Below are 576,716 nucleotides of genomic sequence, written 5' to 3'. Positions count from 1 at the left end.
CCAGATAGATAGATAGATAGATAGATAGATAGATAGATAGATAGATACAGAAAATAGATAGATACAGAAAATAGATAGATAGATACATAGATAGATAGATACATAGATAGATAGATAGATAGATAGATAGATAGATAGATAGATACATAGATAGATGCATAGATACATAGATACATAGATAGATATTCCAATAGGTTTTGGTGTACCAGTGGTTTTTGGTTACATGGATGAATTATATAGTGGTGAATTTTGAGATTTTAGTCCACCCGTCACCTGAGTAGTGTACATTGTATCCAATATGCAGCTTTTATCTCACAACCCCCTCCCAACCTCCCTCTTCTGCGTATCCAAAGTCCTTTATATCACTCTGTATGCTTTTGTGTACACATAGCTTAGCTCCCAATTATAAGTGAAAACATATGGTATTTGGTTTTCCATTCATGAGTTACTTCACTTAGAATAGTGGCCTCCATCTCCACCCAAATCACTGCAAAAGACGTTATTTCATTCAGTTTTATGGTGAGTAGTATTCAGCCATAAATAGGAAGATATATATATATGTATATATTTTACTCAGCCATAAAAAGGGATGAAATATGTATCTTCCTATTTATATAGCACAGGTTCTTTAGCTACTCATTGGTCAATGGGCTCTTAGGTTGGTTCTATATCTTTGCAATTGCAGATTGTTCTGCAATAAACATGTGTGCGTGTGTCTTTTTCATATAATTACTTCTTTTCCCTTGGGTAGTTTATTAGTCTGTTTTCATGCTGCTTATAAAGACACACCCAAGACTGGGCAATTTAAAAAAACAAAAGAGGTTTATTGGAGTTACAGATCCACATTGCTGGAGAGACCTCACAATCAGGGTAGAAGGCAAGGAGGTTCAAGTCACATCTTACATAGATGGAAGCAGGCAAAGAGAGAGCTTGTGCAGAGAAACTCCCGTTTTTAAAACCATCAGATATCATGAGACCCATTCATTATCATAAGAATAGCACTGGAAAGACCTGCACCTATGATTCAGTTATCTCCCACTGGGTCTCTCCCACAACACGTGAGAATTATGGGAGCTACAAGATGAGATTTGGGTGGGGACACAGAGTCAAATCATATAATTTCGCCCATGACACCCTTAAATCTCATATCTTCACATTTCAAAACCAATCTTGCCTTCCCCACAGTCCCCCAAAGTCTTATCTCATTTCAGCATTAACTCAAACATCTACAGTCCAAAGTCTCATCGGAGATAAGGCAAGTCCCTTCTGCCTATGAGCCTGTAAAATCAAAAGCAAGTTAGTTACTTCCTAGATACAATGGAGGCACAGGCATTGGGTAAATACACTCATTCCAAATGGGATAAATTGACCAAAACAAAGGGGCTACAGATCCCATGCAAGCCTGAAATCCAGCAGGGCAGTAAAATCTTAAAGCTCCAAAATAATCTCCTCTTACTCCAGGTCTCACACCCAGGTCACATTGATGCAACAGGTAGGATCCCACAGCCTTGGGCAGCTCTGTCCCTGTGGCTTTGTAGGGTATAGTCCCCCTCCTGGCTGCTTTCATGGGCTAACATTGAGTGTCTGCAGCTTTTCCAGGCACACAGTGCAAGCAGTTGATGGATCTACCATTCTGGGGTCTGGAGGACGGTGGCCCTCTTCTCACAATTCCACTCAATGGTGCTCCAGTAGAGTCTCTGGGTGGTGGCTTCAACCCCACATTTCCCTTCCACACTGCCTTAGCAGAGGTTCTCCATGAGGGCCCCACCCCTGCAGCAAACTTCTGCCTAGACCTCCAGGCATTTCCATACATCTTCTGATATCTAGGTGGAGGTTCCCAAACTCCAATTATTGACTTCTGTGCACTGGCAGGCTCAACACCACATGGAAGCTGGCAGGGCTTGGGGCTTGCACCCTTGAAGCCACAGCTTGAGCTCTACATTGGCCCCTTTCAGACATGGCTGGAGAAGTTGGGACGCAGGGCACCAAGTCCCTAGGCTGCACACAGCATGGGGACTCTGGGCCTGGCCCATGAAACCACTTTTTCCTCCTAGGCCTCTGGGTCTGTGATGAGAGATGCTGCCATGAAGACCTTTTTCAGGCTCTGGAGATATTTTCCCCATTGTCTTGGGGATTAACATTCAACTTCTTTTTACTTATGCAAATTTCTGCAGCTGGCTTGAATTTCTCCTCAGAAAAGGAAGTTTTCTTTTGCATTGTCAGGCTGCAAATTTTCTGAGTTTTTATAGTTTGCTTCTCTTATAAAACTGAATGCCTTTAACAGCACGCAAGTCACATCTTGAATGCTTTGCTGCTTAGAAACTTTTTCCACCCATGCCTGTAATCCCAGCACTTTGGGAGACTGAGGCAGGCAGATCACTTGAGGTCAGGAGTTTGAAACCAGCCTGGCCAACATGGTGAAACCTTGTCTTTACTAAAAATACAAAAAAAAAAAAAAATTAGCCAGGCATAGTAGCAGGCACCTGTAATCCCAGCTACTCAGGAGGTTGAGGCAGGAGAATTGCTTGAACCCAGGAGGTGGAGGTTTCAGTGAGCCGAGATCACACCACTACACTCCAGCCTGGATGACAGAGTGAGACTCCAAAAAAGAAGAAAAAAAGAAAGAAAGAAAGAAAGAGAGAGAGAGAGAAAGGAAGGAAGGAAGGAAAAAGAGAGAGAGGAAGGAAGGAATGAATGAATGAAGGAAGGAAGAAAGGAAGGAAGGAAGGAAGAAACTTATTCCACCAGATACCCTAAATCATCTTTCTCAAGTTCAAAGTTCTGCAGATCTCTAGGGCAGGGGCAAAATGCTGCCAGTCTTTTTGCTAAAACATAACAAGAGTCACCGCTGCCAATCTTTTTGATAAAACATAACAAGAGTCATCTTTACTGCAGTTCCCAACAAGTCCCTTATCTCCATCTGAGACCACCTCAGCCTGGATTTCATTGCCTGTATCATTATCAGCATTTTGGTTAAAACCATTCAACAAGTATCTAGGGAGTTCCACACTTTCCCACATTTTCCTGTCTTCTTCTGAGCCCTCTAAACTTTTCCAACCTCTGCCTGTTACCCAGTTCCAAAGTCGCTTCCACATTTTCAGTTATCTTTTCAGCAGCACCCACTCTCAGTACCAATGTACTATTTTAACCTGTTTTCATGCTGATAATAAAGACATCCTTGAGACTAGGCAATTTACAAAAGAAAGAGGTTTATTGGACTTACAGTTCGACATGGCTGGGGAGGCCTCACAATCATGGTGGAAGGCAAAGAGGAGCAAGTCACATCTTATGTGAATGGCAGCAGGCAAAGAGAGAACTTGTGTGGAGAAACTATCATTTTTAAAACCATCAGGTCTCATGAGACTTATTCACTATCATGAGAACAGCACAGAAAAGACCTGCCCCCATGATTCAGTTATCTCCCACCAGGTCCCGTCCACAACACGTGGGAATTATGGGAGCCACAAGATGAGATTTGGGTGGGGACACAGAGCCAAACCATATCAGGTAGATACTCAGTAGTGAGATTGCTGGATTAAATGGTAGATCTACTTTTAGTTCTTTAAGGAATCTCCATACTATTTTCCATAAAAGTTCGACTAATTTACATTCCTAACAAGAGTGTATAAGTATTCACCTTTCTCCATGATATGGCTTGGATGTGTCCCCACCCAAATCTTGTCTTGAATTGTAGCTCCCATAATTCCCACATGTTGTGGGAGGGACTTGGTGGAAGATAATTTAATCATGGGGGTGGTATCCCCTATACTGTTCCCATGGTAGTGAATAAGTCTCATGAGATTTGATATTTTTATAAGGGGTTTTCACTTTTGCGTGGCTCTCATTCTGTCTTTTCTACTGCCATGTAAGACATGCCTTTTACCTTCCACCATGACTGTGAGGCTTCTGAAGCCACATGGAACTCCAAGTCCAATAAACCTCTTTTGCTTTGTAAATTACCCAGTCTCAGGTATGTCTTTATTAGCAGCATGAGAACAGACTAATACAGTAAATTGCTACTGGTAGAGTGGGGAACTGCTTTATTGATACCTGAAAATGTGGAAGCCACTTTGGAACTGGGTAATATGCAGAGGCTGGAAAGTACATTTGCTTTGTCTCAAATGAGACTTTGAACTGTGGACTTTTGAGTTAATGCTGAAATGAGTTAAGACTTTGGGGGACTGTTGGGAAGGCATAATTCATTTTGAAATGTGAGGATATGAGATTTGGGAAGGGCCAGAGACAGAATGATATGGTTTGGCTGTGTCTCCACCCAAATCTCATCTTGAATCCCATAATTTCCACATGTCATGGGAAGGACCCTGTGGGAGATAATTGAATCATGGGACTGGTTTTCACCATACTCTTCCCATGGTAGTGTTAGGTCTCATGAGATCTGTTGCTTTTGTAAAGGGAAACCCCTTTCATTATCACCTTCTGCCATGATTGTGAGGCCTCCCCAGCCATATGTAATTATGAGTCCATTAAACCTCTTTTTCTTTGTAAATTATCCAGTCTGGGGTATGTTTTTATCAGCAGTTTGAAAATGAAGTAATACACACCACATCTATTCCAAGATCTATTGTTTTTTTTGACTTAATAACAGCCATTCTTTTATATGTATATTTTGTTTTTTTGTGAAGTATCTTTTCAGTTTTCTTCCCATTGCTCTTCTACTTTCTCACTGATGTGTAGAAATTCCCTGATAAAGTCTTTTCATAAGTCTAAGGTTGAATATTTGCAGATATTTTTCTAGTATGTAGTTGACCTTATCACTCTTCTAATGCTGTCTTTTAATAAACAGTATTATTAATTTTAATCATTAATGTTATTGACCCAAATTATTGTCCAATTGATCAATGTTTTTTAATGTTTATTGTTATGTTCTGCTTAAGAAATTATAGCCTGCTCAAAGATTATCAGTGTTCCCCTACATTTTACTCTAAAACTCTTACTGATTTGCGTTTCACATTTAAGTCTGTGATCATTGAATCTTGAAGCAGAGGTGAAAATGCTTATTTCTGACTGATTTTGTTAACTAGACAAAAATTATCTCCTCATTGAACTACAGTGACACTTTTCTCATTATTCCAGTGACCCTATAAGAAAGTCTGTTTCTAGACTTTTCTATTCAAAGTGTCCATTATCTCCCTTTGTGTCACTACCACATTGTCATAATTACTGCAGCTTTCCAGTAAATTATGAAATCAGGTACGGCAACTTTCATATTCAAACTGTTTGTGGTTGTTCTACATCTTAACATTATCACAGACATTTTAAAAATAGCTTGTCAATTTATACCCCCCATATATATCTATGTGTGTGTGTATACACACACACACACACACACACACACACACAGACATTTTATGGTTCGTATTGAATCTATAGATTACCTAAGGGAGAAATTCACATCTGAACACTATTAAGTCTTCCAATTTATGAACCTAGTATACCTTTCCACTTTATTTAGATTCAAGTTAATTTCTCTCAAATGTGTTTTGTTATTTATATTTTGGAGTCTTGGACATCTATCATATTTATTTATTGATGTTTGTATTTAGTTAAATATATTGATATATTTTAACAATTTTATTGAGATATAATTGCTGCATATATTTAAAATGTAATATTTTATAAGTTTTGACATATGTATACAATTATGAAATTATGACCACAATCAAGATAGATATTTATAACATCCCCAAAAGTTTCTTAAAGTCTTATTGTAATCCATGCCTCCTGCCTGTGCCTCTCTTATCCCCAGCCCTCATGCTACTAATCTGTTTTCTGTCACTATATATTAGTTTGTGTTGTCCAGAGATTTATAGAAATTGAATCATAGTGTATGTTGATTTTTGCCTTGCTTACTTAACTCAGCATAATTATTTTGAGATTTATCCATGTTTCTGTGTATTTAAGGACTAATAATGTTGAGCATCTTTTCATGTTCTTATTTACCGATTATAAAACTTCTTTAATAAAACGTTATTCAAAACTACTGTCCTTTTTAAATCAGGCAGTTTCTTCCCTTACATTTGAATTTTGAAAGATTGTTCTACAGTATGGAAAAAAGTCCATTATTATATATGTAATTTACAATTATGTCAGTCTGTGTCTTGTCTGTTTATTCTCTTCACAACATCTTTCAAAGGGTGGACCTTTTTAATATTGGTGAAATCCAATTTATTGTTTCTTTTCTTTCATTATGTTGCATCAAAGAAATTTTTGCGTAACTCAAGACCACAAATACTTTTTTTATGTTCTCTACTGGAAAGTTTATACTTTTAGGTGTTACATTTATGTTTATCCTATATTTTGACTGAATTTTCATATATGGCGTAAAATATGGATCAAAGTTTATTCTCCTGCATACACATATCTAATATTTCCAGTATTTTTGTTGAAGAAAATTTTTCCTCCATTAGATTGCTTTTGTAACTTTGTTGAAAATCTATTATCCACATTGGGTGGGTCAATTTTTGAACTCTGTTCTGTCCCATTAACCTAATTGTCTACCTTGATGGCAATATCATATCATCTTCACTAATTTAGCTTAATAATACATCATGAAGTCAGATAGTATAAATCCATCAAATACATTCTTCTTTTCCAAAGTTGTTTTGGCTATTTTAGGTCCTTTGAATTTCCATATGAATTTTAGAATTAGCTTATCAATTCCTATCTTGAACTGACATGCTTGAATTTTGATTAGAATTGCATTGAATCTATAGATCAGTTTAGAAAGTATTGAAATATTCACCCACAGTTATCATTTGATCCATAAATATGCAATCTATCTACATGTATTTAGGTCTTTTTAATCTCTCAACGATGTTTTGTAGTTTTCATTGTACCTTGTCTTGTACATCTTTTGTTAGATTTGTCCCTAAGAATGTCTATTTTTATACTATATAAATGTTAGTTTTAATTTCAATTTTTGAGTGTTTGCTGCTAATTTATAGAAATACATATGATTTTTGTGCATTATTTTTGTATCTTGCATGCTGCTATATTCGATTATTATTTATAATAGATTTTTGTAGATTCCATTTGATTATTTATAAAGATGACTATGTTGCTTAAGATTAAAGAAAATTTTAGTTCTTCCTTTTTAATCTGATTACTTTTATTTGTTTTTGTTCCTTATCTGACTGGTTACAACCATCACCAGTAAGTAGAAATGAATGTTGAAAATGTTGAAAAGAAGGGCTGAGAGCAGTTTCCCTTATTCCTAACCTTGAGACAAAAGCATTCAGTCTTTTGTAATTAAGTGTGATATTAACTGTAGATTTTGGTAATTGTCCTTTCTCAGATTAAGATAGTTCTCTTCTATTTTTAGTGTGCCAAGAGATTTTTATGAGAATAAACTTTGGATTCTGTCAAATGTTTGTTCTCCATCTATTGACATAATTGTGTTTTTCTTTTTAAATTTAGTAATATGATGACTTACATTGATTTTTTTAATGGAGAACCATTCTTGAATTCCTGGTATAAATCCCAATTGATCATGATTTATTATTTCATATAAGTGCACTTTATTTTCTAAAATTGTATTAACAATTTTGCATCTATTTTATCAGAGATATTATTCTGTAGTTTCTCTTTCTTGTAATATCACTGTCTGATTATCTGTCTAATACTGGCCTCATAGAATGAGTTGGAAAGTATGCTCCCTTCTCCAGTTTTCTGGAAGATGTTGTTAATTCTACCTTAAATGTTTGGTATGATTTCCCCAATTAACGCTATCTAGACCTAAATTTTATTATGTGGAAACGTTTTTAACAGTTTATTCAATTACTTTAATAGATATAGTTTTATTCAGTTAATTTATTTCCTGTTGAATAAGTTTGATATTTTCTGTCTTGCAAGAAATTCCAAGTTGTTGAATTTATTTGCATGCAATTGTTCATAATTTTTCTTATTAACATTTTAATATTTGTAAAATCTGTTAAAGAGGTCACATCTCTCTTTTCTGGTACTGTTAATATGTTTTTACTTTTCCTTGTAATTATAAGAAGTTTGTAAATTGTATTGCTCTTCTCAAAGAAGCAGTTTTTGGTTTCATCGATTTTCTATCTTCTATTTTATTATGTTTCTCTAAGATATTTGTTATTTTCTTTCTTCTGCTTACTTTGTGTTTAATTTGATTTTTTCCTACTTTCTTGAGTTGTAATCAGAGGTGATTGATTGACATCTTCATCAATTACTAATAAAGATGTTTGTTATAAGATTTTTCTTAAGTACTGCTTTGGCTATATTCAATAAATTTTGATATGTTGTGTTTCTACTAATTTCAGAATACTTTCTAACCTTTTGGGTTCTTTTCAAACCTATTTGTTATTTATAAGAGTGTTATTTTGGGCCGGGTGCGGTGGCTCACGCCTGTAATCCCAGCAATTTGGGAGGCCGAGGTGAGCGGATCAGGAGGTCATGAAATCGAGACCATCCTGACTAACACGGTGAAACCCCGTCTCTACTAAAAATACGAAAAAATTAGCCATCCGTGGTGGCATGCAGCTGTAGTCCCAACTACTCGGGAGGCTGAGGCAGGAGAATCACTTGAACCCAGGAGGCAGAGGTTGCAGTGAGACGAGATTGTGCCACTGCACTGCAGCCTGGGCAACAGAGCGAGACTCCGTCTCAGAAACAAACAAACAAAAAATGTTATTTCCTAATGTTTTATAATTTTCTGAATATCTTCCTGCTATTGACACCTAAAATCATTCAGTTGTCATCAGAAAACATACCTTGTATTACTTAAATATATTTAAATTTATTGAACTTATCTTTCATTATATGGTCTACCTAGGTAAAAGTTGTATGGGCACTTGAAAAAAATTGTTCTTTGCTGGTGCTTAGTGGAATGTTTTATAAGTATCAATTTGGTTAAGTTGGTTGAGAAAATTGCTCAAGTTTTATCTATTCTTATTTGTTTATTTATTCTAATTTATATATTCTTAATGTTTTGTATCTACTAATTTTATTAATTATTGAGGAAGGAGTGGTAAAATCTCTAACTATTATTTTGTATTTATTTATGTATCCCTGTATATATCTATTAATTTTGCATCATGTATTTTATTTTGGGCTTTTCTTTAGAATTTTTGTGACTTTTTAATAAATTGACACTTTTGTCATTATGAAATGTTTCTTAATCACTAGCAATATTCTTTGCTTTGAAATATATTTAGATTACATTAATTGTAGCCACTCAAAATTTCTTCCTATTACCGTTAGCAAGGTATGTAATTTTTAATCACTTGAACATTAACCTATGTTTCTGTTTATATTTAACATGGTTTTCTTATAAGCAACACATGCTTGTGCTCTGCTTTTTAACCAATATGACCATTCCTGATATTTTTTAAAGATTTCATCTTTTAAGGAACTTTTAGGTTCACAAAAAAATTTAAAGAAAGGTTCAAAGATCTCCTCCTGCCCCCACACATTCATAACCTCCTCAATTATCAACATCCCCCATCTAGTGGTACATTTGTTACAATTGATGAAACTACATTGACACATCATTGTCACCCAGACTCTATAGTTTACATTGGAGTTTACTCTTGGTGTTGCATATTCTGTGGGTTAGAGAAAAGTATCATGACATGTATTTGCCAATATACTGTAAAGCAGAGTATTTTCATTGACCTAAAAATATCCTGTGCTCCACCTATTCGTCTCTGTATCCCCTAACTCCTGCACACCACTAACCTTTTTATTGCCTCTATAGCTTTGAGTTTTCCAGAATTAAATATGCAGCCATTTGCTGCTTAACAACAGAGACAGGTTTTAAGAAATGCATTGTTAGGTGACTTTCATGTGCAAACATCATAGCATATAGTTACACAAACCTGAATGTTATACCCTACCACACACCCAGGCTTATGATATAGCCTATTGTTCCTAGGCTACAAACCTGTGTAGTATGCAATAGTATGTACTGAATTATTTAGACTATTATAAGACAATGGTAAATATTTGTGTATCTAAACATATCTAAACAGTAAAATTATAGTATAGAAGATAAAAAATGGTACATCTGTATAGGATACATATCATGAATGAAGCTTGTAGGACTGAAAGTTGTTCTGAGTGAGTCAGTCTGTGAGTGGTGAGTGAATGTGAAAAGCCTAGGACATTGCTATACACTACTGTAGACTTTATAAACACTGTACACTTAGGCTACACTAAATCTATACAAAATAATAAACTGCACTACAATGTTAAGACAGCTACAATGTCACTAAGTGATACAAATTTTTCAGTTTATTATAACCTTATGGTATACACAACAGCAGGAATATATGCGCCCAGTTGCTTGACTGAAATGTCATTATGCAGTGTATGACTGTAATTGGAATCATATAGCATATTATCATTTTCAGACTGGCTTTTTTTCATCTAGTATTATGCATCTAAGTTTCTACCATGTCTATTTATGGCTTAATAGCTTACTTCTTTTAATCACTAAATAACATCCCACTGAATGGATATACTACAGTTTATCAATTCACTTATTAAAGGACATTTTGATTGCTTTCAAGTTTTGGTTATTATGATTAAAGCCTCTATAAACATCCATGTGCAAGTTTTTGTATGGGAATAGGTTTTCAACACCTTTGCATAAATACCAAGGAACATTATTGCTAGTAATGGTATAGCATAGCATAGTATAGTGTAGTATAGTACAGGAAGAGTGTGTTTAATCTTTTAAGAAACCACCAAACTGTCCTTCAAAGTGCCTGGAACATTTTGCCTTCCCACGAGCAATGAACGAGCACTCTTGTTGCCATGTATTTTTGGAGAATTTGATGTTGTTAGTATTCTGGATTTCAGCCAGTCTAATAATTGTATAGTGGTATCTCATTGTAGTTTTAATTTGCATTTCCCTGATGATGTATAATGTAAAACCTTTTTATATAACCTTATTTGTCATCTGTATATGACAAATCATAAGAAAGTTAACTATATAACTAAAACTATATAACTATAAAGGCCAAAATAAAATGACCCAGATGTTATAATTAGCTGACAGATATTTCAGAGTAGCTGTTATAATTATACTTGAGGACAGAAAGGAAACATGTTCATGATAATTGGAAAGAATGGGAATCTCCCCTGAGAAAGATAAACAATATAAAAATGAATAAATCAAAATTCTAGAATTAGGAAAACAATATCTGAAATTAGAAAACAATACTGACTTACTTGGAGGGAATATATAGCACGATATTGGAAAATAATAAAAGTCAAAGAACAGTAATCTAAGTTTCCATCTTAAGGACCTAGCAAGAACAAATTAAAACAAAAGGAAGCAGAAATACAAGAACAATTTTTAAGAGAAGTAATAAAAATGGAAACAAAAAAGGATAATACCGAAAAAAAATAAGACCAATAGGTCATTCTTTGGCTAAAACTGTAGCCAGAATGATCAAGAAAAAAGAAAAAGAGATAAGACACAAATTACAAATATCAAAATGAAAAAGCAGGCATCTCTGTAGAGCATACAAATATTAAAAGCATGGAAAGAAAATGCTACATCAACTTTATGTCCATAAATTTGACAACTTAAATAAAATAAACAAATTCCTAGAAAGACACAAACTATCAAATCTTTCTCAAGAAGAAACATATAAAGATCAACATCCAGAAAAGAAAAGTGTGAACTCTGGCCATATGGTTTGGCTTGTATCCCCACCCAAATCTCATCTCGAATTGTAATCCCCATGTGTTGAGGGAGGATCCTGGTGGGAGGTGATTGTATTATGAGGGTGGTTTCTCCCATGCTGTTCTCATGTTAGTGAGGAAGTTCTCACAAGATCTGAGGGTTTAAAATTGTTTGGCAGTTCCCCTGCTCTCTCTCTCCTGTTGCCATGTAGGATGACTTGCTTCCCTTTTGCTTTCTGCCATTATTGTAAGTTTCCTGAGTCCTCTCAGCCATGTGGAACATTGAGTCAGTTAAAACTCTTTCTTTTATAAATTACCCAGTTTCAGGTATGTCTTTATAGCAGCGTGAAAATTGACTAATACAGGAAATTGGTACTGGGAGCAGGGCACTACTTTCAAGATAACCTGAAAATGTGGAAGCACTTTAGAACTGGGTAACAGGCACAGGTTAGAACAGTTTGGAGGGCTCAGAAGAAGACATGAAGATGTGGGAAACTTTGGAATTTCCTAGAGACTTGTTGGATGTCTTTGACCAAAATGCTGATAGTGATATGGGCAATAAAGTCCAGGCTGAGATGGTCTCAGATAGAGATGAGGAACTTGTTGGGAACTAGAGTACAGGTGACTCTTGCTATGCTTTAGCAAAGAGACTGGCAGCATTTTACCCTGTTCTAGAGATCTGTGGAAATTTGAACTTGAGAGAGATAATTTAGGGTATCTGGCCAAAGAAATTTCTAAGCAACAAAGTATCAAGGGGTGACTTGGCTTTTTCTGAAAGAGTACAGTTGTATGTGTTCACAAAAAAGATGATTTGAAATTGGAACTTATATTTAAAAGGGAAGCAGTTCATAAAAGTTTGTAAAATTTGCAGACTGACCATGCAGTAGAAAAGAAAAACCCATTTTCTGGGTAGAAATTCAAGCCTGCTGCAGAAATTTGAGTAAGAAGGAGTCCAGATGTTCATAGCCAAGAAAATGAAAAAATATTTCTCCAGGGCATGACAGAGATCTTCATGGCAGCCCCTCCTATCACAGGCCTGGAGGCCTAGGAGGCAAAAATGGTTTCGTGGGCTAGTCCCAGCATCCCACTCCTATGTGCAGCCTCAGGACTTGGTGCCCTGCATCCAAGCCACTCCAGCTCCAGCTGTGGCTAAAATGAGCCAAGGTGCAGCTTGAGCTGTGGCTTCAAAGACTGCAACTCCCAAGCATCAGTGGCTTCCATGTGGTGCTGGGCCTGTGGGTGTGCAAAAGACAAGAGTTGAGCTTTGGGAGCCTCTGCCTAGATTTCAGAGGATGTATGGAAATGTCTGGATGTCTAGGTAGAAATCTGCTGAAGGATCAGAGCCCTCATGGAGAACCTCTACTAGGGCCATTCAGAGTGGATATGTGAGGTTGGAGCCCCCACACAAAGTCCCCACTGGGGCACTGCCTAGCATCACTGTGAGAAGAGCGCCACTCTCCCCTAGAGAACAGAATAGTAGATCCACTTACATTTTGCACCATGCACCTGAAAAAGCCACAGGTACTCAATGCCAGCCCAAGAAAGCATCCACAGGGGGTGTACCCCACGGAGCCACAGGGGCAGAGCTACCCAAGGCCTTGGGAAACCAGCTCTTTCATCAGCATACCCTGGATGTGAGACATGGAGTCAAAGAAGATTATGTTGGGGCTTTAAGATTTAATGACTGCCCTGTTGGGCTTCAGACTTGCATGGGGCCTATGGTCCCTTTGTTTTAGCCAATTTCTCCCATTTGGAATGGGAACATTTACCCAATGCCTACACCTTCATTGTATCTTGGAAAGAACTAACTTGTTTTTGATTTTACAGGCTCATAGGCAGAAGAGACTTGCCTTATCTCAGATGAAACTTTGAACTTGTACTTTCGAGTTAATGGTGGAATGAATTAAACTCTGGGGGACTATTAGGAAAGCAGGATTGGTCTTGAAATATAAGAAGAGCATGGGATTTGGGAGGGGAAAGGGCAGAGTGATATGGTTTGGCTCTGTGTCCCCACCCAAATCTCATCTCAAGTTGTAATCCCCACATGTTGAGGGAGGGACTGGTAGGAGGTGATTGGATAATTGGGGAAGTTTCCCCCATACTGTTCTCGTGATAGTGAGTGAGTTCTTTTGAGAACTGATGGTTTTAAAGTATTTGACATTTCCCTCCACCCTCCTGCCACCATGTAACACATGCCTTGCTTCCCCTTCGCTTTCTGCCGTGATTGTAAGTTTCCTGAGGCCTCCCCAGCCATGCGGAACTGTGAGTCAATTAAACCTCTTTTCTTTATAAATTACCCAGTCTCAGGCATGTCTTTATAGCAGTGTGAAAATGGACTAATATACCTGATGAAATTGCTTTCATACTATGACAAGAAAAATACAGGCAAAATAACTAAAATCCACTCTTTCAAAATTCTGAAGTGAAAGTTACAGATAAAAACTAGTATCTATGTAGAAGAAACTATGGAACTTCAAAGTAATTCAACAACATGTCAGAGCAAATAGAAGAAAGGATCAACAAACTTGAAGATAAATCAATAGAAATTATCTAGTTTGAGGTGCAGAAATGAGAATGAATTAAAATGAATAGAGCATCAGGGATGTATGGGGCACCATCAAGTGAGCTGGATATGGTGGCTCATGCTGGTAATACCTGTACTTTGGGAAGCCAAGGCAGGAGGATCACTTGAGCCCAGGATTTTGAGACCAGCCTGGGCAATATAGCAAGACCTCATCTCTACAGATTAAAAAAAAATTGTTTGGCTTAGTGGTATGTGCCTTTTACCTTAGCTACTCAGAAAGATGACATGGGAGGGTTACTTGAACCCAGAAGTTCTATGTTGCAGTGAGCTATAATTACCTCACTGCACTCAAGCTTAGGTGATAGAGTGACACCCACCCCCAGCCCCCCAAAAAGTGTGCTAACATACACATAATGGGAATTATATAAGGAGAAGAGAAAAAGAAAAGAGAGAAAAATATTTGAAGAGATAATGACCAAATACTTTCCAAATCTGAGGCTTCATCTAAGAATTTCAACAAACTTCAAGTAGATTAAATTCATAGATAACCACACCTAAAAAAAATAGTCACATCAACAAAAATCAAAGACAAAGATAAGATCTTGAGGACAGCAGAAGGAAAAGTATCAAGGGACCTTCAATAAGATTAAGAGTTGACTTGTTATTAGGAACAATGGAAGCCAAATTCTTGTCAATTAACAATTCTATGTCTAGGTACCCTTCTTTTATAAGATGTGATAGCCAGAAACTCTACCAATAAAGCTATAGGAATTTAAAATAATTGTTATATAACATGAATATATATAATTTTTATTTGTCAATTAAAAAATAAATGTAAAAAATAAATTAAGAAATTTTCAAGTTCACAAAAACAGAAAATCTATTTCTAACAGATCTGCTGTACAGAAAGCACTAAAGGGAGTTTTTCAGGCCAAAATTACATTATATAGTAACATAAATCCCTATGAAGAGATATATATCATCAATAAAGGTAACTACATAAAAAATATAAAAGAATATAAATTCATGCTTATAACTATCTTGTTTTAAAAAATTATTACATTAGGAAAAAACTATAAAGCTGTTATTCATTAGGCTTATAGAATACAAGGATAGAATTTGATGACAATAATAGTGCAAATAATTTTGATAAGCATACTGTGGTTGTATATATGAATTTTCTTGTCCTGAGGAAATATACTGAAACTATTAGGATAAAAAAGCGTGATTTCTCCAGCTTACTCCCAAATGATTCAAAGATAACATAACCATTGGTGAATCTCTATTATTCGAGAGTCCTTTGTACTATTTTTACAATCTTTGTATATGATTAAAATTTTTTTTAAAATATAATCATAAAAACTCAAAAAAAAAATAAAGTTTTAACTGACAAAAAAACAAAGCCATAACACAAAAGTCAACAGTTAGGTTTTTACTATGGAACAAGGATGCAACCTTTTATGTTGTTCTATGTCTTCATTTTGCGAAGAGAAAAGTTGAATCCTAGAGTATGTAAGAAGACTGGAATGTGTAAAGGACTGTCCAAAATGACACAACTAGTCAGTGACAGAACCAGCTCTGACAAATAGGCCTCCTAATTCTTCCTGAGTTCTTTTCTCACTCCATTTGCTTTGTTCCATAGCCAAGCCTTTTATAATTCTCTTTCAGTATTCTGTATTCTGCATCACTTCAAATACTCAATTCTGGAACAAATTCTAGCATGTTAAAAATATGCAAAGAGTTTATCTGCTAATAAAATACAAATTCATTCATAGTGGTGCATACCTAGAACTCAACAAAACTCACTAACATTTTTTGAAGTTAGCATTTGACTTCTGCATAAGATACTAGCTGGTGTCAAATTTCTGAGGCCATTGTTATTAAGATAACATCCTTTCCCAGGAATTCAGAGCCTGTGGACCTGGGGCCAAGTTAAAGGAATAGAAAACGGAAAGTTGCTGGTATGCATGCTACATGTTTATGATTATTGTTGTATGACACCAAATATTGTGGTTTTTCTTTCTTCATCAATTATTTGGTGTGTGGATGAGAAATCATTTGTTGAAAGCACTTGGAACATTTTACCTACCTTGGAACCAATGTTGAGGCTCCAAAAAGGAGACTTGGCTAGTAAGGATAGTCTGTGTATTCTTAGCTAACCATTGAAATATGAAGAAGCAAAATAGAAGGTGTAGTTTAGAAATAGTGGGGCTTTTCAATATAAAATCCTATGTTTGTGTACCTTTAAAATAAAAGATTTCCATAATATTTTGCAAAAGAAAGTGAATGTTTCTCTATCATTTCTACTCTGTCTGATTTGAATATTTGCATCTCTCAAAAATCGAATCTCATCATTTCTGTATGGTATTAAACCAGATATAATTTTTAAAGATGTTTCAGGGCCTGACCAGAATAAGCACTGTCTCCAAACTTACAGCAGTGTACTGATCAGCATTCTTTGGAAGGGGTTAGTTTACAAGTGGTAAATCTACCTAGCTCTTTACGGTTGCCAAAAATTACTCTTTTCCATGAATATTTAAAATCAATAAAGATGAGTCCCTACTCACTCCAAGATATTGCACTAAGTCTTCTCTACTATCCAAATCTTGTCTATTTCCTCGCTGTTTATTTTCTTCAGTGTACTAATTACAATCTATAGTTCTTTATTTTGTTTCTTATTTGATTATTGTCTATCTTAGCCACTGTAAGGTAAGGTCTATGAGATCATAGACCTTCAATGGATCATCACTGCTCTGTGTCCAGCATCTAGTACCAGGCATGTCCTAAGAACTTAGTAAGCCTTTGTTCAAGGAGCAAATTCACTAAGCATCTGTCATAAACTAGGCACAGCCTATCTGTGAAGCTGTGTAGTGCAATGGTTAGAAATACAAGCTTGATGCTCCAGCTGCCTGGGGCCAGATTCTGACTGCACCACTTACTGTGTAAACTTGGGTGAGCTTTGCTATACACTTTTCTGTGCCTTAATTTATCCATCTTTGTAAAATGGTAATAATGAATCTACCTCTCTCATGGAGTGATGTGAGACCTCACTTGTAACAAAGTAAGTGGTCAATTAGTGAGCTTTCATAGTAACAAAGGCATTACTAGCTCGAGTTCACAGATGAAGGAATTAAAACTGTGAGACTAGGTAACTTGTTCAAGAGCATACCCTGATGAGTGACAGAACAAGCATTTGAAGTCATGGTGGTTTGACTTTAAAGCTTAGGCTGCTTGTGTTAACCCCTGCACTGCACTGACTGCTCATTACATATCAGTAGACAATGATCTCCAGCAGTTCATAGTTTAGGGGTACATCATGCACAGATATAAATGACCCTGCTAAAGGACAAATTGACTTCCCTGCTGAAGAGGATAAGTTCTCAAGGTATCTTGTGTGTAATGTAGGTAGAGAATAACCCTACTGCAGGTGCTCTGGAAACTTCCCGAGAGGGAGAGATTTGAACTGACCCAAGGGACAATCCTCTCAGATGCCTTTTTAAAACCAAGGCTCTCTGCTTCCAAAGCTGTTCCCAATCCGTCAGTCTGGTAACTGTATCAAAAAAGGAAATGAGACTGTCTGGATAATGACTTCCACATGTTCTCTTTGTACATGGTTGTAGGTTCCAAACCACATGCAGAGGCAAAGAAGCAGAATGAGTTACCACCTTCCTCATTTTCTCATTTTTGTCCTTGCATCTAGACTCTGTGTCCATCCTGTTTGTAATGACCATGGATGAGTAGATAATAATGATTGCCCATATTTGTTTTGTCTTTAATATGTGCCAGAATAGTTCTAAAACCCTTATGTGTAGCAATTCATTTACTCCTCAGAACTGCTAAACTGAAAGGTACTAGTCGTATCCCCACTACAAAGATGAGAACACTGAGGCACAGGGAGATTAAGTCTTGCTAACATCACTGAGCTAAATAATAAGGAACCAGGATGCTAACTCAGGGAGCTGGCTACCAGAACCTGCATGTTTTCTCCACTGCCTCTACGAGCTCTAGAAGCTTTCTCCACTGCCTCTATGAGCTCTAGAAGCATGCAGAGAATTAACAAATAATTCTGGGGCAAGAGATGGGGCAAGTTTGGGGCAAGTTATGTCCCCGTAATAGTCTTCTATGATCAGGACAACACATCTTTTCTTTTTGACCCTCCTTCCCTGACCCCAGTGTCCTAAGCAACGCTGAGTTTACAATTCATTGAAAGTTCCTGAAAAAGAGATTGACTTTATGTATTACACAATCTATTGTCTTAAATATAACTAGAATGCATTCCTAGTTTCTCCCTCATGTCACACAGGACTCCCATAAGGGCCCACCCAGCTGTCTTTCTGCTTCCAATCTTACCCCCTCTAATTCACCCTCTACTCTTCATTTGAGTTCTGATAGGAGAGAAATCACACTCAAAAGGTAAACTAAAGAGAGTTGAATAAGCAGGTACTAGGAAACAATAGTTTTCCCAGAAAAGACTCAAGTAGGTGATTGCTCCTAGAAAAGCCACACACAGTTTGTCCAGGTCGCTTCACAGTGACCGTAGTAGGCCAGATGCAACATTCTGCGGTTGATCCAGAGCATGAGGCTGCGATGAAACATACTACAACCTCCACTACCAAATGTTACATTTTGATGTCCTCTGGCCCAGGAGATCCCCCGTGAAATAAGTAGTTCACTATTGCACCGTGTCAGAGCACACAGTGGAAAGACCAAAGCCTTCCAGAAAGACCTATATAGGCAAAAGGCTTCAGCCCCTTGAGCCTCAGTTCACTCATCTGTCAAACGGAGATAATGTATATGTCGCAGGACAATGGTGAGGAATGAAAGAGTGCATGCTTGTGAAGTGCCTAGCACAGTAAATAAGGAAATAGAAAACCTGAAAGGGGAGGAGAAAAGAGTATAGTTACCAGGGCCTGGCAAGATCTGTGGTTGTGAGAAAGAGATGGCCATTGTAGTAAAACTGTGATCATATCAGGGAGAAACAGCCACAATCAAGACCAGCACCTGCAAAGAGGAGCAGGGTGGAATGAAGGTTAAATACCCAGCTTCTCTCATCTACCTTCTTCTAATGTCCACCTGATACCAGAGGGCCAGGTGCCCACATGATGGAGTCAGCAGACACTTAGAATGGATCTGGAAAGGTAAAAGGAGACTACCCAGCACAAATGATTCCTTCTCAGTTTTTGCTCTGTTTGGCTTTTTACAATCAATGCTATAATGAATGTCATGTGTATATCTTTGCATACTGGGCTTTTAATTCTGTAGGATAGATTGCTAGTTGTGAGACTGTCAACTCTAAGGGTTTTAGAAGTTCTCAATGTTTTCTGATGCTACCAAATAACTTACCCAAAAGCCTTTGGCAATTTTACCAACACTGTATATATACTTTCATAAGCAGTAGATGTTTTCCAATGTCTTAAAACATGTTGATCAGAGTGGCACAAATTATTACTTACTGTCTTATGTTCCATTACCTAGAGGACTAGTGAGATTGAGCATGATTTCTTAAGTATAAAATGAGATCTCTTCTGTGAACTTCCTGTTCCTATTAGGGATGTTTAGGACGTGTATTGGCATTCTTTATTTTACTTGCCTTTCTTCTTTGTTTAGGTATCTTTTATTGTATGCAAGTTTTGGGATACTTTCATTTTGTTTTGTATAGAGTCAAATTTCCAAAACAAAAATCTGACCTTCAGCTTAAAACCCTTGGGTTTCTGCCCCTTGCCTTCAGAATATGATCCTAATCCCTTTGCTGAATTAAAGGGCTCTTTCAACATGTAGTTACTGGCAAGCTCCTCAGCATCGTCTCTGGTCATCCTCTCCTCCTCTCCACCTCTATTTCAGGTACAGGTACAGGTGTAAACCTATCGTGCTACTGCTTCATCTTCAGTGCATTTGCACTTACTGTTTTCCTGAGACGACTGTCCTCACTTCCTCTTTGCCAGCTAATTACTATCCTTTCTGTAAGATTAATTTAAACATTGCCTTATCTGCAATGTTGTACTTGTTCCAGCCTCCCCTATTTTTTCAGACTGAGCCACAGATGGTGTCAGGCATGGTAGACTGGATTAAAGGCAAACCACAAAAAATATCCCTGAGGCAGGAAATACTGCAATGAATAAACTTCAATGTCTGTGTCCTAGAGGCACACATCTTACTGGCTGAGTTACATCACCCACATTAGACAGAACAAGCTTCAGCAATATATTAACAATCCTCACTTTCATTTTTCCTACCAATAGTTTTCCCACGAAAGACTCAATGAGGTGATTGCTCCTAGAAAAGCCACATACAATTTGTCCAAGTCATTTCACAGTGACCCTAGCAGGCCAGATACAACATTCTGTGGTTACCCCAGAGCATGAGGCTGCAATGAAACATACTACAACCTCCACTACCAAATGTTACATTTTCATGTCCCCTGGCCCAGGAGGTCCCCTGTGAAATAATATATGAAGCTTCTCTGCATAACAGGCGACTGCTCTAGTGCATCACTACAGCAAGATCATTTCCCCTTGGCTTGATATGTAAATATGCATTGGACATTTTAGCTCTTTTTTTTGTCTTTATGGAGACAAACTCCGATAATCCAATCAAAGCACTCTAGGCCACCTCCTCTTTAAATAAATCCAATGCAAGAAAGTTCAGACTTACAGTGGTATTCTTTCTAAAATAATACCAATAAAAATCAATCTGCCCAAAAAATCCTCCCCGAAGTAGCTCACTATTGCACTGTGTCAAAGCACACAGTGGAAAGACCAAAGCTTTCCAGAAAGACCTATATAGGCAAAGGGCTTCATCCCCTTGAGCCTCAATTCACTCATCTGTCAAATGGGGATAATGTATATCTTGCAGGACAATGGTGAGGAATGAAAGACTGTATGCTTGTAAAGTGCCTAGTACAGTAAATAAGAAAATAGAAATAAATAGTGGAAAACATTTCCTTTCCTTTTTAAATCTAGTATCCATTTCTCACACTATTTTGGATATGGAAGAAAAACATCAAGTCAACTGGTGCTACTTCTGACACTAACTAGTTTTATTTCTTTATCTAAGCTCTGCATATGTCTAAGAATTTTAGATGGCTCAATAGCCAGCAAAGAAGACATCCCAGTAATTAAGGACACATGTAATTGAATGCAGACAGCCATATTCATTAAACTGTTTCTTTAAGAAGGTATTGCATTTCTTTGGGGAAAAAAATGACAAAGCGCCCTGAGTGAGTGTATTGGTCAGGGTTCTTTAGAGGGACAGAATTAATAGGATAGATGTATATATGAAGGGGAATGTGTTGCGGGAGTCAGGGACCCTGAACAGAGGGACCAGCTGGAGCAATGGCAGAGGAACATAAATTGTGGAGATTTCATGGACATTTATTAGTTCCCCAAATTAATACTTTTATAATTTCTTAGGCCTGTCTTTACTGCAATCTGTGAGCATAAATTGTGAAGATTTCATGGACATTTATCAGTTCCCAAATAATACTTTATAATTTCTTATGCCTGTCTTTACTTTAATCTCTTAATCCTGTTATCTTTGTAAGCTGAGAATGTATATCACCTCAGGGCCACTATTGTACAAATTGATTGTAAAACATGTGTGTTTGAACAATATGAAATCAGTGCACCTTGAAAAAGAACAGAATAACCGTGATTTTCAGGGAACAAAGGAAGACAACCATAAGGTCTGACTGCCTGCAGGGTTGGGCAGAATAGAGCCATATTTTTCTTCTTGCAGAGAGCCTATAAATGGACATGCAAGTAGGGAATATATACGCTGAGTAGTGTATATTATACCCAACAGGTAGTTTTTCAGCCCTCACCCACCTTGCACCCTTCCCCCTTCTGACTGAGTCTCCAATATCCATTAAAGTTGCTGCCAACTTTTGCTAGTGCCTTTTCCTAGCAAGGAATATTAATAATTAAGACCCTGGAAAAGGAATGCATTCCTCGGGAGAGATCTATAAATGGCCGCTCTGGGAGTATCTGTCTTATGCAGTTGAGATAAGCACTAAAATATGCCATGGTCTCCTGCAGTACCCTCAGGCTTATTAGGGTGGGGAAGAAACCCCACCCTGGTGAATTTGAGGTCAGACCGGTTCTCTCCTCTCAAACCCTGTTTTCTGTTGTTGAAGATGTTTATCAAGACAATACGTGCACAGCTGAACATAGACCCTCATCAGGAGTTTTTGATTTTGCCCTTTGACTTGTGATCTTTGCTTTGCCCTTTGACTTGTGATCTTTGCTTTGCCCTTTGCTTTGTGATCTTTATTGGCCTCAGAAGCATGTGATCTTTCTCCCTTTTGCCCTTTGAAGCATGTGATCTTTGTAACATACTCCCTGTTCGTACATCCCCTACCCTTTTGATATCCTTAATAAAAACTTGCTGGTTTTGCAGCTCAGGTGGGCATCACGGACCTACCAATATGTGATATCACCCCCAGCAGCCCAGCTGTAAAATTCCTCTCTTTGTACTCTTTCTCTTTATTTCTCAGACTGGCTGACACTTAGGGAAATTAGAAAGAACCTACATTGAAATATTGGGGGCGAGTTCCCCCTATAGGAGTGTATTAGGAGAACTGACTTACACAATCACAAGGTGAAGTCCCACAATAGACTGTCTGCAAGCTGAAGAGACAGGAAGCCAGTCTGAGTCCCAAAACCTCAAAAGTAGGGAAGCTGATAGTGCAGCCTTCAGTCTGTAGCTGAAGGCTGGAGAACCCCTGGCAAATCACTGGTGTAAGTCAAAGAGTCCAAAAGCTGAAAAACTTGGAGTCTGATGTTCGAGGGCAGGGAGCATCCAGCACGAAAGACAGATGGAGGCCAGAAGGCTTAACCAGTCTAGTCCTTCCACGTTCCTCTGCCTGCTTTTATCCTAGCTGTGCTGGCAGCTGATTAGATGGTACCCAGCCAGATTGTGGGTGGGTCTGCCTCTCCTAGTCCACTGACTCAAATGTTAATCTCCTTTGACAACACCCTTACAGACATATCCAGGAACAATACTTTGCATCCTTCAATCCAATCAAGTTGACACTCAATATTAACCATCACAGTGAGTAATGTTTTAGGTGTCTCCTAAGAAGACGGGCACTTCTGCCCTCTTTTTAATGAACATCCTGATGGGTCTAGGTCTATAATTTGGGAGGGTAGTAAAAAGCAGAGAAAGATCTGAAGTTGTTTTAAATAATACAAAGGTAAGATAATTAAGTTTTCCTCTTAATTTTTTTATTTTATTAACTTTAGGGGTATATGAGGTTTTTGGTTACAAGTATGGATTGTCTAAGACTTTAGTGTACTCGTCACCTGAGTAGTGTATATTATACCCAACAGGTAGTTATTCAGCCCTCACCCACCTTGCACCCTTCCCCCTTCTGACTGAGTCTCCAATATCCATTATACCACTGGGTATGCCTTTGTGTACCCATAGCTTAGCTCCCACTTATAAGTGAGTATATAAGTTATCTAGTTTTTGATTCCTTAGTTACTTTACTTAAAATAATTACCTCTAGTTTCATCCAAGTTGCTGCCAAAGACATTATTTCACTTCTTTTTTTTTTTTGGCTGAAAAGTATTTCATGGTGTGTATATATATCTATAAAATATATATTATATGTTATATATATGCATTATATATAAATACATATTTATAAATATATAAATATTATATATCAAATATATTATATATTTGATATATTTGATATATATCTTATATATAATATATTTGATATGTAATATATAATATATTTGATATATAAAAATATATAATATATCAAATATATATATCAAATATATAAATATATATATCAAATATGTATAATATATAATTATATAATATATAATATATTTATTTATATATTTAATATATATATACACACACATACACACACACCTCATTTTCCTTATCTACTCATCAGTTGATGGGTATTTAGGTTGATTTCCTATCTTTGCGATTGTAAATTGTGCTGCAATAAACATAAGCATAAACACAAGCATGCAGGTGTCTTTTTGCTATAGTTACTTTTTATCTTTTGGGTAGATACCCAGTAGTAGAACTGTTGTATCAGATGGTAGATCTACTTTTAGTTCCTCAAGAATCTCCACATTGTTTTCCATAGAGGATCTACTAATTTATATTCCCATCAGCAGTGTATAAGCATTCCCTTTTCACCACATCCATGCCAAAATCTATACATTTATTGTTTTTTGACTTTTTAATAATGGTCATTCTGGCTGTTGTAAGGTAGTATCTCATTGTGGTTTTAATTTGCATTTATCTTTTTTTTTTTCTTGTTTTTAAGATGGAGTCTGGCTCTGCCCCAGCCTAGAGTGCAGTGGCACGATCTTGGCTCAAGACTACAGGTGCATGCCACCACGCTGGCTAATTTTTGTTTTTTTAGTAGAGACGGGGTTTCACCCTATTGGTCAGGCTGGTTTCAAACTCCTGACCTCAGATGACTCACCTGCCTCGGCTTCCCAAAGTGCTGGGATTACAGGCTTGAGCCATCGTGCCCGGCTGGGTGCATTTATCTTTTGATTAGTGATGTTGAGCATTTTTTTCCATAAGTTTTTTGGCTATTTGTATATCTTCTTTTGAAAAATACCTATTCAGTTCTTTGCCCACTTTTAATGGGATTAATAAAGTTAAATTTTAGTTAATAACTGTGTTTGGAAGAATAAGGTGAGGAGAGAGTCTGAAAAGTTTATTCCTGCTCGCAAAACAGAAGAGGATAAACAATCCTAGTAGTGAACTGAAGGAAAAAGACTTTGGGAAGAACATAACTACTTAATAAGAATTTAAAGTTGTTTGCAATGTTTGTAGAGGGGAGCTGGGAGCAGAGGCCAGAGCCGGATCTTAAAGAATTATTCTCCACCTGTCCTTCTGACTCCCTATAGTCCTGAGACACCAAAATTCTTTTGAAGTTTTTTTTTGTCTTTACTCTTTTGGGCAAATACAGACAGCTTTAATAAACAACAATTATTAAATTTCTCATGAGACTGAGTGAGATGATTCCTGCTGAGCTTAGGAATTGATTCCTATGTGTACTTGAGACATTGAAGTCTAGATTGAGTTGGACCATGTTCTGTATGTTTATGCTGTGATGTTCTTTACTTCAAGAAACTCTCACACTATCCAACATCAGTCTCGTAAGAGGCTAAATTCTCACTATTTGCAGGGCACTGATCCTTTCTGCTAGGAAGGACAAGGTAGAATGAGGAGAGGTGGAACTTCTTCAGGGCAACAGGAGTGACCATTTGCCTAATAGAGCTTTATGTCCATAGTTGTTCATCAAAAGTATAATGGAAAGGGTGGCTGTGAACCGTAGAACAAAAGAGAAGCAAAAACCAAGAAGACAATGTTCCAATGAGTTCATTCTTGACTGGAACAAGCCTACTTATCTGCACACAACTGCACTCATCTTCTCTTTCCATTTTAAGAGAAGGAACTGGATATGATTGGCAGGATCACAAGATGGCAAAGTTAAAGAGGCCTTGAGCAAAGTGGCTGACATAAAAGCATGTGGGTGTCTGACTCCTAAAAGGTATGTCAAAAATCTTCAATTAGGCACAAACTAGCTAGAAGAGTTAGATATATTTTTTAAAGTGTTCTGATCCTCATTTTGTTCATCAAATAGAGATGGCAGTACATGCCCTGAAAAGGAGTTGTAAAGGTTACAAATAATATGGATTTTAAAATCCAGCACAGAGTAGGCATTTAATAAATGACAATTATTGTTATACCAAGCTTCTTTATATATGCTTTCCTAGGACTTACCCTCTGAATGTGAACAATGAATCACTAAGAATATATGCTCAACACACACACTAGGATCCTTCTTAGTTTTTTTGTTTTTTTTTTTTTTTTCTGTTTTGGGCAATACGAAGCCCTAGTGCATAGTTCTGTGTCACTTGGACTAAGTAGGCTACATCTTGCACCACCAAATTGTTCCTCAGTTTTCACCTCCAGTATGGAACATGAACTTGGATTTTGTTGAACTTTCATAGCCTGGATACCTATTTAATCTCCCACAGAAACTAAAACAAAAGATAAGCACTAAGATGAATTTCTACGATGTTAATGAATTTCTTGATTTGTAGATATTGTAAATAAGAAAGTTAGAAATCAAATATTAATGTAGTAATCTTTTTTTTTACTAGTGATAAAAGATCTAGACATTCTAAAGACATTCTAAATGAAACTTTTCTAATTAGCATTAGTATTAATGGCTTGTCTTCTAACACTATACTTCACAAGCATCTTCAAAATATATCTTGGGAAAAATATAAACAAGTTAAGGAAACTCATTTGGACTTGCTTAAGACACCACAGAGCTGCATTATCTATGAGTAGTTTTTTTCTATAAATTTAAAAAATCATTTTTCTATAAATTTTCTATAAAATTTAAAAAGTGAAATTTATCGTTTTTGTCTTAAATAAAAAAACTAAATAGTTTGGCATCAAACACAATGCTGAATTTATATGGTATCTTTCCACTTACGGGTGGTTGCAACCAGGACAAGTTATTTAACTTCTGAATCTCACTTTTCTCATACATAAAATTAAAATAATGTTGTTTGTACAACTTTAAGTATAAAGCAGTCAACCTAGCACTGCATTTCAAGACAGACTTCCAGAAGCACTGCTCTTTCCACTTCTTCTTTCTTAGCTGCTCTCAATAGCTCTGCTTCCCATAGACTTTAGGCTCAACTCCTTATTTGTCCTTCAAGATGCTCTGCATTCTGGAGTTGGCCTACCTATTTGCAAAATTTCTTATTTTATATGCTCTGCACCTACCCAAATTGAACCACTTACTATTTGTCTCACATATCCCCGGAAGTTCCTAATGCATGTCTGCTTGTGCTATTTTCTCTGATAATCATGCCCTGTCTCCAGCATATCAAAATTTTGCCTACCCTTCAAAATTTCACTTTAAATGTGTCAAATTTCTTGACATTTTGAAATTTCCCCTGACACCCTTAGGCTTTAAATTCCTGAATCTCTCCTCTAAATCCTCAAAGAATTGTAGTCAACATTCATTTAGTATATGCTGCAGGTCCAGCTCTGTGTAGATACTGTAAGACAAGGAAGACACAGAGGCCTTCTTTAACAGCGAGTACGAGGTGATTTCATATAAAGGAATTTAATGCAAAATTCACAGAATAATAACAATGCATTCTCCCTTTTCCTATTTTATTACAAATAACCGCCATTGAATGCATGGTGTGGGATAGACTCATGATAAGAGTTAACCCCTACATGAGCAATCTTATTCCTGTCTTAACAGCGACACCAGCAAAAAATTAAAAAATATATATAAATTTCAGAGAGGTTAAGAAACTTTTAAACCTCTAGGTTTTATAACTGAGATCTATCTAACTTCAAAACTCATAACTACACAACTCATATCTGAAATTTCATATTATGTAAGAAGAAAGCATTTCTTCTGAACTCAGGGAGGGCTATATTTGATTAGAACGAAGGGACTGTGAGCTCCAGGAGCTCAAGGCCCACATCTAATTAACCTGTAGATATCACCATGGCATTTGGTACACATTTTACTGAGTGAGCGAGCAGAAGTGAACTTGGGATGTGGCCACTGCTTCTATTAGGATAGGTTATGTTGTTACAACAAACAGCCCTGGAATCTTAGCCACTGATAGCAGCAGGGGTTTAATTTTGCTCACACTACATGCATGCCCATTGTTGGTTTCTGGCGTAGCCATACCAGTTGCATGTTGTTCGTTTAGGTGACAGAGAAAAAGAACTCAGAAAGGTTCTGTACTGAAAAATTGGTCCCTCGAGTATTCTCTCATTCTTTCTTTTTTGTGTGTTTTTGTTGTTCAGTAAGAATCTTTTTGTCACCCAATATGTACCAACTAATATGATAATCACCGGCATAATAACAAACACTAAAACAAATGAGTTACCTACACTTCAGCAGGTAAGATCGATGTTAGATGAATAATTACACAAAAATGTCTTCATTGCAATTGTGATAAAGGTTATAAAGAAAATTGAAGGGTGTTGTGAAAGTACATAACAAGGATACCTCATAGGCTGAAGGTTTAGAAAAGATCTCTAAAGACATGATGTTTGATCTGAGATCTAAAAGAAATTGAAATAAACCAGTCAAAGACTAAGGTGATGGGGGCAGCAGTAACGAAGGTGGAAAAGAATTCTGAAATCTTGTCTAATATACTTCCCCCAGCATTAGGCTATCTGCCACTCATAATTATACCCAAAGTCAACCAACTATTTGTATGGATTGGTCTTTCTCACACCCTTTAATAACTGCAGTTGTTAGTGTAGTTGTCTGTCTTCTATTATAAAGTACATTTTCTGGTTACAGGTTTGTCTTTATCTCTGTACTTTCAATAGGTTCTCACAAGTCTTTACTGAAGTAATAGAATATTACAGCTTGTCAGGCTTATAGCACAACCAGGCATTGAATGAAATTTCAATTTTTAAAAATATATAATACATAATACTATTTTTAACATAAATCGACAACAAAAATGCCATCAGAATTTTATTTACCATGGAGAGGACACCAACAGATGATTCCAGATGCATTTTCCTACTAAGCAAAGTTAAGATGAAAAGAAGCTAATTAAGTTTTGAAAATTGATTTGAGGGAAAACATAAACTAAGAAACATTTTAATTTCTTTTAAAGATTTATCTTCAGAAATCCATAGCCTCACCAATGGCAGGCTAAACATGTGCAAACAGTTGACACTGTTGGAAAGCTAGAGAATTGTGCTGTAGAGAAATTAATGTTCCACTCATTCGTTTTCAAAAACTGTTTGGTAGGAATTATCCCATTTATAGCAAGAGGAAAAGAGAACTTACACATTCTGGCAAGAAAAAGGCTTTCCCACTTACAGATAAATATTGATGTTGGCTTCAACACAGCAGAAATCACACACTAATTCAAATATGGAAGACTTTGAGGAGCCTTACAATACTGCATTTCGTGTCTTTCCATTGAGGATAGAGTTTAATCAACATTTTTGCATTCAAGGTCAACCAAACCAGCAGTCTTGGCTGTGGATTCAGAGAGGTTTACAGATTTTTTTTAATGTGGTTCCTTTTTTAAGACCAAATGAAATTCTGGAAGATACACAATCTTAAATTGTAATTCCATAAGATTTGACAAATGCATCCATCCATATAATTCACATTCCTATCTATAGAATGTAACTGTCAACCTAGAATTTTCCCTTTAGCCACTTATTAGTTAAAATATCACCAGGAGGCACCACTCTGAATAATTTTTTTCAACATAGATTAGTTTTGCCTATTCGAGAAATTCATAGAAATGAAATCATACAGTGCATCCTCTTTGGTGTCTGGCTTTTTGTTCTTAGCATTAAGTTTATGCTATCTGGCCATGTTGCTGAGTATGTAAGTTGTTCATCTTTATTACTTAATATTACTTCATTATATGATTATACCATGATTAGCTTATTCATTCTAGTTTTAGGCAATTATAAATAGGGTTTCTGTGAATATATTTTAGAAAATATTTTGTAAACATATATGCTCATTTCTTTTGGCTAAACACCTAGGAGTGGAATTGCCAAGTCAGACAACAGAGATATATTTAACTTCATAATAAAATACCAAAACATTTTTCCAAAGCAGTTCTTTAATTTGTTACTCCCACCAGAAATGTATGAGAATCTGCTTATCATCCAACTTTACTAATATTTGATGCCACTATTCTTTTAGTGGTACCTAATTTTGGTTTGCGTGTGCATTTTCCTGATGTGAGAATTTTTTATATGTTTATCAGCTATTCATATATCATCCTTTGTTGGTATTGATGTAATTTCATTTATTTCATTATTTATATTTTTATCGTGATATCTGAATTTTGTATATTCAAAATAAAAGACCTTTTCAGACATACGTGTTATAAATATTTTCTCCCATAATGTGGCTTGTTATTCTTAACTTTGTTATCGATGTCTTCATGAGAAAAAGTTTTAAATTTGATTGATCCTGTCTGAGCAATCTTTACCTATTTCAAGTTTTCTTTTAGAAAATAATTAATTTTAGCTTTTACATTAGGATTTCTGCTCTATCTTGAATTAATTTTTGTATATGATTTGACAGGGGTCAAGATTTTTTTTTCAATACAGATATGCTGCTTTTCAGCACCATGTGTTGAGAAGACATTCCTTTCTCCATTGAATTACTTTGGCACATTTGATAAAAATAAATAGAACATATCAGTGTGCCACATTCCTGGATTCTGTATTGTTTCCTGCTAATGTAGGTCTGCTCTCATACAAACATTGATTACTGCAGTTCCATAGTAAAATTTGAAGTCAAATTTAACTTTGTACTTCTTTTTAAAAATTGTTTTAACTCTTCCCAGTTTTTTACATTTCTGTGTAAATTTTGGAATCTACTGGTGAATTTCTTACAAAAAATGTCCGCTGAGTTTTTAAATGGGAATTCCTTGAATTTATAGAACAATTTGAGAATTGACATCTTAGAATATGGAGATTTCCAGTCCATTATTATGGTATATTTTTCTGTTTATTCAGATCTTTTTAAATTTATCACAGAAATGTGGTTTTCAATGTGTATATCTTGCACAAATTTTATTAAATTTACTCCTAAATATTGTATGGTTTTGGATGCTATAGTATAACTTAAAAATTATTTTTCAATTGTTTGCTGCTGACATATAGAAAGATAATTTTCACATATCCATTTGTATCCTATGATCTTATTAAGTTCATTTTTTTCTAGTAATTGCTTTTTATATTTCTTAGAACTTTCTATACACAACAATGCAAATAGTTTTAATTATTTCTAAACCCCATGCCTTTTCTCCTTGCCTTATTCCATAGACCAGAGCCTCTAGTAAAATGTTGACTCAAAATGGTAAGAGTGGATATTCTTATCTTGGTCTTGATTTTTACAAAGAAGCATTTAATTTTTAATAATTAAGTACAGTGTGAACTCTAAATCTTTTTCTAGATACTTAATCAGATTGAGAAAAGTTTCTTTCTATTCATAGCTTATTAAAAGTTTTATCATGAGTGAGCATTGGGCCTTTTCCAATGATTTTTCTGAATTTATTAAGATATTATTGTGTTTTTTCCTTTTATTCTGTTAACATAATAAATTGTATTGCTTGACTTTTAAAATATAAAAGAATGACTTTCCCTTCTTGGGACAAAGGCAGCTTTATTCTTTTCATTTATTGTTGGATTCAATTTGTTAATGTTTTAGTTATTTTTTTGCCCTTAAATTTACAAGATGTATTGGTCTGTCATTTTCTTTTCTTTTTTCTTTTTAACTTTTTTTTTAAATTTTAAGTTCAGGTGTACAAGTGCATGTTTGTTACATAGGTAAACTTGTGTCATGGGGGTTTGTTGTACAGATTATTTCATTACCGATGTATTAAACCTAATACTCATTAGTCATTTTTTCTTATCTCCCACCCTCCACCCTCCAAAAGGCCCCAGCGTGTGTTGTCCCCCTCTTTGTGTCCATGTGTTCTCATCACTCAGCTCCAACTTGTAAGTGAGAGCATGCAGTATTTAGTTTTCTGTTTCTGTGTTAGTTTGCTAAGGATAATGGCCTACAGTTCCATCCATGTCCCTCCAATGGACATGATCTCTTTCTTTTTTATAGCTGCATAGTATTCCTTGGTGTATATGTACTACATTTTGTCTTTGCTTAGAATATCTTTTTCAGGTTTTTCTCTCAGGGCAATGGCCTCATAAAAGGGGTGAGAAAGTGTTCTCTTCTTTCCTATTTTCTGAAAGTTTGTAATTACTATCATTTCTTCCTTAAATGTTTGATAACATTCATCAGTAACAACAGCTGAAGCTAGATTTTCTTTGTGGAAATATTTTTCACAGTAATGTTTTTAATTTGTTAAAAATAGCAATTCTCAAACTTTGGCATACATCAGAATGACCTGTAGGGGCTTTAAAACACGAATTGTTGAATATCATTTTCAGAGTTTCAGGTTCAGTAGTTCTGAGGTGAAGCTGCAGAGTTTTCATTTTAATAAGGTACTGCATGATGCTAATAGTTCTGGTTTGGGGATTCAACTTTGAGAACCAGGGTTTTTAAAAGATATAGAGCTCTTTAAATTTGTATTGGTCACTTTTTGTTAAGTTGTATTTGTTTTTCAAGACTGTTTTTCCCATTTCACCTGAATTTATTGGCATGTTGTATTTATTGGCATGTTGTATTTATTGGCATGTTGTTAATATTCTCTTACTATGCTTGGAATATGTATGGGACATTTAGTAATTACATCTCTATTATATAAGGAATTTATGTTTTTATTTTTGATGAGTCTTCATTAGAGATTTATCAAAGTTTTACACTTTCCTGGGGACCTACTTTTCACTTTATTTTTATTCTCTATTGATTTTTTATTTTACTGATTTCTGCTCTGAACTTTGTTACCTTTCTTTTACTAATTTCGAGTTTATTTGTATATCTTGTTAATGTGAACATTTAGATCGTTGATTCTAAATCTTTACTTTTCTAGTATAAACATTGAAACTATTTTATTTTCTCTAGGCACTGCCTTAGAAGCCTTCTAACATGAAACTGTTTCTTACCTCTTTCTCTCTGGGGTAGAGAATGTTTTTGCTCTAGGCTACACTTTCCCCTCCAAGAAGCAATGGGTCTTTTCTGATGCCCTAGGAGAGATAGAAGATGCTCGCACTCCCCCTGAGGCTTAATGATTTTGAGAAGAGGTTCTGAGCAGGAAGTCCAGCTTGTCCCTCTCCTACTTCATGCCTGCAATGCAAAAGGAGGCCCTGTTCAGTCTCCCATCCTGCCCCTCTTCTGTCTCCTGAGCACCATGTGATGGTCCATGGAAATGACCCAGCAAGTGGCTGTGAATCCTTTTCTTAATGTGAGGCTTCCAGGGTTTCTATACTCTCACACTCACCCACACTTGGCTTTGTATATTTCAAAACTGCTAAAAGGGTAGACTTTTTTTTTTTTTTTAACATACACGCGAAGACTTCATTTATCCACACCAGGATTACTGAACAGAAAAACAAAGGTGGTGGGAAGTTGGTATACATAGCATCTCATTTACAGGATGATCTTCAAGAGGGAGGGTTAATCCTGTGGTTGTATCACAACCTTTATCAGAAATGCCATCTTCTCTTCCTCTCTCTTGTTAAATATCCCTTACAGTCAGCAGCCCATGGCCCACAACAGCAGTCACATGCTCCAGGATCTAAAAAGTAGGCTTTAAACATTCTCACCACAAAAAATAATAAGTAGGTGAGATGAAGGATATGCTAATTAGATTGATTTCATCATTTCATAATGTATACATATACCAAAACATGACATTGTACCCCATAAATACATACAATTATTATTTGCAAATCTTTTTTTAAAAATAAGCAAATCCTAAGAACCACTTTGTTACTACTTTATCTGATTCCTTTTTAGCTGCTTGTATGGTGGCAAGGTCTTGCTTCTGTGCTGTGCCACAGCTGAGAGGATCCCATCTCATGTCTCTTAGAGGATCCTGTCAGCTACCTGGTGGCTGTGTGAACTCAGCTTTCTGATGGCTTCAAGGAAAGCTGTGATTTTGTGGCTTAACTGGTATTTTTCTCATTATCAGGATGAAAGTTACACTTTTTTTCCAGTTTTCTGTACCTTAGACAACAACAGAAGTCCCTCACCTTCACTTGTGGATGGTATTTTCTCTTCTTATAGAATTATGAGCTAGTAGTAGATTTGTTTCTTCTTTTGGTACTTTAATGAGGCTCTTCTATTGTCACGTCACCCTAGCATTATTGCTTCTAATAATGTCACCATCATTTGTTTATTTGATCAACTGTATGTAATGTGTCAAGGTTTCTTTTCTTTTTTTTTTTTTTTTTTTTCTGGCTGCTTTCAAATTCCTTCCCTCTCTCTCTCTCTCTGTTTCTTCTCCCCCCGACCCAATCTTTTCCAAGATGTTTGCCTACAATGTTCATAGTTGCAGTTTATTTGTATTCATTTAGCTTAGGGTTTCCTGGGCTTTTTCACCTGTAAGTATCTATTTTTTCATCAAATCCAAGTAAAACCCTTTTACTTTTTTTTTTTTTTTTAATTTTACTTTAAGTTCTGGGATACATGTGCTGAACATGCAGGTTTGTTACATAGGCATACATGTGCCATGGTGGTTTGCTGCACCTATCAACTTGTCATCTAGGTTTTAAGCCCCACATTCATTAGGTATTTGTCCTAATGCTCTCCTTCACCTTGCCCCCCACTCCTCAATAAGCTCCAGTTTGTGATGTTCCCCTCCCCATGTCTATGTGTTCTCATTGTTCAACTCCCACTTACGAATGAGAACATACGGCATTTGGTTTTCTGTTTCTGTGTTACTTGGCTGAGAATGATGGCTTCCAGCCTCGTCCGTGTCACTGCAAAGGACATGAACTCATTCTTTTTTAGGGCTGCATCATACCACATGAACTCATTCTTTTTTCTGGCTGCATAATACTCTTTTTCTTAATTAAAATATTTGGTTCCTTTATCTCCTCTTCTTCTAGGATTCCAATTCCTGGTATATTAGAATGCTTGATATTATTCCACAAATATTGAAGTATTTTTTATTTTGATTTTTGTAGGTACATAGTACGCATATATATTCATGAGGTACATGAGATGTTTTGATATAGACATGAAATGTGTGATAATCACAGCATTGAAAATGGAATATCCCCTCAAGTATCCTTTGTGTTACAAACAGCCCAATTATACTCTTTTAATTACTTTAAAATGTATAATTAAATCATTATTGACTATAGAAAATTGTTGTGCTATCAAATACTAGGTCTTATTAATTTTTTTCTAACTGATTTTTTTAAATCCGTTAACCATCCCCACCTCCCCCCAACTCCCTGCTTTATTTTTTTAATGTTTTATCTCTGTTCTTCAGATTGAATACATTCTTTTGATCTGTCTTCTAGACCCTTTCTTCTGCTTTCTCTAATATTCTGTTTAAGCTATTCAGTGATTTTAAAATTCTACTTATTTCACATCTTAGTTTTAGAATTTTTATTTTTTGGTTAATATTTGGGCATTTGTAATGAATGTTTGTAATGGTCGTATTTTCTTTTAAGTTCTGGAACACATTTATAATAGCTGCTTTAAAGTTCTTGCTATTTCCAACATCTGGATCATTTCAGGGACTTCGCTTGCATAGTTTCTTTTTCGTTGCTTATAAATCCTTATTCACAGGTATAGTAATTTTTATTGTATGTTGAAAATTGTGAATTATATATTATAGATACTGAATTCTGTATTTTCCTCTTAAGAGTACTGATTTTCATTCCACCACATAGTTAATTTGATTTAACCTTGATATTCTGTCTCCCCATGAGTGAGCAGCAGCTGAAATGTTTCAGGATGAGAGAAATGTAAATGTCTTCCATATTTCTAGCTGCAGTTTTCTGCCAGATACCTCAGAATCTCTCTCATGCTTGCATAGTCAGCCAACATTGGGCAGTGTTTATATGCAGACTTGGGAGCTCCCTCCTTTATGTTCTCTCCTTTGCAGGATTTTCCCTCACTTTCAAGCCATTGTGGCAAATCCAAACTTTGCTTACTTCTCAAGCCAACAATGATGATGATTCCTGCTTGAGTTCCAGCTTCCTCTTTCTACATGATATGGGGAATGTCTCAAGGAAAAACTAAAATAAAAAAATCATGTAAACCTCACCCAGTTCACTTTATTTTTCAAGGGCCAAGTGTCTCCTGTTTTAAAACCCCATTACTCTAATACACCAACCTGTTTCAATGTGTATATTACTTTTTATTGGTCCATTGCCAAATAAATCAAAAAGCATCAATAATAATTTGCATACTATTTTGCATTCAGTAAAAAATTATTTGTGGGGTATGTTTACTATTATTTTGGCCAGTTTAAATAGAAGTGTTCTTTAATTCTAGAAACCTTGAGTGTATACCACACAAGACCAATATTTTTGTTTTCAATCAAAGCATGAGAAAAGCACTTTGAAAGTTAAAATATTAATTAAACAATAAATCATTATTATGTTAGGTTTTATTTTGCTTGTTTGATGAATTATTAGGCAATGGTTTAATCTTAGTTTCTAAATTTAGGTAATATACATGAGTAAAACCACATAGACTCTTTTACATCTAGAGATTTGGACATTGTTTCCTATCGAGTAGAATATACATTCAACATAATTTTTTAAAAATCATGAGGATTTCATTAGAATATGTTATTTTCTATCATCAACCTTACTACATAAGCATTTACAAATCATTAGATTGTGTTTAGTACTGCAACTATCAGTTAAATCTTTTGAGTACTTATGGCATTAGGTGCTGTTTGAAGAATGTTCTGAGTGATAAATTCATTTAATCTTTATATCAGCTCTGTGAGAGAAGGACTATGTTTTTCTCTAATTTCCAGTTGAGGAAACTGAGGCATAGAGAATCTTAATAAACTTGTTCAAAGTCACATTGTTGGGAAGTGGCAGAGTGGGCTTTGAACCCAGATATTCTGTTATCAGGGCCTTCAATTAAGAATGGAGAGCATAGAATACATTGTTTTTCAATATGGAAAGATAGGAAAGTTTGAGACCAAAAAGAAGAAAGCTAAGATGAGGGGAAGAATGGAAGGAAACCAACAGCTATACAGCAGAGAGTGTGAAGAAAGAAGGAACTGTCAACAACATCAGATGCAACAGAGAGATTGATCAAATAGTAAGAAAAACATAACCACTGGGTTTGGCAATTCCAAGGTGACTTTCATTAGAAGGACTTGGCAGAGTGGGGGACACAGATGCCTACGACAGAGGAATGAGAAAGTAGGGGCGACAAGGTGCATGGTGCAGACTTCTGTGAAGTTGGTATGGAGAAGCTTTTGAGGGTGAATGGAGGTGGAGAAGGGTATTTGGAGTTAATGTTTTTTTTTGTCTGAGGACATGTTTGTTTTGTGTTTAGGATGAGAAATGTGAGCATGTTTATGAGTAGATGAAACAAGGCCAGAAGACCAAAAAAGACTGGTACAGAAGGCTGATTATAAAACTATTTTTAAAGACCATTAGAGCTGCTTAAGACAAACAGAAAGCAAAAGGGAGGGATGTGTGTGTTGGAAAAGAAGGTGTGAAGCCAGCTTCACCTGCTCCTCTATATATTTCTCACAGGCCACTTTGCACTGGCATTTCAGACAGACCCAGATTTCATTGTAAAACCTTAGAGGCACATTGGCATATATTTCTCTGACAGAGCAGTCTGCTGATAAATTAAGTGTGAATGAATCAGATACAGATGGACTGAATTTTGCTTGAAATAAACATGAATTACAAAATTGGAAGAGGAAAAATGCTGAAGGAAAAATCACTTTGTGCCAACTGAAAATTGTTTGGAATGTCAATTTTCTGGCCTGGCTTGATATTCCCATTTATTCCTCAGCCCTCCTTCAACCTGTTCCCAATTTGTCTGAATAGATCATATCTATCAGTCCTCTGGGGCCTTCAGAACAGGTCTGGGGAAACCATGGAGGCAGGGACTTCTGGGAAGCAATGATATAAGATTTGTGTAGGCATTTATTAGTCAGCATGGAGTCTGTGGGGATGCTGGTGAGAAATGATTCTAGCATGCCTGAAGAATGTTCTCCCTAGACAGACTCAGTTCGTGGCAACATGTCAGAGTGGAAAAATCCATGGTTTTAAAGTCAGGCTGACTTGGCTTGGGATCCTGGAAACACCATATATTAGTTATATGACCTTAATCAAGTGACTTTTACTTCATAAGCCTCTATTGCATTATCTGGAAAATGGGAATAAAAAGTGCTATTTATATCATACAAATATTAGGTTTCCATGAGGTGCTGCATTCACAAAGCATACAGAGAGTTCATGATAATACTTATGTATTCAGAAAGAATAAGCCAGTTTCTATGCAGAGGGGGCCAACTTCAGAGACCTTCAGAGTCATCTAAAAAATAGAGCAGTGGTTTCCATGCTAAGTATCCTGAAGTAGAGACTCTTCAGTTGAGATTCAGAAATATATATATTTTCTAAACCTTCTCAGATGATTCTGATGATTGGTTACAATTAAGAACCACTGGAATAGAGGTTAGGGTAGGAATTTTTAAAAGCCTACCCATCTCCAGTGTGTAGCTTCTACGAAGCCTCTTCATACCCTTTAGGTTATTTCTGCTTTCCTTAATTCTCAGCCTTGTGGGTACCATGTAATTTCACAGAAAAACAACTATTTAATTATAGTAAAATTAAAATGCTGACACCAAATGATAATGTGGTTTTTCATGAAAGATCATCTCAGAGGGAGAAAAAAAGGCCATAGTGGTTGAGAAAGCACTGGAGTAGTCAAGATCCAATTCTACTTGTAGCTCCAGAAAGCAGAAAACCCACTCTATACCTCCAATTCATAATGTATTCTTCAAGGGGCTGTTCTGAGAAATAAGTGAGATAAGATGGAGAGCATCTTGGCATTTAGTAAATGACTGCTTTGGTAACATTAATAGTAATATTAATAGCCCAACTAAAAACGTCAGCTGGGAGTGGCCATATGACTGGGCTAGCCAATCAGACATAGTCAGAGCTATTTGTAAGGCTTCAGAGAAAGGTCTTTAAAAGGGGGTCCACTCAGCCAGCATGTACCTTTTATGCCTTGCCCTTCCCTCTTTTTTTGGTTTAGATCATGACTATGATGCTGGAAGTGGATCTGCCATTTTGGTGGAAACACATGCTAAAGAAAGGCTCAGTGAAAATAACAGGAAGAGCCTGAGTCTCCACTGGCATCTTGAAATAGCCATGGAAGCCCTGGATTACTTGCCTCCACATTTCTTATTGTATATGAGTAAGAAAATTCATGATTTATTTATGACACTTGTTTAAGGGTTTCTCTTACTGGGAGTCAAAGCAAATATTGATACATGAGCTATAAAACACCATAGAAGACCTTGAGTTCAAAACTCTGTAGAATAGATTTGCTGTAGAAGTTGGGAGCAGCCTTCTAGGACACTGGACTATGTGTTTCTGATAGCTAGCTAAAGAAAAATGAAGAGCAACTGGTTTGACCCACATTGATTGGGATCCAGAGACATTGAACGATGGTGAGGCACTGTAAGCTGGTGTTGAAATTGATGCTGGGAAGAAGAGTACAGTATTCCCCTTACCACCTTATCCATGATTTCAGTTACCCATGGTCATCCGTGGTCTCATAATATCAAATGAAAAATTCCAGAAATTGACAATTCATATGCTTTAAATTTTATGCCATCCTCTGTAATGTGAAGAAATCTGACATAGTCCTGCTCCACCCAGCCTGACACATGAATTGTCCCTTTGTCCAGTGTCTCCATGCCATCTATACTACCCACCTGTTAGTCACTTAGCAGCCATCTTGGTTATCAGATGGACTATTGCAGTATCACAGTGCTTATGTTCAAGTAACCCTTATTTTACTTAATAATAATCCCAAAGGGCAAGAGTAGTGATGCTGGCAATTCAGATATACCAGAGAGAAGCCACACAAAAGTGCTTTCTTTAAGTGAAAAGGTGAAAGTTCTCTACCTAATGAGAAAATAAAAATGGTATGCTGACATTGCTAAGATCTAGGGTGAGAGCAAATCTTCTATCCATGAAATAGGGGACGGTATTTTTTATAATTGTTTTACTTCAGTATTAGTTATTGTAAAAATTTTACCGTGCTTAATTTATAATTTAAACTCTATCATGGGTATGTATGCATATGAAAAAAATACAGTGTATATAGGGTTCAGTACTATCTGTGTTTTCAGGCATCTACTGGGAATCTTGAAACTTATCCCAAGTTACACAGCTATACAGGGGGCCTACTGTATCAACTGGAGCTTGAAGGTGATGCAACAGGAAGATGGAGAGATGACTGAACAGTTAGGATGTTTCTGATGTCATAGAGGTATTAGATGAGAATGATCTCCAATGCCTAAGAAACTGGGGGAGAAGGGGTAATTGGCAAAAGCTTTTATTCTCTCAGAATCTACCTTGTTGCACAGACTCCATAAGAGGCCACAAAACGTAGCATGGGTCAGGGCATACTTCTGTGGAAAGAATGCAGCCACGATGGAATCTCATAGGCCAAGTTTGAATTCTGGCTTCACCACCTGCCAACTCTACCAATTAACACCATCCTTCAGGATTTTAGTCTTCTCAACTCTCAACTGGCATAACAGTGGCTACTTGAGTAGATCACTGACAAGATGATAAATTATTACATAATTTATATATAAAAATGATTACATGATTTATATATAAATGATTACATAATTTATATATAAAAATTATTACTTGTAAATTTGTCTGAGTTCATTGTAGATTCTGGATATTAGCCCTTTGTCAGATGAGTAGGTTGCGAAAATTTTCTCCCATTTTGTAGGTTGCCTGTTCACTCTGATGGTAGTTTCTTTTGCTGTGCAGAAGCTCTTTAGTTTAATTAGATCCCATTTGTCAATTTTGTCTTTTTGCCATTGCTTTTGGTGTTTTGGACATGAAGTCCTTGCCCATGCCTATGTCCTGAATGGTAATGCCTAGGTTTTCTTCTAGGGTTTTTATGGTTTAAGGTCTAACGTTTAAGTCTTTAATCCATCTTGAATTGATTTTTGTATAAGGTGTAAGGAAGGGATCCAGTTTCAGCTTTCTCCATATGGCTAGCCAGTTTTCCCAGCACCATTTATTAAATAGGGAATCCTTTCCCCATTGCTTGTTTTTCTCAGGTTTGTCAAAGATCAGATAGTTGTAGATATGCGGCGTTATTTCTGAAGGCTCTGTTCTGTTCCATTGTTCTATATCTCTGTTTTGGTACCAGTACCATGCTGTTTTGGTTACTGTAGCCTTGTGGTATAGTTTGAAGTCAGGTAGTGTGATGCCTCCAGCTTTGTTCTTTTGGCTTAGGATTGACTTGGTGATGCGGGCTCTTTTTTGGTTCCATCAAAAAGTGGGCGAAGGACATGAACACACACTTCTCAAAAGAAGACATTTATGCAGCCAAAAAACACATGAAAAAATGTTCATCATCACTGGCCATCAGAGAAATGCAAATCAAAACCACAATGAGATACCATCTCACACCAGTTAGAATGGCAATCATTAAAAAGTCAGGAAACAACAGGTGCTGGAGAGGATGTGGAGAAATAGGAACACTTTTACACTGTTGGTGGGACTGTAAACTAGTTCAACCATTGTGGAAGTCAGTGTGGCGATTCCTCAGGGATCTAGAACTAGAAATACCATTTGACCCAGCCATCCCATTACTGGGTCTATACCCAAAGGACTATAAATCATGCTGCTATAAAGACACATGCACACGTATGTTTATTGTGGCATTATTCACAATAGCAAAGACTTGGAACCAACCCAAATGTCCAACAATGATAGACTGGATTAAGAAAATGTGGCACATATACACCATGGAATACTATGCAGCCATAAAAAATGATGAGTTCATGTCCTTTGTAGGGACATGGATGAAATTGGAAATCATCATTCTCAGTAAACTATCGCAAGAACAAAAAACCAAACACCGCATATTCTCACTCATAGGTGGGAATTGAACAATGAGATCCATGGACACAGGAAGGGGAATATCACACTCTGGGGACTGTTGTGGGGTGGGGGGAGGGGGGAGGATAGCATTGGGAGATATACCTAATGCTAGATGACGAGTTAGTGGGTGCAGCGCACCAACATGGCACATGTATACATATGTAACTAACCTGCACAATGTGTACATGTACCCTAAAACTTAAAGTATAATAAAAATTATTACATGATTTATAAATAAAAATTATTACATAATTTATAAATATATATAAATCTCAGCTATTGCTGTATTTCATTTACTATTTTAACAACAATCCTAGGTGCCAACTATATGCCAACTATTTTGCTAGATGCTACAGGAATACTGAACATGGTCTGTGTCTTTAAGTAGTGTGGAAAATAGCTGTATTCTCTATAAAAGAAAGACAGTAGTATTTTAAAATTAAATTCTGATCAAGTCACTCTTCTGTTTAAACTATTTTGAAGATTCCTATTATTCTTAGGATAAAAACCTGAAATCCTTAGTAGGACAATTATGGATAATGTTGCCCTTGCTTAAAAAACTCAGTCTAATCTCAAGCTACCTTTCGCTCTCTCAATTCCAGCTGCCTGTTTATTTCATATAGAGTGTATTTATGGCTATTTGATTAACGTCTATGTCTCATGACATCTTTGCTCTGTTGGGTCAGAAAGTTTTATCTGTTTTGCTACTCACTACATTCCTAAAGCCTGAGCAAAATTTCTGACAGCCAGGAGGTTGTCAAGAAATAGGCTTTTAATAAAAGGAACAATAAATGACAAGTAAAAGCTACAATGGTAGATAAAGTTATCCCATGCAACAGGAGCACAAAGAGAGAAACAGCAAACTCTGCCTCAGGTAGAGGAAGTAGCCTTTGAATATAGTAGAACAAACAAGCTTAGCTTTAAAGCACACCACAGAAGAGTTATCCAAGCAGAGAAGCTTTTTGTTTGTGCAAAAATCCCAGGAGGTACTAATTGTGCAGACCTCATTCTTCACCTATAAAATGAACTACCTGATACCTATTTAAGAGAGGGAAGTTATGAGTATTGGCTGAGATGCATGATGTAAATATGTCTGCCAAATATATATAAGGTGTTGTGATCAGAATCTACCTGTCTCATAAGCCTGGTTTATATTATGGCATTCTTGAAAATAAAAAATAATTAAATAATAATAGTAATAATAATAGTGACAATAATAATAAAAACAAAAAGTAGTGGGAAAGAAGAAGAGGAGAAGGAGGAAGAAGAGGAAGAGAAGGAGAAGGAGGAGGAAGAGAAAGAGGAGGAGGAGGAGAAGGAGGAGAAGGAAAAGAATAATTTTCTTTGTTTATTTTCTACTATGTACCTAGAACTTGATGTACAGTATTTTAATCCTATAAAAACTTTCATAGTAGCTAGTATTTTCTTCATTTCAATGATAGAGAAACTGACTTCCAGAGGTTTTAAATGTCCTTTCCAAAATCATAGAATAATAAGCAATTTATATAAACAGTGAAATTCTAATATCCTGGCCATCAACAATTATTTATTATGTACCTACAGTGGATCAGTCCATCTTTCTATGCTCTAGAAATGCAACTGTATATAAAAAGATAGATATTCTGCCTTCATGAAGCATAGAGTCCACTGGCATAAGCATATTGCAGAGATCCTGATGCTGATTGGTACCACACCATGAGAGGGGCATCTCTTTCCCATACTAAGGGGCATTACTATAGGCAGACAGTGACTCATTTAAGTCTCTATGAATGTCTTGCCACCTCACCTTGATACTAAATATTCTCATATCATGAAGTCAGAGTCATAGGAAAAGGGCAGAATCAGAGGCTAAAATGGCCAATTGGTGAGGTTGTAGCAGAATGACATCTCAGATTCTATTGTCCAGAGCCAGAAAGCAGAAGGGAGCTGGAGTTGGCCCAGACACTTGAGTTCTTGTTCACATCAGTCTGGAATATGTTGATACTCAATAAATATTTGTAAGCTGTCACTGTAAAATTTAGGAGCAGTCATGTGCTGCCAGCACACGAGAGCCCGTTACTTTCCAACTCCACATTCAATAAAATAGATCATGATGAGAGTATTTTTTAAACAGAGAAATCAGCAAATACCATAGATTGGTCCCTGCCCACCACCACCCTGACTTGGTTGGTAAACATTTACCAGCATACCACTGGAGAAAGAGCATCTCTCTCTGAGTCATTGTTTCTCCGTCTTTTCAAGGGGTAGACGATGAAGTGATTTTAAAGCCCCCAGAAAGCTGGATGATATGTTAGAAACAGCAAAGGTCTGGGGCAAGGCATACTTGGATTAAATTATAGATGCTGGCCACACATTGCTCTTGGAACGTTCAGCACGCTATTTGTCTCCCTGAGCCGCAGTTCCCTCCTATGTAGAATGAGGCTATTCACTTCTGCATGATTAGATTTTTCTAGGTGTTAAATATCAACATGGAAAACATGGAAAAATATAGACTCTAATAAGTGTTAGACTCCCCTTATTCCTATCATCTTCACAAATTATAAATAAAAGAATGAGCAAATACATAAATTTTCATTTTTTTCAGAGTTTGTATACCCCTCTTTTGCTTGATTACTTTTAGTTTTTTTGGTGTTATATAATAAATACCCATGATTTACTGCTATTATTATTTATTATCATTATCATTATTATTGTATGCTCTAAATTCCTACTCTATAATGGTAATATTTTTAAAGAATCTTCAAAACATAACTATCTGTAGCCAATTTCCTTTGGAAGGGACAAATAAATATGCATTATTCAGCAGCTACTTGGTAGCAGGCATTGTGCTGGCATGTTACATATTTGGCTCATTAAGCCTTCCAAAAGATAAGAGCGGAGTCTACATCTCAGAGAGAAAACGTTTTCTTTGGACATCATCAGAAGCCCACTTATACCACCAGGGAGCAGTAAAGAGCCACTGTTCAGGATTTTGAAAACTCCAAATCCCCACTACCAGATCACAGCAGTTCTCTTTGGACACAACATAATGGTAAATATTAAGTCTTGGCTGGCCCACCAGTCAGATGAGGGTCAGTGTTGAGGGAAAGGGCCTGTGAGCTAGACCAGCATGTCTGATTTTAGGTACGTAATCCATAGGAGCTTCCAGGAGATTAATAAGCAGGGATGTGGTTTTCCAAGTGATCACGGAGATAATACATTCCTTCCACTGCTTTTTGGAGAAAATGAAACTGAGCCCCAGAGATGGACAAAGACTTATCAAAGCTAGCTTAGTAGGTTGGCAGCAGAGCTAGAGCCAGAACCTGTACACAGTGTCTTCACACTGATACCTGTTGATAAGTAGGCACATACGTTCTGAAATATTCTGATATCACCATTATCCTGTATTGCCAAGGAAGAGACTGTTACCTTTTTTAATGGAAGGTGTTTCCATCCTGGGATTCCCAAGGGGTCTTTGCACATAGTACTTCCACTGGTATTGTTATTAGACAATCTTGAGTTTATTGCTGCTTTATAAAAGATAGCCAGGAACATAGGTAATTACATGTAAGAGAGCTTATCAAAGACAAACTTCAGCATCTTTTTCAGAAATATAATTTTGGTGACCACAGATAAAAGACCTTTTTCATTTTGAACATGGTGCCCAGAAAGGACTCTAGGAGGAGATCCATGCACTCATTCAGTCTTCTTTCTTTAGTGAAATAATAAATAAATCACTAGAGTGCAACTCCGCAGCAGGTTCTAGCTTAGAAACTGTGCATGGATAGAATTAAGGTGTAATGCCTTAATGGTTATAGGTAAGATGTAATTCCCACTCTCAACAAATCTGCTGTCTAATAGCACATATTAGCAAGAAATGGTGCAATTGCATTATAGAATCGTGAAATTGATTGTGGTGGGATATATGCCAGTGATTAAATTTTGTTTTTCCTTCTGTTCTCAACAAGACACATGCCAGGAAACCATTTTTGATTCATCAAGAGCAGTCTCTCCTAGAACTGGGGAAAAAGAGAATAGGGTACTTTGCAAATCTGAACATACATGTAGATATTTTGAAATCCCATGATGAGCCTCTACTGGAAAGATAAATCACTCTTTTGTCACTGAGGTTAGAGTTCCATAAAAGAAAACTGAGGAACTAAGGACACATCTCTTGGAAGGATGAGACTGTCACCCCATTATATAAGGGAAGGGCAGTCTGATCCTTTGTGCATGAAAAATCTGCCTGCCCCCTTAAGTCAATTCCCAGGAAGGAAAGGGCACAGGGATTCTAGGCTGGTGATATAGCAGACGTAGTCACTTCCTTGACCAGAATTCTTGGGTCTAGCAGATAACTTGGCTACATACCTGAGAGAGCTGAGTATGAGGATTTTCAAATAGAGAACTCCACATTGGGGACCTCTTTGCCTGGCTCAGCTAAGAATATATAAGCATGTTCTCCCTTGAAGAACCACGGCAGGTGGCATGACAATTGGACAAGTGAGGTCTTGTGGCAAGATGAGCCGTATGGCCTGTCAGAGCAGAGATTAGCAGTTTCTAAAGGGACAGATTTGGCAGCTGAAAGCAATGAGAGAAATGCTCTTATCTGACACCCCTCCTCTTGCTTTATCTTAGAGGTTGGGGATTTCATAAGCTCATGTTGTGTTTATTGTTGTTGCGATGGTTGTTCTGCTTGTTCATTTTTAACAGTTTTTTTTTTCTGTTGAGAGAGTACTCCAAAAATTTAACACTGTACAATAATGAAGTCATAGGATGGAGTGATGTATGCAGTCATGAAGCATCTGGGGACCTGAGAGATCAACTGGAAACATCCAACAAATGTGACTCTATTTTCACTCTGAGTTCAAGGGGTTGTTTGTAGAGGTTAAAGCAATATTGGAATTGTAGATTGCTGTGGGTACAAAGAAAAGAGATCTCACTGATGGCTGCACCAAAATCAGAAAAGGCTTCCCAGAAGAGGGAGGGCTGAGAACAGGTGAACTCCGGACAACCATCAAAAGAGGAAATCTGGGCAATGGAAACATGTGCAAGGCAGAGATGGCTGAATTCTTAGCTGAGTGTTTTGCATTTGCCTTGTATCTGTGTGGGGATGTGGGGAATCAACTTACAGAATATACAAGGAATCATTTCGTTTTGTTTCTTCATTTTTAGCATATCAAATTTGGAATTCCACATGACCAGAGCATCGGGTTCATGAGTAGAATGAACAGAGAAGAGGCCAGCAGCCATGCTTACTGGGTTAGAGAGTCATAGGTTATCTTCCAGGCCATGGGAAACTCTGTTAGAGAAAGAATCTCTTGGCTTCTGAAGAATAAAACCTCCTAGTTTGTGGGCCATAGAGTGATATCTCTATCTCAAGCTAGAGACCTAAAAGGAGAGAGGAGATAAATAAGTACATAGTCCTTTCCCAGTCACTGTTCATTTGGTCTTTGTATTAGTCCATTCTCATGCTGCTATGAAGACATACCCAAGACTGGCTAATTTATAAAGGAAAGAGGTTTAATTGACTCACAGTTCCACATGGCTGGGGAGGCCTCAGGAAACTTACAATCATGGTGGAAGGAGAAGCAAACACGTCCTTCTTCACACAGCAGCAGGAAAGAGAAGTGCAGATGAAATGAAGGAAAGCCCCTTATAAAACCATCAGATCTCATGAGAATTCACTGAGTATCATGAGAACAGCATGGGGGGACTGCCCTGTAATCTAATCACTTGCCACGAGGCCCCCCACCATGACACGTGGGTATTATGGTAACTACAATTCAAGATGAGACTTGGGTGGGGCACAGCAAAACCGTAGCAGTCTTCATAACTACGAAGTAGGATAGGCAGGGCTGTTCTTTGATTGATGGGTGATGAGGATCAGGGCACAAGATGCCTGTTGGAGAGGTCAGAAACCTAACTTGCACCAGCACCTTCAGGTGAGAAAAGCAAATTGCACTCTTAAATGCTTTCTATCATTTCTCTTTCTTCCACCCTGTTGCTTCTTTAGCCAAATTTGGCTGCAGAATCTGGCTTCAAGTGATTCATTTCTATGATCTGATCCTTAATTTTAACAATTGTATGTGATATACAGTATAAACTTTGTCTTTCCTAAGTGTGTTGAGAAGCATAAAACCCAAACTCTTTGAGAGGCTTAGACTGCCATTCACAATCTGGCCCTGCACCTCCTGCCAGCTTCGTCTCCTAATACTCAGCCGTGTATCTCTCCACCTGTGATATCTTATCCAAGTCACACTGAATGACTGAATTCTGTGAAATCATCCTATGCACTCTCAAATCCAACCCTCCTGCCTCACCACATTTCCTATTCATACAGAAAACAGTTCTTTCCATCCTCATCCCAATTACTGGAGAATTCCCACTCTTCCTTCAAGTCTAGGCTTAGACACCTGACTTTCCCACCAGATAAATAGACTCTAGCAGGTAGTAAGCAGGGTTGCCTTATCCTTTTATCATCTCTCCAACACCAAACATAGCATTTGACAAATGATGCATGCTGAAACAATGATTGGGTTAAAAAATAAATGACTAAATATACTAGTGCAGATAATATGAGAATTTAAAGGGAGAGGTTAGGAAAGATGAAATAATGCTGTGGTACAACCTGTGGTCATTTGTTTCCATGGCAGCTTGGGACTCCTCATATTCCCACATTCTGCCCTTGCTTGAGAGGTGAAACAAGGTCTGCTCGAACAGGAGCCCATTTTCCTCTGGACAGTATCCATTGCTCCTATTCTGCATTCTTTTGCCTCTGATGTTTTCAGTGAAGCCAGGAGCTTCTTGGATCTTTATTAGCTCAGGCTGTGTGAACAGACTCCAGGCCAGAGTTTCAGCTGGGAAGAATGCCCCTGGTGTGAACAGAGCTGTTCTGAATGCATGTGGAGAAAGCAGGTGGCATTTGCTCTTGCTGTGAGCAGACGTGGTGGTCAAGCGTGAAGGAAAGGGAATGAGAGTCAATTATGTGTTGAGTCCCTCAAAAGCAGTGGGACACTGTAGAAACTTAGCTTAAAATTTGGAAGCACACATCCCGTATTTAGAGTGCAGGTCTTTCACTAACTATCTGTATGACTTTGGGCAAGGAAGTTATCATCTTTTCTAAATCCAGGTTCTTGAGAATAATATCAGTACCTAACTCTTAGACCTGTGCTAAGGATTAAATGAAGAGCATCTCATGCACTGCTTAAATGAATTCTTAGCATTTAGAAGTCTTTTTTTTTTAATCTATCTACCCACCATCTATCTAATTAAATGTATGAATAGGAAATATCCCTTCCTTTACACATAACATAATTTTAACAACTCTGAAAATTAACACAGCATCAGATAATTTTATTCTATTTTAATCTTTCACTATGTATTCCCAATAAACAGTAGCTAAATGCTCTAAGCCAGTACCAAGAACCCACAGTATAAGAGGGTCTACATATTACCAGTTCTCTAAATCCATAAGATGTGTAACAATATTCTGTAAGAGAATATCCTAACCCCGTTATCTGAAAATACACACAACTAGCAGCCTGTGCAACAACTATACCGATTAGTACTTATCTTCTGCCATGAATGTTGATTCCAGAGAAACTCTGGTTATTAATCATTCTCACCCCACCTTCATCCATCCAACCAAAGCTGTCATCTCCCAGGGTCAGCAGGCTCTAATAAGTCAGGGAAGTCAGATATATGTAAAGTTAGTTCTGCAGCCAGTTTGAAAGCCTGAGATCCATTCCTCCAGTAGACGGGCCCAGGCCTCCCAATCTCATTGGAAACATTAGCACCCAGAGGTAGACTAGGGAGGATATTCATGCATTGGTCCTGCTCCAGGGCCAGTGTGGTGGGTACTGCTCTGGCTTGGCTAGCCCGCTTGGGCTTTAGTCCAGCAGCACACAGCTCATCACTCCTCTCTGTAGATATAATGGGGCCATGCTTGACTTCTGAGCCAATCAAAGTAGGAGCCATGCCAAGCTTTCCATAAATTCTGCTAAAAACATATTTACATCAAACAAATAAGTCCTTCACATCTAGACTTCAGGTGTGAAACTGACTAAAAGTCTCTGTTCCTAGCTCATTGAGTTATTATTGTATTGACACAAATTAAGACCTCATCTATGGACTAGCTATAATGGATCCTAAGCATGGTGTACTGTGGTGTTCATATTTTCTCCTACCTAGTCTGATTATGCAACCCCCCTTTTTATCTTTATAGAATCCCCTTTCCTATGGTAAAAATCCTCTCCCAAGTTATATGGTCCTGGTGAAAGAAGGAAGCTCGGCATTCTTGTAGCTGCCAGTTATAAAACTAAGGGAGATCTAGGTTGGTCTATTCATAATACTGGCTTTCATTGAACAGAAAGGGTGACTCAAAAAGTGTGTGTGTGTGAGAGAGAGAGAAATGAGGAGGAAGAAGGAGGAGGAAGAGGAGGGGAAGGAGAGGAAGAGAAGGGAAGGGAGGAGAAGAAGATCATTTGAGACTTAGAACCTAAAATAAGAATCTGACACAAGTAAAGTCAGTTTCCACTCCCTGGAAAGCATAAGTTGTGTGTGTGTGTGTGTGTGTGTGTGTGTGTGTGTGTATTATAGATGATTTATACTTTCTGTGGTTTTGTTTTAATTTTTTTAATAAAAGAGAAAAAATACAAACAATAAGAAAAGGTAAATCTATTCCAACAGAAGGAATTCAGTATTTCAATTCAATGAATGCAATTTACAGTAGGAAATTAATAGTATTAAATAATAATGATAATAATCATAAATAAAATAGTGAGGAGGTATCTCAAAAACATAATGTTGAATTTAAAAAGCCAGATTCCTAAGAATACATGGAGTACATGCTATATAATTCCACCAATATAAGGTTCAACAACAGGCAAATGTAATCTCTTAGAAGCTATGTATCAGCAGAAGAGGAGTTACCCTAATGGAAGATACTGAAGGGCATAAGAGGAGGGTTTCTGGGGAGTTGACCATGTTCAGTTTCTCATCTGTCTGCTGGTTTGGGTGTGTCCTTAAATTGTGAAAAATTTGGCCAGTCACAATGGCTCACGCCTGTAATCCCAGAACTTACTTGAGGCCAGGAGGAGTTTGAACACAGCCTGGCCAACATGGCAAAACTCTGTCTCTACTAAAGAATACAAAAATTAGCTGAGTGCGGTGGTACATGCCTGTAATCCCAGCTACTCAGGAGGCTGACATGGGAGGAACGCTTGAGCCTGGAAGGCGGAGGTTGCAGTGAGCTGAGATCACGCCACTGCACTCCAGCATGGGCGATAGAGTGAAACTCTCTCTCAAAATAATAATAATGATAATAAAATTGTGAAATTTTTTCAGCCATGCACTTGTGATTTGTGCCCATTTCTATAGGTCTGCTATATTTTACTGGGATGCCAAAAAAATTCTTAAACAAATCTTGTCCTAAATCACCTAAATTAATTGTTCAGTAAAGATCTTTACGTTGTTCTGGTGGGCTCACAAAGAATATCCTATAAATTTGATGTGATATAACTCATATCTTCCCTTTTTTTAATTCAAAACTTGTCCTTACTGGCTTGAAAAGTAATGACTATTGCACTTGCATTCTCCTATGCTGCTTTTTTCTTTTCTTTTGCTTTTTTTTTTTTCCAATTCTCAGCAAAATTTTGAAACTACTCTCCTCATAAATTACTGTGGGGTTAAAGGCATGTTTTTCTGGGCCTGATTCACAATCCACTTTCTGAATGGGTCAAGAGAAGCTAGCTCTGCTTTCTCTGAATGATAACATAGGCATGCCCAACAATTTATGGAAGGAAAGTGCAGTAATTACTGTAGTGCTCATTTGTTTATAAAAGCCAGACTGAACTCCACATATGTAAAACATTCCCAGATTTTAGATGTAATATGTGTAAATGTAAATTTAGCACAATATTATTTCTTTACCAACCAGCACCAGATTCCTCTTTAGGAGTAAATTACCTCTTACTGGAAAAATTTTTCTTGATATATGGCTGTGATAGAAATTTACATTCCAATAAATTAGAGGTTGGAGAATTCCAGTGCTTCAGAGAAAACAGGCCAAGTCACTCTGAGTAAGAATGGGGGATGTGGGGTACAGGAGTGGATCTGTGGTCCTTTGGAGAAAGGGATGATTAGAGAGTGAAAGAGATTGGGGAAGATGAGTAGAAGTCCTTGGTGATGTGGGATGTTTTTTTTTTTTAATAGAGCTATACAAACCCTTGTGTGAATAGGGATTTATGGAGCTGAAGGACATGACTGACTTTCTTATTGAAATTAACATCATGGGCTAGGTGAGGTGGCTCACGCCTGTAATCCCAGCTCTTTGGGAGGCCGAGGCGGGTGGATCATGAGGTCAGGAATTCGAGACCAGCTTGACCAACATGGAGAAACCCCATCTCTACTAAAAGTACAAAAAATTACCTGGGCATGGTGGCACATGCCTGTAATCCCAGCTACTTGGGAGGCTGAGGCAGGAGAATCACTTGAACCCGGGAGGAGGAGGTTGCGGTGAGCCGAGATGCGCCATTACACTCCAGCCTGGGCAACAAGAGCGAAACTCCGTCTTAAAAAAAATAAATAAATAACATCATGCATGTTATAAGATCAACAGAGACCAGAGAAAGAAGGAGTTCAGGAGGCAGAGGAGGCCCCGAGAAATCAGTTGCTGGGTATCTGTGGAATATTTGGTTAGGTTTTGACTTTCACTGGAAATGCACAGGTCATAGAATCAGCAGAGAAGGAGAATGGGGTGTGATCAGGGGAGCCAAATGACAACTGAATTACCTAAATATGAAAGTGAGTTATCTTGAAATCATGCTTTTCACCATGCTATAAGTTTGGCTTTACATTTTGTTTTGTTTTGTGTTTTCGCTACTTTACTGAGATTGATACACACACAAAAAGCTCTGGATATTTAATTTATACAAAGTGATGTTTTTGCGGATAAGCATACGCTTATGAAACCATCAATCACAGTCAATGCCATACATTTACTCATTGCCTCCAAAGCTTTCATCTCAATCCCTTTGGTTCTATTTTGGGTTTTGTTGTTGCTGCGGCTGCTGTTGTTTTCTTTTGTGATAAAAAGCCTTAACATAAGATCTGCCCTCTTAGCAAATTTATACTTTTAACCATATACAACATCTCAATGGTCCTCGACACTTTTGTAGAAGGGAGAGTTTTATTTCATTTCACAAAATCAGGTCACTCATCACATATTACAAAATTTATGATATGCCCCATGCCTTGTGCTAAGTGCTAGGGATGTAGCGCCAAGCACGTCAGACCATGACACCCTGGCTTTTGTCTAGGCTTATGTTCTAGCAGAGATAGCAGGAATTGACACAAATTATTATACAAGTGTTCTGTCAACATCCTATGGAGGTTGTAATAGGAAGTGCAAACTTCATTTGGGAAAAATATCACAATGTCTCAGGAAGAAGATTTTTAAAGTGGGTGATTTGCATCGAGTTGCCTTGAAGGTCAATAAGGAATGATAGAAAAAGGTAGAGGCACGCAAGCATATTCATCCCAGTCAGATTCATCCTAATCCATCTCAGGTAGCTATGAAATATCTCTTACTGATCCATTAAATTTCTCTGTAAACCTGTCTTCTTGGAAAATAAAAATTGTATGCAAGGAATGTGTGTTATATTTAATAGTTGTTTTTAAAAATGCCCTCAAGTTGTACAAATAATCCTCTGAAAAGTTATTCAAACCAGTAACTTTTCCTTTCTAGAAATAACATGTCATTAAAAGTAACTGGTCTATAAGCCAGGCAATAGTGGCCAATGCCGGTAACCCCAGCACTTTAGGAGGCCAGGTTGGGAGGATTGATCGAGCCCAGGAGTTTGAGACTAGCCTGGGCAATGTAGTGAGACCCCATTCCCGATCTCTACAAAAAGTAAGTGGTCAAAGAGCTTCTGTCTGATTTAATATGAAAGTTAAAGAAATAATATTTTGTTATTACACAGCTTAAACATCATTTTCTTACAGATAACATGAATTTAATCTTTAACATTAAAAAGTTTATGTGTTTAAACAATTAAAAATGAAGGTACAATGGGATATTTTCCCCATCAAAATGACAGTACTAAGAAATATTTAAAAAAATCAATTATGGTAAGATAATTTTTAAAAAGGAACACCTGCTGATAATTTATACCAATACTTTTTTGGAAGAATTTATTAAAAACTTGCATTGCATTTAACTTTTTATCAAATACTTAGTTTAGGCACTATCCTCAGATTTATTTTCACATCTGTATAAAGATATATGCCTAAGAATATTCACTGTAACATTTTTATAACTCTGAAAAATGGAAAACTGAATGTCCAATAGTGGAAAAAAGATCAGATTAATTTGAAAGGATTCTTCCTGTAAGAACAGTGCAGCCTTTACAAAGAATAGAAATTTTCTGATAAATAATATTGGGTGAAAATTATTAAAAAGAATCTATGCACTTGTCTTCCTATTTTGTGATCCCATTAATGTCTAAAGGAACTCCAAATTACATGAATATACATTTACATACTGTATATTGTATGTGTATGTATATGTATGTATGTGTGTATGTATACGTTTTTCACCAAAAGGCCTAGAAGTCTATTTAGAGTAGTGAGCAGAAGGTAACGTGTACTTTTTCATCTATGGATTTTAGTAAACTTTAAATAATTTAAATAAGTGTATATTCATGATGTACTGTTTAAATTGTTTTAAAAAGTAAAGCATGACCTATACCTCCCTGGTTGTCTCTGTCCACCTCTGGATGTGAGACAATACAGTCTTGTTTATGTGGGGCCATCTCTTTCTGGCAAGCAGAGGCAGCTTTTGTTTTCTTTAATTGATGTGATTGTTTTTTAAATCCTGTTACTAAGACCTGTGGGTGCCCAATAAGCATCTGTAGCTCTAAATCTAAGTCATCACTCCTTGCAGCCCCTCCTTCAAGTTCCTGAAGTCCCAACACAGTCCTGTGCCTGGGACTAGGACCACTCCTCTATACTCCTATGCTTGGAGAAACCCAGCCTTTTCCCTTTGTTCCCCAACCCTGGCACCCTGCTTTCTACAGTTTCCTTTTGTTACCTCATTTATCCCTTTGCTATTTTTTTCTTTTACTTCTTCAACATTAGATTTCCTATATTAAATTTTTTCTATTAAATTCTACATGTTAAATTTTTTTTAAATAATTAAAATGATTAGTTGGTTTCTGTTTTCCTGATTGGTTCTTTCCTAATACAAACTCAAACTTGTACGAATGGGTGAGGCTACTTTGTACCAAAGTTTGGAAATAGGCAGTCATGTTTCTCTGCCTCAAACATCTGAAAGAAGGGCTTGGATTCCTCTTTGGTTTTCCTAATTTCAAAGGCTAAGAACACCTGGAGATGGGCAGGCTCAGCTGCCTAAAGGTGAGCCTGAACTCCTGCTATTCACCCTCTGTCCCCTGCTCTTTATTCTGTGTTTCTAAGGCAAGTACTATTTTCCATGCAGGTAGTGAGGTGAGTGCAGTATAATCAGATCTAATACTCCTCACAGTAGGTCTGGAAGCATAGATTTGCTGGTCAGGTTATCAGAGGACAATTGACTTCAGTTCCCAGCCACATTCTCCAATTCTGCCTTATAAAGAAGCCTCACAAGTTGGAAACTATCGAGCCTCTATTTTTATTAGCTCCACGTTTCACTCCTGCTTCTTTCTTACACTAGTTACAGCCTGAAAAGGAAGAATATGAAGTGATTGGTGCCCTTAATTTCCAAAAGGAAAAATAATAGTAAAAAGCAGACAAAGACTAGAAGAATAATATCCCCCCCAAATACATAAAGAGCTGCCCTGTCTGGATGATTTTTATAGTTTTTCTCTTTTATGCCTCTCTGAATTTCATTTATAATGAACTTGCATTATATTTCTGTTAAAGATAAACTATAATAAAATTCAAAAATGAGAGGAAACTAAATCTAGAAGGAAATTACACTACAGGTGGAAAAATTGAACTCTCAAAAGCATGAGATTTATAATCAAGTCATGTTGCCTCAACCATACTCCTAGTTTCTTATAGATCCTCTAGGCCAAAAAGAGAAATAATGGTCCAAAGAGTACAAGAAGAAATTGAGCAAAGCAAAGGTACAAAAATGGTTCATTGAAAAAGCATAAGCAAAGGAGAATAAGCAGATAGAGGGTAGAAGGAGATGTGAGCTGGAGAAATGAGGGGTAATGAGAGGAGAGGAAAGAGCGTAGAGCCTGTATGCGGTGACATCTGATCTGCCACCATCTATGGAGATTTCCACAGAAAAGGAGGTTGGCTACTGGCTCCAGCTGGCAGCTTCTTCAATCTCACTCTCATGTCAGACATCTGTCAGCACTCTGCAAGGATCATTGGAAATCAGGCCCATTCACAGTTAGTCTTGGACCTCCTCGAGTCTTCCCACCCCTACCAGCTACTGAAAAGGAAAGGGGAAAAATGTTATAAAGTTTCTCTAGCCAAAGCGAAAATAACCAAAAAAAGAAAAAGGAGAAGGAGACAGCATCAACAAAGGAGACGTGTTCCCATGACTCCTCATTGTCAAAGGCTTTATTCATTCATTCATACCCCAAATATTTCATGAGCACAACTGTGTGCCAGGCAGTGCAGTAAGTACATTACTAATGCCACATTACATGTCCATGCAACGGGTTACACATTAGTGATGCCAACCTGAGCAAGGCCCTGTTCATGCAGCTCTGTGCTTCTCCCCCCAGACAAGCTACAGCTCCTGGGACTGCAGTCCACTTGTACCTCTCTTAAGATCCTCCCTTTCCCTGAGAGTGAAATGGCTAAATATCCAGGAAAGGGAAAATAATACAAGGGAATTTGTCTTCAATTTGCCACCCTAAAGGAGCCACATATCTAAACAGCAGTGCTTTTGCCTGCCTTTCAGTTGACTCTGAAACTTTTTCTAACATCAAGAATACATACTTGAATTAGATGTCATTCTTCAAAAGTACATGCTTATTTACATAAATGCCTTTCACGCATCAGTGCCTTTGCCTGTGAAATTCTCCAGATTTTTCTTTTATCCTTTATCTATTTGTTGCCAAAATCCTACCCAAATTTTATTTTTTCTTATGAAATACTCTATATCTTATATAGAAAAATACATGTAAGCTAGCTAGCTAGTTAGCTACATGATAGATAGATAGATAGATAGACAGATAGATAGATAGATAGCACTATAAACTGAATGTTTGCCTCCCCCATTCATATGTTGAAACCTAATACCCAATGCAACTGTATTTGAAAATAGAATCTTTGAGAGGTAATTAGGAGCCCTCATAAATGGGATTACTGCTCTTCTAAAAAGGACACCAGAAAGCTCCCTCTCTCCTTCCACCATGTAAAGACACAGAATATAGTTGTGCATGAACCAGAAAGCAGGCCTTCACCAGACTCTAAATCTGCCAGTGCCTTGATCCTGAACTGTAAGAAGTAAATATCTGTTGTCTATAAATGATTCCATCTTTGGTATTCTGTTATAGAAGCCCAAATGGACCAAGACAGGTAGATAAATGAATAGACGGATAGCTGGATAGATTGATACACAGATCCATGGATACATGGATAGATGGATGGATGGATGGATATAAAAAGAAATACTAAGAAAACCAGGAGCCATATATACTCCACCCGGCTTAAGAAATAGAATGTTAAAGAACCTTTGGAGCTGCCTATGTGGCCCTGCCATGTGCATTCCATTATCATTCTCCCAGCCTTCAGAGGTGACCACTATTTTGAATTTTATGTTAATTATATCTTGTTTTTCTGGATAGATTTTTTTCACAAATATTCCTCTGTTTATTGTGGTATAAACATAAAGGAGATCATACTGCAAATATTTTCTCATGAAATACTACTTTCAATCAATCTTGTTTTGAAATTAACCTATTTTTTTGTACTGTTGCTGTATGTTCTTTCTGCTGCATAGTATGTAATGCAATTACTATTTTACAGTATGTCAGTTCTACTGATGATGGGGATTTAAGATGCTTCCAGTTTTTTGCTAGTAAAATCAACGTTGTTGGAAACATGCTTGTAGAACATTTCCTGGTATACATGTGCAAGTTTATTTAGGTGATATTCATAGGAATCTAATTGCTTGGTTGTAGGAATTTTTGAAATTTAGTAGACAATACCAATTTATTTTTCGATATATTTGGACCAATGTACATTCCATAAGCAGCATATGAAAGTTGCTATTGCTCTACACCTTTTACAACAATCAGTATCATTGTACTTTCTTTTTCACCAGTCACAAGAGTGTGAAATGGTAATCTTATGCCATTTTATTTGGTATTTCCCTTATAACTGATGAGAACAAGCATTTTTCAAATGTTTATTGGTTGTTCATGCTCCTGTTTCTACAAAATGTCAATGTCTTTGTTAACTTTTATATATGGTTACATGCATTATACTTTATATATTCTATATACTAACACTTTATTTGTTGTGTTGCAACATTGTTGAATGTTGCAAATACATTCTCCAAATGTGTGGGGGGCACTGGCACTCTATGATGTCTGTTGATTAACAGAAGCTCTTATTTTTAAAATGCAGTTAGACTTATTAGTCTTTTTCTTTATGATTTGCTTTTGTGTGTAACAGCTTTTCTTATTTGCATACCCCACAGGCACATATATATTTCTCTTTTCTAAACTTGTAGTTTTTAATTAGTGTTTGCGTGTTATATAAGGAAACATTATTTTAAAATTTTCTGTATGAAAAGTCAACATTAAGCCTCATTGAATTAGTCAGGCTTTCCTTTATTGCTCTACAACGTCATTATTGGTATATACTGTTTACGTAAATGCCTGTTTCATTGCTTAGCTTTCTATGTGATTTCATTTGTTTATTTGTCTATACCTGCAGAAATGTAAAATGCCTTCATTATTATGGCTTTAAACAACTCATTTATATGCCTGAACAAGTTTCCCTGTCTTGTTTTTAAAGTTAAGACAAGCTCCTGGCCCTTTGATATAAATTTCGGGATTCACCCATCATTTCCACAAAAAAGAAAATCCTGCAGAGATATTTATTGGTATTGCATTAAATCTATCTATCAACCTGGGAAGAATTAATATCTTCAGTAGTTTGTTTCTATGAATATGTCATGTCTCTCCACTTAGGACTTTTAAAAAATCTTTTGTGATACAAGTTATTTTTTTTAACTTTCTACACAAAAGATCTTGCACATCATGTGTTAGATTCATTCCTAGGTACCTCATCTATTTACTATTAGGAAATAGTATTTCTAACTAAAGTGTCTAACTTTTCCTGGTACAAGAAATCTATCGAGTATTGTATATAAATCTTACATTAAGCAAGCTTGTTCTACTTTGTTATTAATTTTATTTGTTAATTTATTTGTTTTGGATTTCATACATAAAGAATATATATTAGTTATTAGTGTAATTAATTAATTCATTAATTTTGCCTTGATGAGCTGGTTAGGATCTCTATTATAATGTTAAACCCTGTCTGGTTCTTGGATTTATGGAAAAAGGTTTTAACATTTTGCCACTAAGCATGAAGGTAGCTATACAGTTTTGGTAGCTGGCTATGTGGGTCCTTAGTGAGTTCTTGTGAGTCCTGTGTGAGTTGTTTATAGTTAGTGAGTCTAAATGTAAAGAATTATCCATTCTTGGCCAGGTGCGGTGGCTCATGCCTGTAATCCCATCACTTTGGAAGGCTGAGGGTGGGGGATCACGAGGTCAAGAGATTGAGACCATCCTGGCCAACATGGTGAAACCCCATCTCTACTGAAAATACAAAAATTATCTGAGTGTAGTGGTGTGCGCCTGTAGTCCCAGCTAGTCGGGAGGCTGAGTCAGGAGAATAACTTGAACCCAGGAGGCGGAGGTTGCAGTGAGCCGAGATCGTGCCACTACACTCCAGCCTGGCGACAGAGAGAGACACCGTCAAAAAAAAAGAAAGAAAAAAGAAAAAATTATCCATTCTCTCGGTACATGATTGGGTAAACTTCCTAGCCTACCCTAATTACCCAAGACCATATTACTAATTCCAGCCAATAAGTAGTAAGCAGAAAAATGTGTCTCACTTCTAGATCAGAGCATTACTTGCCCATTTGAGACTCTCCAGAGTCCTCTTTCCTCTGACATGGTGACTAGTAATATCCAAAAGTTGTTGCTTCTTCAGCCTGAGTCCCCAAGGACATACAGTGAGCAGAGGTCCCCGCTGATTTCTACTGGATATTTAGTGTAAGGGATAAATAAATCATGAAGTTTTAAGTCACAGAGATTTGGGTCCTATTTGTCACGATGGACTATGTAACCTAACCTGTACTGACTGCTACAATATCCTTTCAGACTAAGTGGATTTACTTCCTAGGAAAATACTGCCCTCTGGAGAGTCGATGTTGTTATTCACAAATGGAGGTTGAGTTGTATAAATATTTTTTCTAAATCTATTGATATTTACTTTTCTCTTTAATAGATCAATTTGATAAAGATATCTTAATAGATTTTATAATGTTGAAATCAACTTTGCCATCTGGATTAGTGGTAATAGATTTATGCTAGGTTTAGATTATGAATGCTTTGATATTTTTATATCTGTGCATGAATATGAATATTCTGAAAGTGCTCTGTCTACTTTTATTAAGATATATTATTTTGAAATGAAAAAGGAAAAGTTCTCTCTTTTTATCCAGTATCTGAAAGACTATATAAAATCACAACCATCTGTTACATAACTATTGGTAAATTTGCCTATTAAACGGTTTTTTTAAAAAATAATAAATTTTGAAGTGATAGTTGTGCTAATTATTCTGATTTGAACTACACATTGTACACATGCATTGAAATACCACACATTACCCGATAAATATGTACAATTATTATGTGTAAATTAAAAATAATAAAAGCAAGGAAACCCAAAACGCTTTATTTTTTTCTTTTCGTTGATAGAAAAATTCTGAGCCAATTTCTAATTTTTATAAATACATTTAGATTATCTTTTTCTTCTCTAGTCTCCTTAGTAATTTACATTATGCAAGTGTCCATCTATTTTCTTTTTTATTTTTTTTTTTTAGACAGAGTCTCACTCTGTCGCCCAGGCTGGAGTGGTGCAGTGGCAATCTTGGCTCACTGCAACCTCCACCTCCCAGGTTTGAGAGATTCTCCTCCCTCAGCCTCCTGAGTAGCTGGGATTACTGGCACCTGCCACAACGTCCAGCTACTTTTTTTGTATTTTTAATAGAGATGGGGTTTCACCATGTTGGCCAGGCTGGTCTTGAACTCCTGACCTCATGATCCACTCGCCTCAGGCTCCCAAAGTGCTGGGATTACAGGCGTGAGCCACTGAGCCCGGCTGCAGTGTACACCTATTTCCTTTCCTAGGTGTACAATTTACTAGCTGAAAGTTCATACAACACTTTCATTTAAAAATTTATAGCATGCGTCATTAAGTCCTTTTTCTCTTTAGTATCATTTACTTATTTCTCCTTTCTCTTTCTTCTCTTACACTTTCACGTCCAATCTTGCTATGATTTGGTTTTAATTATGTAAAGAAACAAACTCTGTTTTTATTCTTTCTCCAAGATGGCAAACTAGAGGCTTTCAGCATGCCTCTGCCTCTTGGAGATAGCGAGATAGCAAGATAGCACATAAAGATCAACACTGTGAGCTTTAATTCAAGAAAAATGGGAACCCACTGGAATTGTAAAGGACACCCCAGATGCCGGAGAGGAGAATGCTGGCAAACAGCCCCTGTGATGGTGTCCAGTTGATAAAATGATTGAAGGCTCAGTATGTAAGAGAAACAGACAGCCTCTTTCTGTGACGTACCTTTCCACTGGGGATATGAGCAACCCAGGCTGAGGGAGAGCATTTTGTTTCTCCCAAGCCCTGGAAAAAACTTAGGAAGAGTCTTGGAGATGCTGTGAGGGAAAGACTCTGGGAAAAGCTACAGACATTTTTCCAGACCTGGGTCTGCAGGCAGGACATGATTTTTAATGTGGGTGCCTACAGCCTTGGCAACCCAGTTGCTTACTTGCACAGGCACTTTAGTCTTGGCTCAGAGATTTGAGCATCTGCTCTGGAGTGGGCTAGGGGCCTCTACAACCAGGACAGTGGAAAATGCTTCAGCAGTAGGCACTAGAATTGTTCTCTCCTCCCTAAGAGCTGGAGGAGAGCTGCTTACAGCTGTGGTTCTTCCTGGGCAATAACACTTGCAGGCAGGGCTAGCTTGGTAACCTGAAACTGATCTGCATGTGCCATTGCTGGATGCCCTACCCTGCTCTCCTGAGATTGTGGTATAGTGGGGCCCTCTCTGCTTCATGCCCAGGTGGATCTCCAGGCATTTGTAGCACCTGCTCATTGGGTTCAGCAGCCTGAGTTGCATCATCCTTCTGGGACATAGATTGTGATGCACCAGGACCCTCTTCACTCCTTCTCAGAAGGTCCCCAGACATTCAGAGCACCAGCTCACCTGGATCAGCAGCCTAAGCCACCTCATCCTTCTTGTGCAAAGATTCTGGTGCAGGGGGTCCCTCTCTACTATGCACCCAAACATTTCACCAGGCATTCTGCTCATAGATTGGAAGAATTCATATCATTAAAATAACCTTACTGCCCAAAGCAATCTATAAATTCAGTGCTCTTCTTATGAGACTACCAGTGTTATTTTTCACAGAAATCATAAAAACTATGCTAAAATCAGTATGGAAAATAAGAGTCAAATAGCAAAAGCAATCCTAAGCAAAAAGAACAAATCCAGAGGCCTCACATTGCCAGACTTAAAACTATACTATAAGGCTACAGTAACCATAAGAGCATGGTATTGGTACAAAAACAGACACATAGACAAGTGGAATAGAATAGAAAACCCAGAAATAAAGCCACACGCATACAGCCATCTAATATTTGACAAAGTTGACAAAAATGAGCAAGGAGTCACATGCAGAGGAATGAAACTGGACCCTTACCTTTCACCACACACAAAAATTAACTCAAGATGGATTAAAGATTTAAATGTGAGACCTCTCAAACTATAAGAATCCGAGAAGAAAATCTAGGAAACAACATTCTGGACATCAGCCTTGGGAAATAATTTATGACTGAGTCCTTGTAGGCAATTGCAACAAAAACAAAAATTGACAAGTGGTAGCTGATTAAAGAGCTCCTGCACAGTAAAATAAACTATCAACAGAGTAAACAGACATCCTAAAGAACAGGAGAAAATATTTGCAAACTTTGCATCTGACAAAGGTCTAATATGCGGAATTTATAAGGAATTTAGACAATTCTTTATGCAAGTAATTATACCATTCCTCATTCCTTTAAACAAGCAAAATAAAAACTTCATTGAACAAGCAAAAACAACAAAATTCCTTTAAAAATAGGCAAAAGGCATGAACAGACACTTCTCAAAAGAAGACATTCAAGTGGCCAACATGTGAAAAAATGCTCCACATCACTAATCATCAGAGAAATGCAAATTAAAACCACGAGATATCATGTCACACCAGTCAGAATGACTATTAAAAAGTCAAAAATCAACAGATGTTGGCAAGGCTGTGGATTAAGGGGAATGCTTATACATTTTTGGTGGAAATGTAAATTAGTTCAGCCACTGTAGAAGGTAGTTTGGAGATTTCTCAAGAAATTTCAAACTACCATTCAACCCAGCAGTGCCATTACTGTGTATATACCCAAAAGAAAACAAAGAAGACACATGTACTTACATGTTCATCACAGCACTATTCATAATAGCAAAGACATGGAATTAACCTAGGTACCTAACAAGAGTGAATTGGATAAAGAAAATGTGGTACATATACGCCATGGAATACTACACAGTCTTAAAAAAGAATGAAATCAGGTGCTTGGCAGCAACATGGCTGCAGCTGGAGGTCACTATCCTAAGCAGACTAACACGGGAACAGAAACCAAATATCACATGTTTTCACTTATAATTGGGAGTTAACCATTGGGTATTTAGGGACATAAAGATGGCAACAATAGACACTAGGGACTACTAGAGTGGGGAAGGAAGGAGAAAAATTTGAAAAACTTGGGTACTATGCTCAATACCTGGATGATGAAATCATTTGTACCCCAAACCTCAGCATCATGCAATATACCTAGGCAGCAAACCTGCACATGTACCCTCTGAATCTAAAAAAAATTTGAAAAGTAACAATAATAATAATAATAAAATGATTGTTAAATAGCACAAAATGCTAATTAAAAGATTTGTGAAGCCTTCTAATTGTTTAACTCATTTTACATACTCACACATTTAAATACTATATATTATTTTTAAAAATTCTGGCTTGGTCGGGTGCGGTGGCTCAAGCCTGTAATCCCAGCACTTTGGGAGACCGAGGCAGGCGGATCATGAGGTCAGGAGATCGAGACCATCATGGCTAACACGGTGAAACCCCGTCTCTACTAAAAATACAAAATAAATTGGGCGGTCGTGGTGGTGGGGGCCTGTAGTCCCAGCTACTCAGGAGTCTGAGGCAGGAGAATGGCATGAACCTGGGAAGCGGAGCTTGCAGTGAGTGGAGATCCAGCAACTGCACTCCAGCCTGGGTGACAGAGTGAGACTCTGTCTCAAAAAAAAAAAAGAAAAGAAAAAAAGAAAACTTCTGGCTTATCTGAGACTAGGTTGTAATTTTGCTCTATAGTATTTTCTGATTTTTTTTTATTCTAGCTTCTTTTTTGTTTAATTCTGTTGTTATTTTTTCTCCTTTTCTTTTATTTTTTATTATATATATTTTGAGGTAGGGTCTCATTCTGTTGCCCAGGCTGTAGTACAGTGGGATGATCATGGCTCACTGCAGCCTCAACCTCCCAGACTCAAGCAATCCTCCCACCTCGGCCTCCTGAGTAGCTGGGACTACAGGTGTGCATCGCCACACCGAGCTAAATTTTTAATATTTTGTAGAGACATAGTTTTCCCTACGTTACCAAGACTGGTCTTTAACTCCTGGGTTCAAATGATCCTCCCACCTCAGCCTCTCAAAATGCTGGAATTACAGGCATGAACCACCTGGCCTATAGTTGAGCAAATACTTTCTTTTTTAACTTTTATTTTAAGTTCAGTGATACATGTGCAGGTTTGTTACAAGGTAAACTTGTGTCATGGGGGTTTGCAGTACAGACTATTTTTCTTTTTCTTTTCTTTCTTTTTTTTTTTTTTTTTTGAGAGACAGAGTCTCACTGTCATCTAGGCTAGAGTGAAGTGGTAGGATTTCAGCTCACTGCAACCTCCGCCTCCTGGGTTCAAGCAATTCTCGTGCCTCAGTCTCCCAAGTAGCTGGGATTACAGGTGCCTGCTACCACACCTGGCTAATTTTTGTATTTTTAGTTGAGACGGGGTTTCACCATGTTGGCCAAGCTGGTCTCTAACTCCTGACCTCAGGTGAGCTGCCCAACTCGGCCTCCCAAATTGCTGGGATTACAGGACTGAGCCACTGCCCCCAGGCTTACAGATTATTTCATCACCCAAGTATTAAGCCTAGTTCCCATTAGTTATTTTTCCTGATCCTCTTTCTCCTCCCACCCTCCATCCTTCGATATGCCCCAGTGTGTGTTGTTCCCCTCTATGCGTCCATGTGTTCTCATCATTTAGCTCCCACTTACAAGGGAGAACATGCAGTATTTGTTTTCTGATTCTGTGTTAGTTTGCTAAGGATAATGGCCTCCTGCAAATCTCTTCTAATTTTTTCTTAAATTTAAGTCTTTCTTATTTTGTAATAAAAGCATAAAAAACAATGAATTAGTCACTAAGCCCTGCTTTTAATTGGATTCCACTATTTTGTTTAAGTTGTATTCCAATCATGCAGTTGTAAGCATACTAAAATTTCTGTAATATTTTTCTTTGTAATCTAAGTTATTTAGATGTATGTTTTCAAATTGTCAACATATTTGATTATGTTTTATTTTTGTTTATTTTGTGTGTTTTGATTAAATAATATGGTTTATATAAGCTAATTCTTCAGACTTCTTTTATGAACTGGTATGTGGTTGATTTTCACTAATATTCACTAATATTTCTAATATTCAATAATATTTTCACTAATTTTAAAATATGCCTTAAACTAGCATTTTCAGATGTTATATGAAACACGGTTTTTGGGTTTGTGGTGGGTTTTGGGGTGTGTGGGATATATCCACACACGCTTCATACCACCAGTACACACACAGCCAGGGACAACTTCTCTCATCCATTAGCTCCAGGTTGTTAATTGTGACATTTACATTTCCTGTATCCTCAGAGACTCTTTAAACAAATGGCTAATCTAATAATTGTGAGAAGATGATGTTTTTAAAAATATTTTAATATGATAGCGGCTTTATCCATTGTTCCTTGAAAATTTCTTAATTTGTGCTCTGTATTTTACTAAATGATATGTGCATACAAATATTATCTCTTGTTGGCAAAAGAAACATTTAATCAACATGTAGTGATCCTCTTTATTTCTGGTAAAGAGTTCTACCTCCAAGTCTACATTTATGATCATTATATCAACCTAGTTTTATTACTGTTTGCCTAGTAAAATTTTGTTTCATTCTTTACTTCTTTTTTTGGCCTTATGTTTTATGTGTTTCTCTTTTTAAAATCAGAGAGCTCATTTGGGGAAAAAAAATCCAATCTAGCGATTTTTTTAACCTAAAAACTCCAGTCCATGGCCATTAATTTTGAGTATTAATATAGTTGGATTTGTTTCTGTCATTTTATTTTATGCATTCTATTCTCATGCTTTTTCCTTTTTTCTCATGTTTTGCCCATTTAAAATATTTCACTGATTAGGGATTTATTTCTCCTTACTCCATATTGTTCCCTCCTCTGTGCTGTTTTGGAAGTCTCCTACTAGATTTCTATTATTACAGTGTTTCTCTGAAATTAAATACTGTACCTGCTTCATTTCATCCAAAGTTAGTCCATATTTACTTTCTCTTTCTGAACACAAGAATCTAAGGACATAGTAATTCTCATTATCCTTACATGACATATACTGTTTATTGCAGAATTTTAATTCTAGATTTCAAATAGATAGTCAAGGTTTGTTTAGACTTATCCACATGGGTAACATTTTTTTCTCAGTATTTCTTGTTGCATTCCAGACCTTCTTTTATGGATTATTTTTTTCCTTCCCAAATTTTATTTTTTTAAATTACTTTAGTAATGGTAGTGAATTCAGTTGTTTATCTGAAGAAGTCTTGATTTTACTATTGTTTTTAAATTGGTATTATTGGATATTCAATTCCAGCTTGATTTTTTCCAATAATTTGAAATGTTCCACTCTCCTCTTTCTGTGGATTAAAGTTAGCAGCTAGTCTAACTTTCATGCCTTTGACTTAAGCTGGTTTATTCTTCTGTCATATTTTAATAATGTCTCTTTGCTATTGATGTTTTCCTATGTCACTGTAGTTTTACTATAATTTATTTAGTTTATGTGTGTCTTTGTCTTTCTACTTAGGATTCACTAAACTGCTACTATTGCTTTGCATAATGCCTTTTGACAATCTGTTCGCCTCTTTATGTCTAGAACTGTAATTAAGCATGTATCAGACCTACTAATCTATCATGTATTGCCAAGAGATGCAAATAACTCCATGGCACATCTCCTCATTTCCCCTTTTGCTTTTCTTTTCTTTTTTTTTTTTTTTTTTTTTTTTTTTTGAGACAGAGTCTCGCACTCTCGCCCAGGCTGGAGTGCAGTGGTACAATTTCGGCTCACTGCAAGCTCCGCCTCCCGGGTTCATGCCATTCTCCTGCCTCAGCCTCCCGAGTAGCTGGGATTACAGGCGCACACCACCACGCCCAGCTAATTTTTTGTATTTTTAGTAGAGACAGGGTTTCACCGTGTTAACCAGGATGGTCTCAATCTCCTGACCTTGTGATCCGCCAGCGTCGGCCTCCCAAAATGCTGGGATTACAGGCGTGAGCCACGGCGCCTGGCCTGTATTTTCTATCTTATTATACTTTAGCATTGTTCTCTGTTTAATCTCTTTACATTGCCCTGTCAATTCTTGATTTTTCTCTCTAGCTTTAATTGATGTTTAATATATCCAATGTAATTCTAATTTCAATTATCATATTTTTATTCCTATAATTTCTGATCTTTTACCTAATTTACCTGACCCATTTTTAACAAGTTCTTGCTTCTTATTGATTTTTTTGTTTCTTTTTAAGAACATAATGAATATAAAAGTGTTTTACATTGTATATTCGTACAAGTAGTCTTTTGCATATGACTATACTGTTTGATGTTTCTCCTGGGTTTTATTTATAATACCACTAATTTTTATGTGCTTTGTGATTTTTTATTTTGAGTTCCAATTCACTTGTCCATATTTGTCAGAAATATTTAAAACCTATGTTGAGAGTGTATTCCTCACGGAAATTTGTCTAGAGGCATTACCAATCCAGAACTTTAAAGTCTAGATTAACATGTTTTGTGCCACAAAGGTTGTCTGAATTACAGCTCTAAACCTGAGTGAGAGTGGGCTTATGATTGGGAAGTTTTAAGGGAATTTTCTTTTTTCTTCCTCTCAGAACCAAGGCCAATAACTCCATCACATGCCTCTGAAAAACATGGTTTTCTCTAGTTCACCCACTGATGTGTTGCATCTTAGGAATTTCAGATTATGAGGCATCTCCAATCTGATCTTCAAATTTACGTGGGCCCCAGAATTTATTTCCCACAACCCTTTCTGTACCTTTTTGAAACCTAAGCTCTGGGCCACCAGATAACAGCAGATGCCTCTAGTCAAGAAAATCATCCTTCCCCAGCATTTTAGACATTTCACTCACACAAGTATTATTTTAGACATTTCATCCTCTGTACTGCTGATAAAGTCACTCCTATTCACTCTTCTAAAATTATTCTAAGTGTTGAAGAAGATTTAAAAAATTATCCAGCCTGGCTAAAGCTCCTCCTCTGTTATTCCATAGCAAGAATGAATTCATTCTAACTTAGCTCTAAGTATAATTTGTTACCTCCTCTGTTTATTCACTTTTGTCTTAACAGTGAGCTCCTTGAAGCCTTCCAGTATGGCTTAACGAGTGTTTTCAAATAGCATCTGAAAAATAAGCCCTCTCACGGCTCAATCTACTTTGTTTTAATAATTGTTTGTATCAATGTATAGCTAAGTAGACACACACACACACACGGTGATTTGTTACTGTGATTTGCCCACTTCTAATATGTTTTCTAGGACCATGTCTATCCATTCACTCAGCAAAATTTCTTCAGTTTGCTATATGTGAAGAGTAAAGTAAGATCACTCCCTTCAAAATACCTCAACTTAAGGTTAAATATGAAAAATATAAAAATATGTAGAAGTTATCAAGAAAGTAGTCTTATTATTCACTTCTAGCTTCTTCAGGCATCTTAAATTTTTTTCATTTTCCCATAGATACCATGATAGTTTTTGCTTAAGGGCAAAATTACTACTAACTTAGAGGATATATTTGTTCAAGTTAGAGAAAGACCTGATTTCTGTACAGAATTAGGAAGAACCTCTAGGTAGAGGAAGCCCCAAGAACCCATCACTTGACTTGTGAAAGTTGTCTTTTTGCAAAAAAAGAGAAAAAAAAAGGAAAAAGAAAAAAAAAAGCACTCCTTCCTCCAAGTAGATGTGTCTGGATTTTAGTCTCCACTTCATCATCAAACGGTGCCCAACAGGGATCAGGCTGCACAAAGATATGTACTAGGTATCTAAGTAGGGACATTGAACAGGCAATCTGATATAAGCCTCTCAAGCTTGAGATGGTCCTAGGTAGAGACACACCTTTGAGATTTATCAGATTATAAATATTGTATCTGTTTAGACATTATCCCCACCAAGAAGACTCTCCTTACACCTGAAATCTCAGACACCCAAAGAAGAGAAGGAAAAACAGGATATTGAGACATGGAGGAAGTCTTAGAAATCAGAGTTGATTCTTATGACCACTCATCACACAGACTCTGGATTTGAGAAGTTTTTTATAAATACAGGTGAAAAACTCATCACTAGCATCTTCAGCATTATGCAGTAAGCAAAACAGGCTTCCATGTTGGGCACACCTCCATCACAATTGTCATCACACTGTGAGGGTTAGTGTTTAATTATTTATAAATTTTTTTTAAAGTTTACCAGTTTAAACTGCCAAACTGTCTTGCACACCACTAATAGTGCACATTCCTCACTTTGTGATATACTGGGCTGGATGATTTTCCAACCCAGCCTGGAATTCAAGGGTCTAGTGAATGGTATAGATTAATGGGAATTCAGATAAGAAAAGAAGGCTTCCTGGATGCAATGGAAATTGTTAGTAAACTCATGTGCTTGGAATAGTTAAGCCATGAGCTCTAAGTTGTCTTGGACAGCCTACCTGAGTTCTAGCACAGAGACTGTCATAATGTTAAATCAATAAATATTCATAGCATGAATTAAGTTTGCCAAGAGGCTTGGCCTGAATTAGATGCCTCTGTAAATTATTTTATTCTATAAGTTATGGACTGCTGGATACAATCAAGTGATCAGTTTTTATATTCATAGTGCTAGTCAGCATTTGACAAGACACTCAACATGAACTTACTGTGTGGCTGCTATTACTCACTAATATAAAGGTTCCTTATGGCAGCCAGGAGTGATGGCCCATGCCTGTAATCCCAACACTTTGGGAGGCTGAGGCAGGTGGATCACTTGAGGCTAGGAGTCCGAGACCAGCCTGGCCAACATGGTGAAACCCTGTCTCTACTAAAAATACAAAAGTTAGCAGGGCATAGTGGTGTATGCCTGTAATTCCAGCTACTGAGAGGTTGAGGCTGAAGAATTGCTTGCACCGGGAGGTGAAGGTTGCAGTGAGCCGAGATCGCGCCACGGCACTCCAGCCTGGATGACTTCAAAAACAAAAAAAGAAAGAAAAGATTGCTTATGAGAATGTAGTCAGGATATTATGGTAGCATTATTAAGGCCATTAAGGGTGAGGGCATTTCCCCATTTAGTGTAACACCTTCAAAGAACACTAAAATATATCGTAAACATCCTCAGTGCTTGCTTACTCAACAGACAGAAGATTCATAAATCCAGTGAGTCATCCTATACCTGGCTCTGTACTGTCCCTCATGGGTAGGAAGCTGTTTGCACAGTTAGGTTTTCCCGGGAACAGAGGACAGCTTGCATTTTTTGGTTCCTGTTTATTTTCAGCAACTGTAGTCTTTCCAAACAGCAGTTCATGAGAATTTCAGAGACGTGCGACTGTCATGAGAAAGCTGTATAATCCAATAAGCCACTTGAGCCAAGATTTTAACCATGCAAGTGGCACATTAGTCTTTAAGGGGTAACCACTTTATCCAAGATGACCCAGCTGACCCAGGTGGCATCTTCCTATACTGCAGGGTGAGGCATAGAACGGGAGACTCAGTCTTCCCACAGTCTTAGCTGCTAGGCACAATGACATTCTTTGTTATTTATTCAGCTGTTAACCTGAGAACATATATAACTCCTTTTTGTTGTTGTTGAGACGGAGTCTTGCTCTGTCACCAGGCTTCAGTGTGGAGGCACCATCTTGGCTCACTGCAACCTCCGCTTCCTGGGTTCAAGTGATTCTCCCACCTCAGCCTCCCGAGTAGATGGGACTACAGCCACGCGCCACCACACCCAGCTAATTTTTGTATTTTTAGTAGAGACAGGGTTTCACCATGTTGGCCAGGATTGTCTCAATCTCTTGACCTCGTGATCTGCCCGCCTCGGCCTCCCAAAGTGCTGGGATTACAGGCGTGAGCCACTGCGCCTGACTCATATCTAACTCTTGACGAATCTGTTTAGTGAACCAAGGAAGAGATTAACTAGATAGCAACTGCTCATTTTTTTAAAAAAAAATAATCTCATGTTTGGGCTTAAGATACTTGTTTAGTCCCAGATTTGTCATTAATGTACTCTATGACCTTGGGCGACTTATTGATTCTTCTGGGCCTCAGTATACCGATCATAACAGAAATTAGAGTAACAAAACAACAACCTTAAAACGAAAATGAGATTGAAGGATTCAGTGGTCGCTAGGATTATTTCTGTTTCAAAGATGCGTGGTGCCAGAGTGTGACTGACATCCTATAAGCATTTTATGGGCTATAAACATCTAGGAGGCTACTTTCAGAAGCTGAGCTTCTGTGGATGTTAATTCTTGAAGATAATCTCTGATATATGCCCAAAACACAAGAAGAGCTGGCTGACATATAAACACACTTTGAGAAAGAAATGAGCAGGATGGAAATGGGACATTGGGATATCACCCAATACAGTGATCAGTGCCCAGCCCTCACTTCTAAGCCTTTATATGTGAAAAAATAAAGACCAATACATTCAAAAAGCCTTTTGTAAAATAGTACAAGAGAAGTCTAACAGCTAAATGGGGAATAAACGAAAGAAGGGAAAGACTGAATTGACTTGAGAGTTTTAGAGGAGCATGAATCATAGCGTAAATGTAAATGGGTGAATATTAATCTTGGATTCTCCCATTTATTCACTCTGTGCCATGGAGTGAGTTGACTGACAAGGGCCGGCTTCATGGGCATGTGACCTGTGAAGTCACATAAAGCCCTATGCTTAGAAGGGCCTCATGCCTGATTTTATGTTCTGCTACTGGTACCTCGAAATGCTCAATAATTTTTTAACAAGGTCCTTGAAAATTATGTTGCCGTCATGAGTATAACTTTTCTAAAATTTGGCTTCTTTATCTACAAAATGAGAAGGGTCATACTTATAGTTCAGGATCCTAGTGAGGATTAAGTGAGATAATTATGAAATTAAGCTCAGTGCATGACGTATTTGCTAAATAAGTGATTAAGTCTTGTTCTCCACCTTGATCCATTTCTCTCCCCAAATCTAGCTGTTCTCTTTAAAAGGAGCCATAAGATTAAGAGTTGGTTTTTTTTTTTAACTTTCTCCTTAGTTTGTTTTCACAGACTAGTGCAGTCCAAATGTGGAAGCATAAAACCATCTTGAATAAAAGCTGGTTTTGGCCAGCTCAGAAATATTAAATACAATAAAATCTCTCATGGTTTTACAGTTGGTGTTGGGGCTTTATATGGACTGATTGTTCTGATAAGGCTTTTGAGAATTTCAACAAACACCGCATTTCAAACAGTACAACATGCCCCCATCAATAATGAACATTGAGTTTAACCCCCACACCCACCACTTGTCTTTTCTAGACAAATAAACCCTTAAATGGCCAATATTTTCCTTCAATAAATCTTCTAATGTTATGGGGAAAATGTGAGTTGTTACTATGGAAAAGTCACATCATTCATTTCCCTTGTACTCTCCATTCTCAACATATTAGTTTTTAAAGAATCCAAGTTCTTCAATTTCAGAAGATGCTTCCCTCTTCACCTCCTGCAGAAGAGATTTTAATGAATATCTTTTGTTGTTTGATTTCCTGTTTCCACTCAAACATTTTTTATTTTAAGTTGATATTATCATTTTATTATTATGGTATATTATGCCTGAAATGAATGCAATGTAGCCAAGCAGACATGTCAAGTAGGCTATCACATATGCATGTCTAAAATGCAAATGAAGAGTCTAGGCTGAAAATACAAATGAGGGTGTAACTGAGAGAGGAGTGAGATCTTGAAAAGTTCAGCTGCCTAATAAACAGACAGGAAGAGAGTACAAAAAGGGAGAGAAAGAAAACAATAAGGGAGAGAGAAAGCAATAAAGCAGGAATAAAGAAGCCCTGGAAAAGACCTGCATTCTCTGAAGAAGGCAGTGGTATATGTGGAGAGAATGAGATAAAGTAGCCGTAAAGGTAAGAGGAAAACCAGGCCAGTGTGGCGTATTTAGAAAGATATGAAGGGATGGGACTCAGAACACAGGTGAAAGATCGGATCTTTGAAAGTTTGAGGGATGCACTGTGTATTGTGGCAGGTAGCGAAAGAGAAAGAGAAGATGAAGTGACAGATAGACACAGCAACATATAAGCACTACAGTAAAAATCTGGACAAAGTACTACTAAGCACACAGGGAAAAGGATTACTAAACGCCATGAGAAAGGGAAGAGAGGACAGGATTAGAGAAGCAACGTAGAAGTTCAAATATTTCACCTACCTGTCAACAGATTAGTGTGTGTTAAGTCAATATCTTTGCCAGATTAGGCAAACAAAAAGATCGTGTTGTGCAATATATGGGACATACTTATACTACAGTTTTATCTGTTGTTTATTTGAGGTTCAAATTACACTGGCAGCCCTTCATTTTATCTACAATCCTTTAGGCAGAAAAGATAGGAAGAAAGCACTCCTGAGAGAATAGAGCAAAATAAAAGCATGAGCCTTGGCAATGCATACTTTATCTAGGGAATCCCAGATACCTTGCAATAAGCAGACTAGGAAGTTGTTGCAAATGATAAGGCTGCATATCACGGAATGAAAACATATGCTTGTTAAATACCTCTCATGTGCCGGTCCCTCTTCCAGGCAATGTATATAAATCACTGAATTACAGAAAAATCGTAGATAAGGAAACAGAGGTTCAGAGAGTAAAAACAACTTGCTGAAGGTCACACAGAAGGTCACTGGAACATTTGACAACTCCAATCCCTAGATCAAGTCTCCTTCCTCTGCACCAGTGTTTACACAGTCATAATGAATCGCAGTTTCTCCCACCAGGATCAAGGAACCATACACAGAGGTACACTATGGTTTTCACTGATGAGCACTCATTTCTGGAGAAGTTGCCTTGTGATTATCTAAGTCTTCTTTCATAATTCTCTGGATACTTCAAAGAATAAAGTTGCCACCTTCATTAAAGCATATACACGCATATCTCCTTCTCTAAATGTTCACATTTCTCCAGACAGTTTTATCCTGTTTACTATAAAGCCAAACAACAACTTTGAAGACCTGAATACAAGTAAGTACTTTAAAGGTTTAAGCATGCTTTTTCCCCTTGAGAATTAGGCATGTGTATACTCATGGTTTCCAAGCCTTGGCCATTGCCTCAGGGAATTGGACAGCTTGTTTTGGCTACAGTTTGGGGACAGCACAATTGAAACATTGCTTAAATAAATGACACAGAAGTCACCAGTGATATCATGGCTTTGCCATGAAGCTGCTGCAAATAAGTCCATTTAAGTCATTGAAAGAAATACTTAAAAGGTTGACCTTTATCTTGGGCTTATGAGAAACTGGATTTTTATTATAACCCCATTATTTCAGATAACTTGACTACGAGCACAGTTTAGCTCACTTTCAAAACTACATATTTAATGTCTAATGTCCACTGTGTACCAGGAGCAGTTTGATGCTAGTAATTTCAGAATGGATTAAATATTATCCCTGACGTTCCTCTTTTTTCTCCTGATCTGTTTTTTGCTCCACTAAATTCACCCTATAATTTTTGTGGCTTTTATCCCTGAAAGACAAGTTATAGTTTGGATGAAATATCCTTTAGTTACCAAATTTTAGGAACTCCAAGAAATTTCCATATGAGTTCTAGGCTTCCTCGAAGATAGTGAAGAGATAGTTGAGTGAAGGGATAATTTCGAGATAACATTTTTCTAAATTCTGTGACCAAAATAAGGGACTCCAAGAATTGTTTTAGCGTGCAGGCATTAATTAGGTGATTATTATCATCATAATGATTTTTTAAATGTCTGGAATATTTTATAGAGTGTTTTGATAAAGATAATAAGAGCAAGTTGGGGTGAGGCCCTGAAGAAGAGCTCCTGATTTGGGCTAGGACAGGCTGTAGGGTAAGAATGTATGGTAAGCAAACCTTCCTGAAAGAGGCAATGCCTGAAGAATCATGGAAGATGACTTCAAAGAAGGAAAAAAGAGTGATATTCCAGGCAGAGATAATCCTGTAGACAGAGGCATAAAAACAAGAGGATGTTCTTAAGGTTCTCCAAGGTGAACTCCACCATTTTACAGATGGAATTACTGGCCACTAGAGAGGGGATGTGTGAGTGGGTTACTTGCCTAATGTTTTAAATAAACTGCCAAACCAGGGACGAGAACACTAGCCCCCTGACTTCAAATCACTGGTTTTCCATCCCAGTGTGAGATCTTTGTTCTTCATGTTTAGACTACATTTCAAGACCTTAATGCTGGTCAAAGTTCTTATAAACATTCCAGTTATCCCATGCAAAATTCCTCACCACAGGTTGTATGAGATGTCCAAGACCACCCTGTTTGCTAAATGAAAGATTAATTGAAGTTTGTTATGGGATGAACAAACCACGGGATATCTCTAACTTTCTGACAAGGATGAGTCCTAGTTACCGTTATTCTGAAAAATTATTTTCAGCAAATTTAAATTGACCCAAGCAGGAAATCTGACTGTACCTAGCTTCCTTCTCTCTTTCCTTCTCTGTTTACTCCTCTGCTCCTTCATCCTCAAAGTTTTGTTGATCTTGTCACTTAAAGACAATTTATGTTTTGAGGGACTATCCAATTTAGTTACCATATTACATAAACTTTAAGAGTTGCATTTGAGTTCTAACCTTCTTTGAGCCTAGGTTAAGAATGCTAGAAGTAGGTTGTTTGACCTTGAACAAACTGCTTCTTTGGTTTCAGTTTTCTTATCTGACCAGTGAGAGGGATTGGTCTGGCTAGATGTTCAGATTCCTCCCAACCCTAAAGTTTAATATTTTGTTTTTATAAGTTACTGGCAGAAATACTGAGTTGCTTACAATTTGTTTTCAAAACCTAAATATTTTTCAAGAATATGATTTAAGAAAGAGCTTATTTTCCAAACACAAACTTGTTAATGGCTTGGACACTGTTCCCCCTGATTCCTTTTGAAAAAACAAAAATAGCTTTATTCTACCTCTTGAAGCTCTATTTCTTCTTGCATGGCTTCCTACTTTTGTCCTTGGCTGATTTTTTTAATGTTGGTCTCTGTGGCCAAACAAAAACAAAAATAAGGCCAGGAGTAGTGGCTCACACTTGTAATCCCAGCACTTTGGGAGGCTGTGGCAAGTGGTAAACTTGAGGTCAGGAGTTCGAGACCAACCTGGCCAACATAAGGAAACCCCATCTCTGCTAAAAATACAAAAATTAACCAGGCGTGGTGGTGGGCACCTAGTAATCCCAGCTACTCAGGAGGCTGAGGCAGGAGAATCACTTGAACCCAGGAAGCAGAGGTTGCAATGAGCCAAGTTAGCACCACTGCACTCCAGCCTGGGCAACAGAGTGAGACTCCGTCTCAATAAATAAGTAAATAAATAAACAAATAAAACAAAAAACCCCAAACAACATCTCTACAGTTCTATGGAAGGAAGCCCATTCAAAACACAACTATTAATATTTCACAACTATTAATATTTCAATTTCCCGAGAATAGTTTGTAGTAGCTCCCCCTTTTTTATTATCTTATGAAAAGAATTCCAAGTAAGCACAGGCTAAAGATATAAGGGTGTAATCTGTATCTTTTGAGGAATTACTGTAAAATGGAATTTTTTTTCTTCTCTAATCTTTAAATGTGGCAAGGACATTTCCATTTTGTTCCAAAGCCAGGTGGTAAGAATGTGGACATCTCTTCATTCTTGAGCTGTAAGATTACCACTACCCTTTGGAGAATTGATAACACACTTAAATAAGCTCCCTCAGATGGAAAGAAACTCTGCTTTTCCAATGGAAAAATCAGGAAATTCTGGGAAAATGCCCACAGTAATCTGCTGTACATGCGTGCTATACTATGGCGGTGACTGATTTCTTCAATCTTAGTGCCTCTAACTTCTTACTTTGTCCTTATGCTCCTATAATAATGTTCTGCGTAGAGTTCCCCAAATGCTCTATCATATGCCATGTTTCTGTCCAAGGAGACATGGTAAATGATAGGAACTCTGTTCCATCTTCCAGGGATGCCCCTTCACCAACTGCTCCTCCTGGCAAAACCTGGAAGAGCTGTTTCAGACCACTCCTCCTCAGAATCCTTCCCTGATATCCCTGATTGAGTTATCTTCCTAGCCCCCACCCCTATTATAACAGTTCTTACATTGTACTTCTAACTACTTTTAACCATCTAGTAAACCTAGTGGAATCTCCATTTGATTCATCAACAAATGAAAACAACAAACAAAACAAACAACAACAAACTCAGCTTGTGCCTAACCAGGCTCTGAAGAGCACTGCATATTAACAGCTAGTTAGGTAAACCCTATCTAGGTAAATATATCTTCCAAATACAGAAATGAGCATGGTGAATACCTTCAAGACATGTTAGAATGATTAATAAGTTAGTTTTATCTAGAATAAGATGAAATGTTTTAAGAGGGTATGACTTTTTTTGGATAATTTAAGAAGACATAGATTTAACTCCATTCGAGGGGTGTCAGGGTTCATTTCAGAGATAGGTAAGTTTTTTCTAACTAAAAATGGGGTTCAGGGTAAAGAGAATATCATAACTTTCTATTTATTTCAGGATACCCTATACTAGGTAGGAGAAAGAGAATTCTGGACCAAGAGTCAGAAGCCTTGAGTTCAAATCCTAGCTCTGCCACTTAATGCCGTGTTTGACCCAGCTTCCTCACTAGTAGAAAAGATGTAAATAATAAAACATCTAAAATAAGGCAAAAAACCCAAAGGTCATATGCATTTGAGAGTTGAATTATCAAATCTAGAATTTCAAGGTACTAGGAGCTTGGAAGAAAAGATAAGGGAAATTTTCTTGGATAGAGAAAGTCACGAGCCTTTATAACGCATTGCATTTATGTAGGCAGAAAGTAGGAATATGTAGATATAAGACATAAGATTGGGAGTGGGCCAAGGCCTTGGTATTTAAGAACAGTGGGACTGTACAGAAGTGTTCACATTGGGAAGGTGAAGGACTATTTAAATGGAAAAGATAGGGGCTTGACACCTGGCTAAGGCGTTCATTTGATATTTCATCTTCAATACACCAGATGATTTCATACATTCCAAATGCCAGTTATGAGACAAGCACGAGATGCTGAGTGTGAGGGTTAGAACAAGGACAAACAATGGGAACACAAGAATAAATCAGATGATTTTCCTGTCTCCCAGGTATCTCACAATCCAAGGTGGCAATGTAATTGTCATGTTTTCAGGAAATATTTTGATGTTTTTCCCAGGCTTAATCTCAGTCCATAGCCGTTCCTCAGTTAATTTGTGTGAACTAAATATTTCAGCAAATGACTAAATTAAGATATAGCTATCAGTCAGAGTCCAAAGTGTTAAGTGAACCAAAATTTTAAATAGCAATTTTAAAACTCTTTTCCATTTACAAAGAATTTTTTCATCCTCTGCCTTATATAATTCCCAGAAAGCCCTATAAAGAGGTTTCTTTTTTTAATCAGACTCATTTATCACATAATGTAATTGAGAATCTAAAGTAGTTATATAATTTATTCATCACCCAGCCATGAATTGCAAACTGGAAACCCAGTCCTCTAATTTTAAATCCATTCTCGTTTTTATCAGTCTCTCTGTAGCAGTTAATAGTATGCATCCCCAAAAGGTAGTTTATAGAGAAATTGAGCCCTGCAATAGTCTCTCTAAGGAGATACAAAAGCAGAATAAAACAGAGAAACTCACAAATCAATGAGATCACCCATGTAAGGGTTGCTCAATCACCCCTGGTGCCCAATCAGATGGGCAGGTGATTTTGCTCCTCTGTAGCAGACTGATACATCTTGCAGAAGCTTAAATAACTTCTTGATGTAGACTCTGTTCATGGTTCCCATGGAGTCATTCACTTGTTCATTTATGTACTCATTTATTCGGGATGTCTACCAGCATAGTGGAGCAGGCCAGGACTGAAAGAATGATCTCAGCCTGTCTGTGAAGCTAACCTTGGAATGAGATCTGGAAGGGATTTGCTGTCCTGTAACTGTGGGTCAGGAAGCCTAGGAGGCAGCATATCAGAGAGTCGTGGGTCGAGAAGACCATCCTAGGGGTAAGATGGTCCCTCCTGAGGCAAGTACCTGGGCTATCCATGTGTCTGTCTGCCTGTCCCAAGCCTTCTCCAGCTCAGGTTACTGTGCCTGACTTTTTCAGTTCAGAAAATGAGAAAATCAGCTCAGATTCCACCTTCCTTGAACTGAGCAGAGTCATTTCACATACCATGTAAATTCAATCAAATCTCTAAAAAGATCAGCTGCTTTCCAATTCAGACATGTAAGTCCCAAAATGACATGTTAATTCTAAGGGAAATAGAGACTTTGAGTTCAGAGAACACAGTGTCAAATCTCAATACCAAATTTGCTATATGAACTTTAACAAATAATTTAAAGGCTCCAAGCTTTAGTTTTCTTAACTGAAAAATTGAGAAGATATTTACCACACAAGATAGTTGGGAGTATTACATGGAAAACCATGAAGAATAATAATAGCATATCCATTTGTTGTGTGCTAAGCCCTGACCTAATTATAATTTCTAGTGGAATCATCAAAGAAATAATTTAACTGAGAAACCTCAGAATTGAAGGATGATGGGAACCAGGTAAGTGGCAGAATTCAGAGTCCAGAGTCAAACCTGGGTGAATCTGACTCTACATTCCTGCCTTTCAGTTTGATATTATATTATCTCCATGTTGTATTCTTTTGCTATTTTGCTGTTCTTTTCCAGCTCCCTTTCTCTACCTTTTCTTTCTGCATCAGTGAAAACATCATTTGGCCCATTTATACCAGAAGACACTTGGGCTTCTCATCTGAATCCTGTGCAGCCCAACACCAACATGTCATGGTTCTGCTATTAGTGAATCACTTAACTCAAGTAATGTTACATATTTGGCACCAACTGTTAATTTTTATTTCTTTACAACTGACTCCAAATTAAAGGCTATCTGAGACTTTTGCCTGTGGATATCAGCAGCTGACCGGTATAACACTAAGAGCTATGGAGTGTGTAGGCAGGTAGACAGTCTCCCTGTAATGGAGAGGATGAACAAGTACTGGAACATGTGGCCACAGGAGGGGTCAGATGGTATCTAGAATGCTCACTGCAGTTTGCATGTGTGTAGCTGGTAGTAGTATTTTCCAACTGCTCTCATTCCTCTAGGCTTGGTACACAAGTCAGCAAAGGTCTGAGCAGGCACCAATAACAGTCCACCCTTTGATACACAAATAGAAAAGAATGGAAACCACTTCTCTATTCCTTTACCCATATTTGAAAGAGCAAGTGGAAACCAGCCCATGAATGTGAACTCTTTAGGTACAGTTCCTCCAGCCAGAATGACTGTGATGACACTTGACATCTGTTATAACCCTTCTGCCAAATCCTGGGATCTACAGTCCCTGATGCTTTTTCAACACCTTGTGTATAGAAAAGCTCATGTCTACCTTTCCCAGAATGTGAATCGTCAGCCCTTGGTACATCCCTCCTTTTTACCTAAGAAACTGGTCTTAAATAATTTCATCATCTGTCTATGCATCCAGACTCACTTTCTCACTTAAGCAGTAAGAGATAGTGGAGAACAGATACAAATGCTTTAGGATAAGGGCCTGACAAGGACTGGATGTGGAGTCAAACAGAGCCAGGCTGCCTGGGGTTGATAGTTTCTATCCCACAGGCCTCAGGATGTCCTGCCTTTTTTTTTTTTTTTTTTTTTTTTGCCTGAAATGCTGTTTATTTCTTTCTCATTCACTAATTTTATTATTCTACTTTTGGCATATAAGGTGTTCAGGTAAAATAAGATTACAGTCCAATCATTGCTAGCTCAGTTTCTAACATGCTGAAGGTAAGTCCTTTATGCTACTGTGCACGGGAAATTCTCGTGTTTTTCACAATGTGACATATGACGGTACTCACTGTCACAAGCTTTAAAATGCTATAATTCATAGTGGAAGAACTGTGATTGATGGTTGTGTGGCCCAAGTACATTTAAAATGCTACTTTGTAGTAGAAAATGTGAAAGTGGTATCAAACTTTAGAGATAGAATTTTGAGCCTAGGAAAGCAATTTCAGTTTTAGAATCCTCAAGAGACTCTGTGGATAACATTCCCCTGTGTATAAATATACATCAATTTCTCTACAGTTGAAATATTTTGTAACAATCACTATAAATAAATACAGGATTTAATTTTAAAAAAGTATATTATAGAAGGATAAAACAGCCAATTACTATATAAAGCATTGAGACAGGTGTTTGTAACTGTGATCTAATTTAAATTTCATCATGATCTATGAAAAAGATGTTTCCTCTACCAAGGTGGAAATAGGCTTGAAGAAAGTAAACTATTTGCTTGAAATAACAATGCTCTAGAACTAACCCTTATCTATCAGATCAGAAAACCTATGCTTCTGTCATTTAATAAGATCCAGTATTGGATGATGGCTTTTCTCAAGGCCCTCTGCTTTTTCAAGGCCCTTGAATTTATAGCTCCTTGTAGAGAACAATCCGGAGGCAGAAAGTTGGGCTGTTTTCCACATGAATACTGTCAGGTAGAGAAGTCACCAGCCAATTTGAAAACAGAAATGGGCTTATCTCAAGCAAGCCCATCCCTTGGGCAAAGTGCAGGGGCTTGATCCAATGTATTCTGTGATGGTTTCCACCACCGTGATGGCTGGGTAAGTCCTATCTTGTCAAAAAGATAACTAGGCACCATGAACACTAGATGTGACTGTCTCTGGAGCCTGAAATTAGTAACCACCCAGTGAACAGCACACCTCAGTGGCTGCTCCAAACAGAGATTCAGAGGCAAAAGAAGTGGGATGGGTCGTTCGAGACTGAAGGAAGCCAGCATGCCCCACATGGTCCTGTTCTAGCTCTCCCACCCCCATTTCAGCCAGCGTACTCATGCATACAAATTCATCCTCAGCTAGCGGGTCTCTGAATGTTAGCCTTCTGAGGCACCACATGACGGGCTTGGTAGTTCTCTCTCCCTTGTTCTTGGTTGCTAGAGCACTGAACCCTGTCCCTGGTGTCCAATTTGTTCTCCCTCCATAACCATGTGAGCTCTGGACTTTGGAAACAAGAGTATTAACTTTAAGTGGGTGTGTATTTATGTGTACGTGTGTTTTGTTGTTTTGTCTTCTCTAAAATTCACTATGTTGAGCAATTTATTGGACAATGCTAGTACCCTTGTTCAGAGCCAAATGGCTCCAAAGTGTTTATATGTATATTAAACCTATATGGCCTATATTTTTAATTTGGGTTTTGAAATCCATTACTGCCTGGGCCCTGTATATAAGAGAAGAAGTGGAGGAAAAATAAAATCTGGTTACCTATTGATAGAGACCTTATTTCAGGTCAAACAGACAGGGTAAATACCAAAAGGCAATACTGCATGCTACGTTCTGCAGGTACAAGTGCAGTGTCAGAAGATGCTCTTGTTCAAGACAAATGACTTTCTGCCTATCTGTGATACCAGAGGTGGGGCAAGTTTTGCTAGCAGTAGGAGCTCACTGTCTTACTACAGAAAAGAACAAGGTCAAGCTTTATAGGTGTAATAGTTGTGAGTGAAGAGGCAGAAGTATTGTGAAAAGTCTCTCTGGAGACCTTACAGATCAGACATTTCAGCATCCCAATTTTACAAATACAACTAAGCATCTGCACCAAAAGACAAATAATCTAAAAAAGTCAAGCACCCATATATGAGAACATAATTAACCCCCTTCCCCCATTAACACATTCCGTCACTCAACGTACTATGTTAGTTGACCAAGTACTGATCCACGTACTGATGGGATCCAATAGCAAGCAAGACTGATACAATTCTTGGACATGTGTCTTAGATTTTAGTAGGGAAAAAAGGCAAATAAAAGCAAACAAATGAATAATCACTATGAAGGACACAAAGAAAAACAGTGTGCTGAGAGAGAATACTGGGGATGAAGAAAATCTCCCTATGAAGGAGTATTTATTTTTATTTTTATTTTTTATTTTTGTAACAAGATCTCACTTTGTTGTCCAGGCTAAAGTGCAGTGGCATGATTGTGGCTTACTGCAGCCTTGACCTCCCAGTCTAAATTGATCCTCCTACCTCAGCCTCCCAAGTAGCTGGGAACATGGGTGCATGCCACCACACCCAGCTAATTTTTGTACTTTTTGTAGAGATGGGGTCTCACTGTCTTACCCAGGCTAGTCTCGAATTCCTGGGCTGAAGTGATCCACCCAACTCAGCCTCCCAAAGTACTGGGATTACAGGTGTGAGCCACTGTGCCCGGCCCTATCAAAGAGCTTTAGCAAAATATTTCTCTAAGAGCTGAAGGACAAGAAAAAGCCACCCATGTGAATTTCAGAGCAATATACATGCCTGCAGAGTAAGGATTAGGTATAAAATCCTTGAGGAAAAAAGAATTTGCAAAATTCTAGGAACTGGGAAAAAAACAACTACAAAAATAAATAAATAAAATTTAAAAATTAAAACAATTAAAAACCTGACTTATGTGATAGCATCATGCTGCATAGGGAGACAGTGGGGGAAAGATGAGGTAGCAAAGGCAGAGGTAGGATCAAGCATGGCCTTGAAGGTCATGAAAAGATGTTAGGATTTTATCCTAAAGGTAATGATAAGTTATTGAATTTTGAACTTATTTTGGGGGATAATTAGTACACTCACATGGGTCACGCTAACAAGTTTAAGGAAGTTTACAGTATAAATTCTTCCTGTTATCTCTATCCCATGTACACAGTTCCCACTCCCTGTCTGCCCTTCACAGGTAGTTACCGTTTATTAGTTTCTTGGGCCTTGTTCCAGAAGGATTTTTACACACATATACAGGCATTCCTATGCGTGCTCCTAACTTACACACAAAATAGAATATTATATACACTGGTCTGACACTTGCTTGTATTAGTTAATATATCTTGGAGATTTTTCTCTATAAATGTAAACAGATCTTAATCCTTTTTGTGTAGCTACAGAATACTCCATTATATAGATATGCCTTAGTTTGTTTAACTAATGAATGTGGTGTTGTCTTTAATCATTCACTATTACAAACAAAGTCAAAACTAATAACTAACTATAGACAAACATCATTTTGCCATGTGCATGTGTACAGCAGTGGGATAGAATCCTACAGGAAAATTCTGTGAATCAAGAGGTATTTATGTATTTGTGAGCATCATGGAAAATTACAAAATAGGGAGCTCTAAGAATTGATTTTTCCACTAAAGTATCTTAAGTGGGCAAAAACTGACAGCATTAGTGTTTTCATAATCCTTATATCTAATAAACAATTTATACAACCAAAGGGGTGCTTAATGAAGAAAGTGGTTTCTAAATTCTGAAAAGAAAGCATTATGATGCTTTTGCTTACTCACCATTTCCCTTTCACCAGTTAGGTGACAGCCATGGGAATGATGGTCCACATTCCTGATGTGATTTGATGATGCCAAGCAGCAACAAAGACCTTGTTTTCAAAAGCTGTTCTTGTGCATTTTGACCAGTCTGGTGCTTCCCTGAGGGACCATTGCAGACTACTGCCTTTATTTCATTTTCTCAGCGTGGGTGGCACACGTCAAAATCATTAAAGATGTTTATTACGAGGTCAGGCACGTTGGCTCATGCCTGTAATCCCAGCACTTTGGGAGGCCAAAGTGGGTGAATCACCTGTGGTCAGGAGTTTGAGACCAGCCTGGCCAAGATGGCAAAACCCCATACCTATAAATAAATAAACAAGCCGGGCATGGTGGTGGGAAACTGTAATCCCAGCTATTGCGGAGGCTGAGGCATGAGAACCACTTGAACCCGAGAGGTAGAGGTTGCAGTGAGCCAAGATTGCACCACTGCACTCCAGCCAGGGTGACAGAGTGAGACTCTGTCTCAAAAAAAGAAAAAAAATGACATATATTACATGTAGATGCCAAGGGCAAAGGATGGCAGATGGGGCAATCAGTAGACAGACCATACAGCCTAGAAAGGAGGTAACTGAGAAGGAAGAGTCTTGAGGGGGATAAGAGTTTGAAATGCTACCATGTATACTAAAAAATCCAAAGTGCAATGTACATGCCTAGGGCTGGAAAAGGCCTGAAAAGATCCTAGTCTGGACCTCTGGCTGATGTTTCAGCTCTGCATAAATAGGGAGTAAGGGCCAAGGCAGGGTTGTAGACACAATGGCAAAGAATTGAATGATTATTTCAGCCCAAAGCCAACCTGCGTAGACCAAGAGAGTAGTTTTGTTGTTGTCTTTTTGGCTCCAGAAATTTAAGAAACTCTGTCAGATCACTAGCTAATGACTGAAATAATGGAACAGAGATTTTAATTACCACACATGACAGGAAATACAGACTTTATAAAAAATAGTCTGGAGTAGTCATTAAACAAATGGATAACCAAGCCCTCACCAAGCAACAACAGCAAACATTAGGGAGGGAAAGATAATCTAGTTTTCAGAGTTACCACATTATAATATTCAAAATGTCTAGTTTTCAAGTACAACAAAAAAATATAACACATAGAAACAGAAAAGTAAGGCCTATTTTCTGGGAAAAATAATTAAAAATATATGGACAGAAACCCTAAAGCAGCCCCCAAAATGAACTGGGTTATATTACATATTTGCCTATGTAGTTATATTTAACGGGGTTCTGTTTTTATTTGTTTGATGTATTGCCTAGTGTCCTTTCATTTTCATCTGAAGGACTCTCTTTAGCATTTCTTGTAGGGAAGATCTACTAGCAACAACTTCCCTTAGCTTTTGTCAATCTGAAAATGTGTTAATTTCTCCTTTATTATTAAAAGGTAGTTTTTTGCTGGATATGTTTTCTTTTTCCTTTTAACCCTGTAAATATGTCATCTCATTGCTTTCTGGCCTCCATGGTTTCAGCTGAGATACAATCTATTAATCGTACTCGGTATCCCTTGTAAATGATGAGTTACTTCTTTCTTGCTGCTTTCAATATTCTCCCATTGTCTTTCTCTTTTGATAGTTTATAATGTTTTTTGGTATGAATTTCTTTGTGTTTATACTCTTGGAGTTTGTTGAACTTCTTAGATGTATAGATTTATTTATCAAATTTGGGAAGTTTTGGGGCCATTTTTTAAAAATATATATATATATTTATTCCTTTTTCTTTCCTCTCCTTCCAGCATTCCCATTATGTATATATTGGTCCACTTGATGGTGTCCCACAGGTCTCCACAAAATATTTAAAACATTCTCCCCTCTTTAATAATGCTTTTATATGAGGTGAATCTTTTCAGGGATTCACAAAATGGCTGAGATTTGTTTCTGTAACCAAGTATGCAGCAAGATTCCACACATGGAGATGAAGAAGTGACAGACAGTAGAATATTAATCTTCAGGCATTAGCAGAAACTGTGGCGAAAGCTTGGGGATTTCACAGGCTATGGAATTGTCAGAGAACTCATCTCAAGTCCTCTGGTACTCTGGAGAACAGAGTTATCTTTTCTGATACTTGAGTGACATCAGTATTGCAAGTGTCTGACACATGGTAGATGCTAAAAACATTTTTTTTTATGTTGAGCAAATAAATCAGAACCAGAAAAAAAGTGACTCAGTAAAGTGGATAGAAGATGGGTTGACAAAGGAGAAGAGAATCTCAGCTCTGCTGAAGACTACCATTAAGATAGTTTATTAAAAATAACTGGAGTCCAAGCATAATTTCCACAGCCCCAGAATAAGTCTGGGTGAAAAGGGCTGAACTGCATGAGGTGATAACAGTCAGACAAATGCCCATTCATCATCTGTTTTTCTTCTATGTATTCTGCCCCATCTTCCTTACCACAATCCTGTCTGTTTTTTTGTTGACAGCTTTATTCTTTGTCTGTATTCTCGATGTGCCAGAAGGATAGATACTCTCAGTGAGGACTCTTTCATTAGCAAGCATAAAATGACTGAGGTTATTCTAGGCTAGGCCATGCGCTTAATACTGGGAATTCAGACATGATTGGGACATAGTCCATACCATACAGGAAACTAAATCTATAGTGGGGTGGTGGGGTGAGGAGGTTCTCATAAGTACACAAATATAATCTCATAAGTACACAATTATAATCCTATGTTGAAGGATTTTAAAAAGTAATGTATTAATTATTTAAATCTTTATTGAGCACCCACAGGGATCCAGAATCTGCCCTAGGATGAAAAAGTCACTGTAGAAAAACACAACTATAATCCCTGCATACATGGAGATTTCTTGCTTTGTGGTCATGGAGGGGTTGGGGAGGACCATACAAAAATCAAAGTGTGTTGAGGACTATGAAGGAATTTGATTTTGTGATATTCTGACTAGAGAGCAGCATTAGTCTGATGGAGAAAAAAAACTACTTAATGTAGCTCTTAATGTAGCTATATTAAGCCAAACTTCAAATGAAATCTTAGTAGAAGATTGATAAAGTACTTGCATTTGTGTTTACAAGGAAATTCAATTCTATTATTTACTGTTTACAAAACAGCATAAGTTCCTTTTCAAACAATATCAGCACCATTATTTTCATTTGATTAGCACAGCTAACACAGTAGGGTAGTTTCACTGTGAAAGCTTAATTCTTAAATAATTTTTCTTTTCATTTATAATTATTATTTTAAACCTCACCTTTCTCAGCTGGAAATTAAAAACAGGTCAATGACTACCCACCTCACAGTATTGTTTATGAGTTCAAATGCATGAGATGAAACATACAAGAGAACACATAGAAGTGGTATATAATAGTTTTCAATAAATTAGAGTTAAATCTAAATCATAAGCAGGGTCAACTATGTGTTAGAAATTATAACTGCTAGATCTTAGTCCCCAGAGATATCTAAACAGAAGTAGAATATGATTCCATATCAAAAATACTGCAGAAGAGATTTCTAAGTTGGGTTGAGCCACTAGATTATAAATTTCAAAGAAAGGATTCACCTAACTTTTCTCTTACATGATTTCCAGGACCCAGTTAGGTGTCTGTTATACTGTAGAAGTAATGGAGTAATGGTTAATTTCTTGTGTCAGCTTTAGTTGTTTTTTGTTGTTGTTGTTGTTGTTGTTTTGTTTTGTTTTTGTTTTTTTTTTTTTTTGAGACGGAGTTTCTCTCTTGTTGCCCAGACTGGAGTGCAATGACGCAGTCTCGGCTCACTGTAACCTCTACCTCCCAGGTTCCAACTATTCTCTTGCCTCAGCCTCCTGAGTAGCTGGGATTACAGGTACCTGCCACCACACCCAGCTAATTTTTGTATTTTTAGTAGAGACGGGGTTTCACCATGTTGGCCAGACTGGTCTCGAACCCCTGACCTTGTCATCAGCCAGCCTTGGCTTCTGGGATTACAGAAGCCGTGAGCCACCGCCCCCCAGCCTCTTGTGTCAACTTTATTGGGCCATGGGTTGGCCAGACATTTGGTCAAATATTATTCTGGGTGTGTCTGTGAGAATCTTTCTCTTTGAAATTAACATTTGAATTGGCAGAATGTGTAAAGAAGATTGCCCTCCCTAATGTGGGTAGCCCTAATCCAATCAGTTGAAGACCTGATTAGAACAAAAAGACTAAGGGAATTTCTCTTACCTGACTGCCTTCAGCTAAGAGCTATTCAATCTAATATTGGCTCATCTTTGTTCTCAAGCCTGCCAGCTTTCAGACTGGAATTTACAATATCAGCTCTAGTGGTTCTAGACCTTCAGAGTCGGATTGGGACTACTAGACCATTAACCTTCTTGGGTTTCCAGCTTGCTGACTGATAATCTAGGGACTTCTCAGCCTTCATAATCACAGGAGCCAACACTTTATAATAAGTCCTTTTAGATAGATTAGATATAGATACAGATATAGATTAGATACTATTGATTCTCTTTCTCTGAAAACCCTAGCAAATACGGTAAGCAATAAATTATTAGTAGAATGAATTAAAGTCTTCAATAATTTTTAATTTGATGTGATTGGCTTTCCTACCTCTTATTACTCTAAATTATTTTGTATTTTTCTTGAGCTAGCATTTTACTCTTTTCAAGACAAAATAAATGATTCAATTGTTCTGAAATCAACAGTTTTTGGTGTACGGATCTCCACTTCTTTTTTTTTAATGTTGTGCATAACTATCCTTTCAGAGAACAAACAACATTATAAAATAACAGTTCTCTTCTAAAGAAAGTGAACAGAAATCATCTCAAATCAACCATCCTGAAATTCTTTCTCAGAGGACACCTAATTCCTAGAGGAAGCTAACTTTGGTATATATTCTGTTGTTCTTTTTATTATGTGCTTCCATGTGAGCTTGGCAAGTACTTTTAGATATTCTATGAGTACAACTTAATCAATATGTTAATTTTCCACGTCCTTCAGAAGCTAGTCCTACCTTGAATGATACATATACATACCCTGTACTTCAAAACAGTGTGTTGAGAGGTAAAGGGTGTCCTGGTGCACTTCCCTGAGAGTAGATCTTTAGCATAAAAAATGTGGTGTGTATGCACTTATTCATGTAAGTAGAATACTATTCAGCCTTAAAGAAGAATGAAACCTGTGATTTGTGACAACATGGATGAGCTTGGAAAACATTATGGTAAATGAAATAAGCCAGGCACAAAAAGATACATACTACATGATTGCACTCATGTGGAATCTAAAAAAAAAAAAAATGATCTCATAGAAGAAGAGAGTAGAATGGTGGTTACCAGGGGCTGGACTAGTTGGCGGGGAGATGTTGGTCAAAGGATACAAAATTTCAGTTAGACAGGAGGAATAGATTCAAGGCATCCATTGTATAACATGATGACTATAGTTATTAATAGATTGTATTCTTGAAAAATCCTAAGAGAGTAGATCTAAAGTATTCTCACCATAAAAATGATAACTTTAATGCGCGTCTGTCTGAAGAAACCACCAAACAGGCTTTGTGTGAGCAATAAAGCTGTTTATTTCACCTGGGTGCAGGTGGGATGAGTCCGAAATGAGAGTCAGTGAAGGGAGATAAGGGTGGGGCCATTTTATAGGATTTGGGTAGGTAAAGGAAAATTACAGTCAAAGGGGGTTTGTTCTCTGGCGGGCAGGAGTGGGGGTCGCAAGGTGCTTAGTGGGGGTGCTTTCTGAGCCAGGATGAGCCAGGAAAAGGACTTTCACAAGGTAATGTCATCACTTAAGGCAAGGACCGGCCATTTACACTTCTTTTGTGGTGGAATGTCATCAGTTAAGGTGGGGCAGGGCATATTCACTTCTTTTGTGATTCTTCAGTTACTTCAGGCCATCTGGGTGTATGCGTGCAAGTCACAGGGGATGTGATGGCTTGGCTTGGGCTCAGAGGCCTGACATTCCTGCCTTCTTATATTAGTAAGAAAAATAAAACAAAATAGTGTTGAAGTGTTGGGGTGGCGAAAATTTTTGGGGGGTGGTATGGAGAGAGAATGGGTGATGTTTCTCAGGGCTGCTTTAAGCGGGATTAGGGGCGGCGTGGGAACCTAGAGTGGGAGAGATTAAGCTGAAGGGAGGTCTTGTGGTAAGGGGTGATATTGTGGGGTTGTTAGAAGAAACATTTGCCGTATAGAATGATTGGTGATGGCCTGGATACGGTTTTGTGTGAATTGAAAAACTAAATGGAATAAGAGAAGGAGAAAAACAGGTATAAAAGGTAGATGTCAGCTGTGATGGCTTGGAGAAACAGTGTAAACCAGCAGTGTAAACAAGAGCAGGGCATGTATGAGTAGTTGAGAACGGTGAATAGGAGTATGACTAGACAAAAGATAGTAGGGATGACAAGTTTTTTGGGGGCACAGTCTAAGTTGGTCTGGTGTCAAATGAGACTGGGGCCTAATAAAAAGGAGCATCTATACAGGAGCTTAAATGGGCTGTACCTTGTAGCATTCTGAGGACAGGCCTGTATTCTGAGAAGCAAAAGTGGTAAAAGTATTGTCCAGTCCTTTTTAAGTTGGTGGCTGAGCTTGGTGATGTGTGTTTTTAATAGACTATTAGTCTGTCACTGAATATTAAGAGCCTGAAAAAATGCTTGGCTGGTTTGACTAATAAAGGCTGGTCTGTTATCAGACTGCATAGAGGTGGGAAGGCTAAACTGAGGAATTATGTCTGACAGAAGGGAAGAAATGACTGCGGTGGCCTTCTCAGACCCTGTAGGAAAGGCCTCTACCTATCTAGTGAAAGTGTCTACTTAGACTAATAGGTATTTTAGTTTTTGTGACTCAGGGATTTTGAGTAAAGCTAATTTGCCAGTCCTGGGTGGGGGCAAATCTTCAAGCTTGATGTGTAGGGAAGGGAGGGGGCCTGAATAATCCCTGAGGAGTAGTAGAATAGCAGATGGAACACTGAGAAGTTATTTCCTTGAGGATAGATTTCCGCGATGGAAAGGAAATGAGAGGTTCTAAGAGGCGGGCTAGTGGCTTGTGCTGTAGCATAGACTGCCTTTGCTGGTGTGTGGCGATTAGGCCTGGTGGAACCGCCATCAATAAATTAAGCGTGATCAGGCTGAGGAACAGGAAAGAAGGAAATATGGGGAAATGGGGTGAATGTCAGGTGGATCAGAGAGATACAGTCATGGGGGTCAGGTGTGGTATCAGAAATAATATGGGAGGCCGGATTGAAGTCCGTGCCAGGAACAATGGTAATTGTGGGAGACTTAACAAAGAGTGAGTACAGCTGAAGGATCCGGGGAGCAGAAAGTATATGCATCAGGTATAAGGAAGAAAATATATTTTGGAAGTTATGTGAAATGTAGAAAGTGAGTTGAGCATAGTTTGTGATTTTTAGGGCCTCTAAAATATTACGGCGGCAGCAGCCGCTGCACGCAGACATGAGGGCTAGGCTAAAACAGTAAGGTCAAGTTGTTTGCACAGAAAGGCTACAGGGCATGGTGCTGGCTCTTGTGTAAGAATTCTGACCGCACTAACCATGCCTAGGAAGGAAAGGAGTTGTTTTATAAAGGATTGAGGTTTGGGAGATTAATCGGACACAATCAGCAGGGAGAGCACGTGTGTTTTTATGATAATTATGCTGAGATAGGTAACAGATGAGGAAGAAATTTGGGCTTGATTGAAGTAATGGGGGCTGTCTGTGAAGCTTTGTGGCAGTACAGCCCAGGTAATTTGCTGAGCCTGATGGGTGTCAGGGTCAGTCCAAGTGAAAGCGAAGAGAGGCTGGGATGAAGGGTGCAAAGGAATAGTAGAGAAAGCATGTTTGAGATCCAGAACAGAATAATGGGTTGTGGAGGGAGGTATTGAGGATAGGAGAGTATATGGATTTGGCACCATGGGGTGGATAGGCAAAACAATTTGGTTGATAAGGCATAGATCCTGAACTAAATTGTAAGGCTTGTCTGGTTTTAGGACAGGTAAAATGGGGGAATTGTAAGGAGAGTTTGTAGGCTTTAAAAGGCCATGCTGTAGCAGGCGAGTGATAACAGGCTTTAATCATTTCAAAGCATGCTGTGGGATGGGATATTGGCATTGAGCGGGGTAAAGGTGATTAGGTTTTAATGAGATGGTAAGGGGTGCATGGTCAGACGCCAAGGAGGGAGTAGAGGTATCTTACACTTGTGGGTTAAGGTGGGGGGATACAAGAGGAGGACACAAAGGAGGCTTTGGGTTGGGGAGAAGGGCAGCAATGAGATGCGACTGTAGTCCAGGAATAGTCAGGGAAGAAGATAATTTAGTTAAAGTGTCTTGGCCTAATAAGGGAACTGGGCAGGTGGGGATAACTAAAAAGGAGTGCTTAAAAGAGTATTGTCTAAGTTGACACGAGAGTTGGGGAGTTTAAGAGGTTTAGAAGCCTGGCTGTCAATACCCACAACAGTTATGGAGGCAAGGGAAACAGGCCCTTGAAAAGAAGGTAATGTGTAGTGGGTAGCCTCCGTATTGATTAAGAAGGGGACGGACTTACTTTCCACTGTGAGAGTTACCTAAAGCTTGGCATCCGTGATGGTCTACAGGGCTTCCGAGGCGATCCAGCAGCGTCAGTCTTCAGCCGCTAAGCCGAGAAGGAGTCAGAGAGCCTTGGGCCAGAGTTCCAGGGGCTGTGGGAGTGGCTGCCAGGTGAGTTGAACAGTCCGATTTCCAGTGGGGTCCTGCACAGATGGGACACGGCTTAGGAGGAATCCTGGGCTGCAGGCATTCCTTGGCCTGGTGGTCAGATTTCTGGCACTTGTAGCAAGCTCCTGGGGAAGGAGGTTCTGGAGGAACGCCTGGCCGCTGCGGTTCAGGTGCTTGGAAGTTCTTGTGTGCTGGAGATGTGGCTGGGGTTTGTCTCACAGTGGAGGCAAGGAATTGCAACTTTTTTATATTATTGTACACCTTGAAGGCGAGGTTAATTAAATCCTGTTGTGGGGTTTGAGGGCTGGAATTTAATTTTTGGAGTTTTATTTAATGTCAGGAGCAGATTGGGTAATAAAATGTATTTTGAGAATAAGATGGCCTTTTGACCTTTTAGGGTCTAGGGATGTAAAGCGTCTCGGGGTTGCTGCTGAACGAGCCATGAACTGGGCTGTGTTTTTATATTTCATGAAAAAGCCTAAACGCTATCTGATTGGGATAAAGAAAAAGGAGCATTAACCTTGACTATGCCTTTGGCTCCAGCCACCTTTTTAAGAGTAAATTGCTGGGCAGGTGGGGGAGGGCTAGTCACCGAACAAAACTGTAAGCCAGACCAGGTGTGAGGAGGGGAGGCGATAAAAAGATTACAGGGTGGAGGAGCGGAGGCTGAGGAAGAATTGGGACCTAGCTTGGGCTGGCGAGGAGGGGAGAGGTCAGATGGGTCTGTAGAAAAGGAAGATTAGAAAGACTCAGCGACGCTTGGGGTTGGGACAGAGGGGACAGGCGTGAGGGAAAGAAGGAAGATTTGGGACGAGTTGCACTGGGCACAGAGACTAGGAAGGGACTGATGTGTAAAAGAATGCCTGGACGTCAGGCACCTCAGACCATTTCCCTATTTTACGACAAGAATTATTTAGATCTTGTAGGATGGAAAAATTGAAAGTGCCGTTTTCCGGTTATTTGGAACTACTGTGGAGTTTGTACTGGGGTCAAGCGGCATTGCAGAAGAAAATAAGGCATTTAGGTTTTAGGTCAAGTGTGAGTTGAAGAGGTTTTAAGTTTTTGAGAACACAGGCTAAGGGAGAAGAAGGAGGAATGGAAGGTGGAAGCTTACCCATAGTGAAGGAGGCAAGCCTAGAGAAAAGAGTAGAGACACGGAGAAGGGGTGGGGGGTTCTTGCCCTCCAGAAAAGCAGAGAAGGGGTTTGGGCACGGAAATAAGGGATTGGGGCACAGAGATAAGAGGTCAGGGTGCGGAAATAAGGGATTCGGGCACAGAGATAAGAGGTTGGGGTGCAGAAATAAGCGATTGGGGGGTTCTTGCCCCCTAGGAAAGCAGGACTTGCCACTAAGGGTGAAGGAGAAGGGGTTGAGGGGTACTTACCCCTGCCCCAGAAAAGCAGGACTTGCCGCTAAGGGTGAAGGAGAAGGGGTTGAGGGGTACTTACCCCTGCCCCAGAAAAGTGGGACTTGCCGCTAAGGGTGAAGGAGAAGGGGTTGAGGGGTACTTGCCCCTCTCCCAGAAAAGCAGAGAAGGGGTAGAGACAAGGAGAGAAGGGGTTGGGGTACTTGCCCTGTCCCCGGAAAAGCAGAGAAGGGGTAGAGACAAGGACAGAAGGGGTTGGGGTACTTGCCCCTCCCCTAGAAAAGCGGGACTTGCTGCTAAGGGTGAAGGACCAAGGCAGGCATTCCTGCGTGGTCTGACACCCTTGAAACGTGGGTGTATAATCAGAGAGGCTTCCCTGCAATGATTAAACACCAACAGAAGGCTGCCTTCCCAGTCCGTGACCGGCGCCGGAGTTTTGGGTCCACAGATAAGATGTGTCTCCTTTGTCTCTACCAGAAAATGAAAGGAATTGAAATTAAGAGAAGGGAGAGATTGAAGTGTAGCGCCAAGATTGAAAGGAGAAAGAGGTTGAAGGATAGTGAGGGAAGTTGGAGAAGAGAGTAAAAAGAGGCCGCTTACCGGATTTGAAATTGGTGACATGTTTCTTGGGCTGGTCGGTCTGAGGACCTGAGGTCGTAGGTGGATCTTTCTCACGGAGCAAAGAGCAGGAGGACGGGGGATTGATCTCCTAAGGGAGGTCCCCCGATCCGAGTCACGGCACCAAATTTCATGCACGTCCGTGTGAAGAGACCACCAAACAGGCTTTGTGTGAGCAATGAAGCTGTTTATTTCACCAGGGTGCAGGTGGGATGAGTCCGAAATGAGAGTCAGTGAAGGGAGATAAGGGTGGGGCAGTTTTATAGGATTTGGGTAGGTAAAGGAAAATTACAGTCAAAGGGGGTTTGTTCTCTGGCGGGCAGGAGTGGGGGGTCACAAGATGCTCAGTGGGGGTGCTTTTTGAGCCAGGATGAGCCAGGAAAAGGACTTTCACAAGGTAATGTCATCACTTAAGGCAAGGACCGGCCATTTACACTTCTTTTGTGGTGGAATGTCATCAGTTAAGGTAGGGCAGGGCATATTCACTTCTTTTGTGATTCTTCAGTTACTTCAGGCCATCTGAGTGTATGCGTGCAAGTCACAGGGGATGCGATGGCTTGGCTTGGGCTCAGAGGCCTGACAATAACTATGTGAGGTAATGCATGTGTTAGCCAGATTTATCCATTCTACAATGTATATATACTTTAATACATCATGTTGTACACAGTAAATTTGTATAATTTTATGCAAATGTAAAACAAAGTAAAATTAAAAACATCAAAAGTATAAAATAATCTTTAGTCATCAACTATTCAGTATACCGATGACTTCTTATATATTTGCTTACCATGAAAGAATATTAAGAGGTGGTTTTTGTGCAAAAAGTAGGAGCATTTCCTCTTGTAAAACTTTACATGACGTTTCTTAAGTGTCGCATTGGAATAGTAGAGCTATCCCAGAATTTCAGGTGGCCTTATGGAAGCACTTGCTGGAGGCTTTATTTTTTTTTTTTTTCCTACTTTTACTGCCTCTATAGAAACAATGCTGTGTGTATGCATAAGCACTGGGAATATTTTTCCAGGATCTCTCTGTGGGGTTCAATATTGCTTCAAAATCTTTGTTTGCATTGAGAGTGTAGTTAGATAATTGAAACCAGAACCTGAAATGGCTACTTGCTGTTTTAAGAGGCCAGATAACCTAGAGATGGGAGGTTTGGGTTCTTGCCCTGGTTCCACAACTCCTCTGAGCTACTGTGTCCCCATCTCTTTACTATGGGCGTAAAACTACCCATCTCCCAAAACTGTGAAAATTAGCTCATTAATAATCATATGAGACCTTCAATAAAGCTGAAGTAAAAATCAAAGCTATTTATTCAGATGTTTAAGAATTTCAAATTAAGGACTCACACTTAGCTTGTGGTTTTTACTCAGAATTAATGGGATTTAATAGAATCAGTCTGCATATTATTTTCCCTCTCTTCCATACCCTACAAATAAATGAGTCTCATCTTTACCTTTGAACATGCTATTTCTTCTATCAGGTATACTATCCCTAGATCTGTTCCTCTACATAAGTCCCAACCATGATTTCAATCCAGTTTAAATCCAGTAACAACCTGGGAAAAACCAAGAGTGGGGAAGGGAAGTGATTTGCCCAAGTCTGTACAGTGATTTAGTTACATGTGTTGTTTCATGTATTACCATTGGGTTTTCTGAATTCACTGTCTCTATAGAAAATTTTGAAAAGTAGAATTCCAAAGGCAATAAAACATTTTGGACATTTATGAGTTTTGCATGCTATTGAGCCTCTTAGATAAAACTTACTCTGTAAAATTGTATTATTCTTATTTCTGAAAAAGTCAGTTAAATACTGACATTTCTCAAAACACTACTTTTTAACATGAGGTGGCATTAAGGGTGATTATTATAAACAAATTTCTATTTACTTTTGAAGAAGATTTTGTTACAGACACCCAGCATTATAATGTGCAATTGACATTTAAGAATAATATTTAGTCCAAAGCTGAAAAGTGGTCATCCAGCCTCAAGATGAAAGCATGTCTCCAAATAACAGCTAAATTACAAACTGCATTTTGTAGCAGTGCTATAAAGGATGCTTACCAGGGATTGTTTCTGTGCAGATCTCAGTTAGGGTCAGTATGAGTATAGTGACAACACTTTCTAAGACAGCACTCCCTATAACAGGATAGCAACTGTAGAGCTAGCTCTTTAAGCTGATCAATGCATAGGCAAGGTGACTTAAAGTCATTCATAGATTACCTTTTGTTCTGATGTCTGGGGGCAAGGTTCCTGGTGCAGAAAAAGGAAGCCAATCACCTCTCCAATTTCTTTGACCACCACAGAGACTACATTAAATTGATTTTGTTCTGAAAGGAGCCAAAGTCTACAGCTCATTTCATACTGAAGTCTGGAGAGAGGATGTTATCTGGCTAAGGCTTCAATGTTTGATAAAGTGACAAAAATAATGGCTAAAATCTGTATTTTTAAAAATCCATCTCTGGACTAGAGATATGAAATGTATTCTGTCTTTTCCTAAAATGTGATATGAATTATAATTGTTCCAAAGTCTTCAGAAGTTCCCCATTTTCTCATCATTACATTCCTGCTGCCTGAAAGAATAATAAACTATCCAAAGTTATTATTGAGTTACAACCACAACTCTTTACCTTCAAATCACAAGTTCCCAAATGGTTTCTAACTATGGCCAAGCCTCCGTGCCTTTGATTTTACTCTTCTCTTGACCTGGATAATGCTACCTGTCAAAATCCTTTAAAGATCAACTCAGACTCATGTCTACTTTCCTTTTTTTTTTGAGACAGAGTGTCACTCTTGTCACCCAGGCTGGAATGCAGTGGCGTGATCTTGGCTCACTGCAGCCTCCACCTCCCAGTTCAAGCAATTCTCCTGCTTCAGCTTCCTGAGTAGCCACACCCGGCCAATTTTTGTACTTTTAGTAGAGACGGGGTTTTGCCATGTTGGCCAGGCTGGTCTCGAACTCCTGGCCTCAGGTGATCCGCCTGCCTCAGCCTCCCAAAGTGCTGGGATTACAGATGTGAGCCACTGTGCCTGGCCATGTCTACTATCTTGTAGCTCATTTATTTGGTTGAGTTATTATCCTTAGTGATTGGTTTATATTTTACTTCAGCCAGTTAATCACATATTTTCTTTTTTCTCCTTGTAAATTTTCATCACTGAGAATCTGAGAACTGTGTTTTGTTTTTCTTGATAGCATCTACAATATCAATAAATGTTCTATAAATGTGTGCTGGATTTGAATCTTCCATTGACCAAAGTCTTAAAAAACGTAGTATAAAAGGAAGACTGGAGCCCAGATCTTCTGAGTCCCAGTTTCAGTTCTCTTTTTATTCCAGGTTGAAAGTTGACTTTGATTTCCATTTTGGTCTTGTGTGAAGACACCTCTCCTGTCCCTGGCTTCACACTGGATGCTCAAAGCCAGCAGGGCACACTTTGACATACACTAATGGATGAAATCTTCCTCACTTATCCTGCAACCTTGGAAAAATCTCACATCCGGCAATCCCAAATGCAAACCCTAAGCCTTTCATCTGGGAGTCCATCTGGTATTATAAAATCCATAAATGTCTTTGTCAGTCCCAAGTTCTGCTGTGCTAAACATAGTTTTCACACCAAGTTACCTCTTGAATCCCACCCACCGAGTTCTCAGAAAAGTCATGTAACAATAATTGTTTTATCCAGCACTGTTAACATCTGTGATTTAATTGTGCCCAGCTGTTAAGAAAATGCAGAGAAAGACAAAGGAAAGAAGACACAAAGCCCTGCCCCCAGACCCCATCCCTATGACTCAAATGTTTTAGCACCAAGAACTCAAGAACTAGTTTAATCATTCTCTTCAAAGGTGTAGTGGGGAATTGACGTTAATCTCTTGCAATTTGAAATTAAAATTTCCTGAGTTTCTAATGGGAATGCTATTTGAGTTGCCTAACAGAAATGGGAGACAGTCATAGATCCTTTGTTTCAACTTCCTAGATTGGTGGCTGAGTAGAGACAGATTTGAAAAGATTTGTTTGGGGCCCTTAGAATGTTTAATCTATACTGGGACCTGTTGGCAAACTAGGAGAAAACTTTTCCTGCATCTAATACATGGCTCCCCAAAAAAGACTTCCTGAGACAGCTACTTCTACAGAATGTTAATAGGTATTTTGAAGAGAAAGGTAATGCTAAATCATTTAAGAAACACTAGGTAAAGCTAAATCTATCCCTCTAGGCTTCAACTTTCTAAATGAAGAGGGCCTTTATGATAATAATATATTTGTACTTGCCCAAGGAGGATAGAGCCTGTGGCTTATTTGACCATTAAGCACTTTTTCCATTGAAGCTCTGGTAGGACTCATGGTAACTGGGACACTTTAAATGAGCAAACAACACCAAAAATAAAATAAAATAAACAAATGTAAAACAATGCAAAAAACTCTAATCTAGTACTACTGTTCTCTTCTTCTTACATCAACCTGTGGAGTCACCTCTTGCTTTTACATCCTCTTCTCTGTTTTACTTCCATTTAGGCTATTCGTTAATTTATAAGCAACTATATGCCAATTTCTTCCTTTCCAAAAAAATCCATTTTTAATATTGTCTCCATGTTATTCTGAGATAGAAAAAGCAATGGCCTTGAATTCAAACAAATATGAATTCAAATTTTTGTTCTGGGGGTTACCGACTCTGTGATCTGGGGCAAATCTCTTTACTTTTAGTTGTTTATGCCTTACTTCTTCTGTAAAGGGAATAAGAAAACAGCCCTTAAGATCATTGCAAAACTGAAAAAATAAATATATGAAGCATTTATGATAATATGTGACTCACATCAGATCCCCATTATAAATATATGTGAAGCCCCATTCATAGTATTGCTAGTGTTATATTGACAGTGGTATTTGCAATAGAAATAGAATAAAAATAGCTTTGAAATAGCATACCACATAAATATGATGAGGTTTATCAATGCTGTTGATATGGACAGAAGGCAGGGAAATGCTAAAATGAGAACTTCACATCCCCGTTTTCCCACCCGAATGTTTCCTTTTGGCCTGCCACACCCCTTATCCTGTGCCCATGAAAACCCCAAGCTCCACTGGCAGAGGAGCAGAGCAGTGTGGCAGAGAACAGAAGAGAGAAGCATCAGAATGTTTAGAGGAGAAAAAGCAGCTGGACATCAGAGACTACAGCTGAACTCTAGGGGAAGAGCACCTTCCCACTCCATCCCCTTTCCAGCTCCCTATCCCACTGAGAGCCACTTCTACCACTCAATAAAATCTCCGCATTCACCATCCTTTAGGTCCATGTGACCTCATTTCTCTTGGACATTGGACAAGAATTCAGGACACCCTGGGTGGGGGAACTAAAAAAGGCTGTCACACTGGCCCCTAGTCCTCACTGGTAGAGGGAAGCTGGCCCATACAATGAGGTAAATGCCTCACTGAGCTGTTAGCATGCCCTCTGGGGTTCCAGGGGTCCCAGGCATCCCTTCCCAAAGGCAGAGATAAAAGAGCAATTGTAACACATGTGGATGCTGCCATGAGGCCTAAACAGGGCCTGTTCCCACTGGAGAGAAGTGGCTGGTGGTTCCAGTGTTTGTTCACTCTGGTTCCCACACCTGTCTGCTTGCGTGTTCCCTCCCATAAGGGGTTGAGCACAATGGCCAAGTAAACGAGCCACCCCTTTCACAAGTCCTGCAAAGGGGCCAAGGGAACTCTCTTGTTTCACTATTTTAAGTCAAGAGGCATAGTCAAAAGATTTATATACTCTCCCTGACCCCAGAAAAGTTATTCTAATTTGTACTGTTCATTTAATGCTGAGTTTCCCAACTGAGGGGCTGCAGTCAGGAGGCCTGCAAGGGTATTAATCCCCTTGATCTTTGTAGTTATCCAGAGCCCTTGGACTGCTCACTTCTGCCTCTAAGTAGCCTCTTTAGTTAATTACTATGTTTGGTACACATATGGTCATTAACTCAGGCAACATGATGTCAACCAGGATGTAGTGAACCACACTAGTTAATGTCATGATGTCAAAAACACAGTCATGAGGGTACAATGAGTTCTTGTTGAGTGACCCATTTAAACATTTAACCTTTATTTAAAACCAACCAAGGTTTCAGTTGTGACTGGGAGGTTGCTTACTTGGATACGTGACTTAAAAATTGTGTGTCATTTAAGAATTAATTAGATTGATAGATCTTTATAGACCCTTTGGACATTGAGATCATTAGATTGTATCAACTGACTCCAGCATATGCCCAACAGCTTGACCCTGAACTTTGTAGTTTTCCTTTTCCCAATTCATAACTCAGAAGTAAAGCCAAACAAAGAAATAAAGGCCAGCCTCTTTGGCCACCACAGATTTGCCACTCAGAGGGAAGTTGAGGCCTAACAGGCAAAGTATAAAGAAAGTTAAAATTTCTCAATAACAATGAAATGATTGAAGAACCCTCTGGTTAGTGTGGCTTAGTGTCAAGGGTTTTAGAGCCAGAAGGGCTTAAATTAAAACTACAATTCTAGATTCCTATCCCTGAGCTCTGATTATCCATTATCTAAATTGAAATGATGAAATGAGCAACTCAGACAGTAGCTGCAGAAAAATAACTTGTAAATGGTAAACTGCTGTGAACACGTGATTGTTGTGTTCTACTGGTCGTGATCCGGAGGACTGGTAGAGAGCAAATGAAGACTGAGCCAAAAAGACAGCATTTCCAGCCCATGCTTTACTTCTGGCCCCCTGCCTTTCCTTTCCCAATTTCACATTTTCACATTCTCACACTGGGGCTCAGACCGAAGGGAATGTGCCGTGGAGACTGGTGGTTTCCATCAGAACACAAGCTCCACGTTCCACAGTGGGATTCCCAGTCTCAGCACATGTTGGTCTGGACTCCGCAATCCCCCAGCTCCACTCTCCTAAATTGCTATCAGTCCCCACAGGACAGCTTCTTGCAATGTGTTGTTTTGTCTCTCCCTGTTGCTACAGCAATCCAAAAAAGATTTGTGTTTCCAATTCTCTGAAATGGAGACATCTGCGTGCAATTTTTGAAAATCCTTGTCAGGGTCCTCATTTACTGTTTTGATCAGCTCTCCCTGACATGTTAGCAGAGTTCCCAGAGAAGTTAAAAGGGAAGAGAGCCCTCTAGGCAAACAAGTGCTTCCCATAAAGGCAGCATGCCTATGGATTTCTGTCCTCTGTGGAGTGAACTCCAAGAATGCACAGATACCAAATTATCTCCCCAAGCCTAACCTGAGCCTTTCGATTCGACCCTAGAAGGAGAATGGTCAAATCAAAAGGCTCAGATTAGGACTCTCTTCCAGTTAAATTCTGTCAGGGAGTTGTCTCTTCTACATTTTTATATGAGCCCATGTGAGTCCTAAAAGTCCTGCCCCTTGCATGTGCCCCATTTTGAGAGGTGACAGAAGGTGACATTGTTTAGGACTGGACAACAGGAATCCTGATCTTTGTTCCTCATTGTAAATAACCATGTGGTCGTAGGTGTAAGAATCACATCTGGGCTTCAGTTTCATCATGTGTCAAATGAGTTGACTGGATGTCCACGGCCTCTTTGATGTCTGCAATAACTCTAGGCATGAAGATTATCCAGGAATGGGGCTCCAATACATACACCTGCTACTGCTAACCCCCAGGCAGAAATTTATTATAAAAGTTTAGTCACTGGACTACTGTTGGAATAATGTTTGGAAGTATTCTACTCCTCAATGGAGTAGAAAACTTATCTAGATCTTAAAGTCAGATAGACTCACTTCCAAGCCCTCATATGTTACTTTTTGGTAGTGTGACTCAGGGCAATTTATGTAAGGCCTCCAGGCTACTGGTAGCTATTTTACAAATAATTTGTGAAAAGTAGGTAAAGTAGTTTATGTAAAGTACAGAGCACAGTGCCTAAAACAAAGCAAGATCTATATAATTTCCCATTCCTCTTTTTTTTAATTATCCACTTTCTAACCTCAAGCTAGCCCAAATCCAAGCTTATATGTGTACATATTAATGCTTCTACATTTTTAAAATGTGTATAAATTTAAGGGGTACAAGTGCAATTTTGTCACATGGGTATACTGTGTAGTGGTAAAGTCCGGGCTTTTAGTGTATCTGTCACCCAAATACCTTTATGTTTATATGTGTGCATATACTGAAATGCATATGTACAGCTGAAAAATCACCCCCTCCACCCATATCATGGCTTTTGCTTAATTGGGGTATTAACACTTAAAAAAATAATTATAACTTTTAGTTTAGATTCAGGGGGTACATGGGTATATTGAGTGATGTGGAAGTTTGGGATACAAATGATCCTGTTATCCAGTTAGTGAGCATAATACTCAACAGTTAGTTTTTCAGTCCTTGCTCCCCTTGCACCCCCTTCCCTTTTAGGAATCTGCAGTGTCTATTGTTGCAATCTTCATGTCCTTGAGTATCCAGTGTTTAGCTCCCACTTGTAAGTGAGAGTATGTGGTATTTGGTTTTCTGTTCCTGCATTAATTCGCTTAGGATTATGGCCTCCAACTGCAGCTATGTTGCTGCAAAAGTGATTTCATTCTTTTTAATGGTTGTAAAGTATTTTATGGTGTACATGTACCACATTTTCTTTATCCAATCTACCGTTGATGGGCACCTTGGTGGATTCCATGTCTTTGCTATGGTGAATAGTGCTGTGATGAACATACATGTGCATGTAACCCTTTCTTCAAAATGAAATTGAATGATCTTCTTTTTCCATTTAATGCTATATATATTTATGTTAAATTTTACATGTTATATATTAATGTTCAATATATTTATGTAATATATTTTAATGTTCAATATATATCATATATATATTTTTTTTGAGAAGTGTCTATTCATGTTATTTTCCCACTTTTTAATGGGATTATTTGTTTATTTCTTGCTGATTTGTTTGACTTCCTTGTAGATTCTGGATATTAGTCCTTTGTCAGATACGTAATGTGAAAACATTTTCTCCCATTCTGTAGGTTGTCTGTTAACTTGGATGATTATTTCTTCTGCTGTGCAGAAGCTTTTTAATTCCATTAGGTTCCATTTATTTATTTTAGTTTTTATTGCTTTTGCTTTTGAGATTTGGTCATAAATGTTTTGCCTAGGCCAATGTCCACAAGAGTGTTTTCTGTGTTTCCTTCTTGAATTTTTAGGGTTTCAGGTCTTATATTTAAGTCTTTAATCTATTTTGAGTTACTTTTTTGTATATAGTGAGAGATAGGGATCCAGTTTCATTGCCCAACCAACAGAACACTTCTGCTACCTCTCCAGCCACACACAAACACACACAAATGTGAGTGCCTGCTCTCCCCCTGGCTCAGAGTCTCAAATTAAATATCTTTTCTTCTTGTTAGAAACCAAGCAAGGTTTTCTGCTAGTCCATTCTAGGTCCATGTAGATATGGCATCTGCATTTCAAAAAGTGCCAAATGGAAGCCAAAGTTGAGAGACAAAAAAGGTACTAGCTCTGTTCCTAGTCTGGAGTGGTCAAACAGTTTAATTTTTTCTGATATTAGAAAAACTGGGCAAACACCCCCAAAATTGGGCCTTTCTTGTTCCTGGTGACTGATACAGTGAGATACCATGTTCTTGATTTTTGCCAGACCCTGTACTAAGTGTGGATACATATTATTTTATCCCAGTTACTTCTCATAGCCACCCTATGAAATTTACTCTATTATTAGTGCCCATTTATACATAATGAAACAAAGGCTTAAACAAGTTAAGTGACCTGACAAAGTTCAGATGGCTAGCAAGTCTCATTCATAAGATCCCCCACCAGACCCCAGTCTTCCACAAGATTGACCACTCCAGGATTTGATCACTTATCTTTTCTTTATGTTCTTCCTTAGATGATGGTATCTGGTCTAATCACTTAAAAAATTATGTATACACTAAATATCTTTACACATAAATCTCCGGCCATGATCTCTACAAGGAGCTCCAGATTCATATATTCAACCACCCCATTCAGCACCTCCATTTCAAGGTTCTTTAGACACGTCCAACTTATGATCAAAAATAAATTCCATTTATCACCCTCCTTAATATGTACCCCTCTCTCCCAGTTGTTTGCATCTCAGAAAATATTACTATCATTGATTGATTATCTTTTACACTTCATATACTATCTATCAACAATTCCTGTCCTCTCTACTTTCAAAATATATGCAGGATCTAAGCACTTTTCCCCATCTGAGTCTAAACTGGGTGTCCAACAGAAATATAATGTGAGTCCTACATACAATTTTTAATTTCCCAGTAGCCACATTTTAAAAAGTAAGAAGAAACCATTGAATAACATATTTAATAGCATTTTATTAACATATTTATTAATGCTTTATTTCATCCATTTGAGCAATTATTTGAGAAAAATATTTCAACATGTAGTTAATACAAAATAGATATTAGGCAGACATTTTACATTATTTTCTATTAAGCCCTTGAAGTCTGATGCATACTTACACTTACAGAGCATGTTCGTTTAAAGGAGCTACATTTCAATTGTCAGTAAGCATATTTGACCAGTGGGTTCTGTGTTGGACAAGCAGTGCAGGTCCAACATCATAATCCCCCTAGAATTCTCTAATAGCCCCCTAGCAAGTCTAAATTATTCTACTCTTATTCCACCAAGTCTAGGATTCACACCACAGTCTAATGATCCTTTAAAAATGTCAATCAGATCATGCCACTCTATTGTTCCAAATACCTCTGGTTTCCTAGCACTTATAAAACTCTGAAGCCCTTCCATGGTCTGGCTCCTGACTGCCTCCTTGACAGGGCTCTCTGATCCTCTGCTCTGTACACTCTCGCACTGTGCTTCAGTACGCTGGCTCTAGCAGACACAGTTGATGGTTTTTCCAGACCCTTTTGTATCTCTGTGTTGTTCTTGTGCTCATCGTCCACCCTCTGCGAGCCTTATCTTCTAATGGCTGACCCCGAGACTTTGTTTAAAGGACTGCCCCTGGGCATATGGAGCTAATCCTCTTGCCTATCCTAACAGAGACCTGGAATCTAGGGGAGTCGACTTCCTCCCTGGCTCCCTGAAGTGTAGTATAATCTCCAGGAAAGACGAAGCTAAGGCCAGCACTTTGTGTAAATTCTTACTCTTTCCTTTCCTACCTCCTAGACTCCATTACAGATTCCTTCTGCAAATGCTTCCATAATGAATAACTTATAAGACAGCATGGGCAAACTAACCTAGGACAATGGCCTTAGACACTCTTCTACATCAGAATTGCCTTTACAGTTGCCAGTCCTCAGCCTAGAACTCTCTTCTCCCATAGAGAAACATGGCCGGCTACTCTCACTTCATTCAGGTTTCTGCTCAAACATCACCACCTCAAGAAAAGCTTTCTCTGATGTATGTGTCTGTTTCTCCCTTTCTTCTTCTCTGCTTTATTTTCCCAGATAAGAATTATCACCATCTGACCTTATATAAGTGAGTTTTCTTGTCGTTATTGCTCGTTTCTTTCACTAGGATATAAACTTCATGAAACAACTTTGTTTTGTTCACATAATATTCATAATACTCAGAAGTGTGCTCAACAACACTGCTAAATATGTATTTAGTTAATAAATGTATGAATGAATGAACTGGTGGAGGCACAACCAGGGTAGACAGTATTAATTCCAAAAATGCATATGCTACATGTTTGAAAAGCCTAAATCTACAAAAATTATTTCAAATTGTTAGGGTGCACACAAATACATATATGTTCAAAAAAACATTTTTTATCAACCATCCTATAGGGCTAGAATGCCATACACTCTGCCTCTGTAACAAGGAATGGCCCCATTTCTTAAGGGAAAAAGAACGAAAGTATACATTATTACTCTGAAAACTCTCTAGCTATTAGGAATTGTAGCTACTTACTTTCCAAGCCCAACTGTGACTCCAACCAATAGTGCACCAACATTAACCAATGTCAGATTGAAAACATAAGAATTCAGATTAAAGAAATGAAGTAATTACAAAATGCTTTCACGGTTCCTGGTATATTATATGCTCTTTATTCACAGTTGCTAAATTATCACAGTGGTTCTTTGCTCCCTGATATCTTGCTCAAAACCTGAGTCTTAACTCAGTTATATCAATGTGAAAGAATGAGATCTGGTTGGGAACAGAACTAGAATTCAGAGGGCGAAGCTGATAAAATATGCAATGCCACATTTCTAGGACTTTGTGTCCTGAACACTGACCACCGTAACCTGCACAGAAGGGATGAGAAATAGCAGTGAAGGGGAACATATGATTTCCCAGGAGAAAAAATTATCAACTCTGTGGCTTGAGTAACAGAGTTGCTCAGTAAACTTTACTGGTAGTTTGCAGTCTGTCTGAAAATACTAGCACATTCTTCCAGTACCCTAGCCAATATTGCTTTTGGAATAGAAATTATTGGCAGATTGTGAAAAGACGACTGAAATAGTTTAGAAATGAGCTTTTGCCTGTGCTAATCACTCCAACCTTTTCATGTTTAAGTAAGTCAGTGAAAGGAGCATGTACTCTGTCTTTAAATGTCAATTAGCTAGGGAGTCATTTAATTCATCAAGGAAATGCAATTAAATGATAAAATGACGATTACATTAGGATCATTAATATTGATATCAAAACCACAAGCAACGTAACAAATGCCATGACATTCCTGGGGAAATGAATATCAACCCTGTTCCTATTCTACCATGGAACTCTGCTTCTGGGAACAAGATTCAGAGCACACTGTAGTTGAGATGTGACAGTCTTCAGGATGTGGTACCAGTTCAGTCCCTGGGATGAGATGCCAGGGCCTGGGAGCAATGATGAAGTGGGTAGCACAAGGGTAATGATCATTATTATCTATTGTCCTACTGCTGCTGTAACAAATGGCCACAAACACAAACAGGTTTTAATGGCTTAAAACAACACAAATCAATTATTGTACCATTCTGGATGCCAAATGTCTAAAATGGGTCATACAGGGCAAAAATCAAGGAATCTACAGAGCTGCATTCCTTCTGGAGCCCCTAGGGGAGAATCCATTTTCTTGCCTAATCAAACTTCAAGGCTGCCTTTATTCCTCAGCCCTGGCCTCTTCCCCATATTCAAAACCAGTAGCATGGCAGTTTCAAATCTCTCTTTGGTCTGTTTCACACCACATTACCTTCCCTAACTGTGATGCTCCCTCCTACAAGGACCCTTGTGATTACATTGGGCCCAACCAGAATAACGTAGGATAGTCTATTCAACTCCAGATCCTTAACTTTAATCACATCTGTAAGGTTTCTTTTGCCTAGTAAAGAAACATTCAGAAGATCTAGAAATTAGAATGTGGACATCTTTGGGGCCATTATACTGTCCACTAAATTCCCTGTCACAGGCTTCCCTTATTTCTTCTGTATTTTCTACCCTTTTATCTGTGAACAGTTGACTCTCATGTGGCAAAAAGGACTTGTCCAAACTCTGAAGATACTTGACCAAACTCTAGCCTGGCTTTCATCTGCACCAAGCTATGTCCCTAAAGGCAACCTCTGCTTCCATGCTGAGTTTTTACTCGAGAAAATACAAGCCACCAAACCCCAAAATGTACATTGTTCCAACCCACTTTGCCATACCATTTTATTTATTTATTTTTTTTGAGATGGAGTCCTGCTCTGTCACCAGGCTGGAGTGCAGTGGCACAATCCTGGCTCACTGCAACCTCTGCCTCCCGGGTTCAAGCAATTCTCCTGCCTCAGCCTCCCGAGTAGCTGGGATTACAGGCGTGCGCCACTACGCCCAGCTAATTTTTGTACTTTTAATAGAGACGTGGTTTCATCATGTTGGCCAGGGTGGTCTTGATCTCCTGACCTTGTGATCCGCCCGCCTCGGCCTCCCAAAGTGCTGGGATTACAGGCGTGAGCCCCCGCGCCCGGCCTGCCATACCATTTTAAGTAATTTTCCACTTACCTCTCTTTTCTGTAACTCTCCATTTCTACATAGCTCCCAGTCTCTTTCTCATTCCCGCTTAGTCCAGTTTTGTTCCCTATCTGTTCTCCCTTTAAAAACCTTTGTTATCTTCATCTTAGTTGGAGTTGAGCTTGTTCTATATTAGAGTCTCTCCTTCTTCTATAGTAGTCTGAATAAAATCTATCTTCCGACCTTTAACAAGTATCTGGCTCTGTTTTCTCTTTGACCCCTCTCTCACAGCAAACATTAGAAAAGGATCTGAAATAAAACTTTTGAACCTTTCTGTGATTTGGAATCTTTGTGTCTTCTCACAGAAATACAGGTCAGAGAGGTCAAGCGAACTTATCAGTTTAACAACATTAGCAAGAAAGAAGGTGTTTCTTGCTAGAACCATGCCACCTGACGTATGTGCCAAGCAGGGTAATGATATGGATTAGGATTATGAAACAGATCAGAGAATCTTCATGAAAGACATGGGGTTTGATTTAAGCTTGAAAAATTATCAAAACCTGGTGGAGGAGTGAAAGCAAAGAAAGAACAGAGGAGTGCGAAGGCAGAAGATGTCTTAAACACAGGAGAATCAGGAAGCACACGGTAAACAAACCTTCTCTATGAGGATGTATAAAAATGTCACTTTCAGCCGGGCGTGGTGGCTCACGACTGAAATCCCAGCTCTTTGGGAGGCCGAGGCGGGAGGATCACGACGTCAGGAGATAGAGACCATCCTGGCTAACACGGTGAAAACCCGTCTCTACTAAAAATACAAAAAATTAGCCAGGCGTGGTAGCGGGCACCTGTAGTCCCAGCTACTAGGGAGGCTGAGGCAGAAGAATGGCGTGAACTTGGGAGGCGGAGCTTGCAGTGAGCGGAGATTGCACCACTGCACTCCAGCCTGGGCGACAGAGCGAGACTCCGTCTAAAAAAACAAACAAACAAACAAAAGTCACTTTCGTCAAGTGATATTTTCTTTGCTGATCAGTTACTTTTAGAATCCACTCCTTCTTAGTCTCCCTTGTTCTGTTCCATATTTTCCCTTTATAATTTCATGTTTGCAAGATCAGAACAAACAGGGATCTTTATATTCCCCACCAAAATACAGTGGTTAGTGGCGTTGCCACTGCATAGATGGACAGTCACGCCTTGGGTCCAGTCACCTGCACTCTCTTCCTCACAATGTGAGTGATCAAAGACCTAGACTCTCAACTATCTGCCAACTTTGTCTCTATTGTTAGTAAGATTTGCTAGATCTGGAGTTCTGAGAATTGGAGGAATGGTGTACTCTTGATCTGTCTTATTCTGCATATGTATTTTGGCCAAAATGTCCCTTCCATGGTCAGAAACAGGGTAGAAAGATGAATGTTAGAAACACATGCATGACTCACTTCCCTGGTGACTATTCTACTCCAGTCAGGACTTTCGTGGGGTCTCCTGAGCTAAATAAATGTTTATTTTGAATGCTAAAAGAAAAAAAAGAAAGCCTCATAGGAGAAATGTTAACCAACAACCATAGCCCACAGGTAGCATAGAATCAACTAAATGAATCTTTTACAACCCCTTGCAGTTTTATAGCCTGCCTACCACTATAGACACTAGTCATGGGCTATTGCCTTCTTAAATGCCAAAGTTACTTATCTTAAAATTTTCTCATATGCGAATAAGAGAGAGCTAGTTTTCCACAAAGAGAAAGATATTTTTATTTTTATTTTTTTGTTTTTTGTTGTTTTTTTTTTAAGATGGAGTCTCGCTCTGTCACCCAGGCTGGAGTGCAGTGGCGCGATCTCGCCTCACTGCAAGCTTCACCTCCTGGGTTCACCCCATTCTCCTGCCTCAGCATCCCTAGTAGCTGGGACTACAGGTGCCCGCGACCACACCCAGCTAATTTTTTTGTATTTTTTAGTGGAGACGGGGTTTCACCGTGTTAGCCAGGATGGTCTCGATCTCCTGACCTCGTGATCCGCCTGTCTCGGCCTCCCAAAGTGCTGGGATTACAAGCGTGAGCCACCGCGCCCAGCTGATATTTGCACATTTTTAATACAATAGTAGAGCACATAATCTGTGCCTAAAAAGAAAAGAATTGTTTTTTCCTTTTAGTGTCCACAGTCTTTAAGGAAAAAAATAATCAAATAAACATAACCTTTATAAAAGCACAATGAGTACATAGGAAAAAATTACCTAGCTGATTAGGGAAGGTATTATAGAAGAGGTTATAATTAAAGCAATTCTTCACAGTGAAATCCTGTGAGTTTGCTAGGTATAGATTCTGAAGGGAAGAACATTATAGGCAAAAAGAATCAAATTGCAAAAGGCCAGAGGAATAAGAATATGACATATTGCTGAAATATTAGAAGTTCAGTGATTAGGACTTTGGGTGCAAAGGAGTTCTTGATGAGAAGTAAAATCAGAAAAGGAGAATTAGCTGGATTATGAGAAACCCTGCATGCTACATATGAGATGTAAACTTCATCCTGTAGGTGATGAGAAGCCACTAAAACAATTGACACAAGGAATGACTGTGCCCATTGTATAACTGAAAATGATGGCTTGGTCAAGCAGTGTGGAGGATGTTGAAGAAGATAGTGAGACTGACCAATGAGGCAAAGAGACTCCAATCCAGGCAAATAGATAGTCCAGCCTAGTGGATGTTTTAATACTGAAGAAGAGTTGAATTGAAAACAAAAAAACTTAGAAGGTAGAATGGACTGGAAGTGGAGACCAACTGATGATGGGGAAAGAGAAGCGTGAAGATTAAAATGAGTTCTAGGCACTTGGTTTGAGTTACTGGGAGACACTGTGACATCGACTGCATGAGAGGCAATAGGAAAAAAAGTTTCTCCAAAGACGTCGTCCACCACTAACTTATAGATTTGGGAGGGAATAGTTCTTATAACTGGACATGTCCCTTAGCCACTGGAAGGCTGAGAATTCATATAGAATGCCTATGTAGGAGGCAGGCATGTCCTGATGACTACAGTGTTTAAATAGATGAAAATATTCAGATTGTCTGGAAAATATTTCACCATTAGAAGTGATCTAACTGTGAAAGTGTCTATTTGGAACCAGCCCCAGTTCCTAAACTTCTTGAAGGCTTTTCCTTGCAAGGAGGTGAAATAAGCAATACTAACTTCACCCTCACAGAGTCAGGAATTGTGCAAGAAGCAATGCTGGGAATAGCTAATTCATCTAAGAAAGTGAAGCTCAGCAGGATGGCAGTGGTCCATGGAATCATTGCTTTTAAAACTGGAATAAAATTAGAATAGTATCTGGCTGGATTGCAATCTTCTACTGGACTGATAATGTAAATTTCTCTGATTTGTTGGTCAGTTGCAGTGATACAGTTTTTCTGACCCCTTCAGATGTGCGGGTTAATTTCAAAATAGAAAATTACTAAATCTCAGAGCAAAATCACAGACTATAGATGAGCTTCTTTAATCTCTTCTTGTAAACAGAAGGTTGAAGTCTAAGAAATATTAAGAAACTGATCAAAGATCAAACAGTAACTTGGATATGGGGATTGGTTAACTCACATGATGAACAGATTCTGAAAAACTTGAATTAGCCTATAACTGGGTGCCTATAAATGAACAGCGTTTGCTGTGTACTTGCTGTATGCAGGGATGTATCCCGAGTGTAAGACATGTCAAGTGTCAGTGATAAGCTTAGGTCAGTTCTAGAATAATGAAATTTCCATAGACAGGTTGGGTCGAGTAAATTTTTCATTACTAAGATCTACCTATCTTTATTACTTAAGACCATTGACCAGTTTTTCAACCTATATCTCATACAATAGCCTGAACACTCAATGTTCCTGCAGTGCCTTTGGACCCCACCATATTATCATCCTTCTTATCACTGCTGATTTCTTCAGTGTTTTCTACATTGCAGGTACAGTACTAAACATTTTACATTTATTATCTCATCCAATCTCACAGTCATCTTATGAGGCTGGTACTATTATTATTCCCATTCTATAGAAGTGAAGTTCAGAAAGAAGTAATTAGTCCAATATCACATAGCAGGTACATGAAAGAGCCTGCACTAAAGACTGTGAAGGTTAGAGGGGACTTCATGGTTATATTTGCTAAATTTCTGCATCGTTCTCAGCAACAAGACACTCATCCCACTTCTGCTCTGATTGACTCAGGAATGAGGATTTATTACCAACAAACACAGTTATCTTCATTTCATACATTTGTAACTGTTCTTCCTTATAATGAAGCTGAATTCAGTATCTTTATAACATTTAATTATGAGTCCTGGTCATATCTCTTGAGATCCTCACAATAGTTCAAAAGCGTCATCTATCTGAGAGTTATTCAAATATGTGAAGACAGAGTCTTCTTTCCAATATTTAGTTTCCTTCAGTTCTCCTTCATATGTTCTGACTCCTGAATCTCTTACCATTTTTATTATTCTCTTTCAGAAATCTTTTTAATTATCAAGAATTCTCTCACCAAAAGCAAAACAAAACAAACATCACAAACACAAACTTCCAGAAGTAAATCAACTGTCCTGGATAGATTAGAATTTACAGCATGACTTTTTAAGTGAGTGAACATATTAAATAAAAGAACACAAGCAAAAGATATAGGTTAAATCCTGACTTTGTCATTTGCTGAGCTAAGTCCCCTTACCTTCTCCCAATCTCAGTGCTCAATTGTTAAATTGAGACAATGATACCACACTCATTGTCTATTAAGGACAAAATAAAATAATAGGCAGTCATTTTATTGTGCTTAATTTTATTGTGCTTCACAGATATTGCATTTTTTACAAATTGAAGTTTTGTGGCAACCCTGAATCTAGCAAGTCTATTGGTAGCAGTTTTCTAACAGTAAGTGCTCACTTTGTGTCTCTGTGTTAGATTTTATTAATTCTCATACTACCTTAAACTTTTTTGTTATTATTATATTTGTTATGGTTTTCTGTGAGCAGTAATCTTTGATGTTACTATTGTAATTGTTTGGGGGCACCAAGAACTACACCCATACAAGAGAGCAAACAATCGATAAATGTTGTGTGTGTTCTGACTGCTCCACCAACCTGCATTCCCCCACCTCTCACCCTCTCCTCAGGCCTCTGTGATTCCCAAGACACAACAATATTGAAATTAAGCCAAATAATAATCCTACAATGGCCTCTAAGTGTTCAAGTGAAATAAAAATCGCATGTCTCTCATTTTAAATCAAATCTAGAAATGACTAATCTCAGTGAGGAAGACATTTTGAAAGCCAGGACAGAAAAAAAAAAAAAAAGTTTATTGTGCTAAACAGTTAGCTAAGTTGCTAATCCAAGGGAAACATTCTTGAAGGAAAAGTGCTACTCCAGTGAACACATGAATAAGAAAGCAAAACAGTTTTATTCCCGATATAAAGATGGTTTTAGTTTGACAGAAGATCAAACCATCCACAACATTCCCTTAAGCTAAAGCCTAATGCAGAGCAAGGCCTTAATTCTCTTCAATTCTAGGATCGCTGAGAGGAAGCTTCGGAAGTCTGAAACTAAACAGCTTGCTTCATAATATTTAAGGAAAGAAGCTGTCTCTAAAGCATAAAAGTGCAAGGTGAAGCAACAAGTTTTGATGTAGAAGCTGCTGCAAGTTATCAAGAAGATAAGATATTTGATGAAGATGGTTACTGAATAACAGATTTTCAATGTAGGTGAAACAGTCTTATATTGAAAGATTAGTCTGTTTTCATGCTGATGATAAAGACATACCTGAGACTGGGAAGAAAAAGAGTTTTAATTGGACTTACAGTTCCATATGACTGGGGAGGACTCAGAATCATGGTGGGAGGCAAAAGGCACTCCTTACATGGCAGCGGCAAGAGAAAAATGAGGAAGATGCAAAAGTGGAAACCCCTGACAAACCATCATATCTTGTGACACTTATTTATTACCATGAGAACAGTATGGGGGGAACCGCCCCCATGTTTCAAATTACCTTTCACCAGGCCCCTCTCACAACACATTGGAATTATGGGAGTACAGTTCAAGATGAGATTTGGGTGAGGACACAGAGTCAAACCATATCAAAGAAGATGCCATGTAAGACTTTTATAGCTAGAGAGGAGATGTCAATGCCTGACTTTAAAGCTCCAATGGACATAGTGCAGCTTGTGACTTTCAATTGAAGCCAATACTCATTTAGCATCCAAAAAATCCTATGACTCTTAAAAATTATGATAAATACATTCTTCCTATGTTCTATAAATAAAATCAAAGACTATAGAGGCTTTATGGCAGCAAATTTGTTTACAGAATGGTTTATTGAACATTTGAAACCCAATTTTGAGACCTACTGCTAAGAAAAAAGTGATTTCTTTCTAAATATTACAGTCCATTGACAATGCACCTAGTCACCCAAGATCTCTGATGGAGAAGTACAAGGAAATTAATGTTTTCATGCCTGCTAACACAACATCCATTCTACAGCCCATGAATCAAGCAGTAATTCTGATTTTTAAGTTTTATTATTTAAGACATTTTGTAAGGCTTTAGCTGCCATACGGAATAATTCTTCTAATTTACGCAAAGTAAGTTGGAAACCTTCTCGAAAGGACTCACCATTTTAGACACCATTAAGAATATTCGTGATTCATGGGAGGGAGGTCAAAATATCAACATTAACAGGGTTTTTGAAGAAGTTGATTCCAACCTTCATGAGTGACTTTGAGGAATTCAAGACTTCAGTGGATGAAGTAACTGCAGATGAGATGGAAATAGAAATAGAACTAGGAGTAGAAGATGTGACTGAATTGCTGCTATCTCATGATAAGATTTTAACAAATGAGGAGTTGCTATTTATTGATGAGCAAAGAATGTGGTTTCTTGAGGTGGAATTTATTAGTGAAGATGCTGTGAAAATTGTTAAAATGACAGCAAAGGCTTTAGAATACTGAGAATACTACATAAACATAGTTGTTAAAGCAGCAGCAGGGTTTGAGAGGATTGACTCCAATTTTATATGTTTTATTCATTTATTCATTCTTTAAAGACAAAGCCTCACTCTGTCATCCAGGATGGAGTGCAGTGGTTGTCATAGCTCACTGCAGACTCAAAGTCCTGGGCTCAAGCAATCTGCCACCTCAGCCTTCTGAGTAGCTAGGACTACAGGCACACACCACCACACTTGGCTATTTTTTATTTATTTATTTTATTGTTGTTGTCATTAGAGACAGGGTCTTTCTTTGTTGCCCAGGCAGTTCTCAAACTCCTGGCCTCAAGCGAGCCTCCTGCCTTGGCACCTCCAAGCACTGAGATTATAGGCATGAGCCACCATGCCCAACCTCCAAATTTTGAAAGAAGGTCTACTTTGGGTAATTATCAAACAGCATCACATGCTACAGAGAAATCTTTCAGGAAAGGAAGTCAATCAATACAGCAAACTTCACTGTTGTCTTATTTTTTTTTCTAATTGCCACAACCACCCTAATCTTCAGCAACAATCACTCTGATCCCAGTTAGCAGTCATCAACATTGAGGCAAGACCCTCCACTAGCAAAAAGATTACAATTCACTGAAGGCTCAGATGATTGTTAGCATTGTTTAGTAATAAAGTATTTTAATTAAGGTATGCACATTTTTAGACACAGTGCTATTGCATACTTAATACACTATAGTATAATGGAATCATAATTTTTATATGCACCGGCAAACTAAAAAAAATGTGGGCCGCGTGCAGTGGCTCACGCCTGTAATCCCAACACTTTGGGAGGCCGAGGCAAGTGGATCACCTGAGGTCGGGAGCTCGAGACCAGACTGACCAACATGGAGAAACCCTGTCTCTACTAAAAATACAAAATTAGCCGGGTGTGGTGGCACATGCCTATAATCCCAGCTACTAGGGAGGCTGAGGCAGGAGAATGGCTTGAACCTGGGAGGTGGAAGTTGCGGTGAGCCGAGATCATGCCATTGCACTCCAGCCTGGGCAACAAGAGTGAAACTCCGTCTCAAAAAAAAAAAAAAGGAAAAAAAAATGTGTCACTTGCTTACTTGTGATATTTCCTTTGTTGCCCTAGTTTGGAATTGAAGCCACAATATCTCAGAGGTATGACTGTATACAAAGAATATCATATTATTTCTAGAGGTAATAAGCGTTCAATATGATGATTTAAAATTATTTATAAAGGACTTTCACCTTCAGAAAGATTGAGTAGATCTACCTTTCTCCTAGTAAGTGCAACTAAAACCTGTAGATACTATATATATAAACACACAAAAGAAGACTCAGAAGGTTGAGGAGAGGAAGGCATGCCATCTAGGGACCTTGTGACCTGAGGAACAATGAGACAGTGAGTCTGTGGGTTTCTTTTTGCCTCATGTGTTCAAGACTGGGAGTCAAAGAAGCCAGTAACCTAAAAATGCTAATAGACATAGACATTAGCATTAGCGTAGACCAAAATCTCCAACAAAAGCTTTTTGGTTTTCCTCTCTAGCAAAAGACCAGGAAAGGAACAGTCAGGCCGGACATAAAGACAGATTTTAGGCAACCATCAATCTACCATGGACAAATGCATCAGAAACTGTGACCAATCCATACTTGCACGAGTAAATGCCAGGTGAGGAGCAGCCTAAACATTCATCCTCACAAGGCTGTAATACAGCACCCCCAATACCCAAGACTGGCGTGATTTAAGAGAAGACCAAGTTAGGACCAATGATTTCAATTCCTCTAGCCAGTAATGGGCCATCCTGCTGGTGTCATTAGAGACCACATAAAATTTCTGAACTTCTACCCCAACTCCCCATTTCCCTTCACACTGGGACAGTGTCAGGGCAGACCTCGTGAAGATTCAGGACTTTCACCATCATCTAAAGTAATAAAGCCACACCTTCTGTAGCAGTAGTGGAGATCCCGTAGGAAGCCAGACTCCTTCCAGCAATAGCAATGAGCCTCCCTTCCTTCAGTGTCAATGAAAATCAAGTAGAGAACCTGGATTTTACCATCACCAGACAAGATGGTCTTCTCCCTGCCCCTGGCAGGACAATGTCAGAGAAAACCAGTCTTATTTAAATGGTAGGTTTAAATAAGATCCAGATTTTTACAAAACAATCTCCTTGTTTAATTTAAAACCACTCATCATGTCAAGGATTAGGATGATCTCAAACAGAACAAAAAAAGACAATAAATAATAAAACTAAGATAACAGAGATGTTAGTATCAGCTGACAAAGATTTTAAAGCAGCATAAAGAGAGGTAAGCTTTCTATACCTTACTCCACCTAGTAAAATGATGGCAACAGTAGACTGCAATAACTTCTGTATAAATGATGTAATATATTACCTAGAGGAACCACAAAAGATACACTCTTAAAAATATTAAAGGTATATCAAATTGTAATTCTAAGAAATGTTCAGTAACCCATGGGAAGGCTGGGGAAAGAAATTGGAAAAATGAAAAACATTACAAGCGAAACCAAAAGATCAAATCAAATCAAGTAGCAGACTTAAGGTCTAACATAGCAATATTACATCAAATGTAAATTATTTAAGTACAACAATTAAAATACAAATATTGGCAGAGTTGCTTTAAAAAATATGACCCAGTCATTTGCTATATATAAAAAACTCCAAATATTAGGGGTTTATGCAAAAGTAATTGTGGTTTTTGCCATTAAACTAATGGCAAAATACAGGAAGGTTAAAAGTAGAAAGATGAAAACAATATATCATGTGAATTTTTATTGAAGGAAAACAAAAATAGCTATGTTAATGTAAGATAAAATAGACTTCAGAGCAAAGAAAATCATCAGAGACAGAAAACAGCATTACACAATGAAAAAGGGTCAATCTATCAAGATGATATACCAGACCTAAGTGTGTATGCATCAAATAACAGAGCTGAAAAATATATGAAACAAAAACTGATGGAGAATTAAATAACTGTACATTCATAGTTGGAGACTTCAACACACCTTTTTCAATAATTGATAGAACAACTAGACAGAAAATCAAAAATAATATGGAAAAATTAACATCATCAAACAATAGGATTTAATAAACATTCAAAGAACACTTTACTCAACAATAGCAGTATACACATTTTTTTTTCAAGCATCAGATCATATGTCAAGATATACCATCTCCTAGGACAAAAAAGAAACCTCAAAAAATTTAAAAGAATTTAAAGTAATCCAATGTGCTCTGACCACAATGAAATCAAACTGTAAATAAATAACCAAAAGATAAGAGGAAAATCTTTGAATACGTGGAAACTGAACAACATCCATCTAAATAGTCCATGGGTCAAATATAACATCTCACAGGAATAAAGAAAATACATTGAACTGAATGAAAATGAAATGCAACATATTAAAATGTGTGGAACATAGCTAAAGCAGGGCTGAGAAGAAAATTTATACCATTAAGTATGTACATCAGAAAAGAGAAAAAGTCAAAATAAGCCCAAAGCAAGCAAAAAAAAAAAAAAAAAAAAAAGAAAGGAAAAGATAAGAACAGAAATTAATGAAATAGAAAATAGAAAAACAATATGGAAAATCAATTAAATGAAAATTTAATTTAATAGTTCTTTGGAAAGACCAATAAAACTGACAACCCTCTAGTGATATTGGCAAAGAAAAAATTAAAGAAGATGCAAACTACAAAGCTCATGAACAAATTAGGAGATATTACTACAGAACCTGTAGACACAAAAAACATAATGAAGGAAGGCTCCAAACAAAGCTAGACACATAAATCTGACAACTTAGGCAACATGCAACACTTCATTGAAAAACACAAATTGCTATTCAAAATAAAACAGGTAATTTGTAGAGTCCTATAGCTATTCAGAAAATCAATTTTATAATTTAAAAGCTGCTTAAAGAGAAATCTCTAGGCCCATTTGGTTTCACTGGAGAATTCTCCCAAACATTTAAGGGAAAAATAACACAAATTCTACATAACTTCTTCAAGAAAATAAAAGGAAGGAATACTTACAGTTCATTTTATGTAGCTACCATTGCCCTCAATGGGGAAATATAGTTTTTTCAACAAACTGTGCAGAGTGCTTGGACATCCATGAGCAATAAAAAATAAGTAAATAAAAGTACCTTGACCTAAGTCTTACATCTTCTACAAAAATTAGCTCAAAATGGATTATGAACTTACATGTAAAACATACAACTATAAAACAATTTCTTTAAATAGGAGAAAATCTTCACAATTCAATGTAATCCACCATTCAAATAGCCTGATGAAGCAAAATCACATGAATATATCAATCAATGCAGAAAATATACTTGAGAAAACTCAGCATCCATTCATGGTTAAAAAAAAAAAAAAAAGTCGGAAAAATAGGAAAGGAGAACTTCCCAAACTTAATAAAAAGCATTTAGCAAAAACAAAGAAATACCCTATAGTTAAGACTATACTTAACGGAGAAAGACTGAAGGCTTTATTTCTTAGTTCAGAAACAAGAGAAGAGTCCTTGCTGTCATAATGCTGGGAATTCTCTTCAATATAATGAGGGAGGAAAGTGAAATAAAAGACATACAGATAAAAAAGAAAAAGGTAGACCAGGAGATACGTATTTGCAAACCACATATGTGACAAAATATCTAAAGTATATTAAGGATTCTTAAAATTCAGCATTATAAAATGTAAACAATCCAGTTAGAACAAAGGCAAAATACATCAAGAGACCTCAAAGTAAAAGATATATAGATGGCAAATAAACACATGAAAAACAAAATCAACATTATTAGCAATTAGGGAAATGGAAATTAAAACCACAATGCAATATCACCACACATCTATTAGAGGGCTGAAATAAAAAGTGGTAACAATACCATATGCTGTCTAAAATGTGAAGAAACTGAATCATTCAGACATTGCTGTTGAGAATGTAAAATGATACAGCTACTATGGAGAACAGTTTGGCAGTTGTTTGCTTTTGTTGTTGTCATTGTTGTTTTTAATTTCAGCTTTTATTTTAGATACAGAGGGTTCATGTGTAAGATTGTGACATGGGTATTTTGGACCCAGGTAGTGAGCCTGGTACCCAATAGGTAGTTTTTCAACCCATGCCCCGTCCCTTTTACCCCCACTAGTAGTCTGTAGTGTCTATTGTTCCTATGTTTATGCCCATGTGTGATCAATGTTTAGCTTCCACTTATAAGTTAGAACATGCCGTATTTGGTTCTATTCCTGTGTTAATTCATTTAGGATTATTGTCTTCAGCTCCAAACATGTTGCTGCAAGACATGATTTTATTCTTTTTTATGGCTGCATCGTATTCCATGGTGTATATGTATGACATTTCTTTATTCAATCCACCATTGATGGGTAGTTTCTTAAAACTAACATTCAACTACCACATGATACTGCCATTGCATTCTTGGGCATTTAACCCAGAGAAATGAAGATTTATATTCAAACAAAAACCCATACACTAATGTTTATAGCAGCTTTATTCATAACAACCTAAAACTAGAAAAAAAAAAAAGCTCAAACATCCTTTAGCAGGTAAGTGATTAAACAAATTGTGATACATCCATACCATGGGATAGTACTCAACAATAATAATGAACAAACTACTAATATATGCAACTATCTGAATGCTCTTATGTCAAGTAAAAAATCCAAATGCAAAAGATTACATATTGTATTATTCTGTTCACATAACTTTCTTGAAATGACAAAATTATAAAAATAGAGAATAGATTACTAGTTACCAGGGGTTAAGAAAGGAATAGGGGCTGGAGAGAAGTGGTTGTGGCTATAAAAGGTCAACTTCAGGGATCCTAGGGGTTACAGAAATGTTCTGTAGCTTTGCTGTATGAACATTAATATCTTGGTTGTGATACTGTCCTATAGACTTGCAAGATATTATCATTGGGGGAAACTGAGTAAACAGTACATAGATATCTCTATAATGTCCTACAACTGCATATGAAAACTATAATTATCTCAAAATTTAAAAACTAATTAAATTGTATTGCTAAGAATGAAGCACATCATCGGTCCTTAAAAATTTATAATCTGTAGGTGACATATGTTTTATATTAACTTGAACAGGTGTTTCCCACTGTGATCTGGAGTGTGTTTGTAGCTGTTATGTAACAGAAGGAATTTGTCATCACGGACATTTGGGAAATGCTGGCTTAAACAGTTTTCTTTTTCAGGAATTCTCAGAACCTTTATTATGCTTACCTGTGTCATGGTTCTGTAATTGGCAGAATAAACATCATTGTTCCTAATTTTTTCATTATGAAAACTTCTCCCCTTCCCACTTCTCCCCAAAACACATGCCCAACTCACCAGAGAAACATTTATGAGACCAATGTCTCATGGAATTCACTTAAAAAGGCCAGTATCTCAGGCCGGGCGCGGTGGTTCATGCATGTATTCCCAGCACTTCAGGAGGCCAAGGGGGGGTGGTTCACCTGAGGTCAGGAGTTCAAGACCAGCCTGGCCAACTTGGAGAAACCCCCATCTCTACTAAAAATACAAAAATTAGCCGGACTTGGTGATGCGCGCCTGTAATCCCAGAGACTCAGGAGGCTGAGGTGGGAGAATCGCTTGCAACTGGGAGGCGGAGGTTACTGTGAGCCAAGATCACGCCACTGCACTCCAGCCTGGATGACAGAGTAAGACTCCATCTCAATTAAAAAAAAAAAAAGAAAAAAAGAAAAAAATGCCAGTATCTCTAGAATATGCTATTTACTACTCTGGCTTAATCATGCAAGTTAAGTAAATTCTAAGCAGAAGCAGTAACTTATCAGAAGGCAAAAAGTGTAAAATAGTAAAGATCTCTGGACAATTAACATTTAGGACATGGGAATGTGCACAGGGCTTGTAGGAGGCAGATCTGAGATCTGGAGGGATGTCAAGTGGTCAGATCCTGAAGAAACTTGACTGTGAATCCAGGAAATTGAACTTTGTTCCAGAAGCCATAGAGTCTCTACCCTGGCCCACCCTTTTATTCTACAAACGAGGACACAGGAGAATAAACCGAATAAACCAATTTAACTATGGCTGTCCAGTTTTGACTTTAAGAATTCTAAAAATGTGAGTAGAATTTACAGACTATGACATTAGCCTTTGACTTCAGTGATTACAAAGCACTTATGGATAAACTTAAAATCAAAACATCTCTGTGTATATTCACATTATCCTGAGTCTTGGCCCAGTGGTTGCAAAGTCATTCTTCAAGTCTCCTTATCATGCAGACGGGGCAACAATCCCAGAAAAAACAGACACAAGATAGAATTCAGGTCTCTATCTCCAGCATGAATCTCTTTGCATTCTCTGTTCTGTCTTCTAAAGGGGTCTTTCAGCCTCACTCAAACATAACCTAGAGGAATATAAACTTGCACCTTTAGCTTCTGAGAAAGGGGACAGCCCTGGGATTAATTAAAATCCTACACACTGATTAAAACACTCTAGCACCTCAGGATCAGTTATGAAAGCTTTTCATCATGCAACCTCAGTAAAAAAAAAAAAAAACTCAGTAAACAGCTCCCATTTCCAACCTGTATTTTGAGAACAAAAGATATCTGTCAGGAGGGAGGAAGGATGGGGGCTGGCCACGAGGATTGTTTTTCTGTGGCTGCAGTAGAAAATAGTCTGGTTTGAATTGTTGTAAAGTAGAAAAACAAATGGCATGTAGCTGTGCATTTTAACTCACAATATCAGTTTGAAAAAAAAAAAAAGTTGTTTTCTCCCATGACTCAATGGAGCGTTGCATTTGGCAGCTGGACCCCATTACTGGCATCCCCACAAAGGAAATGTCAGATCAGGCATTATTTACAATCTCAAGTTTACTTTTTCACTGAAGCCTTTCATGGCCCTGTCCACATTTCAAGTGACGGGGCTTCAAACCAAAGTCATTTACACTCCATCTCATCACATGCAAACTTTCACTTCTTAACATCTTTAATACCAGAGCCGATAAGTCTTCTCAACCAAAATTGTACTTAGAGAACTGAGGGTTCTGTTAATGTATTCCCTGGCAATGAACAATGTGCATGGGCTAATATTATTTATTCAATGTTATTATAAATGTTTGAAAAACAAACAGGAGTTATTGCAAACTGGTTCCAGCCACATAACTGGCGCCAGATGATTTTAAGCAAGTTAGAAGGATACATACACATTACATGCCATGGAACTCCTGTGTCTGCACGGGAGACCATCTGAACTTGCTAAGTCTGAAAGTTTCCATTGCTTTGTTTTTATCTAAGTTTGACCACTTTGAACAATGAGACATATTTGCCAGCTTTTAATAGAAGAGCTAAGATACATAAGGCTGTGTCTTTATGAGAATGTCAGAATCAGATTTTCTTGAATGTCACTCCTTTCTTCAAGCTATTCTAAATTTCACTTAGCCCATATAACATGCAGAAAAACATAACTATGTAACTAGAAACACCTAAGTTCAAGTCCTTACTTATAGCAGTGGTTTATATTTAGGCAGGTTACCTTAACCTCTTTCAGCTATTTCCTTGGTTGTAAAATGAAGATAAGGATGTCTATTTTGGGGAATTGTTGTGAAGATGATGAGATTGTATTTGCTAACTTCTGGTTTTACAGAGGATTATAGAGGATACTCAGTAATATCCAGTCTCTTTCTATACAAATTACCCTAACGGAAACTCTGTCGGAGACATTTTGTATATAATTTTCCTTTTATCACATTTGTTTGTGTACATTATTTAGGTAGTACACTATGTGCCTCTTCAAGACAAGTGGTTCCTTTTGGTAAATGATGTAGTAGATATAAATGTGGTTCTTTCTTGCTTCAAACACAATGACTTGCATATTGTAGAAACTCAACTAATGGTAGTCAGTAATTGAAGCAATTGAGCCATCCCATTCTCTCCTTTCATTATCTTAAATAAAACATACTAGATATTTCCTGGTTCTTTTCCACAGTCTTGGATTCTCTGCTGGTTCTGTAGAAAGTACTCAATAGATCTCAGTAAATCTTTTTGTGTGTGATTTTTTTTGTTTTTTGTTTTTTTGTTTTTGTTTGTTTGTTTGTTTTTGAGATGGAGTTTTGCTCTTGCTCTTGTTGCCCAGGCTGGAGTGCAATGGCGTGATCTCGGCTCACTGCAACCTCCACCAAGCGATTCTCCTGCATCAGCCCCCCGAGTAGCTGGGATTACAGGCATACGCCACCATGCCCGGCTAATTTTGTATTTTTAGTAGAGACAGGGTTTCTCCACGTTGGTCAGGCTGGTCTCAAACTCCTCACCTCAGGTTATCTGCCCGCCTTGGCCTCCCAAAGTGCTGGGATTACAGGCGTGAGCCATCGCGCCCGACCTAAATCACTTTATTTAATGAACTGTTGGAAAATCCCTGGGAAGCCACAAAGCTAGTCATGCTCAAGTACTGTATCTTTGAGAACCACTTGGACATATCACTTTAATTTCTCCTGGCTACATATGTACCCATTTTGTGTTGCGTTAATTTTATAGGTTGGCAGACAGGCCAAAAGACACACTCAGAGCCACAAGAAAACCATCTTCATATGGCCTGCCATGCTCTTCATGACTATTCTTCCTATGGCCTCACTTCCCACCAAAGCTCACTCCACCTGCCCTGTATTCCAGCCGTATTGCTGTCATCTGCATCTATGACCTAGGAATTCCAGTTGCTGCAGTGTCCTTGCTCTCATGCTTTGTTGGCCAAACTGCCCTACTGCTCCTGCAAAACACAACATAAATTGCACTTGTTTTGTGAAATAATCTTGCAAATTTCTAGGCAGAATTAGACGGCTCCTCTCTCCACTCATTATGGTCCCCACATCAAACTTCACAGCACTTGTCCCGTAGCTTCATAACCTGATCTTTGTTTAAATTGTGAGATCCTTAGGGCCTAGCAGTGATTGCCATGTAGAAGATGCTTGGTAAGGATTTTCCAAATTTAGTGAAGAAGCATAGGAAGGTGTCTATGAAGAGGAGGAAAGAGAAATTGGCTCAATAAGAAAAATAACTTGTAAGCAAAAGACATATTTAAAGACAAAATAATTTCCCAAATGCCTTTATTCTATACATCGCTTCTTTGCTAGTGGGAAATAATGATATAAATATATACTATTTACCAGAAGATAAACTCCATGCATAAGAAAAAAAATTCTTCAACTTTACTGACTAGCAAATTTTATATTTTGAAATCTAAATCTCCTTTTTCCAGAAAAGCTTTCCAGTCTGCTTGTAAATATTTTAACCATAGAAGAGTAAAAATCAGAGAGCCAAAAAAAAATTATGCAAAGGTATCTATCAGAAAAAAAAGAGACAGTTTGTGTCTGCAATTTGCTTTTACTTCTGTACATGTTTCAAGAAAATCTCAAAACCACCCAAAGAGATCCCAAATCTCAGATTTAGTCCACATTTCCTAATTGTTCAATCATATTGTAATTCCCCAGTTCCTAGTGCTAGTAATTGTCTAATGGTCTGAGGAAACACACACACACAAGCGCACACACACACACACACACACATACACACAGTCTTTTTCTTGAATCATCTTCGGCTTAGAGCACAGTAGCCATGAGGGTAACACTTTTTTCCTGTCTGACATTTCAGTTCTGAACTTTAGACATCTGATTGCAGTTGGATTAAGTTTAAACATGATGTCAGGTTTTCCACTACTTCATGAGCAAAACATGTTTCTCCTGAGTTTAAATAAGTCTAATTGTGCTTACTCTTGTGTTAATTTGGGAAATCCCTAGATTCTTTTGGAGGGAGGCAAATAGCAGTGTCCTACCATACATGATAAGGGGAGGGGAGCACTGAGTGATATGTGTCAGCCAGCAGCCACGCTGCTTCATAAGTAAACTAAGATACGCTTGGGTAGGAAAAGCTGAACTGGAGATTTTATGAATGCTACAGAGAGCATTTCTGGTGGAAGTATGAAAGGATGGTCATTTCAGTAGACCCTGTATTCTTAGTGCTTAAAACGTTGCATATAGTAATTGCTCAATAAATATGTGTTGAATAAAATAAATGGATAAGTGATACTGCCTTGCCATATAAAGATTAGTATATATGGATGGCAGGAACTTCAAGAAAAGAAAATCTTTGCAGAGTGATGCAAACTCTTCTTTACTTTTTTTCATCAACAATGTTTTTGAGGAGTACAAAGATGAACTATATTTCTTCTCCCATAGCAGGAAACAACCTCAGGACTGCTGAAAAGGACTTAGTCCAAATATCATTATCCTCATCACCCTTTTGTCTCTGTCCTCATAAACACAGCCATCACCACACCAGCCACAATAAATAGCTCTGTGACCTTGGGCAACTTCATTAAAATCACTGAACCTTAGTTTTATTTCTGTACGTGAAAAGATAGGGTTTGTCCTCTCTTAGCACCATTTATTCCTCCACATCTTCTCTCTAGTTGTGGAAATTTTTTAAGTTAATAAAATATCAGTGTTCTACTATGAGAGGTTATTAATACAGCATTATAAAGTTTAATTTATTTTGTTGGTGAAGCAGTCTAAAGAAGTGAGAATCCAGACTACAGTTGACTAGACAGACTGAAAACAAATTGTAGTGATAAAATTTTTTGAGATTCCAGATAAGAAAAGATAAGAAGAATAAAGAGAAAATACAAAGAAAGTGTGATTTCTGAATGTTCAATTCAGCTTGATTTCTAAAGGAAACAAAGGAAATAAAGATGAACTATGGGGAAGATTGAATAACTATGGCATATTGAGTTACTTTTGATTGGTCATAAATAACATGGGATTCTTCCCATTACAGAGCAATCCAGATGTTTCCTGGAAGCATAAGGGAAGAGTTTTATACAAAATGGAGAAAAGAGTACAAACTTTCTGTGGTAGAAATTACTAACACTGACCACAGCTAGTCTTCTCCTTCCTAAGATTGTGAGAAGACTTTCCAGATTTCCTCACAGCTAGGCTGAGGTCATGTGACTATTTCTGGCCAATGGGCTGTAATAAGTGTCACTTTTAATAACAGAACTTGAGAAGCAAGAGTTAGTTCTCTATACTTTCTCTTCCCCTGACACAACAATCAAGAAAACCATTTGTTGAGATGGCAGAGCCACAAAACAGAAGCACTCTGTATCCCTGCATTGCCACATGAAAAGCTGTCTTGAAGAGTTACCTCCCTCCCATTAGACATGGCACTAGAGAGTAATAAACTTGTGTTGCTTATAGCCACAGAGATTTAGGAGTATATTTACCACTGCATCACAGCTTCAGCTGTCCTAACTGGTTCACTTAACTCATTGCTGGAAAGATTAAATGAGAAAGTATTTGTCAAATTTTCTGGAAATGGTAAAGTACGCTAAATGCTACTTGCTAATAACTTTGATGAAAGCCTTTCTGGTGGCAAAGTTTTTATTACCAAATATGTCTATATACAAGTGCTAAATAAAGTCTTTCAGACAATACTTGGTGCAGCTTTTCATCACGAGACTGTGTAACATTTAGGATCAAAATATTTATGATGGCAGGACAAGAAAGAGAACACATTTTGGAACCCAACAGATTTGCACACAAATCTCATCTCTGTTATTTACCGGTTTGTGACCTTCATATTTTTTTATCTATAAAACATAATATAGAAAGTGTGAGAGTATAGAGAAATGCCTTGATTGTATTAATGTGAGGATAACATTAAAATGTGAGTGACTAATAAATTCCAAGGGCTTATACATAAATCAAAGTACTAACAGAGGGTAATATCCAATTAACATTAAATATTTTCTGATTACTGTAAGAGTGAAAGATAAAAATAAATAGTTGGCCAGTATATTAGATCTTTGTATAATCTTATACTATAGAAAACAATGATGTAAAGAAAAAGTGAGAAACAATATGTAGAAGGTTCTGGTTTTAATCCACCTTAAGAGAAAATTTGAACAAAGGTAGCTGTCTTCCCATTCATGTTCCATTGGCCAATTCCCATGTTGACATTACCTAGTTAAGAACTACAAACTCTAAAGATTGAATTATATTTGGGCGATTAAAACTAGCCTAGCGGAGTGATGTGAATAAAGATTGTCCTCTCGAGCCAAGAGTTGCTGTCATCAATTATAAACAGACGTAAACCCAGGATGGAGTAGATCTTTGCAGAAAATATTTATGTCGGTTACTATGCACTTGGGTTTTGTGGGATACGTCTATTTTTCCAACAGTTAATGACATGGTATTTAATGTGCCCAGGTTAGCTCTCAACTATTTGCTCTTTCCTTTTTACTTTTCTTGCTTTTTTCTTTTCTCTTTTTCTTCATCCCTTTTCCTTTCCCTTCTTCTTTCCTTCCATATAATGACCAGCTTCCATATATTTGGCCTACCTTGCCCCAGGTTTGAATACACAAAATGACTAATACTCAACTACTCAGTTGTTTGATTTTACTATTCCTGGTTCATATCCAATTCTAGCCCTGGATTCCAAAGGTAATTTTTAATTTTTTTTCAGCTGATATTCTAGAAGTAATGAATAGAAAATCTTGGAAGCTGAGACTTATTTTGTGTAATCCAGGCCACAGGATTGACAGAGCTAAAACTAATCCAAACTCAGGATTCCAGTGACCCTATTTCCAATCACAATTAGCCACACCTAGATCTCCAAAAGGATAAAACATGTTTTAAAACTATCAATTTAGACCAATTTAAGAAGCACCCATTTCTTGATCCATCTCCCCAACTAAAGTCATCTCTGTCAATTCAATGAGCTCAGAATCCTTCAACTTTATGCCTTTTCCAAGCTAAGAAGAAACTCCCCTATGATATTTTTAGTACTCTATATCTTAGTATGGTTTAGTTTATGATAATCCCATGAAACTTCTTGGATGTTAGGGAAGAGAAAGCCACAAATACTAAATATTTAAGGAGAAATACCAAAATCAAACTTTACAGCTTTTGCCTAGGAGTTACTCAACATGTGTGAGAGCCATATTCATATTATTTCTTATTTATTTATCAAATTTTTCTCCTATCAAAAGTGAAAATAACTATCCTAGGCCTAAGTATTGAGGTAAAATGGTTACAAATTTCTGGGACCCTACAGCTAGGAAGGCAATCTGTCTTCAGTAATTTAACACAGAAATAAAGCAGAATAACATGCTTGCATCAATAGACATACATGCAACATTTTCAGGGAGTGGGGACACTGATTTTAATGGAAAAAGGTGAAAATGGGAAAAGCTTCCTGGAGAAAATGACCTTTAAATTGAGTCTTTTAGCGTTAATAGCAAGAAAAAGGAATTGCGAGGCTGGGGGAATGTCATATCTAAAAAATCATTCAGCATTTTAAAACTATTTCTTGTGCTCTTTGATGAACCCAAAGATATAACAAAAAAGATGTAGTTTATTACTAAAGAGGTTTACTGCCTCAAACAAGCCATTACAGAAACATTAATTAAATACAAAGTAGCTGGAAATGAACAAAAATAGAGTCAGCATATTTAGCTCTAGGCAAACGGCCCATCCAGTTCACTTTCTATAGATAATGCTTCTTGAATTAATTTTTTGTTTTGTTTTTCAATGAAGGCAAATGCAGCCTGCAAGGGGGAAGCCAATCTTGTTCAGATCTGCTTTTCCTCTCTACACTCTTCCCACTTTATGCTTGGGCCATTGCAGCAACCCCTTCCACCTTATCTACACTGAGTTTTCTAGACCTTCTTTTGCCAGAAGCTATCTATTTCCATGGTTTGGTCTTGTCTGCAAAACTATGCTCTTTGGAGCCCCAGATCAGGCTTCTGTCCCTTAGGTACTGTGTCTTATGTTACTTAGGTACTGCGTCTTACTGAATAGGGGATCTAGATTTTGTGAGTTTTGGTTCAGTCCCTTGGAACACCCATTGCCCTGTGACATCGGCAAAGTCACATCTCTCTGAACTTTAGTTTCCCCACCTGTAAAGTAAAAATGGCTTGTACTTCAGGGCAAAGGTAGTTGCTTCTTTCCCCTGTGTGTATGTGGGGTGTGTGTGTGTGTGTGTGTGTGTTTATGTGTGTGTGTGTGCGCGTGTGTGTGTGTGTGTGTGATCTGTGGAGGAAAAGTAGTTTCTCTGGAAATCAGAAAACCCAAAGTCTATCCCATTTAGTTTTGAAAAAATCATGTTATGCCTTGTAATGGCTGACTCTTCTACTTAAGGGGACACGCATGAGGATTAAATGTAAAACTGAACAACAGCATAATCAAATAAGCCACTTTGGTGAGGGGAGAAGGGTAGAAGCAGGTCAACTGATTGCTTGATTGAATGACTGATTATTTGACTCAATTGACTAAACTAATTAGAACCATCCATCTAGTAGCCAAGGGTGGGTGCACATATCAAAACAATCTCTAAAAAGACTTGGGAACATCTGCTCATTTGGACGAATGTAGACAAAATATGGTTGGCTAAATGCTTTGATATCTTCTAATCCTAGTTGAAGCACTTAAAAAAAAACATAGTTAATGAAATACATGGCTTTATTAAGCCTTGGAAAGTTGACAAAATTGTATCTACATATTTATTCAAAATATTTTATGTCCCTTCTAATGATTCAAATACAAACTCAGTCATCTGTGTTTTGTTTGGTTTTGTTTTTTTACATGAAAGGAAAGGGATCATGGCAATTATAATGAGGATGATGAAGGAGAAGCAAACAGAGGAGCAGAAGGATGATCTCAATAAGTTAGGACATTTTATTGCTTCAGAGTTGGAGCTGCACACTTTGTAGACATCGTCTCTAATTATCAAGACCATGATCTGAATATTCATGTACTCATTTTTAAAAGGAAGAAAAAAACCTCAGATAGAATAAACAGTATATTATTTAGGACTCCTTTAGCTACAGGTAATGGCATTAACAACAAGAACAAAGCGCCACTGGCTTAAAAAAAAAAAAAAAAAAGTGAAATTTGTTATAAGCCTACAGATGTGTCTCACGGAATCTAAGGCAAAAGATACAGCCTAACCTTCTAGATGTCCAAGAAGTTCTGTCTTTGTTCCTTTCTGTTTCACATAGCCTATTTTATCTCATTTTTACTCCTTTGTGTCCTCTCTCACCTCTCTTTCTCCTGATAAAAGAAAAACTTCAGCCGAATTAAATTTAAAGGAGTTTAACGGAGCAATAAATGATTTGCGAATTGGGCAGCCACCAGAACCACAGCAGATTCACAGAGACTCCAGCCCAGCCACGTGGTTGAAGAAAATTTATAGACAAAACAAAAAGGAAATTACATAACAGAAATTGGAAGTGAGGTACAGAACAGCTGGATTGGTTACAGCTCGTCATTCACTTTATTTGAACACAGTTTGAACACTCAGCAGTGTATGCGTGGTTGAAATACGGCTGCTGGGATTGACCAAAACTCAGCTATTGTTACAGGCACATACTCCTAAGTCAGGCTTTCAATCTTGTCTACCTATTAAGCTACGTTGCAGTTCGTCCACAGGACTCCAATATAGAAGTATGGAGTCCTTCTCACACCATATTTAGTTTGCTTTAACACTCCAGACTAACGCTTGGGTTTTCAATTCCTAGAAAAGAATATCTCTCTCTTTCTCTCAGCTCACTTCGTAAATCCCCGTAAAGATACTTTCATAGCTAAGCTTGCATCCAATCCTCAATCTTGATTCAGTCATCAGTAACCTCTGACAAGGCCACGGATGCTGGGGCTTTTACAATGTGGGTGGAAAAGAGAAGAAACTTTGAGCAGACAGCCTAAGATATATCTATCACGAGTAACCTGACTCTGGTTACAAAGAAGGATTGAGCAAGGATTTGAACTCAGGTCTATCTAGCTCTGAAGTCCAAGATGCCTTTACCACACCATGACACCATCATGCTTAGTAGTTTGAAGAAAGACCATAAAAATGTATCCATACATAACAGATATATAGATTTTCTGCTAGGAAACATCAAGCTAAATCAAACTTAGATTAGGTATTTACTCAGGTCACAAATGTTGAGTGTCTACTTTGTGATTAGCACATCGGTAAGTAGGATACTAACATATATAATAATGATAATATTAATAATGATAACAATTCATATTTAGAGAGCCTTTAGTATGTGTCACTCTTCTGAATTCTTTACACTCATTAACTCAATTAATCCTCTCAAGAACGCCATGAGACCAGGATTATCATGTAATTCCCATTTTAAAGATGAACAAATTGAGACAGTGAAGAGAGTGGAAGCTATCAGGCATTTTCACCTCATTAAATTTTTATTGGCAATAAAGTAAAACATGAGGAATTACTAACTTTAATGTCACAGAAAGACTTCAACAATTGCCTCATATATAGTGCGTATAGTTCACAATGTGCTTTATTAAAAAAAAAATCTTCAAGTCATCCCAACAATCTCAGAAGGAATAAAGAACACTCCACTGCCATATGTTGATAACTTCACTGATAGTTGAAATAGATGTCTCCACATTTGTGGAGTTGGCTCTCAAATCTACGCTCTTGGTATCTAATGACTTCAGAAAAGGAAAGACATTGAGTGTTTGAGTTGTATATTAGATACCTGTGGTTGTCATAACATATTACCACAAATGTAGTGGCTTAAAATAATAAAATATTCCCTCACAGTTCTGTAGACCAGAAGTCTGACATGAAGATGTCAACAGTGCCACACTCCTCCTGAAAAGTCCAAGGGGAACACTTCCCTTGCCTTGTTTAGCTTCTGGTGGCTCTAGGCATCCCTTGACTGGTGGCTATAAGTTTCTTCCTCTTCTGCCTCTTATACTACGCCTATCATTGGAGGTAGGAGCTCCTAGGGTAATTTAGAATGATCTCATCTCAAGATCCTTAGTTACACCTGCAAATTTCACAAATAAGGTGATAATCACAGGTTTGGGGGTTAGGATGTGGACATATCTTTTGGGGGGCCACCATTAAACACATTACAGGTGTTTAGGGAAGCCATTTCAGATTTTTATAGGAAACTTAATAGTGTTCAAGACACAATTCTAAGTAGTTTACTTAAAATGGAGGTGATATCCACACCCCTCTGTATTAGCCCATTACCATACTGCTATGAATAAATACCTAAGACTGGGTAATTTATAAAGAAAAGAGGCTTAATTGACTCACAGTTTAGCATGGCTAGGGAGGCCTTAGGAAATTTACAATCATGGTAAAAGGGACCTCTTCACAGGCCAACAGGAGAGATAATGAGTGCAAGCAGGGGAAATACCAGACACTTATAAAACCATCAGATCTCCCGAGAACTCACTCACTATCACGACAACAGCATGGGGGAGCCTGCTCCCATGATTCAATTACCTCCACCTAGTCCCACCCTTGGCATATGGGGATCATGGGATTACAATTCAAGGTGAGATTTGGGTAGGGACACAGAGCCAAACCATATCACCCTCACAATGCATGTCCTGAGACCATTATCAGACAAAGGACTCTTACTTAGGGATATAAATGATTCTGAGATAGGGGCAGGTGTGTTTTGACTTAAAGCAAAAACAGACTTATAAACTTTCACTTTCTCTAAAATAAAGTACTAACTTTTTAAACTATAATTTTGAATTGGTAAAACGTTCATTTAAACTTAATTAAGATCATATGTTTTAGTTTTTCCTCTTTTGACAGTTTTTAAAAAATCATTCAGAAGTGTTAACTTGGCAAAAAAACACTAAATTTGTGAATTAAATGGGTAAAAAGATTTTCACAATGAAAAAGTAAAATTCTAAGGGAAAAGATAGATTTGTATATTACTTTTAATATTGGAACATATATTCTCACTTCTACACTTTTTAGACCATAGATTTTTAAGTATTAGATATCTTAAAATGTCAACAACTTTTCATAGATTTAAAATTTGAGATAGCTTCTTGAGTCCTTAGGGAAAAATGGGATTATGCTTGGAGGAAAAATGCCTCTGAGAAATGACCTGAAAACTTATATGAGTAGGTGTGAATCTCAAGTTTGAATAGTTTACCCTGTGGTAAGAGGTTGGCAAGATTCTAGGGCACTTTGTTCCTTGCAATAGAGAAAAAATGTTTCCTAAAATGTGGTCTGTAAAACACCAGTCAGCTGCATAATAGCCAGTTGCTTAATTCTAACATATATCTGCCCACCCCCATTTTAATGAATCTGAAACTGGTTTGCCTATTACATAATGTCAAATGCTTTTTTTTTAGCCACTAGACCTTGATTGAACAAACTTAGCTATTTATGGATAATGACCTATCATCTAATGATCTCCTCAGTTGACTTATTTGCATTTATTGCACCTCATGTTTCTGAATTTAACTTAGATCCTCAATTGTTGCTTATAAAACATTATACTCCAATGTTGCATTAAAATGAAATATTTTTATGAAGTTGAAGATTGACAGTCTCAAGACAAGTCTTTCAATTTAAGGTGGCAGACACTGCCAAATCTCTTGAAGTAAATCATAAAATGTTCAAAGCTGGGAGAAGTCTGATTTATTTAGACTTTGAATTATTTTATCTGTCAAAAGCTTCCAGATGAATTTCAAGAGAAGCTGATTAACTTCTAGTGATACATACTTAAATGAAGTACATAATAGGAAATGCAGATAAAAGTCTAAGAGTCTTTCATATGATATATAATTATAATGTCAATTCTGAAGATGCCGAAAAAGTTGATATAAGAGCGTAGTTTACAGAAAAAAAACATGTCAAGCTAATGTCATATTGAACACTTTAGAATGATAGAAATATTCCTCTTAGAATTTCCAAAGGCAAATTAGCTTATTACAAGCTCTTAAACATCCTGTAATAATAAAATCTACTTAGCTTTATTTATTACCATCATTTCCACACATATATAAAACTAAAATTCCCCCACCCCCACCAACATTTCCTCCCTTCTCCCAACCCCACATACAAACTAGCTACTACCGTTTACCATTTTTACATCCTGGTGAATATATCTTATCTCAGGGAATAAGTTATTGTAAAAATTTACCTCATTCTCACTTTTGTAAGTGATAAAGTCATGAATACAGTTAAAATCAAACACACACAAAAGACTGCAATTGAGAAAACAATACTACTACTAATTTTTCATTAATTTGCTTTATGACTATGAGCACATCTTTTCTTCTCTGAGCTGATTTTGCAATCAGTTCAATAAATAGATTTTACAAAATAATCTTCAACTTTCCTACTGCCCTACCCCTCAGTGCCTGAGATGAGGTCTATTAGATGGAGGATAGAATATCAGCTTTGTTTAAACGTATGCATCTTGCATTTGAAAACTTTCTTGCTAAACATAAAACCACAATTTATTCTTTGGTTTTCAAGAATAATGTGTGAATTTACTTTATATTTATTATTTTATATCAGCCACACTTCCAGTGCCACTTTCTGAGAGTGCTAGGCTGGCCATCTCGAAGAGATCTATGAAATCAAATGTACCACCTGGTGTTCATTTATCAAACTCCTTTCATGAGTTAACCCCAATCCTTGCATGAATAGAGCTGTCTGAGGATAAAAAAGGGATTTTTTGAATTCTTGGCCACATATTTCTCTTCGGTGATGACATTGTTGAAGGTGATTGTTCTCCTTCTTCTTCTCTTTTCTCCTACTTCTTCTCCATCATCATCACATCTCACCTTCAACCCACCTTCTATATGACTTATCATAAGATTGATCTTGGCATGCCTCTGCTTAACACTTCACCCCAAGGATAAAGTCCAATCCCTTTGCACAGTTTATCGACCCTTTAAGGAATGTTAACTTTTTCCCTCTCTATCCTCATCTCTTGCCATTTTCCCACCAACCACTGTACATTCTAGACATGACTGATTTCTGTTCAGTTCCTTGAATGTATCACGCTTTTATTGCCATGCTTCTGCACATGCATTTCCTTTATTCAAGGACATGTCTCTATCTCCTTCCACTTCGTTATAATTTTAATACAGTTTCATCATCATCTGAAACATCACTTCCTCTAGGTAAATGTATAATGCCCTTATCACCAATATTGAATTCAGTGACACTCCTATCAGCTCCCACAGCATTTTGTACTTTTCCTAACTCAATACGATCAGGATTCTGTTGAAATTACCTTTCTCCATGTATACCTCCCCCTAAATTTCAACTTCTGGGGTGGCTTTCCAGCTAGACAATTTCAGATTATATGAGCTTTGCTCATATAATCCAGAGCTTTGCTCAGCAGTGAGATCATGTCTGAAATCTACTATCTAAAGAGTATATATGATAATATAAACGATACAGCCTGTTTGGAGTCATTGTGGGTAGCATAACCTTTTCAGTCTCACCAAACCAATATGGAAGCAAAATAAATGGCCAACTATTCATTAGATACACAAAGCCCAAACATCTGTGACAAATGTCATACATCTAAAATGATCTCCTGTTGCCCCAGGAATTTCTTGCAATTACTCTACTATTCTTATCTAATCTGGGGATCTGAGAATAGTGCTCTAGCTTCTCTCTTACATACTTGTTTGCCTGACCTGGAAATGAGTTCACTCTCCCCTCCTAACACCAAACACAGCTGACTTTTTGAAGCTGTGAATCAAGCTAACTGCCTGAAAGCCTCTGGCATCATAATCATAAGACTTTCCAAAGTCACTGGATCTAGAAAGTAACTCTTTTTTATAACTGCAGTTCATTCAATTACTAATGTAAAAGTAATGTAAAATGTAATATTTTATTATGTTTTGGGGTTCACTATGATCTAGACACTTTGAACACACTATAACAGTTAATCATCTCCACAATTCTACAGCTAGTTATTATTTTCCCCATTTTACAGATGAAAAGACAGAGGTTCTCAGTAGCCTAGTGGTTTGTCCAAAGTCACACAGCTGTTAAGTGTCAGAACTCATGTTAGAAAAAACATGTCTCTGATTCTGAAGCCCATGTTATTTCCATTAAGATGTGTCTCAGTGTTTCAGGGCAGGATATCCCTTATTTGGAGTCCATTTAAAAAAAGATTATTTATTTGAAAATGCTTGCTTTTCATCTGCAATAGAATGTAGTAAAAAACACTTTTTCTTTGGGTCAATGATTTTCACTAGCTACTGAAATGGAGAACTAGCCAGCAACACCACCTACCAGGACACATTTGTGGCAGGTGGGAGACATTGGGGTGCACTGTTCCCTCTTCTAAGGAACATTTCCTGAAAATCCCTCCTGTATCTACCCAGGCAGTTCTTTCCACCACTGCATTCTAGGAGCTGACAGAGCACTGGACCTGGGGTTAGGCAGATGAGAGTTTGGGCCCTAACTCTGCCAATTCCCACTTATGTGAATTGGATGGTTGCTAAGTGGCTTGATATCACAAGGAAGAGAGAGAATCTCACAAGGTTGGAAAGGGAGCCATGTGAGCAAAATCACGCATGTGACAGAACTGTAGAAACTGTAAAGATGCTGAACATATATGAGGCAACATTACTGTGCCCTCCAAACCAGCAGTCGATCAAAACTTAAGAAACCAGGATTTCCATCTAAGAACCTGTTTGGGATATACAACTCTGATAGAAAATACTTAATGAGTATCTTGATTGTAACATAGAATATGTATACATTAGTAAAATAACCAGATATACTACAGAACTCTCTATTGGCTCAAACAGGTTGACCTCAATCCAAGTTTACTCTTGATATCACTCTATTGGCTGAAGGAGGAAACTCAAACCTCAGGGTTTGTTTTTCCCAGGACAGATAGTAGTGATAGTGCATTATATTTTAATAAGAAAAACAAAGATCAGATAGTTGTAGATATGTGGCGTTATTTCTGAGGACTCTGTTCTGTTCCATTGATCTATATCTCTTTTGGTACCAGTACCATGCTGTTTTGGTTACTGTAGCCTTGTAGTATAGTTTGAAGTCAGGTAGTGTGATGCCTCCAGCTTTGTTCTTTTGGCTTAGGATTGACTTGGTGATGCATGCTCTTTTTTGGTTCCATATGAACTTTAAAGTAGTTTTTTCCAATTCTGTGAAGAAAGTCATTGGTAGCTTGATAGGGATGGCATTGAATCTGTAAATTACCTTGGGCAGTATGGCCATTTTCACAATATTGATTCTTCCTACCCATGAGCATGGAATGTTCTTCCATTTGTTTGTATCCTCTTTTATTTCCTTGAGCAGTGGTTTGTAGTTCTCCTTGAAGAGGTCCTTCACATCCCTTGTAAATTGGATTCCTAGGTATTTTATTCTCTTTGAAGCAATTGTGAGTGGGAGTTCACTCATGATTTGGCTCTCTGTTTGTCGTTGTTGGTGTATAAGAATGCTTGTGATTTTTGTACATTGATTTTGGATCCTGAGACTTTGCTGAATTTGCTTATCAGCTTAAGGAGATTTTGGGCTGAGACAATGAGGTTTTCTAGATATACAATCATGTCATCTGCAAAGAGGGACAATTTGACTTGTCTTTTCCTAACTGAATACCCTTTATTTCCTTCTCCTGCCTAATTCCCCTGGCCAGAACTTCCAACACTATGTTGAATAGGAGTGGTGAGAGAGGGCATCCCTGTCTTGTGCCAGCATTCAAAGGGAATGCTTCCAGTTTTTGCCCATTCAGTATGATATTGGCTGTGGGTGTGTCATAGATAGCTCTTATTATTTTGAGATACATCCGATCAATACCTAATTTATTGAGAGTTTTTAGCATGAAGGGTTGTTGAATTCTGATCTTTGACAAACCTGAGAAAAATAAGCAATGGGGAAAGGATTCCCTATTTAATAAATGGTGCTGGGAAAACTGGCTAGCCCTATGTAGAAAGCTGAAATTGGATCCCTTCCTTACACCTTATATAAAAATTAATTCAAGATGGATTAAAGACTTAAATGTTAGACCTAAAACCATAAAAACCCTAGAAGAAAACCTAGGCATTACCATTCAGGACATAGGCATGGGCAAGGACTTCATGTCTAAAACACCAAAAGCAATGGCAACAGAAGCCAAAATTGACAAATGGGATCTAATTAAACTAAAGAGCTTCTGCACAGCAAAAGAAACTACCATCAGAGTGAACAGGCAACCTACAAAATGGGAGAAAATTTTGGCAACCTACTCATCTGACAAAGGGCTAATATCCAGAATCTACAATGAACACAAACAAATTTACAGGAAAAAAACAACCCCATCAAAAAGTGGGCGAAGGACATGAACAGACACTTCTCAAAAGAAGACATTTATGCAGCCAAGAAACACATGAAAAAATGCTCACCATCACTGGCCATCAGAGAAATGCAAATCAAAACCACAATGAGATACCATCTCACACCAGTTAGAATGGCAATCATTAAAAGTCAGGAAACAACAGGTGCTGGAGAGGATGTGGAGAAATAGGAACACTTTTACACTGTTGGTGGGACTGTAAACTAGTTCAACCATTGTGGAAGTCAGTGTGGCAATTCCTCAGGGATCTAGAACTAGAAATACCATTTGACCCAGCCATCCCATTACTGGGTCTATACCCAAAGGACTATAAATCATGCTGCTATAAAGACACATGCACACGTATGTTTATTGCGGCACTATTCACAATAGCAAAGACTTGGAACCAACCCAAATGTCCAACAATGATAGACTGGATTGAGAAAATGTGGCACATATACACCATGGAATACTACGCAGCCATAAAAAATGATGAGTTCATGTCCTTTGTAGGGACATGGATAAAATTGGAAATCATCATTCTCAGTAAACTATCGCAAGAACAAAAAACCAAACACCGCATATTCTCACTCATAAGTGGGAATTGAACAATGAGAACACATGGACACAGGAAGGGAAACATCACACTCTGGGGACTGTTGTGGGGCGGGGGGAGGGGGGAGGGATAGCATTGGGAGATATACCTAATGCTAGATGATGAGTTAGTGGGTGCAGTGCACCAGCATGGCACATGTATACATATGTAACTAACCTGCACATTGTGCACATGTACCCTAAAACTTAAAGTATAATAATAATAAATAAATAAATAAACAAAAAAAAAGAAAAACAATCCAGTAAACCTTGAGAAATTTTAAAAAGCATAGTTGAGGCTTATTTTTTCATAATTATATACTTATCTATTTATTGCCCATGGAAAATATATGTGTAGAAGTATTTCTTCTGTTATTTGTTACTATCTTCTTAATTTGTTCCAAAGAAAATACTGGCATACTGCATTCCCTCTGGAAGGAAACAAAACAAAACAAAACTCACTCAAAACCAGCAGTGCTGCTATCAGATAAGTAGATGTCAATGTATACTTACAAGGAAAAACTAAAAAATGTAATGTGTTAATTCAGCCTTTTTCTATGTAATATTTCCAAGTCAGACTTTCTTACATTCCTGGAATTTACTTTGATATACCAAGAATAATAATGATAAAATGTTTGCTTTGATTACTGTGGGGGGAAAAATGAAATGTTCAATTGTATTAAAACAAACAAACTTTTCAGAAAAAAAAAAAAAAGATACCAGGATTTCATGTGGATATTATCATCCGATTGTGTGCACTTTAGGAAGGGAGACATGGTCTCATTCATTTCTTTGTGTGCCCCCTAATTAGCCTAGGGTCTGAACAGAATAGAGACTCTATAATGACTTGATCTTGATTTTCTGAATGGTGATGATCACAGCTCTTCCCTCACCTCCAAGCTGGAAGTCAGTGGCTTCTCCTTACTCTGAAAACATTCTCTGTCTGAAACTCACACCTGAACTTGGAATCTATTGGCTTAGTTTTTTTGGTTTGTTTTTATTATATATATACATAATAATGTTAGCAGCTATCCTTTATCAAGCAGACAAATTGCACTTTACTGACTAATTTAAGCCTTACAGCTACTGTATTAGTACATTTTCATACTGCTATAAAGAAATACTAGAGACTGGGTAATTTATAAAGAAAAAGAGGTTTAATGGGCTCACAGTTCCACATGGCCAGGGAGGCCTCACAATCATGGCAGAAAATGAAGGAGGAGCAGAGGCATGTCTTACATGGCATCAGGGAAGAGAGCATGTGCAAGGGAACTGTGCATTATAAACCATCAGGTTTCATGAGACATATTCACTATCATGAGAACAACACAAGAAAAACCTGCCCTTATGATTAAATTACCTCCCACTGGATCCCTCCCACAACATGTGGCGATTATGGGAGCTATAATTCAAGATGAGATTTGGGTGGGAACACAGCCAAACCGTGTCAGCTATCTCACATATTACTGTACAATATATATCCCCATTTTCACATGTGAGGTAACTGAGATTTAGAAATGAGATGACAACCCCTTTTTTCTGATTCATCAGGACTCACTGGCAGAAGGGATCTGAACTCAGAGCTCCCTGAGGCCTGACACAGCCTCTTTACCATGCTGATGACTTTGCTAAATTTTGTCTCACAAGTCAGGGAACATCAAGGACTTGCATGAAGTAATCATTAAATAAATATTCTCATATTCTTCATCTGTGACAGAGAGATAGTAAAGGTCCCTATTTCATGAGGTCATATGAAGATAAAATGATACTGTCTATGAAATATTTAACAAAATGTCTGCCACAGATAAACATTAAATAAGTGGCTATAATTAGTCTTTGTGTCCCCACCCAAATGTCATCCTGAATTGTAATCTTCTTAATCTCCATGTGACAATGGAGAGAGCAGGTGGAGGTAATTGAATCATGGGAGTGGTTTCCCCCAAGCTGTTCTCATGATAGTGAGTTCTCACGAGATCTAATGGTTTTATAAGGAGCTCTTCCCACCTTTGCTCAGCACTTCTCCTTCCTGCCACCTTGTGAAGAAGGTGCCTTGCTTCCTCTTCACCTTCTGCCATGATTGTAAGTGTCCTGAGGCCTCCCCAGCCATGCTGAACTGTGAGTCAATTAAACCTCTTTCCTTTATAAATTACCCAGTCTTGGGTATTTTTTATAGCAATGTAAAAACGGATTAATACAGTAAATTCGTACTGAGGTAGTAGAGCATTGCTATAAGATACCTGAGAATGTGGAAGCAACTTTTGAACTGGGTAATGGGCAGAAGTTGGAACAGTTTGAGTGCTCAGAAGACAGGAAGATGTGGGAAAGTTTGGAACTTCCTAGAGACTTTTTGAATGACTTTGACCTAACTGCTGATAATGATATGGGCAATAAAGTCCAGGTTAAGATAGTCTCAGATGGAGATGAGGAAGTTCATGGGAACTGGAGCAAAGGTGACTCTTGCTATCTTTTAGCAAAGACACTGGTGGCATTTTGCCCCTGCCTTAGAAATCTGAGAAACTTTGAACTTGAGAGACATGTTTATGATATTTGGCAGAAGAAATTTTTTAAGTATTATAGCAAAGCATTCAACATGTGACCTGGGTACTCTTAAAAGCATTCAGTTTTATGCATTCACAGAGAGATTGTTTAAAATTGGAACTTACGTCTAAAAGGGAAGCAGAACATAAAAGTGAAAAATTGGCAGCCTAATGGCTTGATGAAAAAGAAAAACCCATTTTCTGGGAAGAAATTCAAGCTGGCTACAGAAATTTGAATAATGGGAAGACAAATGTTAATCACCAAGATAACGGGGAAAACGTTTCCACAGGGCATGTCAGAGGTCTTCATGGCAGCCCCTCCCATCAGAGGCCCAGAGGCCTAGGAAGCAAAAACAGTTTCTCCAGCTATACCCAGCACCTTGTTGCTTTGTGCAGTCTCAGGACTTGGTGCCCTGTGTCCCAGCCTTGGCTAAAAGGGGCCAACATACAGCTCAGGACATTGTTTCAGAGGGTACAAGCCCCAAGTCTTGGCAGCTTACACATGGTTTTGGGACTGTGGGTGCACAGAGGTTAAGAATTGAGGTATAGGAGCCTCCACCTAGATTTCAGAGGATGTATGGAAATGCCTAGATATCCAGGCAGAAGTTGGCTGCAGGGTTGGAGCACTCATGGAGATCCTCTGCTAGGGCAGTGCAGAAGGGAAATGTGGGGTTGAAGCCCCCACACAGAGTCCCCACTAGGGCACTCCCTGCTGGAGCTGTGAGAAGAAGGCAACAGTCCTCCAGACCCCAGAAGGGTAGATCCACTGACAGCTTGCACTGTGCACCTGGAAAAGCTGCAGACACTAAATGCCAACTTGTGACAGCAGCTTCGAGCAAAGCCACGGGATGGAGCTGTGCAAAGCTGTGGGAGCCCACCTTTTGCATCAGTGTGACCTGGATGTGAGACATGAAGTCAAAGGAGATCATTTTGGAGCTTTAAGATTTGACTGCCCTGCTGGATTTTAGACTTGCATGAGGCCTGCAGCACCTTCATGTTGGCCGATTTGGAATTATTGTATTTACCCAATGCCTGTACCCCCATTGTATCTAGAAAGTAACTAACTTGATTTTGATTTTACAGGCTCATAGGAGGAAGGGACTTGTCTCAGAGGATACTTTAGACATGGAGTTTTTAGTTAATGCTGAAATGAATTAAGACTTTGGGGGACTGTTGGGAAGGCATGATTGGTTTTGAAATGTAAAAGGGACATGTTATTTGGGAGGTGCCAGGGGCGGAATTTTATGATTAGTCCCCACCCAAATCTCGTCTTAAGTTGTAATTCCCATAATCCCCACATTTCAAGGGAGAGACCAGGTGGAGGTAATTGAATCATGGGGGCAGTTTCCCCCATGTTGTTATTGTGATAGTGAGTGAGTTCTCATGAGATCTGATGGTTTTATAAGGGGATCTCACCACCTTCACTCAGCACTTCTTCCTGCTGCCTTGTGAAGAAAGTGCCTTATTTCCCCTTTGCCTTGTGCCATGATTGTAAGTTTCCTGAGGCCTCCCTCCCCAGCCACACTGAACTATGAGTCAATTAAACCTTTTTTTTTTTTTAACAAATTACCCAGTCTTGGGTATTTCCTTATAGCAGCATAAGAGCAGGCTAGACAGGCTATTATTAAGCTTTTTCATTGAATTTTATTTTTTCCTACTCTCCTCCCTCTTCTGTGGGATAATATTCTCAAACATAGTGTCAGCACTAATATTTCTTTTACTTTTGCCCCACACAGAAGCCTGCCCCAGATCTGTAACTCACAAAATATATAAATAGATAGGATATAAAGTTCAGAAGGTCCGCTGGGATTTGACTCATAGGGTGATCAGTTTTGGAATCAGAACCAATGACCAAATGCTCATTACAGATGAACAGCGCTCTATAGTTTACAGTTAAGCAATACGATGCAATGGTTAGAAACATAGGCTTTGTAGTCAACTTGAATTAAAAACCAAAATCTGGTACTTTTATAGATTCATACATGCAGATTGAGTGTTTGCTATGCATCAAGCACTGGGAAAGAAATTTTACACTAACTAGCTTTGTGAACTCATGCAAGTCAATAAATCCTCCTATCCTCAGTTTCTTCACCTGTAAAATGAGCATGACCGTCTTGCTGATAGCACTGTAGGCTTCATAAGAAACAGTATGTCAAGAGTTCTTAGAACAGTGCCTAGTGATGGTAGCTCTAATTACATGGCCTGAGAGATTTACTGTTGGAAATCTTGAGCAATATTTTTATTACCATTGCCCTCATTTTTGGGGTGAGGAAATTGAAGAGACTCACTTACGCTGCTCTACTGTTCTTGCGGGCAGCACTACTGTGTGTCAGCAGGTATTCATCAGTCCTTCATGAGGGAGTTGTAAGAATGAATAAACTGTGGAGGATATCCAGCAGCTGCAGAGGAGAATATTACCCAGCTTTCTCTAAGTCTTCCCACCGTGAGTCCCGGAGCACCAGACATGGCCACGTGAATTTGTTGGGCCTCTAGGAGCTGAATGAAAGCAGGAAATCTGTCAGCCTTGGCCTCAACCCTAAGAAAATTCTGCCACCCCTTGCTGCCAACTCAGATGCTTGTCATATTATTCATGAATGTGATGTCTTCCCCAAGAAGCTGTTGGCTCCCCAAGGCTGGAATGGGTAGGCAGGCACTGGAAACCCAGAAATCCAGACCAACAGTGGGAGAATCTGGCATGCAGTTGAGGGGCCTCCTAGGCCCATCAGTTTATGTCGATTCTGGGCAAACTAAGAATGGTCCCCTAAGGCTGGCATCCTAAGGACAAGTCTATCAATCACTCCATGGAAGCCAAGCATTATGCCAGACACTGCATGGGAAGTGCGAAGGGAGGTGTCTTAGACTGCTCAGGCTGCCATAACAAAAAACTGGGTGGCTAAAACAACAGAAATTTATTTTCTTAAGGTTTTGGAGGCTGGAAGTCTGAGATGCCAACATAGTCAGTTGATGATGAGGGCTTTTTTCCTTTCTTGCACCTTCCCACTGTGTTTTCATATGATTGTGAGAGAGAATGAGCAAGTTCTCTGGTGTCTCTTCTTATAAGAGCACTAAATTATTCCCCACTCTTATGACCTCATCTAAATCTAATTATCTCCCAAAGGCCTAATCTATAAATACTGTAACAGTGGGGGTTAGAGCTTCAACATATAAATTCTGTGGGGAACACAATTCATCAGTAGTAGGAGATAAACATTTTATTGCACTTGAAGTCTTGTCAATTTTGATCGATGTATTTAAGAGAATCAGTGACAAATTAGGAAATGCACCAAAGAGAAATCAGAATGGTACAGGATGTTAAAATCATGTTATTTAAGAAAAAAAATAGCCATAAAGCAACTATTGGGGGCCTAGACTAGTTTAACAGGAAAAAGTGTTATGAAAACGCAAATTGTTAGGGTGCTAACAGAAAGATATTAGAACCCTAATTACAAAATTATTAGGGCAATAGTTAAAATTTAAGATAGTATTTATAAACATTTAGTATGTTATCATAATTTTAGTGTACAAGGTTTATGTTGTTACTGTGTTAATTGCTCATTATATGGGTGATCATTACAAATGAATAGTGCATTCATTTAGTAATTATAATATTAAAATTCAACCCTACTGGTCCGTCCTTCTAGCAATAGTCAAATGATTTGAACAGAAATGTTTTTTAGTCTGCAGTCATAAGCCAGCAGATAACATAAAATATTAGTTAAAAATTAACCTTTTATGGCAAATAAATCAAACCCCAAGTGAACTCTTTTACCAGGATCTCTTACTTACTCATTTGGATGCAGCTTACAAGCCCATTTAAAAGATTATTGGAAGTTTGTTTTAAATTGTTTTGCTTTTTTTTTTGAGATGGAGTTTCGCTCTTTCACCCAGGCTGGGGTGCCGTGACATGATCTCAGCTCACTGCAACCTCCGCCTTCCAGTTTCAAGTCATTCTCCTGACTCAGCCTCCTGAGTAGCTGGGATTACTGGCACCTGCCACCACATCCGGCTAATTTTTGTATTTTTAGTAGAGATGGGGTTTCACTATGCTGGCCAGGTTGGTCTCAAACTCCTGACCTCATGATCCACCCGCCTCGGCCACCCAAAGTGCTGGGATTACAGGCATAAGCCATCATGCCTGGCCTCATTTTGCCTTTTAATCTTTATACTAGAGATATAATTGATTTACCCATCATCATTACAGCATTAGATTTGTTACAAATTTCATAGTGTACTTTTACCAATGAGGATTTTACTTTCATATGTTTTCATGTTACTAATTGAAGTCCTCCTTCATCTTAGAACTCCCAATAACATCTCTTGTAAGGCAGGCCTAGTGTTGATGAACTCTCTCAGCTATTGTTTCCCTGAGAAAATCTTTATCACCTCTTAATTTTTGAAAGAAAAAGTTGCTGGGTATAATATTCTTGGCTGATAGGGTCTTTTACCCGCAGGTTTTTGAATATTTACCCCACAATGTATAGACATATAGAAACATTACATTGTATCCCATAAACAGATAAAATTATTATCTGTTAATTTAACATAAAATAAAATTGTAAAAGGACTCATTTGAGTAAATGGGTAAATTCATAAATCCCTTCCACAGAAAAATGCACCAATACATCAACCTTGACATATAGTTTCAGAGAATTAAGAACCACCAGTTTAGATAGTATCATAGTTGGTGCTTAGTAATTATTTGTTGAATGACTGAATTAATGAATGACTAAATTAATGAATGAGTAAAGATGGAAGCCTATTTTATCTTGAGATTAGGATATCTTACATGCATGAATATGTATAATGAGGTATCACTTTTCTCTTAAGACAGAGGCCTTTTCTGGAGAGTTTCAGGCACATCTTCTTGCATCCATTGGGCTCTAGAAGGCTCTGCTTGGCTTAGCTTCAAGATGTAGGTCTGGTCCAGCTCTGCTCTTGATGTCTTACTCTGCAGCCCAGGTTTACAGGGGAGTGGGCACCCAGGCTATGTGCACGTGGTGATGGCAGAAGCGGGAGATAGCAAATCCAAGAGAGCAGGCACATTTCTCATCTGTTTGCATCATGCCTGCTCACATCCTACTGACATGGAAAATCAACAGCCACCCCAAAAGTCACAGGGTGGGGAATACATTTTATTACCACAAAGCCAAAGCAAGAGTGTGCATGGTTAATGTTGTTACAGGGGAATGAAAAATTAAGACGAATAATTCAATTTACCTAACTCCTTCCCTTGCAGTTGTAGGAGCCAATTGTGTGACTGAAGTCTCCTTATGTCTCAAAAAGGCATTTCTTTTTCACCAAACCACCTTCTTTAGGTCAAATTCAACCTTTGAAAATCACATGAGATAACTATTAAAATGTACTTTCTTTTTTTATTATTATTATTATACTTTAAGTTTTAGGGTACATGTGCACAATGTGCAGGTTAGTTACATATGTATACATGTGCCATGCTGGTGTGCTGCACCCATTAACTCGTCATTTAGCATTAGGTATATCTCCTAATGCTATCCCTCCCCCCTCTCCCCACCCCACAACAGTACCCAGAGTGTGATGTTCCCCTTCCTGTGTCCATATGTTCTCATTTTTCAATTCCCACCTATGAGTGAGAACATGTGGTGTTTGGTTTTTTGTCCTTGCGATAGTTTACTGAGAATGATGATTTCCAATTTCATCCACGTCCCTACAAAGGACATGAACTCATCATTTTTTATGGCTGCGTAGTATTCCATGGTGTATATGTGTCACATTTTCTCAATCCAGTCTATCATTGTTGGACATTTGGGTTGGTTCCAAGTCTTTGCTATTGTGAATAGTGCCGCAATAAACATATGTGTGCATGTGTCTTTATAGCAGCATGATTTATAGTCCTTTGGGTATAGACCCAGTAATGGGATGGCTGGGTCAAATGGTATTTCTAGTTCTAGATCCCTGAGGAATTGCCACACTGACTTCCACAATGGTTGAACTAGTTTACAGTCCCACCAACAGTGTAAAAGTGTTCCTATTTCTCCACATCCTCTCCAGCACCTGTTGTTTCCTGACTTTTTACTTTTTAATGATTGCCATTCTAACTGGTGTAAGATGCTATATAAGCAACTTCAGCACAGTCTCAGGATACAAAATCAAGTACAAAAATCACAAGCATTCTTATACACCAATAACAGACATACAGAGAGTCAAATCATGAGTGAACTCCCATTCACAATTGCTTCAAAGAGAATAAAATTAGGAATCCAACTACAAGGGCTGTGAAGGACCTCTTCAAGGAGAACTACAAACCACTGCTCAAAGAAATAAAAGAAGATACAAGCAAATGGAAGAACATTCCATGCTCATGGGTAGGAAGAATCAATATTGTGAAAATGGCCATACTGCCCAAGGTAATTTATAGATTCAGTGCCATACCCATCAAGCTACCAATGACTTTCTTCACAGAATTGGAAAAAACTACTTTAAAGTTCACATGGAACCAAAAAAGAGCCCGCATCACCAAGTCAATCCTAAGCCAAAAGAACAAAGCTGGAGGCATCACACTACCTGACTTCAAACTATACTACAAGGCTACAGTAACCAAAACAGCATGGTACTGGTACCAAAACAGAGATATAGATCAATGGAACAGAACAGAGTCCTCAGAAATAACGCCGCATATCTACAACTATCTGATCTTTGACAAACCTGAGAAAAACAAGCAATGGGGAAAGGATTCCCTATTTAATAAATGGTGCTGGGAAAACTGGCTAGCCCTATGTAGAAAGCTGAAACTGGATCCCTTCCTTACACCTTATACAAAAATTAATTCAAGATGGATTAAAGACTTAAACGTTAGACCTTAAACCATAAAAACCCTAGAAGAAAACCTAGGCATTACCATTCAGGACATAGGCATGGGCAAGGACTTCATGTCTAAAACACCAAAAGCAATGGCAACAAAAGCCAAAATTGACAAATGGGATCGAATTAAACTAAAGAGCTTCTGCACAGCAAAAGAAACATCAGAGTGAACAGGCAACCTACAAAATGGGAGAAAATTTTCACAACCTACTCATCTGACAAAGGGCTAATATCCAGAATCTACAATGAGTCAAACAAATTTACAAGAAAAAAACAAACTACCCCATCAAAAAGTGGGCGAAGGACATGAACAGACACTTCTCAAAAGAAGATATTTATGCAGCCAAAAAACACATGAAAAAATGCTCACCATCACTGGCCATCAGAGAAATGCAAATCAAAACCACAATGAGATAAAATGTACTTTCAATTGGTCAGACATTAAGCTCAGGATTCCTGGTCATTCTCTGATGACTAACTTTACATTACTCTTTGGAAAGCATCACTCTGTGTTCTCCTTACTCAGAATAGATTCAATAAGTGTTTTTTCTCCTTTCCTTTCACTCTCTTTTTATGTAAATATTTCAAATTTCTATTTCTTAGTTGGGTGATAAGACAAATAACTTTTATTTTTTTTGAGACTAAGTTTTGCTCTTGTCACCCAGGCTGGAGTGCAGTGGTGTGATCTTAGCTCACCACAACTGCCGCCTCCCAGCTTCAAGTGATTCTCCTGCCTCAGCCTCCCAAGTAGCTGGGATTATAGGTGCCCACCACCAAGCCCAACTAATTTTTGTATTTTTGGTAGAGAAGAGGTTTCACCATGTTGGCCAGGCTGGTCTTGAACTCCTGACCTCAGGTGATCTGTCTTCCTCAGCCTCCCAAAGTGACAAATAACTTTTACAACTTACCATTCTAGACTATCACAAGCAACTTGTCCTTTTTTTTTCCTGTAGTAGCCAGGTATTTAATTCTCTCTTCATTTGTTATATCATTCTTAATGACACTTCTGATGTGCCACAAAATTAGCATTCTAGAAGCCTTTGTTTATATATTAAAATCTGAGCTAAAGAAAGTACACTTACACTATATCTACAATTTGGAAAGCAAGTTATATCTGGCATAAAAACAGTAAGAAAATGAAAATGGAAATGTATTCCTACTGAGTGGTATGTTTCCAATTAAATCCTGCTGCTATTTTAATGATCTTAGAGGAATGGATGTAATTCAATGTAAAACATATTGGCACCTGATCTGTGCCATGTGCTCTGATGATGGGTTCTGGGGTCTTAGGGCTACACAAGATTCATCTCTCCACTCAAGTTGCTCACAGACCAGCAGGGAAGGCATTAACTCACTCACTCATTCACTCACCCATTCATTCAACAACTAAGTCCCAAGTCATCTGCTGGTCATAGTTCTGGGTGCTGAGGATACAGAGGTGAAAAACAGATTAAATTTCAATCTTTATAAACCTAAAACTCCAGTTGGAGAGAGCCATTTTAGAAAAATGTGAGGTCTAATTTTAGGACAATGTGAATAGCCATTACCTATTTCTAGATCTTTTTTCAGACTTTTTCTTTCTGTCCCAAAACACCTACAGGATTTGAGATATAAATGAAAGTAGAGATTTTACTTTGGACAAGATGGGCTCTTGAGGTATGAATTAACCAGACTTCTTATAGTAAGCTCATTCTTAAGAGATATATGTGCTAACCCCTCATACTCCAAAGGAAAAATGTAGAACAGTTGTACCAAAACTTGTTTTGTTTTACTTAATGCACCCAAATAATCTGGTGTGCTTCTCAAAAATGCAAATTTCTGCACCTACTCTAGGCCTCTTGTTTGTGAATTTTCACACATTAAGTACGGGGATTTCTTCCTTCAAAAAAGTTCTCCAATAATTTAGACACAGTTAGGTTTGGAACTATTTGTCCCAGGACATGAAAAAAACTTCACTGAACTTCACAGACCTGCGTTTGAAGGACAAATTGAAGGGAGTAGAAAAGAATTTGAGGCAAAAGAAACACAGATGAAGAATTAAGAGTAAACAAATGAATAAACAAAGGAAGCAAGAGAGGGAATGAAGAGGGAATTTGAAAGATAAACTGATAGAAAATTTTTTATCAATATTATCAATGTTTGAGGCCCTTTTTTGTTCTTGTTTGTTGCTTGAAAATGCCTTGAAGTTCTGAGATCTACATCAGGAGCCAGAAAACCTGGGTTTAGTCCCAATTCTAATATTGGGTATGCTTGGTCAAAGTTCTTCCCTTTTCAGACTTTCATGCTCATTCATAAAGATTAAAGATTTACCCAGGTGCTGCTGAAGGGCCTTCTAGCTTTGAGAATGCTCATACTCTGATCTGTTTGGCAATAGATGAGGCTATCACAGAGTTTCCCTCTAGAATCAGAAGAGAGGCAAGAAGGGGTGGTAACTCAGTTGTGCATTCTCAAGCATATCAATGCAGACCAGCAATTAAAAAGATGCACTTTGTGGCTGGGCGCAGTGGCTCACGCCTGTAATCCTAGCACTTTGGGAGGCCAAGACGGGCAGATTGCCTGAGTTCAGGAGTTTAAGACCAGCCTGGGCAACACGGTGAAACCCCATCTCTACTAAAATACAAAAAAAATCAGCCAGGTGTGGTGGTGTGCGCCTGTAGTCCCAGCTACTCAGTAGGGTGAGGCAGGAGAATTGCTTGAACCCAGGAGGCGGAGGTTGCAGTGAGCCGAGATCACACCACTGCACTCCAGCCTAGGTGACAGAGTAAGACTCTGGCAAAAAAAAAAAAAAAAAGATGCACTTTCTAAAAAAGAAAACAACCAGCTGGGAAATCCATGCTAAAATGTTCCCTCCAGGTTGGCTCTGGAAATGCCCAAGGGTAGAACATTATTATCTCCAAAATTCTGAAGGGGCAAAAGGAGGGCAAGTCTATATCTGATGCCAAATACATAAAGGCCATTCCAGTTGGTTAATGGAATTCACAGTTTGAAAAGAAAGCAACTTGTTTTTGTAAGACTCATTTCCAGAGAGCCAGCTCCTCTGTTTCCATTTGCACCAGATGACTTCAGGTCAGCAGAATATGGAAAGGACAGTCTCAGCCAAGGCTCCAAGAGCCTAGGCTAACAAGGCCCTAGGGGAAAGGCCTTCAAAGGGTACACAGATTACTTACTGTGTCTGCCAGTGAAACTGACCAAAAGGAAGCAGACCTGCCGGTGCAGGCCAGGCACCAGGAAGTGTGAAAATGCCGTGTTAATGGCCACTGACTGTGGACACTCCTACAAGCTGTTCTTTGGAAGTCTGATCTGGTTTGGCTGAAGGGCTGTGCCAGTAAGAACCACTTCCACCCAGCTGCTCTGCAGAATTGGGGCATCAGGAAGTTTGACAACGTGCTTTTCATGATCATCAACAGGTACCATTGGAAGAGACCTGAATTCTGGCTCTGAATTGCTTTTCCATTCCTGTGCGATCTTGTACAGGTTACTCTCCCTGTCTGAGCCTTAATTTACTCACTGTTAAGAGAAGGAAATTGGGTTAGCCTTGATGTGTTGGGAGTATAGAAAAGCAAGCTTTGCTTCAAGTAGCTAATATGTGGCTAAAAACTGGCTGCAGGCTATACTATGTCTGCCTGTGTGTGTTTATAATGGAGGCAACTACGTTTCAGAGACATAGCTTTCCTAGGGTCAGTTCAGTAAATGTGAGTTGGGCATATTGCTGGGTACAGGAGGTCAAGGAATGAATATGGCTTAGTTCCTTCTCTTGGCCAGTTTCTAGTTGGTGGCAAGGCAAACCTGTAAACAGATAGTGCAGTGTGTTTGGAGCAGCAGAGGACATAATGCCACTGGATGGGAGAGATGGAGATAAGGCATGGGTAGGAGTAGAGCCTTCTCCAGTAAGTACGGGTAGGAGAAACTGAAAGAGAAGGCTCTTCAGTAGGAAACAAATTCCTGAATTGTCTTGTATGATGATTATGGGTTGTCTTTAAAAAAAAAATATGTGAGAGGGAGTGGCTAGAAGAAAGAATAAAGGAAGGCTTTCCAAGGCAGGAGAAAAGAAATAAGGCATGGAACTGTATAAGAAGTAGCATAGCAGAGATGGAACTGAAAATTCATCCAATTAATTCAGTGTTGTTGGAGGGTAAAGTAGAAGGAAATGAAAAAGTGGTTAATCTGGGCTAAAGTAATATCTTCTAAAAGCAAATTCATTCTTCATTCATTAAACCATTCTTCCTTTTATTGCATTTTATTTGAAAATACATTATAAAAGATTTCAATACACAAAATGTGACAAAGAATAAATGAAAGCCCATATACCTACCATTCAGTTTAGGAAATAAAATGTTGCCAACATAATTATAGAGGCTTGCATTCCCTATGCTAAGCGTACCCATTTAAGAGCAAATTCATCTCTTCGGATGAGAATCACAGTAATTAAACTCTCAGGAATTAACTACAAAATTGTAAATTTAATTTATTAACTGATATTGCAAAATATAACTGTCACATGGACTGGAATATGAGTGTCCCTGAGGTCAGTACATTCCTTCCCTGTACCAGGCTACAGGGTACACCACATCTTAGTCAAAAGCCAGTTTTTCAGTTAACAGTGAGAAATTCCAGGCAGTCTGAACAGCTTATTCTTTTCCAGTGGCTGGTTCCTCATGAAATGTCAAATTATTGTCAGATGTTTTCTTGGTAAATCTGGAGTCAGATGAATCAAAAATTGAATGGCACAAACTTCCTGTTTCCTTCCTTCCTTCCTTCCTTCCTTCCTTCCTTCCTTCCTTCCTTCCTTCCTTCCTTCCTTCTTTCTTTCCATCCTTCCTTCCTTCCTTCTTTCCTAAAGTAACCCAACCACCTCACCTTGGGGACATGTTCTCAGGACCTCTTGAGACAGTGCCTTGGGCCATGGTCACTCACATTTGTCTCAGAATAAATCTCTTCAAGTATTTTACAGAGTTTGGCTTTTTTGGGTCAACATTACCAGCAACACTGTGAATTGTGACTTCTTATTCTTTTAACAACTTGTTTCTGCTTAATTATCCAGAGTTATTTGCTGTTGCCTATGTACAAAATCCTGCTCGTGCTAAGAGCTGTATAACTGATAAAAAAAATAAACATAGCTCTGACCACATTATCCTTGTAAATTCATGGAGGAGGCAAATGTCAACTAAATGAATACAGAATTACAAATTTATAAATTGTGATAATTTGTAGTTATCTCTACAAGGAACAGTACATTAATAAAAAGTGACAGTAGGGGAAACTAATTTCAATTTTAGGGGAATTCACAGTGGCTTCTCTGAGGAAGTGACACTGGAGTTGAGACCTGAAAGTAAGTAGGAGTTAGAGAAATAAGAAGTTGGGTGTGTCTCAGGGGAGAGGGGTTAAGGTTATTGTACAGTTCAATTAATGGCACAATATCAACAAGATTTCAGATTTCTCCTGAGGAGATTGGGAAGGCACTGAAAGGTATTAGGTAAGAGAGTTACCTAATTTAATTTGTTTTCTATTTGTTTGTTTATTGCTTTTTAAAAAGTGCACTCAATGTGTATAATGAATTTGCACTGGATAAAAATAGAAATAGGCAATTCTTCCCACCAGGTCTACCACAACACTACCACCTTGGGTGTGGGCTATACTTAGCAATTCACATCCAATATGTAGAGTGTGGGAAAGGGCAAAGTAGTAACTTTATATAAAAAAAAACTAACAAACCAACTGGCAAACACTTCCTTAACTAAATAATCAAGGTTAATGTCACCAACAATAGGCCATTCTGATAATAAGTACCTTCTAATGTAATGTGATAGGGAGGGAACTTCAACTCTGTGAGATTCTTTTCCCAAATCTATAAACTTAGTTTAATGAGGCAAACATCAGAAAAACATGAACTGGGTTCACTGGTGAAAATTTCTGGCCTCAGGTACTCCACAAAGCTGTCAAGGCAGGAAAAGCAGGAAAGGACAGACATTGTCACAGACCAGAGGACACTAATGAGATATGATGACTACATGCTATGTGGTATCCTGGAAGAGAAAAATGATGTCAGCATAAAAATTGGTTAAACCTGAATAAAGTCTGCAGTTTAGTTAATGGTAATGTACCAATTTTGGATTCTTAGTTGTGATAAATGTGCTGTGGTGTTGTAAGATGTTAATACTAGGAGAAACCAGATGAGAGATCTACAAAAGCTATCTGTATTATTTTTGGAACCGTTCTGTAAATTTAAAATTATTCTCAAATAAAAAGATTATTTTAAAAAAAGAATAAGCAGAAAAACCTGTTAACTACTGCCACCAGTTTTCTAGACAAGAGAGTAGACTCTAGTGAGGACATTGAAATAGAGAGCAGTAAGTTAGAGGTTTATTTTGGGGGTATGATTGACAGTTCCAATATGTCCTTCTCACATTAGAGGAAAGGCTTTCCAGTGGAAGAGCAAGGTCTATAATCAAAAGCTACGTGCTGGTGAGGACTTTACTAAGTGACTAAGTATCCTAGCAATTTGTACCAGATGTGTGCATGTCCGAAGTCCTGATAGATGTCCAATCATCTAATTCCCATGGAGAATAAATTCTTTTTTCCAAGCACCAGAAGCTCTCCCCTTAAGCTTCTTGTTTAGCTGGTTTATAAATGTTCAATTTTTTTATTTGCATCAAATAAATTATTCCCACCAGTGAGCTGGTGATTCAGACTGAGTGGGAAGCTCTCTCCTATCCTAGGGCCATGAGCCTGCTAATTTGTCATGCTGTGCTTGTGCCTTTAGGAATCCCTTTATTTGTCTTACAGTTAACTACTATCTTCAGTTGTTAAAAGGCTGAGTGGAACTGAAATGCTATTTTGTTTTTTCAAAGCAATATGGTTTTGACAGCTATCTATGGAAGGATATGAAGAGGAGGCAGGAATGGAAAGTAGTTGGAGGGGTAGGGGCATATGCCTGGCTTTCCTCCCAAGCACAAGGTTGCTTTTCTGTATTCTGTTTTTTGTTTGTTTGTTTGTTTTTGTTCTTGTGTTTTTTTGACAGAATCTCTCTCTGTCTCCCAGGCTGAAGTGCAGTGGCATGATCTCAGCTCACTGTAGCCTAGACTTCCCAGGCTCAAGTGAAGGTTTCTTCTTACAAAGAGTTTATAGGTTGTCATAGTCTTTGAGTCATGAAATCCATCATGGCTACTACATAACAAAATGAGAAGCCTGGTGGCCAGAAACATTTGAAGTATTTGAAAGTATAATCAAATAGCAAAAGTAAAATAGCGGACTGAAATTTTTTCCTCCTTGATCCTCCCTTAACCTTACTCTATGAGGTTTGGGTGAGGCTGATTCCAGCCCTAGGTAAATGAGAGAATTCCAACCTCTTGTCCATAGTCAAGAATGTAGCATATTCTAGGATGGGCCAAGAGTCATATCTGGAAAGTTTGCTGAAGATATTGGAAAAGAGACATTCTTTCCACTGAGGTTGCCTGTAGTCACAGCACCAATTCAATATCATAAGGACATAGATGGTGGAATAGTTAACAGATAGCTCCGCTTGAGGTAGGACAAAAGGAGCCTTGATGACAAAACAAATAACATTTTGTAGCCTGACACTTGGAATAGCCAGCTTTTACAGCCTCAGTCTCTTGCATTATCTGGTTAAAGCCTGTCTGATGATAAAACTGATAGATCTGAAAGCAGAGTGAGAGAGGAAAAGAAGCTGAGCTTTGATAAGCTTGGATCCAACCATGCCTAAAGTCATTTTTTTAGTTGAGTTAATGAGTTCTGTTTTTATTTCATTTTATGAAGTTTTTGAGCTTCTTAATTAGATAAAAAGAGAAGTAATAACTTCTGAATACCTGTGAAGGGTAGCAGAATATGCCACTTTGGCATATTGATTATTTGGAGCTGAAGACAATTGAGAGGAAGCAGATAAAATAAAAGCTCTCTGTCCTACTCTTATTTGCCTAAAAGTGGGACATAAATTTATAAGGATGCACCCCCCCCACCCCACGTTCTCTACCAGAAAGGACATAATTTAATCACCTGAAACAATTCTAAACCCTTATTATCCTTGAGACTGAAGACTGTACCAGGAGAATCTACATAACAAACCTCACTAATTAGCTCTATTCTTCCGTTAGTTTTCTCATATATTTTCCTTCCTACAATTTGCCACCACTAGAACTCAAAGTCATTTTCTTTTGTCTTATCAATTGTCTACAAATTTATTATTCTTTTCTAAGATGACATATATGCCCAAGGTATACCCATCCCTTTAAATTACTCATCACTGAATATTCCTTTGAATAATGCAGTGCACATATTAGTCAATTTCTCTTTGTTCTTATCTTGTTAATCTGTCATTTGTTAGTCTAATTTGCAGGGGTCCAGCCATTGAACCAAAGCTGGGTAGAGGAAAAAGTGATTTTTTTCCTCTCCTACACCTGCTAACTATTCCACACTAACCCTTCCTGCTAGGAGCTACTCTGTAAGTTTTTCTTTAATACTCGTAGAAACATTGTAAAGTGTTATTTATCCCATTCACAGAAAAGGTAACTAAAACATAGAAAAGTTAAAGTGGCACCAATTGTAATAAAAGGGTTAAGCAAACGGAGTGGGGATTACAACTAAGGTCAATTCTATGAGTTGCAACCTCACTTTGCTGCCTTTTTTTTTTTTAAGTACCAAAAACTGTTTTTGTGTCTTTTGAGCAAAATATTTTGGTGGACTTAAAAAAAATTACCCAGTTTTACAGATCAAATCTTGTTAGTGTCTCCCAAATCTTTTTTCTATTCCCACTGCCGACACCAAATTCAAGACAAGATGTCCTCTGAGAATTGCAAAAGCAACTTCTCAGGTCTGTCTTCCCTCCCACGTTGTTCTCTACTCTGCATCCAGAAATCAGTATAATATTGTTTTACTCGTTACTTTTTGTACTTTGTTCTATTTATTTATTTTTATTTATTGTGAGGTCTTCAAGGACAAGCATTTGGTTTATTTTTCTCTCTGCTGAATGTCCCAGTGTCTGACGATGTCTGACTCTCAGTGTTTTCATTTATTCTTCTACATCTAAATACCTTCCATAGACCAAAGAACTCCAAATTTATATGTCTATACCACACCTGTCCCCAAAACTTTGATTTTAATAATTGTCTTTGTACTTGCATATGCAATCAATATTTTGATCAAAAACTAAACTTCTTATCTTCTCCCACAACATGTTCCCAGCTTCTTTCCCACCGTCTTCCCCATGGGACACAGCTAAGGACAACCCCATCCTGTCAGGTGCTCAAGCTGATAACATGAAGTCATTCTGGACTTTCCATCTGTCCTTGCACACCACTTCCAATGGATCAACACATCTTGTTGGGTGTCACTACAACTTTTGACCATACGCACTGCTTCGACTACAATCCAAGTTACCACCATTTTTTATTCTTGGGTTAATGTACCAGCCTCCTAACTGGTTTCTTTGTTTCTGTCCTTGTTTCATCTCAACTCCAAGGAATTGTTCTGGACTGGAAGCGTTAGTACTTCAAGCTTCTACTCAGAACATTCCAGTGGCTTCCCTTCTGATCCAGGGTAAGCGCCAAAGCCTGCACAATGTTCCACATGGTCTGTCATCTCTCTAGATTCATCTCCTCTCCAGCCCCATGAGCTTTCTTGGTGTTCCTCAAACACACCCAATACCCTCTTTCCTGTAGACCTTTGCCCTGGTTTTCCCCTTTGCCTAGGATGTTTTTCTCATGGATACCCACATGGCTTACCCTTCACCTCCTTCATATCTTTGCCCGAATGCCACCTTCTCAGTGAGGTTTTCCCTGACTACTACATCTAAAACTGCCATCTGCTCCTTCGAGGAAGAAGGATTTGTCTGTCTTTTGTTTGTTTGTTTTTGTGTTTATTTATTTTTCTGCTTTGTCTCCAGTGCCTTTATGTGTTCAATAAATGTTTGTTAAATAAAAAGTACGAGATGCATGACAAATACCTGACAAGTAAATGTACAAATAAATAACTGTCACCTAATGATTGTTGGCTCTCCATTGCCCTGGAATCATGTTAAAAATGCTAGAACACAAGGTCCTCCAGAATCTCATCCTTGAATCTTGGTTGAGCTTTATTTCTCAACAGCCACCTCATCATGACTTGCTTACATCCACATACACTGTGTCCCAGCCACATTTAAATAACTATTTAGAGTGAGTACACAACTCTTTCTGTCTCCTCAGTCCATTCAGAGTTTTCCTTGGCATATCACATTTCCCCCCCCATTAGAAAGGGTGGCCTCCCAGTTTGTCTTCTTCTCCCCTTGTAGCACTTACCAGATTGCATTTCTCTACTGCAATTTTCTGCTTCTGAGAGACCTCCCGTGTGAGACTGATGTCCCTGGAGGCAGAGGGCATAATTTTCTAGCCACTGTATCTCCAAGCCCAAGACAGTGGGCAAAGTTGTCTGATACTTGTTATCAATACTTTTTTCATGATAGGACACTGCTTCCGTCTCATCCAACCTGGAATACTCCCAGCTTTGTCCCATTTCAAGTCTTTAGCTAATTTAATCTTCATTTTATTCTATGTAAAATGAGAGTGGTAACAATAAAAAGTAAACATTTCTGTCTTTCCAAATAAAGAAAAACTCCAAAAGTTTGAGTATCTTTGATACAAAATTTTAACATTCATTCATAGCTTTCAGTTGTGGTTAAAAATGGAGTAGATTAGTCATTATACACATTAAAAGCCACTTTTATTTAGTCTATAGTCTATACAACAGTTCAATGAACAGTCATGATTTTATCTAGAAGAACTAAAACAATGAAACATTTAAAAATGTCAAGTTGACTGAGCCCCATTAACAAAAGTCATGCAAGATGCAAATGATATTAACTGGCTTGGGTCAGATTATGTCTTGAGAAGTGATTACCTTTTTCTTCTGGAAAGAATTCCCCTTGCTACTGGCCTTGCCTTTCCTCCCAAAGCCTTTGATCTGTGATCTCCCTTAGTTGTTTAGGAAGCTGGAGATACCATCTCAGATCATATACTGATGTGGCAATACACCTGAGAAATGGGCACAGAAGATGATGATGCCCTCCAGACATGCTGGGGAGAGGAAATGGCTTTCCCTGGTTGGGACTCTCAGTTGGCCACTGGCCATCAGTTAAGGAGGAGGTGGCAGGGGAGAAGTCAAGGAGGTGGAGTCAGTACTCAGAGGTTTCAGCTTCTGCTCTGGAAATCCAATCATGGACCATCAATCACCTCCTTTTGCCGTTCAGATCCTTAGCTTTGCCAAAGACAGCAATCCTTTGAGAGGATAAGGAGACACTGTAGTAATCACATATATTCATGGAGGAGAAGACTAGTGGGCTTGTTCTTTTAACCCTGCTTCTCCAGTTCTTAGGTTTACCACTCTCAGTCTAAGAGATATGTGCCTATGGCTGGTCCATCCCATCATATGTGTCTAAAAGTTTCTCCTAGCTGACATTTCCAGCCATCGTTTCCAAATTGGTGATGTGTTAAAACATCCTCTTGGGATGTCTGTTTGCAATTTGTTCTTAGAAATGCATGAAAATTGTTCAGTTATGCTGGAGATGCAAAGACAGAGATTGGTTCATGAGGACAGTTTTCTGATCATGGTTTTAATTTTTCTAAGCTGGAGCTTCACTGTGCTTTGATAAAATTGCCACAATATCAGGATTCAGAAAAACCTATGTTTTCTCAAAGATATTTTAACTCTATAAAATATTTACCAGATAAGTGTATCTTTGGGAATATGAAATCAAATTATGGTTGTAAAGCTATAGTGATTTGGGAATAAATAACTGATTCAGTTAATTGGGCTATGAAATGTTTGACAGATATCTTCCCTGTGCTCTTTATCCTATAGGAAACTTAAATTTTCTAAACCAAATGTAAGCCAAGTGACCCCAGGCTCTCTATCCTCCTTGGGGCAGCTTTCCCTTTCACATCCAAATAATATGATCCAGGTCCCAATACTGAGTATGCAGGAAGCCTTGCCTGTTTCCCATATAATTCTGAGAATCCCTAGGAAGTGATTGTATGTTCCACAAATCTATCTTAGTTGGGCTTCTCATCTCTCATTCCAGGTCAATGCCCCCAACTTCTTTTCCATCAGCTGAGACAAAACACTCAACTTTATCAAACTTTGCTAAGGCTTGAGCATGATACAAGAGAGTGAAAATGCATAAATAAAAACCCAGAGCTGGATACAAAATATCTCCCCCTTGAGTACACACACCATTTCTCTTTATTCTCTTTACAGGACACCCCCATGGTCATTTTTCTCAGCATTTGAGGTGTCACAGGAGAAAAGTTGCTTTTCTCAGGTCGCCTTAACCCCTGCTGTCTCTTAACCCCACCAGAACATTGAAGAAATTAAAATCAGCATCATCATCATCACTGAGAGATGCCTTCTGCTTAAAATGAACATCCTTTGTTTGAGAACCTTACATTCTAGACTGAGGACAAACCCTCTACATTATTACTTTGGTTCTAAACTTTCCTTAGAACAATAAGTGATAAATTACCTATATCTCTAAGGTAACAAAGGCACATCTAAAAGTCTCCTCCAAGAGATAGATTCCATCTTGATTTACAGAATGCAGAAATGTCGCACACTTTTTAAAATAGCTTTAAGGGGGATAGGAGAGGAGATGCACCCTGCATTCAATACTAGCATTTTGAGAACTTCCTGGCCCTACGAACTAGCAGACTTCAGAATAAGCTGAATGTTTAAATTCCGAGGATGCAGCAGTTGACAAGACGGATCCAGCTTTCAGTCTAATGAAACATCTAGACAAAAAGTCAAACTGCTTTAGGAACCATGATAAGTACCATGATAGAGCAGCCCACAGGGTGGTGGGGTCTCAGGGGAGCTGTACTATGTCTTATAAAGTCCCAAATACGTTTGAAGGCTGTGGCTTGGAAGTTAAATTGCAATTAAACCTCTTGAGTTTGACACTTGGCAATCCATAAATTCCTCTACAAAAAGAAACAACCATACCACCACTAAAACCACATACTCTACCTCTTAAAACATCCCATGACACCTTGGATGCTAAATAATTCCGTGCGGCAATCTTTCCCAGGAGTTAAGAAAACATTAGACAATATCTATTTTAAGTATCTTCTGAAAGACATGTTGTCAAAAATAAAGAAATGGAGACACCTGAAAATGAAGAATGGCTTAGCCTTTAAATGATGAAATAGTGGAAACTCCACTTATTATGTTGTGTAAAATTAACAGATAATTGTGCATTTTCTGGAAGCAAAAATTTTAAGTTATTTTTATTAGTGTTGTTCAATTGTACTTTTTAATGTCAAAATTGTTAAGTAGCAATTGTAGTATAAAGTAGTAGATAGGACCGTGAGCTTGCAGAAGCAGAAAATCTACTTAAATTTGAGCTCTGCCACTCTCTTGGGTAGCCTATCAGCCTCTCTGTGCCTCAGGTTGCATAATATTAAAATAGGGATTATTGTGATAATGAAAGAAGTATAAATAAGTTATTTTTCACACTGTAAGCATTCAATAAATATTAGTTTATATTATTAGAAAACAAAAAATTTGGGAAAATTTTAAGAAAGAAGTATAGATTATTCTTCATCCCACAATCAAAAGCCAATCAAAAATAAAGTTGTGGGTTCATACACATTTTTTTCAGGTGTATATGTGTGTGTTAATTCTAGAAATATGGATTTATTCAGTATCTAATACATAGATTTTGTTTTGTTTTGTTCTGTTTTTTAAAGAGATAGGATCTCACTATGTTGCCCAGGTTGGTCTCAAACTCCTGGGCTCATGTGTTCCTCCCACCTTGCTCTACTAATGTGCTAGGATTATAGGTGTAAACCACCATGCCCAGCCCTAATACATAGTTTTGAAATGCTTCTTACCTGGGCTATACATTAGACATGTTTTCATGTCATTGAATATGGGTGTAAGTCATCTTAACAGCTGCGTTTTGTTCCATTGTATGACAATGCTATTATTTTATGAAGTGTCTATATTATTTGAGTTTAACTTTTACTTTATACCATTTTTGTTTACTATTTCTTTTAAGAGCATGCACAAAGAGCTTCACTGTATACATGCATTTTTTTTTAGCATTCATCATATCATTTATAGGAATGTAACTGTTCGGTCAGCCAATAAACTCTTTTACCTACTTGATAACTTACCATCAAATGGCCCTCTGGAATTTATACCTCCCATATTCTGTATAAGAATGTCTCCAAAACATTCCATTTGAGGCTCTGTGTGTGCTTGAGCACAGGGGCTGTGCAAGCCCTTCAGTCCTAGAGGTTCAGAGCATCACTCCTTTCTGTGTGTCTTGGCCCAGCTAAAAAGACATTGCCTGAATTGGTTACTATTTAGGCAAGTCAGAGTTTCTACAGGACATGTAATTCTATACCAGTTTCTTCCTTACACTTTCTTGGCTGCAGTCCCTTCACTTGTAAAATGAGAATAAAATAGATATTGTTATTGAGAAGATTAAAAAGTGGTAATGTAAAATATATAGTACCTGATTCATCATAAGCATTTAGCAAACATGTGCTCTATTGCCCCATTCTTTTATAAATTGCAAGTTTTAATGCCACAGTGCTTTGTAAAAAGTAGGTGTCAATAAATGTTTATGCTTATATTTTTAATCATTTTACTCTTGAAAAGGATATCAGGGATAATACATCAAAGAAGACATCTATGAGCTTAGCTAGCATTAAGGAGTGGACGAAGAAGAAGAAAAAGGAGAAGAAAAAGAAGAGGGGAGAAGAAAAAGTGGGGGAGGGTGAAAAATAGAAAGAAGGGTGGAGGAGGGAGGGATTTTAAAGACAAGCAGACCTAGGGTGAAATCCCAGTTCTGTCACTTACTAGCTGAGTGAATTGGGGTTTTGAGTTAACCTCCTTGATTCTCAGTTTCCTGTTCAATAATGAGCAGCTAATGACTTCTGTCTCAATGTGTTCTTATGAGGATTTATTGTGAGAGTATAGATAAAGTAGTAAGAATTATTTTAGACAAACACCAGATATCCAATAAAATGTAACTCTTTTCTGTATTGCCATCATTATTTCTACCATTGACATTTTTAATCCATCATTATGTCCATTATTGACATTATACATTATGTCTAGTGATTAACTCTTTAAGAAATCTTCGTGGATTAGCACAGTAAATCTATGCCTTGCCCCCATGACGCACATCAATATGATTTATTCATTCATTCATACTAGAGCCACACACTGAATTTACACCTCAGTCAAACTCGGGGCTTTGCTTATGGACAGTGACTAATCAATACATGTTAATTGTACTAATTAATTAATTGGTACAGTGTTAATTATCAGTGTCATAGGAATATGGATAAACTCAGCATAGAAAGAAGGCTTCTTTCTGTCTTGCATTCTACAGACAATTTGCTCATAATTCATTGCTAACAACAATTACATTAAATCCATACCTATATATCTACTTCTATATCTATATCTATCATCTATCTGACTGTATTAGTCCATTTTCATGCTGCTTGTAAAGACATACCTGAGACTGGGAAGAAAAAGAGGTTTAATTGGACTTATATTTCCACATGACTAGGGAGGCCTTAGAATTACGGCAGGTGGCGAAAGGCACTTCTTACATGGCGGTGGCAAGAGAAAATGAAGAGGATGCAAAAGCGGAAACCCCTGATAAAACCATCAGATCTTGTGAGACTTACTCACACATACTACGAGAACAGTATGGGGGAAACTGCCCTCATGATTCAAATTATCTCCCACAGGGTCCCTCCCACAACACATGGGAATTATGAGTGTACAATTTGAGATGAGATTTGGGAGGGGACACAGAGCCAAACCATATCACTAACTATACATGCAAACATATCTCTCTCTCTCTCTCTCTCTCTGTCTATATATATATGTATGTATATATATACATACATATATGTATACATATATGTATGTATATATATACATACATACATATATATAAATGTCTGTTCCTTTGTTTTCATTTTTTGTTTGCTGATTTGTTTTTGTATTTTGTTTGCCACAAAAAGGAAAAAAACGATGTAAGACCAAATCTTGAAACCAGAATAGGCAGTGGCAGATCTATACCATTTACTCTAAAAGTTGATGATAAAGGAAATCTTCAGGGCAAGTGCTTTCTGACAGCTGTACCATATTGGAGCTTACAGAGATTAGGATGAAAAGGAATGCTTTTTGCATTGCCTCTGACTGCAAATTAATCAGAATGTATAGACTAGAAAAGAATCCTTGTTGGAAAGTATGCCAGAGAGATAACACACATAGGTGTGCCTCAGGGACACAGCACTTCTAGGACGTGGTCTTCCGTAGCTCCAAGCAGTACACATACCCTACAAAGAAGCCCGGTTGAATGCTCCGAGGAAACTCTTTCATATATTCTTATAGAAAAAGCCTTTCTAGTAAATGATAACTGGTAAATTAACCCCCTCCAAATGTGTCAACACATTCTTAAGTAATCTTCGTAGGCACAAGCCTCTCTAGAATAGTTTGTGCATGTCTCTGAGGAGTTAAATAGATGATTCTAAACGGATTTAGATTTTTGTGGGTTCAGCAGCCCAATGTTGTATTGTGGGGGAGGTAAGGTTCTTTTTGTCTGCTTCGCTTTTATTTTTTCCTCTATTCTCAAGCTGTCAAGTCTTCTACTGACATTTTAGCTGTTTCTGGCAACTCCTCTTCCTTTTCCAAGTCACTTACATTCAATCTGCTGGGAGACAAAAAAAAAAAAGCAAATAACCAAGCTTGCTAAATAAAGTGTGTTTAATAAGATGTCATGAAACCCAGCAAGAAAGCCAGGGGGTTTGTGCCTTCATTAATTAAATCGGATCTACAAATATTCACTGGGCTTCCTTTGTGCAAGGCCTTGTGATGATCTGTGAGCTATGCTTGCTGTAGGCAATAAAACACTGGTGTTTGGGGTCTGTAACATTTGAAAACTATACTTCTATTTTCATGAGGCTTTTAAAATGTCTGAGTTTATGGCTAATTATGAATGGTCAATACTGTTAACCTTGGACCTCTAAAGATTTGGTTAATTACAGAACCACTCTGCCTATGTATATGTGAATTTTCTATGACTCCCAAAGTATCAACATGTGTAATCTCTTGTTTTGTCCACTTTTGAGCTAAGGAAGGTTGGAATGTTTAGCCACATCTTAGAAGACAGTTAAAGGGGCTTATAAACTGGAATCATTTCAAATCCTTTAAAATATTAGACTAGAATCTACTGATTCATTAGGTCAAAGCCCATGCCCTAAGCCTTTGTCCAAGCATCAAATAACTAGCTTTTAGATCTCACTTATTGCCATGCCTAAGATGCCATATTGGAAAGGACACTGACCCAGGAATCAGCAGTTCTGGATTGTAAGAGGAAATCTGTAAGAAACTCATAGGCAAGTACCTCTGAATCCCAGGTTTGTCTCTTTTCATCTGTGAGATGAAGATGATCACATCTACCACATAGGATGAAATGATAATGTCCCTTAAAACACTATTATTAAATGAAGTATATTACCAATTCCCTCTGCAGCCTTGGGCCTGGCAAGAGATACAGCAAAATCCTTTCCTCCATTGTAGCAGACTCCTGCTTGCCACTTTACAGACCTCTCTCTGTGCAGGGCATCAGTAAAAACCTAAAGATAATAAGAGACACAAAGAAGGTATCCGTGTAGGCCATCTCCCTGGATGTACCACTCACCACATTCCTTTCACACTAGGTTGGGCAGGAAAAGCAATTCCGGGAAAGAGTTGTTCAGAGCCTCCCTGGGAACCTTGGTGTGTTTCTCTCTTGCTGGCCACTGGCTGGCCTAAGGTCACGCACAGGGAAGAACACCAGCTCCATCCAGACTCCTTGCAAGAATTTCAATGATGCATGTTAAAGACTAACAGATGTGCACTTTCTCCTCTTGCAGTCTGAGGCCAGACACCAGCTCCACTGGATGTGAGGCCTGTCTCAGGGGCTCAAACAGCAAGCACCCTAAAGTCCCCTCAACAGTGTAGAATCATATGCCATGGCTTTTGTTTTAAATGTGGAGATGTAATAGAGAGATATGGGTGCTTAAGAGGCTAGAGTAGACAATCCTGGGTAGATTTCTGACTCTGACACTTTCTGGCTATGTAACTTTGCTAAATGCATTTTTCTTATCTCTAAAAAGGGGATAGCTACTGCTGTAGTTTGAGTGTTTGTCCCCTCCGAAACTCATGTTGAAATGTAAGTGCCATTGTATCAGTATTAAGAGGTGTGGTCTTTAAGAAGTGATTAGGTCATGGGGACTCCACCTTCATGAATGGATTAAAGCCTTTATGCCAGGAGTGGGCTAGTTATCCTCAGAGTGGGTTTTATAAAGCTAGTTCTGCCCCTCATACTTCCTCTCTTACTGAGCTTTCACCTACCATCATGTGTAACACGGCAAGAAGGCCCTCACCAGGTGCTGGCACAATGCTCTTCCACTTCCCAGCCTCCAGAACTGGAAGAAATAAACTTATTTTCTTTATAACTTACCCAGTCTTAGGTATTCTGTTATAGCAACAGAAAACATCATCAGATGGCAATCTTTTGTAATGATCTAATGAAATAATGTTCAATACACATTAGTACATTGCACAAAGTACCATGTCTATAATTTATTAATCTTCTCAGTCCATTAACCTACCTAGCAGATCCCATGGGAATTACTCCATTCTCTGCAAAAGTTGACAATAAATAAAATATTTGGGGCAAGTGCTTTCTGACAGTTGCACCACAGGAGCTCATAGAGATGAAGATGAAAAACAAATTCTTTGTTGTTGTTTTTGCATTCCCTCTGACAGCAAACTCATCAGGTTGCATAGAACAGATAATTGACTAGTGCTAATTAGATTCCCTGCTGCCCTCTAGCCTTCCACCTTTGCTCCATGGTTCTCACATGGCTATGCTACAATCCATCCCTCCTTGCCCATGGTGGGAGGGAACAAAGGATGTGTAGTATGGACAAGGATGCTGCTGCCTCCCATTCCCAGAGCCCTCCCTTATGAGAAAGGAAAGCAGCAAAGACAGGAAATAGTCAGGGTGATTCCCTTCCCACTTCCGGGAGTCAGCTCTCTCATTCTCTCCTAAACCCCTGAAGAATCCTCCTGACTTAACTAGTTATGACCTTCAAGGAGGACCCATGGTCACTGCCTATTGAAAGTGTTCAGCAGATATTGAGGGTGTAGGTAAATGTTACATTTTACAAATCTGTAAATGAGCCACACAATGCTCTGGGGATGCTCCTTTCAAAATCAGGAGACATTTTAGTGGTACTAGAATAAACACAGTGGCTACAATTTGAGTACTCATAATACGCCAGAGACCATGTTAAATATACTATAGCCATTACTGATGTTTAAGGACACACGGAAAGACTGAGCAACATTGTCAAAGACCACATCCAGAAAGGGACAAAACCAAGATCCACACCCAGTCCTGGCCAAATCCAATGGTGGTTTCCTAAACTGCTGTGCTGCTATGCATCCCCCAGTTGTTCTGTATCAGTTTTGCAGTGTTTCTCTACCTCTGACTGTTCCAGGAAAAGAAAGTAATAGCATCTGCAGTGATGTGCCCCACACATCCAGATATGCTCTTCCTGGCAGTGTGGGATGGTGACAGTCATGTCACCTCTTTGTGCCTGCTTATCATTTGTCAGAGAAGATAATACTAGCACTGGCTCCTTCCATCTTAACCACAAGCTGGCTAAGAGTAATGCTGAAGATATTTATGAAATATTCTAAATAATGTTCCCAGTGTAGTCCCAGCACGTAGTAAGCATATTAATCCTCATTTCCCCTTTTCTATGTCCAAGAGGCTGTTTAGGGAGAATTATGGTAATTTCTTTGGGAAAAGTTTACTTCCTGTCTATCATTAAGGCTAATTGGGTTTCTACCTTTGAAATTTTCTAAACATAGGTATCTGATAAAACATCAAATTGAAGGAAGGTAAAAGAATATCTATATCTATCTCTCTATTTGTCTTTCTCTATATATATATTTGGTGGTGTGGGGAGTTTAAATAATTTTCAACAACTGGTATAGTGAATGACAATCTGCTTAGAAAAGAATTCAAACAAATAGTAAACATGCTGAAATGTTCAAGGAAACCTTGCCAATAATTTGATATATTTTTAGGAAGAAAGGGAAAACAAATTTATTTTAATTTTAATGATTGTTGTGGTTATAGTGTTTTCTTTTTCCACATTCGGCACAGAGTGACTTAGAGATTCTCCATAATAAGTGTCTTAGGTCCCCGAGGCAGGCTGTGATGTTGAAAAGTGTGATAGGACAGAGGCATGATTTTAAGCAGCTGTTGGGGAGATGTGGAGAAGAGGTGCATTTGACCCGTGCCCTGCTCTTCTTGCTTTGAAAAATAAAAACAGGAAGTTAATCTCAACAATCTCTGGCAACAAGGTTGAAAGAAATAGAGAGGGACAAGGAATTTTTACAAAATGTTCTTTTTTATAGTTTCCAAAACTACTCAAGTCACAGCCCAGTGTGGTTGGCATGGGAAGGGGTGGTTGTGCTCCACGCTGTCATTGAGGACCTCAGCTCCTTCCACCCTACAATGCTTTCATCCACAACACAGGGTCTCAATGGTTGCTGCAGAAGGAGCAGAGTTTAGAACACATGTCAGGTTTTAGGGCCAGGCCTGGAAATGGTGATGTCGCTTCTAGGCAAAACCGAGTCATATCATGCTCACTTCACTGCAAAAAGAGAATGTGAGGTGTCTTCATAAATACCCAGGACAAACTGGAAGGCTTTCATGCACATATTTTACTGTCTCTGTTGTATGCCTTCTTTGAATTTTTTGCTTCTACCCTGGCCCCCTTCAAACTAATATTAACCCAGCAGCCAATGGAATCATTGAAAAAATATAATTTGATTATGCCACTTCAGTGCTCAAAACTCAGCAGTGACTTTACAGTTTTTACAGAGTAAAAGCCTAAGTCATCACAATGACCTGTATGGGCCCCCATGATTTGGCCCCATTATCTTGCAAACCTCAGCTTCCACTACTCTCCCGTCACTCACAGGCAAGGCTCTAGCCATGCCTGGCACCTTAGAATCTCTTCTCTTGCTTTGTCCTCTGCCTGGAAAGCTCTTTCCCAGATTCCTCTCTGGAGCTTATTCAAACTCAAATTTACCTTTTCAATGAGGACTACCATAGTCATCCTACTTAAAACTGTAATTGTCCTTCTACCTAACACTTCTGATCTCCTTTGCCCTCCTCTCTTTCTTCCAGATCACTTAGCACCTTTTATCTAGTATTTAAACTGGTATTGTGATTATCGTCCGTTGTCTGTGCCCACTTCGCCTACACAATAAACACTCTTTAAGTAGAAAGCCGTGCTGCGCAAGGTGATGGCTGACAATGGAAAGGGAGACATTATACATATTTTATTCTATATCTTACTGCAGAGGCAAATGTTTGTGTCTTTCTTGTTCTGTGACGTAACCTGAGTACCTAGAGTAGGGCTTGTAACGTAGCAGGTGCTCTATTCATCCTTGCTAAAGGAATGAATGAATGAGTTAGAATATATGTGACTGAATGGAATGAATGGACCCAGGACAAGGCCCTGAGACTTTGTCAATTTTTTCAAAACAGGTTTAAATCCTGTACTTTGCACTTAATAGCTGCGGACCTTGGTAGATTCATTTTGCATAGGCAATGTTCTGTTTTCTCTTCTGCAAAATGAGGGTTTTCACCATAACTATTATATCTACCTCTTAAATTCACTGTAAACATTGAAACATTGAATACATCTTATACAAAGGGAAATAACTTTAACAACAGAGGCACTAATCAGTGTTATGTATCTAAGGGTATGGATTGCTTACTCTGCTTCTTGCATGGGGAATATGTATTGCTCTGGTGTGATATCTGGTTGAAGACTGGTAAGGAATCCCTGGGATAATTCCCTGAAAGCCTGCTGTCTACCACTGCTTGCTTGGCAACTTCTGATAAATAATAAGACTACATCCAGTTGGTTTCATAGACAGGCCCTAGGAGGAGTGTTCAGGGCTCTTTCTGAGGCAGCCAAGGCAAGTAGAGGCACACCAGGCCGCGGTTGTTGTTGCACTTGCTGGGACTTTCTGTTGAAAGAACTATCTCCCCTCTGGTTAGAAAACAAAGAATTCAAAGGCAATCAGACATCTCTGCCTACCACAACCCTTCATGCAATCAGGTTGAACTGCCAGGCCAAACCCTGTCTGGAATGAAAAGAAATAAGAGATGGTTATCCTTAATGCCCTATTATGCCTAAGAACCCTTTGCTTTCTTCACTCTTGGGTTTCATATGGGCTCCAGGAGGTGGCATTAAAGAGTGAAGCTTTATCTATTCTCTGTTAGTGTTTGTGTTTTATCCATTCTCTGCACTTGTGTCCCCTGGAGGAAAACAAAATTACTCCAACTCCACCCTGGAACTTTAATGTCAACTCTTCACTGGGGAGCTACAGAAAAGGATATTGGTGAAAAGTATGTGGCTACTTGCCATGAACAGATAAGGATTGTCTGTAACTGAACAGATAAGGGTTGTCTGTAGCTACTTAAAACTGAATGACTGCCTACAAATGCTTGAACAATTTATTCTTTCAAACAAAATGATTTTCTCTACATCATTCTATGAGTACTACTTATCTTTTTATGTGAAAAACATTATCATGGTCATGAAGAAACTAAACCACATCCTGCCTGAGTGATCATCTACAGTTTCATTTATAACCTTGAAATTTAGAAAATTTTCCTGAGCAAACAGACCTTCCTCAAATTCCCACTTTTACTATGATTTTTATCTATGGTCTACTCACCTTTTTAAAACCCATAATAAGAAGCATTTGCTCTTGCAATCTGCTCTGATTAAGGAGAGTTTAGAAGTCCTATGGGAAGTTTCAGAAAGGAGTTCCCAGAGGCTATTTACAAACCTCATGGAATCTAAACACTTCATTGAATAGGAAAGTTGGCATCTTGCCTTCTAATGGAAGTAAGATAAACATGGCCAGGTGGAAGGGAAGCTGCCCTCCAAGACCAAGTTCTAGCCTGAAGAGCCCTTTAGCTCATCCAAAACTCTGAGAACATCTTAAACGGAAGACTCTCAAAGAAATAAATGTTCCCATCTGTGACTGCCTCATTCCTGGCTCCTCCTTGGAACCCCTTAACTTGCCACTGAAAACCCTGGGGAGTTATATCTTGAGCTGTGGACAAACTGATTTCAGGGGCTTTCCTTGTTACCACAGTGATATCTGGGCAACAATAAGCAATTTACCAAAGGACATGCCCTTTTTTTTCCTGTTATCTTCACCCCTCTGTTTTCCCAAACTGAACTGCTCTGTGGGAACTCACAGACATCCCCTCAGATCACTCTCTCAGCTCCCTCTAGCAATGTCCCGCTCAAGCTCACAAACCCACTCCTTCTCTCTGTGCTTCTGACCTGATAAGACCTTATTATAGCTCCTATGCATTGATTTCTACTAAGGTCAGGCCCTGTGCTTGGAGACTTACATACACAGAATCAATTAATCCTCATATACCTTTGGGGTATTTTCCAATATGATTACTATTTAACACAGGAGGTAGCTGAGAATTAAAAAGTTTAAGAGACCTATCAGAGATTGCACAGCAAGGAAGTGACAGAGATTGTTAATAATGAATGTTTTTCCTCCTTATCTCTTCTCTTTGAGCTTCCTTGAACATCTATTTCATCAGTTCTTGGAAAACACCGATGGACATGCAATGTCACAGCAGTTGTGTGACTATGAGCAACTCCTTCTTTCTCTCTGAATCTGTTTCCCCTTATGTCAAATAATATGATGGGGTTAAGCTTTGTCTATGCCCCAGTGTCCTGGGATTCCAGGGATGCACATGATGGTCGTTGAAGCTGAAACACCCCAATTTGAAAACTCTCACATATTTGATCTCACTAAGCCTACTGAGAAGTTACCAGCTGGCAATGCTATATGGCTCAGAAAGAGGAGAAATTGGGAACATTTCAGTCTAGAGGTCAAGAGAAATAAGACCAGATGCAGAGTTTGGTCACTAAACATTCTTCTGATTTTTGGTAAGATAAAAAAGATCATTAGGTCCTCCAATAATTGTAGTATAGTCAAGCATTGGGGAGATTCCAGTTCACATTCTGACTCTGTCACTAGGTTATTGTATGGTCTTGGGTGAGTCACCAAAATTCTTGGGAATCTGTTTTCCCATCTATAAAGTAGAGACGCTAATAATCATGGTTCCCTCCCATGATGGTTGAAAGGAACAAATTGGCCCCACAGGTATGATTAATCTCTGACTAGCCCATCTCAGCCTATGCATGCAAAAGTTCACAACTAAATATCCAATACGCTCCCTTCTTTTCAGCCACAGCGAGTTGACCTCTTATGGACATAACTCTAGACAACAAAAATAGTCAGAAAAGGATGGGAGGTGATTGGCTTTCTTCCCCCAACTGCCTGACCATTAATGGAATTGAGCAAGAACAGAATTTCTCAACCCTTGCACTTGCTCTTCTGAGCCAGCAAGACCAAGGAAACGATGCCCATTGAAAACACTAATTTTGTTTCTTAGCCAGTGATTTCAAATACGTATTTGATCTTGAGCTTCTCCATTTTTAGACTGAACGTTGTTTGAAAGGTCCATTTAAATTTACTACTTTCTCCTCTCTTGAAGCAGATTTGTCTTTGGATAACCTTGAATAAGAATGGCAAACAAAGATGTATTCAAAAGCTCAGTTAAACTTTCCAAAGCAATGGCCCCCGGTGGGACAGTAGCTGTGACTTTTATTTGAATCCATGTCTCTAGGCACAGAGGCAACATGCACCCAGAAATGTGCTTTCCCAGCATGCCTTGCTCCAGGGTCATACCCTCTTGGGTATTAGTTATTCTTAGCTCCTAACATCAAAACTAAAGTTACATAAAAGATAAAAATGGATGATTTGTCACCCAGCAAGCACCAAATAATGTAACCACAAGGAAAGACACGTTAGGCCGAGCCTGTCTTTCTCTCAGAGATAATTTTCTCTAATGTCTCGCAAGTTACCATTTTTGTTCTCTGACAAATCCTTCCTGACCCAGAGAGCTAAGCCCAGCCCTTCATTTCTCCTTTACAAGCCCAGTGGCTCTTTCCTCCCAGTAAAATGTAGCTTCTTTGTTCTTTATGAAGAATTGTAGTTCCTGACTTGGGCAGGTGCTGTGACTCTGAGTCGACCAGGATTGGCATCATCCACCTGCTGCCACCCTCGCTCCCAGCCAGCATATTTGCTGGTCTTGTTTCTAGGCCCCCAGACCCATCCCAGCTGACCTCTGGAGCAATAGCAAACTCAAGTCTGGTTTCCTGAGGACTGACCTTCTGGAAAAGATGAAACTGTGTCCTGATCCATCTTTTCAAAAGATGCTCTCAGCTTGGCCAGTTTTTGGTCCTTACCAAGGGAACAACAGCCTATGTATATGCTCTAGCTATGAGTATTTTTATCTTCCATGTTACTTAATAATATAGACACAAATAATAAGAATACTAACAAAGGCACTTAATGTAAAATAAAATACTTTAAACACTAATAATAAATTTACACAACTACTAACTCTCGTACACACACTAATAATAACACTAACAAAACTGGTAAGAATATTATATCTACCATATACTGAAAACTTACTCTGCGTCAAACACTCTGACATGCATTTTTCTTGCACTACCTCTAGGTTGCTGCGAGTGGACCATGTAATCTTCATTTTGTACATAAATAAATTAAGGTTCCAAAAGGTTAAATAACTTGCCTACATCATACAGCTAATAAAGGCCAGGGTCAAGATAAACACTCAGGCCTGACTGGGCAAGTCATGCCTTTAATTACTGTCTTCATCTTCTCATCTAGGTGTCAGGTAAATCATCCATGTGAAAAAGGTGGAATTTGGTCCTCTGTCTTGATGAAAGAACTGGCATAAAGAAAGATTTGTGTTACATCTGTAGCCACCAGTTCTACTGGGTTTGACTATCTACCTCCATCTTCACTGATACACAGCTGAATTATTTTGCAGTGAACAGTCCTGGCTAAATGCACCAATATCCAGACACTGTTTGAACCAAATAAATGAGGTGGCATCATTATACAGATTAGAAAAATGCAAGCACTTGGGCTGCATGATTTTTTAATCTCGTCCTTGTCTATTAAGCTAGGAGTCTATGAACAGAAAGAAGGAAGGACAGAAAGAAGGAAGGAAATAAAAAGAAAAGAAGGAAGGGAGGGAGAGAGAGAAGGAAGGCAGGAAAGAGAGGGGGAGGGTACAGTGACATTTATTTTAATAGTAGTTAACATTTATTAAATCTTTCAAAAGTGCAAACCCCGCAGTAAGAGCTCTATGTATGTAATCTCATTTAATCCCTCCAGTAACGCTGATGTAAATGAGAAAAGATGATCCCTTGTGAGGTTAAGAAATTTCTCTAGGTCAGATGACTAGTAAGTGGTAGAGATAGGATTCAGATCCAGAGTTGTTTGCCCAGAGAATCTGCACATTACCACAATGCTATAATGTCTTGTAGGTGCCAAACAATGTGGTACACACTTCACACTGCATTGTGTAGAGTGCTGCAGTACTTAACATATCATGGGGCTTCCTTTTCTTCCTCAGCTGTTCATTCAGTCACTCACTCTAACTCTTTAGCATGATATATAAGGCCCTGTTTGATGTGTTCTTTGCCTAGATCTCCAGCCTTGGTGCCTATCCACCCAACGCTTCCATTTAGTTATCCAGTCAAGCTGGACTTCTTACAGATTTCTCACCTTTGGTTCACTGTCATAGGCTCTCTCTTACTCAAGCACCTCTCCCTGCTCATTCACGCAGCTCACTCCTTCTATACTTTCAAGATTCGGCCTGTGAATTGCCTCATCTGGGAATCTTTGCTGGGTTACTTCTTGTCATAGATGCCTCCTGTGTTAATTTCCTCCACATCCTGAGTTTCTCTCCCCCATGGAAGTCAGTGCACTACACACTGTGCATAAGGTTGGCTATGTCTATCTCTCTCCTCCCAGACTTTGAAGTCCTTGAAAGCAGAGACTATATTATATACACTATTGAATCCCTACTACTCAACATAGTATCTGATACCTAGCAGAATTCTAAGGATATTTCCAACATCAATGAGTGAGTGCATGACTCGCTGGCTGGATGGCTGAATGGAGTGGGCAAAGGAACAAAACTGGAGAACTGCTGCAATGAGTTGTTGCAAATGCTAAAGCTTAGGCAATGAACTAAGCCATAACCCTTGAGAGCCCTAAAAACTACAGAGAGGAAAACACAACACCAATTGAGACAAGTTAGGAAACAAGAGAAGCACATACAAGCTCATCAAGTTCAACCCTCTTAAATTACAAATAAGGAAACCCAGGCACAGAGAAGGGGAGTAGCCAGACAATGATTTATAGCTCAGTGGAGAATAGAACAAGATCTCTTGGCTCCCAGCCCACTGTTCGCTATCTTTTCTTCATCTTAAGATGCACAGAATGGGATGCTGCCCACATAAAATATTGGTTCTAATGAGGAAACTGGGGTTGAAATGGATTTCTTTTAATGAGAGGAAGTGTGCGGAGTACCAAATCCAGCAAAGTCGAACCAATAAAAGGCAATAATGAGAGCTGCAGTTAAAGTTAGACTGGGTAATAGGAAGTGCATCTAATTCCCGAGGAAAGAAGTAAGATGCAGAAACCCCACCACCACCAAAAATATGATACAACATCAGGAGATGCCCAGAACTCCAAGTTACCTCCCTGATTATTTGAGTGATCTTTCTGATGATTCTTCATTGTAACACATGTTTATAATTTGAGATGTAGATACGGATCAGATCATGGAAGGCCTTGCACTCTTTCTTGTGGCCTGCAAGGCCTTCCATAATCTGATCCTTGGGAGGCCAAGGCGGGCAGGTCGCTTGAGCCCAGGAGTTTGAGACCAGCCTGGGCAATATGGTGAAACCCCATCTCTACAAAATATACAAAAATTAGCTGGGCATGGTGGTCCACAAGGAGATGCGTGAAATTAACAAAGAACATTTGATACTAGAAAGCTCAGTGAGTTGGGTTTGAAAACAGTAAACTGATGTACATGTCTGATAACACTGAGATCACTCTATAATCCAGACCCAGGTCTCCAGACTCCTGCCTAAGGAACTTTACATTCAAAGTATTTATCATGAGGAGAATCGCTTGAACACGGGAGGTGGAGGGCACAGTGAGCCGAGATCACGCCATTGCACTCCAGCCTGGGTGACAGAGCGAGACCCTGTCTCAAAAAAAAAAAAAAAGTATTTATTCATGATTTCACTGCTTTAGCCCCAAAATATTATACGTTTGCTACAAATCATACAAAATCATTTCACTAAACTACAAATAACATATACGTCACTTTGCTCTTAAAGGTCCTTCATCCATTGCTCATAGAATGAAATTTGCACTCCTTCCTGTGGCCTGCAAGGCCTTTCATGATTTGATTCTTCCTATCTTCCTATTCCTTTTCTTTTTCTCTCTCACTAGGCTTTAGCAACACTGGCCTGATTTCCTGTTTTCCTTAAAAAAAACACCAAATTCTTTCCTGCCTCTGGGTCTTTTTACTTGCTTTTCTCTCTACCTAGACTATTATTGTACCTAACTATTCATAAGGCTGGTTCTTTTTCATTTTTCATGTCTAAGATCAAATACTGTGTCCCCAAAGAGAGCATCTGTGACTATCCTTGCTGAAGTAGTTCCCTGCAGTCCACCCCTAATAAGTTACTCTCTGTTTAGTTCCTTCATAATATCCTTTATTTATCCAAATTCACTGTGTCTTTCTAATCATTTGTTCATTGACTGTCTCCTCAAAGCTAAAGTAAGATCCTGGAGGACATGGATCTTGCTAGTCCTGTTCACCACCAAATCTCCTAGTGCCCAGAACAGTACCTGTTGCTTGAAAATTATCTAAAATATGTGGCTCATGGATAAATTAGCAAATTCATATAACAGAGGCTTATGGATTATCTCCTAGGTGTAAAATATTATGATGAGTACTCAGCAGACAAACAGGTGAATTAATCACAGCATCTACTAGGAAGGATTTTATAGACTTGTAGAGGAGATAATTCTGGCAATTAGTAGTAAACAAATATAACTCCACTGCAATGTAGACATGACTGGAGTCATAAGAGAGAGGTAGAAAAAATGATGTGGTGGATTATATGGGAGGGGTTACCTCCCAATAGAGTTAGAGCCTGGGAGAATAGGTAGAATTTTCATGAAGATGGAAAGAAGAAGGTAAGATTTCCTGCTGGGCTGAAAGCTTTAGGAAGACAAGGGTAATGACTAGGTTGCTCATTGTTTTATCCCCAGAGTCAGGAAAGGTGCCTGGCACATAAGAAGGATTTGGTGAATGCATGTCAAGTAAATAAACAAATACATAAATGCGCTTATTGAAATAGAGACCTTTTTAAGATATATTAAAATATGCTTGTGTTTGTTTAATGGGAAAAACAGTCCCTTGTTCTTATCATATGCCATTTGTAATAAAAGTCTCATTTCTATTAAAGTGAAGAAGCACCCTCTTCCTCTATTTGCACCCACTCAAATTCCAGGATTCTTGCTTTGGCAATAAATTAGCATTGAGGAAGCAGTTAATCCTCATCTGTCCATATTCTATCATCAAAGAATTGGTAGTTAACAATCCTGGGAGAGAAGGGACCTTTCTATGGTCAAATCTGATTGTGGCTGTAAAGAGAAATGAAGATGCCCACACAAGAGGAGCAGCCATGAAGACTAAGAAAAGCCTTCACAATTTCTGTTCCATGTGTTTAATCTTTTAAGAGCTTTGTTGAGGCTTAATTTACATACCATAAGTTTCATTCATCTCATGTGCAAAAAGAAAAATCAATGATCTTTAGCAAATTTGTGGAGTTGTGCAACCATTATTATAATCCAATTTTTTTTTTTTTTTTTTTGAGATGGAGTCTCGCTCTGTTGCCCAGGCTGGAGTGCAGTGGTGCAATCTCGGCTCACTGCACGCTCTGCCTCCCAGGTTCATGCCATTCTCCTGCCTCAGCCTCCCGAGTAGATGGGATTACAGGTGCCTGCCACCACACCCAGCTAATTTTTTTTTTTTTTTTTTTTTTGTATTTTTAGTAGAGATAGGGTTTCACCATGTTAGCCAGGATGGTCTTGATCTCCTGACCTCATGATCCACCCACCTCGGCCTCCCAAAGTGCTGGGATTACAGGCGTGAGCCACCACACCCAGCCTTATTATAATCCATTTTAAAGCCAGGTGTAGTGACTCATGTCTATAATCACACAATTATTCTTTTGGGAGGCCAAGGTGGGCAGGTTGCTTGAGCCCAGGAGTTCGAGACCAGCCTGGGAAATATGGTGAAACCCCATCTCTACAAAAACTTAGCTGGGCATGGTGATGCATGCCTATAGTCCCAGCTCTGAGGAGGCTGAGGTGGGAGAATCACCTGAGCCCAGCAGATGGAGGCTGCAGTGAGTTGTGATCATGCCACTGCACTCTAGCCTGGGCAACAGAGTGAGATTCTGTCTCAGAATAATAATAATATTAACCCAATTTTAAAACTTTCCCATCACTCCAGGAATATCCTTCATGGCCCTTGCAGTCACTCCCCATTCCCACTCCCAGCTTCAGGCAAAAACTAATCTACTTTTTATCTCTGACCATTTACCTTCTCTGGACATTTCATATAAATGGAATTGTATAGGTACACATCGTTAAGTTTATATCAAAATGGTTTACCTCTTTGCTATTTGCAGGAAGAATCTAAGCAGGGTTAAATCATCTGCTCTGAAGTCATAATCCTCTTTTTGCATGTCTGACTTACCCTCCTTGTGCCTAATTTCTTCATCCATAAAATGGGATTCAGAATATTCTCACACATGACTAAGATATTTGGCATAATGCTGGTAAACAGTACATTCTCATTAAATCATAACTGTTATTATTGTTGTTATTATTATTATCCTATCAGAGTTCAGCAAGGCCAGGATAGGAAAATAAGAAAAGGAACTCCATGAAAATCTACACAGATGGCATATTAAAAGGAGAGAAGTATTTCCATTCAGATCCTAGCAGAAGGAAGCTTGTATTCATTCCAGGGCTTTCTGTTCCCATTTCTTCTTTGGGAATAGGATATGGATAGATGTGAGTAGCCTTTTCATTCACTACTGATTTACTGCCAAAGAAATGATTCTGGAATCTGACTAGATGTGAGTAGAAGGAGAGGGTGTTTTTCTGTCTCAATAGAAATGAAAGGAGATCTTTAATATGAGATCCAAGTGACAAGGACAGGGGACTGGTATTCCCATTAAGCAGATATAGCAGTGTTTTCATGTCTGACTGTGGCATAACCATTAACAAGAAGGTTTAAAAAACATATTTCTATATTAAAACTCTAGTGGAAATAAGTTATTTTTTTCCTGAGGAAAATGATTTCTTTCTCTTTTCAAGCTAAAGAGAAAATACGTAGTCCCTGATTTGGAGCCAGGAGATCAAGATTCTGGTGCTGGCTCTATCCCTGGAGCTGCTGACTTTGAATAAATAAATTCCCCTATCTGGGCCACAGTTTAATATAGCTGTTAAAAAAGAGAGATTTGATCCTTCTCCAAGGTAAGACTGGTTCTAAGGCTATGGGGTTCTTAAGGTGAAGGCAGGACTACTGGAGAACACAGAGCCACTGACTTTCCTACAATATTATGTTGCATTTCATGGATCACAGGTTTGTGTTGGGTGAAACTTACTTCCTTATAAATCACAGAACATTTACAGCTTCTTTACTTTAAAGGAGGGGTGAGCAAACTAAGTCCTGTCGACCTACCTTTATTTTATTTTATTTTATTTTATTTTATTTTATTTTATTTTATTTTATTTTATTTTATTTTATTTTATTTTATTTTGTAAATAAGATTTGATTGGAATACAGCCATGCCCATTTGTGTATTGTACTATATTGTCTATAGTAAAGCCTAAAATGTTTACTATTTGGTCTAGTACAGAAAACAGTTTGTTGACTTCTGGTTTAATCTTTTGATTGTTTCAGAAACCACTCAAAAAAAAAAGTAAAAATAGCTCCAATATATATTAATAGTTGAACATTTTAGAAAGCGATGAGTCGTGGCTAATGTGAGGTGACTAAGGTCACAGAGTTTGTAAAAAATAGTAAGGAAAAAGGACTAGTAAAGGAGGAGGAGGAGGAGGACAATGATGATTGCATTTATTGAGTGCTTAAAGAAGCAAGATGATAATCCAAATGTTTTCTGCTAAGATGTTTAATCCTCGCAACTGTCATCTTATTATCTCAACTTTGTAAATCAGGACAATAAAGCCTGGGAGTTCAAGAAACTTGACTAAGGTCATCAAAGCTAATAAGTCATGACTTGGGGAATGGAACAGTTACGGGATCTCTGGGGTGTCCATTTTTCTGGCTGGAAAGCTCTGTGGCTGTGGCACCTTTGCCCAAGTTTTTATCCTGCATCTAGGAAGAATGAGGTACACAGACAACTGAAAGGTGAAGAAAAAAAGTTTTATTTAGTGTTAGAACAGCTCAGAAGAGTGGGTAGCTCCTCTCTGTAGGCAGGTCGTCAGCTCTGAACAGAGAGGAGGCTCTGAAGAGGGTGGTTCCTCTCCACAGGCAAGTCATTGGAATATCTTTGCAGGTCTCTCATCCCATCTTCTCCAGCTATCAGCAGAGAGGGTGCTCCTCTCTGCAGCTGGTCATCTCCTCATCTCTCAAACCTCCGCTCTCTTCCTCCTCTGGCAGTCCCCTACCCTGCTCTGACCGAGCCCAGGCCTTTTATGGACCTCAGAGGGGAGGAAGTGCCTGCTGATTGGTCCATGGGCAGTCATGGGCGGGCCTGGAAGAGGCACCACTAGTCCCCACTCAGGCAGGAGAAACTGGCAGCCCAGCCCCCCACCTTCAGGCCCGCTCTGGCCTGAGGGTGGCGCCTTACTGGGGACCCCACCCCCTTCCACCCACGACTCTGTCTGCCTCCTACTGCCATTCATGGCCCCAGAGGTTGGCTCTAACCCGGCTCCAAGATTGTATCAAGTGCCAAGAGCAGAAAGAGGTTAGGCAGCGGGAGCAGACACCCCTGAGCCTGCAAGGATGGGGGTGGGGGAGGGCTCCTTCAAGAGGCGTGCGAGGGTGCAGGCTGCAGAGACACCTGGGTCCTGTGCCTAGGAGGGTGGCCGCAGCTGCGCCCAGGATCTCCCACCACCCCACCACACCTCCGCCCCCAACTCAAAAGGAGCAAGGCTCCCGCTTGTCCCTAGTTCCTGCCTGCTTCCCGGAGCCAAAAGCCCAGGTCTGCAGCCGCTTATGCCGCGGCTGCAGCTGTACCTGAGAGGGCAGATCTTGCCTATTCCCAGCTCCCCCAAGAGCACAGGGAGGCTTGGATCCACAGCTGCAGTTTAGGCAGCGGAGCTCTGCTCCACCCTCCTGGGCAGAGCTCCGTAGAGCAGGAGGCCTGGGTCTGCAGCTGTGGTTTGGGCAGCTGCAGTGGCACAGGGAGCTCCCATCCCAACTCAGAAGGGTCTCCCAATTGCTCCATGGAGTGTGCAGCCCCAGCTGCACTTCCCTGCTGCAGCTGGCATGATGGCGGCAGCCAATGCCATCCATCCCCCCTCTGAAGAGGTACACCTAACTGCTGTTAGGATGGAGACGATGACAGCTCTTAACTGCTTCATGCTGACAAGGAGCATTGTTCTGGGAAACCTACAGTCAAGTCTCTCTCTCGGTGGGTCCTATCTAAAGGTCCCCAGTACAAGGGAGCCATCATCCAGGGCTCCATCTTTGTGACCATTTGGAGTTTGATGGCCCATCCCTTTTGTTTCTTCTGAGCTGTGGTCAGAGATCACTGGTTGGTTCACCCTACAATTGTTTAAAGCCACAAATAGCTCAAAAAAACCCTTGATTCTGAAAAACAGGACATAAGGATCAGCACTGTTCCAAGAAAAAAGCAAAAAGTCAAAAAAGATTGGTCTTCCAATAGTTCAGTTTACCTACTCAACTCCTGTTCACAATCTTCAAAGTTATAAGAAACCTGCACTTGAGGGTTATAATCCATTCTTTGAAGAGGATCAAAACAAGACAACAATTGTCTATGAATGTTAAAATGTCCTAGGTTAGTTACAGTCAAAAACATAATTGACAAAGAAATTTGGTCACCTCTGTGATTTACGATAACCTAACACAATGACCCTAATTATGATTAATAACACAGACTCAGACATCAGTACTCCAGAAATCTCATACTATTTTGGAACACATATTAACATTTTTCACTAAAATATAACCTGAAGATCAAGCACCACCTTATTTCAATAATCCTATATAACTAAACATGTCAAATAATCCTGTTTACCTCTACTTTGGACACTCCAGGGTCCCTCTGTAGCTTCCAAAAGTTGGGAGTTAGGAAAGGCAATTTTGAAGCTGTAAAGACTCAAACACTTAATAGAATTTCAGATTGCCATAAGTCATCCGTTTAGCTACAATGATGACTCAAATTTATTTTAAAAAGCAAAAATGTTTACTCATTAAGACAGAAGACCTAGTTTTCCAAATAATCTGTCTTTTGTCCTTCCCTTCTTTTGTTGATAGTTTGCAAACAAAAACATTTCATTGTACAAAAGTCGTGTTCAAGAGAAAGCCAAATTTCACCCCAATTTTTAAAAAATAAAACCTTACAGACAAATCCTCAAGAAAACCTTGTTGTGCATTTATTCCAATGTTCAATTTATGGAAAAACCAAATACCCTTTTGAATTTAGTCAATATATTTACACACTTATTTTACAAAATTTTTACAAACCTTCCATAACTTGTTTGAACCTTTAGTTTTCTCTTATCTCATTTAAAACAATCTTTGAACCCTCTGAACTAGGCAAAAATTTACATTCCCATGCTTTCTCATATTCTTTTACTAAAGACACATTTTACTTTCCTTACATCTTGTATGTAAATCTATTTTCAGGAGTCTCCATTAGATGTTATAGTAGACAAACATAATCCAGACAAAAATGTATCCTAACAATTCTGAAGGACTTCTTTACTTAATGTGTGATACTCTCCTTTGGTGCTGTTTGGCCTCAGTGTTCTTCGAATTCTGGGGAGATTTGACCTTTAAATCAAATTGATATGGAAACTGTTTTACCTGAAATTTTGGTTTACAGCCTTCATTGGATTACCTATTGGGACAAACAAAGTAAAACCAGTGAGCTCATGTTGCTATCTCATGGCCAGGGTTCCAAGCTATTGGATCTTAGTTTGTGTGTGGGTATATATGTCTAGTTGTGTTTATTGATGTATATTGTGTCAACCAAAATGGCTTATAAGTAAAACGGTGCTCATAAATTAAGTAAAGAAGTGATTTATATCATTCCTGCAACTAGTTTGCACAGAAAGAGAGAAGCCACAGTCTGAATGGCAAGAACCTTTCCACTTTTGCCAGCATTTCAGGCTTCTGGGTTTCCTTTCCCTGAGCCATGAGCTCTGAAGTCCTGTCCAGTGATTTAGGATGCACTTGAGGAGGGCAGGTTGAAAATGATTGGTTGGTTACCCATCTGGAAAGAGGGGAAAAAGGCATCCCTTTGTTCCTTTCACCATCCCAGCAACCACCCAGGTTACATGATGAAGAGAAGAAAAGGCATCCCTCTTTCTTCTCCTGACCTTATATCCCTGAGTCCCAGTGACTTGTGCAGGTGCCAACTATGGGTGCAAGTGCAACCTTCACCCATGAAGTGGGAAGCATAGCTGACAGGAATATTCACACTCATCTGAGTGGAGCCTAAGCCTCCCACTCTCGGTAATCTGTGAGTTCCTTAGACCTTATCTATACCATGAGCATAACCTCCATCCGTGAAGTGGGAGGGCCTAATTGGCAGGAATTAGTCATGCTCACCTGTGCTGTGACCCTCAACTCCCACTGTCATCTGCCTTAGGTCTAGTGTTCCATTACAGGGCTTCAAACCAAAGTTTGGGATAAAAGGTGCCTCAGGAGGGTATATGAACCCTTTAAATTAGTCCCAAATGACCCTTGCCACATTGCATCTAGCAACTGGCAGGGCCCACTCCTCTGTTGCCTCCCTATCACAAGCAGGCAAAGCTGTGGGGCCAGGTCCTCCTCAAACAAGGGAGATAAAGGAAGTCCCAGGAATAGCAGTCCCAGGAATTGGGGTCCTGACGTAAAGAGGTGACAACTAAGAGTTTTGGCTTCTCCTGAGCTCCTCACAGTCATGCTAAGAGAGGGGGACCTAGGTTGGAGAGAATGAAAGGCGCACTTGAGTCCAGGAGATCCATCCTCTTTCCCTTGATACCCATAATCACCCAAGGCTCCTGGATGATAATGGCAGTCTGAATCACCAAAGCCAGGGAAAAGAACCCTGGGACCCATAAGCCTTGCTGTACCATTTGAAAGACCAGCCCTGGACCTGGTTACCTGTGTCTCAGGAACAGTCTGACCTCCAGTGGTTTACATTTGCAGAAGTCAACAAGTACATCTTAGGAACTCTGGGGTTTCTGAGCCTGTAAGGTGGCTATGAGACTCTCTGCTTTTTTTTCTGTCTCCTTTCCCTCTCTCTGGCCTCCTGATCTCTATTATAAAAGACCAAGGTGGCCACTTTCAGGAGGTCCTCTAAAGTACTACTGGTCCTATGTCCTGTTTCTGCAGCTTCCTCCTGATACCAGAGGCTGCCTGAGTAACAAACTCATCCCCTAGGACCAGCTATCCCTCTATTGAATGAGGGGAGAGAAGGGTGTGTTTTGCCAAGACCCCTCTTAGCCTTTCCAGGAAGGCAGTGGGACTCCTGTCAAATCCCTGGTCTACCACAGGTAGCCCAGTGAGATTGAGAGGTCTAGTCTCAGTCCCTTACAAAGCCCTCTAATATACACACATTTTAAAGTGTTTCCTCTTCAACTCTCCCATTTCATCATTGGGGTCCCATTTAGGGTACTCCAATGGTACTGCTATTCTTCCAACTGGATAAAGTTCCTCCCCTTCCCTCGTGCTATACAAGATATAAAGCTCATTCCTCAAAATTATTTGCCACTTGCTGAGAATGGCCTGCTTTTCAGCGTTGGCCAGGGTTTGATTCCAAAGTAACACTACATCCTTCCAGGAGAGTTCACATATTAATACTTGGGTTAAGTTCTGGAAGGCCTCTATATACCTATCAGGGTCATCTGATAATTTGCGAAGATCCCTGATATGGTTTGGCTGTGTCCCCATTCAAATCTCAACTTGAATTGTATCTCCCAGAATTCCCACATGTTGTGGGAAGGACACAGGGGGAGGTAATTGAATCATGGGGGCTGGTCTTTTCTATGCTGTTCTCATAATAGTGAATAAATCTCACAAAATCTAATGGGTTTATCAGGGGTTTCCACTTTTGCTTTTTTCTCATTTTTCTCTTGCCGTCACCATGTAAGAAGTGCCTTTTGCCTCCCTCCATGATCCTGAGGCCTCCCCAGACATGTGGAACTATAAGTCCAATTAAACCTCTTTTTCTTCCCAGTCTTAGGTGTGTCTTTATCAGCAGCATGAAAACTGGCTAATACAGTAAGTTGGTATCAGTAGAGAGGAGCACTGCTGAAAAGATACCCAAAAATGTGAAAGCAACTTTGGAACTGGGTAACAGCCAGAGATTGGAACAATTTGGAGGGCTCACAGAAGACAGAAAAATGTATGAAAGTTTGAACCTCCTAGAGATTTGCTGAATGGCTTTGACAGAAATTCTGATAGTGATATGAACAATAAGGTCTAGGCTGAGGTGGTCTCAGATGGAGATGAGGAACTTGTTGGAAACTGGGGCAAAGGTGACTCTTGTTATATGTTAGCAAAGAGACTGGCAGCATTTTGCCCCTGTCCTAGAGATCTGTGGAACTTTGAAATTGAGAGAGATGATTTAGGGTATCTGGCAGAAAAGAAATGTCTAAGCAGAAAAGCATTCAAGAAGTAAGTTGTGTACTGTTAAAAGCATTCTCTTAAAAGGGAAACAGAGCATAAGTGTTTGGAGTAATTGCAGCCTGATGATGCAGTAGAAAAGGAAAACCCATTTTTTGAGAAGAAATTCAAGCAAGCTTTAGAAATTTGCATAAGTAGCAAGGAGCCTAATGTTAATCCCCAAGACCATGGGGGAAAATGTCTCCTGGCCATGTCAGAGACCTTCATGGCAGCCCCTCCCATCACAGGCCCAGAGGTCCAGGAGGAAAGAGTGGTTTCTTGGGTTGGGACCAGGGTCTGCGTGCTGTGTGCAGCCTAGAGATTTGGTGCCCTGTGTCCCAGCCACTCTAGCCATGGCTGAAAGAGGCCAATGTACAGCTCAGGCTGTGGCTTCAGAGGGTGTAAACCTCAAGTCTTGGTAGCTTCCATGTGGTGTTGAGCCTGCCAGTGCACAGAAGTCAAGAAGTAAGGTTTGGGAACCTCTGCTTAGATTTCAAAAGATGTATGGAAATGCCTGGATGCCCAGGCAGAAGTTTGTTGCAGTGGCAGGACTCTCATGGAGAACTTCTGCTAGGGCAGTGCAGAAGGGAAATGTGGGATCAGAACCCCCACACAGAGAATCAAGCGATTCTCCTGCCTCCGCCTCCAGAGTAGCTGAGATTACAGGTGCCCACCACCATGTGCAGCTAATTTTTGTATTTTTAGTAGAGACGGAGTTTCACCATGTTGGCCAGGCTGATCTCAAAGTCCTGACCTCAGCTGATCCACCTGGCTTGGCCTCCCAAAGTGCTGGGGTTACAAGTGCGAGCCACTGCACCCAGCTGAGGCCAGGGCTTTTATGGACCTCAGAGAGGGGAAGTACATGTGAATGGGTCCATGGGCGGCCATGGGTGGGCCAGAAGAGGCACTATGAGTTGCCACTCTGGTTGGAGAAACTGGCAGCCCAGCCCCCAGCCTTTGGGCCCTCCCTGGCCTGAGAATGGGACCTTACTGGGGACTCCACCCACTTCCGCCTAGGACTCTGTCTGCCTCCTGCTGCCATTCATGGCCCCTGGGCTTGGCTCCAACCCTGCTCTGACATTGGAGGTGTCAGGAGCAGAGAGAGGCTGGGCAGTGGGAGCAGACACCCCTGAGCCTGTAGGGATGGAGGGGGAATCCTTCCTGGTGCACCTGAGGGTGCAGGCTGCAGAGACACTCCGATCCTGTGCTTGGGAGGGTGGCCAGATCCACATTTGCAGTTTGGGTGGCTGTAGCCCCACCCAGGAGAGTGGGGCTCCTGCCTGCTCCCTAGAGCAGGGAGGCCTGAGTCTGCAGCTGCAGTTTGGGCAGCTACAGTGGCACGGGAATCTCCCATCCCAATTCAGAAGGGGCAGGGCTCCCACTTGCTCCTGCTGCAGCAGGCATGATGGCAGCAGACACTGCCATCAGAACTATGCAGCTGGGTAAAATTCCTCTGTTATAAAGGATGAGACAACAATCCAGAAAATGAAAGAGGTTTTCACAAAATTCCTTACGACAAGGGAATAGGGAAACCAGCTTCCTTACTCCATGACCAGTATTCCTGCCATTGAAGCGTGTACCCATCTATCTGCTAACTCATGGTAGATTTATGTGCCTATATGTAACCTATTTTACTGACCGCTTCTAGGTTGTTAGATTTAAGAAACAAAAAGCACATCTTCTAATTCTTTTCCTAGAACCCTAGCATATAGAAGGCACATAGCAAATGCCTAATAATGATAGCAAACATTTACTGATAGAATATGATGTGACAATTAATTATTTTAGCACTTTATGTGGACTATATTCTGTACTTAAAATAGTCCTATATGTTAGGCACTTTCATTATCTGTATTATATGCAAATGTTTAAAATGAGGAAATGAAGGCTCAGAAGCTCAGTAATGTTCTCATGGTCTCAAGTGAACTTGGGCAACTGACCATGCTCTAAGTCCTGGTCTTGCAGTGTGGTCCACAGACCAGCAGCCATGACAGCTGGTTAGAAATGCAGATTCTCAGGCCTGATGAAGCATGATCTGCATTTTAACAAGATAGGTGATTTGTGGGTGCATTGAAGTTTGAGAATCTCTTCTCTAAGTCAGCACACTCTTCTCTATTGATCACATTGAAAAAAAGGAGTAGATGATCGATTGCTTTCTGGGCAATGCAAGAAGCAAACTGGTCAGATGAAAACTGTGTTCTAAAGAAAAGGATTGAAGTGTCCATTCCTATAAATTATACCTGTTTCAAAAATGAATGCCCTTTTTTTCTCCCAGATTTCATACTGATTTCTCTGCCTCTACAGGCTCCTCAAACTATCTCACTAAAAATGTCTAAGATCTATATCTATACCCTGAGCACCATGATAAATACAGAAGCAACTGCTTCCGGACTGAATAACAGAGCTTTAACTGGGCCTGGGCTTTGCTTATGACGCATCCAAAGTGTGTTTTTAGGCAAGAGGCAGAGAGGAAATTGCCATCTGCTTGGTAACTTGTGAGTTACTATTTCCCGAAAATCTAAGCTTTTTCCAATTCCATTAACATGAATAAAAAATACAAACTTAAGGCAATAGTTACTGTTGCCCCTGGAAAATGCCCCTGACTTTCTTGACATCATCAGAGACAGCAGAGGCTACCAGGACTCATTCAAGGTACTATAATTATTTTGTGCTTGGTTACTATTTTTTCATATTTTTAATATAAATTATCATCAAATAATCAAAATTAGGGTTTTGGCCTAAATCATCCCTCTTCCTTGGTCCATGGAAATGTCCCCCACTGATTCAGGGAGAAAAGAATCTGAGTAAGCATCTTACCTCTACTTCCATTAGAACATGGCAAAGACAAATAATCTCCTTCTTTTGGCAGGGCGTGGTGGCTCACGCCTGTAATCCCAGCACTTTGGGAGGCCGAGGTGGGTGGATCACGAGGTCAGGAGATCGAGACCATCCTGGCTAACATAGTGAAACCCCGTCTCGACTAAAAATACAAAAAAATTAGTTGGGCGTGGTGGCAGGCGCCTGTAGTCCCAGCTACTAGGGAGGCTGAGGCAGGAGAATGGCCTGACCCCGGGAGGCGGAGCTTGCAGTGAGCCGAGATCGTGCCACTGCACTCCAGCCTGGGCGACAGCGCGAGACTCTGTCTCAAAAAAAACAAAAAAACAAAAACAAATAATCTCCTTCTTTTGTAACTATATCCTTTTGGGTCTTTGGCAGATTGCAACTCCTCCTACATCAGTTTTCTCAATGGTCAGATAAAGATGGTAGCAACTACCATTATTGGATCTTGATGAAGATAATTCTCTTTTATTATGCTAACCTATTCATAGAGCCACTAGCCTAATGGTTTCTCAATAATCATGAGGATAGTAAAACTCTGTGAGCTAATCAACCTTCATATTCATTTCTCAAATAGTCTGATTCAGTAGGTCAAAGATAAGGTACAGAAGTCAGCATTTTAAAGTTTTCCAAATGATTTTAAAGCAGATGTTCTATACACCATAATTTGATATCTCTCTCCCTATCTTACATAGTAAAAATTTTAACTCCCTAAGGCAAATATGAGTCCCCAACACAAGTTAAGCCCAAATTTGAGATGATACTTTATCACTTGTGGGCAAATTCCATGATATGTTCTTACGGCTCTGAACCTCAAAAATATACTTAAAGTGGAAAAAAAAAAAACCCTCAGAGAGGCAGGACCAATCAAGACTTGAAAAGCTTTGCCTGGGATTGGGGTGGGCATGAGTTAAATGTATCCATTTCAGTCTCAGGTCTTAACCTAGCTCACAGCTGAGGGACCACTACTCTGCTGCAACACTGTGCAGGGAACCCCAGGGCTTAACACATCCTACCTCTGTCAGAGGCTCTGCTCAGTGTATCCAACCATTATTAAAATAGCAGCAGATTCTACTCAGGTTTTTTAAAACTTGACTTGTCATTGTCAACAACTGGATTCAGATTCCTTTTTACTTTCAGTGGTAGCTGTTCTACTCCTATGATCCCTCAGAGCTGACAATGGTGCTAACTTCTCCAAGACTGCCTGCATAATCACACCCTGCTTGTTTTGCACTGGGCTCATGTAACATTCATTTATTTACTCCGTAAAAGCAGATCTCAGGTCAGGAGAATATCTTACCATTCATTGTCATAACTGGGCTGCTTTCAGGTTTCTCCTTGTCTTTCTCTCCCACATCCAAAGTTCCTTCTGTACTAATGAGAAAGAAATTGTTTTGAAAAACAATGTCTGCTGTATGTATATATCAAGATTCAAAATAAAAAGTGTATAGTAACTACTAGGTTTCAGACCCTGTGGTAATTGCAGTAATATGAAAATTCAATTTTTATTTTATTAATAATACTAATAAAAGCTGTCACTCAATAGTGTCAATAAACTATGTTAAACAATTTTTACATTATATAATTTTTTTCACATTATATGACATTATGTGATTAAATTTTATAACAATCTGGGTGAATCATATGTTAGTATTCCTGCTAAAAATTTTAAATTAAGAGGTAACTGATGTGGTTGACTTTGTGTCCCCACCCAAATCTCATCTTGAATTATAATCCCCATAATCCCCACATGTCAAGGGACAAATCAGGTAGAAGTAATTGGATCTTGGGGGCAGTTTCCCCCACGCTGTTCTTGTAATAATGAGTGAGTTCTTCCAAGATCTGATGGTTTTATAAATGTTTGGTAGTTCCTCCTGCATTCATTCTCCCTTCTGCCACCTTGTGAAGAAGGTGCCTTGCTTCCCCTTTGCCTTCTACCATGATTTCTAAGTTTCCTGAGGCCTCTGCAGCCATGCTGTACTACCAGTCAATTAAACCTCTTTCCTTTCTAAATTACCCAGTCTCAAGCAGTTCTTTATAGCAGTGTGAGAACAGACTAATACAGTAACTGTCATAGATTAATTGACCCAAAGTTTAAACCCAGGTCCATCGAGACCAAAGTTGAGTGCTTTGTCACCACCATCTTTCCTCTCCTAGAGGAGGATAATGTGACAGCAGAACTTGATGGGGAGGTCAAATTCTGGTTGAGATTGGCAGCAGAGTGGGCTGCTAACTCCCTGGATGGACTATGACAATGTCCTTCCCTTCCAGCTATTTTGGTTGACTTTGAAACCCCTCATATTTCTAACAACACGTGAAACTTTGAGTTAACTCTAGGATCACGCTGGTGGAAAGGCATAATAGTTTCTGGCATTGTGTGGCCCTTCAGAAAAGGATAAATTTCTATAATAAATAGGACCATATATTTTTCTAACTGAGAAAAATTTGAGAATAAAAGGTATTATCATTAATATTTACACCTAGACATTGGGCAAAAGCCATGACTGTTCTGGGCAAACTAAGAAGTATGATCATCATAGTTATTATATGCTTATCTCTCCAAATTCACAGCCACTAGCTGAATGTGTTCAAGAATATGAAAAACAAGTGCTGTTAGAGAAAAGACAAAATGAAGGTGGGGAAAGGGGCCTCTTGAATGCACCAAAGTTAGCATTATTGCCAGATCAATATGAAAGGAGTGTGGAGAAAAAGCTATGCAGTGAAAGGAGACACATATAAAGAAAGATAATAAAAAAAATTTCCACCTTTCCCATTGTGCATTAAGTTTGACCTTGTACCGTCGATCTATTCATTATGGTGACACATGCTAAGAGCAAGATTTTTCAAGTTCTTCGTAATTCTATCCCTAGGCATTGCAACCATTACTAGCACAACTGTGGTATACCTTTCTCTTTGAACAAAGAGTCTGCGGACAAATGTGTCAGCTACAGGCATGTCATAGCTTATATCAGAAATATAAGGTGACAGCTAACCATATTCCAAACAGTCCCCCAAGCCATAAGGCCACAGAGAACATGCCTCCACTGGATTCTAAAGCTGACTTGCCATGAGTTTGATCATTAACTGTGGCTTATGAATTGCTGCTTCAGCCTTTTTTATTCAAGGTGACAGCTCCCTTTTTTAAAAAAGGTGAATTCTTAGCAGCAAGGATACACAGATGCTCTCTGCATCTTTTCCCTCCTCTCAGCCATCCTGTGGAGAATGAAGTACACATATTAGGGGAATGAAGTGGGTCCAATCTTGTATTAGGAATTGAGAATTCAATGATGAATTAGACATGGTTTTTGCTTTGGGGGAAATTCATCCTCATTTGATGAAACAAATAGGTTTATAGGAAATTCAATATATCATTGTCATTTTGCCAAAATTTATTTTATGCCAGGCATTACACAAATATCTCAGTGAATCTTACTACCAATCTAATAAGGTAGGTTTTGTTGCCCCAATTTATAGATCACATGTTCTGGGTCACAGAGCCAAGATCTCAACAAAAGTCTGTCTCATTCTGCACTCACTCGACTGTTCACAGTCTCCAATGGCTTCCCATTTTACTCATGGGAGAAGCCAAAGTCCTCACTGTGACCTAAATGACCCTATTTTTGTTTGCCATATTTACAGGATTTCCCCCAGTCTGAACACATGATAGAACTGTACTTCCTGCTTCCATATTTTAGGTCAATCCAACTAATCAGTTCATTCCAATGAATGATGTGTGGAAATAATGTGCATCAATTTCAGGCTGAGCATTGCTTCCCCAAGGTGAGACCCAGCAGAAATCTCTTTTTATTTTTTCCCCTATAATAGCACAGATATTCGTTGCTCTATAGTCAGAGTCCTAGAGCAAGGAAGACAGTGAAGTTGTGGGAGCAGAGGCCCCTTCTGGCCCACGATGAAAATTAGGCGAGTGGAAAAGTCACTGAGATTCCAGTTTGTTAATTATTGCATGTTGGCTGCCTAACCTCTCTTGATTGATAAAGCTGCTTTATTTTTTTTCTCTAACATATCACCACAGATCCTACTGTGTAGTTTACTTATTTATCATGGTATTTCCTGTCACCCACATGAGAATGTCAGCTCCATGAAGGCAAGGAGTAAGTTTAGCCAATTTTCTTCACTACTATATTCCCCATAGCAAGAACAGTGCATGGTTTGTTGTAGGAAATCAATAAGTCTTTGTTGAATAAATAGAATCAAGCTACCTCATTACATCTATGAGTGATAAGACAAAGTTATGTTTGGGAAGCTACTAAAACACACAAAAAGACTGATTCAAAATGAGGCTGGACTTGTGTCTTTCCCCCGTGTGACCCCAGTGTTTAGTGAGTGTCTGCATTGCGGGAACTCTATATATGATTGTTGAGCTGTTACAATGAAGAGCCTCTGCTGTGGCTTTTGTAACTAAATAACTCACCAGGCAAACATGCATTAATAATTACTCCACTCTCCTGGTGGTGAGACCTTCATCTATCACCCTGGAGGTCTTAGTCATGGCTTAGTCATGCCCAGTGACTCACCTCCATTCAGCTTTTCGCTTAGTGATGTTCCTCTCCTTTTTCTATAACCGTTTTCCTCCTTTCTGTTTTATTTTCTTTCCTTTTTCTTTTATTTTTAGAGATGGGGTCTCACCATATTGCCCAGGCTTGTCTCAAACTCCTAGGCTTAAGCAATCCTCCCATCTAGGCCTCCCAAAGTGCTGGTATTACAGGAGTGAGCCACCACACCTGGCCCTCCTTTCTCTTAATTCACACCCCATTCAGGTGTGTCTTGAATAGTCAGCCTCAAATGACTCTTAACCTCCTTTCAGGACAAAGCAACTCTTTTTGTTCCCTGTCACTAGAGGCATTTGTTCCAAATTGCAGCCTCAGGAAACTGCTGCAGGCAAACAGGTGGCGTATCTGTTGAAGGATCCTAAAGGAGATATACATTCTCTTCAAAATATCTTTGCACACTGGAAATAATGCTGACTTCTGCTTAGCTCTGAATGAACGTTCTTCTGAAGGATGTCTATTTGTTTGTCCAGGTGACATCTAAAGGACAAAGTTCCAAATCTGAACTTTCTTCTCCTGAAATCTTTTCCATTTTGGTGTTGACACCACTTTCAGGCACCCAAGCTCTCTTTGTAACCCAACTTGCAACCTTCACCTAAAGCAACAAAATCAAATGCCATCATGCTGTTGTCACCCCTTGTATCAGTCAGGGTTCTCCAGAGACCGAACCTACACTCACACTCACACACACACACATACACACACACACACACACACACACACACACACACACACACTTATCTTTAAGGAATTTTCTTACATGATTGTAGGGACTGATAAGTCTAAAATTTGGATGGCAAGCCAGTAAGCTAGAAATTCAAAATCTACAGAGCAGAGCAGGTCAGCAGACTGAAAACTCAAGTAGGATTTCCTCGTTACTCTTGAGGCAGAATTTCCTCTCTGAAAAACTTCAGTTTTATTTTTCAGGCCTTCAACTGATTGGATGAGACACATTGTCAAGAATAATATCGTTTATTTTAAGTCAACTGATTGTAAATGTTCATCGTGTCTACAAAATACTTTCACAGCAACATCTAAACTACTGTTTCACCAAACAACTGGGCACCATAGTTTAGCTAAATTGATACACAAAATTAACCATCACACCCTGCTGTGGAAGGTTTGCCTTCCCCCCAAATTCATATGTTGAAATTCTCATCCCCAATATGGTGGCATTAAGAGGTGAGACCTATGGGAGGTAATTAGGTCATAAGGGTGGAATCCCCTTGAACAAGGTTAGTGCCTTTAAAAAAAAAAAAAGAGATGAGAGAGCTTGCTTTTCCTCTCTCTGTTCTCCACTATGTGAGCATACAGAGAGAGAAGATGGCCATCTATGAACCAGGAAGCAGGTTTTTGCCAGATGCAAACCTGCAAGGATCTTCATCTTAGACTTCCAGCCTCCAGATAGGAGGCTGGAAGATATATGATAAATAAGTGTGGGTTCTTTAAGCCACCCATCTATGGTACTTTGTTATAGAAGTCCAAACTAACTAAGACACACCTCTATATCCTTTACTCTACAGCAGACATTATTAATCAATCACTACCTTTTCCTAGATAAGTTCAGATGAAGTTTCATAATTTCTTTCATGATAGCACTAATGCCAGCCATTATTAATTGGTCAAATCTGGGATGTGGGTTGGAACTCATCTCTGGCTTGTACTTCTAAAAGTAAGTCTAATCATTTGTCTTTCTTGCTTAATGGTTCCTCATTGCCTAAGATTCCATGTCACAAAATATTAGTCTTACAAGATAGTCTACCAAAAAGAGATTCTGTGATCGAAAAGGTTTATTATAATTGATACATCGTGCCTCCCTCTAAAAATCGAAATCCTGTGGAACCGAGGCAATTAAAATTTGATAACGCAGTTTTTCCAAAATCTACTTGACTACTCAAATCATTCTTCATATTTTACTCACTAACATTCTGAAAAATACATTTTGGAAAATGCTTGTCACTAAAGGCCTTTCCAGATCTGGTATCAACTATCTTTCCAAACCAATCTCTTTTGTTTCTTGTTTGTTTATGTTTTGTTTGAGACAGAGTCTCGGTGTGTCGCCGAGGCTGGAGTGCAGTGGCACAATCAGGGCTCACTGCAACCTCTGCCTCCCGGGTTCAAGTGATTCTCCTGCCTCAGCCTCCCAAGTAGCTGGGATTACAGGCACACATCACCATGCCCAGCTAATTTTTGTATTTTTAGTAGAGATGGGGTTTTGCCATGTTGGCCAGGCTGGCCTCTAACTCCTGACCTAAGGTGATCCACCAGCCTCAGCCTCCCAAAGTGCTGGGATTACAGGCGTGAGCCACCATGCCCGACCCCAAACCAATCTCTTTTGAATCAAAGTGTTCCATGAATACCCTCTACACTACCTTCATCCTGCATGTCCCTCAACTTCTTAAATTAAATGATTCTGCAACACCTATGTTCATATTCCTTGTGGCAGAAACAATGCTATGTGCTCAATTAAGCTCTGTTTTCTCCCTGGGCCTACAGGAAGAAGACATTTCCCATCCTTCTTTCAGTTGTGTTGGGGCCATGTGACTTGTCTGTCCACTGAGATGTAAATGAAATGAAGTAAACCACTTCCAGGCCTGGCTCCTCTACTTTCCACTTGATCCTCCATTCCCTCCCTCTCTGTCTCTCTCTCTCTCTCTCTCTTCTCTAACCAGGTGGCTAGAAACATAGGACTCTCAAAGGGTAGAGCCACATGATACAAGAAGCCTATATCCTGAGTGACATCATAGATGAGAGCACTGCCTCACCCCAACAAAGAGTGAAGAAGAAATTCTTGTTGTGTTAAAGCCACTGATACTTTGGGGGTGTCACAGGAGCTAGTGTTAATCATCCTGACTATTGCAATCTTCCATAAAGCCTTATGGAAAATACTTATAGTCTTTACATTCAAAGTTTTGGATAAGACTTATGCCTTAGCTAGAATAGACTTCTCCTTTTTCAAATTTCCATCATAATTTAACCCACTCATAACACTTATCACTTTCTATTTTTCATTAGCATGTTTGATGTTGCTGTTGTATCTCTATTTCTAGACTTAGAGCTTCTTGAGAGCAAGATATATACCTATTTGATCTCTGCATCCCTTCACCTCACTTTGAAGAGTAAATTGTACATAATAATTGTTAATCTTTATTGAATACAAGATGCCATCAAGATTATTTATATTCTAATAGCAAATTTCATCATGGTAAGAAAAAGCTGTAAGTCTTAAAAAGACTTAGGAGCTATAGCAATGGGACTCTGTTGCCAAATTTGACATACTGACTAAATTGTGTCTCACTCACCCCTGTATAATTCCTTGGTACCTCTTTATGTAGAAAGCCAAACTGAAAAGTAGAAAATGCACAGATTTTGGAATTAGAGAGAACTTGGCTGAATCCCAATTCTTTCACTTGTTGCTCTTTGATTTGGGAAAAATGTTTTTACACTTCTAAGCCTCAGTTTCCTTATCTTAAAATCAGAGATCAATCCCCATCTCATGAGACTGCCATGTGGATTAAATAAAACCTTGAATTTAAAGTGCCCAATAGAGGGACTGGCACATGAGAAAGTGCTCAGCAAATGGCAACTCCCTCCGCCAGGGCTTGGAAAAGCTGTAGCTGCTGACATGTCAGCAGGGGCCATCCTGGCCAGGGAAGTTCGCCAAAGCCCTAAAGGAAACTGGATGGCTTTTAAAGCAAAGTTGATTAAATATGATTTTGCAGCTCCTGCTGAGAGACGAGCTGCAAGGGAACAGCTGTGTTGTTTTATTGGGGAATCAAGGATTGAATGCCATATGAAGTCCTCTTTAAAAGAATCTAAAACAAGTTATTGATGCTACTGAGCAGTTTGTTCAGTAAATGAAGTATGCTCTCAAAGAGCCATGGCTAAATGGTGAGGTCAGGACAAAAAGTAAATAACGGTTTTCTTTCCTCATTGGTCCTAACAGATTAAAGCATACATATATCAGTGTGTCTGCCTGTGTCAGGCTGAGCCAATTCAACAATGATGCAACTCTATTACTCAGTGGAAAAATGACCAATTAGAGCAAAGAGTCTCCTAATCTTTTACATAAACATGTTGGAAATGGGAGTCCCTGGTTGGCAATTCGAAATGGGCAAGTAATGACATATTCCTGTAACAACCGTTATTCTTTATTTGGAAGTGGTGATGGAGAATGGAAGGTTTACGAAGTGGAGACATAACTGTTGTAGATTTGTTTTCTCTGTGTGAGTGTCAGGGAAACATGGCAGAAACTGTATTAAAGAGACCTGGGTTCAAGTCCTGGCTTGTCCACTGTGTCAGGAGGTGAATCCATTTCCCTCTCTCAGTCTTGGTTTCCCTGCATGACAGAAAATTGCACCAGGCAACCAACCTGTAAGCCCTTCCTGCATTTCCACTAAGCTTAACATCTTAAGATTCGTTTTTTTTTTTTTACATTCCTTGAGCTTGTGGGAAGAAATAAAATAGTTACATATGAGGTGGGATTGGGAGACTTAGTTTAAGAAGGAGCATTTAGTCTGGAAAGAAAATAATGAGAACATTTAGTTCAGTTCTCCATTAAAAGATAATTGTCAAATTTGAAGTAACCAAATGGAACAAAGAGATGATGGTTTTATTGAACTTTTCTGTTCTCATCAAAGTTATTATTCATAATTTCCTATATAAGCATAGAACATAGCAGGAAAGACTCTCAAACAAACCTCACAAATCCTGCCTCCTCCAATGACAAAAGCCAGCATTTATTTTGCCCTTGGTATGCGCAGGCACTATGCTAAGTGATTTTTAAATTTTATTTTATTTTTCCTCATCATAGCTGTAAGGAAGTAGAGGTTACTATTCTCATTTCCCTAATTTAGAGACAGGAAATCAGTTGCCCAAGGTCATGAAGTTGGGGATAGCATTGGAAAGCAAAGACAGCTCCTTCTGTTTTTCTTACAGAATAATTGTTCTATTCTGTTCTCCTTCTAGTGTCCTTCATTTACTCCTTCAGCAAATGTTTACCAAAGATTTGCAACATATTAAATGCTGGAGATTGGTTCTGTGCCAAGACAAGAAAGGTTCCTATCCTCAGAAAGCTTGTGTTCTAGCTGGGAAAAGGCATAAAATAAGCACAGTCGCACACAGGAATATGACAAAAATGCCAGCTAATAGTGAATAACATGCAGATGATAATCTTAGAGTAAATGTAAAACGGGAGTGGGTGACTGTTTTATATTGAGTGCTTTGAGAAGGCATCTATCTCTGAAGGTGTGACATTTAAGCTGAGGCCTTGGGAAAAAATGTCTGACCTCTTTGAGCTACAAGTCTCCCATCTGTAATATGGGAAACATTAAGATGTGCCCAGACAACAGGATTTTAGAAAAGAGCAAATGAGACTGTAAAAGTAAAGAACTTAGTGTCCACTAAAAATCTTGCAAGTGCAAAGATTTAACAAACAAGTGTTCCATTCCTCTATGATGATACTACACTTGATTCAGGATTTCTCAACACATGCTTGAGTCAGGGTCATAACAATAATGGCTTAAGTTTACTGAGCTCTTTTTTACTATATGCCAGGCAGTATTCTCAATATTTTGCATGTATTAAGTGATTTCATTTTCTCAACACCCCTATGAAGCAAATACTTCTGTGAGCCCCATGTTACAAATGGAGAAACCAAGGCTCATGGAGATTAAGTAAGCTGGTCAACTTTATGTAGATAATAAGTAGTGAACTCTGAATCCTGAGGCCATGTCCTCAACTATCAGACTTTGCTGTTTCACGTATAATTGTCTTTGAATCTGTATCTCCAAAACCCTCTCTTGTCCTAGCAGGAGTGTAAAAATGCTTACGAATCCCATATCACCCTCGCATTATTCAGTTTTGCACCAGACGTTGTGACCTCAGCCAGGAATATAACCTGTCTGGAGACCAATACACAGTGCTGCATTTTCTCCAAATGATTCAAGATCTTCCTAGCACTCAATGGGCCCTGAGAACATATTTGATGATAAGAAGCACAAGATAATAACAGCAAACTTTCCAAAGTAATGAGTTATTCAGCACCATAAGTATTCAAAGTTTCTAGGCCCAGTGGTTTTTCATCAGGGGTGCTGTATGATTGACATTTCATATCACCTAAAGTATCGGTTCAGGATCTCTGCAATGCTAAAAGACTACCTTCTCATAGAGGTATAAAATAAGGATCTCCCTTGCCTTTCTGTGCCCATAGATGAGGTAGGACGCTGTCTGTAAAATAACACTGTAGTGCTGCTCTTCCTCCTCTTCCCAAGGATACCATCCACATGTGTCTGTCACTTTCAAACTAGAAATTACCGCTCCTCTGATTTAAAGCAAAAAAGGGTTCAGTCAGAATGAATTTGTGATTTCTGGAAGGAGGTGGCTTATCAATGACAAATTCCAGAGCTATCACCTCCTGCATTGGGTGTTTCCCTACAGAAATAAACAAGGGACAAAAGATTGGCTCGGACAGTGAAAGGAGTAAGACTGAGGGCAAGGTCCGGATTGGAACCTAAAGAGAGAAGTTGGAAGATAAAGAAACAAATAACAGAGTATTTTCCATTTTTCCTGAGACCACCCTCAGACTTCTAAAAATATCTCCAAACCATAGGAAATGTTTTCTGATATAAATCATAATCCAGAAACAAAAAGTGGAGTCAGGGAAAATAAAAAGAAAACTCCTTATAGGCATTCCTGCTCATTCTCAAAGAAGGAGCCTTGTACTCACAGTCCAAGAGGAACAACAAAAAAAAAAAACTAGCACTGTTATATTTTCCACACATCTAGGAAAGTATCCAGTTTATAGACTCAGTGGTTCATAACCAGGTTTTTATTTTCTTTTATCTCTGTCAATTCACAAAAGTCAGTCTGTGTGAGGCCATCAAACTGAAAAATAAAGGGTTGAAAGTAAATTCTGAAAGCCAAAGGAAGAAAGAGGCTGATTCAGCAGCCTGGAGACTGGGCAGAAAGTCTCCTTTTCCCTGAAATAAGGGCCAGACCCAACGTGGTCCTTCTATGGCTGGCACCTAGAGGAGGCGTTGATGATTAGGCCTGCAGAGTCTCAGAGCAGGGTTCCAGTATTTAAAGTTCCAATTCTACACTAAGAATGGTATGCGACAGAAATGCAGGGTTCTGAGCTTCTGTTTTCTCCAATCAGTTGGAAGTTCTGCATGTAGATTATTTCCTGAGGGGCTGATTTATCAAGTCAGTGGCAGGACAACCTGATCAAAACTTATGGCTGACACCCTAAAGATAGCTTCACATGGTAGCAAAAATGAGCAAAACAGACTTGAGTTCTAATTCCTCCTCCACTTTGGCCCAGTTGTTTCCACTTTCTGAGCCACTTAACTCAACTGTAAATGTAGAATGGCAATCCAAACTTTATTCTTGTGGAGTTTGAATGAGGTAATGTAAATAACATTCAATGTCCAATATAGTGAATTTTCAATACATTTTGTTATTAGCATTGTTTTTATACAATATTATACAAAACTATACTTACTATTGAGAGAGATTTATCTTGCAAATAACTGCCCTATCCTCTTTTGCATTTTAAAATCTGAATATCAGAAAGTCTGTCTGAATGGATTAATTTAATTATAAAATATCATCAGCCAGGCACGGTGGCTCACGCCTGTAATCCCAGCACTTTGGGAGGTCGAGGCGGGAAGATCACGACGTCAAGAGATCGAGACCATCCTGGCTAACACCGTGAAACCTCGTCTCTACTAAAAATACAAAAAAAAAAAAAAAATTAGCCGGGTACAGTGGCAGGTGCCTGCAGTTCCAGCTACTCGGGAGGCTGAGGCAGGAGAATGGCGTGAACCTGGGAGGCGGAGCTTGCAGTGAGCGGAGATAGCACCACTGCACTCCAGCCTGGGCGACAGAGCGAGACTCCGTCTCAAAAAAAAAAAAAAAAAAATCATCAGTTGGTTGTTGCCAGGGGCAGATGTCTGCTTACAGCCCATTCAGATGTACATATTAGGTTGGTGCGAAAGAAATTGCAGTTTTTTGGCATTACTTTTACTGACAAAAGCTGCAGTTACTTTTGCACCAACCTATAGAATAGCCTACAGAAGCTTCCATGAATAAAAACTGTGGACCTGACAGTTTTGAATAGAGAAGGCCTTAGATTAACTTTGTGCCTCTCCTCGACTGAACCAACCACATGTATATAAAATATCTTAAGAGAAACCCCAGGCATGGCAGGACCCTCTACATACTTTGGAAGCTAATCAGCAACCCCAAATCAAGGGTAAAATAAATATTCCCATTGGAGTGGTCATGATGAGATCAGCTTTATGAAGTCATATCAAAGCCCATTTTATGCTGGCCTTTTATTTTCATAGGAGAAACGTGAATGCCAACAGTGACTTGGAGAAATCATACAATCTCTTCTTTTTTTTTTTATTTTTTTTTGAGACGAAGTCTCGCTCTGTTGCCAGGCTAGAGTGCAGTGGCACGATCTCGGCTCACTGCAACCTCTGCCTCCCGGGTCCAAGTGATTCTCCTGCCTCAGCCTCTAGATTAGCTGGGACTATAGGCGCATGCCACCACACCCAGCTAATTTTTGTATTTTTAGTAGAGACGGGGATTCACCATGTTGGTCAGGCTGGTCTCCAACTCCTGACCTCATGATCTGCCCACCTTTGCCTCCCAAAGTGCTGGGATTACAGAGGTGAGCCACCGCACCTGGCACGGCACAATCTCTTCTTTAGCTACTCAAGAATTTAGCTTCAAGGCCTTCGTTTCCAGCTTCGAGGCCTTCTGCATCCCTTGTACAGATTTTCCTGGACTTGTATGGAAATAGTGTTCATTTCCTCTCCCTTGTAGTCCCATTGTTCTCAGTGTCTGCACTGTTCATTTGGGACTTAATATTCAGTCACTTATCTCATGCAGAGAAGTCCTTGAGCACCTACCACAGGCCTGACTCTATATGCAGAGATGAATAAAACACTGTCCCTACCTTTAAGTATCTCACGGTCTAGATCAGTGTTGTCCAAATGAAATAAAATGAGCCCTATACATAAATTTAAATTTTCATGTAGACACATTTTAAAAAATAAAGAGAAAAAATGAAATTAATTTTAATAACATTTTCACTTAGCCCAATGTATATATTAATTTCAATAGGTAATCACTATAAAACTACTAATGAGACAGTCTACATTGTTTCATAACAAGACTTTGAAATGTTGTGTGTGAATTTTACATTTCCAGCATATCTCATTTTGGACTAGCCATCTTTCAAGAGCTCAACAGCCACGTGCTATTAATGGCTACCACATTAAAGGCTCCAAGTCTAGATGGAAAATAAACAAGTAAACCTATAAACACAGTTAATAGGTAGGTATGCAGGGTTTTAAGGGAGAAAAAAATTGGTCCCTAACCTAGTATCGTGTGCATGTACATGTATATGTGTTAATATCTGCTTTCAGGTACCTGACTGTATGGTAGAATGAGTTAAGAGAGGGAAGTTTCTTATAAAAGAGTCATCAATGTTTTGTTGTTTTTAATAGCATCGTTATTAAGATATATTTCATATGCCATAAAATTCACCCTTCTCAAAGATTTCAATAATTAAGCTACATCATAAAGGGTGATTTTATTACTTGGACTACTAGAGTAGAACATTCCAGACTGAAGAAATAGTATTTTCAAAAGTTTAGCTATGTGAATAAGTTTAGCATGTAACAGAAAATTAAGTCATTTTTTGTATGATGGTAAAAAGGGGCCTTAAAGAACATTAAGAGATGAGGGTAGGGGAGGCACTGTGTATCTTTGAAGGATCCCCCACCCCTGGCCCACAGACTGATAGTGGTCCATGTGGAACTGGGCCATAAAACAGGAGGTGAGCAGTGGGCAAGAGAGTGAAGCTTCATCTGTATTTACAGCCACTCCCCCTTGCTGCATTACAGCCTGAGCATTAGATTCTCATAGGAGCACGAACGCTATTGTGGACTGTGTATGTGAGGGATCTAGGTAGAGTGCTCTGTATGAGAATCTGTCACTGTCTCCCATCACCTCCACATGGGACCACCTAGTTGCAGGAAAACAAGCTCAAGGCTCCCACTGATTCTACATTGTGGAGAGTTGTATAATTATTTCATTATATATTAATTATATATTAATGAACAATGTAATAATAATAGAAATAAAGTACATGAGAAGTGTAATGCACTTGAATCATTCTGAAACCATCCTGCCCCCCTCAGTCCATGGAAAAATTGTTTTCCACAAACATGGTCCCTGGTGCCAAAAAGGTTGGGGACCACTGTTTTAAGGCATTTGAACTTGATCATTAAAGCAATGAAAATCTATTGAAGTTGTTTGATTGCAAAAGTAGTAAGAGATCGGGATCATTGTGGTGGGAACTGGAGGAGTCAAGTTTAGAGGCAGGAGGTCTTATCTACTGACAGCTTGATTTATTTGGAGGAAGGGATTGATATTTGGTCTGTCTTAAATTTTAACATATGGTACATTTTCTGTTGTATCAAATAGCATAGGGACTCCCCAAGGGCAGGGACTGTTTGTTATGGTTTTTCTGTTCAATGTTCTTGGTCACTTGAATCCCTTTAGATGTTTTTCAGCTGCAATCTGTACTGTGACTGGAATGAGAAAGCCTTAATTCATACCATCTTCCGATGATACAAGACAAGCAAGTTTGTAATTTAATAAACGCAGTCAAACCTGACCTTTGCAATGAACAACAAACATCTTGTAGCCTGAAATTTAGTCCCAAAAACTTGCCAGAGACACTGGATAATACTATACCTTGATTCTTCTGCACATAAAGTCCTGGGCATACAATTTCAAATGTGTGTCTCGAGCCTTCCCATAAAAGATAATTATGGAGTTCTTCCTTCTAAGATATTAAGATAATTAGAATGATGTCTCACAAAAAAAAACATGGCTTGTCAAGATGGACCCAATATGTCAGGAGATAGCTTATTAAAAGGATGAATTACATGAAAAGTAACTTGGGACCAGCCAGATGGAAGTTGTCACCTGATGCTTTTACCATGGTGAAAGAGCTGCCTAAATGAAGAAATGTACTGAGCAGATTATGGAAAACTTAAACCAGAGTCAAACTTGAGACCTAGTCTCTGATAAATGACAATACTTCATGTCCCTTAGATACTAAGCCATGTAAACAAATAATAACGCAAACGTGCTACTGCTCCCATGCATGCCTAACATGTTATGTGTGCACCTCTGACATTCTCCTGTCTTGCCTCATTTGTGATTTAGTGTTTAAAACCATCAGAATTAGCTAAGTTGTTTGGGTAATCTCTTGAATAATTTGGTACTTGTCATGATTAGTTGAAATTTCTTTTGTTTATCTCTATGTACTTCAGAGAGACAGTAAGAAAGAGTGGGTTCTCATGCCGGCTTTGTGTTTACAGGTCTGGAGAATTTAGACAAGTTACTTTCTCTCCTGGAGCATCAGTTTCCCAATCTTAGAAATAAAACATTCACACTTTAATATTCCTCTAAGATCTGAGAATGACCTTCAGATATTTATGGACAGGTCATTCAGTCATGCTAAGTGACCACCGATGAATCCAATAAATACAAAGTTGCAAATGTTTATTGAAGTCACATAACATTGCTCAGACAATGCTTGGGACTTTTGAATGTGGACTCTTTTCTCCTAGAAAGAGATTTCAGTGTACACCTTGGTTTACTGTTTACCTCCATTTCCCTTTCTTAAGGATAATAGTTCCACAAATTTCCTTAGGAGAAATGACCTGCTACCATTCTTGGATACCCATTTCAGGCAGTTTTGACTGATCCCCAGCGATGTTCTTTCGATCACTGCCTGTGAATAAGCATGTTGACCTGGAGTATCTGGCTAGTATAGCCACCTTATATTCTAATATGATAACAAAAGGATAGAAAACAAAGAAGAAAAAGACAAAATAGTCTTTTGGTAATAATCTTGAGTCACTGATGTGAGCTGTACATAAAGTTCCTCCTACCTCTGAAATTTTGGATACAACCATAAATAAATTCCCCTTCATTTTCTAAGCAAGTTTGACTTCTTTCTGTTACATATAACTAAACAGTACAATGAGTTCAGTGATGAAGACTGCATCATACCTGAAAATTCTTCCCTGTTTTTCAAACTCCATGGCACCAAATATCTTTGTTAGGAAATCAGTTTCATGGACTGATTACAAACATTTCAGCAAGTCTCTTCACCTTAAACAAAACTGTTTTTCTTTGTGTGTAAAAGGCGATACTTAACTAGATTTTTTAAAAGTTTATGCAATATCACAATGTATTTCCAGACAACTAAATCTTCCAGACAACTAAGTCAAATCAGTGTCTTAGACAAAACCGTAGTTAGGTTATTGGTAATTGTCTAACAATGTACACAAAATAAGATTATTTCTGATGTGAGTATTAAGGGGCTAAATAAGATGATTTAAAGTTGTTTCAAAACTCAACTTCCAACTTCCCTGAGTTCAGTTTATGACCACATGCAGCATTAGATCAGGGTTGCCAGAACCACTGACTTCATACATGACACTGTGATATTTTATTTACTGTACAGCCATTTTTTTTTTTTCAGCAATATAGGAAAGCATTTCAATCCCAGACAGCCTGGGTTTGAGTCCCAACTCCACCACCTCTGGCCATACATCTTCATGCAAATTCATACATATTTCCACCAGGCTTCTGTTTTCTTCTTTGTAAAGTGAGAATAACAGAATTCACTATCTTATAGGGTCTTTGGCAGGATTAAATCCACGGTCACTATAAATCTTAGAACAGCACATAACACAATATAAGCATTCAATAAATATAGTTATTCTCAGTGGTATATTAGAAAACATCCAAATTTAGGATGGCTTCTTATCTTAAATGATCTTTTCTGAGTATCCCAGAAGAAGTATATAGCCCTGTGCTGAGAATTTTATATATAAATGCATTATACATAAAGCTATTATATATTCACAACAACTCCACGCAGGGATGTTAAAAATCACATCTTCCCTATAAAGAAACTTAGTCTCAAAAAGATGAAAGTCCATAGGTGGTAGGGACAAAGGCAAGGTTGGAACGCCATTGTCTCTGGGGCTTAAATACACATATTCCATTCTATTGCCTATCCATGCGAGATGACTTGTCCATCTCTGCATTTCTTTGGGCTGGGCATAGGCCTTCCTTATTTAGTCTGTTCCCTGGGATGAATGCTTGCTTATCCATGCGAGATGACTTGTCCATCTCTGCATTTCTTTGGGCTGGGCATAGGCCTTCCGTATTTAGTCTGTTCCCTGGGATGACTGCTCTTCTATTTGTCTCCTTCTCCTGTTTCCCCCATATTCCCATTTTGTTCATGCTATGGTGATTGCAACACAGAGGAAGATTGTTCCTCCTATGTCAAGCTCTCATATGAGGCACCAGGTGAATTATTTAACCTAGATTCTATGATCATATAACACAAGTCAGATGCTAATTTAAATGAATTAATGGCTCTTCATTTCCCTCAGAATACAGTTTATTGATCCATTTAGTCTTTCAACAAAGATGTACCAATGTTCCAAGCACTCAGCTAGTTCAAATTCCTTGGACAAGATTTGCCTTTGGTTTGCTTTTCCACCCTCAACTCTCACTATGTCCAACTTTGTATACAAGACTTTGTGCATTCTTTACAGTTTCCTGTATGTGCTACGCTTTTGCTAATTCCTAGGTCTTTATATGTTGTTACTTCGGCAGAAATATATCCTAATATCCCATGTCCACTTTGCCTGGCTTACATTTACCCTGCCTTCAGACCTCAGTTCAGCTGACACATTTTTCTCACAGTCATCACTAAATGTAATCTGGCCCCAAAGAGGAGGCAGGAACCTTGCTTATGTGTCCCAGACATGTCCCTGTGCCACTGTCCCATTTGTTATAATCTATTGACATTTCCTGTCTCCTTATCTAACCCTTCACTGCAAGATAACAGTCATGATAGCAGAGATAATACTTTATTCCTGTCTAAATCTTGAGCACTTAGCAGAGTGCTTAGGGTGCTGTGTGAGCTCAATAAATATTTTATTAATAAAAGAATCAGCTATGTGATCTTTGAACTGGTATGGGCGGGATTGTAAGAAAGGCAGATGTTATTGGGAGTCGCCATGCATTTCTGGTCACAGGGGCTGGAAGCAACTTAAAGATAACAAGTTTCAAGGGTTTCCAGTAATCAATTCACTTAAGCCAAATCCCTGACACTTGAGTGCCTGACATGACAATGCCATAATTCTTTGGTCTTAAACTTCCCATGAAACTACGTGCTTAATCACCCAAGGAGAAGGCTTGGGTTAGAGAAAAGTAGCCTGTCTCTCTGACTAAATTCCAGACCCATGAAGAACATGGAAACTTGTGGGGGGTGGAAATCAGTCTTCAGGGAGATGTATTGGAATAATGAGTAAAATTTTCCCAAGTTCCCAAGAGCTGTGTAATAATATTTAAAGAGTTCTACTGGAAACAACACCTCTCAAACATAATTATCTTAGAAAAGCTACACATATAAAAACACGTTCAGTTCTACTTACATTGCAAAATTCTGTCTTCTGGCTTCAGTGAATTAGTAACAAAATCTAACTGAGCATCTACTATGTACCCAAGAACTACCATTATTGAGCATTTACTCTGTGCTTAGCACTAAGTGCTTTTCATAAATTATCTCATTTTTTCCTTACAGCAACTAATAGCATTTTCCTCACTGTATTAGTTCGTTCTCACACCGCTATAAAGGTACTACTAGAGACTGGGTAATTTATAAAGGAAAGAGGTTTAATTGAGTCACAGTTCCACATGGGGAGGTCTCAGGAAACTTACAACCATGACAGACGGAGAAGCAGGCACATCTTACATGGTGGCAGGTGAAAGAGATAATGTGTGTAGGAGGAAATGTCAAACACTTATAAAACCACCAGATCTCACGAGAACTCACTCACTATCATAAGAACAGCATGGGGGAAACTGCCCCCATGATCCAATCACCTCCCTCCCTCAACACATGAGGATTACAGGTCCCTCCCTCAACACATGGAGATTACAATTAGAGATGAGATTTGGGTGAGGACACAAAGCCAAACCATATCACTCACTTCACTGAAGAGAAACTTGAGGCAAAAAGAGTTCAGTGCTTAGATCTGGGATTCAAACTCAGGCATTCTGACTTCAGAGCCTGACCTCCTAACCAGTTTGCCATATTTACTCATATTCATGCATACATGTAATTTAACTCTCACAACTGCCCTAGTACATGGTTGCTTTTATTTACATTTTATAAATGAAAAAATACTCTCATTCATAAATTCAGCCAAAAATTTCTAAGAAGCTAGCACTGTATGGGCAAGTAGTATGTCTTTTCTTTTTTCCCCCTGTTCTAATTTCAGCTCCCAGCACTGTGTCTGCCACATGGCAAGTGCTCCACATGCCTTCTTTGAATAATTAGGAAGTACTTACTGCTTCATGGTCTTTGTTTTTGTCCCATTCGATCCCACTGCAATCTCTTACTAGGACTAGGTAGTACCTCATCACTGGAGTGGGCAGCTTAAGATTTTATTTAAAAGAAAAATAAAGCAAATCAAGAAAAGCCTCATGGGAGCACTTAAAAGTGGACTGTTAGAAGTACATGAAAAGAAAAAAAATAGATATTACTTGTGTCTATATATATTGTGTTACATGATTCTAGAACAAGTAGGTTTGGAGACATCTGGGAAACTGTCTGAATCTTGCCATTTTCCACTGGAAATAAAGAATACAGGTGCATACATTTTTTTGCACACATAGAAATTATAACATTTTATTTTTATAAATAAAACTTATAAAAAGTTTTATAAAGTAAACTTTTTATAAATAAAACTTTTATTTATAAAACAAAATAAAACAAAAATATTTATTTTTAAAAAATAAAAAAAGGAGATGCAGGCAAGGTAAAAGACACACACACACACACACACACACAGAGGGAGAGAGAGAGAGAGAGAGAGAGAGAGAGAGAGAGAGATGGGGTGCCATGGTTTCTATTTTCAAAATGCAAAACATGCTTCATTCTTTTCTCAAATCTCTAGTGAAGGCAAGATTACCATTGAAGGGACACGTCTGTCAGAAACATCTTCAGTGAAATTCAGATCTGGAAGTTCAGCCACTCCATTCCTATAGGGACTTACAAATTTCCATTATTTCAGAGAAAAGAACTTCCATGAAAAGGCGCACTCCAATCCTGCCATTTCTCAGAAAAAAACTATCTTTGAAATAAGAGACTAAAGAGCAGTCTCGAATCAGAGTCCTCCCTTATGTCATAAAACTAGCACCTCAGCCCTGACAAAGACGGAAATCATTTTGTGCACAGGTAAGTAATGGAATTGTTTTATCTATCCAGAAAGTAACTGGTGTGCTCCACTGGTGAACATAAAGTGTTACTGACATAGAGACCCTAGGGAGGCATTCTTCAAATCCTAGCCAGTCTCTCCAGTCTGAGGAAGTGTTTCCAACCACTATGTTATCCCCCTCTGATAACACAGTCACAGTGATAAGAGAGAAATCTTTGTTGGGGTGCAGGGAGCAAAGAGAGTTCACATTCTTTGAAAGTAGCGATCGTGGCAGATTTCACCTTCCTTCCATCTCCTAGCAAGGGAAGTTGAAAAACGAACATGTATTAGGTCGGATTATATGTTGAACTCTGTCCTAGTTACTCTATACGTGACTTTTTTTAACACTTATCACAAACCTACTAGAGAGAGATTGTTTTACCCCATTTGACAGGACATTGAAACCCAGGAGGAAGCTCGTTCTTGGCCACAGAGTAAATCAGTGGTAGATCTCTAACCTGGACCGAGATCCAAATGGCTTCAAAACCTATACCCTTCCCAACACACCTTACAAACTGCAAGGAGAACATAAAATGAGAAGAATCAGAATCTAGCATTAGAACTATAAACGTTAGTGAGAAGATCATAAGAAGAGGAACTATAAACCTGGATCTCACTTCTGGCCTGGCTACAAACACTCTCCATCACACTGAGCCAGTGCTGAATTTCCCTGGGCCTCAGTTTCCTAATGTGAAAGATGAGGGGGTAAGGTTTGCATGAAGTCTGAGAACTTCCTGGCAATAATGAATAGCTGTGAGATGACAAGTATTGGGTAATCCCTTTGCTAGCATTCAATGGTTTTGATCATCACATTTTTTTTTAGTTTGCAGACATCTGAACTAGAAAGTGTGTTATACCATACAATATACTGGAAAGTTCTTAGATTTTGTTGTAGAACATTTATGAAAACACATTTTTGCTGTATTGGTTGGTACAAAAAGAACTGTGGTTTTGGACCACGAATTTTAAATCATTATAGCTAGGGTCAAACACATCTTTATTAATCAAAATAGGAACCATTACAATAGACATATTTTTGCCAATGAGGAATAAGTTTGCTTATTCCTGTAGAGTAGAAATCTATGCTTTGGGATTCAATAAACTCTTGGAAAGCATTTTTCTGCATCTTGCTGGTTGTGGAAGCGTTTTCCCTGCAAAAGTTGTTGAGCTGCTTGAAGAAGTGGTAATCGGTTGGTGAGAGGTCAGGTGAATATGGTGGATGAGGCGAATCTTCATGGGCCAATTTGTTCAAATTTTGAAGTACTGGTTATTCGACATGCAGTCAGGTGTTGTAGAGAATTGGACCCTTTCTGTTGACCAATGCCGGCTGCAGGTGTTGCAGTTTTTGGTGCATCTCATCGATTTGCTGAGCATACTTCTCAGATGTAATACTTTCACCCAGATTAAGAAAGCTGTAGTGGATCAGACTGGCAGCCGGCCACCAACTGGTGACCATGATTTTTTTTTTGGTGCAAGTTTGGCTTTGAGAAGTGCTTTGGAGCTTCTTCTCAGTCAAACCACTGAGCTAGTCTTCACTGGTTGTGGTATAAAATCCACGTTTCATCACATGTCACAATCTAATTGAGAAATGGTTTGTTGCGTAGAATAAGAGAAGACGGCACTTCAAAAATGACTATTTTTTAATTTTCACTCAGCTCATGAGGCACCCACTTAGCAATTTTTGTTTTTTTTTTGTTTGTTTGTTTGTTTGTTTGTTTGTTTTTGAGCCGGAGTCTCGCTCTGTCGCCCAGGCTGGAGTGCGGTGGCGCGATCTCGGCTCACTGCAAGCTCCGCCTCCCGGGTTCACGCCATTCTCCTGCCTCAGCCTCCCAAGTAGCTGGGACTACAGGCGCCCACCACCGCGCCCGGCTAATTTTTTGTATTTTTAGTAGAGATGGGGTTTCATCCTGTTAGCCAGAATGGTCTCGATCTCCTGACCTCGTGATCCGCCCGCCTCGGCCTCCCAACGTGCTGGGATTACAGGCGTGAGCCACCACGCCCGGCCCACTTAGCAAGTTTTTTAACCTTTCCAATTTACTTCAAATGCTGAGTGACTGTAGAATGGTCAATATTGAGTTCTTTGGCAAATTCTCATGTAGTTGTAAGAGGATCAGCTTCAATGATTGCTCTCAACTGGCCATTGCCAACTTCCAATGGCCAGCCACTATGCTCCTCATCATCAAAGCTCTTGTCTCCTTTGCAAAACTTCTTGAACCATCATTGCACTGTACGTTTGTTAGCAGTTCCTGGGCCAAATGTGCTGTTGATGTTGTGAACCGTCTGTGCTGCTTTATGACCATTTTAAACTTGTATAAAAAAATTGCTCGAATTTGCTTTTTGTCTAACATCATTTCTACAGTCTAAAATAAACATAAAATAAACAGCAAGTAATGTCATTAGCAAAAAATAAAAGCAAGAAATGCCCATTAAAATGATGTATAACATAACCACATTTATTTAAGAATGTATTTCAATATCAAATGGCAAATTCCAATAATGCAAAACCACAATTACTTTTGCAGCAACCTAACACTTTCTGGTTTCAGTTGTCTCATCTGCAAGATGGTGTTTATGAAACAGATCTTACAAGTTAGTGGGTAAATGGAATACTATAACTAAATGCTTATAAAAGTGCCTGGCAAAATGTAGGTGTTCAAGAAAGGTTAGTTAGGTGGAGGATGTGGGAGGACTATAAAGTTGGAGTGGTCACTTAATGTCAGAGATGGGAAGCTTTTTTAGACCTGAGTCGTGGGGGGGAAATGCAACAGATATTTAAGAACATAAAAATGTGTGCATTGAAAACATATTCTTCTCTTTGCATTGCAGAATTTATCCTCTGAGCCACTTTCTCCAGGAAGAGCTCCTGGAGTTATGTATCCTCCCTTCACAGTAATTCCTCCTTTCCTCACATCCCTCATCATTGCCTACTCTGTCACTATCAGCCCACTCTGGGTATGCTGAGTAGAAGATGACCGATTGCTTTCAGTTTGCTTCATTTTTGTTTTTGTGTCTTACAAGTTAACGTAGAAGTCAGGGCCTGACTGCTGTTACATATTTGATAGACTGCAGGCTTCTTGGAGGAGGGAATTTGTATTATTTCTACCCACATTTTTCAGCGTGCTAGCACGTAAGTACCCAATAAATGTTTACTCAAATAATGGATGAATGGTTCAATATCCTTTTAACTGTGTTTAGCCATCAACATGTGGTTACTATTAAGAGTTCAATTTCCCAAGGCAAGCATGAAAACCACTTCCTGATCTAACCCACAGACACCTCTTCAACTGCAATCTTGGACATGCCTCTGAACAAAGCAGGTGCTCCAGGTAAACCAAACCATTTGCTATGGATGTTGTTTCACATCTCCTTTTCTTTTCCCTCTGCTCATATTTCTCCCTTCATCTGTATTTCCTTCTGCCTAACTACATATCACCCTTGTCCACCTGAAAAACACCTTTTCACTTTCCTGGGCTCCCACCAAGCTCCCTCTCCTCTAGAAACCCATTCCTAGGTAAAATGAACTATCTCTGCCTTCTCTCCACCCAGGGACTTCCCTGGGCCCCCTATTACCAATAACATTTTAACTCTCTTATTTTTTAAAGTAGTATCTTTAAAAAATAACATAGTAATATCATAAAAAAATAAGACAATCTCCCCATGGGACTATGAGCTCCTTGAAAGCAGTGACCATGTATGACTTTCCACTGTACACAGCAAGATCAATCAGCACAGGGCCCAGGACAGAATATGTGCTCAACAAAATGATCTAACTCATTTGCTCATAAGTGGTTATTGGCAACCTGTTATGTGCCAGGGCTATTCAGGAGCTGGGAAAACAACGGCAAACCAATGCAGACATGTGCCTTGCATTCAGATACTAGTCAACTAATCACTCAAAAATGCATGATTAGAAGTGACAAGTACAAAGAGGAAATGGAGGTCTGTAAGAGAGGAGTTGACCTAGTGAGGGTGGTAAGAAATCCCCTCCAAGCTGGAAACCATCATTCTCAGCAAACTATCACAAGAACAGAAAACCAAACACTGCATGTTCTCACTCATAAGTGGGAGTTGAACAATGAGAATACATGGACACAGGGAGGGGAACAACACACACCGGGGCCTGTTGGGGGGTGGGGAGCTAGGGGAGGGATAGCATTAGGAGAAATACTTAATGCAGGTGATGGGTTGATGGGTGCAGCAAACCACCATGGCACATGTACACCTATGTAACAAAACTGCACGTTCTGCACATGTACCCCAGAACATAAAGTAAAATTAAAAAAAAGAAAAAAAGAAAATGCCTCCTGAAAAAGTGACATTTGAATCAAATGTGAAGTGTAAGTAAAAGTCATCAGGTAGGCCTGGGGTGGGGAAAGGGAATAAGTGACCAAAGCATCCAGGTCTCCAGGGTATTATTCTTTCTCCTCATATACCCTGAAACTCTCTGAGTCTTGATTTTCTCATTAGCCTCACTGCGGGGAACAATCCTCACCTCAGTGTGTGGTTTGTGAGGATGCCATGAGAAAATGTGTTTCATGTGCCCTGCATAGTCCTTGGCATAGAGTTCCTGCTTGATCAATGCTAATGCCCCTACTCATTCTTCTGATGCACCTAATCTTTCTCTTGATGTTTCTAATTATTTTCCTGGTGCCTCTAATCATACTCCAAATAATAGCAACAGATAGAACATGTGGCTGCTCAATAGGCCACGACAGGGAATTGGCTTTCACTGAGAAACAGCAAACTCGTATACTTCCTCCAAGTTGCAAGGATAATTGACCTCTCTCTGAATTATATCTGGATCTATTGTACTTATTTGTTTGTTCTATTGAACTGAGATTCAGGAGACTTAGATTTTAGACTTCAATTCTGCCATCACCTTACAGATAAGTCCAGAGGTTGAAACTGATGATTGGAAATTGTTTTTGTTTTACAAATTAAATTATCCCCTTTCTTCTTTCTTTCTTCTACTTCTTTCCCCTCTTCCTTTCTTCCATGTATCCTTCCTTGCTCCTGTCCTCCTTCCTTCCCTCCCTTCTTTTCTTCTCTCCTTCTTTCTCCCCCTTATTATTTTTTATTAAGTACTATATTCAGTAAAACCTGCTACGGGCCAGGCGCTGGACTAGGTACTAGGTATGGAAGATAAACTAAGGTAGATATTTTCTGGCCCTCCTATAGCTCACAGACTCATGAGGAAGACAGATGGAAAACACAGCTATTGAAATAACTGCAATGAAGATCAAGTTACTATGGAAACATGTAACCACAATCTGATCTAGTCTGGGAGGTCAAGAAAGTTACATCCCAACTATATCCTAATGATGAGAAGGATTTAATCAGGTTGGGGGTTGAAGAGTAAGCCCTTCCAGGATAAAGTAATAGCATTTGCAAAGACTTTGAGGAGAGAACAATGCCGTGTTAGAGATACTAAAACGTGGTCAGCCTGACTGGAGGGTAGATATTGAAGATAACGGCAGCCTAAGGGGAGGCTAGAGAGAAAGATAGCATGGCAACCTGCTCATGACAGGCCTAGTAGGCCACATGAGGCAATTTGAACTTTATCCGAAGAGCAATAGGAGTGGCATGATGCTGAGAGTCCTCCACCTCCTTCTCAAACCCATGCTTTTATTTCTCTAAAAACTCTAGCAATAATTTATGAAAACCATTTCCTTCTTTTCCCTCGCCTCACTCACTCATGCCTGGAGGGACCCACCCTAGATTTTGCCCCAACCTCCATTAACAGGGCAGAATTGTAAGGAGTCCCAGCTTGGAAAGTTGCCCTTGGAGCCTGGGGCTGCAGCTGGCATTGCCCACCACATCACTGACCCAAATGTGAATCAACCAGAAATTATTGGGTGAAGCTCATTCATTGGCTGTGCCCTCAGCTATGCGGTCACAGTGGAAGAACTGGCCCCCTGAAATAATCACGCCTGCCCATCGAGGAACATCTGAGTCAATGGCTCCATTCATTGGCCTGCCCACGCCTCCCAGGTCTTCTTCACTCCAGAGATATATGGCAGGATACCCATATATACAGCTGTCAGTGGAAAACCATTGCATGGGTGGGGGTGGGTGGAAAATATCTTTCTTTTTGCAAATTTATGGAAAGCAAATATTGCAGTTCTCCTCCTTCATGACGCTAAATATAGCAGGTAACAGATCCTCCTTTTAAAATGGACACTAATTTTTTTCATAAAGAAAGAATAGCAAAAACACAGGAGACAGGCAAATCTGTTACAATCATTGAGTATTGATTCAAAGGCCAATTCTTTCTATGTAGGCCCCAAACCACCCATGCAAAGGATGGCTGGCATGCAGTGGTAACTCAGAACTTACTATTAACAATGACGTGTTTGTGGTCAGCAAATTCCTCCCAAGGCTCTAAGTCCCACTCCAAAGTATATTCCTTTTCCTCTTCTTTCTGCACAGCAAACTCATTTCCTTGTATAATTTCAGTCCCTCTAGACATACTAGTGTTAATATTAATGAGATAAAAATATAATTTTTAAAAAGATCAGTAACTTCATTCCATTCTTGATCTCAGCATTATTGATATTTTGAGCCAAGTATGTCTTTGTTGTAGGGGCTGTCTTGTGCATTGTAGGATGTTTCACAGCATCCTTGGCCTTTACCCAGTAGACGCCAGTAGCACCCCTTTTTCCTCCCACCCAGAAGCTGTGACAACCAAAATGTCTCCAGACATTGCCAAATATCTTCTGGGGGTAAAATCACTCCAAGTGAAGAACTACTGGTTTATTCTCATACTTAAGAGGCAACAGAGCACAGTGGTTAAAGATGTAATAGACTGCGAAGTTGAAAAGAAACTAAGTTTCTTTGCGATTAATTTTCTTTGTGATTTAAAAGCTGTATGACCTGTAGCAAGTGATTTAACATCTCCAAGCCTCAGTTTCCTTGGTAACATGAGGAAAAGAATATACCTTACTGTTGTATTGAGAATTACATAATATAATGTGGATAAAACAATTTGCAGGGCCTGGAACCTAGTAATTACTTAATTAATGAAACTTGCCATTAACTGGAATCATTATTATTGATCATCTGTTTAGCTGCTTCATTCCTCTTTTTCAAGTTTAGTCTTCCTTCCGTGCTCCTTTTTCCTTCTCTATTCACTTACTATCTTAAAATATATCTATCTCTAAATTAATAACATACAGAAAATTGCTGTATTACTAACATTGCCCATGAAGTCTAGCCCTCTGTTCTAAATTTCTAGAAAACTGCTCTGCTTGAGTGTCATGGGATGCATCAAAAGCAGAATGTTGAAAAGCAAACAAGCCCAAATTTATCAGGGATGACTAAGAGAAAGATTATTAAAGGAAAGGCAGAAATATGAATTGTTTAAATGACTCAAGTGAGGTCACAGTTCTTAGACAAACAAAACAGATATAAAATCCCTTGAGGAATAAACTTGGGATTTAATATGATCATAGCAATCTTAGCAATACATAAACAAACAGTGGAGTGTCTAGAGTAAATAATCCAACCAGAGAAAGGTCTGATAAGAAATCATCAATCCAATTAATTGATAAACATTCATTATTTCTAGGAGCTGATTTCTGCTCAGTTTTACAAAGGACACTCTTGTGCTAGTGAGCGAATTAAGTTGCAATCAATTTTTTAAGGCTACTTCATCTCCAAGCATGGGCATTTTATCAGAGCCTTTATCATAAACTTAATAATGTCTCCTTAAAGATGATGATATGGTTTGGCTCTGTGTCCCCACCCAAATCTCATCTTGTAGCTCCCATAATTCCCACGTGTTGTGGGAGGGACCCAATGGAAGATGAGTAAATCATGAGGTTGGATCTTTCCCATGCTGTTCTCATGATAGTGAGTGGGTCTCAGGAGATCTGATGGTTTTAAAAATGGGAGTTTCCCTGCGCAAGTTATCTTTTGCTTGCTGCCATCCACATAAGATGGGACTTGCTCCTTCTTGCCTTCTGCCATGATTCAGAGACTTCCCCAGCCACATGAAACTGTAAGTCCAGTTAAACCTCTTTCTTATGTAAATTGCCCAGTCTTGGGTATGTCTTTATCAGCAGCACAAAAATGGACTAATACACTAAATTGGTACCAGTAGAGTGGAGCACTGCTGAAAAGAGACCTGAAATGCGGAAGCGACTTTGGAAATAGGTAACAGGCAGAGGTTGGAACAGTTTGGAAGGCTCAGAAGAAGACAGGGAAATATGGGAAAGGTTGGAACCTCCTAGAAACTTGTTCAATGGCTTTGACAAAAATGCTGATAGTGATGTGAACAATAAGGGCCACACTGAGGTGGTCTCAGATGGAAATAAGGAACTTGTTGGGAACCGGAGCAAAGGTGAATCTTGCTATGTTTTAGCAAAGAGACTGGTGGCATTTTGCCCCTACCCTAGAGATTTGTAGAACTTTGAACTTGAGAGAGATGATTTAGAGTATCTGGCAGAAGAAATCTCTAAGCAGAAAAGCATGCAAGAGGTCACTTGGGTGCTGTTAAAGGCATTCAGTTTTATAAGGGAAACAGAGCATAAAAGTTTGGAAATTTTGCAGCCAGACAATGCGATAGAAAAGAAAATCCCATTTTTCTAAGGAGAAATTCAAGCCAGCTGCAGAAATTTGCATAAGTAATGAGGAGCTGAATGTTAATCCCCAAGACCATGGGTAAAATGCATCCAGGGCATGTCAGAGGTCTTCATGGCAGCCCATCCCATCACAGACCCGGAAGCCTAGGAGAAAAACATGGTCTCATGGGCTGGACCCAGGGTCCCAGTGCTGTGTGCAACCTTGGGACTTGGTGCCCTGCATCCCAGCCACCCCAGCCACAGCTGAAAGGGGCCAATGTAGAGCTTGGGCTATGGCTTCAGAGTGTGTAAGCCTCAAGCCTTGGCAGCTTCCAAGTGGTGCTGAGCCTGTCAGTGCACAGAAGTGAAGAACTGAGGTTTGGGAACCTCCATCTAAATTTCAGGATGTATGGAAATGCCTGGATGTCCAGGCAGAAGTTTGCTGCAGAAGCAGGGAGCTCATGGAGAACCTCTGCTAGGGCAGTGCGGAAGGGAAGTGTGGGGTTGGAGCCCCCACACAGAGTCCCTACTGGGGCACCACCTAGTGGAGCCTTGAGGAGAAGGTCACCATCCTCCAGACCCCAGAATGGCAGATCCACTGACAGCTTGCACCGTTTGCCTGGAAAAGCCACAGACACTCAACACCAGCCCATGAAAGCAGCTGGGAGGGAGGCTGTACCCTGAAAAGCCACAGGGGCAGAGCTGCCCAAGACCATGGGAGCCTACCTGTTGCATCAGTGTGACCTGGATGTGAGACATGGAGCTAAAAGAGATCATTTGGGAGCTTTAAGATTTGATTGCCGGCCGGGCGCGGTGGCTCACGCTTGTAATCCCAGCACTTTGGGAGGCCGAGGCGGGCGGATCACGAGGTCAGGAGATCGAGACCATCCTGGCTAACACGGTGAAACCCCGTCTCTACTAAAAATACAAAAAAATTAGCCGGGCGTGGTGGCGGGCGCCTGTAGTCCCAGCTACTCGGGAGGCTGAGGCAGGAGAATGGCGTGAACCCGGGAGGCGGAGCTTGCAGTGAGCCGAGATTGCGCCACTGCACTCCCACCTGGGCCACAGAGCAAGACTCCGTCTCAAAAAAAAAAAAAAAAAAAAAAAAAAAAAAAAAAAAAAAAAAAAAAAAAAAGATTTGATTGCCCTGCTGGTTTTCAAACTTGCATGGGGCCAGTAGCCTCTTTGTTTTGGCCAATTTTCCCCATTTGGAATGGCTGTATTTACCCAATGCCTGTACCCCCATTGCATCTAGGAAGTAACTAACTTGCTTTTGATTTTACGGGCTCATAGGCCAAAGAGACTTGCCTTGTCGTAGATAAGACTTTGGACTGTGGACTTTTGAGTTAATGCTGAAATGAGTTAAGACTTTGAGGGACTGTTGGGAAGGCATAATTGGTTTTGAAATCTGAAGACATGATATTTGGGAGGTGTCAGGGGAGAATGATATGGTTTGGCTGTATGTCCCCACCCAAATCTCATCTTGTAGCTCACATAATTCTCATGTGTTGTGGGAGGGACCCAGTGAAAGATGATTAAACCATGGGGGCGGGTCTTTTCTGTGCTGTTCTCATGATAGTGAGTGAGTCTCATGAGATCTGATGGTTTTAAAAATGGGAGAAACACAGGGACATGGCTGCCTTTCTCTCTTTTTCCTTGTGAGGGCTGTTATCCCTTCACCCATTCAGGAAGCTGCCTCTGGCTCCTCAGGATTTCACTGGAACACTGAGGGGAAATAAAGGGCAGGAAAGGTCTCTGTATTAGTCAGGGTTCTCTAGAAGTACAGAAGTAATAGGATAGATAGTATATATGAAGGGGAGTTTATTAAGGAGTATTTTCTCACACAATCACAAGGTGAGGTCCCACAATAGGGCCATCTGCAAGCTGAGGGGAAAGGAAGCCAGTCCAAGTCCCAAAACCTCAAAGTATGAAAGCCAACAGAGCACCCTTCAATGTGTGGCCAAAGGCCCAGGAGCCCCTGGCAAACCACTGGTGTAACTCTAAGAGTCCAAAAGCTGAAGAACATCGAGGCCAACGTTCAAGGGCAGGAAGCATCCAGCACAGGAGAAAGATGAAAGCTGGAAGACTTAGCAAGTCAAATCCTTCCACGTTCTTCTGCCTGCTTTATTCTATCCTCGCAGGCAGCTGATTAGATGATGGCCACTCAGATTGAGGGTGGGTCTGCCTCTCCCAGTCCACTGACTCAAATATTAATCTCCTTTGGCAACACCCTCACAGACACACTTAGGAACAATACTTTGCATCCTTCAATTCAATCAAGTTGACACTCATTATTAACCATCACAGTGTTCCTTTTTCAATGCTAATATAATCATCTAGTATTGGTTTCCATTGGGCATAATGGGATCTAAAATCTGAGTCTGGGTTCCATGGATGTTCAAATCTGAAGCTTTTTGAAGATGTGTTTATAAGTCCTTCATGGACATTCCTCCATCACCTCAGGGTGTCCCACTTCCAGTATCCTGTGGTGGACTCCCTACAATTTCCCTTTGGCCTCTGGTGACCTCATTGATACTTTCTACTGGGGTCTCATCACCCATCCAGAAATCTCTCTTGGGAAAAATTACAACCTCTTTTGGATGACTCCTGGGCAGCTCTTTCCAAGTGACCACCATCTGACCCATTAGAAGTATATATCCTATGCTCCAATGCACTCTGGAAGAGCAGGTATTTTTCAGTAGAACTCTCCCTCATCATCTATTACCAGAGCAAATACCAGGCACAGTTTTTCTTATTAGGCTTTAACAGAGAGGAAGCCAGCGTCAGCCACTGCCTACAGTTTCCAGTCTCCTTAAAGCTTCACTCACTCACTGAAGTGAGTGAAATCTTCTTTTCGTTCATTTTATATCCTCCAGGTGAATATTGGGCTATTGGTCACATAATCTTTAAGCTCATCCTCTGCATATTCTGCATGGGTCACTCTAGAATATAACAGTAGTTGGCACTATATATTTTTTTATTTTTTTTTCCTTTTTTTATTATACTTTAAGTTCTAGGGTACATGTGCACAATGCGCAGGTTTGTTATATATGTATACATGTGCCATGTTGGTGTGCTGCACCCATTAACTCATCATTTACATTAGGTATATCTCCTAATGTTATCCCTCCCCTGCTCCCCCACCCCATGACAGGCCCTGGTGTGTGATGTTCCCCTTCCTAGGTGCACCTTGGGAAGAGGGCTTAATCTTCATACACATATCATTCACAAATACTTGTTAACTCAATTCACAAACACTTATTAAGCACTACTACATGCCAAGTACTATGCCAGATTCTGAAGGATAGTAAATAAACATGCAAAAATTACACAATATATATTCTTCACAGAGTCTATAACCATGAGTGGGATAGACATCCAAGTCCAGAGTCTAATGATAAAACTCTTGAGAGAATAATATAGCTGATCTTAATTTCAAAAGGTAGAAGCAGATTTGGTTAAACATCAGTCCTGATGACTTGTTGATGACATTTGAGAAGGTTAATTGTACAAAAAACTTTTATTTTTAATGCAAAGGGCGTATTAGTATCAGATGTTATAAGAAACCTACCAAGTATAAGTGTTGAGCTGTGTAGGGCTCACAGTTGTAATACACACTTCCTATGACATTCTCTTTTACTACTGAGCATGGCTTATTATGGTATTCAGTAGTCCTAAGGCACAGTACATCTTTCCTCATTTCCTCATCTTTTATTCATTATTCTTTTTTCTTCTTCACCTTCATAGATTTTAATTTCAATCTAATTCTATTTGATCCCTATTCTACTATTTTATTAACACATCTCCTATGGCTTCTGAGAGATTGCCCACTTGATTCCATCATGTGCACTTCTTAAAACAGATACAAATTTGATTAAGAAAAAAAATCACAGATATGTCTTCTTTAAACTAATCATTACCTATACATATCCCCTCAATGAAAGCAGAGTCGTCCAATGCAGCCCACTTAAAATGTAAAGGATTATTTTCACTTGTCTTGAATGTATTATAAAGTAGAGCCTAACATGAAACTAAAGGAGTAACTGAAAAATTTATTTAAGTTTCCTTACACAAATAGATTTCACTTATGAAAATCTCCTCTAAAGTTCAAGGCAGAAAATGTTATTTTAAAAAATTAGATTGAAGATATTTTTAAAAATTATAGGCCAGGCATGGTGGCTCACGCCTGTAATCCCAGCATTTTGGAGGCTGAGGTGGGCAGATCACGAGGTCAGGAGTTCGAGACCAGCCTGACCAACATGGTGAAACCCCATCTCTACTAAAAATACAAAAAAAAAAAAAAAAAAAAAATTAGCCAGGCATGGTGGCACACACCTGTAATCCCAGCTACCCAGGAGGCTGAGGCAGGAGAATCGCTTGAACCCAGGAGGCAGAGGTTGCAGTGAGCCAAGATCGCACCATGCACATAGTATCTCTTGAATTCTTGATTTCCCTGTTTTCTTATTTACAGTATTATTTTTATTGTCAAGTTTTATAATATTTTATTCTACTAGGTAATAGTAATACTCAGAGCTAGTAATCTTAGTTATATACTTAAATGGATTTAATGTTCACTACCAATCAATCTTTTTCCTAGACTTCTCTAAGTTTTTTTTTTTCCTTTTTCATTTCTTCATTGGGTGCATTTCTTTGTCTTGTGTCTGTTTTTTTAATTCTAAGGAAGATTTATGCATGCCATAGGATGAATATCTGTATGTCTGAGGTTGTAGATCCTTTGTCTTCATCTTCTAAAGACAAGCTATGCTGGGTATAATGGGTCTAGTTTTCTTCCCTTTAAACATTATGGATATTATGCCACTGTCTTCTGCTATTACATGTTGCTGTGGAGGAGTATAAGGCAACTCTGAATTTTTTCCTTCTAAATTACTTTATTATTATTATTACATTATTATTATCACATCTGAAATGTATTAAATTTACTGGGATCTGTGCTGTTGATTCTATATAAAAATTTCTTGGCATGTAATATGATGATGTTTCTTTCTGTTAAATTATTTTCATCTCATAAAACATTTTCTAATGTGATTGTTCTCAAGCACAGCTTTGTCCTTGACTATGTTTTCAGTTGAGTTCATTCTACTTCTGGAATTTTCATGTGTCTTCCACTTCAATATTACTTAAAATTTCTTCTTTGATTATTTCTTGAGCTCTTCTCACCTTCTTTTTTTTTTTTTTTTTTTCCTTTTTTTTAAACTAGAACTCTTGCTTTTTAGCTCAGAGCTCCCTTTTTTATGCAAAAGAGATATCAGGGTGACCTAATGTTCTTGAAGCTGTCAGGAACTGGAAAACTATTTGCTAGAACTCTTCCTCCAGTGATGTGTGTTCTTTTGTTTGCTTTTCATTGCTTTGCTTATTCAGTGTCTATGCATAAACTTCTGTTCTTATTTCTTGCTCATAATTCTTTTTAACATGACAAAGTATTTACTAAACAATATTGTGCAGAGTGAGGAGTGCAGAAGTCAAAGATGGAGGGAAGTTCTTTAAAGGCAGTATTCATTTTTATTGCAAGTTTGTTTTCCAGAACACTTTTATCAAATTTAACCCTTCCATTCCTGCATGCAGCTGTCAATTCTTTCTGGTTTAGGTATTTGGAAGATCAGTTTGGCTTCCATGCTATCTCTGTATACACAAGCCTTCTGGCTTGTCATTCGGTGAACGCTATTTTCATGTCATCCTCCACCTTTCTTTTCCCCAGAGATGCAGTGACCATCTAGGTGGGCTAAATCACAATCAGTTACAAATATCATGATATAGCGTCCATCTCCAGACCAGTGGTTTTTTATAGCATTATCTCTCTTCTTCCATGGCTTGCCACAATTTTAAATTCTTCTACTTTAATCAAAGGACCACTGAATGGTCTTTTGAGGATTGTGGCACTTCTAGGAAAATCTGCACCCAGTTTCAGGTCCATAACAAGATTTCGTGGTGCTAAGTAGGAATATATCAAAGTCTGTGGTTCAGGGTTATAGCTATTTCCACGTTCACGGAAGATGGAGTAGATTTTATTTCTTTTTTTTGTTTGTTTGTTTTCTTTTTATCATTTTCAGAAAACTTAAAGGAAAGATTTATCAGTCTTTAATCCAATCAAGTCTCTTTGAGTGCTTCACAATCCCCATGTTAAGAATTGATCACAGTGCCCATGTAAATTGCATTGCTCTGCTTCCAGCTAGAGAAAAGCATGTGAGGAAGGTCTAGAGGCTGCACCTGTACATTTAATCAGCTTCCTTTAGTGAAAGATGATCATTTTGAAAGACATATTTTGTATTCTGTGTTTAAACTAGGACTTGAAAGAGGAGAAAATTGACCTATAGTTAGTTCATTATGCCCTGCTCTTTGCTAGTTCTCTTCTTTGAACAAACCCCACTACTCATATCACTTAGAGATTATGACTCTTTAAATCCTCTAAGAGCTCCTCCAGTGCCTAGCACAAGGTGTACCACCCAGTACACTCAAACAATGGGAAATCAAATGAAATAATTCCAGAAATTTACTGTGCAAAACAAATCCCACCTTTGCAAAGCTAAAGCTCATCTTTCTCCGAAACCTCTCTCTCACTCCTTACAGTTTCTCCATGCAGGTTCCCTCTTTCTGGAGATAAACTGAACAGAGGAATCTTGTTTGCTATATTTTTTGCAGGCAGCATCATGTGAAATAGGCACAGTGAAATGATTTCAACTGCAGCCCTTATTTTTCCATTTTTGTTCAAGACTCGAGAGTCCAGCTTGCCCAGGCCTGAAGCAAGAATGAAAAATTAAGTAAAAAGTTTAAAATCATGATGCTCAGAATCTCCATCCCAGGCCTGGAGGCAGCTCCTGGAAAATATGTGTCACATTTTTAAGCAAGACTCTCTGCTCCCTCCTTTTTCTTTCCTCCAAGACTCTGGAGCAAGCTTTGGGTGGGGCTCCTCTTCTCCCTAGAGGAACAGGCTGCTATTTTGGGGAATCTGATTGGGTTTCATGTTAACTGGAAACTTTGCCGCAAGGAGTGGCTCAAGGTCAAGAGAGACAGCTTCCACTTTGCTGTGTATTAGAAAGACTACCCATACGCAGGTGCTTTGGCATCAAGAAACCTGATTTAAATCTCAAATCCTGGGTCTGCACTTTCTAGCCATTTGACCTGAGTCAAATTACTTAAGTTGTCTGAGCTTCCATTTTTCTCATCTGTAAAATGGGTTTAATAAAATCTGTATCAGATAATCATATACACATGACAATTAGCATAGTTTCTACCAAAGAAGTACTCAATAAATGCTAAGTCATATGCAAAAACACACACTCTCTTCCTCCCTCCCTTTCTCTGTCTCTCTCTCTCTCACACACACACACACACACATGCACACACACATACATGTATGACCATCATTCACTTGGTACCAGCTGTGTCCTTGAGCCAACTCTATGAATTGGTTTTTAGGACAATTATTTTGCAGATGCAAATGATAAAAGTGAGACACAGCAATGTCAAGTAACCTGCCTGAGGTGGCATAATCAGGAAGTGAAGCAGTGAAACTCATATTTGAACTCAGATCTCTGATTCCAAAGCCCGTGTTCTTAAATGGTCTGACTGCTTCATTTCAAATCATTCACCCAACATATCCCAAATTATCTTCTCAACCCAAACCAAAGTACCCAAAGTGCCCTTACCTCAGGTTGATAAAGGGGCATTGCAAGAAAAATCACACATTGACCAAACCTCTTCTCACCACACACCTCCCTTCTCTGTTCCTCTGCAGGGGTAGCACTCTAAGTCCTCATCAGCTGTCTCTTTAATAAAAACTAAAGAGGACAGAGGATGAGGTCTGCGTTAGGTGCCCAGGAAGAAATGGTGCCAGGATAGTAGAGGGGCTTGGAAGGGAGGCAAGGACCATGAAAAAATTGAGGACCGAGGGCAGGTCCCCCTGTCCCCCTGCTGTTACTGGGCCACCTTAGGATCTGGGACTGTCGGCAGCTAAGCAGGCAAGACCAGGGCCCTCCCTGTCTGTCTCTGAGGTCATTCCCCAAGCACTCCACAGCCCTGACTTGCCAGGGATTAGCCCTGTCTGTAAGGGAGGTGCTGCCCCTGCCTGGCTCTGTGTCCTCTGGTTCCAGACTTCGAGCCAGTCCTAGAACCGACTAAGTTGCCCACTCCTTGCAACTCCTTCCACACTAGGTATGGACCCATTCTGTCTATTTATCTATTTGCGTCCATACAGAGAATCAATTTTATCTGCATATCCCTGGCACATAGCAGAGTCGGTGCTTAGTAAATGCCTATCTGTCTGAAGGACATCAAGGTATGGAGAAAAATGTCTTCAGAATTAAAAACATGGATTTAAATGCTAACCCTGGCCAGGCGCGGTGGCTCACACCTGTAATCCCAGCACTTTGGGAGGCTGAGGTGGGCAGATCATGAGGTCAGGAGATCGAGACCCTCCTGGCTAACATGGTGAAACTCTGTCCCTACTAAAAATACAAAAAAATTAGCCAGGCGTGGTGGCGGGCGCCTGGAGTCCCAACTACTCGGGAGGCTGAGGCAGGAGAATGGCGTGAACCCAGAAGGCGCAGCTTGCAGTGAGCCGAGATCGTGCCACTGCACTCCAGCCTGGGTGACAGAGCGAGACTCCATCTCAAAAAGAAAAAAAAAAAATGCTAACCCTCCCACTCAGTCTCTGTGACACCTTGGGTCATTACAATGTCTCCATGGGCCTTTTTCTTTTTTTTTTCATTTGCAATTGGAACTGATAATTCTTCCAATTCAATACTGCTGGGTGGATCATGTGAGATAATGCAAGTGAGAGAAGCTCATAAACTGTAAAGTGCTTACCAATGAGTAATTCTCAGGAAGACCAAGTGTCTAATGTCCCATGATTGGAGCAGCTATCCTGATCAGAGACTCATTTTACAGGTGCATGTGTGTCTTGAACATTTGTCTTATGCTTTCTGTGTGCTTAGAAGTGGTTCCTTACATCATTATTATAGTACACTGCATTTATCCATCATTCATTCATTGATTCGTTTGTATTATTTCATTCAGAATATGTTTATAACTTGGTATTTTCCAGGTTCTGTGATAAGTTCAAAAGATACCACAGTGAGGAAAGCAGACATGGATTTTGTCTCTTGGTGCTTATGGACTAATGGGAGAGAAGGGCATTATATAGATAGTAATTCAAATATTTTATTATAGTTGTGATAGTGCAAAAAGTGAAAGATACAGAAAATCAGAGCAGTATATAACAGAGCATAAACTGTGTGTGTGTGTGTGTGTGTGTGTGTGTGTGTGTATTTTCATGGTAGTGAGGTGGAGAGTCAATGCTTAAAAATAGTGAATACTTTCCTTAGAACATGTCAATTAAACACAGCCTAAATAATGAGTAGGACATCAGCAGGTTAAATGTCTGTGTCTTGTGTGTGCAGAGGGTGTTCATGGGTGGGGGTAGTTAGACACAAGCCTTTCAGAAAGAGATCAATTGGCAGCAAGATGACCACCAGGTAGGAAAGAGCTTGGCATCTAGAAAGCTGTTTGGGGAAGAGACAGGAAAAGACACATTCTGTCGAGTCTGAGATTTGTCTCACTTTTTCCTGTTGGCTTATACCAATGCTGCCAGCTACACAGAAGAAAAGAAGAAAGAGAAGGAGGAGAGAGAGGAGGAGAAGGAAAGGAGAAGGGAAATGTGGAAGGGGAGAAGGAAGAGGACTTTTGGATTTCTTTAAAAGGAAAGAGGAAATATAATTATTCTTTATGGAATTTTTGCCATTCTGCCTGGGTTCTCTGTCTAACGAGTGACCTCATTTCACTCCACCATTTGGGAAAAATGATAGGGATTATCTAGAACTTCTCTCTTTTCTTCACATTCAGCATCCAATTACCACTGTTTCTACCCACAGAATCTTCAAATCTGGGGGACAGGCTTGCTGAGGACAACATGGAGAATCCCCCGGTGCCCATGGGTTCCTGGGCATATTGGCCATGTTTGAACCAGCTTCCTTTCACAGAGTACTTAGCCATCATCTGGGGCTGGAAGAGGTCCTGTAGCAAACGAGGATTTCTGGCTGAGGCTACCCCCTGGTGCTATCCAAAGGCTTCTGGACTGACCCCAGCCTTTGACCACCCGATGGGTGTCAGCAACAGGGTCTTCAACTTTTCTATCCTAATTTCCTCCTTTCCTGTCCGTGACCGTCATATCTCCTACCCTCTCTACCCTCACATTCTATAAAATGTGCAGGAAATTTTATAGTTCAGGGAAGCCTGTGAGCCCTATGTAAATCAGACACCACCTCCTCAAACCTGACTGTAAATCTGGCGCATCTGCCACCAGCCGTCTTTCCTCTCAGAAATCCCATCTCTCTCAATAGAGAACTGTTTTTCTTTCTCTTTCTTCTGCTTTTTAAACCTCCACTCCAAAAAATAAAATAAAAATTAAAAAAAGAAAGAAAACAAAGAAAATCCCTGACATTTCCTTGCTAATAGAAGTTACTGAACTTAGGCTAGGCATGGTGGCTCACATCTATAATTCCCACAGTTTGAGATGCCAAGTGGGGGAGGTTTGCTTGAGGCCAGGTGTTTGAAACTTGCCTAGGCAAAATAACAAGATCCTGTCTCTACAAAAATAAAAATTAAAAAAAAATTAGCCAGGTGTGGTTGTGTATGCCTGTAGTCCCAGGTACTCCAGAGACTGAGGCAGAAGGATTGCTTGAGTCTGCAAGTTCGAAGCTGCAGTAAGCCACATATGATAATCCACCACACTTCAGCCTGAGTGACAGAGCGAGGTTCCATCTCTTAAAAAAAAAAGTTACTGAATTTCATTGGAACTGTTTATTTCACAATTTCTTAACCATATCTTGAATTTGCCAGGGGCGTGGACAAGTTCCTCCAAATCTAGACCACATATATACCTAATATTGATATTTTCTGATATCCACTGATTAGTTAATATTATGAACTAACTGTACTAAATAATTTACATATGTAATTTAATGTGACACATATTATTATAATGCAAGTACTTTTCCCAAGATCACAGATAAGAAGTGGCAGAGACAGTACTCAGGACAAAACTCTTTTGATTCCAAAGTCTGTATTATTAACCGGTATACTTTACTCATTCTCAAAATGTGGAGTAAAATAGAAAATTAAATTTTGAGGTAGAAAATTTACTTATAAATTATATCATTCTTAAATTATATATATATATATATATATATATATATATTTCATGTTGAGGGAGGAGAAAGTGGCATACACATAAATAAAGGAAGTGGTAGGCTGAATAATGTCCCTGCACAAGACATCCTCATGCTTGGATTCTGTGGCTATTCATTATCTCATGTTGCAAAAATGAGATTTTGCAGGAATGATTAATTAAAATTTTTCAGATGAAAAGTTTATCCTGGATTATCTAGGTAGACCCTAAATGTAATCACATATATCCTTATAAGAAGGAGGCAAAGGGAGATTTCACACTCAGAAGAGGAAGCAATGTGATTACAGGGGCAGAGATTGGAGTAATGCAGCCACCAGCCAAAAAATAAAGACAGCCACTAAAAAATCAAAGGGGCAAGGAACACACTATCCCCTAGAGCACCCTAAAGTAACACATCCTACTGACAACTTGATTTCAGCCCAGTAATACTGATTTTGGACTCTTGGTCTCCAATAATTGGGAAAGGATACATTTCTCATGTTTTAGGCCACCAAATTTGTGTAATTTGTTATAGTAGCCATTAAAATTAACACATGGGACAAATGAATGTTTATTTAGCAGAATGAATGAATAAGTGGTGAATGTATAAGAGAACAAATAAATTGTACAGTGAAGGATTCCGATCAAAAACACATAGAATTTATAACTTCCAGGGTAAGCCTTACACAATTGTACATATGACAGAACTGGGACTGAGTTTAAATGACTTTTATAAATCACCAGCTAATGAGAAAAGGATTTGGGAATAGACGCCAGGCTTCCTGACTCCTAGTTATGCCTCTTTGAAACTGTAATCCACTTTCTCCTCCCTCAATACAAAATATATATATTTAAGAGTGATAGAATTCATAAGTAAATTTTCTACCTCAAAATTTAAATTTCTGTTTTACTGCACACTTACTTATGTCCAGCTGATGTATAATTGGTGGGGAGCAGAGACCACAGTTCCTCAGCCACCACAGCTGTGAACCCCGTGAGAGCAGAAAACATCCTTTTTTTTCACATTATTTCTAGTCCCTGGCATGATGTCTGGTACCTAGTAATACTTGGTGAATATTTGATTAAATAAAGAAGAAATGAATCAAAGAAATTGAATATCAGACTCAGTAAAAATTGTGATTTAGTACATTTTCCCCTTTTATTATGACCCTGAATGCTTGAGTCACTAAAATATTGGTAAAAATAATTTCCAAATGAGTGGGAAATGTTAGCTGGTAGTATAGTTATGGATGTGTCCGTCTTCACCATGAGCTGAAAATGTTATGAGAGGAGACAATGTTTTCCGGTGTTTCAGTATTTCTCCTCTCATGGGGGTTGAACAAATCTGTATTCAATGCAAGTAAAGCTATGTCAAGGCCCCTTTCTCTGGGACTTTTATGCTTCTGGGACTCAAATCTCACTGTGTCTTTCTGTGACTTTGTGAAAAGGCTCCAACTTGAATATAAGTGGCATTTGTATCATTTCAGCCACCATGCACCCCCATCGCTGTATGTAATTGAGAGCTAACTCTTTCTTCCTCAGGGAGGAATTACCTACGGAAGATTCATGCCTTTGGGATGTGGCGTTCCCAGTTGAAAGGCTCCTGTTAATTTATAGGAGGCTATAAATCAGCAGGAAAAGAAACATTGGCCCACAACCCATGAAAGGAAAATACATCCTTCAGGACCAAATGCAAACCTGGCCACAAACTTATGGGTGATTTAAGACCCTGGGCTTACTTACCTGTCCCTGGCTGATTTAGATTCTTTGGGGCTTCTCTGCTTAGAGCAAGGGAAGGAGGGTTTTGCACAGATCAGTGACCACGAATGAAAGAGATACAAAATGTCATTCAGTTAATGATACATCGCCAACCATGCTATTTCTCCTGAAAAGAGTGATGCCATCCTTTGCATCATTTACCATGACCCTGCCAATTGGCTGTGGCCCTTGTGGGCCCTTGGGCCAAGGTTTATACTTGTAGGAGGCAGCTCATATTCAGATATTAATTTAAAACTGACATTCTTAGCCTTGGCCAAGGTGTTTAACAGACTGCTCTTGTGGGCTGGAAGCAAGGAAAACAAACAACAACAAAAAAAACATGTCTATAACTTCTTTGAGGTGGTGGTTCCCCAGATGCATATAAATGTGAAAACTCATCTAACTGAATACTTAGAATCTGTATATTTTATTGTATGCAAGATTATAAGAAAGTTCCAATGGCATTATTTCTGGGAGTGATAAATGATTATTTAATAACTAGAAACTATTTGTCAGTTTGTGATTTCTGATCAAGGCAATAAATGTTTCCCAAGCACCTGCAATTATTGGTCAAATTCTGCATTAGATGCTGGAGATAGAAAGTCCCTGTCCCCAAGTGGCTTCTGGGCCAGAGGAAGAGGCCAGGCATTTAAAGAGACAATTCTAAGAGAGCCCAGTGAGTGCTATGATGAGGTACATATAGAGAGGGGATATGGGATCAGACAACCCATTTGACTTACTTGGAGGTCAAGGGTAGATTTCTAGGGCTTGAGGAAGGATAGAAGTTTTCTATTCAAAGAGAAGGACAATTGGAATAGGGAAAAGAGCCTTAACAAAGAAACATGCAGTAGTGTGAAATAACAGTTTGGGGTTTATTTAAATCATTATGAGTAGTAGTGTTGGATCAGAAAGTATGAGGTTGGAGAGGGCAGTCAATGAGACTGGAAACCTTAAAAAATGAATTTTTTCCAGATGAAAGATTGTCTCCACTGAGTTCAAGGAAAGCATACTAGAGACTGCATCCACATTTAGGTAGACATGGGAACAAGGGAATATTATTTTATTCTGTTTTACCCATTGACATAGTGGAATAAAAAGTAAGATAATGAAGGTAGCATTGTACAGGGGTGAGTAGGCTGGATAGAAACTAGGAGACCTGGGTTCCAGGCCCCTCTGTTTCAGGACATTTACAGTGTGACTTTGGGCAGGCCTCTGCTTCTCTGAGCCTGTTTTTCACAAGTCAGTTGGGGATAATAATAGCTACTTCACAAACTTTGAGTGAGATGCAGAGATATATTGGGTAAAGCTCTTTGGATATTATAAAAGCTTTTCTTACATTTGGTTATAAAATTGATAGGAGGTGCAGGAGGAAGTTTACATATATCAAGTTATTTCCAACTTTTAATTTCAACAAATCTGGCAGACGACCCCAGAAGGGAGTGAATGAAGATTTGGCTGCCTAAGTGGGGGCACGAATGTATCCAGCTAGATATTTAGAGAAGAATACTACAAATACCCAAGAGAGGAAAGAGGTGGCATCAGGAAGGGATGTTTTGTAGACTTAATGATTTTTGTGAACTCTCTACAAGGCTCTTACAAATGCCCCCAGTGTAGGGATATTGGAACCATGTCACGCTTCCTGCCCCAGGGCCTTCACACGAAGTGGGAGGCAAGACTATAATTCCCTGGGCACAGTCCAGGAATGGGCATAGCTTTTGGCACCATTGAGTCATCCACAGGATATGACAAGACTTTCAGGGCGTCCCCTATGCCTGCACTGACCCATCTTAATGCTCTGTTGAGGCCCAAATCCTGTCTGTAAATGGAAGACCCCCAGCTCTCACAGGGGTCCCCCACTGCTGTTCTGTGGGAGCCATCCAGTCCCGTCCAATTGATTGATTTCTCCGGATACACCAAGGGTGGTCCTGGGGGGAAGGGGGTCTTGGCAGGATCTCCCCCCATATTCTCAGCTCATTTGCCACTGTGCCCTTGCCAAGTTTTGCTTCCCCTGCATTTCATCAGACCATTCCTCAGTCTGTCTCCTTAAGGCACATTCAGAGAATCTGAATTAAGCTTCAGTCAGTCCCTGACTTCCCTCAGAAAGCGTTGTTAGGGAACTCGCATACAAAGGCAGCCTGGGCGCAGTCCCAGATTCCAATCTCCCTTTCCTCTCCTCCTCATCCTTCTCCCCATCATTCAATTAATTTAGCCTGTTTTCCTCAGTGGCCCCTACTCTCCTGGTCACTGGGCAAGTCCTTGTACATCCTGAAGAGCTATGCCAAGAATCTGCCCATCGTAGCCCTTCTTTCTTGCTCCCTGCAGCAGTGAGACATTTGTCTAATTATCTCTGGATCTGGAAGCAGTTTCATTTTCTAGAGAAGAGCATATCAGTTCTGGTCTGTAGCTTTTCCTATACCCCTTGGGTAATAGGGCTGCTACAAAATGCCTCCTGTCAAGTGCTCTAAGCTACCCAAAGCAAACCCTTCTCTGAGACAAAGGAGAGGATTAACTTACAGTATTGTATCCACAAGTCAGACATCAAAGTAAGTGAGTGAAACCCCTTGTTTCCACAGCCTTGTCTGAGATGTTGTTTGTAAATGTTCTCTGAAACATCAACAAGACCTTTCATAAGGTGGCTACCAGGGAGCATGGGAACTTGCCTGTCACAAGCAACAAAAATAAACCCCTCATCTGCAGAGTTATCTCCATCCAATTGCTATCACTCTAGTCTGGGCCTTCACTGGCTGTTGCCTTGCCCACTACAGTAACAGCCCACATAGTCTCCTTGCTGCCGCTTTTATAGCCCTATAGCCCATTCTCCACTTGGCAGCTAGAGAAACTCTTTAAAAATAAAATTATGGAGCTAGAGGTCATTATCCTAAGTGAAATGACTCAGAAACAAAAAGTCAGGTACTATATGTTCTCACTTATACGTGGGAGCTAAACAATGGGTACCCATGGACATACAGTGTGGAAGACAAGACATTGGAGACTCCAGAAGGTGGGAGGGCAAGAGGGGGATGAAGGTTGAAAAACTACCTATATGGTACAGTGTTCATTAATTGGGCGATGAGTATGTGGGAGCTAAACAATGGGTACACATGGACATACAGTGTGGAAGACTAGACACTGGAGACTCCGGAAGGTGGGAGGGCAAGAAGGGGATAAGGGTTGAAAAATTACCTATATGGTACAGTGTTCACTAATTGGGTGATGAGTACATGGGAGCTAAACAATGGGTAAATATGGACGTACAGTGTGGAAGACTAGACATTGGAGACTCCAGAATGTGGGAGGGCAAGAGGAGGATGAGGGTTGAAAAATTACCTATATGGTACAGTGTTCACAATTTGGGTGATGAGTACACGAAAAGCCCAGACTTCACCACAATGCAGTACATCCATGTAGCAAATTTGCACTTGCACCCCCTAAATCTATAAAAATAATAAATTATCAATCAATCAATCACATCTCATTTTTTCCTCTCTGTCCCCAGTCAAAACCCATTTAGTATAAAACTCAAACTCTTTACTCCTACTTCCAAAGCTCAATGGTCTTATTTCTGTCTACCCATCCCAACTCAACCTGTACCACTCTGTCTTACTCACTCTACTTCAGCCATAACAGGACTCTCAGTGCTCAAACTGCACCTGGTCCCATCCTCAGAGTCCTTGAAGCAGAAGATTCCCTTTGCATAGGTTCTTCTCTTTTCTGAACTTTTATATGCCAAGTTCCCGTTGTTCGATCTCAGATCTTCAGAGGCCTTTCTTGTCCACCTAATTTAAACTACCTGGCATATTATATTGGATTGAGCCAAATGACATTCCTGTTTTGTAGGTTAAATACATATTAGAAGTTTCATAAGGTTTAACCCGATAGGGTCTCTATACATATGTTTCACGACGTGAGAGTTTTTACATATAGATGTGTTGCTTATACTGTTTTTATATAATGAGAAGCACTATGTCTGACACATAGTAAGGTAAATTAAAGGTAGTTGCTGATTTTATCATTATCATCATCATCATCATCATCATCATTCTAAACCACGTAAGAAGATGTAGAAATAAATATGTAGGAACAGAGGAAACCTCATTGTTGCACTGGTTTGGGATACAGGAGAGAAGAGGTCTGAGATTAGATCTTTCATTGCTGCCCAACTTTGTGATCTTGGATCAGGCAGTATCTGTTGGAGATAACACAAGGGCTAGATTTTCAAATTAGACCCACAAGAATAAAATATTTTACCAAGTATCAAACTTTACTAATAATGTCAAAGCTATAAGTAATCACAAGGTACAGGGAACATAGGGAAAAGCCCAGGACTGCCAATACTACTCCACAGCCCTTTTCTTACCACATTAGGACTTGGTCTGATTCGGATTTAACATATGGTTCTCCAAAAGATGTACACAAGTACATTACTTGCACGAAATGAAAGCCAGCTTTTTTAACCCTGAAGTAGTTCCATCTCCTGCCATAGTTACATAGCTTACTTGACACTTTTCAAGAAGCCATTACCCATGAATCCTTAGATTCCAGGTTTGTTTACCATATACAATTCTACTACGGGGGTAAGGTTCATGCTGCTAAAAGTCTCTCAAAGATAAAGACTGCCACTAACAAATATCATTAGTGGTTTTCCCCAGAGTCTTCACAGCATGTTTACAAGGAGATTTGATCAGCCAGATTTCTTCTCCAAGGGAATTCCCAGAGAAAGGAAGGAATGCACAGCAAGCCTGGATAAACCTTTTCTTCCCAATTCTTTAGGCTGCAGTTCCTTCATCTATGAAGTGAAAATCTTGCTCACTATATCTGAGGACCCAAAGTGTTCTAAATCTCATTAGACCTACAACAAGGGAAACCATTTTCTGCTGCTGCATATACTAGGCAGAAGCTAAGTAAACAGCATATAGCAGAAGAGACTCTCTACCATGGAAATTGTTAAACTCAACCCAAAAGGCACTTTCTTACTTAAAGGTTACTCAAACCGGGCACGGTGGTTCACACCTGTAATCCCAGCACTTTGGGAGGCCGAGGCGGGCAGATCACCTGAGGTCAGGAATTCGAGACAAGCCTGGCCGACATAGTGAAACCCTATTTGTACTAATGAAACAAAAATTAGCTGGGCATCATGGCGGGCACCTATAAGCCCACCTACTCAGGAGGCTGAGGCAGGAGAATCACTTGAACCCTGGAAGCAGAGGTTGCAGTGAGCCAAGATCATGCCATTGTACTCCATCCTGGGCGACAAGAGTGAAACTCCATCTGAAAACAAACAAACAAACAAACAAAAAAGTTACTCAGCAAGCAGGTTAATGAAAAGAGTATAAACTCTGGAATCAGAAGCCTGAGTACAAGCCTCAGCTCAAGAATTTAAAGACTGCAGGTCTTTGAGGAAGTTGCCCAAACTGACCAAGCTTCTGTTTCCTCACCTGTTAGAGGAGAATCATGATATTTATCTCCTGAGTTCTGGCAAGTTTTAAAGGAGATGATGCACGTCAATGCCAAGCTCCATGACTGGCATAAAATCATTGGTAGTGATGAAGTCATTTATCCATTTATGCCACTGTATGCAATGTCCACAGTGTACAAAAATTGAATAAAATGATGGAGTTAGGCATACCCTTGAGAGCAGCGCAGATGGAGTAGGAGTTAGGCATACCCTTGAGAGCAGCGCAGATAGACCATTAGCCACTCATGTCTCCCATTCCCACCATCTAGCGCCAACCCATTCAGACAACACAGCATTCAGAACAAACATCCTGAGCCACAGATCTGAACCACTCTGTTGCTTAAAACTGTGCAATAGCTCTCAATCTCCTTAAAGATAAATCCTAACCTCTTCATTCCATGTATAAGGCTCTGAGTGATCATTTTCCTTTCCCAACCACCATGATTAGTAAAGGTAGACTAAGCACTAGAATGAATAATCCCCAAATTTTATCAGCATAACACAATAAAAGTGTGTCCACTGAGAGAGGGGTGATTGCCTGGGGCAATAATTCAGAGACCTTGTTTTCTTTGGTCTTCTGGGTCCTTTGGGTTCTGAGTTCTCTTTGTCTGCCAGAATATGGGGAGAAAGGAAAAGGATCAGTTATTGAAGGGTTGATGAGCCAGACTTGGTAGATGGGCATATAATTTCCTGTCCTATTCTATCATCCAGAAATGAAATCAGAATACTGCTTCACCTAATTACAAAGGAGGCAAAAAAAATAGATACTGATTAGCATTCTATTACCTTTCAGTTGACACTAGAGCAATTCTAGGCTCCTTCTATTTATCTGCCACACCATTCTCGTCCACCTCTCTCTGTGTTTTTGCCCCTGCTGGTCTCGTTGTCAATCATGTTTTAGATAAACTTCTTCTATGCTGAAGTTCTTGTCCAAGGATGATCTTCTCTTCAAGTCTTCCTTTACAAAGCCCCTTCCTTACTCAGAGAAAGACCTAATTGCTCATTCCTCCTTAGTACATCTAGACTTTGTACTAAGCCCTCTTTAGTACTTCTAGACACTCTGTCACTCTGCTCTGATGATTTTGTTCATACACTTGTCTCCCCTCTAGAATTTAGGCTCCTTCTCTGCAATTAGCAGAGACCTGTGCTAATTGAATCACAGCTGTCCCTTCTCCTCCCCCTCTCCTCACCCCATACAGCACATACCCTGGTGCTGAGTGAGCTGCATGGTGGGGAACTGCAATAACATCCAATGTCCCCAGAGAAATAGAGCTGAGTATTAGGAGCTAAGTTTAAGACAAACCACCTGGTTTTGAAGCCCAATGCTGCTGCATAATCTTGATCAAGTTGTTTGTTCTGATTCTCAGAAAAAAGAATGTCTATAAAACCAGAAGATTATTAGCTTCCCATATCAGATGGTTGTGAAGAGTTTATTAATTAATGAATATAAAGCTCTCAACATGGTACTTGCTACACACAAGGAACGCTAAATAAAATTCTACCTATCGCTATTATCATATCCTTCTGACCTATTTTGTGGATGGAAACAGAAAGGCTCTCCCCTGACTTTGAGAAGCCTTAAATTAGGACAGAGAAACTTGCCCTGTGGATATGTGGTCCCCAGAGAGTGACTCAGGCAGACTGAGGCCTTTGTGAGCTCCCATGGCCCTGGAAGCATTCCTTGAGTGAGGTCTGGCAAGGACAGGGAGAAGCTGACAACTTAAATGATTTAGTCTGCTCAGCAAAGTAAACGTGGCTCCAGGAAGTTAGAAGTAACTCAGAATGGAAGCTCCAAATGCCACTGGGTGGAGGAAATTTTTTTTTTTTTTCCAAACTCAATTTGTTTTCACTTAAACTGCTCCATTTCATCAACATGGCTCTTTGGAACATTGGCTAAATTCCCTAAAAATGTCTCTCTTTTTAAACGTTTTCCTCCCTCCTTCCTAGTTCCTCAAATGCAATAAAATTAAATACTTGGAACCCAAGAGAAAGCCCCCCAAAACATCAGATCAGCATAGGTGTCCATCAGGTATGTGTTTGCAAATTGATGGCAAAGTTGGGGCTATAGGTGTGGATGTAAAGTTGCTGTGAACAGCACAGTGACCACAGTTAAATCATTCCCTGAAATGGCCCTGCAGTTGATAAATTGCCTTCTCTTCACAAAGACCCTTTTATCCAGGTCAGTCCTGTGTGAGGCTTTCCATGCCTCCCCATTTAAGCCTCAGGAGGAAGGAAATAGACCTTCATCTATAGAGGAACAGAAGGTTTCTCAATCAAGAATCCAGGTTGCAACCCATTCTGCACTTACACATCTGGGAGATAGACACCCACTCCATTGCCGCACCAACATGACCGAGACAGGGGCCCAAAGCCAGAACATGCTGAGGGAGTTTCTTTCTTTATTGCCTGGAATGTCTTTTAAAATATAACAATAAACAAGAGAATCCTGCTTGTACTAGCTCATGAAAAGTTTTGACATAACCTAACCCTTTCAGTCCATAACCAACTCATACCAGACCAGCTCTGATTCTTTTTGAGTATGAACCATCCCAGTTTTAAAGCCATAGTTTTCTCTTCTGCAGAGGAAATCTATGTCAACAGTAAAAGACTACAGAAAGGATATCTTCCATTTGTTTTTCTGCTTCTTCACCTTTTCTTTTGTTTTTGTAAGAACTTGGCAGAGCTGATAAATTAAGCAGATTTTTCCATACAAGGGACACAAGGATTCATTGTAAACTACACGCAGGAGTTAACAGGACTATAGTAGCCTAGTTTAGGAAGATAATTTCACTTAATTTCATCACTGAATTGTTGAGCATTTACTATCTATGGATATAAAAAAAAGTGCAAAAGAATAAGAAAATAGTAACACCACCATTTTGTAGGTATTTTCCAACAACTGGCACTCTGTTGTAACTGTTACACAATCCTTCAAGATCTCCTTGTTCAGAGAAAATATAAGCTCCTAGAAGTTAGATACTTTGCTCAAGGACCTACAGATAGGACCAGGCAAAGCTATCAATCAATCCAGTTTCGGCTTATCAGATCCTAAAGCCCGTTCACACCTATAACTATGAATCTCCTCACCTTACTGTTATTTTTTTTTTGAAAAGACAGTATGATCTGCCTCTTGGGGCTGTTAGAAAGATTAGATGAAATATATTTTATGTGCCTATTATGTGATTGTATATGAAATTCCACCAGTGTAAAGTCTAAAACCTCAGCCATTTGGAGAAGTTCAAAGCAAGAGGGTGAGTGGATGAATCAAGGAGAGGAGCAGACCCTTCTCTGACTTCTCCACCCATCAATATCATCCTACCCTAAACTAGGCACGTAACATGGTTACTCGCTAACATAACACAGAAGGGCTAGTGATAGGTCTTAATTCTCAGACCTCTGGGAAATGACTACTACACAGCTGCTTCTAGTAAATGTTGGTTTATATTTTATCTAGGGTCTCGCTGACCTTTGAGATCTCAGCAAAATTAGCTTCTTATCCTCCCCAACTGTGCAGCCTGTAGACATCTTCTCCAGTACTTTGGCAAATTTTCAGAAAACCCAGCACCTCTTGTCTCTCAATATTTGTTTCTAGATGGGTATCTCTGTTTTAGTCTAGAAGACTTAGCTGGAGAAAAAATTCAACTATTGCTTTGAATTTCTAAAAACTCCACTCACATTTGCAAGAAGAGTGAACTTCACACAATAATGGGGAGAGGAGCTTCAGGGGGAAAAAAAAATCTCTATAGCCACCAACAAAACAACTATCAAAGAGCAGAACAGAACCCGTTTAGAAATCTCCTCCAGACATCTCACTATCAAGATGCTTTACAAACCCTTTATATTGCCCGGTCTCAGTCTCTATTTTGCAGACTTCTTTTCCTCCCTTCTTTTTTCTCATTACTCATCTCTTACCTATTCAAATTCAGGATCAAAAATGATAAACCATGTTCTTATCCCATCAGATGCTGAGACTCGCATCCATGATAGTCTGGCATCTATCAGCATCCATGTCTTGAAGATCTCACTTCAAAAAGATTTATGAAGCTCCACCCCTTTCCATTCTAATGGGGCATGCTAAGATCACTAGATAAATAATAGCAAAGTTGTCTATAGCTCTTAAGCTGCACCAGGCACCGTTTTAAGTACTTTGTATTTATGAATTAATTTAATCCTCACAACAACTCCATGAAGTTATTATTATATCCCCATTTCACAGATGGGAACTGAGGTGCAGAGAGGTTAAACAACTTACTCAAGGTCACATAGATAGTGGCAGACCTGTGATTCAATCCCAAGCAGTCTGATTCATAATTCATACTATTAAGTTCTATATAATCATTTGGCAGAAAAATGAACAGTCAGACATTTCTCCCTCCCAACTCACGACAACATTGAATGAATGCATTTATTTACAAAATAAATGAATGAGTAGAATTTGAAGCAAATCTTTGGGGTTTTGAAAAACATACAAAACGTAAACAACAAAAAGTAGGCCACAGACTATTAGGGATTAAAAAAAATAGGAAGATTTAAATGGGTAATTTCAGGACAGAGGGAGGCCCCGGGGCAGGCAATTGTCAACTGCGTTGAATAGGCTCCAGGCAGTTATATGCAGAGGTTAAGTCAGGTTTAGGGAAATAACTGTGTTTTTAACTGGATAATCTATCTCCCATACCTTCAGGAAAACATCATGGCCACTGAGCCTGGCTGCTTCCTTTGGAAAGGCCTTTGGGGGAAGATAGAGTTTGTAAAGTGATAGGAGAAGAGAGTTCTCAGCTACATGAAGACTCATTTTGCTTCAAAAGAAGGGCCCCTCATCAGAGCAGTAAGTTCAGGAAAGTATCCACTTCCAAGTGGTCTTTGTTTCCTATTTGGACATCACGGCAGTGCATCTACATCTGGACGATGATGTCTCTTACAGGAATACAGCTCTCTCATCAAAATTCGGCAGACTGCATAACCAGGGCTGGGGCATTGTAAAGAGTTCAGGGCCTTACAATTCTCTCCCCCAGCTCCCCTTTCCAAACACTTTGCTCTTGTCAACACAGGAAAAGTTAAATCATTCTGTATTTCCAGACCCATTATTGAAGAAGGTAGAAAAATAACTCTGATGATTAGGTTCTTTGACATTTTACATTGTTTAAAGATCTATCTTGAGAAATAAAGGTCTCATTATCTAAAGAATTTCATCTTTTTCATTTGGCAAACTAGTATACTTTTACCTTCATCATCCAGATTAAGTGAAAGTTTATCTCATTAAGCATAATACTTTATTTTTGGGCTCCAAAATCATCTGTACTCAGAGTTGAAATAGTAGTAACAACAATACCCCTTAATAAACATTTTATAACTACACAATGCTGTCTGACCTATCATAAACTTTTTTTTTTTTTTTTTTTTTTTTTTTGAGATGGAGTCTTGGTCAGTCGCCCAGGCTGGAGTACAGTGGTGCGATCTTGGTTCACTGCAGCCTCCGCCTCCCGGGTTCACGCCATTCTCCTGCCTCAGCCTCCTGAGTAGCTGGGATTACAGGAGCCCACCACTATGCCCAGCTAATTTTTTGTATTGTTAGTAGAGATGGGTTTGCACCGTGTTAGCCAGGATGGTCTCGATCTCCTGACCTCGTGATCCACCCGTCTTGGCTTCCCAAAGTGCTGGGATTACAGGCGTGAGCCACTGCGCCCAGCCATAAACTTTTTTTTTGAACACTTTATTGGAGTTTTAAAACAATCCTGAGGTAAATAATATTATCCTCATTTTGCAGTTGAAGAACCTGGAATTCAAAGAAGGTCCCACATGCAGTGAGTGATGAGCAGAACCTGGGCTCCACCCAGGCCTGACTGATGCTAGAGCTTTAATTACTTCACTACTGCTCAGACTGAGAGAATGGCCACTGACATTGGTGGAGAATGCAGCAGAGCTCATCACCTTCACCACCAGGCTGTCTGCTCCCTCATCCATCCTGAAGGGTCTCCAATCACCAAAAAGACTCTATTCCTCCTATGCATATCAGCAACATTGAGCCAGGAAACTCTCCATAAACCCCACTTATTCAAGCCACACAATAGACCACTCATGGGGAGGATGTTCCTCCTCCCACCTCCCATGTCACTGAAGGTTGGGAGTCCGTGTTCTCCCGGCTTGTATCACCACTTCTGGATTAGATTTCCTCACTCCTTCCATACAGTTCCCACTTACTGAAAGTGTTTGCCTGTGATTCCACCTTGGGGTACTCCTAGCACTTGATCAAAAGACTTTATGTCCTGGCCAATCCTCTAAATTCTCTGAAGATTGGCCTCTGCCTTTCCATCTTCTCCCACCACAGGCATTGCTATTATTGGTGATTTCGGCATTGGGTGATCCTTTCAACAACCTAGCTTTGCAGATTCCTTGCCCTCTTCATCCCCTATGGTCTCAATTTCTTCACTTTGGCCACATTATCCCAATTCACTGATCCACAATATACTATTTTATAGGCCTTCTAGGAACTTCCAGTTTACCGACTCCTTTACTTTCTCCTTACTTCTCAGGACTCCCCTGTTTCCACTTCTCTCATTATCTAGCTAAGATTTTATTGATAATCACATTAATTACTGTCTTCAAAATCTTTAATTTCTTAAGTTGTAATTATCTTATTATGAGTCATCTGTAAAACTTCAAACCTGAATAAACTCAACTTGCTATTTTCTCAACCTTGCAGTTGGGTTGCTGAGTAATTGTGGAAAGAAAAAAAAAATCGCTCTCAATTGGAAATGCTCTTAATTCATGGTCCTCAACCTTAACTAGGTCCTTAATAATGCCCAGGGATCTATTATGTTTCTATGGGAAGTACTTTCCCCTTTTCTGAGGCAGCATATTTCAAACTGTCTTCTTTGCTCTCAAACCTATGACTCCCACCTCTCTCGCTTAGTCTCCGTATGACCTTGACTCCACAGAAAAAAACAAAAGCCATCAGTCAAAGCTCCCTCAACTTTGTGTCATAAAAGTTACACACGTATTTGCATCTTCACTCATTACTTCCTTCCACGCTCCTGATAGACCGAAAGGAATGTCCTTTATCTTACCAAAAACTGGATCCCATACTCTGGATCTCATCCTTTTTGATGTTCAGAAGAATGTCACTCCACTTATATCCCTTCTCTAGTGGCTACATCCCATTAGCATGTAGAGGTAGCATGATGCTTTGTTTTGGGGCTTTAACGTCACCTACAGCCAGAATTGTAATGGTAATAACAATACTTTTTACTAAGTACTTATTTTATGGCTACACCATGATGTTTGACGGTCACAAACTTCGACCATCTTGGGCCTTCCTGTTTCGTGTTTCCCCATCTCTCCGGTTGATCTCATGCTCTTTTGTGATGATTTCAATGAGTTCATTTACCCAAACCTGTATCTCTATCTCAAGTCAGTTTTCTGTGCTCCAGGCTTTATTTCAATGGTCTTTTACAGACTGCGCTGGGATATCTCAAAGGTACTTTATATTCAATATTTATAACGTCTCCCTTCTTCTCCCCCAGCCTTTCACTAAGCCCATTTCTTTGCTCATGTATTTCAATTTCAATGAATAGTGCCATAATTTTCCCAGTTAATCAATTTAGAAAAGTAATAACATCCTTGTCCTCCTTCTTTGCCTCAGTTTTCACATGTAACAATTATTAAATTCTCCAAATTCCGTTTCTCAACTGTACGTTGAATAAGCCTACTCATGTCTAACTTCAGGTTTACTCACAGGCCACCCTCTGCTCTCTCACTCCAAGTTCAAGGTATACATTACCCACTCCTTGTATCATTTCCCACACCCCCATCCCTTTTACATATTCTTCCATCTGTTTTCCACTCTAATACTACCTTTCCTGGCCCCAAGGCTGAGTTGGGTACCTCTTCTCTCTGAATCCATAGCATTGTGATTACCATTATCATATCAGTTACACTGTTTCTTTATTTTTTAAATTTCCTGTTTACTCACCTATTTCACTCACTGTCTAGTTCATCACTTTGTCTTGAATAACTAGACTAGCCTTTGGCACATAATAAGTGATAAATCTATATTGGTTGAAAAAATGGCCCATTTTAGGCCATAACTTTGTTTTCTATTAGTTGTACAGTGACGTTCAAAATTGTATCACTCAACAAGTGTATAACGTTTAAAAGTCAGCTTCACTGAGGTATGTTTACATGCAATAAAACCTACCAAGATTGAGTGCATATTTCAATGAGTTTAGACAAATGTATGTAACCACAACTACAATAGTAATAATATAGAGCATTTCTATCACTGCAAAAAATACCCTTGTCTCTGCAATAAATTCCTTCTCCACTCCCTCAGGCTCTTGGCAGTGATTTATCTGTTTCTGTCACTATAGTTTTGCCTTTTCTAAAATTTCACAAAATTTTAATCATAGTGTGTAGTCTTCTGACTCTGGCTTCTTTCACTTAGAATAATGCATTCATTATGTTGTGCATATCAGTAGTTGGTTCATTTTTATTTGCAGAATAATATTCTATTGTATTAATATGCCACACTTTTCTTATCCATTCACCAATTAATGAATATTTAGGTCATTTCACTTATGTTATCAGTTATTATGAATAAAGCTGCTGGGACCATTCAAGTAAAAATCTTTGTGTGGACAGACGTTTACATTTCTCTAGGGTAACCACGTAGGAGTGGAATTTCTGGATCATATTGTAAGCATTTGTTGAACATTATAAGAAATTGCCAAACTTTTCCAAAATATTGTGCATTCCCATTAGCAACATTTGAGTTTCCAGTTGTTGCACTTCTCACCAAAACTTAAAATCATTTTTTAAAATCATAGCCGTTGTAATGGTTGTGCAGTGGCATCTCACTATGGTTTTAATTTGTATTTTCATGATGTCTAATGATGCTTAACATGTTTCCATAAGCTTATTGGTCATTTGTGTCTTCTTTTGTAAAGTGTCTGCTAAAATTTTTTGCCAATATTTATTGAGCAGTTTATCTTCTTATTTTTAAGCTGTAAATGTTCTTATATATATATTCTAGATACAAGTCCTTTGTTAGACGTACCTATTGAAAATATTTTCTCATAGTCCATAGCTTGCCCTTCAAATTTGTAAGAATATATTGTGAAGAGCAGAAATGTTTAAATTCCATGAAGTATATTTACTAATATTTACTTTCATGGTTTATACTTTTTTGTGTCTTATTTAAGAACTTTTTTTCACTATTCCCAATAGCAAATATTTACTCCTATGGTTTCTTCTAAATCTTGCCTGAAAATAAAGGCAATTTTTATTTTTTTATAAGTTTGAATTCTTGTGTTATTTCATTGCATAGGACTTCCAGTATAATGCTGAATAGAAATTATGAAAGCAAAGAACCAGGGCTGGATGCGGTGGCTCATGCCTGTAATCCCAGCACTTTGGGAGGCCAAGGCGGGCGGATCACCTGAGGTCAGGAGTTCTAGACCAGCCTGGCTAACATGGTGAAACCCTGTTTCTACTAAAAATACAAAAAATTGACCGGGCATGCTGGTGCACACCTATAATCCCAGCTACTCAGGAGGCTGAGGCAGGAGAATCGCTTGAACCTGGGAGGCAGGGGTTGCAGTGAGCCAAGATCATGCCATTGCACTGTAGCTTGGGCAACAACAGTGAAACTCCATTTCAAAAAAAAAAAGTGAAGAAGTAAAGAACCTTGCCTTCTCTCTGATTTCATGGAAAATGCAGTCAGTCCTTCACAATTAAATATGAGTTAACAAAAGTTTTTGTTGTTATTGTCACTTGCTTGCTTGCTTTTTATCAGGTTAAAAGCTCCCTCTACTTCTAGGGCTCTGAGAGGTTTGTATCTTAATACATATTGATTTTATTCAAATGCTTACTCTGCCTCTATTGAGGTAATCCTTTAGTTTTGGTGTTTGTTTTTTACCCTGTAAATACAGTAAATTTTGTTGTGTCATTTTGATTAATAGATAAACATTACATTTCTGGGGTAGAACTCACTTAGTCATACTGTAATACATTTTATATATTGCTCTATTTGATTTGCTAGTATTTATTAAATATTTTGAATCTTTTTTATAAGAATATTGGGTGTATTTTATTTCTGGATAATGTTGCCTTGTAGAATTAATTTGAAAGTATGTTAGTTATCTATAGCTGCATAACAAATGCCCCCAAAACATAGCATCTTATAGCAACAAATACTTACTATCTTACAGTTTTGTTTTTTTTTTTCAGTCAGAGATCCAAGAGAGCTTAGATGGATGTACTGGTCAGGGTGTCTCAAGAGGTTGTAGTCATACTGCCCATTTATTAGTCCGTTTTCACACTGCTGATAAAGACATACCCGAGACTGGACAATTTACTGAAGAAAGAGGTTTATTGGACTTGTAGTTCCACATGGGTGGGAAGGCCTCACAATTATGGTGGGAAGCAAGGAGGAGAAAGTCACATCTTATGTGGATGGCAGCAGGCAAAAAGAGTTCTTGTGTAGAGAAACTCCTGTTTTTAAAACCATCATATGTCATGAGACCCATTCACTATCACAAGAACAGCATGGAAAAGACCCACCCTCATGATTCAGTCATCTCCCATCAGGTCCCTTCTACAACATGTGGGAATTATGGAAGCTACAAGGTGAAATTTGGGTGAGAACACAGAGCCAAACCATATCAGCCCATTAGGGATGAAGTCATCTGTGGCTGGAGAATTCATTTCCAAGCTCATTCACATGCCTGTTGGCTGAAACCACAGTTTCTTACAATGTGGGCCTTTTCGTAGGTTGCCTGAGTCTTCTTATAACATCACAATTGGCTTCTCGCAGAGTGATTAATGAGAAGAGACAGGCAGAAACAGAGGCATAGAAAGACTTGTCTTTTATAACCTAATCTCGGAAGTGACATACCATCACATCAGCCATATTTCCTTGGTTAGACAGACCAAACATGATACAATGTGGGAAGAAACTACACAAAGATGTGAATACCAGTAGTTGGGGCTCATTTTCCTTAGGCCTAAAGAACTTCCTATAACATTTCTTTCTTTTCTTCCTTTCATTCTTTCTTACTTTCCTTATTTTAGAAACAGGGTCTCACTATGTTGCCCAGTCTGATCTCAAACTCCTGGGCTCAAGTGATCTTCTCACCTCAACCTCCCAAAGTACTGGGATTATAGGCACGAACCACTGTATCCAGCCTGTCACATTACTTATAGCATAGGTTTGCTAGTAACAAATATTCTCAGCTTTTTGTTTTGTCTAAAGATGGTTTTATTTTACCCTCAATTTTGAAAGATAGTTTATCTGGGTATAGAATAATAAGTTTTTGTTGTTGTTGTTGTTTAGTTTATTTCACTGTTTCTATAATATTTGCTTTTAAAAATTTGATCATGATATTTCCTTATGTGGCTTTATATTTATCTTCTTTTGAGCTCACTGAACTTTTTAGATTGATGGGTTGATGGTTTTCATCAAACTTAAAATTTTTTCAGCCATTGCCTCTTCAGATCCCTTTCTTAGATTTCAGTCACATGAATTTTAAACTCCTTGATGCTTTCCAAAAGGTCAATAAAGTTCTGTTCATATTTTTCAGTCTCCTTTTCTTTCTCTGCTTCATTTTAGATAGTTTCTATTGTTATATCTTCATTTTCACTACTATTTTTTCTGAAGTATTATTGTTCTCATCCTATGGGATTTAATTTCAGATATGTTTTTACAACTAGAAGTTCCATTTGCTTTTCTTTTTTATCTTATATTTCATTTCTCTCCTCATTATATTTATGCTTTATTTTCAATACTTGAACTTATGAAGCTTATTTACAAAAGTATACTTAATGTCTTTGTCTGCTAATTTTATCATCTTTTTAATCTCTGGATCTGTTTATATTGGCTGATATTCACCCAGTTATGAGTCCCCATTTTCTACTTCTTTGTACATATAGTATTTTTTGAGAATGTTACATTTGTAAGTAGTGTATTTTTTATACTTCTTTGAAGAGTGCTACCTTTTCTTGTGGCAGGAAGTTAGACTATTTGCAGATTTGTTTGGTCCCTTTGAAGTTGTTTTTATGCTTTTCAGGGTGACTCTGGAGTAGTATTTTCTTCAGAGCTAATTTAGCCTAACTTCTAAGATATGAAAATTCTGGGATCTCTAGTGAATGCCTCCAGTATTCAATAAAGCCCCTCCACTATGGCTGGTGGGAACTAAAATGATGTGTTCAGGAATCATCTGGCATGAAATTCCCCAGTAACTTCTTTGTCCAGAAGTTCTTTATATAAGCCTGAAGTTTTCACTCTAAGCCTAGATCAGTCAAGAATTTTAAGGAAACCCTTTGCAGATTTCTGGTACTTGTTCTTTGTTAAGTTCACTCCTCTCAGGTACTCTCTTAACTATATACATTTTAACCACTTTGGCCTCATAAACTGCAATCTCTGTCTTAGCTACTCAGCAAGATTACTCTTAATCCTTGAGCTGCCCTTCCCTATGAAGCATTCTAGAAATTGCCTCCCAGTAGAAAGCCTGCGTGATTCCAGGGCTTACTTCATTTGTTTCCCTTTTTACAGGAACCACAGTCCTACTGCATATTAGCCAATGATTAAAAATGTTTGTTTTCTATCTTTTGTCCAGTCTTCTAGCATTTATGATAAGGGAATAATTCTAGCCACCACTACTTTCTAATAGCCAGAAACAGAAGTGATAATATATTTCTAACTACTTCTAAATTTAAGTTCCTTGATAGTAAGACATTTTTATTTCTCCTAGCACTACATTCTAAATAAAGACAATAGGAGGAAATGGGAAGGTAGTTGCTACTTCATGATGTATCAGTATGATTTACGTAGATGCTACTTCATGAAGTATGAATGATTTAGGGAGATGTTTCATCTAGACCAGAGAGGAAAACAAAATCTGCTTCTTTTGGGCCAAAGGTTAGTAAAAGAAGGAGAGAAGGAGTAAGAAAGAGGAAGTAGCTTATATATATCCCCAAGTCTTTGCTCTGTAGAATGAAAGATTATGTAGTACCCAATTCCCCTCCTTTCTTTGTGGCATGAACACTGAATTGAAAGTCAACAGACCTGTTATTATGCCAGTGGTATAGGTAAGATGCTCCCAAAGCAGAAGCTTCAGTCCAAATGGAGACTATGAGAGAATTTCAGAGAGATATTCATCCCAGTGAGAGCTAAGGGTGGCTGGGTCAGCAGGAAGAATTTATGTGACTCTGAGTCAGGAGAGGATAATTGGACATAGGAGTAATTCAGGAGCAAGCAGAAAACCCAGTAGAGTGCCTAAAACATGACGGACCAACTGTACTTCAGTGGCTACTAGCCAGAACACTACCAAAAAGCACTATGAGGCCAGGAGAAAATTTCCTTCCAAAGCCATTAGCTTTTTCCTCATGCACCTAAATCAGAAAAGAGACTGGAGAAAATGGAGGAATCTAAAAGTAAATATCATAGGGTAAAAAAAAATCAAAAGGTTTTTAAATTATTAGATCAAAGTAAGTTTCAAACTTGTAGATTAAGTTTAGTTTAAATCTTTTTTGAAAAGTAACAGGAGGGGAGATTATGATGATGAAATAAGCAGGCTACATTTTTATTGCATGTCTGAATTGTGATGTGAGCAAATTTGCATTTTCACTACATAAAGGTAGAAAAGAAATGAGTAGAAAAGTTCAAAAAGAGAGAGGAAATAAAGAAAAATGAATAAAAGAAGAAAGGAGGAAGGAAGGGAGAAAGGAAGTATACCAGAAAGGAAGGGAAGGAGGGAGAGAAGAAAGGAAAGGACAGAAAGAAGAGTAAGAAAAAGGAAAAGAGAGAAGAAAGAAGGAAGAAAGATTGTTCTTTCATTTTCCTTTTCAGAAGTCTATAGTTCTAGAGATTGGTCCTTCTTTATAAGTTGAGAATACCATTAGGAGTTTCTTGAGGCATTGGAAAACTTTTTTTTTTTTTTTTTTTTTTTGAGACAGAGTCTCACTCTGTCACCCAGGCTGGAGTGCAGTGGCGGAATCTCATCTCACTGCAACCTCTGCCTCCCAGGTTCAAGCGATTCTCCTGCCTCAGCCTCCTGAGTAGCTGGGACTACAGGCATGCACCACCACGCCCAGCTAATTTTTGTATTTTTAGTAGAGATAGGGTTTCACCACGTTGGCCAGGACGGTCTTGATCTCTTGACCTTGTGATCAACCCGCTTTAGCCTCCCAGAGTGCTGGGATTACAGGCATGAGCCACCGCACCTGGCCGGCATTGGAGAACTTTTAAAAGCCAGTGATGCAGAGTTGGAATGAAAATTTTAAGGGTGAGGATGAAAGAATGAAATAATAAATTTAGAATGTTTCAAAGGTACCATTTTAGAGATAGATATTTTAGGCTATTCCAATATGTCTACTCTATGGAAGTGGGGTGTGGGAAAGTAAGTTTACCTAGGGCTCAAAGCCCAGATTTTCTGCTCAGACATTCACCAAAAGCTGATTTTCTCCAACAATTTTCGTTAATTTTATGTCAACACTACTCAGTAGAGTATGTTTTCACCTCTGGATGTTATCTCTCAATACATAACCAACATGGGAACCAATCCAAACCAGAGAGATAAAGAACCTCAAGAATACTGTGTGACAGAAGCTATTTACTTATATTTATGAACCATTTGGGATATTCAGATACAGGAGAATTCTTAAACCAGATTTTCAAAAATTCTGAGTAACCTTAGCATACTTTGGGTTACCCACTCACGTCAACTATTTTTATTTTTTGTTTGATCTGGTGTTTTCTTTAAAAATGTAGATGTGAGGCCGAGGTGGGTGGATCACGAGGTCAGGAGATTGAGACCATCCTGGCTAACACGGTGAAACTCCGTCTCTACTAAAAATACAAAAAAATTAGCCAGGCATGGTGGCGTGCGCCTGTGGTCCCAGCTACTCGGGAGGCTGAGGCAGGAGAATGGCGTGAACCTGGGAGGCGGAGCTTGCAGTGAGCCGAGATCGTGCCACTGCACTCCAGCCTGGGCGACAGAGCGAGACTCTGTCTCAAAAAAAAAAAATGTAGATGTGAATCTTTATCTTCCTTGCTTGGAAGACTATCCTTTGATTCTCAACTTATAGGATAAAATGCAAATACACATTCCTTTATAATTTGAAACTAATTTATATTTTGGGCTTTATTTACCACTGTTTTCCTTCATGCACTATACATTCTCATTAAGTGACCTCTCTAACATACTGTTTTACAAAACTATTTTTTAAAAAACTTCCTTTTCTTAGAATGTGTTCCTTTTATTTTTCTACCTGACACCCTTCAGTGTTTACCCTGCTCAGAAGACAGCTTGGCTTAGTGTACAGGCAAACCTCTGAAATATTATGGGTTTGATTACACACCACTGAAATACAGCAAGTATACCAATAAAGCAAGTCACACAATTTTTTTTGCTCTCCCAGTAAATATAAAAGTTACTTTTACACTATACTGTGGACTATTAAGTGCATAGCATTGTGTCTTAAAAATGTACATATCTTTTTTTAATGTTTAATTTTTGTGGGTATGTAGTAGGTATATATATTTATGGGGTACATAAAATGTTTTAATACAGTCATGAAATGTGAAATAAACACATCATGGAGAATGGTGTATCTGTCCCCTCAAGCATTTATCCTTTGAGTTACAAACAATCCAATTACACTCTTTATGTTATTTGAAAATATACAATTAGGTTATTATTGACTATAATCATCCATTGTACTATCAAATAGTAGGTCTTATTCACTCTTTCCAGTATTTTTTTATACATTACCGATCCCCACCTCCCTTTCCACCTTCCCACTACCTTTCCCAGCCTCTGGTAACCATCCTTCTCCTCTCTATGAGCATGAGTTCAATTGTTTTGTTGTTTGGATCCCACAAATAAGGGAGAACATGCGATGTTTGTCTTTCTGTGCCTGGTTTATTTCACTTAACATAATGGTCTCCAGTTCCATCCACGTTGCTGCAAATGACTGGATATCATTTTTTTTATGGCTGAGTAGTACTCCATTGTCTGTATGTACCGCATTTTCTTTAACCATTCATCTGTTGAACACTTAGGTTGCTTCCAAATCTTAGTTGCTGTAAACAGTGCTGCAACAAACATAAGAGTGCAGATATCTCTTCAATATACTGATATACCTTCTTTTCAATATATACTCATCAGTGGGATTGCTGGATCATATGGTAGCTCATTTTTAGTTTTTTGTGAAACCTCTAAACTGTACTCCATAGTTGTGCTAATTTACATTCCCATTGACTGTCCTCTTTTCTCCACTTCCTCATCAGCATTTGTTATTGCCTGTGTTTTGGATATAAGCCATTCTAACTGGTGTGAGATGATATCTCCTTGTAGTTTTGATTTGCATTTATCTGATGATGGATGATGTGTAGCATCTTTTCATATGCCTGCTTGCCACTTGTATGTCTTCTTTTGAGAAATGTCTTTCAAATCTAAAAATGCACATAGCTTAACTAAAAAAATGCTTTCTTGTTTAAAAATGCTAATGGTCATCTAAGCCTTCAGCAAGTCCTAATCTTTTTGCCAGTGGAGATTCTGCCCCAGTATTGATGGCTGCTGACTGGTGAGGGTGGTGGTTGCTGAAGGTTTGGTGGCTATGGAAATTACTTAAGATAACAATGAAGTTTGCTATGTTGATTGACTCTTCCTTTCACAAAATATTTCTCTTTGGCATGTGATGCTGTTTGATAGCATATTGCTCACAGTATAACTTCCTTCAAAATTGGAGACAATTCTTTCAAACCTGATGCTGTTTGATGAACTAAATTTATGCAATATTTTAAATCATTTGTTGCCATTTCAGCAATGTTCACAGCATCCTCACAAAGAGTAGATTCCCTCTCAAGCAACCACTCTTTGCTCATCCATAAAAGCAACTCCTTTTCATTCAAGTTTTATCATGAGACAGCAGCAATTCAGCCATGCCTTCAGAATCCACTTCTAATTCTAGTGTTCTTCCTATTTAAGCCACCTCTGCAGTTACTTCCACCACTGACGTCTTGAACAAAGTTATTTATATGTGAGAGTTGGAATCAACTTCTTCCAAAGTTCTGCTAATGTTGTCATTTTGATATCCTCCCATGAATCACAAATGCTCCTAGTGACATCTAGAATGGTGAATTCTTTCCAGGTTTTTTATTTACTTTGCTCAGATTCATCAGAAGAATCACTTTCTATGGCAGTTACAGCCTTACAAAATGTATTTTTTTCAGTAATGAAATGTGAAAGTCAAAATTACTTCTTGAACCATGAGCTGCAGAATGAATATTGTGTTCGTAGGGCATAAAAGTAAGGTTAATCTTCTTGTATATTATCAGAACTCTTGGGTGACCAGGTGAATGGTCTATAAGCAGTAATACTGTGAAAGAAATCTTTGTTTCTGAGCAGTGGGTCTCAACAGTGGGCTTAAAATCTTCAGTGAAGCATTATGTAAACAGACGTGCAGTCATCCAGGCTTTGTTCTTCCATTTATAGAGCACAGGCAGAGTCATTTAGCATAAATCTTAGGATTTTTAGGAATGGTATATGAACATTGGCTTTAACTTAAAGTCAACAGCTGCATTAGCCCATAACAAGAGTCAGCATATTCTTTGAGGCTTTGAAGCCAGGCATTAACTTCTCTGTAGCTATGAAAGTCCTAGATGGCATCTTCTTCCAATATAAAGCTGTTTTGTCTACACTCTAAATCTATTGTTTATTATAGCCACCTTCATCAATTATCTTAGCTAGATCTTCTGGATAACTTGTTGCAGCTTCTATATCAATATTTTCTGCTTTACCTTGAACTTTTGTGATATAAAGATGGCTTCTTTCTTTAAACCTCATGAACCAATCTCTGCTAGCTTCAAACTTTTCTTCTGCAGCTTTGCCACCTCTCTCAGCCTTCCTAGAATTAAAGAGAGGTAAGGTGTTGCTCAGGGTTAGGTTTTAGCTTAAGCAAATATTGTGGCTGATTTGATTTTCTATGTGGAGCACTAAAACTGTCTTCATACCAGCAATAAGGCTGTTTTGCTTTCTTATCATTAGTGTGTTCATTGGAATAGTACTTTTAATTTGCTTCAAGAACTTTTCCTTGGCATTCACAACTTGCCAAATTCTTTGGCACAAGAGGCCTAGCTCTTGGCCTATCTTGACTTTCAACATGCCTTCCTCACTGAGTTTAATCATTTCTTGCTTTTGATTTGAAGTGAGATGTACAACTATTCCTTTCACCTGGGCACTTTCAGGCCACTGTAAGGTTATCAATTGGCCTAATTTCATTATTGTTGTATCCTAGAAAATAGGCAGGCCAAAAAAGAGAGAGGCAAAATGGCCAGTCATTGGAGCTGACCGCAATATTTATTAAGTTTACAGTCTTATATGAGCTTGATTCATGGCCCCCCAAAACAATTACAATATTGACATCAAAAATTACTAATCAGGCCGGGTGTGGTGGTTCTTGCCTGTAATCTCAGCACTTTGGGAAGCCAAAGTGGGCGGATCACTTGAGGCCAGGAGTTCAAGACCAGTCTGGCCAACATGGCAAAACTTCATCTCTACTAAAAATACAAAAATCAGGCAGGTGTGGTGGCGCATGCATGTAATCCCAGCTACTCCGTAGGCTGAGACACCAACTCTCTCTAAAAAAACAAAAAACAAACAAACAAAAACTCACTATCATGAACCATCAAAATGGATATAATGATAACAAAAAATGTTTGGAATATTGTGAGAATTACCAAAATGTGAAACAGAAACACAGAGTGAGCACATGCTGTTGGAGAAATGGTACCTATAGACTTGCTCAATGCATGGTTGCCATAAACCTTCAATATTTTTAAAAAATACAGTATATGTGAAGTGAAGCACAATGAAACAAGGTAGACCTGTACTTAGGGGTATGAACTGTGGGGTCATCTAGCCCAGATTTTAAATCATAAACCTAATCATTGTACATTCTTGGAAAATTTGTGGACACTCTCTTGGCATCAGACTGTTCTTCAACATGGTGATAATAATACCAACTGCAGAGAGTTGCTGGCATGATTTAATAAAATAATACCTTGAAAGACCCAATACAGTAACTTGAAAATAACGTTTAATACATGTGCCTTATATTCCCCATTATTTCTGTTACTATAATCATAATCATCATCACCAATATCACAAGTTTGTTAGATTGAATAGAATAATTCACGTACAGGCCATAGTGCTGGGATTAGCATTAAAAGATCAATGAATTATGGTAATTGCAACCACCATTATAATAATTCTCATTACTACTAAACTTAATAAACTTAATAAACGCCACTTACTAATCAACATTCTTCTTCTTTTAGTAAAGGTAGATATAAATCTGTAAGACTATGATACGCATCATAAGCCCTGTTTGCAGACGACATGATTGTATATCTAGAAAACCCCATTGTCTCAGCCCAAAATCTCCTTAAGCTGATAAGTAACTTCAGCAAAGTCTCAGCATACAAAATCAATGTACAAAAATCACAAGCATTCTTATACACCAACAACAGACAAACAGCCAAATCATGAGTGAACTCCCATTCACAATTGCCTCAAAGGGAATAAAATACCTAGGAATCCAACTTACAAGGGATGTGAAGGACCTCTTCAAGGAGAACTACAAACCACTGCTCAAGGAAATAAAAGAGGATACAAACAAATGGAAGAACATTTCATGCTCATGGGTAGGAAGAATCAATATCGTGAAAATGGCCATACTGCCCAAGATAATTTACAGATTCAATGCCATCCCCATCAAGCTACCAATGACTTTCTTCACTGAATTGGAAAAAACTACTTTAAAGTTCATATGGAACCAAAAAAGAGCCCGCATTGCCAAGTCAATCCTAAGCCAAAAGAACAAAGCTGGAGGCATCACACTACCTGACTTCAAACTATACTACAAGGCTACAGTAACCAAAACAGCATGGTACTGGTACCAAAACAGAGATATAAATCAATGGAACAGAACAGAGCCCTCAGAAATAACGCCACATATCTACAACTATCTGATCTTTGACAAACCTGAGAAAAACAAGCAATGGGGAAAGGATTCCCTATTTAATAAATGGTGCTGGGAAAACTGGCTAGCCATATGGAGAAAGCTGAAACTGGATCCCTTCCTTACACCTTATACAAAAAATCAATTCAAGATGGATTAAAGACTTAAATGTTAGACCTAAAACCATAAAAACTGTAGAAGAAAACCTAGGCATTACCATTCAGGACATAGGCATGGGCAAGGACTTCATGTTTAAAACACCAAAAGCAATGGAAACAAAAGACAAAATTGACAAATGGGATCTAATTAAACTAAAGAGCTTCTCCACAGCAAAAGAAACTACCATCAGAGTGAACAGGCAACCTACAAAATGGGAGAAAATTTTCGCAACCTACTCATCTGACAAAGGGCTAATATCCAGAATCTACAATGAATTCAAACAAATTTACAAGAAAAAAACAACCCCATCAAAAAGTGGGCGAAGGACATGAACACACACTTCTCAAAAGAAGACATTTATGCAGCCAAAAAACACACACATGAAAAAATGCTCATCATCACTGGCCATCAGAGAAATGCAAATCAAAACCACAATGAGATACCATCTCACACCAGTTAGAATGGCAATCATTAAAAAGTCAGGAAACAACAGGTGCTGGAGAGGATGTGGAGAGAGAAATAGGAACACTTTTACACTGTTGGTGGGACTGTAAACTAATTCAACCATTGTGGAAGTCAGTGTGGCGATTCCTCAGGGATCTAGAACTAGAAATACCATTTGACCCAGCCATCCCATTACTGGGTATATACCCAAAGGCCTATAAATCATGCTGCTATAAAGACACATGCACAAGTGTGTTTATTGCGGCATTATTCACAATAGCAAAGACTTGGAACCAACCCAAATGTCCAACAATGATAGACTGGATTAAGAAAATGTGGCACATATACACCATGGAATACTATGCAGCCATAAAAAATGATGAGTTCATGTCCTTTGTAGGGACATGGATGAAATTGGAAATCATCATTCTCAGTAAACTATCGCAAGAACAAAAAACCAAACACCGCATATTCTCACTCATAGGTGGGAATTGAACAATGAGGTCACATGGACACAGGAAGGGGAATATCACACTCTGGGGACTGTTGTGGGGTGGGGGGAAGGGGGAGGGATAGCATCGGGAGATATACCTAATGCTAGATGATGAGTTAGTGGGTGCAGTGCACCAGCATGGCACATGTATACATATGTAACTAACCTGCACGATGTGCACATGTACCCTAAAACTTAAAGTATAATTAAAAAAAAAAAAACAAAAAACACACATCACAATTATCTGTTTATATATCCCCCTTAGTCCATTATTTCCTCAAAGCCAATTCTTGTTCAAGTTGACCATGTGTCTCCAGAGACTAGTACCTAATGGGCTTTTAGCAAATTCATGTTGAATGAATATATAGAGTTAATGGTTCACACTAAGCCATTCCCACTGTTTTTTTTTCTGCCTATTTATAACCTATACTATTTACTTTCTAAATACATTAATAGAGTAAGGAGTATATATGTATGTACGTATGTATATGTATATATATACTAGAATAGGACAAAGGACTCCAACCATTGGCCTTAATAGCACCAAGTTCTATTAAACTAAACCAAATAGCCTCCCTTAAAAGCCATCTGGAACTTCCCAGTTCCCTCAGAGAATCCTTGATTGCTACTCAAAGGGCCATTTTGGTGAGAATTGGAGCTTACCCATGAATCTTTTCCAAATACTCATTACTGATTCTGGGATGAGTTTACAGGAGTTCACCAGTGGTCATTAAGTGATTTTTTTTTTTTCAGAATTTTAGGATTTGGAATCATCATCCTGCTCCATGGAAAAATTTAGAGAAAAGTAGATTATGGTTGAAAACATTGGCCAACTGGATGAAAGGAAAATTAGTATATTTAATAAACACTCAGCTTTGTGGTTTCTAGTTGCAATCCATGTTTAATCTTGTATCAAAAAGAGGAAGGCATTAACTCCTTCAAAATTTCACTGAAGCTAGCCTCAGTGCAAAGGTTTAGAGCCACGTTCCATAGGCAGGTTAAAAAATAAGGCCCGAAGATAATGTACGATATTTTTTAAGTACCCGAATAGTAAGATAAATACCACCCACATCTTAAATTTTATTTCCCGTTGAAATTCAGTATATTGTTCTCAAGAAAGAGTACTTTACTGGAATAAGTAAGGGATTTGGCATCCAGAAGATCTGATTTCAAATCCTGTACTTTGCTATTTTCTAGCTGAATTACCTGGCATAGTGTAATTTACTTATCTGAGCCTCATTTTTTTTCTCTCCAATAAAAGGTAAGCAATACTTTTCATAGCATTATGATGAGGAATAACTATAATATGTTAGTGAAGATGATTCACATAATGCTTAGCAAAAAGATGCTCAATAAATATCATTTTCCTTCTAGTTTTTCCTTGGCTTTTGGAGGATTCCTAAAACTAAAAATCTTAGAAGTTTGTGTTGTAGAGAATCCAAATACATACCAATCCATTTACGTACCAATTTATTAAAAATGCAGAGACAAATTTTACAAAGTAACACAACATCATTCGTGTATATCTATCCCTGGATTCCATGGCAAATGTTCTTAGCAGAAGTATAAGATTGTATAGAGTACTTTATATACATGGATTAAGCACCTCTCTAAGAAGCGCTGGTATCTGAACATACGCATGGTAACTAACAAGAGATTATTCACTTTCCAAAGGGATCCTTTACGCAAAACGATTAGCCATATGACTCACTTTAATAATGATTTTCCCAGGTGCCTATAAAATAAGATTTAATTTTCTTAAAAACTACCATTAAGTAACTTTCAGGAATAAACCCCTGTGTGAAACAATATGATACTTTATGAGGTTAACTCAGATAAAGCCTACTGGGTTGGCTAGGTGTCAAAGAAAGCATGCCAGATGATGAGACAAATCCCCGTGATGAAAAGCTCTTAGGTTTCATGTTTAGTGTTATGGAAAGACAGAGTCATACTTTCTACAAGTGCAGCCCTTTACAGGCACCAGTGATAGTGGGTATTAACTCAAAGGATGGTAAAATCATAGTCATCTATTGCTTCTCCTGTGCACCAAGGTTATTACATGTGTGATACGGTTTGGCTGTGTCCCCACCCAAATCTCACCTTGAATTGCAATAATCCCCACATGTCAAGGGTGGGTCCAGGTGAAGATAATGGAATCATGGGGGTGGTTTCCCCCATACTGTTCTCGTGGTAGTGAATAAGTCTCACAAGATCTGATAGTTTTATAAATCAGAGTTTGTTCCCCTGCACAAGCTGTCTTGCCTGTCACCATGTAAGAAATGTCCTTGCTTCTCCTTTGCCTTCCACCGTGATTGTGAGGCCTCCCTAGCCATGTGGAACTGTGAGTCAATTAAACCTCTTTCCTTTATAAATTACCCAGTCTTTGGTATGTCTTCATCAGCAGTATGAGAACAGACTAATACAATGTGTAATTTCCTTAAATTATCCCAACAACAAGATAAGGTAGGTCATATTAACAGTCTATTATTTTTAATATTATCATTTTATGAAGAAGAAAATATTGAGATGTTAAGATCACCCAGTAAATAACTGCCACGGGCTTCACATCCATTCCTGTCCAGCTCCAGTACTCATATTCTCTCATCTAACTGCATTGTATCTCATTGCATCAGGGTAAAACATGGTTAATGCCATGAAACAGTTTAAATACAAGTAATGTAGATGTGCAGATGATGGATATATTATTGCAATTTGGGAATTAAGGAAAAATTCCTAGGGACATGGCATCTGAACTGTGCTAAAAAAAAGAAGGGGAAAATAAAAAAGCACAATTTTAAACTTTCCAAGCCCCAGGAGCAAATTTTAGGTGAGGTCACAAAACCTGAACTTCAACTGGCAAAAATCTAGATTCATTGTCTGAACTTGAGCTCCCAGGGACATCCCAAGACTACCAAATAAAAATTATCATTGTTAAAGGAAACATCAGTTTAGTAACAATTTTACCTGTTGAAGATAAGGGGAAAATGCATCATGTAAACAATACCTTTCTAGCGGCCTTCAATAGCCCTTCAAGTTTTCCCTTTTTCCAGAAAGAGTTGTCTTCTTATTCAGGTACATTGGCAGTAGCATCAAATCTGTGACCAAAGGAAAAATACTGGTCAGGCCTCATTAAGCTGTGATTTCAATTAAATATCATAAAGGAAAAAAGAGAGTTGACAACAAATAGCTTACAGAAACAGGAAACATGCAGCACCAGGCACGCAGCTCGGCCTTCATGCTCTGTCTTATGCTTGGCCAGTGAAACAAACCACAACTTGTTGACAAAGTTGAGGCATGTTGCCTGTCAGAGAGGCCCAGGATAAGGAAGCATCTAAGGCAGTTCAGGAGAGTGCCGATCTTCTCCCAGCTTAAAACACCACCCAGGCCCCCAGGGTATCAGAGAATCAAGCATCAACTTCCTAGCTTGGAGGAACAATAGTCCAATGAAGGACAATTTATTTTCTTTCATTTAAAAAACGCTTTTTAAACCCTCCTTTTTTCTAATGTAAAAGTAAAGAAGGATCAGTAAGAATTATAGGACTAACTAGAAAACGAGGAAACTAAACACAGACAAGAGGAAAAAGAAGAAAGAAGACACCAAAGCATGAGGAGGTGTTTCTTGGACGCAGTGTAAGAAGAAAAAATAAAACATAAATAAGACAGAACAAGAGAAATATAATTTGCATTTCTTGAAAAGAAATCTGTATATGTTAAGCAGAGAGAACTGAGATATAAGGGATATACTAACCAGGAGACATTGTTGAGTTAAACTCCCTTAAGTGCTGGAATGGAGTTAACACAGGTGGCTTTAGGTTCTCCAAACATTGGTGTAGACACAATGTAGCAAAGTGGTCAAGGGTATGTGATTTGGAGTCAGAAAGGAATGGATAAAAATCACCACTTTACCACCTATGCACACTTGAGCAAGTAACTTAAACCCCATTAATCCAAATTTTATTATCTCTAAACTGAGACTAGCACTGCTTATACCATATGATTTTTGCAAATACATAACATCATGTATATAAATAAAGTACTTAGCCCAGTGCCCAACACACAGTTAGCTACCAATCTGATTAATTATAATTAATAAATTATTGTTGTGGAAGGTGAGATATTTCCTTGATTCATCTGGGAATTTCCCTATTAGCCATTGCTAAGATTAGTAAGTTAAATGTGGGAAACCTAGATATTTTTTTCCTTAAAGATCCCATTTACTTCTCTGAGAGAACAATTGGCACCAGCCAATATATATCAAAAAGAAAAACAATTTGTTTTACAATGGGAAAAATGCACACAGGTGATATAATTAGAGCATAGTCTAAGATGAAAAATTTTCTTAAGCTCTAGCATGTACAATAAAAATAGTAGGTGGAATAATCTAGTAGATAATAGTAGTCATCTAATAGACTATAGATTGAAATTATTATAGACTAATAGATTATTAGATTGAAATTGGTAAAAACTGCAATTACTTTTGCACCAACCTAATAGAATGGTCAGAAGAGATATTAACATAAGATCCCCACTCCAAAAAATGTACAATAAAATAAAGTTACAGATGGCAAAAAAATCTTAATTTTAAACATCTTAAGTAAAATCCAAGCATAATAAACTTAACCCTTCACTAAAACAAACAAACAAATATAATGGCCTATTAAAATTCATTAAACATCTTAAGTAAAATCCAAGCATAATAAACCTAACCCTTCACTAAAACTAACAAACAAATATAATGGCCTATTAAAATTCATCAAAAAAGAGGCAGGTATGGTTAACTAGGAAAAAAAATCTATCAAAGTAGGCTAATTCAATATATGAGCAAACTAAAAGAAAAAATAGATTTATCAATAGATACATAAAATTAAGGAATAAAATTCAAAATGAATCCATGACAAAATTCTTAGCAATCTATCAGTAACAAGAAACTTTCTTTAAAAATAAACATCTAGCGAAAAACTACTATAGATATAATAATGAATGATGAAGCTTTAAAAGCATTTCTATTAAAGTCAAGAAAAGAAAATAGTAGAGTCTTTATAATTACTTTTACTAGTCAACTGGATGCCCTAATTACGTAATAAGGCAAGAAAAATAAATGATACTTAAGAATTTAAGCTTATCAGTATATATTTAGAGATCATATATAAGGTCCTCAATATAATAAATCTAAGAAAAACTGACTAAACTAGCAAAGTCACTCTAAGATCTCACAAGGGTGGAAGAATATATACATATCAGTAATAATGCAATATAAGTACAGGCATAAAAGCAAAAAAAGGTGTTTATGAATAAATTTAAAAATACATATATGCAAAAATTTGTATACAAAATTATGAAATAAGCAGCATAAGGGAAACAAAATATATGGAGAGTTGTGCCATTTCCATGAGTGGAGATATTTAAAATCACAAAGCTATTAACTTGATCCAAATCATCAATATATTTAATTAATGAGGTTTCAGATAAAATCTCAACAAGATTTCTCTCTCAGAACTCTACGCACTTATTCTAAACTCCATTTGAATATGCAAACAACAAAGATCAGCAAAGATAATTCTGAGGGGAGGGGAAAAAATGAGCTAGAACTTGACTACCTATCCATGAAAACAGTTTAAAGTCATAAAATTAAAAGAATGATATTGGAGCAGAGAAAAAGTCAAGTTAATGAAATAAAATTTGAAGCCCTTAAATAAGCTGAAACACATATGAGCCTGGTGTATGACAGAGGTGGCATTATAAATCAGTGGGAAGGAAAAAAGTGCAGTAAATGACCTGGTTTCCCATTCGGAACTCACTTTATAGACAAAAATAACTAAATAAAACTGCAAATGGGATTTTTTAATTAGAAGAGAATGTAGGATAACAATTTTTGACTAAGAGATAAAAATCAAATTTCTTAGAAAACTCTCAAACACTAGCAATTTATAGGAAAGCATTGATAAAACCAAGTGCATCAAAATTAAGATTTTCCCCATTACGAAGCACACCATGAAACATACTTAAAAAAATGGCAGGCTTAGAAAATATGTCTGTAACGTGTAAAACAAACACACGTGTAAAACAAACACAGATTATCTTGAATAGGTAGAGAAATTATGTATCAGTTTAAACGAACCAACAATATAACACAGAAGTTGGCAATTGATGGGAACAGGCAATTCAGAAGAGCCAGTGAACATATGAATAGATTATTATCCTCACTAGAAATAAAGGAAATGCAAATTAAAACAACAGTGAAGCATTTTACACCAAATAGTTTGACAAGCATTAAAGAGTCTGTCAATAGCAACTGTTGGTAAAGACATGAGAAAACTGAACTTTCCTACCCTGCTGGTGGGAGTCTAAATTAGTACAATCACTTTGGAGAGCAATTTGACTGTAGATCGTGAAATTGTTAAAATGTGCATGCCCAATGACTTCTCATTCTACTTCAGAGAAATGCCTGCACATAAACCAGAATGTTCATTATAGCAGTGTCTGTTTACAATGAAGAAAAATTGGAAACAATCTTTATGTCCTTCAGTGGAGAAAGAATGAGTAAATAAATTGTAATATATTCATGGAATTTACAATAACAAAAATCAAAATGAATTAATTAGATCTATGTGTAAAGACATGAATGGATATCAAAAATGCAATCTTGAGTAACAAAGGGGAAACAAGTTGTTAAAAACTGTAGTATGAAATAGTTCTGTAAATAGGTAAGAAATAGCAACCATATGTATTATTAGTGGATATATCTCATAATAAACATAGAAAATGGGGGCTGCAATGATACACAATAAAATTCATATTGGTGATTGCCTTTAGAGAAGGGGGAATGATATTAGGGATAAGAGCTTCCATGTTATCTGTAATACTTTAGATTTTTAAAATAAATAAGTTGCATGATGAAATACATTTTTTAAATTATAGTTAGGAGAAGGAGTCCAGGAGAAAAATCTGACACTGCCACTAAAAGGTAAGCAACAGGAGGAAGTGAGATTTGGTGTTTGTTTATTTTTCCATCTGTTCTCATATTATACAAGGCATATAATTACCATTGGTTCTCCTCACACATTTGCTGATTTAGGGATAAAGAGAAATGAAGAGATAAATTAGATATTATCCAAGTTTCCAAGAAGCTCAAAAGACATCAGAGTAGTAGACATAAGATATTACATACATGCACACATGCGCACGCACACACACACACGCACACTATGCATGACCACATCACTAAGTTCCTGCAAACCACAGAGCTTAAGTTATTCAGAGGCTACAGGGAAATCACTTTGTCCCTTCAATCTGAGACCCTTTTGCATGCCTGCTGAATTTTTAAGCTAGCACCATCCAAGGCAAATTGAGACGTCAAATCACCCTACTAGCTTGTCTACCATAGTCTGTCTAAACGTTCTCCATAGCTTTATCTAATCCTTCACTCTGAAAATACTTAAAGAACTTACCAGGCTCTGTACTAGATAAGAGACTACTCCTACTCTCTCTCTCTCTCTCATTCCCCAAAATAGCCCTATGTGGTCAATATTTTAACCTTATTTTATAGTTAAGAAAATTACAATGTACGCAGTTGAAATATCCAAAGTTACAGTTTGTAATTTGTGTAATTGGAATTCAAACTCAGGTTTGAATTACCCCAAAGTTAAGCTCTTTCTGCTGTAAAAGGATCTGGAAATGCAGTTGCTGAATCAGTTTCCTCAGCCACCACTTTATTCAGAGCTGCATCCCAAACACCATAGAAAAATAAAAGATAAATAGGTTTGAGTCCTTGCTGTAGCTCCCAGCTTGGGATCCAGCAGCGGGTTTACCTCATCAGTGATCTAAGAACTCGCTATAGACCAGGAGGTTATAATTAAGCCATCCTACAGTTCCTCCCAGCTGAACAAGCCTGCTGCCTTTCATCTGTGCACATAAGTCTTATATTCCAGGCCTTTACAGTTCCCACCAGATTTCCACATCCCTTTTGGGTTTGGGAGCCAAGAATTGATCACAGCCTTGCAGTGAGAGGAAGACCTGTGCTGTTTCACTCCAGGCAAATGCACTTATGTGTGGTGTAAGGGGATCCTCTTCTTGGTCCAGCCTGGAGATTTCAGTGTAATTAATGCTGTTTGTAGGTTGTAAGAAGTAACACCTAAGCCTCTCTGTTGATGGCCAAGCCATTACTAATTTTTCAGATGTGTTGATGACTTTTCCCCATGTGTCTACATGCCATGTCTGCTGAGCTCATCCATAGCAGGAAGTGGGATCAGTGGAAGTACCAAGAGAGAAGATAAGTAACATGTCCTCCCGGCACATGTGGAAGATAAATGCTCAATTCTTGGATGTGTTCTGTCTACTAAAACTTTAAGTTTAGGGAAGGCCTTTTAAAAAATGCATTTACCACCACACTTGGAACAAAATCACTAACCCTCCATCCCAATGAGCTACAGAAGTGGTTTATTATACAATATCCTGGTGGGAAATCAACCATATGTCTTTGGGAAGGAAAAACATGGCAGGGAGTTGCCTTGGTGCCAATTATGTGAAGGGTAATACTCTTGGCTTTTTCTGCCTGCCCAATCCGTGTGATGAGTGGAGGAAGGGGTGCAGGGACAGAGAAAGTGAGACACACTGTGGATACTGGCATGCATGGTAGTGTCTGTGAAGGCCACACTGGATATTAGATGCCAGCTCATATCTGCAGAGTCAGCAGGAAGGAGCAAGAGCTAGGAGGAAACTGCATTAAGAGATGCTTGAGCTGTAAGAATCCTCAAGGATCTCCTGCTCCAAAGGGCTTGAAACCTGTTGGACAACAGCATCACCTGGGAAACTTTTGAAAATACTGATTCTTGGACTGCACACCAGACTTAGTAAATCAGAGTCTACAGTTGTGTGACCACAGATACATGTTTGGGAGTCTCTCTTCAGTCTAATATTTACTTGCATGATAAAATGAGAAACTAAAGCTAAAGAGGGAGAGTGATTTGCCCATAGTCAGCACAGTTTGTCAGAAGCCATGGAACCTGATTCCAAGCCCAGAAGTTCCTGGTTGAAGTCTCTCTTCTGCTTTCTAAACTCATCATCTCTACCCCCTCCATTGTTCAGGTATCAAGGAATGCCCCCACCCTCACTTCCCGCCCCAACCACCCAATGCTCAAATCAGACTCTTGGGAATTATTCTCACTCTCTTTCATTTTCCATATGCAACCCATGCCCAATCTTGCCAAATTTACCAATTAATATTGATTGCATAGATCCCTTTCCCCTTCTGCACTGCCACTTCCCTAATTCAGCCACCACCATCTCTCATGTGAATTACTGAACTAGCTTCCTAACTAGTATCTCTGCCTCTGGTTTCACCATTCTATTCATCCTCCACCCTGAAACCAAAAAGATATTTGTGAAACATGAATCTGATCTTGTCACTCTGTTGTATAAAACGTTTCAATGGCTTTCAAAGAATGAAGACTTTGATCAGCCTTTCATAACTGACATCTCTTGCTATCCCCCAAGTTTCATCTTATGTCTCCTACAACACAATACTTATTCTATTCTCTTATATGCATCATTCAATTTAATGCCTTCACATTCAAATATATACCACACCTTCATCAAGAAGACTTAAGCTCTTTTGTCCCCTAGGAGAAACCATCCCTAATCCCAATGATCTAAGTTAGGGATTTTTTCCTCTTTGCCTTGGTAACATCCTATGATTTCCTCCATTAAAAACTTTATCAGATAATATTTAGAATATTTTTTGGTAATTGCTCATATCCATCTCTACAGTGTGAAGTTCCTTGGCACCAGAATTAATTCCTGGTTCATATCTACATTTCAAGAACGAAGCAAAGAACCTGGCATTGTGAGTACTTCAAAATATTGGCTGGACCAAACCAAATCCTCTCAAAATAGATTGGTGAACCTAATTCCTAATCACTCTCCATAGGATTGTTCCCTGTGAAATGTGATTTGAGAGGCCCCACTAATCCAACCAATCCTTGGCCACCTGATGTAGTCAGTGCAATCCAGATCTTTTGATCTCCTTAGGTGCCCAGTGCTCTATGAGCTAAATCACAGGTTTATGAGCAATGTCCTGGAGTTGGACACATAATACCTCCCATTTGCCTAGACACTCTCCAGACATGTGATGATTGAATTCTTACAAACACCTTAAGAGGGAGACGTTATTGTGCCTATTTTACATTAAAACAAATGGGCTTAGAGAGACTAGGTCTGAGTCTACACAGCCACTATAGGGTTGAGCTAGGATTCAAATCAGATGTGTGTCTCCAAAGAGAGTACTCTATTAGTTCACCTCTTTGGCTAGTGTATGGCTGGTCATAGAAAAAAATCAGAAAACAAAAGAGAATCTTGACAAGTGAGTCAACAGTTCTCCCATCCTTGAAGAGTCCAAAGAGTTCAGCCTAAAATCTCCAATGAGTTTTCTTTTTTCTGATGCCTGGGTCCTATTGGGAAGATATACAGTAGAGGGAAGGGACACATAAATTTAAGCCAACATATTTCTCTTGCAAGGGTTATCCTACATAGGTCATATAACATCCTAGAAGATTCACCTTAGGTGGGCCATTGGTAATGAAGGATCCCAAGCAGCTCATCTGCTGGGATTACCTTGATCAGCCGCATGCCCATTCAATCATGAAGCAGCCAAACGATCTTTTCCACCACAATCCTTGTGACACACTCTCCAACCTCTCCCTCCACTGTAGGTACTCTCCCCCACACACACCATCCTCCTGTTGCAGAGACTCTCCACACCAAATATATTAATATGATTTGATTTTACAAGTTCCATGTAGTAACCCCAAATTTGTCAATTTCTTGCTTTGTGGACTTCAGTGAGAAAAAGAAAATTAACACTTTGGTTAATGTTTTCCATTTTCCATATGCAAAATTAAAGTACAGATGCTTTCCTGTTTTTTTTTTTGTTTTTTTTTTTTTGTTTTTTTTTTTTTTTGAGACGGAGTCTCACTCTGTCGCCCAGGCTGGAGTGCAATGGCACGATCTCCACTCACTGCAACCTCCACTTCCCAGGTTCAAGCAATTTCCAGCTAATTTTTGTATTTTTAGTAGAGACAGGGTTTCACCATGTTGGCCAGGCTGGTCTCAAACTCCTGACCTCAAGTGACCTGCCTGCCTTGGCCTCCCAAAGTGCTAGAATTATAGGCATGAGCCTCCTGGCCAAGCCTTTTTTAAAAAAATGAAAATACCTAGTATTGAGGATGATAGAGAGAAACAAGTACGTTCATGCAGATGGTAAGGATTCAATTCAGTTACCCTTCTGGAGGGTGACTTGAAAACATCTAGAAAAATCTAGAAAAGAGTGTACACTTTGACATGGCAACTCTACTTCTGGGAATATCCCAAGCCAGGTGTCAGCAAACCATGGCCCACAGACTGAATGCAGCCCGCTAACTTTTTGTAAACAGAGTTTTTGTTTGAAACATAGTAACATCCATGCTGTTGCTCAATGTACATGGCAGTGGCAAAGCTGTGTAGTTACAATAGAGATTATGTGGCCCACAAAGCCCAAAATGTTTATTTAATCTGCATCTTTCCACAAAGTTTGCTTATCCATGACAAAGAGTTATGCAAATGTCACTTGGCTACTGCTGATTCAGGTTCCTTGCATGGGCCATCCATGTGCTTTCTCAGAGGATAGGGCTTCCACTCCCTCAATGCCAAGCTTGTGGCTGCAATGTTCCTAGGTTTTCAGGCCAGAGACCTACAAGCTTAGCTTGCTCAGCTCCATCCAGAGCCAAAAGGCAAGCCCACCAAGGAGTGCTGTGCCAGAGGCAGTGGCTCAATCACCTCCTGCCAGTAATGAATCTTCTCCTCCACCCTGAATACTTTTCTCTTCTTCCCTGAACTCTTTGAGAGAATGTGGTTCACTACAACAGAGGCATAAGAATTGTGAAGCTTATTTCCCTAACAAGGAGAACCAATTGCCTCTGGTGATAGACCTCTACATCCGTTTTGGGAAAGAGAGCCACATTCTTGCCTCAAAAGTGAATCATTCTCCCAAGAATGACCATGGTAGTGTAGTGTCTGGCTCTCTCTTCACTAGAAGAAAATAAGTAAATATTTAATATAGCACCCTGCTGTTATGTATTCATTTTATGACTGAAAGAAAACAATAAAGCAATTTCAAAAGAAAAAAGCCTAGTTCACAGGTGTTTTCTGAACCCGTTATTACACAAACAACTAGATTTAATAAAATCGAATGTGCTTCATAGATACAAGGTATAATTATTGTTAATAAAATTCAATAATTTCAAAACAATGAGTGGGAGTTGTTTACATTGCAAAAATTGGCTTTATAACCTGCCATAAATTTCTTTTAAATAATTAAGCCCACACAAAACCGTATTCCACAAAAGGGATAAACCACATATATAAATAATTGTATATGTATGCATTATTTTCCCCCAAGGATAGCTTATTAAACTTTAATGAACCCTAAAACAGATAAAACCAAAAATGTCCTTTTTAACACAGCCCTAGTTACTAGGTATTCCCAGATTTACTCAACTAGCCCACGGGACATCTCAGAAAGACCCTTAGGTTTTGCAGAATTAGCAAAAGAAAGGAATTGCCAGTTCTGTACATTATGGAAAGTTGGCAATGGAAGAAAACAGGGAACATTCTGAGCCCATTCCTAATTTTTCGGATCAGGAACTGATTACAAAAGAAAAGAAATACCTCACCCACAGTCATAGAGAGCTCATGAATGGATCATCTACCACAAAGAGTATGGATCCAAGAATGGATCATCTACCTCCAAGAATAAATTCTTCTTTCCCTCCTCCCCTCTGTCCCCCGCAAAAAATCAGAAACATGCCTGAAGATGTAAAGTGAAATTCACCTGGAGAAGACACAGAAGCTGTTAGGTTCACGGAGGGGAACTACCTGACTCTCTGAAAAGGCTGTAAGAGACCAGGTCATCCTCCACCAAGCGGCAGGCAGCCTGCACTCTCAGAGCTGCCAGGACCTCACACTATTCATTACTCCCTTCTGAAGCACTTTCCAGACCTACACTGGACTTGACTTCCTGACAGGTTGTATATTGTTTCCACCTCTGAGCTCAGGGTTCATTTTTCTCTCATTTATGGCCCTGCTTTATCCTCTGGTAAAACATTAGCCATATTTCTCTTGTTTTGCCTGATTCAACCCAGGCTATAAGGCTATATATTGCACACCTTCCCTTTGGGCAGCCCACTAGACTTTTACCTTCTGAGCAGGACTCTGGCAAGACTGAGAGCAACTCTTTCCTACAAGACCAGATTTCTGCACTACACAAAGAAGAGGTTCAGACTCTTCTTGCCTCATTCCTAGGGTACACTCATTTGCTAAATTTTGCCCTCACAGCTAGAAGCGTTGGCATCCTCAACCTCACAACCCGATGATACACCCGAACACACATAAATTTGGGTGTCTCTGACTCCACTGGTGGGATCTGCTTTTATACTAATAATTAATATCACTTGGCACTTACAAAAGATCTGTCAGCTTTGAAAATGTCTCCCAAGTACATATTAATTGAACAGACTTGCCAGCTCAAAATATTTTCACTCTACCTCCCAAGCCTCTGGGTATTTATCTAAGCTACACCCATGCCCCATGTAGAACTTTCAGCATTAACTCTGACTTGAGAAGCTGACAAGAGCTCAGGAAATCCCAGTTTATCAAGCTTGCCGCTTGGACCTCCACAGATTGTCTAAGCCATGTATCTAAGCCTTCAGTAAGGTCCCAAAGGAGGGCTGTTTCCAGGATCCATGAAAAGAAAATTAATTGAGTATTTTGTTATTGTAAGAGATGACGTATATAGAATTTTAAATTCACAATAATTGTGATCCAAAACCCAGAACTCCCACTGGGAAAAATATCTAACCTTGTAGCCCCAGGTATTTCATAGATAAAATAGAGATAATAATACCTAAATTAGTTCTTATGAGAATGAAAGATAAAGAATCTGATGGTGTCATGGTAAATAACTGGCACATAGTAGATAACACTGATTGATCTTTTAATTTTTTTTTTTTTTTTTGAGACAGGTTCTCTGTCACTCAAGCTACAATGCAATATCTCCATCATGGCTCACTGCAGCCTCAACCTCCTGGGCTAAAGTGATCCTCCTACCTCAGCCTCCCAAGGAGCTGGAACTACAGGCACATGCCACCACACTTGGATAATTTTTAATTTTTTTTCTTTTTTTGTAGAAACAGAGTTTCGCCATGTTGCCCAAGCAGGTCTCGAACTCCTGGACTCAAGCAGTCCTCCTGCCTTAGCCTCCCAAAGTGTTGAGGTTACAGGCATGAGCCACTGTATCTGGGCCATTTAATCTTTTACATACTATTAACTTACAAAATTCTGTGAGTCAGGTCTAATTACTACCACCAGTTTAAAGATGGAGAAACTGTGGTATAGAGAGATTAACATGTACCAGACCCCATAGAAATAGGTGGGGTGCTGAGATTGAAGCCTGGACAATCTGGCTCCAGAGCCTGATCTCTGAACCACCATGCTGTCCTGTCCCTTGAGAGTAGTTGGCAGGTATCAGTGCTGCCATAGCATCAGTGAGGATGGCCAAGCCCTTCCGGGATCCAGGTGAGGATGCAGCCTATTGTCTGCTACTCTATGCCTTGCCCTTTGGTGATTTTCTTGAATTTGGAGACATAAAATCTTATGTGGGCTTTATATTTTCTAGTAGTTATAATCATAATAGTAAACAACTATTAGAAAGCATTTTTCTCATAGTTTCTTTGTTTTTTGGTACTTTTTGGTCATTTGTGGAAAGAAAAAACTGGATACAGGCAATCAGAGTTGAGTCTCAGCTCTATCTCTCCTCTTCTACCTCCTCTGTGGAAATTGTTTTCACATTTGTAAAAATGGGGTCATAACATCTTAACTCAAGGGAGTGCTGAAAACGAAAAAGATGATAAGGTTCTTTGTTAACTCAAAAGTTCTCAAAGTTCTTCGCAGTGTTATTTGGGACAACTTCTAACACAGTAATTTACTGACAGAAATGTGAAGTGGACATGAGCATTCCACAAAATTTTAACCTCATGGAAACCTGCATTTATCTAAGCTGCCTGTAAACTGGTCGTTCTGTCTTTTTGTCTTCTTTGGCAGAAATACTGCCATCTTCAAATTGCTCGATTAACCTGTTCGGCAGTAGTGATCATTGCCAGATCCTGTACGCAGCTGCAAAAACATGAAGATGCATAGAAAACAAACCCCATGAGGGAACACCCCACCATATGATAAATGCAATGATGACAGAATTGTTGTTCAGAAAACAGTGATTAACTCTTAGGCCAGAGAAGACTTCACTGAGAAGGCAGACTTCTGGGCTGGATTTTAATGACTGGCAGGTTGGATGATGACTGGGGATGATGGTGAGGGTCCAGGTTCCCAGTGGAAGGAACAGAGGATGGGAAGCCATATAGGAATCAAGCATCATAATGTGATGGGGCAACTGCTGATACTGACACTTTATGATGCTGGGGCAGTGGACACAGCTAGATCTGGAAAGGCCTCATGTGCCAAACTCAGCAGCTTGGAATTACATTTCCTTCTGTATACAGAATGTGCAGAAATGTTATGTTGCCTCTAGATCCTAATAGTTGCTGGCCCCCTAAACCTGGTTCTCTGAGCAAGACACATCTCCCCTCCACTTCCCCTCTGGCATCCCTACCACCACTACCACCCACAAGCTACCTGAAGTACTTATAGCAGCAGAGAGTGGGAGCTGCTCCACAGAGCAATGGAAAAATAAGTTGCTGAAAGGTTTATTTCCCTGCTTGGAATATTTTTACAAAGGAAATCCACAAGGCTTGTCACCACACACTCAACTATTTTTAAGCTTCCTGACCAGATCCTCTAGATAGGCCCTTTGGGGACAGTAAGTAGCGGCAGCGAGGTAGGAGTTGCTCTTGGCTTTGGGTACATTGGGTCTTCTGGGAGCCCTGGGATTTGGTTTGGCCAGAGAACATTTCTGGGGGAGGCAGCAGGAATGAAGTGAAAGCAATCAGCCCCCTTTTCTGTGTGCTTTATTTTTCCATGACCACCAGGAACCCTACCCCTTCACAGAAGCTGCCAAGAGAAATGAGGCTGGAATTTCACCTCCCTCAATACCCCCATGTGATGGATCAGGCCACAGATAAAGGGGCTTTAATTGGTTTTATACCATAAGCTAGACCTGGGTCATGACTCAGCTAAGTAGATTCCTCCTGTTCTCCCACACTGACCAAGGCCTCAACCAGATGGGGATGGTGGGCGGGTGGCTGAAAAGTCAGAAAGGGCAAGGCTGTGGGGGTGACAGGTCATCCTCAGAATTTCTGACAATGGTGCTTCTCAGCTAATGGCTCACAGAGGGGAGGGGAATTCTCAGCTAAAGAGGTCCCAACGCCAGTCCAAATACAAGATAAAGTAAAAACTATCCAGGGTTGTCTGGAAACTAAGGTTGACTTAGTCACATTTTATCTAAATAGTGGTGAAGTGTGGCTGTTTACAAAACATAAGACATGACAATGCATCTATCATGCAAAGCTGGAAGAGTCTTCAGATCAAATTGGTGCAATAATTTCTATTAATAGCTTATCTGCACATTTAACAGGGTTTACGAGGTGCTTGTCACACTGCTTCCTCCAATAACTTGGTTCAGAGTATAACAATGGCATTGTCCTCATTTTACACATGAAGCAACCTATGAGAACATCTGAATGTAGCAAAGGAAATACAAGATACAGCTCTTCTGCATCCTAGACAAGATGTTATAAATATATATGTTACATAGTAAGTGGAAAACTGTTAAAGACTTTGTTAAGTAATAGAACTGCAATGACTAAGATTCCCCTGAAGCTCAGAGAATGAAATAAATTGCCTAATGAAACAAAATCTATAAATAGGATTTCAAACTAAGTCTGTCTGGCACAAAATGTGTGGCTTTTTTTCCTCCTTGCTATAGTGTTCTTCATACTCCTTTACTTCTGTTTACATTCCAACTTAATGTGTGATCCGCCCGCCCGGCATGCTTTTGAAGATTGGAGGGATAGAGGTGCTTACCTGCTCTGGGCATGTTTCTTATCAGCTCTTCCTCTTCATTCCTGTTCCCAGCTCCCAGTCAATTGCTCTGGCCACCTTGCCACTACCCCCAAGGCTGTTCTAGCTGATTTTTTCTGCAAGCCTCACCCACACAAGTCAGTTGTATGCACAAGGATCTGCAATAACAAAAGGACATTATGACACATGAAACAATTTAAAATTAGGGGGCAGGTATTATTATTCTAATAGGTCAGGGGCCATTGCCCTCCTTAGGGAGATATTTCTCTGTCAATCCCTGCTTACCACAGTGTTCTTGGGACCTTCTCTTTCCCCTTGCTTCTCGTCCTCAGTTTCAGGGCCCCAATCAACCATATTTGGTATGTTGGCATTTTGACTAGACAATGAAAATTACCTCACTTTATTAAGCAACCACTTTAGAGTTTTTTGCCGCATTACCTCTCCCTCCAAATCTCCATTTCTATTCAGAAATGAGCAATTTCAATCTGTGACTTTTCTGTAAGAACAAGAAAATCTTTTTCAGAGGCCCCCAGAAAGTGTAACTATTGAGTCCCATCTCTACTCCTAAACCAGTCACTGGCAAAGGGAATGGCCAAGAGACCAAAGAGGATTTTATCCCAGAACAGGGAGCAGAGTTACTCTCCCCTTAACCTGGGGAAGCAGTTACATCTGAAAAAGATTGGAGCAGTACACACAAGAAAATGAGGAGAACACATTTAGTGTATGTATATTTCTCGTTAACTGTTGTAACAATCCACAAATCACAGTAGCTTTGGGTGTTTTCAGCTTTTGACATTACATTTATTTACAGACTTTCTAAGTTCAGAGAAGCAAGTGAACAAAGGCATATGTTGATGATTTTGAGTTTATATAAAGTGAAATATATAAATCCCAATATAATTTGAAAACATACATCTTAGGCATCTTTTATTTTCATGGATAAAAATGACTTTTCTTCCTACAGTTAAACTTTTATGTATCTTACAAAAGTTTCTTACTTACTCAGAGTCTGACATCAGCTAAGTAGCAGTCTTGAATAACTCTCCTCAAGCAGTCATCCAGCCATCTAGACCCCTTCCATCTTATGTTTCTACCATCTCCAAGCCTCCTCTTCCAGCTGCAGGGGTGCAGGAAGGAGTCGAAGAGTTGAGGGGAGTCACACTTGATACTTAACTACCTCCCTCAGAAGTGACCACATTACTTCTACTCTCAGTCCATTGGTCAGAAATAGTCACATGGTCAGCTCAAGTGCAAGGGAGACTGGGAAATGCCAAAGAGCACATGGGTATCAGTAAGCACTAGCAGCTCATGGCACAGTGAATGTCGCACAGAGCCAAGAATGTGCTTCCTTCAGCAAGTGAGTTATCTAATCTCAGTTGCTACCCTTAACAATACAAAAAAAGTGATCAGAAGTTCTGGAGTTACAATCTTAAATCTTCAACTGTTCCATACCAAATATTTAGGCTTGGTTCGATGTACAACACCTGTTCTTCCTTCCTGGCTCAACCCCTTTCCCCAAGCATTTACTTAAGATACAAATGATGATGTGGTGGGCATAAGGTTTTTTTTTTTTTTTTTTTTTTTTTTTTTTTTTTTTGTGTGTGTGTGTGTGTGTGTGTGTGTGTGTGTGTGTGTGTGTGTGTGTTTTCAGCATTGCCTGAAGAAAACACCAAGGGTTAATTTATTTTTCTTATTACTCACCCATCTCCCTTTATCTCTGTTGAGTTTAATACCCCTACACAAGTTATCTCTAACAAATCTTTGTCTCAGGATTCCATCTCACTAAGTTAAGAAAAAATTCCCTAAGCTGTCTTTTTGCAATAAAAACTCTTCCTTTTCATCCTTTTTTCTCTATTTTGGCAGGCAACCAAGAATTATGTCATAGCCTTGTGGTGTGGGTCTCCTTGACTGAGGCTTGCTGGAGATGAAGCTTAGGATGAGGAAATTTGGATGGTTTCCAGCTGAATTCTATGGTTTTCTTCCTGTGGTAGCCATTTGCTTCTAGAAAATTCTAGGGAAATCCAGTGTGGGCTGTGGCTGACAGGAAGTTAAGGGTTCCAATTCTGTTGCCAGTAGAGAGTAGGTCTTGTTGCTTAGCCACAGTTAGTGCGTAGAAAGAAACAGGTCCTGTTGCTTTCTTCAAAGACCCAAATATATTACCAGCTGTCAGTACACATGGGAGGCCTAAGACCAAGAATTAGAAATAGATTGCAAGAAACAGCCTCTAACTGAAATGAGTTTTCCTCTAGTGGACTTTGAATTTTCCAAAATGACATTCTTAATACTTCTCTGTCGTAATTAAAGCTGTCATTTGGCCTCAATATCAGGCTAAAGTTAAGAGTCAAGAGACTTGAATTTTTACCTAGTTCTGCTATGAACTAGTTCTGGGATCTTGAGCAAATAGACCACTCTCTGAGTCTGTTCCATCACTGACTATTAGATGAACTTTAGGGTCCTTTACAATGTAGAGGAACACGTCTAATTTATCTTTGTGTCCCAGCACTTAGCACCTGATCTGTTATGCAATAGTATCCTTAATCACTGTGAGCTGATGAATGAATGAGATCTATTGATTTTTTTTCTTCTTATATCTTCTAATGGAGCAAAATGATCATAAATCATTACATTTCTATTATATAAATTCATGCAGATTCCACATGTTATTCTCATATGGTTGATAGTCATATACATTGTATAATGTAAATAATTTTAACTGCAGATAATTCAGAAGGTTTAATAATTGTGCTTTAAATACAAACTTAATGTGATTCTCACAGTAGAGAGTCTCCATTTCTGCTAGCCTCAGAGTATCACAACCATCTCACACTAATTTTGTCACAAAAATAAAATTAGATTCTTTAGTGTACATACTCACAAAGTAATTTTTCTTTCCTTGAAATAATGTGACTTAAAATACGTAGAGATTGGTTGTATGATTTTTTTTTTTTTTTTAATATGTGGAGTCTTGCTCTGTCGCCCAGGCTGGAGTGCAGCGGCGCCATCTCGGCTCACTGCAAGCTCCACCTCCTGGGTTCACGCCATTCTCCTGCCTCAGTCTCCTGAGTAGCTGGGACTACAGGCGCCCGCCACCACGCCCGGCTATTTTTTTTTTGTATTTTTAGTAGAGATCGGGTTTCACCGTGTTAGCCAGGATGGTCTCGATCTCCTGACCTCATGATCCACCTGTCTCGGCCTCCCAAAGAGCTGGGATTACAGGCGTAATCCCACCGCGCCCGGCGGTTGTTTGATAATTTTATTATGAAAGTTTATAAGGGCTTTATGACTTTCCTAAAATTGAAATGTGCCAACAACTTAATGCAGACAGACCTCACACTTTTCCAGATACTGTCACATCCTATTCAGGAGGTTTCAAAGCACAGATGGATGTTAGACAGAAAGAAAGGGACAGAGAGGAGAGAGAGAGACTTGAGATGAGACAGGAGCAAAGTACATTATCCATCCTGTTGTAAAAGCAGCCTGTGAAATTTAAATGCAGATTTTTAGAAAGCTGGCAAGGCTGCTCTTATAACTTAATTATGGAATCATTTAAGTGCAAATGAGATCCCCAGGTGAAAATTTCATAGAAGACTTTCCTTCACTATCAAATAAAAGTGATGAAGGTAGTTATATTAGTATAAAATATATAGTTATTGTATTAGGCTTAATGTAATTATCTTAGTTTGAGCTGATATAACAGAATACCATAGACTGGGTGGCTTAAACAACAAACATTTATTTCTCACAGTATTGGAGGCTGGAAAGTACATCAAGGTGCCAGCAGATCTGGTGTCCAGTGAGGGATCTCTTCCTAGTTTGCAAACAGCTGTCTTCTTGTATCCTCACATGGAAGGCAGAGATGGATCTCATGACTCCCTGTTTTTAGGAGGGCATTAATTCCATCAGGAAGGCCCTGTCCTCATAACATAATCTAATCCTAATTGCCTCCCAAAGGCCTCACCTCCAAACACCATTACACAGGGAATTAGCATTTTGCAGATGAATTTTAGGCAACACAAAAATTCAACTCATAAGAGTAATAGGCCGGGCGTGGTGGCTCATGCCTGTAATTCCAGCACTTTGGGAGGCTGAGGCAGGAGGATCACTTGAAGCCAAGAGTTTGAGACTAGCCTGGCCAACATGGTAAAATCCCATCTCTACTAAAAATAAAAATTAAAAAAAATTAGCCAAGCATGGTGGCACGCACCTGTAGTCCCAGCTGCTTGAAAGGCTGAGGCATGAGAGTCATTTGAACCCAGGTGGTGGAGGTTGCAGTGAGCCAAGATAATGCCACTACACTACAGCCTGAGTGACAGAGTGAGACTCTGTCTAAAAAAAAGTAATATATTCTAATCCTTAACATTTATGTAACAGTAATGCAAGTTATTATTACCATTACAAATATGATTTGAGAGCTTGCTACTGAAAATTTACACAATCTCACGTGCACTTAATATGTCATCAGAGAACCTAGCTGAAACTGTCCTCCAGTAGTTTTGGCAAGATATTTTTAATTTTAATGATAAACAAATTACTTTTCTAGCTTCTGTAGGAGTGGGTACTCAAATGGATCTTTCAGGGCTTGTTGTGCCTTTGTGTGGGGGAGCAAAGTCCAAAACTTTAATGAAACTTTGTTTCTCAGAGAAAAACAAAATTCCAAGATTCTGTTATATTTTATTTCAAGATAATGTGAAGATAAACTATTCTCTGCATAATAGCATACGATTGGTCCTCCTTGTGGGTAGATGTGCAGCTCTGTAGATTAGTTTCCTTTCTAAGAAAGCCATTTATATGTGTGTGTTTTTCCTTTCTTGGGGAGCTTCATGTTAGTCATGGACTAAATGCAGGGAGATTCATGATAGTAGTGATATATCTTCATATGATCATCGCTTGGGCCAGATAGTTTGCAAATACTTTGCACATTTTAACCCGATTAATCCTTCCCCTACCTTATGAGGCAAGCACTATTATTATCCCCACTCTACAGAGGTGTAAACTAAGACCCATGGAGGTAAATTGTCCAAGGTCACACAGCTGGTAAGTAGCAAAACCTGGATTCGAACTCAGACATCGTGATGGACCTTCTTGCTGGGAAAAGACGAACTGTCTTCTGCAACACAGTGACCCACTGAGAATGGAGGAGCCAGGAGTGGAGGCGTTAAGAAAATAGATTGCCAATTAGAAACCCAGTTAATAGAGATTTACAGTAATACATGTTCTTAGGTGGAGTGATAAATGGTTTAAGGTAGACTCATATTTTCCTAAAATCCATCATAGGGCTTGCAGCAGTTATTAATACTTTTATTCTTCTGGGTACTGAGCACTTGGCCTGTGCTAAGACATTTACATGCATTATCTCATTTATTCCTTGGAACAGTGTGGAGTTTCACTAAAGAAGAAAATCAGAGAAAAGCATAGATAAGCTCTCTGGGGCATAGGCTTCTTGTACAAAAGAGAAGAATCCAGGGAATTCAGACACAGGTTGGGAAGCTAAGTGTAAGGTGGATAGAGGTAAAAAGAGGTGATCAGGTTGGAAAAGAGGTTCTTGTCAGATTCTGGCAACATGGATCTTAGTAGTCCTGACACGTTTTTAAGGACAGAACTGAGCCTCCAAAATTGACCAAACTTTTCAACCAAATTTTTCACATACTGGTCAGGTAAGTTTGGCCAACTCCATGGAAGAGGAGAATACTTTCAGGGATGGTTGTCATGGACAGTCTTGTCATCATTACCAGAGGTGACAATGAACCATCCACCCAATTTCATTTTCTTGCCTCCTAATATGGAGGCTTACTGTAAGCCTCTTGAGAGAAAAGACACAAAGAAAGAAATATAAGAAGATCTACACTAAATTAGAAAATTGAAATAAGAATAGGAAGATTACAAGAACTCTGTCATCCCTCCACTAAAATAACAGCTGTATTTAATTTCATTCCAGGATAAATCTGGTATTGTGAAAATTTTAGATCCTAATGTCCAAAATTTAATTCACTTTAGATATTTTTAGTAACCTATGAATCATAGTTGAAAAGATGGAATAATAAAATTTAAATTTAACAAACAAAAATGACACTCAAGTGATTCCTTTACTGGGCTACACTTCCTGTACATATTTGAAAAGAGACAAATGTAATTATTTTCCCTCTTTTAGGTATCATGCAAATATATGTATGTATGTATGTATCTATCTATCCATCCATCCATCCATCTACCTCCCTGCTATGTATCTATATAAATGCATATGAAAAAATATACACATATATTTATATGCATGTATTCATACACACACACACACACACACACACACACACACACATATATATGCTAAAGTACATACTGCTAAAAGGATCAGAGTCAGATCAGCTAGGTTCCTCCCTTTAAGGGCAGCAGGCAATGCTCTGGTATCCAAAGAGTTTTGGGGCAGAGGGGAAGAAAAAGAGTGGGGGAAAAAACCCAGTGACAAAACTTCCACCGCAGCAACAATAAGCCATATTAGAATGTTTGGAGAACGCTGAGATTTAGAAAATAAGGCTGTCTGGGCATGGTGGCTCACACCTATAATCCTAGCACTTTGGGAGGCTGAGGCAGGCAGATTGCTTGAGCACAGGAGTTTGAGACCATCCTAGGCAACATGGTGAGACCCCGTCTCAACTGAAAATACAAAAAATTGCCAGGCCTGGTGGTTGGTGCATGCGTGTGGTCCCAGCTAGTTGAGAGACTGAGGTGGGAGGATCACTTGAACCCAGTGGATGGAGGTTGCAGTGAGCTGAGATTGCGCCATTGTATCCAGCCTTGGTGATAGAGCGAGATCCTGTCTCAAAACAAAACAAAAAGACAATAAACCCATCGTGTTTGCATCTCAGAATATCAGCCTCTTGTAAGGTAACCTGGGCTTCCAAATTCTTACATAGAGAAGAACATTGGCCACTCAGCATCATTTTAGACAGACTGGTTTTGGCCTGTTTTTATGAGCTCCACACCTTCCCAGGGCACTTAACTGCAAGTTCTATGAACTTCTCCTGTTGGTGACAAGCTGTGTTTTCCTGCTGCATTCCTCTACATAACAACCCCAGCAAGCTATTGCTAAAGGGTTTTAAGTTTAGAGTTCTCTTGTGAATCCCAGAGTCACTGCCCACCTTCCATAAGCTAGACACTTCATATAAGTATTAAGAGTAATAACAAGCTTTGTCAGTATAGAAAAGATACAGAAAGAGGCCTTTATGACTCAGAGACTCCATTACCTTCCCAAAATTAAAGTAAGAAAACCTACACTTTTTAATAAGGCACACAAGGCTTTCCTGATCTGCTCCCTCACATACCTACACTTATCTTTCCAAATACATCTCTTGTAATTCCCACATATACCCATTCTGTCTTCCAGCCAATCTGGGCAACTGATATTTTCCTGAATATGTTATGCCTTCACGTGCTTCCTGTCTCTTCACAGATGTTCCTCTGCCTAGAGTGGGTCTCCCTGCCCATCACTCACTTGGCTAACATCTGTACCTTTTCAGCCCTTGGCTCAGGTGTATCATCTACTCTTGGAAGTATTTTTTATTCCACACACACCTACCTCCAAATTGGCTTCGTCTTGATTCTTCCATGTTCTTTCATTTTCTTCCTCTATCATCCCATGGAAAACATCTATTACAAAATTTAGACTAGCTGACCCTGTATTATAGAATTTAAAACTTTCACCATTGATTTCTTTCTCTGTCTCCTCTGCAAGACTTGATGGACAGAACATTTTTTTATTTTATTTTATTTTATTTTATTTTTTGAGACAGAGTCTTGCTCAGCCATCCAGGCTGGAATGCAGTGAAGCAATCTTGGCTCACTGCAACCACCGTCTCCCGGGTTCAAGCAATTCTCCTGTCTCAGCCTCCCGAGTAGCTGGGATTACAGGCACCCGCCATCATGCTCGGCTAATTTTTGCACTTTAGTAGAGACGGGGGTTCCACCATGTTGGCCAGGCTGGTCTTGAACTCCTGACCTCAGGGATCTGCCCGCCTTGGCGTCCCAAAGTGCTAGGATTACAGGCTTGAGCCACCAGTTCAAAGGGTCTTATAGAGGACTTGGCTAGAGTGGGACTCTGTATATGCTTGCCAAATTAATGGAAGAATGAGATGGTATGTGACAAATATGGTTAAGGAGACTTAAACAGCTTCCAATTCTAATCACTACAAACAGGATAGATCCTCTGAAATGGAAAGTAACCAAATATACCTAAAAGAACACAATTTATAAACAGATTCACTTCCTCAAAAGTATAGGCGTTTTCATTTGTACTCATCATAAAAGTCTTAAACTTTTATTATTTTACTGCAATTTCCTTTCTAATCTCATCCCATACTCCAGCACCCACACTCTCTGTAAATATTTCATGCAAATTGGATTTTATTGTCTGGAATGTACCAGATTCTTACTTTCTTCTAGCTTATGCACACATATTCTCCATTCTACTTGATACTTCCCCTCAAACCAAATTATTGGTCTTAACACTTCTATTAGTTTTTCAAGTTTCAGCTTAGACAATGCCTCCCACTAGAATAGAAAGCTTATCCAATCCTACAGATTAGAGTTAGATCTATCCTCTCTACCTTCCTAGGTATAGAACTCTTCTCTTTCTTCCATAATGGCATTTATTACCTTGTATTATAATAGTACATTTATTTGTTTGTCATATCCATTGTTACTTTCTTTTATATCCCCAGCATCTAACAGAGTGCCTAGTATATAACTAAAGAGCATGCAACATTTTCTGGTGAAATGATAAACATAGGAAGGTAGAAAGAAATAAAGAGTAACAGGAGGTTTTGATGGCATGCAGCCTCATTTTCAGCTACATGCCCCAAACAATAATTAACATATCAAAGTAAGCTGCTTGTCCATCTATGCAGAAATGACAAAGGAGATGGCTTACAACTGATTTTGCAAGTGTTAGCCTAATACATTAAAGGAATACATAATTTAAGCTGGACATTAGAGATGGATTGTCACTGAAGCATGCTTTAAGTCCTACCTCCACTTCCATCCCATGACAGACTTATTTTCCCCTCATTTTGATCTAAATGAGTTTCAAAGAGATGAATAAAAGAGGCTACATGTATTTCCTAGAGTTTGGAGGATGCTCAGGAGACTCATGACCGACCAGACTGACATGCCTATAAAACCTAAAGAGGAGATGGTAGACTGAAGCAGCCTGTAGCAGCTGAGTAGAACAGATTGGGAAGTCACTGCATGTCACTGATAATGGATCCAAGTGACAGAGCAAGCTAGCCATGCAGGAGCCGTCTGAACAGGCTTTATTTAAGAGAGGAACCAGGAGGGCTGATGAAAACTCAGCAGAGGTTGTGCAGCCTCTTAAGCAACCAGCCATAGGAGATGTATTCACTGACATGATACAGGAGAGCTGATATAGTTGGGCTCTGTGTCCCCATCCAAATCTTATCTTGAATTGTAATCCCCATGTGATGAGGGAGGGACCTGGTAGGAGGTGATTGGGTCATGGAGGTGGTTTCCCCCATGTTGTTCTCATGACAGCGAGTGGGTTCTCACGAGATCTGATAGTTTAAAAGTGGTGGTTCCCCCCACCGCCTCTCTATCTCTCTCCTGCCACCATGTAAGATGTGTCTTTTTTTCCCTTTCACCTTCTGCCATGATTGTAAGTTTCCTGAGCCTCCCCAGTCATGAAGAACTGTGAGTCAATTAAACCTCTCTACTTTATACATAACCCCATCTCAAGTAGTTCTTTATAGCAGTGTGAGAACAAACTAATACAGAAAACCCCCAGAAATAAGACAAAGGCAAAGCGGAGTCTCCACCTATGCACAGAGAACTCCAAAAGAGAATCCACCTTAAAAAACTGCCCAGGCCAGACAGCACTGATGCCTGCTCGCGATAACGCTAGTCTCTAAACCTTTCTCTGCCCAGCTCACCTCCCCACCCTTGACTTGAACATAATTTTCTACAACTGAGAGGAAGAATTAAAAGTATAAATTGCAGAAAAAGGATAAAAGCAACTGATCAAAGGACACCTACACCCACACCCCTTACCAACAATAGGCTTTCTGAGCTAAGAAGGAGGGAAACTTAAATTGTAATGAAGTTTAACATTTTGACTTAATAAAGGGGACTGGATATTTTGATTATTGAAATGAAATTGCATTGCGGTTTGAAATGGATGGAAGACAGATTTTCTCTAAGAGTGAGCAGATCTGCTGTTGGGCTGCCAAAGATTTTCATCTGAGGGGGCAGGAATGGAGGATTTGACATGGGGTCCATAGGAGCAGCTTTAATGAAAAATAGCCTTTTTCTGATCCCCCCACCCCCACCTATTCTGCTCATTCAGTATACTTAAACGGGGAGAAAGGAAGGGAGGGAGAGAAAGTGTTTCAGGATAGACATTGTCTCATTGGCATGAACATACCATGTTTTTGTTTGTTTGTTTGTTTGTTTGGGGTTTTGGGGATTTTTTAGAATTTTATTCCTACCATGGAAAAGGCCAACCAGGAATTCATGGTTTTTCACACTAGCCAATAAAGTCCTTAGTTGACTCATTTTTCACTCTATATTTTCTAATAACTCTCTCCCTAGTAGAGATTTAACTCTCCTTGTTGACATTTCTTTGTAGAGAGCAAAGAATTAGATAATCAGGCATACTGAAGCCCATGGGGTAATCATGGTTCTCTCTAGGTATAAATGCATCAAGTGCTGTTCTGCTTTAGACTTTCGTCACATGCAGACTTGTTTAAGTGTGAGTGCTTTCTGTTGGTCACTTCCAGGTTCCCTGACAAAATGAAACAGGCATAGAAAAGCTGGGATAAGATCCAGAAATCTGTTGTTTCATTCTAATGGGCTTCTTTCTGAATTTCAGTGTGTTCACTCCTTAGGAACCTCTTCCATTAAATTCCCCTGAAATTCTTTTAAAATTTGATTTTTAAAAAAATTACTACTATTATTAAGATTTTTTTTTTGTTTGCCAAGTGTTTTATGTGTTACCTCTCATTTGAGCATTACAACAAACCTACAAATTAGATATCAGTGCCTCTGTTTATAGGTGAGGCAGCCAACAGATCAAGTAAGTTTTCTAAGAGCTAAGCTGATAAAAAGACAAAGCCAACACACAATCTCACGTCCGCTGTACCTAGATGAATTACTTCCCTGGATTGTTTCTTTGGCAGGAAGGGAGAAGAAATTTTGTAAGCTATGCAAACTGTTTTCTTAACTCTGGGCTATAGAAAATCTATACCCACCCAATCATAAGAAGTGGCCTCCCAGCCAGTCTCACCCAGCTCAACAACCTGTCAAAAGTTATTTTTCCATCTGAATAGAAAGCTGTGAGGGCTCCAACCTAGGTCAGTTCCAACACACCACTTTCACCATTTGGTGGCGAGCAGTTGGTAGAATCAACTGAGGCTGTTGAGTTGCTCTTACAAACCAACCCTGCAAAACATTACAGATGCCCAAAACATCTTGGCTCAGTCCACCTGGACACAGAGCTTTCCAAAAGAGAGGCAATGGTCCCCATTTGGCAAGCAGGGAAAAAATTACAGTTGCTTTTACTATATTCAAAATAATTTGGACTCCAGTTTGTAAGGAAAAAGCCATCCTACAAATCTATTTGGATATCATTACACTTGACAGAATTCCTTGCCCCAAGAAAGTCCTAGGGTCAGTGGGAAACTTAATAAGAATCAACATGTGTCATATCTAAGTTAACCTTCCTAATATTTATGAATTTTTCTTATGAGGCTGATACCTATGAATCATACTGAATATTGACTTTTGCCTCCCTTTGTAGATTTAGGCTGAGTAGCTAATATTCTTTCTGGCAAATGATGATTTCTGAAAGCATGAAAAGGCTTCTCGTGAAAAGTCTGTGTGAGGTCCCATTGGAAAAAAAGGTGTGACTGACTTGAAATTTACAGATTTTAGAGATAGAAAACAATTTTAATGGCTCTTAAATGAGATATTCATGTTGGGGCTGGAGCAAACTCAATCTACAATACCCCTCAGAAAAAGATCAGAGATGTAATATAATCTTCCTGTGGGGTAATGTTTTCATAATCCAGAAAGCCATGGAAAGACAGATCTATGCATGTAGTGCCATTTCTTTGTAATTTATTACCCATTGAGACAAATATCTATGTTAAGCAGAGCTTCTTCTAAGAGAAAATACCTGTGGCACTAAAACTGTATTTTAAAAAAATTCTAGCATCTTAGGAAGAATTCCCCAAATGGCAGTGTTTTTCATGCATTTCTCTCTGCCCAGAAAGTTCAATCCCAACTCATCATCCATCAAGGCCTAGATCTAGGTCTCCCTTTTTATACAAATTGCCCTTCAATAACTCCCTAAAAGTAGAGATCCTTCTAGGTTATTTTGTTTTTGGTTTTGGGGTTTTTTTGTTTTGTTTTGCAAAATAATACATACTGATGCATTCTCTTCACAAATTATTTCATCTGTCAGTGAAACTATAACCTTCCTGAGAGCAGAGAATGCAGAAAAGTACTTAATTATGAGTTAAGCTCCAGTTTTCTCGGTGGCTTTCCATGTGATTTTAAATATATCACTATTCCCCTTTGCTATACAATGTATTCTAATTTGCACAGAGATTATTTAGTCCCCGAGGTCCCATACAACTTTAACAGTTTTATGACTAACTATGTCATTCTGGTCATTTATCTTCAACTCTCCTTACCCAATGTATAAAACATAGATTCACTGACTGTACCCACCATGAAAGCAGTGACACCATGTCCAACTTGCTTACTTTCTTTATTTTCAATGCCTAACACTGTGTGACATTCAAAGAGCTCAGGAGACATTTCATCAAATGAATGAATATATAGCTCATAAATGGATTAAAATTAATTAAGTACATAGACTATTCAAGGCACTATGCTAGGCACTTAATGTTCATTGCCATATGTAGTATTCATAGCACAATCAGAGTAGACACAGTGATTTCAGTTGAACTAAGAAAGACAATGGAGCTAAGAGAGAATAAATAATTTGTTCAAAGTGCCGCAGCTGTGTTGTGGTGTGGGAGACCAGCACCCAAGTCTGTTTAGCCCCCATATATGTACATCCCCTCACTACACCACAAGTCTCTAAACCTGTCAGAGAAACAACGCCCACACTCATGCCACTATATTTCATGCTACTGTAAGAAAAGGGTTTATTTGTGTTGATTGGGATGGCAACAGTACCCAGCTCTAATTTGAAGAACAAAGAATTAGGGGAGAGGTTGGGTTTCCCACCAAACCCTCCCCAGGCAAATCGGCAAGCCAGAATGAAGTTGCAAAGGAGCTGAGAAATAGCATGCATGATGAGATGGTGGTTCTTTAGGTTTGTGATCAGGAAAGCCTGAGGCTCCTGCTACAGCTGCCAGGCCTACAGATTAAGCTTCTTTCTTTCTTTCTTCAAAAGCAAGAATGCTGAGACCCTAAACTTGTTTTCTTTTAAATGCTATAAGCCTTTCAGGAAACAGCTTTCTCTGGGAACCTGCTCATTACAGAAAGCCCCTTGAAGAAGTGCCAAAATGTAGTTAGCACGGAGGGGGCAGGGGAGGGGAAAATGTTAGGTTGATTCAGTAGAGCCATTTGATGGTGAAAATGCCTTTTCTAAGGGAGCAGAGAATAGCCTGGTGCCTTCTCAGCCATGCAGAACACACAGACTCCTGGGAAAGGATCTCACATTTGGGTGAAATGTGGCTGGAAATAGATTCCTGGGACTGATGGGGATAATGAACTTAATAATTATAGTAATAGCTCCTATATCTTGAGAACTCCAGGCACTGGGCTAAAAGCTTTCTCTCTTATTTAACCTCATAGCCACCCTGTGGGTAGATGTCACTACCTTTATAAAGGAAAAAAATAATAAGATCAGAAAATAGGAAAAACTTGCAAAGGTTGGGCATGGTGGATAATGCCTGTAATCTCAGCACTTTGGGAGGCCAAGACGAGCAGATCCCTTGAGTTCACGAGTTTGAGACCAGCCCAGGCAACATGCAGAAACTCTTTCTCTAAAAATAGAAAAATTAGCTGGGTGTGGTGGTGTGCGCCTGTAGTCCTAGCTACTCTGGAGGCTGAGGTGGAAGGATCACCCAAGCCCAGGATGCAGAGGTGGCAGTGAGCTGAGATCATGCCACTCTACTCCAGCCTGGGCCACAGAGTGAGACCCTGTCTCAAAAAAAAAAAAAAAAAAAAGAAAGAAAGAAAAGAAAAAACTTGAAAATATCACAGTTAGGACATGGCCAAGGCATTATTTGAACCCCAGTCTAACACCAAAGTTCACATTACACTGTTTCACTTTCAGGGTCTGAGTAAAGGGAGCTCTAGATCTGCTAGGCTAATTAGAAGCCAAGGTGTACGCAGGATGGAGAAAGTGAAGGAGTACTGCCTTGATTTAGAATTTCACATATCACAACCACGAGCTTACTTCGTTTTATCAGTGAAAAGGAAGGACCTTGAGCTCTTGAGTACATAACTACTGCCATTCCCATGTATGAGTTTATAGGGAGAAGGCAGAGCAAAATGGCCAAATAGAAGCTCCACCAATCATCTTCCCCATAGGAACACCAAACTAAACAACTCTGCACACACAAAAAACACTTTCATAAGAACAAAAATCAGTTGAGCGATCACAGTACCTGGTTTTAACTTGATATCACTGAAAGAGGCACTGAAGAGGGTAGGAAAGACAGTCTTGAATTGCTGTCACCACCCCTCACCCATACCCTGGCAGCGGCCATGTGGCATGGAAAGGGAACCTATGTGCTTAGGAAAGGGAGAGTGCAGTGATTGTGGGACTTTGCACTGGAACCCATTGTTGCCCTGTCACAGCAGAAAGCAATACCAGGCAGAACTCAGCCAGCACCAGCACCCACAGAGGGAGCATTTAGACCAGGCCTAGTGAGAAAGGAATCAAGCGCTCCAGAAATCAGAACCTGAGTTCCAGCAAGCCTTTCTATCATGAGCTAAAGGGGTATGGGGTCCTAAATAAGCTTGAAAGGCAGTCTAAGCCACAACAACTAAAATTCCTGGGCAAGTCCTGGTGCTGTTCTTGGCTTGGAGCCCGTGGTTTTGGTCAGTGGGTGGGATGCAACCTAGTGAGACACTAGCTGGGGCAGCCAAGGGAGGGCTTGCTCCAGTCCTCTCCTAACCCCAGGCAACTCAGCTCACAGCTCTGGGGGAAGCCCCTGCCTTCCACTTGAGGAGAAGAGAGGGATGAGTAAAAAGGACTTTGTCTTGGAACTTGGATACCAGTTCAGCCACAGTTTGATACAGCACCAGGCAGAGTCCTGAGGTCCCCATTCCAGGCCATAGCTCCTAGAAATTTTTAGACACACCCTGGGCCAGAAAGGCACCCACTGCTTGAAGGGAAAAACTCAGTCCTAGCAAAATTTATCACCTGCTTACTAAAGAGCTCTTGGACCCTGAATAATCAGCTGCAGTAGCCAGACAGTACTCACTGTGGGCCTCAAGTAAGACTCAGAGATGTGCTGGCTTCAGGTGTGACCCAGCGTATTTCCTAGCTGTGGTGACTACAAGGAAAGCCTCCTTCTGCTTTAGGAAAAAAAAAAAAAAAAAAAAAAGATAACTTAGTCCCACACTTTGGTACCAAATTGGCCACGGAGGGGTAGAGCACTAAAATGGCTCTTGGGGTTCCTGATTCCAGGACTTGGCTCGTGGATGGCCTTTCTGGATGTGCTCTGGGTCAGAGGACAGCCCACTTCCCTGAAGGCAGAGTCCCATGCATGCCAGCATTCACCACAAGCTGGCTGAAGAGCCCCTGGAACTTGAGTGAACATCAGCAGTGGCCAGGCAGTACTTGCCACGGGCCTGGGATGGCGGTTGCCACTGGGAGCAACTCCTCTGCTTGTAGAAAGGGGAGGGAAGAGTGGGAAAGACTTTGTCTTGTGGGCTGGGTGCCAACTCTACCACAATAGAGTACCAGGTAGATTCCTAATGCTTCTGACTGTAGGTCGTGGCGGGGAGGGAAGAGTGGGAAAGACTTTGTCTTGTGGGCTGGGTGCCAACTCTACCACAATAGAATACCAGGTAGATTCCTAATGCTTCTGACTGTAGGTCGTGGCTCCCAGATGGCATCTGTGAACCAGCCTAGAGGTGGGGGAAACTTGCTGCTCTGAAAGGAAGGACACAGCCTGGCTGGCTTTGTCACAGGCTGATGGTAGAGCCCTAGGGCCTTGAGCTAATACACACAGTAGCCAGAAAGTGTTTACCATAGGCCATGGTTGAGACACAGTGCTCTGCTGGCTTCGGGTCTGATCCAGGACAGTTCCAGTGGTGGTGGCCACAGGGGCACTTGTATCCCCCTTCCCCCAGCTTCACACAGCCCAGCACAGAGACACAGACTCCATTTGTTTGAGAGAAAGTACAAGAAGAGAACAAGAGTTTCCACCTGGTAATCCAGGGAATTCCTCTGGACCTTTACCAAGACCACCAAGGCGGTATCTCTATAAGTTTGTAAGAGCCACAGAGTTACTGGGCTTGGGGTGCCCCCCTAACACAGACATAGCTGCAGTGACCAAAAGCTTAGATTACAATACCCAAATCCCTTAGAATACCTGGAAAACCTTCCCAGAGAGAACAAGTACAAGCAAACCTAGACTGTAAAGACTACGATAAATACCTAACTCTTTAATGCTCAGACACCTACTAATACCCACAAGCATGAAGACTATCCAGAAAAACATGACCTCACCAAACAAATTAAATACAACACCAGGGACCAATCATGAAGAGATAGAGATAATTAACCTTTCAGACAGAGAATTCAAAATAGTTTGTTGAGGAAACTCAATGAAATTCAAGATAATACAGAAAAAGTATTCAGAATACTATCAGGCAAATTTAGCAAAGAGATTGAAATAACTGAAAAGAATCAAACAGAAATTCTGCAGTTGGAAAATGAAATTCACATATTAGAGAATGCATCAGAGTCTTTTACAGCAGAATGGATCAAGCAGAAGAGAGAATCTGTGAGCTTAATGACAGGCTACTTGAAAATATAAAGTCAGAGAAGACAAAAGAAACAAGAATAAAAAAGAATGAAGCATGCCTACAATATTTAGAAAATAACCTTGAAAGGACAAATCTAAGAGTTATTGGCCTTAACGAGGCAGTACAGAGAGAGAGATAGGGGTAGAAAGTTTATTCAAAGGAGTAATAACAGAAAGCTTCCCAGACCTAGAGAACAATATCAATATTCAAATACAAGAGGGCTATAGAACACCAAGCATATTTAACCCAAATAAGACTACCTCAAGACATTTAATAATCACACTCCCAAAGATCAAAGATAAAGAAAAGATTCTATAAGCAGCAAGAGAAAAGAAACAAATAACATACAATGAAACTGCAATATATCTGGCAGCAGATTTTTCAGTGGAAATCTTATAGGCCAGGAGAGAGTGGCATGACATATTTGAAGTGCTAAAGGTGGGGAAAAAAAGCACCACACTTGTATTCCAGAATATCATCCAGTGAAAATAGCTTCAAACATGAAGGAAAAATAAAGGCTTTCTGAGACAAACAAAAGCTGAGGGATTTTATCAACACCAGACCTGACCTACAAGAAATACTAAAGGGAATTCTCCAGGCGAAAAGAAAAAGCTTCCTTTTTTTTTTTTTCTTTGAGACAGAGTCTTGCTCTGTAGCCCAGGCTGGTGTGCAGTAGTGTGATCTCAGCTCACTGCAACCTCAGCCTCCTGGGTCCCAGTTCAAGCAATTCTCCTGCCTCAGCCTCCCGAGTAGCTGGGATTACAGGAACATGCCACCATGCCCAGCTAATTTTTGTATTTTTAGTAGAGATGGGCTTTCACCATGTTGGCCAGGCTGATCTTGAACTCCTGACCTCGTGATCCGCCTGCCTCAATTTCCCAAAGTGCTGGGATTACAGGTGTGAGCCACCATGCCTGGCCTAGAAAAAGCTATTAATGAACAGCAAAAAATCATCTGAAGGTACAGTACTTGCTGGTAATAATAGATACACAGAAAAACACAAAATGTGTAACACTGTAATTGTGTTGTGTAAACTACTCATATCTTGTGTAGAAACACTAACAGATGAATTGATCAAAATTAATAACTAAAACAACATTTCAAGACATAGACAATACAGTAAGGCACAAAAAGAAACAGCAAAAAGTTCAAAAGTGGGGGGACAAAGTTAAAGTGTAGCGTTTTTATTAATTGTCTCTTTGCTTGTTAGTTTGTTTATTCAATCAATATTAAGTTGTCATCAGTTTAAAATAATGGGTTTTAAGATATTATTTGCTAGCCTTATGGTAATTTCAAATAAAAAAATACAACAGATCCACAAAAAATAAAAAGGAAGAAATTAAAACATACCATCAGAGAAAATCACCTTCACTAAAAGACAGGGAGGAAGAAAAGAAGGATGATAAGACAACAAAACAACCAGAAAACAAATGATAAAATGGCAGAATTAAGTCCTTACTTATCAATAATAACATTGAATGTAAATGCACTAAACTCTCCAATCAAAAGAAAAAGAGAAGGCGAATGGATTAAAAAAAAAAGGCCTACTGATCTATTGCCTACAAAAAACACACTTTACCTATACATACATAAATAGAATAAAAATTAAAAAATAGTAAAAGATATTCCATGCAAACAGAAGCCAAAAAAAGTGTAGGAGTAGCTATACTTACATAAGGCAAAATAAATTTCAGGACAACAACTATAAAAAAGGGAAAAAGAAGGTCATTATATAATGATAAAGGGGTCGATTAAGCAAGAGGATATGACAATTGTAAACATATATGCACCCAACACTGGAGCATCCTGATTTATAAAACAAATGTTATTAGAGCTAAAGAGAGAGATAGATCCCAGAACCATAAGAATTGCAGACTGCAACACCCCAGTTTCAGCATTGGACAAATTAGCCAGACAGAAAATCAATAAAAACATTAGACTTGGACGGGTGTGGTGGCTCAGGCCTATAATCCCAGCACTTTGGAGGCCGAGGCGGGCCGATCACAAGGTCAGGAGATCGAGACCATCCTGGCTAACGTGGTGAAACCCTGTCTCTCCTAAAAATACAAAAAATTAGCTGGGCGTGGTGGCAGGCGCCTGTAGTCCCAGATACTCGGGAGGCTGAGGCAGGAGAATGGCGTGAACCTGGGAGGCGGAGCTTGCAGTGAGCCGAGATCGCACCACTGCACTCCACCCTGGGTGACAGAGCGAGACTCCATCCACCCCCCCCAAAAAAAAAAAAAAAATTAGACTTAGTCTGCACTATAGACCAAAAATAGACCTAAAACATATTTACGGAACATTTCTTCTAATGGCTGCAGAATACACATTCTTCTTCTCAGCACATGGATTATTCTCAACAGTAGGCCATACATCAGGCCACAAAACAAGCCTTAAAAAATTTAAAAAAAGAAATTATATCAAGTATCTTCTCTGACCATAATGGAATAAAATTAGAAATGAATAACAAGAGAAAATTTGTAAATTATAGAAACACATGGAAATTAAAAAATATGCTCCAGAATGACCGGTGGGTGAATGAAGAAATTAGAAAAGAAATTGAAAATATTTTTTAAACAAATGATAACGGAAATACAACATACCAAAACCTATGGAGTACAGTCAAAGCAATACTCAGAGAAAAGTTTATAGTATAATTGTCTACATCAAAAATATAGGCCAGGCACCATGGGTCATGCCTGTAATCTCAGCACTTTGGGAGGCCGAGGCAGGCAGATCACGAGGTCAGGAGTTCGAGACAATCCTGACCAACATGGTGAAACTGCATCTGTACTAAAAATATAAAAATTAGCCGGGCATGGTGGTGCATGCCTGTAGTCCCAGCTACTTGGGAGGCTGAGGCAGAGGAATCACTTGAACCCGGAGGCAGAGGTTGCAGTGCAGTGAGCCAAGATCGCACCACTGCACTCCAGCCTGGGTGAGAGCACGAGACTCCACCTCAGAAAAAAAAAAAAAAAAAGGCAGAAAAACTTTCAATGAACAAACTAATTATGCATTTTTTTTTTTTGAGATGGAGTCTCGCTATGTCACCAGGCTGTAGTGCAGTGGCATGATCTCAGCTCACTGCAACCTCCGCCTCCCAGGTTCAAGTGATTCTCCTGCCTCAGCCTCCTGAGTAGCTGGGACTACAGGCGTGTGGCATCACGCCCAGCTAATTTTTGTATTTTCAGTAGAAAGAGTGTTTCACCATATTGGCCAGGATGGTCTGGATCTCCTGACCTTGTGATCTGCCCTCCTCAGCCTCCCCAGGTGTTGGGATTACAGACATGAGCCACCCCTTTTGGCAGATGCATCTTTAAGTAGTATAAAAGTAAGAGCAAACCAATCCCACAATTAGTAGAAAAAAATTAATAATAAAGATCAGAGCACAAATAAATAAAATTGAAATGAAGAGAGCAATACAAAAGATCAATAAAATAAAAAGGTTTTTTTGAAAAGATAAAATTGACAAATCTTAAGTCAGACTAACAAAAAAAAAAAGAGAAAGAAGACCCAAATAAATAAAATTAGAGATGAAAAAGGAGACATTACAACCAATACCACAGAAATTCAAAAGATCATTAGAGGCTACAATGAGCAACTATATGCCAAGACATTCAAAAACCTAGAAAAAAATTGATACATTCTTAGACATATACAAGCTACCAAGATTGAACCATGAAGAAATTCAAAAGATGAACAAACCAATAACAAGTAATGAGATTGAAGCTGTAATGAAAATTCTCCCAGCAAAGAAAAGCCTGGGACCCAATTGCTTCACTGCTGAATTTCATCAAAGATTTAAAGAAGAACCAATACCAATCCTACTCAAACTATTCTGAAAAATAGAGAGGAGGGGATATTTCCAGACTAACTCTACAAAGCCAATATTACTCTGATATCAAAACCAAACACACATGAAAAAAAGAAATCTACAGTCCAGTATCCCTGGTGAACACTGATGCAAAAATCCTTAACAAAATACTAGCCAACCAAATTCAACAACATGTTAAAAAATATCATTTATCATGACCAAGTGGGATTCATCCCAAGGATGCAAGAGTGGTTCAACATACACAAATCAATTAATGTGGTACATCATATCAACAGAATAAGGGGTAACAAGAAAAAATACGATCATTTACATTGCTGCTGAAAAGGCATTTGAATTTGATAAAATTCAACATTCCTTCATAATAAAAACCTTCAAAAAACTGGGTATAGAAGGAACATACCTCAGCACAATAAAAACCATATATTACAGACCCACAGCTAGTTTCATACTAAATGGGAAAAGACTGAAAGCCTTTCCTCTGAGATCTGGAAGATAACAAGGATGCCTATTTTTGTCACTGTTATTTGACATAGTACTGGAAGTCCTAGCTAGAGCAATCTGACAAAAGAAATAAAGAACAACCAAATTGAAAAGGAAGAAGTCAAATTAATCTCTGGTTGCAAATGATATTGCCTTGTATTTGAAAAGACCTAAAGACTTCACTGAAAAACTATTAGAACTGATAAAATTTAGTAAGGTTGCAGGATACAAAATCAATGTAAAAAAATCAGTAGCATTTTTGTATGTAAGCACCAAATATCTGAAACTAAGATTTCTTGGGTAATACTCTACAAGCACAGACAACGAAAGCAAAAGTGGACAAATGTGATCACATCAAATTAAAAAACCTCCACAGGAAAGAAAACAATCAACAAAGTGAAGAGACAACCCATAGAATGGAAGAAAATATTTGCAACTATCCAACTGACCAGCAATTAATAACCAGAATATATAAAGACCCCAAACAACTCAATAGGAAAAAAACTAATAAGCCCATTAAAAATGGGCAGAAGGTCTGAATAGACGTTTCTCAAAAGAAGACATACAAATGGCAAACAGGTGTATGAAAAGAGGTTCAGCATCATTAATCAACAGAGAAATGCAAATCAAAACTACAATGAGGTGTCATCTCACCCAGTTAAAAAGGCTTTTATCCAAAGACAGAAAATATTAAATGCTGGTGAGGATGTAGGGAAAAAGAAACCCTTATACATTCTTGGTGGGAATGTAAAATAGTACAACCACTATAGAGAACAGTTTGAAAATTCCTCAGGAAACTAAAGTTAAAACTACCATATGATTTAGCAATCCCACTGCTGGGTATACACCCAAAAGAAAGAAAATCAGTGTATCAAGGAGTTATCTGCACTCACATGTTTATTACAGCATTATACATAATAGCTACTATTTGGAAACAACCTATGTGTCCATCAGCAGATGAACGGATAAAAACAATAGGGTACATTTACACAGTGGAGTAATATTCTTAAGCCATAAAAAAGAATGACATTCTGTCTTTGCAACAACATGAATGGAACTGTAGGTCTTTGTGTTAAGTGAAATAAACCAGGGACAGAAAGATAAGCTGCATGTTCTCGCTTATTTGTGGGAGCTAAAAATTAAAACAATTGTACTTATGGAGATAAGAGAGTAGACCACTGGTTACCAGAGTCTAGGAAAGGTAGTTGGGTTGGGAGGCAGTGGGGATGATTCATGGGTACAAAAATATAGTTAGATAGATAGAGTGAGTAAGATCTAGCATATGATAGCACAGTAGGGTGACTACACTCAACAATAATTTATTTTACATTTTTAAATAACTAAATGAGCATAATTAGATCATTTGTAACACAAAGAAACGATAAATGATTGATGTGACGGATACTTCGCCGAAAAAAGAGTTTACAGAGCATCAGTAAAAAAGGTGGCTCTTACTTTTGAGTATCATTCATGTATGTAGACATCGGGATCTGAAGCCTTCATCCTTGGAACCATCTTTGGCTCTGCCATGGATTACCTGTCTGACTATGGGGAAGTGGCTTACCTTTTATGAATCTTGATTTTCTCATCTGTAAAATGGGTCTAAGAGGCATTTACCCTGTAGGGCTACTGTGAGGTCCAGAAAAATTATAAAACAGTGGCTAAACAGAGTAGATAATTACTAGAAAGCAGTGATTATTGGTGAGTTTCATGGTGGTTGTTACTGATGATGTTATTCTTTTTGTTTTTGTTGTTATTTATTACTTTTATTCCAGAAAAAAAATGAGAACATAGGCTCACTGACATGGACTGACTTCTCAAACTAAGTTATAATTATTTAACTTAGAGCCTTATTAATAAAACAATACTGTGTAATATTTATGGGGTGCTTAATCTGTAACAGTTATAATTCTAAGTTCTTTTACATGTCTTACATCATGTAATCCTCAAAGAAACTCTATTTGGTTGTGAACAAGATGTTATTTCCTTAAAAGTTTAGAAGGTTGAGGCATAGAGAAATTAAATAATGTCTTCCAAAAACATAAAAAGCATGAAAATTTGAGCCAGGATTCAAATCCCAGAGGATTAACTCAGTCAACTTTCCCATAGGCACTCAAAAGCTGGAATTATCTACATCACGTATTTGCAAGTTATATTCTGTAGATCCCTGGAAGCCTCCAAACATGGTGAGGAATAACCTAAGAAAGACGGGTCCTAGGGTCCTCATGCCCATTTCAGCAGAACTGCTCCTATTCATTTTATATATAAAATTGTAACAAAATATCTCACTTGAATAAAGTACTTTTAGGGCCAATAAGCATTCAGTAATCCTCAGTCTGGATACAGCATGCTTCATTGGATGGAAGACTGAGCCATGGATTCTGGCACAGTTGGGGTAAAGTGGGAATCCTGCAGGGATGGAGAAGGACCATATCTTGCATCACGTTCATTTTCATATAACTTGTATGACATCTTGCCCTATTTATGTTGGTATTTAAGAGGGAGATTCTTTTCAATTGGGGGATCTTAGAATAACTCATGTATGAAAATCTCTACCCCCTCAGCTGGGTGCTAAACAACCTGAGAGTTTCAGCACTCTGTTTGTGAACAGCAGCCCTGCAGCTAAGATCCAGGAGACCTAAGTCTAATCAAGGAAAAGACAATTTGTACTCCAAAGTTGCTTGGTTGGCAGGACTTGCTAGTGTATGCAGTTGATACGAGTTATAATACATCATCCTTATAATATTCATATGTAGTATTCTTTTTTTAACACACACATAATTTAAAAGTGCTTTCATATACTTCCGTATTTCTTGAAATTTCCACCCAAAATACCCATTTATTTAAAAAGAGAATAAGGATGAATCCTGGGGCAGCTGATGGCTTTAAAGGATTAAGCAACAGCCTGAGCAACATGGTGAAACCCCATCTCTACAAAAAATACAAAAAAAATTAACTGGGTGTGTTGGCGTGCACTCGTAGTTTCAGTTACTTGGGAGGCTGAGGTGGGAGGATCACCTGAACCTGCAGTGAGCCATGATTGTGCCACTGCACTCCAGTCTGGGTGACAGAGCGAGACCCTTTCTCAAAAAAAAAAAAAAAGCAAAAGGAATGAAGGGGTATTTCTAAAGCAGCCCGTCATCATTGCAGGTCATTTATGTCTCATATTATATCTTAAGAAGCCAAAATGGTCACCATATACACCTGCCTAAGGTTCAGATTTTGAGAAATCCATTCTTTCTTCCTTTCATGTGTGATAGTTTTCAAGTAAGCTTTAAAGATTGTGGATGTTATTCTATTTTAGTAAGATGAGGTTTTTTGGTGTTTGTTGTTACTGTTTTATTTTTTTCACTAATTTTATCAGTGTGTTGCCATGAGTGAAGGACAATGAAGAGTCTTAAATGGCCAAATGAGTAGAAATCCACAAAGAGCTCGTCAAGGCTGAAACCACATCATTCTTAAGTTGTCAATCTTTTTCAGGGAGTTTTGTCAACCAAGTTACTTTGTGAATGTCCCGTGTATAAATGAATTAATGACAACCAATTTCACATCATGTGACATTATATCCAAAGTGCCATTAATGAATTCAATGTTCAGTGATTCTTTAAGGAATGGAAAGGTAAGAGTCTCAGGCATCACCAACAGCATACCTTGATCTGTTTATTCGGAGAAGGAAGAATTGATTTCTTTCTACCTGCGCCCTGAGAAAAACAAACACTCTGGCTGGATAATTCTCTCTTGGAGGGTTCTCAAGAGGAGGTAGGAGCCAGGGGGTCTTCTCTAAATTATCACAATCCTCCCCAAATAAAAGCTTCCACATATTATAGAAAGAAGGACCTCAGTTGCCGGCCATTTACTCATTAGACAGATGAATCATTATCTCCCCAAATCAGCTTCTTCCACTGTGTATCAATTTTTCAACAAATAGCACCATTTTGATCCTAAGCTAGACAAATCAAAACTCTGCAGCAGACTGAGCCTCCTCAGTCTCTACCATCCAAATCCAATTTCTTGTCTAGTCCAGGAACTCTAACATATAGATTCTTCCTTCAGTTGTGAGCAAGCAGGAATAGTTGGTTACTCTATAATTCCCTTCCAAATATTCTCACCCAAGTTCTTGTCTTGGGCTCTGCTTGGGGAGGCAACCCAAACTAAGATGTATGAGTTATGCTGGAGAGTAAGTCTTGCTGTTAGTACTTTGTTCTCCATTCTCTCCCTGGCTTTTCCAATGTCCTTCATTGACTGAGTGATTGCAGCTTCAAGCTGTTTTCTTTGCCTGCAGGCATGATCTTCCTACACATTCCCCAGGCTGTAGCCAGAATGGGATGTTTCAAGCATTACTTGATAATTTATTCCCCTGCATAAGTGCCACAATAACTGCCTATTACTCAATCCAGTGCTTTACAAACTTTTTAAACTGTGGAAACTTTTATTCAAGTGATAAGATGTAAAAGATAAAATTAGAACCACTCTGGCTTAAGTTAAAGAGTCAAAACAATGAGCACTCCTGCAATATAAACATACACACACACACACACACACACACACACAGAGAGAGAGAGAGAGAGAGAGAGAGAGAGAGAGAGAGAGAGAGAATGAAAGTTTGGTCCAGAAAAAACTCTTGGAACCTTCAGAGAATTAAAGAAGCATGGTTTAAAAATCACTACCCTGTGAAAATAATATCTGAGCTTTTAAAGTTCTTAAATAAGATGCAGCAGATTTCTCTGATACTCACTTTATTCCCTCAACTCACCTGTAATTGGAGTTCTCCCTATGGTAGACCATTCCCACTCACCTGATAAGGCCAAGACCCCTCATCTAGGACTGCAATTTGTCTTTCTAAGTTTTGCCCCAGAACTTTCTTCACTCATCCCAAGTTGGCTCATGGTGCAGGCAGACGAAACCCAGAAGTGCTTCTGGAGTCAAAGCCTCTGGGATGAACCCTCAACTCATGATGAAACGAGCTACTGGGTACATGCTTCAGGTACCCATATTTCAGGAGAACAATTCTAAAGGGCATCCTGCATGATTCACAGAGGCCCCAATGAGATGGAGTCCCATTGCCTCATAATGCACCTTCATGATGCTTTTTTTTTTTTTTTTTTTTTTGGCCTGGTGCTTATCCCTTGTTTCTGAATCATCTCATCCTCAGGACAGTTTTCCAGAACATTTCAGTTTTAAAACTGAAAGTCCTGCATCCCAGGACCACCTTCAGCTGTCAGAAAACCAGAATTGTTGGTAATCCTATGATTCCATTACAAATATTCTCACCCAGGTACTTGTCTTTGGTTCTGCTTTTGGGAGGAACCCCAAACTAGAACATATGAGTAGTGTTGAAGAGCAAGTCCTGTGGTTAGAACCACTAGAACTGGCATCAGTGGAAATCTTAGGCATTCATCAACTGTGCCACCAAGGACAAGTTATCCTGCTTCTCTAATCCTCAATTTCTTTATCTGGAAAATTGGATAAAAATCCACCTTTAGTAGATACAACTATTCTTTCACCCCTTTTCCACAGTGAAAGAACTCCCATTACTAGCTGAGCACATGGCTACCCATAATAAATATTACATGTTCTAGTATCTTCTGCAACTAGTTGCAGCAATTTGACTAACTTCTGGACAAGATGCTAGCAAAAACACTGTGAGGAAGCTTCCAGAAAGCTTTCTTAGAACACACCTAGTATGCTCCCATGACTCTCTTCTCTTCCTCCCTGCTGCTGACAAGAATACAAACAAGATATCTAGAACCAGAGAAGCCAAATTTGGGCTATGACATGGCCTGGGGAATTAAGATAGAAGAGCAACAAAACAGAAGCACCTATGTACCTGAAAAACTCTCCTGGACCAGAGCCCTCAGGATAACCCTGAATGCCAGAGTTGTACATAAGAGAAAAACAAATTTATATCTTGTTTATGCCTCGTTATTTGAAAGCAAGGAAATGACAATATTACTCTCAGCCAAATTTGCTTCTAGTTAAGACACAAATTTTTCCATTTTTGTGAAGATTAAGAGATTAAATATGTAAACCACTTTGTATGATGCATAGCACATACTTGGCATTCATTACTGACCACTTCAGTTATGTAGAGAGAGTGATGGGGTGGGAGTAGAGAAGCACATGAGGGGACTCAACTGAGAGTAGTTTTCCATCCCTTCCTGCAATCTGACTCCAGTCAATTTCTCCAGTCTATTCTGACACAATTTTCCCCAGATACACCAAACTAGTTGCATCTCACCATTCCCCAAACATATGCCAATTCTTCCAGGTAGCTGCAATTCTCTTCCCTTTGCCTGGGCTATCCTTTCTCATCTGCTCCACTTGGTGACTCTGATTCATCTTTTTATGGCTCTGCCAAACTCACCTTCCAACACCCCAGAAAGGATGAAGAACTCACTTCTGCGCATCCACAGCACACTGTGCACCACCACCACTCCACATCTCCCTCCTGTACAACATCCATTACATTGGATTCCCATTAACCGTGAGCATTCCCCTGTCTGAAGCTATTTTCTTCAAACATAACTTTTGTCATTTCCTGGACATTAGCTCAACATCTGTCCATTTTTCCTGCTTCATCAGAACACAAGTTCCGAGTCTTACATGCATCTTGAGATTGTGCAACTAGTCCAAATTTGGCTCATACGCCAGAAAATGCAATGTGCCACATCATATTGTGTTATTTCTCCAAAAACATGTTATATCTGAAACCTAATGAGTAATGCCTCTGAAAGCTTAATGAGACATTCTAAAAGAACCAAAATTCTGGAAATGCCCAACCTTGTTCAAAAGATTTGTTTTTAGAAGGAATCTTAGGAGATGATGATAAGTGGCCTACTTATCCATCTTGGTCATGTAAAGTAAATCACTTCAGAACAGTGAAGACTCTGCTCAAAGACACATAGGTAGTCAAACTCAAGGGTGAATCTGTAGCCAGCATATTCTGATGCCAATGATAATACCACATCATAAGTCTGCCTGCAAGGCAACCCACATCATCATCACATAATAACAATAATGATAAGAATGACAACTGGAGCTAATATTTATTAAACACATACTAGATGCCAGAAAAAAATGCTAAGCACTTTATAATGAGTATTTCATTTTGTTCTCACTTTATATACATATATAAGGCATGAACTCTGTCTCCATTATATATACAATGAGATCTGGAAAGCTTTGAGACTTGCCTAAAACTACAAAAGGAGTAATTAGCAAAGTGGGAACTTGAACACAGATTCGTGAGGCAGCAGAACAAGAGCTCTCACCAACTTGCCATAATGCATATCCCTGGATGCAGTGTTCAGCATCAATTTAGCTTTCATTTTTAACCTCTAGGAAGGATTAACAGCCCCCTCCTTTGTGTTCCCACAGTGCTAGGTACACCCCTCTATTAGACCACTCATCATGTTATTAGTTTAAATGTCTGTCACATCTACTGGTCTGAGTGCCTCTTGAGTCATGCTTATGTTATGTATCTTTCTATGCCCAAGGCCTGGTAGAATGGCTTATACACAATAGTCATTCACTCAATTTAACAAATAATAACAGGCATATAATAAATGCTTCTTGGATTGGTATAAGGTGTATTCTCTTCACCTGTAGAATGGGGACTGCTCTCCTATAAATAGGGACCATTCCCATTCTTTGATGCCAATGAATGTTCAGGGCTTCAGGAGCCAATACATGTGTACAACTGGCAAGAAACATATTGGGAAAATACTACCCTATTATTACAAGGCACCATTGAAAAGGGAGCAAAAATAAAATTCCTACTCTCCTAACATGATCCAGCTGCAAGAGACAAGTTGTCATTACACTAGTGGAAAGTTATTGCCTCTGGTCTGGAAACCAGCAAACTGGCCTGAAGGCACAGGATGCAGTCTTCATTGCCTATCACTATAAATGCCAACCACACTGTGCAAACACCATTGTGTCTTACCACCAGGTATGCAATCAGTGTCTGCTGGGCAGATTGCCAGGCTGGCCATCTGTGTTGTGCTTGGTTGCTAGGGCACAGGCAGGGAGCTGTGTAGTGTCTTGCTTTCACCCTACCCTCAAAAGCCTGAAGCAATGACAAAGGCTGTTCAAAGTGCTGAGGAACCAAGGAAATGTACATATTTGGCTTAATTCATAAAACTGTCATTGAAGGCCAGCTAAGAAGACGAAGATTTTTGTCCAGGATCTGCAGCTGTGAGACCACAGGTTAGACATTTATTTCTCTGAACATGTAAAGTCCTCACTTGTAAGTAAGAAAGACCCAAAGCTAAGTGTTTCTTTGGGAAACACTCTGTGTTTCACTGGCAATATGTAAAATGTTTATGGGTACTACATGGACAAACTTCTAAACATTTCAGCAGTTATAAATTATTGTAATGTGCACTAGAAGATAATTATCATCTCATACACTTGATGTCACATAAGTTCTTAGAATGAATGTAAAGTAATTCAGTTTTTACAGTTGTTCTTAAGTTTTTATGTTATTTTCTCAACATAAGAAAATATTAATACCAATGGAGGGGATAGGTGGATATGATGATAACTATAAAGATGGAACAGAAATGATGAGTTGGATGAGTCAGATCTGGCATTCTAGCATTTGACTCTGTGATTCAATCACCAATGACTAATTGGCAAAATTATCCAGAAAATTCAGGCAATAGTAAATTTATTCTGAAAATGACTCTATTTATATAGGCCCAGTATATCAAAACAAACACTTTTGAACACTTACAGGATATCAGGCACTAGGCTGGGCATTGTGGATATGAAGACCAATCTTGGCAGAGTCTAACTAGGGATACATCTGGGAAGATAAATTATTCCAGTTTAGTGTGATATTTACAATAGTGTGAAGTAATCTGGGAGTCAGAGAGAGAATACCCATTCTTCCTGGGGGAGAGGAATAGTTGAAGTCATCACAGAGGAAATAAATATTGAATTAAGCTTAAAAGACTAAGCAAACATTATCTGAGTATATAAGAAGGGGAAGACCTTCAAGGGAGAAATAAAAGCATGTGAAGTGTTGAACAGCAAATCTAATGGAAAAATTATTTTTTCTTACTCTATATATCATTTGCAAACAAAAGCATCTATGTAACTGTTTTGTACATTTCATAAGTGAGAGATCCAGATATTGAATAAAGTTATATGCAATTCCAACCCTATGTTCTTTCTACTATATCATATTGATATGGTTTGGCTGTGTACCCACCCAAATCTCATGTTGAATTGCAGTTTCCATAATTTCTACATGTTGTGGGAGGAACCTGGTGGGGAGGTAATTGAATCATAGGGGTGGTTACCCCCATGCTGCTTTTCTCATGATAGTGAGTGACTTCTTATTAGATCTGATGGTTTTATAAGGGGATTTTTCCCCTTTTGCTCAGCATTTCTTCCTGCCATTACGTGAAGAAGGACATGTTTGCTTCTCCTTCCACCATGATTGTAAGTTTCCTGAGGCCTCCCCAGCCATGCAGAACTGTGAGTCAATTAAACCTCTCTCCTTTATAAATTACCCAGTTTCGGGTAGTTCTTTATAGCAATGTGAGAATGGACTAATACACATATCATATTTGCTATTCATATCAGAAACCTCACCAATATATACCCATTAATGGTTGCTATGGTTTGAATGTGTCCTATAAAATTCGCATGTTGGAAACTAGCCCAAATGTAACAGTGTTTCAGGGTGAGACCTCTAAGAGGTATCAGGTCATGAAGGATCTGCCTTCATGAAGGGATTAATGTTGTTATTGTGGAAGTGGGTTCATTATCACCAAAATGGATTTGTTATAAAAGTTAGTTCAGACCTCCCTTTCTCTCTTACATGAGTTCACTCACTGTGTGATGCTTTCCATCACGTTATGATGCAATAAGATGGCCCTCACCAGATGCAGCCCCTCAGTCTTGGACTTCCCAGCCTCCAGAATTATGACGAATTCCTTTACTTTATAAATTATCCTTTCTCAGGTATTTTGTTATAGCAGCACAAAATGGACTAAAACAACGGTATTTCCAGCTCATTTATTCTTAACCCACCAAGCACGAAATACTAATCACCAAAAGAAGGAATAATGAGATCTTTTTAAAAGCCGGTATCCCCAAACCAAGGCAATTTTTGGACTTTGTATTATTTCTCCATTTAAAAGAATCTGTAGAATAATTTCCCAAAACATTTTGAATAAATTATTTTAGGCAGAAGCCACAAAGTTTCAGAAAGACTCCCCCATGTTCTCTTGCCAGTTATACATAGACACATTCTTCAGAAGGAAGGATAATGGAAAGATCCAATCCCTGGAGAAAATTTTAATACAAAGCAGGAAGGAAGCATTTGGACTTTTGATATGGAAGATGACATTGATTAATAAGGCCGTAACATTTGGAAAGTCACAGCTGGGGAATGCTCTATGAGAACTTCACTCTAGTAAGGACATTTAATCCAATCAACAGGACCTCCACAATTCCTCCTCCGTCTCTTTCAAGTTTTAATTTGAACAACCAAGACAAAATGCCACAAATTCTCTACATTTAACTTTTAAAACAAAGGAACTAATTTTAAAATAATATTGCTACATTTTTGTTTTCGCTATACATGTATCATCTAATGTATCATCTATTCTTTTTTTTTCTTTTTGAGACAGAGTCTTGCTCTGTCACCCAGGCTGAAGTGCAGTGACCTGATCTAGGCTCACTACAACCTCCACCTCCCAGGTTCAAGCAATTCTTGTGCCTCAGCCTCCCGAGTGCCTCAGCCTCCCGAGTAGCTGAGATTGCAGCTGTGCACCACCATACCTGGCTAATTTTTTGTGTTTTTAGTAGAAATGGGGTTTTACTATATTGGCCAGGCTGGTCTCGAACTCCTGACTTCAAGTAATCCACACACCTTGGCCTCCCAAATTGCTGGGATTACAGGCATCAGCCACCACACCCGGGCTACAAGTATCAGCTATTCTAAATCAAACTAGATATAGAGTACTGACTATGGATTGGAGTGTTTCACCTGTGGGACTAGAGAGAAAACTGCATGGAAGCCAAATATAAAAAATGTTGACCTACAAATATAAAAGAGCCAGGGTGGAAGATAGCAGTTTGTGTTTTCTCATAAAAAAAGAACAACTTTCACTTAAGGAGATAATTTGACAACTGAAAACTCAATCTAGAGCATGTTATTATAAAAAAATACTATGAATTTTGAGTTAAGCAGACAGGATTTTAATTCCATGCTGCCATTTACTAGCTGTATGATCTCGAGACTCTCTTGTGTCTCAATTTTCTTATATGCGGAATGGGACTTGTCTTAGTCCAGTTTTTGTTGCTATAACAGAATATCACAGACTGTATATTTTATAAAGAAAATCCATTTATTTCTCCTATTTCTGGAGGCTGGGATGTCCATATTTGAGGGTCCAGTATCTGGTGAGGGCCTTTTTGGTACATTATCTCATGGTGGAAGGTGAAATGGTAAGAGCTTGCAAGAGAGTGAGAAAGTAAAAAGGGGCTGGACTCACTTTCACAACAACCTACTGGGACCATAACAAACTCACTGCTGCAATGATAAAATCAATCTATTCACGAAGCCAGAGACCTCATATCCTAACCACCTCTTAGTAGGCTGCACCTCCCAACACTGTTGCATTGGAGATTAAGTTTACAACAACTTGGAGATTAAATTCCAACTTTGGAAGACACATTCAAGCCATAGCAGGGCTTGTAGTATATACCATAAGGATTCCTGGGAGAATCATGGTACAAGTTCTAAGAGTACTTGGCAACAAAAAGAGTTACAGTGTATGCTAAATAATTGTTAGCCTTCATGCTCAATTCAGTTCAGTTGACAATGACATTTGGTTGTCTGAAGGAAGGTAAGGTTGCTGGACAGTTTATATCTCTTCATCAATAATTTTATTTTGTTTTTTGATGTACAGTATATTATTAAATGTTCTATCTTCTTAATGCTGATACTTAATTGGTTCTTACTCTACTTATCTTGTATGTAGACTACTTTCTAAATTGCCTTCTCTATTTCAATATTATTTTTGTTAGTTCTTTCTGATTTTGTAGATATATCTTATAACCTAAAATAATGATTATGCCTTTCTTTCCAAAATTTGCCCCTTTTCTTTCTTTTATTGGGTCTTGTCCTCTTGTTGGATTTTAATTAAAATGATACAAGCTAAATTTTCTTTAAAATTAGTTAAGCAATATAGTGACATGACTGGTGCTCTAGGTTTTTATGGAGATCACTAAGCAGACAGATTCTTATTGCCTTTTCCCAAAAGTTGCAACTGCCAACATCATATCAAAACTGCACCAGATCTGTGTCACTGGGAAGAGACCAATTCTGGAGTGGCAGAAAGAATCCACAGAGCAGAGATGCTATTTCAGAGAATGATTGAGTTTTGGCCCAGGAGATTGTGTTCTACGACTTAGTTGAAGAGAACTCATGTGTAGGCATATCTGCCATCTTGGATTAAAGGAGTAAACAGCCTCAGGTCTTGAGACAGACAGCTTCCTGGCCTCTGCTATCATGTCCAATACACAGTGTTGTCAGTAAAATTAAGAAAATTATTCAGGTTCATGAATCAAACTCAGCATACTCTTCAGAGAAGTAGGGCGCACACCACAATCCATTCTCACAAGAAGAGGCATTTCAGAGGAATGAATTTATAACTTTGAATTCCTCCTGCCCTGGAAGAATTTAGCCTTTTATCTTCAATTCCCCATAACCTCTGGACATATTTATCCCCATACAGTCAGCAGAGATATCTTTACAGCACCCATATATGACCAACATATGTATCATTATTAAATTAACGACTCATACTTTTTATTCAAACATGAACACCTCTATCACCACCCTCCTTCAGCTTTTGGCATTCCAAGTCTTTGCACCGAATTCTTTGTCTATAATGGCTTCTCCTTCTTCTGTGATGTCTATGTATAGCAAACTTCTGGCTAGTTTAGGCAATACCTCACGCAGACTTCCTCTGAGCTTATACTGTGTCTTGTGTCTTCCTTATCATAGAATTTATTATAATATTTAATTTGATCTCATTAGGCTTATTTATCTCTGTATTCCAGCTTCTGAGAACTGAGCCTGGTGCATATAACCATTATCTGTGTTTATCAGTTAGGTTGCTTTCATCAGCAAATAACAGAAAACCCCATTCAAATTGGCTTCATTAAAAAGAAAATGTACTGATACAAATAATTGAGGGTCAAAAGATAGAACAGGCTCTATCTTTGATTCAATGCTACAGTTCTGGCTCAGGTGTGTGTATCTGTGTGTCTGTGTATGTGTACATCTGTGTGTATGTTTGTATGTGTCTGTGCCTGTGTGTGTGTCTGTGCATGTTTGTGGGTCTGTGGGTCTGTGTGTGTGTCTGTATCTATGTATGTCTGTATATGTGTCTATGTGTGCTCTGCCTGTCTGTGTGTTCTCTGCCTGTCTGTGTATGTGTCTGTGTATCTGTATCTGTAACTGTATGCCTGTGTGTGTGTGTCTGTATGTGCTCTGTGTGTGGGTGTTCTAGATCTGCTTATTAAAAGTACCTAGAAACACTGGCACCCCTCACCCAATGGGCAGTCTTGGTTCTTGCTTTCTGTATATGCTTCTCTACTAAAATAATGATTACATAAAGTAATATGTAAAATAATGTAAAATGTAAAATAATTTTACATATTACATAAAGTAATATGTAAAATAATTTTACATATTACATAAAGTAATATGTAAAATAATACATAAAATAAAGATTACATAAAGTAGAGGAACAACTAAAGAGTATTGATGGTTCCAGAGCTGAAGAAAGGAAAGTCACTTATCAAGATAAGTGATATGGTTTGGATCTGTGTCCCCACCCAAATCTCATGTTCAATTGTATCCCCACTGTTGGAGGTGCAGCCTGGTGGGAGGTGATTGGATCATGGGGTAGAGTTCTTATCAATGGTTTAGCACCATCCCCTCTTGGTACTGTATAGTGACAGAGTTCTCACGATATCTGGTGGTTCAAACGTGTGTAGCACCTCCCTGCTTCTCTTCCTCCTGCTCCGGCCATATGAAGTGCTGGCTCCCCGTTTGCCTTCTACCATGATTATACACTTCCTGAGCAAATGCCAGCCTCATGCTTCCTGTACAGCCTGCAGAACTGGGAGCCAATTAAACCTCGTTTCTTTATCAATTACCCAGTCTCGGGTATTTCTTTATAGAAGTGCGAGAACAGACTAATACAAGACACCTGGAATGTTCTGTTGTATGATAAACCAAGGAATTGCTGAATGAATGATGGTAACAGGTGGAGACGCCACTGGAGCCAGTTTGAAAGGCACCACTGGTCAAGTCTAGAACAATTTGAGTATCAAAATGAGGAACGATATTTACAGGCTATAATCCATTGAGTTAAAAAAGAAATCCATTCATCTATACCAGTATAAATACATAGGATAGAAGGAAAAGCTCCAACTTACAGTAGAAGACATGAATTTACCCACAAAATGCAATCTTATTAATCATTAATTGATGAGTACAAAATACCTATTAGCTAACCTCATAGTAGAGAAACCTTATAGACACCTTTTAACCAAGTGATAAAAGTTAATATCTCCAGTAATGGTACAAATTAGCATTTGGTACTTAACAATATGATGCCATGAGAAGAATATTTGGCTAATATTTCTATAAAAAGCTCATAGATCTTGAAGAATCATTATACAAACCTATACTGAGAAACATTTAACAAAGTAACAATTCTGCTCTGTTTAAAAATGTCAGTCATGAAAGAAAAGGAAAGACTAAAGAATTCTTTCAGACTAAAAGAGAGTAAAAAGACATGGCAACTAAATCAACACGTTACTGGAATGGATCCAAGACATATAAAGGACATTATGGGGACAACAGAAATTTCAACTGGATGTATGCATCAGGCAGCATTATTGGGTCAATGCTAACTTCCTGATTTTGATGGTTGTACTGGCGTTATGCAGGAGAATATCCTTGTTTTTAAGAACTATAAACTGATGTAACTTATTTGCAAATGGCTCAGAAAAAATAGTATATGTGCAGTTGGGTATGTACAAAACAGAGAGAATGCTAGAAAAAGAAGTGGAAAATTGTTAACAATTGAGGAATCTGGATGAAGGGAATATGGGAGGTTTTTGGATTATTTTTCAACTTTTCTGAAGAGTTTAAATTTTTTCAAAGTAGAAAGTTAAAAAAAAAAAAACAGAATGAAGAATAGAGATACAGATGTTGCTTGGAAACCAAAAGTGTTTATGATAACATACATCTCAGACCTCAGAAGTCAGACCCTACACTTCTTTGGGCGTCCAAATTATAGGTGCATTATTCCTCAAGCTACTCAATGAAAATTCATTCTTTTACCAGTGCTGCACCACACTTCACAAAATATCCCTGGGAATCTTCATGACACTTTAAAATTTTCCACAACTCTCTCTTGGTTGTCGCCTTTTGTATAAACCAGGCATGTATCTCCAGACAGCCATCTGTTCTTCTACAGGTCGCCCCTTGCTCTACTGAGATGATTTCACTCAAGTGGCAGCTGTTACCCTTCGTAATCTTCCTGTACAGCCCCCTCACCTGCCCATGAGATCACTGCAATCCTAGATTGGCTGGGCCCAGCTGTCCTCCACGTGGCTGCAATGGGCTGGGAGTCTATAAGGCTCTTCTTTTGGCTGCTGCCTCCAAATATAGCAAGCAGTTATTTTGAAAGCCCAACCTCAGAGACAGTTCTCTTCTCCCCAGCTCTCCTGAGATCCCTGTAACTCTGAATGCAGCCCTAAATGACTTCCAACGGGATGGGGGAGAGACTTTTTTTTTTTTTCCCAAAAAACAAGGGGTAGGTGCTTGCTTTGTATTTATAACAGAAGTTGACTAACTATACCCCAGGGACTAAATCCAGCCTGCTGCCTGATTTTTTATGGTCTGCAAGCCAAGAAAAGTTTAAGCATTTTTCAATCATTGAACAAAGGTCAAAAAAATAATAAAATTTCATGACCTATGAAAATCATATAAAATTCAAATGGCAGTGTCCATAAAGTTTTGTTGTAATAACAGCCATGCTTTTTGGTTTACATATTGTCTAGGTCTACTTTCATGCTATAATGAAGTGCTGAGTAGTTGTGACAGAGACCACCTGGACTGCAAAGCCTAACATAACATATTTTCTATCTGGTCCTTTATAGAAAGTTTGTTGACTCATGACCTAGATGACTGCAAGAGCCTACAATGAAGTCCCTCTGCAAACAGAAGCAAAAGGCACAGTCTGCTCCTCCTAAAGCAAGTCCACATCTCTACTCCAGAAAAGAGCAAACTATTTACAACTATTTAAATACAGCCTTTTCATCTTAAAAATTACATTAAGTTTCTGGAATTCTGATATACCCAATTCCAAGTAAGCATGCTTTGAGCTGAATTGAGCCTTTAGGAGTTGGAATATTTGGGACCTAGTCCCCAACCAAGTCTTCAGGACTTCTCAAATAATTAATTCAGGCCATACAAGAGATTTGGTGAATGATACAGAGCAGTAGAAGTCCCATAAATGGGGGAAAGAGAAGACATAGGGGTTACAGGAGAGGAGAGAAGGGTATTGTTAGGGAAGTACATGAAGTCATAAAGTAGCACTTACTGAAGACCTGGGATTTTCTAATTAAGCCCAAGCAATTCTCCTGAATTCAGTTCAATTTATGGGTTCGTATGCTAAAGAAAAAAAATATCAATTCATCTTGATACTATTTTGATCATTATTTCCACAGGAAAGATTTCCAACATTCTTATTCAGATTGAATTTCATAGTAAAATACCTACTTCAAAATTAATGCCCATATGATTTTTGAGTAATTTTTACTACTTATACTTAAGGAATATTTTTATATTGTTTTCATTGAAATGGAAGTTAAAATAATCCAGAAAGAAGAAATTTAAATATACTGATAGCTGCCACAATGCTAAAACCCTCAGCTGAACAGCCACAAAGAAAGGAATACTGCTAACAACCTGAATGGGGTTGGACATTGATTCTTCTCCAGTCAAACTTTCAGATGAAAACACAGCCCAGCCGACACTTTGATTGCAGAGTGGGAATCTTTCCTTTTGCACCTCTATAGTCAGTAGGGCCTAGGATATCATACTCAAGGGTAGTCAGTTTTTGTTTACTGAGTAAATGTATGGTGCAAAAAGCTGTTGGCTTAAGATCTAGACCTTAAGCAGAGAACTAACTAAGTCTTTGCTTACACTTCTAATCCACAGAAACTATGAGATAATTGTGTTATATGTTAGCTGTTAAATTTGTGGTGATTTGTAACATAACAATAGAAAACTGATATACTGGGCAACATTATTGTCTCAGTTTGGGTTGCTTAACAAAATACCATAAACAAGGTAGCTTATAAACAATAGAAATTTATTTATTACAGTTCTGGAGGCTGGCAAGTTCAAGATCAAGGTGCCAGAAGATTTGGTGTTTGGTGAGAACCCACTTTCTGGTTCCTAGAAATAACAATTTCTCCCTGAGTCCTCACATAGTAGTGGGGATGAAGAAGTTCTTTGGGATCTCTTTTATAAGGGCACTAATCCCTTTTATAAGGGCTCCACCTTAATGATCTAGTCACTTCCCAGACGCCCCACTTCCAAATACCATCACATTGGGGATTAGGTTTCAACATACAAATTTTAGGAGGACACAGACATTCAGACTGTAGCAATCCCTTGTGCCCATTTGTTTTTCCTTTAGGATGGTCATTTTCTGCTGCTATGGCCCAGTTTGTGCCTTCAAGGACTGACTGTGTAAAAAAGAGCCCAGAAACTCTTTGAACTGACTTACAGTAGCTTCTTCAGCAGTCAGCTGTAACGATGGCTGGAGCACCTGGTACCTGAGTGAGGGCCAAGAATGGGCTCTGCATGTGCCCTCCCTCAACAATTGCCCACCACCCATTCTCACACAAATGCAGTGGGGGATGAACCTGTAGGGATGGGTAATCAGCCTGAAAGGAACAATTTTGCATATGTGTAAAATCTGAAAAAATAAATTATTATTCATGGGAAACATGCCACTAATATGATAGAGAAGAAAAAGTTTGATATTTGGTGTCTGAACATTTGGGTGTTTCCAGACCTATCTCTGCCATTTACTCTATGATTAAGACTTCACGACATAAGTTTTCTGAGTCTCATCTTCCCACCTCTTAAAGGTGCCTAATGACAATACCTGAAACCACTTTGCCATAAAACATTTACTGCATATTGTCAATGCATACTAGGTATGATACTAGGCACCAGCAATATAAAAACAAATGAAATGTGGCACCTGCTCTCAAGACTTGAAAGAAGCTATAATGTAAAGCATCGAACTACAGGAGAAAAGTGGGAATCTTTCCTTTTTCACATCCATAGTCACTAAGGCCATTTGTCGACTGAGCAAATGTATAGTACAGAAAGCTGTTAGACTAATATCTAGTGATTAAACTGTACTTAAGGGAGAGAATGGCCTTTAAGTAGCAAAAATCTCTCATGGGTTATTTTGTTATTTAAAAGTGGCACTGGCGAGGGCTAGGATAAAACAGTTAAACAGTTTTACCCAGGAAATAAACCACAATATTGGAGAAGGAGGTTTAAAGTACTAGAAAAGAGAGAAGGAGGAAGAGAAATAGTAAGAATGCAGGCTGAGCTGAAATAATTTCCATGATCAGCTGTAAAGTTGCACACTTTTACATGCATACTCTGATGTTGGATTGTCAGTAAAAGTCTGCTATCCACAATTATTATCTTTGAGTTTGGGGAAAATAAATTAAAAGGAAATGTTTGCCAATCATTGATGAATGGCAGTGGGAGAAGTGAAGAGATGGAGAATAAGAGAGACCTGAACCAGGGCCGGAATCCCTGGAGTCCTCATAGAACATTATAGGACATTGAGATCCCACCATCTGTAGAATAGGGTTTTAAGCCAATGTATACCTTAATTGTGATAAACAAGGGGATCCCTGCAAGCTGAAGATCCAGGGAACAGGTGGAGACAGACACAGAAGAAATGAGGAAATTAATGAATAAAAAGTCAAGAGCATGAGAGGAAGGTAGACATGACTTTGAAGGAAAGTCAGGCAAGAATGTATGGTTATACTCTGTTGTCAGCAGGGAATTACTTTATAAAGTAGAAAGAGAAGCCCAAAGAGCATCTTTTCCCCAGGGTATAGTCAAGAGAAGAGAAGAGATGGAAAGCCATTTGGAAAAAGTGATGGGGAATTCAGGCATCGGGTCAACACCAAGGTAAGTGGGAAGAACTCAGTGGGCCTGGCATTGCTGGCATAAAGAGAAGGTCCCTGAGGGCAGAAGGACACCTTCCAGACAGACCTGCTGTTTCTCCAAAGGGGTGCTTGCTTCACATCCTTATATATTTTTTTCCAGTCTTTACCTGATGCCTGAGACCTGGCCCTTCTAATTCTTTACACTGAAAGACCAGAAAATTTTTTAAAAGAGAAAAAGAAAGAAAGATAAAGAAAAAAGAAAGAAAGACAAGCATAGCATTTATAGAAACATGAGAACTTCTGCAGGGGTGCAGACCCATCTTTGAAAATGATTCTTTGGAAGAGGCCTTTAGTGCCAAATACTTGAGTTGCTGCCAGTCTGTTATGACTCCTTCTTTATCATTTCCCCTCACATGAGGCAGATCGAGACAGATCCACATTCCTTCCCCTGTGTTTGGGGCCCACTCTCAGTCATTGTCAGCTGCTGGTTTGCTGAGGTTCTTGGGGTTGAAAAAATCCACCTGGTGGCTCCATCTCTGTTTGCTGCAACATTTATGTAGATGGGGTGTCATCTGGGAGTCATGGCAGCAGAGACACAACAAACAAAAGCAACCCACTGGCTTCCAGGGTGAACAGCAAATTCCTCTTTAGCTCCCTAGAATGTTTATGGAGTAGCTGAGTAGCCACACATCCTTGATCCTCCAAAGCCAGATAGTGGGCAGCTGTTGCAAATTCTTTCTGAAGAGCTTATACATAAAATAATTCTTGCTGAACTTAACCATATCACCATGAAAAAGGACATTAATCTCATTTATGAGGGCTCCACCTTAATGATCTAATCGCCTCCCAGAAGCCCCACTTCCAAATACCATCACACTGGGGATTAGCTTTCAACATATCAACTTTAGGGGGACACAAACATTCAGAGTGTAGCAATCCCTGTGCCCACTTTTTTTCCTCTAGGATGGTCATATCACCAAATGGTCTTCTGCTGCCATTTGGTGATAACTGTCCCTCTATGTTCTCTCTTCCTTCCTTTCCTCCTTTCTCCTTTCTTCTTTCCTTCCTTCCTTCTTCCTTTCTCCTTTCTTCTTTCCTTCCTTCCTTCTTCCTTCCTTCCTATGAATTGAGCAACTAGTAGATGCTAGGTCCTATGATTAGAAATGAGAATGTTACCAAGAACAAGGACATTATCTTTATCCTCATGGAACTCAGAGTTGAATTGAAGAAAACAGCACACACATGACCAATAGAGAAAACACAGGCTATGAAAAAAGGAAGAGTGATTCCCTAATCAAGCCATGGGCTTTCAGGGAAAGCCTCCATGAGGTAGTCAGGTCTGAGATGGGCTTTAAAAAAAAAAAAGTCAAACAAATGGAGAAATGGTGAACAGGTATCTTCCTGGAACACGGTACATGTGCAGCCATGAAGGATCGAGAAAACCCAAGGCATATTTGAGGGCTGCCCAGCCATGCAGGTGTAGAGTATGCTTATGTCTGAGGGGTGGGGCTTAGGCCCAGGCAGAAGTGAGACCATAAAATCAACTAAACATGCATTAAAGATTGAAACCTAAGACCTGGAGCCATAAAATGCCTAAAAGAAAACATGAAGGGGAAAAGCTTCATGACCTTGGACTTGGCAATAATTTTTTGGACGTGACATCAAAAGCGCAAGCAACAAAAGCAAAATCAAACAAGTGAGACTGAACTAAAATCTTCTGCACAGCGAAAGAAACAATCAACAGAGTAAAAAGGCAACATACAGAATGGGAGAAAATATTTGCAAACCAAAGATCTGACAAGGTATTTATATCTAAGATATGTAAGAAACTCAAACAACTCAATAGCAAAATAAATAAATAAATAACGATTTAAAAATGGGCAAAGGACTTGAGTAGACATTTCTCCAAAGATGACATACAAATGGCCAATAGGTATATGAAAACATGCTCACTATCATTAATCATCAGAGAATGCAATCAAAAGTACAATAAAATATCAACTATTAGAATGTCTATTATCAGAAAAAAGATAAATGTTGGCAAGAATATAGAGAAATTGGAACCCTTGTACACTGTTGGGAATGTAAAAATGGTGCAGTTGCTGTGGAAAATAGTGTGAAGTTCCCTCAAAAAATTAAACATGGAATTACTATGTGGCCTAGCCCTCTCACTTCTAGGTATATATCCAAAAGAATTAAAATTAAGATCTGAAAGAAATATATACACTTCCATATCTATTGCAGCATTTATTCAAGCTAATATATGTTATTCAAGCCATTATTCAGTAGCCAAGAAATAGCCTAAATGTCTATATATGTGTATGTGTGTGTGTGTTCACAGACACAATGAAATATTCAGCCTTAAAAATACGTATATTTGCATACACACACACACACACACCGGAATATTATTCAGCCTTAAAAAAAGAAATAAATCCTGCCATATACAATAACATGAATAAACTCTGTAAAGCCAAGTAAAATAATCCAGTCACTGAAGCTAAGTAAAATAATCCAGTCACAAATGGACAAATACTGCATGATTCTAATTCTGTGAGAGATCTAAAATAGTAAAACTCATAGAAACAGACAACCAAATGGTGGCTGTGAGGGGCCAGAGAGGAGAAATGAGTTGTGTTCAGTGAGTATAGGGTTTCAGCTATGTAAGACAAATGTTCTAGATATCTGCTGTAAACATTATGCCTATAATTAACAATACTGTACTGTGCACTTAAAGATTTCGTATAAGGATAGATCTCATGTTAAGTGTTCTCACTACAATTTTCTTAAATCGTGTATTAGTCAGGGTCCTCTAGAGGGACAGACTAATAGGATATATTTATGTATATATATATAGGATATACACATATATCCTATATACATATATCCCATTTTATATAGATGTATCTATATATATACACATATATCCTATAAACTAATAGGATATACACATATATCCTATATACATATATCCCATTTTATATATATATCTATATATAATAGGATATATATATATTCTATTTTATATATATATATATATCCTATATATATGGGAGTTTATTAAGTAGCATTAACTCACACGATTACAAGGTCCCACAATAGGCCGTCTGTCTGCAAGCTGAGGAGCAAGGAAGCCAGTCCAAGCCCCAAAGCTGAAGAACGTGAAGTCCAGTGTTTGAGAACAGGAAGCATACAGCATGGGAGAAAGATGTAGGCTGGGAGGCTAGGCCAGGCCAGTCTTTTCACATTTTTCTGCCTGCTTTATATTCTAGCCATGCTGGCAGCTAATTAGATGGTACCCACCCAGATTAAGGATGGGTCTGCCTTTCCCACCCTACTGACTCAAATGTTAATCTCCTTTGTCAACACCCTCACAGACACCCCCCCAGCAACAATACTTTACATCCTTCAATCCAATCAAGTTGACACTCAGTATTAACCATCACAAATGGTATGAAAATAAACAGAATCTTGGACAGGTGATCTAATCTGCATTTCAGAAAGATTTTATAGTCAGTAGCATGAAGTAAGATGCAATGCAGGAGAGGAGGGCTGAAAAGAGAAAGGTCATGCACGCAGACCTCCATCAAGTCAGCCACAGAAACACCCCAACAGGAGAGTATGTGTGTTTCGTACCATAAGAAATAGCTCCTGGACTAACTAGCACACCACAAGGGGAATGTCAGCTCCCTTCTTGGTTAAATTCTGATCCATTTCTGATATATAAAGAAAATGAATAATGCCTGCTTCATTTAATCCTTCAAACTTGCTCAACTGAATTTAATTCTCATTTACTGGTTACCTAATTTATGCCAAGCACAGTCAAAGATACAGGGATATTATGATAAATCAGCTTATGCTTTGTACCTTTATGACCTGATAATTAATGGCTATTGGTGGTATTAAAATAACACAGTAATCAATAACAGCCCAATCAGTAATTGCCCCCATTTTATAATTTTCTTTTATTTGCAACATCAGATCCCAGGAAAATAAAATAAAATTAGAAGTTTATTGAGTGTTTTGCAAATTAACTTTGCAATGGAAAGACACATGGTTTCTGTGGAGTCTGAAGTAGCAGAGAAGGGGACTAATGCAAACTAGGCTGAGTGTTCAGGGAGAAGGGTGATATGCTCAGTCTCAGCTTGCTAGTATCCTGCTGTCTGCTTTGGATGGAGATCTGAATGGTAGGCAGATGATGATGTTGGCACAGCCCACTGTCTTGCAGAGCTAGTGGAGGTACAACATCTACCGTGGGAACTGGAACCCCCAAGTAAGCCTTAAAAATAGCTCTTCCATGAAAAAAGTGGACATAGAAAATTTTATTTGATTATCATATATCTGCCTGGGTTTGCTTTTCAAGTTCACAGTCTCTGAGATTTTGAGTGTGCTCCATTCTAAATTTCCTTTTTTTGTCTGATGAAGACATTCATTTTCTAACACATTTTCTATATGGCTTCTCCTAAAGCCAGGAGGAGGACTGCTAAAGCATTGGCACATCCTCCTTGTAGTGTATAATATGGTACATATTATAGATTAAAATTATATGTAAAAATATGTAATACAATGATTGTACCATGTTAACTAGTATATATGTCATATATGAAATGATATGATATAGTATGATGTGCTGTAATTATTTCCTCAACTATCTTGGCCATGAGACTATGAGCTATTCGATGGCAGGACAGTGGCTTATTTATCTCTTTATCTTTAGGCGTAGGAGTAACTGCAAATTAGTTAGAGCTCAGCATGCATGTTTGATAGAGGATGAAAATAAACGGTAAAAAACAGAAAGAAAAGGATGAGGGAAAGCAAAGACAAGAGGAAAAAAACAAAGAAGCAATTTCTTTCACAAAGGAAAAACAGCACTAGACTTCTTTTAAAAAATGTCTTCTGTATTTCACTAACTCAGACTTTCTTCCTCTAACAGCTCTGGCACTCTTCCAATCAACTATCAAGAAGAAAAGTGAGAGTGTAGGTTCCTCATCTTGACATCTTCTCAAAGAATATTAAGAGTACCTCATGCATTTACTCACACTTTAGAAGAGTGAGATAAGAAAAAGGAATAATTATATATAAAGATAAGTGTCACTATTCAAGCATGCACAACATAAAGTATTGAGGGGAGGGGAAAGGGGATGGTAAGATTAGTGAATTTTGCCTAGGAAGATCAGGGAAGGAGGAATACTTAAGATGGGTTTTGAAGGTGAAATAAGAGGTATAGCCTAGAAGAAAAGAGTATTTCAGGGAAGATGGTCCTCACCAGGGTGAATCCTAAAGCTTCCTAGCAATTGGATTTTGTATCACTAGTTGAGTCGTAGTGGGAAGAGTTTGAATATTTTCAGCAAAAGTTACACTTGTAAAGATGGCATTATTCCTTCAAAACCTTGGTCTTCAGGACTGATTTTGATGGAAGGTTTGACTCATAAACTAAGTGAGAGCTCATAGTTCAGATTGCTCGTTTCACACTTGGAAAATCTGAGGAGCAAGAGGCAAACAGACTCATTAAAAATTATTCACAGCTAAATAGAGACGGGGTCAGAGTTGAGTCAAGGTTCCTTTAAACCGTTAAGAGAATAATAATTGGGTCAAACTCAATACCCTAATGGGAATCCCCTATTCAACATAGTGTATCTGTATATATGTCCTCTAAAGATAGGGCCTCCTAGGAGGCCGAGAGTTGGAGACCAGCCTGGTCAACATTGTGAAATGTCATCTCTACTAAAATACAAAAATTAGCTGGGTGGGGTGGTGGGCACCTGTAATTTCAGCTACTTGGGAAGCTGAGTCAGGAGAATCACTTGATCCAGGGAGGTGGAGGTTGCAGTGAGCTGAGATCAAGCCATTACACTCCAGCCTGGGTGACAGAGGAAAACTCTGTCTCAAAAAAAAAAAAAAAAAAAAAAACCCTTCTTTTCTGCATGTTTTCATCCTAAAATGAATTTAACAACAAAAGCCAATGCTTATATATATCCACAACTCACAGACTTGTGAGGAGCTGATGAGACACTGTACATACAGTTCCTGTGTGTAGTGGATTAAATGGTGGTGTCCAGAAGCATATATCTATGTCCTAATACTCAAAATCTGTGATTGTTACCTTATTTGGGGAAGGTTCTTTGCAGATGTAATTAAATTGAAGCTGTCAAGATTAAGAGATCATTCTAGATTATCTGACTGGACGCTTAATACAGTGACAAGTGTCTTTATAAAAGACACACAGAGAAAAAAAGGAGGAAGGATGACCATAGAGGTATAGATTGGAATGATCTGGCCAAAGCCAAGGAACACCTGGGAACCACTGGAAGCTGGGAGAGACAAGGAACAGTAATTTCACACTTCTGGCCTCCAGGACCTGAGATAATAAATTTCTCTTGTTTTAAGCCATGAAATTTGTAGTAATTTGTTATGGTGGGCACTGGAAACTAATACAGGAACTAGAAACTAGAAGATAGTGTTAGAAAAATATATATAGGTTCCCATCTCCATCTGCTGGAAAGCTCATTCTGAAAACACAACTGACATCTTCATTCCTTTCCTTTTGTTTTTTTTTTCAGCCAAGTAGAGAGGAGACATTTGCTCCATGAACTCTGTTCTAGACCTTATTAGTTCTGATGCCTCTAGCTAGGAGTAAATGGCAACAATAATACTGAAATCTTAGTGAAAAACCCTCCCAAGAATGGGGAGGTATAGGAAAGCAAGATGGAAAAACCAGCATCAATGTGTCTCCTTTTATTGAATTAATTATATAAGGCAAGAGGAGGGTGTTCTGAGGCCTGGCTGGCTGTCTCCACTCTGCCACTAACTCACAATGTGATCACTGTGGAGTTGTAAACTCCTCCTTTTTGAGCCTCAGTTTTCTCAATTATGTGAATATTGGAAGCCATTTAATTTTGATGGGAAAAATAAAGAGGCAGCAAACTATTATCTACTCCAAAATGCATCTGGCTAATTCTACTCTACCATCTTTCTGAACTTTAAACATAAAGATGAGAAATAATTCACCCAGTTACATGGATATTTGTTCCATTATGCATTCTACCTTACCCCCCTCTTTGGGTATCAGTGTTGTGTCCATTACCCTGGCATCCAAGGCCCTGCACAGTCCTCTACTGTATTTCTTACTATTCCAGCCCCTCATACATTATGCTTCAGTATCAGTGAATGGTTTTCCACTTCATACTGTTTTTTCTAGCCACAGATGGAATCTTCAGAGACAAAACATCAAGTAGCAGCAAAGACCCTGCTATAAGCACATTGATATTGTTTGGCTGTGTCCCCACCCAAATCTCATCTTGAATTGTAGTTTCCATAATCTCCACATGTCATGGAAGGAACCAATAGAAGGTAATTTTATCATGGAGGTGGTTACCCTCCATGACATTCTCATGATAATGAGTTCTCACAAGGTCTGATGGGGTTATAAGGGGCTTTTCTCCCTTTTACTCACTCACTTCTCTTCCTGCCACCATGTGAAGAAGGATGTGTTTGCTTCCCCTTCAGCCATGATTGTAAGTTTCCTGAGGCCTCCCAGCCATGCTGAACTGTGAGTCAATTAAACCTCCTTTCCTTTATAAATTACCCAGTCTTAAGTATGTCTTTATTAGCAGCATGATAAGAGACTAATACACCTATCCTTGCTTTTGCCCAGACTCCCTGTACATCCCAAGCAACCAGGTGCGATCTTAACTTCCAAGAAACAAAAGAGATGCTTGTGAGAAACTTAGACTCTTAATCACAAACTATTCAACTAATGAAATATGTAGGGTGATTTCCCATTTCATAGTTCATATCTCATCCAATTGTATCATAAATGCTAGAGTAACACGAAAAATTACAGGACATCTTTCAGTTTTTGCCAATATGGAAATCCAAGGCCCAGAGAGGAAAGAGATGCCCAGCTACACACCCCAAGTCAGTGGCAGAAGAAGGACTAGTACCCAAAATATCCTGAGTCACGTGCCCTGCAGTCTTTTTCAACAATATGACCTTTCAAATGTCCATTGGTGGGGTAGTTCAGTGTAATGAAATGTGTAGAGAGGGAACAAAGGAAGGTTAAAAAGTTATAAAACCAGTCTAGCTGGCCAGCATTACACCCATCATTTTGGAATAAGAGTGGAGAATAGAGAAGTATGAATTACTGCTTAGCTGTGTTCCACTAGTACAATTATTCTCAAAGGCAGGGGTGGGAAGGCGTGTCCCTTAGGGGATATTGTCAATGTTTAAAAACATTTTGGGTTATCATAGAGAGGGAGAAGTTACTACTGGCATCTTCAGGCCAGGAATGCTGTAAATATCCTAGGATGTGCAGGACAGTCCTCCACAACAAAGAACTTTCCAGCCCAAAAGGTCAATAGTTCAAAGGTTAAGACCACTCTGTGGGTAGGATTCCTCTTTTACAAAGACAACTTCTAATGGGATCAATATTTTGATAACCTGTCTCGGCCAGAAATTTGAAAACACTCAAGGGCTTGGAGTATATTTAATCTAGTCTTTCACTTACACAGAGAGGTTCATTGTAGTCATCTCTACAGAAGTTAAAGAAACCAATGTTAGTAGTGATAATCTATGAGAGTAATTTTTAAAAAAAATCTTCCCAGTACCTTTTTTCCTCTTTATTTCTTCTTCTGGTAATATATTCCTCTTTGCATATTAAATGGAAAGAGTTGTGACCAAGGGCTAAAAAAGTTGGGCCACAATCCTTTCCATTTAATATGTACCCAACAATCAATCCAAGGTTAGAAGGGAGATTAAATTAATCATATATATATATATATTGCTATATATATATATATATTGCTATATATATATATTGCTATATATATATATTGCTGGCTTGGAATCTTAAAGTAATATGAAGCGAGGTTTCTGGTGCTATCTTCCTCATTACGTGCAAAGAGGGCTGTGTAGAGGAGAATGCAGCCATCAGAGATAACAGATAGGTATAAACTGTGTATTCCAGTTACAATGGCCATCAATTTGGGTTCCCAATGTCCTAGTTCTTAAAGTTCTTCCTTCAAGTCTTTGAGCTACCCTAGAATCCAGCTGCAAGAACCAATAAATTATTTTTTTGGCATAAGCTGATTTGAGTTGAATTTTTGTCACTTGTAGTAGAAAGAGTTCCAACTAATAAACTCACATTTATAGAGCATTTGAGAGTCAGCTAAGTGTTTTCACATTTGCAATCTTATTTGCGCCTCACAAAAAGCCTATGCTTTATCTATCCAGCAGGGATAGGAAGCATTGTCTCATTGGCATGTCTGAAAACTAAAACCCGAAGTGGCTGAGGTTAAATGACTGCCTCAATACCACTATCATGATGTTGAAAACTATGGAACCTGTCCATAGGAAAAGAAGTGTACATTCTCACAGAGTAGCACTCTGTAGTAGCACGAGGTAGTAGAATAAAAATAACAGAATAATAGTTAACTCATACAAAGTCCTTACTGTGTCCCATGCTCTACTGAAGTGCTTTGTGTATATTAACTCATAAATCCTCACAGCAAACTTATAACAATAGGTACAATTATTCTCTCCACTTAAAGGTCAAAAAACAAAGACGTTTGAGTAAATGGCCCAAGGTCCTCTAGATAATTTATGACAGAACCAGTATTCAAATTAAAAGCCCTGATGTTTAACCACTACACCATATGGAGTCTCAGAGCAGCTATGTTTTTTGACCCAACTCCTCCCTACATGTGCCTAGGACAGGTGGAACCAGGATCCTAATCCTGACCTAACTGACTTCAAGGTCTTTCTTCTAATATGGTGCCCGGTAATTTCTCCCATTCTTGATAATGGCCTGCAATGCCAGGATTTACACTAAGAGCTCAGACTCTAAGCTTACTGATAATGTGGCTTTTTTTGTTTGTTTGTTTTGTTTCTTGTTGAGACCGAGTCTCACACTGTCGCCCAGGCTGGAGTGCTGTAGCGTGATCTCCGCTCACTGCAACCTCCGCCCTGCTTCAGGTTCAAGTGATTCTCCTGCCACAGCCTCCTGAGTAGTTGGGATTACAGTCGCCTGCCACCACGCCCAGCTAATTTTTTGTATTTTTAGTAGAAATGGGGTTTCACTGTGTTGGCCAGGGTGGTCTTGAGCTCCTGACCTCATGATCCATCCACCTCGGCCTCCCAAAGTGCTGAGATTACAGGCGTGACCCACCGCGCCTGGCAATGTCTTCTTATATACTCATTCAATACATATTTAGTGAATACTTATTATATGTCAAGCACTTTAAAAAGCTATCTGGAAGGAAGAATGGTGATGATGCCCATTGAGGCTTACTGAATTACAAATCTATTCTTATCCTTGAAGAAGATGAGATTCAGACTTTGGGGATTTAGGAACTTTGGAAGAAGAACCATCTGCATTTTATTAGCAAAGGACAAGAAAGTTTCCTTCACCAACCTCAGAAGCCAAGTTAAAAATATGCTAGTTCACAGTTCATAGCAAAAGTTGGATCTGTCATACCCACATCCCTTTTGTTCCAAGAAAACATGTGGTAAGGATGGTCAGGACTTGTTTATTTCATGGCTTACTAGTAGTAAATGTGGGCTGAGGGTTTTCGCTCTGTCCCCTTCATGTCCTGCCACTGAAAAAATAAATAAAAAGGAAACTTTGAGTCCAAGGAAGCTTTGAGTCCAAAATAGATGGCTTTTACAGAGATGAGAAAGCTATTTATCATTATTTTGGAAAAGAAGGACAAAATATTTAACAGTAAAATTCATTTTACAACTTTTGGAAATATGATATGGGATAAATAAATATGAAGATTATTTGGAAAACTTTCACAAATTTCAAAATACTTTCTGAATCACCTTTACTTCTCCAGACTTTTGAATTTGTTGATATGTATTCTCAAAAAGGATATATCCACCCCAGGACCTTCATGCTGTAACCTGTCACCTTGATATGAAGACTAAACAGAAAGAATATTACACATGGACACATATAAAGCTCAAAGGCCAGTCCTAAAGGGTAGAAAAACTTCTGAAGCTTAAGATGACTAACAGAGCATCCTTGGCTCAGAAGGGAGAAGTGGTCAATTTTAGAAAGAGAAGTTTGTTTGTTTCTTCCTTATAAATTAATGTAAAGATGGTGCTAATGAAAAGAGTTTGATAAAAGCAACCCTTTGAGTTCACTGGGCAAATTGATCTTTCCCTGGAAACTAGATATTATTGTGTCCTTCTAAAAGGATGAGTCCATTGAGGCTCAGAGGATAAAATGAGTTACCCAAGGTCTACCAATTACTGCCTGTTGATTTAGGAGTATAGTTTTCTACATTCTCAAGGCACCTCAAACCCATCCTTTCCTAAGCCTAACATATTGTCTTTCTCCCCAAATGGAACCTCCTTTTGTGTTCCTTGTTTTGGTGTTGGTAACCTCGTTCACCAGTCATCATGGCCAGACTCATCGTCATTCAGTATGTCTTACCTCCCTGTTTCACTCAGTCATCAACTCCCACAGACCCTAGTTTCATACTCCATGGTGGCCCCCAGTAGTCCTTGCCTCCCATGCCTACATAGGTTATTGTCAATGCCTCCAATCTGGTCTCTCTCCTATCATCTTTTTCCTTCTTTTATGCAGCCACCAGAACAGAATAAAACAAATTCTACAGTGTCACTCACCTGCTCAGAGACCTTTAACATCTCCACATCACTGGCAGGATAAAGTGTAACCTTCTTGGCTGAGCACACAAGAACTTCTTCCTCCTGGTCCTGCCTTACTCCTCAGCTCCTCTCTCCTCACTCTCTCTGCTTTGCTACCCTCCAGAATCACAAATTGCTTGTAGTGTCCTCAGGTAGTGTGGTGTGTCTTATCTCTGTGCACTTGCTCAGATTGTTCCTCCATGTGGATTGTGGTGCCCTCTGTTCTTCCTCCACATGGATGATGACTCCTCATTCCCTAAGACTTGGCTCGCTCATCTTTTTCTGTTGTTGTGTGCGTGTTTTCAGAAAGCTTTTCCTGAAGCCCTAAATTCCCCCCTTGAGGGACTCATATCTGCCTGTGGTTGTCATTAGGCTTACCATGTTGGTTACCCTGATCTCTTTATGCATCTTTCTCCTCACCCAGAATGTTAGCAAATGCAGCAATGATCCTGCTCTACAACAAATAGACAAATTCTAACAGAATAAACCCACAGGTAAAATCTCTCCTGTGTTTGAAGCAAACAATGACAAGTCATGATTTATGTGAATGAAAAAATGGAAAATAAAATGAAAGGAACACCTCATCTACTAGCACTTACTTTAAGTATGTCTTTCCTAAAGTCCTTTAAAGAAAAAAAAGGTCTCACCAAAGATGAATCTCCTTGGATCTTACATTTTTCTGAATCTTGTTACCTGTCATTCCTCAAGTAAGAGCTATTATATAAAATGTCAAATTCATTTTACAAGGTTCTTTATTTATTTATTCATTTATTTATTTTACCCTTTTTGGTTTCAACTTTCTATTGCCTAAGAAATAAAATGGAAACTACTTAGCCAGGCATTCAGGAATCTGCATAGTCTGACACAAGACTAACTTTCAAGTCTTACAATCCACCATTCTCTCCCTAGGAACAGCGCCATATTGTCCCAGTCTGGTGCTTTTGTTCCGAATTTTCTCTCTCACACATACAAAAATAATAGATAAGTACAGGGGTAAAGTTACATTGGGGAAGTCAGTCCATAATTGAAATTCATCTGATGATAATATCACTCCCATTTTTCTATAGGAACAGAGAAAAAAAAATTATCCTCCAAATAGCATTGCTCAGATATTTCTCATTGTTCTTATTGTGAAATCCATTATACAGCTCAGGACAGATTTATATGGCCTCCTTTCTCCATATGCATAAGAGCACCACACCCACTCTCACTTGAAGAAAGAGAACTAAGATTATTCTGTCCTACTATGTGCCAGATGTAGCACAGAGCTTATGTTAATCCTCCTAGCAATCTTCAGAGGTAGGTCTTAGCCCTCTATTAAAGTAGAGGAAACTAAGGCTCAGAGGAATTAAGTAGATAAAGGTGGTCTAATTAAATTAGATTCAGGATTTAAATATCATTAATTGAATCCAAATGACCTGTTTCCCCCCAATATTGAATCAGTGAAGTTGTAGATTTTTAAAAGCTCTTGAGTAATCTAAAGCTTCGTGGAGCCAAAAAATTTCACTGTCACTGTTATTACAAGATGCTCTTTATATAGTAAGATTCTAGGAAAAGAGCATTATCGTTATTAAAAAAAAAAAAAATCCAGGGACATAGGCCAAGCATCAGAATTAAGGGATGAGCAAAAAGTAGTGAAAAATGAAGAAAAAAAGAAATAGAGTCTGCTGATGGGATAGGTTAAGACATGGCATTCTGTTTCCAAGGAAGAAAAAACACATGGAGCAATGCAATCTGGAGGAATAGGGTGTGGCTGGCTGCACACAGCCAGGGGGTTGGCAGGGAGGCCTGAGGAGCAGCAGACATTATGGCAAATTGCTGTTCCCAAGTATCTGAGCCATGGAGGCATCGGGCCCAAAAGACGTTCTTGGAACCAGGGCCTACAGAAGGAGGCAGAATTAAGTAAAAATTACAATAAATCATGGGCTCTATGTGTCGGGACTAACAGGAATGCTTTGACTTTGGAGGCACTTTTTACACTGGCACCAGGGTTTTTCCACAGAAGTCCTATCCCAAGCTGTAATTTCTTACTCGAGAGTTATTGGGAATCATGTTGGAAACAGGTTACAAAACAAGGAGACTGTATTTCATCACATGGCCTTGGAGGCCAAGTCTACTTTTTTTTTTTTTTTTCCTGGAAGAGCATATGTCTGTTATTTACCCAGTGTCTCTCAGCCTCAAAGTTTCCCACCCCCATCCACGCTCAGTGACACCGAAGCTGAGATTCTGAAAACTACACTTCCCAGACTCCTTGCCAGCCCACTTCCCATTCGAGCCCTGCAACAGGGGACATTGACAGGAGACTAGAAGCTGGCAGGATGAAGAGGACTCTCTTCCTATTTCAGACCCTGTTAGATGCTTCCAGAGGAAAAGAAAGCTATGGTTCCGTTCTTTAGCTTCCTTACGCACTCCCAGCACCTGCCACAGGATTCCTCATTAGAGACCAACACGAGCGGCTCACCAAGTCTGAACTCAAGTTTTCAGTTCCCATCTCCGAATTCTTAGCACTGGCAAGCATTTGCCCTCCCTGAGGCCTGAGTTCCAGTCTTTGAGCACTCTTTAAGATGTCTAAGCCTGGCCACAGGGTGCCCCCACTCAGAGGCTGAAGCACCAGTCACAAGACACAGGAACCTTCCAGAAGTATGAGGCTCAGCCATGCAGGGTTTCTCCTTTGCACTTGTGTAAGTTCTCATAACACCACCTTTCTCTCCTTTTTCTCCCTGTCTGACAGAAGCAGCCACTTCCTGCAGTTACTGATGTCTGGATTACCTCAACATCCCGTTTGCTACATCAACTTTCTAAAATACATGCGGTCTATTCCCTATACTAAATCCCCTCTATTTGAAATTTCTGATTTGCTTTCCATGTTCCTGACTAGAACCTGCTGGAACAGGACATTCATACCTTTAGTGAGGTCTTGTCAAATCTCTTACAAGGATAATTACACAGAAATAAAATTTTAGCTCCTAAAAAGAGAAAACTATCCTATTAGGTTGCTATCTCTGTCAACAAGAAAGAATATACTAACCCCATAGGTACAAAATTTCAGGTTCTTCATTCACTCCTGAATGAATGTGATCCGGGCCCCAGCAAGATAAAGATGTCTTAGGCTCTAGGAACAAAACTTGGAATGAGACATGATCTCTAACCCCCAAAAGGAGACTATAATTAGGAGAGAAGAGGTCAGTTATAATGCCACAGTGGAGGAATCTATTAGAGCAACTAGAGGCCAATGAAGGGACAAAAGAGGAAGCCTGAAAAAGTTGCAGAGAAGGTATTCCCTTATCTGAGTCTAGAAGAATGTATCAGTCTTTTCTTGTTCTTGTTGTTGTTATTGTTGTTCAATTGCAAGGAGCAGAAACCAACTTTGGATAACTTGAAAAAAAGCCATGTGTTGGGAGCTTATGAACAAGCTCGGAGGGTCAGCTCTGAGGGCCACGAGACAATGTCGAAAAAAGAGACTTGAAATAGAAAAGAGGTAACACTAGACGGTGTTGGAGGCAAAAATGGCCTGATATCTGGACCCAGATGGCCTGCTGAAATGAATGAATCCATACATTTTATGCATTCTCCTGGGAAAAAGCCCAGTTGGCCTAGCATGGGTCAATGCCCATTCTACGACTGTACCAAATGAGTTAGATTAAAGATCAGCAGGGTATCCCTGCCAACAATAGGGGAGATAAAATTCCCCAAAGAGAAATTAGGGTCCTCTGGAAAGAAGAAATAGATGATACCTAAACTGGAAAAAAAAAAAAAAGGCTTGGGAGAAATAAAACAGAAAGGCATTTACTGCAAAAGTGAGCGAGAATTTTCTAATTGGAGATGAAGAAGCTGGGCATTCCAGGCAGGGAGAGAGCAGCATGAATGAAGGTTTGGTGGTGAGAAAGACACAATAAAGCTGCAAAGTGGAGGTGAGACTGCAGGTGTAAGCAGGGACCAGAGAATGAAAGGCAGCATCCTCAGCAATTCACCAATTTCTTGGAATTGTTGCAAGCATGGATTTTGGCCTTTTGGTTTTTTTTAGCAAAACATCTTCAACATTGTAACCTTAACAAGAAAATTTTCAGTGGAACAGAGCAGACAGAAACTGATTGGGGTGGGCTAGGGAAAGAAAGGATGGTGAGGAGGTGAGCTGATGGTGAGGAGGTGGGCTAAGGAGAGAAGATGCTGTATTGTTAAGTACTACATTACTGACACAAACTAAGGTTACGTAGGAGTTCAGGAAGCACAAGGTCAGTGGAAGCACTAAAGCAAGGATGTGGCACTGAAGAGAATGGGAACAATACACCTCTTGTAGAAAAGGAGCTGTTGGTGTTCTTCCTAGTTATCAGACACAGAGGCAGCCCAACCTCAACAGAAAAACTTCCCAAAATCTTTTAGAAATGAAACATAAGTCCTCATAAATTCTATAAACTTTAGGCTCCTCTAGGACAATGAGTTTTTTTGTGTTTTCTGTGTCTCAAACATCTAATATTAAATAGACAGTCATACAGGCTTTGGAATAAATTGAGCAATCAAATGATAAACTTACTAAAGATTGCTTATGATGTATTGGTAGTTATTTTAAATTATGAAAACAATACATGATATGAAAACATGCATTTGAACAAATGTATGATATTCTAATGACTATACTGCAACTTGCTTTTCCTACTTAATATACTGTGGGCACTTTTCTCTGTCTTTTCATATAGCTTTAAAATAGCAAAATTAAAAAGTCAGCTGGGCGCAGTGGCTCACACCTGTAATCTCAGCACTTTGGGAGCTCAAGGTGGAAGGATTGCTTGAGCCCAGGAGTTCAAGAGCAGGAAAGGTGAAGGTTGCAGTGAGCCATGGTCATGCCACTGCACTCCAGCCTGGGTGACAGAGCAAGAACCTTCCCAAGGAAAAAAGAAAAAGAGAGAGAGAGTCAGAAACGTCTTAAGATTACAATGCGTACCACTACATATTTGAACCACTCAATGGCTCAGTAAATCAATGTTGAAAGAGATGAAATGACTTTCCCAAGGTTATGCCACGAGTTGGTAACTAGAGTAGGTCCTCCAGTCGGGTGTCTTGACTTGTACCCCGGTTCTCTGACATCTGTCCCCATCAACAATGAAAAAGAAAGGACGACTACGTGTAACTATCCAAGGGCGAGACTCTGTGGAAGGAGAGAAAGCTCCTTCCAGAGTGAGGAAGAGTTCTCACTAAGGCAGCAGTTTTTACACTGAGTATTTAGAGAGGACCGACAGGAAGACAAAGCTGCTGGTTTATCCGGAACAGTTCAGCTTTAACTTGTCTTTAAAATGTAGGACTTTCATTTGCCCACATATTTCTGGCAGCTGTTCTTCCCCCTGAACTCCATTAGTAACTTATGAGGATGCTAAGAGAGGGTGGTAGATGAGTCAGCAGAGGTCAAGCAGGGTGTCAAGCAGCAGAGGGAACAACCTGACCAAGCTGGTTCCTGCCTAGACTGGAGAATATGAAGATCAGACACAAGCCCTGGCAGTTACCTAAATGCCAAGGAGGAAAGAACCTGGCACCAGTACACTCAGAATTGCATCCAATACCCTTTCTTTCAACAAACAAATCATCACCAGCCAGCTATGAATGCCTCTCCATTTATTTCCCTTATCTATGGGCAGAATAGAGTTGCTAGAAAACACTGCTGGGGTCAGACGTTGAGTGACCTACTGGAAGGGGCAAGCCAATTGGGGCCTGACAAGGAGTGACACTGGCTTCAATCAGCCACTTCCCAATAGGTACCTGGAACCAGAGTTGTTCTTACTTGTGAGGCTAGACTTCTAAATGAAGCCCCCTTTCTGAGGGGCCAGCAGAGGAGCTATTAATTTGAGAATGGCTAATAAAATTATTAGGAGAGCCCTGTTGTTCATTCCCTACCATTGGGAGTACAGCCGTGGTTTAGTGGAAAGAGCAGAAATTGTAGAGTTAGGACACTACTCCTATTTTCTAGCTCGACCAGATAATTATCCTCTGAGCCTCAATTCCTACGTTTATAAAATGGAGTCAGCGTTTACTCCTATTAAGGCCTTTTGTGAGAATACAAGAAGAATATTTGTGTAAAACACTAACACTTAGTAGGCATTTGATTAATGGTTCTCCATTCTCCTCCTTGAGAGAATTTAACATAGAGGCCAGTACAGTGACTACCTAGAAAGCACGTCATATTTTTAGCAAGAGAATAAATAATTTATTCTGAGTTTCTAAAATCACTCAACTGCTCACAACTGAGCTAAGCACCAGGAATGTAACAATGTACAGGTTACAGTTTTTGCTCCTGAAAAGAATATCGTCAAGGGGAAAACGAGAAGTTGAGAGGAAATAAGACTTCAGCATCATCAATCTTACCTGGATCTGGAAAGTAAGGCCTTCAATAGCTCAGTAAATCATTGCTGAACCAGGTGAAATGATTTTCCCAAGGTCATGCGGCGAGTTGATAGCAAGAGTAGCTCTGGGATTCCACATCCCCTTCGATAGGGTTTCTCAGAGAAGCCGCAGAGTGTTCAGGGCTGGGAGAGATAAGAGTGATTGTTATCTCATCCAGGCCTATCATTTTACAGGTGCAATTAATCTCCCCAATCCCGTCATCTATTTGGCTGCTAAGGGAACACAGGTGAGGATCATCTAGCTCATCCTCCAGGGTCCGGAAAGGCTTCCAGGAGGAAGTGATGTTTAAATAAGCAGCTAAAAGATACATAGAAGTTATTCATGTGAAAGAAAGGAAAAGCTGAGTAATAGATGTTCAAGCATTTGTTCATTAATTAATTCATTAATTCATTCAACAAACAAGTCCTAAGTACCTAGTATGTTCTAGGAACAACTGTTTGAGACACTGGGGATAGAGTCTTGAATGAGATAGACAAGATTTTTGATCTTATAGTGTCAACTCTTCAGCCAGCTGACCAAAAATAAATTATTAACAAAATATCAACAAGTTATTTGTGCCATGAAGGAAATAAAGCAGACTTCAGGGGAAATAAGCTACTTGAGATTCTGTGGACAAAAAAGTCCTCTCTAAGGAAGTTCCTTTTCAGTTGAAACCAGAGAGGAAAAGAAACCAGCCAGGCAGTGATGGGAACCAATAACCTGCAGACAAAGAGAAGTGCTAGCATGAAATTCTGACTTTCAGAGCAGGTGTAGCAGGTTCTTGGCACAAAAAGAAGGTGACTATGGCTGTTACAGGGAGGCCAAAGAGGACATAAAACTGTGTGAAGAAGGAAGGCAAGGCCAGCTTCCATAAGGCCACATAGGGAGGGTGAGATGTTTGAATTTTATTCTAACTATGATGTGGAGCCATTCAGGGTTTAGCAGGAGAGAGTTGTGGTCAGATTTACATATTTAAAAATCACTCATGTTCTTGTGAAAGCATAAAACAAGCAATATTTGCAAAGGCTCCAGATGAGAGAAGACATAATCTATGTGAAGAAAAAGGGAAGAAAGGAAGGTAGGTAGGAAGGAAGAAACAAAGAAAAAAAGAAAAGAAAGGAGGGATGGAAGAAGAGAAAGGAAAGAAGGTAAGGAAAGGAAGGAAAGGAGAGGAGAGAAGGAGAGAAGGAAGGGGAGGGGAAGGGAGGGGATGGAAGGGGAGGGGAGAGGAGGGGAGAGGAGGGGAGAGGAGGGGAGGGGAGGAGAGGGGAGGGGACATGAGTGGGGAGGAAGGGCAGAAAAGAGGAGGGAAAGGGAGGGAAAAAGGAAGGAAGGGAGGGAGGAAAGGAGGGAGGGAGGAAGGAAGGAAGGAAGGAAGGAAGGAAGGAAGGAAGGAAAGAATCATTCATTTCAGCTGGAGAAGAAATTCTGAGGAAATGGGTGCTAGGGATGGTCCTGAAGATGTTGGCTGCCCTCTGCCTGAAGGGACTTGGGTGCAGTGACAAGGATTTCGACTTCAACCCAACGGCAATGGATGCTATAGAAAATTTTACAGATGGAAGTTAGAGTTCTGCTTTAGAAGCACACCAGTGACAGCAGTGACAGAGATAGCTTCGGAAACTAGAGCTTAACTGAAAATCTTCCTCCCTCAGGGACCACAGCTCTGTTGTGTAGGTAACATGTGTGTACACAGAGGTGCGCATAGGTGAGCATGAGTGAGCAGAGGAGGGGCTCTGAACTCACACAGAGAGAGAAACTGGATGTACACAGCTACAGAAAAAGTCAAAAAACCCTCAGCAGTACCCTGAGGGCAGTGCATAGATCTCTCAAGGCTCTCCTAAGGCCATGGGTGTTCTGGGATTCTACATTCCCCTCATTAGAGTTTCTTGGAGAAGCCACAGAGTATTCAGGGCTGGGAGAGACAAAAGTGATTATTATCTCATCCAGGCCTATCATTTTACAGATGAAATTAGCCTCCCCATTCCCAACAGCCATATGGCTCTGAGGTTAGTCTCCCCAAAGCTCAGCCACGAAGACTGGCTTTTCATTTAAGATATTGCTTAAAATGACTGTCTCTGTCCCCACCACAAATAATCTACTTTTGTCCCTCAGTCTGAAATGCTGTGGCTTATATAATTGATGTCCCACGATAGGGCTTGCTCCTGCAGCAAGCTAGTCACCCAGAGCCTGGGTGGATGAGTCTCTGCCTGCCTCGCCATGGTGCAGTGGAAGAGGGTCTGCCTGTGTGTGTGAGGTCATACCCCTTTTTCAAAAAGAAGTCCAGCTGGGAAAAAGCTCTTGTCCCAGAGATGTAATTTCCTTCAATGGCTCTGCCTCAATTCACTGCTGCTGGTATTTCTTTGAACAAAATCTGTGGAGCATTGGGTTCACACCTTTTTATATCAAATACTGTCTCTTTAGTCATCTGTAAAACATTAAAAGGGTACCTACTAAGTGCTAACCACTCTGCTTGTCACTAAAGTCACAACAATAAAGATATAGCCTCAACTTAGGAATCTTGTGATTTAGTGATTTTATTGAAATTAGAAAAACATAGAACAAACATTAAAATTCTAAAATATGTATTACCTCAACTTTTCCTCAGAGATTCATAACATTTTGTAACTAACTTTATACTATCCAAGAGAATAAGTATAATTTTCATCCTAAAGAACTGGAACTTTGATACACAGAATTCTCAAGCGGTGGAAACTTTACTCTTGGTTAGTAATACATATCTTAAATGCCCAGCGATCGCCTGTTGTTATGACACATATGGCAGTTCTGGCAAAGTGGATTGCAATGGGGAACTAACCTTATGCATAGGAATAATGATTATATCCCTGATCTCATGTTAACCATCACTATAAGCCCAATTTTATTGATAAATGGACTGAAATCTAAAGAATCAGAAACCTAACAAGGTCAATCAAGCAGTAATTTCCATCATTCTGAATATTGTTATTATCATTATTGTCAATATAATAGTTAATTATTGCATATTATTATAGTAGTCATAGCTATGCATTTATTTATTCATTACATAAACATTTACCTAACATCTCTTATGTACAAAACTGTGAATAAGACACAGTTCCTGCCATTAGGGAGCTCCCAGCTCCCTAAATAAAAAATTCATTCATTAATTGATAAACATTGGTTTGTTTCACCTTTTGGCTATTATGGGTAATGCTATGTGATAAACATTTGTGTACAAGTTTATGTGTGGACATATGTTTTCATATAATGGAATACTATTCAGCTATAAAAAAGTCCAAAGTACTGATACATTCTACAATGTGAATGAACCTTTAAAACATCATGGTAAGTGAAAGAAGCCAGATACAAACAGGCACATATTCTATGATTCTATTATACTTATATAAAATAGCCAGAATAGGCAAACTCCATAGAAACAGAAAGTGGCTTATTAGATTATCAAGGGCTGAGAAGAGGTACTATGGGAGTGACTGTTGGAGACCAAAAGAGTGAGGGTCATGATCAACTCAGTATACCACTGGAGGCTATATGAGTAAACAGCAAACTGTTCTCATAAATGCAGAATGCTGGCAAACTGACAAACTGCATCTGTCACCCAGAAGGAATGCTGAGGGCTGTCACGACCCAGTCACAAGTGTTTCTTGTGATTACGCACATCTGAGGCCTGTTAGCAATAATGGGAACCTGTGATCAATCAAGCAACTGACCAATCATTACTTCCTCCTCCCTGCTCTTTCTCCTCAATAAATATGAAGGGTTGTAGAAGCTCAGGGCTGCTGCTGCCTTTGCTCACTAGAAGCAAGGAGCCCTCTTCTTCTTCCCCGGACCCCTTCTTTAAAACAGTTTCTTTTGTTTTAAGTTTTCATTTCTATGTTTGTCCTCCTTCGTTCAGTCTTGTAATGATGATCTCAAGTAGTAACAGCAGTAACTGTCATAGTGATGGCCTCAAGTAGTAACTGTGGCAGACTGCCACAAGTGACTGCTAATGGACACTAAATTTTCTTTTGGGGTAACATAAATATTCTAGACTTAGATAGCAGTGATGATTGAGCAGCTTTGTGAAACAACTAAAAATCACTTAATTGTATGTTTTAGAAAGAAGACTTTGATAATGTGTGAACTGTATCTCAACAAAAACATGTTAATAAAATTTTTAAAACATAAGTGTCATGGTAGAAAGGCTGTAGGGTGCTGTTGTGCTATGAATTCAACTCTCATTTTATTGACAGCCTATTATATGTTTATGTGCTTTATATGGTACTAAATTAATGGTTTATCTTCTCTCCTTTGATCTTAAAAATAGCACTCACTCATTCATTCATTCTTCAGCAATTATTGGGGTTGGGGGGACAATTAATGTGTCAGGCACTGATCTAGGCACTGAGTATATCACTCTTAACAAAAACCAAGGTCTCTGCTCTAATGGAGACTGTATTCTAATAAGGAAAGGGTGACAGACTGAGGGTGTAATGAAGAAAAATGAAATCGAATCAGGGCTCACAAAGTGATGAAGGCTGGGGAGGTGAGGAGTCTTATGTTTTATGAGTTGGTCAAGGAAATAATCTCTGAGGATTAATATAGGAGCAAAGACTTTAATGAAGCAAGGGAATTAGCCATGTGAAGGTCTGTAAATGAATGTTCCAACAGAAAGAACGATAAAGTTCAGGGATGGGGGTGAGTTTGGCATATTTGAGTAACAGCAAGAAAGTCTGCATGTCTAGAGCAGAGAAGGCAAGGAGAGAGTGGCAGAAGGTAAGCTCAGAAAGAGGGACCAGGTCAGATGCTGTTTAGGGGCTTACAAGATGTGACCATGGCTTGGGATTCTATCCCACTTTTGAAGGAATTCTATTAAAGGGCTAAGAGAGCAGTATTATGACTTGATTTATCTTTTCAAAGGATTACTCTTAGGACACTGGTGAGAAGACCACAGGGAAGTAAGAAGAAGATATCAATTTGGGAGAAAATGTCTGTGGTTTAAGGATTATATAAAAATGGCTTGACTTGGGGTGATAGGAGAGTGAAAGAAGATAGCTCTGGATATGGTGCAAAGAGAGAGCTGATGGGTCTTATCCATGGAGTGGATATGCAAAGTGAAGAAAGTGAGCAACCAGATTATCAGTTGAACATGTCCTATTAAGGGGAAAACTGGAGAAGAAGTAAGTTTGGGGTGGTAGAAATCTGGAGGTCTGTTGTGTGTAGATCAACCTCTTATAGACATCCAAGTGGGATGAAAAGGAGATATAGATACAGGTGTGGTGCTCAGAGAAGACACCCATGCTAGAGAATAAATCTGGGGCTCAGCAACATATAGGTAATATTTCAAGTCAGGGGACTGGTTGGGAATACCTAAGAAACCAGAGAGAAGAGAAGAAAGCAAAGAGGAAAAGGAATGGAAAACAATGGGAGAGGAGGATCAAACCCTTGGAAACTCTATGACTCAGTGCTCAAGCAGAAGACAAAAGACCAGGAAAGGAGATTTAGAAGGAAATAGGAAATACTGGAATACCAGGTGTGATGGTTAATACTGAGTGTCAACTTCATTGGATTGAAGGATGCAAAGTATTGTTCCTGGGTATGTCTGTGAGGTGTTGCCAAAGGAGATTAACATTTGAGTCAGTGGACTGGGAGAGGCAGAACCACCCTCAATCTGGGTGGGCACCACCTAATTAACTGCTAGTGTGGCTAGAACAAAGCAGACAGGAGAAGATGGAAGAGCAGACTTGCTGGATCTTCCAGCCTTCATCTTTCTCTCATGCTAGATGCTTCCTGCCCTTGAACATCAGACTCCAAGTTCTTCAGCTTTTGGACTCTTGGACTTACACCACTGGTTTGCCAAGGGCTCTCAGGCCTTTGGCCACAGAATGAAGGCTGCACCTTTGGCTTCCCTACTTTTGAGGTCTTGGGACAGATCCACCACTGGCTTCCTTTCTCCTCAACTTGCAGACACCCTATCATGGGACTTTAACTTGTGATTATGTGAGTCAATTCTTCTAATAAATTCCCTTTCATATATACATATATTCTGTTAGTTGTGTCCCTCTAGAGAATCCTGACTAATATGCCAGGAGAGAATGAGGAAGGAGTGCTGTCCCTATAACAAAATTAAGAAAGTGTTTCAAAAAGAAATCTATGATTAATAGGACCAAGTGGTCCTTAGAGGTTGAATAAGTGAAAATAAAAAAAATTGATCATTGAATTTGTCACTGTAGAGGCCACCCATGAGGGTGAGAGGTGGGATAAGGGTATGGGAGTTTGAAAACAGAGGATAAAATGTGACAAAGTCATGCTAGAAAATTGGAGCAGGGATTACTTGGGGAAATGTAGAGGAAATGCCTGAAGATGATGAGGGTACATTTCAGATGTTTGTCTTATATTTAAAGTGAGATCTTCAGCAACATTGCGTTTTTATCCTACAATGTTCCTAAGCAAACAAAATTCCTGTGTAACAAAAGGAGATGGTCAGAGGTAGAAAGCTTGAAATCAAAATCTTGAAAACGCACAATTACCAGCAATGACAAAGTTCAAGGTTAAACTACGTGAGTAGATGTTTAAGAGGTCACTATAATGACAGAAGTAGTCTTGAAAAGAAAGGCAGTAATGTAGGAGCTGGACTGTTCAATCCATCTGGAGAAGCAACTTGGGAGATGGCTGATGACCAAAACAAAAGTGGGAAGAATAGCCTGATGGTATGCTTTTCAATGCAGTTATTAATTTTTGAGAAAGGAGAGAATTGTTGGGAAATAGTAAAGAAAATGCCTACCTTAGGGAACTAGAGATGTGGAAGGAAAACCTACCATTTGTGAGGGCTGCAGTATGCCTTAGAGCCTCTGGTCTACCATTTTTCCCTTTGGAAAAGAAAGATAAAGAGAAGCATCAAAGGAAGAATTTGAGGATATAGATGAGAGATGATGAATTTGAGAGGACAGAGTGAAAAAATTGGGGAGATGAGGAACGAATGAAAATAGTTCAATTTAGGAGCTACACAGAGCCACCTAGCGATGAATCTAGGTGATAATGAATGGCTGATGTTCTCTATTTATTGTAGCAATTGATTAAAATGGGAATGTAAGATTGGAGGGATTGATTTCCTGGTCTTTTATGTAAAGGTGGGTAATTCTAATTTAGCCACCCTTTTGGGACTGGTCCCTTAGGTTACTTGCTGTGGCGATGTTAAGGAAGTCTCTAAGGCAGTAAATAGCGACCTTGTTTTTACAATGAGAACATGAAATTCTGCTGCCCTCTAAATCCCACTGTGGCAGTACCTGATCCCAAGTCCTGCCAAGTGCATATGAGCTCAAGAAGCCTTCTTAACAGACTGCACAGGATGGTGTCACCGCGGGAAGAAAGTACTGGTCTTAATAAGAGCCCTGACAGCCAGGGTTGTTAAACCCATTTTACAGATAAATAAACTGAGACCCTCAAATGTTTAATAAGGTCAGACAGTTAGGATGTGTTGAAACTGGTCTCTCTGATTCAAACTCCAGGGCTTATTGAACTTGATCAGCTATTCACTTCAATTCCACAAATGGCTGAGATTGCAACCGCCAGCCCCAAACCTCACAGGCTCCCCATTCTACTCACCCAGAAGCACCATTTTCACTCTTCTCCTCCCTAAGAACACTGGGCAGTCTCCTGTTGCCATGGCAAACTGTGGGCCATGTAGCCACCCTGACAAAGGGCTACTGTGCCCTCTGACTAAATCCCACTCACAATGTCTGATTACCACATGCAAACCCAGCTTGGACAGCCTCCCTGAAAATCAGTGGGCTGTTTTCATGAGTGAAGCTTTTTTCCCCTTCTAATTTAGCATTTTCTTCTATTACCAAAAAAGGGCAGATTTCCATATTCCAATTCTCACCAACACTCCCTCAGAGACTACACTTTACTGAGATCAGTTCGTTCTCTAAACAGTGGTTTTCCTGGCCACATGGTGCCAGCCTTCCTCATCCTCCCTATCCCCTTTCTGTGGCTTAGGGAAGATACAAAGGTGGCCTGACTTAGGTGATAGGAAAGTAACCGAAGGGAGTAAGAAACAGTCAGGTTATGGTTTGAAGGTAGAGCCAACAGGTCCTTTGACGGAGTCAATGTGGGAAGTGAGGCAGGTGAGTGGCCAGGTAAGATGGCAGGGTGGAGGAGGGGCAAGTTCAGGGGTGTAGACATTAAAGGAGTGTTTTATACAGGTTAAGTTTGTCTTACTTATTGAGCATTCAACTGGAAATGTACAATGGATACTCCAGATGTCTGGAGCTCAGCACATCTTATGAATATAAGGCAGTCATTCTCAACATCAGCATGATTAGCAATTTGGACTGGATAATGGTTGGCTGTGGGGAGCATCTCTGCACATTGTAAAATGTTTAACAACATCCCTGGCCTCCACCCACTAGATGCCAGCCACACCATTCCCTCCCCCGGGGTGTCAAAACCAAAAATTTCTTCGAACATTGCCAAATGCTCCTTGATGGCAGAATCACTCCCAGTAGAGAATCACAGATTTAGTGATAACTAGTATTATCCATTTTCTACAGATGCTCATGCACCTATTTCTGTGTATTAACTGGTAGGTAAATTTAGCAATAGAAAATGTTCTTTTTTTCCTTTTTCACATACTTAGTTATATGTACCAATTTGTAATTTGCTTACTTCACATAGGATGTCTAAACATGCTAGTATATAGGAAGCTGCCATTTAAAAATATATATATATGGTATAGTATTCTGTAGTTTGGATATATTCTGTTTATCTACAACTATATTATTGAAACTTTAGTTTATTTGTGAGGTGGTTGTTGTTTTGATACTGTAAATAAAATTGCAATGAATGTCTTAACACATATGTACTTATTTCTCAGAAAAAGAAAACTGAAATTGTTGGTCACAGAGTATATGAATTTATAAACTTCATAAATTGCCTCGTGTAGATAGTTTATAAAAATAACTGCTATAATTTCCTCCCTGTATCCAGTCTCTTTTGTTATTTGACTTTGTGGCTCCTCTATCTTTTGAGTTTGGGCTGACTTTGTGACTTACTTAGATAAATTGAATGCAACATAGCACAGTCAGGAGCAAGGGGCTGCTTTAGACATCATCATGCCCTTAAGGCATTGCAGTCTTGACCTTAGGGACAGTCAAGTATATAGGAGATGAAGCATCAGGGAATTGAATCAGGGGAGCAAGGAGGTTAAAATACTTCACAGGGGAAGCCAGATCTTGCAGGTTGGGTGGCAGAATGCCTGTCAAGGACCCATCCATAACAGGATGCTTCAGTTTCATCTTCCTCCAGATCAGAGCTGATTAATCCCAAAACCTCTGGGTCTCCTCCCCATGGATAGACCATGGGGAAGGTTGACAGATACAAACACCTGCTAATGCAGTGAGGTGAACAAGGGCGATGTAATTTATTAATTTCCCATCAAAGAGTTAAGCCCTGTGCTGATCTATCAGCCCAGGAAGTAGGGGTCCGTGGAAAGTATATGATTTTTTTTTTCAGAACATAAATTATGTCTCACATAAATGGCTTAAGAGGGAATTAAAGGGACACATTTCTTTGGGATAAAGAATGTTGAAGGCAGCTGGTTTTGGCTTTGCGTCAAATCAGAGGGTGGGGGGCAATGTCTTGAGAAGCTTTGGGAAACAAATTTGGAAGCTTCATCCTTCTCCCTCCCTCCTGTTGTGCCAGGATGTCTCCTTTGACATCTGAAATACCCTGTTGCGCTATTCAACTTTTTTTTCTGAACCAATGCTCAGCAACACTGTAGTTTGAATCAGTGGAGTGGCTGGTAAACCCCTTTTTGTTTTCTTTGCTCCCACTCTCTCCTCTGCCCTTCTCTTCTTTGTCCCCCTTTTTTCCTTTCCCTTTAGGGTTGTTTTCAATAGGAAAGAAGCATTTCTCTGAGAAGCACAAAGAATCTAGTTAATGGTTTAGTCATTTTGAAGATGAATAACAGCAAGTCTACCCCATATTCCTGATGCAAACTTCTGTATGCAACATAAGGAAATATGTATTAGGACATTAATTGCAAAGTTATTTGAAATACAAAAAAAAGAAAAATGAAAGAAGCAAACAAGCTAAAGGTTCAACAACATGGATGTAGATAAATACATGGTTATATATCCCTACACAGAATACTATGCCACATTTCAAAAATAAAACAAAACCCGACAGCTTCCTAGGCACTAGCATTTTTAGATATCCCAAATACATGGGCTTGAGAATAAGCAAGTTAAGAGATACATATAGAATAACAGTAACTATGTGAACAAGAAAAGAGAGCACTTTCCTTAGTAAATATATCTACAGGTAAATGTAAACATAGGTCCCATGTTATCAATAAATGGATAACACTAGTTCCTGCTAGGTCAGTGGTTCTCAACTTGGGAAAATTTTGCCCCCCCGGAAATTTGCCAATATCTACAAACATTCTTGGCTATGGAAACTGTGTGTGGATCATGGGGGTGGGTGGTACTACTGGCATTTAGTGATGGAGGCCAGGGATGCTACTAAACATCCTGCAATGCACAGGAGAGAGACCTCCAGCAAAGAATTACCCATCCCCAAATGCCAACAGTACCGAGGCTGAGAAACTCTACTCTAGGTAGACAAAGAGGTGATAAGGATTAGGAGGTAGATGTCAAGAAGAAGTTTATCTATAATGTTTTAGACCTTTCAAAGAGAGTGTAATTGTGCATCACTGATGTAATTAGTAAGTGATTAAAAAATAACCTTCAGTAGTTTTCCATTGACAGAAAAGGACTTTTTGTTACCTGCCTCATCTCTCCCAGGTCCCTATCACACATCCTACATTTTAGGCATACCAAAGCATTTATAGTCTTTTGAGTTTCATGTGCTTCATAGTTGCTTTTTTTTCACCTCTTGATCCTTCTGCTCTGAAAGCTTCCTCTCCTCTGTCTGTGCCTGGTGAAATCCCATTCACACTCAAGAGCCCAACTCAGTACCATTCTCCCTGTTCTTCCCAGGTGAAGCTGCCCTCTCCCTCCTGTCTGCCGTCTCTGCAGTGCCTAGACATCTGGTGTTATAATGAGACCTCAGCATCTTGACTTGGGGAAGCTGGTTTTGCAGCTTATGCATTACCCTAGCCAGCCTTATGGGCAACCTGGCTTCCTGTACAGCCTTCAAAAACCACCCAAAAGGACAGGTCATACATCACACAAACTTAACATACAAACCTCTTTCAACAGAGAATCAGGAATTATCTCGCTTAGTGTCACCCACACATCCTCTTGTTCTTGGAATCACATACTCCAGCGTGCACTGGAGTGGCCAGGATGGTAGATGTATGATGTGGGCACAGAAGGCAGTCTGGCAAACCAGAGAGCCCCTCACCCAGGGTAGCAGCCTGCACTCATTTCCTGCTAATTACTGCAGACCTCATGTTGCCAGATCTTCCAAGATAAATTTAAAATTCAGGATTTTATTATAAAGTTTCTCAATAAAGTTTAATATTCAAAGCAAAACCTTACAATCACTCTATGAGTGAGACAAAAATGCATCATTGGATCAGATCTGTTTTCAGGGCTACTGGTTTTTAAACTCTCAATTATTATAACTATCCATAAATGATATTCCTGAACTACATAAAGAAAGAAATGAAAAGTGCAGTCTAGTATGAAAGATAGGCACAAAGACACATACAAAGTCAAGAGAGACACATGTCACACAGTCTTCAGCATACTCTCTCCAACCCTCAGAGAAATGAGCACAGATGAAAATCAGACTCTTGTCACTATCAGAGAAGTCTAACTTTCTCCTGTGGGGATGAGTAAAAGAGAAGTCTAGAAAGAACCAATGCTTTCTCTTTTTTTTTTTTTTTTTTTTTTCTGAGAAGGAGTTTCACTCTTGTTTTCCAAGCTGGAATGCAATGGCACAATCTCAGCTCACTGCAACCTCCACCTCCTGGGTTCAAGCGGTTCTTCTGCCTCAGCCTCCCAAGTAGCTGGTATTACAGGCAGGCACCACCATGCCTGGCTGATTTTTTTTGGATTTTAGTAGAGACAGGGTTTCACCATGTTGCCCAGTCTGGTCTCGAACTCCTGAGCTCAGGCAATCTGCCCATCTCAGCCTCCCAAAGTGCTGGGATTACAGGCGTGAGCCACCACACCCAGCTAGAACCAATACTTTCTTTCTAAAACTTCTTAGATGATGCGGGGTCCTATTTTATGGACTATGGTCAATGCAAATGGAAGAAAAAGAGAGTGGATGTTTTTTCATACTCTAATATACTAAACCAGATTGACTTTGAATATGACTCCATGATCCTATAAACTGTAAACACTCAGCTCTCAGGTTGGTCATATGAGCAATAGACAGACATCGCAGGGGAGGAATATCCCAGGCTCACGCATGGAGTTTTCTTTGGTACCAGCTCCCTCATGGATCACAGTCCTTGGAACACAATCACAATGGCCAATATCCAGAAAATATTTTCATTTCATGGCCCTCAAAGCCCAGCCAAGGCCAGGAGCCAAGTAAGAGCAGGGAAGGAGACTCAGCCTCAGTTTCTGATGTATTGCAACCATGCCAGCTGTCTTTGGAGCAGACTCTATTCTCAGATGTCTCCACTGGGATCCATGGTTGTTTCAGGATCTTGGACGCTGACTTCCAGCATCTTTCTCTGTGGGTATCATATGGAAGGAAGGGAGACTGACTCATGGTAGAGCCCATTTAGACAACCAGGGAAGAAGCGGCACATGATCCGATTTTCCTGACCAGGAAGACTGTCAGGTACATCCCCTTTACATGTAACATGCTGAAACATGTGCCTGTTGCCATGGAAACCCCATAATGCAAAGTGAGTAAACGCAGCCTGAATAGATCCAGTCCAGAATGCTTGCTGAGTCCTGCTGCTTTCAGTCTCTTTCATCACCCGAGTCGGAGTACAGCTGGAGCCAGAATTAGTGATGGGTAAAGAGCTCAAAAGGCCCCTGGTCTCCTTCCAGTGCATCTCTGATTTAAGTAAAGCCTATTGGGTTTGGAAGACTCAAGTGGCCAAGCTGTCCCGTGAGAGTCCCGGCTCCCCTTTCTCTCATCCTAGGCCACAAACCAGCATCTCACTCTATGTTGCGGGGAGTGATGTGGAAGCTAATCAAAGCAGCTTTTAAAAGGCTTTCATGGTTTGCAAAAAAAAAAAAAGAAAAAAAATAGGGGGTGTTTTGGGTGGAGACCAGAACACAATTTTGCTTCCAGCCTGTTTCCCCTTTTTTCTTAAATACACACAGATTGAGATAGACTCTACAGCAACAAGTTTGGAACAAGCGAAAACCTTTAAACAAAGCTATTAAACATTATTTTCCTGCTCCAGTGAAAAGCAGCAGCTATGGGCCAAACACAAATCCAGAACACCCAAAGTTCTGTTCTGAAGACTATACATTAATTAGAGAAAATAAAACATTTTCTCACCATGCGTTCCTTTCCACAGATGTATCTAATCATGTTATATGTAGACTGTAATAGCTAGTCAGAGCCCACCTAAATAGCTGAACTATGTTTTTAGTCTCGTAGAATAAGATAAATAAATATAGCAGTGGCAGAGGCCATTTGACAGGAAATATCTTGGGAGATTTCATGGACCACATAGGATGGTCCAATCCATGGGGACGGCTAATGTGGCAGATCAACACAACTCAGAGAAAAGTGAGTTTAGACACCTTTATGTGTTTCAAAACTATAATAGCTTCTTACACCTCCTTTTTTAAACGTAATTGCATTCCTCACACAACACTTACTACTGTGTTCCATATGAACAGCAGCAAGAACAAAACATCAGTGAGGAGATAATGTTATCAGAATGCCACCCATCATTTTCTTCCTTCTGAGATGTCTTCTAAATTCTAAATCTATACAACAAATGGGAGAAAGAAAATATTCTTCATTTTTTGCATTTAGAATCTGGGAGCAGGGGCAGGCCTTGCTGAGTTCTGGAGGTCTGTTTGTTTAAGGAGGCTTTCCAACTCAATGAGCCAGGAATAAAATGGGGAAACATGCCTTTTTATATATCCAGCCCTAAGGTTGATTTTTAATGGTTTCATGTATTTTCTCTGAATAATATTTATGCTATTAAATAAACTCAAAGCCAATGTGTAGATGTACAATTTTCCATAGCATACTGCCTTGAACAGCACCATGATTGAAAATGAGAGAGGAAGCAGGCACTTCATCACTTTCATTTCCTAGATGAAGGCACCAAGATTCAGAGATGGAATTACATTTGTGAAAACCAACCAGCTATATCAGCCACCTACCACGGGTGCCCGAGCACAAGACAACAAGTTGTTTGTCTCTTTGTTTAACCTATATAGTTAAACATTAGAAATGTGGATGAAATAATAAAATGTCCACTTATGATATTTATCAAATTACCACATATTAAAAGTCATAAAATTAGAAATATTAATTGCATTTTCAATTAATGCAATATAATTGCATTTTCTTCCAACTCTTAGTTTTCATGAATCTATTTTATACAAACTTCTGATATCAGATTCCAGCCATTATAAGTCATCTAACAGCTTTGCAGAGCTCCAGTACTTTGGATGCATCTGATTTGTTTGAGGTCTAGTTCTTTGTTAATCGGCAAGCCACAAATACCAATTTGCCTAACAACTGAACATTGTGTGTGCTTAATTCATTTTGTAGACATATATATTCTTGAATTCTGCAACGCAGTCTATCAGGAATAATTACAAAATTTAATAAATATTTTTGCCTCCTCCCTTAACATTTGGTCAGGTGGCCTCTTTTTTTTTTTTTTTTTTTTTTTTTTGAGACAGAGTCTTACCCTGTTGCCCAGGCTAGAGTGCAATGGCGCAATCTCGGCTCACTGCAACCTCCGCCTCTCAGGTTCAAATGATTCTTTACAGGTGCCCACCACCACGCCCGGCTAATTTTTTGTGTCTTTAGTAGAGATGGGGTTTCACCATGTTGGCCAGGCTGGCCTCAAACTCCTGACCTCATGATCCACTCGCCTCGGCATCCTAAAGTGCTGGGATTACAGGCCTGAGCCACTGCACCCAGCCAGGTGGCCTCTTTATATATCCAGACCTTGCACTGATTTTTAATGGGTTCATATATTTTTTCTGAATAATATTTGTGGCATTAAAAATAAAGCAATTGAGAGATTAAGTTTAAATCTGCAGGACTTATAATGCCTTGATTATAAGATACTCCCCTGTTTGCTGAAATAGAATGCTTGTAAACAGAAAGCTCTCCCCTTACAGTCAAGTATTCCCAGCACTGTGGCAGAGCTGGAAAGGAAATGGAATCCTTCATCTTCTAGTTGAGAGTGAGCACCACTGCTCAACACCACTGTTGGATGGCAAGTTTTGGGAGGGCAGGGCAGTGTCTTATTCAGCTTATCTAAGTCCTAGCACCATTTCTGACACAGAACAGGTTCTCAATAACTGTTAAGTAAATGAATGAGATAATTGAATACTTAGCCAAAGCATCTCATATTACTTTAACACACTTTGTACCCTTGACTGAGAAAAGGAAGAGAGACTCTTTAAATTCCAAATGTAGCCAAGTTGTCCCTTAAACTGAAGAGGCACATTATTTTGTTTCCTGTGACAATCCTAAGTGGTTTTATTTGGGCAGACTCATATTGCAACATCTCAGAGCTCAGGCTCATCATCTCAACTCACTAAATAGCAGAAGCAATCAGCCCAGAGTCAATCTAACACTTAGTGGTCATACTGAATGGTCCAGGGAGGCTGATGCCAAAAATGTGGCTTTAGGATTCTTGATCTCACGGATGGGAGACCCCCCATGAGAACAAATGCTTGTCCTGGTGCATTGTCAATTACAACCCTGCTTTCCAGGCTTCAAAGCCGCCGAGAATTCAATCATGTCCCCACACTGAAGCTGGGGCTGACTATGTGCGAACCTGCCACTGTGGCATACTCTTGGCTTTGTTCAACTATATAATGACCGAGGGTTGGGTGGGGAGAGTGTTAACACATACAGGAAGTAATATAAGAAGGGACGTGGGGAAACAGTTTCTGGGAACAAAGTTCCTGACCACTGAAGTTGTTTGAACTTAAGAATCAGAAACACTACTTTGGGATCATGTTATTGGGATGCAACGGGGAGGCACAGAAGGGTAGGGAGCAGGCCCTACTCTGGTCAGTTGTGAAATAGGCTAACTACACAAGCAGTGTTTTCTCCTCTCACTATAAGGATGTGGCCCAACTTCCAAGGGTGCCCCACCATTGAGGTCTTCACTGCCAGGAACTGAAATCTCATGGGACACAAAACCCACCTACACATCCTCTCAACTTCTCCTTTCTGTGTTGAGTCCGTATTAGTCCGTTTCACGCTTCTGATAAAGATATAACCGAGACTGTGCAATTTACAAAAGAAAGAGTTTTAATGGACTCACAGTTCCACGTGGCTGGGGAGGCCTCACAATCATGGAAGGAGGTGAAAAGCAAGTCTCACATGGCAGCAGACAAGAGAAGGGAAGTTATGCAGGTAAACTCCCCTTTATAAAACCATCAGATTTCATAAGACTTATTCACTAACACAGGAACAGCATGGGAAAGACCGGCCCCCATGAATCAATTACTTCTCACCAGATCCCTCCCATAACACATGGGAATTGTGGGATCTACAATTCAAGAAGAGATTTGGGTGGGGACACAGTCAAACCATATCAGATTCTCTCTCCTTGTCCAGGGCCTGGAAACTAGAAGACATCAAACATATTCCAGTTTCTGTTTTCCATAGTATAATTAGCCAATTTATACCTGGTTCAAAGCATTTTCACAGACATTTTACTAAGAGACCTTCACCATCATCTTTTATGGTACATAGGCTGGGGAAGGATTAGAATGTTCATTTTTAAAGTGGAAAAATTAATTTCTCAATGCTCTCTCAAAATTCCCAGGATAACATTATCTTGTTAGGACAAACTATTGGACACTTCACAGTATGGCCTGTGCCTTTCTCTGTAGCATCTCTCCCTTTGCCTTCACCATCCAGGCTGCATTAAAGCTAGTATGAGTGACTTGTAGTTCCCAGAAACTATCATCCCATTTCACGCCATGCCTTGACTCATGCCTTCTCTTCTCCCTGGAATGTCTCTCTGCCATCCTCTGTTTGATAGATACATCATGACAACTGCTAAGTATATTTCAAGATTCAGACCAGATATTGTCTCCTGGAGGGAAGTGGACACTTTCCCCCACCTCAACACCCACACTGGTTAAAGGCCCTCGTGTTCACCTGTATCATACAAACCATCTATTTTCAGTGTTTACCTGTTCACATATCGACTTTTCCCCAACTGATTGTGAATTTGTGGAAATCCAGTAATATTTTGTTGCAAGTGACAATAAACTCAAATCAACTTGATTTTGATTTAAAAAAACACAGAGGAAAAGATATATTGGCTCAATAACTCAATGCAGCACTTAAGGCATAAATGCACTCAGGGCCTCAAACAATATCGCCAGTGTTCACGCTCTCATAGCATCCAAGCTCTACTTTCTTCTTGGTGTGTTTTACTCTCAAGAAGCTACCTCTCTTGGCTACCTGTGGTGGCTCATGCCTGTAATCCCAGCATTTTGGGAGGCCAAGGCAGGCAGATCACCTAAGGTCGGGAACTCAAGACCAGCCTGGCCAACATGGCAAAACCCCATCTCTACTAAAAATACAAAAATTAGCTGGGCATGGCGGCACGTGCCTGTAATCCCAGCTACTTGGAAGACTGAGGCAGGAGAATCACTTTAACCCAGGAGGCAGAGATTGCAGTGAGCCAAGACTGTGTCACTGCACTACTGCAGCCTTGGTGACAGAATGAGACTCCATCTCAAAAAAAAAAAAAAAAAAAAAAAAGCAGCAGCAGCAGCTTTCTCTCTACACAGCAGCTTCTGGAATAGAATAAAATAAGCAAGTGTGAAATGGGCACAAATAAGTTTGTCAAGGTTGCCAAGGGCTAGATCAAGCCGAGCCTATGGTCCCGTTAAGGCTTCAGGATTTTGTAAATGCATCAAAATGCCTTGAGAGGTTAAGCACACAAAAAAATGGGTGTATGCAAAAACACCTGCTCTTGTGTTCATTGCATATGATGAATGAGAGAAGCAAGAGTGGAAGGAGAGTCAGCAGCTGTGAGGCAGATATAATAACCTAAGGCTCAGGATTGGTGGCCTGAACTAAGGTGGTGGCCATAAAGATGGAGAAAAAGGGACAGAGTCAAGGTGCATTTTGGCAATGAAAATTGGATAATTTTATCATGGATTGGATGGGAAACATGGTTGTGGAAAGGATGATTTTGTATTTAGGACTTGACCAGCTGCTAACACCAACTTCTGAAAAAAAATAAATAAAACATCTTGGTGGGAAGGGGATAGAAAAGAGAGGAGGGGCGAGTTTGGAGGGTGGAGTCGACAGTACTATTTGGCTTATTAATAAATCGGTGCAAAACTACTAATTGTTCAGGAGACATCCAACTGGACTTCAGCTTGATTTGTGCACAGACTTGCCATCCCAAACTGCCCCAGATCTGAAATAAGGTGTCTAGTAGCTAACCACGGAAAAAAGAGATGTGGGAAACCTTTGAGGCATACAAACACTGTAGCTGACAAGCAGGTCACCTTTTAAGTCTTGAATTGAAGATTTGGTTGGAGATTTGCACTTAAAGATAACTAGATCTGAGTTCCAATGGCAACTCCGCTGCTCTCTAGCTGTGCAATCTTGGCTAATTTACCTCCCCTCTCTGAAACTCAGCTTCCTCAACTATAAAGGGGGATCATTCTATACCCCTCACTTTCAGGACTTTTGTGAAGATCTGTGTATTGAAATGTGTTATAAACCGTAGAGTAATAAATACCTATAAATTGAAATTCTGATCAGTTTAATATATACACAGACATCAAAACTAAAGGATTTTTCAAATAAAAATGAGCCACGTGAGGGATATTGGGTACATCATTTCTTCAGGCTCTAGACTTTTGAAATAATCCCAAGAACAATCTCAGCTCTCTGGTGTCAATGAAACACTTGGCTTACTTTGTTTTTTAAACTCCCCCATCACCCCTTGCTCACAGCTTGTCCCCTGTGGCTGATGCTAAAGTGCACTTCTCTCCCTTTATGTCCTAGTTTCTCAGGGTAAATCTATTCCATTTGGCTGAAGAAATAGGCCAGATGATATCTGACATGACTTTCCTCTCCTCCTCCCAGCCACCAGGGAGCTAAGAGATGAGTTAAAGTATTTTGCCAATAAACGGCTGAGGACTAAACAGCCACCTGTGAATTGAACATTGCAGCTTTTCTTTTTTTTTTTTTTTTAATAGCAAAGCCTGGGAATGCCCAGGAAGGGGATGAGATCATCTGTCTCGTCTGTGAGCAACATGTTCTGCAGGTCTTCTCCTTCCACATTACATCATTCTGGAAACAGAAAGTGTCTGGACATTCCTTATGCAATCTGCAGGGGTGTGAAGTGAGAGAGACACTGGCTTGCTGGAGAGTGGTGATTCCCTAATTCTGCTCACAGATGGATATGCACACTCGTTAATTCTGCCAACAGTTATAGAATGCCTACTATATGCTGTAATTTTTGGTGCCAAAACAATCTTGCATGTTTATTTACTTATTCATTCATTTAGCAAATGCTTGAGTGTTTCCTATGTAGCAGGTACTATTATAGGTGTTGGGGACACAGAAGTGAACAAAGCAGATAAAGTCCCCACCTTGTGAGACTGTCACTTGATTGTAGGAGATGAACAATTAATAAGGCAGCATGTAAATATATGATACAATATCAGATAGATGCTCCAATGTAAAAATCAACCAGAATGAGGAGGTAGACGGTAATAGGATGACAATTTTGGATAAGATAATTAAGGAAGTTCCCTGTGAGAAGATGACATTTGGAAAAAGGCCAGAATAAATTTGAGGAGTTAACCTAAAAACATCTCGGCAAGGAAGGGATCTCTAGATAGAGAGCCAGTATGTGCAAAGGTCCTGAGACTAGAAAGTATGCTAGTAGAGAGGCTTTCTAGAAGCATCCCTAACACTAATGCCTATTCCAACAGTGATTCTTCCTATCATACAGGTAAGAAAACTGTGCCTCCAAGAAATTGTTAATTTACCTTCTCTGTAAACAAGTCCTGATAGATTCCATAGATTCAGCCTTCATTCTACTCTGTGTTTATTTAATTCTCACATGTGTTTTCTGTTTGGTGTTCTCGTTATAGAAGGAAAATTAACCCAAGAGTTATGTGATTGAGGTTAATAGCAAAGAAAAGGAAGATGAAAGAATTCTCACTTCCTCTCTGGTTTGCATGAGAACATTACATGTGCTCCCTTTGAATAAAAAAAATCTAGGGTAGTCTATCTGTGTCCTTCGTCATGTTTAATGCCCCAGCCGGTTGAGAGTTGTTAGATTGTGGTGCCAATAATGTCATAAAACCACCATTCTCTCTGTGGACCAAATTGACAGGCTGGGTTCTAATATGTGCATTGACATTCCACACAGAGTTTTCTCCAAACAGACTTGTCTCAGCCTTTTGTCTCGGCCCTCTGTGATCATGAATAGATCTTATTATTCAAACAGTCCTTCAAAGCCACTTTCAAAATGTGCTTTTACAGACCGACATTGGGGAAGTGTTCAAACTCATCCATTTCACGGATGGTCAGGACCCAATTTCATGAAGGTTAATGTATTGGGGCTCCAACAGATTCTTTTGAAAAAAGTAGAAAATGGCAACAGAAAGCAAAGGAGAATTAAAAATGAAGGAATGGGGAAAGTATTAACATTAATTATGTGCCTGGTACATTTAGTCCTCATCATAAACTTATAAAGTAAATATCTTTATCCCTGTTTAGACATAAGCACCACAAAATGTATGGAGATTCAGAAACCAGCAAAAGATCAAGTAACTGAGTGGCTCAGCTGGGATTCAAACCCAAGTGTAGCTTCTTTACACTAATCTATCTGCCAGCTGCTATAGTTTCCTCTCTGAAAAATAAAAAAAAGAGATACTCAGCAAGTTCCTGATTTCTGGAGCCTAGAGCTCTATTAATTTTTTCAGTCATTAAAAGTCCAAAAGACTAAAATTTTTAATCAGTACTCCCAAGTATCTTGCTATTTCTAATTTAATCACAGAATACTATCCCTTTAAAGAAATTCTTCCAAAAAGCTCTGGTTCCAAGCTCCTGCCTCCCCTTTGAGGTTACTTAATGAGGATCATATAATAGATATAAATAGCATTGGGTAATCTTCAAGGCTCCTTGCTGAGTGACCACTGATGCAGTCTGAGGTTTGGATGACACTATCACAAGAATTATTGGAACCAACTGGTACTGTGCTCCCTATCATAGTGGTTTCTTTACAGAGGAAATAGAACTATTCCTACTAAAAGGAGTTCACCAGTTACTTTGATTAATCCCATAACTTGCTATGTTGTCATTTGTTTACATGTCTGACTTCCTATTTGGAGTGCCGGCTCTTTCAGAACAGGGAACATAACTTAATCACCTCTATGTCCCCACAGCATGCCACAATGTTGGCACCCAAGTGCATTTTAGTGAATAGATATCAGTTATCTGGTGCTGCAGAACAAACCAGCCCAAAACCTAGTGGCTGAAGCCACAACCATTTATTTAGCTCACAATTCGGTGGGTCAGCAACTTAAAGCAGGCTTAGCTAGGTGGCTCTTTCGGTTTCTGCTGGGTTCCCTCATGAACATGAGGTTAGCTGTGTTCAATCAGGCAGCTCTGCTTCTGTGTGTGGCTGTGTGCATGTGTCTCTCTTCACCTCCTGTATTCTGGCCTGATTTTGTTCCCATAGCATGATGGATGCAAGAGCAGGGGAGAGAAACAGAAGCATGTAAAGCCTCTCATAATCTACAATCAAAAGTGGCACATTGTCACTTCTGCCACCTTCTTTTGGACAAAACAAGATACAAGGAGAGCCCAGATTAAAATCATGGTGAAATAGACTACCTCTTGATAAAATCTGCAATGTCACATTGCAATGGGTATGGGAAGAGTAAAATAAATAAATAAATAAATAAATAAATAAAACCAGAGCTACTTTTTTCAGTCAATCTACCAGAAAACATTTTTGAATGAATGAACGAACTGTGTGGCATAATGAATTACAATGTATGATATATTTTCTCACTAAGATTAATGCCTTCAGAAACAGCTAACTTTCTAACCTGGAAGAAAGAGATAAAGGTTACCAGCCATCTTAGAGCATGAGATGGCTCGTATTCTATACCCAGCAAAGGCCAGAATATGGGACTTCAAAGGTTGGTGTTCTAAATTAGAACACTGAACTTCATGGTTTTGTTTTAGTTCGGTGTTTCTCTTCCAGGAGAGAGAGTCTCCTGACCTCCCAACTTAGCTGTCCTCACTGATTTATCTCTCCTTTACTCTGAGAGGCAGTGTATGGTGTTCTGGTAAAAGAACACAAGTTTTGAAATCAGACAGACTGGTTTTCAAATTCTGCTGCATGATGAGAACATCAAGGAGCCTTGTGCAATATAACTCAGAGTCCTGGAAATGTTTGTCTATAAAATGGGGATTAATAATAACAACTCTGCATGTCAGTTGTTATTATTAAATGAGATGCTACATATATAATACTTAGCACAGTGCCTGACATAACATAGGTGACAAATATCTGTCACCTTCACACTGCTTTTCACATAGCCTCTGTATTGCTGGAGGATATCTTTCTATAAATCTGCACTATGAAGATGCTTCTTAAACGTTGGTATAGATAGCTGTTCTTGGGAATCCTCAAAACTAATGCCAAACATCAGGCATCATTTATACTTGAAAAGTTGGGAAAGTTAAGAAATGTGACTACACAGCAATTTAAGTGAATATTTTATATTGAAGTCAATCTAAATGTGAATTTATAGCTGTCAGTTATCAATTAATATGTGTCAAATAAATTTTCATTGTGAAGGAGTTCACTTTATGCTGTAGTGTAGCTACATCTTCATAGTTGCAGAAACATTAGATCAAAAAAATTGAGAATCAAACATAGAGTAACATCTATCTAGAGCCCAGTGTGTCACTTAGAATTTCTTCAGATGTTGATTTCTCTATTTCTATGCCTGCAATTAAAGAAAATATTTCTCTTTTTTAACTTCCATTCCTGGCCCTTCATTTCTAAAAAGAACACTGGCTGACATCAAGTTCACCTTTGTTCTAATCAATATTCCATTTCCATCTGAACCTCCTCCACATCCCTACCCCCATCCAATACACACTTTTTCCTCTCTTCCAACATCCCAGAAGATTCCAGCATGATTTATTTAGCCTTCAGATAAGCCTTGACAGAAGGAGAATCTGCCACAATCCATGATGACTCTCTCTGCCAAGCAGACCTCTAGCTTTCTGACAGAGCTGTGTATTTATTGCAGGTCACCTTTGTATGTTATTAACATTCAGTCCAAACTCCCAGACATCGGTGCAAATCTATCTCAATAACAGTGATCACCACTGACACGGCATGCATCAAATCCTGTCCTTTCAACATAGTGAGATCACCAGTGAATAAAAGAATTGGAATGAGTGATAGAGTTTCAAGTTCACTCACATAGGTACCTGCCCAGAGCAAAGAGGAACTTTGCAGTCAGATAGTTAGGCAGCATGGTGCTGTGATAACAAGCTCTGAGTCAGACCCAAGGCCATACTGATTCACACTCTAGCTCTTTCACTGATTATCTTGTGTGGCCTTGAATAATCATTTTATTTCTCTGTGCCTCAGTTTCCTCACTTGTGCAAGGCAGATGATAATGCTATCTACCTTACAGGGTTGTTGTGGGGATTAAATGAGTTAACCATGTAAAATATATTTCAAAAGTGCTGGCATGTACAAAGTTTTCCTTTTTGTTAGTATTTGCAGTTCCCATTAATTCAGTGCTCTGTGATCATGGAAATGTTAACAAACCTTTTGCATCTCAGTTTACAAATTTATAAAAGGAGATAATAATACTTGCCTCAAGAAGTTATTGTATTCAAGGTATATAAAATGCACAGTATAACACTTAGAGGATAAGAGCTGTTATTCATAGTAGCAATAATTGTCATCACCATGAAGTCAATAATCAGGATAACAATTGCCTGAGGCAAATGAGGAATTGTTAAAATATCAAATCGTATTTGAAAATTAACTCTTAGGAATCTGTTATATAGAGAGACAAACTTGAGAAGTGAGGGCTTTGGAGTTATACCGACTGGATTTGAATTACTAGATCTATCATCTAGCAGCAGGAAGACAATGAAACAATAACTTTTGTTTGTTTGCTTGTTTCTCTTTCCTCATTGGAAAGACTGGAAAAATACCACCTACTTTGTAAGCCTGTTGTAAGTTTAAGTGGGATGCTATGTAATGTACTTGGCCATAGTTAGAGTTTAATAAATAGTAGCTATTCTAAAGCAAAGGTCTAAGGCAGAAAAATGACCCATAATTTTTATTAATATGAAGTGAATTGAACAAAACAATCAGATTTATCCTTGTAAGCTTGGCTCCCACTAACTTAATGAAGATGGAAGAGAAAAGAGGAATAAGGGTTACAGGGACTAAGTACTCAGAGTGTGTAAGGAGTTTTGCTGAGGTTAGCTATAAGGAATTTGTGGTTTGAATCAAAGGACTTCAGTTTTATGAGGTTTGAGGGCCTTTTTCAAAAGGAAAACCAGATGTATCATTGGAAAGCTCATGCAAAGAGGGCTATCTTCTGCAAATGCTGCTTTGAGTCTAATTCTGTTAGACTGGGTAGGGATTCAGTAGGGAGAGACCCTGGGGTGTTTTTTAAAACCCATTTGTTCCTATCTTGTGGACCTTCAGTGATGTTCTCAAATGGGTCACGAGGCTGGTATTTTATAAGCAATATGATCCACAGCCATGAGGAGAGGAATGATTCTAATATAGTCCAGAAAACAGTAGGGCTTTCCACCTCAAAACTTTACTTTAAATCTTTGAAAAGAACTAGGTTTTCTACCCCAGGAGTCCAGCATCTCCTGACCCAGGGTTCTCCTAGCACAGTCAACAGGAATGAATGCCTTCCCTAAGCCCCTCGTGGTCACTTGATCCTCTGGCTCTTGGTTTACTTTTCCCTCTTCCTTAAACTGTTCATTTTCAAGTAACATGGGGAAAGTCACATCAGTCTTATTGAGTATCCCTAAAAAGTGGAGGCAGGAGAATGGACTTGACGATAGAAGAATTTATTCTTGGTCACTAAGTGTGCTCAGCTGGCTATGTCTACCTCCATACCTCCATACCTCCTCTGGAAGTAAAGAAGTACCCTGGAAGTAAAGAAGACTCATGAGGTAATAAAAAACAGTAAGTAAAATTGCTTTGCCACCTAGACTGCAAAGACGATGAATTCCCTAGTGTGTTTATCAAAATTAACTGACAGGTCTTATGAAAAGACTGACTTATTTAATATATAAGGAAAAAACATCACAAGATTCAACAATATAAATGCATATAATAGGCTGGGTTCCTGTTATAAGATATGGCACCTTGCATTTTCCATACACTAATTATCTAACTAAGTTATTATAAGTTAGACATTATCTTTATTTCACATATGAGGAAATAAAAGTCCAGGGACTCAAGTGATACACTCAAGTCTAGGTTTGAATCTCTCAGTCTGTGTTTTTGTCATTTCCCCGACATTTGCATATATGTGGTTTGCTTAGCACTGATGGTTTGAGAAATAATTTTAGCTGGTGCATGGAAAAATACATTTCCATTTTAATGAGTATGTATGAATAGTATGTGCATCCAAATATCCAGGCATATCAGAGTTGTGGTTTTGTGAAACTAATTGTTTAGGATGAAGCTACTTTTACTGGAGTCTATTTAAAGAAAAATATTCAGAAATTGAAACATTAAAAAGACAGGTTTGGAAAAAGTTGTTAAGAATGAGTGAAATGTGGGAAACTCTGTTCTGGGCCAGACTGCTCTCTGTGTTTTATAACGAATGGCTGCAGGCTACAGGAAGCAAGATTTCTCAGAAAGCCTTAGTCAATGTGTCGGTCACCTCCCCTGGTATTTGCCAGCTCCTGCTGACACCACCATCCCCTAGCTGAAAGTCCCTGCAGCTAGAAATCTAGAAAGAAGCCCTTCTCCTAATCTCATTAGCCAAGTCTTGGTGATTTTAGTTCTTCAGCAGCCATTCCTCCCCAGTGTCCTGATTGCCCCTAATGCTTACATTCACATTCCCCACAACATTCTCACAACAGCATTCTCACATTCTCACAACAGCATCTTAACTGGCCTTCCTAACTCTAATCTCACAAGCTATCCTGGAAAATCCCCAGACAGCCATGTTACTTTCTGTGGTAGGCTGAAATGTCCTCCATCAAAGCCCAAATTCTAATCCCCAGAACTTGCAAATTTGTTACTTTACATGGCAAAAGGGACTTTGCCAATGTAATTAAATTAAGGATCTTGAGATGGGGAGATAGTCCTGGACTATCTGGGACAAAAGTTCTTGTGAGAGAGACACAGTAGAGTCAGGCAGACACGAAGATGTGGCAACGGAAGCAGAATTCGGAATATGCTTGGCCACCAGCCAGGGAATATGGAGAACCTCTAGAAGCTGAGAAAGGTACGGCTTCCCCAAAACCAGAGGAATGCAATCTGCCTACCATGTTACACATCTGATCTCCAGAACTGTGAGTCTGTGTTGTTTCAGACCACTAAGTTTCATGTTGTGCGGCAGCAATAGAAAATGAATGCACTCTCCTGTCCAAAGCCCCTCTTTTTTCTTGCCCAAAATCCAGCTTCTTAATCATTAAGTCACTCTTCACAATGGAGCCTCCCAACTTTCCAGCCTTATTTCTTGACCTCCAACCCCAAAATTAATATCAATAGCTAATATTTATTTTGTACTTAACTATATGCCAAACACTAAACCAAAATGTGTATATATATATAAAACATATATATTACATATATTTGTTAACTCATTAAATTCTGACAATAACATACAAGATAGGAATTATTATTGTCCTCCTTCTTACAGATGAGGAAACTTGAAAAAGGTACACAACTTACTTAAGGTCCAGAATTAATAGTAGTAAGGGAAAGATGTAAATTCATACCAGTTTGATTTCAGCATCTCTGTTATTAAACAGTATGTTATATCTCAACCTTGGAGTTTTCAGACAACATCCCTACTCTTTCGTATTCCTAGAAACACTGTAGAGAAGAATGAAGCCATGATATAGAATCAAGAGAAACTGAGTAAAATAGAGGAGTAGGGACTCTGAAGAAGAGGGGCTTTAGGAATATTAGAAGCAAAGTGAGATGGCTCAAAGCTGATGAGGACTGGGTGAGCCAACATTAGACATATGCTGGATTATTTCCTTTATAGGGCCCTGGACATACTTGTTGGGCCAGGAGAAAAATATTAAAGGGGAGGTATGGAGGTAGACATAGCCAGCTGAGCACGCTTAGTGCCCAAGAATAAATTTTTCTATCATCAAGTCCATTCTTCTGCCTCCATTTTTTAGGGATACTCAGTAAGACTGGTGTGACTTTCCCCATGTTACTTGAAAATGAACAGCTTAAGGAAGAGGGAAAAGTAAACCAAGAGCCAGAGGATGCCATATGGTGTGGTGATGATCAGGACTAACTCACAAACCAGACAACCTGGGATTAGTACCAGAGCTGAGTTTTTCATTCCCATTTTTCTTGGTTCTAAAACTCATGTTCTTATCCTAATTCCATGAATATTTAACAGACAAAACATGTTAACTCAGCTAACCAGAATGAAATGGATAGAAACTTCCTCTTACCTATCTTAGCTCTATAGAAAATCAGAATAAAAAATCTGATCTGGCTATTTGAGGACACAAGAATGATGAGCAGAGTTTTAAGTCTGTGAAGGATACAGTCCAAACCAGGTTCATATCGTGGTTCACTCTGCATATCTAAACAAGTTTACCCAACCTTGGGTATGACTCATTTGCTGAAGGAGACATATATCTACCTCTGACTCAATAGAAAAGAAGTAACTCTAAGACAGTAATTTCCTTAATTGGGCAAAGCCTAGGTCATTTGAAAGGGAAAGCATTCCCCAGCCTCATGGTTATCACCAGCCTCAGTCTCATATCTTCAGTGTCTTCCCTATATCTTTGTCCATCTTCCACAGAGTTATTAAAGTGATCTCTTTAATATGAAAATACTTACTGATAACTTGCCTCAATATCCATCCTTCAGTTCTAGCAGAAAACCACAAAGCCTGATTTTTTATATGGGCTCTTGACCATCCAGAGCAAAGACTGTATTTCCCAACCTTTAATGCAGCTGAGTGTAGACATGTAACTAAGTTCTGATGTATAAGATAAAAGCAGAAGTGTCTTGTGCAAGCTTCTGAGGACCTTCCTTAAAAGAACACTGGTACCTCTGTGTAACTCTCTTCTTATTTACCATTGTTTCCACCTTGTTGCCCTGATTATAGGTTTAGAATGTGAGTCTGAAGGTCACATACGGGGATGGTTGAAAAAATATTGAATTCCTAAACAGCCATCATATTAATCCTCGACTATGTAACGCCAGACTTTTAGATGAAAAACAAACTCCTACTGTTTTTAGGCCAGTATTAATTTAGAGTTTCACATTACTAACAATCAAATCCAATCCTAAACAATACGTCCATCATGCGTTTTTTGTTTAAAACCAATCCATGGTTTCCAATTGCCCTCAGAGAACAATTCTAACTCCCTTAGTAAAACCTATAAGGTCCTTGTAACCTGTATATTTAATATCATCTTTTTAGCTTCCCTGCTTATATTTTAACAAATTAACAATACCTAATGACCTGTATTTCCCTAAGTATTCCACAATTCCATAATTTGTTCTGTTTTCACTTCTCTAAACAGACTGTCAACTTCTGCTTTGAATTCCATCCTCACCTATTTGATAGAAAAGTGTCACCTCTTCTGACAAACCATCTCTTACCCTTTAGACAAACTGATGCACTCCTTTTACTCTATTCCAATTATACCTGATCAATCATCCATTTAACAATTGCTTCAACATAAATGAGGGGTTTGTTTGTATTTCCAACTCCACCACTACACTGTTTTCTTAATAGAATAATGTCATGCTCAACTTTGAAACCACATATACTGCCAGACACATAATAAATGCTCAATAAATTCTTTTAAGTGAATAAATAATATTAATCATGCAGCCATCTTATATTGTCAATCAGATGCCTCAGTATAACTTCGTTGATTCTTTAAACTATGTCTTTGGAACTTGTCTTGATGTGAATTCAGGCTGTGCCATCTAAAAGCTGTGTCCTTAGGCAACCCTCTTTCCATTTCTGAGTATCAGCTTCTTCTTCTTTAAAATAGAAGACCTACTTCATGGTACGTTAGGGCTATTAATGCAATTAAGTACATAGAACATCTAGGCTAACCTAATATTAACCCACAATCAATGGCATCATCATTTTTATCCTTTAGGAAAGTTCACATGGCTTAGAAAAGTCAATCCAAAACTGCCAGGATTTAAAACATAAGAGATGCAAGGACTCCACATGAAGAAGCTCAAGGGAAAGCCAGTGTCATAGGCAGCCTTACATAATGGAATGAGTACTGGCCTGGGCATTCTGATCTGTGATTAAACCCTGAGGGAATCACTAGAGTGCTATGAGATCATGAGGAAGTCACTTCTACCCCCAAACCTTAGTGCCCCCATGTGTACAGGGTTGAAAGTGTCCAGATGATATTGAACCAGTATCTATCCTAACTCTGAGCTGCACTTCCTTTGGCCCCGCTTCACCACTTTCATCTCATTAAACCACACAAATTTTGCCCTTAGATGGACTGCTCTGACCAAACTCCCCACAGCCTCTACTCACCCACTGTCCTATGGGAAGCAGGGTGAGTTCATTGCACCTTCAGATTTTAGCCTGATGATGCATGTTTGTGTAGAGTTGGTGATTGGTTTCATATGGCCAAAGGATCCGGCAGCTGGGGACATCTGTTTACACTTAGCACACAGACAAATTTTCCACAGTCAGGAGTCAGTGTGCTCCTGACCTGACTGTGGAAAGCAGGGCTCAGTCCCTCTGGGCTGTGTAAGTGGGAGCTTTAGACTTGTGCCCTGGACTCACATGTCAGGAAGAATAACCTAGATATGAAACATTTGAAGTAAGAAGCAGATCTCTGGTGTCTCTATGGATACAGATAAATTGCCTATGGAAATGGGGCACAGTTGGACAGGAAGCAACATATTACACTGATGAGGATGATTAAGGAAGATCCTAAAGGATGCTTTGTTCCCAGAAGGAAGTCCATGCTGCAGGAACATTGACCCACATAGAAAAGGATGACTGTCTCAGAAATAGCTTCAGAGTATGGCTTATGCTAATAATGGAAAGAAACTACTCATTCTGCATAATACTGCCCTATAGACCCATATTTTTGCTTCACTCCAGTAGACAACATGCATAGGTGAAGGAGCACTGGTCTTGAAATTATTGGACCCAGGTCCCACTGCCAAGTCTTTCATTCACCCTGTGTGTCCTTGGACAATTCCTGCTGCTTCTCTGAGCAACAGCTACCTTGTCCCAAAAAGAATGTCACATGGGATCATATTAGATTCTCCATGCAAATGTTTTGTCTAAAATGAAATAGTCTCCAGATGTCAGGAGCTGTTGTTACTATCCAAGGAATATCTCAAGATCATAAAGATAAAGTGAATGTATTTAATTTTTCTAACCAGAATAGAAATTATTTTGCAGATCCTCTAAGAGATGGCTGTCCATTTTCTACATCAGCATCTCATCTTCAGGGGTAGGTGGCCACAGCCTTACAGAAAAGTTAGTTCTGTTCTCCCTGGTGGTCGTAAATTCCTGTCAAAGTTCTCCTCTTTCCCTCATGGGAGAGCTGCCAGTCTGCTTTCTCTTCTCTGGAGCCAGGAGAACAAATGTGCTTCCTCTTTCACAGGAAGTACCTGCTGATATGTGGAAACTGCAATAGGAGAGAAAAGGCATAGACTTTGTCTGCCTTTAGTCCTAGGATCACATCCTGCTTTTCTACTCTGCATCTGTGTGACCCTGAGATTGTTGAGTAAACACAGTTAACCTCAGTGTTCCCAACTGTAAAGGGGGATAATAAAACAGACACAGTGTGGGGATGGTAAGGATTTAGTGAAATGAGGCATAAAGAGCCTGCGACCATGCCTAGCTAAGAGCAGATCTTCAGTAGATGATAACTACTAAGACATTGCTCTATTGTCTTTACTGACTTACTTTTGTGGTTATTACTGACATTCCTTATATTTAACAACATGGTTCGGTAAATGTTCAAATGGGCCCAAACACAGCTTGGTTTGGATCATTAGCAAACCAATACCTTGAACATTTACTAAGCTTCTTCTCTGTCTCAGGCACTACACCAGGCACCGCTGGGGATTCAAAACAGAAGTGTTCCCTTCATGAATGAGAAACAGTGTCATGCAATGGCCATGTTTCCAAAGTAATTGATATATAATAAAAATTTTCACATAGCTTGGAAATATAATGGAGACCTTTTCATGATTGAAGAGTTTTTTTTCCTTTTCTTTCAAAATTATCTGCAAGGTTTCATGTTGAGGTCATTCATTGGACCTACAAAAGGTCCATGAAAGGGATGCTTACACCTTAAGGACCAACATACAAAGAATTAAGTGGCTTCTCACACTCCAGATCATTTACTCTTGGCCTCACTCTTGTGCCATAATTATTGCAAAAAATTGCCATAGAATTCTACTCACCCCATAGGAGCCCAATGGAACTTCCATCATCTTAGTGAGACACCTTCAATTTAAATTACATACATGGTTCCTCAGAGCTACTAGCATCAAATCCAAGTTCATTATAGTGTCCCCCAGGCCTCTCATAACTCTATCCCAAATACTCTGAGTCTCTCACTCTTGGCCATTCTTTCCTTTTCTATACCTACCCCACTGCCTGACCAAACATGTAGTCTGGACTCCAGTCGTGCCAATTTACTGCAATTCCCTGAGTGAATCTTGCTCTTCCACCCCTTTGTGCCTCTGCCCAGGCTTGTACAATTCCCTCTTCCTGGAAAACCTCTTTCTTCCTTCTGTGCCTGCACAACCTCCACACATTCTTCTCTAGGATGAACATAATCATCAGCGTTTCTGAGAAACTGTTACCAGGTGCTCTAATCCAATTTGGGATCATTACCCCCAATCCCAAAACATCTAACCCTTGCCACCATCCTACACTTACCCTACTTTAAAAAACATAATTCTCTATTTCCTCATCTGTGGCTGTGCTGTGAGCTTTTTGGGAACAGAGGGCATGCCTGATTCATCTTTGTGACATTCACAGAGCTCCATAAAAGCCTCTTGGATGCATGGACAGAAGCCTGGATAGACAGATGCATGAGTAGGTTCCAGACCCATAAGCCAAGGACACGACATCTCTCTTCTTGGAATAATAATTGCATAAGACCCAATAAATCACCTAGTACTCTTTGAAATATCTTGGCCCTAGTCATCAGGAAGCCCAAAATGGTTGGAGTTAGCCTGTGAATTGCCCAATTCACTTTATACTCATTAAAACAGAAACAATCAATGATACCTTTTAATTTTTATTCATGTCTAGACATTCCAAAAACTCAACATGACAAGGGGTTCTTTTCCACTTACCTTATGCTACAATAGCTAATCCTAGCCATATTCAAAATTCTGCTCTATGTTAATTCTTTTCAAGCAACTAAAATTCTGTTAGGGAAAAAAGAAAAAAGAAGGAATATAATGCACAGAGAGAGGAATATGGCTTAATCTTCAGTCTTTTATGGGAATATAATGCAGTTTCTCAGACCCAAAGGTAACTAAACTCCAACATTCAGTCTTCCCATGACTTTTTATTGGCTGTTGCTGAACTCATCAATTTTTCCTCAATCTTTTGTGGGGGTCAGATCTTAACCATGCCTAAATACTTTTCTGTTGAAAATGTCATAATTATTTCTCCAGGTATAACTGATTTTTGGTGTGTAGACACCAAAGACTCATGTCTCAAACACACACAAACTTCTGTCTGGTTGGGTTCTCTATTTTTATGAACACCGCCTCCATGGCTCTCTAAACCCCACAAAACTTTATTAACCTGAAGCCTCCAAATCCTCTTTGTTTATACAACTTAGGCTGACCTTTTCTTGCTCTTTCTGGTCTGGGAAAGGATTTGATCAACACACACACACACACCCCACACACACACCTCAAGATAGTCATGGCATGTTTCACGCTACCCAATAAAGACAATCATGTTTTCCTGTATTTAGAAAATGCTAATTACAAAGCTATCTTAGCTGCAGACACAGAGCGCATGTCTGCCTCCACACTTGATTCCTGCCTCCACTCAAAGATATTCTCTGTTTAAAGCATCTTATCCACAAAAGCACCCTTTTACTCTACATCCCTTTTCCCTATTTTAGTTTGCTTTACATCCCTTTTCCCTATTTTAGTTTGCTTTATTGCACTTATTAAAAATCCATGAGAGTAGGAACTCTGGCAATTGTGTTTATTGTCACATCTCCTCAGCCTACAATTCCTGGCACATAGTAGCTGATAGATAATAGAGAGATAGAAAGATAGACAGATGATAGATAGATAGATAGATAGATAGATAGATAGATAGATAGATAGATAATACACAGATGTAGAAACTGAGATACAGGAAATACACATAAGACAGAGAGATACACTTAGAGATAGAGATAAATTCTTATCCGGCTTAGCTGTGCTTCAGTTCTTTTCTGTTTGTTTTGTTTTGTTTTGAGATAGAGTTCTGCTCTTGTCACCCAGGCTGGAGTGTAGTGGCGCGATCTCGGCTCACTGCAACCTCTACCTCCTGGGTTCAAGCAATTCTCCTGCCTCAGCCTCCCAAGTAACTGGGATTACAGACACCTGCCACCACTCCCGGTTAGCAGTGTGGCCTTGGAAACGAGACTTAATGCCTTTCAATGTCTCTGTTTTCTCATCTCAATTCCCCACAGCAACCCACATGGCTTTACATAACCTAGCCCCTGCTAACCTCATCAACCTCCCTCCTGTCCCTCTCCCCACCATCACCAGTCACTTTGCCCACCTCGGAGCTTGCCCTGGAACAATCTTCACATCTTCACATCTCTTTGTACCTGGAAACCCATCATCTAGAAAGAGAGCCCTTCCCTTCATATCCTGACCAAAGATCTCCACTCCCCTGAGATTGGTCTTTCGCATCACTTTGTTTTAATTTCTTATACTATAATAGCTATATCTGTTGAATATCTGTTGAATTAACAAATGTATATGAAGATGATAATAATTAATTAGAGTTGCTAAAAAGATTAAACAAAATCTTTTCAGAATTAGGGGAGCTACAAAGGTAGCATCCATTAAAAATAAATTTCTCTGCAGTGTGGCTATAATATGGTAAATGATGTACTTAAAAATGCTAACTGTTATAAATATATTATTTGTGTTGTTATCATTTGTCCATTAATGTCTCTGGTTATATTTAGCTACTTAGCACAAATAATTATCCATATTTAAAATGGAAAATATTACATTAAAATTGGAAGTCTCAAGATTTTACTATTTTGGATAAGGGAGTTTGATTGCTGTTGATAAAAGCCATTTCTCTTGATGCAGACTATATAGTTTATGAGTTGAGTAATATCCTTCTTTTAGAATTTGACCTGAATTAAATGACTTAACCCTTTACTCTGATCTATAATAAAATAAGTAATAAAATAAGGTTGCATCAGCCAAAATGTCATAGTCTGAACTAATTCGTCTATTTCAAATTGGCGGAAAAATATTACAAGGAATAAATAGACTCACCCCCACACCTTCCCTTTAAACCTTCCACTTATTAAGCATCATACCAGACAACAAAGAAGAATATCAAAAGTGGAAGCCCTCTATTAGAATGATGCCCCTGGGTCTATGTCTCTGATGTGGATTCTGCACAGCTTCTCCTCCCCGGCTGCTGGTGTATGAGCCCTGCCTCTGTTCTGGGTGACTGTCCACTGTCTCACTGTCTCAGCCCAGCTGCTTTGCTTTGCTGACTCACTGAGTCTGACACCCCGTAGAGCCGATCCATGTGCTGATCCTAGAAAGTAATGAGGAGCCTGCACAGCTGACAGGAAAGGCCCGTGCCTTTGGGTGCCAGAAAAAGAGGAAGGGCTAGAGAGGAGGTCTGAATGTCCCTCTAACTGCACCATTTAGCATTTGACAGCATCTTCCCTTCTACTAGGAGACCAGCTTTCAGAATTTTATAAGCAAGCTGTAAAAATGTATTCAAGTGTGAAACCTGAAACGAGTCCTTTATCACCAGATCTCTACCTCCCTGGAATGTAATTGGTTTCCAAATTTAAGGGAGATGGAGTGGGGGAATGGAAGGGAGGTGATCCATTTAGCCATTTAAAACTAGTAAAAGAAGAGAAAGAAGTAAAAACTGGTGATTTGTGCTTTCTTTCGTTGCAGGTGAAACATGATTTCATTTATACAGTTGAATAATCTCATCTGCAGGTGACTCACTAGCGTCCCTGGAGCCATGCTTGGTCTCCTCTTGTGCCTCAGTCTCTCTTCTGGTAAAATGAGACAATCTGATCCTTCCAGGGTTCCAGTCTTGTGTTCCAGGACCTTTAAAATATCCTAAGAAAAGACAATTACTAGCTCTAGTGGCCTGTGTTTAAATAGGACAAAGAACTTGACTGAGAAACAGAAGTATTTTTGCATCTGGAAATAGCTACCAAATTATTTCTCCAAAATGCTTTGACATGTTTGGTTTCCATGTAATCTGAATGTTTTGTCACCCAATATACATAAAAATACTACTCCACTTGAGTAGAGAACCACAAAGCTCCATGCATTCCTGTACATCAAAATATACTTTTCTTTCTTTAGTCCTGGACAAATTCAAGATGCACAAAGATTCAGAAATATTTTTTAGTAGAAATTCAAAAACATCCTACAGCCATGTAGGGAGATGGGGTTCAGGGAGTTGACTGAGAAGTGGGAGAGACTAGCATCTCTGTGGGGGCTGGAGCATTGTCAAGGCTACATTTGATATCACATGGGCATTAGAGAGAGAGAGAGAGTGAGTGTGTGTGTGTGTGTGTGTGTGTGTGTGTTCGTGTGCACATTTGTGTGTCTGCTTTCCTTTCTGAAGCTGCAAATTTAAACTCTCAGCTGTGGCAGCCTCTGGGATGCAGGGAAGACTGCTTCTGTAATCTCATTTGCCATGGCAGCTGCTTGGCGAGCTTGACATTGCTATCTTCTCAGCTTCTCAGATTCCTTAAAGATTCTCCTCTGATAACCGTGCATCAGGCCCCCAAACCACCCCAGACCCTGCCATGCCAGCCTTCCTTCAAGCTCTGATATACTATACCTGCTTGGGAGTCCCCACATGTGCAGCTAGAGTCCTCACATGTGAAGAGTCCATGGACTGGATTCTGTGCAGGCCACACAGAGTGATGGAGGACCCAGAGGACCCAGGTTCTAACCCCAGCCCTACTAATTACTAGATGAATTATCTTATTATCTTATCTAATTTCACTTCTCCAGGCTTCAACTTCCTAATCTATACATTTAAGGATGATAATCCTCAGGCAGACCTAGTCTCTTTGTTGCTACTAAAGCCCAGTGAACAGAGCAGGGTTTTGGAAACTGTGCATCTTTAAATAACCACAAGGCGTTATATTAGTAGCAATACTTCAAAAAAACTGGGGTGAGCTATTTTACAGGACTTTATTATAGGCAATCTTACTTGACACAGAGATTATGTGCTATCTTAGAATGTTTTGGAATGTGAAGAAACACATAAACTTTAGCTAATTTTCCCAAAAGGGGGAAAAGAAAACACCAACATTTTTTGGAAGACTGTAAGACAGTTTGGGGGTGTAGAGAGAGGGGGCATTTTAACATCAAATTTCACTGTGAGAAAGTTATTCCCTGCTCAATTGCGTATCAGTCACTTTGTTTAATTCAAGGATAAAGTCCCAGTTTTGTTCCAAAGACATGAGATGCCTTAGGCTCAGAGTCTTCTGCAGGCAACATTATCTAAATGGAATTTAGATTGGAGAAGATTGGGATAGCCATTATGAAAAACAGTATGGATATTTCTAAAGGGATTAAAAATAGAACTACCATATGACCCAGCAATGCAATCTTTCTCCTGGGCATATACCCAAAGGAAATGAAATCAACACCTCATAAAGATATCCGCACTTCCATGTTCATTGCAGCATTATTCACAATAGCCAAGATATGGAAACAACCTAAGTGTCCATTGATGAATGAATGGATACAAAAATGTGGTATATGTATACAAGGGAATATTATTCAGCCCAATAAAGAACAAGATCTTACCATTTACCACAACATGAATGTGTCTGGAGGACATTAAGCTTAGTGAAATAAGCCAGACATAGACAGAAAAATAAAGAAAATTATTGCATGATCTCATTTATATGTGGAATCTTTTAAAAACAATCAAATATACAGAGTTAGAGAACAAAACAGTGGTTACTGGGGCAAAGGAGGAGATAGAAAAGGAAGAAGTAGGAAAATGTAGGTCAAAGGAGAGAAAGTAACAAATATGTAGGATAAATAACTTTAGAGATTTAACGTACAACGTGGGCCTATAGGTAATAAAATTGTACTATATTGGGAATTCATGCTAAATGAGTAGATTTTAGCTGCTCTTGACACAAAAACAAAAACAAAAAAAAGATAACTGTGTAAGATGATGGATGTGTTAATTTACCTTACTGTAGTAACCTTTTTGCTATCTATATGTATTCCATAACACCATGTTGTATACCTTAAATACATGCAATAAAATTTATTTTAAAACATAAAAATAAAAAATGAGTCACAGGAAAAGGAAATTAAATTCTGAGTTATTTTTATTTTGTGGCTAGTGATGCTTATTTTTTATTTACAACATAAAACTTTTCCTCTTAAAATAAATCTATTTAAATTGAAAGAATAAACCATTTAAATGCATTGACATGCATTAATGTGTAACATTATCAATGGTAGGCCAATATAGCAATAATCATGATTTTGTATTAGTTATCTATTGCTGCATAATAAAATAATGCAAAACTTGGTTGCCTAAGCAGTGATAAATGTTTTTATCTCTCAGTTTTTGTAGGTTAGGAATTGGGGATGATTCTGGCTCAAAGTCCCTCATGAGGTTGCAGTCAAAATGTGAGCTGCAACAGCAGTCATCTGAAGGCTTGACTGGGGCTGGAGGATCTGCTTCCAAGGTGGTTCATTCACCTGTGAGTTGGTGCTGGCTGTTCCTTACCATGTGGACCTCTCCACAGTGTTGCTTAAGTGTCCTCATGACATAGCAGCTAGTGTACTTCCAGAGCAAGTGATCTGAGAGATCAAGGTGAAAATGGCAATATCTGTTATGACACATCCTGAGAAGTCACACACTCACTTCTGCAATCTCTAATTAGTTGCATAAATCACTCCTATTCCATATGGGAGGGAACTTCACAAGGAAGCAAAAACAAGGAATAAGAATCATCTCAGAGACTGGCTACCACACTGTAATACACCAATCATTGAAGTTTGAGAAATACTGATTTAATCTAAAATTATAAACCCACCAAGAGAACACCGGAGAAAGGAGGGGATGTAACCAAGTCCAGGCTAGGTTTTTAGCACACCCAAGGTAAGAATTCAGAGCTCCCTATCCACTGCACAGTATTATTCCTGCCATATCACAAAAATGCTGACACCACCTTTGGCCTTTCAAAATTTTAAGAGAAATCCAGCCCTTTCTCAGGGTAAGACTTTGCCTCCCCAGCTTCCAACAGGAAGTTGATGCTGCTGCAGCAATTTCTAGGCTTTCAGACTCTCCACCTGGGACTGGGTCCAGTGAAGTTAGTCAATTTTGAAGGCAGATGATTAATCTGGTGTCAGAGGTCATCTATTCCCAAGGTTGCAAACAGATTGTCCACAGGCAGTGATGAGCCCACAGATATGTCTCCTTTGCCCTAAGCAGGACATTTTTAGTTTTTTTCTTAATGAGTTGCTAATTATATGTGAAATTAGAATATTTCACATAAAAATCCAGATCTGGGGTTCCCTTGAAATAATCAGATGTGCTGACAATGCCTGATCTGCTTTTTTTGTACAGTAACCATCCTCTGGAGTTACATATTAGCTACACACGATTTGTTCTCCATGGTCCCTGAAACTTCTCTGCTTTCTTAAATTCCCTTATTCTTTGCAAGCCGTTGAACTGACTACTTTGACTTAATTCAACTCTCTCATTTACAAGTAAAAGGAACTGAGGCTTTGACAGTTAGTAGGCTTACATTTCTTGAATGACTTACCCAAGGCCGCGTGGCTGGTAAACAGCAGGGCAAAGACCAAGGAGGGTTTCTTTCCTACCTAAGCCAACACTCTTCCCCAAACACTTCCCTGCTTATTTTACAAATAGGCTCCAAAATAACCAGAGGATATTCTGGATAGCTCTGCTAATGTGACTCTCTTTCCCTCACTGCACTTTTAGCCTCAAGAGCCATCTCACATCAAATAGCAGAAAGGGGATATCAGGAAAGAGGAACCTGTGTAGCTCAACTCCAATTTACTACCTCAAGGAAAGAGAAAACTTAAAAGTTTACAAAAATTTGTCCATTCTAAAGGAAGGAGAGCAAGTAAAGAATAGTAGATTGAGAAAATACAAGTACAAAACCGATCAAATCCTGGAAGAAGATTGTTAACAATCCCCAAACATCATAGATTTCAGCGCATTCAACTACCAGGAATCTTTGTCTTAAATCTCCCAATTTGTCATTTATTATTACTAAAAATAATTTATTTTAAATCTTTCAAGGAAGTTCTTGCTTCCTCATTTCCTGACCTTTATGAAGTCACCATCTTGGCACACACATGAAAGGAAAGTGTTTTAACTAAATTGCATGTTAAAATGGTAGAGGAAAATGAATGAAAGATTTTGGCACAGTGAAAGCACCCTCTGAGGGATGTTCTTGAAAGCCAGGCTTAGCAGCTGCTCCGGTGATCAATAAGTAGATTCCCCAGCACTAGCTCACTGTAGCCAAGGTCTCAGGCCTGTGTCCAAATGTAAGGAACCACAGCTGCTTCAGAATGGGGAGGAGTGACTTTGCTTCTCCAGGGCCCCTGAGTTCAGATCAGCTCTTGCACTGCTAGTCTGCAAGGATCAACAAATTCAGTACGTAGAGGTGCATGTAATAACCACATGGGACCACAAGCCACCCCAGACCTGGAGAGTCTGTGTGATGCTTGAAGGGGTAGTGAAGGGAAGTCTTTGTTGCAGAACACTGAACATTCTGACTCACTTCCACTGGACCCTCTCAGTTCCACAACAGAATCCCATCACCTCTCCCTCCATTACTCCAAAAAGCTCAGAATTTTCCTGATGGAATTCATAGCTGAGCCTGAAGGACTCCTTAGTTAACTGGTGGTACAGATAGAACAGTTTGTTCCCCCATGTCACATGCAAGTCAGGACTATGTCTGGACAGCAAGGAAGAACTAAGATGAAGGAGTAAATTGCCTCTTCATTAATTTATTTATTCTGTAATATTTACTGGGTGTCTATGATATGCTAGGTGCAGTGATTAAGAATTGAATGAGCAAGACATGTTCTCTATTCACAAAAAGCTTCAGTCTATGAGGAAAGAGTGATTAAAAAGTGGTTACAAGGAAATGGGACAAGTGTTATCACATGGGAAGTGGGAGTGGAGGAAGGAAAGTCCGTGGAGTGAAGAAAAGGGAAGGAAGTGACATTAAATGGAGATGAGAAAGATCAGGAAGACTAAGTACAAACAAGACAGAGAAGTGAGAGTTTATCAGATGGAGAAAGAGCCCATGTGAAGGCCTTGTGGTTGAAGGAAGTGCAATGCATTCGGGAAACTGAAAGCAGCTTCATATAAATAGGAGCAAAGGCCCTGTGATTAAAGGTCTTCAAAGGTCTGGTAATGCATTTACACTTGTTCGAAGTTCAATTGGGATAGAATGAAATGTTATAAACAGGGAAATGATGTGCAGATATTTGGAGTTTAGGGAATACCATTAGGTTTGCCAGGTAGGAAACAAAGGAAGAAATCCAGGCAAGTGGCATTGCTCCAAACTCACAATGATAACGGATAACAGTTCCAAAGAGAACATTCAAATGCATAGCTGGCTTCAAATATGCAACATCTCTGTGGATGAGAAATAGAATAAGTAAAAGGTAAAATGGGCTGAAGCTACAGGCTTCTGGGCTCCTAGTCCACACAGGAAGAGGCATCCAGGTTTTCTACTTCTATGGGAAGAACAGAGAAAAAGTTCAGCCAACATGAAGCTGAAGCTGTAGACTGCAGTCAGGCTCCCTGCTGAGGATTAAGAGGGAGATTGAGATCCCCTGTTAATAAGCGAGACTGGAAATCCCCCGTTAATAAGAGGCTGTCTAGGGCTACAGCCACCTGACAAAAAAGGCAGTATATGCAAACCCAGCCTTGCAGTCAAAAGTCAAGCTGAACCAAGCTATATGCTCCCTTGAGTAATGGTATCAAAACAGCCTCATTATGTCCATGGAGAAGGAATCTCAAACAGTTGACATAAAACACAACTGTGGATAGCAGATCCAGGGGCCATTGGACGAAAACATCACATATGCTCTAAAGAAAGAGAAAATGTATTAGCACAAAACAACATTCCTTCAATATAAGATAATTCTACAAAACAAAATTACGAAATATGTGATAGAGCTATCCTGAAAATGAAAGCCCAACATCCAAACAGCAAAACCAAAACCCAATAAACATAAAAAATAGATCACAATCATAAAAATCAAGATAAAAACAATAATCAACTATAATCAACTAATAATCAACAATAAATCAACTACAAACAAAAACAAATTTCTAATCTAATAAAAGATTTTTAGTAGGTAGGGCTGCAATTTTCAGAGATCATAAAAAACAGGAAATTGTGAACCAAAATGAGTAAAATAATTGCCTGTGCTTTTGAGGTCTTACTCAAAAAATTCTATGCCCAGACAAATGTCCCGAGTATTTCTCCAGTGTTTTCTTCTAGTCATTTTATAGTTTCAGGTCTTACATTTAAGTCTTTCATTCTTTTTGAGTTGATTTTTATATGGTGAGAGAGTTTCAATAATTCTAGTTTCATTCGTCTGCATATGGATATTCAGTTTTCCTATCACCCTTTATTGAAGAGGTTGTCCTTTCCCCCAGTGTATGTTTGTGGCTCCTTTGTCAAAAATGAATTGCCTGTAAATGCATGGGTTTATTCCAGGGATCTCTATATTTTGTTCCATTGGTATCTGTTTTTATGCCAGTACCATGCTGTTTTGATTACTATAGTTTTGCAGTATATTTTGAAGTCAGGTACAGTGATGCCTCCAGCTTTGTTCTTGTCATTCAGGATTGTATTGACTATCCAGGGTCTTCTGGCTCCAAATGAGATTTAAGATTGTTTTTTCTATTTCTGTCATTGATATTTTGATAGAGGCTGCATTGAATCTGTTTATCATTTAAAAGTGTGAACATTTTAACAATATTAATTCTTCTTATTCATAAACATGAAATACTTTTCCATTTTCTTTGTGTCCTCTTCAATTTATTTTGTAAATGTTTTATAGTTTTCATTGTAGAAATCTTCACTTCTTTAGCTATATTTTTTCCTACGTATTTTATTTTTATACTTAGGTATAAAATTGCTTCCTTGATTTTTTTTTTTTTTTTCAGATTGTTTGCTGTTGGTATATAGAAATGCTACTGCTACTGATTTTTGTATGTTGATTTTCTATCCTGCAACTTTACTAAATTTGCTTTTGAGTTACAACAGTTCTTTGGTGGAGTCTTAAGTTTTTCTGAATATTAGATAATGTCATCTGCAAACAAGGGCAATTTGCCTTTTTTCCTTTTCAAATTGGATAGCTTTTATTTATTTCTCTTATCTAATTGCTCCAGATGGGACTTCTAGTACTATGTTGCATAAAAGTGATAAAAATAATCATCCTTTTCTTGTTCTAGATCTTATGAGAAAAGCCTTCAATTTTTCTTTTTAATTTAGTATTGTATTAGCTGTGGGTTTGAAAAGAAAAAATTAACAAATGCGATTGTAGCAAGTGAAAGCTTCTGCACAGCAAAGAAAACAATCAACAAAGTAAAGAGACAACCTATGGAATGGGAGAAAATATTTGCAAACTATCTCTCTGATGGATTAATAGCCAGAATATAGAAACTCAAATAATTGAATAGCAAAAACAAACCCTTTATAATCCAATTATAAATAAGCAAAAGATCTGTAGTTATTTCTCAAAAGAAAACATACAAATGGCCAACCTCTATATGAAAAAATGCTCAACATCACTAATCATCAGGGAAATGCAAATCAAAACCACAATGAGATCATCTTACCTCAGTTAAAATGGCTACTATCAAAAAGACAGAAAATAACAGATGCTGGCAAGGATGTAGAGAAATAGGAATGCTCAAACGCCGATGGTGGAAATGTAAATTAGGGTAAAAAAAAACAGTTTAGAGGTTCCTCAAAAACTTAAAAATAGAACTACCACATAATCCAACAATTCCACTGCTGGGTATATATGAAAAGAAAGAAAATCAGTATATCAAAGAGACATCTGTACTCCCATGTTCATTGAAGCACTATCCATAATAGCCAAGAAATGAAAATAACCTAAGTGTCCATCAGTGGATGAATGGATAAAGAAAATGTGGTATATATGCACAATGGAATATTATTTAGCCATAAAAAGAATAAAATCCTGCCATTTGCAGCAACATGGATGGAACTGGAGGACTTTATGTTAAGTGAAATAAGTAATCCAGGCACAGAAAGACAAATATCACATGTTCTCACTCACATGTGAGAGCTAAAAAAAATGATCTCATTAAAGTAGTGAGTAGAATGGCGGTCACCTGATTGAAAATGAACATTGGGCTGGGTACAGTGGCTCACACCTGTAATCCTAGTATTTTGGGAGGCCGAGGCAGGTGGAGCACCTGAGCTCAGGAGTTCAAGACCAGCCTGAGCAACATGGCAAAACTCTGTCTCTACTAAAAATAGGGAAAATTAGCTGGGTGTGGTGGCACACACCTGTAATCCCAGATACTTGGGAGTCTGAGATACAAGAATCGCTTGAATCCAGGAGGCGCAGGTTGCAGTGAACTGAGATAGCTTTCCACTGCACTCTAGCCTGGGCAACAGAGCAAGACTCTGAATGAACAAAACAAAAAAAAAAGAAAAAGAAAATGAACATTAATTAGTGATCAGAAAAAAGAAAACTAAACCCACACTTAGACATTGTCTTTGTCCATTTTGTGCTGCTATAACAGAACACCCACAGCCTGAGTAATTTATAACGAATATAAACTTATTGGCCCATGGTTCTGGAAGTTTGGAAGTCCAAGATTGAAAAGTCAGCACCTAGCAAGAGCCTTCTTGCTGTATTATTCCACGATAAAGGTGGAAGGGCAAGACAGAACAAGAGATCGAACTTGTAGCCTCAAGCTCTTTAGCAATCAGCATTAATCCATTCATGAGAGTGGTGCCTTCACGACCTAAACACCTGCCATCAGCCCCACCTCCCAGTATGATTGCATTGGGGATTAAGTTTCCAACACATGCACTTTGAAGGACACAAAACATAAAACATATTTTAGACACATAGCAGAGTTCAGAAATTCTGAAGAATAAAAAAGTAGTGACTGAGATGTAGAATACAATAATGAGCACATAAAATGATAAAAATTGGTAGATAAATCACTCAACCGAAAAGACAAAAAGACTACTTTTCTAAAATTCTAACCAGCAGAAACATGATTATGGAGATAAGGAGCACTCAAGGCCAGGTGCAGTGGCTCACGCCTGTAATCCCAGCACTTTGGGAGGTTGAGGCTGGCAGATCACAAGGTCAAGTGTTCGATACCAGCCTGGCCAACATGGTGAAACCCCCGTCTCCACTAAAAATACAAAAAAAAAAAAAAATTAGCCAGTCGTGGTGGCAGGTGCCTGAAGTCCCAGCTACTTGGGAAGCTGAGGCAAAAGAACGGCTTGAACCCGGGAGGCAGAGGTTGCAGTGAGCCGAGATCATGCCACTGCACTCCAGCCTGGGCAACAGAACAAGACTTCATCTCAAAAAAAAAAAAAAAAAAAAAAAGAAGCACTCAAAAACTGGGCATTATTTGAGATATGACTGCTGTATCACAACTGACACCTGGCCTAGACTATCTTAAAAGTCCAACTGGTTGTAAGATGCATGTCATTTTCAGAAAGAGTATAGAAATATCCACTAACCTAAGACTTTATTAACAAATATAATAGATAAGTATGTATGTTAAAATCTAAGACTGTGTCCTAAAACAAATGAAACTACAATTGAGGTCTTTTAAATCATTTTAGGGAACAATGGGATATGAAAAAATTTGACAATCTCTCTAAAATCTGTAAGATGGAGAACACACACACAGCCCCCAAAGTAGAATTTCCAAATACATCAATAAAACACAATAAGTGTAATGAATCAAACATAGTTATTGAAAGTTATCGATGAGGCTGAGTTTTTAAAAATTCAGTAAAAAAAATTCCATAAGCAAAGATAAAATATTTAAAACGTCAACTGAGTATTATCTTATATTGATGATCGAATAGTCAGTCACACGTTTGATTTTCAAAATGGGCACTTCTAACACGTTAGTGCATGTGCATGTTTTTCACTGACTTTTGACTTCTTAGTCACTGACAATTTGATTACTTTAAACTAGTTTCTTGTTCCCAGGTTATAACACTGCCTAAGCATTCCAATAATTCTCTCACTTGCATAAAGAAAATGTGATTCAAATGTAATGCTTCCGCTTATTCTGAAATACATACGGATACTTTCTGTTTGAAAAAGAGCATTTACATAATCTATTCTAAAGCCATAGTAATTAAGATAATTTTAAAAATGAAACATTGGCCAGGCGCAGTGGCTCACACCTATAATCCCAGCAGTGTGGGAGGCCAAGGAGGTGGATTGCCCGAGGTCTGGAGTTCAAGACCAGCCTGGCCAACATGGCAAAACCCCATCTTTACTTAAAAAAAAAAATTAGCCGGGCGTGGTGGTATGCACTTGTAATCCCAGCCACTCAGGAGGTGGAGGCAGGGGAATCACTTGAACCCAGGAAGCAGAAGCTGCAGTGAGCTGAGATCGCACCATTGCACTCCAGCCTGAGTGACAAGAGGGAAACTCTGTCTCAAAATTTAAAAAAAAAATAAAAAGAAGCATTAAGAAGTACAGTGGGGGAGGTGGGGATGGTTAATGTGTGCAAAAATAAAATAGAAGAATGTATAAGACATTTTTTAATAACACAATAGGATAACTATAGTCAATAATAACTTAACCATATATTTTTAAATAACTTAAAGAGTATAATTGGTTTGTTTGTAATTCAAAGGATAAATCCTTGAGGAGACAGATACCTCATTCTCCATGCTGTGCTTATTTCACATTTCATGCCTATATCAAAATGTTTCAAGCACCCCATAAATATATATACCTACTATTTACCCACAAAAATTAAAAAATAAAAAATACATACAGAAACAGAATGAAGGGATAAAGAAAATGTGATATATATATATATATATATATATATATATATGCGCAATGGAATATTATTCAGCCATAAAAAGAATAAAATCCTGCCATTTGCAGCAACATGGATGGAACTGGAGGATATTATGTTAAGTAAAATAAGTAAGCCAGGCACAGAAAGACAAATATGGCATGTTCTCACTCACATATGGAAGCTAAAAAAAATTGATCTCATGGAGGTATTAGGTTGGTGCAAATGTAATTGCAGTTTTTGTCATTACTTTTAATGTTATAATTGTTGTAGTTGTTACTTTTAATGTTATCTTTAAGATATTTTTGCCTACTGTATGTTTTTGCCATTAGAAGTAATTACACTTGCACCAACCTAATAGTAAGTAGAATAGTGGTTACCAGATTGGTGGTAAAATTAGGTGAGATGATAGTGCAGAAAAAGAAAGAATGCCTTATTAATAAATGGTGCTGTGACAACTAAATATCCACATGGCAAAAGTAAAATAAAATACAGAGAAAAAAAATAGATCTTGACCCCATAAGACACCATACACAAGTATCAATTCCAGTTAGATTAAGATAAACATATTTTGTACCTGCAAAATGATAAAATTTGTAGGACAAAAGACAACATATTCAGTAACCTGCAGTAGGCAAAAACATCTTAAAGATGACATTAAAAATAACAGCTATAAAATAATAATAATATGATAAATTAGACTATATTATGTTTAAGAGCATCTGTTTACTAAAAAAATTAAAAACTGAAAACGAGATTTAGGATGAAAAATTTACAATACTTGTATCTGACAGAAGATATGTATCAAAAAAATATGTAAAAGATTTATACACATCAAGAAGAAATGATAAACCCATAGAAAATATGGAGTCCTGGTAAGTCAGCAACAATGAAAAAGGGCTCCCAGGGTGGGGGAGAATCATTTTTCTGAGAGATGGCTAATCACAGACAACTCCTTGGCACAACATCCTCTTCCCAATTATCTCGTTCCACACATAGCCCCTTCCACTATGGCCCTATAAAACTTCCCCGCAGTGCCTACATCTTTGCAGACAGCCCCTTCTCTGCTGTGCTGCCCATTGCACCTTGCAATATATCTTTGTATTTTCTTTAATAAATCTGCCTTTCTTTCCCCACAAGTGTCTTGGTACATTCTTTTACCATCCAACACACTGGCCTGAGTCAGTGACACCCACAATAGAAAAATGAAGAAAAGACTAAAAATTTCTTCAAAACACTGAGTCACAAATGATCAATAGCACAGGAAAGAATGCTCAACCTCATCAGTCATTAGGTAACTTCCAATATCAAATACCAATGCAATATCACTGCATACCTACTGAAGTACAGAATAAAACTGAAGACAGAAAATACAAAGTGTTGACAAAGACACAGAACAACCAGAACTTTCAATAAATTGTATCAATTTAACCACTTTGGAATACTTTTTGCACATATCTACTAAAATTAAACATACATATGCATATCCCATGACCCAGCAATTCCACTTATAGATGTATACAACCCCCCAAAAACGCATACACATATTCATCCAAAAATATAACAACAATATTTGTAGTAGCATTATCCATAATAACCCAAAACTGGAAACCTGGTCCACTGTCCACCAAAGGGAGAATGGATAAATTGTGGTATATTCTTACAAGGCAATACTACATAACAATGCAATAATATTGGTGAATTCCATAAACATAATGATGAGCCAAAGAAGACAGACACAAAAGAGCATCTAGTTCAATAACAGGAAGAGTGCATATGTGTTGCTATAACTCAAGGTAGAGGTTACCCCAGGTGATGGTGGAGTTATCACTGGAAGAAGCATGAGAGGGCTGTTTATATTCTGTTTCTTCATTTGTAAGCAGGCCACATAGTGTGCTTACTTCCAGAAAATTCTTTGAGCTATAGACATATCTGTGCACTTTTTTGCATGTGTGTTATTCTTCAAAGTTATTCTTTAAAAGTGCCACTGGTTCACACACTGTGCACTGAGGTTCAAATGACTGATGTTGTGGAGCGGATAAATCATCTCTCACTCAGAAAATGAAGTGCTTGGATGTTTAGCAAAATAAGAGTCTTCACTGGATAGGCTTTTGTTTGGGGGCTCTGCTGTTTAAGAACACCAAAGGGCAAGCAAATGCTAATACTTTAAGATTTTGCCTTTGTAAACGTGACTAATGTGACATGAGAAGACCAGAGAAATTGGATTTAATTATGGGTTTTTAATATACTATTTATTATACATCACATGATATATTTAGAGAACATAATTCCTTTATGTTGCTTTTATTGCCACTCGTTACAATAGGAAATTATGCCAACGTCCTTCTGAACTACAAACAGTTAAATGCAAAATCAACAATAAAAGATATAGATTTTAAAATATATATTTGGAAAAGTAAAAGTAAACTCCTAAATATCAAAAGTTCTGAGTTGCCAAAAAAACTTCTAAAGTTTATTAGAAGTGTAAACTAAAAATAAAATTCTGTAGACCCAGTGTAAACCAAAAATAAAAATCTCTAGACCCAGAACATGTAAGACAGGTCCCAGTTTATTTAGAAAGTTTATTTTGCCAAGGTTAAGGATGCAATGCACACCTGTGACACAGCCTCAGGAAGTCCTGACAACATGTGCCCAAGGTGGTTGGGGTGCAGCTTGGTTTTATACATTTTAGGGAGTCATGAGACATCAATCAAGCACATTTAAGAAATATTTGGTTTGGTTAACTCAAAGCAGGGGGCTGTTGGGGAGGGGGGTAGGTTCCAAGCTATAGGTAAATTTAAACATTTTCTGGCTGACAGTTGACAATTGGTTGAGTTTGTCTTAAGACCTGGGATTAATAGAAAGAAATGTTTGGGTTGCAATAAGAGGTTGTGGAGACCAAAATTTTATCATGCAGATGAAGCTTTTAGCTAGCAGGCTTCAGAGAGAACAGGCTGTAAAATGTTTCTTATCAGACTTGAAGTCTGTGTTGTTGTTAATGCCAGAGAGGTATTAATGAGGCATGTCTGACCCCCACTTCCTTTCATGGCCTAAACCAGTCTTTCAGGTTAAATTTTAAGAACCCTGACTAAAAAGGAAGTCCATTTAGTTGGTTGGGAGGGGCCTTAGAATTTTATTTTTGGTTTACAATTCTAAGGCCCACCCCACCTCCCCAACCATCTAAATGGACCCTTCTGGGCCAAGGACATTCTAAAGTTAGCCTGAAAAACTAGTTTCAATTCATAATGGGAAAGGGGAGCCAGACACGCCTCATTATACCCTCCTCCCTTTTGGAATTACTGATAGAGCAGACTCTTTAAGTCTGACAAGCAACATTTACAATCTATTCTCTCTGAAGGCTGCTACCTGGAGGCTTCATCTGTCTGATAAAACCTTGGTCTCCACAACCCCTTATTACCACAACACAGACTTTCCTTCCTATTGATAATAACCCTTTCAGTCAATTGCCAATCAGAATATCTTTGAATCTGCCTAGGACTTGGAAGCCTCCACTTCCGGTTGTCTGGACCTTTCTGGACCAAACCAGCGTACACCTCACATGTATTAATTGATGTCTCCTGTCACCCTAAAATGTATAAAACCAAGCTGTAGCCCATCATTTTGGGCACATGTTCTCAGGATCTCCTGAGGGCTATATCACTGGCCATTGGTCACACATATTTGGTTCAGAATAAATCTCTTCAAATATTTTACGGAGTTTGATGCTTTTTGTCAACAGGAGAAAATGTATTCCTTAAAAAACATTTATTAGTTTTTTTTTTAAAAAAAAGCAAGATTGAAAATAAGTTCAGCATTCAACTCAAGAAAGTAAAGGTAATAAAACAATAAAAATTAAAAGAATGGGAAATGTTACTGGAAAGGGATCCCGATCCAGACCCCGAAAGAGGGTTCCTGGATCTTGCTCAAGAAAGAATTCAAGGTAAGTCCATAAAGTGAAAGCAAATGTATTGAGAAAGTAAAGAAATAAAAGAATGGTTACTCCACAGGCAGAGCAGTGGCATCAGCCACTGGTTGCCCATTTTTATGGTTATTTCTTGATTATATGCTTAACAAGGGTTATTATTCATGAGTTTTCCTGGAAAGAGCTGGGGAATTCTAGGAGCTGAGGGCTCCTTCCCTTTTCAGACCTTATAGGGTAGCTTCCTGACATTGCCATGGCATTTGAAAACTGTCATGCTGCTCCTGAGAGTGCCTTCTACCATGCTAGTGCATTACAATTAGCTTACAATGAGCCATAACAACAACCAGAGGTCACTCTCACCATCTTGGTTTTGGTAATTTTGGCCGGCTTCTTTACTGCAAACTGTTTTACCAGCAAAGTCTTTATGACCAGTATCTTGTGCAGACTTCCTAACACATCCTGTGACTTTGAATGCCTAATTTACTGGGAATGCAGCTCAGCAGATCTCAGCCTTATTTTACCAGCCCCTACTCAAGATGGAGTCGTTCTGGTTCAAATGCCTCTGACAGAAACAGGTAAACAACTGATATTAATGTACAAGAAAACAAAGAAGCAAAAGAGATTATTAAACAAAAACAAAAAAAAAAAGAGATCACAAATTAAACTATAGTAACAAAGTGGGACCACAATTAGGGCTATAGTAGAGAATTTTTTAAATCATTATAAATTAAACCAACTTTCATGCTATTTTTTGTAGATTTTTCAATTTGTAGATTTCATAGCTTTTCCAAATATGCAAACTTGAAAATGTAGCATAAATAAAATACTTTATGGAAACCATAGAAACAATCAATATTGACATCAATACAAACAAAAATCCTACACAAAATTAGATATCAGATAATTTTAATTGATAAGCAGTTTTCATACCAAAAAGAAACAATACCCAGATAAATTCATACAGTCACATTTTACTAATCACCAAAGAACAAACAATCCTTTTCTTGTTCAAAATGTAAAAAGGCAGTACAAAAATAAAAAAAAGCCCAATCTCACTTATAAATGGAAAGCAAAATAATAATTTCAAATATATAGTGTACCAATAACATCAACAGTAACAATGAATGATAGCCCAAGAATGCAAATATAGTTCAGTGGCAGAAAATCTGTTAAAATTAACCACCATTTTAGAACACTAACAAAAAAGCATATCATTTATCTTATTAGGTGAAGAAGAAGCATTTGATACAATTTAACTCTCAACTATAAAGACAACTTTAGGAAAAGTAGGAATATGAAGAAATTTCCTCAAACATATAAGGAATCTTTATAAAAAGTATTCAGTAAATATCACTTTTTATCATTATTAAATACTTATTGAGCATTAAATTTGTACTAGGCACTGTTCTAAGTACACAAATATATATGCATACATACATACATATATTAATATATGTATGTGTATATATACACACATATATGTTTAATCCTCACAACATTCTTCTGATATAAATATTATTGTTGTTGTTGCTTTTGTTTATTTTCATTTCACTAATGGAAAAACACGAACACAGAGGGGTTAAGTTATCTGGCCCAAATCACACAACTTTTAACTGACAGAGCCTAAATTCAAACCTCCTTGATCTTGCATTTTTAACCAGTGTGCTATGTGGCCTCTATAATGATGGAACATTAGAAACATTCCCTTGAAAATCTGGAAAAAGCCAAAAATGCCCGCTATCACTCCTACCATTCAAAATTGTACATAAGCCCTGGCCAATGCAATAAGAAAAATAAACACAATATTTTTTAAATAGATAAAAAGAGATACAATGACATTCACTTGCAAACAATATGATTAGAAACTCTTAAAAAAATACGGATAAAATATTACAAAAGATAACAGAATTCAGCAAGTTATTAGATCAACGCAAATTTATTTTCATTCTAGAATTCAGCCATACCAATTATAAAGTGTAATGGAAATTGAAGATACTTTTACAATAGCAAGAAAAACTTCAGGCTCCTATGAATAATTCTAGCAAAAAAATAAATAAACTTTTAGAAGAAAATTTTAAGAATCTCTTTAAAGACATAGAAGAAAGCCTGAATAAACATTTATGGAACAGAAGACTTATTATTAAAGAGGTTCCTGTTCTGCCACCAAAATAATCTACATATTTGTTGCAATTTTAGTTAATTATAATAAGGTTTTCATTAAAATGGACCAGCCAGTATTTATACTCTTCATAAGAAAGAATAAAGAAATAAAGCTTTGAAGGAAGGGAATAAAGCATACAAGACCACATACAAGCGTTATTCTAACACTGTATGTAACACAATGTTATTTATATAAAGAAGAGACAAACAGATCAATACAATACAGTCAAGCACCTTGAAACAAATCCATGGAAAATTTGTCAGGCCTCTGAGCCCAAGCTAAGCCATCATATCCACTGTGACTTTCATGTACACATCCAGATGGTTGGTTCCTGCCTTAAATGATGACATTCCACCACAAAAGAAGTGAAAATGGCCTGTTCCTGCCTTAACTGATGACATTGTCTTGTGAAATTCCTTCTCCTGGCTCATCCTGGCTGGAAAGCTCCCCTACTGAGTATCTTGTGACCCCCACTCTGGCCACCAGAGAACAACCCCGCTTTGACTGTAATTTTCCTTTATTTACCCAAATCCTATAAAACGTCCCCACCCTTATCTCCCTTGGCTGACCCTCTTTTCGGACTCAGCCCAGCTGCACCCAGGTGAAATAAACAGCTTTATTGCTCACACAAAGCCTGTTTGGTGGTCTCTTCCATGGATGCAAGTGAAATTTGGTGCCATGACTCGGATCAGGGTACCTCCCTTGGGAGATCAATCCCCTGTCCTCCTGCTCTTTGCTCCATGAGAAAGGTCCACCTATGACCTCAGGTCCTCAGACCGACCAGCCCAAGAAACATCTCACCAATTTCAAATCCAGTAAGCAGCCTATTTTTACTCTCTTCTTCAACCTCCCTCACTATCCCTCAACCTCGTTCTCCTTTCAATCTTGGCGCCACACTTCAACCTCTCCCTTCTCTTAATTTCAATTCCTTTCATTTTCTGGTAGAGACAAAGGAGACATTTTATCCGTGGACCCAAAACTCCAGCGCCTGTCACAGACTGGGAAGGCAGCCTTCCCTTGGTGTTTAATCATTGCAGGGACACCTCTGATTATTCACTCATGTTTCAGAGGTGTCATACCATGCAAGGATGCCTGCCTTGGTCCTTCACCCTTAGCAGCAAGTCCTGCTTTTCTTGGGGAGGGGCAAGTACCCCAACCCCTTCTCTCCGTGTCTCTACCCCTTCTCTGCTTTTCTGAAGGAGAGGCAAGAACCCCTCAACCCCTTCTCTTTCACCCTTAGCGGCAAGTCCCGCTTTTCTAAAGGAGGGGCAAGTACCCCGACCTCTTATCTCTGTGCCCCCATCCCTTATTTCCACACCCCGACCTCTTATCTCCGTGCCCCAACCCCTTATTTCTGTGCCTTGACCCCTTTTCTGCTTTTCTGGAAGGTAAGAACTCCCAAACCCCTTCCCTCTGTGTCTCTACTCTCTCTTTTTTCTAGGCTTGCCTCCTTCACTATAGGCAAACTTCCACCCTCCATTCCTCCTCCTTCTCCCTTAGCCTGTGTTCTTAAGAACTTAAAACCTATTCAGCTCTCACCTGACCTAAAATCTAAGCGTCTTATTTTCTTCTGCAATGCTGCTTGACCCCAATACAAACTCACAGTAGTTCCAAATAGCCAGAAAACGGCACTTTCAATTTTTCCATCCTGCAAGATCTAAAGAATTCTTGTGGTAAAATAGGCAAACGGTCTGAGGTGCCTGACGTCCAGGCATTCTTTTACACATCAGTCCCTTCCTAGTCTCTGTGCCCAGTGCAACTCATCCCAAATCTTCCTTCTTTCCCTCCCGCCTGTCCCCTCTGTCCCAACCCCAAGCGTCGCTGAGTCTTTCTAATCTTCCTTTTCTACAGACCCATCTGACCTCTCCCCTCCTCCCCAGGCTGCTCCTCGCCAGGCCAAGCTAGGTCCCAATTCTTCCCCAGCCTCCAGTCCTCCACCCTGTAATCTTTTTATCACCTCCTCTCCTCACACCCGGTCCAGTTTACAGTTTAATTCCGTGAGTAGCCCTCCCCTACCTGCCCAGCAATTTCCTCTTAAAAAGGTGGCTAAAGCTAAAGGCATAGTCAAAGTTAATGCTCCTTTTTCTTTATCAGACCTCTCCCAAATCAGTGAGCATTTAGGCTGTTTCATCAAATATGAAAAACCCAGCCCAGTTCATGGCTTATTCGGCAGCAACCCTGAGACGCTTTACAGCCCTAGACCCTAAAAGGTCAAAAGGCCGTCTTATTCTCAATATACATTTTATTACCCAATCTGCTCCCGACATTAAATAAAACTCCAAAAATTAAATTCTGGCCCTCAAACCCCACAACAGGACTTAATTAACCTCACCTTCAAGGTGTACAATAATAGAGTAGAGGCAGCCAAGTAGCAACGTATTTCTAAGTTGCAATTATTTGCCTCCACGGTGAGACAAACCCCAGCCACATCTCCAGCACAACAAGAACTCCAAATACCTGAACCACAGCTGCCAGGGGTTCCTCCAGAACCTCCTCCCCCAGGAGCTTGCTACAAGTGCCGGAAATCTAGCCACTAGGCCAAGGAAGGCCCACAGCCCAAGATTCCTCCTAAGCCATGTCCCATCTGTGCAGGACCCCACTGAAAATTAGACTGTTCAACTCACCTGGCAGCCACTTCCAGAGCCCCTGGAACTGTGGCCCAAGGCTCTCTGACTGACTCCTTCCCAGATCTTCTCAGCTTAGCAGCTGAAGACTGACACTGCCTGATCGCCTCAGAAGCCTACAGGACCATCACAGATGCTCTAAGTAACTCTCACAGTAGAAGGTAAGTCCGTCCCCTTCTTAATCAATACGGAAGCTACTCACTCCACATTACCTTATTTTCAAAGGCCTGTTTCCCTTGCTTCCATAACTGTTGTGCGTATTGACAGCCAGGCTTCTAAACCTCTTAAAACTCCCCAAATCTAGTGCCAACTTAGACAATACTCTTTTAAGCACTCCTTTTTAGTTATCCCCACCTGCCCAGTTCCCTTATTAGGCCGAGACACTTTAACTAAATTATCTGCTTCCCTGACTATTCCTAGGCTACAGCCACACCTCATTGCTGCCTTTTCTCCCAGTTCAAAGCCTCCTTCACATCCTCCCCTTATATCTCCCCACCTTAACCCACAAGTATAAGACACCTCTACTCCCTCCTTAGTGACCGATCATGCACCCCTTACCATCCCATTAAAACCTAATCACTCTTACCCCGCTCAATCCCAATATCCCATCCCACAGCATGCTTTGAAAAGATTAAAGCCTGTTATCACTTACCTGTTACAGCATGGCCTTTTAAAGCCTATAAACTCTTCTTGCCATTCCCCCATTTTACCTGTCCTAAAACCAGACAAGGCTTACAGGTTAGTTCAGAATCTGTGCCTTATCAACCAAATTGTTTTGCCTATCCACCCCATGGTGCCAAACCCATATACTCTCTTATCCTCAATACCTCCCTCTACAACCCATTATTCTGTTCTAGATCTCAAACATGCTTTCTTTACTATTCCTTTGCACCCTTCATCCCAGCCTCTCTTTGCTTTCACTTAGGCTGACCCTGACACCCATTAGGCTCAGCAAATTACCTGGGCTGTACTGCCACAAGGCTTCACAGACAGCCCCCATTACTTCAGTCAAGCCCAAATTTCATCCTCATCTGTTACCTATCTCGGCATAATTCTCATAAAAACACACGTGCTCTCCCTGCTGATTGTGCCAATTAATCTCCCAAACCTCAATCCCTTATAAAACAACAACTCCTTTCCTTCCTAGGCATGGTTAGTGCGGTCAGAATTCTTACACAAGAGCCAGGACCGCACCCTGTAGCCTTTCTGTCCAAACAACTTGACCTTACTGTTTTAGCCTAGCCATCATGTCTCCGTGCAGCGGCTGCTGCTGCCCTAATACTTTTAGAGGCCCTCAAAATCACAAACTATGCTCAACTCACTCTCTACATTTCTCATAACTTCCAAAATCTATTTTCTTCCTCATAGCTGATGCATATACTTTCTGCTCCCCGGATCCTTCAGCTGTACTCACTCTTTGTTAAGTCCCACAATTATCATTGTTCCTGGCCCGGACTTCAATCTGGCCTCCCACATTATACCTGATACCACACCTGACCCCCATGACTGTATCCCTCTGATCCACCTGACATTCACCCCATTTCCCCATATTTCCTTCTTTCCTGTGCCTCACCCTGATCACACTTAGTTTATTGATGGCAGTTCCACCAGGCCTAATCACCACACACCAGCAAAGGCAGGCTATGCTATAGTACAAGCCACTAGCCCGCCTCTTAGAACCTCTGATTTCCTTTCCATCGTGGAAATCTATCCTCAAAGAAATAACTTCTCAGTGCTCCATCTGCTATTCTACTACTTCTCAAGGATTATTCAGGCCCCCTCCCTTCCCTACACATCAAACTCAAGGGTTTGCCCCTGCCCAGGACTAGCAAATTGACTTTACTCAACATGCCCTGAGTCAGGAAACTAAAATACCTCTTGGTCTAGGTACACACTTTCACTAGATAGGTAGAGGCCTTTCCCACAAGGTGTAAGAAGGCCACCACGGTCATTTCTTCCCTGCTGTCAGACATAATTCCTCAGTTTGGCCTTCCCACTTCTACACAGTCCGATAGAAGACTGGCCTTTGTTAGTCAAATCAGCCAAGCATTTTTTCAGGCTCTTAATATCCAGTGAAACCTTTATATCCCTTACAGTCCTCAGTCTTCAGGAAAAGTAGAACGGACTAATAGTCTTTTAAAACACACCTCACCAAGCTCAGCCACCAACTTAAAAAGGACTAGATAATACTTTTACCACTTTCCCTTCTCAGAATTCAGGCCTGTCCTCAGAATGCTACAAGGTACATCCCATTTAAGCTCCTGTATAGACGCTCATTTTTATTAGGCCCCAGTCTCATTCCAGACACCAGACCAACTTGGACTGTGCCCCAAAAAACTTGTCATCCCTACTATCTTCTGTCTAGTCATTCCTATTCACTGTTCTCAACTACTCATACATGCCCTGCTCTTGTTTACACTGCCAGTTTACACTGTTTCTCCAAGCCATCACAGCTGATATCTCCTAGTGCTATCCCCAAACTGCCACTCTAAACTCTTGAAGTAAATAAATAATCTTTGCTGGCAGGACTATGCTGAATCTCCTTAAGCACTCTCTAATCAGATGTCCTAGGTCCTCCCAATTCTTAGACCTTTTATACCTGTTTTTCTCCTTCTCTTATTCCATTTAGTTTTTCAATTCATACAAAACCATATCCAGGCCATCACCAATAATTCTACAGGACAAATGTTTCTTCTAACAACCCCACAATATCACCCCTTACCACAAAATCTTCCTTCAGCTGAATCTCTCCCACTCTAGGTTCCCGCGCCGCCCCTAATCCCGCTCGAAGCAGCCCTGAGAAACATCGCCCATTATCTCTCCATACCACCCCCAAAAATTTTCACCATCTCAACACTTTACCACTATTTCATTTTATTTGTCTTATTAATATAAGAAGACAGGAATGTCAGGCCTCTGAGCCCAAGCTAAGCCATCATATCCCCTGTGACCTTCATGTACACATCCAGATGGCTGGTTCCTGCCTTAACTGATGACATTCTACCACAAAAGAAGTGAAAATGGCCTGTTCCTGCCTTAACTGATGACATTGTCTTGTGAAATTCCTTCTCCTGGCTCATCCTGGCTCAAAAGCTCCCCTACTGAGCACCTTGTGACCCCCACTCTGCCCACCAGAGAACAACCCCCCTTTGACTGTAATTTTCCTTTATCTACCCAAATCCTATAAAACGGCCCCACCCTTATTTCCCTTCACTGACTCTCTTTTCAGACTCAGGCCACCTGCACCCAGGTGAAATAAACAGCTTTATTGCTCACACAAAGCCTGTTTGGTGGTCTCTTCACAGGGACATGAATGAAAAAATTGGCATTATCAGAGATGCTGCTATAAAAAAATAGAGAAATGTTAGACTATTCAATAATTGGTACAAAGGCAATTGGGTTTCCATATGGAAACAAAACAAAATTAGAAGACTGCCTTAGATCAAAATAAATTCCAGATACACTGAGGATCACAATACAAAAAGTAAAACTTTAAAACTTATAAAATGATAAATAGATGAAATAAATGATAAATAAATGAAAAATAACTTCTTGACTGTCAGAAGCAAGGATTTATTGAGTCAGACATCAAAGCTCAAACCATAAAAACATTCAAAATTTTATAAATTTGACTATGGTAAAGCTAAAAATCTTGTAAATGATAAATATATCTCCAAAAAGATGTAAACAATAAACCACAGACTTGAAGAAGTTATTTGCAAGTTTTGTGTCAAAATTAGTACACATACCATGCAGGGATAAAAATTTCTACAAATCAACAGATTAAATATTAAAAATTCAAGACAAAAAAAATCACAATGACACAAACAGGCAAATCACGAGAGAGAAAATCCCAGTAGCCAATATGCATACAAAAGATAATTATTCTCACTAATAAATTTGAATTAAAATCTAATAAATAAATGTGAATTAATTTTCCTCACTAACAAACACAAAGTTAGGAAACGAAACCCTTTGTCAAACCCATAAGATTGTCAAATATCTGACAATACCAATTATTGGTAAGAATGTAGGGCAATGGAAACTCATTCAACGCTGTTGAGAAAGTAAATTTGATATTCTTTAGTAAATATAAATATGACAATATTATGTGTCTGGAAATTCTATATCTAGGTATGTACTCCACAGTTACTTGTGCAAATATGCACAAAGAAATGTGTACAAGGATGCTTATTGCAGTGTTGTTTATAACAACAAATAATGCATACCAGTAAGAGAGTGGATTAATTCAATTGTGGAATATTCACACAAAGGTACTCCATAGAGCAGTTAAAAATGAATAAACTATCTACATATATTAACAGAGCTAATTCTTAAAACATGATGTTGAGTTTTTAAAAAGAAACTCACTTAATGGTTTGTGTAATGTGATAAAATTTAAACCAGGTTTAAATGTGTTTACAACAATACTATATATTGCCTTTATTGATGCATCTATATGTAATTTAAAAGTTGCTAACAGTAGGCAATACAGTTATTTACTATATTATTAGGTACTTTTCCGTATGCTTGTATTCTTTTATAAGATAAATGTCTTTCTTTTTAAATGAAGTGAATTAGAGGAGGCAAGGCTCTAGGCAGGGAGAACAACTAGGTCATCTAATGTTTTGGGTGACACACATTGGCAGTTTGGAATATGACAGATGGATGCTGGGTGGCAACAGTGTAGAAGAGATGTCACATCTTAGAGACAGTACAAACCAAGATCAAAGGCAGAAAATTCCATCCCCAAACTCTGGGTCTGAGGTCATACCTGTAACAGTCATTATTGTATAAGGTAAGTTGGAAATATTTCTGTTCCTTCCTCCACAAACAGAAGGGAAATAAAAGCTCAAGGAACACTTCTAATCAATTTTAAAACATATCCTGGGTCCCGACTATAGTGAGAGTTTTGTATGAATTTGTTCAAAGAGGAGATTTGCTCTCTATCTAAAAGCAGGCAGACAGTAACTTCCAGGTGGATAAAATCAATGTTGTGCTTTTGAGAGGAGGCAATAATTACAAAGGATCTATGGACCAGGGGTGCTGAGCAGCTTATTTGGAAGGACTCATGTAGACATATAAGGTATGCAATTCAGAAAGGCAGAGTCTTAGACTCCCAAAATCTTGGGTGTCCAAGAGGCCATTTGATCTGCTGCTCAGCCTTCAAGCAGATCAATGACTAAACCATTCATTTCGGCCATTACTTGTTTCCTTTAACAGTTCCACAAAAGTAGTCCATCATGAAATAGATGTGTATTCAAATTCTGGTTTTATGTTTGTGTGCTATATGTCTCCCAGAAACTTTCTTAAACTTGTTGAGCCTCAGTTTCTTCCCCTCTAGAAGAAGAAAACGGTAGTACATTCTTTACAGTTTGTTATGAGGTATAAATTAAATTCAATGTAAAACCATCTAACACATTGCAATTGCTCAATTGCTCAATATGGTTAGTGGCCATAATTATCACTGCCTGTGTTCCAGGTAGAAAAAAAAAAGAAAGGACCTAAATGCAAAACATATCTGATCTATCTTCTCCTATCTTTAGCGGCTCTCTGTCCAGTACATTCTCGCTGCCCTAAGCATTGAAGTTTGGCTTGCATCTGGAGGAGCCAAGAACTGAGCTAAGTCCACTGCTATCTGATTCTGCTCGTGAGGTCACTCCAGGCAGTTGGGGACACAGAGCTCACCTCTGCTGACCCTTTCCTGATATTTCACATAGCAGAAGCCTATCCAGAATTCTTTTTTGTAGGCCCAGTGCCATAAATCTTGGACATATCTTTTAACACCATATGTCTAAGTCCTTAATAGATTCTTTGAAGTTTATAGCAGTTTTCTGGGTTCATCCTTTTAGTTTTTTAAATTTAATGTTTGAGATGCATTTGGGTGGCCAACCGTAAACTTCCTCTATGCATTAATTATTTGCGGATGTTGAGGCTGTGAGTTGGGGGATGGAGGGTGCTGGAAAAATCCATGCCCTTTGTTCTTCATGAGGACATACTTTAATGTACATATTTACAACTGTGTGAGCTCAATAAAAAAGCTTAACTTGGCCTGAAATATCAAATTATGTTTTCTCACATCTTAGAAAGAAAATGGAATTAAATCTGAAGCAGGCTAGAAATTTTAAGATTCACACAAGACGAGGATAACATCTAAAGGGAGCAAACATTTTCCATATGCCAGGCATTCTCCTAGAAATATTACATGTGTTGTTTTATTAATCCTTATCCCCCTTCACCATGAAGTTGCTCTTATTGTTATCCTTATTTTAAAGTTGAAAAATCCTGAAGATCAGAGAGTTGAATTGAGTTGCCTAAGGTCACACAGCTGATGGCCTATTATAAAGACTCTGAGTTTAAAGCTGAAGTCTCTTTCTCTACGGGAGATTGAGGAAGAATGAATAGCAGGGCATGAGACAAGTACTTTCATTGGACTGAACAGTGGTCAGTGCTGGTCTAACTAGCAGTCATCAAAACCCTCGGGGGAGAACATCATCTTTATCATTATCCCCATTGGATAGATGAAGAATATAAGACACAGGGGCTAAGCGGCTTGCCCAAGATAAACCAGTCAAAAAAGGCAGAACTGGAATTTTAATGCAGATTCTACACTCTTAACCACTCTGCCATATTGCCGGTTGAGAGGGAGTGAAGCACATGGCAAAGTTATCTCCAAATGAATGTTATCTAAAGTCTTTCTGATATTGTTCATGCCATTAAGAATGGTACCGTTTGGCTATGCAGGGATCCTTTAAATTGTAAGCACAAAGAAGGACCAAGACTTTTAGTCCAAATGAGACCAGAGACTCAGACACTGGAGCAGCTTGCTCAAGAGCATAGGACTAGTCAGAGGCAATGACAATATCGGCCTCCAGGTCCCCTGGCCTCCAGCCTGGGACTTTTTCCAGTGTCCCCCTCACTCTTCTGTCAACTCAGTCAGATGTTGGAGGCTCTGTAGTCATGGGAAAGAGGATAAAGACAGAATTGCTGCTCTCAGCAGAAACACTGTAATGGAAACCATTTCACAGGCTGTGGCAGAAAGAGCCTTCCCTCCTCATCACATGTTAGCTTCGGGAAGAGTTTATGACTCATTCAGGACATTTGGGTGTGTCAGTTCCGCAAAACTAGGGTATCCTGGGCAGAGTCTCAGAAGAAAGACAGGAGTCAGGAATCTCATCTACTCCAGGCAGAGGGAAGGTGGCTGTCTATTAAGAAATACTGAAAGGCCTCTCAACTGTACTTCTGTAGCCACCAGGGGAGCAGGGACTTGAAATTTCTGAGTATTTCTCATCCAGTCATTTCAATCATGACAATATAGTAGTTCTGGAGATGAAATATTTAAAGTTGTAAAGAAAGAGTGAGTTTTTAAGCCAGATCAATTTGCATGCAACCCTGTTTCCTCATTCATAGAATGCACATAAATACCTACTTCGCAGAATCACAGTGGGGGTTGATTGAAATAAAGCCTGAAAAATTTCTAGCAGACAAAAGGCACTCAATGGGTACAAAGTAAAGGTTGAATTGATCTCCTCTTGATAAGATGAAACCAAAGCCAATGAAAACTATTTGGAGAATATAGCAGGCTGAATAATGCTCCCCGGGAGACGTTACCTTATATGTTAAAAAAAAAAAAAAAAAAAAAAAAAAAAAAAAACCTTTGCAGATGTGATTAAGTTAAGGATATTGAGATGAAGATATTGAGATAAATGGCTTTTATGAAATGGAGTCAAGAGGATCAGAGTTAGGAGAAAGGCTGAAAGATACTGTACTGTCGTCTTTGATAATGAGGAAAAGGCCATGAGCCAAGGACAGCAGGCAGTCACAGAATCTAGAAAACGTAAAACAAACAAACAAACAAACAAGCAAAAAAACTCTCCTCTAGAGCCTCCAAAAGGAACATAGCTTGCTGACACCTTAATTTTAGCCCGTGAGGCTGACTTAGGACTTCTGACTGCCAGAATTGTAAGATAATAAATGTGTGTGTGAGTTTGTGTGTATGTGTGTGTGTGTTTGAGGTCACTAAGTTTGTGCTAATTTGTTAAATCAGCAATAGGAAACTAATACAGAGTGATATATCACAAGCAAAACATTCACCCCAATATAAAGAACATCCCTATAAGTAGGTGGACTCAATAGCTCAGAGACCAGCAGCCTGTGAATATAGATGAGGTCACAAGTTCATCAGTGTGTAAATAACGGTAGTTCTTAACAACCCCCACCAACACCACCATCAATTTCCAATAACCCAGTCTTTATTTTTTAATGTTTCCCCGTCCCTTCAAGCATTCTCAGGAACAAGTTCACTCAGTCTTTCTTTGAAATCCTTCCATGAGCAGAATTTTAGGAGGAATCTTCGCAAAGCCACAGACACTGTAACCTTGGTGAGATCCCGGGTCTCTCTCTGGCACTCCTCCAGCTACCATCCTGCTCCACACATCTTTGTCCAATGCTGTCACTCAGTCTAGAACCACCAGAAATAAAAATCTTTTGAGTAAATTGTCATATTTGTTGCCAATCTCCAAAGAGCGCTGCTGCTTCCCAAAATCTTACAGTTTTTTCATAAACATGATTCCTTAAGCTTTAGATAGCACCCTCACAGTCTCTCATCGGGCCAGGCTGAGTGGAAATTAATCACGTTATTCCCTCTCAATTTTACCTCTTCCTTCTCTACCCTCTGTCCCACATGTCAGTATGTCCCCCTCTTCCTCCAGTTAAAAGCTAAAGCACCGTCTTTGTATAACAACTTATGCAACTGGACACTTGATAGAAAACAGTACCATTAACTCCACTTGCCAGACACATATGAACCCCAGCTCTAGCTTGTGCAAAACACTCTCCCTACCCAACCTACCTACCAAGTTGTACACATCCCTGGATTTGGAGAGTCTATTCCTGGATCCCTCAGGGTGGGGTGGGGTGGGTGGCAATGTAGAAAGCATGCTCTCTAGAAGCAGCTCATGCCCAACAGGAAAAGAAGAGACAGATCCTCACTAAGGATGTTCGCTAAAGATATCCCCCATGTCCATTTCTCATTGTTCTCTAGTATCTGACTATAAAGGGACCAGGTTGGCTCAGGATGAACATAGTGTCTTTTCTATAAGATGATCCTAGAGCAGGAAGCAGCATGTTAGAGACTATTTTCAGAGTATCACTCTTTCTCTGACAGCTAGAGAGTTCCTTTAAGTGAAACAATCCTGGCAGCAGCAACACTGAAGTGTCTCTTCCTGCCCATGAGAATGAACACATCAGTAACAGGACCTGACCTGATATTTCTGCAAAGTCTGTTATGGAGATATGAGAGAGAGATCAAAAAATTGAACTCTCTTTCTTTTCCAAGCTTGAAACCAATTGAAAATTAAGGCAGAGGAGTAAAGGCAATGGCGGGAATCAAAACCACCGTTGTTACTTGTAGATCTCAAATTGGAGGATATGGCTCTGCGGATGAATAAATGGAGCTCCAGGATTAGACAGACCTACCTACCAAGTTGTAGACAACCATATATCCAGAGAGTCTATCCCTCAATCCCTGAGAGGGCAAGGTAGAAAGCATGCCCGCTAGAGGCAGCTTATGCTCAATAGCAAGAGGAGAGACAGATGCAACGCCCTGCACATCCAGCTCCTGGAATCACCAAGTAGATGGCCCCCTCCTTCTTCCCTGGTCAGAACGAGTGTGGGTATGCAGACAGACAAAGAGCATTATGTGAGTGGAATTCCACATGAAGCTCTGCCCCCACTGTAGAAGATTGTGTCCTTGTCAAAATACTCACTGCCTCTTTCTCCTGTGCTCATCCCTTTGAGAGTGTTATCCTTCCTGTGGCCACAAGACTTGCTTTGGTCAACAAGATGTCAGTTGAAATGACATGAGCCATTTCTTCACAGATGCTCTGAGAGCCATTGTGTGTCTCTGCCATCTTTCCTTTCCTTCTGCCACTGAATGGCATGCCCCAGATTAGGGATTCTCCATCAGGCTTGGTTGTAGGATGAAGAGGGAATACAGGCGCAGTGGCTCACACCTGTAATCCCAATACTTTGGGAGGCTGAGGCGAGAGGATCACTTGAGCCCAGGAGTTCTAGACCAGCCTAAGCAACATAGTGAGAGACCCTGTCTCCACAAAACAATCTTAAAATGTAGCCAGGCATGGTGGTACAGGCCTGTGGTCCCAACTACTTGGGAGGCTGAGGTGGATTGTTTGAGTATGGGAGCTCAAGGCTGCAGTGAGCTGTGATCATGTCACTATGCTCCAGGCTATAAAAAAGAACAAACCCTGTCTCCAAAAAAAAAAAAAAAAAAAGGCAGTGGAGTAGAATTTTGGCCAACTCACAGTGGACATGAATATGAATGAGAAATACATATTTGTTGCTTTGTGCCAGTAAGAGGTTGTTATTACAGCCCACCTTGTCTCACACTTACATATACAGGGAATCTCCTCCCCAGCAACTTTCCTTCCTCTCTAGTCTCTATCCTTCAATCAATCCATCCATTCACTGTTGACACCAGTCCCTGTTAGAACTGCAATAATGAATAAGATATGCCTCGTGGGGGATCCAGTCATGTCAAGAAATAACTCAAATGGAAAGTAGTCAGTGCTATGTTAGAAGAATGTACAAAATTCCTGGAGAACCCAGAGGAGGATGATGATTCAGAACAGCTGAGGGGATCGGGAAGGGCCCCAGGCAATCTCTGCAGGAACCCTTCATTCCAGGGAGTTCCTACGAAGTGTGACTGAAACTCTAGCCATATTTTGTTTTTGTCCTTATTCCCTGGAACACAGACCCAGCAGAAAAGGCAACCAAGATGTTGGGGGAATTGCCCCACACATACAGGATATATGTCAGATTCTAAGAAATGCCATAGGGATTCCAAGGAATAAGGGAGACTTTTCATCCTGAGCTGGCACAGGAGGTCTTTGAGGAGATAGGATTTCAGCCAAGCAGTAAAAGGTAGATTGGATTATTTCAGGGGTGTGGGGTAAATCTTGGGGCAGGCCATTTTATTTATTTATTTATATTTGAGATGGAGTCTCCCTCTGTTGCCCGGGCTGGAGTGCAGTGGCATAATCTCGGCTCACGGCAACCTCCACCTCCCAGGTCCAAGTGATTCTCCTGCCTCAGCCTCCTGAGTAGCTGGAACTATAGGCGCGAGCCACCACACCGAGCTAATTTTTGTGTTTTTAGTAGAGACAGGGTTTCGCCATATTGGCCAGGCTGGTCTCGAACTCCTGACCTCAGGTGATCCACCTGCCTCAGCCTCCCAAAGTGATTGGATTACAGACATGAGCCACCACGCCTATGGTGGCAGGCCATCTTAGTAGAAGGAAGAGAATGTACAAAGAACCAAAGGCAGGAGAATAAGCTCTATTCCAGAGATGGTGTAGAGCAGGAATGCAGGAGCAGTGTGTGAGTGGAGTGGAGGAAAATGAGACCCAAAATGTGGCCTGAGAGCCAGATCCTAAATGCAAGACTAAGGGCAGTGCCCTTTAGGTGAGAAGAGCCACTGAAGTCTCTGAAAACTGAAATGGCATGATAGAAAAGACATTTCGGGGTAACAGGAAGATGACCCTGGTATGATGGAGAGTGGAACTGGAGGGCAAACTGGAGAGGGGCTACTAAAAGGGTTACTAATGGGGAGGCTGTTTAATGTTCCAGGCGAGGTAGGAGGGATCCTAACCAAGGAAGGGTCCAAAGGAGAAGAGGAAACAAAAGTAAGTGAGTCATAAAGAAGGGATCCACAATTAATGGGGTAGGGGTTCTGAAAACAGCTTGGACAGTCATGGAAGAGGACCCTGAGGAGGTGTTAGAGTAGAGCCCTGAATAATGAACAAAATTTAGATAAACAGAAGGGAGTAGGGAGGGCAACATAAGGAAGTACAGCTTTTCAAGGTGAGAAGTCTAACTTGATTAAGTAAAAGTTTTCTGTAGCGGTACTACTGAAGATAAAGGCAGCAAGTTGAAAACTACATGTGTATGTACTATGCTCTTTCTTTTAGTCCTCTTAAGAATGCTATGAGTTCTTCTCTATTAACCCATTTTACAGATGAGGAAATGGAGACTTAGAAAAGATTGTATGCAAATGACCTACATAATTTGTGTGGCCTGGTGCAAAAAGAGCCTTCTTGTTAAAAAATTATTAAGACTTTCAAGGCAGTGACAGCAGAGTAGTAAGCCAAGCCACAAGGCCCTTCTGAGCACCAGGCCCTATACAACTGCCTAAGTCACATGCACATAAAGTCAGCCCTGGTTCTATGACTTGCCCAGCTCCATACAGCAAAAAAAAAAAAAAGAGTCAGAGCTAGAAGTAAAATTGCTCTTGCAGCAGATGAGGAGAAAGTAGGGTTGATGTGAAGGCTCCTGCAGCCTGGATCTCTGCATCATATGGAGTCAAGCCTCCATTATAGCATGAGTGTGAAATAAACTTTTGTTGTTTTAAGCCACTGAAATGTTGGGAGTGTGTATTACTGAAGCATCACCTCTCTCATGCTTACTCATATACTAAAGCACAGAAAAATCTCCTACAGCTGGGGAGGTAGGTCATGAGCCTCAACAGCCAAGACCTGTGTTCTTTCCTCAATATCTATGTCTTCCAATTGCAGGTCACAACCTGTTAGAGAGTCATGAAAACAATCTACTGGGTCACAGGCACATTTTTACACAGGAAATAATTTAATAAGTAAAATATCATAGAAACTGTGTGTGTTACTTATTGCAGTGGTATTTTTTATTAAACTTTTTCCACTACATGTGTGTGTTGAGAGTCACAATAAAAAAAAAAGGTACTTCTGACTATGGGTTATTGTCAAAAATGTTAAAAGCCACTGCTCAACATCATGCTTTTGACACAGGAAAGGAAAAAAAGTCTACACACATCACCCTGACAGCTTGGATACTCATAATACCTTTTGAAAACAGCTAAATGGGAGGACACTTGGGTCCTTATTGTCAATGTAATTAATGCTTTGGATTTTACAGTTTGCCAGATAGAAAGCATTCCAGATCTTAACCAATATGAAACTCAATCTTTGTAATATGCTCCTTTAACTCCATTAATCCTCTATCTCCTCTGCTCCAACTCTTACTCTGCCATAAAAGAATCATGAAGTCATCATTTCGGATACAGGGAACAAACCCTCATTGTCTCATGACAAATTCCGGGCACAGATGTGCCCACTGGAGCAACTACAAAAAAGCAGGCAAGAAGCCACTTTGTCACCAGCACTGGGCCTGGTGCCAGGCCTCTCCCTCTCTTTGAATCCTTGATGGGCTAAGCCCCTCAGAAGTGAGTCATCAAGGATTGCCAGTATCTGCCCAGGGAGGGAGACCCATTTACTTTGAAAAACTCTGCAGGAAATACTTGTGCTTTGCTCTGCCAGAAGCTGTCAAATTTGCTTCTCTCACCACAGCAACTGTGGTTCTGAACCCCACCCCCCGAACCCAACTTATGACAAAAAGAGCATATGAAAGAACTGAAAATAGCCTTTTTTTCAGTTGCTTGGTGAAAATTCCCAGATGTGAGCTGCAATGACTGTGTGGCACTCATATTTCAGTTTTGAGTGTGGATATTTTCTCTGAATGTCTCCTGCAAATTGAATCAAGAAGAACACTATTAATTATTTTAGCCAAGGTTATATTTTTGCTCCAACCTTCTATATGTCCTGATTTTGGGGATGTGGAGGTTTGAGGGGCATTGTCCATGATTATTCTCTGTGCAGTAATTGCCTTCCCCTGAAACAAGATGGTTGCATCAAGCTTGTTGAGTTTTTAACTCTAGAATGTCTATTTTCTTTTCTTTTTTCTTTTTTTTTTTTTTTAGAGATGGAGTCTTGCTCTGCACCCAGGCTGGAATGCAGTGGTGCGATCTCGGCTCACTGCAAGCTCTGCCTCCTGGGTTCACCTGCCATTCTCCTGCCTCAGCCTCCCAAGTGGCTGGGACTACAGGCGCCCGCCACCACGCCCGGCTAATTTTGGTATTTTTAGTAGAGACGGGGTTTCACCGTGTTAGCCAGGATGATCTCGATCTCCTGACCTCGTGATCCACCCACCTCGGTCTCCCAAAGTGCTGGGATTACAGGCGTGAGCCACTGTGCCCGTCCTAGAATGTCTATTTTCTATCGTATTTCCAGATCACCCTAATCTCTGGCAAAGGTGCCTCTTCCATAACCTCCTTCTAGTTTCCAGACTTGCACTCTTGTTTTCACCCACTTTTCTTGCTATCATTTCCAATAGCCAGAGCAATAGTCTTAAATGCAAATCTGACAGCCACTTTCTCTCTTGAAATCCTTCAGTAGTTTTAATGTCTCTCTCCAGACCACATCTCACCAACATTAGCAAAGCTCTGCAGGGAAGGGGACTGGGCTCCTGCTACTCTCAGGGCTCATCCCAGACTATTCTCCTCCTTGGCCTCTGAAATTCACACTAACACACTGTCCTTAAAAGTTTCTGGAATACATCAGTCTTGTACTTGACTTGGGACCTTCACATCTGCTGTTCTTGCTGAACACTATTCTTCTTAATGCTCCAAATTTTTAAAACCTAGTTAGCTTTCAATCTCAGCTATAGTATCACTTTAACAAGAGCTATCTTCTAGCTAAACCAAATCCTTTCAAATTCTCTCCCATCATCTTACTCTTTTCCATTACTGACTGTATTAGTCTGTTCTCACAGTGCTATGAAGAAATACTGGAGACTGGGTAATTTATAAAGAAAAGAGGTTTAATTGACTCACAGTTCCACATGTCTGGGGAGGTCTCAGGAAACTTACAATTATGGTGGAAGGCACTGCTTCACAGGCCAGCAGGAAAGAAAATGAGTGCAAGCAGGGGAAATGCCAGACACTTATGAAACCATCAGATCTTGTGACACTCACTCATTATCACAAGAACAGCATAAGGGAAACTGCCCCAAGATCCAATTGCTTCCAGCTGGCCTTGCCCTTGACATGTGGGGATTATTTCAATTCAAGGTGGGATTTGGGTGGGGACGCAGAGCCAAAAGATATCACTGACCATATCATAATATATAGAAGAGTATAATTTTAACATCTTTCTCCCTCACTAGACTTGGCTTCACAGAAACAAGGACATTGTTTCTTCATTATGTATATTCATATCTTAGCATGGTGCCTGGTACATAGTAGCTAGTAAATAAGTATTTGTTGAATAAATGCTAAAGGCCTTTTAAATGACCTCTCTGAGATCTAAGTGCTTGCAAAATATTTCTTTGACTGGGGAACTGCTATTTTCCTAAGGACAAATAAATGAATCTTCTTCCCTTTTCTTCTTTGGCTTCTGGTAACCAGAGCCGCATATGTATCTCGGATATATTAATCATGTTAGATACATAGGGTTCGAATATTTGTATTTTCTCTTCCCTTGGTCTTGATCTTTTACTTTTAGTGCAGTTCCTCAGGGGGAGTTTTTGCCATCTTTTTCCATGGTAAATAACATATGATACCACTATTGAATAGCATTACAATCTTTTGTAACAAAACTCAAGATGGCAAGTCACATTTAATTCTTTGAGGAAAGAGGTGAGAGCAAATATTATCTCCAAGGTGTCTGAAGACCTCACATATTTGAGATGCGAAAAGGGAATTGGGCAGCTATCTGAAGACCTGGCTGCCTGTATTAATGCTACTGGACTTGGGCAAACCAAGTCTCAAGCCTCAGACTCTTCATTTACGAATGAGAGGAACTCTGTTGTGCTTAACACACAAGGCTGTTGACATATTGTATGATCGCTTTTAGGTTGAAAAGCAAAACACATGCACACATACCTATGCACACACACCCACTTAAGAATATATGATTATGGGCTGGGTGTGGTGGCTCATACCTGTAATCCCAGCTACTCAGTGCTAAAGCACAAGAATCGCTTGAACCCAGGAGGCAAAGGTTGCAGGGAGCCGACATCATGCCACTGCACTCCAACCTGGGTGACAGAGAGGCTGTCTCAAAAAATATATATATATATATATATAGTTATGATCTCAAGGGGGAACATCTTTGATGAGATCACATTTGATTCTCCCTTTCATGACTAGCTCATGGGCAAAAAAACGTACGTAAAATTTCCCTTTGTTTTACTCATTTTCTCCAGCCTTTCCTCTTGGGTCTTATTCATAAAGCTGCTCAATCATATCAGTCTCAGAGACCCTCACTGGGGAATATCCAAAGACTACCCAGATATTTTCTTTCTACTTCCTATGTTCTCCATCAGAAACTGCCAGTCCTATAAACAGTTTCTCCAAAGTTTCCAGACTTCTAAGTCCTCTAAGGGCTTGTAGCTGATACATTTATCTGGCAAACTAATTAAAGCTAAAAATAACCGACAATGTAGAGAGAAAGATAATTGAGCAATTAATCATAGCATGATGAGGGCTATGGTGGGGGAGGCCCAAAGAAAGGTACAAAGGTTTCCTAGAGGGCTTATGCTGAGCCTGAACACTGGAGGATGGTTATGAGCTTTGCCTTATATTTCTGCACACTAGTTCTGGAACCACACTGAAGTCTAAATTTCTGACAGCCCTGGAGAAATTGCAGGATAGTAAAGGTCTTCCAGGAGGCCACAGGAAGGTTTCTGAGTGTCTTAGTCCATTTGGGCTGCTATAACAAAAATACCATAAACTGGTGGCTTAAACAAAAAATACTTATTTCTTATAGTCTGGGGTCAGAGAAGTCTAAGATCAAAAACTCCAAGATCTAGAATTTCATGAAGGCCCTCTCTTCCTGGTTCACAGAGGATCATCTTCTCTCTGTGTCCTCACATGGCAGAAGTGAAAACAAGCTTTCTCATGACTCTTATAAGGACACTAATTCTATTCATAAGGGTTTCACCCTGATTACCTCATTTAATCCTAATTACCTTTCAAAGGCCCCACCTCCTAATACCATCACATTGGGAAGGAGGACTTCAACATGTTGATTGGAGGAAGGAAAACACAATTACTCAGTTTATAATACTGATGTAATATTGAGTCAAAGAGCTATCTGGCTGCAGAAGGAAACTTATCACATAGGAAGCATGACAAGGTGGGGTCAGTGCTCAAGGTGCATCCCAAGGCCCATGGCAGTAGGAGCAGGAGGAACTCACTGCATGGCACTATAGATAAAACTCAGGACTTGTTGAATGCATCATTCCTCTGGGATCCAGCACTTGTTACCCATCTGCCACGAGGCCAAGTGCAAAACATCTCCCCAGGGATCACCACTCTGGATAAAAGCAATCTAACCAGCAAGGTAGATGCTCATTCCTCGCTGCAAGCCTGTCAATAAGATTTTGGCATTTAGTATGTACCAGGCAGTGTGTTGCAGAGAAAGTAGCAAAGAAGAAAGATCCAGTGCCTGCTCTCAAGAAGCTCAAGGAGGCCAGGCATGGTGGTTCACATCTGTAATGCCACCACTTTGGAAGGCTGAGGTGGGTGGATCACTTGAGGTCAGGAATTTGAGACCAGCCTGGCCAACATGGTGAAACCTCATCTCTACTAAAAATACAAAAATTAGCTGGGCATGGTGGCAAATGCCTGTAATCCCAGATACTCAGGAGGCTGAGGCAGAAGAATCGCTTGAACCCGGGAGGTGGAGGTTGCAGTGAACCAAGATTGCACCATTGCACCCCAGCCTGGGCAACAGAGTCAGACTCCATCTCAAAAATAGTAAATAAATAAGCTCAAGGAATTACCCAAGGTAACAGTCAAGTAAACTGCTGCTGACAAAGCAGTGAATGGACAGAAGTGATTCAGAAGGCATCAACCTGGGAAAAAGGGAAGACCTCCTGGGGCATTTACAGAAGTCCTGTACCACCGAGGATTGGGTGACCATCCTTTTGTCCATGGTAGCTCTCATCTCCATGGCACTCGGCAAATACCAGGGGCTCTATAAATATTTGTTGACTCAGAATTAATTAGTTCCATTTGATTAGTCATTGATCTCTGATTAGCATTTGACAGGGAAAGCAAGGTGACATCTAGTCAGTATCTTTCAGTGGAAAGATCATCAATAGGTTTTGGTATCAAAAATTCTTGGTTTAAGTTCCAACTCTGCCACTCACACCCATGTGAATCTGGGCAAGTGACTTGAACCCTCCAGGTCTAATTTTTTTCACAGTCAACATTAGGATAATATCTCCTTGTGTCATTGTGAGAATTGAATATGAAAATGCACTCAGGTGATATTGAATATGGTAGGTTCTTAGTAAGTATTTGTTCCTAATAATAATGGTAGCAGAAGTGGGTTGATCCTTTAATGTGTGCCAGACAAAGGACATTATATGCATTATAACTTTTAGTCCTTACATCGGCTCCATAAAATGGACCAACTATCACTTCCATTTAGCAGGAGAGAAAACTGAGTCTCAGAGAGTTCAGGCAATGTGTACTATGCCATGCACTGGTCTGAAGTGGAGCTGCACTCTGAAGCCCTATTCTCTCCCATGTCTCTAATCATGATTTTGTTCTCCCACATATGGCCTCCATCTTTTCCCACAGAGACGTCAAGATACTGAAAAGTTTATGCAACTTACACAAGTTCACATGGTTGATCATTGACCATGATGCTGTGATGAAAAAATGCATTCTAGTAAAAGGGACTTCTTACCACGATTAGGCAACAGAGCCCAACACCTCCACTCTTTTTTATAACTGGAAATGATGTGTCATGAGAATACATGGAAAGTTTCAACAATGCCTGACACCGCTATTTCTCTGTTGCTGGTGACTTAGCTTTTCCATTAAGACCCACAAGGGAAGGAGAGCAACAAAATCCCAGCATGTCCCATCACCCAGCCCAGAATGCCCTCCCCCAAGAAGGTTCTGAGGTGTCAGGAAACACATTTAGACTCTGCAGCTGGCGTGAAAATAGTGCTGCATGGTCTGGTTCTTGTCCTCACCATATTCTGTCAAAGTACATAATTTGCAAGTCATGCCCATGGGGACATCTGGACTCTGTCATTGCCCCCAGGACCTATGCCAGTCTGGACCAGCTGTCGGAGTTAAAGAATCTCAGAATTAAAGTACAGTTTAGCTGACCAAATTGATAGAAATGAAAATGGATCATATAATATTACTGTTACCCAAACATATTGAAGCTTCCCTGTGTGACAATCCCTTGAAGAATGACTACGCATTCATTCTCTCATTTAGTAATCACAACACTCCCATAGGAAAGAAAATATGTAAGTTTTATATATAAAAACAATGAGCCAGGCCAGGCGCAGTGGCTCACGCCTATAATCCCAGCACTTTGGGCAGCTGAGGTGGGTGGATCATTTGAGGTCAGGAGTTCAAGACCAGCCTGGCCAACATGGTGAAACCCCGTCTCCACTAAAAATACAAAAATTAGCTGGGTGTGGTGGAACATGCCTGTAATCCCAGTTTACTCAGGAGGCTGAGGCAGGAAAATCGCTTCAACCAGGGAGGCAGAGGTTGCAATGAGCTGAGATCACACCACTGCACTCCAGGCTGGGCGACAGAGCAAGACTCCGTCTCAAAAAAAAAAAATTAAAAAAAAATTAGCCGAGCGTGGTGGCGCATGCCTGTAATCCCAGCTACTTGGGAGGCTGAGGCAGGAGAATCACTTGAACCTGGGAGGCAGAGGTTGCAGTGAGCCGAAGTTGTGCCACTGCACACTCCAGCCTGGATGACAGAGTGAGGCTCTGTCTCAAAAAACAAACAGACAAACAAAAAACAATGAATGATTTGTCCAACAATTCACAGGGTAATATGAAAACTTTCCTTTAGTCAGTGTTCCAGCTCCCTACTTTCTCTGCAGATATTGTCCTTTTGCTGTTATTTATAGTCCCCCTCCTTGCTCTGGTATGGTCTTATCCTGGCTGAGTGGGTGTTGAATGAAAGAAATAGGAAGATATAATTTTGGAGAATCCACCCTTTGCCAAGGACTACATCAAGTAACCAGGTACTTATAATACTTCTCTCAAGTAGTTTCTCACAAGACTAAATATCACCATCTCCTTTTTACAGATGAGGACAAGGACACTCAGCGAAGTGCACAAAGGACACTTGCAAGTGAGAGAACCTTGGACTCCATGCCATGATCTTCCTACCACCCAGGAGAGCAAGTTAATAAGAACATTAAAATGGTCAAATAGGCCGAGCATGGTGGTTCATGCCTATAATCCCAGCACTTTTGGAGGCTGAGGCCGGAGGATTGCTTGAACCCAGTAATTCGAGACCAGCCTGGAAAACAAAGACAGACCCCGTCTCTACAAAATATATAAAAATTATCCTGCCATGCTGGACTGTACCTGTAGTCCCATACTCTGGAGGCTGAGGTAGCAGGATTGCTTGAGCACATGAGGTTGAAGCTGCAGCAGGCCAAAGTTGCACCACTGCACTCTAGCCTAGGTTGACAGAGTGACAGCCCATCTAAAAAAAAAAAAGAAAAAAAAAAAAGTTAAATAGTAAGCCAAATCAAGGGCCTGGGTGATTCACCAGTTGGATGATATATCCTACAAAAATGTGGCAGCCTGTTCCCACTCAGCTTCTCTCTGTCAGAGGGTGAAACAAAAAAGGAACTAGAATATGGTAAAAAGCAAAAGTTAGAAAAGGTGTTGATCCTCTCGAAGCTCCTAGACCATAGGGAGGGCTTAACTTGTTTGAACTAAACCTTTGATTCACTGGTTGACTCATTCCATCATTCATGTTTATTGCTTGCTTTGTACCAGGCACCATATTAGGCATGAAGATATGAGCACGTTAAGAATACTGTGCCTGGCCCAAAGTGGAAAATCACGTACTATTTATGGAAGAAAGGAAAGAATTCAAGAAAAGAGAATATGAGTGAGACTCAATCCCTGTCTTCAAAGAGCTCAAAGTCTAGTAACCACCTAAAAATGAAACAGACACTGCCTAATAGCAACTACAATTACTAGATGTCAGGTTTGATAATGAGCTAGGAAGGAAAAAGAAAAAAAAGGAATATCATGCAAGATTCCCCAGAGGAAGTGAAGGGACTTTCAAGTTGAAATCTGAGAGATATTTTGGAGTTGAACCTAAGTGGGAAGTCACAGGAACAAAGATGTTCTAGCCAAAACTATGCAAAGGTCCAAGGTGCTGGGACCTCATTAAGGATTCAGGTATTTCAGAGAGACTCCAATATTGATTTTGGGCTTCTCTGTGGGAATGCACATGACTGTATTAGTGGGGTAGGAAGAGATGTGTTGAGAGATATGCCTGGAGAAACTATCAGAGGCTAGGATTTAAAGATTCTCTAAAGAGAGTCTAAAAAAGTAGATGTCTCAGAAGAGCATAAAGCAATGGAAGGATTTTCAGCAGAAGTGAAATATCTTTATAGTTGTCTGCTATGCATAGAATGGATTGGAGCAGCTGAGACTGAGGGCAGAGAGGCAAGATAAGAGGATACTGCCATAATCCAGGTGAGAAACACTGCCAACCTAAGAAAAGGTAATTTCAACTTCAAAAGATTCACAGTCCAAAATGGACAATTGTAGATTATTACAAATATTCTGAAGACAGAGGCATAAGAATCAGATGCAAGAATTAATCAGGTACAGTCCGTGATTGTATACCCAACTTTAATTTTCTCCAATAGAATAACTACAACAATAAAAATTTCTTTTATTTACTTTACATAAATCTTATAAATGACAATGTGTTCCCACTTGTCTTAAAGCCAATGTCTACTTTACAGTAGATGTTCAGTAAGTAAAGGCTCTCACTGAATTCCCCCAGTAGTCCTTTAAGGTAAGCAGGAGAGCTATGATCAGCATCTCCATTCAACAGATGGGAAAAATGAGACTCAGAGAAGTTAATGAGTGCCTGATGGTCCAAGAAAGCTTCAGAGCCAGAAATAAAACTAAATTTCATGTTTTTTTTTTTTTTTTTTTTTTGAGAAGGAATCTCACCCTGTCCTCTAGGCTGGAGCACAGTGGCGCAATCTCAGCTCATTGCAACCTCTGCTTCCCGGGTTGAAGCAATTCTCCTGCCTCAGCCTCCCAAGTAGCTGGGACTACAGGTGCCCAACATCACACCCGGCTAATTTTTGTGTATTTAGTAGAGACGGGGTTTCACCATACTGGCCAGGCTGGTCTCAAACTCCTGACCTTGTGATCTGCCCGCCTTGGCCTCCCAAAGTGGTGGGATTACAGGCATGAGCCACTGTGCCTGGCCAATTCCATGTATTCTTAACAGGTATTCTAACTACCTTGATGCTAGAAGTCCAGGGCATGATTTTTGGTGCCTACAGACAGAAGCCTGAGTTTGTATCTTAAAAACAGTTGATCTTAAAGCTTATTTTCCAAATAGCATTTTAAAGGAGGATTTGAATGCAGGGTCCACAAACACAGCTGGCAGGCAGGGTTAAGATAAGGGAGTTTGAAATACCTTAAGGTGGCAGAAAAATCTAAGATGATCTCTCACCCAAGGCTCCATATAGGCAGGTCGAACGGGTCTTATCCTGGGTCTTCGTGTGCTAAAGACAAATTTATGCGTGTTTATTTCCACTGACAACAAGTAAGGATTCTGGTCATTGTCCCTATCCCTGGTTCACTCCCCTACTGGCCCCTGTAGATGCCAAACTCCACACTTGCCAGGAGTTGATCTTCACAATTGATATGTGCTGAGCCAGTGCTGGCTGACAAAGATGTCTCAGAAATCTGGGCCACCAGCCTCTATATCCCGGGAGAACACCCCTCCAAACATTAGGAAAGAGACAGATGGTGAAATCCATCTTTCTACCTCCTAAAAAGCCACATCCTGCCAAGATCTTTCCAGCTCTGGATCCAGGCCCCTTCCCTCAGTCTCCCTTCCTGGACCAGGTGGAGATGAAGTCAGTCTCCTGGCTCCTCCAACTCATCCCCGGCGACTCAGCCCAGCTCACAGCTCTCCCACACTAAGTGAGGTTGACAGCTGGTCACTAGTGAAAGGAGAAAGACGGGGAGGTAAACCAGAAGGAGCAGAGAGCACCGCCAGTTAGGCCCTGTCCTTGCTGTTTGTAGGAGATGATATTACTGCTCACCTATCCTGTGCCTCTATCCTGTGCCCCTCACATGGAGGATTATATACCTTCATCCTGTTCAATTCTGGTAGATTCACAAGACTTGTTTTGGCCAAGGAAGCATAAGCAGAAGTGATGTGTGTCACTTCTAGGAAGATGCTTCTAAGAGCCAATGTGTGGTTGCTATATTCTCTGGTCCATCTGACAGAGTTCCAGATAGAGGCTGCTCAGTCAGCTTGGGCCCTAGGCAGAGACTGAAGTGGAACAGAGCCACAGCTAAGCAACATGGCCACATAGCACAGTAGGGAGTTGAAAGTTGTAGCTGCACATTAAGGTTTAGGGATCATTTGTTACCTAAGCATAATTGAAACTATCCTGACTGACTCCCTTTTTGTCCTCCTTCTTCAGCCCTCTAACATGGGCCGTGTGTTCCCACTCTGGGTTCCCTTGAAAAGCCCCTATGTGTTTCTATGTCCTAACATGTACCATGGCATATTGGAACATGTATATGTTGAGTATCTGTTCACCAGTCCCTGGGCTCTATGTTCCTTGATCTGTACCTATACAGTTCCTGGCATGCAGGTCACACTGCATAATAAATGCCTTTTGAGATTAACTGAATTTATTTATTCTTGCAATGAATGTTTTGTGTTATCCCTTCTTTGGGCATGACACTGTGCTCTCTACTAAGAAGAAATAAACAAAGAGCAAACACCAACTCTGAATTCATAAATCTTCCGGGATGGCAGGGGTGATGGAAGACTGTCAGTTGGCTAACCTAACTTAACACACAGTCCTTAGAATCTGGAAAAGCAACCAGAAATGGCTACATTATTTGAGCCTGAACAAGTGGAAATTTTCTGGGTATTTTGAAAAAAACTTTTCCTTTTCTGATAAAGAGGATTGCGTGTAGGTAATGCCACTCATCCCCCTTCCTCCTGATTTGAGTGAAATGTCCAAAACTGTGACTGCCAAATGAGATGCTCATGAAAAATCAAATCAAATACAGATACCAACTTTGATATTAGTTGATATTGTTAGGGCCAGATTTCTTAATAAGTGAAAAAATAAACTCAGAGTTGTTTTACCCATTGCTAGTCAGATTTTTCTGTCAGTGGCAACCAAACACATCCTAACTGATACCAGGAAATAAGTTGTTCATTTTTGGAACATCAACCTTTACCATCTTCCTGCATTGTCTACCTCCTACTAACATTTCAAGATTCAACTCAGTCATTATATCCCTCCTAAAGTTTAGTCTGTATGCCAGAACACAAACTCTGGATCCATTCTGCCTGGATCAGTAAAACAAGTTACATAAATTTTCTATAAACAGCTAGTTTTATTAACCCTACAATTCTTAGATCCTAGGAACAAATTCTGCCTAGATCTTTGATTTCTGTAGGTGTCCCCAAAGAATCCATTTTCTATGGGTTGCATACATTTGAAATTTCCCCCTACCAGAACTTGAGAATCCTTTCTGTGGACTTCCAGGGACCTTCCTATGACCTGGGGCCAATCTGGAACACAGGGTGAGCAGCAGGATCTCCAGGGTCTACCACATACTCTGTATTGCTGGGTATCTTCAGACCCAAGAGTTGTCTATGGGGATAAGTTTTAGTTGTTGTACACTACTAGAAAACACCTAAGCATCTCCCAATCATTAGTTTTTTTCCCCTTGCCACTGAACTTGAACTAAATGTGTCCCTTGCTTAGCTTCTATGAAGCCTGTCAATTACACTGTCCCCTACCTCAGTGATCCCTCCCCCACCTGCTAGCTGGGCCATCCCAGAAAACCATCACACGTATCATTGTGTAAAATGGCTTTGGAGACCCATGACCTGAGCTCAAATGCTTGCCACAGTAGATCCTGAACAAAGAAAGGAATGGTGTTTCAAGAGGGAAAGTATAGACCGGGCACGGTGGCTCATGCCTGTAATCCCAGCACTTTGGGAGGCTGAGGTGGGCGGATCACGAGGTCAGGAGTTCGAGACCAGTCTGGCCAACATAGTGAAACCCTGTCTCTACTAAAAATAAAAAAAAAATCAGCCAGGTTTGGTGGCAGGTGCCTGTAATCCCAGCTACTTGGGAGGCTGAGGCAGGAAAATCACGTGAACCCAGGAGGCGGAGGTTATAGTGAGCCAAGATCGCGTCACTGCACTCCAGCCCAGGTGACAGTGCGAGACTCTGTCAAAAAAAAAAAAAAAAAAAAAAAAAAAAAAGAAGAAGGAAAGTATAACATCAAGGCATTTTCCAGACCCCTGTGCATGATCATAGTATAACGCAGGGCTAACGGGCAATTTATGGGCTCAGATAACCAAAGCTCAGATGTTGACTCCACCACTTACTAGTTGGGTAATCTTAGAAAGGTTACATAGCTTCACTGTGTCTCAGTTGTTCATCTAAAAAATAGAAATTATAACAGTACCTGCTTCATAGATTGCAGTGAGAATCAGTTAAGCTAACATATAAAACACTTAACATTTTTTCTGGCTATAGTAATTACACAATAAAGATTAGCTGGCAATATCAAGCCATAAAAGTAGAGATAAATTGGTTGGTCCCTAGCATCAAAGTGAGGAGGAGCTGCTATGAAACTTTTGAACATGAAAAATGCATACAAGTAGACAACCGATAAGAGGAGTCAGAAAACAGAAAAGCATAATGCCAATGAAAATTAGATTGGTGAAAATATAATTCTGAAGGCCAAGATTTGTTAATGAATAGAAACTGTCTTTGGCAGGTGATCAAGTAACCCAATTTGGAGAAATAATTAGACTGTAGACTGAAAATATAAACGACTAAAAAAAAACAAGGGGTAGTTTAGTGTCATAGTTAAGAGGAATTCCTCATTGCCCTATGTGTTTTCCCTGGGATGAGCTCAGTTTAGGAGTAAGAAATTGGTCCCCTCCATAGAGATGATGAACAGCTGCAATTCATTTTCAGTTCCTGTCAAGGAAGGTGGATGCAAGAAGCTAGGGCAGGAATACAAGGACCTGACATTGAGAGAGGCCATATTCACCAGGGGACCATGGGGTAGATACAGAGGCATCCATGATTACCGGGCAGAAATGTAAATTAGGAAATCTTTAATGTGATGAGATAAATTGCTCCAAATATGCATTTCCTCTGTTTCAACTTGGAATTGGTTAAAGTGCACCATGGTTATGTTGGCTGGATGTGTGGGTCTGAGCCCAGGACTGGGAGCCTGCTATCTCCAGTTACTTTCTGAGTGACTTTGAGAAAATGCCTTCCCATTTCTGGACTTCAGTTGCCAGCAGCTATAAAGTCAGCTAGACCACTCCAAAGCTCCTTCCAACTTTAAAATATACCTGACATATGGCCATAAAGAATAAGTAATTGGCTATTATGGTGGTTTTAAGGGGCACATGTTTAGACACCATATCCTCTTCTCACCCACAAAGTCAGAACCAACTTCCTACTTTGAAATTAGAGTCATATTTAAACAAGGGAATTAAAATGTCATCTTCATTAGATAAGGTTTGGTTGGAGAACATGGTTTAGGTATCTGAAATCATGGGCTTTCCAACAGTGCACCTGAAATTAGCATACAGGAACACCTATTCAAGGACAGCACTGCATAGCTGCATGTCCTTCCCCAACTCCAACAGGCAGACCCTTTTTTTAACCACAAGGCAGAAAACAGACACAGCCTCTCTGTGAGCAGGCAGGTCCACAGAGGATGAAGGAACCAGCTAACTAGTGGTTCTCAAACTCAAATGGTCATCAGGACCATATGGTGGGCTTGTTAACACACAGATGGCTGGGCCCATCTCCAGAGTTTCTGGTTCAGGAGCCTGGAGTGGGGCCTGAGAATCTGCATTTCTAACACGTTGCTTCACGCTATTAATGCTGCTAGTCCGGAGACCACAATAAGAACATTGAGCTAAGTATATTCAGCAGCTCCAAAACTCATCAATTGAATACATAAACTCATTTCTCCCCTGCTGGGGGCAGATGAGAAGAGGGAGGAGAGCCAGCATTTCCAGGGACTCTACAGTGTCTCTATATGGAATAAGGAGTAAGTTCCCTTCCACATCAACTATTAAGTTTTAGCAGAATGTAGTCATGCAGTACTTACTGATTTATTGGCAAAAGTAAAGAAAAACAATGCTATTATAATTGTGCTTCCTTAAGTGTAGGAATTCATAATTCACTAGGATACTAGTAGTATAATTCCTAAGAGAAGTTATACCACTCTTCCAATCAAAAATAAGGTTTCGTAATTTTCAATGTATTAACCAACAATGAAATAGTATAAGGAACAGTTGGACAAGGACAATAATTCTTATAATTATTAGCTTTCAAATTACAGAAGTGTTGAATTAGATAGTACCCTGGACTTTGCACACATGCTCTGATTTAAACAATTCGCAATCTTCACTAAAGAAAGTCAGTGGGTTTATCTTCTGATATGCTGGGTGCTGGCAAAAGTCATTGCACTAGAAGCTATAAACTGGGATTATTGTCCACATTGGCTATTTTTTCAGTTGGATTGCCTTGGGCATGTCACATTTCTTCTCTGACCTTCTTTCTTCGTATGTCAATTTCAGATGATAATACCTGTAGACAACTGAAAGGTCTGTGCCCCCTTACCTTTGTCTGTACGGCCTTGAGCGCTTTATATTTTTGCAAGCTGTAAGTTCATTTGGTGCCTGTTGATTGAGAGCCCTTAAAATCAAGCAACTCTTCTCACCTAGTAAAGCAGAAATATGTCTATATATATAGATATATGTATATATATATGCATATATATATATATCACTAGCATTCCACTTTTCTAAGCATCCATACATACGTATATGGATACACAGCCAGCAGTGAAATGCTGGCTGTCAACTTGGCCTTCTTTTCAGCCTAAATTGATTTGATTAAAGGAGAATGTAAGAGTCCCTCATATCCCCAGGTTTAGAAAAGAGTTCTTTACGTGAAACTGGCAGCTGGAAGGAGTTTAAACATTCCTCCAGCTTTAGAATTCCTGTAAGATTGAAAAAGCTATATCAAGTCAAAATATGTCATCATCAAATATTCAAGAGGAATAATTTCAATTGTGCAATTACTAAGAGAGCACGGTTTCTCTGCCTTCTTAAGGAAATATCTAGTAGGAAGACTTGAAAACAGATAAAGAGGAAGCAGTAAGTGAGACTGAAATAGAAATAAGGAGGTACAACAAGGGTCACATTAAAACCCACTTATCAGATGAGAGTGTGAGTTGTCTGGGACCTAGCAGCCCATGCCCATAGCCTGCCAGCTATCCAATACAGGCAGAGCATAGAGATTCAGAAGCTATTCAAGTCAAAGCCCAGGCCTGAATGAGGGCACGATGGCAAGCAAGGGTGGTGCTAGACAAAGAAGAATACCAAAAACCCAACCCACAAGAAGCCAAAAATTTAAGGGACAGAGAAGGAATAGACAGAGTGGTTCAAGCAGAGGAACAGTGCAAATAGATGTCAAAGGAGACTTGCGCTCCAGCCAGGACTAATTAACATTATCTAGTTCAGTGAAGAGGTCTGGTAAAAGAAGAAACAGAAAGATGGCCACTGGGTTCAGTAATATGAACACTGGGTTGACCTCAGTGGGAACAGACTCAGGAAAGGAGGGTGGAGGGAGAAGGCTAATGAAAATGAATTGACAAGTGACTATGAGAGGAGGACAGGCAGTGAGTATAGACTCTGCACAGATGAGCTTAACAGAGGCTGACACACAGTATGTGATCAAAAACATGGGAATAAAGAAGAAAGAAAGGGATAAAAGAAAAGCAGAGAAATGTATACTCCAGCGTAAGAAGAAAATGCCATGAGGGGCATGGCAGAAGGATGAAGAGGCTAAGGTTTCTATGGGACTCTTTTAGGTAAATTGATAGTTATGTATTATTCAAAGACATGTATCCACGAATTAAATTACAAGCCTGAAGAAAACAACAAAGAGAAAGGTCTCTTCTCCCTCTGGACAGATTATTTGCATCTTTGGCACATTTTCTATTCAGTCTAAATATTTATGGAGACAGTTTTACTTGGAGTTGCACCATCTCCATCAAGGGATGTTAGCAACATGACAAAGAAACAGAGAAAGAGATGATGAATGTAGGGTGTGTGATGGGGTGGGTGGGAGTGCTGGGGCCAGGAGAGCTCGCTGCATTTCCCAAAAAGATGCTTTGAGGGAATCTGGCCTTGTGGATAGGAACGCATTAATTGTAATCCATGGCAACATCTCAAGATGCATGATCAGAGTGATTCATTTGCTATTAGCTTTTTCTTTCTCTATGCATGATGCCATAGTATTGCCAGCAATGCTGACCAGGAGGGAAATTATTGACAAGACCTACTCACCTGTGACTTGCACAACATCTGCAATCTGGTCATTGTCTATGTCTGTATCTCCATCTCCTCCTGCAGTAACCTCAATAACTCTCCTCCATCCCTACTGGCTTTTGCTCTTTTTCTTTCTTTGTTTCTTTTTTTCTTTCTTTCTTTCTTTGTTTCTTTCTTTTTTTGATGGAGTCTCGCTCTGTCACCCAGGCTGGACTGGAGTGCAGTGGCGCTATCTCGGCTCACTGCAAGCTCTGCCTCCGGGGTTCACACCATTCTGCCACAGCCTCCCAAGTAGCTGGGACTACAGACGCCTGGCTTTTGCTCTTTTTCAAATACATCAAGCTGGTTCCTGACTTAAGACATTGGTCCTGGTTTTTACTCTGCCTGGGAAGCAGATATTTGCAAGGTTCTTCCCTGTCACTTGCTTTAGTTCTTTGATCAAAAGACTTCCCCTTGAAGAGGCCTTCCCTGGCCACCCTTGTAAAAATAAATCTTCAACCCAATATTAGTCTGTAGACCTTTGCCTTGTTATGGGCCTGTCACTGCTGCAAACTTGAGTAATATTTTGTTTAGTTACACTTGTTGCATTTCTCCCATGAAGGTGAGGAATATTTTTGCTTTCTTAGTGCTGCATCCCTTAATAACTGGAAGAGTATCTGACACAGAAGAGGTGTCTGCTAAATATTTGTTGTAGGAATGAAATAATGAGTCACTTTAATCAATTAATCCTCCAGGAAGACAGGAAGACTCCTCTAATTTCCCAGGTTGGGGTAGGTCTTCTCATATTCACTTCTATATCCCCCCAGCTATATATTACATATGATTGTGTAATAATGTATGAAAACAAGCTGTTCTCATATCTGACTCTCCAAACTGCTCCTAAGTTCCTGAAGCTCATGAACCAGGACTGATTTATCTTTGCATCTCCAGTGTCTCCCACAGCAGTATTGTTCACTGAAATGAAGGTGAAAGGCTTTATAGACCAAATGATAATAATCAATGAAAAAAGGAGCTGTGGGACAAAAAAGGACTCGAGACTTAGCAATGGCTTACCTTGAAGAAAGAGAGATGGTTCTGCCATACATTACATTATTTTTAACCAACTAGCAAAATACATTAAATATCCATGTGAAGTGACGGGCCTTGTCAGAATAAGCATCCTGAACTGAGAGTCAGGCACCATCTATTCTGGCCCTAGCCTTTGTGTGAGTCTGAGCAAGGCCCTTCCCTTCTCTGAGCCCATTCTCATCTGTACCATGAGAAGATTAGACCATGGGATGCCTAAAGGTCCTTCCAATCCTGTGTTCCAGGATTCTATATACCTAGGACAGTGAATGGTGCAATGGAGGAAAAAAAATGTGTACAGTGTGTAACCTTGCTCTCACAAAAGCCAACCATGCAGGATTTGGAGTCAGAAACACATGGGTCTAAACCCAGAGTCTGAAACTTAACAAACTTTGTGAACTCAGACAAATTTCTCAATCTACTTAAGCCTCCATGAAATGGAAATAGTAATTCCTAACTACACATTCAATAAATAACAACTTGCTCTGCACTTCTTTCCCATACATCTCATGGCTGGCTGTTTTAGCCATGTTGACTCGAGAACGAGAAGGTTCTTTTATTAACAACATCCTAGCAGTTTGGATAGCTCAAGCGCTGCTGCACCTCCAGCTGACTCCAACACTGGAGTAGACAGCCTCCCTCACAAGGCTAAAGTTTTCCAGTCACTCTCTTTTGGGGCCTCTGAGCAGACTCTATTTGTGTTACCCAGGAAGTTTCTTGAGCCATTTCTTTTGCTAGAATTCCACGGTAAACATTCTTACAGATGACTTACTGCCTGTCACAACATTCTACTGCTCTCTTTCCAGAAAGAATTCCTGCAGAATGAGGTCAGTCGCTTACTAACCGTGACTTCTATTTCTTTCACCCCTTTTGGTCTTGCCATTAAGATGCTGAGTGACTGACTCTGGCTACCTTAATGGGTCACTTCCAACAGCTGTGGGAGCAAAATGTTCCAACAGTTCAAGACAGAGCCCAGAGGATCCACAAGATGAAGAACAGACTCCAAATACAATCAGAGGGCCAATGGGGAAATTCCAAGTTTGTAGATCCAGTAACCATGGAGGGGAACTAAGAAGTTCTTAGATATGTTTCTAAAAGATTTGGAAATGTATAGAGTGCAAAGATGCTTGCCTTCTTATAAACATTCTTATTCATCAATGGCCCCGCGATGCAGGAATGTTGTTTCTTTTTTCTATGCTTCCAAAGTGCTGGAGGCCCTTAAAGGAATTGTGATAAGGACATTATAGAATATACAACTCCTACTGGAAAGGGCGGCAGCAGCTCCCTCTCCCCAGCTATGGGGGAGCACAAACCAGGGGCCTTCAGGTAAACACCTCTCACTATTTCCCTCAAGAGGAAAATGGGTGTCTCCTTTGACCTCAGAGTGAGTGCACAGGAATATGCTCCTTCTCATAATCTCATATTGCTGAATTATGAATACATTTGCTACATCACTTTATCTTTCATGTCATATAGCTCATGCTTGACACATAATGTTGCAGAAGTGATGGCTTTTAGTTTGAACTAAAGACTATTGGCCAACCCTGATTTAGGAAACCGTTCCTATTCCCATCTCTAGTAGATAATAATTTCTCTGTGGTTGCTTACTAAACTAACACTTCAAAAAGGCAACAGAGGAACTATATTGCAATCAATCTATCGTCTACTCAGTTATTCAACAGACCTTTACAGAGCCTCTAGGAGAAGCAAAGGCTCTTACACTGTACTACTTGAATTTCAACCCCAGCCACTAACCTCTCTGATTCTCAGCTTCCTAAATCATGAAATGGTAATAATAACAGAATCTATCTCCTAGGGTTGTTAGTAGGATTAAGAGTCATGTCAACTTTACTACATGTAATAAAGTGCCTGACATTGTCTGTGCTGTGATGTTCAGTGGGTTAGGTGTATTAAATGCATTTTTGACTTATGATAGGTTTAACTTATGATGGGTTTATTGGGATGTAATCCCACCATAAGTCGAGGAGCAGCTGTACTCAGTTCTCTAGTATGATAGAACATGGGATCCTTGAGGATGGAATTTTATGTGATTTACTATTATGTTCTTTGTGCCCAGCACAATTACCAACACAGGGTAAATACTTAATTAGTATTTTTCAAATGATGGCATGAATGAACAAACAATAAATATAGAGTAAAATGCTTGAGAGGAACTCCTTTATTTAAGGTGGTGTTTTTATTTCAGAGGGATGATTTTATTCACAAATATTGTGGGGACAAACTCTTTGGGGTTGATTTTGTCCGAAACAATCTATAGGGCTTTTTACATAAAGAATTTCCCCATGATTTTCAGTTACATGGATCCAGACTGGGGACACATGTTTGGTATTTTATAAATGGGAGGAAAAAAAAAAGAAAAATTCCAGAGAAGCATCAAGCTGAGCCCAAGTGATAAGAGAAATACCTAAAGAAGGAACAACATTGAAAGAAATTTTTTGAAAATATTCAAAGTATATAAATCATTCTGAAACCATGGTGTCCTGGTAAGAAACACAGAATAGAAAAAAAAATTATTTTCTTCTGTGCTAATATTTCATCATAACTGGCAGCTCAAAACCCTTGAGAGCCTGGAGTTTGAAGATCTTTGAGATGGGAGCTGGAAGGACTGATCTCAGAGCACTACCTTGGAGCCAGTTCTCGGGAAAACCACAGCACACTGTGTGGCTTTCTGGAACCCTTGTGGAGACCTCTCATTATAGTACAGTTTCAAGGAGGAGACAGGGCTCCCTCAGGGGGCTGACTGACAAGAGAAACAGTTAAAGGATAAAGTCATACTAGGCATGGCGCCAAAACCCAAGTAGTCCTTGGGGTCTATCAACCAGGCTGTCAGGAGCCTGCCACTCAGTCATTCCTGCAGCACCCTTCATGCCTATGACTTTACTTAGGCAACTGAGACCCCAGTCTCTGCCTAACACTATGTGACATGATGGGTAGCAAGAGATGTAAATCTGAATGCTGGTTCCGTCACTATGCGTGGCTTACCTTAGCTGAACTTCAAAATTCTTGTCTGGGAATTTAAAAAGAAAGAAGGGAAAAAAAGGAGAAAGGAAGGAAAGAAAGGAGAAAAGAAAAAAGAGGAGAGAGGGAGGGAGAAACAAAGAAAAAGAAAGAAAAGAAATAAGGGTAAGTGAAGGGAAAGGGGGAAGGGGGTAGAGGAAAGGGAAGGGAAGAGAAGGGGAGGGAAGGGGAGGAAAAGGAGAAGGGGAGGGGAGGGGAGAAGGGAGGGGAAAAGGGAAGGGAAAGGAGAAGGGGAGGGGAGTGGAGGGGAGAAGGGAAGGGAAGGGGAGAAGGGAAGGGGAGGGGAGGAGAGGAGAGGAGAGAGGAGAAGGTGGAAGGGAAGGGAAGGGAAGGGGGAAGGGAGAGGAAGGGAAGGGAAGGGAAGAGAAGAGAGGGGAAGGGTAGAAAAGGGAAGGGGAGGGGAGGGGAGGGAAGGGAAAGGGAGGGAAAGGGAGGGAAGGAGAGGGAAAGGGAGGGGAGGGGAGGGGAGGGTGAGAAGGAGAAAGAGGGAAGAGAAGAGAAGAGAAGGGGGACAGGAAGGGAAGAGAAGGGAAGGGGGAAGGGAAGGACAAAGGGAATGAAAGGGGAGGGAAAGAGGAAGGGAAGGGGAGAGAAGGGGGAAGGGAAGGGAAGGGCAAGACAATAAAAGAGGAAAGAAAGGAAATTATTATAATGATTAAGTGGAATCATAAATTTAAAGCATGGTTCCTAGCACACAGCATAACTTTGTTAAATATTAGTGCCCTTGCCTACATTCACTCATTGTCCGCATAAGGGTCTTTCAGAATCCCCTTGTTACTTAGCTCAAAATCGGTGCTACATGCATATAAATTCACCCTACTGCTTGTCCCCAGATGAATAAGATTTAATTAACACTTAACATTTTGGTACTTGCTCACTTTGGTGGGAGTATGGAGGAGTTTCTCTTCCTGTTGAACACACCATGCTCACCTGGAAATGTCCTTGATGACAACTTCCCTCATTGATTGCAAAATATTTTAATACTTTTGAGCTTAAGCTTAGATAAACTGGAATCCCAGTGTTCTAAAAGATAGGTTTGGGATCAGTCAGGTCTAAATGAAATCTCAGTTTTACCAATTACCAGTTGTGTGGTTCTGGAAGCATTACTTAATCTCTGAGACCCAATTTCGTTAGCTATAAATAAAGATAATATATATACCCCACAGAGTTAAAATATTAAATATCATCATGTACATTAAATTGTCCAACACAGGTGCTCATGAAATTCATTCATCCATTCAATAAATAGGTATCAAGCACCTCCAATGTATAAGGAGGTATTCTAGGAACTGATGATGCAGTTTTAAACTAAACAATATTTCTGCCTTCGTGGAGCCATTTCTTTCAGTTAAAAAAATGCTATGAAGCAAAAGAATGCAGAATAATAGGATGGACAGCAATAGTAATGGTGTTGCTAGAAATAAACACTAGATCCTTTTTCCCTGTGTTCACACAGTTCTCCTCTTTTTGAATCCCAAACTCTCCTGCCCACTGACCACAGGTCTCCAGGGAGGATGAATAAAGGGTTAGATTCTGTTGAATTGAGTCATCTGACATCATTTAAATAAAGTTGTGGACACCAATAGAAGAGTACATGGTCATCAACAGGACGGATAGAGTTGGGTGTCGCTTTGGAGACCCTTGGAGATGCACAGCTATGCTCGGTCTCCAGGCTTGTCATAGTTGAAACTACAGAGGCGATTCTTGGAGAAGGACATTTCCCCCCAAAGAGGCAGTCCTCAATAATGCCATCTTTGTTGCAGCAGAACATCGGCAACCTTGTTCTGAGCTGAGTCCAAGTTGAGGGGAAAGAGGGGAACAGCCAGCTGTGAAAAGATCAATTTGTTTCCAATCCATTCTTTCTTATGGTTAGAGAGGCTGGCTCCCCACACTGGCTGGGTCTGTCAGGGACAGATGCCAAGTAGGGCACAGACTGAAGAAACACCCCCTGTTCCCACTGAAGCAGGAGCATTCAGCCTCTGCTCTGAGTAAGCCTCAGAGTCTATGGCATTAGCCATCCCCTAGTTAGGTTGCTTTGGGGAGACACAAGTTGGGGCAGATGAGAGGGACGCCCCAAGTCTAATTCAAAACTACAATTATTCAAACCCTCCATTTATTTATGTTTGTAAATACCCAGTGTTGGCAGGTTGTGGGAAAGCAGGGGTTACCATATACCATAGCTGAGAGTGTAAATTGGTATAACCTCTTAAGAAAACCATTTGGCAGAATCTATGGAAATTGAAAGTGCATAGACCCTATGTTACAGACAGTCTACTTCTAGGAATTTATCCTTCAGATAAATTCTCAGAAGTGCACCCAGATGAATGCACAAGGAGGATGTTTATTACAGCATTGTTTGTCACAGAAAAAGTCCAGAATCAACTGAACATTATGTTGTAGAGTAAAAGAATGAGCCACACATAGAAAGAGGTCTGAGAGAAAAAGGAGGAAGGAATATTCAGTTTGGTATGCATGGTAAAAATCTATTTATTATACATAAAGTTAACCCCTGCATCAACATGTATGTTTTACATCCTGTTGGATCTCTGCTAATACCTCTGTCTGTTCCTACCCCTATCCCAAGATTCAATAATACAAGGCAAGAAGACTCCTGTACGGCCCTGTGGATGTGCAAGATGCTAAGAATGAGTGGATATTACAGATAGATGTAAAAGTAGGAACCTTGCCAGCCTCTATTACCTTTCCTCAGTAGATCTGTCTTCCTGGGCCAGGGTGAGGTAGAAACAATAGCTAGATGAGTAATCAGTGGCTTGTATGGCTTGGCATTTTTCCTGAGCTCCCTTTGGAGAGGGAACTAAGACCATACTCAGTATTTTCAGGTTTTCAGTCTCTTCATAATTGACGGCCCATTCCCTCCTCTTATCAAATTGCACAGAGATCAAATGTGAAGGAGCCTGAAAGAAAGGACAGCGTGTATTGCTCAATTAAGAATTTGCTCCCTTCCAGCTCTAAAACATCCCCAAATTTTCCAGTTGCAAATGTTACCAAATTTACAATGACCACCAAATGTTGAATAAAACATATGTAATTCTACCCATCCTGGCAATAATTCACTGTGGAGTTTTGGTCAAGCTTCCTGCTCTCAGTCAGCCTCAGTTTTCCCTGTGGTTCATGTGATAAGGACTATGTACCTAGGGGGGCAAGAGCAGATCACCTGTGCCCCTCTCTCCCTGCTTCCTCTGACAGGCATAGCTAATCAATCACAACATGCTTTCCTACAGATCTCAGATGATTCCTCTGACTACTTCTTGACACAGAATTGTAAGCAATCACAAATATTTAATCCAAATTGATGTAAAAGTCAACATTTAATTGTCCTCTCCATACTAGATGATATCTGAAGTTCATTCCAGATTTAACATTCTGTTTCCACAATTCAAGGATTCATTTGAACGCCAGCTCGTTCATGAAGTCAACCTAGATTGCTGAAGAACAAGTTAATTTTTCCTGTTTCTGACTTATGGAGACAGAGCTATATAAGTCGATATGAACTTGACTTCTGGTTTCTTTGCATTGTTATCTCATTGTCACCTGTATAACAATGCTGCCTCCATGGGGAAATTTAATTTAAGTATAGAAAGTACATCCCATATAATAATTTTCAGACTGTGATGCATAGTACCCCCAGAGTTACTCAAAGATTTTCCATGGGCTCTAGTTGGCAGAGATAAGGAAATTTTCAGATTCTCAGCTTTCATTTGCACTCTTTCTCAGGAATCTGAAGAGAGTCCCTTTTTCGTAAATGCTTTTCTCTCACTTTACAAATGGAATTCATACCTCTCACTCATCTCGAGTTGCTTTGGGGTATAAAAATTTCTGGGGGACCAAACAAAGGTACAACTCAAAATTCTTTCGAGAAAAAGTGTTGAGAAAGTGAATGACTAATGACCTTGCAGCAAATCATTCTGCAAGTCAGATGACTTTCAATGCTTTAGTTACAACAAAACTGAAGGGGAACCTAATTAAAATGTCACCTGAGAAAGTATTAAAAATCCTATTTGATGATTGATCTTTATGTGATTTTTGGCATACAACCTGGTAAGAAGTTATAACACTGCTATAAGAAAAGTTTTTCTTTTCCCATCTACTTATTTTTGTGAATAGGTTTCTCAGTGCTTACAACCAAAAAATGAAAAGTAAATAAAATTTATGAAATACCATCTCACGTTAGCAATAATGAATATTCCTCAGCAGACATATGGCCTAATTTTTTAAAAAGTTCACCTCATTCAGAGAAGCATTTCTAATAAAACCTTATGTTTCACATCACATTTAGCAAAATTTTAATAAGTGTATGGTAGATTGATCAGTTGTATACATCTAATAATTGTTATGATAATTTAATCCAGAAGAAATTGGGTTTTGTTAGCATCTTATATTTACAGAACATTAAAGAAATTTTAATATGAATTTATATACATGTTTTGTTTCAGAATAATATAACAACATGATCAGTGAAAGAATTTCCAGTATAAAAAAATATACTACATTAGGAAACATTTCTATAGAGCAAATGAAATGGAAATAAACATTTAAGGAAAACAAAAGAACTATGTAAGTTTTCAACTGTTAGGGAAGATTCTACTTGTATATTTTTAAATGGATGAATGGTGGTATCAAATTAAAGTGGAATTTCAATCCATTAAATCTATTTATAATAGTTAGTTTTATTTTAAATGACTATATATTCAATATACTTTACATTATATCCCTCACAACTATTTAAACTTTTATAATAAAAGCACTTGTCAACTTAAAAACGTTCATATTTTTCCAAGAATATTTTAGAGAGCATTAAAGCGAACTACTAAGGACTGTATTTTATCAGAGTGAATTCACTTCAATAATTATAATAGGGGAATCAAATGGTAGTTGTTTAAGAAAATCCAATGTACTGATGGACAAATCTGTATAAAGGACGTGAGAATGACACATTTTCTAAGTATAAATGTTACACGTCAAGTTTGGGCTGCAATTGGACTAAGTCTACACTTCCTTATTTATCCTCAGCCAGCCAATCCAGGTCTTATAGCCCTACCCTTTGACCTATGCTACCCTGTGTAACTGGTTCCCTAATTTGGATTAGAAAACTGAAAGATTTTCAAACTCTAGGTCTTTGTTGATAGATTTAAAAAAAAATCTCTTTAATTATAGTATATAATTCTAGTGCCTAGGAATCAATGCCTTATCTAGGAAACACAAGCCAAGCAATATGTAGCTGCATCATTTCTTAGGATATTCCTTCCTTTTTTGGTCAGTTCTGATGCTCTCTTTTCTGAGCAGATTGCTGAGCTGGGGTGAAGGCAAGGCAAAGCAAGAAGGTGGTGGGAGGAAAAAAGGTATGTCATCTACCTACTGTTGTTTCAGTTTTAACTTGAATCTGCTTATCCACTGATTCATTCAGTAAAGTTTTCCTAAACACTTACTCTGCGCCACGTTCTGGGTTAGGATTGGGGGCTACCAAGGCCAAGAAGGTACAGGTTTTTCCCTTGAAGAGTCACAGTTTACTAAGGGAAAGATGAACTCAACAAATAATTGAGATGCTCTGCAATAAGCTCTATATTAGAAAAAACTCAAGGTTCCAGGGATCAGAGGATAGAATGATCAATTCTATAAGAGGTGGTAATATTTGAGCAAAGCCTTAATTAAGGAGTAAGAACTGAGGACAGTCCCAGCAGAAGGTACAGCACACATTTTAGCATGGGGCCATATGTGGTCATGACATTTTGATAAATAGAAAATATATCATATCTAAAGCAGAGGGTAGAGTCAGCACCTAGCAGGTGGAGGCAGGAGATAAGGCTAAAGAAGCAAGTTGGGGATAGGTCACAAAGGGCCATGAAAGTTGTCTTAGTCTTTTCAGGTGGCTGTAACGGAATACCATACAGTGGGTGGCTTATAAACAACAGAAATGTATTGCTCACAGTTCTAGAGGCTGGGAAGTCCAAGATTAAGGCAGCAGTAGATTCAGTGTCTAGTGAGGGCCCCTTCCTGGTGTCTTCTTGCTGTGCCCTTATATAGTGGAAGAAGAAAGGCGGCTATCTGGGGTCTCTTTTATGAAGGCATTAGTCCCATTCATGAGGACTCCACCTCATGACTTAATCACCTTTCAAAGGCCCCACCTCCAAATACCATCACATTGAGGATTTGGTTTCAACATGAACTTGGAGAGGACACAAACATTCAGACTCTAGAAAGCCTTACTCAACATTTGAAAATTGAACTTGATCCTTTGGGCAACAGGAAGGAACATGATGAGATAAAGACTTTAGAATGATAATCCGAGGTTAGAGGACATGAGAAAAATGCCTAATGCAGCACAGGATACAGATTCTCCAAAAAACTTTAATTGACCTTTCAACTTCCCTTTCTCCCTTAAAGAAAGCAGGGCTCTGAATCCCCAAGACAAAGTGCATCCAGTATTATATACTGAGAAGAGAAAATGAACCAAGAATAAGGTAAGAACTATTCATTTGTTTTATCAGTATTTATCAGGTGCCTACTCATGTACATATAATTCTGCTTTTTTTTTTCTCTTAAACAAATTTGTCAAATAAGAGCTATGGCCCCTACTTTATCAAAGTGGACACTGAATCACAGATGGCTTCAGTAACTTGTCCAAGCTCACATAGCTAATTAAGAATGAGCCTATTTACAAATCCAGCAGTCTGACTTACATGCACTTAACCATGGTGCCATCCCTCTGTAAGCAATATTATTATTTTACTGCTGTGGACTGTGAGAATAAAGACATGCCAAACCAATAGGGTAAGGGCCTCTAAGAGATGAACTTTGCCTGCTGTTAGCTCCATCTTAAGTGAGAGGGTGATATATGTATGTGCTGGCAGGCCAAGTCTGGAGATAAGGAGAGCACAGGCACGGTTTCCTGCTGAGGCCAGGTCTACAACAGAATTTTTTTGTTTCGATTGCCTCTATTCCTAAGCTGGAACTACCAGGCCCAAACAACAGTCACTTCTCCCTCTTCTCCCTACCTGCCAATTCCATTTCAGGATATTACTTCTCTCTACTCTTTACCCATATCCCATCAATCACCAAACCCTTGCAAGTTTGTCTTTAATATCACTAGACTCTGCCCAATTCCCTCCATCCCTGCAACTCCCACCCTGGTTTGAGCCACCATCCTTTCTTGCTTAAATGACTACAGCAGCCCCTTGCTGGTCTCTCCAACTCCAATCTGCTTGCAATTCTGCTTCACAATTATAGCCAAGATGATATTTTTCAAGCACAAATCTATCTTTATTCCTCCTTGTTGACATCCAAAAATGGCCTCCTATAACTTTTCTAGAAAAGAAGAGTTCAAAATCCTTCCCAGGGCTCTCAAGGTCCTACATGAGATTCTGCCAATTTCATCTGTCTCATCCAAACCCTCCCTCCATTCCTGACCCTCACTCCATGGACTTTCCCCAAATGCAGCATGCTGTTTCTCCTCTTCACACTCTGGTATGGATAGACATCTCTGCCTCTCTCCCACTGCCTCCTTTCTTCCCTTTTCCTCCCAAGCTCTAAATCATATTCAAGATTCTGTTCAAGTGTAATCCTCTCTAGCAAGCCTTCCTTCCCCACACCCTGAGCCACTATTAGTTCCTAAATCCTGTACTTTCCCTTTAATGACATTGATCACAATGGGTTACCATTGTCACTTTGCTTGTCTGTCTCCTGTTCTAAGCTATGAGCCCCTTAAGGACAAACCCCCTGGTTCATCTAAATTCCTCACTTCCCAGCACAATACTCAATGCATAGCAAGAGACAGGCAAATAGGTGTTAAACAAATGAATAAATATTCTCATTATCATCTTTAACTCCTAATGAATATTATACATTCTCCTAGTAGATGCTATGCATTTGCAAACTGGATGATTACAAAAGTTAAGTGAACTTGAACATTGCCATTAACTCATTAGGGCCACCCCCAGCCTCTCTCTTTCAAGTATGGTCAATGTGGCTTTATAATTGCCATAAGACCAAGTTCCGTTTAGTGGGGGAAACCCACATATCCAGCTCATTGGCAACTAGGGCTAGCAAATGCTCCTGCCACAGTTTTAAAAGTCTGAACAGTCTGTCTGACCATAGGTGAGAACAGGTGAATTTTTCACATCTGCACTTCACAACAGAAAAGAATCCACTCCAAACTCTGTGAAAGAAGAGCTCTTGTAGCATTTCCTTTTGGGGGGTGGGGATTTTCCAATAGATCAGGCTCCAGACTACTGAATGGAAACTATTTCCTCACTCTTCCCTCCATCCCCCCAACATACACACACACACACACACACACATACACACACACACACACACACACACACAGATGTCTAAAAATTTTTCTGAAATCAGGGATTGACTCAAGGAAAGGATGTGTTTCATTAGCTGTTCCATCAAAGGAAAGAGACACGGAGTCTGCTAAAGGTCAAGAGAGAAGAAGAGAAGGAGCCGAACACCGGTGGCCCAGATGCCCAGGCCCTGCCCCTCATTGTGACACACAGCTGTTTGGAAGCACAGTGTTGCAAATCTGATCCTAAAATATTTCATGACGTCGCTGGCGTTCTTTCTATCACGATGAAGCACAGAACAATACATGTCCTTTACTTCACAGTAAATGCCTGTGGCAGGAGCCCAAAATATTTAATGCTCTGACTCCTTTGATACAACACTGTTGAGATTTCCTAGCATATTTTTTTTTAATATAAGATGAACCTTGGATGGAGATTGCCTTACTTCAGTAGGGAAAAGAAATAGTCCAAGAATTTCAATAAAACTCACTTTGTTCTTACCATATTCAGAGAACTGTTATGTCACGTTGGTGGAGCATACAGAGCTAAATAAAGGCATAAATTTTAAGCCCTCCAGGAGTTTAAAATCTCAGAACCTCCATTTTACTCATTTTTGTTATTTTTTTTTTCAGAGACAGGGTCTTGCTATGTTGCCCAGGCTAGACTTGAACTCCTGGGCTCATGCGATCCTCCCACCTCAGCCTTCTGAGTCACAGGAGTACAGGAACATGCCATCACACCCAGTTTTATTTTTAATATGGGGCTGGTAACATCTGCCCATAGTCAATTTGGGAAGATTCCATGAACAAGAATTTATAAAACAATTATCCCAGTGCCTGCCACATAGAGGTTCATAATAAATGTTGCTCTCCTTATTTTATAATCTCATGAGAGGGGAACATAAGAAAGCAATTACTTAGGATCCTGGCAAAGTAGGGTAATCAAGGAATAGAGATAAAACTAAAATATAAAGCGGTATTCTGGGCTAAATATGGAGGAATGATTTATGGATCAGGTGGCATTTTGTTGCATATTAGAAGATGTAATGGCATTTTAGATAGAATGGGAAGGCTATCTTCTCAGAAGTCTATGTAACTGAAGTGCATCATTTGAGCATAAAAAGAAACACTTCCTGGCTTCGCTAGTCATTATTGTGTCATTTGTTAACATTATCAAATCTTTTCCATGTGGCTCTGCTTCCTATCCAAAAATAGCTTACAAACGAGAAGTTTAGATTCTAGTTCCCAAAGAATCCTCATCCCCTGTATCTTCCATAGATGCTGGTGGCGGGAAGGTGCTAAATCTCTTCATAGTAACTATACAGTGAGTCTATCTTCCTCTCTGAAGAAAGGAAACAGCTATCTAGTTCCCTGAGCATGGAGGGAGGAAGGACATCATTGTATAGGAGAATCCTTGGCAAAACAGAATCGTACCTAAGTAGGTAGAGAATCAGTGCCCACTCCGGCATGCATCATAGCCATGAGAGACTAGAATGTGTAGCAGATGTTGTATGTGGACTACGGCCTCAAGGATCACTTGACTAGAAGTCCCTAACCTAGTGCCAAGCACACTGGGGTGGCTGGTGGTGCCGAAATCCCTATGGAAGACCAGCAAGTTCTCATAAGGGTTAGCTGTGGGCAGTTCCCTTGTATATTGTGAAAATCTCTATTCCTAAGTGGACATTGTTATTTTTGGGAGGTCAGAAAAACCGAATAAATGCACACTGCTTAGCACACAGTACTCATCATGATCTCTCCCCTATGGATCATGTGCCCATCTCTCCCAAACTACTCACTGCTCCTGAAGTCTCTTCTATGCCTCTTTGCTTTTGCATATGCTGTATATTCTACCAGATTATCCTTCCCAAACTACTTTGCTTTGAGGATGTTTCAAAACTCAGAGATAAATCAGCTAATCCTCCCTATAGCCTGGGTTAGACAACCTACATCTAGCATGTACCTACCTCAGTCACAGGATTTATTCTGCTGCATTGTAATAACATTGTTCCTTGTCTTGTTTTCACACTTGACTGTAAGCTTCTTGAAGAGCAGGTACTGAATGTTTAGGTCCCTGGTTCCTAGCGTAGTATCTAGTAAAAGGGAACACCTGGAATTTGAGGCAGGAGGCAGCATGTGTATATTGGAAAGGCATAGAATTCATGCCCAGGTGAGAGATGAGAGGCTTTGGTAACTCATTTTACCTGTTTCACCCATTTGCTAAAGAGCAACAACAAGAGGAATCAGAAATGCTTCCATCACTCCTCAGTTGCTGGAAGATCTTGGATTAGTCATGCTTTCTGCAAAACATTAGCTATCTTCTCACTCGAACCAAACTAAACCATTTAGTAAGAAGCATCTGGCTTAGTGGTTAAGACTTAGGTCTTGCAGGAAGTGAGAGAGGAGTAGGAATCCTGGCTTTTCCACTTAGTAGCTGTGGCCCTGAAGTGAGCCAGCTTTGCTGATCTTCCATTACATCTGCTTTCAAGTGGAGAAGCTAATCTACACATCATCGTTTTAGAATTACATGAGGCAATACTTGTTAAACACATAACACAGTACTTATGTTATTATAACTGCTCAAAAATTAATAGCCATTTTGACTCTTTTACATTGCTATAGGCTGAATATTTGTATCCCCCTAAAATTATGTTGAAATATAATCCCCAATGTGATGGTAGTTAGAGGTGGAACCACCGGCAGGAAGGTGGTGAGGGCAGTGCCCTCATGAAGGAATTAATGCCCTCATGAAAAAGGGCTCAGAGAGCTTTCTTGTCCCTTCTGTCAAGTGAGGACACAGCAAGAATATGGCTGTCTATGAACCAGGAAGCAGGTCCTCACCAAACACTGAATTTGCTGGTACCTTGATCCTGAACTTCCCAGCCTCCAGAACTATAAGAAATAACATTTATATTGTTTATAAGCCACCCAGTCTGTGGTGTTCTAACAGCCTATAACAAAGACACGTATGAAATACAGACGCCCTGGAGATCTCTATAATTTATATATTTCTTCAAAAAGACTACGGAATATTTATCACCTGTCATAATAAACACAAGAAATAAAGACAGAAATATCCAGGCACCATTTTCAACAGAAGATACCAATATCCTTTTGGCTTTTTCTGTTTCTCAGCTTTTGTCCTTTTGAGAGATAGAACCACAAACAAGCCCCTCTCCTCCTGTGTGTTGGGGTGAGCTTGGGTCCTGGAAGGTGAAAGGCCAGCCCAGAGCTCATCAAGCAACTTTGGTCTCTCAGAGCCAGAGCTGCTGGCGATGTAATCCAATCTGGCTGCAGAGAATGTGACTAAACGAAACCCCATCTGCTGCGAGGTTTCCCTGGGTTCCCAGGAGGGACCTGAGCAGGATATGAGGCGGCGGCGGTGGTGAGGTGAGGGGTCTGCAAGGAAATGGTGCGATCCCCCATGTGTAATGTGTCTCACCGCAGGCCAGCGTGGGTCTCCCCCAGCATGACATCATCTTGGAGCTCACCCGGGCTCCGGTCTGCTAGCCGCTATAAACCAGGGTTTCTCAATCTCAGCACTATTGACATTTTTCAGCTGGATAATTCTTTGTTGAGAAGTGTGGGGGGAACTGCCCTGTGCATTGTAGGAGGTACAGCAGCATCCCTGACCTCCATTCACTAGTTGTCAATAGCATCTCCACCCAGCCTAGTTGTGACAGCCCAAAATGTCTCCAGTCATTTCCAAACAATGGGGGACAAAATTGCCCCCCGTCGAGAACGAGAACCACTGGCACCGAAAAAGTGGAACAAATCAGACTCCCTTTCTATTAAAAGCAAGGGAAAAAAATCCAGAAAAAAATAGAATACAGTAAGTTTCCAACTCCTTATGTAGTTTTAGAAATGAATTAAAAGTTGAGCAGCTAGCTTTGATGGTTCAGGTGAGAGCCTTCCAATAAAGAGGAAAACCTAGAAGTGATAATAAGTACCATCTACTTAGTGCTTTCTGTGTCCTAGGCATGGTGCTAAGCGCTTTAACTCATTGACCCCTCAAAAGAACACTGAAGGTAGGCGTCTGATCTCCCTGTCATAGGTAAGGACTCTGAGGCCCAGAGGTGTGAAAGTCTTGCCTAGAAGCATATAGCTAGTAAGGACTGAGATGGGATTTGAACACAGCTCTGCATGATTTTAAGGGAACTCAGAGCCATTTGGTTCTCTTAGTCCATTACTCTGGAGTCTGTATCCAATACCATAAAAATTTCAAGATCTGTGCTTTAAACCAGGGAGTATTTAATAGGAACTTCTACATCCAGCATCAGCCTAGACAGAAGGTGGGTGGATTTGAGTGGGAGAATCAGACTTTCCATGTCCTTACTTAAACAAGACTAATCCACATTTATAAATCAACATGAGATAGTATATAATTAACCCCTATATGGGTGGTAGATGTTAAAGGAGTATAAAGTAAATAACAGGCTGAATAGAAAGAATGCGTTTTAATAAGCATGCTTCTAATAAATTAGTGAAACTGTCTCTGAATGTGGTGGCTCATATCTCATGAGGCTCCCTTATGAGGACTTGGAGTGAAGTGCATGGGCTTGGCGTTGGACAATTCTGGCTTCTAATCCCAGCTCCAAAACTTACCAGCCGGGTGGCTTTTGGCAAAACACTTTACAGCTGGAAGCCTCAGTAAACTCCTTAGCAAAATACAGATTAAAATACTTATTTCAGGATTGATGGGATTAACTAAAACCAGGAAGTGGAAACTAATATAGAGTGTCTCATAGGCAATTGACTTTTCTTTCATTGCACTCATAGCTCTTTGGAATTACATGTTTATTTGTGTATTTGTGTGTTTAATGGTTGTCTCTTTTATTCTCTGCCTCTTCAGAACCTCCCATAGTACTTGGCATATAGTAAGTACTTATTTAAAATATGCTCAATGCATAGTAAACATTAGTGCACTTTCTTTCTCTGTAGTTCCTTCTATGACAATGAGTTTTCGGACATTAAAAATACTCAAGCAATGGAAATATAAGATTCTCTATCTCTTTGTGTCCCAATCATAGCCTCTTATGGTGACTGTACTGCAGCACTTATGACATTGTTTTACAATTACTGTTTCTTTGGTTATAAACTCCTTCAGGGCTGGATGGATCACTTTATTTTTTATTTTTTTATTTTTATTTTTTGAGATGGAGTCTTGCTCTGTCACCCAGGCTGGAGTGCAGTGGTGCAATCTCAGCTCACTGCAAGCTCCGCCTCCCGGGTTCATGCCATTCTCCTGCCTCAGCCTCCTCAGTAGCTGGGATTACAGGCGCCCGCCACCATGGATGGATCACTTTCAATCCCTATGACATGGTCCCATTACTTGCAGCCAAGGTGTGATACATGTCTGAATCTAACAAGTATTTGTAAAATAAAGATATTGATGCCTTAGGGGGCATTGGCCCACTGAATTGGAGTTCCAAAAAAATTATAGTTCCAGGCTTTGGCAACCCTAACTACTGCCAACCCTGCTCATACAACATCTAATCACCAAGAACAAAAGGTTGGGGCTGTTATTTTTATTGTTCCAGAAAAGTGTAGATAATTAATAACTCTGTATTGAATTTAATTGGCTGCTTTTACAAGGAAAGTTGTGAGCCAAATTTTCCATATCCAAGCTAGCACCTCAAAGGTGATTAGATTCTGCCATAAATTCTTATAACAAATATTTATAGAGTGCTTAGTATGAGCCAGCCACTGTTCAAGGTACCGGTTAAATCTTGTTGGATATTTTAAGGCTTGGAGAATGATTTTGACATTGAGCATTCTTCTCAGTTACCCAAAGGAAACCAGCTGTTTCTATTGGATTGCTTGAGGCAGACAGCAATAAGGGGCTCAGGAGTCTTGGAGACAAATTCTTAAACCTCTGGTCTCAGCATCCTGGTCCTTGGAGAAGGGAACATCTAATATACGAAGGAAACAGTTTATAAGCCAAGCCGTATATACTTCCTAACTAGAGGTTAGCATCCAAAACAGAATGCTTAGGCATTGGAAAGTTTATCATACCCATGGGTCTCATCTCCTCATCATGCAACTTTCATAAAAACAGGGAAAGCTATTACTTCAACTGCAATTGTTTTCTTTTGAAAGAAAGAAAACTACCAATTTCTGTGGCTGGCCAGAGAAGCTGGGAGATATATATATCTCCTCATAATGGGTACATTACAATACTTGAGGGTAAGATATATCTCACTTCTTTATTTCTTTCAACCATGCCATACTCCTTTGTGACGGTAGAAAATTCAGTCTCAGCTGTGTTGAGTGTTGCTTCTCTTGTCCACTAGTTTATTCAATAATCTAGAAGTCTTACATGGCCTAGAACATTTAGGAACCAGTTGCATGCCCCATTCCTCTCTGGCCATGGCAGATATCCTCAGTTTTGGGTCTGCACCCCTAGAAGTGAGTAGCTCTGCTTCTTCCATCTCCAAATATGATATTGGGATCCTGGTGACTCACTCAGGACACAGCCCCTCTGAATGCACTCTGTGGCATGACCAGTTCAAGTCTCCTTACTTCCTAAGACACTGCATTAGAAGAGAGTGTTTATCCCATCTCATGAAACCTGTGTCTCTACACACTATCCCATTGCATGTCTGTTGGGTTAGTTCTGCCCAAGGTCATAAATGTTAGAGTGATTCTGGGGTCCAAGTTCAGGTCTTTTCAATCTCTATGTTGGATATTTGTCACGATTCAACATCCTACATCCTCACTAGATCAGCATTATTCAAACAGCACTATTGACATTTTGGGACAAAGAATTATTTGTTGTGGGAGACCATCCTCTGCATTGCAGACTTTTAGTAGAATCTCTGGCCTCTGCCCACTTGATGCCCATAGCAAACCTCCAAACTCCGACAGCCAAAATGCCTGCAGACATTAGCAAATATCCTCTAGAGAGTAAACCATCCCTGGTTGAGAAACATTGCCCTAGAAGGTAAGCTCAAAAGGAAAGTGATTACATCTGTTGTGTTTGTGGCTATATCGCCAATAGCTATTAGCACAGGGCCTGTGTATCCCATCAATCTAAGTGCAATGAAGAAATGGTTGGAAGAATTAGTCAACAAAATAAATACAAATAAATATTATCATGCCCTTTCCTTTCTTCCTCTTCTTTTTCTTTCCCTTCTTTTTCTTTCCTTCAACAAGGAAAGTAAAGCAGTAAAACATTGATATGGTTTGACTATGTCCGCACCTAAATCTCATCTTAAATTGTAGCTCCCATAATTCCCATGTGTCATGGGAGAGACTGGTGAGGTAATTGAATCATGGGGGTGGGTCTTTCCCATGCTGTTCTCGTGATAGTGAATAAGTCTCATGAGAGCTGATGGTTTTAAAAAGGGGAGTTCCCAGGCCAGGCGCGGTGGCTAATGCCTGTAATCTCAGCACTTTGGGAGGCCAAGATGGGCAGATCACAAGGTCAGAAGATGGAGACTATCCTGGCTAACACGGTGAAACACCATCTCTACTAAAAATACAAAAAATTAGCTGGGTATGGTGGCATGCGCCTGTAGTCCCAGCTACTTGGGAGGCTGAGGCAGGAGAATCACTTGAACCTGGGAGACAGAGGTTGCAGTGAGCCGAGATCATGCCACTGCACTCCAGCCTGGGAGACAGAGCAAAACTCCCTCTCAAAAAAAGAAAAAAAAAAAAGGATGGGGGGGAGTTCTCCTGCACATGCTCTCTCTTGTCTGCCACCATGTAAGATGAGACTATTTTGCTCCTCCTTCGCCTCCCATCATGATTGTGAGGCCTCCCCAGCCATGTGAAACTGTGAGTCAATTAAACCTCTTTCCTTTATAAATTATCCAGTCTCTGGTATGTCTTTATTAGCAGCATAGAATGGATTAATACAAACATCCTCTGCAGGAAAACATAGTGAAGAGGATCCTGTGCAACATGTAAAGAGTTTTGGGTCCTAATCCCATATCTGACACCAGCTATTTATTATTGATCAAGTAACTTCCTCTTGCGCATGCCTTCATTTGGGACTAATAATAGTATCTATCCATAGAAATGTTATGAAGATTAAATGAAGTTAATGTATGTAAAGTTCTAAAAATGGTATCCAGCACATAATAAATGCTCAATAAAAATTAACAATCACTATTTACAGAAGATCCCCTGTGTCATAGAAGTGATAGCGTAAAACTCCATTCCCTTCCATGGGGCTCATTAGATAGCAACTATCCATTCACATGTTTGCCCAGGTGTAGTCTCAAGAACACCATGCCTTTTACCCCTGCTATCTGGTCATCTCCATGGCTCTCTAAGGGCCTAAACCTGAACTCTGATACACAATATCAGCTTGTGACATCTCTTTTATTGGGTGTCTTCCTGCTCTACCTAGGTTCTACCATGGTGTTGATATCAGTACAGTATCCACAGATGGGAGAAAAAAATTCATCTGCCAACCATGGCTGTCAGAACTGCAAGCATGGGGTTAACTCACTGTCCTTCACAAATACCCTGCCCCATACCAACCTGGCCTGTCTTTCCATCGCAAGAGTGACGGTGGGCAAAACCTTTTTAAATTTAGCCAAGGTCTGGTCTGGAATTTGTCTTTGTCACAGATTTGGTGATAGGGCTTATACTGTATTAAGTTTAATCATATTAAAGTATCATTTTTGTAGGTCAAATATGGCTGAACAGGAGCAATTTCATATGAATTACTTCTTAGATTAACTGAGCAAACAAGATTGCAACTTGCTAAAAGCCAAAGTACTTCCACTTCCTTCAAAAGCAACCACTTATGACTGATTTCTGCTCATTAAGCCAGACTCTCGGAAGATCTCTCCTTGGCAATACTTTACTAGTTTAAAGGAGCCACTGGCAAAATATACTTCAAAGTAAGCTTCCCTGGATTGGTCTTCCACAATGCAGCTGTCTCACTGATTCATCCTGGCCCCTGCCCACTCCTGTCCATGGGGATTATCAAACTTTCACCATAATTTCCTTATATAGTATTTCCACAAGGGAAATCCATCATCTGTCTCAAACGATGAGTCATCTATCTATATTCACCCAAGAGCACTCCCCATATACCATTCATCTGCAAGTTGAGCCCAATGTGGGCCTGGGCAGGTGTTCCAAAGCATTTAGAAAGTCTTTGAAGTTCTCCTACAGAGGCTGCTTTCTGATACAGTGTCTGAAAAACTTGCCTGGCATCTCACTAGGGGGCTTCTTTGGTCCTCTGATACCACAGCCACATCGATGAGAGCACTGCACACATCCAAAACCGGAGAAAAGCAGGAGAGAGAGAGAAGCAACATTATACTGCTCACGGAAGCTCAGAGGGAGTAGAGAGCCTGGTGTGTGTTCACCTACTCCTCTCGGTCCCCTTTTTATGTCCTTTCTAAGTGAAGAAGCCCAATCCGTGTAAAGGATTTTTTTTAAGCAATAAATTCCTTTGATTTTGGCTGGTTCTACACCAATCTAGGCAAGCTTCTTCCTCCATGTGGAACATAGTTTCACAAATGAGCAGACCTGGATTTTAGCTCAGAGTGGGCAAGACAAGCAACTGCTTTGGGCCCCATTTTCTTATCTCTAACTTGAGCAGGATTGTCTCATAGCTCTTTTCACACTTGTCAAAGTGTGCTGTGGGTGAATCCTCTGAATTATGGATGAGCAGGGACCCAGATAAGCCTGCCACTTGCTGGGTTCAGACTGACCCTGGAATGATAGGAATGTCATGTATAAGTCCAGATTTACTCCTCACTGTGGGCTAAACCACTCGACACTGCAAAGCTCCCATGTCAACAGGCCACTTCAAAACTGTCGGGCTAATGATGGAGGTTGCAACTCCCTCCAACTTCCCTTTCCTTCTCTGTCTTTCAGCCTACAACTAAAATGTCATGTTAAAGGAGCTGTGACAAAAAAAACTACTTGAAAATCTAGCAATGTGCATTTACATCATAGAACTACATCTCTATGGAAAAGCATTCCAGTTTCAAGGTAAGTTAATGCCATTTCTCCCAGAAAATAATCTCTTGGACCAATACTAACCATTACCATTTTTAAAAATTCATTACTTTTTGTAGGTACATAGTAGGTGTATATATTTACAGGGTACATGAGAGGTTTTGTTTAATAATCATGTCATGTAAAATGCGGTATTCATCCCCTTAAGCATTTATCCTTTGTGTTACAAATAATCCGATTACACTCTTTTAGTTATTTTTAAATGTACATTTAAATTATTACTGACTATAGTCACCCTGTTGTGCTATCAAAATACTACATCTTATTTACTCTTCCTAATTATTTTTTGTACTTATTAACCATCCCCACCCCCCAGCCCTCCTCCCAGAACCTTCCCAGACTCTGGTAACCATCCTTCTGCTCTCTATCTCCATGAGTTCAAGTTAAGCATTCCTGTTTTTAAGGCCCTGTTATGCACAACACAAAGATACTTTCCCATTTATTTCTTGTATTAGTTTTATATTGCTACTCTAACAAGTTACCACAAACTTAATGACTTAATAACACAGAAATGTATTCTCTTACAACTATGGAGACCAGAGGTCTGAAGTGAGTTTTAGTAAGCTAAAATCCAGTTGTCAACAGGCCTGGTCTTTCTGGGGGCTCCAAGGGAGAATCCATTCTTTGCCTCTTTCAGTTTCTGGTGTCTGCTGGCATTCCTTGGCTTGTGGCCACATCACTCCAATCTCTGTTCCTTGGTCACACTGCCTTCTCCTCCTCTGTAGTCAAATCTCTCTCTGCCTTCCTCTTATAAAGACACTTTTAAGTATATGCAAAATAGTCTCCCCACCTCAAGATCCTTAACTTAGTCACAACTCCAAAGTCTTCTTTGCCATACAAGATAATATTCACAGATTCCATGGATTCAAACACACATCTTGGGAATCCTTACTCAGTTTCCCATGGCCCTTCCTTTATCCCTGTAAAATAAGTATTCTCACTCCTCTTTTACAGACTCAGATACAAGATGGGGTCACATAAGTGAAGGAAATTGAAAAAAGGTCAAACACTAATAAATGGTAGAGCTAAGATTGATCCCATCTGTCTAGTATCAGATCATGAGCTTCTTCTTTATACCACTGTACCCCATAAAACTGATAAAATAATACTCTTTATAGATGGTTCTGTAATGGAAACCTGAAGAGCCCAGTAGCTCAGTAATTTTCATATGCGGACCTTCTGTGAGACCACATACAAGCTGTGTGACTTTCAGCAAGTCTCTTGATCCCTCCTCACCTCAGCTTTCTCACTTGTATTAGGGGAATGGCCTGGCGTGAGGACTGAGATAATGCCAATGCCTTGTCATGTTATTAGCAAATACAAGTGGGTATATTTGTCACCACCCCTACCATTGGAAGGCTGTGGGGCAAGGAAGTAGTCAAGGTTAGGACTGCCTAGTATGTGCTCACTAAAATAAGGAGGGTCAATTTACTCTCCTCCTTAGGAAGGGTAAGGGACAAAGGGCCAGCCCAGAGTACTTCCCAAGGAGGAGAGTGACTCAAATACCTATGTGATGCCAATCCATCAACCTCTAGGCCCTGCCGAGGGAGCTTCTGGCTCTGAGGCAAGTGAAACCACCCAGCTGACTCTGGATAGGGTAAATTTTTCCACCTGAGAAACAGAATGTACAAGGCTTGAAAGACGATTAAAAATAATAATGCCTGCTATTGACTGGATGGGCAAATGTAGTTCTACTTTTCAAAGGAAGTTCAAACTATTTCTCTCTCAGAGCAATACTAAACATCCCTTCAGTAAAATACTCATTTCAATGAGCTCTCTCTCTCTGTGTGTGTGTGTGTGTGTGTGTGTGCGTGCGTGCATGTGTACTGCATGTGTATAGCAGGATGGAGGGGAAATTTATGAAGAATATTAGAGCACACAGGGTGACTAGTACAGTTCGGTCAATCTGAAAATCTTATGTCCCATGATGAAAAGAGCTGTATATTTTTATTTGCATGTACATTTGTTTTATTAACCCTTCTTATTTTAGTGAGCACATTTCTGAAACATACCTCTGACATTATCTTTTCCATCATTTTACAGATGAGAAAGTAAAGGCTCACAGTAGAATAAGTGACTTATCTACAATAGCCAAAGGCCACTATTTTGAGATTACTTAGAATGTGGCAAGCAACGGCATAAGCATTTGACTAAGTATTGTTCTTTTAATCCTGAGACTAGCTCCAAGGAGTATCAGTTATCATTGTACCCGTTTTACAGATGGAGAACTTATAAGAAAGGTGTTAAGTAATTTACCCAAGGTCCTACTCCTTTTTGTAGCTATTATTGGTTAAATTAAGGTTTGAAACCAAGTGCATGCTAGGTAATCCCAAAACTCCAGGATTGGCACAAATAGACAGGGACAAAGGAAAATAACCAAAGACAACCTTGCCTCCTCAGATCTTTATGTGCAAGCTCCAAATCACTCAATCTAGTTCATGAATCAAAGAATGCCATCTTTGCCTTTGGGCAATTGTTACATTAAATACATAAGAAAGCACCCATAATAATAGACAACTGGGAGCTGGAGTCCTCTTGGTGGGTTTGAATCCTCTTGCTACTATTTATTACCCATGCACCCTGGACATTTCCCTAACCTCTCCATGTCTCACACCCCCCATCTGCAAAATGGGAACAATGATAGGACTAACCCAAAGGCTCATTGTAAAGATTAAATAATTTAATACATCCAAACTGCTTCAAGAGTGCCTAGATCACAGAAAATACTCAATCAGTGTTAGCCACTGTTATTCTTTGTGGTCCACAAAAGAAATCTTAAGAAACCTAAGAGAGAAGGAAAACAAGCAAATTATACTTCCTCACAAGTATCCAACCCAGCTGTGGAAAATCAAAGAAAGAAATTCAATTTGCATTGATTTCAAAGCTATATATTCCCTCTGTGACCTGTATTAAGCCCAAGATGGTTTGAGCCATTTGTATTCATCACCTCAGCCTGAGCTCAGACCGGTAAACATGATCAAAACTGCCTCCGAGCCCTCTGTTGGAAATATACAACTCCACATCTTCTAATTTAGCTTGGGCAATGCTAGTTTTTTAAACTTTTCCTCTTTCCCTTCAACCTCCGAAGAGGCAGCCTTTTGAATATTTTAACAAGACAGCACCAGGTGGCTTCAACTCCCCTCTCCCTGCTGCCAGCCCCTGCAAAGCCCAGAAGTGCTTCAGATAGAAGCTGGGTTCCGTGCTTTCATAAACACAATATAGCTATGCAGAGATTGAGCTTTTTGTTGGGATTTGGGGGGTGGGGGGCGGGGAAGGGAACTACATCATTTAGCATCAAAAAACTCTACATAGGGCATCCCAGCTTACTAAGCACTTTGTCTTACACCCTCTTACTTGGTCTTCATACCAATTTTGAAAGGTACTCAAGGTACAGATTTTTATCTCAGTTTTATAAAACAGGAAACCAGATGAATCCCAAGAAGAAGAGGAGGAGCTTCAGAGAGGGGACATGCTTTTCTCAAGGTAATTCACATTGTAAGCAGTTGGGCCAAATAGAACCCAAGACTGTGTGCTAATATCATATATTTTCCATTATGCAGCCAATTAGTTGATCAGTCAATCATTTCATAGGAACATTAATCAACCTCCAAGTGCTTTGGGTCTGTACAGGTGAAAAGCACAGTCCTTGGCCTCAAGGAGTCCTCACAGACCAGCTGGGCAAATGAATGAGTAAATTGATGATAACAATTAAGGTCTCTAATCATTTCATAAAAGTCACTTCAAGAATGCCTTTATTGCTTACCTCCAAAATCTGTGACAGGTCGTATGCTATTCTAAACACTATGATATGTAGGAATGATATTCAAAATAATTAACAAATAACATGACATAGGCAGCAGCCATCAACAGATGCTGGCAACAAAGAGAACTGCTGACAAACAGATGGAAAGGCACAGTGTCTACCCTCAGGTGTCCATGATCTAGCAGGGTAAACAGGCAAGAGAAATAAAATGTGCAACATACTAAAAGTTAAAAAATGGTGGTGTAGATGAGCATGAAGGAGAGGCCCTTCTCTCTGGATGTGAGGGTCATAAAACTTTGTTAGAAGAAGCACTATGAAGGAACTCTTGAAAAAAATAATAAAGGAATTTGTCATGGCAATAAGACAGGGTTCTTCCTAGGGAAGTGAATGTGCAAAGGCTTGGAGACTTCTAAATTATTTCTTTAAAGATTTTACTTGAGAGTTTTGAGTTGCTATAATCCCTGGGAATTCCCCACTTGCTAACCAGGACCCTGTGTGTCAGCGGGGAAAGCGATTTTCCCAAAGTCACACAGCGAGTTGATGCAGCATCAAGACTTAGACACTCAACCAATGCTCTCCACTCTGCTGTGCTGACCAGGCATGACTTCTTGGTTGATGGCGCAGCTAAATTGCCATAGTCCATCCATCAGAGAAGCTCTCATATGTCTTGCCACACACTCCATATGGTCTTTGAACTTGATTTTGTCCTTTGTTGTCGAAGGAAAAGCAAGAAGAGTTGGAAAAGACCACTCAACAATGATCTGCAAGCAAGTTGGGAAACCTTGACTCTAACAAAATGCATTTAATTAAATGACTGGCCCACTGTGTGGGATCAGAGATCCATCCCGGCTTTGGAAAAGATTTCTGGTAATTATGGAGTCACATGAGACTTTTGGACTGGAGTTAGCACACCAGATGAGATGAATCCCGGGAAGAGGAGGAGGAAGGTTGGGAACAGTGAAGGAGTATGTAATCAGAGTAGGAAGCAGGGGATTCCATGGGGAAGTGGACACTCAGCTTCCTCAGCACTAGTCCTGGCCAAAATTCCACTCATTGTCTGTTCTGTCTGGAAGAAAAAGTATTACATTTAACAGACCTTTAAAGAAATGAGAATGATCTCACCTGAGGCAAACCATGACATTCCTCTGGTCTCTAAACCACAGCCTCCACCAGCAACTCCTGAATAAGAACTGCAAACAAGCAACAACAAAATCAGTCTTTGGCAGGAAGCTCTGTGCAGGGGTGGTGTTTACATGCATTCATTCTACCCTCTCAAGTGGAAAAAAGTGCTTATGCTTCTCAGAAGGATGCAACCATGAGGGATTAGATGCCAAGAGGTATGGCCTCTGCCAAACAGGAGGAAAAATGGTTCTTCATTTCCATAAACTTCCTCTGCTGTAATGTCTAGTGTGGCTTGGTTGCTCAGTTCTGATTGTGACAGTTTTCTTCCTGGAAAGCAGGCATAGTGGCTTCAGACAAGTCATTCTTCCTCTCAGCACCCCACTTTCTGATCTGTGCGATGGAAGCATTGGACACAATAATCCAGTTTCCTTTTCAGGTTCTATGGTTGTAAAAGGAAGAATTTAATTATAAAGCACAACATGTCAAACATTTATTTGTTCCTCCATTACTTCATTCATTCTATAAACATTTACTGAGCTTCTATGATACCCAAGGCTCTATGCCAGGTACAGAAAAAGCAAGTGTGATCACCAGCCTCAGGAAGCCTAGCATCTAGGAGGAAAATCTAGACATGCACATGTGTAATTATACCATGTAGATGCAATGGATGTCCTAATAGAGTTACAAATGCCATAGTGCATAGAAACATCTCTTCCTAGATGGATTTCTTCCATTTAGGAAGCTCCATAGTGAAGTCAGATCAGAAATGGATGATAAATAGATGTGAGGGCATGGAGGTGAGGAGCCTAGGGCATCATCCTAGCATGAACAAAGTTTGGGTATTGTAGAGTACCTGGTGCATATGGACCCATCTACCAGAAACAGAGGCTGCGAACAGTACAGGGATGGAAAACACGTCCTCGTCTGGGCACTCCTTACTCAAATGCCAAAAAGCTTAAGATGCCACATAGCTTTTTGGAGAAAATGCCTTTTACAAGTAGCCTCTCCTAAAAATGCATAAATCATCTCTTCTCTATGTTATCAGAATACACTTATATGATAGTTGTTAACTTAACCCATAATAGTATTCTTGTTTGTCACCTCTGCTAGCCTTTTCCTGCTTTGAGGGCCAGCCTGGTCATATTTGGCTTAGTTTCCCTGTGATTGACCATACCACTTGTGGTAGACACTAATCAACGATTGTAGAATCCTAAAGAACTGGGGAGAGGAGTTCGAGTTTGAGACATTCCCCGAAAAAGCCATATCTATCTAGTTTTCTAGCATGCGCTCTTGTCTTATTTAAAAACTCACATAGAATTATAAATATATTGATTATATGTTCTATACAAATATAGTTTATATACCATATGACATATATTGTACACTATTCTAATATTTTAATCCCTAACCCAAGAGATTAACTCAGTAGGAACCACTCACTGCTGGTTGAGACACAGCTTCATGCTACTGAAATATCCTTTGGCTAAAGCACAGAATTTAAAACTTCCCAAACAACCAACATTTGAATCAGCCAAAATGGATCAAAAGTTCAAATGAGCGGTTTTATGACATGACTATTTATGGGCTTTCTTGCTGTCTGGGAGGGTCACTTTAGCAGAGAATCCTAAAATACTACAGCCAAAGCAACCGTAGGATGACCTAATCGTGTCTTGCTTTTTTTTTCAGATGGGGAAACTGAGGCCCACAGCAACAATAATAACTGTGGGGATGATATCATTTAATATTGAAAATAAGTGGATAATTGAGACCTCCATTATTAGTAGTTAATTTTTAAAAATCAAAGATCTCTCCTAATTAGCTTTATGGAGCAAATAAATATATTTTCCATATTCAAATATGGCTGTGATTTCTACACAAATGGTGTTAACAATCTAATACAGCATAAAACATTGTTTAAATATCATCATACCCTATTCCTAAACAGTAACGTGTAATAGATCTCTGGAGCCCAGTGTTGTAATATAAACACTTCCCAGGTGTATTCCCTTGGTAAAGTTTCATTACTTCTCTAAACGTCAGTTTTCTTGTGTAAAAAAGAGACACTTGTGTCTATCCTACTTACTGGTTACAAGGATATAATAAAAATAGTGAACAAAAATAGTGTTCATAAAGTACCCTGCACAGCACCTGATTATAGACTTAATAAGGGAGGGCTCAATGGTAGTTGCGTTTTGAATTACATTTAATGCTTCATTTTACTTCACTGTCACAAACTACTATGCTCTGCGGCAGGCTCAGAAGTCTCTAGGCACGGGTGAAGTGCTACTTCTCCACTCCCTTAAATGCCCCTGTATGCCCTGAGGATACTCAATGCATGCTAACCACCAAACGAACGGATGACTCAGAGCTTGGAGGAAATCCACGGCAGGCTGGAAAGCAAAGGCGCAGCTTATGGCTCAAGGATTAGGTTGTTACCTTTTTAAATTATTGCTTTTCTTTAAAGAAAGGGCTGTGGGGGACGCCTTTCAGCACTAAGAGAAAACCTCAGAAATCCTTCCCCCTGGAGACCCAGCTGAGAAGACCACACCAGGCACAGGGCATGAACAATGTCAAAAAGCTACTGCCCTGCAGGACACTGGGGCTGGAACAAAGATGCCTCCCAGCAGCTGGGCAAGGCTGGCTCCCACACAAGAAAAGCAGGGCTGATGTGAGCGTCCCGCACGATCCCCACCTGCTGAGACCTAATCCTGGGTTATCTCTCCGCTGGCCCAGAGAAACCTGAAACCCCCCAGGCTTTTGAAGGGCTTTATCTCCTCTTTCCAGGAACTGGGCTCAGTCCCTGTACTCGCTCCGAGGTGCCACTGAGCAGCTGCTGCCCAGAGCCCAGGCGAGCCCTGGTCCCATTTCCAGCTTGACCAAGTACAAGAGGGGAGCCAGGGCTGCGGATCCTACTCCCTCTTGCTCCCCAGGCATCCGTCTCACAATTAGAAAACCCGTGTGGGGAGCAAAGCAAAAATCACATTTCACTAACAGCTACTCGGGGTCGGGGGCGGGCAGGCGGGAATTCCTACTTTCGCCATAAATTGTATGCAAATGGGTTCCTTCCCTGGCCGAGAGCCAGGAGTGAGTGCGTCTTTCATGAGCTAACCCTGTTCCGCTGGGAGGGCTGTTCCTTTAATTCGCCAACTGAAAAAGTGGGAAAGGATGTCTGGAGGCGAGGCGTCCCATTACAGAGGAAGGAGCTCGCTATATAAGCCAGCCAAAGTTGGCTGCACCGGCCACAGCCTGCCTACTGTCACCCGCCTCTCCCGCGCGCAGATACACGCCCCCGCCTCCGTGGGCACAAAGGCAGCGCTGCTGGGGAACTCGGGGGAACGCGCACGTGGGAACCGCCGCAGCTCCACACTCCAGGTACTTCTTCCAAGGACCTAGGTCTCTCGCCCATCGGAAAGGTAAGTCTGTTTTGCCCTCATCACTAGAGATCCTTATGATGTAAGGATTGCATTCCTGGTACCAAATGAGTTGTGATTTTATATTATAATTACAAAACATATGGGGTTTTTTTTTCCACCGCTGGAAAAAAAAGGAGTGTGTATTGGTTATATCAGATGCACCTTGACTTTTCTGGTCTTGTAATTTTGTTTGTTTTAACTTTATGAATAGTCAGACTTGGAAGGAACTTTTCGTAAAGTTGTTATCTTCTGCTGTTCTGCAGAGGAAAAGTAAAAATTTTCTCTTCAACTGCTCTCCTACTTCTAGTCTGGCTGATTCACCTGTATATATCTTTTATTTTGAGGGTTAGGGCAGTAGAGTTTTAAGGCAGACTTTGCTCATAGCCTGCCCCTGGGATGGGTTAGAGGGAGTTTGATAGAGGAGTGCAGGGAGAATATAAAAGTTTATATCTAAACAGCACTTACATAAAGTTTACAAAGAGTTTTGTACCCATTCCCTCATTTGGTCCTCAAAATATTCACCCTGGAAATGAGAGCTGGGGGACAGAAGAGAGGAGGTGGCTCCTGGGCCAGATGAATAACTGACAGGCAGCTAGAGAGTGGTGGAGAACAGCTTTACTGGGGTGCCTAGAGCCAGCAGCGTCCCACATGTCTCTAGAATCACCTCCTCCTCCTCACCTCTCATCACAGAAAGATCTGAGCAACAACATCCCCCAGGTATGGGAACCCTGCTGCCCCTGGTGTACTTTGGAAAGAACACAGGGGTTCTTCTCACCCATCAGTGTTGTAAGAGGAATAAGAGCTTAGGTTTGAAGCCAGAGGTGTTTGGTATTCTCCCCACCACCATACATATGACCCTGAGAAAGATACATCACTTCCTTAATCCTCAGTTTTCACATCTCTAAAATGGGGACAATAGCGTCTGCTGTCGTTTTGAGGAGAAAATGAGGTATAGAAAGATCAGCAATGACTGCTTAATAACTGGAAGTTTGGATAATCATTGTCATTGCCAAAAACTGCCATCACTCTGGAAGTTAAAAGAGGCATTGAGCCAGTCTTGGATTGTTTCTTGTGTGTTGTTCCTCAGCCCGCCCCCAGCCCCCGCTTTTTATCTCACCCAATCTGAGGGTGTCTCACTAGGCTGGCAGGTCTGAGACTTGGCTGTATTTTACAAGCAGGAGGTTGTGTTGGCACAGGTTGGAGAAAAGGTAGTAGCCCGGGGCTGGAAGTTAATGTCAAATTTTGATTCCAGAATGTCAGGAGGTTTTGAGTTTAGGCATCTGCAGATTCTAAAGCTGACAGCTATGAAGTACGATGCTGTTGGAAACTCTTTGGAAAAGCTTTCTGTCCGGAGGGAGGGCAGGACAGGGAGCACCACTTGAAGAATGAATGCCTCTTTTTCATGTTTTTGTAGACTTTTTCCCCCATTTTTACAGAGCTTTCCCATATGTGTTTTAGAAAGGAAAACTACTATCCATCCCAGCCAGGCAAGCCCAATTCAGGACTGAAGAAGATTTATTCAGTCCTAGACAACCAAGTGAAGAGTTTCTGGCTTTGTGCGCATACAAGTCATTTGCAGGAGATGTAAGTCAGCGTGCTTTGGCCCTTGCATTTCAGGAAGGTGACTGCTTTGTGGGGAAGAAAAAGGTGCACAATATGAGTATTCTCTGGTTTGCTCAAACAGGGTAAATTGGACAAGGATTGAAAGGGATGTTGCCAAGCTCTACAGTCATTAAATATTTTTTTCCTCTATGCTTTGTTTTAAAAACCTAGCTTCTCTATTTTATCCCACACTAACCTCCTCCTTCCCCACTCTAAGAAGTGACTAACGTTTCAGCCCTCAACTTTGTCATTCATATAATGGAGATGACAAACTATGTCTCACAGGGCTCTTGCAACATTCAAATGAGGTAATATATGGCAAACACTTGGCATAGTACCTTCCACATATTAAGGGTTCAATAAATGGAAACTTTTCTTAGTTTCTCTGTTTATCATTTTACAAGGACTTGTCCAAGATTAATATTCTAAGATCATGATTTTTAAACTTATTTTTAATGATGAAAATATTCATTACATGAATTTAGGGCAAACCCCCAGTATATGACAGGTAAATGCAGGGCTGCTTTGGTTGAAGTGGGGTCACAAGGTCTAAAACTTACACCTTTGCTCTTAGCCTCTGGGACATTGCCACAGAATCTTCAATGACAAAAAGCACATTTACAAATCATGAAACCAGGCTGTGTGCATTCTGGTTGCCATTCTGCCCTTCAACAAGGATTTTTGCCCCTCTGAGTCACCATCTGTAGCAGAAGTAAGAGCAAGTCCACAAATAGTGTAATAGACAGGAATATGAATGAGAAATAAAAGACTTAACAAAGGCTATTTTAATTAATTCTAATGACAATGATAGCCAAAATATATGATGAGCCTACTCTCTAAACTGTAGGCTTTTGTGGGATCATCCACAGCATGTCTCTGAGGTATGGACTATATTTGTTGGACAAAGAGATGGCTTCAAGAACAGGGAGACTGAATAACTTTACCAAGGTCCTAGAACTCAGAGTGATACAGCCAGGTTTCACACCCAGGTCCCCGTGATCACCAAGTCAGAGGTACATTCTGCCGTGTTCCTTCTGAATGCTTCTCTGCTTCTTGCCTGCCTTTAGAAGGAAAACACTTCCTTTCTGACTAAATATGCCCCTCCAGGCAGACTGTGGCCACCCATAAATACAGCAGTAGCCTGATCATATAACCAGAATGGAATTTGGAAAGAGAATTCAAGCTGACAGAATGAAAAACATATCCCCCTTAATCCTACCCTTTCTAATGCTAACAATAAATTAAGAGCACATATTCTCTCCTCTCTCTCTAGATTTCTATAGACACCTAGCTGTGCTTTCTTACAAGAAAACATATCCACTGGACCAAAGCGCAGCCCCCTTCATGCTGAAGCCACTTCAGTTTGAAACGTAAAAAGTAGGTTGCAAACATTTAGTTGGCTCGAAATATATGTCCTTTTGTGATGGTAAAACACACAAACACAAAGTTAATAGTGTCACATATGTAATAGGAGGGTTTGCCAATGGTTTCTCATCTCATTCTCACTCAGACACTACAAATTATAAATTACTAGCTCAATTTTAAAGAAATCGACACTCAAGGAAGTTAGGTGACTCATCTGAGGTCTTTCCGTAATTGAGGGGCAGAGCTGGCTTTGACCCAAGCTTTCTAACTAATACCCCACTGTTCTTTCTGCTGTGCTATATTGCCTTCTGAAGTCAGGCTGTGCTGACCAAGTTTAGAACCTTAAATGGTGTCTTTCAGTGAATGATCAAGATGGTGGAGAAGCCCCCAGCTGGCATTGGTGCCTATTGATTTTACAGAATAGCCCTGCATGTATCATTTTTCATGGTTCTCAGCAAAGGTCAGCTCTCAATGGTGCAACTCTCTGCCTGGAAACAGGAAAGTTCAAATTTCAGCCCTGGAAGAGAGAAGAATGAAACTAGAGGTAGCAGTCAGGTCACTCCTGCTGATTTTCATCTCAGAAAAGTAGGCACACAGGTGAGCCAAACATCTGGTTTTAAAAGGGCTGATTGGTAGGTAAAGTGAAATCGGCCTTGGGGCCATGAATCCCAGGACAGCTTGGAAATGGTTGTAGGCTCCGAGCCACAAATTGAGCCACAAATTCAGCGGAAGCCTCAGAGAGGAAGATTATGATTCAAATACCTCTCACTCTGAGAAGATTGTAGGGAATCCCCTTGAATCTTATCCCGGGCCAGTTTGAACACCTTCAACATGTGGGAAACATTAGATGAAGGCTCCCTTCCAAGGAGGAAAACCCCCCTCAAAGTGTGACATGACCAGCCTCCTGCAAACCCCAGGCCATAATTCCATTCAATGTAAAAGACAGAGATGGTGAACTTACCTACCTTCGGGGGCTATACATGCTTTGTGACTTCTCTGTAAAGGAGAAAAGTCTGCAAACCAACCTGATTCTAATCCTGGTGGCCAGACATTTTTCAGTTATGCCCTTAAGCCTAAACTCCTTTCCCTCCACCTTGTCTCACATTTCCAGCTTCTCTTCCACTTTAGAAACAACCCTGTCACTATCATTACTCTCTTTGGCCCTTCATCATGGAATAAAAGCAAAATGCCCAAGTCAAAAGCAGATCGCGAACGGAAAATCCCTTCCATGTGCATTTTTAGTCTATCTGTGAATGGAGATTTTAAAAATATGTATTTCATGCCACGTCGTCTCAGAATTTTGAAGTTTCCTGAAGTTCATAGGTCCTTCATGATATAGCCATGGTAACTTAAATAGCTTTGTTTGGTCCTTTAACCCTCCTCAAATACCCTATACCAAGAGCCAGAGATATATCATGAGTTCTGAACATAGATAGCTTTGCTTCAGAATTGACCGTTGTTCACCTCTAACCCTAAAGCTGGCTGCTGCTAACTTCGACAAGAATGTGTCTGAAATGTTCTCCTAGGAGAATCCTAGGGGATAATCGTAATAGCTAATATTTACTGAGGACTCTATAGGCATCATGCCATTTAGTCAACCATAGCTTCTAGTAAGTCTTATCACCCACCCTATTCAAATATGCACAATGTAAGGCTGAAAACGTTTAAGTAGCTTACCCAATACCATGCAGAAAGTACTTGGTGGAGTTAAAAATCAAACCCAGTTCCCAGTCCTGAGAGGCTAGTTATAACCATTTCAGTAAGGAAGTCATGCTCAGCTCCCTAATTCTATTCATCTTCTGACAAGAGAGAGGGCTAGACACAGCAAAGCTAAGAAAGACACAAAAGCTTGTCTTTTTGGCCCTGGTGTTCTTTGACAGACTGGTTAATTTTGCTATCTCCAGCTTGCTCCTTCAGGCTTCACCTCTTGAAAAAAACTGTAATTAAATGATTAGCATGTGACCCATAATGTAATACGTTTTCTCTACTAGACTTTAAGCTACATGAGGGCAAAGCCCGATCCACATCACATCCCTGCAACCAGCCTGAGACCTGAAGCATAGACACACATAAGCAAGTGCTGCCCAAGGGAAGCCATGAGTGCCCTGCAGGCTGCCTGGAATCCCCCTGCTCCAGGTTCCAACTGAGCTCTGCACGTCCCCCACTGTCTGTGTCATAATTACCCCTATGATTGCCTTCCCTGCCACACTGGACTGTACACCACTGAGGTCAAGAATGTTAGGGAGGCGGGAGCTTTGTCTGCTGGAGTTCATTTTCCCCAAAAACGGACCCACCATGGGCAGACGCACCATTAGCACAGTCCCCAAAGGAGATGCCCAGGACTGTGGGATGGTCTTGTGAAGGTCGATGCACAGATATTGCAGAGGAATGCTTTAACTTCTAGGTAGGTTACTATTTTCTTAAATCTCCTTAGGGAATACAGAATTTTCAAACTAAAAGGGCTTACGGGCAGCCTCTAAGCCAGAATCTTGCAGACTGGATTTTAAAAAGAATTTAAAAAGATTTGGGGGCTGCTGTGGAGAGACAGGGAGGCCAAGCAGGGGATTCCCCTCAACCTTATTTCAATGAAAGCCCCTCCACTTATCTATTTTGTACACTGAGCCTCCTCATGAAATTTTATTTGATGAAAGGGCTCTGTGCAGAAAAAACAGAATGTTTTTGTAAATTGCTGGCCTAGGTTAGCATACCTCATTTTAAAGAGGGTGAAACTGAGACATAGAGAAGGGAAAGATCTTTCTAAGATCTTCCGCCAGTTGGCAACAGGGTCAGGTTGGAATCCTAGGTCTTCTGACTCTTGCTCTTGGAAGCCAGGGACAATCTTAAAAGTTTCAGAATTAAGACATTCTTTTAGAAAAGAAAAATGAGCAGAGTCTTATTCTCTCAACAGCCTTAACTCACACGGACCGAGCCAAGGATGACTAGTATCTCCGTATTCATTATCTATTACTGCATACCAAATTACTTTAAATCAACACTCATTTATTATCTCATGGTTTCTAGAGGTCTAAGCACAGCTTAGTTGGATTTTCTGCCTCATGGTCTCTCATGAGGTTATTGTCTGTGTTGGACAGGGTTGATGTCTCATCTAAAGGCTGAATTGGGGGATGATTAGCTTCCAAGCTTGTTGATGTGGTTGTTGGCTGGACTCCATTTCTTGAGAGATATTGAACTGAGGGCCTCAGTTCCTTCAAAGCTGTTGGTCCAAGGCTACCCTCAGTTCCTTGCCACATGGGCTTCTCCAACAAGGCCATTTACATTAACAAAGCCAATGAGAAAGAGAGTTACCGGGCATGGTCGCTCACACCTCTTAATCCCAGCACTTTGGGAGCCCGAGGCGGGTGGATCACTTGAGGTTAGGAGTTCGAGACCAGCCTGGCCAATATGCTGAAACCCCGTATCTACTAAAAATACAAAAAAATTAGCCTGGCATGGTGGTGGGCACCTGTAATCCCAGCTACTCAGGAAGCTGAAGCAGGAGAATCACTTGAACTTGGGAGTCGTAGGTTGCAGTGAGCCAAGATCGAGCCATTCCACTCCAGCCTGTGCAACAAGAGCGAGATTCCATCTCAAAAAAAAAAAAAAAAAAAAAAAAAAGAGAGAGAGAGAGAAAGTCTATAAGCAAGAGGCACATCACAATCCTGTGTAACCTAATCATGGAAGGGATATTCCATCACCTTAGTCATATTCTGTTTGTTAGAAGAAAGTCACTGGGCCATCCCACACTCAAGGGGAGGTAATTGCACACGTATGAGAATGCCGGGAGGCAGTATCAATGGGGCCACCTTAGAGTCTGCCTGCCACAGCCTCCAGCACTCCAGTGTCACCAATTTCTGGCAACCTCTTATCAATGACAAGTTCACTCAACCCTTCAGTACCCTCACTGATGAGTAATAAAAAAATTGATCGAGACCATGGTGAAACCCCGTCTCTACTAAAAATACAAAAAATTAGCTGGGTGTGGTGGCGGGCACCTGTAGTCCCAGCTACTCAGGAGGCTGAGGCAGGAGACTGGCGTGAACCTGGGAGGCGGAGCTTGCAGTTAGCCGAGATCACACCACTGCACTCCAGCCTGGGCAACACAGTGAGACTCTGTCTCAAAAAAAAAAAAAAAAAAATTCTGGCAGCCACTAAAGTGGACTAGTTTTTATTTAACATCCTCCCATGTATATAGTGGAGCCAAGTGTTTTGATTAGTTGTTTTAACTCATTGGTTAGCCATAATTTCTCTTGAATTTCACCCCAGGGAGGGGCCTTTCACGGCAATGATTCCAAATGTATTTTATTCTAAAGCAAGACAGTCAGTGTGACCAAAACTAAAACTCATCCATTGTTCCTCCCTCAATCTATTCCTCTCAGCAGATATAATGAATAGTAACATCTTCGATTAATTCTTTTTTCTTTACTAACCCCACACACAAAATGTTGTAGTCTCTACTGCCTTGACAAGCAAATCTGTTCACTGCCTCCCCACTTTCTTGATCACCACCCCCTGCCCCACCTCCATTACCCCTGTAGTTCAGATCTTAGCATCTCACAGATGGGCCACTGCAACAGCTTTCCCACTGGCCCCCAGCAACCCAGCCTTCCCCTTCTTCAACCTGAGACATAGAGGTTAACATTCCTGGGCCTCAAGATTTCCAAATGCTTTTCTTCTGCCTGCAAAAAAGTCCAGATATTCTGACATTCAAGATTCTCCATGATCTTGCTTCTGGTCTCTAAACAGATCCTGTACTTCAGCTGTCATTCATACTGTTCACATCAACCCTTTTATTCTTTTTATATCCTTGTAAATGCCATTCCCTCGTGCCTAGAATATCCTTTTTTATGTTTTTCACCTATTCATATTTTTCTCTCAAAATTCAGTTCAGGCACCACTTCCTCCAGGTAAATTAGATGCCCTTTTACTGTCATCTCATTCTACCTATGTTTCTTTTTTTAAATCTATCATCTCCTTTATCATCCTGGAATGGCCTGTCTGCCCCTCTTGACAATATAGTTCCTAAAAGAAAAAATTGTATCTGGTTTATCTGAAACCTAGCACAACTGGAATAAAGTTAATCTTTAGCAATTAATAGGAGTCCTTGCTGTGTCCCAGATTTGGACATCCTCTTCCTTAGCAGTTTGCTCAGAAAGCCCAGAGCTTGAAGTTGTTTTCACGCTTCACCCACTGGCTTGCAAGTATGCAGTGTGATGACACAACATGTGATAGGAGGAAACCATCCCAGCCCTAGGACAGGAAACTGTCTCAGGACACAGACCTCAAGGAATGTGTTTGCTTTCAGAGGTGGCCTTCAGGATAAAAACACAAATTGCTTTGGATTTGGAAAAACCAGTACCAAGGACAGAGGAGTCCTGTCTGGGGATTTGAGGCTGAGTCACAAGAGATAGCTGAAAATCTGGAGGTTATAACAAAGATTAGTCAACAACTAATAGGAGGAAAGAACAGGCTCAAGGGTGGGATGGAGACAAAGAGCTCTCTATCTTAGGACATGGAGAAGCTCACAGCCCACAAGAAGAAATGAATAATGGTTAAGAGTATGACTTTGGCATAAGAATCCTCTGGGTTTGAGAGGTATTTGCTTGCTATGTGATCTTGGCCAAGTTACTTAGCTTCTTTAAGCTAATTTCTTCTTATCCATATTAAAAGCAAAGTAGTAGCACCTAGTTTAAAGTTTATTGTGATGATTAAATGATGTAGTTCATGAACACTGCTTAGCACAGAAACTGGCATTCAATATAAATGTTTTGTTGTTGTCATTGTTTTGTTACCTGTTGATCAAATAGTTCTTGATGATAAGATCCCACTAGAGAAGCAGTTCCCAAAAGTGTGTCATGTGGAAAAGCATTCTCATGGGAATCACCTAAAAAAGGGTTTTGTGGCCAAATGAGTTTGGGAAACACTTGGTACTCTTCTGTTCTTGGAAATGCACAGCTCATATGTCCATTCAATACATAGTTTTAGGGCTGGTGATACAATAGAAAGCAATACAGTCAAGATCCTTTTATTCATGGTGTTTACATTATGGTGGCATATCTTAGTTTGTACAAGCTGCTACAACAAAATACCATAAACTGAGTGACTTACAAACAACAGAAATTACTTTCTCACAGTTCTGGAGGCTGGGAAGTCCAAGATCAAGATGGCACCTTATATGTCCTCACATGGCAGAAGACATAAGGCAGCTCTATGGGGTCTCTTTTAATAAGGGCACAAATTCTATTTATGAAGCCTCTGCCCTCATGATCTAAGTACCTCCCAAAGACTCTGCCAACTAATATTGTCACACTGGTGATTATGTTCCAATGTGTGGATTTTGAGGGAACACAAACATTCAGACCATAGCAGGGGGAAGGCAGACAATAAAAAGGAATCACATAAACTTATAGCACAATTTCAGGTAGTGATATTTGCTAAGAAGAAAGACAAAACAAGGTAAGGGCATAAACAATGACTGGTGGTGAGAGGAGTGCTCTTTTAGATGGGGTGAGAGGTGAATGTGCCATTGTGCAGATGTCTGAATGAAATGAGAGAAGGAGCTCTGTAGGCAATGGCTAGGAGTTTGAATTTCATTCTGAGTGTGGTTAGAAGCCAATGGATGGTTCAGGGAAGTAGAGTGCATCATCTGAGATATCTTGCTGTAATTAATCTGTTCAACTTTCGTTAGCCCAGTATCTCCAAACATACCTGACCATAGGACATCTACCTAAAAACATCTTGCAACGTAGTCTGGGAAATTCTTCACTGGAGCACAAGGCTTCATAGATTTTAAAGGGACTGCAAATTTGCTCTTGTTCATCTAGATCTGCACTAAAAATCCAAACATACTGCTTGGGACAAAATAGGCATGCCCAGGAAGGAAAACCTAGCTCTAGAGGTAGAGACAAGCAGGATGTCATCCTAATTAGCAGCTCTTTTTGGCAAAGACAATCAATGAGCACAGCCAGGCCTCAGCAGATTCTGGAAGCCCATTTGATGCCAACGGAAACTCGCCAATATCTACCCAAGGCTAATAAGTGTTTGCAAACAGTACACCTTGGCTTAAGTATTCTCCAAAAAGGAAGTACATAAAACTTGAGATCCAGCCAGAGGTTCTGGGAGAAAAACAGAGGTCAAATATTTTGGTGCTTACATGTGCACAGCCACCAAAGAGCTGCTGAAGGTCTAGGAAATGGAAAGTGAGTTCATCCACTTGAATGCTGATCTCTTTCTTTATGGAGCAGTAAAAATTTAAGTTTTTACCTTATCTGAACTAAGAAAATTCCTTTAGGAGTCAGCCCAGTGTAGCTCAATGTAGTTGAAAGCAGACATTTTAGAACCACAAATAAATCAGGATTCAAAAGCTGGCTCTGCCTCTTAAGCCAGTCATGGAAACTCCCTGAGTCTCAAATTAATTTTCAAATAAGCATAATAATACCTAACTCACCAGGTTGTCATGACAAATGACAAGATAAATGATAGCATGAATAAAAAGCATTTAGTGTAAGATTTGGCATAAAAATGTATATAATAGGCACTCAACAAAATGTTAGTTTCCTTATTGTTCAATTCAATCTGTATTTAGTTTCATAATAGAAGCTGTCATTTATTGAATAACTACTATATTCCAGCAGAGGTTAGCAAACCATAGGGTGGCAGCCTATTTTTGTAAATAAAGTTTTATTGGAACACAGCCATGCTCATTTGTTTGTGTATTATCTATAGCTGCTGCCTCTACAATAGCAGAGTTGAATAGTTGTGACTGAAATCATCTAACTGCAAAGCTTTACATATTTTCTATTTGGTCATTTAAGGAAATGTTTACTGATCCCTTCCAGTCAACCTTACTAAATTTTTATACTTACTTTCCAGTCACCTTAACCTAACAAGGTGGATATTATCATACTTGTGTATATAGAGATTGAAGCAGAAAAAAAAAATCATCTAGTAAGTTCCCCTCCAAAAACATAATGCCAAACTCTATACCTAAAAGAAGTTCAGAATAATGATTAAAAGTTATTCATTTGTATGATTCATCTTCATTTGCCTCTGCCTTCCTCTGACTAGTATTTCTCTCTGGCTAATTTCTTGAATTTCCTGCCATATGCTGAATTAAATGATCCTATTTAGAAGGAATTTTCCCTCCTTTCCTTACTTATACAAATAAGTTGTTTGTTCATAGAAGTCCATGCTTTCAAAACTGAAAGTGGTAATTTCCAGCCCCTCTGAAACGCTCTCTGATCTTGACTGATTTCTTGGAAACCACACGTTTTTTAGATAGTACATAGTGTGAAGCCCAGTTTTCCAGAAATGATAGATTTTTAGCTCCCCCATCTGCTACTTCTCACTGTATCTTCCTCTCACTTATTAACCTTCTCTTCAGGTCAGACTCAAGGAGAGCAGGCTTTTCTCCAGGGGCTTTAAAGATTTGCCTAAGACACAGATATTATAGTCCACCTGGCCTATGCCCTCCCCTCAAGTTCACAACAGTAAATAAAATAGTTATGTAAACCCCAATTCCCAAACACCATCCTACCTTGTTCCATTTTGCAAATCCAACAACTCTATTCATATTAATGATATTGTGTTTCTCTCTGATAGTTAGTAGATAAATATTAATTCTTTAACTTGAACAATGAATCTTACTTCAAAGGTAACTTGATATAGCAGAAAGAGCATAGACTTTGGAATTATAAGACTGTTCTTAATTCTGATTCAAATAATTGCTGACTAGGCCACTTACTTAACCTTCTTAAGCCTTCAGTTCTCTTACCAGTAAAATACAAACAATGCTCCCTAATTCCCAGAGTTGGTAACATGATTAAACAGCATTTGTAAAGTGCCACGCACAGTATAAATATTGACCTACTTGCTTCACTCTTAGTTTAAATTGCTCAAGATCCTCTAACATAGAGCTTCACATTTTATCCCAGAGAGGTCATAGTTAGGTATATCTCTACTTCCTTCTAATACAGGAAGAAATGAAAGGAGTAAGGGTCTAGGATTTGTTCTCTATCAGTTCTTCCCCCATCGTGTGCCATCCAACCTAATCCTGTGACTCACTTCAAACAGAATAATCAAGTAGATTTGGGAAACACTCTATAAACTGTCCCCTTCTTCGAGATTTCCAACGAGCATGAACCTATTAAACACCCTGGAAAAACCTGAAGTAAAGAAAGTTGTGTAATTTGTTTGGCTTAAAATCATATTTGGTTTAAAATAACATTTTCCAAACGTGTTTAATTAGGAAATCTTTTTCCCTCAGATTAGTACCTATCAACGTGTTGTAGATTACACTTTAGAAAATGCTGTTTAAAGTTACACAGCTAAGTTAAAGCCAAGTTAAGGGGGTTAGACATATCTCTATTTTTCAGATTTTTCTGCAGTTTTTCCTGTCCTGCCTGTAGATCATAAAGATATTTCATTACCAGTAGTTTCTCTGGACCCCGACCTTAGTTATGCAAACCACCCTTTAACATAATTAAAACAAGTGAATCAGTTCACCTGATTTAAATTTCTGTTCCCCGTTTCTAGCTATGTGATCTTGAGCTGTGTGAGCCTCAGTTTTCTCCTCCATAAACTGTGAAAAATAAAGACAACTACCTCAGAAGTCTTGGGGAGGATTCAATGAGATAATCCACAGAAGACACAAAAAGCAGTGTCTGGCACAGACGACATATGCAATCAATGTTCATTATTATTATAGCATTTAGATGGTCCCATTTTGGGAAAGGGAAAATAGACAATGAAAGTATGTTTGCTTTGCCTGAGGTCACACAAATTAATTACGGGAGTAGTCTTAGTTTTCCCTGAGAGTCTGGTTTCCTGCTTCCAGTCCTAGAGACGTATTTTTGTTTCATGAGTCATATTCTATCAAAATGTATGAGACTTTATTGAACTTGATTTAAACAGGATTTTGTAATTGTCAATGGCTCCATCTGGCTCCTTCTGATGCAAATCCCACTCAAGCAGGATTCCATTCATTTGAATATTAGCACATTGGATCGGGAAAGATTTCCAAAGCTGTCTAGTTTTGCTATGCCAAATATTTGGTGTACACGTCAACACTCTCCACTCCTGTACCCATGGTGGATATTGCTAATCCATCACAGCACCTTTTCCCGAAAGCCTAATCATAGCCACAGAATCTTTCTCAAGGCAGTTCCAGGTAGCTATGTCAGCTCTTTGAGTTGAAACATAATTGATCCCAAACCAATTCTACTTCTTAACCAGTGCTTGAACCACCTCTACACTATTACTCTTTTATTTTTTAATATGCCCAATGTCATGGAGCTCTCTCATAAAGGGAGACAGGAAAAGGAAAGAAGAGGAGAAGATATACTAACATATGTGTAACGTTTATTATTAATATGTCAGGCACTTATAGCTTTGTTGTCCCATTCACTGCCTCAAACAACCCTGGAGAGATTTTATAGTTGAATAAGCCACAATTCAGAAGGTATAGGACGTTGTCCAAGGCTCCCCAGCAGATAAGTAGAAATTGGTCTTAAGTCTTCCTGACTCTAAAGGCAATGCCCCTGTCTCTCCCATCACAATGCCTTCTTAAAATTTTTCAGGGTCTTTCGGGACTAAATTTCTGACTTTGGGTGGCTGATAACAGTTTCACAAAGGCAACCATCTCACAGACCCCTATTCAGAAGTTCTCTTATTTAGGGTTGTGTTGTAAGTCTGTCTGTAATCGGTTCTTCCTAGATAAATCTCTTCCATTTCTTAACCTTGGCTCAAGACTTTGAGAACTCACTATTCAATGCTTCTGAAAGAGCCAACTAGATTTCTTAAAATTCTGGATGAAGACCAAAATAGAAGAGGTCATTGTTCCATTGGGAAATGAATTCAAATTTATTTTTGAAATAATTTTCCAGAATTTTACAGGAATCTATATTGTTGCCACTTGTCCAGAACCACTTTTTATTTTCTTTTCTGTCTAGGCAAGAAATAGAAGAGAGAAAGCAAGTGCTCTGCAGTTTTATTTCAAAAATTGAAACCAGACCACACCAGGGCAGTTTGTGGTCTGAATGTATCAATGGATCTAGTCATATTTCATCTGAGCATTTCTTAGGTATACTAAACCACAAATATGAATCTCATTATTGTGTCTGGATGGAAATATTTTATGGATTAAGATTTGTGGATTTAATTTGGTTGGTAATGGAACTTCTGTTCAAGGGGCAGGAGGGAGGAAGTCGTGAGGCACCACCAATGCTTAAGCCAAACTATGGAAAGAAACACTATTTGGAGGGTTTGTACTTAATGTTGGCCAGTTGACTTGGGTCTAAAGTGAAATTCAAAATTAAGTTCAACAAAAATATTGTGAAATTAGCAATGGACCACAGATCACTGGAACCAAAGGGATCTTAGAATTGGAAACCATACACAGTTGCTCATTTTACAAGAGAAACTGAGACCTCAAGAGTGGATGCGACTTGCCCAAGGTCACACAATGACCCTGTTGGTCAGACCTGCTTGGCAGAAGAGGAGCTCAGAGCTTCTCCTCCAGATCTTCCATTTATTGCACTTCCTGTTATATGGCCTCATAAGAGGCCAAGTATCTGGGAACTTAAAAAAAAGTAATGAAGGTAAAAATTTAAAATGAGAAAGGGAGACCTATATTTAACAACAGTACAACAAAATGATAAATACTGCAATGAAATTGAAAGGGTTACTAACTAATAACCCAGGATGCTTCCTTCACACCAAAACCAAATTTTCATGCTGAGTGCATCTTAGGCCTGGCCAATTCCACCTTCTGCCAAAGGAGTTTACTTGATCATAGAGAAATCTTGTCTCAAAGTAGAAAGTACTGAGCTCTTAAAAGCCCTTGGGTTGATGTCTAGAATCTCATGGGAAGGAGCTAGGTCTGTCTTTGTCACTTTTGTACCTTCTGCACTTAGTGTGGTGTCTGGAACGTAGTAAATACTCACTGAATAACTGAATGAATTAAAACGAACTAATTACAGAACTGAGGCTGTGACAAATTCCTTGATACATCTTACTGTAGAAGAGATTACAGGAGAGCTAATTACATTAGGGCCATCAGGAAAGTAAGAGTATTTGTTCATTCATTAATTCCACAATATAAGAACCTGCTATGTGTAAGTTCAAACCAAGAAATACATTCAGCTTCATTTCATTTAATATAAACATATTGTGCATTTACTATGTTCTAGATAAAGTGTTTTGTGTTGTGCATTCAGAGATGAATGTCTCAGATATATCCCTGCCCTCATAGAGCTTATAGTCTACATACAATCTAACTGCACATATGCAAACCAACTGTTTATAGACTAATATAAATACAATCTAGAATTAGCTAATTTCCTAAGAGAAGGAGTTATGCATGCATAATAAAGCCATTCCAAATCTTTTTTTAAATGATAAATCAAATAATATCATATCAATTCCCCAGACAATTCAGAAGAGAGAAAGATAAATTTAGGCCAAAGTTACCTGATAAACCTTTCAATAGTAGATTTCTTTAAGCAGCATCTTGAAGGACTGATAGATTTATTCATGCAGAGATGGCAAAAAGGCTTCTAGAAGCCTTCAAGGCATCTGGAACCCTCGCTGAATGATCACTGAGAAATGGAAGCATCCCAAATGTATCTGTCAGCTTGCTTCATCTCCACAGCAGCCACAGGCTGTCTGGCATCTTAATGGTCTACTTCTGGAGGATTGATAGTATTCTGCTTTGAGCCAGGTGTTGGGAAGTTATATAGTCAGAGGTTGGGGCTGGTCTTGACTCATAGCTCCTTTGCTTGGCCCTCCAGCACAAAAGGCTGTATAAAATCATGGTTCAGAGCCCTGACTTTGGACTCAGATGGGATTTGGTTCAAATCCTGACTCCATAACTTAATAATGTCTGAACTTGCACAAGCCATGTAAAGACTCTATGCCTCAGTTTTTTCAGCTGCAAAATGAGGGTACAAATACTATCTCATAATTGTATGTGAATTTGAAATTGGAAATGTAAAATGCTAACTAAGCACAGGCTCTGGCAAAATCAACACTTAATAAATTATAGTTAATGATATCTGTATTACTTATGATGGTGATGATGATGATGTCAACTTCCTGATTATTATTATTATGTCAACTTCTTAATGATCTTCCAAGGCCTTTTCAACCACTATTTGGTGATTGTAATTCTTTCCTTTTCTAGGAAGCCCCCCATGAACTTCCCAGTGCAAAGTGTCACATAATTATCTCATTCAGGCTGGCATTAATACCAGACCTTGCTTGTGTATGATATTCTAGTTTCTGAGATCTCTAGGAACAAAAAATAGCTCCTTACTTGGCCTATTTTCCAAAGTACCCAGCACATTGGGAGGTCCATACTAAGTAAATAGCATTTCGCTCTTGAAAGAATGTTAACATTTATACTCTTGCTATTGGCTTGGGAGAGTGCACCATGTTCCCAACCTGCAGTGGCACTTAAGAATATCACAAATACTAAATCAACTGTACATGGAGTTAAAATCAATTGCGGCCAGGTGCAGTGGCTCACGCCTGTAACCCTAGCATTTTGGGAGGCAGAGGTGGGCAGATCACCTGAGGTCAGGAGTTCGAGACCAGCCTGGTCAACATGATGAAATCCTGTCTCTACTAAAAATACAAAAAGTTAGCTGAGCGTGGTGGTGGGCACCTGTAATCACAGCTACTCAGGAGGCTGAGACAAGAGAATCGCTTGAACCTGGAAGGTAGAAGTTGCAATGAGCTGAGATCGCACCACTGCACTCCAGCCTGGGCAACAGAGCGAGACTTCATCTCAAAAAATAAATAAATTGTATTTTGTGACTCTTTGGGAGGAAATTATGAGCTTTGCGATTATACAGAACATGTTTATCTTCTTTGGTGTTGTATCGTTTATACTTAACTCAGGGCTTGGCACGTATGTACTGAAAAAGTAGATAGTTGGATGAATTGATGGATAGATAGACAGAAAAGTAAAAAACTCATCAGGGCCAAGAAGTCTAGAAATACTTTAACACAAATGCTCTCCAGGATCCCACCACTGATATTTCTCTCTGGAGATCATTACAATGACCTCAGACTAAGAATTACTGAAAGACTTTCATATGCATTTTTAAAGGTTTTTTTCCCCCAGCTTTATTGAGGTATAATTGACAAATTAAAATTAAAATTTTATACATTTAAGGTATACAACGTGATAATTTAATATATGTATACATTGTGATATGATTACTAGATTCAAGCTAATTAACACATCCATCGCTTTACATAGTTACCTCTGTGTGTCAATGATAAAGACACTTAAGGTCTACTACTATCTTAGCAAATTTGAAGTATACAATGCATTATTATTAACTGTAGTCACCATGCCGTACATATGCACTCCTTTTTGAAGGCCTCCCAATGGTCTAGAGGAAGAGATAGATCTTAATCGAATTCCTTGACCCAAAGGCAAAATCTCTGGATTTTAATATCAGCTTTAGGAGTTAATTAGTAAAGTCACCACTGATTAGCTAGTGACTCTGGGTGTTTCAATTCAGTTATTCTCTTAAATAACTAGGTATTATGGCAAATAAGTTTCATGTGATATACTACCTCTATTTATATACTACTTAATTGGCTGCCTGAAGTGATGATTTAGAATGATTCTTAAGTGGGGCTCCTCAGAATTGTGTTGTTATCGATTAGCTGTGTCTGCCCCATGCACTAGAATGAAGTGTTTTGTGCCACAGACTTGCCATGCCTATACCAAATGATCTTCTACAGTTGCTTCTAAGTCCTGCTCAAGCATGATTTTGATCCTATAATTTGATGTCTGTCTGTGTCTTTGGAAAGTACTGAGAAGCTGGGCCAAATGTTTCCCGTTAGGAACACAGTCTTGAAAGACTAAACCACAGGCAGTCTATTCAGTAGAAAGCCCTGGCTCAGCAGCATGGACAGCCATCCCAACAGCAGCACTGCCCCTGAGGAACCTTGGCCAGGGTCCTGACCTCCCAGAAAAGAGCCCCACACCAGGCTAATTCATTTGCTTTTCTTGCTACTGAGTTAGAAGAGATAGGATAACAGGAAAACCAGGGCTGTAGCCACAGCCTCCTCATTTTCCTAAAAATTTTAGAGTGTCCCTGCTACTTGACAAATTGAAATACTAAGATTTATACATTTCCATGGAAAAAGCAACAGTGGGAAAGAGAGGGCTTCCCAGATTTGTCTTATAGATCTCATCCTTCAGAGACTAGCCTTCTGTTAGAAATGCTGTCTCCAAGCACAAGACAGAATAATCATATAATACCAATACACACCAGTTGCTAAGGTCTCCATCCTTTTAAGTATTTGTTACTGAGTGTTTTGCCTGTATTATCTCATTTTTCTCACTTTCAGTTGAAAGAACTTTATTGTGCAGTTGATATTAGTGTTACCATTTTACAGATGTGAAAATTAAGGCCCAGACAGGCAATGTTACACAACCAAAACAGCTACTGGATGGAACCCTTTGGATTTGCTACTACCCAACTATTTCTGACCTAAAAGAGTGGTGATTCCATGTGGTTCAAATTAATAGCAAGTGGCAGAGTAAAGATCTAACAGTGTTTGACTGATGTAGAGCAGATATCCTCAAACATTGCACAGATGTTTCTTGGATATTTGTCCATGTTAGTATTTATCATTCTTCACAACAAGTATCTGTTTACATGTCTGCTTTCTATACCTGACTGTGAGCTCATTAAGGGCAAGACCTATCCATCATTGGCTTCTGAAACACCCCACCACCACTAGGCTATCCCATAGCCCGTTCTTACACTTGTTCAACACATCTCTGTTGAATGCAAGAATAAACCATTTAGAAATTAATTCTCAGTCCTCTTGGATAATCACTGGCTCCCCCAGCATCTTAACTGGGCACCAGCTAAGCCACTGTGCTGCCTAAATGGACAACCACTTCTCAGTTCTGGAATTCTTCAAACACCTAGGGTTAGGAGGGTCTTCGCTTTGGCAGTTAGAGTTTTCTCAATTCTTTTATGACACAGGTTGCACCGGACTCACTCAACTATGGAGATCAGATGTCCTCAGGAAAAAAAAAAAAAAAAAAATACACACTTAAGGCTGTTTCCTGGCTCCTCTCTCTTCCTGACACATTCCAAAAAGGAATTTATGGATGTTGGGAAGGACAAAGGGTGAGGAATTTCTAGGACATTTAAGAACGCCCATGTAAGCAACTCTATGCTTGACAGGCCATGCACAATAAAACTCTTTGGCCTGTAAGCGAGAAGAAAAATTTGGTGTAAGCTGCCTCATGGGTTGCCAAAATGATGTGGAAACAAATTCATCTGCATTTCTAAACAATAGGAATTCTCCTCGTCCTCCCAAACCTAGAATATTTCATGTATGTGCTTAAGTCAACAAGATAAATATATTCCATGAGCTACTAAAAATGAAATCATAAGTAACTAATTCTGAAATATGATTCTAGCCAGTTGGAAGTTTCATCTTTATCTAAAAATGAAGTTGTTTATTCTCCAGCTGTGACCAGGGAAAAAATCAGATTGTTGATTTCTTCGTCTAGCAATGATCTTTGTCCTGCAGTGAGGTGCCCAAAAATAACTGTTAGCCTATTCCCTGCTGCTTCCAAAAGGTTAGCTACCAAACAGCTCTACTAGTAAAAGAGAAAAAAAGAAGGATTTGACAGCAAGCCAAGAGGCAGCTTAATGTGTAAAATTATGAGCTAAAAAGCCATTACGACTGGCATGACACTGGCCTTGGTTTCCCAACCTGGTAAATAAATTTTTATCTCACAGTAATGCTCTGAATAAAAGTCTATAATGCCAAAATCTGAAGAAATGATTCAACACTGATAACATTTAACACCAAGGCAATTGAAATAAGATTAAAGCTTAACATTTAACCCTTCTTCCACCCCACACTCCCCACAAAAGCTTTCAGGACCATTGTTTTTATCTTCTTATTTTTTGTAGCGGGCTGGGGCCATAAATGTACCAGGTATTTGGAGAATGGGGGACTAAATATTAAAGCCTATATTCTACCCAGCCTTCTCAACAGATGACTAACTGTGAGCAGTTAGGCACCTAGCCTTACAGAGGTGCCATATTGCTTACTGAGTTAAGTACCAGCTCTTCATATTGATCTTTTATATCCTTCCCAATATGGCTTCTGCCAATACCATGTAGTCTCTACCTTTCTGCTTTCCTATGCATTATTTTATACCCTAGTAGAACAAGACCTCTCCATATTCCCTGCATGCTACACCACCTTGGCATGTATCTGGCACCCACAAGGAGATGCCACTATTATTACAGCTATCTTCTTAATTCTCCTCACCACCCATGCATTCCAACTTCTTTGCCTTTTCTCATGGTGTTTCTTTTTTCTAGGGTGCTGTAGGCTTCAATTTGAACCCACCTACTGGAGTTGTATCCAACCATTTTTCAGAATCTTGCCCATCTTTCAAGTACATCTCAAATACCACTTTTTTGAGATGTCTTTCTTGGGACCTTCAATGGATATGAGTTGGCCAATCTCTTTTGTTACTTGTTATAATCATGAATGTATCTCCCTGATTCCCCCATCCCTTCTGGATACAAGGTTTTCTTTCTGATCTATTCTCTATTGGATCAGTGTTGTTATTACCGCTGCTGCTATCATTAGCTACCACATATTAAGCACACCTTAATGTGTGCCAGGCACTGTGCCAGTAGCTTAACATATGTCTTCTCATTTCATCCCACTCTCCTGCAACACTATGAGATAGACATATGTATCTCCAGGGAGAGGAGGCGGGGAAATTGAGGTTCAGAGGAGAAAGGGAATGGCCATAGGGAGCAGCTGCTAAAGTGATAGAACTGGATTCGAACACAGGTTTATTTTACACCAAAGACCAGACTCTTTCCCCCACACGCAACTGCTTCATTAATGGAAATGTTTAGATGGCTGAAGGATATGGACTGAGTGCCCTCAAAACTCTGGAGCACAGCAGTGCAGGACAGCAGAGAAACGGGAGTCATGAGTTGTCTTTGACAAGCTCCTCCAGCTTCTAAGGAGAGGCTGAAGCAGACAGAAAGAGACATTAGACTTGGCCAGAGTGGTTCCTGGAGCAACTTGGTTTTAGTTTAACGTGGGGAGAAGATTCTTACGAGACTCTAAGGTGTGCAGAGGGAGGAAGAAAAAAATATTTCTTAACCCAAGGACAAGGCTGGGGGAAAAGATGCTGATCTGACACAGGGTAGTTATCTCTTCAGATCTGCAAAGGACAATAGCATTGAGGATTGCTTCTCACTTGTACCTGGATATGTTCAAACATGTAAGGTATGGAAACTACAATGCACATACATGCTTGCTATAGTTAAGTGAGTTAGTTGCTAAAAAGAAGCCATTTTTTCTCCCTAATCCCCGGGCTCTTGTGTCTGAGGTACTCACCCATTTTCATTAGTCAAGAAACTTAACAACATTGAAACTTTCTTATAGACTCTTCTTGATCGCTTTGAGTCTCAGTTTCCTCATTTTGTACCATGCGCTTAGTAAAAACAAGCAATCCTCTAAACCAGTACTGCTCAATAAAACTTCTTTGGATGATAGAGATGTTCTTCATCTGCACTGTCTCATATTGTAACCACAAGCCCCATGGGCTCTTAAGTACTTGAAATGTGAGTGATACAACTGAGCAATGAGATTTTTAATTGTATTTAATTTTCATTAATTTTAATAATCACATGCGGAATATGGGACAGAGCACTTCGAATTCAAGACCAATGAATTCGAAGTGTTTTATCTCTTTTTAAATTTTCTATCTCACGGGGAAGTTTTTATTGTGGATTTTATGTTCACCAGATTAACTAGCTTTTGAGACATTGACAGGGATGGAGATACACAGAAAATCTCACAAAAACAATTTCATAAGTCACAGGTATTTGTTTGACTCTAAAAATTAATTTTAATAAAGAAAGCAAAGTCTGACACAAGTGTGTCTTGTTTTGCGTTAGATACATAAGCTGAGGCGGAGCAAAAAGCAGCACAACATGCTTAGCTTGGAAATAGATTTGTCCTGGATATGGGACCCCAAAAATCTGCGTTTTGTGCCAATGCAAAGACTATGTCTCTTCCTGATTCCCTTCTTTGCAATCATTGACTTACCAGATCCTTAAATATCACCATCAAAGATATACACACACTTACATATATAATATGATATGTAATAATATATTATCTTTCATTGTATTATAATATGTAATATTATGTTACATCACATATTATAATATTATATGTAATATAATTGGAGCAACTATTATATTATATATGGAGATATATATATACATATATATACATATATATATACATATATATACATATATATATACATATATATACATATATATATACATATATATACATATATATATACATATATACATATATATATACATATATATACATATATATACATATATATACATATATATACATATATATACATATATATACATATATATATACATATATATACATATATATATACATATATATACATATATATATACATATATATACATATATATATACATATATATATACACATACCACGACATGCATATTTTCTGGGATCACTGAGAGAGGAAAAGTTCTCACTTTGCTGTAGAACTCTTGTCTTTGCTTAAAAACAGACATATGCCAAAGTAGGGGTTTCAAAGGTTAGGAGAAAGAAAATCCTAGAAAAGAAAAACATTCATTAAAGTCCATATTTTTCATTACAAATGTTTCCTTTTATTAAGCTCTTACTGCTACCAAAGACTGTTTGCCATTTCTTTCGCATACATTATCTCATGCACTTTTCACAATGATCCTATGAGGACTCCCTTAACACATTTATTGATGACAGTACTCTGGCTTATGGTCACAGATAATAACCTTGCACAAGGAACAGGAAGTGATCAAACAGTGATTCAAACCTAAGACAATTTGCCTATAAAACTTGTGCCCTTCAATGCCATTCTATTTACATTCTGGTGCTTTGGAACCTGCTACATTCTCAAAGAAGACCTTTCTATTGGGTACCAATTCCAACTAGAAAAGTCTTTCTCCTGTTGTGCTGAAATTTGTCTTCTCATAACCAACCCTCCCTCCCTGCATCATCCCCAGCACATAAACGCACACACACACACACACACACACACACACACACACACACACACACACACACACAGAGGCACTTGTTCTGTCCTTAGGGGCTACAAGAGGCAAGCCAGTGCCTGCTTTGCCAGGATTTCTACATGGTAACCCTGACCCACTCAACCTTGGTTTTCTCAACTACAAAATAAACCTGCCCAGGTCTGTAGTCCTTCCTCCTACAAGATATTTTCCAGACCTTTTATTGCTGATCAATTTTCTATAAAGATTAGAATCTGTGTTTTCTAAAGAGTCTCTGTAGAATAAGTTGCTCATTCTGAAATTATAAAAGTCCTACTATCAGAACATGATTCTTCATGTCTGACCTAAATACCTCCAACTGCAATCTCAAGTAAGTTTCCCTGGGTTCATCCACAAAGGAGACTTAAAACAGCCAGTTGTCTGCATGAGAATATTTTACATTCTTAAAGGTCATTATTTGCTTCCTATTTTTTCCCTCTCTCATATAAATATTTCTAGTTCTAGTAAATTTACCTCCTCACCCACCAGTGATTTCTGCAGCTCCTCTTTGATCTAGATCCAAGTTGCTGCTGAGTTTAGGACTGTATTCAACTAGGCGGTCAAGCTCAGGCTTAAGTAAAAGGAGGCTATTGACATGGACTCTTGTTAGGTTTTGTTCCCCAGGAGCGCAACAAAATAGGAACTACTGTTTAATGAGTGCCTACTACGAGCTTGACACCATGCTGGGTACTTTATGTACAGGTCTCTAATCCTTAATTTTCTCTGGAAAGGTTTTGACTCCTTTGTTATATATGAGGTCATGGTTTAGAGAGGATAAGTAGCTTGTCAAAGTTGCAGGGCTAGTGAGTGACATTTGAACCCAGGTATGCCTAATTCCAAAGCCTAACCATTTTCTACAACACTGAAAATATAATGGATTTTTCCCAAAGTACAAAAACACCCACTGCCCTCAGACCACCATGAGCCAATAGGAAATACACAATGCTCAAGAATAACATACTCTTTCCCCCAACGATGCAACATTTGGTGGTACCAGTTTACGTCTCTTAAACACACAGTGAGAAATCCTCACTCTACTCACACTCTGGTCATTATTACCCTAAACTCTTTGCCTTGGAGTCTCAATCAGCAACTATAATGGCTTTTTAGATGGAAATTTAAGTCATTTAGCAACACACAGAAAAGTGTTGGGGAGAAGTCCAAAAACATTTCAAACTTGGCCCATGGCCCTTTCTAAAAAAAAAAAAAAAAAGCTAAGAATTGATGGAAAAGGGGTAGGAAAGTAGAACTTTGTGAAGGTGAAGAGAGTTAGAGCAGCCATTCTAGTAGACTATGCAGCCAATAAATATTTGTCCAGTAAACACATAAGATGGCCAAATTGGTTTGAAAGGAGAGAACATGCCAAGTCTCCTTTTTTATAATAATCTTCATTCAGTGGCCTTACCTACATTACAGACCCACACATTGTTAGTTAAGAAGCTAATTTCAATGAGAAAGCATGCTCAAAAGAGGGTTGGGTATTTTTTGTTTCTTTGTTTTTGTTGTTGTTGTTGTTTTTGTTTTGTTTTGTTTTTGCAGATATTACAGGGACAGTTGGTAAAGTGTCAATAAGAATATAATTAGAATGTGGTAGGTATGTGGATACGACCTTCTTAGTTAAATTCACTAGTGCTTTCTCAGTCCTTAGGCCCCTGATCAGTCATATAGAATGCTTCCCAGTTCAATTTTCCTTGCCACAATTCCTCTCTAAGTTTTGCAAAGGCTTTCTGTCATGAGGAAGGAGATGGTCAGTTGGGATCATGTTGATGCATTCTATCATTAGGATAAAATCTTTCCAGAAAAAAAGTTAGAAACCTTCTTATAGGCTGAATAATCCAAGCACCACCACTAATTGACATAAATAACTAACTTACAGTGTGCGAGTATAAGAATATCATGGGCATAGGGAAATGTCAATTTGTAAATGACATGCTAAAAACCAAATAGCAGCCAGGCACGGTGGCTCATGCCTGTAATCCTAGCACTTTGGGAAGTTGAGGCAAGTGGATTGCCTGAGCTCAGGAGTTCGGGACCAGCCTGGGGAACATGGTGAAACTCCAACTCTACTAAAAAAAAAAAAAAAATACAAAAAATCAGCCAGGCATGGCAGTGTGCACCTGAAATCCCAGCTACTTGGGAGGCTGAGGCAGGAGGATCACTTGAACCTGGGAGGCGGAAGTTGCAGAGAGTCAAGATCATGCCATTGCACTCCAGCCTGGACAACAGAGTGAGACTCTGTCTCAAAAATAAATAAATAAATAAAATAGCTCTTCAATTATCATTTGAATTTTACTCGGGTGCATCTCCTAATTAAAGAAAACCATGAATGACTTCATATCGTGTATAGATCATTCTCACATGCCTCCATAGCATTGTTTTAGTAAATATTATAACTGCCATTTCTTCCTGTCTTTATTTAGTTTCTCAACTGCCTCTAACAAGTCCCCTTTTCTCTGCTACCTGATTGCTCATACAGGTGAATAGCTCTAAGAGAGATGAATAAGATAACTTGGCAAAGTGAGAATTGCTTCATGGTAGCATATTCTCCTCCATATTCTGTTCCCATCTAATTCTTCTCACTATTTAAGGCTCAGCTTAAATTTTACCCTCCCTTTCCCATAAGCTATGCCCCACCTTTCTCTTGACCATTCCTTTTTATTTTCAAACCCCATAGGCAGTTATACACTATACCACAAAACAAATCCTATACATTCTTTCTTGCTTTGCTCCTTAAGTACTGGATGGATGATTCCATTTTCTTCTTAATTCTATTGTTAAGTCCCCTGATGGTATGTATACACTTGGTCTTATATTTATTTCTACCACCCTCAGACCTCTGTAAAAATGCTATAAGTACTTGCTGATTGGAGAAGACATCAGAGGCTCTTAGACATCCTTTCTGAGCTGTGAGCCTCAGTTTAGACAACTGGTTCAAGAATATTCTGTCAGGCTCTTCTAAAAACTGGACTTTTGAAGGTTTTGGAAATAAATCAAGGAGCAGGGAAACTGAGGTGCAGAGGAGTAGACTGAATGCTATACTGACAGTCATATAACTAGTAAGAAGCTCGGCTGGGATTAAAACTGTTTGCCTCCTAGAGTCCTTTATTTTAACCTCTGCCTCTCATGACAGAAGAGAACCAGCAGATGGTGTGGAAATCAGTTTTGAAAATCAATAAGAGGCAAGAGTTACTGAACATCTACCGGGACCAGGGCCTTTATAACACTATAATAATTCACTCAGAAGACATAGTAAATACTGAAGGAATTAATGAATACACAAATAACTTCTACATCATTCTTTTAACCCTGTCATTAGCAACTATGATCTTCACTATACAGAAAGTGAAATAAGGCAAAGAAAAATTACATAACGTATCCAAGGGACCAGAGCTACAGCCAAGATACAAACCTATGTCTATTTTATTTCAATATTTTACCTTTTTCTCTCTATTTTTCTGTCTCCTTAAATTTACAGAAGTTGAATAGTGAGTGAAATCATTCCTTCAAGTGACAAAGTTCTTTTAGAGACCATTGTATGTTATTTCAAGGGTATATAATGAAAAATTATCAGGAGAGCTTCAAATACAGGGATATAAAATCAAAATTCACTTGGAATTGTAGATATTCAATATATTCAATAGTAGATACTCATAATTTTTTTGTTCATCTTTGCTTGTAGAAAATAATTCTTTCAAGAAGATCAGGGACAACTGATTTGAAGTCTACTCTGTGCTTCTAAATCCCCAATTCTGCTGAAAGTGAGATACCCTAGAGCCCTAGAGCCCCAGCAGCACCCAGCCAAACCCACCTCCACCATGGGGGCCATGACTCAGCTGTTGGCAGGTGTCTTTCTTGCTTTCCTTGCCCTCGCTACCGAAGGTGGGGTCCTCAAGAAAGTCATCCGGCACAAGCGACAGAGTGGGGTGAACGCCACCCTGCCAGAAGAGAACCAGCCAGTGGTGTTTAACCACGTTTACAACATCAAGCTGCCAGTGGGATCCCAGTGTTCGGTGGATCTGGAGTCAGCCAGTGGGGAGAAAGACCTGGCACCGCCTTCAGAGCCCAGCGAAAGCTTTCAGGAGCACACAGTGGATGGGGAAAACCAGATTGTCTTCACACATCGCATCAACATCCCCCGCCGGGCCTGTGGCTGTGCCGCAGCCCCTGATGTTAAGGAGCTGCTGAGCAGACTGGAGGAGCTGGAGAACCTGGTGTCTTCCCTGAGGGAGCAATGTACTGCAGGAGCAGGCTGCTGTCTCCAGCCTGCCACAGGTATGAGCTGGTGGCCCGCCCAGTCCCACACTGTGCAAACATGGAGAAATGAAGAGCATAGCAGCATCCATCACTTGCTTCCAAAGTGGGCTCACTAGAAAACTAGCTTCCCAGAGTGTTCATTACAAAGAGATTTTATGTTCAAATAAGTGTGGAGACTGCAGCCATCTCTCTCCTGCTTGGAGGAGTCACGGCGACAACTGCTTCTCAGAGGAATTTTCAGGCTTCTGATAAGTCCTGCTTTGAAAAACCCTATTTTACCTTAATTATAAGTTTCTAAAACGTATTTGACCATGAAATCTACCCACTTTCTACCCCAAAACCTATGAGTACGCCATGAAATTTCTACCCCAGAGAGCACTCTCTGATAGGTACTGCTGTGGCCCCATCACCTCATTTTACAAATAGAGAAACTGAGGCCTGGAAAGAGGATGGGATTCCTGAAGGTCCTCCAATAAGGAGTAGAGTTCCTCACATTTCAGTATTCTTACAAATGCACAGTGCTGCCTGTGATAGTGCTGAGTTATAAGAATTAGAAAAAAGTTCCAATTTAATAGCAATTACAATGATTACAATCATATAAGCTCCCTCTGTGTAACAGGCACTGTTGTATTATCTCATTTAATCCTCCCAACAGCCCTTTAAGGTAAAGATTAGATGAGGGGAAGATAAGTCCTCTTCTACAGATCAAAGAAATGAATCTCAAGGGGATTAACCCACTGGCACAAGATGGCACAAAGAGCAATAAGAGATAGGGTCTTTGGCTAGGCGCAGTGGTTCACGCCTGTAATCCCAGCACTTTGGGAGGCTAAGGCGGGCGGATCACCTGAAGTTAGGAGTTCAAGACCAGCCTGGCCAACATGGTGAAACCCCATCTCTACTAAAAATACAAAATTAGCAGGGTGTGGTGGTGCATGCCTGTAATCCCAGCTACTCAGGAGGCTGAGGCAGGAGAATCACTTGAAACCGAGGGGCAGAGGTTGCAGTGAGCTGAGATCATGCCATTGCACTCCAGCCTGAGTGACAAGAGCAAAACACCATCCGAAAAAAAAAGAGATAGAGAGAGAGAGAGAGAGAGAGAGATAGGGATTTTGCATGTGCCTGTGTGTCTCCAGAGCTCATACTCTCCCATGGATGCCCTGTTTCCACATGCATCCTATTTCAAGGAATTTTGCTGCTTTGGAATTATGTCTTTATCTCCAATAACTAAAGTTGATAAAGCTACATGAGTTTCAACAACTTCAAATCAGAGCTGAAAATCTGTTTCTGCCACTCAGAAAAAAATTACCAAAATGTTCTTCAACAATTATTTCAAGAGTAAACCTAACCACCCTAAGTGAAATAGTCTTACGGCTCTGCAGGACAGGCTCTAGGTTTCTAAGGCAATTTTTAAAAACATTTTCTTTAGGCATAAGTTAGTTTATCTTCCACTTCTGTCAACTCCCTGGAAAAATGCAGATGAGAATACACAGTAGGAGTAATGCTAAGTAGTCAGTTAAAATGATTGTTTAGAGCAGTGCTGTCTAATGAAAATATGACTCACACATGTAATCTTAAATTTTCTAGTAGTCATGTTAAAGAAAGGAGAAAGAAACAAGTAAACATAATTTTAGTCATCTCTTATTTAATTCAACAGAGCCAAAATATTGGTTTTTCAGCCTGAAATCAATATCAAAATTATTAATGGATACTTCTCAGTCTATTATTTTATACTATTTGGAATCTGATGTGTATTTTACACTTACAGAACATCTCAATTTAGACTAGCCACGTTTCAATGCCTAATAACCACATGTGGCCAAGGGCCACCATACTAGATAGTACATACTTAGACTCTCACTTTACAAATCAGCTTTTTTTAAAAAATTCTTTCTTCCTGCTGTCAAGAATGAGATAAAATATATTAATACAAGCTGTTTCTACGTACAGAGACTACAGAGTGAATATACTCTAGTGCAGAGAATATAGAACTGGGTTTTGTTTCTTCTCCTTAAGCTCCATGGAGATCAGACCAATGACTTCTGCAAACTGAGCTAAGGCAATATTTAGGCCTCAAGGGGCTCGAGTAATGTCAACCTTGACCCCACATTCTTTAAGTTGACCTCCACTTAGCCTTCAGGATAGAAAGAAATAAAAGATAAAGGCACTATACTTTTCTGGGGACAGAGCCAAACTGAAAGGTGTCCTTATAGAATTAGAAAGCCATTAGCTACCTCATTTTAGTTGCGGAAAATTAGAATGTTTTGGTTATATAAACCCACATACCAACTTGAGCCAACCTTCCACAAAAAACTTTGGAAAATAAAACAGAAAAAAATAACAAGGACACAAGAGTGAGCTCTTAAGGGGTTTACTTAACTCGGATATACCCCAGGGAAGTGGGCTATTGGCCCAACTTCACGTATAAGAAAACTAAGCTCCAGATAGTCTAAATCCCTTGCCAAATGTGGCATAGATATTGAATCAAAAAGTCAGAATTACATTCAGTTCAACAACTATTTCTTGGGCATCTTTTATGTGCCTGGCCTTGATGAGGCACTAAAGAAATAATAACATAGTGGCCAGTCGTGGTGGCTCACACCTGTAATCCCAGCACTTTGGGAGGCCAAGGCAGGCAGATCACGAGGTCAGGATATTGAGACCATCCTGGCTAACATGGTGAAACCCCATCTCTACAAAAAATGCAAAAAAAATTAGCCGGGCATGGTGGCGGGCGCCTGGAGTCCCAGCTACTCAGGAGGCTGAGGCAGGAGAATGGCATGAACCCAGGAGGCGGAGCTTGCAGTGAGCCAAGATGGCGCCGCTGCACTCCAGCCTGGGCGACAGAGCAAGACTCTGTCTCAAAAAAAAAAAAAAAAAAAAAGAAAAGAAAGAAATAGTAACATAGCCCCAGCCTAATGCATTTCACAAGGCAGTGACTCATAATCATCATAGGAATAGTAAGACTTCTTGAAAATGTGACAAAAACTATGAATCCGCTCCCCAGGGGTGGAAATACACACACACACACACACACACACACACACACACACACCCCTATGCATAATCACACACTGTTTTGGCATACAAGCCTATAATTTCAGGGAATTCAGGTTATGAATTCCTACCTGGTATAACAGGATGTGAGTCTCATCTGATTTCACACACTACAACAAATGGTTCTCAAGCCAGATGGAGCCTGAGGGTGCAACCGTCCTTCAGCTGAATTTGAATCTGGGTGCCCTGGGTAGATACAGAAAAATGTGGCTGCTTAAGCCTGGCTGAGAACTTCTGTTTCTTTTGTTGCAGGCCGCTTGGACACCAGGCCCTTCTGTAGCGGTCGGGGCAACTTCAGCACTGAAGGATGTGGCTGTGTCTGCGAACCTGGCTGGAAAGGCCCCAACTGCTCTGAGCCCGAATGTCCAGGCAACTGTCACCTTCGAGGCCGGTGCATTGATGGGCAGTGCATCTGTGACGACGGCTTCACGGGCGAGGACTGCAGCCAGCTGGCTTGCCCCAGCGACTGCAATGACCAGGGCAAGTGCGTAAATGGAGTCTGCATCTGTTTCGAAGGCTACGCCGGGGCTGACTGCAGCCGTGAAATCTGCCCAGTGCCCTGCAGTGAGGAGCACGGCACATGTGTAGATGGCTTGTGTGTGTGCCACGATGGCTTTGCAGGCGATGACTGCAACAAGCCTCTGTGTCTCAACAATTGCTACAACCGTGGACGATGCGTGGAGAATGAGTGCGTGTGTGATGAGGGTTTCACGGGCGAAGACTGCAGTGAGCTCATCTGCCCCAATGACTGCTTCGACCGGGGCCGCTGCATCAATGGCACCTGCTACTGCGAAGAAGGCTTCACAGGTGAAGACTGCGGGAAACCCACCTGCCCACATGCCTGCCACACCCAGGGCCGGTGTGAGGAGGGGCAGTGTGTATGTGATGAGGGCTTTGCCGGTGTGGACTGCAGCGAGAAGAGGTGTCCTGCTGACTGTCACAATCGTGGCCGCTGTGTAGACGGGCGGTGTGAGTGTGATGATGGTTTCACTGGAGCTGACTGTGGGGAGCTCAAGTGTCCCAATGGCTGCAGTGGCCATGGCCGCTGTGTCAATGGGCAGTGTGTGTGTGATGAGGGCTATACTGGGGAGGACTGCAGCCAGCTACGGTGCCCCAATGACTGTCACAGTCGGGGCCGCTGTGTCGAGGGCAAATGTGTATGTGAGCAAGGCTTCAAGGGCTATGACTGCAGTGACATGAGCTGCCCTAATGACTGTCACCAGCACGGCCGCTGTGTGAATGGCATGTGTGTTTGTGATGACGGCTACACAGGGGAAGACTGCCGGGATCGCCAATGCCCCAGGGACTGCAGCAACAGGGGCCTCTGTGTGGACGGACAGTGCGTCTGTGAGGACGGCTTCACCGGCCCTGACTGTGCAGAACTCTCCTGTCCAAATGACTGCCATGGCCAGGGTCGCTGTGTGAATGGGCAGTGCGTGTGCCATGAAGGATTTATGGGCAAAGACTGCAAGGAGCAAAGATGTCCCAGTGACTGTCATGGCCAGGGCCGCTGCGTGGACGGCCAGTGCATCTGCCACGAGGGCTTCACAGGCCTGGACTGTGGCCAGCACTCCTGCCCCAGTGACTGCAACAACTTAGGACAATGCGTCTCGGGCCGCTGCATCTGCAACGAGGGCTACAGCGGAGAAGACTGCTCAGAGGGTGAGTGCCAGGGCGCAGACCAGCATATAATGGCCATGATGGAGTGGACTCCTAGTATGGGTTGGAAAACTACGTTTATATATATAAACATTCATGCACACTGATTCTTTGTACGTATTAATATATCCATTTAAACACACACCCATAATGACTTTTTAAGGGGGCCCTGTCATTCCGTTGTTACAAGGTGACCTATTTAAGGGCTGAAGGGCTCAGAGAGGTTATATAATTGTCCCAGGGACACACAGCTGACACATCACAGAGCTGGTATTCAAGTCTGCCTAACTCATCTACATAGAGTTTAAAATAAAGTTGGAGAGGCCAGAACACATCTAGTGTTCAAGATGAGGTAGATAAAGGGATACTCTCTCTTTTGCTAAATATCAACTTTATTTCCTACTCTCCACTGACATCAAACCAACAGTAAACAAAATCTCTGTATTTGGATGGATGTAAAAATTCAGCTAAATTGAATACGCAGTGAGATTACATAAAAACAACTGTTTCAAATGCATACTTGGCTAAAGACGAAATGCCTATTATCTACAAGATTGACCTGTCTTTTCATTGTCTTTTGTAACTGGTTTTGTTTTTTTGATTGTTTTGTTTTTTTAATCCTAAAGACTGCAAGCTCCTATCCTTAAAAGGGCACTATTTCTAGCAGTTAGTATGGGACCTGGTACATATTAAGTGCTTAGTAAACCCTGGTTAAGTGAAAACACAGGAGAGAAAATTAATGCTCATATTTAATGAGTGTCTTCTTTGTACTCCTCTCATCTACCCATATTATCATTGTCATAATGGAGAATTTTTTCCTTTACTAAAGTTATTGGTATCTAAACATAAATAAATGGCTTTGTGTTCAATGTGGCGCAAGCAGGGAAGCCTGGTTGGAAAGAACACCAGGCTGGCAGGGAGGAGATACAAGTTCTAAACTTGATGAGGTGAGCAAGCTTGGTCAAGGCGTTCTGTCTTACTCACCTCTATAATATAAGAAAGTTGGACCAGATATGCCCAAAATACCCTCCCAGTGCTAGGGACACGTAACTCAAAGTTCAGAGCAGGGAGTGAGGCTCAGACTGCACTTTCCCATGCCAACAGCCTGCATCTGAGCTAAGACCCAGGAAGCACAGAAAGTTGGAGAGGCCAGAAACACCCAAGGGCACACTGCTGACCTGGGACTCCAGCCTGAAGGAAATGGACTAAGGAACAGCCACCACAGGTCTTAAGATGGATCACAGCAGGGGGTCCCTGATGCCATCTGCATTTTAGAGGCAACAGAAGATCTTCAGACCTCTGTGGCTGACAGTGGAAAAGACAGGTCAAACAAACCTAGAGAGATTTTAGAGGACACACTGTTGACACCAGATGTCCTTTCTTATTCCTGCCAGTGTCTCCTCCCAAAGACCTCGTTGTGACAGAAGTGACGGAAGAGACGGTCAACCTGGCCTGGGACAATGAGATGCGGGTCACAGAGTACCTTGTCGTGTACACGCCCACCCACGAGGGTGGTCTGGAAATGCAGTTCCGTGTGCCTGGGGACCAGACGTCCACCATCATCCAGGAGCTGGAGCCTGGTGTGGAGTACTTTATCCGTGTATTTGCCATCCTGGAGAACAAGAAGAGCATTCCTGTCAGCGCCAGGGTGGCCACGTGTGAGTGAGCAGAACTCTTTTGGGCAGCCTCACCTGATGTCAGCCCACCCAGTGTATAACCCTCCCTCGCCACGGCCCCTACAATCCTATAGTTGTTCTTTACAGTTATACCAAATAAGAGCCTAGAATTAAGTCCATAGAATCACTTATTAAAGAAATCCCTCATTTTCCATCAAATCTTTCTCCTTGCTCTCCTATATACTTCCTGCCAGAGAAAATCATTACAAGTAACATTTAGCAAGTGTTTACTGTGTATCAGACTTTGTTGTAAGCAGTCTACATATTAGTATAAGAGTCCTCATTTGGCCGGGCATGGTGGCTCATGCCCGTAATCCTAGCACTTTGGGAGGCCAAAGTAGGTGGATCACCTGGGGTCACGAGTTCAAGACCAGCCTGGCCAGCATGGCGAAACCCTGTCTCTACTAAAAATACAAAAATTAGTCGGGCCTGGTGGTGCATGCCTGTAATCCCGGCTACTCAGGAGGCTGAGGCAGAGAATAGCTTGAAACCAGGAGGCAGAGTTTGTAGTGAGCTGAGATCATGCCACTGTACTCCAGCCTGGGTGACAGATTGAGACTCTGTCTCAAGAAAAAAAAAAAAAAAAAAGAGTCCTCATTATATGAGTTAGTATATGTATGAAATAGGAGCTATTGTTAACCCCATTTTACAGATGAGGAAACTGAGACTGCATGGTTAAGCATCTTATCCCAAGTCATGCAGCTAACAAGGAGTAGAGGCAAAACTTTAACCCTGGCAGTCCTGGCAGGTTTATGTTCTAAACCACTCTATTACTTTTCAGTGGAGATCACTGACTATTTTTCTTTAAGTGGAAACATTCTGGTTTATGAGTTTAGCATCAGTATAATTACCTTCATATCTAAAAAGCAAGCTCTGGCTAGAAATTGACCCTTTTTTCCTTAATAATAACATTGGCTGCCATTTATTCAACTTGTTCTGCATGCCACGAACCAGGCCCAGCAGTCTACACACTGGAGTGGAGTATATCACTCACTCCTCAATGCATTCCCAAGAAGTAGACATATTTACCTTCTTTTTCCAAGTGAAGAAACTCAGGCTTAGAGCACTGTGTGCAATTGCTCAAGTTCACATTGATAGTAGAGCTTAGATTCTAACCCCAAGTCTGTCTGATTCCAAAGCCTGCGTTCATTTTAGATTTAAACATATGAAATTGCCAAAATTAATCATACCATTTTTCCTAATATTAATTTTTATACAGCCTCATAGAGACCTCATCCCAGAAGAAGCTTTAAAAGGACACCTGCTCTGGTTGTCAGCCCCTGACTGTTGCAGACATCCAGTCTGGTTTAGTGGAATCGTGGCCGCGTTGCCCAATCACACACCTGCCCTATCCTTACGTTCTATTTATGTTGTTACTTACAGACTTACCTGCACCTGAAGGCCTGAAATTCAAGTCCATCAAGGAGACATCTGTGGAAGTGGAGTGGGATCCTCTAGACATTGCTTTTGAAACCTGGGAGATCATCTTCCGGAATATGGTAAGGAGTACAAAAGAGCAGATCCATTTGATCTCAAGGATTTGAAAGATGACCAAAGGGTTCTGAAGACTTCTGTATCAACTAATTTTCCTTAGTTTTTGGTGGAGGACAAGGCTCTCATTAGCATCATTTGTGTTTGCATCTATATTTTAAGGGATGTTGGTTTTTCCCTGATTTTAATAAGTAAGTGTAGCACTTACGGCTGACACCCTAGACAAATAGAAGTTGTCACCTCAAGGTTCCAATTGTCCATCATCACCTTAGAAATCTCTACTCAGAGGCAAAGAAGAGAAGAAACAGTCTCTCCCTCAAAATAAAGGTACATCTCAGATTTGAGCAACCCTTCTCTCCAGGCCCAAAAGTACATGTGAAGCAGGGAACTTGTTCTCTGAATTTAAGCCCAGGCTCTGCCACCAACCAGCTGTGTGACTATCCAACAATCACCCTACTCCTCTGATGCTGGCCTCAGTCTACCCAAGGAGGGATTGAGCTTGTGCCTTCAGAATTCCTTTGGCTCTCACATTCTGTCATTTGACTTGCATGACAAAGGGGTAAAAGTTTACGAATGGGAGAAACAAACTAGAGAAATGTCTTTATCATCTCTGTATCCTCAGTAGCTTACATACTGATCTGATGCATAGTAAGTGCCTAATGAATCGATGAAAGAATAACAGAGGAATGAATGAATGCAGAGTGAATGAATCACATAAATTAAGAGACTGGCACCTCCCCTAACTCTTACCAAGCTGCCTCTATCTCTCAGAATAAAGAAGATGAGGGAGAGATCACCAAAAGCCTGAGGAGGCCAGAGACCTCTTACCGGCAAACTGGTCTAGCTCCTGGGCAAGAGTATGAGATATCTCTGCACATAGTGAAAAACAATACCCGGGGCCCTGGCCTGAAGAGGGTGACCACCACACGTGAGTATCACCTTTAATACTTATAGAATGATAAGGCTGATTGTACCTCATAGCACCTCCTGGTTGAGAAAGTGCCTTCTCATATAGCATCTACATCATTTAACTTTTGCTGCATTTTTAAAAATCCAGATACAGTGGTTTAAAATAACAATTCTTTGCATGTTGGTGATTTGGGTTTGGGCTCAGCTGAGCAGCTTATCTGTTCTTGACTGCACTCCTCATGTATCTGTGTGCTTAAGGGGTGGATTGGCCTAGGATGGCCTCAGCCAGGATGGTGTCTTTCTGTTTCGCAGAGCCTCTCATTCTCCAGGATGCTGGTCCTGTTCACACAGCTATTGAACAGGTTCAAAATTGGCATTAGATCACTTCTATCAAAGCACATCCCACGGCCAGTTTATATTTAAGGAATAGAGAAACAGATCCATCTCTTGATGAAAGGAGTTTCAAAATCTCCTTTCAAAGGGGTGTGACTACCTGAAGATAATTAAGCCCATTGCTAACAATCTAATTAGCATCATGTCACTAGTTTAATATTAGCACCCAGTTGTAGGACAGAGGAAGGGAAAATATTAATGTTAAGGCTTAAAGAAGCTAAATCACTTTAACATCCCATAGTTAACACCATCAGGGGCATAACTTTAAGCCAGGGTAAGTTTTATAACTTTAACCCCATTTCCACTAACATTGACTAGGCTCTGGTTTATGTAGAATGTTGATTCCATCTCTTCAATGGGAACCTAAATAAAATTTCATTCAATACTAATGATGTCAGAAGTTCTTGGGAGTAGAATAGGATTTAGCAGTACTAGATCATTTGGTGAGAAAAAGACCTGAATTTGGAGTTGCTCCACCAGGAAACATTTTTTTTTTTTTTTTCTGTCACCCAGGCTGGAGTGCAGTGGAACGATCTCAGTTCACTGCAATCTCTGCCTCCCAGGTTCAAGTGATTCTCCTGCCTTAGTCTCCCAAGTAGCTGGGATTACAGGCTCCCACCACCACATCTGGCTAATTTTTTTGTATTTTAGTAGAGATGGGGTTTCAGCATGTTGGCCAGGCTGGTTTCCAACTCCTGACCTCAAGTGATCCACCCGCCTCGGCCTCCTAAAGTGCTAGGATTACAGGCGTGAGCCACCGTGCACAGCTGCAATTTTTTAAAAAGAAAAAAATGCATAATTTTGCACTTCCATATAGGAAAACCTCTTTATTTTCTTCAAGATAACATATGCGCCAACTCTTTAAGTAATCGACTCTTCTTGGCAGGGGGTTGTTGGAAAAATTAAATCAGTTGCTAATGACAAGAAAGAACATCTTGCATTTAAATATTTGCACATTTTGCCTAGCTCAGAGCCAATTCAAAGGATTTTCTCTTTCATAAGCAAGTGTTTTCCATCATCCTGACACCACCTCTCTGTGGTAGGTAGAAAAGCAGGTACCAACAGGAAAAAAAAATCATTAGATCACCAGAAAGACAAAGAAAAGACAAAGCAAATGCTTAGTTGCTATGGAGGAGGTGCACTGAACTTTTTTTTTCACTGCTCTTTTGTTTATCTAAATTTGGGAATTGTCTGCTTTATTTCTTCTTATTTTAGAACAAACATTCCAACATTTGAAGTTGCATAATCATAAATTTCAACATAGGGGGACAAATATTTACCTGTTCATTTTGTATTTTTAGTAGAGACAGGATTTCACCATGTTGGCCAGGCTGGTTTTGAACTCCTGATCTCAAGTGATCCACCCGCCTCGGCCTCCTAAGGTGCTGGCATTACAGGCATGAGCCGCCACGGCCGGCCACAATTTACCACATATACCTGAAACCTTTAAACCTTTAACCTTTTTTCCAGATGTAAAGGGCCTTAAACTTCTAGTTCAGAACACATTTGGCTCCTTCTGTCTGGCATCTATATAAAGGTGGTATTATACTTACTTTTGAGGTCAATATGTTTGAGAGGTGTTGTCATGTAAAGGGGGAAAAGGATGGGCTTTGGATTCAATCAGTTCTGAGTTTGAATTCCATCTTTACCATTCACCATCACCTTGGAAAAATCTATTTCTTTAAGCTCCAGATCCAACAGCTGAAAAATGGGTTTATAGTATTCTCCTTGTGGGGTCGTCATAAGACTCAAGACATAAATAACAAAGCACCATCTTTGCACCTGATAAATACAGAGCATTGTTAGTTTCTGCTATTCAAGGGTCCCAAATCTAGGGGGATATCAGTGTCCTTGACGGAAACCCAACTTCTTTAATGCAAGGGGTACTAAGGAAGGTAGTAGGTACGGTTTGGGTGCTTGCTAGCACCTATAAGAACACAGAGCAGGCAGCTTCTGTCCATTTTTGCGACATCATTTTCATTGTGCATTTTACATCATCTGTGAGCTGGGACTGATGTGTCAACACCTAGACTTCAAAAACAGACTCTGCAGTTTTCTCACAATCTGCTGTAAATTATTGTTCCTTTTCATTCCCTGTATAAAGCCCACTTCCTGTCACTTGTTATTGTTTACTGAACCAATGCTGAAAACACATTTAAAAAAAAAAAAAGGAGAAGAAGAAGAAAGAAAGATTCAAAGATTCACTGAATACCCAGAATATGCCTGTCTCTGCTGGGAATTTAAAAGACTCACTCTCTCAATCAATGAATAACCCTACCTAAATTGACTCAAACTGTACAGAAATCTGTTATGAAACAATGAGACACGTATGATATTAGAATGCTCTTCAAGGACAGTGGCAGCCACAGGGAGGGAATATGTGTTTACCTGACTGAAGCCGGGTTAAAAAAAGGCTTCTCATTAGGAGACAACATTTAAGTGGGATTTTGAAGGATGCATAGGAGATTTTTAGAGGGAAGTATGATCTTAGAAAGAAGAAATGAGAGAACAGCATGTACAGAGACCAGGCGGTGCCCAACAGCATAATGTGCTTCCAGAGCTCTGAGCATCTATCAGAGTACAACACCAGAGTAGGTGGGGCAGAAAAAGTCAAGATGAGCCTGCAAAAACAGGCAAGGCTTGAAATAGCAATGACTTTCTTGCGTGAATTCTTTCTATCAAAAATAAGTTTCCATACACTGTCAAGACAGTCTATTGCCTCACTTTTCTGCTTGGTAATTCTGATGGAAAAGTTTTCAGGAAACATCCAGGAAGTTTTGCCTAATTAAAAATTTAAAGAGACTAAGTTCATCTTTTCAAATAAAGTATCCCCAAAGCATGTTTCCTCAACTTATGAGAACAGTAATAATAATAATAATAACAAAAGAACAACCTTTTTTTTTTTCATGTGACATCCATGGGCCAGTCTCTGTGCTAGATGCTTTGCAAGCTTTATCTCTCTTAAGATTTGAAAAAAACAAAAACAAAAAACACTAGAGGTAGCTGCTGTTATCCCTACTTATAGCTTATCAAACCAAAAACTAAGGTTCAGAAAGGCAAAGTAAAGTCAAGCAGTTAGTATAAGTATTCACCCACAGGTCTGGAGAGTTACAAAGTCCTCTCTCTGCTAAGCCTCAGGCAATGGCCCTAACCTCTGAAGCCTCTCTGTCCTCTGCCCATCATAGGCTTGGATGCCCCCAGCCAGATCGAGGTGAAAGATGTCACAGACACCACTGCCTTGATCACCTGGTTCAAGCCCCTGGCTGAGATCGATGGCATTGAGCTGACCTACGGCATCAAAGACGTGCCAGGAGACCGTACCACCATCGATCTCACAGAGGACGAGAACCAGTACTCCATCGGGAACCTGAAGCCTGACACTGAGTACGAGGTGTCCCTCATCTCCCGCAGAGGTGACATGTCAAGCAACCCAGCCAAAGAGACCTTCACAACAGGTAAAAGGCCTCCCCCTGTTAACAGATATAGTAAAGGAAAGATTGAAAGATTTCCATCCCACTCCATGTTGGGGTATCTTCCAGGCTCATTTTACAGTACGAAAAATGAAAGGGGTATTTCTACTCCTGTAAATTTTAAAATATTGTAGCAATTTATTAATTAATTTTTCAAAAAAAATTCCAAATAACCTTCCAAAGCACTTTTGGGGGTGGGGGACATATGTAGAAGATGCTGGTCTGATATTCTCAGACAAAAGTTCTGGTTAAAATAAAGTTCAAATAAATATTTTTAAAGTAAAATATGGTATATGGAAAACATATATGACAAATGAGCCTCCTAACACTTTAGCCTACGGCATTATTTTAAAAGTTCAAAAGTGTCAATTTTTCATTCAGTAAATATTTTTCAGAGCTCAGTAAGTACTTTGTGAGTTATTAGAAATATGATGAGGAGGCCGGGCGTGGTGGCTCACGCCTGTAATCCCAGCACTTGGCAGGCTGATGCAGGCAGATCATGAGGTCAAGAGATGGAGACCATCCTGGCCAACATGGCAAAACCCTGTCTCTACTAAAAGTACAAAAATTGGGGTCAGGCGCAGTGGCTCACGCCTGTAATCCCAGCACTTTGGGAGGCCAAGGCGGGCGAATCACGAGGTCAGGAGATTGAGACCATTCTGGCTAACACAGTGAAACCCCGTCTCTACTAAAAATACAAAAAAAATTAGCCAGGCGTGGTGGCGGGTGCCTGTAGTCCCAGCTACAGGCTGAGGCAGGAGAATGGCATGAACCCAGGAGGTGGAGCTTGCAGTGAGCCGAGATCGCACCACTGCATTCCAACCTGGGTGAAGAGCGAGACTCCGTCTCAAAAAAATAAATAAATAACTGGGCGTGGTGGTGTGCTCCTGCAATCCCAGGTACTCGGGAGGCTGAGGCAGGAGAATCACTTGAACCTGGGAAGCAGGGGTTGCAGTGAGCCGAGATCGCACCAACACACTCCAGCCTGGTGACAGAGCGAGACTCTTGTCTCAAAAAAATAAAATAAAGAATGAAATATGATGAGAAAATGCAAAAGACCAGTTTTTACACTCATGAGCTTATTTTTAAGTCTTTGCATTGTTTCTTTAACCACAAAGTCTGAGAAAAACACAAATGACTAAAGTGTCGCACTCATCCATAATAGGGAAAGGTGCCAAATCTGTAGCACTTGTTTAGATTTGCACATCCACTATGGGGACAGATGAGTGTGCTGAGAATTTTGTAATTTCTCTCCAGTTCCAGGCACGTTTCATATGTCAGCTTGAGCTGTCAAAGACTCCTGCTCTCTTGTGACTGATATGTTCAATACAAATGTTCCTTCTCTCAAACAGGCCTCGATGCTCCCAGGAATCTTCGACGTGTTTCCCAGACAGATAACAGCATCACCCTGGAATGGAGGAATGGCAAGGCAGCTATTGACAGTTACAGAATTAAGTATGCCCCCATCTCTGGAGGGGACCACGCTGAGGTTGATGTTCCAAAGAGCCAACAAGCCACAACCAAAACCACACTCACAGGTGAGCTCTGCATCTCTGCAAGCCTGAGCCAGCCAGCCCTAGAGGGCCCTTAAAGGATGGGCACCTGCTCCCACATGTCCCCATTTGCAACCCTCAGAAATAAGTCCAATTTCCTGAAATACTGCTTATTGGATTGCAGTGAGTTCTTTTGTAAAACATTCCGAAAATTTGTTGTAGCCTCCAGAGACCAACTCAAAGCCATTTTTATCATCCTCTGAAAGTCTCTCTGATTTCAGGATGAATCTCAACTTGCACATTCTCTCCTTAGGTCTGAGGCCGGGAACTGAATATGGGATTGGAGTTTCTGCTGTGAAGGAAGACAAGGAGAGCAATCCAGCGACCATCAACGCAGCCACAGGTGGGGCACACCTGGAATTCCCATCCCACTGAGCTGGTGCTGGGCAGATGAGACAGAGTCAATGTGGCCAAAACCTATTTAAAGAGAAAAAGTAGAAGCCTGGAGGAAAAAGGGCCCTGTAGTACCATCTAGCCCCAATGTTGAAATTCAAAAGGAACATAAGTACGGTCCATCTGTATGATGCCAACATCATCCCCTGTATGGAAAAGGGGACTGGGGATTTTGTGTTTGTTGTTGTTGTTGTTGTTGAGATGGAGTATCGCTCTGCCACCAGGCTGGAGTGTAGTGGCATGATCTCAGCTCACTGCAACCTCCGCCTCCAGGGTTCAAGAGATTCTCCTGCCTCAGCCTCCCGAGTAGCTGGGACTACAGGTGCATACCACCACGCCCAGCTAATTTTTGTATTTTTAGTAGAAATGGGGTTTCACCATGTTGGCCAGGATGGTCTCAATCTCTTGACCTCATGATCCGCCCACCTCGGCCTCCCAAAGTGCTGGGATTACAGGTGTGAGTCACTATGTCCAGCCGGGATTTTTTAAAGAAAAATTGGAACCAGGCTTTGTAAGAAATTCATGAACATGTGTAAGTTGGTAATCAGTTGCATCTTTTAAATAAACCATTATCTAGTCCAAACACAACTGTGGGGTTTTCTCTGAGAAAACACCTAACTTTTATACCCCTGTCAAGCAGATTATAAGTAACAGGATTGTAGTTTAAGTCCAGGCCCTGCACTTACCTGTTGTATCCTGTAGCCGCAGCTTGTAGGTGAGGATGCTGAGGGGCTACCTGATTTGAGGTCATTGATTCTTTCCTCAAGATTTTTTTTTCCATTTTTCTGGGAAGTTTGCACTGCAAAAAGAAAACTCCTCCTCTGCCTCTCCCCCAGCCCCCAGCTTACCTCCCCACAGGCACTATGAGGAAGAAGGAGGCTAGTGTGTAAAGAGGAGATGGATCATCATTGAGCTTCCACATTATGCGGGATGCAAGGCCGGACATTTACATGCCAATTCTTTTTTTTTAATCTTTTGATTTTGAGATAATTGTAGATTCACATGCAATTGTGAGAAAGCATACAGACAGATCCCCTGTGCCCATCACCCAGGTTCCCCCAAGGGTAGCGTCTTGCATAAATGTAGACTAATATAACAACTGAGAAATTGACATTGGCGTAATCTGTCCACTCTATTTATATTTCACCAGTTTTGCATACACTCATTCGTATGTGTGTGTATATACTTAGTTCTATGCAATTTTATCACACATGTAGATTTGTGAATGCACCACTAGAGTCAAGATACAGAACAGTCTTACTACAAGAATCCCACATGCTACCCTTTGCAGCCACAGCCACCTCCCTCCCTTTGCCCCTCTGCCTAACCCTGGGCATTCATTTATCTGTTCTTCATCTCTATGATTTTGCCATTTCAAGGAATGCTGCATAAATGGGATCCTACACATATTAGTCCATTTGAGTTACTGTAACAAGAATAAGAATACCTTAGACCAAGTAACTTATAAACAGAAGAAATTTATTTCTCACAGTTCTGAAGGCTGCGAAGTCCAAGATCAAGATGCCAGCAGATTTGGTGTCTGATGAAGGCCTGCTTTCTGGCTGACAGCAGGCCATCTTTTTACTGTGTCCTCACAGGACAGAAGGGGCAAGGTCTCTTTTATAAGGGCACCACTCCCATTCATGAGGCCTCCCAAAGGTCCCTAGATCCAAATGTCTTCACATTGGGGATTAGGTTTCAACATAAGAACTTTAGAGAGGCACAGACATTCAGTGCATAGCAATACAGCATGTAACATTTTGAAACTGGCTTTTTTTCCTTCAGCATAATTCTCTCGAGATTCATCTAAATTGCTTCTTTTATCAATAGTTGGTTCCTTTTAACTGCTTTAAATCTGAGCAGCATTTTATGGAATGGATATTCCATGACATTATTTTCAATCTTCTCAGACTCCGATGGGGTCATGTGGGTGATGTATAATTAGACCTATTTTACAAAAGTAAAAAGAGAGACCCAGAGATGTGACTCTCCTGTGGTCCCTCAGCTCCTCTGTGGCAGACCTAGGATTCCAGCCCAGATGCAGTTGACTTTCAGCCCCAGAAGCAGCCCTGTCTTGCAGCCTGAAGAGCATTCATCTCTCTGTTCTCCTCCCAGAGTTGGACACGCCCAAGGACCTTCAGGTTTCTGAAACTGCAGAGACCAGCCTGACCCTGCTCTGGAAGACACCGTTGGCCAAATTTGACCGCTACCGCCTCAATTACAGTCTCCCCACAGGCCAGTGGGTGGGAGTGCAGCTTCCAAGAAACACCACTTCCTATGTCCTGAGAGGCCTGGAACCAGGACAGGAGTACAATGTCCTCCTGACAGCCGAGAAAGGCAGACACAAGAGCAAGCCCGCACGTGTGAAGGCATCCACTGGTGAGTCTGCCCTGAGCTTCCTCCAAACTCTAGGTTGATTCTGAGGTTAGCAGATCTCCTCAGCCAGGGTGTCCTCACATGAGAAAGCCAAATGCAAAAGCAAGCCACTTTCTCCATCTCTGAAGCCCCTGAACACCACTTTGAAAGGGCTGCTTACTCGTCTTTTCTACCTCCTGTCAACTGATACAGCAAATTTCCCCCACTGGGAAATAGGGGTTTTAAAATATTTCTTCCTAGGAGAACTTTAAACATCAGGGTTTGTGTTTGCATTTACCTATGATTTTTGTTTTCTTTTCTTAACTGTGCATCACAGCATCTTTTCAATTGTTTCTTGTTTATTTCCTTCTTTTAGCCTAATAATTAATTTACTTTTCATTTTACTTCATTTAAAGATGACCAAGATGTTGGTAATAATATTTTTTTTGTTGTTGTTATTTTCTACAAACTGTTTTTATTCCAGGTCTTTTGCTTTCTGCCAAGGTTACCCCTGAAGAGTGGCACACGGCCCTTTGAGACTTCCATGGTGCCCTCTCATTTTCTCTTTTCTCTTAGTCATTAAGACATTAACCTAGTTTGTCTATGACGACAGCTTAATCCTGACATTGTGGCCCATGCAACTTGTGTCCATTCTGGCCCATGCAACCTGTTCACTGAACCTGAGGCCATGGTTACTCGGTGGCTAAACTGAAGAGACAACCAGGTTTTTAAAATATTTCTTCCTTTATGAAAAATAAGCCTATTCAATTTTGGCCACCAAATATTCGAAATGTATAGGTGGAAAATGTTACTTTTCCAGGGTTTGGCAAGTAATAGTCTTTACTTCCAATTTAATTAGTAAGCATGTATTGAGTACCTACTGCATACATTGTACCGTACTGATATTTGAGGAAAAGTAGTTCCCAAAGTCAGCATTGTTATGTGGACTCATTTGTGCCTGCTCATAGTGCTTGCGGAAGACTAGATACTCAGAATGCTAGACAGAACTCGAGAAAAAGAGTGATCCAAGGAAATCAGGAGAGCTGGCAAAGGTGTTATGGCAAGGGATGTTATTCCAGTTGAAGCTTGATATGCAAGAAAAGGGTTAGAAGTGTGGACATATTTGGAAATGGCTTGAAGAGTCTTTCTCACAATATCTTCAGTCTCAAATCACAGTCACTTACTTAAGATAGAAGTTGGTTTTCTTTCTTATAAAATGAATCTGGAGCTGGGAGGTACAGGGATAACTTAGTAGTTTCAAATTGTCAGGCACCCAGGCTGCTTCTTTCTTTTCCACCATTTTTAGTCCTTGGCTTCCATTCTCAAAGTCATCTCAGTGTCACAACATGGCTGCTGTAATACAGCCATTCCATCTGTGTTCTAGGCAGCATAAGGGAGGAAGAACCAAAACTCCCAAAGAGGAGCACCTTCTGGGTGAGTCTTTCTGGAAACCCCACCAATCACTTCTCCCCATAGTTCATTGGCCACTCCTAGCTGTAAGGGAGGCAGGGAAAGGTAGTCTTCTGTCTGAACATGTTACTTCCACATAAAATTGAGGTCATTTGTAAGAGAGAAATTTGGCAGACAATGAGCAGTCCCTGCCAGAGTCTGAAATGAGTTTACGTGGTCAATTCTGTTGACTCTGCATTGACTGCTTCCCACCCAACTATAAGATGTTTATAAAGGATGCTCTGAAAGAATAGTTTAATTAAAAAATAAGGTGGGGGGCGGGGATAGAACCAAGAAGAAATAAATCTATAGTAGAGATTTAAATTTCAGCTTTATAAACATGAGCTTGTTATAAAGTGTCAAGGGGCAACAAATGAATCAGAAATGCCCAAAAGATGAAATCCCTCTCTTTTCTTTCTCTTTCTCTCTCTTTCTTCCCTCTTCCCTCACTCCTGCTCTTCTTCCTCCTCCTCCTTCCTCTGCCCCTCTCCCTTAGCTTTCCCTTGAGTTTGATAAATGCTGTATCTAAGAGAGATTCCTATTGCCCCTCAATCATTCCACCTTCTGGTGATGGCCACATTGCCTCCTTCCTCCAGTGAGAAAACCTCACACCTGCGCAGTCACTGAAGAAGTTTTATCTCCCTAAGATCCTGAGGTGTGGGGCTTCTCCACTAGAGAAAGGAGGTAATGTGGCTATAACCAGGAGATTTACTAGCTAGAATTATTCTGTTTCTGAATGAGAGCCCCATATTGGCATTCCAAAGCCTCAGCAGTTGCATTTCCCCACCACGCCTCCTTAATGCCATTTCAAAGATATCATGTTTCGTATTTAAAGACATTCTTCAGTGTGGGAAAAATGTGCAAAGTTCTTTTTATTGGTTCTTCTCCACTGTCCACAGACTATTTCCCCCATCCCTTTCTCCACAGGAAAAAATATATATGTTTCATTTAAGGTGAAGCAGACGCTTCTTTCCCTCCTTGAATTCTAACTTTTAAAGCCTTCTGCATTCACTCAGTCAATAAAATACTATCACCATGCTCTGTGCTAAGTTCTGGGGTTACTAGAGCAAAGAAGACGGGTATTTAATTCCAAGGAACTCACTGTGTAGCGAACAAACAGACACTGAGATAACATTCTGCTCACTACGATCGAGGGTACAGAGGGTGCAGCCAGTGCTCAGGAGACACTGGATCTAACTTCAGAGAATCAGGAAAGGCTTACAATGGGAAGACGCTTTTGGACAGAGACATAAGAGGCAAACATAGATGTGTTAAATGGAATAGCTAAAGAAGTAGAAGCCCAGGCACCTGACCTTGGTAAGCATAGAGGAAGAAAGAAAACAGGAAAAGCGAGAGCTCTTGGGTGAAGGAGCCATGTGGCTATAAGTCCTGAAATGTTGCAGAGTTTTAGGTTCAACCATCAGAAGCAAGAACCTTCCAGCTCTGTATCACTGGATTCTTAATAGCAGAAGCCTGCCAGGCGCCACTCAATGTCTGTGGGGCTTACAGAGAAAAATGAAGAATCAGTGGCCCTGAAGAATTTTTCCTGGGGAATTCCAGGGTTTTACTGATGGATTGGGCCATAATGTAAGTCTTTTTCTTGATGTGGCACCATACTAAAAATATGCATAACCTGGCCACCTATCACACCTCTCGCCCAAAGACCCAGCCATGGGTTACAGGGCCCTACAGAATCTGGCACGGCCAGCCCATCCTCTGACCTCAGTCCTGCCACTCATTCCCTTGCTCACTTCACCATGGCCTCTTGGGCCTTCACACTGTTCCTTAAGCTTTCTGAGCCTGCTCCCACCCTCGGGCTTTGGAGTGTGCTGCTCCCACTCCCTGGATACCACTCTTTTCCCAGCACTTCACAGAGCGTGCTCCCTCATTTCACTCAGCAGCTCAGATATGACCCAGAACAGAGGGCTTCTCTGACTACCAGCCTAAAAAGGCACCCCCATCCTGATCTACCCCTTCAAGCTGCTCTAGGTTTCCTTGTGAAACTTATCTGCCTTGATATTATGCAAGTATTGGTTTACTATAATATCTATGGCCTGCCTCCCCATCAGTGAGCAGAATATAAGGACTGATTCCATCATCCACTGCTGAATCCCAGTGCCCTGAAGGCAGACAAGTATGTGGTATGAGCTTCATGAGTGTTTAGGGACCCTGGCTACTTCAGAGTCAGCATTTCCATAGAATCTTCTGATTCTTCCCTTCCACCTCTGCATTAACACCCCAATTCTTTCCTTAAGGCATAAGGGAAATCATTCCCTTGGAAAGTCTTCAATTCCGCTTAATCTGGATAGAAAAGGAAGGAAGGAAGGAAAGAAGGAAGGAAGGGAGGAAGGAAGGGAGGGAGGGAGGGAGGAAGGGAGGAAGGAAGGAAGGAAGGAAGGAAGGGAGGGAGGGAGGGAGGGAGGGAGGGAGGGAGGGAGGGAGGAAGGGAGGAAGGAAGGAAGGAAGGAAGGGAGGGAGGGAGGGAGGGAGGGAGGGAGGGAGGGAGGAAGGGAGGGAGGGAGGGAGGGAGGGAGGAAGGGAGGGAGGGAGGGAGGGAGAGAGGGAGGGAGGGAGGGAGGAAGGGAAGGAAAGAAGGGAGGAGGGAAGAACGAAAGGTACCGTGTCTGTTGGCATTTAAAAAAATTAGTGTGTACCAGGCATCATTCCCTCTCCTCCTCTCCCATTCCCTCCCTTCTCTTTCCCTCTCCTCCACTCTATTCTCCTCCCCTCTCCTTCCTCTCTTCTCCCCTCTTCTCTCTCCTCTCCTCTCTCTCCCTTTTCTCTCTGCTTTTGTACTCTTATAAACCCAACTAAACCCTGCTTAAGGTCAAAGCCATGAATTTGCTGCATGCCATAAGAGACAGGAGGCAGGGGTGATAGGCAGAAACATAAAGCCAGCAAAGCATATTTTCATAGCAACATAAGCCTTGACAGTGACAACCCAGTAGCTCTCAGGAATTTTGGAAGAAGAAAGGTGGAATTTTGTTTTTAGCCACAGCTACCAGTAATACAGAACATTCTGCTCTTATTTGCTATTTTGATTTTCTCACAGACCAAACTGAAATTTATTCAAATATTTATTCATCCAGCAAATATTTATTTCATACCTACTGTGGGTCAGGCGATGCCGGTGTATAGAAGAGAAAGAAACAGCTTCTCTTCTCAAGAAATGGTGCACGTTGCTATAAGAGAGAGAACCAAAACCCAAATTATAACACTGTAGCTTATCTGTTTTAGAGGGATTTGTGGGAGGCTGCAGGAGCATACAGACAGGTACCCATCACAGACCTAAGCAAAGGGAATGAAAAGCACTGGAGAAGGCTTTTTGGAAGAAGTGATGTTTGGTTGAGTTCTGAAAAAGAAAAGGGGCTGGGCAAGTGGAGAAAGAGTAATGACATTTCCAGCAAAGGGAATAGCATCTGAAAAGCTGAAAAGCATGAGAAACTTTACCTTAGTGAACTGCAAGCTATACAGTCCTGCTATATGATAGAGTGGGAAAACAGTAGGGTAGGAGGCTAGAGACATCATCAGGGGCATCTGCAAAGGGGCTTGGTTCTTGGCAGTTACAAAGAAATCACCGAATGTTTTAAGGCAGCCAAGGCTTCTCATTTCAATTGTCTTATCTCTGAGAGATGAGAGTAAAGCGACTGAAGATACCCTTTGGGGTTGTCAGGCTTGGATGTGACCATGCCCCTGCTGTGGGAGAATCACTCTTTCTCCCCTAAGTGGACGCTGAAGTGAGTTCCTCATCAAGCCAGCACTTGGTAATCACTATCTAGAAGATGGTAACAATCTACAGATTTTTAAGTTGGCACTGTCAGAAATTCCTCCAGACCAGCTGCTCAACCCACCAGGAGCACAGCAATGGGTTTCAAAATTCTGATTTCCCAGGCCCACTGACATTGTTCAAGGGTAGATTCCAGTGCACAGCTGTAAGAAGAAGACAACAGCCTTTTGATAAAGAAATGCCAAGAAATTCAGTGTGGAATCTATAATGGAAACACTTGGCTTCTAGGGCAGTAAGTCCACAGTATGTCATTTGCAGTTGAAATGTGGAGCCAGCATTTATGTGAAGCCTCTTGGTCCTCATCTCAACTATTGTCCACTGTATTTTTTATTCATAATATTCCCCCTTCTTTCATAATTCTGACCCCCTCTCTCTTTAATTTAGCTACTGATTTTATTTGTGGAAGTTGTACCTTTTACTCACTTGGCTAGCATTTATTTAATAAAGGGATCTGGATGGGGCACACGTAGCATCCACTACTGACATGGCCACAGTACTGCCTCTCTGAGTTATAAACCAATGCTCTTTCTTGATTTGCCTACCAAAAAAAAAAAATAGTAGAGAAATAGCCAAAAGTGTTAGCAGAAGTACCAACACCATCACTATTACTATTTACTGAACAACATGACATTATGTAAAAAAAAAATCACTCTATCAACTATATGAACAGATGAAACAGGATGTGGGGACAATTAGATGAAAGTATCAGTGGCATACTAAATATCCGATTCAAAGAGATAAGATGATTCTCATTAGGAAGAGACATTTTCCAACGTGCATCTTTTCTCTCCATCCATCTTTTGCCACAGCTTAATGGGCAATCCACAATCTCATTCCCCCACCCCCCGTAAGGTAACTTTCCCAATATCTCTTTCAAGGGGGCATTTAAAATTTATTTTATAGAAAAAAATGTTTTATGTAACAATTAGACATAAGGATTAAAAGATAGACACCCGTAGAAAAAAGACAGTAACTTAATTCACACGAAGGGGTACGTTGTCAATGACAGATTAGTTCCTGACAGGTGGACAGCAGAGAAACAAAAACAGGAAAGTGGGATAAGAAGGAGAGCTAAGAAGACATAGGGTTGATTTAATTTTCACTTAGCTCTGTTTTTGTCCTATATCTCTTTCTGTATCAGGACTGCTGAAATATTTGAGAAGGACATGCTCTTGAGTTTAGTTGTGCTTAAATCCCAATGTCAAGGGTATAATCACTATATCCAGGGAACTGTTTCTGGCCTCACAAGGCCCAGCAGGATTAAAGGTAGTTGACACCTCCTTTCTTTTCCTAAATCTAGATACATCACTTGCAGTTTGGGGTCCTCCCTTTCTCATAAAGACCATGTTTAGGTGGTTAAGAACTGCTTTGGAGCCTCTGGTGTAAGCTTTAGGATATGAGTCGGGGTTAAAGAGGAGTCTGTATTCAAGATCAAGTATTGCAAACATTTTCTGTAAAGGGCCAGATGGTAAATATTTTAGACTTTATAGGCCAGAGAGTTTCCATTACAATTATTCAACTGCACATTTTGTAACACAAAAGCAGCCATCAACAATATATAAGTGAACAAGCATGGCTATGCTCCAATAAAACTTTATCTGTGGCACCAGAATTGGAATTTTATATGACTTGCATGCACCATGAAATAATATTCTTCTTTGGATTTATTTCCCGACCATGTAAAAAAGTAAGAAAAACTGTTGTTAGCTTGCTGACTACCAAAATAAGCAGCTGGCCAGATGTGGGCCTCGGGTAACAGTTTGCGGACCTCTGTTCTCGATCAAACAAAATTTGAAGGAGTGTATGCTCTGACAATATGAAACAAGCAGGAAGAATGTTCCCCAGAACTTAGAAATGTCTGAGTTAAATCAATTCCAGAAAAGAAATGTTTTCTCCTCTGAAAGGATATCCTCAATCAAATTCCAAGCTAAGATTTTCAACTTAGTAGCCTGCTCTAATGGACACATAAGGCTCATTTGAAATTAGCAGCAATGTGAAGTATAAATAGAAAAAAACAGTTTGTTCTTTTAAATGATTTAAAGTCAGTTTCTACTCTCTAGTTTACAGGATCCATTTCCAGAGAAATACTTTCCTTCCTAAACTATGCAAAGTCCACTTAAGCTCAGCCCTGGGCAAATTATCTCCCTTAAGTCAGGTTGAGACCAGTGAGTTTTTACGGAATTTCGTGCATTCGCGAGATGAATGAACAGGGTGCATTCAGTTTTACTTGAGCTTCATAAGATCTGCTTCTCCCAGGACCTCTTTCTTTTTTCTATTAAGGAACAGTTTTTCAAAGCCTTATCACCTTCCTTAGCTCAGCCTTAATAATACTGTGTCAATGTGTCTCTGATCTTTACTAATATGATCTATGTAAATGATTTGAACGCTAGAAACTGATGAAATCCCAATATAAACTATACAACAGACCTCCCATAGGATATTGAGGCAGCACAAAAAAGAAGAGGCTTTTTTTTTTTTTTTTTTTTTTTGAGATGGAGTCTCGTTCTGTCACCCAGGCTAGAGTGCAATGACTCAATCTTGGCTCACTGCAACCTCAACCTCCAGGGCTCAAGCGATTCTCCTAACTCAGCCTCCCAAGTAGCTGGGATTACAGGCTCACGCCACCACACCCAGCTAATTTCTGTATTTTTTGTAGACACGGGGTTTCGCCATGTTGTCCAGGCTGGTCTTGAACTGCTGACCTCATATGATCTGCCCACCTTGGCCTCTCAAAAAAGAAGGGTATCTAAGAAGAGCCAATTGTCTCAAAATACAGAAGGTCGGACAGCTCAAACCAAGACCCCCAGAATAACTGAGGGCCACCCCATTATGATGCAAGACATGTTCCAAAATGAAAACTGAAGCTCAGAGCATCGCTAACATAGACATATAGTTTTCTAAATCTGCAGGACACTGATCAATAGGAAAATACCATTTCCAAGAGAAAAACCCAAATATGCATGAAGGCAAAAGAAATTTTTTGTTTGTTTGTTTTGAGACAGAGTCTCACTCTATCCCCCAGACTGGAGTGCAATGGCGCCATCTCAGCTCACTGCAACCTCCACCTTCTGTGTTCAAGCGATTCTCCTGCCTCAGCCTCCTGAGTAGCTGGGATTACAGGTGCCCACCAACACGCCTGGCTAATTTTTGTATTTTTAGTAGAGACAGGGTTTCACCATGTTGGCCAGGCTGGTCTCGAACCCCTGACCTCAAATGATCCACCCACCTTGGCCTCCCAAAGCGCTGGGATTACAGGCTCGAGCCACCATGCCCGGCCACAAAAGAAATATGACATTGTTGTCCTGCTGGTGTTTTAATAGGGACAGCACCAGTAGGGGATGCAGTGAACAAAGCCTGGCACTTGGACTGCAATGGCCTATAGATGTGGCATTGGGTTTGCCATTCCCAGGTTCTCAGAAGCAAAACTTTCTGAGGAATAGTTTAACTGACCCCATCTCTGTCATTATTCAGAACAAGCCCCTGAGCTGGAAAACCTCACCGTGACTGAGGTTGGCTGGGATGGCCTCAGACTCAACTGGACCGCAGCTGACCAGGCCTATGAGCACTTTATCATTCAGGTGCAGGAGGCCAACAAGGTGGAGGCAGCTCGGAACCTCACCGTGCCTGGCAGCCTTCGGGCTGTGGACATACCGGGCCTCAAGGCTGCTACGCCTTATACAGTCTCCATCTATGGGGTGATCCAGGGCTATAGAACACCAGTGCTCTCTGCTGAGGCCTCCACAGGTATCTCTTTCCTTTCTATTTATAGCTTCTGTTTTTCCCAGCAGGAAACTGCCCATGAATAATCAGACACGACTAGCTTTGGAATGGACTTGTTCTGCCACTACTTATGTCTATGGGGTCTAATTGTGACACGAGGCCATCACGCTACAGAACCCCAAGGCAACTTTTAATACTTCACTCCACATGAATGACACCCTTGGGAGTTGTACAGAGCTCAACCTGCAGGACTAAACACACAGCTCCCATGCAGAGGGCCTTTAGCTCCATAAACAGCCTCCCTCCTGTTAAAGGACGTTAAGGCACTATATATGAAAGGGAAAGAAAATCACAAAATTCTCTCATCTACTGAGGGTTAAGGCAATTCTTTAAGATTTAAAAAACAAACAAAAACAAATATTTTCCTGCACTTTCCTCTCTTTGCTCCATTTCTAAAATTTAAAGAGTTGCATGATGCATGTTTATCTAAAGAAAGTCACATTTTTTCAGTAATATTATTATTCAGCTTATTCTTGTGTTAAAGATTCCCTGGATCTTGTTGTGTGATTTGATCACTAAACTAGTTCTTTGTCCTTCTCCAGGGGAAACTCCCAATTTGGGAGAGGTCGTGGTGGCCGAGGTGGGCTGGGATGCCCTCAAACTCAACTGGACTGCTCCAGAAGGGGCCTATGAGTACTTTTTCATTCAGGTGCAGGAGGCTGACACAGTAGAGGCAGCCCAGAACCTCACCGTCCCAGGAGGACTGAGGTCCACAGACCTGCCTGGGCTCAAAGCAGCCACTCATTATACCATCACCATCCGCGGGGTCACTCAGGACTTCAGCACAACCCCTCTCTCTGTTGAAGTCTTGACAGGTATTCTAGACGAATTCACTAATTCACTTCCTCCCCTTTGTCTCTGCTCGGGAGGAATCAAAGCACTTTCTTGCTTTAAACTGGGATCAGCTCCTACCACATTGGGGAAATACCAGTGAATCATCTCTGCTTCTTCCTAAATGTCACATCCCTTATTTGGCTAAGTCCTAGTTGTAGCCCAGTTCCATGGAAAATTCCACCTACTCCTCCTTTAAAAAAGTGAGAGGTGGCTTTTCTTTCAAAGTAAGTTTCAGTCACAATATCTAAAAAGTTGGAAAGCCCAACCTGTAAATGAAGAAAAAATAGCTCTGAGCTCATGAGCTCATTTTAAGAACACCAAAGGACTCCCCATAGCCCTATTTGTATGTCAAGAATAGAAATTGTGAACAATTCCTAAAACTACTTTTCATTCCCAAAAGCTGAATAGAAAAACCCTGGCTTTAGTGCCAACAGTTTGAGTGTGCTCAACACCTGCTGTAAATCATGCATCTATAATCAACACTAACCAGACAACTCATCCCAACCTTAGCCAAAATGCCATCTCACCTGAATCCCAGCGTGCAATTGCCTTTTTAAGTAACTCAGCAACTCTGTGTCCTTATGCAGAGGAGGTTCCAGATATGGGAAACCTCACAGTGACCGAGGTTAGCTGGGATGCTCTCAGACTGAACTGGACCACGCCAGATGGAACCTATGACCAGTTTACTATTCAGGTCCAGGAGGCTGACCAGGTGGAAGAGGCTCACAATCTCACGGTTCCTGGCAGCCTGCGTTCCATGGAAATCCCAGGCCTCAGGGCTGGCACTCCTTACACAGTCACCCTGCACGGCGAGGTCAGGGGCCACAGCACTCGACCCCTTGCTGTAGAGGTCGTCACAGGTATATGACCCTCCTCCCAGACTGGAGACATGATAGGAGCCAGCATGTCATTGAAATAGAGAAAATTCACCCGTGTGGCAGAATCCTACCCCAATGTTGTTGACAGACAGCGTGAATCTCTAACTCAGGAAGGTCTGTGTTGGAATTCCACCTCACTAGCTAAATATTCTTGGGACTATATGTGTATGTATATATATAGATACACATATATACACACACACAAATATATACTTATATATATAGTGTGTGTGTGTATATATATATATGTGTGTGTGTATATATAGATATATACTTTTTTTTTTTTTTTTGAGTCAGGGTCTCATTCTTTTGCCCAGGCTAGAATGCAATGGTGTGACCATGGCTCACTGCAGCCTCGAACTCCTAGACTCAAGTGATTCTCCTGCCTCAGCCTCTACAGTAGCTGGAACCACAGGTGTGAGCCACCACACTCAGCTAAGTTTTTTGTATTTTTTGTAGAGATGGAGTTTCACCATTTTGCCCAGCCTGGTCTCAAACTCCCGGGCTCAAGCCATCTTCTCACCTTGGCCTCCCAAAGTGCTGGGATTACAGGCATGAGCCAGCGTGCCCTACCTCTATTCTTGGGTATATTTCTTTACATCCCTGAGCCTCCTTTTTGTATCTTTAAATCAGCAATGAACCCTACTTCAGGAAACTGTCGTGAGCAATAAATAAGTTAATGAATGTCAGTGCTTAGTAAAGCGCCCATCACGTAGTAAATACTGAATAGCAAATAGCTAAATTTATCATACAGCAACAGAGTCATGATTTTTAAAATAGCACAAACGTTAGGGCTGTGGCACAAAAATAAGATCAGAACTTTCTAGAAAAACCTTATTACTAGCCTCAGAGCCACCAACTAACACCCACCTGATAGGCAGATCTCTACATAATAACCTTTAGAAATGATGCAGTTAGCTTCTGCTGAAACTATCTAGGACTCTCTCCTCAACAGATACAAAAAGCAGGGACATTTCCAAGAAAGGACAGCCACCTTTGACTTCAATGCTTTTCATTCAATTTGGGAAGGAAAAACAATTCCTCTCAATTTTCCACCAAAAATGAGCTGCTCCATCTGTTATAAAAAACTGTGCTGTACATGAGATTTCTAGAAATAGCTTCAAAAAGGGCTATGGGAAAAAGGGCCAACTTTTTGGTGATAGGGTTTCTGTGCTGAGCCCTAAGCCCATGCCCCACTCTACATATGCTGCCTTTTGATAATGCAATCCAAATCACTCAATTCAAAACAATTGTTTTCCTTGCTCTTATATAACAGATAAACTTGGTGGTTGCTAGAAACTACATAAAATTCCAAAAATAAGGGGGCCAGGTTTTATTCCTGTGTTGCCTGGAATATCTTCAGATCAAACAAGAGCAAAAAGGGCCTTTGAGACAGGTGTGGTCTGTGTGCAAGATGCTCATATCTTCCTCTGTAGTCCGCAAACTTTTGTTTTTAGCAGTACAACTCCTTTTGCAAATGAAATCTTCCAAGGAACCCTACTATTTGACAGATAAGTGAACAGCTGTTCTTGGTGTGCCTGGAAGTAAGAGGGGGATACCTCCACCCATGTTCTCAACACAGTTCTTCTAGAAAAGCCCCAGATCTATGTGGAACACAGTTTGAAAATAACCCCTCTTAAAAGCAAGAGGTTGCTCAGAGGTTGCTCAGACTCTCACAGGGCATTGAATCCTTGGATACCCAAGAGCAAGTATCTATATCTTTCAACTATTTTTGGTTGAAATCCCTGCAGATATTCTCCTCCCTAACTTCTAACCCATGGCCACTTCAGCCTTCAAAACAGTGGCTGAGAGACTGCATTTAACCCTCAGAAGCATCCCACAAAACAATGGGTTTTTCCATATCCTAAATCCAAACTTTCTAAATCACCAATAACAACTACGTTAAATTTCCTTTCTACATTGTAGAAGCAGTAATAGTGGGTTCTGTTCTGCACCATTTACTGAGAAAAATCTCCTTTCTTTTAATTAAAAGTAGGCACACTCATTTCACACAAACAGCTTTGCTCTGTGATACAGCCATTCTTCCTTTAGACATAAAGTACGAGCAGAAAAAGGTGGAAGAAGAAACAAGCTGAGAACCCAGTACACAACTTTTGATCCCTGAAAGCTGATAGAAGACCAAAGAAAAAACATCATACTTGTTCACACCTGAGACAGCATACACTTTATCAACCCAGGCAGGTAGCCAGTGGCTAGTGATGAGATAATCTTTCTAATTATAAATAATGAAATAAAGCAGGGATTTCTCCCTGACATGAGTAAGAAATTCCAAGGGAAAACACTTGAACAATGATTTCTTTATTAAGCTGACACTTATTGGGCACTCGCCATGTATCAGGTATGATACTAAGAAGTTGATAAATATTACCATTTAATCATCACGCAATCCCATGAAACAGTACCATCAACTCCATTTAAAGGTAAAGAGAGGGTGGCTCAGAGAGAAGCTGAGTGACATGCCCAAGATTATGCAGCTAGCAAATGCTAGTATTGGGATTCTAATCAAGGACTACTTGCCTCCAAATTCTGCACTTGTAACCATTGCTGTATCTCTTACCCTAACCCACAATCCTACTTTTCCATGTGAATTTCACCTGCTAGCAATGCATGCTCCCGGTGGGTTGTGCATTGGTGCAGATGTCTTTGCCATCTCAAGGATAAACCATGTAGATATTTCCCTTTCTGGCCATTTTCAACTCCTGAAGACAACTGTGGCCAGGGAACCACAGTTCAAATTGCAAATGCTCAGAGACCAAGAATTAAAAAAAAAAATTATCTTTCCCCTTTCTCTCTTTCCTAGAGTTGGGCTGTGGGATGTTTGGTTTCCTCATTTTTGGTTTATAGAACTGACAAATACTTTTCTGTCCTTCTTCAGAGGATCTCCCACAGCTGGGAGATTTAGCCGTGTCTGAGGTTGGCTGGGATGGCCTCAGACTCAACTGGACCGCAGCTGACAATGCCTATGAGCACTTTGTCATTCAGGTGCAGGAGGTCAACAAAGTGGAGGCAGCCCAGAACCTCACGTTGCCTGGCAGCCTCAGGGCTGTGGACATCCCGGGCCTCGAGGCTGCCACGCCTTATAGAGTCTCCATCTATGGGGTGATCCGGGGCTATAGAACACCAGTACTCTCTGCTGAGGCCTCCACAGGTACTTCCTCTCCCTGTCAATGCTTTCTCCCCAAGGTTCTTTGCTTCCTTTTCAAGAGATCATGCGCGGAGTCAGCATCTCGCCATAACTGAATCCTTTTCATGTGCCTTTCAGTGGCCGGCTGTGCATGCTCAGAGACCTCCCTGTGGGCTATGACTTTGTCCTCATGCCTTTGCCATGTGGATGGTGAATGATGCAGGTGTTGCCCTTTCTGATCTCCAGCCCCCCAGCCTTTCATACTTTACCTGGCTGATTCTACATCTTTTTTGAATGATGAATTTTTGTTTCAGGAATCAGCCTGATGGTTTTAATTCACTTCTCCAGTGCTTGGAGATAACTAAAAGCTTCCCTCCCTATATATGAGTTCTGGTGGAACACAGATTATTTACTTCTGAGAGTCTTTTGCTAGTTGGAAATGGTGCTTTTCTATCTCTAAATCCCTCAAGGATATGGGTAGTGTGGTTCTTGCATGTAAGAAATGTTTCTTTAAAATGCACCCAGTATAATAAGAGAACTGAATTACCCTCCTCCGGGCAGTTCTCTCAGATACTGAGTCATTGTTAGAACATCAAATTAGCAAATAGCTAGACCAGAAGGAAAAAAAAAGAAATTACACAATTATGACTGGAGACTGTACCAAAGAGAAAGCCATTCATTAGCACAAGTACACACAGCAGCTTTTGGAACAAGGAATGTCCTGGGCTATGAATGTCAAAGAACTGATACCCTTTTTGCTCTTTTAATCAAGAGTTTCTCTCTGGAGTGTTGGCCTTTGGATGGCAAACTCCCAGCCCCAGACCCAGGAGGGTGCATTATAGTTTACTCGTCACTCTACCCCTGTTACAAGACTTCAGTGTTTCCCGGGGGCCTGCCAAAGTCAGCAGCCTTCCTCTGACACAGTTTTCCGTTGCTCATCTTTATTATGTGCCTCCATGGGTTTGAAGCTCGGTAGAGACTATCGCTTCATTTTGCATATGACTGCTCCCCTTTTTAAATAATTATTGCAACTAAACTTTAATGCATACCTGTACATCCCAGTTGAATCTAGCAAGAGCATAGCTCTGCATTTTAACCTCAGTCATTTCACTAATTTTCACTGAGATAAAGAAACATAAAGCACAGGCAACCACTGCCAGGACGGTGACCCTGAAATGCCTAGAATTTGCAGCCGAGGCTACTCTGAAGGCACCCGGACCTCCTTTTTCTGAGACCCATAAACCATCCCTTCCCAGAAGGCAAAGTAATCACCCACCACTTCTGATCTTTTCTGCAGATCTTGTGGCTTGGGTGTCCTCAGTATTTTTATGTGTGTGTGTTTTTCTTCTTAACAATAGCAACATTCTTGCCACTGATGAATTGGCCTATGGGCAGGAAGTTCCATAATCCCATCTGATCTGTATCTCAACAAATCTATTAGAAGGATCTCAGAGACCAGGAGCCTTCTTTCTTGCTAAAGAGACAGTACTAGCTTTTCAAACCCTGCTCCTACCTGCCCTCTGCATGTTTTATTCTTATGGTTGGGGAAAGCACTGGCAGGACCATCTTCAAGACAAAATGTTATTTCTTCGCTGAAAGGGATGGCCTAAACTGCCTTGCCTTGGCTTAGCCCTCTTGGTTGGCAATGCAATACTAGCCTTTTTGGCCCACATAGCAGCAGTTAAGAGAGGACAAGCTATTTTAACAGAATATGAGAATGGCTGGCTGGTCCTTCTCTAAAGTATGAAAAAAATACCAAGAATTACACTGAGAAATTGGTAATTACCATTAAGTCACAAAATCAGAAGCCTCAAGTTACCACCTTGGGAAGGTAATGGCATCAGAATTATTTAGCCCTCATTTGAATAGATGGGAGCTCCTTCAAAGTAAAGAATGTCTGTGGAAGGCATCCAAGTAATCTTGGTTTCCTTAATGCAATTCAAGAGACTGGAAGTTGCCAGGACTCATATCTTTTGACCAGTGGCCAGCAACCCTGAGGTAGGGCTCCCAGAGGCAAGTGTGGTTAAGATGCAACAGTTCCTGATAAGATCATTCAGCACATCTTCTTGGCCAGGGCCTGATTATATGTGGCAACTGCATGTAGAGAAATCTAATTGCCATACCTTCCTTTTTCTAATTTCTTTTAACAAAACTGCTTTTTCTCTCCCTTTGGCACTAATTGGTAACATTGCTTCCTTCCATCATAGCCCTGAATTATCAGATCTCTCTACCCAGCAATGGTTCTATTAACAACCTCAATCTTAAAACACAGCCAAATAATTAACTCAAATTTATTTTTTTCTTCTCCCCTACCCCTTCCTTTTACAGCCAAAGAACCTGAAATTGGAAACTTAAATGTTTCTGACATAACTCCCGAGAGCTTCAATCTCTCCTGGATGGCTACCGATGGGATCTTCGAGACCTTTACCATTGAAATTATTGATTCCAATAGGTTGCTGGAGACTGTGGAATATAATATCTCTGGTGCTGAACGAACTGCCCATATCTCAGGGCTACCCCCTAGTACTGATTTTATTGTCTACCTCTCTGGACTTGCTCCCAGCATCCGGACCAAAACCATCAGTGCCACAGCCACGACAGGTACATGTGCATTCTCCCATTTCTAACGCACTCTCTCCACAGTCTTCTTTGCAGGGTGAAGCCTCTCCTTCTCCTCTCCCATTGATGTACAAGCCACAGGGCACTAACTCTTCCATGGTGCTAGGCTGGGGTGCTGTTTAACATAACTCTTTTCCAACAGCAGCCCAAATAATGCATTGCCATAAAGACATGTGCCTGATTTATCACTGACCAGGATGTTTACAGCATAAAATGTAGTTCAGTCTAATTTGCCATATGGAATCTAGAGAAAAGAATTCTAACCTCTCATAACTAAAAAGCTATATAACTAGACCTGTTCTTGACTTTGAAAGATGTCTGCCTCAGTCAAAGAGGTCTTGTAAATTTTATTTTGTATTATCTTAGTGTCTTTGTCTTCCTAGTCTCTTGGACCTCGCAATACCCAAATATCCCAGTGATTTAATAATCATGTTGATGGTGTTGGGTATTTTTTTCCAACTGGGAAAGTAAAGGGAAACAGCAAAGATTACTTATCAGATGAGTGCAGGAGGCAGCCATGCCATTCAGACCACCCCAGTTCCAACACCACCTCTAGAAGATCAGAACATGCTGTCTTGCCCTCAGAATAGTGAATGATAAATGGCAAAAATAAAAGTAGAATAGTTGTGTTCAAACAAGGGACTTAGTTTAAAAAACAAAAGAATAAACTGCTCTCACTTTAAATTTGTGGTGTCTGTGAGATGTGCACTAAGTCAGATGCTCTTTGCCATGCAGTAAAAGACAACCCTATGTGAATTTAGAAAGGGGAGCCCCCCTTTCTAATGCTACATTCAAAGTAGCATTCTTAGCACAATTTAGACAGTGCCTTCTCTGGAGAGGTAAATGAAGAAATCACAAACTAGAAAAAAAGAAACAATATCTACAGAACAAACACAGGAGAAATGAAGAAATCACAAACTAGAAAAAAAAATATTGTCTACAGAACAAACACAGGATAATTTTTCCTTATAGTTTACAAAAAGGGGACTCATGGTCTGGGAAATCCAAGAAAAGGGTTGACATCGTAGCATCAAAATTGCCTGTCATTTAGGTCACCCATGGTTGAGAGAGGGTCTGTCCTCATTCTACATGAGGCTACAAATTGTCGTCAGGGTGATCCATGGATAAGGCAGAGAGAGCCAACATTATCCAGTTGCTATCTCAGCCAGGTTCAAGTATAAAAAAACTTAGAGGAGAAAATTAGGCAAACATATATGTTTGTTTCTCATGGCTCAAACCGATTTTCAACAAGGGACAAATTATTTTACCATTAACAAAGGGTAAAGTCTAAAACTTTATGGATTTAGTCTTATGTGTTTTGATTTTGACTCTACAATGGTGTTTTAAATTGACACACTTTCTTTTTTCTTTTTTTTCTTGCTTTAGTAGCCAAACCTCTTCTTAGCCACCTCACTGTCTCAAACATGACCTGGGGCAGTGTGTCCATCTCGTGGGAAGCTCAGGAGTCTGCCTTTGATAGCTTTCTTATAGAAGTTAGTAATTCCGATCACCCCCATGAGACCATGGTGCTGTCTGTGCCTGGGGTGTCTCGCAGCTCTGTCATCACCAACCTCAAAGCTTCTTCTAATTACACTGCCCACCTTCATGGGCTGATTGGCGGGCAGCGTGCTCAGACCCTGATGGTCCAAGCAACCACAGGTATTTCCTATTATGGCTTCTTCACTCTTCATTGAATTTCCTCTGAATAGCTTTCCAAAAATCACCCGCTACCCACTTTTCACCCTCCTAGTTGCTCCCAATCCTTCTCAAATTTGATAGAGCCATCCAAATCAAAGCTTTAAAGCTTTAAAATAACTCTCACCCCAAATTAAAGAATTTCAGTGTCAAACCTCTTTTTCCTAAATATCCATTCACATCTGGAGTTGTTCTGTTTGTTTGTATAAAGTTAACCTGACTTGCTTTGGTTGAATTTCTAAATCATCTTTTCATCTGATCTTGAATAATCTTTTTCAATCCCACCCATTATCATCTGCCTGTGGTCGTTCTAATCAAAGTTTGCCTATGTCATGTTCAAAGAGGTATGTGCATGCCATTTCTGGTGACTTGGTCAGAAAGATCTACACTCTTTTTCTCTCTAGCAGGATTTTAAAAAATAAAGGTGCCCTGAGCATGCTGAGAATAGACTCTGAATCACAACCCAAGAATTGCATGAGAGGACCCAGTAGTCTTATCTTGTTCTCGTGATTTTTGTCTGAAGACTACTCTTTTTTGACATGTACTTTGTCAAGCACATTTTGTCACCCACTGATAGCTGTCACAAAGTCTCAGGCTCTTCTTTCAAGCCATCATCTTGTCCAAATCTTGGTGCATGTGGTGAATATTCAGAGCATTAAATTTTGAAAATGTTTCTTTTTCCTGGAAGCAGCTAGCATGTCCATGAGTCATTTCAGAAGGTTTAAAGTGGTGGGAGAAAAATGCCCCTCATTTTGCATGGAACATTGACCATACCCTAACTACCACTATCTTTCTCTGTTTTTTCTTGCATCTCATTTCTCAGCTTGGTTGCACCCTTTGAGAGGCAGCTGGAGGTAAAGCTGACCTCAAGAACCTGAGTCTTATTCTGCATGGTGAATCTGTTGGCATTGATAGTCTGTCTGGTAGCATGAGAAGAATCCCAGCATGCATCCTTAATTTGGGAGATTGTTTCTACAGCAAAATATAGGGAAATAACAGAGTTCCACTTGGAACATTTTAATCTTTTGTGTGGTTGAGGGAATTTGTCAAAGCTATAGCTGCAAATGATTGCATTGTTACCTTCTGAAACTAATTGATAAGGAGGATATCCCATGTCAATGCTAATGGCTATATTCTGCTTCTGAACCAAATCCTTTTTGTTCTTAGAGATTTTATGACATCGAATTATGCTGTATAATTGTGCCATTAAAGTTTATCCAAATGAGCCCCTTCTTTCCTCCAAACTTTGGAGCTGAAGCAAAATAACTCCCAAGTCCTTGGAAGAAATATTGTGCCTCTTCCCAACCCTAAATCCTGATCTTAATATCTGAATCCTCCAGTACTGTTGCCTCTCTCTAAAATACAGTCTGGGCCGCACTTACTTTAAAATTAGTTTTATTTGATAAATGAGCATTTAGGAGGCCAGCCCCATAAACATCTAGCCATATAGACCCCTTAACATTAAATGAGTTGCTCTCAAAACTGAATGTCTAGACTTTAACAGAAAAGAGATACTTAACCTCAGGGAAACCATCTATCTGTCCAAATTATCCAATAATTGAGTTTCCTAAGCAGAAAATTCAATGCCTAACTTCAAGTTTTTCTTTCACCTTTGCATTCACTGGGAATTTTGAATGGAAGCCATCTTCACCTTTACGGTATTAAATGGTAAAATATAGATTTTCCTACAATGCATATTAAGTACTGTAAAAATTTCTCTTGTATGGGTATTAGCCTTTAATTTGTGCAAACAGTAGATACTAAAAAAGAATACTAAATGAGGAAACTCCAAAGAAGCATTTTCTAAAACATGTTCAATGGAACACCAGCTCCTTGAGATGTTCAAAGGATATTCCTCAGATAGGGTATACATTGATCAATAAGTTTATGAAATTTGGGCCAAACAAAATTAAACAGGTTTACTGACAGAACCAGCCTGTCAGAGCCTTTAAAATGCAAACCCACCTTGTGAATCTCTATGGTAAGACATAATATTCGGTGTTTACCATGCATACTTAATCATAAAGCTGTCTTTTCTTGGAACATCTTACAGGGCTTGTGTCCCCAGTACAAACTTTAGAAAATGTAGCCTTAATACCCTTCACGTTACTCCAATCTACCACTCTAATGGCTTGTCTACTCTTCTTCATACATGACTAGCAAATGGTGGTGTTTATGCTTTAAAAGAACACAGATCTAAAAAATAAAATAAAAATAAAGAACACAAATATACACCTGCAGAGAAAGCAATATATTTTCTATCATCATATTCAATGCAGGTGTAGACACAGCCTAACATACTGTCTCTTCTGTATGTATTTGGAGATATTGATGCTTTCATGTTCTATGGCTACATTCTGGAAAAATCCACTGCTTCCTCTAATAATGTCTCTCTCTTTCTCTCTGCCCATATTCCTTCTTTAGAACCAAAGCCACAGTTGGGCACGCTAATCTTTAGCAATATTACTCCAAAAAGCTTCAACATGTCATGGACCACTCAAGCTGGGCTTTTTGCAAAGATTGTTATCAATGTGAGTGACGCTCACTCACTGCATGAGTCCCAGCAATTCACAGTCTCAGGAGATGCAAAGCAAGCTCACATCACAGGCTTGGTGGAGAACACTGGCTATGACGTCAGTGTGGCAGGAACCACCTTGGCTGGGGATCCCACCAGACCCCTCACTGCCTTTGTCATTACAGGTACTCAATCAGAGGTTCTCACTTGTCTAACACAGAGAGAAAAGGAGATAAGTCATCTTAAAGGAAAATTCAACAAAAATACAATCTTCACTGCAAATGTGTACTCTCTTATTTTTAATTGACAAATAGTAATTGTATATATTTATGGAGAATAGTGTGTTGTTTTGATATACATATACATTGTGGATTGATTGAATCAACCTAATTAACATATCAATCACCTCACCTTATTTATTTATTTATTTATTTATTTATTTATTTATTGTGCTGTGAGAACATTTAAAATCTACTCTTTTAGGAATTTTGAAGTATTCAATATGTTATTATTAACTATGGCCAGTCACCATGCTGTGCAGTAGATCACTAAAACTTATTCCTTCTGTCTAACTGAACTTTGTACTCCTTGACCAACATCTCCCCTTTCTTCATCTCCCCAACCCCAGTCACCGGTAACCACCAGTCTTCTCTGTGCTTCTATGTGTTCAGCTTTCTTAGATTACACAAATGAGATCACGCAGTATTTGTCTTTCTGTGCCTCGATTATTTCACTCTGTACAATGTCTTCTGGGTTCATCCGTGTTGTTGAAAATGACAGAATTTTCCTCTTTTTTAAGGCTATAAAGTATTCCATTATATATATATGTGTATATATATATATATGTATATATACACACATATGGAATGTATATATTTATATATAAATATGATCTATCTATACACCACATTTTCTTTATCCATTCATCCATTGACAGACACAGGTTACAATACATTACTCATGATAGCCAAGATAATATATGTAAACTTCTAAGTAAAGAGAAAGCAGATACTATTATAAAGGAGAGGACTTTCACAGCTGCTCTTAGGAAGTGGAGAGAACGTTCTCAAGAGTTGTATAAAGCTTTTAGGGTTTTTTGTGCCCAGTTTTATTGGCTGTTTTATCCCTAGTTTAGAGATTCTGCCTAAAAAGTGACTCCTAAGTTAGTAAAGGCCTAAGATCGAAATCCTGTTCATAAATCATGCTAGGTAACGCAGTTCATATATGTGACAAAAGTATAACCATCTTTTTCTTTAAAAAATAATTATTCTTAAAACTGACAACACAGATGCAGCTAGATGCAGCTAATTTGAAATTCCTGTCTCCTTTTTTTCTTTTGATTAAAAAAAAAATGCATTTACCAGTACTGTCAGAAAAAAAAAAAAAAGAAAAAAAAGAAAAAAGAAAAATCACCTAGAAAAGAGACGCTGAACCTTCTCCACTAATCCTCCTTATCCCTCAGGATTGCCATCACTGATTGGGGTTGGCTTTGGGTATGGAAAGAACGTAGAACTTGGAGTCGGAAGACCTGGTTGTATATCTCAGCTTAGGCACCTAGCAGATGTATGACCTAGGATAAGTCATTAACTTCTCTGGTTTTTTTAGATGTGATCGGGGTTGGAAGATTGATGAAGGTTCAACCTCAGATGGCAGATAAATTTCAAGTTTAATTAAGCCCTACCCATTCACTCAACTTGACTTCTTGAACATTTGCCAATGTTCAATTTGGCAAATGCTGCCAAATGGTGGCAGCAAAAACTTCAATGGCAAAGGCTGCACATGGTGTCAGTTTACTAAATTCTAGCCCAAAAAGCCTCAGAAAATATTTAGAAGTCTCTTCCTTTTCATTAGTGATAATTTTCAGAAGACGGACTTTGCCATCTGATTTTCACATTAAACCAGGTCTCTCCCAGGGTCTAAATTGCCATCACTAAGACATGTCAATTAGTACAATTAAATATTTAATTATAGGCAGCATGGTGTCCTGGAAGAGTGAGGATTTTGAGATCAAGCTTTTGTGGTTTCTAAACCTCTCCCACAGCTTTTTAGCTACATAATTTTAGCAAGTTCTTAACTTGTTTGAACCCTAATTTCCTTATGCATGGAGAGAGGATACCACAGGCACTTCTGGGAGCCTTGTCTCATAGATTAAATAGAGTTGGTGAAATTTAACTGCCTAGCATCCAGTAGGAATTTTATACATGCTAGGTTCTTTCTGCTGTCTCCCAACATTATTAGGAAAGTGGCTTTCTTAAAAATAACCAATAAGGCTAGATAGAACAATAGACCTATGCAATCATGAACTCCCTCTCGTTTTTAAGAGAACTTTGGATGTGTTTTAATGTAAGATTAAAAAATGAGTATTTTTTCCTATCCAGTTACCTAATGTGAATTAAATCATTCAGATGAGTCTTCAAATGCAGAACATGGTAATTTCTTAAGGGACTGAGACAAGGAGGAACGAGATGAGATTCTCACTCCTCAGGAGGGGAGAAATGGCCACAGATCCCATCAGGCCATTGCTTGTAGCGGCTTGCAGGACCTCCCACATAACAGAAGAAAAGGAAGCTGAGAGACCCAGTCTTGGGAATCCTAGATCCAGTTACAGCATTGTCTCAGCTAATCCATGATGTGAAAAGATTGCGTTTTAAAAGAAGCATATTAAAAAAGAAAAAAACAAAACAGGAGGGACTCTTAAATAACAAGCCCTTGATTGCCTAATTAGCCTGAATGCCCTCACTTTCATTGGAATTCACTGCTTTGATGGTGTGGAGGTGCAAAGAGGCCAGCTATCAAAGAGAGATGCCACTTATCTAAACAAAATCCAGGAACAGAATTCGAGACCCTTGTCTCTCAGATGAAGATTGTTTGCCCAGTATAAGAGATTTCATCCTCGCTTTTGATAGAATTATGATTCTTGGGAAATCTTTACGTGGAAAAAACTGCCTCAGAATAAACACCAAGTGTTTCAAAATAACTACAGGAAGTCCAAGCCACAGCAAAATTTAAATCTCTATTTACAAAATGAAGGTATTCATTCCCTTATTCATTCAGTCACCAAACACTTCTTTTTAAAACATTTTTCTTTATGTCTCATGGATTAGACCCTAGGCATTAGTGAATTAATGCAAGAGCATTTATCTCTTTGTAAGTTTCCATTTAGCTGTAATGGAAAAGAAGTGTCTAAACTAGATGCAGCTAATTTGAAATTCCTGTCTCCTTTTTTTCTTCTGATTAAAAAAAAAAATGCATTTACCAGTACTGTCAGAAAAAAAAAAAGAAAAAAGAAAAAACACCTAGAAAAGAGACGCTGAACCTTCTCCACTAATCCTCCTTATCCCTCAGGATTGCCATCACTGATTGGGGTTGGCTTTGGGTATGGAAAGAACATAGAACTTGGAGTCGGAAGACCTGATTGTATCTCAGCTTAGGCACCTAGCAGATGTATGACCTAGGATAAGTCATTAACCTCTCTGGTTTTTTTAGATGTGATCGGGGTTGGAAGGCAGGTAGCAATATCTACCTTACTGTATCATTTTGAAGACTAACTAGGATAACAATGTGAAGCCTTGTCAGTTGGCAAGTATCAATGGAAACTTAGCCAACATAAGCTCACTCCTTTTGGATATCCCAATGTGTGAAAAGGCCCTTTAGCACCTGAGAAATCAGAATGCCTGGGACATACATGTTTGGTGAACGAATGAAGGAGAGATGGTGACAGAATTTACTAAGACCCAGATGTGTTCTTGTTTTCTAACTTTATCCAGGAAAATAAACAGCAAAAGATTTAGCAAATCTTATCATTTCTTAGTGGGTTATAACCATGAGCTATTAATTTTGACACAAAAAAAACTTACCTCCTCCCTTTATTTCAGCTTGTGAGGATATCTCACTAATTGACTTCATTAATTTGATTCAAACTGTGCACTAGAAGTGGGATAGAAACACATGAAGTATACCGGAAAGAAATTATACTCGAAAAAAAAAAAAAGAGCTGAAGGCAGTGGGAAGTAGACAACGGGATCCAAACTCAACAAAATGCAACCTATTTGTATAAAGAACTACATGGCCTTTGGAGTCAAACCTGACTAAAATCTTCGCTCTATCTCTTCTTACAAGCTTGTAACTTTAGCTAAGTCAATCAACTTCTTTGAAACTCAGTTTGCTCACGTGTGAAATTAGAATAATACCTACCTCATGGGCTATTAAGAGAATTGCACAAGATAACACTATCTGGCACCCAATAAGTTCTTACTGAATTTTCATTTTCTAAGCATATAACACAAATTGAATGATGGACTTGGGTATCTATTGGTGTTCTTGGAAACGTGTGCTATCCTGACAGAGTCAGTGCTGCTAACCTGAGTTATTTTCACTCCTCCCTTCTTTCAGAGGCCCTGCCCCTTCTGGAAAACCTAACCATTTCCGACATTAATCCCTACGGGTTCACAGTTTCCTGGATGGCATCGGAGAATGCCTTTGACAGCTTTCTAGTAACGGTGGTGGATTCTGGGAAGCTGCTGGACCCCCAGGAATTCACACTTTCAGGAACCCAGAGGAAGCTGGAGCTTAGAGGCCTCATAACTGGCATTGGCTATGAGGTTATGGTCTCTGGCTTCACCCAAGGGCATCAAACCAAGCCCTTGAGGGCTGAGATTGTTACAGGTATTTCAAATCAAGTGAGCCATTTGTTCCTCTTCCTGGTCCCCTTCTGTGTAATCTGTCTACCGGATCGCCATGACTTTAACATCTTTGTTCACATTCCCTACTTAATCCATAAATGTAGTCTACTGTTTCACCTTCTCCCCACACTCCCTCTTGTCATATGTACTTAATGAACACTCCCCACTCCCACCCCAGAAATGAGAAGGTCGAAATATTTCTGCTTTGTATTCAAAATCCTTTAGACCTTGTCTTGTCCATAGCTCTTGTGTGCTTACCTCATATCATCGTCCCTTGTGATCAACCTGGCTGGTCCCCAGCTACATTTCAGCCTTCTCAAAAGAAATATACCAATGAGTATATTTCCAAAACGTATTTAAAACTTTTGCCATCTCAAAATCTCAACCATGATCTTAACAAACTTACCCAGTGGGCTCGTCATTGGAAAACCAAATGTGAACTTATTTTATCGGTAATCACTAATATCAGAGAGACTCTGCAACACGGACTAAATCCATAATTTTCTCAAGACTAATGATTCCTACAGAAATTAACAACGGAATAGTCAAACATCTGTGTTTCCCAAAGTCTTTCTAGAGATTACTAGCTCCACAGAATGTTCAAAGGTCCTACTCGGTGAGGAAATTCCACGTTCAAATAAGTTTGGAAAGACTGAGTTAAACAAAGTTAAAGAGGATCTTTAACTGCACGGCTTTTCAGAACACCCTAACGTGCATCATCTCCAAGAAGTACTTATCCAGGCAGTATTTTCCAAACTTATTTGACAAAGGATACTTTTTAAGGAAGAGGATCAAACAGGAATAGTTCACTGTGAGCACACTTTGGGAAACTCAGCTCTAAATCTACATTGACATTGAGTTTTGTCTAGTTAAGGCAATGCAAGATGAAACCCTGGGTCCACAGTATGTAGCACAAAAGGTTCCAACCTCAGTTCTACCATCTGAACATTTATCTAATAGTTAATAAAATAACAAGAAAGAATGCAAAAAAAAAAAAAAAAAGTCAAGGGTAGGAGCCTTCTTTAGTGAAACAGCACTAAGAACAAAGCAAAAAGACCATAACATTTTAAAAGCCATTTTGGGCAGGCTCAAGGAGAATGTAATCAGCAGTATCATCATGAGCAGCTCTACAGATCATTAATGCTGGTTTATTTGTCTTTTCAAAAAGAAAAGAAAAAGGTCTTGCAGGGGATGGGCACTCAGCCACTGGAAGACAGAGAGCAAATGTAAACAATTTACTGGCTTTGAACTTATTTAATAATATGTGGGACGGGCCAATGCTGAGTCCAGATGTGGATTTACTGAATTGCTTTTAGACAAAACTCACATATGCAAACATATGCTTGACTTGTATTGAATGTGTCTACTCCATCTTTCCCCTCTCCTGACTCTACTGGACTTGTTAATGTTGAATGATTTTATTTTTGGTATCTCAGGACACTTCTATCTCTGAAAGCCGGGGCATCACTACATATTGATACCCCTACTGGAGAGAAGATTGCACGGACTGGTAAATGATGTTGTCTTTCCTCCTTCTCCCACCATTTTCTCTCCCTCTAGAAGCCGAACCGGAAGTTGACAACCTTCTGGTTTCAGATGCCACCCCAGACGGTTTCCGTCTGTCCTGGACAGCTGATGAAGGGGTCTTCGACAATTTTGTTCTCAAAATCAGAGATACCAAAAAGCAGTCTGAGCCACTGGAAATAACCCTACTTGCCCCCGAACGTACCAGGGACATAACAGGTCTCAGAGAGGCTACTGAATACGAAATTGAACTCTATGGAATAAGCAAAGGAAGGCGATCCCAGACAGTCAGTGCTATAGCAACAACAGGTACTGTAAATAAACAGGAGAGAACAGAGAAAAGTCATGACTCAGGGGTCTTCTTCTCACAGGGCTGAGTAATCACAGGAGCTTTGGATGCAGGCAGGCTGGCGCTCTGATCCTGACTCTTTCAATTACAGACTGTGTTACCTTGGACAATTTGGCTAAGTCCTTATGCAAAAAAAGTATGATGCCATTTACTTAATAGGGTTGTGAGGATTAAATGAGATAATTCATATAAAGCCCATAGCGGAAGGCCTGGCAGGTAGCAAGGGCCCAGCAAATGAGAGCTATTCACGTTGCCATTAATGCATCATCATCGTTACAATTATCATCTTTTTTTTTTTACGTTCCAAAGATTCTTCCTTCTATCTATTATCTCATCATATCTCATCTCATCATATCATATCTCATCATTTTATCCAGAGATACACTTCCTTGTTCTTTGGCCAAATGTTCGAGCTATACCAAGTAGGGAGATAATGGAGAAGCAGCACGTCTATCTATACACATTAATATTTATAAAATGCTACATGTGAATAATCAGTACGGTGATCAGCAAGGATAAAGGAGAGAGCTGGCAAGATTAACATGCTACTGTTTATGAAGCTCTCTAACTTTGATACTCATAACAACTCTGAAAGGCACCTAGAGTGTCCTTGGAGTTTAATTACCTTTTTCCATAGGAGCTGTTTCAAGGAGAAAAAAAAAAAAGATGGTTAATAATATGACTCTTAGGCCCAGAGTGATGGCTCACACCTGTAATCCCAGCATTTCAGGAGGCTGAGACAGGAGGATCACTTGAGTCCAGGAGTTTGAGACCAGCCTAGGCAACATAGTAAGACCCTACCTGTGCAAAAAAAAAAAAAAAAAAAAATCAAAAACTTAGCCAGGTGTGGTGCCTCATGCCCGTAGTACCAGCTACTCTGCAGGCTGAGGCAGGAAGATCTCTTGAGCCCAGGAGGTTAAGGCTGTGGTGAGCTGTGTTCGTGCCACTGCATTCCCACCTGGACGACAGAGCAAGACTCTGTCTCAAATAATGATAATAATAACAGTAGTAATAATATGACTCTTTGTAATAATAATAATACTAAGATGAACATGACTTTTTAAAGAGAAAAGGAAAAACCTCCAACAAGTCAAGTAAATTATTTCATGAAACTGAGGGAGATGCAGAGACATAGCATTCGCTGGAGATGGCTGCTTCAAAGGGAACCAGGGGACAGAACCACAAAATCACCAGGAGAGATAAAAGGGACCTGAGAGATGATGTAGCTCAACCTCTTCTGTTTGTGCATGAAGACTCTGAGGACCAGAATGGTGAAATGATTTTTCTATGATCATAGAGCTAGATTTGGAGTAAAGCCCAATGACCAGCTTATTCTAATACTATTTAAAATGAGCAGTCTGGATGAGAGAAAACCAATGCATATAGCTACTTGCCATCTCTGACAGGCATAGGCATGACATTTGCCAAAACCTCTCCTTTTTGTCTAAAGATAGATATTTTATATTGTTAAGTTTTCAGGACCTAATAAGTGGCAAGAAATCACCCATGTAAAAATAATAATCAGTATTTGTAGGCTTGGAGAAAATGCTAGAATCCAGGCAGCAACCTAGTAAGAGGGAAAAACCCTGTTTCTTATTAACAGGGACACCCTATCCTGGGATGCAGGTCTCAGTCTCCTCCTCCCTGTGGCTGCCCATAAAACGACTCCAGATCAGAGGCAGAGCCTTGATTTTGATCTTGGTTTATAAACAGTGTTCTTCGAAGTTTACTTCTTCTGATCATTGATTTGTTTTGCTGATCTTTTTTTTCTAGAAGCCCTGCAGTTCTAAAGCAAAAAAGAGAATGAATAATCATGAATTGAATTTTTTTTAAGAACAACAAAAAAAAAAGGCAAGGCAGACCCTGCTCTTTTGGAAAGCCCTCTCTTTGATTTTCTTCTCTAGAGCCTAGTAGCTTATAGCCAAAGAGAGGTGCCCATGCGCGTGCGTGCTTGTGTGTGTGTGTGTGTGTGTGTGTGTGTGTGTCTACATGCCTGTGCTCCAGGACCAGGAGAAGACAGGAAAGGGGGCTCTTGAGCACAGAAGATGCCTAATTTCTATCTTCACCTCATCAAGTTTATAAATTTCCCCTTTTGTTTTTTTTTTTTAATCCTTTCTCCTCTCCTCTCTTCCTCCCTCATACCATTGTAAACTCTTCTCTGTAATGTCCTATCCCTCTTCCTCCTGAGAAGGCCCTGCTGTAGCTCCTCCTCTCACTCACAAGGTACCTCTCCATAGCACAAGCTGCCAGCCCTGGGTGCCCAGGGCAGTAGAAAGGGCAGTGGGAGACAGTGTTGCCTGGTGGTTAAGCCAACAACCATGGGACAGTGTCCTTGGAGTTTCATCATGGCTCTACCTCAATTCCTTCATCTGGAAAATAGAATTTAACTCAAAGGTCAGCCACGAGGTTTACATAAGATCATGAATGTCAAGTATTTAGCAGAATTTCTTTACCCACAGTAACCATATTAGCTATTAATGTGTTTGGCCATAAGATACACCTACTAAAATGTACCTACACCAATGAGGTTTTCAGTCAAAGCAATAGTGCGAGTACACCAGGTTGGCAGAGGGAAGTCCTCAGTGCCTGAGTTTATACACCTCACTGTTTTTTGTTTGTTTGTTTGTTTGTTTTTTCCCAGTTAGACTCATCTCGATCTTTCCTAGGGGACACCTTAAAGTCTAGTATGGCCCATGGAGGAAAGAGGGACATTGGAAAGAAAATAAAGAGAGGGCAATCATATTTACTGAATTCTCACTGCATGCCAGATGCTGTGCTGGGAGTTTCACATTTGTTATCTCTGCTAATCCTCAAAACATCCCTGTGGGTGGGTACCACTTTTCCCTCTGGACAGATGGAGAAACTGAGGTTCACAGAAGTGAAGGGACCTGCCCAAGGTCACCCAGCCTCTCAGTGGTATTTGGACAATGAAGCTCTTTCAGGCTCCAGAGACCCATGTGGTTTCTGAAACTTTCCATGGGCAGGGCAAAAACCCAGGCAGCCACAGAGTCTGGGGGTGGCTACCAGGCCACAGAAGAAAGCTGTAGGAGGAGATGTCTTAGATGAGAGAAAAATGCAGAAAGAGGAAGAAAAAAAAACCCTTGCTGAATTTCTGTGGGTTTCAGCATGTAATAATCCCTGTGGGTTGGAGAGGGGAAAAGATGAGGAAGTGAGTTCCCTAGAGCCTGAAAATTGTTTCCTGAATTCTCTGGGTAGGCATGGTTAGCTGAAGAGGGCAAAAATCGCAGCCAAAAAATACACAGAGAAAAGCCAAAGGAAACTGGGTTTTGAGGGGAGGTATTTTGGGAGGCAGAAACTCCCCCTGGGCATGGCTTTTCTCACAGGTAGACCCAGCGTCCACTGGGTGTTTGCTTTGGTGATGAGCCTGAGGTTGTTCTCTTGGCTTTGGACCTCCTTCCAGTTCTAGGAATGGGTTTGCCCAGGTCAGTGTTTGTGTGAACGTTATTTCCAGGATTCCAGGCTGTGCTTGGCTCTGCTGCCTACTCCTGGGACCCAGAAAGATCACATCACAAGAATGTTCATGGAAGCCTTGGTTTGGTTCTCTGTAAAATGGCTATAATCACATCTTTTTGGGGGCTTCTACAGGAGGATTAAGCCTTATAAATTGCAAAGAACTGTACAGTTGTCAAGTCTTAGTATTATTTAATAAAAGGAACTAGAAAGCAAAGATTTAAGAAAATGTTAAAAATCAAAAATGAACGGGGGTCACATTCCAATCTGGGAAACCATTCTCCCACGATTCCTTGGAAGTCAGCTATGGTCCTATCACTCCCCTTGAATTAGACCAAATGACTTTTCTACAACCCTGGGCCCTGTACCTGAAATGAAACAATTGGTCCTAGCAAGTCACAACTTAACCACAGATCACCACATTCTCCATCCTAAAGGCTTGGCTCAGACACAAATTCTAGGCACTGAGTTTTCCTAAATAAGGAATTCAGGAAGAACCATTGATGAACAAGACAGTTAACTGTTTCTGGGCTTCTCTTGTGCTTTCTTCTTGACAGCCATGGGCTCCCCAAAGGAAGTCATTTTCTCAGACATCACTGAAAATTCGGCTACTGTCAGCTGGAGGGCACCCACAGCCCAAGTGGAGAGCTTCCGGATTACCTATGTGCCCATTACAGGAGGTAGGAGACTCGGAAAGGGGAGAGAGAGGAGGAGTGTTGTGGGTTTGGATGGATTCATGAAAAAGACCCTGATAATTTTCATCCTCTAACATCATGATCAAAGAAAATGAATTCTTTATTTGTGAGACCATCTGGAGAGAAGAGAACTCATTTGTAAAGTGCTATGAGGTTCTTAGAAGAAACTTTCTTGTGAAGGGTCACTTGAACAAGACCTTTTTTAACCTTGAAATTATAAAATTCTATGAGAAATAGATCTCTAGTATTGTTTGCACACAATGGCAAAAGATTCTAAATATATTGGCATTTCTCTCCCTGCGCACACTCATCTGAAAAGCTAGTCTTGGATATATGTGAAGTTTTACCTTTGGGTACCAAATCTGTCTGTCTCAGCAAATGATGGCAAGCTGTGCCTTAGAAAATTTGTGAGTTCTAACTCAAAGCGCATGGGCTATAATAGAGACCACAAGGAGGAAGCCCAGTCAAATCTGCCTAAAGACACTCTGGCAGGTAGTAAGCTACCTGTTGCTGAAAGTGTATAAAGAGAGGATGGTTAATAACCTCTTCACAGGAATGCTGTTTTGTCTCTATAGGAAGTCTGACCAGCTGATGTGCAAGTTCTTCACTAGCCCCCAAATTCTAAGAAATACAATTTCTGTGTTTATTAATAAACACTGCAGCACAAACTTGACTATAATCAACTTTCTTTTCTTAAGTAGAATTTCCTCTAGTAAGGGAGTCTATAATCCTAAGCCAAGACAATGGGTGCAATAGATCTGACATACATTACATAGTAAGCTTCCCATATTGTTTGTGGGGAAAAATAATAAGATAAAATTTGCACAACGTGCCAGCTCTCTACTGAACGGAAACTTGCCATTTTTAGTACGTTGTGACTTCATGTTTTCCCCCGCCCCTCCTGGCTTTGTTTTTGGCATCTGCACCAATAGAAAAAGCATACAAAAAGTAAGCCTTCTTCCCTTATGCCAGAGGGTAGGAGCAAATGAGAAGTCAAGAAAGTGGTGTTTGATGAAGATATAGTTTCATTTCTAAATCAGATACACTCTTTTTGGGGGCAACAGTGAATAAGTGTCAGTGAGGTTCATTATTCCTCATCTTGCTTTTACTGTGTTCCAGGTACACCCTCCATGGTAACTGTGGACGGAACCAAGACTCAGACCAGGCTGGTGAAACTCATACCTGGCGTGGAGTACCTTGTCAGCATCATCGCCATGAAGGGCTTTGAGGAAAGTGAACCTGTCTCAGGGTCATTCACCACAGGTGAGTTGGTGGGGTTGTGTGTGTGTGTGTGTGTTACTATTTTTCAGAGGTCACTTGTGCATCCTATGCCATTTCTCACCTTCAGCCTTGTAGCTCATGACTCAGCAGCTGGAAAAAAAGGGGGGTTTTATTTATGAGATCCTAGTGGAAAGTGAACTGGATTTAGAGTGCCAGAGGCCTCTCTTCTGGCCCATCCCAGCCTCTGGTGAGCTGGGTGACCTTAACCTTGTTGGGCCTCCATTTCCTGGACTATTGTGAAAGAAAAAGTCCAAGTTTGGGAGTCATACTTACCTGAATTTAAATCCAAATTCTACCAACTACATGAGCTATCAGTCCATTTTACTAGGGTCCACTTTCCTTCTCTGTAAAACAGACACAATTCTGCTTCCCTCACAGGGTATGGTAAGGATCACATGAAGCTGTGTTTGTAAAGCATCCTGAAATACAATTGTTCATGTTAGCCCACCATCACCTTCACCTCCCCGCCTATTGCCTGGAACCCTTGTGAGTGTCCCTCAAAGCAGGTGTTTCACATGAGCATGTGATGGTGACAGCTACAAAACAGCTCCTCTCTATTTGGTGGCTCTTGCATTCCAGGCACTGTTACTAAACCCTTCACATTTAATCCCCACAGCTATTATCATCCCCATTTTACAGAGGAGACAACTGAGACAAATGAAATACCTTGGCCAAGCCCACATAATTAGTAAATGCTGGAACCAAATTTGAACATAGGTCGGTCTGACTCCAAACTCTCTATCCTTCTAAAATAAAGAGTTCCTTTCCTAGTGTAACCTGATTTGTACAGTACACTGTAAAGAGGGGAAAATAATGAATTGCATTGAAGGAGAATGAAGTGGAAAATTTCTCTTCAGACAGCCATGTCTCAAAACAATTTATCCTTTGATATGTGAGCAATTATCCAGTCCAACTCATTAAGGGATACAAAGAATAGACCTCATAGGAAATTTTAAAAATATCCTCATAGCCTGAAAGAGTTGACAACACACAATTAAAATATCCCATCTGAACCCAGAGTCCCGTCCACCCTGCCTCACAGGCCCTTATTTCCCCAAAGAAATCTTTCATCAGTGGATTCTCCACGGCAACAGATGGCAAAAGCTGAACGTAGTTCCTCCCAATGCCCCATTGTCATCACCAGTTAAAGGAGATTCTGTCCATGCACAGTGAAGCAGGAAGGAACTCAGAGTGGACAATGTGGGCTCCCCAGTTGCCCTGCCACATCCTGGCTCTCAGACCAGTCATTTCATCCCTCAAGGCTCAGGTGCCTCTCTGTGAAATGAGCTGAGGATAGCTTCCCTCCACCCTCGCCAGGGCTGCTGGCATGGGCACAATTGAGTAGTAAGTGCAAAAGCAAGAGGAAATGGTCAGATTCATGCTGGCTTCTGAGAAAGTGATGTTGGGTAGTAGGAGAGGTCAGTTAAAAGAGGCCAGGGATAAATATCCTTTGAATATCCATCCTTTCTCAGAACAAGTCATTTGAAAACCATACTTAAGACTTCAAATACCTTTAATAGAGATCTTAATAACAACTGCAAGTATTGAGAGCTTTCCCTAGTACATCTTACACATCACACATTGCTTAGCTAGTCTTTATTAACTAAACAGTCACCCTTTGGCAGCTGAAGAAAGTGAAGTTTGGAGAAGGGAAATGAATTTTCCCAGGGCACAGAGGCACCAGGCAGAGAAGCCATGGTAGAACCCGGGACCACCGGCCTCCAGAGCCTGGCTTTATGTTCTCTGCAAGCCATCTAAGGAGAAATACCACTCAAAGCTCAGAAAAGGCTCGGGGCCAGGTGCGGTGACTCACGCCTGTAATCCCAGCACTTTGGGAGGCCAAGGAAGGTGGATCACCTGAGGTCAGGTGTTCAAGACCAGCCTAGCCAACATGGTGAAAAAACCCATCTCTACTGAAAATACAAAAGTTAGCTGGGCTTGGTGGTGCACACCTGCAATCCCAGCTACTTGGGAGGCTGAGGCAGGATCATTGCTTGAACCCGGGAGGCAGAGGTTGCAGTGAGCCGAGATCGTGCCACTGCACTCCAGCATGGGCGACAGAGTGACAGTCTGTCTCAAAAAAAAGAAAAGAAAAAAGCAAAGAAAAGAAAAGAGAAAAGAAAAGAAAAGGCTCGGGCAGTCTTAACTATGCAAGTCCCCTCTGTGTAAGTTCTTTCTCTGGGGAAAGTAATATAAACAATAATAATTCTTGTCATGTGTTCAGCCTTGTTCAGTTTACACAGCTCCTTTCCACCCATAATATAATGGAAAAATCAAAATAACACTGAAGATGAAACCAGCCAGAATTACTATCCCTATTTTACACATGAGGATATAGAGGCCCAAAGTAACTGAGCCAGCAAGGGAGGGAGTCATTACTCAAAGCCAGGTCAGGCTGGCTCCAGGCTTAGGTCTCTGAACCATTCCATGCAGCTGACACTGTCCTAACATCAGGACTCCATAAGCAGTGTGGACAGCAGAGCAGCTAGAGTCTGATGTCCCACCCAATGACTTCCCTCCTGTCCACCATCTTTCTTTGCAGCTCTGGATGGCCCATCTGGCCTGGTGACAGCCAACATCACTGACTCAGAAGCCTTGGCCAGGTGGCAGCCAGCCATTGCCACTGTGGACAGTTATGTCATCTCCTACACAGGCGAGAAAGGTAAGGTTTTGTCCAAGTCTCTCCTCACTCTAAGGAGTGTCTTTCCTGCTGTAAACTCTTCCCATTCGCTCTTCTCCCTGCCACATTTGGTACAGGATGATAAAAATGCATGGGTAGGTTGAAAAGGCCAGTAATGTTCATGTGGCTCCCAACTGAAACCTCAAGGGAGTCTGGTAGGTCATTTAAAATAAAAATAAAAATACATCTCCAGCCTCTACATGTTTTCCTGGCCCATTCCTCCTCTCCTGTTAGTATCTCTGCCTACCAGTGTGAGACACCCCGTTTAGGAAACAGTTGTCATCTTTTACAAAGAAGAAAACCAGAATCTAAAATCTTAACCAGACCGCTTCAGGCCATACTGAGCAGTCTCAACTTTTCAGAGACCACAAAAGAAGCTAGTTTTAGCAGATTTAATTAAAAAGTCTGAAATTTTAAGCCAGGTACAGTGGCTTACATCTGTAATCCAGCACTTTGGGAGGCCAGGGCAGGTGGATCACTTGAGACCAGGAGTTTGAGACCAGCCTGGCCAACATGGTGAAACCTCGTCTCTTCTAAAAATACAAAAATTAGCTGGGCATAGTGGTGCATGCCTGTAGTCCCAGCTACTCGGCAGGCTGAGGCAGGAGAGCTGCTTGAACCTGGGAGGCGGAGGCTGCAGTGAGCCGAGATCGCACCACTGCACTCCAGCCTGGGTGAGAGAGGGAGGCTCTGTCTCAAAAAAATAAAAATAAAAAATAAATAAATAAATAAAACAGAAATGTTTTCTTGTTTGGCAACCATCAGTGCTAATGTACCCAGTTGACAGATTAAACACTTGTTTAGAGCACCAGCAAACTACAGCTGCCAGAAAGTAAAATCAAATATAAGTAAGAGACTGGAGAAAGAGAGAGTGCTTTTCAATGAACCCCTCCATTTTGTAATGAGCTACTCTAGAAATAATTGTGTAATTTCAATTTCCAGGTATAGGTAAGTTTCATATTTTATGGTTTGGTATTGTTTTGCTCTCAGTGACAATATGAGCAGGCACCAGCGTCTGTGCCTGGAGCCTCTGAAAATTTTCATTCAGTTATGGTAACCAACTAAGAGAGGTCTTTTTGAGGACAGAGCACAGGTAGGGGTGGGGAACTGATGGGGAGGAGGGATGTTGGGTTTATTCTTTTTACTCTTTAATTCTTAAATAGTCCCTGTGAGCAAACTCTTCTGAGTCAGGAAAGATGGTGTTGCACCTAAAATGAATCAGGTATAGTTCATGGGAACCATGGAGATTGTAGATTCAGGGCAAACAAGGGGCTTGGTTCAGAAGAGGGGGTGGTGCTCACAAATGATGAGGTAAGTTGACCAACTTGTCCCCGCTTGCCTGGTACTGTCTCAGTTTTAGCACCAGAAGTTCCACACCTAGGAAATCCCGCAGTCCCTGGCAAACCAGGATGGTTGGTCACCTGTGAATAGGAAATAAACACATGCCCCCAAGCAATGTGATCAGTATTGCTTTCCACCACTGGACATGACCCAGCAGGCCTGAGAGATAGTGGCCAGGCTCTGGTGCAGCTACTGCTGTCCAGTTTTTGTGACCCCTCAGCCTAATGACTTGATGACACTTAGTAAATTATAAAAGGGCATGTGAAAAAGTGACAAAGAGAGGAGAGCATGCATCAGGACAAATTAAGCATGGGCAGCAGGCTTGGGGATGTCCCCTCCGACCGTCCTCTACCTCGGTCTCAGTGGCAAAGCGATTCCAGCCAGTACCATGTGGGAAAAAAATCTCCTGACCCCCAGTTCCCCTTCCTTCTGATTTGGGGCCTGGAAAAATTAAGTCTCCATATGAGAAATCCTTTACGTATGAGGTGAGTGCTCAAGAGAGAGAAAGAGAGCGTGAGTCATTTCAGAAATCAGACCTGCTTTTCCGCAGGGTCACTGAAAGTTTCGATGTTCGAAGGAGGTGTGTATGTGGTTTGCCAAGCCCACTCATGGCTCAGACAGTGAGAGGTGACTGCCTTGGTATGTGTATTTCATGTTTAGTGCCAGAAATTACACGCACGGTGTCCGGGAACACAGTGGAGTATGCTCTGACCGACCTCGAGCCTGCCACGGAATACACACTGAGAATCTTTGCAGAGAAAGGGCCCCAGAAGAGCTCAACCATCACTGCCAAGTTCACAACAGGTACAAAGACACTGAGAGCTGGAAGCTCTCCCTTCTGGGGTGCCCACCCACAGCCTGCATCTTAAACAGGAACCGCTAGCCAGTTCTTCTTTCTTAAGTCAGGGCCTTGCAATGTGATTACATCAGCATCACTTAAATTCACCAGTGCCCACTCAGTCAAGGCCTGAAGAAACACACTATTTCCTTTTGAACTGAAATGACCTTGGTCTCCCCACGGGGAAGGAAAAGATTTTAAGAGGAGGGCTTTGTAAGTGGAAAAACAGTTCCCACTGGCCCTAAACCTAGTATTTAATGATCCACGTTCCAGGCAGGAAAATATTTTTGAAGAGGCATATTTTTTAGGCAATTTTTCCTAGATGTTTGTTAGGTTTCTATACATTGAGAGCTTTTTACAAACTATAGCAAGCAGGGAAACAGAGGAACCATCCTCTCTGTCAGGGTGAGTATTGATATTAGCATTCATCCATCCTCTTACTTAGAAACAAGGGGCTTGATAATGATGTTCACAGCTGTATACTTCTCTCTAAATCCAACCAAGGCCAGTTAGAAACATCCAGCCCTTAGGATGAGATAAACCATAGAGAATTTGTCTTTGGAGATCATCTGGCTCAACCACCTTATTTATACAGAGGAAGTTCTTGCCAAAGGTCACGTAGTTCAGTGGTAGGGAAAGGACTTGAACCCAGTCTTCTTGATACCCAGCCCGAATTTCTGCCCTACATTTGCTGATCTTATCCGATATTAATCATCCTGTCTTCTCCAGACCTCGATTCTCCAAGAGACTTGACTGCTACTGAGGTTCAGTCGGAAACTGCCCTCCTTACCTGGCGACCCCCCCGGGCATCAGTCACCGGTTACCTGCTGGTCTATGAATCAGTGGATGGCACAGTCAAGGTATTTTAAGTATATAACAACTCCTCAATGCTAGTTGAAGCATTTGCATGATCTTCAAAGTATGGAAGAATTACCTGATGCTGTTTTTCTACCCCAGTGCATCTGGGGAGCTGAAAAAAAAAATTAGTAGAGACTGGATGGCATGCCAGACCTTCTGAATCATACTCTCCAGCCTCTTTCATTTTAACCAGACTCCAGTTCTGATAGGCAGCCAAGATCAAGAACCACTGCTTACAAGACTTGAGGACATTTTAGGAGCTGGAATCTTGATCCTTTAATATTTTGTTGAACAAAGGCCAAAAGGTTTCTCTGCATGTTTGCCATATGTATTATCTCACAGATGGTATCTTTATATTATATATTGTAATATGTTTCACCGTGTTCTTATGATATCAACTGTTAATACCATTTTTATCCAGTGTTTATATTATTTATATTCGCTACCCAAGAATTTTCTTTCTTTTACCTTTTAATTTGAAATAACTTTAGATCTTCAAACAAGCGAAGGAGATTTCCTAAACTTTACCTTCCAAACTTGTTATTGAATTTTTCATTTTGGTTATCTCACTTTATATTTCCAAGATCTTTTGCTTGTTCTCCACACATTGATCTTTTTCTGGCATTTTGTTTGTGCTTCCTATATCATCATCTCTTTATCTCTAAGAATATGTTGCTGGTATTTTATTCTATATCCTGCACAGTGTTTGTTACAAGTTTCTTTGTTTTGCTGCTGTTGTTGAGTTTGGTTTGGTTTGGGTTTCTGTCTTTCATGTTGGAGACATCCACCCAATGTCTGTTGATCATGGTCTGTCTTTTTGTATTTGAACTAGGAATGAAAGAGCTAATAGGGAGTTAGCTCAGGCAGGGCTTGTCAACTTTGTGGCTCCCTGCAGAATGATTGGGCAAGTACCCACAGTTTTCTTGGGGGACCCCCAAATAACAGTGCCATAAAACCTGGCCTCTCACTGTGTACAAACTTTCATCTTATTATGTTTCCAGTGTAGCACCTCGGCCTCCTTGAAGGCTGAGCCTGGTGGATTTGAATCCGGACTTCCTCTCTGGCTCAACCTTTCCAGAGAGTAAACCTCAGCCTACCATCTGAATGGGAAAGGGCAGTCATTTAGACTGTTGGAGGGAATGAGGAGATCTTAGAGTCTGTTTCTTACAAAAAAGCTTCTAAACAAACCAAACCTTTGTTCAACCACACTCCACATTGGCCTTTAAAGACATCTCTGCTTTTGTACACATTCCTTTACTGAACTTGCTGGACTCTGTGACTTGCACCAAGCAGCCTCTGACTAGCTCTGCCCATGCTCCTTAGTTAACCTCAGCCTTCTTCATTCATTCCCCTCCATGGTCTCTCTACCACTCACTTTCTATCTACCAAGTTTCTGGCACACCTGTTGCTGTCTCCTCTCCCATTCCCCTCATCTTCATGGATTTATACCTTACATTCTCTTGCTCTCTTTTTAGTGGGTTTTAGAAGCAAGTAGAGATGAGTGGCTGTATCCAATCTGTCATATTTAACCAGAACTGGACACATTGCTAATAACTATCATGCCCCTTCCTGGAATTGATATAACAATGAACTATCTCACTGTGTGAGCTGAAGCAAATCCTTTATCTTCTCTGGGTGTCAGTGTTCCCATCTGTAAAATGAATGCCTTGGACTTATCCATCTTTAAGGTCTTCTCCTTGTCAGGCATTCTAGGATTCTGTGTTTACCTGAATCATGAGTCTCATTTTGATCTAGAGTACCCTAATTGCCTAGAAAATGGCTTTGCACAGAAGCCTAGAGAACTGACAGGTAATTGTATTCCTAAGTAATTCAATGAACCCAGCTTTATCCCTGACAGTTGATCTTTCCCCCAGGGACTAGAACTGGGGGGCTGCAAAAAGGCCTCTGGGTATTAAATGAGCACTCATCCCAGTTTACTTTTCTGCATGTCCATTCACCAGCTTTACATGTCTTAGAAAAAAAATCAACCTGGTATAGGAGAAAAGAGTCCTGGACAGGGTGTTGGGAAACCCGCATGCAAGATCATCCTCTGCCTCCAACAATTTATGGAATGAGAGCAAGTCTTTTAGCTTCTCTGAAACTCAATTCTCCCATTGAAGAAAACAGGATAAGGTACCTTCCCAGTTCCCAGGATGCAGGAGAACCTTCCAGGGGCTTCTGCACTGATGCATGACTGCCCAAACTAAGCTGGCTGTTTGCAGGTTGTAGAGAAGATCGTTGTGCTTGGTTTACTAGGAGTGTAGGTTGAATTCCAATCCCAGACACTAAGGTCATTTGCTGAAAAGAATTGGAAGCTAGCAAGAGGGTGTGGAAAGAGGATTTCCTGCAAACTGAAACCAATGACCTCCTCTGTACAGCAGCACAGAGACCAGCCACAGACTACAAGTGTAGTTAGAGTTGGTCAACATCTGTCTGTCATGGATATCTCTGTTCTAGAAGAGAGACATGTGAGGTCAGCTTAAGTTTTAATCCTACCATGCCTATGGGGCTATTATAATCATCTCCTAACTCAAGAGATCCCCAAACTGACTGCACATTCAAATCACTTGGGAAGTTTCTTAAATATAGCCAGGCCCAACTTCTGGCTCTGATGATTCCATCAGTCTGAGATGAGGCCCAGGCATCATATTGTTTTAAAGCTTCTGAGAGTGATAAAGAGCTATATTTAGGGACCACTGACCTAACTGACCTCAAAGTCCCTTACCCTGTGTGATTCATCTTGCTACCAGATTAAGCTTCTTAAAGCACAGCTTGGTTTATGTCATTGGCATGTCCAAACATCTTTCAAGGCTCCCCATTTCTTGTGATGATAAACTTCAAGTTCCAAAGCTTAGCATTTATACCTTACAGGGCTCCTCACTCCGTTTAATGATAAACTTTAAGTTTCAAAGCTTGTCATTTAAAGGCCCTTCATAATCTAGTAACATTTTCCACTGTTCTAACACCTGAAGCTAAGTATGGTTGAGGTCGCTTATTGCCTCCTTATATTATTTCATTTTATGTTTTAAATCTGCTTTATTCAAAGTTTACTGATTTAAATATTAATCTCATCCAAAAAAAAACCCCCTTCACAGAAACATAGAATAATATTTGACCAAATATCTGGGCCCCATGGCTCAGCCAATTTAACACATAAAATTAACCATTACAATCCCATTCTCCCAATATAGTTTGGCAGGGCCTTGGGCAGGTGGTAGCCTTAGCCCTGGAGTCTACAGCAGTGCTCTCATCCTTACCAGATGCGGTCTCTCCCTCCTTATATTATTTTAACTTGCTCTGCACCTTCTGGCCCAAGGACCTTTGCTTGTGCTGTACTCTCCCCATCTCTGATATCTCAGCAGTGCACATGGAGCCTGGTAGAGAGTGGGTACTCAATGAATTCTTGTCCAGTAAGTAAGTGAATGGATGGGTAAATGAACTTATAAATAGAATGACTTCTTATCTATACCCTGAGAATTTCTGTGACCAAAAGCCATTATACTTTTTCTTCTGCTCTTAGGAAGTCATTGTGGGTCCAGATACCACCTCCTACAGCCTGGCAGACCTGAGCCCATCCACCCACTACACAGCCAAGATCCAGGCACTCAATGGGCCCCTGAGGAGCAATATGATCCAGACCATCTTCACCACAAGTAAGGAGGCCCAGGGTGCCATCCAGCCTTGAGATCTAACTTTGACTGAATCAACCCTTGACTTCCCCTTTGACTTCTACTTTAAAATTTTCAAACAAACCTCTGAAAAGAATCGATTCACTGCTACTACTTGGAAGCCTGAGGAAAGCAAATGTGGGAGATTATGAGCATCCCGGTGAAAGGAAAGGAGGAAGCCCATCTGGATTCAGTCCCCATTTCTATCACCTGCTAGGTGTGCCTTAAGAATGCTACTTCCATCCTATAATCTTTAGCTTCTTCGTCTATACAGGGAGATTAATAATAAATCCTCTGTCACCAGGACCTTGCAAGTGTTCATGAGGTATTGCATTTGAACTCCTAGCCCAGTATGTGGCCCATATAATTGTGTGGTCCTTTTATTGTCAGAGTTCAACATGAGCTGAAAGTCTCTTTCTTTCTCCTTCATCATGCCAGTGTTTACAAAACCTGTCCACATTCAAAATCACAAATGATCTTCCCACCAAGCTGGTATGGTGAGCCCTATGCCCAAAGTTCTAGTGGGGAAGCAGACACTTTCAGAGACTAAATGACCTGTTCAAGACTATCTTGTGAGTTACAGTCAGAGTTGGGCTCAGATATTCCATGCCCAGGGAGCCTCCCCCTGCACCTGTCACAAAGTATCTTCTGCAGATAGCAAACCTGCAAGTTGTTCCATTGATAAGTAAGAGTGGCATCCATTCCTGAGGACCAGAGGAGCTGGCCTTTGGAGAGCCCTGCCTTTGAAAATTCACGGGACAGTCATTCTGCACACATCTGCTGAAGAAAGTGCTTCCCCTTTGCCAGATCTTATGCCAGATGCTAACTATGAATGTATCCTAAAGATGCTCTTATACTAGGGCTGTGAAATAAATAAGAAAACAGCTCATGATACAACCTCAGATGAATGTCCTCAGATCAGAAAAAAGAACTGCTATGATCATCAGCTCTAAGACCCATCTACTAGGCATAGTTCCAAGATTGCCCATTTCTATGAGTTTTTAATTGTTTGCATCACATTATTGCACCTGGAAATTCCCCAGGCATTCTAGTCCATAGAGTTAAGCTAAGAATTAAGCTCCAGCTCAGTCCTCCTGCACTGAGAGCATCACCATTTCTCCTTATTCCACAGTTGGACTCCTGTACCCCTTCCCCAAGGACTGCTCCCAAGCAATGCTGAATGGAGACACGACCTCTGGCCTCTACACCATTTATCTGAATGGTGATAAGGCTGAGGCGCTGGAAGTCTTCTGTGACATGACCTCTGATGGGGGTGGATGGATTGTGAGTACCACCAGGGACTGCAGAGCCCTCAGGCCTAGGGGAAGAGGGAGAGGGCAAAGCAGGGGAGGAGAAGAGGGTGATCTCCTCCTGATGCACTCTGACACCCCCATGTGTGAGGCCTTGCAAGATAGTGCCTGTCACACAGAGGCACTCAGGAATTCTCTCTTAAACAAAAGAATGGGAAACACGCTGGCTACTTTTTGAAACGGGGAGATAAGTTTCTTGTAGTTTATCTCATCCAATCCTCATCAAACAACTCTGTGATGTATAAATGACAGTTGATCATTGAACCCATTGCTTACATTAATTAGCACTGACTAAGCATTTATTATCTACCAGGCACTGTGCTAAGAGTTTAAGATGAATTATTCCGACCCCATTACCATAGGAGCTGGGTAGTGTATTTTTGAATTAATAAACTCTATTTTTTTAGAACAGTTTTAGGTTCATGGCACAATTAAGTGAACAGAAGTTTTCATATACACCCCACACCCACCCACACAACCTCCCCATTATCAATATCCTGCACCAGAATGGTGCATTTGTTACAATCAATGAACCTACATTGACACATCATTATCACCCAAAACTGGGTGGTATTTTTAATCCCTGTTTTTCAGGTGAGAACACCAAGACTTAAGGAGGGGCAGGTGACCACCCAAAGTTACATAGCAAATTAGGGATGGACAGAATGGAGCCTGATGCTCTCTCCACAGTGCCACACTCCTTCCTCTCACAACGATGCCCTCTTTCCTGCAATAGCTTAAGTACACCCAGATTCATCGATATGTTTATAGGTGTTCCTGAGACGCAAAAACGGACGCGAGAACTTCTACCAAAACTGGAAGGCATATGCTGCTGGATTTGGGGACCGCAGAGAAGAATTCTGGCTTGGTAATGCAGCCCTGCATGTTTATATCTAAAATGCCTGATTCTGCCCTCCTTGTCACTTTTCCTAACCCACAGGGACCTATGGGAGAGAAAGAGATGAGGAAGAAGAACTACTTCTGGTGGCAGACACAGAATGTCAAATTCTTAATGAAAAAGACTATCATTTAAATGCTCTGAATCATCAAAATGTAAACCAAAAAGTATCTGAGACAGATCTCAATCAATTTAGAGGTTTACTTAGCCAACGTTAAGGACACGCCCAGAAAAAAAGAACACAAAGCCACAGGAACAGCCTGTGGTCCATGCCTTTTTTTTTTTTTTTTTTTTCCAGAGATAATATTAAGAGTTTTAGTGTTTAAAGGGGGAAAGCCACAGGAACAACCTGTGGTCCATGACTTTCTTTTTTTTTTTTTTTTTTTTTTTTTTTTTTTTTTTTTTCAGAGATAATGTTGAGAGCTTTAGTATTTAAAGGGGAAAAGTGGGCTGGAGGGATATGGTCACATTACTGAATCCACATGTTGCAAGATAAAAAAAAGAAAAAAGCAGAATGACAAAAAAGAGAATGGTCAATTTTGTATTCATCTCACACTCAGTAAATCGGCACTTTACATAAGATAAAGTGAAGATAGAATAACTATCTGTGGAGATATCTGGCCTTTTATCTGTAGCATCTGCTTAGGGACAAAAGGAGAGGCAGTTTCTCCCATGACTCGGCTTTCAGTTTATTTTTTTTCCTATTGGCAGAGTTAAATTGGGGTCCCAAGATTTTATTTTCCTTTCACAAAAAGTAAAATCTGATTAAGGAAGAACCAAAACTCAGCCCTTATGTGTTAACCTAGCCTTAAGTCATTCTCTGGACCAGTCATAGAATCCTCCTCACTGATATCATTGATATCTTCCCTCCTGTGCCCCAGGTTGTGCTCCAGGTGCTAAGATGGGTTTCTTAGAGCCATAATATTTAACCCCCATAGCACCCCTACAAAGTACTCAATTGCCACCGGGTGGGCAAGGTGTCAGGTGTCAGAAGTGGTTGACTAGTGGGTTGGTAAGACGAATTTACTAACAACAGTATAGGTTTGAAAAAGGAACGTTTATTAGAAAGAAAGAATGCTGCAAAAGGACTTACAGCCCCTGCAGTGGATTTTTCCTTAGGGGTATTTATGGACCTTAAGGCAGGAGCTTAAGGATAATTTGGACCCTATTAGCCATGTAGAACATGATACATGATTACATTTGTAGACATTTTGGTGCCTTAATGTCAGCAAGGGTTGCAAAATGAGTTTTGATATGCATGTATTCCAGAGATGTATAGAAGTTCCAGTTACCTATAAATTTTTGGGAAATAAACCTGGAACCAGATGCTTGCTTGAGATATACGGAAGCCTAATTACCTTTAAATCCCTCAGTTAAGGGGTTTTTGTCTCCGAGTCCTACTTGATGGTCACCAGGTGATTTTTGCTCTCCTCACCACCTCGCATGGATAAAATCACAGCCTCAAAAAGACTGAGTGGTTTGCCCATAGGAGTCTAACCAATGAACAGTTGAGCTGAAATTTGGAATCTCCTAAGTCAACACTACAATCCTATCACCCATCCATTCATCCATGCAATCCACACTTTCCAACCACCTAACTGCAGAGAACATTGTTCTATGCACCACTGCCTACCCCAGAAAATGTTTATCATATTATAATAAACATTTATCTATATTATTCATTGCCCTTCATTTGTAAGGCACTTTACAAAATTTTATTTGTTTGTTTGTTTGTTTGTTTAGACAGAGTTTCACTCTGTCGCCGAGGCTGGAATGCAGTGGTGTGATCTCAGCTCACTGCAACCTCTGCCTCCTGGGTTCAAGCAATTCGCCTGCCTCAGCCCCCCAGGTAGCTGAGATTACAGGCACCCTCCACCATGCCCTCCTAATTTTTGTATATTCAGTAGAGACAGGGTTTCACCATGTTGGCCAGGCTGGTCTCGAACTCCTGACCTCAGATGATCCGCCCACCTTGGCCTCCCAAAGTGTGGGGATTATGGGCGTGAGCCACCGTGCCTGGCCTGTAAGGCACTTTAGAGTTTAAAAAGTACTTTCACCACCTTATCTCCTTGGATCTTCACTAATGCACTGGGAGGTTGGAAGTGGGGCAAAAATGTCAACCCGATTTTACCTGAGCCTAGTATTACTCCAGCAAGCACAAGACTGAGCTTCAAGCACAGGCCTGTGTGATATGGCCCTTTTTTTTTTTTTTTTGCTTTCTGAGATGGAGTCTTGCTCTGTCACCCAGGCTGGAATGCAGTGGCACAATCTCAGCTCTCTGCAACTTCTGCCTCTCGGGTTCAAGCGATTCTCCTGCCTCAGCCTCCCAAGTAGCTGGGACTACAGGCACCCACCACCACACCCAGCTAATTTTTGTATTTTTAGTAGAGACAGGGTTTCGCCATGTTGGCCAGGCTGATAACGAACTCCTGACCTCAAGTGATTCCCACCACCCCCACCCCCACCCCCTCCCACCCCATCTCTGCCTCCCAAAGTGCTGAGATTACAGGCATGAGCCACTGGGCCCAGTTGGCCCTGTCTTAAGTGTACCCAGTTGCCGCTTTTACAGAGTGAAATAGAAATGAGGGCCTCAGTCACCTGTGCTTCTTAGCAACCCTTGCCTGTCATCCACAGGGCTGGACAACCTGAACAAAATCACAGCCCAGGGGCAGTACGAGCTCCGGGTGGACCTGCGGGACCATGGGGAGACAGCCTTTGCTGTCTATGACAAGTTCAGCGTGGGAGATGCCAAGACTCGCTACAAGCTGAAGGTGGAGGGGTACAGTGGGACAGCAGGTACAGTAGTGGCTGCACGTAGAGCCTACAAAGCCATGGAGACCTTCTTGACATTTACAGTTTATTTCTCTAACTTTCATTCCTTCCTCATTAATCCAGCAATTTATTAAATCAACAAATATTTAAGTACCTACTGAGTGCCAATCCAGAAAAACTACAATTCAAAAGTGTTGGGTAGATATTTGGGTCCTGAAACATTGAGTATGTTGGGAATCAGGGCAATCAGGATTGATTTCTAATGACCATCTTTCAAAAAAAGTGTGTCTTTCTTACCCAGTTTTAGATATCAGTTGTAGACTGATTAAAAAAAAAATTCCCCAAAGGCCTTAATATTCATCCAATCCAGCACTTCTCAATTTACTCTGGGTGTATGGACCCACTGGCGATCTTGTGAATCTCCAGATGCTGACACAGGTTGTCTGGGATGGGGCTGAGATTCTGCATCTTCTCCAAGTTCCCTGGTGATGCCAATATAGCTGGTGTTGCTGGTCTGTGGACCACAGCTTGAGTAGCAAACCATCCACTCCATCACCTAGCTGCTTGAATCTCTTCCAAGACATCCCTGCCATGTGGTCATCTAGTCTCAGCCTGCATCCTCATAAATAGAAGGTCTCACCTCTCAAGTGGCCCCTGCATTCCTTGTCTGGCTCATAACCTTCATTCCAGTCTTGAAGATTTCTTGGACTTGAAGTGGTTTTGTGTGGTTTCCTGGCTCCACATAAGAGGAGAAATAAATAAGGAAACAACATGTATTAAGGCCCTACTAGGTACCATCCTCTTTTGTAGATATTCCACCTGCATTCATCTTATTTATTCCTCATAAAACCATTTTATGAAGACGTTGTTTTTATACAGAGGAGGAAAGAAGTTCAGAAGAGCTCAGTGATTTGTCCAAGGTAAAACAGCTTGTAGAAGGTGGATGCAATCCTGGCTGCAGAAAACTGCATCCGACAATGTTCTCAGTGACAAAGAAGGGTCAGGACTGAGAGTGTGGACCACCCCCATGCAACCCATGCCCACTTTGGGTGGCTTTCTGTTATGTTTGTGAGAGCAGAAGAGATAGAAGCTTGGCACGTTTCCAGCCTCCCTGAGCCCTGAAAGAAAACATCCATAAGGTGAAAAGTCTCCAGATAAAAGGTTGCCAAAGCCAGGCTGAGCCTAAGGAGGCACAAAGCTCTTTTGAGATGGCAGTTTAGTGATAATAAAGAGAGACACCCAGGGGCAAACATTGCTTTAGTTCTTGAATCCCTCAAAGAATGTTGGCATTTTATTACCTGGAAATGAATACCTCTTTGGTTGAGATGGCTTCAGGCAAGAAGAAGAATGTTACAGGGCAAGCAAATTCATTAAGCAGCAGGAATGTGGCCTCTGTTCCTCTCTCTTTGTGCTTCCATTGAGGAATGAGCCATAATATTTCCCTTTACTGAGATAACGTTTGTAAGGCTGCATTTTCTTGTGTGATTTGGCTGCACCCAGGCCTTCTGCAGGAGAGCATCCTGTTTCATTAATATCTACGTGCCGTCCTCATGCTCTGGGTAGCATCATCAGTTAAAAAGGTATCTGGGTTCCTTTGACAACTTGCTCCAAATTATGACGGTAGAATGCCTCAGAGTCTTGAAATGTTTGTGCACAGCACTTGTCTGGATTGGGAGTGAGGAGACCCACAAAGCAATGGTACTGAAATGCTTCAAAAATTCAATATATTAAATTACAAATTAGATTTCCAAATAGTAGTACATGTTAATGGGCTTCTTGTCTAAGAATCACGGAACATGGTCTGATGAATACTTTAAAAAGTAACTATGTGATACAGAGACTATTTAGGGACATCTAATGTCTGAAGGGCTTAATTATGACTAATAAATATTTGTATGTGGGAGAAAAGCATGCCATTATTAAATGCATACTTCTCACCTTACTCTCTGAGGTCTTTATAGAAAGGGAATGCAGAAAAGTCATAAAAATAACAATCATAGTAAGTATTTGTATGCCATGCCACCTGTTTAGCATACACCTTTATTGTCACAATGGCACTACTCAGTATATAGAATCAAAGTGCTGGTTCCATTGTATAGATGAGAAAACTGAGGTTCAACAAGATGCTTGACTTGTGCAAGGTCACAGCTAAAAAGTGAAAAGATGGGATTCGAAGCTAGACTCTCCAAAGCCAGCCACAGCCCTCTTCCCACCACATTATGCTGCTTCTGTCGGAAATAAGTACTGGGGTGACACTCATGTCCCATTCAGTTCCGCATTCAATGCTGACTCTGGGATCAATGTTCAAGGCCAGTCCCACACCCAGAACCTTTCAATTGTCACCTCTGGTTCTGCCCTTTACTGTCCAGGAGGGAAATTTCAGCTGAGATTTCTCAGGTCCATATTTTCTGTCTCTCCCAGGTGACTCCATGGCCTACCACAATGGCAGATCCTTCTCCACCTTTGACAAGGACACAGATTCAGCCATCACCAACTGTGCTCTGTCCTACAAAGGGGCTTTCTGGTACAGGAACTGTCACCGTGTCAACCTGATGGGGAGATATGGGGACAATAACCACAGTCAGGTGAGTGGACCGTGAGGGCCCAGAGCAGGCCAAGCTTGGGAAGCTGGAGGGGGCTAATGGAAGTACAATTTAACTCCCTATCCTAGCAGAGACTAGGAGGCAGGAACCTTACTTGTATGACAACATGTTTTTCCCAAGGCAGTGAGCAATCTCAAGGACACTGCAGGCCAGGTAAAATAGAAACAGCACAGGTTAACCCTTGACAGTCCCAAGGACAAACACTGGTCAAATGGATTCCAAAAACAGAACGCTTTACTCAGACAAAATCTCTGTCTGAACCCCAAAAGTAAAGCAGATAAAAGTGGAGGCCATTTAGGTGAAGCAGGGTTGATGACACAGAACCCCTGGCCTGGGGCATCTTTGGAATCCCAAGAACACCTTAAAATGAAGTCCACAGACTTTAAATCTCCTCCTTTTGTGAAGAAACCAAGGCCCAGAAAAAGCTGACTTTCCTGAGGTCACAGAGTGAAGTTGGCAGCAGAGCCAGCTCTCCCCACTTCCAGCCCCTGGCATTTTCCCTGCACCACACACACCTCTAGCACTTCTACAATCACAGAAACAGATTTTTTTCGATCCCTTTTAGAAATAGGCGAACGGATCAAATTCAGTAATCTCCCTTACTCTGAGCCTTGCCTACACTGGCACATTCCTGAAAAGTGTAAAGCTGTGTGGGACTAGCCACTTAATCATAACCAAACCCCTGCCCAGGTCCCTCCACAGAAGTTAGTCACCATCCCTGGGAGGAGGGCTGGATCTTCCCTTGGGGCCACACCACGCTGATCCCTGGACCACAAGGATGCTTATGAGGTCTGCTCACTGGAATCCCAAGGACTTTATAAAAATGCAAAGGGCCAAATTCCACTTTATGATAACCCCAGGGATTCTGATTCAATGATCTCAGGCAAGACACAGCATCTCATTTTTTTTTTTTTTTTGCATATTTGCATTTTTGTTGTTGTGGGGTCAGGGGGGAGGCAGTTGATAGACTCCACAAGCGATTCCTGACATGCAGCAGGTGTTGGGACCTGTTGCTTTTCAATATTAGTCACTTTGATACACATGTTTATGCCCTAATTAACTGCTAGCAAATGACACCTGCGACCTTAAGTGTAGACCTTACCTTACATAATTTCTGGCACTTTTCAAAGCACTGTTACCTTCTGTATCTCAAGGGTTTATCATTTTTACCCTGTGCAGGAATTAGGATGTGGTTTTTCATGCCTGTTTTACAGAGGAGGCAAGAGTCACAGGACATTTCTTGACAGCAGTCCTGTGTTGTTTCCATCTTATTGTGTTATTTCATCAATATTTCCATTCTGAGCATTATTTTATCATCTTTATTGCCTTGTCTCAAAAATACTCGTATAATACAAAGTTCTTCTGGGAAAAGAAAAAAAAAACCAACAAGCTACATGTTAGAAAGCAAGCCTCTCTTTCATCCTTCCATTCAATTATGGAAGAAGAAAGAGATGACATGGAAAGGAGCCACAGGAGGGGAGCCCCAGCTCCAGCTCTGCTCCTCCTGCTGTGTGGCCTCTGCAAAGTCACTCTCCCTCTCTGGCTTTAGTGCCCACCACAGTACAAGAAGGCGTGGCTTCCAACCCTGAACTATCAGAGGAAAGAACCAGGGCAAAGGCAGGCAGCATGTGCACCAAGCTGTTGGACTACCATACTCACTGTAACTGAGTAATTACAAGCGGATTTGCCCATGAAATGAATGAGCCATTCTTAAACCTCACATCCCTGTAAGACTCAGAAACTGCCCATGTCAGTGAATGCCAAACAATTAGAAGCAAATAAAGTGTCTCTATTTTTTTCCCATCTCACTAGCCATTAACTTCCCCACAGTGGGGCAAGGGGCCATGTGGGGTTTCATGGATTGACTCTACCATCTGCAGACTTCGCTGAAGAGTCAAAGTTGAAACCTGGAAGCCAAGACACAGATACAGTTTTTTCTTGTAGAAAGCTTTGGCCAAAATTTCAAGGATATTTCCCCCTACTTGAGACTAGGGAAGTAATATTTACCAAGCACCTACGACGTGCCCAGCTCTGTGATAGCTCCTTTACAAACTCATTTAATCTTCATCTCATCTTTCAAGGCTAACATTATCAGATCTTAAGAAAGAAAAAAAAATAGTAAAACCGAGGCTCAGAAGATATTGAGAACTTAAGACTATTTATCTCTCAAGTAAGAACACTGATATTTAACCCTATATGTCAAATTGTAAAACTGTGTTTTGTTGAGCTGTTCGTTCTGCTATTCCATACCAAACCCCTATCAAAATACTCCATAGGAATCTCGTGAATTACAGACACACACACACACACCATGTATGTAGCTATTCAATTCTAGAACTTCTAATAATGACCTGAACTCCTTCAGAACCTATTCCTAAGGACGGCAGATTTCATCAGCCACCATTTTGCCTCAAGAGGAAAGACCAAAGCTCCATGCAAACTCAGGCGACTCTTGACTCAGGTGAAAAACTGGGTCAGATTCAGCCAGTTCCTTTGAAAGTTTCCACAACCCAGACCAACAGAGAGATAGGCAAGAGGCAGCTGTGATATACCAAATGGTCAAATTGAAACAGAACTCATTTAGTTTGAATGACTAAATAGCAATGATCAGTGAACACCTCGCCTAACAGTAACCAACCTGGAGGCCTTCTCTCTCTCTCTCTCTCTCTCTTTTTTTTTTTTAACAGGGCGTTAACTGGTTCCACTGGAAGGGCCACGAACACTCAATCCAGTTTGCTGAGATGAAGCTGAGACCAAGCAACTTCAGAAATCTTGAAGGCAGGCGCAAACGGGCATAAATTCCAGGGACCACTGGGTGAGAGAGGAATAAGGCCCAGAGCGAGGAAAGGATTTTACCAAAGCATCAATACAACCAGCCCAACCATCGGTCCACACCTGGGCATTTGGTGAGAGTCAAAGCTGACCATGGATCCCTGGGGCCAACGGCAACAGCATGGGCCTCACCTCCTCTGTGATTTCTTTCTTTGCACCAAAGACATCAGTCTCCAACATGTTTCTGTTTTGTTGTTTGATTCAGCAAAAATCTCCCAGTGACAACATCGCAATAGTTTTTTACTTCTCTTAGGTGGCTCTGGGAATGGGAGAGGGGTAGGATGTACAGGGGTAGTTTGTTTTAGAACCAGCCGTATTTTACATGAAGCTGTATAATTAATTGTCATTATTTTTGTTAGCAAAGATTAAATGTGTCATTGGAAGCCATCCCTTTTTTTACATTTCATACAACAGAAACCAGAAAAGCAATACTGTTTCCATTTTAAGGATATGATTAATATTATTAATATAATAATGATGATGATGATGATGAAAACTAAGGATTTTTCAAGAGATCTTTCTTTCCAAAACATTTCTGGACAGTACCTGATTGTATTTTTTTTTTAAATAAAAGCACAAGTACTTTTGAGTTTGTTATTTTGCTTTGAATTGTTGAGTCTGAATTTCACCAAAGCCAATCATTTGAACAAAGCGGGGAATGTTGGGATAGGAAAGGTAAGTAGGGATAGTGGTCAAGTGGGAGGGGTGGAAAGGAGACTAAAGACTGGGAGAGAGGGAAGCACTTTTTTTAAATAAAGTTGAACACACTTGGGAAAAGCTTACAGGCCAGGCCTGTAATCCCAACACTTTGGGAGGCCAAGGTGGGAGGATAGCTTAACCCCAGGAGTTTGAGACCAGCCTGAGCAACATAGTGAGAACTTGTCTCTACAGAAAAAAAAAAAAAAAAAAATTTAATTAGGCAAGCGTGGTAGTGCGCACCTGTCGTCCCAGCTACTCAGGAGGCTGAGGTAGGAAAATCACTGGAGCCCAGGAGTTAGAGGTTACAGTGAGCTATGATCACACTACTGCACTCCAGCCTGGGCAACAGAGGGAGACCCTGTCTCTAAATAAAAAAAGAAAAGAAAAAAAAAGCTTACAACTTGAGATTCAGCATCTTGCTCAGTATTTCCAAGACTAATAGATTATGGTTTAAAAGATGCTTTTATACTCATTTTCTAATGCAACTCCTAGAAACTCTATGATATAGTTGAGGTAAGTATTGTTACCACACATGGGCTAAGATCCCCAGAGGCAGACTGCCTGAGTTCAATTCTTGGCTCCACCATTCCCAAGTTCCCTAACCTCTCTATGCCTCAGTTTCCTCTTCTGTAAAGTAGGGACACTCATACTTCTCATTTCAGAACATTTTTGTGAAGAATAAATTATGTTATCCATTTGAGGCCCTTAGAATGGTACCCGGTGTATATTAAGTGCTAGTACATGTTAGCTATCATCATTATCACTTTATATGAGATGGACTGGGGTTCATAGAAACCCAATGACTTGATTGTGGCTACTACTCAATAAATAATAGAATTTGGATTTAAACCCAGGTCTTCTGGCTCCAATGTTCCTGCTCTTTCCCGGTCCCTTAATGAAAATCTCTCCTTCTTTGGGGAAATGTGTGCTGTGGCAAGAGAGTGAAGGTTGCAGAATGGGATATGGGGGCAGTTCAACTGGATGCTTCCTCAGGCTTCTACAATCCTGAACTCTGAAAACTAGGAAGAATGTCTATTAGGAATATCGCCTTCTCCTCTACACTGCAGTCCCCAAAAAGGGAGCAAGCCCATATTCCTCCAGCCTCAGACTGAACACATCTAGTGATGGGGAACCCATTGCCTGGATGGCAGGTCTGTTAGTCCTCAGCAAATATAGTGAGTCAGAACTGCTCAACGCATAACATTTCTCTTTTTAAACAAGGGTATATGGGGGGAGAGTAATTCCCAGTTCATTCTCTTAGGGATTTTCAGAAAATTGACTTATTTAATAAAATAAGTCAAGTTTGGGCTGATAGGCCTCATTCAAATGGAATGTGATGGCTCTGGAGCAAGGATCAGAGGAATTTATGGTTCCAGCCATATCCTTTGTTGCTGAGTTTATCTTGCTTTAATAAATGCTGTCATGTTAGATACACAATGTGCTGTTCCAGATCATAAGAACGGTTGCATGCAATTCAGCCATAGCAACGCTCTCCTGGCTATATAAATCCAAACAAACGGGCTCCCTGTAGCAACCAGGCCTCGAGTTGGAGGCTTACCTCTCCACTGGCTGCTGACTTGTGAGTCTCTAAACCCAAGTCCTATCTCCTCTCCAGAACTGTAGATGTACTTAATTAAGCTTGAAGGTATTCCCCACAAGCCACACAAGAATCAAATTTGGATTGGTGAAGAAGCCACATCAAACAGGAGTCAGTAATAACCCAAATGGGGACAGGGCAGGCAACCGGGTCTGAGGCCATGGCATTCAAAGACCACAGTCTCTAGTGTGAGCTAATCATTTCTCAAACGTGTCCTTCAGCCTCTGGCTCTGTGGCTTGTTTCAGGAAACCTCTTCCATCTTGAAAGTTCTCTTAAAATTCCACTTCACCCTCAAGACCTGGGCCCTACCCCTGCCCCCATGAAACAGTCAAAATATCTCTATTGGGAAGTAATTTCCAGGGTGTTCGACCTTCCCTTTGTTCCTTCTCTCATCTGCTCCCCTTCTCCCTGCTCTGTGTACTTCAAGGCCACCCTATTTTCATTGCATCAATGACTCCCAGCTTCCAGGTGGATGTCAAAATGGGAAAAGCCAGCAGGACATTGAAGGGAAGAGACTATGAGTGGGGGTGGGTCAGGGCACTTGTTGCCCAGCTCCATCTATACAGCATCACAGTGGGCTGTCAGCATCCACATAAGAGAGCCGTAGCCACTGTCAACTGACTGTCTCCATGCAACTCTCTCTTCAGGTTTAGAAAAGTGCTCTCTCACTTGCCCCTTCTAGCCTAGGAGCAGTCATGGCACCCTAGCTGCTGCTAGACTTGGGGACCTGTGCTAGGCTCTGTGGCTCTCCTCCACCCCCTCTCCTTTAACTCTCCTCAGGGACCCCGGCAGGCTCGCCCACCCCTGGGAGCACTGAGTGCCACTGTTACAGCTGCCTGCTGGCCTTATCCATTATGATTTCTACTTCCTGCCCCTCTTCCTATAGTGATTATTGGTCATTTAATGGCTTCCCAGCATCCAAAGTCCTTTCCAGTTTTAGGAAATTTGAGAACCTTGCCTCCTACCAAGGAAGCCACAGAGGAAAATACTCTTTCCTCCTCCCCTTGATAGCCAGGGCATGGGCACGTAACTTGGGCTTTGCCAATTAGATGCCCACAGAGGGACTTCTAACCTTTAGCAATGAATGCAAAACATAGAGTGTAGGAGACTGGCTCCCCCACAGAATCTAGCACTGAGGCCATCTATCCGTGGGATCTGTGGCCCAGCACCACGCAGGGTATAGCCATATCTCTCTCTAATGGTGACAGTTGTTTCCAGCAGTGACAAAGGCAGACTGGCTGATGATTCCTGCTACCTGGCCTCCTTTGGTTCCTGATAATTTTCTGTGCCTGCTTCTTCAAACTTTCTGTCAGTTTTATGAGCTTCCTGATATCCTTCCAGAAAATTCCTTTTCTGCTTAGGTAGTCCTAGATTATTTCAGGTCCTTGAAGCCAGATACCTTGGCTAATACTTTCCTCCCTAAACCATGAGCCTGTGACATTTATTGACCCTCTTGTAGTCCCAGCACTGTGTTTGACACTTTAAATATCCAAAGTATCCTAAGCATCATAGTCACCTGTGAGACAAATCGAACTATTCCATGTCATGTAGAAAACTAGGCCTCAGAGGGGTCAGGTGGCTTCTCGCAGCCATGCCACTGGGGTCAGACCAAGATTCACAGCCAGGCTGCCTGATTCCAAAATCCAAGTTCTTTTCAGTGAAGATATCTTATTCCTTTCAACAAGCCACACTAACTGGAAAACAGAACTTCATTCTTTTCACAAATGCTTGTGGAGCACCTCCCGTGTGGATTTGTCAGTGAAAAAAAGAGGAAAATATCCCTGTGGTCATAGCGTTTATATTCTAACAAAACACAATGAATGATGAATGTAATAAATGATCAAATTAAATGGTATATTCAAGGGTAATAAGGACAAAGGGGACTAGGGTAAGGGGATAGGGTCACAGTATTCAAAGTAGGGTGGTCACACAGGGTGGGCCTGTGAGAAACCCTCAGGAGGCACAGAAGATGAGCTCAATGAATATTTGTTGCATTGAATTCGTGCTCATCTCTTTCCTTCTGAAGATGGGGAAGCAGCAGTCCAGAGGAGGCTGGGGATCATCCCAGGCACCACAGCAACCAGGCAGGAGATTCTGATGAAAATCCAGGCTGCATACTCCTCTGCAGTGTGGCATGACTGTCTGTTCTCCAGAAGGAGAGACACACCTTGCAGGTTCTTCCTCACTGAGCCTCCTATGACCTGTATGCTCTCAAAACAGCTGGCTACACAGCCCAGTCCTTCCCCATTCTCAGCTTGCCCCACCCAAGCTGGTCTTCCCACCATGCCTTGCCTAAGCCCGGAAAATCCGAGAGCTCCTTGTGGGCTGTCCTCGTCGGTCTCCTTCTAAGATTCTCACTTCTCTTTTCATTTAAAAATCAGTGTTGAGCACCTCCCCGCTTATGCTCAGCACTATGTGAGTGAAACAACCACATTCCCTGCCTCCATGCAGCCTCTGTGCCCCAGAGAGGTCAGTGACAAACACATGATCAGACAAGCAAATGTGTGATTACAAACTGAGGGCTGTGCTTTGGAAGCAAATATAAAAAGCTATGAAGACGTCTAAAGGGGATCTGAGGGGGAAGGCTCTCTGAGGAACAGACATTTGAACCCAGATCCAAAGAGCAAGTAGGAGTTAACCAGGTGAAGGAAGCAGGAGAGGCAGAAGGCAAAAGGCAGGTATCTCTATAGTCCTATGGCTGTCACGCTGTGCACAGAGAAAGCCAGAGGCATAGGTGCAAAAGATGCATTGTGGAAGATGAGGTTTCAGGAGTCAGTAGGAACCCAGCCACGCAGATCTTCCTGGTCCAGAATAAAAATTTTGCTTTTTTTCTTCAGTTCAATGGAAAGCAACTGAGAAGTTTTCAGCAGGAGAGCATTGTGATCACATCTGTTTTTTTAAGCCATCTTTTTTGTTGCATTTGGATTTTGGCTGGGAGGTGCAAAGTGGGAAGAGACCTTTGAGGAGGCTACTGTAGGAATCCAGGTGAAAGGTGATAGAGCCTGGCTAAGTGTGGTGTCGTGGAGACAGAGCTATGGTTCTAAGAGATATTTAGAAAGTAAAATTCATGGGGCTTAGGGTCCCAGAGAGCTCTCTATGTCCCCACCCTTGTTCCTGAGCAGCCCTCAACTCCTATAGTGGATTTTTCCTGGATGTGGGCATCAGTTTTAATTAAGGCAGGCTAGTTAGGGATATGGGAGACTGGATTCAGGGGCCCATTAACTCCTGGAGCACTAGGTTAGGGTGGGGAAGGAATCAGGAAGCCTCCCTCAAGGTGACTGCAGCTAGAAATGAAGACCAGTGGTAAGGCCAAGGGGAGGCTTGTGGATGGACACAAGGGATGACAGTGTGGGGAGCAGAGGTGAGGATGGAGGTAGACCCTTGCCTTGAAGGCTTGGCGTCCTGGAGCCCAGCTGAGAGTTGCCAAGGGTTTTCAGCCCCAGATGGCATCATCAACATTGCTCTTTAGAAAGCCTGCTTCCTCACTAGAGATGCATGTGCCCCTGGCCACCTGTGCCCCCCAGCCTCAATGGGGTACCAGGGGTGCCCTGCATGTGCCTGCTGCCCAGGTTTGGGCTGGCAGGACATATAAGCAACCAGCAGAGGGCTCACTCCCCTCATCCTCCTCCCTCCCTAGGGAACTCCCAGAGGAATTACAATCTCTGTAAAGGAAGTAGAAAAAGGCTTTCTTGAGAATTGTTTCAATCCCACCAGGATGTAACATGGATTTCAACATTTTACAGGAAAATAAAACCACACACATGCAGTCAAAATAAGCAGCTCCGACTGGGCGCAGTACCTCACGCCTGTAATCCCAGCACTTTGGGAGGCTGGGGTGGGCGGATCATTTGAGGTCAGGAGTTCGAGACCAGTCTGGCCAACATGGTGAAACCCCATCTCTACTAAAAATACAAAAATTAGCTGGGCATGGTGGCGCATGCCTGTAATCCCAGCTACTCAGGAGGGTGAGGCAGGAGAATCGCTTGAACCCAAGAGGCAGAGGTTGCAGTGAGCCGAGATAGCACCACTGCACTCCAACCTGGGCAACAGAACGAGACTCTGTCAAGAAAAAAAAAAAAAAAAACAGCTCCCACATTTGCCTAGCACATTTGCCCAGCACATTTGCAATTACAGGTTAAGAAATTGTTTCTCAGAGTAGTGAAATGACTTCCCCCAAGTTCACTCAGCCTCCAAGTGTCAAAGCTGGGTTCTCTGACTCCTTGAGTCACAATGCCTTAAGGAACATCCTTCTGCACAATTATTCTTTCATTCACTCTTCCAATTAGGACACTTGGAGCACCTGCCATTTACTGGTTCCCTCATAACACTTTACAGTTTGCAAAGCCAACGTGTTTATAACAATTTCTTTACAGTCACCATCTTTTTAGTGAGAGCTGAGCTCAAATCCCATGTTTTCCAATTACTGGATCATCTTGGTCTAATTGCTTAATTCTTCTGAGCATCCATCAAAATGATCATGAAGTGTACCTACCCTGATGAGAATCTGTGATAGTTTAAAAGAGAAAACCGACAGCATCTTGCCTGGAGAAAATGCTGTCAACACAGGTTTGTCTCACTAAAAATTGAAAGGCAAACTAAACATTTGGGTAAAAATCCTCAAGTCAACCAGCAGATGGCAGCCTCCACCTGGCTTCGGGAGGGCACTAACCAGGCACTCCTGGTAGATGTGTTGAAGTGGATGGGGCTGATGTCTACCGGACTTCTTAGGCTCATAGACATCTTTAGGTAAACAACTTTGCCTTCATGCTAATCCTTCTCTCAATAAGAGGCTAGAACCCTTCCCAGAAGTGGGAAGGAACTTGGCAGGCCTCCTTTTATGTTCTTGACTCCCCATCTGCTACACAAAAACGAGCACCCTCACCCTACCACCTCACTGATCACCTCTTGCAGGTGTACACTGGGGTGGGGGGACAGGAACATGAGACACAGGGAGTTTCTGGCCTTTGTCCAGTCTCCATTCAGGTTTGGCAAGGACCACCAACCGTTGTCTAACATGTTTAATGCCTCCATTGTATCCATGTCCCATCACTCATTCACCTGATTTGACAGCACCGTATTGTTGGTTGTGAAGGCCCAACATGCACATTTTTTGTTGTTCTGTGCTTGTCCCTTTGGCTTGTTTCTGGCCCCTTAGCAAGAAGGCTTTGATCCTCCTGCCCTGACACTTAACTCACTAGCACAGGGTGAGGCACATCTAAAAATGTGGACTTGTTCCTGTTGCTGTTGCTGTTGCTGTTGTTTTCCTTTACATCTCTGAAGCCTGGTTTAGGTGATGATCCCTGTGGATTATTCTAAGCAGCTTGGGCAATGTTGAGAATAAAGTCAAGGGCCTTGTGTCCCCAGCACTTGCCTCCTAGAGCCAGTCTATGACCCCAAAGAGCTGTAGAGCGGTCCTGTAGGAACACTGAGCTGTGGTCTACTACTCCACTGCTGAACCCCTCCAATGCCGGCCTTACGGCTCAGAGGAAAGTAGCCTGAGACATCACAGTAGCCTTCAAGGCCTATATTCCCTGACCTCAACCCCCCTCTCATGATACTCTAGACACGCTGCCTCCCTGCTGTTTCAAACCCAGCAAGCGCACTCCCACAGCAAACCCTTCTCCTGGAATGCTCTTTCCTCTAACACATGCATGGCTCACTCATTTCTTTCAGCCATCTCCAATGTTATCTTCTCAGCGAGACCATCCTCATCATCCTACATAAACACACACACATCACACCTATATGTGCAAGATCACACATGCACACACAAACAACCCTCCCCATTCCCAGTACTCATAGTGCATTTTCCACCTGACACAGTACTGGCTTACCTATGTATGTGCATGCTTTCTAGGAGTCAAGCTCCATGACAGCAGGCACTTTGTATGTTTCCCCCTGCCGTGGCCCTAGCACCCAGAACAGAGCCTGTTCTATTATTTCTCAATCATTACGTGTTGACTGAATATATGACCTAAGAGGAGAATGCAGCCATCTGTAGCCTCACTTATTGTCTATTCAATTTGTTGAGTGCCAACTATATTCCCAGATCATCATTTTAAAGCTGACACAAACTCAGAAAGGAAGTGATTTTCCTGAAGCCACCAGGTAATCATTGTAGATTTGAATTCAGTTCTCACTCACCCCACACCATGACCTCAACAGATAGGAACCTAAGAATGTAATTTAAAGAAACAGCAAAGGAATTGTTCTACTAAGAACTAACAGAGGCAGCCTCTCCTAAGGAAGGACGAGTTAATGGGCAGAGATTGTTTGACAATTGAGAGATCCAGCAGGATATTTAGAGAAAAAAAAAAACCATAAATATCGGTCATTTCAAAAACAGAACCTGTTATATTTCCAACCAGAATAACTTCTCCAGAGACTTCATACGTGGTCTCTTGGAGAGCATTCTCTCAATTTAGGACAGAGGTCCTTACACTGAGAATCACCATTTCTCATGGATCAGTGGGAAAGGGGGCAAAATTAATTGACCTTTCAAGCCTTTGATTTACCATCTTTAACTAAAATAGATTACTCAGATGATGGGGGCAGAGAGCAAGGGGGAATTTCCCAGGTATGGTAGGAGCGTAGCTACACTGGATTCACTTGATTATGCTCTCAACAGCTTCTCCAATAAAGGCCTCTGTTTCCCAGTGTAAAATGAAGCTTTGCTTATCCCCAGAGGCATCGGCTTTTCATGTATTTTTCTGCCACCAGGGCTTTCTGAGTAGCCAGCAAAGAACAAGGCAGAGCAGATCTTCTGGGTGTGAAAGTGGTTTGGGAAAGAGACACAGTAGACCCAGCTCAGCAGGAGCTGAGGATCACTCTCCACCTGGACACCCTTCAGGTGAGCATCAGAGTCAGATTTGAAAATGTGTCTCCACCAAAAAGCCACATTCAAAGGTATCAAAGAGCCTTCAGCTCAGTGCTCATCTTTCTTTTGCAAGTCTCGGTTAGCTCCAGAGCAGGCTGCGGTGTTCAGCACTCCATCTCCAATGCTGCATCCCCAATGCATAGCACTTGAACATAGTAGTTGCACAATTAAGATCTCTATATTAAGAAATAAATTTATAATAGCTGCCTGGAGGTTATTGGAAAGGATTCAGAGGTCACGACCAGGCTACCAGGAAAGAAGTTTCCATTCAATTAATAGATGTGTCTTACTAATATATTTATCATCCTTAGAATGAAGCATATTTAGACCACCAGGATAGTGAGACAACCAGAAACTCCACCTCTTTAGAAAAAAAATGGAATAATAAGCAGGGACATAGTCTCTGTCTTAAAATCTCTGCACATCTGTCATGGAGAGGAGAGAACAGACATACTCTATTGTGTGACAGAGAAGAACTAGAATCTGATGATGAAATCTGTAAGGGAACAAACTGCACTCCAATAAGAAAAGAACTTTGAATAACCAAAGCCATCCAAAGAACAAACAAGCTGTTATAGAAGTGATACTGGAAGATATTGGAAGAACTCTAGGTCTTGGGGGTGGTTCAGACATTCAATAAAGTGGTATTGTAATATTCCCTCCAGCCCTAAAGTGTGCTTACCTCTTGTCGAGTTAGTTGTTGCATGAAAGCTGTCAAAAAACGTTTCTATTCCAGGTTTTCAGTCTCCAGCCTGAGTTTCAAATGCCACAAAAGGAAGGACAATCATGAAAGAGTCAAGACATCACAAAACACAGATGTTATTCTTAAGAAGATGACTCCTGGGGGAGACAGAAAGGAGAATAAACACAGAAGTGCTGACTGTTCCCCTGCACAGGCAGAGTCCTTCCCTCAGGGAACATGCTGGTAAGGATCCATAATTGCAAGTTGACAAAACCCTAAGCCTTCTAAAAATTCCAGGTTTAATTAGTTTCTCCAAAGCAAGCTCCTTACTGGAAAAGAAATCTGCAGCCTCGGCCATGTTACATTGCAGGAGAATATCACTGCCTCCTGGATCAGGATAATTTCTGCAAGAGATTGCTCCAGGCAAAACTTCACTTTTAGGTGAGACTGTCTAAACTTTACTTAGAAAGTTACAAGAGTCTTGCTCAAAGACTTCATCCCTGTAAAGGAGACCTTTAGTGTAAAAAGAGATATGATGTTTTAATAGCATTCAGCCTCCAGCCTCAGTCACCACTGAATCCTTTTCTTTTTTCCCACATAATTCCCAAGGGCATTCAATTGACATTTAAATAGCTGGATGTATATCATGTAACACATGTCTTCAAAACCAAGGCTTGAGATTGGGTTATACCTAAGACTTCTGGGCATGGAGTCAGGAAATTGCCTCTTTGACCAGATTGAGGGTGTGTTGGAGGCAGGAATCATTCCTTAGCATTTTTTGTATCAGCAGTACATGGCAAAGATGATAGCAATATGCAAAATCAATGAATGAATCAATTGATGGATGGTTTGAAGTCCTGGTTTTGCTATGAAAGTAGCCATGTGACTTTGCTCACATTACACAATGTCTCTGAGATACAAATTTTGTCATATGTAAATCAGAAATAATAATAACTATTTCATATGATTGCAACAAATGCAGTGGTGTATATAAAGTGTCCCAGTCTGTGTCTGGCATATAATTGGTGCCCAGTAAATTGTATCTCCCTTGACTCTCTACAGACATCCTTCACACAAAGTAAATGATCAATAACCATTTGACTGGCTGCTTAACAAGTGGAACTAATACAAATGCTCTCAGTTAATTTAGGAGGAAGAGCAGACAGATAGATCAAGTGCTTTATGGAGGAGTTTGAGGACAGAGGGAAGGAAGCAAATGTAAGACTTAAGTACATCCCTGCTAAGTATGAGATAGCACTCTGCAGCCAACACTTGTATTTGTCTTTCATTTATACCATGATTTCTACTTTGGTTATTTGCATTCCATAAGGCAAAGTCCTTGATCTTCCAGAGGTTCACATCTTTAACAGCTCTTCATAGTAAAGCTAAACAAGGAGATACAATAAAATGTATTCAAAGTCATTTATACTTAAGGGAACCACGTGGTAGATTCCTACGGCATCTGCCCCACCAAGCCCCCAAAGAATTTATTTCTGAAAATGAATGTATTTGATGCTGTAATCAGGAAATGAAATATGTGTCAACCAGCTTCTTTAGCTGCAGGGTAAGTAAGGACGAACTCATTGGCCACTTATTCCAATCATCACATTTATGTCTATGGCATAATTTGTTCTAGTTTCTTCCACTGGTCTCTGTTCTCTTTTTCTTCCCAATGATTGAACACTGCTTTCTCTTTAATCCATAAACCATTGCAAGTCCTTCTGCAAAAACGTACTATAGAAGAATATTAAAAACATGAAATTGCTTACAGATTACCACTTTTAAAAAGATATGTGACTTCTTTTCCTCAGATTCACCATCTTTAAATGCATGCTGATGCTAAAAATAATAACATCAAACACTTATCACAGTTTCTGGCATATGCCAGCACTTTTATAAGTGTTTCTCATGTAAAAACTCACTTAATCCTCACAAAAATCATATCAGGCAAGTAGTATTATAATCTCCATTATACAAAGAAGGAAACTGTGACACAGAGAGGTTAGTTAATTTTAAAACTACATCATTGAGGACGTGCACCACTTAATACAATTAGGATTAAAATGGAGCGCTTTCATTTAGAACCCCATTATCTTGGAGCTGTGAAGATGGCTATGAGCGTAATCAATACACTGTTAATGGTGCAAAAAGTCAGCCCACACAGTCTGGATGCCTACAGTAATGATAAGGAGTAAATCCCATTTTCCTTCTATCATGGAAATTCCACCATCAGAAACTGCAGAACCTGACCGCAGCAAGAAAAAAAGCTGAGAAGAGAGATCATTTCATGTTGCAATTCTGCTTGAAGGAGAAACAAACCTACAGGATGAAAGGACAAGCAACCTAATGTCTTCTCTGCCTACAAGCCAGGCACATCATTCTGCAGACTTCTCCTGAAGAATGGAGATTTTTTTTTTTCTGCAGCATGGGGGAATTGAGACAGGGATTATGAGGTCACTGTAAAGGGAAACCTGCAGCCTCAGCTCCTGACCACAGTCTGGAGAGTGACTCACACTGTATTCAGCCGAGTAGGTCTTGCTGAGCTGGCCTGATGGAGAAAAGGCTCTCTCACTAGCAGCTTGGAAACTAGTCCACAGAAGGCATACCCTGCTGTTCTCCAGTCTGGAGTCTCCCAAATCCCAGGGGCCACTGAAAGCTGCATACGAAGTGTCTACAGAAGCCATTTTTCTTTGCAGCAAGACTCAGAAGAGCCTATTTCCAGGTCCGAGAATCTCGCTGCCTTCAGAGTTTGGAAACAAACTGCAAGCAGATGGACATATATCTTCATTGAGGTGTGTAAGGAAGTGGTCACTTCTCCTATCCTTCCATGGCCACACTGAGGGAGCAAAACCCCATACAGAGAAGCGCTGTTACATAGGCCTAAACCGGGACCAGAAGATGCATCTTTTCCATTCCCAAGAGAGCTTCCTATCAGCCCAACATTGTCTGCAAATAACACTGAGCTGTCTGGTCGTCTCATGATTTGCTCCCCTCACCTCTTGACGTCTTCTACTCTAACATCTGATAATCAACCAAAGCTTTAGCACTCCTTTTACACCTGCTAACTGGACTGGCATTGGCATCTTATACCTCTTTTTTCTTTTCTTTTTTTTTTTTTTTTTTGAGATGGAGTTTCGCTCTGTCACCCAGGCTGGAGTGCAATGGTGCAATCTCGGCTCACTGCAACCTCTGCCTCCCAGGTTCAAGCAATTCTCCTGCCTCAGCCTCCGGCGTACCTGGGATTACAGGGGCCCGCCACCACATCTGGCTAATTTTTTTTGGATTTTTAGTAGAGACAGGGTTTCACCATGTTGGCCAGGCTAGTCTTGAACTCCTGACCTCAGGTGATCCACCCACCTTGGCCTCCCAAAGTGCTGGGATTACAAGAATGAGCCACCGCACCCGGTTCCTCTTTTTACATAATGACCCCAGCCCAAGTCTGGTGTGTGTCTTGTTTAAACCTATCCCAAGACCTAGATACATATGTGGGCTGGTAGATTTTAAGCATCACTAGCTAGGATGCTAGAAAAGGGTCACAGGAATGAAATTGCTTGGGATGGAGTAACCACAGGTAGGCACCTTCAAATAGGAGGTCAAGAAAGACCTCTCTGAAAAGGCAACATGATCCTAGACCTTCAATGTGGTCCGTGGCATAGTTCATGCACAAAGCCTGGCGAGGAAGCAGCTTGCTGAGTAAAACGGCTTCTGCTGACATTTTTGTGTTCATATCATCTCTGATTTCAGAGCTGATGCAGTGGTCAGGTTCTCCTGCAAGCATGTGCCTCTAAGGCTCTCCACTTCTCTGCCTTAGGGCTTTCTCAAGAGTATGGGAAGCCCACTCAGATCTGAGCCAGAAATATTTTCAAAGTGGAACGTCAGCTAGTGAGGGAGAAGACCAGTGGATAAATGTCCCAGGCTCCTACAGGACAATTCAGAAGGGGCCTCATGGGGATCCACGGTTGCCCAGAGCAGGAACTAATTAAGTATAGCACATATTGGCTTTTCCTCCCTCCCTGTCTTACCCTCACTCCTGGTCCCTCACCCCTATATCCTGGGGGCACCTCCCAAGCCCTTGTCTCAGGCTCTTCTTTAGGCCTAACGAGCTGAGGCAGAAGCTCACTGTGGTTACATAGTGAGAACCAGGAAATCCATAGGAGACCAAATCAGTTAGGTCTATGTGGGCCAAACAGTGAACAGCTTCAGGAAAAGCTTTACATTTCAGTCCTCTGTACCCAGGCAGTCAGGTGATGGAGCCTACCATGGGAAGCCAGCAGACAGGGTTGGGGAGTGCTGGAGGCGGCATAGGTTCTGGCCTCACCAGGGCTACATAGTCTTTAGACGTCAACTAAGATGACTAAGGCTCAGGGCAGGAATTGGGACTGGCAGGAAAGGGACACTGAGCCAGAAGGCTGCTCATAGAAACAGGGCCAACAGGGAAGCCACAAGATGCAGGTCTGACTCAACCATTATGCAAGCACCCAGAACTCATCTCTAGCACATTGGATATGGCATGAAAATAACCGCAACTTTCCTGAATGCTGTCTATTTACAGTCAGTCTGCTAAGCAGTTTTCATAATGAGCTCACTTAGACTTCAAAACTACCTTATAAGTTATTCTCCCCATTTATAGATGAGGAAAGTGAGGCCACTAAACACTAGAATGAAGGTTTAATCCAGAGTTACTGGATTCCAAATTCCATGCTCAAGACAACCAACTACCCTGCCAGGGTCTGATGGTGCTGCAGCCAAGGTTCAAGGTCAATGACTGACCCCCAAGATATAAGCTTGATGGCTGAAGGTGGGAGGGCCTGGGAAAGGTAGGAACTGACCCTCAGTGTCAAAGTGCACACACGACATGGGTCCACCGGCACCGCCTGAAAGGAGATATTTCCTGTGCCACAGACTAAGTCCTGACAGGACACATTACAGCTGTCTTCCCATTTATGAGGAATGTTTCTCAAATTTGTCTTCTACTTTCAAAGCTGTAAGGGAAAGGACCCCAGGTAGGGGCAAGCAGGATGCTTGGCTACATGTCATGTAAAAAAGAAACCACAGCCATCCTTATATTTGCACAGTATGCACCCATTTACAAAAACAATTCTAGCACCTGAACTCACAACCCTAGGGGTGGGCAGAGCAGGCTATATAATTCCCACTTCAGAGAGGAGCAACCTGAGGAGCAGAGATGTTGAAAGGCAGGACGGTGTGGTAGAAATACCAGTCACTGGACATGAAACCAGGAATGCCTGCTCTAGTCTAAGCTCTGCCCCAGACTCGCCTGGACTAACCATGGGCTTCCTATACCCGCTGGTGCTGACTTTATGTACTGGGTGTTGGAGAGGGAAGAGTCCAAAGATGGAAAGAGCACTCCTGAACAACTGCACAGAGCAGAGATCAAACACAACAGAAGCAATGAGCAAACAATACATTTTTATAGTGGTACGCCATTGAGCTTATGGAGCTGTTTGCTACAGCAGTAAGCCTGCCCTGACTAATATATTCCTTCTGCAGTCAAGCCTGCTTTCTCCTCTGACTTTAGTCCAGCAAATTCAGAATCTCCTTTGGAGATTATATCCAGTGCTTTCCAAGCTGGATTTCACTGATAGAATGTTCCTTGGTTCCCGGACCCTGATCCTTGTTCAGTCTCTTCTCTATTACTCTGAATATCAGTGAGAAGGCAAACCCATACATTACCTAGTTCTCCTCCCTGTCGGAGGAGAGCCACTTCCATCAGATAATCTAAAAGACTGATCACAGGGCACCAGACCCAGTCCCAGGAGACCCGGGGCTGACTCAGCTTCTAATGCAATTTGTCTCCTTATCCATGTGCCATCCACTCCATCTCTAAAATGAAGAGGTTGGCCTCACTTATACCAAAGCATCCTGCTAACATTTTAGGATTCTAACACGTAGATTCAAAGCACAAGAGAGAAGGATGTGAGTTAATTAGTCAAAGCTGTGGGATAATTAATGAAGGTAATTTCCCCAGACTCTGAGGGGAAAAAAATTATATCGAAGGGGAGAGAATTGTTCAAGCTGATGTCATGTTTATGAAGGCAAAAGATCAGAATGTTTCCACAGCACACGTCCGATGGTTTGAGAGGGAGCAAATGAGAATGGAGAGGCCATAGGTGCTGGATTTGGGCAGGTCTGGGTTCATTTCTCACCCTTACTCCTTACTGGCCGTGTCTTACTCTGTCACCTAGGCTGGAGTGCAGTGGCATGATCTTGGCTCACTGCAACCTCTGCCTCCTGGGTTCAAGTGATTCTCCTGGCTCAGCCTCCTGAGTAGCTGGAACTACAGGCGCACACCACCATGCCCGCTTAATTTTTTTTTTTTTTTTTTTTGGTATTTTTAGTAGAGACAAGGTTTCAACATGTTGGCCAGGCTTGTCTCGACCTCCTGACCTCGAGTGATCTGTCTGCCTCAGCTTCCCAAATGTTTCACCTTTCTAAGCCTCAGTTTCATCACTTGTAAAGTGGTACATCTCAGAAACTTGTGGTCATTAAATGCAATCCTGTGAGTAATGCACATGGTAAGTTGCAGAAGGGAATTCCCTTTACTCTCATCATGCCAGGGTGAGGATGAATCTATTTTGTGAAACAGAGGGAGGGATGCAGGCATCTCATTTTTGCTTGTGTTTATTCATTTACTTCAAAATCATATGTCAGACACTGGTAATACAGAGATGAATAAAACATGGCCCCTGATCTCAAGGAACTCAGTGTCTAGGTGGACAGACAGGGGCACACACAAATTATTGAGCTCCTAGTGTGATAACTACCTCATACGAGTATGAGAAAGCCAGGCTTTCCCATTCCAGAAGCATACCAAAGGTAGACACATACAGATGTTCATAGAAACATATACAGAGATGTCCACAAGAATTCCAGCTATAAATTATAAGCAATTGAAAAAAATCAAATGTCCATCAAAAGGAGAGCAAATAAAATGTAGCAGATGAATAACTAGAATCATTAACATGTAGTCTTTAAAGCTAAGATTAAGTGAAAATGCAGTGATCAAATTATATACAGTTGGATACCATTTAATTAAATTTGAAACACACAAAATGTTTTGTATTTTTCATAGATGCATGCATTAGTGTGATTTGTGTGCAAAAAGCTATATATTTTTAATGGACTAGAATCCACATCAAATTATGAACCTGGTTGTTTCTGGGAAAGGTAGAAGGAAAATGAGTCCAGGGATCATAGTCAAAGGAAACAGTATTTTCATCTGCAATGTTTTCCTGATGTTTTTAAACATCAGAAGAAAATACGATAAGGCTAGAAGGAAATATGATAAGATCCTAACATTTGTTAATTTGGATAGTGGCAATATGTGTGATTGATCGTATTATGAATGCTCTTCTGTATTTTTTATAAGTTTCTCAAAATAAAAGTTAGAAAGTATAGCAGTGGGTCATACAAAGAAGTGAAAGTGTCCTTCACCTGTTAGCCTAAGTTGACCTTAAGGAAACCTCAGAAGGCCCTGGCTAGAGAACAGGATCGAGGCAGGTTAGCCAGTGGTGATGAAGGCTCTTGGGGACTGTCAGTTCACCGCAATGACACTGTACAGGAGACAGCACAGTTTGAAGTTACACAGACCTGATTTTCAAACTTCTGTATTTACCACTTACCACTGCGACAAGTTCACAAGTGTACCCACACTTCAACTCTGATATATATTGCTTTGTCTAATGAATCTAAGTCTTCATTTCAGTTAGCAGATAAAGTGTAGACTTTAAATTCTATACGGTTTGGCCAGGTGCGATGGCTCACGCCTATAATCCCAGCACTTTGGGAGTCCAAGTCGGAAGGATTGCTCAAGCCCAGGAGTTTGAGAGCAGCCTGGGCAAGACCTCCTCTCTACTGAAAATAAAAAAATATAAAATAACTGGACTTGGTGGCATGCATCTGTAGTCCCAGCTACTTGGGAGGCTGAGGCAGGAGGATCACTTGAGCCCAACAGATCAAGGCTTGTAGTGAGCTGCGATAACGCATTGCACTCCAGCCTGGGTGAAAGAGTGAGATCCTGTCTCAAAAATAAAAATTTTGTGACAAAAATAAAAAAATGAATTCTGTGTAGTTTATTCTTAGTTTGAGCCAATAATTTTAAATAGTCCCTTTAGGAACTTTTTAGTCTCTCTAGAAAAAAAAAAAAAAAAGTCCAATCTTTATGGTTTTTCTTCCGGCCGTCACCAGCTCCTCTCCTTGGTGCCTTCTGTGTGTTGGAGCCCTGAGTCACAGAGCCTGTTGAATGCTGGTGTCAGAAGGAACACTGTTGACCTATTTGCATCTGCCCTGCTAGTGTTTGCGTGTTTGCAACCGAAGTCTTTGGCAGATGAAACTTGGAGTCTGCTGTCTCTTTTTGGGCAAAGTCCAGGTGCTCCCTGGCTAACTCAGCCACACTACTTCCAGACCTTTCTGGGGACTTTCCATGGATCCATTCAGCCTCAGGTCAGATGGTTTGTTGTCTGTGCAGCCTTCACTACAGAGCCACTTTGGCCCTGCTATGGTGAGACCCTCTAATGAGCATCATACTCCCTAGAAGCTCTCAGCTGCTTCTAGGTCTTGTCCATGGCACACAGGAACCAAGAACAGTTTGAGAAAGCTAAACTGCTGAGACTTTCTTGGATTGGCAGACACTACACCGCCATGTTCTCTGGGGGAGCTGCCTGATATTACTGCAGCGTCCTGTGAAGTGGCTTTTCCTGGCAGCTCCCCAAGCAGAGTAGAAGCAAGAACCACCCTCTGTTCTGGATACCTGCTTCATTTATCTTAAGCACTTCTCTTTTGTTGTTCAAGTGCCCAGGCAGTTACAAACTAGAATACGGGACGGTTCCATCCTCTCTCTTTCCTCCTGCTCTGCCTTCTCCTTTCCATAAAATCCTAGGCTGCTGTGATGGCTAATTTTATGTGTCAACGTAACTAGGCCACAGTACCCAGATATTTGGTCAAACATGTCTGGATGTTGCCGTGAAGCTATTTTATAGATAAGATTGACATTAAATCAGTAGATTTTTGAGTAAAGCAGATGACCCTACATAATGTGGGTGATCCAATCAGTTGAAGGCCTTAAGAAAAAGATTGCCTTCTCTTGAGGAAGTAGGAATTCTGCCAGCAAATGGCCTCCAGACTGGAGGTACACCATCAACTCTTCTCTGGGTCTCTAGTGGGCTGGCCCACCTTGCAGATTTGGGATTTGCCAGCCTTCATAATCATGCAAGCCAGTTATTAAACAGCTCCTCCACCCAAATCTCCCTCTCTTTCTCTCTCTCTCCCTCTCTCTCTGAATATTCTCTGAATATTCAATGCATTCTGTTTCATTCATATATATATCTCCCATTGGTTCTGTTTCTCTAGAGAACCCTGACTAATACCACTTGAGCCAACCTCATGCTGAGCCTTAATGGTATACAGAGGTAAATGTTGAGGAGTCTTCTGTGCTTAGTATTTGATATGACAAATGAGAGATACATGAATTCAGCAAATTATTTTCTTCTCTATAAGAACCAGTTTGCAAGGATATGGTTTTACTAAGGAGGTCAAGTACCTGTTCTCTGGAATAATGAATTTGAAGGAGGTAGGAGGTTGCCAGGAAACTATGACTAAAAGAGAGAAATTATAATTTATTATTACAATTTTTATCACCATTACATTATGTTATCTTGGACACATCTTTTCATCTCTGAGCTTCTATTTGTTTCACACAGTTGTGAGAATGTGCTTATAAAAGAGGTGGCTTCCCCAAAGATCTAGAACGAGAAATACCATTTGACCCAGCAATTCCATTACTGGGTATATATCCAAAAGAATATAAATCATTATATTACAAATTACATACATATGTATGTTCATTGCAGCACTATTCACAATAGCAAAGACATAGAATCTACCCAAATGCCCATCAATGATAGACTAAAGAATATGTGGCACATATACACCATGGAATACTACTGCAGCCATAAAAAGGAACAAGATCATGTCCTTTGCAGGGACATGGATGGAGCTGGAAGCCATTATCCTCAGCAAACTAACATAGGAACAGAAAACCAGACACCGCATGTTCTCATTCATAAGTGGGAGCTGAACAATGAGAACACATGGGCACAGGGAGTGGAACAACACACACTGGGGCCTGTCGGGGGGTGGGGTGGGGGGAGGAAGAGCATTAGGAAAAATATCTAATGCATGCTGGACTTAATACCTAGGTGATGGGTTGATAGGTGCAGCAAACCACCATGGCACATGTTTACCTACGCAACAAACCTGCACATCCTGCACATTTACCCCAGAACTAAAAATAAAATTTTTTTAAAAAGAGGTGGCATACTGCCTGATGCACAATTAGAGGTATAATTAGTGCTCAGTTAATCAGAGGTATAATTATAAACACTAGCATTAATACTTATTTTTGGATATTTTGCCATGTGCCAGTCATGATGCTAAGTTTAATTGAGATCATGGGTCTGGGGTCTAAGGTTTGGAAGGGGTGATGTGGTCAGAGTTCAGGGGCCACAGGTAAGGTCATATGGGGTGCATGTGCACAAAGATACGTTTTAGACAGCCAGATCTTGGCTGAATTATAAGATCCAGTTAGGGGGTGAAGTAGGGATTAGCATGTAGTCAACTATGATGGGACAGGTGATTTGGGGTCACTGGAATCAGAGCTGAGAGATGGAGAGTAATGACTACTACTCCTTCCCACATCTCTTGTCTCGAATTATGTGACTCTGCTAAGCTTGTCTTTGATCCCAAAAGACATCTGTGCTGGCACCGGCTTTGCCATCTGCACTGCTGAGTAAGGAGCGAATGTTCAAACAGCTTCACCCATGGAGTCCAAGGAGGACGGGAAATTCCCCTGGAAGTCCAAAGTGAACCGAGGCCAAACTCTGGGCTTTTTCTGAGCAAACATTTTGAGAGAAACCAAAGTGATGATGATATAGAAGAACAACCGGGGCTGTCCCCTTGCACCGAAGCAAGACTGATGAAAACACAGGGATTAGTACAGATGATTCATTGCCAGTCCTTTCCCTGAGAGTGTTTGCTAGTGGCGACCCAATAAATACCGGATCTCCAAAAGCGCTGACAATTTGCAGACCGGGCCTGGGAGTTATAGAAATCACTTCCGAAATTGGTGGGAGGAAAAAGCGAGGTATGGAGACACGGGGGCGTATCCCTCTTCCAGAATTCACGTTCCTTCCTTTGGTAAGATACTTTCCTCCTCCTAAGTGTGGGTGACTCTAGAATCTAGATGAATGGTGCCTGAGATCCCAAACTTGCATCCCTCCTGTGTGGGTGAGAATTCATGTTTCTCTGTGAGTTCTGCCTCTGACCCCGATGAGGAGGGGTGGGAAGCTGTGGAGGCAAGTGGGGGAGCTGCCTCACGTCTGATTATTAATAGTGAGGAAAAACTAAAGGTCTCTGGAGTGCTGCTTCAGACAGAACCTACAGTGAACAGAGCTTTAAAACAGGCAGTACTCTGTTCAGTATCTTGACTGTGAGGGTGGATCCACAAATCTACATTTGTGATAAAATGTATACAAGTAAACACAGAAAGAGAGAGACAGAGGAAAGAGAACGAGTTAAACAGGGGACATCTACATGAGACCAGTGGATTGCATCAATCTCAATATCCTTGTCTTAATTTCCTATTGTGCTATAGTTTGGCAAGATACTACCATTGGGGGAAACTGGGCAAGGAGTACACAGATTTTTTCCGTATTATTTCTATTTTTAAAAACAGTTTGTTTTTTTATTGATTCAAATACCATACAATTCACTCGTTCAAATTCTACAATTCAATGACTGTTAGTGTATTCACAGAGTTTTGTGTCTATCACCCCAATCAATTGTAGAGAATTTTCATTATCCCAAAAAGAAACCCCTCACTCCTTAACCATTACTTTCTGACCCCACCATTTCCCAAGCCATAGGCCACTGCTAATCTACTTTCTGTCTCTGCAGATTTGCCTATTGTGTAAATTTCATATAAGAAGAGTCATAAAATTATGTGGTCCTTTATAACTGACTTATTTTACTGAACATTTATTGTAGCATGTGTCAATATTTCATTTTTTTATTACTAAATTATTATCCATTGTATTTATTTATTCCTCATTTGACAGACATTATTTGGGTTTTTCCGATTTTTGGCTACTATGGATAATGTTACTATGAATATTCATGTACAGGTCTTTGAGTGGACATATGTTTTCAGTTGTCTTGAGTATATACTTAGGAATGAAATTGCTGAATCTATGGTAACTAACTCTACAATTAACCTTTTGACAAACTATCAGACTGTTTTCCAAAACATCTGCATCATTTTACATACCCATCATTGGAAGGAGGATTCCAATTTCTCCATATTCTCATCAACGGTTGTTATTATTAGTCTTTTTTTATTATGACCTCCTAATGGGTGTGAAGTGGTATCTTATTGTGGTTTTAATTTGCATTTCCCTGATGGCTAATGAGGTTGAGCGTCTTTTCATGTGCTTATTGGCCATTTGTGTATTTTCTTTGGAAAAATGTCTATTCCAACTCTTTGCCCACCTTTTAATTAGGTTATTCATCTTCTTATTATTGATCTCTATTATTTCTCATAATTGCATGTGAATTTATAATTATCTCAATAAAAATTTCCATTTTAAAAAAAGGATGTTGGGGAAAAATGGAAGGGAATTCAGAGGAAAAAAGTACAGTCATGCATCACACTCAATTCTGAAAAATCCATCATTAGGCAATTTTGTTGTTGTACAAACATCATAGAGTTCACTTACACTAACCTAGATGATACAGCCTACTACAAACCTAGGCTATATGGTATAGCCTATTGCTCCTAGGCTACAAACCTGTATAGCATGTTACTGAGCTGAATACTGTAGATCATTGTAACACGGCGGTAAGTACTTATGTATCTAAGCATAGAAAAAGTACAGTAAAAATAAACTATAAAAGATTTAAAAATGGTACACTTGAATAGGGTGCCTACCATGAATGGAGCTTGCAGGACTAGGAGTTGCTCTGTTGGTGAATGAGGGGTGAGCAAACATGAATGTCTAGCACATTACCGTACATTACTGCAGATTTTATAAACACTGTACACTTAGGCTATGCTAAATTTATTTTTTAAATTTTTTCTTTCTTCGGTAAGTTAACCTTAACTTACTATAACATTTTCACATTATAAACTTTGTAATTTTTTAAAACTTTTTGAGTCTTTTGTAAAATACTTAGTGTAAAACAAACACATTGTACAGTTGTACAAAAATAGTTGATTTCTCTATATCCTTATTCTGTAAGCTTTTTCTATTTTTTTTATTTTTTTACTTTTAAAACTTTTTGTTAAAAACTAGATACAAATACGCACATTAGGTTAGGCCTACACAGGGTCAGGATAATTAATATCACTGTCTTCCGCCTCCACACCTTGTCCCACTGGAAGGTCTTCAGGGGCGATAACATACCTGAAGCTGTCTCTCCTATGATAACAATGCCTCATTCTGGAATACCTTCTGAAGGACCTGCCTGAGGCTGTTTTACAGTTAACGTTTTTTAAGAGAAGAGGAGTATACTCTAAAATAATGATAACAACGTTAGTAAATGTATCAACCAGCAACACAGTTGTTTATTATAATTATCGCATATCAAGTGTTATATATATACCTAATATTTTTATACAGTTGGCAGTGAAGTGGGTTTGTTTATACCAGCATCACCACAAACACATAAGTAATGCATTCTGCTGCAAGGTTACAATGGCTAAGATATCACTAGGGAAAAGAAATTTTTCAGCTCCATTGTAATCTTGTGGGACCATCATGTATGTGGTCCGTCATTGATGGAAACATCGTTAGGCGGTGCATGACTATATTTCACCAGAGAAGATAAATAGATGACAACTCAGCACATGAAAAGATGCTCAACATCATTAGCCATCAGGGAAATGTAAATTCAAACCACAGTGAGGTCTAGCAACACACCTATCAAAATGGCTAACATAAAAAGTAGTGAAAGGAAACAAATGTTGGTGAGGTTGCAGAGGAACTGTGTCACTCATGACTGCTGGTGGAGGTGTAAAATAGTATGGCCATTCTGGAAACAGTCTGGAAGTTTCTTATAAAACAAAATATGGACTGCCATACAACCCAGTAATTGTACCCTTAGGCATTCATCCCAGAGAAATGAAAAGTTATATTCACACAAAAACCTGTCCATGATTGTTCACAGCAGCTTTATTCATGATAGCCAAAAACTAGAAACAAACCAGAAGTCCTTCAACAGGTAGCTGGATAAACAAACTGTGATTTATTCATACCAGGGAATAGTACTTAGCAAGAAAAAGGGGCGAACCTTGCATCAATCTCCAGAGAATTAAGCTGAGTGAGAAAAGGCCAATCTCAAAAGGTTACATACTGTATGATTCCATTTATGTAACACATTTGAAATGACAAAATGCTAGAAATGAAGAATAGATTCATCGTTGCCAGGAGTCAGGGTGGGAGGGGTTCAGGAGAGAGAGGCCAGGTGGCAATAAAAGGGCAACATCAGATAATAGATCTATTAAAATGTTCTGTATCTTGGTTGCATCAATACCAGTACCTGGTTATGCTATTGTACTGTATTTGTAAGATGTTACAACTTGGAGAAACTGGTAAAGCCAGTACTACACCAGCTCTCTCAGATCTCTCTGATATATTTCTTACAACGGCATGTGAATCTACAATTATCTCTGAATAAAATGTTTAATTTTTGAAAAAGCAAGAGGCAATGCCTTCATAGCTCCACTTACAACTCTACCAATTAGTAACTGTGTGATTTGGGGCAAGTTAGTATTGTCAATTTTTACATCTGTGAAATGTGGATAATGCCTACTCACATAAACGTGATAAAGATCAAATAAAAATATAAGTGAAAGAGTGTGTAACTGGCTGTGTACAGTGGCTCGCACCTGTAGTTCCAGTGCTTTGGGAGGCTGAGGCAGGTGGATCACTTGAGGCCAGGAGCAGGAGCTCAAGACCGGCCTGGCCAACATGGCAAAACCCTGTCTCTATTAGAAATACAAAAATTAGCCAGGTGTGGTGGCACATGCCTGCAATCCCAGCTACTCAGGAGGCTGTGGCACAAGACTCACTTGAGCCCGGAAGTCAGAGGTTGCAGTGAACTGAGATTGTGCCACTGTGCTCTAGCCTGGGTGACAGAAGGAACCTCTTGAAAAAAAAAAAAGAAGAAAAAAAAGGAAGAGATTGTAACTAACAAAGAAATCACTACAACTATTACTATTCTCTGTCGCAATCCCTTAGTGCAGTCCACAGTGGAGAAACGTCCATTCATCATCCTTTGACTTCCCCATTTGATAATAATATAGCCACTGTGAGAAAGGTACCCGAACACAAACACACTAAGTCACACTTGAGTGGGAGTGATAAGAGGTTGCCAACATGGGAGGGTTCAGGTGCTTTGAAGGGCTCGGGATTAAAGGGAAACGGGCCAGGTTTTGAGCACTTGTCAGCGCCTCTCAGAGAGAAGGTGCAGGAGACAGGCCACGCTGGAATCGGGTCACAAGGCTTACGGAATTTGGTACCTAGAAGTGGGCCTTCTGACCTCCCTGCCTGAGTTTAAATTTCCTGTTAACCTTGTGGCCTTGAGAAGGCCACTTCTCTCTGCCCCAGGTTTTTCTTGCCTGTTAAACAGAAATAACAATACCTCCCTTACGTGGCTGATGAGATGATCATCCCCAGGACATAATGTCCTTTCTCAGACTCCAGACATTCCTCTGCCAGTGTCATCATTCCTGCCAAATTCAATTAATGCCCAAAGTGTCATTTATTACTATTTTGTATTAAGCCAATCTTTTTCTTTTTACTTAAATAACCTTTTTTGTCAAAGAAAACAGAAACAGATGTACATTTATACACATTTTAACCTCTCTGAAAACAGCATGCTTCTTACAAGCAATGGTATATGATGGTTTAATTAATAGAATAATTCTTCTTTCCTAATGGAATATATAATAGTGATTTTTATAATCAGTGGCATTTTAGATTCTATTGAATATGAAGTGTCACTTCTTTAAATAAAAAATCAGCTTTGCTTATTAAAATAAAAGAAACCATTTAAATAAATACATTTGTTAAATTACATTTTAATTAGATTTCCAACATGATTAAATTTCAGCTAAAGTGTGCTGCCTGAAAATAATTTAGCCTGAGGCCTGTTTCTGATCTATTAAAAAAGGGAACTTTAGCAAGCAAAGAGAGGTAGTCATAACTTACTAATATAGAACTGATAGGATCTCCACAGTGCAAATAGAATATATTTCCATGTTACTAATAGCCACACTATGTAGCACCTGAAACTATCTCTGTTAGTAGCAAGTGGCTGTCTTTAAAGAAGAGTAGGAGGAAGGAAGAAGTTCATGTAGGACATACACAGAGCAGTTCTGCATCTCTGCTTCTGATCACTGGGAGCTGGAGGCAATGTACACACCATTCCCAGGAGAAGGAAAGCATGCAAGGTAGTGGCTGCACACTGAGAGATATTATGTACCAGTTAGAAATGTCAGATAAAAGTGTATCCATTGATGTGGACAGAGTCTTAAAATGTTAAGTGAAGGAATAAGAAACTGAATAAGATCTATATCACACCATCATATATGTACATTAAGACATGATACATCCACCATAAACACTGCACATTTTAAAAAATATGCATATCCTTAGGATGGGCTCGAAGAGGGTAGGAAAGGTGATCAAGGGTATGGGGAAGAAAATAATATTAATAAAATAAAAATAAATCAAGAGATGTTATTTGTACCAATGATGATGCTGTGCCCTGACATAAAGTATGTGAGTAAACCAACTATCCATGTGAAAAATATAAATACAAACGTAAAGCTCCTAACAACCATATGAGTATACAACAGATACTCAGTGAACGCTAATTACATGCCTTTAAGAAAATGTACAGAGGCTGCCCGCAATGTCTTCAAGAATTCCAAGTAGTAATGAATTCTCAGTGACTGTCTCAAGATAGCCATCACATATCCCCTTGTCAGAAACCTGCATCAGTCCAATTCTCCTCTACCACTACCCACACACACATTGCAGACTCGTATAGTTCAGGCTGACCTGCCACCAACAACCACCCCTCCTCCAACACCACAGGGCATCAGAAGCCAAGCTGACTCCCCTGAAACAAACTCATAGACCCTAATAAGTTGATCCAGGTGGAAGCTGCTTACGGATTGAGTCACAGCAACCCATTATATAGATGAGAAACTGAGGCTACAGAGGGGCAGAGACTTGATGGGATCTCACAGTGAGTTAAAGCCAATTCCGTAACTAGGACTAGGTTGTTTTTCTTCCACACATACATTCATCCCTCCCACTCCACGCAAGGTTTGTGGACCTACCAATAAAAAAACCAGTAGCAAAGCCATTGAAATAGAATTCCTATCCTCAATGGAGCAGATATTCATATCTAGGGTGCTGCCCACCAGCTACAGAGGGAATGGGACATAGGAAATTGCTGTCAGGGCAATAAGCACCCTAGCAGATGAGACAGAAGCGATACAGCCAAGGGTGTCATTTTCCAATGTTCTTATCACTGAAGATGATCTGTTCCCTGGCAGATACAGGATAGAAAGTCAGGCCTGTGGGCTGCCTAGCATCTTTGCCTCAGAAAAATGGTGGGTGGCAGATGTAAGAAAAACAGTGTCAGGGTCAGGGCAGAGGTATGAGCCATCCTATTAGAATCATCTCATATTCCCAAAGTATGTCCTTTTCACAGCTCGTAAGAGACTTAGAAAGGCTAAGTAACTTGCCAACATTCACAAAGCTAGCAAGGGGTTGAAGAGGGATTTTAGCAGAGTGCATGGGTCTGTAAAGCCTTAGTCCCTTCCCTGCATGGCTTCCTGAGACCACAAAAAGAAAATCAGAAGTGCCATGGAGCTTTAGAGAAGAGAGAGCTAAGGTTTGAAAATGGGGAGGTGGGCCTGAATCCGGGAGGATTTCATGTACCTCCGTCATTGACATAGGTCTTAAATGAAGGGTACAATTTCCCCAGGCGGGTTGGGGAAGAGAGTTTCAGGTGGACAGAATGCGTTGTAAAGGCATCCGGCCAGGCAAGCACAGAGCATGCTGGTGTGACCAGCAGGTTGATTCTGTTAGAACCTGGGGCATGTGAAGTTGAACAGAAAACAAACGGCATGAAAGGCAGCTCGCTGCATATGGAGGAAAGCAGGAGCCATCAGGCCAGCAGTTGTGCACACCACAGTGGGCACTGCAGACCATGGAAGGAGTTCAAGCAGAGGTGGACATGGCCAGAGAGGTTCTCCATCCTCCCCAGAGTTCCCTGTCAGTACCTGTGACTAAGGGGGTGGGGGGTCAAGAACACAGATTTTGAGCCAAACTTACTAAAGTTTGAGTCCAAACCCTGCCATAAATTAGCTGTAATCTTGGGCAAGGGGCTTACCCTCTTCAGTAATCCTTTGAACATTCCTGACACATAGTAAGCACGGTATTTGGTATGGGTTAACAGTGGTGATGATGAAGATTATAACAGCAAAGGAAGAGGAGGGGGTAGAAAGAG

At 39.9% G+C, this 576,716-nt stretch overlaps 1 protein-coding gene and 7 long non-coding RNA genes across 51 annotated transcripts, besides 18 other annotated features; 5 read left to right on the top strand and 3 right to left on the bottom strand.

Moving 5' to 3' along the window:
* Window positions 90,372-91,151: an enhancer, noted in NCBI's record as "OCT4-NANOG-H3K27ac hESC enhancer chr9:118240508-118241287 (GRCh37/hg19 assembly coordinates)". NCBI's record gives its function as "activates a minimal SCP1, AML or CMV promoter by ChIP-STARR-seq in naive and primed H9 embryonic stem cells {active_cell/tissue: H9 hESC(naive and primed)}" and the evidence as "EXISTENCE:reporter gene assay evidence [ECO:0000049][PMID:30033119]".
* Window positions 95,837-96,618: an enhancer, noted in NCBI's record as "OCT4-NANOG-H3K27ac hESC enhancer chr9:118235041-118235822 (GRCh37/hg19 assembly coordinates)". NCBI's record gives its function as "activates a minimal SCP1, AML or CMV promoter by ChIP-STARR-seq in naive H9 embryonic stem cells {active_cell/tissue: H9 hESC(naive)}" and the evidence as "EXISTENCE:reporter gene assay evidence [ECO:0000049][PMID:30033119]".
* Window positions 101,326-103,813: an enhancer, noted in NCBI's record as "VISTA enhancer hs1625". NCBI's record gives its function as "enhancer in: forebrain[8/12] | branchial arch[8/12]" and the evidence as "EXISTENCE:transgenic organism evidence [ECO:0001131][PMID:17130149]".
* Window positions 166,736-427,562, bottom strand: DELEC1 (deleted in esophageal cancer 1). The gene is made up of 8 exons (NR_163556.2): window positions 427,512-427,562; window positions 336,044-336,204; window positions 277,444-277,598; window positions 263,384-263,474; window positions 192,665-192,738; window positions 168,948-169,021; window positions 168,070-168,187; window positions 166,736-167,262 (listed from the first exon to the last, which is right to left on the bottom strand). It is a non-coding gene; the product is annotated as a deleted in esophageal cancer 1 (long non-coding RNA).
* Window positions 183,037-183,536: an enhancer, noted in NCBI's record as "H3K4me1 hESC enhancer chr9:118148123-118148622 (GRCh37/hg19 assembly coordinates)". NCBI's record gives its function as "activates a minimal SCP1, AML or CMV promoter by ChIP-STARR-seq in naive H9 embryonic stem cells {active_cell/tissue: H9 hESC(naive)}" and the evidence as "EXISTENCE:reporter gene assay evidence [ECO:0000049][PMID:30033119]".
* Window positions 195,287-196,486: an enhancer, noted in NCBI's record as "MED14-independent group 3 enhancer chr9:118135173-118136372 (GRCh37/hg19 assembly coordinates)". NCBI's record gives its function as "activates an origin of replication core promoter dependent on BRD2, BRD4, P300/CBP and CDK7 cofactors, and independent of MED14, by STARR-seq in HCT116 cells {active_cell/tissue: HCT116}" and the evidence as "EXISTENCE:reporter gene assay evidence [ECO:0000049][PMID:35650434]".
* On the top strand, window positions 200,951-215,208 carry LOC105376232 (uncharacterized). Of its 3 annotated transcripts, XR_930265.3 has the most exons (4): window positions 202,964-203,336; window positions 205,152-205,277; window positions 212,126-212,289; window positions 215,135-215,208. It is a non-coding gene; the product is annotated as an uncharacterized LOC105376232 (long non-coding RNA). The 3 variants fall into 3 exon arrangements; XR_930266.2 differs by lacking the exons at window positions 202,964-203,336; window positions 212,126-212,289; window positions 215,135-215,208 and adding exons at window positions 200,951-201,607; window positions 206,511-206,625; XR_930264.2 differs by lacking the exons at window positions 212,126-212,289; window positions 215,135-215,208 and adding an exon at window positions 206,511-206,625.
* Window positions 306,837-316,845, top strand: LOC105376233 (uncharacterized). The gene is made up of 3 exons (XR_930267.3): window positions 306,837-306,988; window positions 314,987-315,195; window positions 316,217-316,845. It is a non-coding gene; the product is annotated as an uncharacterized LOC105376233 (long non-coding RNA).
* Window positions 375,147-375,666: an enhancer, noted in NCBI's record as "NANOG hESC enhancer chr9:117955993-117956512 (GRCh37/hg19 assembly coordinates)". NCBI's record gives its function as "activates a minimal SCP1, AML or CMV promoter by ChIP-STARR-seq in naive H9 embryonic stem cells {active_cell/tissue: H9 hESC(naive)}" and the evidence as "EXISTENCE:reporter gene assay evidence [ECO:0000049][PMID:30033119]".
* Window positions 377,535-377,604: a silencer, noted in NCBI's record as "silent region_20218". NCBI's record gives its function as "represses an Ori minimal core promoter by ATAC-STARR-seq in GM12878 lymphoblastoid cells {active_cell/tissue: GM12878}" and the evidence as "EXISTENCE:reporter gene assay evidence [ECO:0000049][PMID:35858748]".
* Window positions 386,616-387,161: an enhancer, noted in NCBI's record as "OCT4-NANOG hESC enhancer chr9:117944498-117945043 (GRCh37/hg19 assembly coordinates)". NCBI's record gives its function as "activates a minimal SCP1, AML or CMV promoter by ChIP-STARR-seq in primed H9 embryonic stem cells {active_cell/tissue: H9 hESC(primed)}" and the evidence as "EXISTENCE:reporter gene assay evidence [ECO:0000049][PMID:30033119]".
* Window positions 399,646-411,986, bottom strand: LOC124902257 (uncharacterized). The gene is made up of 2 exons (XR_007061748.1): window positions 411,665-411,986; window positions 399,646-399,872 (listed from the first exon to the last, which is right to left on the bottom strand). It is a non-coding gene; the product is annotated as an uncharacterized LOC124902257 (long non-coding RNA).
* Window positions 427,563-430,970: 3,408 nt separating the features above from the next.
* On the top strand, window positions 430,971-449,841 carry LOC101928748 (uncharacterized). The gene is made up of 6 exons (NR_110950.1): window positions 430,971-431,290; window positions 441,470-441,633; window positions 441,753-442,430; window positions 442,957-443,073; window positions 446,508-446,583; window positions 449,672-449,841. It is a non-coding gene; the product is annotated as an uncharacterized LOC101928748 (long non-coding RNA).
* Window positions 436,004-436,504: an enhancer, noted in NCBI's record as "H3K4me1 hESC enhancer chr9:117895155-117895655 (GRCh37/hg19 assembly coordinates)". NCBI's record gives its function as "activates a minimal SCP1, AML or CMV promoter by ChIP-STARR-seq in naive H9 embryonic stem cells {active_cell/tissue: H9 hESC(naive)}" and the evidence as "EXISTENCE:reporter gene assay evidence [ECO:0000049][PMID:30033119]".
* Window positions 436,505-437,005: an enhancer, noted in NCBI's record as "H3K4me1 hESC enhancer chr9:117894654-117895154 (GRCh37/hg19 assembly coordinates)". NCBI's record gives its function as "activates a minimal SCP1, AML or CMV promoter by ChIP-STARR-seq in naive H9 embryonic stem cells {active_cell/tissue: H9 hESC(naive)}" and the evidence as "EXISTENCE:reporter gene assay evidence [ECO:0000049][PMID:30033119]".
* On the bottom strand, window positions 446,836-481,989 carry LOC124902255 (uncharacterized). Its single transcript, XR_007061746.1, has 3 exons — window positions 481,926-481,989; window positions 457,829-457,951; window positions 446,836-448,424 (listed from the first exon to the last, which is right to left on the bottom strand). It is a non-coding gene; the product is annotated as an uncharacterized LOC124902255 (long non-coding RNA).
* Window positions 450,125-450,944: an enhancer, noted in NCBI's record as "NANOG-H3K27ac-H3K4me1 hESC enhancer chr9:117880715-117881534 (GRCh37/hg19 assembly coordinates)". NCBI's record gives its function as "activates a minimal SCP1, AML or CMV promoter by ChIP-STARR-seq in naive H9 embryonic stem cells {active_cell/tissue: H9 hESC(naive)}" and the evidence as "EXISTENCE:reporter gene assay evidence [ECO:0000049][PMID:30033119]".
* TNC (tenascin C) lies at window positions 451,223-549,805 on the top strand. 42 transcript variants are annotated; one of them, NM_001439067.1, is made up of 32 exons: window positions 451,223-451,398; window positions 452,857-452,982; window positions 454,274-454,377; window positions 478,226-478,818; window positions 482,107-483,516; window positions 484,908-485,171; window positions 486,573-486,688; window positions 487,452-487,608; window positions 491,168-491,437; window positions 492,805-492,990; window positions 493,259-493,348; window positions 495,514-495,777; window positions 504,461-504,733; window positions 505,312-505,584; window positions 506,191-506,463; window positions 509,378-509,650; window positions 511,955-512,227; window positions 513,632-513,904; window positions 516,365-516,640; window positions 520,848-521,120; window positions 522,698-522,970; window positions 527,039-527,161; window positions 528,296-528,439; window positions 531,000-531,119; window positions 533,139-533,282; window positions 534,046-534,176; window positions 537,695-537,827; window positions 538,975-539,126; window positions 539,924-540,020; window positions 542,685-542,846; window positions 545,244-545,407; window positions 548,113-549,805. In NM_001439067.1, exons 4-32 carry the CDS (start codon window positions 478,362-478,364, stop codon window positions 548,221-548,223), a joined length of 7,155 nt encoding a protein of 2,384 aa, NP_001425996.1. In that variant the 5' UTR covers window positions 451,223-451,398; window positions 452,857-452,982; window positions 454,274-454,377; window positions 478,226-478,361; the 3' UTR covers window positions 548,224-549,805. The 42 variants fall into 42 exon arrangements, with proteins under 42 accessions (NP_001425996.1, NP_001425995.1, XP_047279266.1 ...); NM_001439066.1 differs by lacking the exon at window positions 452,857-452,982; XM_047423310.1 differs by having other exon boundaries at window positions 452,857-454,377.
* Window positions 454,268-455,467: an enhancer, noted in NCBI's record as "P300/CBP strongly-dependent group 1 enhancer chr9:117876192-117877391 (GRCh37/hg19 assembly coordinates)". NCBI's record gives its function as "activates an origin of replication core promoter dependent on BRD2, BRD4, P300/CBP, MED14 and CDK7 cofactors, with strong dependence on P300/CBP, by STARR-seq in HCT116 cells {active_cell/tissue: HCT116}" and the evidence as "EXISTENCE:reporter gene assay evidence [ECO:0000049][PMID:35650434]".
* Window positions 493,080-493,607: an enhancer, noted in NCBI's record as "OCT4-NANOG hESC enhancer chr9:117838052-117838579 (GRCh37/hg19 assembly coordinates)". NCBI's record gives its function as "activates a minimal SCP1, AML or CMV promoter by ChIP-STARR-seq in primed H9 embryonic stem cells {active_cell/tissue: H9 hESC(primed)}" and the evidence as "EXISTENCE:reporter gene assay evidence [ECO:0000049][PMID:30033119]".
* Window positions 495,784-498,240, top strand: LOC124902256 (uncharacterized). Its single transcript, XR_007061747.1, has 2 exons — window positions 495,784-497,769; window positions 497,887-498,240. It is a non-coding gene; the product is annotated as an uncharacterized LOC124902256 (long non-coding RNA).
* Window positions 503,916-504,658: an enhancer, noted in NCBI's record as "H3K27ac-H3K4me1 hESC enhancer chr9:117827001-117827743 (GRCh37/hg19 assembly coordinates)". NCBI's record gives its function as "activates a minimal SCP1, AML or CMV promoter by ChIP-STARR-seq in primed H9 embryonic stem cells {active_cell/tissue: H9 hESC(primed)}" and the evidence as "EXISTENCE:reporter gene assay evidence [ECO:0000049][PMID:30033119]".
* Window positions 505,018-506,217: an enhancer, noted in NCBI's record as "P300/CBP strongly-dependent group 1 enhancer chr9:117825442-117826641 (GRCh37/hg19 assembly coordinates)". NCBI's record gives its function as "activates an origin of replication core promoter dependent on BRD2, BRD4, P300/CBP, MED14 and CDK7 cofactors, with strong dependence on P300/CBP, by STARR-seq in HCT116 cells {active_cell/tissue: HCT116}" and the evidence as "EXISTENCE:reporter gene assay evidence [ECO:0000049][PMID:35650434]".
* Window positions 525,888-525,947: an enhancer, noted in NCBI's record as "active region_28882". NCBI's record gives its function as "activates an Ori minimal core promoter by ATAC-STARR-seq in GM12878 lymphoblastoid cells {active_cell/tissue: GM12878}" and the evidence as "EXISTENCE:reporter gene assay evidence [ECO:0000049][PMID:35858748]".
* Window positions 532,795-533,994: an enhancer, noted in NCBI's record as "CDK7 strongly-dependent group 2 enhancer chr9:117797665-117798864 (GRCh37/hg19 assembly coordinates)". NCBI's record gives its function as "activates an origin of replication core promoter dependent on BRD2, BRD4, P300/CBP, MED14 and CDK7 cofactors, with strong dependence on CDK7, by STARR-seq in HCT116 cells {active_cell/tissue: HCT116}" and the evidence as "EXISTENCE:reporter gene assay evidence [ECO:0000049][PMID:35650434]".
* Window positions 555,100-555,289: an enhancer, noted in NCBI's record as "active region_28881". NCBI's record gives its function as "activates an Ori minimal core promoter by ATAC-STARR-seq in GM12878 lymphoblastoid cells {active_cell/tissue: GM12878}" and the evidence as "EXISTENCE:reporter gene assay evidence [ECO:0000049][PMID:35858748]".

This window comes from Homo sapiens, chromosome 9, assembly GCF_000001405.40.
Source record: "Homo sapiens chromosome 9, GRCh38.p14 Primary Assembly".
NCBI lineage: Eukaryota > Metazoa > Chordata > Mammalia > Primates > Hominidae > Homo > Homo sapiens.
This window is presented reverse-complemented; position numbering and strand designations above follow the sequence as displayed.

Excerpts from the sequence above, each read along its gene's own strand:
- TNC (NM_001439065.1), top strand. The coding sequence starts at position 478,362 with ATGGGGGCCATGACTCAGCTGTTGGCAGGTGTCTTTCTTGCTTTCCTT. Across the intron at positions 485,172-486,572 it reads CAGCGCCAGGGTGGCCACGT|ACTTACCTGCACCTGAAGGC; the intron begins GTGAGTGAGCAG and ends TGTTACTTACAG. Across the intron at positions 492,991-493,258 it reads AACCAAAACCACACTCACAG|GTCTGAGGCCGGGAACTGAA; the intron begins GTGAGCTCTGCA and ends TTCTCTCCTTAG.